General features: G+C 38.6%; 4 protein-coding genes, 1 long non-coding RNA gene, 2 other non-coding genes and 3 pseudogenes across 7 annotated transcripts; 3 read left to right on the top strand and 7 right to left on the bottom strand.

The window, feature by feature from the left end:
- Positions 1-51785: 51785 nt before the first annotated feature.
- LOC119507696 lies at positions 51786-52261 on the bottom strand (annotated as a pseudogene).
- Positions 52262-54286: 2025 nt separating this feature from the next.
- LOC119508161 lies at positions 54287-79742 on the bottom strand. Its single transcript, XR_005211413.1, has 2 exons — positions 79550-79742; positions 54287-54558 (listed from the first exon to the last, which is right to left on the bottom strand). It is a non-coding gene; the product is annotated as an uncharacterized LOC119508161 (long non-coding RNA).
- LOC119508159 (60S ribosomal protein L21) lies at positions 61156-61767 on the top strand. The gene has a single exon (XM_037801672.1). The coding sequence runs from the start codon at positions 61210-61212 to the stop codon at positions 61690-61692; it is 483 nt and encodes a 160-aa protein (XP_037657600.1). The 5' UTR covers positions 61156-61209; the 3' UTR covers positions 61693-61767.
- A 75045-nt stretch (positions 79743-154787) lies between the features above and the next one.
- LOC119508160 (non-histone chromosomal protein HMG-14-like) lies at positions 154788-155537 on the bottom strand. Its single transcript, XM_037801673.1, has one exon. The coding sequence runs from the start codon at positions 155432-155434 to the stop codon at positions 155132-155134; it is 303 nt and encodes a 100-aa protein (XP_037657601.1). The 5' UTR covers positions 155435-155537; the 3' UTR covers positions 154788-155131.
- A 56788-nt stretch (positions 155538-212325) lies between these two features.
- LOC119507695 lies at positions 212326-213368 on the bottom strand (annotated as a pseudogene).
- Positions 213369-219044: 5676 nt separating this feature from the next.
- On the bottom strand, positions 219045-221475 carry LOC119507694. Its single transcript, XM_037800895.1, is given in 3 exon segments — positions 219045-220740; positions 220742-221017; positions 221095-221475. Coding segments are annotated over 3 exon segments (1251 nt in total). The 3' UTR covers positions 219045-220146.
- On the top strand, positions 220214-516080 carry EPB41L4A (erythrocyte membrane protein band 4.1 like 4A). The gene is given in 25 exon segments (XM_037801670.1): positions 220214-220976; positions 221245-221661; positions 345203-345307; positions 371972-372023; positions 376153-376231; positions 386775-386872; positions 394975-395095; positions 397168-397255; positions 399308-399396; positions 400192-400211; positions 400214-400254; positions 418295-418386; positions 419741-419818; positions 435780-435901; positions 464567-464657; positions 467169-467252; positions 468177-468290; positions 477419-477466; positions 478461-478538; positions 490686-490805; positions 510273-510320; positions 510915-510983; positions 512021-512131; positions 513168-513249; positions 514161-516080. Coding segments are annotated over 24 exon segments (2058 nt in total). The 5' UTR covers positions 220214-220976; positions 221245-221562; the 3' UTR covers positions 514290-516080.
- LOC119508634 lies at positions 355295-355397 on the bottom strand. Its single transcript, XR_005211534.1, has one exon. It is a non-coding gene; the product is annotated as a U6 spliceosomal RNA (small nuclear RNA).
- A 1916-nt stretch (positions 516081-517996) lies between the features above and the next one.
- On the bottom strand, positions 517997-518130 carry LOC119508659. Its single transcript, XR_005211554.1, has one exon. It is a non-coding gene; the product is annotated as a small nucleolar RNA SNORA13 (small nucleolar RNA).
- A 6062-nt stretch (positions 518131-524192) lies between these two features.
- Positions 524193-525624, top strand: LOC119508537 (annotated as a pseudogene).
- The last annotated feature ends 43824 nt before the right edge of the window (positions 525625-569448 follow it).

Below are 569448 nucleotides of genomic sequence, written 5' to 3'. Positions count from 1 at the left end.
TCCTTCTACTTTACGAAACAGAAGCATAATTCGCACACATCCGCTTGTTACTATGATTCATTGCCCAGGATTCCAAGCAAAGGGATAATTTAACATTTCCTTTCATCAGTTCCCCATAAATCCTCTCAGTCCATCTCATTAAGACATTGATTTCTAATAAACTTTACTTTTTGTGTTCTAATAATTATTAATAAAAACATATTATATTTATGCTCTTTGTATCAGTTGTGCATCACTAAGAATTTTTTGCTAATTCAATCATTAAGAATAATTTTAACACATTTCCTATGGTCACAAAAGATAAAATATAATGAATTCAATTCAATTTGTTTCTAGAAGAGTGTGATAGGATTATTAATAAAAGACTTTCAGACACTTTCATTTCTGTACAAGAGGGAGTAATAAGTACTAGATGTTTTAAACAACCAAAATCCTGGACAATGTATGTGAAACAATGTTTTTCGAAGTACTGAATATCACTGATCCCTGAGAGACAGAAAACAAATGTCTTGGGAACTCCTTCTCACTTGTGCACTCCGAGGAAAGCCAGTTACCATGTGTGAGCTGCCATACTGTGAGCTGCCCTATGGAGAGGGCAATATGGCGGGGAACTGAGGGAGGCCCCTGGCCAACAGCCAGTGAGAAACTGAGGCCATTAACCCAATGGTCTGAAAGGAACTGAATCCTGCCAACAATCAAGAGAGAGAGCTTGAAAACGGATTCTCCCCCAGTCAAGCCTTCCGAACCATAGCCTTGGTTGAGTTTCATGAGAAACCTTGAGTCAGAGGCATCAGGCTAAACCATGTTCAAATTCCTGACCCATAGAAACTGTGAAATAACAGACATTTCATGTTTTAAGCTGCTAAGTCAGGGCAATTTGTTATACAGTCATAGGTAACTAAAATAGGGAGGCAGACATGAGAAGGTATGAATTCTTCTTATGCTACTGGAAATGGTCACAGAGTAGGCTTGAAAATTTTTCATCATACCAAGCCTATTACACATTTTTATCCTTTTTCTTCTATCCTCTTGTACCTCTACCAACCTTTCATTCATTACAATAAGCTGTCCTGGTTCTAAGCTCCACCTATTCCTTAAAGCTTTCCAACTAAACTGATTGAATGTAATAAAGTAAGCAGACAGAGATACTGTGCTTTTACATCTAATGATATCAAAAAAGAAAACACTCCATCTGGGTAGAAATTGAGAATTAGCCATATCCAATTCCTGGACATCTGGCTTTTAAATGAAACAGAACATAGTAATGTCTGTTTCCCTCAATATTCTTTTATGGGAAATGCTATTTATTCTTCTAGTCTTTAAAGGGACAGTACCAACACAATTTTCAATATCAAGTTACTAAAGATTTGTTTCAATTTTTTTTCATGTTTCCAAGTGTTATGTATTTATTGTAGAAAATTTAGAAACTACAGAAAATCAAAAGAAGGAAAAAAACTCACCATCCAAGATAATGTTAATTTTTGATGAATATCTTTACAGATTTTACTTTAAAAAGAAAAGTAATTTCAGAATAACAATTTTCTCTTCCGATAATAAATCCTCATTTTAAAAAAATACACAGAATATTTTAATGAATGAAATTTAATAAAGACTACCAAACCATTTATTCTACTGAGATCCACATCCATGTCCTCACACAATTTTTGGTTTGGCTTATGATGTTGATAACTCAGCCCTAAAAACTAGTTTGAATAGCTCAGAGGAATATCCCACAAGGCTCAAGCAGACCCAGCAGCATGTGGAGAGTACTGGGGCTAAAGGAAAACAAGATATGTTTACACCCATTCTCCTTTCATGCTACCACTGCTGCCCTGGAATTTGTGGGTGGGGAAGTGTTTTTTTATCTTGCATCAGAATCTTTAGTTTGCTGGAATCAGCTTGAACAAGCTTGAGAGAGCTGATTGTTAAGTTTCAGGAATTTCTTGAGCTGGTTATTGAACACAGCCACTAAACACTATTAAAAATTGAATGATTGTGATGGCTGAAAGCTATGTACCCCAGAAAAATATGTACTCAAACTTAATCTATTCCTGTGGGTGTGAACCCTTGTATAGAGGACATTTTGATGAGTTTACTTCAGTTAAAGTGTAGCCCAACTGAATTGGGATGAGTCTTAATCCTTTTACTGAAGACCATATAGAGAAGCCATAGGGAGCAGCCAGAAGCTGGAAGTCAACGGAACTGAGAAGCCAAGGGAGACTGCCATGTGTATTGCCATGTGACAGAAAAGCCAAGGACCAAGGATTGTCAACAGCCAGCCCCAGAATGCCACAGTTTTCTGGGAGAAATCATCACCTTGATGACACCTTGATTTTGGACTTCTAGCCTCAAAACTGTGAGCCAATAAATTCCCAATGTTTAAGTCACCAATTGCATGGTATCTATTTTAGCAGCCAGGAAACTGAATGTTATAAACTTCATAATTAAATAAGTTATATTGAAAACAAAGTAATAAATACTCAAAACTCATCCATTTTTTATCATTTTACTACATTTTGCTACTACCTATGTTCCTGAGGTTATTACCATCCATTGTGTCTACATGGAGGAAATACTGTATAACGATGTGCTGGGGCACATCTCTTCCCAACTCTGTGTTCAGCAATTTCACATTGGTAGTTTGAAATTGGCCAGGATGGGAGTATTTACCACACAGAAATCAACAAGTGCTACAAATTTGGGCTTGATTTCTTGTTTTGTTGATTGTCTAGTGATGGAGAAAGTGTTAATACTATAGATTAATCTTAAAAATCTGTAGCTGTTACACTGTGAATAGCACAAATACTGAGGAAATATTCTTAATATTCAAAAACTCTTATCAGATTTATCCAAGTCATTCATATCATTATGAATGAGTGAAATTCCAACATATATCTTTATTTTTCCACTTTCAGCTTACTCATTGATGTCCATGAAAATAGCAACTAAGATTCCTGTTGAAACTACATTGTTGTTACTTAAAATGATAGGTTGGCTACAGATACAAGACTCAGCAAAAATCGATGAAACGTTCCCTGAGAATCAATTGGCTATATGGATTCACATTAGAGAATATTGTACATTTCAATATTATTTATATACTGTATGCTGTATTTTCTTTATATAGGTAAAATTTCAAATAAATTGCATATGTGTGTATGCCAGTTTGAACATATTGTGTCCCCCAAATGCCATTATCTTTGATGTAATCTTGTGTGGGCAGACGTTATCAGTTTTGATTAGATTTCTTTGAGTGTTTCTTTGGAGATGTGCCCCACCCAACTGTAGGTGATAACTCTGATGAGATAATTTCCATGGAGGCATGGCCCCACCCATTTAGGGTGGGCCTTGATCAGTGGAACCATATAAATGAGCTAATGAGCAGAGGCAACTCAGTGCAGCTGTGAGTGATGTTTTGAAGAGGAGCTACAGCTAAGAGGGACACTTTGAAGAAAGCACAGGAGCTGCAAATGAGAGACAGTTTGAAGATGGCCATTGAAAGCAGACTCTTGCACCAGAGAAGCTGAGAGAGGACAAATATCCCAAGTGCAACTAAGAGTGACATTTTTGAGGAACTGCAGCCTGGAGAGGAATGTCCTGGGAGAAAACCATTCTGAAACCAGAACTTTGGAGCAGTTGCCAGCCACGTGCCTTTCCAGCTAACAGAGGTTTTCCAGACACCATTGGCCATCCTCCAGTGAAGCAGCATTAGCAAACTAGAACTGTGTGTGTGTGTGTGTGTGTGTGTGTGTGTGTGTGTGTGTGTGTGTGTGTTTCAGAGAGCTGGTTGTTAAATATTTGCTAGTATAGGAGCAAATGCCTCCTTTTGCCATACTTACCATAAGGAAAAGAAGTAATAGAAAAATAAAAGTTGAGGGGAAAAAAGCAGAAAAGGGAAGAAGAATAGAAGAGAAAGAAAGGCAATAGAAAGTTCTTCCTTGTCTTGTCTTGTACAGTATCCGCCTCCTTTCCATCTTCCACCACCAGCCAGCAGCTATCTGTGAGAAAGGAGATGATTACACAACCATTTTGTAGTCCTGGAGTCACAAATATTTCGGAGATCAGCTGGCAACCCCACTGGGGAAGCTAAAGAGCCAGTTTCTACCAAAAATGACCATGCTGACTCTGGGCCAGAGATTTTTTATCCTTGTGCCAGTACCATGCTGATTTGATTACGGTGGCTTTGTAGTAAGTCTTAAGATCAGGAAGAGTGAGTCATCCTACTTTGTTCTTCTTTTTCAAGATGGCTTTGAATATTTGGAGACACTTACCCTTCCATACAAATTTGATGATTGGCTTTTCCATTTCTGCAAAGAAGGCTGTTGGATTTTGATTGGAATTGTATTGAATCTGTAGTTGCTTTGGGTAGAATTGACATCCTAACAACATTTAGACTTTCAATCCATAAACACAGAATATCCTTCCAGATATTTAGATCTTCTTTGATTAGTTTTAGCAATGTTTTATAATTTTCTGTGTACAAATCCTTTACATCCTTGGTTAGATTTATTCCTAAGTATTTGATTCTTTTAGTTGCTAATACAAATGGAATTATTTTCTTGATTTCTTCTCCCAATTGTTCATTACTATTATATAGAAGCACTATTGATTTGGGGGTGTTTATCTTGTACCCCACCACTTTGCTGATTTCATTTACTAGCTCTAGGAGCTTTGTTGTGGATTTTCCAGGATTTTCTGTATATAGGGTCATGTCATCTGCAAACAGGGAAAGTTTTGCTTCTTCCTTTCCAATTTAAAAGTCTTATTTCTTTTTGTTGCCTAATTGCTCTGCCTAAAACTTCCAGTACAATGTTGAATAACAGTGGTGACAGTGAACATTCTTGGCTTGTTCCTAGTCTTAGAGGGAAAGCTTTCAGTCTTTCACCATTATGTATGATGTTAGCTGTGGGTTTTTCATATGTGCCCTTTTTCATGTTGAGGAAGTTTCCTTCTATTCCTAATTCCTAGTTTTCTAAGTTTTTTTGTTTGTTTGTTTGTTTTGTTTGTTTTTTAATCAAGAAGGGATGCTAGATTTTGTCAATTGCCTTTTCTGCCTCAATTGAAGTGATCATGTTTTGTTTTGTTTTTCTTTCATTATGTTAATATGGTGCATTATATTAATGGATATTCTTATATTGAATCACCCTTTGTTTTGGTTTGCTAAAGCTGCCAGAATGCAAAATACCAGAAATGGATTGGCTTTTAAAATGGGGGTTTATTAGGTTACAAATTGACAGTTCTAAGGCCATAAAAATGTCCAAACTAAGGCATCAACAAGAGGATACCTTCACTGAAGAAAGGCCAATGGCATCCAGAACACCTCTGTCAGCTGGGAAGCCACATGGCTGGCATCTGCTGGTCCTTTGCTCCTGGGTTGCATTGCTTTCTCCAAAATGTCTATGGGTTTCTGTCTTAGCTTCTCTGGGACAAATTCTGGGCCTCATCTCCAAGCGTCTCTGAGCTTTCTTCAAAATGTCTGCCTTTTATCCTTTCATAGAGGATGCCAGTAAACTGATTAAGACCTACCTTGAATGGGTAGGGCCACATCTCCATGGAAATAGTCTAATCAGAAGGTCCCACCCACAATAAGACTGCAATCACAAGATTGGATTAAAAGGACATGACTTTCTGGGGCATATAATAGATTCAAACCAGCACACTCTTGTATATGGGGGATAAATCCCACTTGATCAGTGTGTATAATTCTTTCACTGTGCTGTTGGGTTTGGTTTGCTAGAATTTTGTTGAGGACTTTTGCATCTATATGCATAAGAGATATTGGATTATAATTTACTTTTCTTGTGGTATCTTTATTTGGCTTTGGTATGAGTGGGATATTGGCCTCATAGAAGAAATTATAGGGTATTTCCTTCTCTTAAATTTTTGGAAGAGTTTGAGCAGGATTGGTGTTACTTCCTGTAATGTTTGGTAAAATTCCTCTGTGGAAACTTCTGGTTCTGGGCTTTTCTATTTGGAGGTTTTTGATTACAGATTCAATCTCTTTACTAGTTGTTGGCTTGTTGAGATCTTCTATTTCTTTTTTGTTCTTGTTACAAATTATATTTTTGTACATTGCATGTTCACAACCATATTACTTTTTATGCATTTACATTTTAGCACATGTAAGAAGTAAGAAGTGAGTTACATATCAAAAAAATACAATAGAATACAATAGTACTGGCATTTATAATTACCCATATGGTTATCCTTACTAGAGGTCTTTATTTTTTTATGCTGCTTTGAACCACTGTCTAGTGTCCTTTCAGTCTGAAGAATTCCCTTGAGTATTGTTTGTAAGGCAGATCTATTGGTAATGAGCAACCTTGGCTTTTGTTTATCTGGGAGCATCTTAACCTCACCCTCATTCCTGAAAGACAGTCTTACTGAATATAAAATTCTTGGTTGGCAATTGTTTACTCTCAGAACTTTAAGTATTTCAATCTACTGCCTTCTTGCCTCCATGGTTTTTGATGAGAAACTGGAACTTAATCTAATTGGTACTCCCTTGTATATAACATGCTGCTTTTCTCTTGTAGCTTTCAGAACATTCTCCTTGTCCTTTGTATGCGACAGTTTGGCCAGTAAATGGCGGGGTGTATTTCTCTTCAAGTTTATCCTGTTTGGTGTTCTCTGGGCTTCTTGGATATGCATATTCACATCTTTTGATAAGTTTGGTAAGTTTTCTGTCATTATTTTTTCATATGTTCCTTCTACTCCTTTCTCTCTTTCTTCTCCTTCTGGGGCTCCCATAATGTGTATGTTGGTATGCTCAATGGTGTCCCACAGGCATCTTAGGCTATTTTCACTTTTTTAATGTTCTTTTTTCTTTCTGCTCCTCGGCCTGACTCATTTCAATTGTCCTGTCTTCTAGTTCACTGATTCTTTCTTCTGCCAGCTCCAATCTGCTCTTGAAACCTTCCTGGGAATTTTTCATTTCAGTTATTGTGGTCATCAACTCCAGTAGTTCTGTTTGGTCCTTTTAAAAATTTTTCTTTATTGAGATTGTCATATTGTCATTCATTGTTTCCCTGATATCTTTTAGTTCTTTCTGTGTATTTTCCTTCATCTCTTTGAGCATCTTAAAGATCATTTTTTGAAAGTTTTTGTCTTATTCATTCATGTTTTCTAGATTTTTATCCTTTTGCTTTGGACAGGCCATCAATTCCTGTCCCTTCATTTGCCTTGTAATTATTTGTTTCATACTGTGTGTTTTAATATTTTGAAATACTAATTCTAGAGTTTATTCCCTGAGATGTCTGTTTCTTGAGTTTGCATTCAGCTAGTGAAATGACAGGTTTTCTTGAGTGTTGAAGCTAACAAAACAAAGCAAACCTAAGAAAAACATCTTTCACGTTCTTTGCAAATTGGCTTTGCTTGGCTGGTGCTCCTATCAAGAAGGTCAGCTCAAGCTGAATGCAAAGTCAGGGTTCTCCCTGCCTTTCCTGGGCCTGTATCTTTTCCAGGGCTTGTGTAGTGGCCTTAGGAGTTCTCTTGTTTATAGGAATGTGAATGCCTCCTTACACTCCCCAGGAAACAGACCTTCTCCCTTCTCCCTCTCCTGGGTGTTCCTCTGAGTGATTTAAAGCCTTTGCTCCAGCCCATTTGACTCAGTTATTTCTTACTCTGCTTTTACTGTCTCTAGCTGCTTGTGCCTGGAAGTCAAACTCTGGGAAAGGGAGCACACCAGAAAGGAGTTTCCCAGCCTGAACAAGGTCACAGACCCACAGAGGGACCATCAATTGGCTCCAAATTGCCCTGGGGACAGGATGAGGGAGGGACCAGGCAGGGCTCCAGGAGCTTCCTCTTTGGCTCCCCAAGGCTTCACTTTCTTGACTCAGCACAAGTCCAGCAAATGCAGCATTTCAATTGTCCTCTGCAGCTCTGAGGAAGTGTACCATCTTTCAGTCTTTTCTGCTTTTGTCTGGGGCAGGTTGGGACAATGGTTGCCCTCCAAGCCCAGCCCCCAGTGATCTGAAGTAGCTAATCAAAAGCAGTGATCAGCATCCAGACTGTATAACCCCAGATCTTGGGGAAATGGGTCTTTGTGTCCCACTCAGGCACCAGCAAGCTGCACCAATACATTACTGTTGTTGCAAAGTTGGGGGATAGGCAAAGGCTGCCAACACATGAAGAGTGCAAATCACTGACATTTACCAGAATTTACCAGTCTCTTCTTTCCAATCTTCCCTGGGTACTGCACGGTGTTCTAGTGGACTCTGGAGTTTCACAGTAGTTGATTCAGACAGTTCCTGGCTATTTAATAGTTCTTCTGGTGGAGGGACTGATTTCTAGAGTTTCCTCCTCTGCCATCTCCCTACCATTTTTATGACTTTTGACAAATACATGTAGTCAAGTAACCACCACTACAATAAAGATCCACACTTCCATCACCCCAAAAGTTCTCTTGTGTCTCTTGAGGATAACCCGTTTCCCCACCCTAGCTGTTGGCAACCACTGATCTATTTTCTGTCCCTATAATTCTGTTTTGTTTTGTTTTGTTTTTTTCCCCAGAACATATATAAATGGGCTCTTACAGGATGTAGCCTTTTGAGTCTGGCTTTTTCAACTTAGCATAATGTATTTGAGGTTCCCCAGGTTGTTGCATGTATCACTAGTTCATTTCCTTTTATCACACTATTTTGATGTACCACAGATTGTTATCCATTTACCAGTTGGAGGACATTAGGGTTGTTTTCAGTTTGGAGTGATTGTTACCAAGTCAACTAGAAACATTAATGTAGAGGTATTGTGTGGCCATATTTTCTCATTTCTCTTGAGTAAATACCCAGAATGAGATTTTGGGTCTTATGGTAAATATGTTTAAATTGATAAAAAACAACGAAACTGTTTTCCAAAATGTCTGTACTATTTTGCATTCCACCAGCAACGAATGTTTCACTTTCCAGTTACTCTGTATTCTCTCTAGCAATTGCTATTGTCAGTTCTTTGTAATTTTAGCCATTATGATAATATACAGTGATATATCATTGTGGTTTTAATTTGCATTAAATGATGCTGGGCATCTTTTCCTGCATTTACTTGCCATCCATATATCTTCTTTTTTGAAAAGTCTGTTCAAATTTTTACCCATTTAAAAAATGTTTTGGTTTTAATACCAAGTTGAGAGAATTCTTTATAAATGTACAAGTTTACAAGTCCTTGATCATATACACATTTTGCAAATGTTTTCTCCCACTTTATGGCTTGTATTTTCGTTTTGTTAACAACTTTTGAAGAGCAGAAGTTTTAAATTTTGATGAAGTCCAATTTATCAAATTTTCCCCCCTTGTGAATCATGTTTTTGGTTTTGTATTTAAGAACTCTTTGCCTGATCCAAGGTCACAAAATATTTCTTTTTGTTTTCTCCTAGAGGTTTTATAGTTATAGGTTGTGCATTTAGGTCCATCATCTATTTTTGCATTAATTTACCTATGGCACAAGATAAGGGCTCAGGATCTATTTTTTTGTTTTTGACATGGATGTCCAATTGTTCCAGCACTATTGTTGAAAAGACTGTTCTTTCTCCATTGAATTGCCTTTGCACCTTTGTTGAAAACCAATTGGAGATATATAACCAATTGGAGATATATGTATTGTATTAGAGTTTTAAAATGAGATCTTTTACCCCAGAGACTACAGTTACTCTTCTCTTTTAACCCTGAGAATCCCAGGGTGCAATAAATGCTTGAAGCAGGAAGCTTGGAAGAATGCTCAGGTCTAAGCTTGTTCTACCTTGAACTGGAGGAGAAAAGTTTTTGGGTAATTACTAGCTATCTTGCTCATGCACTTGAATACAAGGCAATCCTAAATTTAAGGAGATCCCTCATATTTTTTTCATTAAAATGACTTTTTTTTTAAGTTTTTGACCAATGTGAATATAATATACACTTCTAAGGATATAGACAAGATAACAAAATGCCTTCTTTTTTACTTTGTTAGGATTAAGAATTTATTAAAATCCCATTATTATATAAAATGATATATACATTTGCTAAAACTAGAGCCACTGCTTAAGTTGTTTAATCCAGTTTTTTTTTTCAGAGAACATCAGCTTTATTTCCAGCTGTGTTACTTGAAAAACAACACATGTAAAACCTATGCATGAAGCTATCTTCAGCCATTTTATCAGAAGCCACAAATACCTATTGGCATAATGTCAGAGTAGTTAGAACTTTCATTCATTCTGAATCCATATATTTATGACTTCTATCTCATAATTATTTACAGTGGTATTTTTCACAAGCCTTTTCCAGTCTCCTGATCAAGGAGGTTGGGGGAGAAAAGGGAAGAAAGTGAGGTCCTCAAAGCCCTAAGACCCAAAGAGCAGGGGATTGTGCAAAGGGGGTATTGAGGGACAGGAATTGATAAATAGGGTTACGGTTCAAACAGCTCCCAAGAATGCCTTCGTGGGGCAGGAGAGTGGGTCCTGTAGCATGATTGGTAACAGGGTGACAAGGATGGTCTAGGGGCCTGGACCAGGCTCCCCGAATTCTCTCCTTCTTACTGGATTCAGAATGCAGGTCTCACCAAACAATGTCTCCCACCAACAGAATGGGTCAAGGAGCTTGTTTTCATTGCTCATCTGTACATCTCAGGTTTTGTTCCTGACTTTAGAATAGCCATATGAGATGCAGAGCAGTACATGTGTGCCTTCTGCTTATGTCCCCAGGAAGGCTTCTTAGTTCCTCTCTTCATTCTTCTGAAGAGGGTCTCATTCCTGACAACCAGCAAGTCTTTTCTGTGGTTTTAATTTCACTCTGCCTTCTGAGGTCCTTCTCACTTCCCTTTGCAAAATCTCCCTTTGCAATAAAGCTGAACCAACATGGGTTCCCTCAGTCTCTTCTGCTCAGATCCTTGCCCTGTTCCATCTTCCCTGTGTCTTGTATGAGGTGTTTTGTGTGTGTGTGTGTGTGTGTGTGTGTGTGTGTGTGTGTGTGTGTGTGTTGAGGAGATGAGGAGCAGTTATATATGTTTGCATTTGGCCATCTGTGTCAGTCAAGGTCTGCTCAGGAGCTAGATTAGGAATGATATAAGTCATATGCAATTTGAACAGGGAAAGTTAAAATAAAGAATCATTACCCATAATGAGGAATTGGAGTAACAAGGGTTTGGCTTGTTAAAAATAACTCTAAATTACTATATACTATATATTTATAGCTGAAGAATATAGTAAAAGGTTTGCTGCTCGTAGGGTCAAGATAGAGGCCCAAGAAAGACACCCCTTCACCCAGGGCTGAGATCCAGATTCAGATCTCCTTGGAGAGGGTGAAGCCATGGCTATGGACAGTAGAGAAATTTGCTGAGGTGCTGTGCTGGTGGGACTCCCTGGGAATCCATCCCTCTGGGTGACCAGGAGAAGCTGCCCATGGGGAGAGGCTGAACCTTGGGACATGCTGCAAAACTGTCCACAGGGAGGCTGGGGGAAGCCATTCATGGGAAGGTGCATCTCTGTGGCACTCCGTTGCAAAGCTGCTCCTGGGGAGATGCCAGGTGATGCTGGCTGCTAGGCACTGCTATCTATTCTGCACCACAGGAGCCTAGAGCTACCAAAATCACACACTACCAGAGCTGGGTGCTGTATAAGCCACATGTGCTGCAGGAGGCTGAAAAAAGGAGCACACCAGAACCAGAAAGTGAAGTCCCTTCTTCCTCTACTGCTCCTCTAGTGCTGATTACTGACAAACTTAACATCACCCTAGCTGGCGGAGGAGAAATATTTACAGAGTCCACATCCAATATTGGAGAGCAGGTACTGAAGGATGGATGCAGAGCTGAGAGGCAATAAATTGTTAACTGGCCCAGCATCTCATACCTGCACAGTTCAGGCTTCCTTTTCTTCATTCTTATCTGAAGTCAATCTGTTAGGAGACGGGTTGTTTTTTCCTTTCATTGCTCCAGGTTCCCATTGTGGGCTGGCTACACACTGGGGGAGAACCCTGTCACAGGCCAAAAGGGAACTGTGATGTAGTGTTGGAGACAGCAAAGAAAGTTCTCCTGCCAAAACAGGAAAAAAAGCAGCAGCTTCTCTGGATGCTGCCCAAGTTCTGGGTGAAGGTTGGATGCTGGTGTGGGTTCTCATGGCTCTTGTATCCAGACAGAGATAGGGGGCAACCCTCTAGTTCTTCTTTGTATGTCATGTACACAGTCAGTTGAGGTCCATTCAGGCCATATGCAGCAGCCCCTGCCTACCCTTGCAGTAAGAAGCTCTCTCAGTCATATCCAGTGATGCCAAATACCCCAAACATGACAGTGTAGTCCTGGGATAGGCCATTAGTCCCATCATCAACCATCTGCATAACATCACCCAGTGCTGGTGGGGGTGGGGCAGTGGAGGAAGTGGGAGGAAGCCTCAGGTATCCTCTACCTCTAGCTATGGAGACCAAACTTATGAGGTTTCTACAGAGCTCCAAAGGGACTAAAGCTGACTGCCTCCAGGACTCTGCCTCCAGGATGCTGCCCCCAGAACACTGCTCCCAGGAAGCAGCCTCTGTGACACAGAAGGCCTTCCAGACCAAGCCCAGTAGTCCTCCACACTAGCCAGCTTATTCATTGTTGAGGGAAAGTTGTGGGTGTCTTCCTGGCCTCAAAGTCCCTTGCCAGTTCTCCCTATACTTTTCCCGCTTCACCAGGGCCCGAAGCACCCTGGCTTAGTTCCTAGATCAGGGCTTTCTACTCCAGAGGCACCTCCCACTTGCTTGGGAACAATGGGTCAGAGGTTTTGAAATTATCAGTGATCAAAGAGGTTTGTGTTGCTGCCCTTTTGCACATTGATAAGAAGCTGAGGCTGGCTGGAATTATGAACTGTGTGAGTCACCCGGATGCAGGCAAGAAATGAGAGAATGTGAAGCTTCAAAGCAATCCATAAGTGCAACTAAAAATACAGGATTTTACTAGAATTCAAATTTTAGCTATTATTATTACTAAGAATAAGAATAGTATTTTAAAATAAGGTACCTGCCTGCACTTAGATCTCTGTTTTCTTTATGAGATTGTGCTAAAACCTATACACTACTTACATTTGAATGAGTAGTTATAAAATTATATGGTTTTGAAATAAAGAGTACATTGTGCTAAGAGAATATATCTGTTAAATATCTCCAAGTACAGGAAAGAGATAAGAGTCAAGGAAAGGGGCCTGGAAAGAGAGGAAGTGGAAAGCAAGAGACTCTGGTTGAGAGTATGCTGCTTGCTGGTCCCTCACCACCAGTCCTACCCTCATCGCAACTTCAAACACCCTTCTCTTTTCTTCGTAGGAGACAGAGCCTCTGGATGTGTTTGGATACCCTAGAGTAGAGGGGCCTTTGACCTCTTATCTGGAGCCCAGGAAGAAAACCACCAATCAGAATGCTCCTGCCAATACTGAGTGACTGCACTCAGGTAAAAATGGTGGCATGGCCAGTTAAGCAGAGAAGGCTGCAGACAGCATTCGGGGCCTGACATGGAAGAGGGATTCCTAGGCAGTTCTATAGGCCCCAGCAGTGGATATGACAGGGGTCGTCTCGCCTTGGGCCAAGATGACCCTATCGCCCAGGCTCCAGGGTGGGCAGGCCAAAGAATCAAGATGAGGCTGAGTCTCCAAGCTTCTCTAGTGCCAGCAGGGGCTGAATGGGGTGGATGGGAACGGGGGTTGGTGTGGGTGGGCCTTTATCATATTGAGACATCAGGCTACAAGTTATTCCCAGCTGCAAAACCTTCAGTTACAGCAGGGCCAAAGGCATCTGGGGCACAACACATGAACCACTCACCCCCCCTGTTGTTCTTCCCCTGCAGCCAGACACATCCTGAGGCAGAAGAGAAGAGGAAATTCCTTGAACTCTGATATGAATTTGCGCTCCAAGGGAACTGAGATTAAATCTTTAAGACTGAATATTTACTCCAAGAGACTAATTTCAAAGTTGCAATGACACAGTTACCTTGAGAGCAACAGGATTAAGAGTTTTTCCCCATCATTGAAAGTGGAGTCTTTAGAATTAAAAATTGAATTCTTTTATAGAGAAGTAAACTAAAATATGCTTCTTCCTCTTTGAGTTGTGGATTGTGAATTTTAAGCTCACTATACTCTTATGTTCTCCCTGTGATATCTTAAATCATTTACCTGGTATGAACAGTAAGGTGACACATGCAGGTGTGAGCTCAGTAATACAGTATGGGCAGTGTCTATAGGTTCTGTAGTCTACACTTTGAGCCCTTGGGTGGATTTCACCAGTATCTATCTGCATCAGAGGCCTCAGAACTTTTCAACTTGTCCCAGCTGATAATAGCCTAATGATGACACAGCTTCTTCAGAGGCTAGGACACATACATCCTATTAATTATTTTTACAAGACCAAAAAAAATAACATTTATTGAGTGCTTATGGTATGTTAAGTGCCAGCCTGTAAATAATATGTTGGAAGATAGGAGCTTACTTCAAGGAGCAGCTTGCTGAAGGAAAAAAGGAGATAAAAAAATTGGACTCACAAATGCATCTTAATGAAAGCATTTGCTAAATAATAAGGCATCCTTATAAAGCATTTGCAAATCTCTCAAATAATAGACTCTTCTTCCCATTCCTTTGATGACTGAGAAGACATAGTGACAAAGGGCAGCAAACAGGCATTGTGCAAAATCAGAGGCAGGATAAGGCAAAGAGAAAAATTGGTGGAGTTGAAGCAGAAATGAGATAACTGTAATGATGGAAGAAAAATTTTGTCCAGACATTCCTAGAAAATGTGTTGTCTAAAATGTCTCAATCCAGTTTCTTCTTTTCCCATTAGTCAAATCTTACATTATTGCCAATGAGAAATCTCTGTCCTTGATCCAAGTCCTTTATTATTTGACCTGCGGGAAAGTCCAACGGGGTTAAAGCACTGTGAGGTGTGGGAGAATGTGGTCTACTGTTGATAAAAGGTAGCATTAATGTACTCTACTACTGCAGAAGGAGTGGGAGCTGGGAACTGGTAGCTGAGGGAACCAAAAGGCCTGGAAGTGATGGGAAAGAAAAGCGTTACTCCCTTTCACCCTAGTGGCAAGAATAAAAGGCTTTAAGAAAATTATTATTATTTAACAGGGCTCAGTCTTTCTGGTAATATTTTTCCCCCACCGCACCCCACACACACAACATCGTTACTGGTCTAGTATTCTGAGGAGGAAAAGTGGTCACATATATTCTTAAAAAATGCTTTACGCTGGACATGTGATGGACAGTCACTTAAAAATACAATAGCCTCATATATTAATTTCTATGTCATTTTATTTCCCAAGTAATAGGCATTTTCAAAAAGAATTTGCTTTGGCCTTATCCTTTAAAATGCACCTGCAGTTAAACAATACATGAATACAAAGGTGACTATGTAATCATTTAAAATGGATTCTATTTATTCAGTGTTATACTTCCTTCAAATGCTTACTGTAGTTTGATATTTATGTTTCAGCCCCCTTATTGATCCATGCTGTCTTGGTAAAACATTGTAGCATAGCTTTAAATTAATTTCCCCAGCAACTAGTATCATAAACACCAGATTATGGCTTTGTTACAAAATGTAGCAGATGGAACAAAAAGCTGAGGAAAAACAAAGCTCCCTTCAAAACACAGTATTTTTAAAACAGTTATTAAAATCGATAGTGAAGGGAATACAGAGTAGTAGCTTCAAAATAACTCACATAATATTTACCTAAATTCTTATTTACTTCTAAGAAATGTGCTTAGGGCCAAAATCTTATTTCACAAATTAGCTCATGGGAGTTAAACAAGAAATGAAGGAGAACCTTTTGGCAGAATCTCACTATCAGGAACTGCTCAGGTGTATTATTTCTAGATACAATTCCCATTTTAGACCTGTTTTCCAGGAGTTAAACAAAGTAGGTGCTGAACCTGTCTTCACTGAGGGAGCAATACGACCCCTGTGTATTTAATCTGTTTGTGGCTGAGGTTGGAGAAATGCCACACCCACCGTTTACTCCTGCTGGCAGGAGGCAGAAAGGACCCGGTAAGTCAGCAAAAGGGCAAGGGCGACCTTAGAATCATCAAATCCTGATGCTAGGAGTTTAGGGAGAGAACATGGAGTTGTTTTTGTTGTTGTTTTGTTTGTTTTCCCCTGTCATTCTGAAACAAAGAAGACAGAACCCAGATTTTGGATGGACTATTTTTGTGGACTGAAAATAGAGTGGAGGGCAGCAGTCAAGACAGTATCATGAGCAGCATTAATCTCTCAATTCTGCCTCTAGCTCCCCGGTGGAAAGCTTTTTCTTTGGATTTAGGGAACCAAAGACTTCTGGTCCTTAAGGTCCCAGGAAACTATTTTTGTGCAAACCCACAGCGCTAGTCATCCAGAGCAGCATTTGACTAAAGTCACCAGAATTTCAGCTATGTCAGTGATTCTGAGAATTGAGGCAAATTGTCTAAATAATTCTGTTAAGTTTGTACTTTTGTTCAAGCACACAGATGGCTGATGCAAAAATGGTCTTTTTGGTTTGCTGAGAGATAAAGTTATTTACATCACTTGGTATGTATAGATGAGAATTAAAATAAGATATTTCTGGGGAAAGTATATTAGCGGGGATGAAGTTTTTAGAAGACATTTACCCATAGATGTTACTGAGAGCAGAGATCAATGTCTAAAAGTCAGATTCTGAATATATTTTCAATTATAATTGCAAAATTATAGAGTGAAGTGTGAAGCGTGCTTAACCTCAGCGGTAATAGTCATAATAGTGACCGGCTCCATTGAGTTGTTAGGAGACAACGTTCTGGGCAAAAGGGGGCTCTTTGAGCCAACCCGTGCCCCTAACTTATCCTGAATCCCAGAATATCTTTATTGTGGCCGAAATTAATGTTGAACTAAAGTATATTCTAATCTATATCAAAAGATTTTAGAATTCTTGGGCCCACAGTTCCTATGCAAATACAAATTATGCACATTTCCATCTTGTCATTCCATTAAGTACTAGAGTGATATGAGCTTTGCACTGGAGAGCCGGAGAGCTAAAAAAGCTGCAAATAGTTGGCAAGGAAAAGAAAGGCCTGCCCCAAAGAAAGTCCTGCTTCGGCCTCCACTGAGAACAAATTCTTTGGTGGAGCATATCAACTGCAATGGAAAACAAAAGGAAAGAGTATCAGTGAGTCTAGAACCCACACTGCTCCAATGTGAAAGTGCATTGGTATTTGTTGAAAGTCCATTGTGAAACTGGTTCTTGTCAAGTTCTCTTGGTGAAGAGAAAAACAGTGTTTCTTTTTCATTAGGAAAAAAAAATGTTCACAATATATATGATACTTTAACAATGGGATTATCTTGTGTAAAATAGACTAGTTTTTTTTTTTTAAGTGTAGCATTATTTTAAATTGATTTACATAGCTATAAAATGAGCTTCTTCATTTGTACATTCAATGACTCTAACTGATTTTCTCAAAATATATCACATAGTCAAACATTCCTATCTGGCTAAGAATAGGAACAAGCTGTTAGTAAGAGAGAGTGATGGGTGAGAACTAGAGCTGCCAAGACTGAATGATTAAAATGATCTCGAGTTGAAAAAAGAAGAGCTTTCCCCACACCCCCTTATGTTACAACAACTTACAACAGCAGAACAAGTGCTTCTGTGATTTACAACAAATATGGCAGAATTCCTTAGGCTTGGAGACTTAAAAATAATCCCCCTCCCCATACTGAGGCCATAGAGGGGTGGATGCAGCTCTCTTCCCTTGTGGCTTTTTCAAAAGCAGAAAATTGTGTATGTGTGTTTTTAAATGTTATGCTTTTCTTATTTCCAGTAAAATAAAATGAAAGCTTATTATAAAGAGAATGTTGCCTAGCTATTCCCTATCTCCAGTGAAGATGGAGAGAAATGAATGGGGATCAACTTCCTCAGAAGAGATTTAGCATGGATGTAAGAAGAATTTCCTGCATCCAGAGTTAGGAGGTACAGAGCAGATCCTTGAAGAATGTCCCTTTTCTGTGGCTGAAGAACATGCAGATGATGATAAGGCATACATATGGGGGAGGGGGAACAGTAAGTGTAGTCATGGAATCAGGAATGCAAAATATTAGTTATGGAGTAACAGGCTGCTCAGTTGCTAAGGAATCCTAAAAATAGGGTATGAGCAACCAGCTGAGAGGGGTAGAGGAGGAGTGGAGGGTTCTATGGATTTCACCAGGCAGCCCAGAGCTGCTATCTGCCGCCGCAGAAACTGAGCAACTAACATGAGTATCCAAACCTGGATCCCAGCTGTCTTGCAGAGATACTCTTGCAAATGGCCTAGCTTTCTTCCAGTGCGTCCTAGCCCCAATATCCAGAGCCCTCAGACTCATAGTAAGGGCTTGAGGCTCAGGTTCCTGAGGCATAGAACCATTCCTCCAGGGGAGTCAGACGGCCCACTTGGAACTCCCCACTCCCAACCCCCATCTACTTTTTTGACTAATTGCCCAGCTTGGAAAAGATTTAGTTACCACTCCCAGTCATTTGCAGTATGCAAATGAGTCAAACTCATCTGACTATTAGGGACTGACAGGAGGACATTCAGTGGTAAGGAAAGAGTGGATGTTTTCATTTTTGGAGAAAAGTAGTATTTGTTTTCATCCTGGACAAGTTGACCACTAGAGATCTTTCTGATCTGATGATTCCCTAAAAATATTATAAGCGAATTTCATTATATAGCAAATAAATGAAGAAACTTTTTAGACAATAATGTGTAGGAAATGTTGCTTGCACATTTGCCACATCCTCCAACTGATTGCCTGTCCATGCTGTGGAACTTGTTTTCTCGTAACAGAGATTCCATTAGTGACTGTGGCTTTCATCTGTTATTTCCTGCTTGGTGGGGTTTAAAATAGCTTCTATTTTTATAACAAGGGGCTTTGTCCTCCAGTTAATTTTTCTTTAAATTGATGGTGGAAATATTTGGTTGCTGTGTGGACACTGGGCAAATGGCAGGAAAATGGAGAGAGGAGAGGGGAGATGGCAGATGCCCTCAGATGAGAAAGAGAACCCTGGGTCTCCTCCTCCCAGCAGGTGATACTGTACGACACAGCTGGCTGGATTCATGTTCTCTGAGTCCCTTTGATGGCTTTGTCCATTCTTTTAAAAAGGTGGCTCCAAGGAAGAAAGCTCTGGGTTGCATTTTCAAAGATTCCTTACCTCACTATGGTTAGCAATATTATTAGTTCATAGGCTTATCTTATTTAGAGGCTTATAAATGACATTTGTTTTGTGGGATTCCATAAAGGGCATCCCAACCCAAAGAAAATAATCCATAAACTTTCATTCAGAATCACTGCTTTCAGTTGAGTCATTGTCTTTTTCTGTAGGACTCTAAATAAAATAACCAAAAACAAAAGCCAATGAAGAACTAGTAATCATTATCAGACATTATTGCCTTATAACATGATAACTAGCTGATAGAGTATAGGAGTCAAAACAGTTTTTTTCATTTTTAAGATTAAATATAATTTAGATACTATAAAGTTCACATCTTTTAGTGTGAAGTTCTGTAAGTGTTGATAATACATACGGTCATGTAGCCACCACCACAATGAAGACATAGAACAGATCCATCACACCAAAAAATTTTTCTGTATTCCTTTGTAGTCAACCCCTTCCCTAGTTCCTAGTAACCACTGATCTGCTTTCTATCATTTAGCTTTGCCTTTTGCATAATGTCATATAAATGGACTCATACATCATGCATAATGTAGTCTTTTGAATCTGGCCTTTTTCACTTAGCATGCTGCGTTTGAGATTCATCCATGGTGTTTCATGTTTCAGTAGTTTGTCCTTTTTTATCGCTGAGTAGTATTCCATTGTATGTATGTGCTGGAGTTTGTTTATCCTATACCTCAGTTGAGGGACATTTGGATTGTTTCTAGCAAATTTTAGCAATTATAAACAAAGCCATTATAAGCCAGAATTGGTACGCTTTTGATTTTTTAATTTAATTTTTAAAAATAATGAATATATTCTCATGGTTTAAAAACTTAAAAATTATAAAGTATTTTTGTGGCAAATCTAATAGGTGAGCTTGTTTAGCATGCGCTCTAATTTTCTAAACTGCAGAGGCTGAAAAGCAAAAAATTACATTTAAAAAAGTGTATTCTTGAAGCCAAGGTTCCAGATTTGAATTATCATCCACCAATCAGATAAACTTTTATGAGGTTTGAATTTGAACTAAGTTACGTGGGGAGAGAGATGGCAAAGGAGTCATCCATATTGCTGGTGAGGATGGTAGCCTGATTCCTGGATTGCAGCTAAGGGAAAGGTTTCCTGTAGCCAATAGTTTTGGCTCTGGCTTCTGATCTGTGTTGGAACTAAACTGGTATGAACCTAGAACCAGAAGTCAAGTTAGCAGATTTCTGATCCTCCAGTTTCCTGATAATGGAAGAGGCAGCAATTCCCTTGAGCATTAAGTGTTTACATGGGAGTTTCTTTTCTGGAGGGTTATTGTAGAGTCTGTAGGGTTATTCTAGAGTCCTTTCCAAGGAGTTTGTAAGCACCTAATCCTTGTCTTCAAGTCACTTCCATTTAAACTAGCTAGAAATTTATGTTGTTTCAATGAATCTCATTTTGTATGCAATTGCTTATGTAGTGTTATATTTATGGAATAATTTTCTAGAAGTAGAATTGCTAGGGTAAGAAATAAGCACATTTGTATTTTTATAGTATTGTCAAATTCCCCTTTATAGGGATTGTCCCAATTTACCTTCCCTCTAGCAGTGTATAAGAATATACTTTTCCCGCATACCATAAGCACAGTGTTTTATCAAATTTGAGGGTCTTTTCCAATCTGATAGGTGAAAAATATTAACTCAGTGTAATTTTAATTGATTTTTCTTCTTTTTCTTGTCAGTAGGATTGAGAATATTTTCAAATGTTTAAGAGTTATTTATATTTATATTTTCTGATGAACTGTTTATCCACGTTGTCGATTTTCCAATTGGGTTTTGGCCTTTCACTTATTTATTTGTAAAAGCTATATTAGCTTAACTTGTTCTTTATTCATGCTTTAGATGACAAATTTTTTTTCTGAGTTTGTTTCTTGACTTTGCTTATGGTGATTTTAGCATGCACTGAAAAAATTCTTACAATATTTTTGAACCATAGTTTAGAAAGACCTTCGCCATTCTGAGGATTCTTTCTCTCTTTTTAAAAACTTTTTGATATAGAAATATATATAACTCAAAACTTCCCATTTTAGTCTCTTTCAAGTGTACGATTCAGTGGTATTAATTACGTTTACAATATTGTGCTACAAAATCACCAACACCCATTACCCCAATTTTTCATCACCTCAAACAGAAACTCTACACCCTGTGGGTGCTTAATAGTAATAAAAGCCCCCTCCCCCAACCCCTGGTCCTGGTAACCTGTAATCTACTATCTGTGTCTATGAATTTGCATATTCCAGGTATTTCACATACATGAGCTCATATAATACCTGTCTTTTTATGTCTGTCTTATTTCACTCAACATGATGTCTTCAAGGTTCATCCATGATGTCCCATGTATCAGAATTTTGTTCCTTCTTATGGCTGAATAATATTCCGTTGTGTGTAGATACCATGTTATGTTTATCTAGTCATCTGTTGATGGATACTTGGGTTGCTTCCACCTTTTAGCTATTGTGAATAATACTGCTATGAACTCTGGTGTACATGTTTTTCTCTTTTTTCTGGTTCTTTTGTCACTTAATCTTTTTAACATTTAATTCTTTGATCCATTTGGAATTTATCATGGCATAAGGGAAAAGGTGTGGATCTGTTGGGAGAAAATTCTCCATGGGTCCCTCTTGTATCTGCTTTTTGTGACAGCTATATTTGTTTTGGATTATCTTTTCAAGGATTTTGTATAACAAACTGCCTTGGGAGATAGAGATATTGTCTCCTTCCAAGGTAAAAGGGCAGATTTGCTTGCTGCCAAGGATAATTAAGATAATCTTTCCTTCTGGGGCCAAGGTTGGGCAGGTTTGCTAGCAGCTCCCTTATGGGGGTTTCCTAAGTCGTGACTTCCTGAAATGTGACACAAACCCATTGTGTGTGCAGCATCACCTCCCAGGGACTTAGGGAACAAAAGGAACTAATGCAATTATTATTCTTGCTGTGCTTTAACTAACCAAGGAGTCCCACATCTTCTGCCAGCATCTGTGAAACAATGGCAGGTTACTTAGTTTGCAAGCAGGATAAAATCTTAGAGTTTTCACAATTCTTGACAGGATCCACCTCTACTTTTTTTTTTTTTTTTTTCCAGATGACTACTCTGTTGCCCCACTACCATTTTTTTTTCTTTAATAGTTCATCTTTTCCCAACTGATTCCAGATGAAAACTTTATTGTATACTAAAGTCTTGTTTGTATTTGGGTCCATTTATGAGCTTATATTCAATTAGTCAATCTGCCTGTTTCTGTACTAGTGCGTCCTTTTTAAAAAAATTATTGGGGCTTTTAATGATTCGTATCTGGTAGAATAAAATTACCACTCATTCTCTTCTTCTTCAGAATTTTCCTGGCTCTTCCTTAGTGACTGCTTTTCATATGAAAATAAAGTCAACTTGTCCAGTTTAAAAAATTCCTTGCTTTTTATTATGATAGCATCAAATTTATAAATTAACTTGGAGAGAATTAATATCTTTGTGATGTTAAATCTTCCTATCTAAGAACATGCCATGACTTTCTTTTAATTTAAGCCTTCACAAGAGTTCAGAAGGTTATTGTTCATACCCATGAGGGCTATTGATTTCTATGTATATGATTTTTATATTCTGCTATTTATAGAATTTTCTTCCTGTTTGTAGTAGTTTTTTGGTGGATTCTCTAAGATTTTCCAGTTTTATAATCACAGTAACTGCAAATGAAGATAGTTTTTATGAAGAATGGATGTTAATTTTGTTCAAGTGCCTTTCATCATCAATGGAGATGACCATACATGACTTTTCTTCTCTGAACTATAAATATGCTGGATTACATTGATAGATATCCTAAAATTGACTTACCCTTGCATCTCTAGAATAAAATTCACTTGGCCTTGATAGTTATTCCTTTAATGTGCTGCTGAACTCTGCTTGCTAATATTTTATTTAGGATTTTGGAATTGGTATTAATAAGTGAATAGGCAGAGTTTGACAGGAAGGCAAATCCTGGAGGGTAGGAAGGAGGATAAGCTTTTAGCTGGCACCTTAGTGGAGGTCCCTCTGTAATGGCAGGCAGAAGGCAGGGACAACTATGTGTTCTGGAAAGGAATTGATGAGAAGGTGGAGGAAATCCAAAGCAATAAGAAAACATTAAAGAGGAACTGCACTTACATTTTCCTAAGAAGTGGTTTCAAACAGAGATGGTACACAAAGAGCAAAATGCCTTCTCTTCAGAGTGTTCTAATGGTAATAAAGGGGAAAAAAAAAACTAGCTAGCATTCTTTCACTTTAGTTACTAATAAAGGAATAGTCATTTGATCACTGAATCACTCCCTAAATATAGTGGCCATAGTAGATAGCTCTCTGCTCTTTAGTGATCTAGACAAAAATAAATGAGAATAACTGAGGATCCACAGCTGGAACGCAAGGACTTATTTCATCATGGAGAAAAATGGAAGAAACAGCAGAATGAGAAAAGAATATGACTGATTTGTCAGACATCAAAGTAATGTTATTAACTGCTCTTAATTCTTTGCTGTGAGTAGTTCTGCTTAAAATAATTCTGCAGTGTAAATGCTTAATTCCTTTCTTCCACTAAGGGAGAGAAGTGAGTTCAGTCCCTCTGAGGGTACCCTGCGGGCTCCCTAAGGCAAAGTTTCCTGGACAAGAGCAAAAGAGAACATCTGTTTCAGAATCCCTTGGGTGTCTGTTAAAAAGAAGACTCCCAGGCCTTGTCTGGGGGGTGAAATTCTGAAATCTGCATTTTAAAAAGCCAGATAATTCTGATGCAGATAGTCCTAGGACCTCACTTTGAAAAACAGTTTAACTTTAGCGATGGTCGACTTCTGCATTCTGTCTTTGTACACAAAGGGCAAAATGCCATATGTTAAATACATCAAGGGCTTAGATCCAGGTCCTACCTCTCAGAAAGATACCACATTACCTACAGATTGTGAACATTTATTTCAGCATATTTATACTGGGGAAAAAAAAAACCAAACAAACAAGTTGATGTTACTAAGACAAGTGTGTCTAAAGGTAAACAGTTGACCTTCCAGGGTCCGTGGGTTTCTGTGCATAAAATTCTTCAGTCAAATCCTAGATGTCAGGCTGTTAAATGATGCATATCCTTTCACACCATTTATTGGGTTGAACCCTGAAAGGAGAAAGTTCCTGTGGGTGTCAACATGGGGCATCAGAGGAAGACAGCTGTCCCTGGCTTCTGGTCAACAATCTGCAATGAAAAATGAATGTTTCAGTACTTCTGAATAGTCTGCATAATAATTTGGAGAGCAGAACCCATCTCTCTGATGTTTACTAAGCATTTTGGCAAGTAATTTGGACACATTTATCTTCTGTGACATTTCCTAATGTCGCTATCTACTTCCCTAGTGCATGTTGAAAATGATTGGGTAGCGTGCATTCTGCCCTCTACAATAAGGTGTGTGTACCCCACAGATGGAAGCAGCCCACCTTGGGCACCCGGCCTAGAAAGGTAAACTAAGGAGTTCTCCAGTAGCTGTTCAGGGAGGTGTATGTTATTTTAACCTCTGAAGCAAGGGCTCAGATCTTTTAGAGCTGGTCTCTGAAAGTTTAAAAAAAAAAAAAAGTTTTAATCAAAGCCTGTTTAAAAAATATTCCAGTGTAAAAAATATTCCATTTTAAATTGAGGAGTAGGAAAACAAACATTGAGAGTTAATTAAAAAGGAACATTGTGAGCCTTTTATCCTTAATTTAATTCCTGAACCCTGAGAAAGTAATAATAGGAAAAAACTATGACTTGAGACATTTATATAAATACCTTGAAAACTGTAATTAAAATCTCTGCTGCTGCTGATCATGACGATCATGACGAAAAAGACTTGGTCAGATTTTTTGTCCATAATCTCTTCAGTAAATCTGGTGAGAAATACACTGCATCCAAATTAAGAAAAAATAAAGGGTGGGGAGTGGGGAGAGAAAGGATGTTTCCAGCATCTGTGCTTACATTTCATATGCCTTCAAATTCATCCAAGAAATAGCATAAATCTTGTAAAAGGAAAGGTGAAGCTGTGGATTCTCATTGGTGCATTCAAGTATGTACAGGCTCCTTCTAACTACTTGAGCAGAGAGAATTCTAGGAGACAGACTGCTTCACTGCAGGGGCATGTTTGCTACTCTGATTATAAACCTCGGCATGGTTAGGCTTCCCAAATCTATCTCTACCAATTCATACCTCACAGTTCAACACTCAATATTGTCAGAGTAGTTGTTCATTCCAAGAGAGGTGATAACATCAAAGATTACCAAGATAGATAGCTCTTATATAAAAAACCGACTTGCATTTTATCCAGATTCGTAGAATTTCTGAACAGCTATTGAAATCTCTGAGTAAATGAAAGTTAGAGATGGATGTAAATATATCAGTCAAACACACTGATAAATGTATCATATAAATATTCTTGATGTTTTGGGACAATTTTCTTTCAAGATGGATCCCAAATGTTGAATGCTACATTTTAAAGCTAGGGTCAGAGGATATTCAATGACCTTCAGAGAAAGTGCAGGTAAAGTCTGTCAGTATATTTTCTTGAATTGTGACTATTCTCATCCAATCACCAAAACAGCATGCCCAAAATAATCTCCAAGTCTCCTATTTATATTCCTTAGGAGGTATTTATTTCTACCGCTCAGAGAAAGTGAAAAATGGGAATTTCTGCTCTCACATTCCACCCCAAAGCTCAAGCCACTGGCTGTCCCTCCCCCTCTGCAGAGTCCACTCAGAATCTGTTCAAAATTGGATTCATGGAAAAATTAGAATTATGTTGAAATTATATATTCATGCAGATAAGACTCAAAGAAAACATGGGGGAAATGAGGCCAAATAACTTGCTGGGAAGTGAGATTTGGGATGAATGTTTTTGTATTTTTAAATTTCCATTGCCATTGTTATTTTATTGTCTGCAAAAAAAAAAAAAAATCTTTTAAAAAAGAATCTGAGTATACACTCTCTCTCTCTTATCCTAGGCAGTACATCCTGCAGTCCTCATCCCTTTCTTTCTCTGTATTTTCCTTTCTCTTAGCTTTGCTTTTAATGAAATTGCTGCAGATTAATCAACCCAAACTCAACTCTGCAGCAGGTTCTCCTCTGACCCCTTTGACTATCATTTTCTATGCTAATGGAGTCATTATTTGACTAACAAGTTTTACTAATTGTCTAATATGTGCAGGACCTTGTGTTTGGTGCTGTGGACAAGACAGCAGGGATATGGACACAGTGATTTGCACAATACCCCAATGAAATAGGACACAGGCAGATAGGGCACATGGAGACAGAGCACTGTCTCCAAAGGAAGATGGTGCTTGATTCATCCACAAGAGTGGTACAGACCAAAAGTGTTTTAGGAACTCAGAGAGAAGACTGGGAGAGGTGGGGTTGAAGCAAGCTTTGGAGAATGGGTAGGATTTAATAATACGGAGAGGGAGGTATTGAACTGAGGGGGAATTCATGAGCTAACCATCAATATGTGGCAGGGATTCTCAACCTTGACACAATTGCCATTTTGGACCATGAGATTTTTCTTGTGGGGGAGCTGTCCTGGGCATTGTAGGATGCTTAGCAGCATTCCTGGCCTCTATCCAATAGATAATCAAAAATGTTTTGACAATCAAAAATGATAGTCTTGACAATCAAAAATGTCTCCAGACGTTGTCAAATATCCCTTGGGGTCAAAATAGCACCCCACCCCTCATTTGAAAACTACTGAGAAACTGTTTCCAGGACAGAAAAAGAAACCAGGTTGACCAGAGAAGAAAGTCCACTCATGAGAGTGTCTCTCATTTGTGTATTTCTAGTGCCAGTTTCAGCACCTGACATATAATGGATGGTTTATAAGTCTTTTGTTGATTCTTTTTTGAATGGTGCTATAAGAAAACTGATCTGGATCTGAGAAGAATTTGGAAAGGGAGAGGTAGATGGACCATATGGGAAGTGTTTGTTTCTTTCGGAAGAAAACTAAGGGTGCATGGTTGCTAACATGACCACAGACATAGGGGACTGGTGGTTTGATGGGTTGAGCCCTCTACCATAAGTTTTACCCTTGGGAAGACGGTTGCTGCAAAGGAGAGGCTAGGCCTCCCTATGGTTGTGCCTAAGAGCCTCCTCCTGAATGCCTCTTTGTTGCTTAGATGTGGCCCTCTCTCTCTGGCTAAGCCAACTTGAAAGGTGAAATCACTGCCCTCCCCCCTACGTGGGATCAATCAGACACCCAGGGGAGTGAATCTCCCTGGCAACATGGAATATGACTCCCGGGGAGGAATGTAGACCCGGCATCGTGGGACGGAGAACATCTTCTTGACCAAAAGGGGGATGTGAAAGGAAATGAAATAAGCTTCAGTGGCAGAGAGATTCCAAAAGGAGCCAAGAGGTCACTCTGGTGGGCACTCTTACGCACACTTTAGACAACCCTTTTTAGGTTCTAAAGAATTGGGGTAGCTGGTGGTGGATACCTGAAACTATCAAACTACAACCCAGAACCCATGAATCTCGAAGACAGTTGTATAAAAATGTAGCTTATGAGGGGTGACAATGGGATTGGGAAAGCCATAAGGACCACACTCCACTTTGTCTAGTTTATGGATGGATGAGTAGAAAAATAGGGGAAGGAAACAGACAAAGGTACCCAGTGTTCTTTTTTACTTCAATTGCTCTTTTTCACTCTAATTATTATTCTTGTTATTTTTGTGTGTGTGCTAATGAAGGTGTCAGGGATTGATTTAGGTGATGAATGTACAACTATGTAATGGTACTGTGAACAATCGAATGTACGATTTGTTTTGTATGACTGCGTGGTATGTGAATATATCTCAATAAAATGATGATAAAAAAAAAAAAGAAAACTAAGGGTGCGATAATTGCCATATAAAGGGAACCGATACAAGAATTTTCGTGAAAGAACGAACAGAATTTGGGAGCAAGGGGCATCTGAGCGAGCCAGGGAGAAGAGAGGAGGGACCCTGGTCTTATTGAGAAGCAGCAAAATCAGTGTAAGTATAAGCAGAAGTCTCTATGTAGATAACTGAAAATTGAGAGTGAATAGTTATTGATTATCTCAAATCATGAGAACAATTTTTATACTTCATTAGGAAGTAGTCAAATTGAAAGTAGAATTATGTTGTAGGCAAGGGAGGCAGTTAAGTTTAGACTTTCTTTAATCTTTTCCTCTCGCAAAGAGAAAAACGAAAGATAAGAGGAAGAAGAAAAGAAAACAAAAAAGATAAACTGCAAAATTTGTTTTTTTTTTTTAATTTCTGCTGTTTTTGCTCAGTAATACCAGTTTGAGATGTAAAGAAGAATACTCACTGATTTGGGATTCTGAAATCTGCATTTGGAGCTCAGCGTGTCCCTTTAAAAGCCCAAAGTGGGGAAAAATATTTGGGCGTTTTAAAATTCTACACCATTTCTCCATTTTCATGGAGGAAATAAAGACAAAGCAAGGGCAAAATTTCAGCATGAGAGGGCCTCCCTCTGGCTCACAGCCTTGGACGTTGCTAAGCTGGTGAGCATCCTATTGTCATTCGAGAAAGCCAGCTGCAGAGCTAGATAGAGTGAGCCAGTCTCTTCAACTCCAAGACTGCAATTATGCTAAAACGGGATCTTGCAGCAGTGAATATAAAGAGAGGCCTCAGAATATCTCTCCAACACTAAACAACTTTATGGTTGAAAGGAAGCAATTACTGAGAACAAGATGAGACTAAGTAAGAACTGCAGAACTTTCCAACTTTTCCAACTTGGGTATTGACAGGATTATGCTGAACTCAAAGTCTTTGCATTTTTTTTCTTTTTTTTCCATTGAAGGCACAATGATTCCAGTTTTCTACCTTGATTTTTTGACCTATGGTAAATACTGTTCTTTAAATTAATTCCCCCTCCTCAACTTAAAGCAACTTTCTAGAGCACCTTAATAATATTCACTGAAGTTTTTATGTTCCATTATCCCTACCCCCAAAATCTGGAGAGACACTACTTGATTTATCAACTCTACCTTCCTAGTTACCACTCCAGCTGGGAGTAGAGATATCTGAGAATCGGACAGGTATGAAAACAGCGAACCTGAGGGTTCCTAATTCTTTTACTTCTCTGATAGAAGATGGCAGAAACAGCACATTGGGGATAGAACAAGATTATGTCTGAGACTGGAAACTGCAAATTAGTACCACTTGCAATGGTTCATCCACCCTTGACCTCATTCTGACTCTGCTGTTTGCATTGAAAAATGTCCACTCTGACTTCCCTATCTGCAAGGTGTATATCATGAGGTTAAGAGAAGACAAGGTGATGCTTGAGAAAAAAGACATTCAGGCCAGATCTAAACAAGTTAATTAGATAACTAAGCTCCCTAAATTATTCTAGAACCCCAAATTCCATGGTAACTTGTTACTTAAATTATAGAGATGGCCATGCTCAGTGATTTTCATCACTCTTCTGGAGGTCCTAGCCAAGGCATAAGACAATGGAAAGAAATAAGATAAGTATTAAGAAAAAAGAGACAAAAATGTCATTATCTCTAAATGATATGATTATCTGCCTAGAAAATTCAAGACAAAGAAAAAATTATTGGGTCTAGTGAAAAGATATCAGGAAGGAAGCCAAATATAAATATAAAAATGCCAATCAATAAGTTTCCTACCCATCAGCAGTTATCAGTTATGAAATATACTTGAGAAAAGATTGAATGAGAGGAATTGTTAAATAAATCAAGATATGCCCATCCAAACTAATATATATACAGCCATTACAAAGAATGAGGTGGATCTCTGTAAGAAGACATGGAAAGGTAACTTAGACACATGGTTAGAGAAAATAGTAAAGTCCAAAGCAGTCTGTAAAGGATGAAAGTCAATAAAATTACATGTATATGTAATATACATATTACATAAGTGGGTGCATGTATTTACATATGTATATAATATATATTATATGCATGGAAAAGAATTTGGAGGGATATAATGAAACCCTTCAAGGTGGTTTTCTTTGGGATGGGAGAGAGCTGATTTTCTTTTTATATTCTATATTTCTCTAATATTTTACATGATAATTATTTATTGCATTTAAAATCCAAAAAAGAAATGAAGACTAAAAAACTTTTAAATAAAGTTAAGATTCTTGAACTCTCCATTTATTGGAACTGTAAAGGACTTGGGTTCTTTTAGTGAACACCCTCCTGTTACAGAGGATTTGACAGCTCACCTCCTTAAGACTGACTTTTAAAATAAATAGCACCCAAGAATGGCATTGAAAGTTCTAAGGTTTAGTTCAGAAATCAAAGTAATAATGTACTAATACTGTTAAATCAAAGCATATTTCAAAAGACAGACCTAGCATTGAAAATTTCTCATTTTCCCTGGTGTTTAAATCAACATTTTTTAACATTATATTTTCTTCTGATATGGAAATTCATGTTTATTTCAAAACTTTGGAAAATACCAAAAAGTACAAAGGTGAAAACAGCACTAATCCATAATCTCATTTTCCAAAGATTACCAAGATTAATTAATATTTTTGTGAAGAAATACTTTTCTTTGATTTTTTGTCAATGCATATGTGTATTTAAAAAAATAAGGATCATAGCTATTTCTGTCTGACAACATTTGGTGAACCTCTTCCCATGACATGCTTTGAAATACTATTGAATGTTTAGATTATTTCCTATTTTTTATCATAAATAAGACTGTAATGAATATATTTTTGTGAAAATATTTGAGTTAAAAAAATAAGTTTCATGATGGTAAGGACTTTTTCTGTCTTATTTATGACTGTATCCCCAGGGCATAGAACAGAGCCTGATTCTTGGTAGGGACTTAATAAGCATCGTTGAATGAATCTCTCATTTCTTCAAGCCAGGAGAACTTAAGCTTTAGTGTGTGTAAGAATCAACAGAACTTGTTAATGCAAAACCCCAGAGGTTTTGATTCAGATGCCTTTGGAGGGGCCAGGTGATTCTGAAACTAGGAATCTGATGCTGTGGGAAACACTGCCTAAGGCAAAATACATAGAAGTAGAATTACTGGGCCAAAAGCATAAATTTTTTTAAGATCTTTCATTTATATCTCCAATTTCCCTTCCTGAAAGTTTTTGCCAATTTACTGCTTTGAAGTGCCCTCCTTTCCACCTTGTAATATATAAAAGTGTCCATTTTGTTTTCTTTCATTGACATTATGTAATTATCAATTTAAAAAATCATTGTTGATTTGGTAGAGGTGAAGAAGGGAAGGCAGTTTCTTATTTAAAATACATGAAGTCATAAAAGAAAATAACAATCATCCATATTTATACTATCCAGCATTAACTACTCTTGTTTACCTCTTGGCAGAATTGCTTTTTGTCTTTATTTTTTTAAAGAAAAAAACACTACTGTTTTTATAAAAATGACATGACATATGCTTATTAAAAGGATATGCACACTGTTAAAAAAGACAAACATGAAAGTTAAAAACACCTCAGAGTGCACCATCTAGAAATAACTACATAGAGCATGATTTTAGACACCTTTCAATGAAAGTCTACAGATAAGTGAATGGGAGATGGATAGATGGGTGGATGGATGGATGGGTAGACGGCTAGAGAGAGGAGGGGAGAGGAATACTTTTATATAAGTGGAGTCATACTATAGATAATATTGGATATTCTATCTTTGATGCTACCTGGGCTCTAATCTGTCTTCTGGGATTTTAACTGTTCTATATCAGGGTTCATGCTCCTCATTTGAGGGTGTATTTCATTCTTTTCAGTGGTTCTCACGTTGTGTTTTCACAGAAGCTGAATCTGAGACAAGCAGGTAAGAGGAAGTAGTTTATTTGGTAGTGGACCGCAGGAAGCACTGGTGCCCTTCCCCATTTGTCTGCCTAGAGCCCTTTCCTCCTCAACAACCCCCAGCCTGGCAGTTTTTAAATTTTATTGTGTGGTTGTTTAAAAATATGTCCCAGAATGCTTTGGAACTCTTCCTTCCAAAATACAGAAACTATTTCCCCTCCCGTTGAGTGTGGGCTGGGAAACAGTGACTCACTTCTAATGACTAGAATATGAGGAAGTGAAGGTAAGACTAGGTCCTAAAAGGCCCTTCACCTGCTGCCTTGTTCTCTATCTATTGGATCATTTACTCTGAGGGAAGCTAACTACCATAAAAGAAAGACCCTCAAACCATTCTGTGGACAGGTCTACATGCTGAGGAACTGATGATTCCTGCCAACAACTGGCAAAGAACTAAAGCCTTCAGCCAAGAGCTGCATGAGTGAGTTTGGAAGAGGATCTTCCAGCACCAGTCAAGCCTTTATATGAGAAACTCTGAGCCAGAACCACCCAGCTAACTTAGTTCCTAGATTTTTGGCCCACAGAAAGCATGATAATAAATGTTTGTTGTTTTAAGCCACCAAATTTTAGGGTTATTTGTTATGCAGCAATAAATAACTAATACAATTGCATTAGGCTTTTCCATTTCCTAATTTGGTTGCTTTTGGCAAATTTGGGGCTGAGTTTTAAATGATATTTTGCTCTCATTTTTTATAGCAGTTTTGATTCACTGTGTTAATCAAGAACTTTGATATTACTCTTTGTTTTGAATGTGGCATAATATTTTAACTTTTGCTCTTTCCTCCTTTCTACTACATATAAGTCATTGGGGACCTAGGGCATCTTTTATCATTTTATTTTTGGACACTAGTGAAGAGGTAATTTGTTGTATAAGTCCTTTCCCCTCACCCTTTCCCCTGGATATAGAACAATATGGGGAAGTAAATATTGATCTTTAATTGAAAGAGTACTTTAACAGGTTCTAGACACAAGAAAGGCTTTGATGCCATCTCCAAGAACCCCTTCACCTTATGTGGTATTTTCCACTTGCTTCTAAAAGCCTTTTTGGATTCTCTGGATTGTCAAATCCCTCAATCACAAGGACCACCACTCTTTTTGTCCCTCTGGTTCAAACTGATTGGAATTGATTGTCTCTCTCACTGGTTCAAAGTCTTGATTTTCTGTTTGAAATAGTTTTCTTTTTTTTTTTTTTTGGACACCAGAACTGTGTAACTCAAATCCTCTTAACCATTATTCATACAGTTGGAATGCCCAGAGGATACTTTTATACAAGGCATGACAAATGTCCCTTGACTTTCTAAAATAATCAAATACATGACTACTACTGTAGCATATAAATTCCTCCATGCAATGCCAACACAAATAACTGAAATACGTTTAAAGCTTTTGCTTTCTATCAAACACGATCACCTTCTTAAACTTCACTTCTACTGTACCTCTCTCACCAGCACAAGCAGTAGACTTTTTTTTCTGAGTTGGTTTTCCATTAAGAAACTTTGAAAACTTCACTTTAGGGGACTTCAGGGGTCCGGATGAACAAAACCACACTAAGCGGGGGATGCTGGTGGTCAGTCAACTGCTCTGGAGCAGTGACTCACTGCAGTGTGCCAGCTTCTGTGTGTCTGTATTTAGATTATTCCTCACTAAAATTATGAGATTACTGCATGTCATGGATGTGGTAGGCAGAATAATGGCCTCCAAAAATGTCCATGTCCTAATCTCTAGAACCTGTGAATATGTTACCTTAAATAGCAAAAGAGATTTTGTAGTAATGGTTTAATTAAGGATTTTGAGATGAGATTATTTTGGATTATCCAGGTAGGCCCAGTGTGGTCCCAAATGTCCTTATAAGGGTTAGAGGGAGGCAGGAAAATCAGATAAGGAGATGGGAAGATGGAAGGGGTTGAAATGATGAGGGGCCATGAGCCAAGGAATGCCGGCAGCCTCTGGGAGCTGGAAAAGTTCAGGAACCGGGTTTTTTCCTAGAGCCCCCGGAAAGAATGTGGACCTGCTGCCGACACAGTTTAGATTTCTGACTTCCGTAACAAGATAATAAATTTGCATTGTTTTAAGCTATTAATCTTTAAGGGATATTTTTCTCCTACAAAATTCACATTGGCAGTTCATTTTTAGAAATATCACTGAGGAACAAAGGGCAGAGTCAGATGTTTAGGGAGACTTTGTGATTTCATGAAGTTGTAGTAGAGTTTCTTAGCCCAGAAATGAAATAAAGCAGATATCTGATTTGAGGTAACACTTGCTACTCAGTTTCTGTAACTTAAACACTTTTAAAATAAAATGTTTCCGTTTTGAAATGTAAGAATTAGAGAACACATTCTCAAGCCATAATTGATGACTTGAAAAAATCTCCAGCAGAAACAGTTAAAGATGTAGAACATAAAAATCATGCATACTCTATGATAACAATCATATAAAAAATATGTGTACATGTGGATAAAAATTAAGAGAAATAAAGAAATATAAATAGTTATTTCATTTAGGTCTGGATATTATGGTTATACTTTTTTGAAACCTTAAAATAAAAACCTTTCTGAAAGAAAGAAATCTAACTATGTATGCATGGATGAATTTCTGTAAACATACCAGGCTGCAGAATTTTTAAAGTAAATTGGGCTGGGGTTATGAATGAGAGAGAAAGAGAGGGTTCTTTCATTCTGGCTGCAGTGAGGCTTCTGAGCTGAGACTTCACTTGTATTGGTTAAAAAACTTTCCCTCTGTTTCTTTCCCTTTCCTTCTTGGCCCATTTTGCTGTGGTCTGCCTTTCTTCTTCTACCTTGATAGAAAATCTCCATATTAGTTTATGGTTGATTATGTAGCCTGAAAAAAAATAAAAACAATAAAACTTACAAAAAAGGAAGCATAGTAAGTTCCAATTTGAAAAGCAGACTAACAAGATAGTGTCACAGGAGGTGAGCCTGCTGTCACCTTTGGTTCCTAAGAAATAACAGCCTGCCTTGACCTCCTATGACTGTGGCTTTCTGAGTGTGGAATTGATGACCTGAGGGAAGACAGCAAAGAAGGCTGTGGAGCAGTCTTACAACTGGGAAAGTATAAGCAGGCCTGCTTATTAGGTCTCTTTATAAAACTATTTATAATCTGTTACACCCCATTCATTAAATAACATAGTAAGTGCCACAGGTTACATTACAGATGCGCATGTGGTTAACTTTTAAAATGTGGCTCTCTCCAGAGGGAATCATGCTTGGAGAAGGGCCAGCTGCAGTGCAATATCAAACTGTTTCCATCTGCCCTGTGATTGCTGAGCAATGATCATTCATGTCAGGTCTTAACACCGGGTCAGCAAGGTCTTTTCCTTCCCTTGGCAAGTAGAGAGAAGGGGATGGAGGTACACTTTGGACCAGAGGCAGTAGATTTCTATTGAGAGGCCCCTGCCTCCGACCTTGGTGCCTGGGAAATGGTGACTTTGGGGAAGTCCTTGAGAGTGTGCTCAGGAGCCTGGAAGCTTTGTAATGAATGGGAAGACAAGAGTGAAGACCTGTCCAGGCGGTGGTGTACAGCCTCCACCGTGGCCTTATTAATCTCTGGTTTGGCATCTTTGGGAAAAGCGAGGTCGTTCATCATTTTAGAAATGAACTACTGCTCAGTTTCTTATGTTCCATTTCATCCTGTGACCTGTCCTCATACCAAAAGAGCCAAAACTCTCTCTTCAAAAATGCATGTGATTTCTTGAAGTGGCTTTAGTATCAAAACCTCCGGAACTCACCTAAAACATAAATCCACATTCCTTCTCAACTCCCACTCTTCATTTTTTTTTGTTTTGTTTTGTTTTGTTTTTTCCCCATTTCTTTCCTACAAGTATCATTATCTGTATTTTATTCTTCATGTCTTTCTTTCTCAGTTTTAAATTCCAGGTTCTATGACTCTTATCCCATGATCACTAGATATTCTATTTCTTGTCTCAAATGTCTCCCACCTAGGTCCCACACTAGGTCAGATCTCTGCTACCCGCAGCCCAAATTTCATCTCTGGAGTAATGTACTGTTGAAGAGACTGGCTGCTTTTCATATGTCAACCTCAAAAAATGAAATATTTAAGGGTAAGACAATAGCAGATGGCTTTAATTTTCTTTGACTTAACATTTTTTCCCCAAACGCTCAATAATATACATTTATTACTTTTATTTTCAAGTTTTAAAGATAAGGTACTTACCTTAAACGTCCTTTGCTTCCTTTCATAAACCACCTCAGATCTATTACTTTATCTAAATCTTTTTGAACTTATTTATATGCTTTACCTTTTTAACTTATGAGCTAAAGAAAATTATAAATTGACCAGCCATAATAAAGTAGTGCTGTCTTTGATTTATTAAAGACAAATTTCTATGTTTGTCATTGTGGAGAATTATGTGTGCTATTCTGATCAGATTCTGCTTTAGTTAAACACTTCATAATAGTTATGGTCCTCATAAAACTTGCAGATGAACATAACACATCTAAGCACCATTTTACTTAATTTGTGTTTCTCAGTGGGAAGTTAGGAAATGAATTACAGCAGAGTGATTGACGTCACTTTGGCAGATGCTGGCGGGGTGGTGGTTGCATGAGAGTCTAACCCGTGGGTAGGTGAGTGGGCCTTGGAGTCCATGAGAGCCGGATTAGGGTCTTTACTTACCTCTTACTGTATTAGCTTATGCACATTTTTTTTACCAGTCTATGGAAATGGGGCTAATTGTAGTATCTGCTTCCTAAGATTAATCATAAGATTGTTATAAGGATTATATAATTTAATCTACAAAATCCAGAGTGGAGGAAATTTTATAGGATGAATGACACTGTTTGTTCAATAAATGCGTTGAAAGGAAAAGATGTTTCTGGGGTTGGGGCAGGGGAAGAGAGAGAATGAATGAATCCATGTAGTTCATTTAGCACAGGGCCTGACAATAAAAATATTAGCTATTATTACTTATTATTATGTACCTTCCAAACTAAACTCTAAAGCAATTTACTCAAATTAAATAAATATTTATGACATTCTACTAAGAATTAAATGAGTGTTATGCTTTTCTACTAGGTTGTTCAGGGGGTACAAAGAAGGATAATGAAGACCTCACTGTTTGTCCTGTTGTTGATGATGATTAGATGTGAGATCTTGGACAAATAATTTCTCCACTTCTCTATTTCTTCATCTATAAAATTTGGATGAAAATAATGATACCTGCTTCATAAGGCTATTGTGAAGATTCATTACATGTGACGTGTAAAGCTCTTAGCATCATTCCTAATACCCAGTAGGTATTTGGTAAACCATGGTTCCCATTATTGGTACCACAATGATGAAACAGTCTCTCTGCCCTCAATAAGCTTATGATCCAGTAGAGGAGATAAAACATTGGAATGATAACCCCAGGCCCCAGGTGAGGAATGCTGTAAGGAATGATGTGAAAGTGCTGTGGGAGCACAGGGGAGAGAGAGAACAATTCATGAGGAAACTATTGTGTTTCTTTCCTCAAGATGGAAGGCACTGGACAGAGGCCCCATTCAGGATTCAGAGTCCAAACTCCTTCTGCTCCAGCTTCACTATCTCCTGTTCTTGGAGGAGGGGTTTGAAGAGAGGGGATGCAAAGTTAGGATGTCCATGTGTCTGGACCATTGACATTTTTTAAGAGTGTCCCATCAGACTGTAGGAGTTGGGTGCTGAGTTTTCTCTTCAGAGATCAAGGGAGTCTGCTGTGGTGCAACCTCAAGATCCCCTCAGATGTTACCTTTGGTGCCCTGGGGTGTGGGTTCTGACTTTCCAGTCACTACCACTGGGCAGGCAGGTGATGGGATCCTGGAAGGACAAGGGGGCAGAAAAATATAGCTCATGCAGGCACTGAGAGAAAAGATGAGCCAAGGATCCCTAGGCAGAGGGGCTGCGGAGCCCCACGTGGAAGAAGGGCTTGAAGCCACATAGGAGGTTCTCTGGGATCTCCCATTTCTTTGCTCTTCCAGTCTTATCTCTCTCAGGCAGCCTTGGTGTCCTGTTAACAGTGTTCAGAGCACTAGGGTTGAGAGGTAGTGAGGTGAGTCGGAGGAGCCCTGGACTTGAGTCAAAAGATTGGGTTGACCCCTGGGTCTACTACCTAGGGAGTGGCTTTGGATAAATTGCATAACCACACTGAATCACAATTTCCCCAACCAAATGGTTCTGGTAATACCTGCCCTGAGTATCTCAAGGTATTATTGTAAGGATTGAATGAGTTAATGTATATTAAATATAGTTTATTATCAGTGACTTTATTCCCTTTGCCCTTAACTTTTGGATATATCTTGAAATGAACTAATCACTCAAATAAGTGTTTCCACTACTAGGACATAAAAACAGGAAACTTGTTTCTTTGAAGGTCATTTACATTCGGGTGTGTTTTAAACATTTTCTTCATTTATTTCTCCCCTCAGGGAAATCTCTGTTCCCTGCATATGGAATCCTTACTCATCTTTTTATAATTCAACCAAAAATACTATAATCATTCTAAAGTCACTGATAGGAAAAGCAGGCTTCTTCAAGACTCCACCATTTACTATAGAGGGTAGAAGATGACCTTGTCTGAAACACAGAATGTAATTATTTCAGGTTCTGAAAAGACTGCTCTTTGAACGGTCCATGCCTCTCCTTTGCTTGTTTCTTTTAAAAGTACTACAGGCTCTAGCAAGAAAGATGCCACAAAAATAGAAATGCCAAATCTCTAAAGATCTCAAGGCACTTTCAAAATGATAAATAATTAATTTTCACAGCATCCCTGAAATGATTAATCTTATTTTAGAGGTGAGGCAAGGAAGGCTAAGAGAAGTTAAAGGACTTGCCCAAGGTTATAAGCAAGTAAGCAACTGAGCCAGGAATAGAAGCCAGCCCAGAATCAGGGCTGCTTCTAACCAAATGTTCTCAATTTAGTGTATTTACTGAGCATGAAGAACACGAACTATGTTCTATTTGGGGCCTCGTCATCTAGAAGCTCATGATTTAGTGGGTACAACACACACACACACACACACACACACACACACACACAAGGCAGTAGTGATTAATGCTAGAAATCAAAGTGTTATAAAAGTAGAGGAGAGGAGAAATTATTAATTTATTAATTATGATTCAGGCTAGGGGGAAGGATCTGGGAATATTTTTATGGAGGAGACTGGATTTGAGTTGAGGCTTGGAGAATGGGTAAGACATTGATTGATAGGATACTATGTGTGGAAGAACGAAAGGGATGTCATCCCAGGCAAAGCACCAACAACCAGGGTTTGGTTACAAACAGCAAATAGAACAGGGGTGTGTGCAGAGTAGGGGTTAGACTGCAGAAGTTCTTGAATTCTAAATTGAAGAGGCTGGGTTCTGTCAGTCATGAGAAGTCACCAATGGCTGTTTGGTAGGGAAGACATAAGATAACTGTTCTAATAGGAAGGTTTCTATGATACCAATACGTAAGATAAATTAGAATAAGGAAAGATGGCAGACAGGAAATATTTTAACAAATATTTAACATTTAACAAATATTTGTGGGGTATTTTATTAATCTTATGTAATGCTGGACATAGTCTCTGCTCCTGAAGTGAAGCAGTATTTACAGAAGAGGCCAAGAAGTGCTGGGAGCGGTAGGCATAGGGTGCTCTGGAGGTACAGACAAGGGGCACCTAAATCAGGGAAGATTCCTTGGAAGAGGTTTTGATCTAGCTAAATCTAGGAAATGAATGCAGATTGGTTAGGTGAGTAAGATATGGAAGGACTTTCCAGGCAATGCCATGTGACGGGTCTGAACTAGCAAAACAGGTTCAGGGAATAAGGGGCTCTTTGTGAGTGGAGACAAAGCTATGTGTGGTTGGAGATGGGAGGAGGAAAGATGGTAGGAGATGAAATCAAAAGGATCAGCAGGGCTGGAGCATGAGCGGTTGTGTATTCTAGCTAAGAGAATGGACTTCATCCTGAGAGGTTTTGAGCAATTTCTAACTAGGGAAGAGACTATATTAGGCCTTGAGAGTTAGTAAGGCCTTGACTTTGGTCAGTGGCAGGCAGTGAGACTAGAGAGGATTTTATGATGCAGATAGAAAGTTCAGATTAATGCATGCAATGGAATTAAAAATAAAGTCAGGGTCGTTTAGCTAGGCTAAATTATGGGTGCACACCAAGGGCTCTGGGATTTCAGAAGAGAGAATGACGTGAAGTCTGGATCATGGTGGCAGGCAGGGTTCCATGTAGGGTTGTGGCTTGCAGGGAAGAAGGCATTCTGGGTAAGGACTACCACAGCAGGGCAGGGGAAAGAGGCCTGGCAGACTCCCATGGCTATGAGAATGGGCAGCTTCAGTGGAGAGCTTCTCTCATCATACGGATGGTGGTTTGGTAGAGCTGTCTTGTGAAGGATCTTAAAAGCAGCAAGACTAGATGAAATAACCAAGAAAGAGACACTGGTAACCTTCAAACAGAGGAGTGATTTAATAAAAATGGTAAGACTCAAGTTCAGTTGCAGGTATTTGGGATGGGTAAGGAGATGGAGAGTCTCTGATAATCCTGAAAATCTAGCTGCAAGATGTAGACCCATTCAACTGCTGTAATTTTATGATCCAATCTTCTCATATGACAGCTATGAAATAAACAATTCTTTCCCAGCCACCCAGATACACTTGGAGTATTAGCCATCACTGGCCAATCTAAGCTGAAGAATGGCTGAAAAAGATGGACTACTTCTAGAAAGTAACTTCCTTTCTGACATCAGGGTACTGGGCAAGTTTGCAGGGGACATATTTCCTAACTTCAGTGAAGAAAGTTCCCACCCTGTATTACCTCAGTGAATGTCACTGGGACCAGTCTGTGTTTCCTTGATGAATTACTGTGTACAGAGGCTAACAGCGTGGCCACATTAAACTTGAGTGATTATGCCAAGGAACTCATATTGGCTCAATGTGAAACAAGGGAAGCCTGAAGGTCTGCATGGAGGAGGAGGGCAAATGCATAAAAGGAAGACAGAGAAAGTCAAGAGGGAGAGTTTAGTGATCAAGTAATTGGACAGACCTGTGGCTTGGAGTGGTTGGATTCTTAAATCATGGTTAGGACCTGAGGAAAGAATGTCTTCTTTCCCTTAATTACATCCCTGTGGCTAGAAGAGCTCAAGGACTTGGACCAGAGCCATAGAAAGTGAATACAGATTTATCAGAGAGGGAGGAAAGGAGAGGCCCAGGCATGCAGAGGCTCATGAATCTAACGCTCTCTGAGTAAGATGCCTCCTAAGCCAGATCAAGTTATTGCCAACCAGTACTTAGTTACTGCTTTGAGTCATCTGCTTCTTTGCAGGAGTAGTTTGATGCCCTCAGGATGTCTGACCTGAGGGTATGTGACTTCTGTGATTTAATGTTAATGAAAATTATGAGAAATAATGATCGGTTATGTCCTCATTTGAATCTTCCTCTGAGTAGCATTCAAAAGAGTTGATCAATCCCTCCTTCTTGAAACATTTTTGTCTGATGGGTTGTATGGCACCACAATCCTCCTATATTTCCTTTGCTGCCTCTTTTATCTCTCCCTAATCTCTAAATTTTTGGAGTTCCTCAGGAGTCCATCACAGGCCCTCTTCTTTTTTCCAACTTTACAATCTCTCCAGGTGATCTCATCCAGTCTGCTGGTTTAAATACCACATATAAACTGATGACCCCCAAAATCTACCGTTCTGGCCACTCCCTTTAGCTCCTGATTCACATATCCAAATGTGAAATGACTTTTTGACTTTTCCACGTGGATGTCACACACACACACACACACACACACCCTCAAATATTTATGCATACAAAATGGCACTCGATTTTCCTGCCCAATCTTATTCTTTCCCCAGTCCTTCCAATCTCAGGTAAATGTTACCACCATATCCATCAAGTTGCTCAAGCCAGATCATCTTTTATTACTTCCTTTTACTCACACAATCCATTAGCAAGTGATGGCCATTCTACTCTTAAAATGTATTCCAACTTGTCCATTTATTTTCATCACCTCTGCTAACATCTGTTGCCTGAACTACTGTTAGAGCCTCCTACTTTGTACATGTACTAGAATCCAGTATCCTCCCAGAGGCCAGTTTTTTCTTTTTAAAGTATAAGTTATATTAAGTCATTTCTCTGTTTAAAGCCTTCAGTGACTTCCCATTGTATATAGTAGAACCTTCTAATACCTTCCCATGGCTTATAACCTATGAGGCCTGAATAGTCCAGCCCACCCCTGATCCTACAATTCAAAAGTCATCTTGTTTTACTTTCCTCTTTCCTCATACCATTTCAGGTCTTTTTTTCAGTTCCTCCAACATGTGTGTCCTAGGTTGAGTTCCCTTGAAATGACTTAGGAAAGTTGGAAGGTGATTCCAGGAAGTCGGAGCGAGGGTGTGAGGAGTTTGAGAAAGGAAAAGAAGGAAAAAACAATATGGGCGTGTTTTTTGAGGTTGCAGTTTTGGGTAACAAGACTCTGTTCTGCCAGGACCTCTTAAGAAGTATACAGAAGTGCCTCCCAGAGTTGTCTGCCCAAGGGCAGCTCCTGTCCTTCAAGGTTGGGGTAGGGGAGGAGAATGGGGGTTGGGGAGTAACTCCCCTGTGTTTCCAGGCTGCGCTTGCACACTCTCAGAGAAGGCAGAAAGATGCTCAGATGCTTGAGGTGGGTGGCTGTGAGCAGGAGGTGAGTTTGAGTTCACAGGGAACTGTCCACCACAGCTGTGTCTGAAAACAGAGGTGGGCTGAGGGCAAGCAACCTGGAGCACCTGAAGCGTCTCCTGCTCCCAACCTCTTTCTTGCATTTGTAACTTCGTGTATTCTGTTCCCTCAGCTTTGACTTCTCTTCCTCCCCACTCTGTGACTAGCTGGCATCTTTCCAACCTTTAGGTCTCAGCTTAAGTATAAGTTCCTCTGGGACACCTCCTCTGATCTGTTCTAAATTACATCTGCCTTGGTAGTCTCTCTCACTACCTTCAGGAGCATCTGTGACGATTTGTTATTATATTTTTGGGTGTTGTATGATGTATCTGTCATCCACATGCAACTGTAAGCTCTCTGCCTCTCTTGTTCATCTCTGTACACCCAGTGCTTGGCATTATACCTGGCACACAGTAGGTAGACAATAAATATATTTCAAATAAGTGAATGAAGAAAAAGTTACAACCCTATGTGGCCCAGAAACCTGGCTCTAGTCCATCTCGTGGCAGCAAAGGCAGGGAGCCTGATCCTCCATCACAATTGCAAAATTCCCTGAAGAGCTCAGATTTCCTGGGCAATAGTTGGAACAACAATTGAGAAAAATTTTAGAACAGTGTCTGAATAGGGAATAATTCAACAGACATTTGAAGAGCTTCCACTATAGGTCAAGCCCCATCTGAGATATAGAAATTGTGAAGACACAGTGCCTGTTTTCACAGGGTGGTCTTGGGAGGTGAGGGCATCAAAGGAACTTATAAATGGCAAAGGGATTTGAAAATTGTAAAACACCAGGCAATGTGAGGCCTTATGATGGTGAAAGTTGTACTACATGGTTCAAAGACATCTTAGAACATTTTGCCTTTTAATGTAATGCATCTGTAGTCAGTTGAGATTGGGGGTGGGGGGGGATGAGAATCTGAGAGATTCTTGAACTATTTAAACTCAGAGTGCTTGAAAATGTTTCTGCTCACAGTTCTCAAGTGCTGTTCGGCACTCTGGAGAATGGTTTCAGATATAGAGCACAGCTGTGCAATTCTTAAGTGGGGAGGAGGAAGCATTTGATTCCATGCCATTTTCTCTATGGTAATTGTGTAGTTTGGTAAGGTAAACTTGACATAGTTTATTTATTCTAAACTTTCAGTTTATGATTTAATACACTTTTCTCTCTGGAAATAGACAAAACTTAGTGGTAACATTGAATAAAATTGGCATAATTTATCTCTAAGCTTGCAACTCAAAAAGTGAATTTTTATATTAAAGGTATTCTATGGTAACATTTATTTCAACTGCAGTATCTACTAGGGCAAAATCTGAGTATTAGAAAGACCTTGAGGCACAAACTTATCCATTGCCCCATGAACCTGAAAGACTCTGTGTTGGGGATTGAATCATGGCCCCCACAAAAGACATGTTCAAATCCTAACCCCTGGTCTTGTGGGTGAGAACCCATTTATAAACAGGACCTTTGAAGATTTTACTAGGTAAGATGTGTCAAAATTAAATGAGGGTGGGCATTAACTCTATATGGCTGAAGTTCTTATAAACAAAAGAAATTGGATATGGAAGTAGAAGCCAGAAGTTGGGAGAAGCCAGGGAATGAGGCAGATTGCCAGGTGACAGAGGCAGAGATGCAAGTCAAGGAACCTCAAGGATTGCCAACAAGCACACACCAGAATGCTACACACTCAGGGAGAAAGCATGGCCTGTCATTGAATTTTGACTTCTAGCCTCCAAGACATGAGACAATAAATTCTTGCTGTTTAAGACAACTTGTTCTGTAGTATTTGTCATGGCAGCCATAGCAAACGAAGGCACTCTCCTAAATCACTATTCATTTCTAAAGTGTTTAGAGCTTGACATGTCACCAAGGGACAGGGGAATGAGCAAGGGTCTGGGAATCAGGAGACTTGGTCTCCATTCCTGCTCTTCCACTATCCCCTCTGGGTCTCAGTTACCCCCGCAGTAAAGTGCTGCCTGGATTTTCCTATCTACTTGCATGTATAAAACCTAGGGAGGCAGTAAATTGTGTTTGGTTAAGAGCTGGGGCTCTGGAACCAGACTGTGGATTCAAATCTGTACTCTGCCCCTTATTAGCTGTGTGACCTTGGGCAAATTACTTAACCTCTCTCTGCTTATGTTCTCATCTGTATAATAGGATAATGATAGTTCCTACCTTGTAGGATAGTTGTGAAGATTAAATGACTTTATACACATGAAAAGTAAATAGAAAGCACCATATAAATTTTTGCTCATATCATAAGAGTGTTCGCTAGAAAAGCCCGGAAAAAAAACTAAATACCCATCACTAAGGAACCAGTTAAATAAAATACCAAACAAAGAATGAGGTGGAGCTCTCCATATTGTTATTGAATATCTCCAAGATACATAGTTAATCGAAAACAGTGAGGCAAAAATCAAGGCAGGGACTTGTACATGTTCATTTTTAAAGAACATACATACATGGACATGTGCCAGTGGGTGCCTAACCATTTCTGAAAAGTTACATAGAAACCTGTAATGGTAACTATATCTCAGGAGGAGACTGGGAGGAAAGGTTAAGAGGGACTCAACTTTCAATTTATGCCCTTCTACTTGAAGTCATTACCATGCTCATGAGTGCATTTTCAAGAAATAAGCTAGTTAAAAACAAAAACAGAATTGTCAGTGCTCTTTATCTCTCCCAGAAGAATATTTTGAGGAGTAAATGTGAGATAATGTATCTAAAAGCACTTAAAAAAAAAAACTGGAAAATGCTGTATCAATGTAATATATTATTAAAATGAGAATATTTGATCTGAAAAATCTAGAAGCCCTAAATGCACATGGTTGCTGAAACAGATGTGTGGCTTTAGATTATTCAGATAAAGATGAATAGTAACTTCTGACAATAGTATTGACAGAAGCATTGAGAATTAGCAGTAGAGTATTAGAGTAGTATTGGGATTTATTAGTAACATCAGAGTTCTGCAAAATCAAAGCTTCTCTTTTCTGGAAATTGACCTATTTTTCCATTAAAATAAAGAATAATTGCTTTGGAGTCCTAATTAGTTTGCAGCTTGGAAAAACAAATCCAGTATTAAAATACCTACCCCACATTTAAAAATTTTTGTTTTCCTTTCTCTGAAGAGGTATAACTATTAGGGAAATATTCCCAAATTAGTTCCTCTGCATCCTTCATTAGACACTTTAGCAGTGAAAAATACTCACCTAAACGGAAACTAAAAAATAAAATCAGTAAGGAATTAAAAATCAGACTAATTCCAAAGGTGAGGCGTATATTTGTGTTTTGACCCCCAGCCCAGAAAAGAGAGACATGGTAGGTAGCAAAATGATGAGAAGCCCTCTCCTCTCCATTTCTCAGTAACTGGGAAATTTCTAGTCAACCTTAGGGAAACACAGAGTACCTGACTTGTGCCTCAATCATGGAAAGGGGGGACCTGTAATTTTGTAAGGGCTTACTTCCACACAGCATACAAAAAGAAAGACCATCAAAAGACATTTCTCTGCTCTGGAGTTAGTGAATCTAAACACAAAGCTTCATGTTGGCCCTTCCTCCTTGTTGCAGCTCTCAGCCTCCCTCTCAATGGGTTTTCTTTTCCCAGCATAAATCCTCACAGGGCCTATCTCCAGTCTCATTTATAGTCTCTGAGCACTCCTCTTTTCTGTTTTTTAAGCACATCCTCCACCCCCAGCCCCTTACCCCTACTCCGTACCTGGGAGGGATCCCTGACAATCAGTTTTGTCTGCGGCTACAGACCCTTGCCCAGAAAGCTGCCACGTGACTTCGTGGGCATTGCTGGTCATGTCTGGCCATTTTCAAGCCTCAAGGGTCATCCATTTGAAGATGCTCTGGAATTCTGCCCCTTTTCACTCTTCCCCACACCATGGACAAATGGAAGTCTGTCAAGGACGACTCCTTCATCTTCCTCCCCAACCCCATTTCCCTGCAGGGGTCTCCACCTGTCATCTTGATTTCTTTGGTTGTCTGGAGAGCAAAATGCAGCAATGTTGACAGAGCATCCATCCCTTCCCATTTCTCTAGGAGAAGCAGCGGCTGGTGGGCACGGTGACCCCAGTGTCCCAGCTGCTCTGGGCAGCTTCTCTCTTTTCTTCCCTGCATGGATCCCAACCACTTCTGCCTGCTGAGCCACAAGTCTCAGAAATCTCATCTCCCCCAGGTTTGGGGAGAAAGTTTTGGATGCTTGAAGTAAAGTTATAAAGGCTTCTGTTTTTCTAGCGACACAGGAATTCAACCACATGATTCCTGCTAAGTGCTTTGGAAAAGCGGCTTTAAAAGAGGAGAGCTCTTGAATTGATGCTTGAAATGATTTTGTAGGCACAGACTGCCTCCCTGGAGGTTCAAGAGAATGTCTTAGGCCACAGTTGCCTGAAAATGGAGACAGAAATTTCTGCCCTGGAGTAACAACTGGCCGTTGAGATCTGATTTAGACTAGGTTCCTCTTTCCACCACCCACTCCACCCTGCGTGGCTCCAAGAAATTCAGGAGCACACCTGCAGCCTGGATGGCTGGGGAAGGGGACTGCAAAGGAGCAATGACCAACAGCAGGGGCCAGGGGTCTAAGGTTGAGTCCCTTTGTCCACTTGTGTGGTGCAAACTGTGGGCTTGTTGCAAAAATGTGTGACAGAGTTACATTTAGGCTTTGTGGTCACTGAACTAATAGCAGCTGATGCTTTATAGTGCTTTCTATGTACCAGAAATTGTTTTTAAGTGCTTCACTTACATGGTTATTTATTCATCATATTAACCCTTTGAGGTTGATTTGATTATTGTCCTCATTTTACAGTTGGGGAAAATAAGACTTGGGGAGGTCAAGCAACTCACGCAAGATTACACATTCAGTAAGTTACCTAGCTACAGTTTGAATCGATGCAGTCTGCTCAAGAGTCTCTACTGTTAACCCATGCACTATATACTTTTCAGGGGGATTGTTGGTTTAGGATCTCTAAGGTCAATCTTCGTTCTATGATTTAGAGACACAAGTAGGTTTGTCAAGGAGCTTCCTGTGGCATTATGCAGGAATGTTGCCCAACAGAACCCATTTGTGTGGGAAAGTTGAGATGAACTTTGGTTTTAATATGAAAATGAAATGAAATATAATGGAGAAAAAACAGAAGAAACTGAGCAGGAAAGAAGAGAAAAAGAGGAAGGGTAATTAAATTATATTTGTTCATTAATTTATTCAATAAATGTGTATCTCCTATGTGCCGAATAATATGTTAAGCCTGTATTAGACACAAGGAATCAATGGCTAGCAAAAAAGAAGACAAAGCTCTTTGTTTGCCATTGCAGAACTTGAGGTTTAATGGGAGAGAGTGACCTTCATCAAATAACTATTTTGTAAATTTAAAATTATAACTGATTTAGTGCTCTGAAGGAAAAATTCATTGGGGCTTAATGTAGTATAACAGGGGACATGGCCTAGACTATATCCAGGTTAAAATATGTAGGGCAAAGGTTTAATATAGTGCCTCTTTCAGGGAATGGTGGAGTTGATTCTGATATTCTTGAGTGAATAAAATTTGTAGACATGATACCATCTTAGTTTTTCATTAGAGGAAGTTTGAAAAGGAACCAGAATGGGCATTATTTTTGCTTTTAAACAACATCTCCTCAACCTATTCTAATTTGAACTTTATTTCTCCTCACTGGGTGCTCCTTTTTCTGCACTGTGCCTCTTCGGTCACTATCACTTCCTCTTTAGTAAGTTTCTCACTGGGCAAATGTCTACTGAAGGATTAATTTGTCAATGATTCTGCTGTTATGCCCCCAGCTCGGCAAAAGCATCTGGGGGCCAGTTGGCTAATCTGAGTTTCCCTTCAGCCTTCTGTTTACTCCTAGAATTTTCATTTGAATCAGAAGCCTTCAATATTTCACTGTCTACTGCACTCACTCTCTCTTTAGGTTATCTGTAGACTATTTTGACATTATCCTTTTTATCACATTCAGATTACATATTTTTTTCTATACAGATAAGTATACAGTATATCCTGTTTCTTTTTCTTTTTAAAATTTTATTGTAGTCATATGTATGTAACATAAAATTTGCCATTTTAAACATTTTTACATCTACAATTCAGTGGTATTAATGGCATTTACAATGTTGTGCTACCGTCACCACCATCAACTACCAAAATCTTTTCATCATCCTAAAATAGAAACTCTGTATTCATTAAGCAGTAACTCCCTGTCATCACCTCCCCTGGCCCCCAGTAACATCTAATTTACTTTCTGTCTCTATGCATTTGCTTATTCTAGATATTTCATATAATAATGGAATCATGCAATATTTGACCTTTGATGTATGGCTTACTTCACTCAGCATAATGTTTTTAAGATTCATCAGTGTTGAAGCATGTATCAGAACTTTATTCCTTTTTATGGCTGAATAATATTCCATTGCTTGTATATACCATATTTTGTTTATTCATTCTCTGTTGACAGACACTTGGGTTCTTTCTACCTTTTGGCTATTGTGAACCTTAGTGTACAAATATCTGTTTGAGTCCCTGCTTTCCATTCTTTTGAGTATATCACTAGTAGTGGAATTGACTGATTATACGGTAATCTATGTTTAACTTTTTGAGGAACTGCTAAATTGTATTCCACAGTGGTTGTAACATTTCCCATTCCTACCAGCAGTGCATAAGGGTTCCAATTTTTCCACATCCTCCCCAATACCTGTTATTTTCCCTTTTTAAAAATAATAGCCATCCTAGTGGCTGTGAAGTGGTTTCTCTTTGTGGTTTTGATTTGTATTTCCCTAATGGCTAGTGATGTTGAGCATCTTTTCAGGTGTTCATTGGCCATTTGTTTATTTTCTTTGGAAAAATATCTATTCAAGTCCTTTGCTCATTTTTAACTGGGTTGTTTGTCTTTTTGTTTTTAAATCCCACTTCTTTTATTCTTCCATCACTCCGTAATAGGAAAGATCAGAATACTCACATTTCTAAGTTAATGATGTAAACTGAATAATTGTACAGCAGCCCAGAATATCTTATGTTTTAGGTATTACTGATTTTCAAGTTTTTTTTTTTTCCAAATTGTTTTTTGAAGGTCAAAAAACCTGATTAGCTTACAGTACTTCAGCCATCAGTAGTTATATTTAGTTGAAAATTGAGACAATGATTTTTATTTTTACCATTAATATGCTACAACTGTTTTTGCCAAGGATATTCTTCATGTGGACATTGAATGAAGTCCAATATGTTAAGTCATAGGCTCCTGACAGGGGCTTCTTGTGTTTGGATTTTGAAATTTACAGCCTCTGTGGGAGTCAGCAGTCACCAGGAGAAAACACACACACATTTAAAACATATTTCCATTTTTCCCCTTCGCATTAAAACTGCTGCACACAACCAAGGTATAAAAACCAGACACCAGAAGCTGAGGGACCATATTCACTATTTCTTTGCATGACACACGGGAGACTTCAGCCAGCCTCCATCCCGAGGGAAGGGATCTCGCTACCTGGAGGGTGCTCAGCCCAGCTGGCTCTCCAGACACTAAAGAGCAGCAAATGCTTAGTTTTCAAAAGGATGTATCTTCCTCATTTTGAGAATGTGTTCGGACTGGGAGTGAGCTGTGAGACTTTTTCCAGAAGCTCCTGCTTTAGGAACTTGGAAGGGCACAGGTTAACTGTTCTGACCCCTTTCAACCTAAGGGTTCATTTCCAGGTTATCACCATGCCTGCTTAAACTGTCTCCCAGGAATGGTCTCTGGGGATTTCATTATTGAGAAAGGTCAGACAGAAACTATTGCTCAGATAGCAAGGGATACTTCCCAAAGGTCATAAATCAAAGGAACACTCATTCACTCACTCATTCAGGCAATATCTGTTGAGCAGCATTATTCCCCAGTTCCAGACTGGGGATGAGGGATACAGATACAGTAGTGAACTAGGGGAGAGAGAGGTTGGTCAAAATGATGGCATAAATATATGATCCCAACTGTGAGATGTGCTATGCCTGGAAAGTAGGAACCAGGAGAGTGGAGGTGGGTTGGGCGGCCAGCTTAGATCTGAAGTAGGTTGTTTTTCTTGAGCTTTGCATTTGGCTGACTCCAGCCTGGGTCCATGCAGTTTGCTCTGGTAGATAGACACCTAGTGGAGCAGGACTTTCCTGGGGAGTAAGCCTTTCCCAGAGGCCAGTACAGAGTCTTGTGTGTTCAGTGCTCAGTGGATGATTCCTGGCTGGCCTCTTGTGTCTCCTGGAACCAGAGCCTGGGCTCTGAAAATAAGAGGGGTGTTCTTGCAAATCTTCCTCTGCAACACTTAAATTATTTCAACAGGGTATTTGATGAGGAGGTGCAACTAAGGGGCATTACGCTTTCCAAAGTGTTTTTTTGTTTGTTTGTTTATGCAACTTTATTGAAGAAAAATAAACCAATTACTAGCAGAGCTATTAGTTGATCACTCATCCATCGACAACTTGCTTCATTTATTCAGTGCTATATTTAACAGTACATTGGAAGATAGATTAACTAATAGCTCCAAGCTTCCTAACAATTTAAATGAAAATTACAAGATGTTTGAAACCCTGTTTTGGAATACAATGGGTGTTTGATTCCAATTTCCATTCTCTGTAGAACAAGAACAGGTCATTCCTTTATTGATATGTATAAAATACATCATATTGTCTGTTCTGCTGCATAAATTCAATACTAATTCTTCAGCCCCATCAGTTATGAACATAAAGTATATCATATAACCTCTAATTTCTAACAGTGAAAGGCTTAAACAAGAATGGATGCTGCTATAGAGTAATGCTGCTTCCTTTGATGTGACAGTTGAACATCCATCTCCCTTCCTCTCAGATGACTCCTTCAGCATGTTAGAGCAGTGAGGAATGGTTTTAGTCTCACAACCAAGTTAGAGTGAAGACACTGGCCACATAGTATACATGCTCCATTTTAAAAAAATTTCTGAATCTTGGGCAACTGTTCTCTTGTGACTACTTACAGTTTCTAAAAGCAGTTATTGTCCAAAGCTGGAAGAACTTATGTCTTCTCAGATGAGCATGTCAATGAATGGAGGGAGGTAAACAAAAAATAAAATTTAAAAAGATAAGGTCTGATAGGGAAGCAGTTGTATAAAAAAGTCAAAAAGGGAACCATAATTTAAAGTTTATTCCTGCTATAATGCAGGCTATTCTGACTTCAAGCATTCCATGGCATCCTTCTGAGTCTATTCCCGAGATACTCTGTTGTACTTATCTCTGTGTGTTTTATGGATCCGTGCACTCTCCAGCACTAGGGGGTCATCTGGGTTCGGATCACATAGCAGTGAAGAAATCAATAAAAGAACTTTAGAAATAGTTAAAGCAGGAGACCACTGTGATCTTAGAATATGGAGACAAATGCTGCCATTACTGTTAACATTTGGGTTATAAATTCTTGTAAATGCAACCATAGGCAGTTTGAAGGGGAGTCCGTAGGAAAATGAATTGTCAAAAAGAATACATAGCCTTGACATGGGCTGTCATTAGGTCCCATAATTGTGACTTGCCAATGAAACATATCATCTCCAACTGGACCTGCAGAACATTGTGCTGGGAGGGGGCGGTGAGTGGGTGGGTCACAGGCCAAATCAGTAAGTTCCTCATTAATCTGTCTCAGCACCATACTCAGTGCTTTTCTTCTGGCTCCGCACTATCTCGATGTGCGCCCAAAGGTCCAGCTAAAACTCTTGATTATCAGGACGGCGCGGAAGGATCGTATCTTCGTCTCTCACCGGTCCTGGAAGTCACAGAAGCCTTTTACAAAAACGGAGCAGATCAGCACTCGCACAGGCCAGGAAAAGACCCTAATGAATCCGGGTCTCTTGAAAGGGTCGCGACCCGTGGTGGGAGGGATGGCAGAGCCGCCAGCAGCCCGTGCGCCGGTGCTTCGGCCGGAAGTGGGGGCGAGGGTGACGGGAAGAGCGGGGGGTGGCTACATGTTTGACTTCCCGGCCTCTCGGGAGGAAAAGACCGAGGTGGGAGCGGAAGAGGCGAAAGAGAAGGTGTGCGGCAGCGTCCCGAAGCCACCAGAGGAGAAGCCGGGGCCTAGTCAGCGCTATGCCGGCGTCACTAGGGCAGAGACAGGCCAGGCGGGCGGGGAACAGGAGACTAATGCCGGGATTCTTTCGGTTTCTGCTCAAAGGGGCGGCGGGGGAGAGGAAGGAAATACAGGAAAAGAGGCCTGACGGTGTTGCTGTCCCCGCAGCTAGAGCTTTTCTTCCAAAGCAGTTTAACCACATCATCTCATCTGACCTCATGCCAGCCCCATGATGTAAGTACTCTCTTTTATCATCCCCATTTTATAGGTGAGGAAGCTGACAAGATTGGTGTTTCAGCTGTTCATCCCTTTACTTCCCCTACTGTAACACTCATTATACTTATTATCATGACTCATTTAATTGTATGTTTCTCCCACAAGATTGTAAGCTTTCAGAAAGCAAGTGTAGGCACTGCCATATCCCCAGCATTTTGCAAGGGCCTGTACATGGAGTATTTATTTGATAAATGAATAGATATGTGAATGAACAAATTGGTACAAAGAAAAGGTGTGTTCTGGAGCAAGAAAAGACATTGAACTAATTTTCCAGAGAGATGTAATCAGACTAGTTTGTACCCAGATGGGCTGGAATTCAAGGCAACAATGAAAGTAGGGGACAACCCAGCTTTTCACACGCCTGAACAGAAAATCTGTACAAGACATGTGAAAACACACAACACTTTTCTTAAGCCTCTTCCACAAAATTACTACCTCTGCCTCTGACTGTCGGCAGCCCCACTGACAAGAGACACAATAAGAACCACTTCCCCCCACTTCAATTCCCTGATCTGCTTCACGTCAAGATAATCTCTGAGCATGACTGTTACACATGTCAGAGAGGAAACCGGAAGTGCTGGCTGCCTGGCTGGCTGAGAAAGCTGGCTTCACAAGGACAATGGTAAAGTCAGATAAGTGTTGGCCACACTGAGCCTTGTGCCCCACCCCACCTCTCTTCTTTCTCTACTGACTTCCTCCACGGTTTGGTGTGTATATATCCAATGCCCTACTTCTCAGCAGTGTTCCCCACTTTGTCCCCCACTGGCACAGGAGAGACATTTAGGCCAGAAGAATTAAGCAAATAGGTAGACCTCAGGGGTCTCAGATTTGCTTATACTAAGTAGACTGGAGGATGGGTGTCTCCGAGTTGCTCCCTGAATAGGGTTTTCACTTCTCTAGGCCTTTGTTCCGGGATCTAAACCAGAGCAATGGTAACTCGAGAGTTGGGCCCCTACCATGCCAGCTTGTGACCTGCATGCAGTACAATTCCCCCAGCTGTTATCCCATCACCTCTGTTGTCCCTGTTCTGGGGTGTTGAGTTTCCTGCCCTAGCAACTGTTCAAAGAACTCACTTAAGTAAATTGTGTGAAACTATTTTACAGTGGTTGAGGGGGAGAGGCCTCGGGTTAGGGCTCGATCTGATGTGCTCAAAGGTGTGTTAAAACACAGCAAGCTTAGTGAGCCAGCCTCACTTGAGATCAAAAAAAAAAAAAGTTTTTATTAAATGGGAGAATTGTCAGGATAAGGCTATCAAAGTAGAGATCCACACACATTTTTCTTAGTGGTCCTATTGGGAATAGTGAATACCTAGGAAAAAAAAAGTTGGAGTCAGAATGAAAGAGGTTGATGAATTTATTATTTCAAAGGGAAAAATAACAAAGCAAAAAATATGAGTATTTTAAGTTTACTTTCTTCAGATTATCTGTTATTAAAAAAGATGCATTGGCAGCAACAACACGCCATATGAGTCTTTAGAAATAAAACTTTAGTGATACTGAGCTTCTTAATGGACCAAGAGTTGGGAAAGTAGTTGCTGTTCTTCTGCTCTTAACTACTTGTATAACTTTAGCAAGTCACTTCATTCTCTTTAACTTCATTTTTCTTATCTGCAAAATGATGGGGCTGGGTTAGATAATCTTCATGGTTCTGTTTATAGTAATTTAATTCTCTGAATCAATGAAATATTGCAAATATCTAAAAGAAGTCAGTAAAATCTGTTGTTTTTCATTAAGTTGGCCTCTGAACTGTCACCTAGAAGGAATATCTTAAACCACAAACCAACAAGTGACAATATTGGGGACAACAGTGAAACAATGTGTAACAATTTAAATTACATTTAAAAAATATCCTTCTTGAGTGTGTATGAAAATCTTTAACTGCATTGACTGTTTCAACCTGACTTGAAAAAAGCAATTAGATCAATGGTAATATTTTAAATAGAGATATCTCTAGTAGCATTACTATACCACACACGCACACACACACACACACACACAAATAAAACAATAGGACCTTCTGTTATTAGTCATTGTGGGATTCAGTTATTTTCTAATGCCACTGCAAAGCATGTGTAATCAGGAGAAGAATGTCTGCTTCAAAACCTACTAGAAAAACTATGGCAATTGGAATGTTAGGAAGTTCTATCTCTGAAGGCTCGGAGAACAAGGGTTCTTTTAGAACTTTATATAAAAAAGTGTTTCTCCGGTGAGGTTCCTGGTTTATCTATCTCAAAATCACCTGGGATATTAACTTGCACACCCTCAGACCCCACCCAGATGTATGGAATTAAAAACTCTGGAGATTGGGTGTTTTAACAAGCATACCTGGTGAAAGGTGTGGGAAACGACTTTAAAACCACAGGTCTAGAAAGGTACTCGGTGGAAAAACCTTTGCAGAAAATGCTAAAATGGCCCTCAGAGCAAAGGGAATCTTAAAAGTCCTTACAAATGAGAAAAGTCACTTTGTATTAATTTATTAGGATCCAGCTAGGAATGAGATTTATTAGATCACTTTATTAGAATAAAAAGGGGCACAGGCCAGGGCATGTGCCTCAAGCTTGACATAGTAGAAATGGTAGAGTGTAGTAGTTATGAGCATGGGCTCTCAAGACAGACTGGCCTGGGGTTGATCTTGCTTCTGCTTAACTCCAGGCAAGAATGCAAGCTGGAATATTAGCACAGATGCTTAGTGTTGCTTCAACTGTATCTCCCAGTACCACATGGTAGGCTCTAAATAAATATTTATTAAATGTTTCCTTAGTTTCCTATTGCTGCTGTAACAAATTGCCACAAAGTTAGTGGCTTAAAACAACACACATTTATTATCTTGCAGTTCTGGTGGTCAGAGTCTACAATGGGTTGGCAATGTTGTGTTTCTTCTGGACCTCTACAGGAGAATGTTTCCTTGCTTTTTCCTTCTAGAGGCTGACTGTATGGTCCCTTCATCCATCTTCAAAGCCATCAATCTAGCATCTTCAGTTCTCTCTCTCTGACTTCTGCTGCTGTCATCTTGTCTCCTTTTCCTCCTCTGACCCTTGTGCCTCCCTCTTATAAGAACCCTGTGACTACATTGGGCACACCCAGAAAATCCAGAATAATCTCCCTATGTTAAGATCTTTAACTTAATCACATCTGTACATATCATATCTCTTTTGCCACATAAGGTAAACATATTTACAGGCTCTGGGGATTAGGACATCTTTGGATGTGGATATCTTTGTAGGGAGCATTATTCTGTGTACTGCAAGGTAGTCAAGCAGAAGTTTATTAACCCCTATACACCTTGGCTTTATCTTCTGTAAGATGGAGTTTCTGTAAGGATTAAGTGAGATAACGAGTGTAAAGTACTTTGGACAGTACCTTAAATGTACAATAATTGTAAGAAATTATTATGCCTTCTGGTTAGTCTAGAAGGAAGCTACTTATAAGGAAGTGACTAAAATATACTAAACTCTTATTTATTTCCCTCTAGCTGATACTTCATTACCAGGTGTATAAATTTAAATCAAGAGAACTTGGGAAAGTTTTAAAGGGCTCCAATATCAGCCAGCATCTAGTGAAGGAAACAGAACAATTATAGGAATTTTAGAGAGAAGGGAGTTAAATACAGGACTTGGATATATCCGAAACCATTGGGAGGACTGAGGGGTGGGAGTCAGGGGCAGCCAGTGCGTTTCAGAACACACTGCTATAGCAGAGATCTAAAGACCGGCAAGCTGCTGCTCTGTTAAACGCAAGTGCCTTTCCGCCCCCATAAATCTGGAGACTAGAAATTGAAACTCTGAGTCCAGACGCCACCTGCCTCTTGACTCTCAGTCTCTGAGACCTTGTTTGCCAGTTGAAACAGATGCAGAAAGATGGTCTTGATCTCACTCCCATATTCCAAATCAAATGTAAGTGCATTCAATTGCCGGAGCCCAAGTTGTGTACAGAACCTTGGCTTCAAGGGAGTTGGGGAAATGTAGATCTCAGTTTTCCAGCTTCTGCTGTGGGAAGGCACAGAGAGACAAGAGTGGCTACTAGGCAACAGTCAACCATAACCAGGCCAGGCCCTCTCCAGCACCTTGCTATTTGAAACTACAGTTGATTCTCATTATTCATGGTAGGTTGATGATTTCCACTGCTTTATTTATTTAAATATGTGAAGATGTCTTCTTAACCTCATATGTTAGAAACACATTATTATTGAACAGAAAGCACTGGTTTTTCAGTATAAAATAAAGTACAGGCTTAGAACACTGCAACCAAATGGCAGAACCCCCTGTAGAACACCTGGGGCTGGATTGGGCCCAGATATGAACAGTCTCCATTGCGTCTCCTCCATGGTGGTGTGTTTGGAAAGTCCTAGCAAATTTGGCTCTGTGCCGAGCAATTGAGGGGTGTATTTTTTTCCCTGTGAATTGAATGAAACACTCCTTGGCAGACCCACCCATGGAAGGCCCCAGGAACAGCTGGGTGGAATTAAATGGCATTTATTCCTGTATTGGTTATGGCCAGGAGCCAGGAATTCTGCACCCAAGACACATGCAGCCCACAGCCCACATGAGCAGTGGTATTGATTGTGGCTGGAGCTCACTCTCACTGTGGAAAGAATATGAATGATGAATTTTTCTATTAAAAAAATTCCTGAAGGATATGGAAGAACTGTTTACTTTTTACTCTGTACCTAGGGTTTCTGTTACCTATGCAGTTCTCATGTGTCTACACAGGAAAGTGGAGAATTGCACAATTATGCGAGGGATTCAGATGACTCACAGCTAATTTGGTCAAAATGTCCACAAGGATCTGCTCTCAGATTCACTAAGTAATTATCTAGTGAATTCATGTGACATTTTGAACATTGGACTTAGAATCAGAATACTTGATTTAAATAAATTTTATTATAGTGGCATATTTATAATAGGAAATTTGTCATTTTAAACACTGAATGGCATTTATTGCTTTTACAATGTGGTGTTACCATCACCACCATCCATTAACCAATCTTTTCTATCACCCCAAACTGAAACTCTGTCCACATTAAGCAATATCTCCCCATTCCTCTTTTCCCCCAGCCCCTGGTAACCTTTAATCTACCTTCTGTCTCTATAAAGTAAATTCTTCTAGATATTTCATATAAGTGGAATCTTGGAATATTTGCCCTTTTTTTTTTTTTTTAATCATCATTTTATTGAGATATATTCACATACCACGCAGTCATACAAAACAAATTGTACTTTCGATTGTTTACAGTACCATTACATAGTTGTACATTCATCACCTAAATCAATCCCTGACACCTTCATTAGCACACACACAAAAATAACAAGAATAATAATTAGAGTGAAAAAGAGCAATTGAAGTAAAAAAGAACACTGGGTACCTTTGTCTGTTTGTTTCCTTCCCCTACTTTTCTACACATCCATCCATAAACTAGACAAAGTGGAGTGTGGTCCTTATGGCTTTCCCAATCCCACTGTCACCCCTCATAAGCTACATTTTTATACAACTGTCTTCGAGATTCATGGGTTCTGGGTTGTAGTTTAATAGTTTCAGGTATCCACCACCAGCTACCCCAATTCTTTAGAACCTAAAAAAGGTTGTCTAAAGTGTGCGTAAGAGTGCCCACCAGAGTGATCTCTCGGCTCGTTTTGGAATCTCTCTGCCACTGAAGCTTATTTCATTTCCTTTCACATCCCCCTTTTGGTCAAGAAGATGTTCTCCATCCCACGATGCCGGGTCTACATTCCTCCCCAGGAGTCATATTCCACGTTGCCAGGGAGATTCACTTCCCTGGGTGTCTGATCCCACGTAGTGGGGAGGGCAGTGATTTCACCTTTCAAGTTGGCTTAGCCAGAGAGAGAGGGCCACATCTGAGCAACAAAGAGGCATTCAGGAGGAGACTCTTAGGCACAAATACAGGGAGGCCTAGCCTCTCCTTTGCAGCAACCGTCTTCCCAAGGGTAAAACTTATGGTAGAGGGCTCAACCCATCAAACCACCAGTCCCCTATGTCTGTGGTCATGTTAGCAACCATGGAGGTGGGGTAGGCGAATACCCCTGCATTCTCCACAGGCTCCTCAAGGGGGCACTACATCTTTTTTTTTTTTTCCTTGTTTGTCTTTTTTCTTTTTTTTTTTTTTTTAACTTTCCCTTCTTTTTTAAATCAACTGTATGAAAAAAAAAGTTAAAAAGAAAACAAACATACAATAAAAGAACATTTCAAAGAGACCATAACAAGGGAGTAAGAAAAAGACAACTAACCTAAGATAACTGCTTAACTTCCAACATGTTCCTACTTTACCCCAAGAAAGTTACATAATATAGCAACATTTCAGTGAACTTGTTCCTACTACATCCATCAGAAATTAACAGACCATAGTCATTTCTGGGCATCCCCAGAACGTTAAATAGCTTATCTGTTCTTCTTGGATTATTGTTCCCCCTTCCTTAATTGCTCTCTACTGCTAGTTCCCCTACATTCTACATTATAAACCATTTGTTTTACATTTTTCAAAGTTCACATTAGTGGTAGCATATAATATTTCTCTTTTTGTGCCTGGCTTATTTCGCTCAGCATTATGTCTTCAAGGTTCATCCATGTTGTCATATGTTTCACCAGATCGTTCCTTCTTACTGCCGCGTAGTATTCCATCGTGTGTATATACCACATTTTATTTATCCACTCATCTGTTGAAGGACATTTGGGTTGTTTCCATCTCTTGGCAATTGTGAATAATGCTGCTATGAACATTGGCGTGCAGATATCTGTTCGTGTCACTGCTTTCCGATCTTCCGGGTATATACCGAGAAGTGCAATCGCTGGATCGAATGGTAGCTCTATATCTAGTTTTCTAAGGAACTGCCAGACTGACTTCCAGAGTGGCTGAACCATTATACAGTCCCACCAACAATGAATAAGAGTTCCAATTTCTCCACATCCCCTCCAGCATTTGTAGTTTCCTGTTTGTTTAATGGCAGCCATTCTAACCGGTGTTAGATGGTATCTCATTGTGGTCTTAATTTGCATCTCTCTAATAGCTAGTGAAGCTGAACATTTTTTCATGTGTTTCTTGGCCATTTGTATTTCCTCTTCAGAGAACTGTCTTTTCATATCTTTTGCCCATTTTATAATTGGGCTGTCTGTACTATTGTCATTGAGTTGTAGGATTTCTTTGTATATGCAAGATATCAGTCTTTTGTCAGATACATGGTTTCCAAAAATTTTTTCCCATTGAGTTGGCTGCCTCTTTACCTTTTTGAGAAATTCCTTTGAGGTGCAGAAACTTCTAAACTTGAGGAGTTCCCATTTATCTATTTTCTCTTTTGTTGCTTGTGCTTTGGGTGTAAAGTCTAGGAAGTGGCCTCCTAATACAAGGTCTTGAAGATGTTTTCCTACATTATCTTCTAGGAGTTTTATGGTACTTTCTTTTATATTGAGATCTTTGGTCCATTTTGAGTTAATTTTTGTGTAGGGGGTGAGGTAGGGGTCCTCCTTCATTCTTTTGGATATGGATATCCAACTCTCCCAGCCCCATTTGTTGAAAAGACCATTATGGCTCAGTTCGGTGACTTTGGGGGCCTTATCAAAGATCAGTCGGCCATAGATCTGAGGGTCTATCTCTGAATTCTCAATTTGATTCCATTGATCTATATGTCTATCTTTGTGCCAGTACCATGCTGTTTTGGCAACTGTGGCTTTATAATAAGCTTCAAAGTCAGGGAGTGTAAGTCCTCCCACTTCGTTTTTCTTTTTTAGAGTGTCTTTAGCAATTCGAGGCATCTTCCCTTTCCAAATAAATTTGATAACTAGCTTTTCCAAGTCTGCAAAGTAGGTTGTTGGAATTTTGATTGGGATTGCATTGAATCTGTAGATGAGTTTGGGTAGAATTGACATCTTAATGACATTTAGCCTTCCTATCCATGAACATGGAATATTTTTCCATCTTTTAAGGTCCCCTTCTATTTCTTTTAGTAGAGTTATGTAGTTTTCTTTGTATAGGTCTTTTACATCTTTGGTTAAGTTTATTCCTAGGTACTTGATTTTTTTAGTTGCTATTGAAAATGGTATCTTTTTCTTGAGTGTCTCTTCAGTTTGTTCATTTCTAGCATATAGAAACATTACTGACTTATGTGCATTAATCTTGTATCCCGCTACTTTGCTAAATTTGTTTATTAGCTCTAGTAGGTGTATCGTTGATTTCTCAGGGTTTTCTAGATATAAGATCATATCATCTGCTTCTTTTCGGCCGGAACCGCCATCTTGCAGTAATTTGCCAAAATGACGAACACAAAGGGAAAGAGGAGAGGCACCCGCTATATGTTTTCTAGGCCTTTTAGAAAACATGGAGTTGTTCCTTTGGCCACGTATATGCGAATCTACAAGAAAGGTGATATTGTAGACATCAAGGGAATGGGCACTGTTCAAAAAGGAATGCCTCACAAATGTTACCATGGCAAAACTGGAAGAGTCTACAATGTTACCCAGCATGCTGTTGGTATCGTTGTAAACAAACAAGTGAAGGGCAAGATTCTTGCCAAGAGAATTAATGTACGTATTGAGCATATTAAACACTCTAAGAGCCGAGATAGCTTCTTAAAGCGTGTGAAGGAAAATGATCAGAAAAAAAAGGAAGCCAAAGAGAAAGGTACCTGGGTTCAACTGAAGCGCCAGCCTGCTCCACCCAGAGAAGCACACTTTGTGAGAACCAATGGAAAAGAGCCTGAGCTACTGGAGCCCATTCCCTATGAATTCATGGCATAAAAGGTGTAAAAAAGAAATAAAAGACTTGTGGATCATAAAAAAAAAAAAAAAAAAAAAAAAAAAAAAAAAAAAAAAAGATCATATCATCTGCAAACAATGACAGTTTTACTTCTTCTTTTCCAATTTGGATGCCTTTTATTTCTTTGTCTTTCCGGATTGCCCTGGCTAGCACTTCCAGCACAATGTTGAATAACAGTGGTGACAGCGGGCATCCTTGTCTTGTTCCTGATCTTAGAGGGAAGGCTTTCAGTCTCTCACCATTGAGTACTATGCTGGCTGTGGGTTTTTCATATATGCTCTTTATCATGTTGAGGAAGTTTCCTTCAATTCCTACCTTTTGAAGTGTTTTTATCAAAAAGGGATGTTGGATTTTGTCAAATGCTTTTTCAGCATCTATTGAGATGATCAATTGATTTTTCCCTTTCGAGTTTTTAATGTGTTGTAATACATTGATTGTTTTTCTTATGTTGAACCATCCTTGCATGCCTGGAATGAACCCCACTTGGTCATGGTGTATGATTTTTTTAATGTGTCTTTGGATTCGATTTGCAAGTATTTTGTTGAGGATTTTTGCATCTATATTCATTAGGGAGATTGGCCAGTAGTTTTCCTTTTTTGTAGCATCTTTGCCTGGTTTTGGTATTAGATTGATGTTAGCTTCATAAAATGAGTTAGGTAGTGTTCCATTTTTTTCAATGTTTTGAAAGAGTTTGAGTAAGATTGGTGTCAGTTCTTTCTGGAAAGTTTGGTAGAATTCCCCTGTGAAGCCATCTGGCCCTGGGCATTTATTTGTGGGAAGATTTTTGATGACTGATTGGATCTCTTTGCTTGTGATGGGTTGGTTGAGGTCTTCTATTTCTTCTCTGGTCAGTCTAGGTTGTTCATATGTTTCCAGGAAGTTGTCCATTTCTTCTACATTATCCAGTTTGTTGCCATACAGTTGTTCATAATATCCTCTTATAATTTTTTTAATTTCTTCAGGATCTGCAGTTATGTCACCTTTTTCATTCATTATTTTGTTTATATGGGTCTTCTCTCTTTTTGATTTTGTCAGTCTAGCTAGGGGCTTGTCAATCTTGTTGATCTTCTCAAAGAACCAACTTTTGGTGATATTTATCCTCTCTATTTTTTTTTGTTCTCTATGTCATTTATTTCTGCTTTAATCCTTGTTATTTCTTTTCTTGTACTTGGTTTAGGATTGGTTTGCTGTTCATTTTCTAGCTTCTTCAGTTGATCCATTAGTTCTTTGATTTTGGCTCTTTCTTCCTTTTTAATATATGCGTTTAGTGCTATAAATTTCCCCCTTAGCACTGCTTTTGCTGCATCCCATAGGTTTTGGTATGTTGTGTTCTCATTTTCATTCGTCTCTATATATTTAGCAATTTCTCTTGCTATTTCTTCTTTAACCCACTGATTGTTTAGGAGTGTGTTGTTTAACCTCCAGGTATTTGTGAATTTTCTAAGTCTCTGATGGTTATTGACTTCTAATTGTATTCCATTGTGGTCAGAGAATGTGCTTTGAATAATTTCAATCTTTTTAAATTTATTGAGGCTTGTTTTATGTCCCAGCATATGATCTATTCTGGAGAAAGTTCCGTGAGCACTAGAAAAGTATGTGTATCCTGGTGATTTGGGATGTAATGTCCTGTAGATGTCTGTTAAATCTAATTCATTTATCAGATTGTTTAGGTTTTCAGTTTCCTTATTGGTCTTCTGTCTGGTTGATCTATCTATAGGAGAGAGTGATGTGTTGAAGTCTCCCACAATTATTGTGGAAACATCAATTGCTTCCTTTAGTTTTGCCAGTGTTTCTCTCATGTATTTTGTGGCACCTTGATTGGGTGCATAGACATTTACGATTGTTATTTCTTCTTGCTGAATTGCCCCTTTTATTAGTATGTAGTGGCCTTCTTTGTCTCTCAAAACATCCCTGCATTTGAAGTCTATTTTATCTGAGATTAATATTGCTACACCTGCTTTCTTTTGGCTGTAGCTTGCATGAAATATTTTTTTCCATCCTTTCACTTTCAGTTTCTTTGTGTCCCTGTGTCTAAGATGAGTCTCTTGTATGCAACATATTGATGGTTCATTTTTTTTGATCCATTCTGCGAATCTATATCTTTTAATTGGGGAGTTTAATCCATTTACATTCAACGTTAAAACCGTGAAGGCATTTCTTGAATCGGCCATCTTATCCTTTGGATTATGTTTGCCATATTTTTCCCTCTCTCTATTAATATCCTTTATTGTACCCATACCGAATCTCTTTAGTACTGAACCTTTCTCCGAGTCTCTCTGTCCTGTCTTTGTTTCTCTGTCTGTAGGGCTCCCTTTAGTATCTCCAGTAGGGCAGGTCTCTTGTTAGCAAATTCTCTCAGCATTTCTTTGTCTGTGAAAAATTTAAGCTCTCCCTCAAATTTGAAGGAGAGCTTTGCTGGATAAAGTATTCTTGGCTGGAAATTCCTCTCACTCAGAATTTTAAATATATCGTGCCACTGCCTTCTTGCCTCCATGGTGGCTGCTGAGTAGTCACTACTTAGTCTTATGCTGTTTCCTTTGTATGTGGTGAATTGCTTTTCTCTTGCTGCTTTCAGAACTTGCTCCTTCTCTTCTATGTTTGACAGTGTGATCAGTATATGTCTCGGAGTGGGTTTTTTTGGATTTATTCTATTTGGAGTTCGCTGAGCATTTATGATTTGTGTATTTATGTTGTTTAGAAGATTTGGGAAGTTTTCCCCAACAATTTGTTTGAATACTCTTCCTAGACCTTTACCCTTTTCTTCCCCTTCTGGGACACCAATGAGTCTTATATTCAGATGTTTCATATTATCTATCATATCCCTGAGGTCCATTTCGAGTTTTTCAATTTTTTTCCCCATTCTTTCTTTTATGCTTTCATTTTCCATTCTGTCATCTTCCAGGTCACTGATTCGTTGTTCAACTTCCTCTAGTCTTGTACTATGAGTGTCCAGAATCTTTTTAATTTGGTCAACAGTTTCTTTAATTTCCATAAGATCATCCATTTTTTTATTTAGTCTTGCAATGTCTTCTTTATGCTTTTCTAGGGTCTTCTTGATTTCCTTCATATCCCGTACTATGGTCTCATTGTTCATCTTTAGTTCTTTGAGTAGCTGCTCTAGGTGCTGTGTCTCTTCTGGTCTTTTGATTTGGGTGCTTGGGCTTGGGTTATCCATATCGTCTGGTTTTTTCATATGCTTTATAATTTTCTGTTGTTTTTGGCCTCGTGGCATTTGCTGAACTTGATAGGGTTCTTTTAGGGTTTGTAGACCTATTGAAGTCCTTATCTCTAATTTATCAGATCTACAGCTTCGTGGAGTACACTTTCTCTAACTAACCAGCAGGTGGCGTCCACGAGCTACCTGTTCTCCACAAGCCAGATCTCCCCTGCTTAGCCTTTTTGGTGATTGGGGGAGTGAGTCTTGTGGGGCCCAATTGGTGTACCAAGCTTGCGTGTGTAGTTGGTGTTGCCTGCCCTGTATGTGGGGCGTGTTTCTGGGCAGTCAGGGAGGGGGGGGTGGCCCTAACAATCAAATCTCCCTGATGATCCTAGAGTTTTAAAGCTGCTGCAATAGTCTAATCCTTCAGTTCAGTCCTGCCACAGTTTGTCTCTGCCACTGACCCACAAGTCTTTGGTATTGGCGTATGGCTCCTGAGACTTGCAAGTGGGCCCCTCTTCCAGGCTGTGCACCCCGGGTCCTCTGTTGAGGGATGACTGTGCTATGTCACAGGTGAGTGCCGTCCCCCCAGGGCAGTTCTGGGCTGCTGGGCTGTGTAGGGAGGCTCCCAGTCTGCTCAAATGATGGCTGAATGGGGCTTTGTTAATTCACACTGCTCCACCTTCCCAGCTCTGGGACATTCAGCTGAGGTTGCAGGGAAGGCTAATGTCCACGCCCAGTTTTGTGGTGTGTGCCTGTTATTTGAAGCACTTCCGTCACACTGGGTTGTCTGGGGCAGCTCTGGGCTATGGGGCTGGCGATGGGCAGGAGTGTTTCCTGTCCACCAGGATGGTGGCTGTGAGCGGACACCCCCCTTTTCTTGGGAAGTTGTGTTGTTTAGTGAATTTTCTCAGCCACTGGATTATTGCCTTTTGTCTCAGAGCTCTCTTAGTTCTGCTCTTGACTTGACGTGCCCAAATTGCAATTCTTTGAAGCTTTCTGTATTGAGCTTCTTAGAGTAATTGTTTTAGAAAAAGCAAAAAGGATTTAAAAAAAAAAAAAAAAGAAAAAAAAAAACGGCCCTCCTCAGAGATCTAATGGGTTATTGAAATGCTAATAGACAAAGCAACCAGGGCCATTAAGGAAAGGTGCACAGGGCAGAGAGATCAGCTTTGCTTCGGGATTTGCATATGCGCCTCAAGGCCTGAGCTCCGCCCTTCCCCTTTCTGTGTTCACCAGAACTCCAAAAATCCTCTGCTTTTATTTTGGAGTTTTTCGTGTTGTTTTTTTTCTATGCCTGTCTCCTCTCTGCTGGGCTGGCTGCTCTCAGAGTCTCTGGTGTCTGGTCTCAGTCTATCTATGGTTGGAGTTTGAATCAGTAGAATGAGTTTCCGATAAGAGCAGCCACTGCAGTTCTCCCTTCTCCTTCCCGGAGCTGACAGCCCCTCCTCCCCCGGGACTGAGCCTGGCAGGGAGGGGCGCGGGTCCCCTGGCCGCAAAAACTTACAGATTTCGCTGATCTCAGCAGTTCCACGTTTTCATGAGTGTTGTATGAAGTATGCCCAAAGACAGATTGCTCTGTGGTGTCCAGTCCACGCCGTTCCTGGCTTTTTACCTACTTTCCTGGAGGAGTAACTAAAACTTACAGCTCACCAGTCTGCCATCTTGCCCCGCCTCCATATTTGCCCTTTTGTGTCTGGCTTATTTCACCTAGCATAATGTTTTCAGGGTTTATCCATGTTGTAGCTATATTGTAAATTTATTTCTTTTTAAGGATGAATATTATTCCATTGTGTGTAGATACCATGTTTTGTTTATCCGTTCATTTGTTGATGGGCATGCGGGTTTTTTCCAGCTTTGGGATATTGGGAATAATGCTGTATGAACATTGGTGTACAAGTACCTGTTTCGGTCCCTGCTTTCGAGTCTTTTGAGTATATACCTAGTAGTGGGATTGACAGGTCACATGGTAATTCTATATTTAACCTCTTGAGGAACTGCCAAATTATTTTCCGCAGTGGCTGCTCCATTTTCCATTCCTACCAGTAGTGCACAAGGGTTCCAATTTCTCTACATCCTTGCCAATGCTGGTTATTTTCCTTTTTTTTTTTTTTAGTAATAGCCATCCAAGTGAGAATACTTGAATTTCAAAAGATAATATTACAAAAACAAAACTTTTCCTCAAATTAATCTGTAAATTCATCTGGAGAATTAAATGTGCTAAAATAGTTGAGACTGTTTTCGGAAAAAAAGGGATTTATGAAATGGGTACCAGTCTTACCAGATGAAAACATTTTATAAAGTTATATGACTTAAATGATATCATGGTAGGTGAGAAGATACATTTGCATGAATAAAGCAGAATTTTCAAAGAGCCCAAAATAAGACTCATATATTTCATGGGAATTTAGTATATAATAAATTTTGTAATCCAAATCAGTGAAGAAGGTATGGATTATTCGGAGTGTTGAGGAATTTGGAAAAAGATTAAGTTTCAGCCTTACCTCCCAGTATATACCAGTCCCCTACCACCACCAAAATCCAGATGGATTAAAAATCTTAACATTAAAAAATCTATAAGACTTTGTTACTCACACTTCCTTCATCCAGTGTATGGACAGATGAGTAGAAAAATGGGGACAAAAAGTAATGAATAATAAGGAGGGATGGAGGAGGGGATGGGATGTTTTGGATGTTCTTTTTACTTTAATTTTTACTCTTATTTTTTTATGTGGTAATGAAAATGTTCAAAAATTAATTATGGTGATAAATGCACAAAAATATAATGGTACTGTGAACAACTGATTGCACACTTTGGATGATTGTATGGTATGTGAATATATCTCAATAAAATTGAATTTTAAAAATCTATAAGAAACTAGAATTAAATATAGGTGAAATGGTGTTTGTTCTTGATGTAAGGGTGGAGAAGCCTTTCTAAGCCCAATCCTAAACTCTGGCATCATAACAGAAAAGATGGCTTCATTTTATTCCCTGAAAAACTACAATGGACAGTCCATGAAAAAAAGAAATACAAAGCCCTATATACATATAAAAATATGTTCATCCTTATAGTTAAGGAAATGCAAATTAAGCATGAAGGAAATTCTTTTTTGCCTAATCAGGCAACACTTAAATTTTCAAAACAGCTAGTCTTGGTGAAAGAGTGAGGAAAGAAGAGCGACTTTGTCTTCCTTCTATCCTACCCCTGCAACAGGTAACCATTGGTACTATTTTATGTTTATCATTAGAGTTTTTTTGTATTTCCCAAGCAAAGATAATCATAGATTCTTATTTTTCTCTCCTTTTTTTACAAACTTTGGCATATTATATATATTGACCTTCACCCTGCTGTTTTTTTTTTTCTCTTTCTCTTAGGTTTTGGAGAACTTCCATCAGTATATAAAGATTTATACTCATTCTTTTATTCAGTGATATTATTCCGTTGTTTGAAGGTACCATAATTTCTTTAGTCACAATTGTTTTATATTTGGATTGTCTCCAAATCTTTTCTACAAAAAATTGCCTTTTACATATCTAAAGGGTTAGTATTCAAAATTTTCAAGCACAAGTACATAATGGACACCAGCATTTCAGGATGGATACTTGCCATGAAGTATATGTGTGTCTTACGTGTATTTTCCAGTAAAATATTAGTCCTACAGAATCTTTTTTGCATGCAATCAAGTATGTCTGTCGTATGCATTCTCAGAAGCAGAATTCCTGGGTTAAAGGATATATACATTTAAAATATTAATAGATACTGCCAAATTGTCCTCCATAGGCATTATTACAATTTACTGTTGGCTCCTTATGAGGGTGACTGTTTCCCTACGGCCTTGCCAACAGAGTGTGTTTATCAAACTTTTGGATTTTTGTTGATACGATAGCTGAAAAATTGTATCTCAGGACAGTTTTAATTTTTATTTCTCTTCATATGAGTGAAGATGAACAATCTGTCATGTTTAAGGGACAATTGTGGTATTTCCCCCCAGTAATTGGATACTTACATCCTCTGCCTATCATTCTGTGTTATTCTATATGGTGATAGAATTTTTTTTCTTATTGATTTCTAGGAGCTCTTATACACTAGGGATACTAGCTTGTTGTCTATAATATGACTTCCAATTTCCCCCTTAGTGTAGCAATTAATTATCTTTTGGCCAAAATGGGACTCTTGGCATTGGTGATGTTGTCTGACTATTCTACTTTAGTATAATGCTGTCTTTCCTTTTGTTGCTTCCTAGCTGTCATGTTGTATTTTTTTTTTTTCATTCTTTTTTCTCTTTCTTTTGTCTCTCTACCTTCTTTGACTCCTCCTCCTCCTCTGTGGAAGAAATGGAGATGTCCTTATATAGATAGTAATGATGGTGGTGAATACACAAATATGTGACTATACAGGGAACCATCAGTTGTTTATTTAGGACGGAATGTATGGTATGTGAACAAAACCATCTTTAAAAAAAATGGGTTGATGCAGAAACCTTGAGGACACTATATTGAGTGAAATAAGTCAGACGCATAAGGACAGATATTGTAGGGTCTCACTGATACGAACTAATTATAATATGTAAACTCATAGACATGAAATATAAGTTACCAGGATATAGAACGAGGCTAAAGAATGGGGAGCGCTTGCTTATTATGAGCAGAATGTTCAACTAGGTTGAACTGAAGTGTTTGGAAATGGACAGTGGTGATGGTAGCACGTTGCGAGAATAACTAACAGTGCTGAATGGTGTGTGAATGTGGTGGAAAGGGGAAGCTTAGAGTCACGTATGTCACCAGAAAGAAAGTTGGAGGTTAGAAGATGGGAATGTATAAAACAGTGAACCTTGTGGTGGACAATGTCCATGATTAACTGTAGAAATATTAGAAATCTCTTTCATGAACTAGAACAGATGTATGACACTATAACTAGAAATTAATAATAGAGGTGCATATAGAGAAAAAATGCACCTATTGCAAACTATATACTACAGTTAGTATTTTAACATTCTTTCATCAACAGTAACAAATGTACTATACCAATACTATGAGTCAGTAATGGGGGGGGTGGTTAGGGGTAGGGGAAAATTTGAGTTTCCTTTTTTTGTCTTTATGTCTTTTCTGGAGTAATGAAAATGTTCTAAAAATTCAGAATAATTAATTGTGGTGATGAATGCACAGCTCAATGATGGTACCATGGGCAATAGATTGTACACTTTGGATCTTTGGATAATTGTATGGTATATGAACAGTCTCAATTAAAAAAAAAATTAATTACTGAGCTTTTTTGTTGCCACCTTCTATTTTGCACCTAAGGTGAGTGTCTCACTTGCCTCCTTCGAGTTCAGGCTTTGCTAGCCACCACATCCGTGGGCAATAAAACATGTGCAGGATTTCAAGATGCTGTGACCTCACTCTCTGCTGTTTAACTTTTGGGACATACAGCTCCACAATTCTAAAGATGACCTGTTTTCCAGAGTCTCTCTGGTTGTTCATCTTATTTTTCTCTGTGTCTTACTTAGCATCTTCATGACAGGAAAACTACCAGCCAAACAAGCCCTAAGAACCGTTCTGTGCAGAGCTTTGAAACATGATTTAGAAATGCAAAAGCCAGTTGTTTATTTTGGATCAAGTCAGCAGATTGTCAGGCTCAAGGCAATATATGTAAAAGAGCTCTTTGGAAGTTAAATGTGTTTTATTATAATAGCAAGCGTTTTAATCTTTTCTAACCCATAGGCAACTGAAGTATTTTTCTGCAGCCGGGCAGGAACAGGAGACATTTTCAAATAAATTATCTCTTACTACACTCTAGAGACACTGGTTCATGCTGCTGCATAGAAACTTGCAAGGAAAGCCTATGTGATGAATTCTTAAAGAAGAAAGAAAAAGAAAATGGAAAGAGTCTTTCCTAATGCAGTAGTCATCTGGATAAAAGGTTTGGGTGAAATAGTTTTTACATTTAGGCCCTAGACACCTTTTACAACCTGGATTCATAATGGTTGGTAAATACTCTGGTAGAAATAAAAAACTGAAATCAGTGGGAAAATGTCAATTTCTCACTTAATGGCATTTTGAAATGTCTGTTTAACAGAGGCTTAAAATGTGGCTACTCTACTGTACATCCTGTGTAGCAAGAAGACAGCCCACGGCCCAGCTGAGATTTTTTTTTTTTAATTAAATTCAGTTTTATTGAAATACATTCACACACCATACAATCATCCAGGGTATACAATCCACTGTCCACAGTATGATAACATAGTTGTGCATTCATCACCACAATCTATCTCTGAATATTTTCCTTGCATCAGAAAGAACCAGAACAAGAATAAAAAATAAAAGTGAAAAAAAAACACCCAAATCATCCCTCCATCCCACCCCATTTGTCCTTTAGTTTTTATCCCCATTTTTCTACTCATCCATACACTAGATAAAGGGGGTGTGATCCACAAGGTCTTCACAATCACACTGTCACCCCTTGTAATCTACATTATTATATAATTGTCTTCAGGAGTCCAGACTGCTGGGTTGGAGTTTGGTAGTTTCAGGTATTTACTTCTAGCTATTCCAATATATTAAAACCTAAGAGGTGTTATCTATATAGTGCATAAGAACGTCCACCAGAGTGACCTCTCGACTCCATTTGAAATCTCTCAGCCACTGAAACTATTTCGTCTCATTTTGCATCCCCCTTTTGGTCAAGAAGATACTCTCAGTCCCACGATGCCGGGTCCACATTCATCCCCGGGAGTCATATTCTGCATTGCCAGGGAGATTTACAACCCTGGGAGTCGGGTCCCACATAGAGGGGAGGGCAGCGAGTTCACCTGTTGAGATGGCTCAGTTAGAGAGAGAGAGGGCCACGTCTGAGCAACAAAGAGGTACTCAGGGAGAGACTCTTAGGCACAATTATATGCAAGTTTAGCCTCTCCTTTGCAGTAACAAGCTTCATAAGGGCAAGTCCTATGATCGAGGGCTCAGCACATCAAACTGCCAGTCCCAATGTTTGTGACAACATCAACACCAGTCCAGGTGAGGATGCCCAACACATCCGCACCTTCCCCCAGATCCTCGGGGCTGGGGAGGGGGAGGCTGTAAATATATTTTTTATTATCTGCCCAAATTACTCTGGGATGTGTCACTATTTCACTCCAGCCTATACTAACCTACCGTATCTCACCTCCTATTCCAAGTTCCATGCAATTGTGGTGTTTGAACAAATCGACTGTAGGGTTGTACTGTTTAGAAAATTTAGATCCTGTACCAAATAGATATCTCTTCCCTTGGTCTCATGTGGAAGTTGAAGTTTTAAAACACAGTCAGTTTCAACCTTTACCCTTTGGCCTGGCTTGCCCTGGTCTTAACCAGACCTGCTTCATTCATATCACTAATTGAAGTCTGGGCTCTTTTTCAGCTTTTTTTTTTTTTTTTTAACAGTGGCTGTATGCACTAATACTGACATTCATATCTGCCAAGCTCTAGCTCTGAGTTTCAGGTGTCTCAGAGATGTGCATTGTTCCAGAGACCAATCAGGTTATACGCTAGGGGATCACCAGCTGAGATTTTGTGCTCCTGTGTTTTAGTCTTCCTGCTGCTGTCAGACTACCAGCTCATTAGTATTTAAATCAGCCCATAAATATTTCCTGGAAATTCACAGTTGCTTAAGCTTCACCACTATTCATCTCCTTGTTCTCCCTCTTTAGTCTTGCTTACGCCTTTGATTTTTAGACTGCTACATTGCAGGAGGGTGGATTTCATTACATATTAGTCTTACTGGTGAAAAAGGAAAGGATGAAAACGGAAAGGAGGAAGTCCTGTTAAAGGATAATGAGACAGAGAGAGAGGATGTAGAAAGAAATTTTACTTCATTTCCTTTGTACAAATAAAATTATCTAATGATGGACCAAGGAAGTCTGTATAAAATAAGAACAACCCACAAGTGTATGCCAAGGCAATTCGACCTGAATGAATGTTTCTTTCCCATACTCTTTAAAAGCTTTGAAATGGACCCAAAATATTTCATTGGGGGCAGGCCCTGGATGTTCCCGCTGGGGAGATGGTTGCGTGATTACAAAACCTCTTCTGTTCAACATGAGAACTGTATTTCTAATTATAAAATAATGATGACAGAGAGGGGCCAGTTCCATCGTGACATTCTGTATGGTTCTTAGCATTCTGCCCGAGTTCAACACTAATATCCACATAAAATGCCAACAGCCAGTTTTTACAAAGGAGTGAGAATAAAATTTAACCAATGGCAAATAAGATAAAAGTAAATATGTATTTCATTGAACTTAAAGTTCCATTGATTTAGGACGATTATTTCATATACCTCCTAAGAAAGAAAAAAAATGCTACCATTTAAACAAGGGCACGCCACTGATTGTAAGTACATCACAGTTTCAGAGATGTGAAAAACTGTGTGCCCAAGAATCAATGAAATATGTTAATTTAAAAAACAGATTATTCTGCAAGGAATAAAGATTATTTGGGGGCTATATGATTTGAAAATGTTGATAATAGTGCGACTCCCTTTATCAGAAGAATCCACTCCAAAAAGCAATGACTTTTCCAATATCATATCCCTGAGAGAGGTGAGAAGCATAGAGAAGCAAAACTCCTGAGACAGGCCCTGAGAGTTTCTCTAGGATGCGGGACACTGCTGGGGGGCTGTCATTTACAGTCTCATGTCATTTGAGCCTGTGTTCCAAAGGTCGTCTAGGAATAAACTTCAGAATAAATAGAAAGACCTCCCAGACCCAGGCAATTAAGCTATAATTTTGGGGTAGGAAGTACCCAATCTTATAATTTATAAATTTTAGACAACTTAACCTAGCATTCAAGGCCCTTCAAAATCTGGTCTCAAACTAGTTTTTGAGTTCCCCTCACCTTCTACTTTTCTATATGGAAACCATATTTCCACCAAATTGATTTATTATATTTTCTTAAGCATGCCTGCAGTGAGTTATCTCAATTCCCTCTTTTGGCGCTACTAACATTTTGGGTTAGATAATTCGTTGTTGTGGGGAGCCATCTCATGCATTGTCACCACATTCCAGGCCTCTCCCCACTACATGCCAGCAGCATCACCCACCCCAGCTGTGATAGTCAAACATGTCTCCAGACATTGCCCAGTGTCTGCAGGGTGGGGAGAGGGTGGGGGACCAAATCGCCACTGGTTGAGAACTGCTGCTTCTACCATGCTGGCACAGTGCAGAGTGTGACTCTTGGCAGCAAATGTACATGAGCTTGAACCCTAGCTCTCTGGAGTGGACGTCTAAATTTTGTGGTCACTTGGCATCCATTCCCCATTCCTAACAGCACTCCATTTTTCTTTTGAGGGATAATCTTTTCTCCACTGTCCATAGACTTAATGGGCCTCTAAGTCTTAGAGAGAGTGTCTTGCTGATCTCTCTCCAAGGGCTGGGCATGTGAAACACAGCTCGGCCAATCCAAGACTTTGTCCTAAGACTTTGATTGCCTTGAGCAGAGTGATGACAAGGATAGGAAAAAAATGGTGGGGTGAATTGACTCCTAGGTGGTTGGCTGAGTAATTCCTGCTTCCCTTCATTCTATCCTAATTCCTGTCCTTTTTCTTATTTGGTTTTCTAGACTCCCATCATCTCTATAAAGTACCCAATATCTCTCCAATAAATTTTCTTTTTGGTTAAATATTCCAGAGTTGTTTTTTGCTGCTTGCATGCAAAGTCACCCAATTGAGGCACTGCTATTGACTAGCTTTGTGCTTTGAAGAAGTCTCAGCATTGCCAAACCTCTGTTTCTCTTCTGTAAATTGAAAATAAAAGCTGTTTCCCTTTTGATTTGGCATAAGATGCCCTCTCCATGATCTCTGCCTCTCTAAATCCTCTTGTTTGTTAGGCCAGATTCTGGGCTAAGTCCTAGAGATGAATGAGATACTGCCTCTGTCCTTATGGGTCTCACTTTCTTTCTCTGACAAAATTAATGGCAGAACCCAGACAACAAAGAAAGCAGAAAAGCCATTTGGAGTAGAAACAGTACCACCAGGTCAACTGGCATTGGCTGAAGTTGGCCTTTGTCGTCAGCATGCCTAGATTTCACTTCATTTTTTGCTTAGTCCTTGCTGATGGTCCTCCCTCCCTCCTTTTTACTGCAGAATGCAGGGCTGAGAGGGAAAAGAAGGCCCCTGTCAAGCAGCTTTATGCAGCCATTATTCTGTACCCCCAGCCTGGAGAAAGCTGCTGAAGTGTCTGAGATTCTGCAGTACTGATAGGTTAGCAAATGCAGCAAATAAAAGAATTCAAGGTCAGCATTTTCTGTTTCTCATCTGGCAGAACGAGGTCAGGTACTTCTTTGAATAATTCAGTTCCAGTGGCTGTGAAATACAAAGACAAAGAGACAAAGAAGGGAGGGTTTTCCAGAAAGGTTAGGCACAAGGTGGGTTTAAGTTTTCAGCTTTTGTTGTGGGAGAGGAACGTTCCCCTCATCCCAGGCTTCACGTTTTCAGAGTGGGGAAAAGAATCTTGGTGAAAAGCTCTTTTGTATGCCTGTGCTCCCTGCACTGAAGTGCCAGGTGCTGAACTTGTTTCCCAAGGGAATCAGAATGTCATTGTCATCAGGGTTTACAGCCATTAGTCCCGATTCTTAGTATTTGTCATTGAGGGAAACTGAACCTGGGAACAGATGAAAGAGATTGTTGTACAAACAGATGAAAGAAATGGGTGCTCTGGCGATCAGGGCTTAAGTGTGGGTCTCTAAGAACCAAGGTTTGGGCCAGATGGCAACCTCAGCCTCGAGGATTTCAAGTTCCTTTGTCTCTCCCAGCAATCCTGTGCCAGATCCCTTTGAATTGAGGGATCACCTCTGTCTGTACCTTCTGTTTTTAACTCTCCAGAGGTACATTTTTCAGTCTTTTTCCTTGTAACAAATTATATAATGAATCTCATTCCTGGCTAATGAAGCAAGGGGTAACAATTATTAGAGAGAGCTGGGCCCCAGGACAAAACCACCCCTGCTGGGTGACCCCTCTTTTGGTATACTACTAAGCACAAAAAACTCTGCCATCTGTGGATTGGTTCCTTTTCTAAATGTTTAATGAAAGATTGAAAGCTTTCCCTGGGCAGAAGAAAACTGACACCTCAGTCCAAATCCCAGATTTTCCACTAGACACCTTGAACTGGATACTCCACAGTGTTTTCGAAATCAACAGGTACAAAGATGAGTTATAACCTTCACCAATACACTTCTCATTTTCATGTTTCCCCTCTCTTGATGAATGGCCCCTACGTTCACCTAGTGGCCTAATCTAGACCCCTGGGAGTCATCCTTGATTCCTCCCTCTCTACACACCCCATCCCTCCTAACATTCCATAGGTCACAAAGGCCTGCATTTCTCTCAAAACCATCATCTGCTTCTTAGCCCTACTGCTACTCCCTTGTTTCAGGACTCATCATCTCTCACCCGGGCTCTGAAAATAGCTTTTTGGCTAGTATCCAATTCTCCATCTTGTTTTCCTCCATTTAATCTTCAAACTGCTGCACAAGTGATCTTTCTAAAATGTAAACCTGATCACATCTCTTACTGTCTGATGCCTCATTACTCATCCAGTGAGTAATGCAATTCCCTGGCATTGCATATGAATGGATTCCTTTCTATTCTCAGATTTATTTTCTGCCACTCCATCTTTTGTACCAAGCACTCTGGCATGCAAAGCTATTTGAAGTTTCCTAATTGGTCCATGGCTTTTTACACCTCCATACCTTTATGCATGCTCTTTATTCATTCATTTCATAAACATTTTCTAAGCACCTAGCAAATATGCCAGACAGTCTTCAAAACTCTAGAAATACAGTATTGAGCAAGACAGACAAAGATCCTGTATCTTGGGTCTTCCAGTGAGGGGACAAAGTCCATTAGCCTCAAATAATATGAATAAATTCAAAGTCCCTTTCTGTAACATTTCACCCTCAAATCCCAGACTCCTCTTCAGGTTAAACACTGACTGTTTTTAGGAGTTTGGTGTGTATCCTTCTATACTGTTTGTTTGCATTTTCAGATATGCAAATGTACATACAGAAATACATAATTCATTGACATAAATAATATCGTAAAATATTCTGCAATGTCTTTATTTTATCCAGCAATATGCATTGAAGTTATTTCCATGTCAGCATTAATAAATAAATAAATCTCTTTCCTTTACCCATAAAGTGTTCGAAGGACATCTGTTCTTTCTTGCCAGCACCTTGATATTCCTTTGGAAAACCACCACCTACTCTTTTGGCTCATATGGCTGAAAACCTCACCCACTCCCTTCAGGAGCAGGACCATGATCCACACTGGGCCAATCAGCCAATCAGTGTCACAGTGAATGGATCGGGAGTGGATGTGTGCCCAGTCTGGGCCAATGAAAGACATCCCTGAGAAATTTGCTGGTTGCTCAGCTGATGGTAACTCAGGTTTCCTCCTGCTCCCATGTCCACAACTTTTGAGCTTGGAATGTTCTAGGAACCACTTCCATCCCTTGTGGAAGTCTTCTCCAATGAGTACCTTGTGAGCTGGTTTCATCTTACAATCTGATTCTATGTGTTTCACATGTTTTAAGCACTCTTCCTAATTTATGCCTTGTAGAGAACATCACTTCCTGTTTTCCAGGACTGTTTTAGATTTTCAAAACTAATTCTTCTATCTCTTGTGTTATATGGCACCTTGCATATTGCCTTGTAATTATCTATTTACTTATCTGCCTCTGGACTGAACTCCTTATAGACAGAGATAGTAACAAATTATCTGTCTGTCTGGCATTTGATAGTCACCCATAAATGTTTATTGAATAAACATTTCGTAAATAACAAGTTGCTGTTGCACTCACCCATCTCTAGCTAGTCCAAGAGACTCTAGTGGCTTTCACAGTACAATGTATTTCTACCACCATGTGATGGATTAATTATTAAATTATATTTAAATTAAACATAAATTATTAAATTGTTGTTCAGCAAACATATATTCCCCTACCTGGACGCCATGAAAGGAGTATATTTCTTCTTTATACTTGGCCATGTGACCTTCTTTGACCCATGGGATATTGGTGGACAAGATGTGAGCAGAGGCTTTACATGTGCTTGGGTCTGATGTCTCCTTCCCCTGTTTGTCACCACGAGAAGAACTTGCCTCAGATAGCTGCTGGTCCAAGGAGGATGAGAGATGTGGAGCAGATCTGGGTCTAACCAACGGCTTGGAGCCCAGACCAGCCTAGATAAGCTGAACTGCAGTTTACTGGCAGATGCATGAATGAGAAGTAGATGCTTATTGTTGTCTGCCACTGAGTTTTCAGGGGTTTGTGATATAACTTTATTGTGGCAATAGCTGACTAAGACACATGTAAATAAGACTCACCTGGGTGCTTGTTATGAATGAGATTTCTGAGCCCCACCCTAGACCTAACAACTGATCATCTCTGAGGTAGTTTCAGAAATCTATATTTTAACAAGATAACCAGGAGATCCTTATGCTCACTGACATTTAAAAAACATTGGACTACAGCATTTATCACCAGGCTATTTTCAGTGACATAGAAAGAGCATAGGTTAGCACCCAGAGAACCGCTACATTTATCTACAAAAAACTGTTTCCAGAGATTTGGGGCTGTGAAGAAGTCAAGGGACAAGATTTTCTCACATAATCATTTAATTAAAGGGGTGGGAACTGAAAAACTTAAAGGCTTCTTGAGATGATTTATAAACAAAGCATTGCTCAAAAGCTGTCCTTTCAGGCAAGTTTATACCCCCAGTCAAAATTTGAATAAGTGAAAACTAATTGGCCTGTAGAACATCACTGACAGTACAATATTAATTTGTTAAATATGTTTACTAAGTTTTTACTACATACCAGGCATTCTGGAAGACACTGAAAATTAAATATGCCTAAGATAGTGTTCTTATCCAAAGAGCTTCCAGTCTAGTTTTCTGAGTTCCCTCTATGTGCAGAGGTGAGTGTTTGGGAGTTTCAAAGACAAGGGCTATAGGGGATGCCATTCTTGCCTTCCAAACATTTGCATGGGATGATTTCTATCATTTCTTTAGGCACCCACTCACTTTTCTGTCTGACCATTTGGCCTCCCTGGGTTCCATCTTGATTCCTTTGCCAAGGAGAGAAGTCTTTTCAGCAGGTGACGAGATAAGACAATTTTTCTCTACAACCTGAATTCACATCAGCACCCTTGCCCCAGCTTCTTTCCTGAGTGTATTGCATATGCTGAGAAATCCCACCACTCAGCTCTTGTGCTGGTGATCAGGACTCCTGGGCTTGGGTTTTGCAGTCCCATGTGGCATACAAATCCTATCTGGGCAGGGCCATAGGTCATGAACAAGAAATATTATGAGGAAGCAGTATTATAATCACCCCTTAGGTCATGTAATTCATGCTTTGAGAAAACATTTGAGTAGCAGACAAAATAAGAGCATTGAAATCTACAGGGAGTCTCACCCAGTAATATGCTGCAGAAGCAAGTATTGATTTGTATTATTTGCTCAACTGAAGCTTATCTCCTAACTTCAGAGAATGGGTTGCTAAAATAACCTTTGGTCACTGATAACATAGAGCACACAATGTACTTACTATCCCCCTAACAATATATCATCATGTACCTAGCAAATTGCCCTGTGACTTTTTTTCATATTACTCATCCAAACCACAGGCTTTGCCCTGTGAGACTTACCTTCTAAAGAGACAGCTGGATTCACATAAAAATGATGTCAACTTTTTCATCTTGTACAGACAATTCCTAAGGGCATCAAACACCATGAAAAGTAAGCTTTTATAGGACAAGAATTGTGCCTTTAATATATTATTTTCTACTTGGGGTGCCCATAAAAAAACATAGCAACTGTTAAATAGGCGTAAGCAGTAAGCTTGTGGGCTCAGCATCTTTGTAATTCTAATGCCATAAGTTGGTAACATTTGGTAGGTCCTAGAGCTCTATTTTCATCACTGAGAAGCCCTATGACTGAGCTTTTAAGAACTCCCAGTGGCGATCCAAATGGCAGGACTTAAGGAAGCTCGCATTCCCTGCTGGATCTGCTTGGATGATGGTTTAGAATTGGAATCACCACAGTCATTTGTCCTCTGTGGCAGATACTCTTTGTGCCCCACCCAGATTCCCCTGTTCTGGGCTGCAGCTCCCACCCCACATTCATTGTGAGTGCTGGCTACTAACAGTGGCTCACAGCTGCACCTTTCTTTGGACAACTGCCCTTAGTCAAGGGGAGTGTGTACTAATTTCCTAGGGCTGTTGTAACAAATGACCACATACTGGGTGACTTAAAACAATAGAAATTTTTTCTTTCATATTTCTGGAAGCTAGGCATCCAAAATCAAGGTGTCAGCAGTGCATGCTCTCTCAGAAGGCTCTAGGAAATGATCCTTCCTTGACTCTTCCAGTTTCTGGCAGTTATTGGCAATCTTTGGCATTCCTTGGCTTGTGGCAGCTAACTCCAGTCTCTGCCTCTGACCTCACATGGTCATCTCCCTCTATGTCCTTGTCTTCACCTGGAGTTCTCGTCTCTGTGTCTGTCTCTGTGTTTCTTCTCTTTTTCTAAGGATACCAGTCATTGGATATCAGGCCCACCCTGATCTAGTATGACCTCATTTTAATATGATTACATCTGCAAAGACCCAATTTCCAAACAAGGCCATATTCACAGCTACCAGGGGTTAGGACTTCAACATATCTTTTTGGGGGACACATTTCAACCATGAACACAGCCATCTTATCCTGAGAAGCTAAGGAAGTTATGGTCTTCTTTCTCTTGGAGGGTGGCCTGTGGCCAATGACTGACTAATTAGGTATAGTATAAAAGCCCAGATCCCTTGCCTGGAGGCAAGACAAACTATCTGGTACAATTCTTGCTCTCAGGTTCCCCATGAGATCAGGCAGAGGTGAGATTCCTCCAGCCAAAGAAATTCCATCTTTGCCAAACTTCTTTCTTTTCCCTACTCTGCTTCCTTCATTCTCTTACAGGTTTCTCCTGAGAAGAGTCTCTCACTCTCTCAATAAATTGATGACATGAAAATCCCAATCTCAGGTTCTGCTTCCAAGGAACCTGTCTTAGACACCCCTCCAAATAGGGCGGAAAAGATCTTCCCTAACAGCATAATGACTTGCTATTGAGAACAAAGTGGCCGAATTCCAACCACCACCTGAAGCATAAAAAACTGTCAGTTGGTCAGAAGCGGTTACAGTGGACTTCAATCTGTAACAGTGTCAGAGACAGAGGCTTTCATTTGAACAGAAATGTCTTAAGATTTAGCATTGCAAACAAGAACGTATCCTTCATATAACAATTACAGTTATTAACCACTGTATAATTCACTTGTGTTAGCAAGTTAGGAAAGAATGTGTCACACGTTGTCATTCTCAAACCTTTGGGTAACAGAGCAACAGGAGAATTTTCAGAGATGAATGACTAAATAATAATAATAATTTCCATATATATTCATTGCAGGCAGGGTACTAGGCATTTTATCCAAAGGCCTCATTCTTTCCACTACATAATTCTATGGCTACACAGTTGGCATAGCAAGGACCCCATTAGAGAATGACTCACCAAAGATATTGCTCTCCGTGGCCACAAAATAGAGTGACAAGATGGCGAACAACTGGTAGCATGACTGGAGCACCTCCCTCTGAGTGAGAGATCAGTCCTATCCTTTTCAAAACAATTAATGTAATCATTGTTTCTGTTTTCTAGAGCTCTCTCTCTTTTCCATTCCAAGCACTTTTAGTCCCTTTCTTCTATGTTTCAATCTAATGTACCACCTGTTCACTAGAAGCTGTGCTTTTAGCTGATACTAAAAGCAAGAAAGCATTAATCAAACATTAGCACTTTTTTGAAGTTAAGTATAATCTAGAAGTGGCAGACAGTGAAATACTGACACATAGTTACCTCTAACTTCTCTTTTGGAACTCATTTGCCTAGAATATTTACACATCTCAGCAGGTCCTCTTCTCTCCATGGCTGGAGTCCTGAGTCTGTCTATACTCCAGCTTCCTTTCAGACCCTGAAAGCTCCTAGAAATTTGTTTACTACCTGGTTACATCTCAGAGAAAGTTATGTATGTGTACCCTGTCTTGAGAACAATGTCAGGGTGTTGGTATTGAACTTTCATAGGCAGGGAGGTGGCAGAGGACTTGGGTATCTGGACACCACCCCAAAACTAATGCTGCTTTAAAATTCAGAAACTTCTCCCTCTAATGGAGGGAATGTCCTTCCTCTTATCAAATCCCACGCCAGGCCCTTCATGTGCTCCAAATGCTATCTCCTCTTGCCTTCTCAAGGGCATTGCTCCAGCCATTATTCCTCTCCTTTCCACATTCCTCCTTGTTCCCCTTCCAGGACAATCTTATGAGTACCACAAACATTACTCATTTTAAAACTTCCCTTGATCACAAATCAGCAATTTGTTGATTCCGTCTCTTTCCTTCCCAGCAAAACTTACTGGAAGAGTTGTCTGTACTTAGTGTCCACTTCTTCAACCCCTCACTTACTTTTCTCTCTCATCAGGCTTCCATTCCCACCCCTCCTCTGAAACTGCTCTTGTTGAATAATCAATGACCTGTACGTTGATACACCTAACAGACATTCTTCTGTCCTTGTTTCATTTGACTGCTTAGTAGCATTTATACTGTTGGCCACTATCCTCTTTCTCAGGACTTTCCTTCTCCTGACATCCACGCAATGGTGAGCTGGTACCCTGGCCCTCAGGGGTGGGGGAAGCCCTGGTTGGTAGTGTTTGCCATTTTCCACAGTGTAGATATTCCCACTGTGGCCAATATCAGGCTCCCAGCAGTTTAACAATGGTTCACATATCACTGCTTCCATGAATAGACTCATATCATCACATATTCCTGGTCTTCTCCTATTACCTCTTCCTGTACCTGCTCCTTGCTCTTTTTTTGGTTATTTTTCCACTACCAAAATTCTAAGTCTTGATCTTTAGGTCTTGGATCTGGGCCTTCTTTTCTTTTCCTTTCTTCTTAGGAGTTCTCAACCATTCACATGGCTTGCTTTCTTCTTTTTAAATTTCAAATTGTATTATTTTGTAATAGGTTGTGATTTAAAAACTCAAAACAATATAAAATACCTTGAGAAGTCTCATGCTTACTTCTGTCCCCATACATCCTTACCCTTAGGTCAGCATTTTTATTAGTTCATTATGTATCTTCCATTGTTTCCCTTTGATAATGGAAATGCAAGTGTGTGTGTGTGTGTGTGTGTCTGTTTGTCTGTGTATATCATGCATGTGTATGATACTACATAAAAGATAGTATCATAAACATTGTTCTGCACCTGGCTTTTTTTCACTTTATTCTTCATGCTAGAGATCTTTCCACATCAGTATGTAGGTATCTGCATGATTTTTAAAATACCATCTATTTGCTGACCACTACCAAATTTGTATGTCCAGACTCTTTTTCTGAACTCCAGACTTGGATTTCCAACTGCCTACTTGACACTTGATATCTCAAAGACTTGTTAAACTTACGTGTCCAAAATGAATCACCCATTTTCACCTCCTGTAGTAAATGCTGCTTTTTTGGCCCACTTGATCCCGTTCCGAGGCCACCGTACCCTTTCCCCAGCTGCTGTGAGTGTTGGCTGTTAATGGCTCACTGCTGCCTCCTTCTACAGAGAATTGCCTTCAGCTGAATGGACCCACCTGGCCCTGAAAGTTATCCCCACACCAATGAATGGCTGATACTGAGGTACAAAGGCTGGCCTCTGTGTATTAAAAGTGGCAGACAACTCTGCAGGGAGATTATGTGGAGCATAATTCCTTCCTTGCTCTATTCTTTTTCCTTTCCTATCCTACTTTCTTGCTTTTCCAGAAGAGCACTCCGTCATTAAACTGCATGCACTCAAATCTCTGTTTTCAGGCTTTGCTTCTAAGGAACCAGATCTAAGACATCCCCTTTTCTGTGCTCCCCAGTATTCCTCATCATAGTCAGTGTTATCACCATTACCTATTTGTACAAGCCAGAAACTTGGGTGCCAACCTTGATCCCTCCTTTACCCTTATCCATCATGTCCATTCCATCAGCAAATTCTATTGAGTCTATCTCAAATATGTCATGAATCCATAGATTTCTTTTCAGCTGTCTTTTCAAAACTCAAGGAAGTCACCAACATCTGTTTCATTCATTTAACATTTTATTTATTTATATTTTTGAGTAGATAATACTCATGCATGATTAAGTTTTAAAGCTGCAAAATGGTATACAGCAAAAAGCTTTCTTCCCAACTCTGTCCACAAGCTACTCAGTTCTCCTCTCCAGAAGCAACCAATGTTATCTGTTTCTTGTGTGTTCTTCCACAGATATTGATTGCATTTATAGTTATAATACATTCTCATGCCACTTTAAAAATACCTGTAGCATAATATATACATTTTTCTTAGTTTTGCTTTCTTTCACCTACCAGTTTATCTTAGCAATCAACCCATTTTAGAACACAAAGCACATCCTTATTCTTTTTTACTGCTGCATGCATTCCATTATACAGAATATCACAATTTACATAACTAGTCCCTGTCTTATGGACATTGAGTTTGCTTCTAAGCTTTTGCTATTATAAACAATTTGAAGTAGAATTGCTGATCACATTGCATGTGCATGTCAATTTTGATTGTAGTGCCAAACTGTCCTCCATAGTTTTGCAGCAATTTATGCTCCCTCCAGCAATACCTAAGGATCCCTATTTCACAATACTATTGCCATCACAATAGGTATAAAACTTATTGATCACTGTCAAACTGATAAACAAAAAATGTTATCTTAGTATAATTTTATTTCTATTTCTTCTATTAAAAGTGAGATTGAACATACTTTCCAATTTTAAGAGCCACTTGTATTACCTTTTCTATAGTCAATATTATATACTCTGACCATTTTATCCCTGGGTTTTTGATATTTTTCTTATTAGTTTGTAGGACATCTTTATGTATTAGGGAAATTGTCACCTTCTTGACTAGACTACTACTGCAACCCCCTGATTGGTTTCCCTATTCTTCTCTTTCCACATTCAAGCCATACCCAACCTAATGGCCAGTATGATTTTTATAAAACAGAAATGGGATAATGTCCTTACTTTCAATGCCTTACCATTGCTTTTAAAATAAAATCCCAAACTCCTTGGTGTGATCATAAAGCCCTACATAACCTTATGCTGAATTATCTCTGAAGCTTCCCTTTGTGTCTTTCCTGCTTGCTCTCCTCATTCTAGCCACACTGATCTTCTTTTATTTCCTCCAAGGTGCTAAGCCTTTTCCTATGTCAGGGCCTTTTCACAGGCCATTTCTTCTGTGTATTTATTCTTCCAGTCCCTCCACATGTACAGCTCCTTTTCATCTTTTAAGTCTCACATGAAATATTGTCTCCTAAGAAAAGCCTTCCCTCACTATCCTATCTAGAGTACCCACTGCCAAGAACTACCCTACTTGCAAGCTAACAAGTTAGCCTGCCACAGTTTAATGGATGCTGGCAGAAGACACTTTGCTTGGGACAAAGGATTTTATTACTCAGAGCACAGCAAGCATCGTGAGCATCAGCATATATGTACCAGTACCTGCTGTCCCTACTCCCATGCAGGTGATGCAGATGGAATGGTCGGGTGCCTGCACATGCAGTGGCTTGCTACAGGAAAAGAATCCTGAGCTTAGGAAACTAGAGTCTTTTTTTAATGGGCAGTAAGCTAGCTTACCCTTTGCTCTGGAGGGAGACATTATCTTTATTATACTGGACTGGAAACAATCTTCCTTTTGCTCCAGAGGGAGGCATTTTCTCTATTTGCTTCAGAGGAAGATTTTTATCTTCTAAGGCTGTTTGCTATGTAAATATCCTTGAAAAGATAGTCTGGAACAAAAGGAAGTCGTTACCTCTGATGACAAGAAATGCAGAAACATGAGAGATCCATGGAGAACTGAGTGGCTATCCCTACCCCACTTCGTTTTACTTTACCTCTGCACCTACCCTTTTTGTTTTTTTACTTTATAGCACTTAACATATTTTATTATTTTATTTATTTATATCTTTTATGTGCTCCTTAAAATATAACCTATAAGTGGCTGGAAGGTATTCTTGTCTTGTTCACTGCTATATTCCTAGAGCCTAGAATAGAGTTTAGAGTATGGATTGTGCTTCATATATATAGTTCACTGAAGAAAAAATTGAAAATATATGATTAAAAAAATCTAATGATACTTTTAAAATTCTTTAAAGGATCTTAAAGATAATCTAGAATTATAGTTTCATTTATGACTTGTTCAATGTCACTCTTGATATGTATAAGAAAAAATAAGCTAGGAGATAAACTAATTTTATGGTATCACTAATTTTAGCAGAAACCAAGTAAGGAAAAAAACTACATGACAATAAAAATAATGTCAATATGAAAACACATTCTCTCTAAGCCCTGCTTTCAAATTTTCTTAGATGCTGCCAGCATCTTTTGTTTAGTTGCCTGGTTTCAGAAGCTCAGACTGCCAGTTGCCTATCCAATCAATATCCATCTTCCACTTCTTCCTTCCTAAGAGAACGGTAATTTTTACAGGAATGGGGAGAGAAGGCACGTGTATAAATGTACAACTACATGTTCTGTCTCCCTTGCAGACAGGAGTGCCCTGTGACTCAGATTTATTCAGAAGTTATTGGGTAGTGCTCCAGAGAGTGAGCTGACAAGTTGGCATGTGCCCTTTTTGCATTTTGCTCTTCCCTTTCTTTCAGCCTGGAATGCAGACTCTAGGGTGAAGATAGTGCATGAAAGACAGGCCATGAAAATCACAATCATCTTGGTCCTAACATCTTTGTACAACTGACCCAGTGCTACCACCTGTCAACCTCCAGATATCTCATTAGTCATTGAGGAAAAATAAAACCTCCAATTTATTTAAGTCACCATTCTTTGGTTCCTTCTATTTGCAACTGAACTTTATCCCTAATTTACACAATAGGGAGATCAATAAGGAAAATATACCTAGGGAGATATTTTCATACTACAAAAAAAAATGTGTGTACAAGGAAGGAACTCACTTTACTCTACTCCCAGATTCTTCTGAGAGTAATCTGCTAAAGAGCTACTAGTATCCTTTCTTTCCTTAAACTGCTTCAAAAGTAGAGCAAATTCTGGAGGTTATTTTTATGCATTATATAGATATACCTGTTTAGTTTTTAGTATATTGGAATAGCTAGAAGAAAGTACCTGAAACTGTTGAACTGCAACCCAGTAGCCTTGATTCTTGAAGAGGATTGTATAATTATATAGCTTACACGGTGTGACAGTGTGATTGTGAAAACCTTGTGGCTTACACTCCCTTTATCCAGAGTATGAACAAATGAGTAGAAAAATGGGGACAAAAATTAAATGAATAGTAGGGGGGAGGGAGGGGATGTTTTGGCTGTTCTTTTTAACTTGTATTTTATTCTTATTTTTAGTTTTTTTGGAATAATGAAAATGTTCAAAAATCGAATGTAGTGATGAACGCACAAGTATATGATGGTTCTCTGAACAATTGGTTGTACACTGGATGATTGGTATGTGAATATATCTTAGTAAAATTGAATTTTTTTAAAAAAGAGCAGATTAAGACTTTGAGAGGCTCCCAGCTAAAAAATATATTAAAGCCCCCGCCAACTATGTAATTCAAAATAAAAATAATTTTAAATGCCCCCCCCCCCAAAAAAAAAAAAAAGTAGAGCAAATAAGCTCCTTCTGATTGGGCAATGGCAGATATTGGGCATAAAGAAAATTGATATGCCATTCATGGCAATGCCCTCTTCCTCCAGAGACTGTGGTGCCAGGCCACATGGCTGTGGAAAAACCACACATTAGTTTTAAAGGTGGAGCTAATGGTCTGGACTAATAGAAACAGAAAACAACCTGTAACCTCAGCAGAGGAAGGACACAACCAGAGAGCCAGGCATGCACTTTGTTTAAAGGGCCTGGGGTTAGTTGGATAAGAAGTTCCAATTGGGTGACAAAGCAAGGAAGGCCTGAGGCAGGGATTGGGGGTAATAGTATAGAAACAAGGGATTGGAGAGCTGGAAAAGGTGAACCCATGGAAGAGGTCTCATGGAGTTTGACAGTGGGCTATTTCCTGCAGCTGAGCATTGCCTGCTCAGAGATTTCAGCTTGTACAGGCAAGGATCCTGATGGAAGACACAGAGGAAATTAATGCTATAGCATTAAAAACCCACAAAATTTGTTAATTCATCCATTATCCATCCAACCACTCATTCACCAAATATTTACTGAGCATTTGCTCTGTAGTAGGCATCCCTCTGGGGTTTTACATTCTCTCAGTGACCTACTGCATTATCCAGGGTGAAAGGTGATTGTGGTGATGATAACAATGATGAAAATTTGAAAATTATGATGACCAGATTGGTAACCACTATTGAATATTCTGATATGGTTATTATTGAACATAGAATACATCTGTATTCTGCAGAGCTAAGTTGGTTAACATCCTGTCCAGTTCATTTAAAAAATTCATTTGTTAATTTATACCCTACAGTCCTAGCTTGGTTTCTTGGAAAACAAAGCCTGAGTTAAGAGCTAATGTTTATTAGGAAGTATAATCCAAGGGAAGTAAGAGTGAAAAAAAAGGCAATTAAAACAAGGAAGGATAGGAAGCAAATAACCAAGCTGGCTCAACAAGATTTGAAGAGATCCAGAGGATTGTTTGACCACATGGGATATCTCTGGAGAGTCTGTTCAGAAAATCGTTGCCTTAGAATGATCTATTGGATAGAGGAACACAGAGAATATTTATCTGCCCTTGTCCGTCCAGCTCCTGTCACCCATTAGTTAAAATTCGTCCCACAAGGAGTTAAATCCCCCACAATTCCAGGTTACATCACCTGACTCCTTTGGCACTTTGCCTGAGATCCTACATGGTGGGAAAAGCTAGAGATGTGGATGTGGGCCTCAGGTGGCAGCCTGCCTAGGCCTGCACCATGTCTTTGTTATGGCAGTGATTGAGGCAGAGCAAGCTACCAAGGCCTGGGAGATGGGCAAAACCAAGAGAATCTGAGAAGGTATGCTCTCCCAAATGGAAAGGGGATTTAATGAAGAGATGTAAAAGAATAATGACAACAAATGCAAGGATATACACTACAGTCAGGAATTGGGGTACTGCAAGATGGCATTCATACTTACAGTCTTTTTATGGTTGGGACAACACCTCATGAGGTCCATGAGATAGTGTAGAGATTTAGAGCCTGGACTTTGCAGTCAGCTCCACCATTTTTGGGCTTGGTCACTGTGAGCAACACTCGAAGTCGTCATTTGTAAAATTTGTAAAATGCAGATGATCTTGGTACCTACCTCACCAAGTTGTGAGGATTAAGTGAGGTTGTCACTATGAAGAACTTGAAATTGTGCATGGTGCAGAGAAAAGGTTCAATAAATATCAGTCTAAATTATAACAAATTAATCAGCAGAAGCACAACTATCTGATGCTACCTTCTTTATAAAGATTCTCTATAAAGATTTTGTGATAAATGTCATCAAAAATACCCATTCATCAGGTGAAACAACAAACTTCATACAGATGTTGAATAACAGTAACCCTGACACAAGAATGACAGCGTCACCCTAAAGTGATGCTTAGGAAAAACATTTTTATGGTGACCCAACATGGACCAGTCCAAATACAAGGTTCTCTGCTGGTTTGCATAATCTTTATCAGGAGTGGGGTGCTTAAGTTGGGGTGCATGGATGGGCTCAGAGAGTCTCTGTGAGCACCCTGAAGCTGCAAACAGTATTTTGAGCATTGGGAGAGAGAATCCACAATATTGCTGCCCAACAAACATATGCTGAATATAATGCTACCCACATGTGAAATTTTCAAATTTAAAAACTTTGTAATTTTCTAGTAGCCACATTAAGAAAAGTAAAAAGAACAGGTGAAATTAATGTTATTTACCTAATATATCCAATATTATAATTTTGACATGTAAACAATATAAAAAATTAGTAATGAGATAATTTACATTCTTTTTTCATACTAAATCTTCAAAATTCGGGGTGTATTTTACACTTACAGCACATCTCAATTTGTACTGTCCACATTGCAAATGTTCAATAGCTGCATGTGGCTGGTGGCTCCTGTATGAGGCAGCACAGGTCTATAACTTCTATCACATTCTTTAAGAATCAATGATCTGAGGAATGTATAGAGTTTATGAAATCCTACATATTATTTCTTTTTTATTAAACTAAAACTCTTTTTTAAAAAACGAATTCTATATGAAAACAGAATCATCTATTTCCACAGGCAGTTTATTGTGGTTGACATTAAAAAATAATAAAAGTCAAACATGGATGTGGCTAGAAAATTCACATTGTAGAGAAGTTGTCAACAGTTTTCAGGAAATATTTTCTGTGAATACATAAATACCAGTATCTACTTAATAAAGAGTTTTTAACTTACATGAAAAGGATTATAATACTAGTCACACTGTCACATTATTTTTTCAGTTAATATATCTTGGAGCATTCTTCATATTAGGATGTAACACATCACTTCATGTTTGTTTTAAATAGTTACATGGTATTTCATTATATAGATGTACTATAATTTATTTAACCAATCTTATTTTGATGGTCATTTAAGTCTTTTCCATCAATTTTTTTCTGTTTCAGACATTGCTACAATTATTATCCTTGTTCGTATGTTTTTTCATGTCCTTTTTCAGTTGATGTACTTTTGCAAGGGGCTCGTAGGAAGTATACTTAAAATTTTGATCAATTGGCCAAATTTCTCCAAAAAAGTTACTCAAATTTTTATGCTCACCTGGAGTACATCTGTCACTTTACCTTCACCAGATACTAAGCATTAAAATTTTTTTCACTTTGCAAATCTGATAAGTAAAATAGGTGTCTTAGTTTTGCTTTAATTTGCATTTCTGTAATTTTTAATGAGATTTTTAAAACATTTTTGGCCATTTGCTTTTATGTTTTTAACAGGCTGATTATATAGTTTGCTTATATTTCTATTGTTTCCATATTTTTTTATGAGCAATCCTCTTTTCTGTCCATGTGTGCTAATTTTTTCGTTTAGTTTGTCATTTGCCCTTTCATTTTATGATTTTTTTGGCCCTATTTAAATTTTGTATTGTAACATGGTCAGATTCATCAATATTTATACTTTTGTTTTTATATTTTCTTTTACTTATACTTTTTTATATTTTCTTTTTTAACAGAGGTTCAGTTGGATATTTTTCAGATGTTTTTATTATAGTAACATAAAGCAAAAAAGTTCACAGTAGAAATTTGAAAAATGTAGAAAAGGTGATATAAGAGAAAAAGTAAGTAATGATATTCACACTATTAGAAGAAAAGCCCTATTTTATTGTGTCTGGTTTTTAATGTAACTTCTCTAGCCTTAACAGATTTCCCAGGTTGAAAAGGAGGTGTGGTAGAATGATATTTTTGCAATATTAATGTATGTTTAGTAGATTTGATGTATTAATGTATTAATTTAATTAATATGTGTTAGAGGATTAATGTTTTGCCCCTATTCCATCCTCACCCATAGAGTCAGGGTTTTTCCTTCATACCCTGACTAGATAAGGATCCCACGGGCTGGGAAGGAGGGAAGAGAAAACTTCAGAGCAGAGAGGGTCTGTCTTTTCTTCTCAGGGGTTCCCAGGAGAGTGATGAAGTTCTGAGATTCTCTCACCCTTTGTCCTGGTGTGAGAGTCGGGGAGAAGGAATCTCAGCCTGGCAGTGAAGGCAGACAGGGCCTGAGACGGTCCTCCGAGTTCCCACAGGCCAGAGTGGCCAGGGGCGGCCAGGAGGGCAGCCGGGAGAGCAGGCTCACTTCTCCAAGAGGACTACAAAAGTATCTCAAGGGCTGGCAGATGAGGCGATGCCTCTCCCGGGAAGAGGGGAGCCCGAGAGCAGATGTCAGCACTGTCCCCACATCCGAGGCCAGATGGGAACTCAGTTGCCTCTGTGGATGCCAGCAGGGATAGTTGCTGACAACTGGCGACTCCTAGGAAGAAGGCAACAACAGAGGGTGCCAGCGTGGACAGGTGACAGCCATGGGCCAGATGGACCCCTCTCATGTCCAGATGTTCTCTCAGTCGTCCCCAACACCCCAAGGCAAAGTGGGGAGGGAAAAAACCCTGAATGGATTGAGTTTATCTGAAATTGACTTGTTTGCAGTTCAGCCATCAAGTGGAATGAGGGCTCAATACAGAAATTAGAATCAGTAATGGAAAATATATGTTTACATTTTTGCATACCTGAGGTTTTTGGGCTGAAATATGGCCACTATGAAGGAAGGGCTGCATAGAAACATAGGAAAAAGGCTTTGGTAAAACATGATCAGAAATGTTTACCATCTTGAAGGAAAAAAAGACTCGACCTAAAGAGGGAGTATAGGCTGTTGAAAAATTTACAGACAGAAGGAAAGCAGTGGGAATATTTCCCTTTGCTATGCAGATGGGAGTTTTGGTGATGCTTGTAGAAGTTGACAGAAAAATGTAGGAGAAAGGCAGAATGACGCACAATAGACTTGATCTTGATGCTCTGTGTGCTGGTTTGGATGTATTATGTCCCCCAAAACGCCATTATCTTTGATGCAGACTTGTGTGGGCAGGAAAGGTACTGGTGTTGATTGGGTTGGAGACTTGTGATTGGATGTTTCTGTGGAGGTGTGATTGCTGAACTGTGGGCGAGATCTTTCATTGGATAATTTCCATGGAGGTGTGGACCCGCCCATTCAGCATGGGCCTTGATTAGTTTACTGGAGTACTATATAAGCTCAGACGGAAGGAGTGAGCTTCCTGCAGCCAAGAGGGACACTTTGAAGAAAGCACAGGAGCTGCAGATGAGAGACAGTTTAAAGACGGCATTGAAAGCAGACTCTCACTCCAGAGAAGCTAAGAGAGGACAAATGCCTCAAAAGCAACTGAGAGTGACATGTTGAAGAGGAGCTGTGGCCTAGAGAGGAATGTCCTGGGAGAAAGCCATTTTGAAACCAGAACTTGGAGCAGATGCCAGCCACATGCCTTCCTACCTAACAGAGGGTTTCTGGACACCATTGGCCATCCTCCAGTGAAGCATTAGCAAACTGGAACACTCTGGAAGGCACAGGTCTGTAGTTTCCATTCAAGATTCATATTATGACAGTGCATCAACAGGAGGAAAGAGGTATGTGTAAATCCCTAATGTTCTGGTAGTTCGCACCTCTGCTTCAGAGATCCAGGTAACCAAACTCAACAGCATACAAGGTTTAGAAAGAGGAAGGAGTGACCATACTCATAACCCAAGACAGTATAGTCATTAAAAACAGAGTTTCATTAATGTGCACTAGAATCATCTGCAGAGCTTCTAAAACTGTTGCTGCCTGCTACCGTCCTATCCCCAAGATTCTGGCTTAATCAATCTTAAATTGGGTTGCAATAGTGGGATAGGAGAGAACCAGGGAGGGCAGGGAATTTACTTTGCATTGCTATGCACTATTAGCTTTAATCCTCCTATAGAAAATACTGCTAGTTGACCCCTTGTATTAATAAGAGTCTGTTCAAGTTTTAGATGGGTGCATGGCTACGTAAAATAAAGGCTGTATTTTCCAGTGCCTTTTGCAGTGAGTTCTGCACATTGGATTAAGTTATCCTGTGTCCTCTTGCTTTTTCATTGAGAATTTAGGATGTATTTGGTTAGATGTAGCAGAAAATCCAGTTCATGGTGGTTTAAACAATAGGGGTTCATTTCTCTCCTATCACAATTGGTTTGGTGTTTGGCAGTCCAGGGCTAAAGCAGCAGCTCAAAGATGTCAACAAGTCCCAGGCTCTTCCTATATTTCTATTCTGTCATTCTTAGCATAGTAGCTTCTCACATTGTGGTAGCACAATGGCTGTCACAGCTCCAAGTAGAAAGAAGACAGGAGGGATGGCTCCAGTTGTATCTGTCCCCTTCATTATTAGGGAAAGAAAAAGCTTTCATAGAATTCCTCTAGCTGCCTTCCACAAAGATCTCATTGGCTAGAACCATGACCTAAGGCCATCCCCAGACACAAGAGAGGCTACACATGAGTATTCAGGTCTTCTAGCTTCTGCACTGGAAAGAGGCAAGGGAGAAGGGAGGTGGGAATGGGTGCTGAGTCAGCCAACCAGCAGTGTCCATCATATTCACCCACTACATCTAATCAATCATCATTTCTGCTCATTTCACCTCTTGGAATAGCTCTCAAATTTCCACTGCCACTTTTCTATTTCAAAGCTACCATCATCTATTGCCCCTTCTTTTGCAAAAACTCTACAAAGTGGTCTCTAGCTATAATGGGCATTTGTTGTAGTATTAGCATATTCAATCCTGCTATAAAAGATAATATAAATGAACAGGATGATTGAAATTCATAAAAAGTATGAAGCATTGATAGTAAACAAAGAGCTTATGAGATATAGGCAAAACTCATAGGATGTGTTAAGTATAGTGAGTAAGCAAGTAGCTAGTGAGACATATGCAGAATTCATAAGATGTGTTAAATATAAGACACATCAAGGACAGATAGAAAAAACTGAAAATATGTAACAAACAAAAGCTTTGTTTACAGACAGAAAGGGATGGTCATGCTATCTCTGGGTTGACAGTTACATCACCCCTAAATCTGCCATCCAGGGTCAGTATGATCCCCTTCTGGCCCCACCTGTGTTCTGCCCATGAATTGCAGATAAATCCCATGGCTGTTCAGCGGGCTAACTGGAAAGCTATGGCTATGGTCAGGTACACTTGCCTCTGTCCCTCCAGCTGAGCAAATGTGGGTCTTAGGCTTCAGGCAGCTCTGACTGTGGGCTGCCTTTCTCCAACCTCAACTCTGGTCCTTGTGACCATACCACCGGTGGGGTAGGCTGATGCAGATGAGGGGGATGGAGGGGAAGGAGAAGGAGGAGGAGGCGGAGGAGAGGAGAGGGAGGTGGAGATGAAGAAGAGACTGACTGGTTGGTCCTTTTATCTGCTTGTACCCTATCCTAAGCATGTTAATGTATTCTGTTTCTTTCCCCTTGCTTCTTATTTTGTGTTTTGCATTGACTTAATAATTCAATGATTTGAGCATTTTAATTTGGGCCCTGAGCTTGTCTGTCCTGTGACCTCTGAGATGGCTTTCCTGCTTGTGTACTTGGAGGCTATTGCATCAAGGTAATTTCCCACACTACACTCTTCCTCTGCTTTCCCACTTCAATACACCCTCCACATGCTGCCACAAGAGTACTCTTTTAAAATGACAAACTTGATCAGGGCTAATCCCCTGTTTAAAACTTTTTAACACTTCATCATTGTCATTGGGGTAACATCAACCTTTCTACCATGGTGTTGAAAGTTGGGTTCTCTGAAAAGCAGATTCTGCTTCAGGAAATATATCGGGTGTGCTCTTGGGAGCCTTTATATCTTGTGTACGCACACACGTGCACACACACACTCTCCCCTACCCTGGCAATGTTGACTAGTTAATGGGTGAAGACTGCCCCTGGAGAAGGGGTGTGGCCTTGGGTGAGGCAATTCTCTGCAGCTGAGTGCAGTTCCTGGAGATGAGCGGCAATGGAATAAGTCCTCCCATCCTGGAGCAGGGATCTAGGCAGCACAATACAGTATCCACCACACATGGTCCTAGAAGACTTTCTGTGACTAGCCCCGCCTGTCTCTTCATTTTCATCTCTTGCTTTTTCCTACATTAAATGCAAAACATAACCACACAGATTTAGTCGGCATTGCCCACACATATTGTGCTCTTTCTTCTCCAAGCCTTTGTGCCCATTGCTCCTCTTTCCTGGGATGTCCTCCCAGCCCACTGCTCCCACCCTCCTGCCAATCCAGATCACATCTCTCGTTCACACCACTCATTCCATCTGCAGGTTAGGCTGGCCTTGCTCCAACTCCCTCTCTCAACTGCAGCTCTGAACTGGCTGGGTTGTGGGAAAACGGACTGCAGGCACAGGTGATGAGTGCTTGGAAAGGAGGAAGGCACATCTTGCTCCACATTCTAAAATGCCTTCACTCTCTAAACATCCTCCTTCCTTTTTACACTCCCCTGCCACCCCAAATCCGGTGATGAGAAACCTGGATTTATTTTGCAACAGAAGGCTGTACATTGTAGCTGTAAATTGTGCTTTAAAATTTTAATGGTAGGCTAAATCGAAGAACAAGAGGGAGCATTTTGAAGATGCCCTGCAGCTGGATTTGTTTTATGCTACAGCAATTTTGCTGCCTGGCTGCTTGCTGCTGAAAGTAAAGAGGGTGTGCTGAAATGCCACCAGTATAAACAAAACTAGATCAGGCAGAAGCACTCTGACTCTGTCTGTGTCTCCCTCTCTCATGGACAGACCTGCCTGGTAAGTTGCTTGTAGTAGTGCTATTTGATGGGCACAGTGCTATGAAACAAGTGGCTACAAAAATACAAATTGAAAGGGATCAGTTCTTCAGTACAAGCTTGCAAAATGCTAGCATTGGATGGAACTTTAGAAACCTCTTAGTCCAGTTTCCAAAATGTATAGATGAGGAAACTGAGGCCCAGGAAGGTTGAGTAACTTATCCTGGGTCATACAGCTTACGAGTGGCAGCCTGAACTAAAATTCAGGTTTCTTGGTTCCTAGTCCAGTCCTTTTTTCCACTACATTGTATTCAAGTTTATTACCTCACCTTAATATTTTTATTTTTGCCATTGTGCATTGCAAAGGATCATGTAATTCCCACAATCAAAGTATCTATAATATCTAACTACGTATGGAATGACTTCCATCACTGGGAAGAACAGTTAACAAATTCACTAATTGGACTTCTGTGTTCATTTGTCTCCTCAAGGCTAATTACTTGTTTAATTAACATATTTTGCCATGACTATAAATGCAATCACATAAAATATTTGATAAATCTTGCTTTTGTGCAGTAAGGATCCATATATTTACGAAGAGCTTTCATTAAAACTTATGAAAACTACACAATTTCCTTTGAGATGATTAAAGCTTAAACAGAAGCAAATTCATAAATTTTAGAATTATTCTCTGTTGTATACATTAGTTCATACAAACATAAAAAATCATAAGGAAGTTGAAGGATTTGTGGAAATCATGATTTAGTACTTCTTTATGACTTTGTAAAGTCTTCAACATGCTATTGAGTTATAACAATCTCTTTGGCACTTAATACTTCTTTCTGCACATATACTTCTTTTTGCACATATGAAACCTTTTCCTCCCTGCAGCTCAAAGTTCTTCATACATATAAAGGCAGTAATCTAGAGAGAGGAGATGGCAAATATAATCCTTTTGATACAACGGCTGAGAAGCTGCTTGCAAAATCCAGTGTGTAACTGATGTGCATGTTAAATGCATTATCAGAGTTTTGGTGCACTGGTTGGAAATTGTTGTGGCTATTGGCTACATGTGGCTGTTATTTGCTTCTGGGCATTTTTCAATTAAGGAAAGAGAAAATAAGAACAATACAGCATATTGCTGAGTTTTAAAAAAAAATTGCAAACTACGTGGATTAACATAGGCTCAATTTACTTCGGCTGTTCCTGGCTACAGTTAAAAGAACAGCAGAAGAACTGAATTTGTGGAATAAACAAATAAATAATAACAATAATGATTATAATTTACTGAGCTCCTACTCTGCATCAGACACAGTGCTGAGTATTCTACAGACTTTTCTAATCCTTATAACAACCGTGTAAGATCAAATAATTATCCCTATTTTACAAATCAGGAAGGTGCAATTATGGGGGTTGAAAGTGCATCATCAAAAGTGGTGGAGCTGGTTAAGAGAACTAGGCCAGATTTACTGTCCAGAAATATTTCTTCCTCTCCCTTCTAGTTCTTTGCCCTGCACCACATTCTTCTCTTTATTTATTCCATGGCTAAAAAGCACATGAAAAAGATGTTCATCTTCATTAGCTATTAGGGAAATGCAAATCAAAACCACGAGGAGATAACATCTCACACTTATAAGAAAGGCCACTATTAAACAATCAGGAAACCAATGTTGGAGAGGATGTGGAGAAAATGGAACATTTATTCACTGCTAGTGAGAATGTAAAATGGTACAGCTGCAGTGGGAGACAGTTTGGCAGTTCCTCAGAAAACTAAATATTGACTTGCTCTATGATCCAGCAATTCTGCTACTTGGTATATACCCAGAAGATCTGAAAGCAGTGACATGAACAGACATTTGTACACTGAGGTTCATAGCAGTATCATTCACAATTGCCAAAATATGGAAACAATCCAAGTATCCATCAACAGAGGAGTGGATAAACAAAATGTATGTACATATTATGGGATATTATGCAGCAATAAGAAGGAATGAGGTCCTGAAGTATGCAACAACATGGATGAACCTTGAGGACATAATGCTGTGAAATAAGTCAGACACAAAAGGCCAGGTATTGTGTTATTTCACTAATATGAACCATCTAGAAAATGTAAACTCAGAATCTTAAAATGTAGAATATAGGGGACCTAGAGATAGAAAGAAGCGGGGGTGGGGGTGGGGGTCAGTTACCTAACATGCATAGATTTGTTAATGAGGTTGATCTTAAATGTTTGGGAATGGGTAGAGGTGATGGTAGTTCGTTATTGGGATTATAAATAATAGTGCCTACTGAAGGTGAGTATGCTGGAAAAGGGTTGTCTAAAGTCATGTATCTCACCGATTAATCTACAAATATAAATAAGTTCCTGCATGTAGTACTTCAAATGTATGACATCTGTATGACATCAAACACTAACCAACAGTATTCCTGGGATATATGGGAAAATTACGTATTACATGCTATCGACTATATTTATCAGCAATACCTTATTAGTACCACACCAGTACTAGGGGTAAATAATTAGGGGGGGATAAGGGATATGGGGTGTTTGGGGTTTTCTGTTATATGTGGCTGTGTATATCTGTTATTTTTCTATAATGGTGAAGCTAAGCCTACTTATAAACATGCCTGAGAGTCACCCCCAGAGAACCTCTTTTCTTGCACAGATGTGGCCCCCTTTCTAAGCTGAACTCTACAGATAAACTCATTATCCTTCCCCCTACCTGGGACATGACTTGCAGGGATGTATGTCACCCTGGCAATGTGGAACATGACTCCCAGGGATGAACCTGGCCCTGGCATTGTGGGATTGACAGTGCCTTTTTGACCACAAGGGGGAAAAGAAGTGTAACAAAATAAGGTTTCAGTGGCTAAGAAATTTTGAGTAGAGTCAAGAGGTCATTCTAGAGGTTACTCTTATGCAAGCTTTAGCCAGATATTACACATTGCTACAGTATGTCAAACACTAACCAACAGTATTCCTAAAAACCCTAAAGAAAACCCAGGGCTCTATCTAAGACTCTATAAAAGTTTTATTTATAAAAGTTTATTTTCCAGAAACTTAAAACCTCCAGATTGTTTCTATGCCAGATAAGCCCTAAAACTTTGAGGTACCAGTCTATCCGAGAACATCAACCAGTTGCATTCTTCTACCCCATGTCGACACCCCTTTTCAACACAAAGAAGTTAGAATGGTCATTGCCCAAATATTCCTGAAGATTGAGAAAATAATCAAATGAGAGGGAAGAGTTGTAACAGAGAAGTTAGGATTTAACAAATGATTGTGACTACTGAATCATTATGTAGATATTTCTTTTTAGTTTCTAGTGTATTAGAATAGCCAGAAGGAAATACTTGAAACTGTGGAACTGTAATCCATATAACTACCTGTTAAACTGTATTTTGAAATTTATCACTTTTCTGTATATATGTTATATTTCACAATAAAAAAAATTTTTTTTTAAAAAGGTTCTATTCTAGAGCAGGTTTGGGACATTTTTTCTTTTACATCTGAAATCACTAAACCTTGCTTCCTGCTCTGACCATAAATTCCTTCTTTCTAACTTACTTGTTCATATACCCCCTTTACAACCATTTTCAGTCAGCCAGATCTCTAATCCATTGACCCTTCTACTTTTTCACAATAATAACATTTAACTTTTACAAAGTATTTAATATGTATTAAGGTCCATTATATGTATTATTTTATTTAATCCCTAACATCATCCTATGAGATAGGTATTATTATCCCCATGTTTCATACAAGGAAACTGAGGCACAAAGTGCCCAAAACCACACAACTAATAAGAGGCAGGCAGTCTAGCTCCTAACTCTATCCTCTTAGTCATAATCCTAAACTGTCTCTATAGGGCCAACCTATCGATCCAATTTTTCTTTCTTTTTTTTTCATCCATCAATAGGTACCTTAGATACCCTGGGCCATCATTTCAGTAACCTATTGACAAGACCCTATATTACCTTGCCCCTTTGTATCATAACCACAGGACTAAACCCCCAAATTGGGGTTGGTGTTAGGAAGAATCCAAGCTTTCATCATGTTCTCAGTTCCCTGGTCTAAGCAGAAGAGGGTTGCAGGAAAAGGCCAGACAATGGGGTAGATTTGTTCTACTCTATAGCCATGATAACCAACCTCAAATGGGCCTTCAATATGCCTGGTAGTCATACTTTACTTTGTGGGTCAGCTCATTCTTCCACTGTCCATAATGGTTATTTCAAACCATCTTCATTCTTTCCCCCAACCCTTTGCCCTCCCCCCACCCCCTGCTGCCTTCCCTCATACTCTCAACCTCCTTGCCTCTTCCTTTATAGAACTGTAGAATGTCATTACACTCAACTACCTTCTCTTCCTGTGTACCATCCCCTATACATTTAAAGATTTTGTTGCTACATTTACTAGCATGTTCCATAAAATTCTGTAGATTCTCTAGGGATGTGGATCTTCCTTGCGGATGGAAGTAAGTACTCTTAAACGTCTTGATTCCTGCTAATTGAAATACTTCTCATGGTGACCAACTCTAGCAGACAATGAACCAACGTGCCTTTGTTGTCTTGCTGATCTGAGAGATTTTCCATATTATCCTCTGATGTCAACTGGAGGGCTTGAGTGTGATGTCATATGGAGGGTGCTCTGGGGAGCAGTTACCATTTGTATTTAATAGTGAACATCTGTTTAACAAAGAGGCCCAATATCACTTTCATAAATTAGAATTTCTAGCATTTAGATATCAGAGATATGTATAAAGAATACACGTATGGAGTGCTATTTCAAGTGCAGGCTCTTAACCCATCCTTATTCTATTTATTTACTTGTGGTAAATTGGATGCATGGGGCAGGCTGGGCAGCCCTGGCTGATTATAATTTTAGTAGTCTTGATTAGACCAGGCCTAGCAACAGGGATGCTGATCTGAACTCTGCTACTGTGATCCCACCCCTAGACAGCTCATGTACACCATCCCTTACAGGGCCTGGCTGGCTCGACCTCAATCTGAATCTTTTTCTTACCTCATATCTGCATTCCTGCTTGTTTTCAATGCTAAGGAGTGATTTGTTGTGAAGTTGCCATTCACCTTCATACATATGTCCTCTCCAGATTGTGACAAAGATGGAATGTTTAAAGGGAACCACCAGGTCCTTGGGATCCCTCAGTGGTAGGGTGTGGAGATTCTCCTTCCATGCTGCCCTCTGCTAGGTGCCCGTTCTTCAGTCTATTTTTGCTGAAGCCATCACAACTTTCCACAACTCTCCTTTATTTCTCTCTCACAGACATTTTCTTCTATGTTCAATCTGTGTTTTCAAGTCCCCCTTAGCACCTGCCCTGTTGTCTCCACCCTTCATCCCCCAGCTTCATGCCACCTGCAAATAACTTGAGGTTTCGGTACCTGGTAACACACAAAGTGACTGCTCTGTATCTCCACCCTAGGCCATTCCTCTTGGGTTCCCAAATGGCCCCCATCAAAACTGGCTGCTGTTTGGGCCCCCCTTTCAAGTTCTGAAAAATTGTTTGTGGATCTTCCTTCCTCTTCAGAAGTAATCCAATGAGTGAAAAATCATGAGTGGGAGCTGAGGAGTCACACTAAGTGTGGAGCCAGCGGAGAGACTCACACTGCACCTTGCCTATATTGCTAGAATAATCAAGGCCACATGAGCAGACTTTACTCAACAGAGAAAAAAGATTCACTCACCTTTATTCCTTAATTAATTCTGGCACCAATTCCTAATGTTCTCCAGGGGAAAAATTTCCTCACTAACAGAGCCTGTTGGAATGCTAGCAGGAAATTACTGGGACTCCATCTGCATGCAACTCCATTTCGTATATCGAGCTTACATAAGCTTTCAACTTAAGCTCTTTTTTCTTAGAAAAGAAAACTGCCTTTTGTTCCCCAGGCTGTATTGTTTCTATTTATACATGTATTTGAGCCTGGGAATTATAAATAAGATTCTGATCTAGATAGGAGGAGCAGAAAGTAAAATAACCAGTATTAGGAACATCTCATGAAGCCAGAAGCAGAATTGCTGTAGTGATAAGTAGATTGATCAGTTATTAATCAATGAAATGGTTACACTCCTAAGGAGCAGGACAGAGGGCAATTTTGAAGTGTGGTTGGGCAGAGAGGATACAAGGCCTGAGTTCTGTTAGTGTGATGGTTCTCAAAGTGTGGGCCATGGACCAGAACATTAGCATCACCTGGGACCTTACTGGAAATGCAAATTCTCAGGCTCCACAGGGGCAGCTACCAAATCAGAAATCGGGGCTGGGGCCCAGCAATCTATGTTTTAGCAAACCTTACACATGATTCTGATTCATGTTAAAGTTTGAGAACCAATGGGTTAAAACCCCTTCTTTTATAGGAAGAATATCTAATTCAGGACAAGTGGTGTAGGAGAAAATTGGGGCAAGAAAATCAGGGGGCATGTGTTGACTTGTGTGAATTTGTGTTCCAATTGAGGGTCACCATCCCACCCAGGTCTCCTGGCCAAAGCTGGGAAGAACATCTAGGAATAGAGGCCCAGGTGCCCCTGCTGGCTCCTTTAGAATTGAAAGGAAGGCTTCAGAGTTGAGCTGCCAAAGACTTTGTAGCCAAACTAATTAGTCTTTAGGAATTTCCTGTAAATGTGAAGGGCTGGGTTGGAAACTAGCAACCAATTGCCCTGGTGAAGTAGGAATAAAAAGGACCAACAGTGCTACTGAAATACCACAAAAGCCCTTCCTCCCCAAGAGGGATTGAAGGCAGTCTTGTTTCTGTGTATTAGGCTGTGAAAAGTTGTTCCTTTATTCTAATGGGCACTGGGCTCAAGAGAGTTGCCCTTCCAGCAGGGAGCTGAGGGAAAAACAAAATGACTGCCAAAACTAAATTCCAGATCCATAGGCCGGCCAGCCCACCTGCTTGCCTGCTTTCCCTCCTCCAGAGTCCTTCCTTCTTTCCTATGTTTCTTCCTTTCCTCAGAGTGGCCAGAAGGGTGGCTGTGATGGGTCATTCAGCACTGACAGTTGGAGACCACCTCTAGATTCAGAATCTGGAGTCTTGTATAAGCTTGAGCCCATCATCTTCACCTCTTCAAGTCTGAATTTGGTGCTCTTTAATGTCCTTTCCAGTTCTGACATTTTTCAGTTGAAATTCTTCTCATGGTCAGGAGCTCTAGCCCAGTGAAAAATGAGGTGGGAGATCTCAGACCCATCATCATCTGCCCTTCATGTTAGTCCACCATGCCCTCTGTCAGGTGTCGGCTTCTCAGGACTATCTCAATGCCAAGATCCAATGGCTCATGATTTCTGACTTCCCTGGAATCCTTCATTCATGCATGCATTTGCACATCCAGCAAGTGCTTCCTGAGCACTGCCTGCATTCTGCTCTGTAATTGATGGGCTCCAGGAGCATTAGGGGTCACTGCCTCGCATCTTCATACTTCACGTTTGCTTATGCAGCCCCTCTTTCCTACTCCTTGTCCAGCAGATGACTGGTTGCTTAAGCTTCCTAGTTAAGTTAAAAAGCCATGTACTCTGTTGGAAGCAATAGAGTTATTTTAGGTTTTTTTTTTCTCTTATTCCTTTGTTTTCTTAGGGGTTGTTAATTTTCTTGGGGTATGGTAGGAACATGTTGGAAGCAATGTAGTTATTTTAGATTATTTGTTTTTCTTACTCCTCTGTTTGGACAGGGTTTATTAATTTTCTTGGGGTATGGTAGGAACATATTGGAAGCAAAGTAGTTATTTTAGGTTATTTGTTTTCCTTAATCCATTGCTTTGTTTGAAATGTTGTGGGGTTTTTTTGGTTGTTGTTTGCCTGTTTGTTTTTAATTTTTTGATAAACAAAGTTAAAAAATTGAAAAAAATCAGTAGAAAAAATGGGAGTAAAAACTAAATGACAAATAGGGTGGGATGGGGGGATGGTTTGGGTATTCTCTTTTCACTTTTATTTTTTATTCTTATTCTGATTCTTTCTGATGTAAGGAAAATGTTCAGAAATAGATTGTGGTGATGAACGCATAACTATATGATCATACTGTGAACAGTTGATTGTATACCATGGATGACTGTATGGTTTGTGAATATATTTCAATAAAACTGAATTAAAAAAAAAAAAAAAAAAAAAAAAAGCCATGTACTCACTTCAGCTTTCTCCGGCCATTCCATGTTGCCAGGCATAAGAATTGTTTTCTCATTTATGTCTCCACATATATAATGCACAGCTCTGTTATAAGCACTATTTTACTTTATTCCACATATACATTTTCCCTCACCCCAATAGGCTGTGAAATCTTTAAAGGCAGGAACCGTGTTTTATTCATCATCATATCCTGATGCCTGGACTGATGCTTTCTATGTAGCATGCCTCCAGGCATGAAGGATTGAAGTGCACTGATATAGATATTTATGTCAGCTTAAAGAAAAGGTGAAAGTCTATAACTTCTAATCCATCTATGGATGTTTATTTTATTTTATTTTTATTAGAGAAATTGTGGGTTTACAGAAAATCATGCATAAAATATAGAATTCCCATATACCACCCTATTATTAACACCTTGCTGATACTTACCTTTAACTAGAGCAGTGTTCCCACATCTGGACAATAAATATATGACTGTAGTTGTCTAACCCAGAGAAAGAAGAGAGCAATGAAAGATGAAAAATAATCTGAGGGAGTTTGAATTATCATCCTTGAAAGATATGCATGACTTGGGGCAATAAAATGGATAATAAGTCATTTGTGGGAAAGACTGTTTTCACATATTTGGTCATGTCTGTAGTATGGATTGCAAATTCTGTGTGGAGGGTAGTGTAGATAAAAATGGGTTTTGGCCCAAGTAGTCTTTGATATTCTTAACAAGTCTGGTGCATGTGCATTTATAAAATCCAATTAAAGACTGTATTCTCTGAGGCTTCTTTAATGGGGTTTGCTGGCACAGGAAAGGGAAAAAACAGGGACAGAAATTAATATTACCTGTTCTCCACAACTAGAGGTTAGGATCCCAAGGTAAAGACTGCTAATCTCTAAACTGATAACTAGCCCATAATTTGATTTCTTACATGGTTACACACCTTTGAAAACTGTCAGTTGAGGATATAAACCAAGCTAGCCACTGCATTAAGGTGTACGTGTTGAAAAGAGTTATTTACATGCTTATAAGGCATTGCCAGGCCAGAGAAAGCATGTGAAAAGCCTTACAATGAATTGCTGCCTGTCAAGAAGAGCCTTTGTAAATGTTAAGTACCATACAAGTGCCCAGCAGGGCTCCTGCTAACATAGTTTTATTGTCCTACCAAATAGCTATGGCAATATCATGCCATTCCCCCTACTGAGTTTAACATATCATTTGCATTTACAGTGTAAAGTTGTTATTAAAGGCAGGATATTTTTGCAAGTGCAAGTGTTGTGTCTTCTCTCTTCCCTCTCTGGTAGTGGCACAGTATTTAAGAACCTGCTGCTCAACCACCTGTTCATGCTTATTATTGTGAGAACCACGTTCCTGTGAGCAGTTATAGTGTTTGCGGAGAATATTGCCCTCAACTCAGCTAGGATGACTGGTTTCAGAAAGTGCACAGAGTTGGGCACCAAGATCCCAGAAAATGTGTGTGGCACAGCTTTGCTCCATCTGGAAAGGATCAGCCCCCACAAGGCTGTGCACCTTCTCCCTCTTGATAATAAGATCTCCAAGTGAAGGCATAATCTGGTGCTCATCTCTGACGCCTGGGGATTTCAGCAGGCTAATTTTACTATGCATGTGGACAATCCCTGGAGCTTTTCTTCTCTGGACCAGATCATCCCAAATATCTACTAGCTGGCCAAACCCCTGTGCCCACAGATTAGTTTGAGAGCCTTCTGATGCTACTAAACAGGGAATGTTTGGTGTAGTGCAGATCTCCTCCACCTGGCTGCAATCAGTTTCTTCTAAGTGAAGCATGGTAAAAAACAAACAAAAAAAAAACCAAACAAACAAAAACAATTTATGTTTCTTTACCAATGTGATTCATTTGGGATGACTAGGGGATGCTGTGGGATGGTTTGGTTCTATTACAATTAAAATGTTGATGAAGCTAGAATCCAGGATATGAGCTAACCAAAAATAAACCATAATGTCTTCCATTCATGCAATCTAATCTATGCACTCATCTGTGCTGAGCTTAGTGGAAGGAAATAATTAGAAAGGAGAAAGAGGAGGAATGGAAGGAAAAAACAAAGAAAATACAGATTGGAAAAGGAAAAACTGTAAGAGGAGCCTCCCTAGGCAGGGCTGCTAGAGCCACACTTAATACATAGAGCTTGAACTCAATTTCTAAAAAAGCAGTGATTAAAAACAACCAGAACCTTGGGCCTAGCACTCTTTCTGAGAAGGAAGAAAGGGGTAGGCTAAATGAGTCTAATCCACATTTTCACCTCAGCCACCTTGGGCTGTCTCAGAGGGTTCTAGTTCATTGATGACTCCTAGGCTACTTGGGAGAAACTCTGAAAGGAACATAGGATTTTCAGCCACTGGGAATAAGAAACTAGATTAAAGGAGTGGGACGAGGAAGATAAAAGCTGTTCCTGGGAAAGGAGGCTAAGAACATAACTCTGGGGTGGAGGATGATTCAAGGATAGGGACCCTCCTAGGGGAGAAAGGGTTGGGTCATTGTACAAGACTGGAACCAGATTTGGTCAGATCTATGGGGACTCAGCATAAACTCCTTTACATAAACTCCTTTACAAAATAAGCTTGAAATCTGCAAGAGCAAGTGTTGAAAGTGTATTATTGATCAGAGGGATATATAATATATATAGGAGGAAGAGAAATATTTAGACTAGTTTTAGAAATAAAACGAGTAAAAAGAAAAATAAATGAAGTTAGTGGATTAAGAGATAAAGTAGATAGGTCACTGAGACGTCACAGAAAGAACTCCTGAGTAAGAAACTTACTTTCCCACTGATTTTGATTCAAATCAGGAAAGAACAAATCATAGGTTGCACACTTAACTTTGTACAACTTATTAGCATTGCTGCCTGGAAAAAACCTTGGACCAGGAGATGGAAGAAGCTCTCTCTTCTGGTGTACTGTGTAAGTTAACCTAGTCTGTTAACCCAGACTGCCTGCTCTTTAGATTGCTCTCTGTGCTTGTCAGTTTATCATCACCCAGAAACTTGGGTCCACCCAAACAGTGGAGAGGCAGTCATACAGGGAATCCAGAGCAAGGCTGCTTTTTGTTGGCCAAACAATATGCAGACACAAAAACCAGTGGCTGGGACTCAGTTTTCCAGAGTAGAAGTCCAGGCCATGTCCAACAGAGCTGCTGTTGGGACAAGATCTAAAGAATGGGCTGAGATTCCTAGGCCAAGTGGAGGAGATTTGTTAAGGAGTTTAGCCTGAACTAACACTGTTAGGAGGAAGGGAAGACCAAGTGATTGGTAGATACTATAAGCTGGAAGAACAGCAGTGAGAGGTAGATGAGACCAAGTGAAGCCATGGGAGATAGAATGAGTTGGTAAGCCAAGGGTTGTGTAGGAGGAAGAATCTCAAGGACACTGAGTAAGGTTTTTTTTATCTAGTAGGCAAGATACCTTTGTGTTATCTAGCTGCCTTTGTGTTGAAAAGGCAAACATGTCATTGCAGTGAATGCCTGGTTTTTGTAATACTCAGAAGCATTTCCCTTCTTATGTTTAAATGCCTCTGTTTCCCTTGGGGAACTTTCCTGTGAGCCCTATGCTGGATATCTTCCATTTGCCCCTCCAGATCCTCCTGCCTTCCTTCTCTCCCTCCTCTAAGCCTAGGAGGCTGACCTGTACAGACTGCATCTATGAGCTCCCTTGTCCTTGGGCTTCCAGTTGGATTTGACCAATGAAATGGGCTGGCAGGAGCCTGGGAGAAAAGTGAGATGAGGGAATTTGTTCCTCTGACTTTATTCCATTTAGGGTTGACTCTGTACATCTACTTAATGTCATAGCGCCTGTCAGACGGTCCTCTCCACAGTTACTCTCTCTTATCTTCCCATAACCACTCTCTTCCCTTGCTCTTTTAGGCCTAGGGATGGGAACAGCTCCCCCACTGTTGCCAATCCAAGGATATTGTACTATCACCTGTTGTTTTCCTAACAATAGCCTCTTGATTAAACTCTCTGTTAACTGTCGTCTTTCCTGCTGATATGCACCTTCATTTAGTTCAGATGGAGCAGGCTCCACTCTCAGCTACAGGGGTGGGCTTGTGGCTCAAGTTGTACCATCAGAGCATTATGTGTCCTGGTCACAACAACAGGATCAGGTATGTGATCCAATCAGGGCCAACAAGTACACATTTGGGACACTCATGGAAACTGTTAGGATGGGAGACTGTCTCTTTTTAACTAGATTAGCTAAGAAAATTAGAACATAAGCCTGTGCTATTGCCAGCCATGTTGCATCTATGAGGAGACAGTGTGCCTGAGAGTAGAGGCAACAAAAAGAAAGCAGAGGGAGACAGAAGAAGATGGTGGAATAGAGAGGAGTGGAAGCTAGTTTGTTCCCCTGGAACAACTAATAAACAACCAGGAACAACTAGTAAATAATTTGGAATAACTGTTGGGGGACAAATGTGACTGTCCACTCATCATACACCAGCCTGAATTGGGAGAAATGCCCGAGATCGCAGCATAAAATCTGTAAGTAAAAACTGTGGATCCAAGTTGGGAGCCTCCTCCCCTCACAGCTCAAACTGCAAAGCCTCGCAGTGCTAGAGAGGAGCACTCTATGGGCAAGTGAATATAGCTCAGCTGAGCTCTGACTGGGGTTTTAACTAACAAACGTAGACTGTTCAATACAAGATATGAATCCCCAACAAGCAGACAGAGGCTTTTGGTGATGACTGACCTTGGAGAGCTGGAGGGTGTCCGTGGACTGGCCCTGAAAGGGGCTTTCTGTCTCTTTTTTGGCTCAGTGGAGAAAGCCTCAGCCATTTTCAGTTCCCAGTGCTCTGACCCAGACAAGGGTGGAGATAGCAAAAGCAGAGAGACTATTGAAATGTAAATGACCTCTCCCTAGGGGGTGTATTTTCTGTAAGAGGAAGAATGTGGTGCCAAGCTCTACTATCCGCCTTCCATTCAGAACCAGACCCCAGAGCCTGGGGGAAAACAGCCACAGGCCACACCTCCTTACACCAGTCTGGAGCTACAGGCTGACAGGTGCCACCTGCTGGGTGGAAAAACACAGTGACTTGAGGCCTCACAGGATGTACCAGTCTTCTAAGACACCCTCAGGGAAACTGGATACTATTCCCTCTTTCTGAGACCTGAGCCCATTCTGGTCTGGGAAAACCTGATTGGGGTAACCAAGGAAACCAGATGCCTAGACAACAGAAAACTACAACCTACACTAAGAAAAACAAAGTTATGGCCCAGTCAAAGAAGCAGACTTACACTTCAACTGAGATACAGGAATTTAAACAACTAATAGTAAATAAATTAAAAAAGTTTAGGGAAGATATGGCAAAAGAGATGAAGCGTATAATGAAAACACTGGGCATGCATAAGGTAGAAATGGAAAGTTCGAAAAAACAATTGGCAGAATCTGTGGAAATGAAAGGCACAACACAAGAGATGAAAGACACAATGGAAACATACAAAAGCAGATCTTAAGAGGCAGAAGAAAACACTCAGGAAACTAGAGAACAATGCACCTGAAAGCCTACACACAAAAGAATAGATAGAGAAAAGAATGGAAAAATATGAGCAATGTCTCCAGGAGCTTAAGGACAAAACAAAATGCAAGAATGTATGTGTCCCAGAGGAAGAGAAGGGAAAAGGGGCAGAAGCAATAATAGAGCAAATAACCAATGAAAATTTCCCATCTCTTATGAAAGACACAAAATTATGGATCCAAGAAGCATAGCATTCCTCAAACAGAATAGATATGAATAGGCCTATGCCAAGACACTTAATAATCAGATTATCAGACGTCAAAGATAAAGAGAGAATCCTGAAAGCAGCAAGAGGAAAGCGATCCATCACATACAAAGGAAGCTTGATAAGACTATGTGCAGATTTCTCAATAGAAACCATGGGGGCAAGAAGGAAGTGGGGTGATATATTTAAGATACTGAAAGAGAAAAACCACCAACCAAGAATCCTATATCTGGCAAAACTGTCCTTCAAATATGAAGAAGAGCTTAAAATGTTCTCTGACAAACAGACAATGACAGAGTTTGTGAACAAGATACCCATTCTGCAGGAAGCACTAAAGGAAGCACTGCAGACAGAAAGGAAAAGACAGGTGTGAGAAGTTTGGAAAATAATTTTGGGAGACAGTAGCACAGCAATGTAAGTACACTGAACAAAGATGACTGTGAGTATGGTTGAAAGAGGAAGGTTAGGAGCATGTGGGACACTAGAAAAAAATACGAAAGATAAAGACTGGGACTGTATAACTCAGTGAAACCTATGGTGCTCAACAACTGTAACAAAAGGTACAAATATGCTTTTACATGAGGTAGAACAAATGAATGTCAGCATTGCAAGGTGTTAAAAATAGGGTGGGGCACTCTTACGCACACTTTAGACAACCCTTTTTAGGTTCTAAAGAATTGGGGTAGCTGGTCGTGGATACCTGAAACTATCAAACTACAACCCAGAACCCATGAATCTTGAAGACAGTTGTATAAAAATGTAGCTTATGAGGGGTGACAGTGGGATTGGGAATGCCATAAGGACCAAACTCCACTTTGTCTAGTTTATGGATGGATGTGTAGAAAAGTAGGGGAAGCAAACAAACAGACAAAGGTACCTAGTGTTCTTTTTTACTTCAATTGCTCTTTTTCACTCTAATTATCATTCTTGTTATTTTTGTGTGTGTGCTAATGAAGGTGTCAGGGATTGATTTAGGTGATGAATGTACAACTATGTAATGGTACTGTAAACAATCGAAAGTACAATTTGTTTTGTATGACTGCGTGGTATGTGAATATATCTCAATAAAATGATGATAAAAAAAAAATAGGGTGGGATTGGGAAAATACAATCAATGCAAACTAGAGACTATAATTAACAGAAACATTGTATTATGCTTCCTTTAATATAACAAAGGCAGTATACCAAAGCTAAATGCATATGGGGAGGGGGGACATAGGGGAAGTGTATGGGACTCCTGGCATTGGTGGTGTTGTCTGATTCTTTACTGTAGTTTAATGCTGTCTTTCCTTTTGTTGCTTTCTAGCTGTCATGTTTTTTTTTCTCTCTCTCTCTCTCTCTTTTTTCTTTTTCTTTTATCTTTCTACCTTCTTTGACTCTTCCTCCGTCTTTGTGGAAGAAATGGAGATGTCCTTATATAGATAGTGGTGATGGCACTGAATACATAAATACGTGACTATAGAGGGAACCAACGATTATTAACTTAGGATGGAATGTATGGTGTGTGAACAAAACCGTCTTAAAAAAAATGAGTTGATGAAGAAACCTTGAGGGCACTATATTGAGTGAAATAAGAGACACATGAGGACAAGTATTGCAGGGTCTCACTGATAAGAACTAATTATAATATGTAAATCCACAGACATGAAATATGTTACCAGGATATAGAACGAGGCTAAAGAATGGGGAGCGGTGGCTTATTATGAGCAGAATGTTCAATTAGGGTGAACTTAAACATTTGGAAATGGACAGAGGTGATGGTAGCACATTGTGAGAATAACTAACAATGCTGAAAGGTGTGTGAAGGTGGTGGAAAGGGTAAGCTCATAGTCACGTATGTCACCAGAAGGAAGTTGGAGGTTAAAAGATGGGCATGTATAAAACAGTGAATCTTGTGGTGGACAATGTCTGTCATTAACTGTACAAACATTAGAAATCCCTCTCATGAACTAGAACAAATGTATGACACTATAATTAGAAGGTAATAATAGAGGGTCATATAGGAAAAAATATATACCTATTGCAAACTATGTACTATAGTTAGTATTTTTTAAATTCTTTCATCAACAGTAACAAATGTATTATACAAAAACTATGAATCGATAATGGAGGGGGGGTGGTGGTGGTGGTTAGGGGTATGGGAGGATTGGAGTTTTCTTTTTTTTTTTGTCTTTATTTCTTTTCTGGAGTGATGAAAATGTTCTAAAAATTGAGAAAAAAAATTAATTGTGTTGATGGATACACAGCTGTTTGATGGCACCATGGGCAACTGATTGTATACTTTGGATCTTTGGATAGTTGTATGGTATGTGAACAATCTCAATTAAAAAAAAAAAAAAAAAGCAGAGCTGGAAGAGGATGAGAGACTGAGTCCTGATGACTGTTTTTGAGTCCATGGATAAGCCAGAGCTGAAGCCTGAAGTCTTGAGTTACATCAGCTGATCAATTCCACCCCCTTCTGTTTTAAATGCTTAATCCATGTTGAATAAGATTTTCTGTCACTTTTATCTGAAAGTGTTCTGACTGATAGATATTTGGAGGAAAATCCATGCCCCTTGGGGTTGGAGGGCAATAATACTTGGCATGGAGATGAGAGTCTACAGTGGTAGTTATGGTCCCATCATGGGGTAGCTGGGTTAGGGCTAGAATGGAAGGGCTGCAGAAAGAGGTAAGGTGGGCAACAACTAAGCCAGGGAGTGGGGCAGCTTTAGTGGGAACAGGAGTGGAAACAGAGCTTGTGGCAGCAGTAGAGGTCCCAGAAGCAACAATGGTGATATTAGTAAGTGCTTTTGGCTGCAAGTAAAATGGAAATCCAACTAAAAGTGGCTTAAACAATAAAGGGTTAACTATTTCCACAGTAAGAAGTCAGGAGGTAGGCAGTTCTAAGGTTAATTCAGTGGTGCCATGACGACATCAGGGACACATGTGTCTTCCATATTCCCACCCCATCATCCATAAAGTTGGTTTTCTTCCTTAGGCTTGTCTCCCATGGTTGCAAATGGTCACCACAGCTCCGGTCATCATATCCTTATTCAACCCCTTTCAAGTCAGGAAGGGAAAGATCTCCTTTTTATCAGGGAGGAGTCTCCCTACCCCCCAGTAGACTTCAACTTATGTTTCATTGACCAGGATTGCATGATGAGCCTATTGCTTAAAACAGTTACTGGCAAAGGAGAGGCCATTTCCCATGATTGGCTTAGACCAGGGGTAGGCTCACTATAGCCTCTGGGCCAAATCTGGCCAGTGGCCTGTTTTTGTAAATTTTATTGGAACACAGTCATGCCCACTTATTTATATATTGTCTATAGCCACTTTCACGCTACAATGGTAGCTACAAAAGAGACTGCATGGCCCACAAAGTGGAAAATATTTACTATCTGGCACTTTGCAGAAGAAGTTTGCCAGCTCCTGTCTTAGCCTAATCAACAGTCACCCCTGGGGCTAGCTTCTCTGTGCAGATAGGTGAACCCCATTCAGCAAAAGTGGGTCTCTGCCAGCAAGGACAAAGGGGAGAGGAGACATCTATTGATAAGGCCGTCACCTGGGTGGGGTTGCTACAGCCTGAATGTGCAGTGGTTGGAGGAGAGTTAGCCACAGCCTCAAAACAGAGGTCAGAGCTAATCCCATGCTCTATCTGTTTGGGGGCTGCCGGGAAGAAGTGGAAGAATTAGTTGCAGCTCATAAATGCCCAGGGGCATCACAGGGAAGGAAGGAAACTAGATGACTGCCTCCAGGTTGTGCATATTCTCACAAACGGGAGGACCATTCACTTCTGGTGCCCTCACCCGGAAACTGATGGGGTTGGAGTTCCCAGAAGAGCAAAACAGAGACGATGTTGAGGCATATCTCTCTGACTGTTCAAGCTCTTAGTTTCTTTTTTTCCCCATTGTCTAGGGAATTTCTTTTATTTTAATTATTTCTTTATTGTGCTAATGTTCAAAAAAATTCCCAGTACTTAAAGTTTCTTTACGCTGCATCATACCATTTTAAAAATGCTGTGGCTAAAAAGTGATTTATTAATAAAAGTGTCCTTAATTGATATAAATAGAAGAGGAGTTGATGCCTTTAAGACACACAAAAAAACAAAAAGGAAAGATACGGCCCAAGAAACAGGATAACCACATGGTGCACTAATTATCTCAATTATTCAAGCAGTCACCCAACATTCCAACATTTACTGAACACCTACTATGCATCAGACACAGCAACGATCTCTGGGAAATCAAAGAAGGAGTCCCTGCCCTCCAGAAGTTTGCAGACTTGGTTTGGGAAACAAACATCAACTCCAACCACCCTGAGTCCCCCTCCCCTTCCCATGCGGGCCTGCCTATAGCCAGAAGGTTCTGCGTTCTTGACCTGCCCCACTGTGCTCAGCTGATTCCAGGGAAAGACCAGGCCAGAAGCAATCCCCAGTCCCTTGGGAGGAAATCTTTAAGAATGAGTGTTAAGGGACCCAACGCGAGTCCTGCCCAGGTCTGCCTTCCCTCAGCCCAACGAGGTTTATGCTCTCAGAGCAGCAGATCCGCTCAGGAGAGAGGCAGACAGCAAACACCTTCCTTGACATTCTTTTTGCTCTCTTATTTCATGGGAAAAAGAGAAGAAGAAAAGAACTGGTAGGTAAAAACAACTCTGAACGACAGAAGAAACCAGGGACTGGCATATCTCACAGTGAATTTTAATGTGCAAAAAAGATTCTCATGGAGTCTCACATTTCTTGGAGGAATTCTCTCTTCCTTTCTTTATATTTGGAAAGAAGTTTTTTATTCAAAAAAAGTCAATTGATTTTTATTCAACCATTTTCAAGAATCATAAAGGAATGAAAAAAAAACCATGTTCAGATTTTTCCAGACAATAAAGTATATTTATTTGATTACTATACTATTTTATGTATATTTTATAGCAACTCTGATATTTATTTTATGCTAGAGTGTATCTTCTCAGTATGGAGATACAGGAGGGAAATATAATAGACTCCACAGTCATTGTAAAAGGATTATTTCTATGTTTCATACCATGCAAATTACAAATAGAAATAGAATTTATAAAATATTCAGATAAAAATTTCTACATTTTTGATGTTAGTAATATTTATTGAGACTTCATAATGAGCTGAGCCTCAGATTGGGTCTTAAGGGTGATAGCCAGGTCTAGTTCATGATTTATTCCCTCTGCCCTAGGAATACTCTGTTAAGTAAATTGGAGACAGCCTCTGCATAATTCCCCTTACTGTCACTGAGACAGCACAAGAGAGAAAAACTAAGGACATTTACCTAGGGACTGAGTGGACATACTTCAGAGTCCATAGCAAGGATGTGGAATAACGGGATGGAACCCAATGGCTTGTTCCTGAAGTGCCCACCTGTGAGTGAGTGAGCCTGGAACAGAGCAAGATGGAGTTAACAGGGAAGGTATCTGAAGGTAGAATATGCCTAGGGTAAGTCTGTCTTGAGACATGAGATCTCTCTGTGTTTTATTCTCTTTGCTCTCACCCACTTTAGTGATATTGTTTCATCTCTAAAACTCCCTCCCAACTCAAGCTTCTCTTTTATGTACTTTATTCTGACAAATGTGAAAATGGCTGATATCAACTTTCAGGGCTCAAACAAGAATAAATCTTAGGCAAAAAAAGTGAAACTCTAACCCGTGGAATTTTAATATGAGGTCTCTGTCAACTTTGCCTGGGGGTAGTTTGTGACTCACGGTAGCAATGGGAAGGCATTTTTCCTCCCAGGAGACAGCATATTTGAGGCATGAGAATAGGAACAAGCCAAGTTAAACAGTTTTTGTATCCTGGGATAGAGATTGCAGCTTGGGGGAAAAAAAAAAAGGTTGAGATTTCAAGATGCTCGGAGAAGGCATTGATGTCTACACCAGAGAGCTTTGATATGAGGAGGGGAGCAGTTTCAGGATGCTACAAGAGGTTAGCAGCTCTGCATTGTGTTGGAGAAATGACTCAGCTCTGTAAATAACATCATTCAAGAGTTCTTTCATCCTTTCGCTTTGAGAAGAAAGAGCCCTGTGCTAGGAAGGAGTGATCTGGAGTCTATATCCCATTCCATCATCTATTTGTTGAACAAGTCTTTTACCTATGCTAGGGTGACATTAGTAGTTTACCTGACTAAAGGCAGCTACTGGATATGAGGTCCCTTTATCTCTAAGACAAATTTTTCTATGAGGTACTGTGGACAGTGGATTGTATACCATGGATGATTGTATGGTGTGTGAATGTATTTCAATAAAACTGAAATTAATAAAAAAAAATTTTTTTTTCTATGAGGAAAATGGAATGACAGAGTAATTCTACAGGCTGTTCAAAAGACATGCGGGAACCCTGGAAAAATGGAGGAAGGGAGTTCAGTTAAAAATGTATGTTTTGAACATGGAATATGACTCCGGGGAGGAATCTAGACCTGGCATCATGGGATGGAGAACATCTTCTTGACCAAAAGGGGGATGTGAAAGGAAATGAAATAAGCTTCAGTGGCTGAGAGATTCCAAAAGGAGCCGAGAGGTCACTCTGGTGGGCACTCTTACGCACAATATAGACAGCCCTTTTTAGGTTCTAATGAATTGGAATAGCTAGCAGTAAATACCTGAAACTATCAAACTACAACCCAGAACCCATGAATCTTGACGATGATTGTATAAAAATGTAGCTTATGAAGGGTGACAGTGTGATTGGGAAAGCCATATGGACCACACTCCCCTTTGTCTCGTTTATGGATGGATGAGTAAAAAAACGGGGGAAGGGAAAAACAAAACAAAACAATGACAAAAAAAGGCACCCAGTGTTCTTTTTTACTTTAATTGCTCTTTTTCACTTTGATTTTTATTCTTAATATTTTTGTGTGTGTGGTAATGAAAATGTCAAAATTAATTTTGGTGATGAATGCACAACTATGTAATGGTACTGTAAACAATTGAATGTATGCTTTGTTTCGTATGACTGCATGGTATGTGAATATATCTCAATAAAATGAATAAAAATATTTTTAAAATGTATGTTTTGAGCATCAACTATGTGCAAGACATTCTGCTAGGTACTGAAAATACATTAGTGAATAAAAAGACATGCATCCTATGGTAGACTGAATTATGTTACTCCTCAAAAGACATTGTTCTTAATCTTAATCCTCTTCCCTGTGGGTGTGACCCATTGTAAATAGGACCTTTTGAAGATGTAATTTTTAGTTAAGGTATGGCCCAACTGAATCAGGGTGTGCTTTAATCTGTATTACTGGATACCTTATAAAAAGAAATCAGAGAAAGCCACTGAGACTAGCCAGAAGTCAGAAGTCAGAGGAAAGCAGAACAGATCAGAAGAGCAGACACAAGGAGAGAGATACCACCATATAGATGGGAGATAGAGATGCAAGCCAAGGAACCTCACAGACTGTGGCGAGCCAGCACTAGAAGGCTCCAGACTTCCAGGAGAAAGCACAGCCTTGCTGATGCCTTGATTTTGGACTTCTAGCCTCCAAAATAGTGAGGCAATAAGTGCTTGTTGTTAAGCCAGCCCATTGTGTGGTATTTGCCATTACAATCGGCAAACTAAGTCCTTCCCTCAAGGATTTCTGGATGGATGAAATAATTCTTAAGAATGTGAGTTCTGCCTACCTTTAGTTCACTGTGTGACTTTAAGCAAGTTACTTAGTCTCTCTGAGCCTGGATACCCTGGTCTGTAAAATGGGAAGAATCATCGTCTACTCTATGGTTTAGTGTGAGGATTAGAAAAGATAATGCATGTAAAGCAAATGCAGGTTAGCTGGCCTCCTGATACATAGCAAGTCCTCTGTAACTGTAGATTGTTATTCTGAGCCGAAGACTTCAGTAAGGAAGTCACTAGACTATCTGTGTAGAAGGGGAAAGATGGAGCAGAATGTAGCATAAAAGACAGCTAGTCTAATGTTAAAGTTGGTGGATTGAGCTATCGGAGGAGGGGGGTCAGGGTATGATGGAATTCTTTGTATGGGGTTAGTATTGTTTTTGCAACTGTTCCTATAACTTTGAATTTATTTCAAAATAAAATTAAAAAAAAAAAAAAAAGACAGCTAGTCTAGAGCAGGGGTTTTTAAACTGTGGGTTGCCACCAGTTAGTGGTCAGGGAATCAATTTAGTGTGTTGTGACAAGTAAATATATACATTTAACCAGAATGGAATAGAATAAAAAAATATCAGAGTGCTTTGTACATAGTAAGGGTAATTTTTTTTCTTTAACTTTTGTTTCAATTATAGTTATAAATTTATTAAGTATGACTGTACTAGGTCACATAAAATATATTTTTACTTGGGTTTTTGCCAAAAAAGTTAGCCATTCCTGGGCTAGGATGGATTGTATAGCTCAGCAAGGTATGAGTTGAAGAGGGCAGAGCCAGCCCAGGTGTACCCATTGCAAGAAAGAAGATTAAAGTAACTAATCTCACCTTTGGCTGAATACTGAAATCATCTGAGGAGCAGAAAAATAAAATAAAATAAAATAAAATTAAATTAAAAATACCAGTGCCTGGGTCCCACCACTAGAGATTCTGATTTAATTGGACTGTGGTGTGGCCCAGGAATCAGGATTTTTTGAACTCCCCAGGTGACTCTAAAGTGCAGCCATATTTGTGCTGGATTAAAGCAAGGAAGCCCCCGTGCTCTAAAATCCTATGTCAATGCTCCAAAGTCTTGTCCAACTGCCTCTTGCCTTATTCAGGTCAGTAGTCTGGGTATCAACCTGAATTTCCAAGTCTTAACATTCTTCTTTAGGCAAATATTAGCACATCCATCATTTGGTCCATGTAAATCCCTGGCTAAAAGGGTTGACCTTAATTCACAAAGGTCTTCAGGAGTCATATTTTTGCTAAAATACTCTTTTATGCCTACAGTAAATTTCAGGCACTAACTTGTAAATGGGGGGAGATTTCTTGGTGGAACTCTTAAATCACTTTTTGCAGATGGTAGCTAATTCATGATAATGAGATAAGGATCTGGACTTGATTGGACCATGGAGAGAAAATAGAGTACAAAAATCACTGTAGAGAAAGAACTGGCAAATTTGGTGGAGCTGTGCTTCTGTCATTCCCAGTGAGAAAATTTTACTTTAAAAATGGAGGAACATTGAAATGAATACTTGAGAAAACAGAAAAACAGTAGAAGTAGTAATAGTGAGAGCTGATTCTCAGGCTACTAGCTATTAAAATCACTAAATGGGACAAAACACAAATTCACAAAATCAGAAATAGCATGAGGAAATAACCAAAGACCCAGAGGAAATTAAGTATTTCCTCTTGACCAAAAAGGGGAAGAGAAAGGAAAGAAACTAAAGTTTCAGTGGCTGAGAGATTTCAAATAGAGTCGAGAGGACATTCTGGAGGTTAGTTTTATATGTTATATAGACATCCTTTTTTAGGTTTTAATATATTGGAATAGCTAGAAGGAAATACCTGAAACTGTTGAACTGCAACCCAGTAGCCATGATTCTTGCAGGCGAATTTTAGAGAGAAAATAAATTTTCTCTCTAAATAGGAAAAATAAATTTAAAACCTGTAAGAAAAGAATACCTAGGCAAATATGAAAGACGAAAAATGATCCCAGAAGAGATTGAAAACTTCCTATAGATCAATTATCATGGAATAAATTGATAAAGTTGTTAAATAGTTACTTCTCAAAAAAACCAACAGGTCCAGAAATTTTAATAGTTTAAGACAATTAAATCTTCAAAAACCAGATAACATTCATGCTTTTGAAGCCATTCAAGAGTGTAGAGAAGTAAAGCCTCCAAATTATTTTACAAATACAAAGTAACATTTATGACAAAACCTGTCAAAGAAATCACAACAAAAGAGAACTACAGACTATATATCAATTTTTAAAAATCCTATATGAAATGTTTGCAAACAGATGCAAGCAGAACTTTAAAAGAATAGTTCCAGCCCTGGAAGGGAAAGGCAGTTCAACATTAGGAAATCTAGTAATACAATTCCCCACATTTCTCAAAGCAGTAAAACAATTTGGTCATTTCTTTTAGGACTGAAAGGGAATTTGATAAAATGTTACATATATTCATGATTTTTAAAACTTTTCATAATAAAATAGGAATAGTTCATTTCTTTTTTTGTTGCTGTATTTTATTGGCTTTTTAAATTCAATTTTATTGAGATATATTCACATACCATACAGTCATCCAAAATGTACAATCAGTTGTTCATGATACCGTTATATAGTTGTGCATTCATCACCACAATCAATTTTTGAACATTTTCATTACTGAAAAAAAAAAAAACTAAGAAAAAAAATTAAAGTAAAAAAGAGCACCCAAAACATCCCATGCCCCAATCCCTCCCTATTATTCATTTACTGTTTTGTCCATATTTTTCTACTTATCTGTCCATACACTGGATAAAGGAGTGTGAGCCACAAGATTTTCACAATCACACAGTCATACTGTATAAGCTATATAGTTATACGATCACCTGCAAGAATCATGGCTGCTGGGTTGCAGTTCAACAGTTTCAGGTATTTCCTTCTAGCTATTCCAATGTATTAAAACCTAAAAAAGGATGTCTATATAACATATAAAATTAACCTCCAGAATGTCCTCTCGACTGTATTTGAAATCTCTCAGCCACTGAAACTTTAGTTTCTTTCCTTTCTCTTCCCCTTTTTGGTCAAGAAGGTTTTCTCAATCCCATGATGCCAGAGCCAGGCTCATCCCTGGGAGTCATGTCCCACATTGCCAGAGATTTACACCCCTGGAAGTCGTGTCCCATGTAGTGGGGAGGGCAGTGAGTTTACCTGCAGAGTTGCTTAAAGAGAGAGGCCACATCTGAGCAACAAGAGGTTCTCTGGAGGTCACTGTTATGCACAATTGTAAGTTGGCTTAGCCTCTCCTTTGCAGAAATAAGCTTCATAAGGGCAAGCCCCAAGATCGAGGGCTCAACCTTCTAAATTGGTAGTCCCCAATGCCTGTGAGAGTATCAGGAATTCTCCAGGTGGGGAAGCTTAATATTTCTCCATTTTTCCCCAGTCCACCAAGGGGGCTTTGCAAATACATTTTTATTCTCTGCCCAAATTACTCTGGGATGTATCGGGGCTTCACACTAACTGGTATAAACCAAACAGATTTCACTCCCTATTCAAAGTTCCATGTAATTATGGTGTTTGAATACATACACAAAAAATATAGATTTTGCACCAAATAAACATCTTTACCATTCTACTTCCCCACCTAACAGTGATTAGGTATATCCATCTCAATATTTTCTCCAGTACTCGTATCCCTCTGTTTATTTTTTAAACAGTTTTATTCACACACCATACATTCTCTCTTAAGTAAACAATCAATGGTTCCTGGTATAATCACAGTTATGCACTCACCACCACAATCTATGAGGACATTTCCATTTCTTCCACAAAGAAAAAGGAAGAGGGGAAAAGAGAAAAAGAAAAAAAAAAAAAGACTAAAAAAATCAGAAAAAAATAAAAGTAAAATTAAATTAAATTAAAAGGTCAGACAACAACACCAATACCAAGAATCCCATACCCCTCCCTTATATCCCCCTCTTATAGACATTTAGCTCTGGTATATTGCCTTTGTTACAATTAATGGAAGCATATTACACTGCTACTGTTAACTATAGACTCAAGTTTCCATTGATTGTATTTTTCCCCAATACCATCCCATTTTCAGCACCTTGCAAAGTTGACATTCATTTGTTCTTCTTCATGTAAAAACATTCTTTATTTGTACATTTAATAACAGTCATTGACCACTCTAGGTTTCACTAAGTTATACAGTCCCAGTTTTTATCTTCTATCTTTCCTTCTGGTGTCCTACACGACCCTTCCTCTTTCAAGCATATTCACAGTCATCTTTGTTTAGTGTATTACAATATTGTGCTACCATCACCCAGCATTGTGCTATTCATTTCTGGATCTATACAATCAATCCTGTTTAACATTCTGTATTCATTCAGCATCAAATGCCCAATCTCTACCCTCTTTCTATCTACTGGTATCTTCATTTCTATACTCTTCTTCAAACCTCTCTCTCCTGCCTTTTCCTATCTGTATGTAGCATTTCCTTTAGTATTTCTTGTGGAGGAGGTCTCTTGTTCATGAACTCTCTCAGCGTCTGTTTATCTGTAAATATTTTAAACTCTTCCTCATTTTTGACGGACAGTTTAGCTGAATATAATGTTCTTGGTTTGAAATTTTTCTCTTTTAGTATTTGAATATATCATACCACTCACCTCCATGGTTTCTACTGAGAAATCCACGCTTAGTCTTATCAAGCTTCCCTTGTATGTGATAGATTGCTTTTCTCTTGCTGCTTTCAGAATTCTCTTTGTCTTTGACATTTGACAATCTGATTAGTAAGTGTCTTGGAGTAGGTCTATTTGGATCAGTTCTGTTTGGGGAACACTGTGCTTCTTGGACCTGTAATTTTATGCCTTTTATAAGAGTTGGAAAATTTGCATTAATTATTTTCTCTAATATTCTTTCTGTCCCCTTTCCCTTCTCTTCTCCTTCTGGGACACCAATAACATGTATATGCATGTGCTTCATGTTGTCATTCAGTTCCCCAAGACCCTGTTCATACTTTTCCATTCTTTTCCCTATCTTTTCTTTTTTGTGTAGGATTTCACATATCCTGTCCTCTAGTTCAGTCATCATTTCTTCTGCCTCTCCAAGTCTCCAGTTGTATGTCTCGATTGTGTTTTTTCGTCTCTTCTATTGTGCCTCTCATTCCCATAAGTTCTGTCAATTGTTTTTTCAAATTTTCAGGTTCTTCCTTATGGTCACCCAGTGTCTTCTTTATACCCTTCATCTCTTTTGTCACATTTTCTTTCAACTCATTGATTTGATTTATATTTGTTTAAACATCTTTAATTGGTTGTTTCAACTCTTGAATCTCAGTTGAGGTGTTAGTTTTTCCCTTTGACTGGGCCATATCTTTGTGTTTCCTGGTGTGGCTCATGATTTTTTGCTGTCTAGGCACCTGGTTTTCTTGATTAGTTTGTTCTGCAGGTTGTTTTCTCTTTTTTGCTTAGTTTTTCTTGTCGGTTGTCTTTGATCTCTATCTTTTCTTTGTTTCTCTTGCTGGCCAGTTGTCAGATTGGTTTTGCCCCCAGTCTTCCCCTCAAAATCAGGCACCCACCATGGATTGCCACAGGGATGGGAGGTAGGCTCTGGGCACCCCAGCAAGTTCACTGTGTGGGGTAATACAAATCTGCTGGCTTCCAGTGGTGCTGTTTTCTGCCAGCCAGCAAGATGTGGGTTTGTTTTAGAGCCCTGCTTTCATAGTTGGGTCTTCCATATTTCTCAGCCAAAACAGGGCCAGGTTTCCCTACAGGGTATGTTGACCAGCTGCTGTGGTCCTAACAAAGGGTCTGGAGCATCTTTTAAAAGTGTTTCAATTCCCTTGCACCTTCCGTATTGTCCAACAGATGGTGCTGTTCAGTAACTTAATTGTCATCCAAGCACAGGCTGCATCTACACAGGTGAGCTGAAACTGCAGGATTCCTATGCTCTCACTTTGCCGACCAAAATCTGGCTCAATGTGGGGCTCCACTTGTGGCAGAGTATTCCCTCAGTGACCCAGTACTCCACCTGTCCCCAAGGCAAGGAAACAGCTGTCAGTTGCTGCTTCCCTCAAGGGTTGGAAAAGGGCTTTCAGACCCAGCATTGGAAACACAGTCTCCTGTCCACATTTTCTCAGTCTCCTTATCCCTCAGTGACCTGGACCTTGAAATGTCCTCTTCTGTCCCACAGGTCTTCAAATGGTGGGAGTATGTCTCATTGCTGTGAGAGATTTTCAAGTCTGTGTCCCTGGTGGGAGTGGTCCCATCTGCTGATTCTGTGCCTTTCCCACCCTGGGATTGAGTGAGGGGGAGGGGAGAAGACCAGCTGGTCCAGGAAGGAATATTCCTACCTGATATTGCTTCTCTTTCTTCAGTTCGGCATTTGCAGGGTCATTCTTCAGTCTATATCCTCCTCCAGAGTTTCAAACAGTTCGGAATTGTCATTTTTTTCATTGACGCTCTGGAGAGAAGTTTCAGTAGCTGCTTACGTCACCATGTTGATGATGTGACACTATTGTATTTTTTAAATTAGAGAAGCTGTAGATTTACAGAAAAATCATGCATAAAATACAGAGTGCCCGTATACCACCCTGTTATTAACACCTCGCATTAGCATGGTATATTCATTACAATTCATAAAAGAACATTATTATAATCGCACTATAAGTTATAATCCATCATTTACAATAGGGTTCACAGTTTGTTTTACAGTCCTATGTTCTTAAAATTTTTATTCTAGTAATGTATATCCAACCTAAAATTTCCCTTTTTAACCACATTCAAATATATAATCCAGTGCTGTTAATTACCTTCCCAATGTTGTGCTACCATCACCACTGTCCATTACCAAAACTTTCTCACTATGTTTAAGATATGTATAAAAAGCCAACATCATACATAATGGTGAGACACAGAAATTCCTTTTAAAACTAGGAATGAGACAAGGATGCCCACTAACTATTCTTAGTTAATAGTGTTTTAAATATAAGTATTAATTAAGGCAAAGACAAGAAAAAGAAATAAAGGAGTAAAATAATAATTAGTTGCTGAAGATTTTATTCTATACTTAGAAATTCCACAACAATGAATTACTGTATCACTGGAGAAAAAGAAGAAAATTTAGTCAAGTGGATATTACAAATGTAATGAGAAAATTAATTGCTTTCTATGCACAACTACCAATTCAACATTCAAGAATAGCTCAGAAAATTCTGAAAATTATAGGTAATATATAAGTTCAAAAATTAAAACACTTTGGGATTGACATGTGAATTAACATAGCAGTAGGAAAGAATAAAGAATTTAGAAATAGATCCAGAAACAGTTCAGATGAATATGGAAATTCAGCTTATGACAAAGGAGGCAATTCAAAGCAGTGGGGGGAAAACACTGGGACAACTGGGAAACAATAAATTTGGATTCCTACCTCTCTCCTTATACGTGAATAAATTCCAGATGTGTCAAGATTTGAATATAAAAATAGAACTATAGGAGAAATACCTTAATAATTTCATTATAAGGAAAGGGATTCTAAGCTTGACTGTGAAACCCAAAAACCCAGAAGCCCAAAACATTAATATTATATAAAAAAAAATTTTCCTGCACTTCAAAGTTGCCATAAACAAAAATATACACAGTTAGTAGGCTTCTCCAAAGCATTTGATACTGTGGTTGTCATCATGGCTTGAAACTCTGCCTGGTTCCTTAGTGATTTGTGGCTGTATGACTGTCTACTCATCAGACTATGGCCTCTGAGTCTCAGAGAAATCAATCACAAGTCTTCTAATTGTCTTAATGCCTTAATTGCTTGTTTCCTTCAGATAAAAAGGTAGCTAATTGTGGCATGAGGCTAACATGGTGTAGCATAACCCTGAGGCCTTTGACTCAGAAAACTGCTTATGTACCTTGAGTTACATTAAAATCACCATTTATTGCCTCCTCTTCCCATATCTAGGAATCCCAAATGGCTAGCATGAAGTTAATTTTTCACCCATCCCTTCTTATATCTTCTCCCAGGAAACTGGTAGAAACTTGTAAAGATACAGAAACCACTGTAAGCCTTTGCTTCTAAAGGTAAATCTGGCCTTCATGTTCTTTCCAGCCCAAGCAAATAAAAAAAGAAAAAAAAAAAGCATCAAAAATTGCCACGTACTTGAAAAATAATTTCTAAAAAATTTCTACAAACCTTGATAGAAAAAAATGTACAAAAAATACAACCAGACAATTTACATAAAAGGAAATATAAATGATTTTTAAATATGTGAGATTTGATTTGCATATCATTTTCACCTATCAGATTAGCAAAGATCAAAAATTTTGAAAATATTTGTTGTTGGCAAGGTTGGAGAGAAATGAGCACTTGTACAGAGTGATGGGAATATAAATTGGTATAATCTTATTGGAGAGCATTTTGAGTATATTTTTCAAATTAAAAAATGCCCAAACCCTTTGATCCAGCAATTCTACTTTTAGAAATTAATCAATAGATATATTTTACTTGCACATATGTGTGTATATATATATGTATACACATATGAATATATATAATTCATTACATCATCAAAATTACAAAAGATTAGAAACAACTAAATTGTTTACCCATAGTGGACCATTCATATAAATTACTGTATATCCATAATATGGATTCGCAACATGTTTTATGTTAAGGAAAAAAAAAAAAAAGGAAGCAAAGCTGCATATAACACAGCACTATTCTCAAGGTACATTGTAAAATGAATAGCACTTAGCGATTTGTAGTGAAAACAACAATGAAAGCATATGAATATATGAGTGGTGCACCTCTGGAAGGGAAAGGTATACAAGAAACTTATCTGTGGGGTAGTGAACTATGGTATGGGAGGTCAGGAGTGGAAGGGAGACTTACTCTTCTCTACATGCCATTTTAGATTGTGTGAATTTTCTAATGTGTCTATTCCCTATTAAAAATAAAGCATTTTTAATTAATCAGGTATTAAAAAAGAAGTTAAAAAAATGAACAAGTTAGCATAGTGTACTTCCTCTTGCTTTGTGGTTCCTGTGAACTTAGAAGCACATGCTAGGACTGCAGGAAAGAAAGTGTTCATTTCAGCAGCGGAGCTTGCTGGATCCAGATTTAGCTTCAGGAAAGAAATGAAAGCTGAAATGTAGAATCTCCCAAGTACTTTACAAAGGTGCTAATGCATCTGTATGCAAAGTCTTGCTCTTTGGTTACCTAATAGGTGAACAAGGGCATTGATCATCTAGTCAGTTGAACAAAAACACTCTCACAGGCTCTGGAACACTTGTGGACTTGGGGGGCTCTTGCTATGGAAGAGCAGGGGGCCTTGGATGGAGCACTGGCGGCCTGTCCATAGCATCAGGACACACACCAACCCTGCCGATGGGTCTCTTTTTCCTTCTTGAATGTTAGTTCTTTACCATTGTTCATGGTGGTCACCAAGTGGTCAGGCTGACTTTTGGATAAAATTTTGGCCACTTGAACTTGGTGCTCAATGCTGGCTGCTCATCTCTTTGTGTAATCTCTAATGAACACCTCTTATTCTGAGAATTGTTTTTGTTTTTGTTTGGTTTTTTTGTTTTTAACTTTTAGCCGATAGCAAGGCCTGATGCCAGCAGAGTTTGTGTACAAATTAAAGTGGAAATAAGGCCCTTGGGGCTGTGCAGGCCTTGTCACCACCACAGTCTAGGAGGAGTCCACACCCCCGGGCCTGACGGCTCACTAACTGTGTGATCTGCACAAATAATGACTTTTCTGGACCTCAGTACCCTGGGGGTTTAAGAAAAAGAGAGAGTGCATGCACTGAATCAAATCTTGTAAACAGGAGCTCAGGGATGTGTTTTGTTCCACCTGCTTTAAAATAGTTTTAATTAGGAGTAACAACTGGAATATTTTGCATAAAAATCTGCATCCTCTGCTTCCTTTGAAAACCACACTGCCTGCCATAGCAGGGCCAGTCTCCCCCTTGGCTACAGCTGTGAGGCTGTGCGCTTCTCTCAGAAGCTGTCCCTGGTTCTGCACAATTCTCCCCTAAACCCCTGTGGTGTCACAGGCCTGATTGCTTGTGTGATCTGCTGGCCCTGCAGGCATTTAGTCAGCAGCCCTTGGTCATTCTGTAAGGTTTCTTTCACTTTTAGAAAGAAAATCTAGAAAATATATTCCTTTTCCATATTACTTAAAAGCCTGGGCATTTTGAGCTAATGTGGGTGTAGCAAGCTCTAGCCCAATGCTTTTCTTTCTTTTTCCATTTACTTGTAGCAGACGATCCTTGGTTACCATGGTGATTACCATCCCTTAATGATATGCTGCTACCACACTGGGGAATGTAATTTTCTTTCAGCTCTGTGGAAAGCAGTGGGGGAACCAGTAGTAGGTATAAAAGCTTACTCTCCTCTCTGTCCCTCAGGGGCTCCTCGCTCATCACATAGGAAAAAAAACTCAGGCTGCAACTCCAATCTCTCAACAAGCCAACAGGAGAGCTGCTGTCAAAATTTAAATACCTTCCCTGGGTCCTGGTGTACTTGAGGGAACCCTGAGAAAGGCTATTTTCAACCTCAGAAATGTGTTCTGCATCAACTCTCAAGGGACTTAATTAAAATAGTAAGTTGTCACAGCCAAGGCTTTCGACTCTTAACTTCCCACACAAAATGAGCATCCCATGTGCAAAGAGGCTCCATTCCTGCACACTGAGAACAGTGACACCCTGAACTGCATAATTTTCCTTCTGTCAGGGATGCAATGGGTTGTATCTGGCTCTTTCCAGCCTAATTGAGGGCAGTGGAAGGCAATCCATGGCCCATGGTCCTGTCCATGCCTCCTGGGCCTCACTTCCTGGGGTGTCAGGGGTTCAGTCTGCATCCAGGAAGACAGGAGAAGAATGCATGTTCCCCCTGGTCCACAAAATCCATCAGCACCAAAGGGCTCACTCCTGGGAATCTCAATTTCAGAGGCAGGTTGGATCTGCTCATTGCTGCTGTAGTTCACCAGGGTTTGATGTCCCTGGTTCCCACGTTCCAATTTTAGATCATGGTCAAACAGAAAACTGGGACTTATGGAAGACATTGATTTAAAGAAATGGGTTAATATACTAGATTCACCTCCATAGGACTTTCCCCTTTCCTCTCTCTCTTCCTGCCCCTGCAAATTTAAAATTAGATTAAAATAAGTAACTGAATAGATACGTGATAAAGCAAATAGAATCAAAGTGATAGGTCTAGAAAGGTGTGCATTGTAAAGTTGTTTTAACTTTTCTATACATTTTAAATTTTCATAATAAAATGTTTGAAACAGAATAATTGACTGAAGCAGAGCTCACAAATGGTGAACCATAGGCCAACAAAGGACCACAAAACTGATTTATTAGGCCACCTGGGGATATTTTTTATTAAATCAGTTGCAAACATTTAAAAATCAGGAGATTCCACATAAAAACCCAGACTTCCAGTTTCTCTAGAAAAATCAGGAGATCTGAATGCCTCGGGTCCCCCATTCTTGCAAGGAAAGAGTTGGACAGAGCTGGGTAGTGTCTGTCCCCTATAGGTGGGGCATGTCCCCTCCGCTTGGACACAGACCCCACTAAGTACACGTTCCTCATTTACATCACTGGGATGGCCCTTGCCAGCTTCTCAATTGATGCCCCTGACCCAGGGCAACCCTGAGAAGGGGAAACAATTATAAAAGGAAGCTTAATCCTGTGAGCATGTGTGCATGCACAAGGAAAACACACTCCTGTACTTTGTTTTGTGTGGTTAAGAGGCAAAGCCTCCTCTTCCTCCCTATTGCCCACTGCCTCCCGAGATTCTGCTTGGAGCCACATCATGGGACTGAGTAAGAAGAGTAGTCTACGAACAACTCTAGGTGTAGCTATATTGAAAGGAAAGTCTTGGGACAAGCTGAGCACTGCAGCATTTATTTTAGAATGTTTGCCTTCTTACTAAAATGTTTCAGTTAGTGTACCAGATAGAGCTAGTCTCCTATCAAATCATCACCATCATCATCCATCATAGAGCTTTGTTGTTAGGTGCCAGGCAAAGAGAGCTGTGCAGAACTCAGGTGTCCTAGAGCCTAAATTTGATCAGGGCATATCACAGTGGGAAAGTTCTATCTCTTTTGTTTTTGTTTTTGTGTCCATTTCTGGCATAAAGGAGGTTTGTGGATTAAAATACTTTCTCAGAGGAAAACAGATGCTTGTGGCAGAGTTTAGTGTTTCCAAAAATTGATCTTCCCTCTGCTTATGCCTTTTCCTTGCAGGGATCCATGGTCAGAGGATGCCTTCATTGGGGTGTGTTGTTCCCCTGAGGTCCTTTCTGGGTTGGTGGGTCTTAGAGTAGGAGCAACATCTACCAAATCTGCTATCTCAGTAGTCATTGAAGGCAGATAAGGAGCTTAACACATCCTTGTTGGTGAAAAAGGCGAGGGTGAACTCAGGTCCCTTCACCCTTCTGACTCCTCCTCCAGTGCTCCCATCAAGCTTGGAACACAACTCCATCTCCTTCCTTGGCCAACTAGTCCTTATGTGATCTGACTCCTGTGTATCTCCCACTGTCCCACTCTTCCCTTCCCACACTGCGCTCCAGCCTCATTGGCTTTTTCAATTTCTCATACACACAAACTTGTTCCTCTCCTGGGTGATAGCACTTGCTGTTCTCTTGGCCTGGAACACTCTTCCCAGCTTGTGGCCTGCTGGCTCCCTCTCCTCATTCAGGCTTTGGGTTACATGCCACCTCCTCACAGAGGCCCTTCCTGACTGCCAACCTCTTCCCTTCAGGCCCAATTTCCTCTACATTATGGTGTTATCGTTTTTCATTGCACTTATCTAAAATTATGTTATTTGTTTGTCTACGTCTTTCACTTGAATGCAAGCTCTACAAATGCAAGGACCCCATCTCTTGTTCATCATAGAATCCCCCCATGTCTAGAACAAATGTTTAATAAATGAATGTCTGCACCCAGGAAGGTGAGAGGATTCTAACAATTATGAGGCTGGGGGCTTGCAGGTGCATGCTGTGAAAAATCAAGTCGAATCAGTCTAATTTAGATCTACCTTTAAGGATGACTTTTTGCTGTTTGTTATATCTGGATGCCAATATTAAAATAAAACTGGAGGAGCAGAGGACTAAGAATTGATGCTTCAACTTATTTCCTCAAACATTATGGTTTTATAAAACGGCTTTGACTGGCTACACAAAAGGAAAGACCGCCACCTAGTGTTTAGATGTGATATGTGACACCACGATATCTTTTTTCTTTTCTGTTTTTTAAATTGTTAAGTCTGTAGAAAACCAAACTTCCACAATCAGCTATATAACAGACCAGAATTTGCTAAAGGAACATAATTCACCACAAAGTGTCTCTGATGAGGCCCCAAATGGATCCTTTCCATTCTCATGGGCTTCTGCCAAAAGTTGAGATACTGCCTTTGTTTTAGCTACTAAAGAAATCCGAAGCAACCAACAGAGTTGTCTAGGTGTTTCACAAGATAGCACATTCTCCAGACTGATTTTTCTTGAATTCCACTTGCCCTCCCCTGTCAAGGTGCACAGAGTATAAAAGAAGTTAAATGGGTGTTTAAGAAAATAGTAAACCACTGTCTTGATTGTTTTTTGCCCTGGCTAGATTCAAGATTCAGAAACAAATAAACCATTCTGACTCCTAAGGTGGTTGCAACCAAGCACAAGAATTGCTTGCTCTGAAAAATCTCAGTAGCTTTAGAATTGGGATTTTCCATTGCTGAGCCATGCTGAAGACTGGCAAGGCAAAGGGAAGCTGTGAAAAGTGGCAAGGATAAGGGTGGCACCGGGGGAAACCATTTACTAAAGAGATTGCTCCGGGAAACTGGGTCATTAGAAATGATGGGAAATGGGTGGTGAGGTGAGCTGGTGGATGGGAATAACCATGGCAACCAAACTACCCATTTTCTTAATACTTTCTTTTCTTTAAGACTAAAAATAGATAAAGTGTAGGTCACTCCAATCAAGCCCAGCTATGGTTTACATTTCCTTCTATAGCTTTTGCTGGCTTTAAGGGGGAGCATGTGAATAAATGCTTTCCTAACATTTAAAAAAATGTCATGTACTTTTTGTTCTGATCACCTAGTCTGTGCTCTATATATCTAAATGCATACAGTATTATAATTTTACTTTAAAATATATTTTCTAAGAGTAAATAAATAGTTGTCAAATTAGAAAGCCAGAATTAGAATGCTCTTTGGAACATCCCACCTACACAATGCAGGAATCTTTTTTGTCATCTTGAGAAGTATGGGTTCTATTTACATCTCTTCAGTGACAAGGAACTCACTATTTCATGATGTTTCAATCCTTTTAGTAAACTCATTGCTGGGATGTTCTTTCTATAGTTTCATTTATTCATGCAGCTGACATTTATTTAGTACTTACCTTGTGCAGCCTGGTCCTGGCACTAAGGATTTAGTGGAGAGCAAAACGAACCCATTCCCTGTGTGTACAGGACTTACTATGTGCTTCCTGTAACTTTCCTGTGAATATGTGCAAACGAAGACAATACAGAACAAGTTTTTGTCTTTGTTTCCATGTGTGAGTCCTCTAAATGTTTGTAGAAAATCTTAAGATTTTCCCTCACCAACACAGCTTGTGGGGTCAGTGAGGATTTTCTGGCTGCATGCAAGCCAACCCAAGAACAAAAGCCTTGGTTAACTTAAGCAAAAACCAAATCTATTTGAGGGAAATAAGATAACTCAGAAAATAGAAGGGAGAGTGAAAGAATCAGGCCTGGAGACCTGAACAGAGGCAGCTTTGGGGACAGATACAATAGGAACTAATGAATAGTCTTTTCAAGGTGCTGCTTTTGTTTCAATTACAATTGTTTTCAGTCTTTTTCCCCTCTGATCAAGGTTCAAATTTTAGGGAGAGAACATCTGGCTGGCCTGTTGGGTCTCATGCTTATTCCTTGGCTGGGGGTGGTAGCAGAACGTCTTGTTCCCACAGAATGTACTCAACGAAGCAAAGGGAGTTTCTTCAAAGAAAAATCGAGGCATTGCTGCCAGAAGGAGGAGTGGATGCTGGCGGCAAAACCAACCAATGCCCACAACAGTTGCCATCTTAATCACCATCCTTCGGGCTAGACAGATCTCTTGGAGACAGAGTTGCAAAGGGAAATCTGGAGCTCCTTTCTTAGAGCCAATTAACACTTGGCTACAAGGCCTGATCAATTTATCTTACCTTTCTGGTAATAATCCCCAAGGCTGCCTCAGCTTCCTCAAGGAATCCTCAGGATGACCTAAATGACCTCATCCTTGTTGCTCTTACTCAATACTGGATTCATTCTCCCTGGGAGGTACAGGAGGAGCCCTGCCTGCTTTCCCGCACCCATTGGCAGAATGACAATAAGGACTCAGCGTTGCTCTCTGCTTTTACTTTGGAAACTTGCCTACTGGGTCCATTCCAGGCACCAACACTACCTCAAACTTTGTCCCTCTTTCCAAACAAGCATAGTTGCACCGATTCCTCATTTCACCAATTTATCCACAGGCATAGTATAGAGGACACTGTGAATGTGAATTAGCTTAGTTGGTTTTAAGGGCTTGTTCTTGGGAATCAGGCATTCCTTGCTAAAAGTGCACACAAGAGCGTCCTGGGTTTTGCTGGGAATTAATCTCAAAATTATTTTTTGTAAACTTATTTTAGAAAGGGGGAAAATCTCTCTCCAGCATTCCAGCAGATATGTTCTAGGAGATCAGTGTGGTAACTTAGCCCTCATCTGCTGGCTCCTTGAGTGCTATGGAATATAATTCACTTGGGCCCAGAGCCATAAGTTCTCTTACAGCTGTCAGGGACACCCTTGCATTTACATGGCCTGTGTTGCTGCTACCCAGTCTAATTTGAATGTCAGTCTCCTTGCTAGTGAGCTAGCCATTGAATAGATCTGCCTTCACCTTGCAGAGCTGTGTGGTATTTAAAAGAGCAAGGGCTTTGCAATCAGAAAGACTTGGGTTTAAGCCCTATTCCTGCCTCTAACTAGTTGAGAGGACTTGGTCCAGTGATTTACCTTTTCTAGGCCTCAGTTTTCCCATCTGAAAAATAGTGATAATCTCATAGGGCTATGAGAGCATTATATCAGTCAAGAGGCTGTATTCATATACCAGTTATTTTAACCGAGAATTGCCTATAAAGATTTATTAACTAGGTACTGAGGAACCAAAAGAGCAGAAGGGAAACAATAAGGAAATAGCAGTCGTAGGGTGCAGCTACCACCTTAGGACTTGGGGAATAAACAGAAGAGCTGGGAATTATTCAAGTTTAGATGCTGGGACCAGAGGCCCTGCAAAGCTGAAAATCAGGCCTCAGACAAGGGGTCACCCTACTCAGTAGTACTGCTGCCTCAGGAGCTTGAAGGCCAGTCCCATGGTGTAGAGCCCAGATCTCTAAGGAAGGGGATCTAGCTGATGCTGGGGTCTCTGAGCGGTGCAATGATGCTGATTCTGCAGGAATTGAAAAAAATGCGAGCTGGAATCAACTGCACTACTAGGACTACCTGCCACAACTGCCAGGGTAGCAATCCATTGCCAGGTGCTGCTGACAGGAGCAGTAAGGAAAAAGAAACAGAAAGCAAACAGGGAGGACGTGCTCCTTCTTCCTCCAGTTGTGCAGGCTCACTCCAGTGCCCCCTACTGGCAAAGCCGAATAGTGCTCCAGCTGATAAAGACGACTGTGGTTTGCAGAGCACCAGCCTCAGAATCACAGAACCGAGTAGAAAGGAGTGGGTTTGAGGCAATAATTCAATAACTGGCTGCCCATTTGGTTACTTAGCACTCACATGCTCCTTACTTTCATGCAATAGCCTCCATATGGATTTTCACACAAGATAAACAATGACAGACTTCCACCTAACAAAATGCAACTTTCTTCATACAAATGGAGCTGTTCTAAACCTCTCCCTAAAAGGAAGGAACACAAAATCCCAACAACCATTGTATCCATCTCTGGAGGACAGTCATCTTATCTATGTCTGAGCCATGGTAGTTACTCTCAAATACAAAGTCTTGTCAGAACATTCTATTACTTAAAGACTAAGTTGTCTTGTGTGAAATAATATGATGAAGGAGAAGAGAAAATAAAAAATTAGTTTACATCAAGGGTTGAGCAACTACAACCCATAGGGCAAATCTGAATTTAAAAATAAAATTTTATTGGAACACAGCCATGCCCATTCATTTACACATCATCTGTGGCTGCTTTTGAGCAACAGTGGCAGAGTTCAATAGTTGCTACAGAGACTATATGGTCCTTGAAGGCTAAACTATTTACTATCTCACCCTTTACAGAAAAAGTTTTCCCTGGATTAGATAGATACACACACACACACACACACACACACACACACACACTGTAAAAGGCCCATTCCAAGTTTTATTTGCTCTCAGCCAGATTCTCAACTGGTCAGGGTTCTTTACCTGGTGAGGGGCCCAAATTTTCATTTTGGAAGTGTCTGAATCCTCTGCAGTTCTGCCTGTTTTTGGTTGCTGAGGTTTTCCATTAACTTTTATTATTGGCTATGGCAGTACTAAGATGCACCCCAGAGAATGCCTTGAAATTTAGACATAGTTCTCCCTACCTTCATATTGTAGTGGCAACCTCAATTCCCCTTGGTAATCAGATCAGTCATTCCAGTCAGGAGAGAAATCCTTTTTGTTGCCTATTGGTTCAAAGGCATGAGGACCAGGTTGCAGTCTCATCTTCCAATTCAATGGAATCCTAACTGTATCCCCTCAAAGAAGAGTCTTCCCTTTGGAATAAGACCTCCAAACTGGTACAGATCAACATGGCAGGGACAGGAGGCAAAAATTCTGCAAGAGGGTTATTAGGATTATAGTGAAAGGAGTCACTCCCACATCAACTCCTTGACTCGTGGACCCATGTATTTTGGCTGTGCATGAAAAAGCACCAAATATTGGTCATTGATTCAAAGCATATACTGCATCCTGAGAGACAGAACCTCATTCTTTCAGAACATCACCCTTCAAATGGTGCTATGACTGAGTTTTAAGTGAGCCATACCACCATTCTATTCGGCCAGTCAAACAGGCATCTGGCTTGTAGGGCCTTCTATATTACTTAGTCCAAAAGGCAACAGTGCCAGAGACAGACCAGGTAGCTCTACAAATCAGGAGACATTCACTATGCTCTTAGGGCCAATGAAGGAGGACTGCTTAGCCAAATATCCATGGGATGTTCTCAAGCTCCAACCCTGCCTAGGTGTTCTTTGTGAGTCATACTTCTCTCTTTTCTGGATCCTCTCCTCTGGCCATCTCATCACTGCTGTCAAGGGCTTCTCAGACCTGGGAGAGCTTCCTCTGCTGGGAGGCTTCCAAGCTGCAGACAAATTTCTTCCTGCAGAACCACAGGGGCAATGGCTTTCTGGACACTACCCTCCCCCCGCCCCAGACTTCATGACAGTGGCATCGTAATTGGCATAATATTCCATGCTCATTCTGCCAGAGTAGGAGCTGTGGCCTGGAAATTGAGTTACTTCTTTCTCTTGGGCACAGCAACTGTGCAGCCTAAGGTTGGCCTAGAGTGCCTGAACCACAGATCCTGTTTTGGGCCAGCTGTACCCAGCTCTCAACGATGGCCATCCCTACCCATCCTTTAACCTTTAATGCAATATAGTTGATGGGAAACTATATTTTGGTCATTTCTGCTAAGGTCATACTTGGTGAAAGTAATTCCAGTCATGATTATTTAAAGTAACATCTGGGTTTCATTGGCCCCAAACAATTAGTACATGGGTATCCAGAAAAGGAACAAACAAGCAAGAGTCTGGATAAGTTTAAATACTTAGAATTTTGATTTTCAAACACTTTTTAATCTATTAAGAGCAATAGTGTTTGTATGTCATAAATTTTGAATGTTTTCCCAATTTATAGTTGGCCTTTGGATGTTTTTATAAAGGAATTTTAAATTTTCATTTCAGGTTAATTAATTCAGCATTTGATTAGATAAAGCTTTACAAATATCCAAATAATATTTCTTAAGTTTCTTCTGGTTCCTTCGGTCATTGTGCTGTAGAATTAGGGTAGGGCCGGCAGGAAGCCTGAAGCCAAATCCAGCTGTGCTCTTAACACTACTACCTAATATGTGACCTTGGGCTAAACCCCTCTGACTCTGTTTCCTCCTCTGTAAAATGAAATGAGTAGATGAGGTAAGCTCAGGGTCTTTTTCATTTTAAAATTATGATAGGAAATGAAACTAAATCATATGATTTCATCAGACTCGACTGATAAAATGTAGGGCGTGAAATAGTTAAGACAATCATAACTTTCACATTTAAAATCAAACTCTATTGTGGTGGATTGAATTGTGTACCCTAGTCTGGACATGTTCCTGGTTTCGGATGGCATTCTCATGGGTGTGGACCCATTGTTAAAAAGATCTCTTCAAGATGTTACTGCAGTTAAGGTGTGGTCCAACTGAATCGGGTTGGGCTTTAATCTGGATTATTGGAGTCCTTTATAAACAGAGTGAAAGTCAGACTGAGAGAGAAGCCACAGAGCAGTCAAAAGCTGGAAGTCAACAGATTGCAGAGGAGAAAGGAGAAGACATGGCCATGTGCATTGTCATGTGACAGAAAAGCCACGTAACCTCAATGACTGGCCAGGCAGAAGATATACTGACTCCAGGAAGAAGCAAGCCTTCTAGCCTCAGAAACAATGAGCCAAGAAATTCCTGTTGTTAAACCAACCCCTTATATGATATTTGTTTTAGCAGCTAGGAAACAAAAAACAAGATTTTTTAAATTCTCATGATAAAGCAACTATTCAATTCATGTGAAATAAATATGGTATATTTGATCCAAGTATGCCTTGTTTTTATTTTCTCCAGAGAACTGGCAAAAGATTTCTCCAATATTTCCTGGTAGCAGAGACATTCAATCTAGGTGCTGGCAGCCAGAAACATGGCTGGTTGCTATAAAATCCAAACAGCCTACTCAGATTACTCTGAAGGGCAAAAGAGCTGGAATTTGTTTGATTCTCTGTCTTGTCCTGGCTGAATGAGAATGCCTCTTTTAATAATAAACAGTGACTTCCTGTACTCAACATAGTGTAACTTGAAACATGAATAAGAGGACAGAGCTAGAGAAAAGATGGTGGGGAGCATTTTAAAAAGTAACGAGCATAGGGTGACTTGTTAGCTTTATGTATATATGAGGATCTGACCCAACATTTCTCTTAGGAGGTTGGACACTTGGTAATGTTTCTGGAATGGGAAGGAGAGACTGGCATGAGAAAAATGCAGCCCATTCATTTTTTGTCCTGAGCTACTTGTTCGTGCTCGATACATGAATCTGGGGAAGCTGGACACAGAGAGCAATGCAAGAGGCACAAGGAATAACTTTACTGAATTCTGGTCATGAGTCCATGTTGTGAAGGACAGTGTCTGAATCAGATTCTATCCAAGGGGACTAAGTGGAGATTGGGTTTTGATGGCCTGGGTGTAGATTAAGAAGTCAAAGGTGGCAGACAGGGCCAGCTTCGTAAGTGTGCAACCAGGGCAGTCACACAGGGCCCTGTGCTCAGAAGGACTGACGCTTGGCTTAATGATCTGTGGCTGCCATCTTGAAATTCTTATTAGTTTTATCACTGAATTTGTGTTAAGTGAAATCTGATGGGACAAGTGGAGCATGAACCAGGTCTTGGAGCCTTCCTGCTTCTCACATCTCTTGCCACCCAGGAATGGGGTCTCGGCTGTCTGCTCCCCTGGCTCTGTCCTGTGACCATGTCTGGGGCCTGGGGTGTGGGTGCAGGAAGGGCTGGGGTCAAACACACATGTGCTGCACATGTGCCATCCAACAAGTTGTAGGGCTTGGCCCCAGGTGACCTATGCGGGTCTGCACTCATGCCTGCAAGTGTCCTGGTGCCTGAGGGTGGGCAACATCAACTAGTGAATAACAAACACCATCATCAGGGAAATGCAAATCAAAACCACAATGAGAGACTACTTCACACCCACTAGAATGGCTATTATTTAAAACAAACCAAAATAATAAGTGTTGACGAGGATGCAGATAAATAGGAATATTTACATTGCTGGTGGCATTACAAAATGGTCAGACACTGTGGAAATCAGTTTGGCAGTTCCTCAGAAAGTTGAAAATAGAATTAATTTCATTCTATTTCAATTACACTTCTGGGTACACAAAAGAATTGAAAGCAGGGACTCGAACAGATTAATCTGTACACCGATGTTTATAGCAGCATTATTCATAATGGCCAAAAGGCAGAAGCAACTCAAGTATCTACCAATAGATGAATGGATAAACAAAATGTGGTGTATATACTCAAAGGAATATTATTCAGCCATAAGTAGAGTGAAGTGCTGATGCATGTGACAACATGGATGAACCCTGAGACACCATGTTGAGTGAAATAAGCCAGACACAAAAAGACAAATACTGTATGATCTCGATTATATGAAATACCTTGAAGAAGCAAATTTCATAGAGAGAGAGTAGATTATAGGTTACCAGGAGAGGCGGGGCAGGAGGTGGGGGGTGGCATTATTTAATGGGTGCAGAGTTTCTGTATGAAATGATAAAAAAAGTTGGGTAATGGATATTGGTGAGGATAGCACAATATTAAAAATGTAATTAGTATCACTGAATTATTCACTTGAAAGTGGTTAAAATGCAAAATTTTGGGTTGTATATATGTTACTACAATAAAACAGGTAAAACAAAACAAAAGCACCATGATAAAGAAAGAGAAGGCAAAAGAAAGAAAAAGCTTTTTTTCTGTTTTTCAAACAAGAAGCCTCACATTTTTATTTTGCACTGGGCTCCCCAAATTATATAGCTGGCCCTGGTTAGAGGGGTGGATAATGACCGTCAGGGGTGAACGAGGTTGATATCTGAACACAGAGGGAAGACAGGGTGAAGACCAAATCCATGGGGCAAATGCCGTGGCCAGGGCTGGGGGCCACGCAGTCACAAGTGTGAAGCAGGGGAGATAAGAAGATATTCCAGGAAGGTGAAGTAAAGATACAAGTGTGTCTAGAGCATACTGAATCGTAACTTAAAGAGTGATTGGTTTTTGTCTTATGTGTGGGTGAGTGTCCATCTGACTCAAAGGCCAAAATTGAGGCCCAGAAGTATAGACAATGTGCTAAGCCCTTGTTAGTTCTTGAAAGGGGAAATAAAGACAATTACAAATTTTCCTGATCCTGAAGGAGTTTACAGAAGAATGGATTTTTTTTTTAGTCCTTCTGTATGATGAAATGAATTATTATAATGAAAATTCAGTCATCTATTATGCATTTATGTGAATACAGTTCTTGGAAAAGAGTGACTACCACATCCCATAGCATTCTTTTTTGTGTGTGTTTAATCTGTGGGGGGTGGGGGAGGGGGGCTGGGCCCTTAAACATTCTTTCTTAGATTTTGTGTCTTTAACGATACATATAGGGGACATTGATAGAGGTTATTTCTCCTGATAATGAAGCCTGGAAGCCAGAAATTGTATTCTCCCCATTTAGGATGCCCAGATCTGGCTGCAGGACCTTGCAGCAGCTTCTTGCTCAGAGCTTCTAAAGTCCTACTGAGTCGGGGAAGACGTGCAAACAGTGCTCTTAGCACCTTCCCTTATTTTGAACAAAAAGGAATTTAATTAACTACAATTCGTGCTTTTAATTTATTCCTCTGGAACCTTTATGGTTTCAGGGTTGCTAACAGGTTAGTGGGAGAAAAGTTTTAAACTGTATTTTTTTAAAAAAAGAATTTAATTGGAAGGGCAGGGGGAGCAGGGAGGAAGTTTGGAACGAAGTAACATCTGGTTTATCTGAAAATCTAAGTTTTTTATTTATTTAACAGATATTCATATAGCGCTTAGTATTGTGCCAGGCACAGTTCTGAGAGTTTTAAAAATACTAATTAATTCAGTACTCATGAAAACCAGGGTCAATTTATCCAGTAAGCACAGTGCCTAGGACCCACAAAAATATGTTTTCATTTTAATATCTTTTAAATGAGAAAAAATGAACATAATAATAATAATGAATATATAATAATGAATCCAGCCTGGATTATATTCGTCTTTATACCAATGCAGTCATAAAATATAATTTTCAATATTATTTTAAGGAGGAAGGGACCCATAAAGGAAAATGTGCCTAGGGTCCACAAAAGGCCTAAAACTGCCCTGATAACAACTCTGTTATCTTAGTTTTATAGATGAGAAAACAAAAGCACAATTAAGTGACTCTCCCAGGGCTACACAGCCAGAAATTGACTGAGTGGAAGCCTGAATCCAGGCAGCCTGATTCCAGTGTTTCATAGAACACTGCTGAGCTAGGCTGAGCTAGGATGATACAGTAATCAATGGGGTAGTCCATGTGAATTTTCCGGATTGCCGAAAAATTAGCTCTTTAAATAACAAAAACTTCATTTTAATAATTTTAGAAGACAGTCTTCCATGCATTCAGTGTTTATTTCCCTGCCTTATTAAGTTGGCTATCCTGAACATATTATAATCTTTTTTATGATGACAGAGTGTCCTTAACCATAATTAATCTTTATTGAGTATTTCTTATTGTATCTCGCACTAAGATTTTTACATGTATTAACTCATTGAATCCTCAAACCCTATGAGGTAAATAGATTTTATACATGAGGAAACCAAAGTTAAGTGAGGTTAAGCTACTTGCCCAAGTTCACATAGCTAGCTGGTAGGAATTGAGCCCAGGCATCCTTGCTCCAGAGCCAACCCTGGTAAACAGGGTATAGCAGCAGCTTTGTGATGTACAGTATAGAGTGATCATCTCAGGAGCTTTATTCCTACCCCTAATATCTTCAGACTAATATGCTATTTTAAGTCTTGTGTCACCACATCTGTCTTTTCTCTCCCTGTCAGGCAGTTGGCTCATTCTTTTAGCTGTGCTTTGGTTCATTCATTTGTTAAATCTATTAAGTGCCTACTGTGTGTCAGGTGTTGTATTTATTTGCTGTCTCCAAACCACTTTAATTGAAGAAACCCCCCCCCCCCACCAGGTGACGTGGGAATGAGCCTGGCCCTGGCAGCGAGGGATTGAAAATGCCTACTTGAGCACAAGGGGGAAAAAGAAAGGTAAGCTGAGATCACAGTGGCTGAGGGATTCCAAATAGAGCTGAGAGGCTATCCTGGAGGTTTCTCTTATGCAGCCTCCAGCTAGACATCCCAAATGGCCACAGCATGCCATGCCCTTACTAAAAGTAGTCCCGAAATACCTAGGTCCCTACCTGAGATTCTATAAAAGATGCACTCACTAAGTTTTATCTCCCAGAAACTTAAATCCACTAGAGTGTTCCTACATCAGACAAATCCTAAAACTCAGAGTCAACAGCCTCTTTAAGATCAACTCTCAGATGCAGCCCCCTTCCCCATACTGGCAACATCTTTTTTTTTTTTTTTTTTTTTTAATCATCATTTTATTGAGATATATTCACATACCACGCAGTCATACAAAACAAATTGTACTTTCGATTGTTTACAGTACCATTACATAGTTGTACATTCATCACCTAAATCAATCCCTGACACCTTCATTAGCACACACACAAAAATAACAAGAATAATAATTAGAGTGAAAAAGAGCAAATGAAGTAAAAAAGAACACTGGGTACCTTTGTCTGTTTGTTTCCTTCCCCTATTTTTCTACTCATCCATCCATAAACTAGACAAAGTGGAGTGTGGTCCTTATGGCTTTCCCAATCCCCTTGTCACCCCTCATAAGCTACATTTTTATACAACTGTCTTCGAGATTCATGGGTTCTGGGTTGTAGTTTGATAGTTTCAGGTATCCACCACCAGCTACCCCAATTCTTTAGAACCTAAAAAGGGTTGTCTAAAGTGTGCGTAAGAGTGCCCACCAGAGTGATCTCTCGGCTCGTTTAGGAATCTCTCTGCCACTGAAGCTTATTTCATTTCCTTTCACATCCCCCTTTTGGTCAAGAAGATGTTCTCCGTCCCACGATGCCAGGTCTACATTCCTCCCCGGGAGTCATATTCCACGTTGCCAGGGAGATTCACTCCCCTGGGTGTCTGATCCCACGTAGGGGGGAGGGCAGTGATTTCAACATTCAAGTTGGCTTAGCCAGAGAGAGAGGGCCACATCTGAGCAACAAAGAGGCATTCAGGAGGAGACTCTTAGGCACAAATATAGGGAGGCCTAGCCTCTCCTTTGCAGCAACCGTCTTCCCAAGGGTAAAACTTATGGTAGAGGGCTCAACCCATCAAACCACCAGTCCCCTATGTCTGTGGTCATGTTAGCAACCATGGAGGTGGGGTAGGCGAATACCCCTGCATTCTCCACAGGCTCCTCAAGGGGGCACTACATCTTTTTTTTTTTTCCTTGTTTTTCTTTTCTTTTCTTTTTTTTTTTAACTTTCCCTTCTTTTTTAAATCAACTGTATGAAAAAAAAAGTTAAAAAGAAAACAAACATACAATAAAAGAACATTTCAAAGAGACCATAACAAGGGGGTAAGAAAAAGACAACTAACCTAAGATAACTGCTTAACTTCCAACATGTTCCTACTTTACCCCAAGAAAGTTGCATAATATAGCAACATTTCTGTGAACTTGTTCCTACTATATCCATCAGAAATTAACAGACCATAGTCATTTCTGGGCATCCCCAGAACGTTAAATAGCTTATCTGTTCTTCTTGGATTATTGTTCCTTCTTCCTTAATTGCTCTCTACTGCTAGTTCCCCTACATTCTACATTATAAACCATTTGTTTTACATTTTTCAAAGTTCACATTAGTGGTAGCATATAATATTTCTCTTTTTGTGCCTGGCTTATTTCGCTCAGCATTATGTCTTCAAGGTTCATCCATGTTGTCATATGTTTCACCAGATCGTTCCTTCTTACTGCCGCGTAGTATTCCATCGTGTGTATATACCACATTTTATTTATCCACTCATCTGTTGAAGGACATTTGGGTTGTTTCCATCTCTTGGCAATTGTGAATAATGCTGCTATGAACATTGGCGTGCAGATATCTGTTCGTGTCACTGCTTTCCGATCTTCCGGGTATATACCGAGAAGTGCAATTGCTGGATCGAATGGTAGCTCTATATCTAGTTTTCTAAGGAACTGCCAGACTGACTTCCAGAGTGGCTGAACCATTATACAGTCCCACCAACAATGAATAAGAGTTCCAATTTCTCCACATCCCCTCCAGCATTTGGAGTTTCCTGTTTGTTTAATGGCAGCCATTCTAACCGGTGTTAGATGGTATCTCATTGTGGTCTTAATTTGCATCTCTCTAATAGCTAGTGAAGCTGAACATTTTTTCATGTGTTTCTTGGCCATTTGTATTTCCTCTTCAGAGAACTGTCTTTTCATATCTTTTGCCCATTTTATAATTGGGCTGTCTGTACTATTGTCATTGAGTTGTAGGATTTCTTTGTATATGCAAGATATCAGTCTTTTGTCAGATACATGGTTTCCAAAAATTTTTTCCCATTGAGTTGGCTGCCTCTTTACCTTTTTGAGAAATTCCTTTGAGGTGCAGAAACTTCTAAGCTTGAGGAGTTCCCATTTATCTATTTTCTCTTTTGTTGCTTGTGCTTTGGGTGTAAAGTCTAGGAAGTGGCCGCCTAATACAAGGTCTTGAAGATGTTTTCCTACATTATCTTCTAGGAGTTTTATGGTACTTTCTTTTATATTGAGATCTTTGGTCCATTTTGAGTTAATTTTTGTGTAGGGGGTGAGGTAGGGGTCCTCTTTCATTCTTTTGGATATGGATATCCAACTCTCCCAGCCCCATTTGTTGAAAAGACCATTATGGCTTAGTTCAGTGACTTTGGGGGCCTTATCAAAGATCAGTCGGCCATAGATCTGAGGGTCTATCTCTGAATTCTCAATTGGATTCCATTGATCTATATGTCTGTCTTTGTGCCAGTACCATGCTGTTTTGGCAACTGTGGCTTTATAATAAGCTTCAAAGTCAGGGAGTGTAAGTCCTCCCACTTCGTTTTTCTTTTTTAGAGTGTCTTTAGCAATTCGAGGCATCTTCCCTTTCCAAATAAATTTGATAACTAGCTTTTCCAAGTCTGCAAAGTAGGTTGTTGGAATTTTGATTGGGATTGCATTGAATCTGTAGATGAGTTTGGGTAGAATTGACATCTTAATGACATTTAGCCTTCCTATCCATGAACATGGAATATTTTTCCATCTTTTAAGGTCCCCTTCTATTTCTTTTAGTAGAGTTATGTAGTTTTCTTTGTATAGGTCTTTTACATCTTTGGTTAAGTTTATTCCTAGGTACTTGATTTTTTTAGTTGCTATTGAAAATGGTATCTTTTTCTTGAGTGTCTCTTCAGTTTGTTCATTTCTAGCATATAGAAACATTACTGACTTATGTGCATTAATCTTGTATCCTGCTACTTTGCTAAATTTGTTTATTAGCTCTAGTAGCTGTATCGTTGATTTCTCAGAGTTTTCTAGATATAAGATCATATCATCTGCAAACAATGACAGTTTTACGTCTTCTTTTCCAATTTGGATGCCTTTTATTTCTTTGTCTTTCCGGATTGCCCTGGCTAGCACTTCCAGCACAATGTTGAATAACAGTGGTGACAGCGGGCATCCTTGTCTTGTTCCTGATCTTAGAGGGAAGGCTTTCAGTCTCTCACCATTGAGTACTATGCTGGCTGTGGGTTTTTCATATATGCTCTTTATCATGTTGAGGAAGTTTCCTTCAATTCCTACCTTTTGAAGTGTTTTTATCAAAAAGAGATGTTGGATTTTGTCAAATGCTTTTTGAGCATCTATAGAGATGATCAATTGATTTTTCCCTTTTGACTTGTTAATGTGTTGTAATACATTGATTGTTTTTCTTATGTTGAACCATCCTTGCATGCCTGGAATGAACCCCACTTGGTCATGGTGTATGATTTTTTTAATGTGTCTTTGGATTCGATTTGCAAGTATTTTGTTTAGGATTTTTGCATCTATATTCATTAGGGAGATTGGCCGGTAGTTTTCCTTTTTTGTAGCATCTTTGCCTGGTTTTGGTATTAGATTGATGTTAGCTTCATAAAATGAGTTAGGTAGTGTTCCATTTTTTTCAATGTTTTGAAAGAGTTTGAGTAAGATTGGTGTCAGTTCTTTCTGGAAAGTTTGGTAGAATTCCCCTGTGAAGCCATCTGGCCCTGGGCATTTATTTGTGGGAAGATTTTTGATGACTGATTGGATCTCTTTGCTTGTGATGGGTTGGTTGAGGTCTTCTATTTCTTCTCTGGTCAGTCTAGGTTGTTCATATGTTTCCAGGAAATTGTCCATTTCCTCTACATTATCCACTTTGTTGCCATACAGTTGTTCATAGTATCCTCTTATAATTTTTTTAATTTCTTCAGGATCTGCAGTTATGTCACCTTTTTCATTCATTATTTTGTTTATATGGGTCTTCTCTCTTTTTGATTTTGTCAGTCTAGCTAGGGGCTTGTCAATCTTGTTGATCTTCTCAAAGAACCAACTTTTGGTGATATTTATCCTCTCTATTGTTTTTTTTTCTCGATGTCATTTATTTCCGCTTTAATCCTTGTTATTTCTTTTCTTCTACTTGGTTTAGGATTGGTTTGCTGTTCATTTTCTAGCTTCTTCAGTTGATCCATTAGTTCTTTGATTTTGGCTCTTTCTTCCTTTTTAATATATGCGTTTAGTGCTATAAATTTCTCCCTTAGCACTGCTTTTGCTGCATCCCATAGGTTTTGGTATGTTGTGTTCTCATTTTCATTCATCTCTATATATTTAGCAATTTCTCTTGCTATTTCTTCTTTAACCCACTGATTGTTTAGGAGTGTGTTGTTTAACCTCCAGGTATTTGTGAATTTTCTAAGTCTCTGATGGTTATTGACTTCTAATTGTATTCCATTGTGGTCAGAGAATGTGCTTTGAATAATTTCAATCTTTTTAAATTTATTGAGGCTTGTTTTATGTCCCAGCATATGATCTATTCTGGAGAAAGTTCCGTGAGCACTAGAAAAGTATGTGTATCCTGGTGATTTGGGATGTAATGTCCTGTATATGTCTGTTAAATCTAATTCATTTATCAGATTGTTTAGGTTTTCAATTTCCTTCTTGGTCTTCTGTCTGGTTGATCTATCTATAGGAGAGAGTGATGTGCTGAAGTCTCCCACAATTATTGTGGAAACATCAATTGCTTCCTTTAGTTTTGCCAGTGTTTCTCTCATGTATTTTGTGGCACCTTTATTGGGTGCATAGACATTTACGATTGTTATTTCTTCTTGCTGATTGCCCCTTTTATTAGTATGTAGTGGCCTTCTTTGTCTCTCAAAACATCCCTGCATTTGAAGTCTATTTTATCTGAGATTAATATTGCTACACCTGCTTTCTTTTGGCTGTGGCTTGCATGAAATATTTTTTTCCATCCTTTCACTTTCAGTTTCTTTGTGTCCCTGTGTCTAAGATGAGTCTCTTGTATGCAACATATTGATGGTTCATTTTTTTTGATCCATTCTGCGAATCTATATCTTTTAATTGGGGAGTTTAATCCATTTACATTCAACGTTAAAACCGTGAAGGCATTTCTTGAATCGGCCATCTTATCCTTTGGTTTATGTTTGCCATATTTTTCCCTCTCTCTATTAATATCCTTTATTGTACCCATACTGAGTCTCTTTAGTACTGAACCTTTCTCCAAGTCTCTCTGTCCTGTCTTTGTTTCTCTGTCTGTAGGGCTCCCTTTCTGTTGTTTTTGGCCTCGTAGCATTTGCTGAACTTGATAGGGTTCTTTTAGGGTTTGTAGACCTATTGAAGTCCTTATCTCTAATTAATCAGATCTACAGCTTCGTGGAGTACACTTTCTCTAACTAACCAGCAGGTGGCGTCCACGAGCCACCTGTTCTCCACAAGCCAGTTCTCCCCTGCTTAGCCTTTTTTTTGGTGAGTGGGGGAGTGAGTCTTGTGGGGCCCAATTGGTGTACCAAGCTTGCGTGTGTAGTTGGTGTTGCCTGCCCTGTATATGGGGCGTGTTTCTGGGCAGTCGGGGAGGGGGTTGGCCCTAACAATCAAATCTCCCTGATGATCCTAGAGGTTTAAAGCTGCTGCAATAGTCTAATCCTTCAGTTCAGTCCTGCCACAGTTTGTCTCTGCCACTGACCCACAAGTCTTTGGTATTGGCGTATGGCTCCTGAGACTTGCAAGTGGGACCCTCTTCCAGGCCGTGCACCCCGGGTCCTCTGTTGAGGGATGACTGTGCTATGTCACAGGTGAGTGCCGTCTCCCCAGGGCAGTTCTGGGCTGCTGGGCTGTGTAGGGAGGCTCCCAGACTGCTCAAATGATGGCTGAATGGGGCTTTGTTAATTCACACTGCTCCACCTTCCCAACTCTGGGACAATCAGCTGAGGTTGCAGGGAAGGCTAATGTCCACGCCCAGTTTTGTGGTGTGTGCCTGTTATTTGAAGCACTTCCGTCACACTGGGTTGTCTGGGGCAGCTCTGGGCTATGGGGCTGGCGATGGGCAGGAGTGTTTCCTGTCCACCAGGATGGTGGCTGTGAGCGGACACCCCCCTTTTCTTGGGAAGTTGTGGTGTTTAGTGAATTTTCTCAGCCACTGGATTATTGCCTTTTGTCTCAGAGCTCTCTTAGTTCTGCTCTTGACTTGACGTGCCCAAATTGCAATTCTTTGAAGCTTTCTGTATTGGGCTTCTTAGAGTAATTGTTTTAGAAAAAGAAAAAAGGATTAAAAAAAAAAAAAAAAAAAAGGGCCCTCCTCAGAGATCTAATGGGTTATTGAAATGCTAATAGACAAAGCAACCAGAGCCATTAAGGAAAGGTCCATAGGGCAGAGAGATCAGCTTTTCTTCGGGATTTGCATATGCGCCTCAAGGCCTGAGCTCCGCCCTTCCCCTTTCTGTGTTCACCAGAACTCCAAAAATCCTCTGCTTTTATTTTGGAGTTTTTCGTGTTATTTTTTTTTCTATGCCTGTCTCCTCTTTGCTGGGCTGGCAGCTCTCAGATTCTCTGGTGTCTGGTCTAAGTCTATCTATGGTTGGAGTTTGAATCAGTAGAATGAGTTTCCGAGAAGGGCTACCACTGCAGTTCTCCCTTCTCCTTCCCGGAGCTGGCAGCCCCTCCTCCCACGGGACTGAGCCTGGCAGGGAGGGGCGCGGGTCCCCTGGCCGCAAAAACTTACAGATTTCGCTGATCTCAGCAGTTCGACATTTTCATGAGTGTTGTATGAAGTATGCCCAAAGACAGATTGCTCTGTGGTGTCCAGTCCACGCAGTTCCTGGCTTTTTACCTACTTTCCTGGAGGACTAACTAAAACTTACAGCTCACCAGTGTGCCATCTTCCATACTGGCAACGTCTTTTAATATGAAGAAGTTAGGGTGCTCATTGCGTAGACACACCTGAAGATGGAGAAAGAGATTAAGTGAGAGGAAGGAGTAGCAGCAAACAAGATAAAATTGAACAAAGGTCTATGAATACTGAAACTTTATATAATTATATATATATATTTTTTTGGATGCTGGGGTGTTGGAATGGCTGGAAGGAGGTATAGCCTATACCATCCCTTGGGATTTGCTGTATAGCTGCTCATTGAATTGTGCCTTGAAGGTCTTCATCTTTCTGTATATACCCTGTATTGCATAATAAAGAAAGAACTGAAATTTTGGAACTGTAACCCATAATTTTTATCATTACCTATATGACTTCTTGTTGATCTGTACATTGATAGATGACACCTTTCTGTATGTATGTTTGCTCTAGTTTGCTAATGCTGCGGAATGCAAAACACCAGAGAAGGATTGGCTTTTATAAAAAGGGGGTTTATTTGGCTACACAGTTACAGTCTTAAGGCCATAAAGTGTCCAAGGTAACACATCAGTAATCGGGTACCTTCACTGGAGGATGGCCAATGGCGTCCAGAAATCCTCTGTTAGCTGGGAAGGCATGTGGCTGGCATCTGCTTCAAAGTTCTGGTTTCAAAATGGCTTTTTCCCAGGATGTTCCTCTCTAGCAAGCTTGCTCCTCTTCAAAACGTCACTCATAGGTGCACTGAGTTCCTTGTCTTTGAGTCAGCATGTTTATATGGCTCCACTGATCAAGGCCCACCCTGAATGGGTGGGGCCACGCCTCCATGGAAATATCCCATCAGTTATCATCTACAGTTGGGTGGGGCGCATCTCCATGCAAACAACCTAATCCAAACATTCCAACTTAATCCCCACTATTATGTCTGCCCCACAAGATTGCATCAAAGAATATGGCTTTTTCTGGGGGACATAATACAGTCAAACCGGCACATTCCACCCCCTGGACCCCAGAAAAACATATTCTTTCCAAATACAAAATACATTCATCCTCTCATTACCACAAAGGAGAGTCTAAAGTTGTATGTAATGGTGCCTAAGAGTCTCCCCCTGAGTACCTCTTTGTTGCTCAGATGTGGCCCTCTCTCTCTCTAACTGAGCCATCTCGACAGGTGAACTCGCTGCCCTCCCCCCTACGTGGGACCCGACTCCCAGGGGTGTAAATCTCCCTGGCAACGCAGAGTATGACTCCTGGGGATGAATGTGGACCCGGCATCGTGGGACTGAGAGTATCTTCTTGACCAAAAGGGGGATGCAAAATGAGACGAAATAGTTTCAGTGGCTGAGAGATTCCAAATGGAGTCGAGAGGTCACTCTGGTGGACATTCTTATGCACTATATAGATAACACCTCTTAGGCTTTAATGTATTGGAATAGCTAGAAGTAAATACCTGAAACTACCAAACTCCAACCCAGCAGTCTGGACTCCTGAAGACAATTATATAATAATGTAGATTACAAGGGGTGACAGTGTGATTGTGAAGACCTTGTGGATCACATCCCCTTTATCTAGTGTATGGATGAGTAGAAAAATGGGGATAAAAACTAAAGGACAAATGGGGTGGGATGGGGGGATGATTTGGGTGTTCTTTTTTCACTTCTACTTTTTATTCTTGTTCTGGTTCTTTCTGATGTAAGGAAAATGTTCAGAGATAGATTGTGGTGATGAACGCATAACTATGTTATCATACTGTGGACAGTGGATTGTATATCATGGATGATTGTATGGTGTGTGAATGTATTTCAATAAAACTGAATTTAATAAAAAAAATAAAGAAAGAAAAAAGAAAAAAAAAGAAAAAAAATACATTCATCCCACAATACCACAGAAACTTAAATAATTTCAGTAACAATAGTTAAGTACAAGATCCCATCAAAATCAAATATAGGTGTGGTCAGTCCTAAGGCATACTTTTCCTTTAGCTTTGGATCTGTGGACTTAGAACAAGTTATATGCTTCCAATATACAAAGGAGGGACATTCATAGGATAAACATTCCCATTGCCATAAGGAGAAAGAGTAAGGAAAACAGGGTTAACAGGACCAAAACAGTTCCTAATACCTGCAGGACAAACTCCATTAGATTTCAAAGTCTGAGAGTCATTAACAGAACGACGTTGCATCGTTGGGGCTTGAGAGAGTGGGAGTCTAACCCTTCCTAAGGGCCTTTGTGGCAGCCCTTTCCTCTCCAAACACTTGGGTGAGTGCTCCAACATATCCACACATTGGGGAGACCGCCTTTTCGGCCCCACCCTCCTCAAACATTGGGGCAGCTCCCGGATTCCCTTCCGTCTCCGGAGCACATGCTCAACCCCTTCAGAACAGTGGGGTGGCAGCCAGGCTCTCCCCCATTCCCTGGAAATGTGCTCCACCCTCTTTGGGACCTGAGGTGGCAAAACTCTTCCAGAGCATCAAGGCGGAAAGCCCTCCCTCGACCTCCGGGGCAAACTCACCCTTTCCATGCATGTGGGCTGCTCCACTCTTCCAGCCCAAGACCTCTTGACTCCAGACCTCAACCTCCATGGCTCTGTCTTCGAAGAAGTTTTTCCTTCAGTTTGTTCCTTGTCTGTCTCCTCCAGTCCAGACTGGCAATGGCTCTGTCTGTAAAGATCTCGCGAAAATTCTGTTGTCTTCACATGAAGCATACAGGGGTCAAAGCCATCAGACAATAGGACTTTCCACAAATCCTTTCTGGATAATTCCATCTCCAATCTTGGCTTGTGCTGAAATGGTGGCTGGGTTCCATGTTTGGTAACATCCTCACGTTGGGCTGTAGCTTCTGGGATTCCACCCGCTGGAAGCTCGTAATTTTCCAAGCCATCAGCTTCTGGTTTCTTTGAACCCAAGAGTTCAGTTCTAAGTTTATCTCTCTCTGCTCGCATTTTACTATAAGCTGCAAGGAGAAGCCAGGGTACATCCTCCACACATAGTCTGGAGATCTCCTCAGCTAAGTATTCCAGGTTGTCACTTTCAAATTCTTCCTTCCGTCCGACACCAGGACTCAATTTTGCCAAATTCTCTGCCACTTTAAAACAAGGATCAGCTTTCTTCCAGTTCACAACAACACATTCATCATTTCTGCTCAAGTCCTCATCAGAAGTATCTTTAGAGTCCATATTTCCATAAACAGTCTCTCTAAAGCAGTTTAAGCCTTTTCTATCAAGCTCCTCACAGTTCTTCCAGAAACTCCCCATTATCCATTTAAAAAGCCATTCCAACATGTTTGGTATCTGCAAACTCAGCAGCAAAAGCACCCCACTTCTCTGGTACCAAAATCTGCTCTAGTTTGCTAATGCTGCGGAATGCAAAACACCAGAGAAGGATTGGCTTTTATAAAAAGGGGGTTTATTTGGCTACACAGTTACAGTCTTAAGGCCATAAAGTGTCCAAGGTAACACATCAGTAATCGGGTACCTTCACTGGAGGATGGCCAATGGCGTCCAGAAAACCTCTGTTAGCTGGGAAGGCATGTGGCTGGCATCTGCTTCAAAGTTCTGGTTTCAAAATGGCTTTTTCCCAGGACGTTCCTCTCTAGCAAGCTTGCTCCTCTTCAAAACGTCACTCATAGGTGCACTGAGTTCCTTGTCTTTGAGTCAGCATGTTTATATGGCTCCACTGATCAAGGCCCACCCTGAATGGGTGGGGCCACGCCTCCATGGAAATATCCCATCAGTTATCATCTACAGTTGGGTGGGGCGCATCTCCATGCAAACAACCTAATCCAAACATTCCAACTTAATCCCCACTATTATGTCTGCCCCACAAGATTGCATCAAAGAATATGGCTTTTTCTGGGAGACATAATACAGTCAAACCGGCACAATGTTATATCCTACAATAAAGGAAATGGCTGAAGTTGTGAAACTGTGACCCATGACATTCTTTGATATTTGCTCTCTAACTACTTGTGAAATTGTACATTGAAAGTTATCACTGTTATATGTATATATGTTAAAGTTCACAATAAAAAAAAAAAAAAAAAGAGAGAGAGGAAAAAAAAAGAACCAGAGAGCCCGGTCTTTTAGCCTTACACGTCAAGTAATGTCAGCATATGCTGTGTGGAGAGGGGCCTGGGTAACAAACCTTGTCGCCCTTGTGGGCTGGCCTTGTGAGGGTGATTTTGAACAACCTTCTGTTGGTTATGTTCAGTTATGTCTTGGTTCTCAGCTAAGTTTTCAAAAGTGAGTGCTGCTAAGTGACATAGCAGATATTACTATATGTAAGGGGAAAATACTTGGCATGATCCTGTAATTTAGCAAGTGGCTCAACAGAATTTATTCCCCTGGTGAACCGCACTATCTTCATGGTCTCTAACAAACAGTGTTATAAATGTTTTAAGTAGAAAGTAAGATTCCATTTGGCTATTCTGATTATTTTTCCCTAAAGGCTTAATCTTGAATACTTGGCCTAAAGTTGGGATGGACTTCATTTTCCCACCAATATATCTGCTCTTTGCTTGTTTGTATGTTGGAATAAAACTGGCATGCCCCAACACACACTCAGGGTCCCATGACAAAGACTGGGAGACTTACTCATTACAAGCATTTAAGGAAATCTGTCCAATCTTTAGCTGGCTGAACTTCAGTTTCCACAGAGACTTCAGTGGCCACATGTAACAAAGAACAGTGACTTTACTGAAGTAGTTCAGAAAAGTCACTGAATAAACAATAACAAATCAACAACAAATCTTGGGGGGGAGGGCAGATTCTGATTTCCAGAATTGCCACATTATATTATTTAAAATGTCCACTTTTGACAAAAATTATAAGTACATAGGAAAAAGAGCAATTAATAGAAACTGTCCCTGAGGAGGCCCAAATGCTTGAATTATTAGGCAAAGACTTTAAATTGGCTATTCGTCAATAAGCATATGAAAAGATGCTTAGTACCATTAATTATTTAAGAAAAGGAAATCAAAATGAAAATGAAAAATCAAAATGAAAGCATATGTTCATAAAAAGACTGATATATAAATATTCTCATTATTTTTATTTTTAATAGTTACAAACTTGAAACAACTCAAATGCACCCACAAATTAGGATAGAGCCATACAATGGAATACTACTCAGCCATAATAAGAACTGAACTATTGATATACCCTATGACATGGAAGAATCTCAAAATAATTATGCTGAGTGAAAGAAGCCAGACAACAAACAGTATGTACTGTATAATTCCAATAACAGTGTCTTCCACAATCTTTAGTTTTTTTGAATAGGCTTGTTCTATTTCTGTTTATAGGATAAATCAATAATCTAAAATGCTTTTTGGATGATGAAAGCACAGAAAATTAGGAACAAACATGTATAAATTCATATTTTTTTTTCTTTCATAATTGAGATTTTATTGGTTGTTCTGAAGATCAGCACACAGACATTATGAACAATCTGTACACAATTAATGTATGTACCAAAAATCTAAAAAGCCATAGAGTTGTAATTCTTGTCTAAAGTTATTCCAGTGACTTTCCAGCTTAAAATTTGGAGGCAAGTTTTCCCTAAGAGGATATCAAGTACCAATATCTTCAAATGTTGATAAGCTGTTACATCGTTAAGTCCCACTAATTCACAATTTAATATCATACACACTAAATACTCACATTTCCAATCTTTCACAGCATATAACAAAGTTATTAGGAAAACTGGACGACCACAACCAAAGATGTTACAGAGCACACACAGTTCTGACAGGGAGAGCCAAGATCAGGGAGCAGTTTTAAGAAACAATTCTACTAAAAACATTGGAATAGAAGTAATTTAAAATGTTCAAGACATATTAAATGCAAGACTGTGACTCCAAATCATCATTTAGTATGCGTTGTATTACAGGGTATAAAAACTGCCACCCCCCACCCTATGGAATGTTAAAGTTGACAACCAAGACAGTCAAAGCCTCCCATAATTCAATATCCCACTATTTTCTGGTTGTACCAAAAAATAAACAACCAGCAAATGATTTCTCCTCTTAAAAAAAGGCATTTACACTTAAAAAATGGGATGAGGTGGAATTTCAATCTCCTTCTTAAAAATGTTTCTTCTAGAGCTACTAAAAAACTTGCATTTACAAAATAGTTGATAAAAATATTCCTCTGGATTGTACAAGAAGGGAGAAACAGGGACCACTGATAAGACATGGTATATGAGATTAATCAGACTTGGCTTCTTTCTCTCCTGCTTCATCAGAGGCTGGACTCTCTTCATTTTTAGTTTCTCCATTTTCTGCAGGTAAATCTTTAGTTTCTTGGTTAGCCATTTCAGCTTGCTTTCCCTTTGCTCCTCTTTTTCCTTTTGGTTGCACTTTTTTGTCTGAAGACTTATCCTTTCCCGCTGCCTTTTTTGGCTTCGCTTCCACTTTCGCAGGAGCAGGCTTAGCTGACAGCCTCGCCGACCTCCTCTTGGGCTCCTCCTTCCCCACGCCGTCGGCCGAGCTGACCTTCCTCTTGGGCATCCTAGCGGCGGAGCGGGCGCTTGCCGGGTGCTGCGGGACGCGGCGCGCCGAGATCCTCCACGAAGCTGAGCTGCCGGCCTCCGCCGCTCCTTCCGCCGCCCGAGCTGCTGCGACCCGCGGCAGGGGCGCTGGGAGAACCCATAAATTCATATTTTACATTTATTTATATTTAAAAGGAATGGATATCAGTTAATCATCACAAGTTGCTATTTTTATGTATGAATCTTGAACTTGAAAGACAGTGGACTTTCTAGTACTGGTAGTTCTATCTAAAATGGAAAGTTCTTGTTCTTTTAATCTGAAAGATTAGTAGAGGTTGATTTTTTTTTTTTAAAAAACATGCAAATCTCAAACTATTTTATTCATAGAAATATAAGTAAGGATTTAAAATAATACATGAAATTATTAAGGAATGTTGTAATGAAGCTTTTGAGGACAACAAATAGATCATTTGCATTTGCACAGTAACAGCCCCATTCTGAATTTCATAGACTTGATTTCTTGTTCAGTTACTGGGTTATAACGAAATCTGCATGTCATAAGGATCATAGGACACAATTTTGTCTTTTTTAAAATAAGAAATAAAATAATTAGCCTTGTTCTGATGGTGAACAGGAGAAACTATTCTGTAGTTGTAGGTGGAGTGTCCTATAAATGTCAATTGGGTCGAGCTTATTGATAGTATTGTTGAGATCTTCTAAGTTCTTACTGATTTTCTGTCTATGTGTCCTATCAATTACTAAAAGGAGCATCGAAAACTCAACTACAGTCTTGGATTGGTCTATTTTTCCTTTCAGTATTATCAGTTTTTGCTTCATGTATTTTGGATCTCCATTATTAGAGTCATACACATTTAGGATCATTATATCTTCTTGAGGAATTGGTCCTTTTATTATTACAAAATGTCTTTATCTCTGGATATTCCTTGTGCTGAAGTCTACTTTAATTGATACTAATACAGCCTCATTAGGGCAGATCTAGAGTAGCCTTTATTTAAAATAGAGCTAGTTTAGTCCTACTTCTAAGGAGTGATATTTCTAGGGTCTCTACTGAATGCTGTGGATGTTCAATGAAGTCTTTCTACTCCTGCTGGTGGAATGTGAATGTCTCCCAGCCCTGTGCGAGCTCTGGGAGTTGTTCAGTTACCCAGAAGCTGTTCTTTGAGCAGCCTTATGGAATTTCACCCTATAAACATATAACTTGGGCATTTAGCCAAAGATTCAAGGGGACCCCATGCCGATTTCTAGATCTTTTTTTTTTGAGTAGTTCCCTCCTCTCTAATACTCTGCCTTGAAAATCCCAGCTCTCAGACTCCCCAAACTCCAATCTCTGTCCTATCAACTCAGGGAGATTGCAGAGTTCTCTTTGGTTCCCCATCCCTGCACTACAGTCAGGGCAGTAAAGCTCCAGGCAGAAAGCTGGGACAGTCTTGGGCTTGCTTTGTTTGTAACCCTTCTCTCAGTGTTCACATTACTGAGTCATCTGTTGTCCAATATTTCATATATTTTGTCCAGTTTTCTAGGTGTTTTTGGCTGGAGGGCAAATCCGGCCTTGGCAGTTGCAGTGTGAGGAATTTACAATCTGCACTGCAGCAGCCATTTTATAACAATGAGGGGAAAGCCAAGAGGATTCAGAGATAGCAGCCAAGACTAACACTGCCGAGCTGCTATATTAGCAAACTAGAACCATCTACTTATGGGCTTCTTACTATGTGAAACAAAACTTCTATTTGGTGGCAGTTTTGAGGGGGATTCTGATACTTGGAGGCACATTTCCTAACAGATTCAAGGATGAAAATCCCTGTATTAGAAGGGGGAGATAAATACATCAAAAAGCCTCAGCTAATATAGTTACTGCAAATGGACGTTAAATTTAACTTCAAGAAGGGGGAGATAAATACATCAAAAAGCCTCAGTAAATATAGTTACTGCAAATGGATGTTAGATTTAACTTCAAGATAAAAAGGTATATATTAGGGACTACTTAATTCTTTTTTGTTGGCAAAATATTAAATCTTTTGACAACTCTCCTTTCTTGAGAGAAAATTCTAAAAAAACAATTTTATTGTACAGGCCTTTATTCAAGAGTTGTGGGAGCCCCTGGCCCCCAAGTGTTTTGAAAACTGCACACAGCAGTTTGCTTGACCTAGGACAGCTAAGGTTTGACCTTTTCTCCTTGTAATATCAGATGCTAACTGAAATCTATATCCGAAACTACCTCCTCCTTGAGACTCCCTGAGTAACTGTTATCTCTATAATCCTCCCCTCCTCCCTGTTGATTACAATCAACCCCTCCCTATGTTGCAGGACCCCACTCCCTGCCTTATGCTCTCATATCCATTGGAATGTTGAGCCCTTATAACCAGCTTATTCAGCTCCCCAAAGTGCGGACTGTTTCCACGTTGTGCTCTGAACACGCTGTGATTCAGAGCAGCTCCTGAATCCATTCAGAGAAGCTCCTGATTTCAGGGCAACGTGGCTCGACTTCCCCACCCTGTAGGTAAGCCCTATCTGTAATAAAAGCTCATGTCTTAGAACGTGTCCGGTGCTTTCTTTAGTTCTTTGGCCACAAAAGCCCTCTTGGGCTGTGACAAGAGTCTTACGAATCATGGAAGCATAGATGTTGGGGGACATCCCCAGTAAATTAGTAGTATCTAACCACTATAAATGTACAACTGCCTCTGATTACTATCTGTTGAGTAAGGTATCTTTTTACTTCCTTAGTGGTTGCGGTCCTGCAGAGTAATTTCCCTAATTGTGACGTGGCTGATAACACAGATACACAAGGACAAGATGAATTTACCTCCTGTTAAATTTGCCACACTAAGCAGGCCAAAATGGACTGAAGCTGTTGTAGGTCTTTAATTACTCCCTCTGATAATACACATCAGTAGACTTTAGTCTACTAATTAGTAGACTCATTAGTAGTCTACTAATTAGTAGACAGTTTAGAAGATACTTTAAGACCTAACCGAATGCCATCATTTCAGCAAGCAGATCACCTTTTGTCTACCATGTTGTAATTGCCACCTGGAAGAGCCCTTCCTCTTTAGTGGAAGCATGCTGTGTGGTCCTCAGGTGGCAGGACTGGAGAAATAATTATAGGCCATTATGCTGTTGCAAAACAGCTTTCTTTGCTGACTCTTATTTTTCTCATTTGCAAAATGGGAGTAATAATTATAATAATTCATAAAGTTGTACAGGTCAGATGGGATAATATATGTAAAAGAGCTTTAAAAATCAACTTGCAAATGAAGATAGGAGCATGAGGCTAGTGGAAGTGTCTGGCGTGTTCACACAACTGAGGTTTCTCAATGCAGAGAGGGCCAAGAAGATTCCAACAGGTCTTTTTAATATAGAGTACTGAATAGTGGGGAAGTCACTAAAATCATTCGGAGGAACACAAATGGGGATCCAGACGAAGGTAAGAGACATAAAAATAAATAGTGGATCTTCTTTGGCTTTGAAAATCTTAGGTTTCCACGTGCGTTGGAGAGCAGGAGAAGGGGTAGGATCCTTACAGAAACTGTTCAGAAGGAAGTCTTGAAATGGGAAACGGCACAAGCCCAGTTCTCTCTTATTATTTATTTCAATTTATCTGACAAACTTTATTTTGATGAGTATAATCTCCTTCATTTCAGGTGCAAGAAAAATATCTATAGATTATCAGGGCACTTTCTGGCATTTCTCAAATTGCTTGGAGTACCCACAAATCATACTGACATCTCCCAAAAGCATCTACTAAAAAGACGAAAAAAGACTTCAAGGGATAATTCAGTGGATTAAGTGCCAGAGGCACGTTCTTGTGGCACACATTCCTCTTTGTATATGCCTGACTTTTCTTTGTTGTGAAGAATTATCGATTCTAGTTGAAGTGGTTTGCCTAAAGCGCAGATGAAGTATCCACAGGCCTGCAGGTTAGACTCTTGTGCTACAGAATCCAATACAGTTCAACCATGGAGGCACACGCTACTTAACTTTACAAGGTAGTATTTTGATTTGTAAAACTGATTAGCCTCTTCAGCTCTACAGTCTTGTGCATTTAAATCTTTTCCCAACAAAAAATGAATTAGTACTTTCTGTAAAATATATGAAAAATGCTGCAGTTGTATGAGTTATGATAAAGTAGGAAAGGTACTGGAAAATAAACCACATTAAATATAATTTAGTTCCTCACTTAAATGACAAATACTAGTGGTCTCCTTATAGGTATATATTGAAAGCTAATCCTGTTAGCTTTTGTAAATCCACTGGTCAGTTTATATTTCCCCTTGAATAGCTTCATCATTTCATTATTTTGTGCACTATTTCTAACTGGTGACCATAAATCACCTTCTATATATTAAGGGTTCTGGATGTGATGAATGTGGCAGCTGCCCTCTGGGTCAGTAAAATGTGTTAGGTGTGCCTGGTTCTGTCAGGTGTTTGACTAGTTGAGAGTGTCTCATTCTGCTTTTTACTTCAGAGTGAGTTTTTGTTAAATCAGACATTTCTTATTTCTGTGTTTTCCATTTAATCATTAAAATCGTAACTTTTTCCTTGTTTTTTGTTAAAGTTTATTTGGGCAACAAACAATTTGCAAATTGGGCAGCGCCAAATGAAAAGTAGTAAGGAGCTCCCAGTTATTGGTAACTTTCAATAAAAATAACCATTCCTTTTATTTCTTCTCTAATCATGTCTAAACAAATAGTTACTTAATTCCAAGTATTTGAATGAAATTAGAAAATGGAACTCAAATGGTTTTGATCTTGTGACATCCAGAAAAGCATAAGTCAAGAGCAAAGTAGTGGAGAACCTAAGATGGCGGCTAGGTGAGACAGGGCAAAATAACACCTCCATGAAAAATACTAGATAAAAACCAGAAGATGACCCGGAATACTGGTTTCAGCAATGCACCAGCTGGACAAGGTCTGCTAGAACCACAGGGGCCGTATACTTGGTGAAAACGGGAGTCTGCATTCTGAAATGAGTGAGTAAGCCAGCTGAAAGACCTGCAGCTATGCTGCAGTGTGGGGAAGCCGGGGGTTGGCATTTGGAGACGGACTGATTCTTTTAAAAAAAAAAAAAAAAAGGGAAAAACCCAGGAGCTGCTGCATTTGCAACGTTGAAAACCGTGCAGTGAAGCACGGCAGAAGCAGTCTGAGCCGGTCTCTTTGTATCCGGCATGGAGAATAGCCTGCTGCAGATTCCCTCAAGGCCAGGGGAGCAGAGGGGAGAGCTGGAAGGAGAAAGAAACCCTGCTGCTTGCAGCTGCTCCCTGGCGGGCTGGAGACACTCCTGCCTGGGGCCGTGCCCACAGCCCAGAGCAGCACCGTTGTCCCAGAGCTGGGAAGGAGGAACTGTGCGAGGAGAGGGGTGGGGTGGAGATGCCCCATTCAGCCATCTTTGCATCAGGCTGAGAGCGTCCCTGCATGGCCTGGTGGCCCGGGGCTTCCCTTGAGGGATGGTGCGCACTTGTGATATAGCATAGCCTTCCCTCAGCAGAGGTCCTGGAAGATCACAGCTGAGAAGGGGGGCCCGCTCGGAAAACCCAGGGATGCTACGTCAATGCCAGTGGTTTGTGGGTCAGCATCAGAGAGGATCGGGGGCAGAACTGAAATGAAGGCTTAGACTCTTGCAACAGCCTTGAATCTCTGGGAACACCTGGGAAGTTTGAATATTAAAGCGGCCCTGCCTCCCTAGCCACCTGGACACACACCCCACATTCAGGGCAGACGGCTCCAGCAACATACCCAAATTGAGTTCACCCACTGAACCTCACAAGAATCATTTCCCCACACACCACAAGAACAAAGTTGAGAACTGACTTGAGGGATATAGGTGACTCGCAGATGCCATCTGCTGGTTAGTTAGAGAAAGTGTACACCACTAACTTGTATTTCTGAAAAATTAGATTGGTATTTTTTTTTTTTTACAACTTGAAAGAATCCTATCAAGCAAAGCAAATGCCAAGAGGCCCAAAACAACAGAAAATCTTAATGCATATGATAAAACCAGATGATATGGAGAACGCAATCCCAAAGACCCAAATCAAAATATCAGAAGAGACACAGTACTTGGCACAATTAATCAAAGAACTACAACTGAGGAATGAAAACATGGCAAAGGATATAAAGGACATGAAGAAGACCATGGAACAGGATATAAGGGACATAAAGAAGACCCTAGAAGAGCATAAAGAGACATTACAAGAGTAAATAAAAATATAGAAGATCTTATGGAAATAAAAGAAACTGTTGGCCAAATTAAAAAGACTCTGAATACTCATAATACAAGATTAGAGGAAGTTGAACAATGACTCAGTGTCCTAGAAGTCCACAGAACAGAAAATGAAAGAACAAAAGAAAGAATGGAGAAAAAAATTGAAAAAATTGACATGGATCTCAGGGATACGATAGATAAGATAAAACGTCCAAACTTAAGACTCATTGGTGTCCCAGAAGGGGAAGAGAAGGGTAAAGGTCTAGAAAAAGTATTCAAAGAAATTATTGGGGAAAACTTCCCAAACCGTCTGCACAATATAATTACACAAAGCATAAATGCCCAGCGAACTCCAAATAGAATAAATCCAAATAAATCCACTCCGAGGCATACTCTGATCAGACTCTCAAATACTGAAGAGAAGGAGCAAGTTCTGAAAGCAGCAAGAGAAAAGCAATTCACCACATACAAAGGAAACAACATAAGACTAAGTAGTGACTACTCAGTGACCACCATGGAGGTGAGAAGGCAGTGGCATGACATATTTAAAATACTGAGAGAGAAAAATTTCCAACCAAGAATACTTTATCCGGCAAAACTCTCCTTCAAATTTGAAGGAGAGCTTAAATTTTTCACAGACAAACAAATGCTGAGAGATTTTGCTAATAAAAGACCTGCCCTACTTCAGATACTAAAGGGAGCCCTACCGACAGAGAAACAAAGAAAGGAGAAAGAGATATAGAGAATTTCAACAGACATATATAGAACCTTACATCCCAAATTACCAAAACACTCATTTTTCTCTAGTGATCATGGATCTTTCTCCAGAATGGACTAATACGCTGGGACATAAAACAAGCCTCAATAAATTAAAAAAAAAAAAAGATTGGATATACTCAAAGCACATTCTCTGACCACAATGGAATACAAATAGAAGTCAATAATTTTTGAATTGTAACTACACTATTTACTTCCTACATGAAATAAAATACACAAACTCTAATGACAAATCAGTAGTTTTGAACTCAAGGTAAAATACGTAATTTTAGACAACTATATAAAGATGGGGGGATGGAGGAGTACATATTGAAATTCCTGTTGGCGTAGGAAGCAGATGATTAGAAAGGAGGAGCCGATAATTACGTGTAGCCCGTGGAACCCTGTGGCTACAAAGAAGGTTGAGCCATACACTCCGTCAGAGATAGTGAATGGTGCTTCAAAGTACTCTGAGGCTTGCAGGATGGTGAAGTACACTCCTAGGGTGATTGTGATGAATAGGGCTTGGAATTGTGTCCTATTGAAGTGAAGGTGGTATCAAAGAAAAACAAGATTGTTATGGATTTAAGAGGTTAATTTTAAGCCCCACAGTAAACACAAAGAAATTATTAGAGAATATGACCATAGAGATGAAAAGTAGAGTATGGGTTAAGAGAAATGGGGGAAGGGGCAATGGGGAGTTAAGTAATGAGAGTAGGGTTGCTGTTTGAGGTGAAGGGAAATTTCTAGTAATGGATTGTGAGAAAGAGATAGCATTACAACATTCTAAATGTGATTAATCCCACTAATGGAATGCTAGGGAGTGGGTAGAATGGGAAGATTTAGGCTGTATATATGTTTCCACAATTGAGTTAAAAAAAAAAAGGTCAGTCTAAATAGATGACAATTGAATGCTAAGGATGACCCTGGATAGTTTCTGAGGATGGAGGACAGGAGGCTCAAAGGGACACAGTTGAGACATAGGGGGAAAAAAAAAGGAAATACAGAATGTATGCTTTGTATCAATGTTGAATCTCTAGTACTTCTTAGCTGCATTTAATGGGATTGCATAAAAGAATGTTCTTGTTCATGGGAATTGTATATGTGAATTATAGTGTTTGTTCAAGGATGTGTGCAGCTAGCTCTCATATGTTCAGAAGACAGAGCAATAGATGACGGATGATAGATAGGGAGGGAGGGAGGGAAAGAAATACCAGTGTGACATCATGTTAAAGTTGGTGGATTGGGGTATCAGGGGAGGGGGGTCAGGGTATGTTGGAGTTCTGTGTATGGGGTTTGTATTGTTTTTGCAACTGTTCCTATAACTTGGAATTTATTTCAAAATAAAATTTAAAAAAAAAGAGCAAAGTAGTGGCATAGACTGGTGTTGAATAAGTGATTTGATAATTGCCGCCATTATCTTCTAATTTGCATACCTTACACCACAAAAATATATGTTTAACAATAAAATAGAATATCATTTATGGTTTTTGGCATGTAAGCCAGTTGAAATTTTGTTGTTTCTTGAGGAAGTTATTTACTCTGTTTCACTTAGAGATTCTTTTTCTTCCCCAACCAGCCCACTTAATTGGTGGTCTTAGAAAACCCATCACCAGTGCCTACCTCACCCTTTCTCAAGGCCCTAGAGCCCTTTACTGACACAGCCATGGGGTGCAGAAAGCTGAGAGCCTTTTGGCAGGTATGCAGCCTGAGCGCACATCCCACAAGCCTATTCCTTATTTTTACTCTTTTCTTTTCAAAAGAGCCTAATCAAAGGAACTGAAATTCAAAGCAAAATCAAGGCTACCTTGATTGAAACAAGATTGGGATAATAGCCTCCAATCTAGAGCTACTTTCTTAGTAGACCCTGATTTAGGGTCTGCTAGGAGCATGTCAGCTCTCCCAGTTATTGCAGGTTTGTTTTAGGACAGAATATCCTAAGTTCCTGGATGTTAAAAACATTAAAGAAAGAAAAAATTTGGAGAGATAGATCAGTTAGAGTCTTATGAGATTAAAAATATTTGTTGATTTTTTTATTGTATGTTTTTAAAATTATTTTTTTATTTTTTTATTTTTTATATAGTTGATTTAAAAAAATGTTAATTAGAAAAAAAAAACAAGGAAAAAAATATGCAGAGCCCCCTTGAGGAGCTGGTGGAGAATGCAGGGGTATTGGCCTGCCCACCTCAATGGTTGCTAATGTGCTCACAGACATAGGGGACTGGTGGTTTGGCAGCTTGAGCCCTCTACCACAGGACTTGCCCTTGGGAAGACTGTTGCTCCAAAGGAGAGGCTAGGCCTTCCTATATTTGGGCCTAAGAGCCTCCTCCTGAATGCCTCTTTGTTGCTCAGATGTGGCCCTCTCTCTCTAGCTAAGCCAGCTTGGCAGGTGGAATCACTGCCCTCCCCCCTACATGGGATCTGACACCCAGGGGAGTGAATCTCCCTGGCAACGTGGAATATGACTCCCGGGGAGGAATGTAGACCTGGCATCGTGGGATGGAGAACATCTTCTTGACCAAAAGGGGGAAGTGAAAGGAAATGAAATAAGCTTCAGTGGGTGAGAGATTCCAAAAGGAGCCGAGAGGTCACTCTGGTGGGCACTCTTATGGGCACTATGGACAACCCTTTTTAGGTTCTAATGAATTGGGGTAGCTGGCAGTAGATACCTGAAACTATCAGACTACAACCCAGAACCCATGAATCTTGAAGACGATTGTATAAAAATGTAGCTTATGAGGGGTGACAATGGGATTGGGAAAGCCATATGGACCACACCCCCCTTTGTCTAGTTTATGGATGAATGAGTAGAAAAATGGGGGAAACAAACAAACAAACAAAGGCACACAGTGTTCTTTTTTACTTTACTTGCTCTTTTTCACTTTAATTATTATTTTTGTTATTTTTGTGTGTGTGGTAATGAAGGTGTCGGATTGATTTTGGTGATGAATGCACAACTATGTAATGGTACTGTGAACAATCGAATGTACGATTTGTTTTGTATGACTGCGTGGTATGTGACTATATCTCAATAAAATGAATTTAAAAAAAAAGTCAATGGAAAAAAAATATTTGTTGAGAGATGACCAACATTTCCAAGGATCACTTTTATTCTTACTTAGCTTGGGTGTTGGGCTCTGGAAGCTCCACCTGTGTTAGGGTTTCCCCAGCTGTGAGGTGGGCTCCTTTGGTGGATTTGGGGATTTGTGCCTTCTCTGCCACTATGGATACTATTCTTCAATGGCCAACTGGGGGCCCTGTCACAGTCATCTGCTGCCAAAGCCCCAGCAAGGATGACATAAATGAGTCATGAAAACATTTAATTTGGGTTGAATCTAATAGCTAAATTGATGCACTACTACAGTGGCCCTTTTCAGATGAGAGGTACCAGTGTGGTGCCAGACCTGCTGTCCTTGTCCCCAAGCTCCGAGAGTTGGGTTAAAATGACCCTGTTCATCCTCCAAAGGGAGTTGGGATCTAGATGTTGGCCCCAAATTATTATCATAAAATTCATCCTTTATCATTCCTCTTCCTTTCTCTTAACAGATTTTCATTTTACCACTTAGGCCAACAATTCTCAGTTTTGTTTTTAACATCTAAGTCTAAATGATTCTTTCCTTGAAGAATAAAAATTAACAAAAAAAATTAGCTAGAAACCTGATGATTGAAGAGAATTATTATTGAGTGCAACACCAAAATCATCTGCTACAGTTGCACAAGACACCCTTAATTGAAAAAAGCCCAGGTCACAAAATCTCTCTGGACCCTAGTTTCCTCATCTATAAAATGAGAAGTTGGACTAGGTGATTTTTGATACTTCTAATACTTTCTGATTCCAAATCCATTACATTATGGAAGTCTTTAATTAGGATTTTAGGATCACCTATTTGCTTAAATCAGAGACCCCTTTCCAATCTTCATCCTTATTGGTGTCTCCTGTATTAAAAAATGGCTCTTTATTAATTTGACAAACATTTCTTAAATGCTTACTATGGACCAGGCACTCTCCTGGGTGCTGAAAGTACAAACACCCTGCCCTCAAGGAGCTTGGTCTAGTTAGCAGATTTACTCACCTCTTTCACCATCCCTTCTCTTCCTTGTTTGGTTGCTCTTCCACCTTCTTCCACTTTTAATTTATCCTAAGGATGGGTCCTATCCTCTGTCCTTATTTCCCTATACTTTTCCCCTAAGAGAGCTCTCCTAATAGCCACAAAACATCTTCAAAAATACTCATGCCCTGTGATCCCTCTGACCCTTTGTCCCCAAGGACCCACATGTCAGGCCAATAATGCAGGCACAGGCAGTGTCATTTTAGTTCTCCACCAAAGGATTTCTCACTTCTACCTTAAAGGGCTTTGGTTCATTTCACTTTTATCTGTTTTCCAGTTTTTAGTTTTGTCTCTATTTTTGGACCTTCTCCCATCTTTCACACTGCTCACTGAACTTGGTTTCCCAAGTTCCCTTGGGCAGGTTGATGGCTTTGTCTCAGACCCATGCTTTGGCTTCCTGCTCCTAACTATTTTGGGCAAAGAAAAAAAAACAACCCCAATCTGGCTCAGTTCCCCAGAAACCAACCTCCAGTATCAACATGAGTGGTTAGCTCTCCAGCAGATCCTCTTTAGTACTCACACTACTAGAATTTTACCCTAAGAAAATAATCATTCATAAGATAATAGCCATAGTATGAAAGTGAGCATTGAGGTTTACTCTGTATTGTCAAAACCTAGAAACAACATTGGAAGGGGTTTGGTAAATTAGGATATATTACCTGGATAACTTGTTATGCTACCTCTAAAAGATAATTTATGAAGACTATAGAATGTGATAATACTTCCGACATAGTAAGTTGAAAGACGGTAAGTTTGTTTTCATTATATAAAATATCATGTGGACCGATTTTGAATGAAAAAATATAAAAATAGAAACCAGAGGCATTTTTTTATTTTACAATTTTCTCTGTTATTGCTATTGCATTGTTACAATACAAACATAATTTTAAAAAGGAAAACTAGGTATTTAGTACTTTCTTTCAATAGACTCATATTTTACATTATCTGTTGGATATCTTACCACCCCTTGGAAATCTCACCATCTAGACTCAGCACTGCAGCCCAGAAGTTCATGGGGAGGTTATGGCACAGCTGAGCTGTGTGGCTGAGCTGCTAAGGGCTTCTGGGATCTGAGACTGTAGTCTTCACTGCAGGAACAATGGCTGAAAATGTGAACATAAACTAAAGAAAGCTGTAACCTTCAGAGCACACACATGAGGTACCATTGTGGGCTGTGCAGGGATTTGATACAGCAAAAGGGTGTGTTCTTACAGCACTGGACAGGGAGGCTCCTGCCTGCACCGGATAGTTTTCAAAAGCAACACTGTGTGGCAGTGGTAGACACAATGGGACCTGAGACCTGGGCTGCTGGTAGACTAACTGGTCTCTTCAGCATTCTCTTCTTCTGATGTTTGCAAGTTGGATCATTTTGACTAAGATCCTGGGGTTCTTGGAAAATTTATGAGCACTTCAAGAGGGAGATATTGGACTTTCTGCTAATATAATCTGTTCAGCCCTAATGTATTAAATTAAAGAAAAAAAAAGAGAGGCGATAGCATTTGTGCCCCAAGTTGGTAAAGTAGGTCATACAGAGTATACTGGGAAATGTTGCTGTTATCTATCTCTTTGCTTTTATTCTTATTGCAACAATCTTCATTTAGTCTTCATTTCTTCCCTACATAAACGTGGATTGGCACAAAAGCCTTTATGCTCTAGTAACTAGAATGTAAGCTCCACAAGAACAGGGACCATAATCTATGCAACAGTAAGCGTGTGTGATGATCAGTTTTATGTGTCAACCTGGCCAGATAAGAGTAGCCAGTTATTCAACCAAATGCTAACCTAGGTGTTGCTGCGAAAGTATGTTATAGATGTAATTAACATCTACAATCAGTTGACTTTAAATAAAGGAAACATAATGTTTTATATGCATGGCTTGTTTACACTATTTCCAAGAAGAGAATTATTTTATAAACTCACAATAAACCAAATTAATTGATAGGGCTGCATCAATCTTTCTTCTTTCCTGGGTCCCTGGGTTTCCTTTAATGATGGCATTTTGTTCACCAATGATTCTATCCCGAATGCCTTTTCCTTCTTTTTTCTTTATTAGAGAATTGTAGGTTTACATGGCTCTTCTTGAATAAAACATTTTGCCTCCAATATTAGTATAGATAAATACAATACCACCAGCAAAGCTGATCCCTTATTTGATTTGATCTTTCATTTTTCTTACAGTTTGTATTTGCTATGATTGTTACTGAGGAAGAAACGTCACTGAGCTTTTGTGGGTTGCAACTGTTGTGGATGTTGCCATCTGAGTGTAGGCTTTAAGATGGTGGAAGTCATATTTGTTGAAATCCCTGGCATTGTCATTTTAGATACTGTTATGGATGTCAAGGTGGTGACTGTCCCATTGCTGAGACTGAGGAAACTGGAGTTGTTGACTGTTTCAAAGTGCCATTGGAAGATTCACTTGTATGATTGGAAGACACTTGTGGGACATTCCCTGTTGAGCTGGCACTGGAATTTTGTAGAAGCATAGAATTCTCTGAGTTTGTACATTCCACAGCAGTCCCCAGCAGCACTAGCACCTGTGGCACCCCCAGGAACAGCGAAGCCCTGGCTCCTTGTGTGTCGGGTCCCATTGCTCAGAGGGCAGAACCCAATGGCCACATGGATCCCAAACTGAGGTGTTGGCAGCGGGGACCCCAAGTGGTTTCAATGGAGAATTCTATAAAATGTTTAAAAAGGAACTAACACCAATTCCACACAATCTGTTTCAGAAAATAGAAGAGGAAGGAATACTTCCTAATTAATTTAATGAAGTTAATGTTATCCTGATACAAAAACAAGACAAAGACGTTAAAAAAGAAAGACCGATCTCTCTCTATGAATAGAGAAGCAAAAAATTCTTAACAAAATAGTACCAAATACACTTTTGCCTGTTTGCATCCCTGAAAGCAATAGTCACCAGCAGCTGTACTGGAGCCACCCAAAAAAATTTGGTCAGGGATCTTGCTCTTTCTGCATCTGTTCAAACTGGTCTGGTCTGTCTAATCCCTAAATATGGCCTCAATATATATTGCCAATGCTACCATCTGTATGTGAAGGATATAGGCTTCACCAAGTTGCACTAAGTGATCTTGCTTGAATGAATCTACCTAATTAAAGAGACAATGCTAGCTCTCTGTATATAAAATAAAGCTTAAAATTTTTCAATTAAGAAAATAGCAAATAGAATATGAATATATATAAAAAGAATCATACACAATGACCAACCAGGGTTTATACCAGAATGCAAGACAGAGTCAATATTCAAAATTTAATCAATATGACTCACTATATTAACAGGCTAAAGACGAAAAATCATAATCATATCAATCATTGAGGCAAAAGCATTTGACAAAATTCAATATCTATTCATGATAAAAACTCTAAGAAAAATAGTCATAGAGGGGAACTTTCTCAACTTGTTAAAGTGCATCTACAAAAAACTTACAGCTAACGTTCTACTTAATGGTGAAAGACTGCATGCTTTCTCCAAGATCGGTAACAAGGCAGGTGTGTCTGCTCTCACCACTGTCATTCAACATGGTGCTAGAATTTCTAGCCAGTACATTATAGCAAGAAAAGAACTTAAAATCATGCAGATTGGAAATAAATAAAGTTGTCCCTATTTGCAGATGACGTGATTGCCTAAATAAAAAAATCTCAAGAAATCTACAAAAAAACCCTCTTAAAACTACAAATGAGTTCAACAAGATTGCAGGATACAAGAAAAATATTTTAAAATCAATTGTATTTACATATATTAGCAATAATCATATGGAAACAGAAATTAAAAACACAGTATCATTTATAACTGCTCCCCAAAAATGAAATACTTAGGTGTAAATCTAGCAAAAGCACTCACAGGAATTATGTGCTAAAAACTACACAATGCTGATGAAAGACATCAGAAAATATCTGAATAAATGAAGAAGTATACCATGTTCATTAATTGGAAAACCCAAGGTAGTAAAAATGGCCATTCTCCCCAAATTGATATACAGCTTTAACACATTTCCTACCAAAATACCACAAGATTTTTTGTAGATATAGACAAGATTATTTTACAATACAAATGGACAAGCAAAGGAACTATAATAGCTAAAACAGTTTGAAAAAGAGTGAGGCAAATCAGCCTACTTGATTTCAAGACTTATTATATAGCTATAGTAATTAAGAGTGTGTGGTATTGGAGAAACTAAGATGGTGGCTAGGAGAGACAGGGCAAAAAAACACCTCCATAAAAAATACTAGATAAAAGCCAGAAAGTGACCCAGAACATCAGTTCCAGCAATGCACTAGCTAGACAAGGTCTGCTAAATCCACAGGGACTGTGCACTTGGTGAAACTGGGAGTCTGCATTCTGAAACGAGTGAGTAAGCCGCTGAATATCCAGCAGCCATGCTGCGGTGTAGGGAAACCAAGGGTTGGTGTTTGGAGGCAGACTAGTTGTTTTTTTAAAAAAAAACCCAAAAGCGGTTGCAGATACGGCAGTGAGAACCGCACAGTGAAGTGCGGCAGGAACGGGCTGTGCGAATGCCTCAATATCTGGCATGGAAGATAGTCTTCTGTGCACCTGCTGCTAATTGTCTCGGAGCGAGGAAGGCAGAGATTAGCCAAAAGGGGAAAAAAACACATCCCTTGCAGCCATCTTCCCAGCTGGCTGGGAATGCTCCTGCCCGGCACCGGGGCCACAGCACGGAGCTGCGCCAAGAAACCCAGTGTGATGGGGGGTTGTTTCCAGCAGCATGCATACATGCCACAGGTTGGGCGTGGACAATAGCCTTTCGTGCACCCACAGCTAATTGTCCTGGAGCTGGGAAGACGGAGCTGTGTGAAAAGGGGGAAATTGGCACACCGCATTCAGCCATCCTTACAGCAAGCTGGGAACTCACCTACATGGCCCGGCGGCCCAGAACTTCCCTTGAGGGACAGCATGCACTTGTGACGTAGCACAACCTTCCCTCAGCAGAGGCCCTAGAAGGGCATGGCTTGGAAGAGGGATCCACTCGGAAATCCCAGGGACCATACGCCAATACCAAAGACTTGTGGGTCAGCGGCAGAGACAATCTGTGGTGAGACTGAAATGAAGGTTTAGACTCTTGCAACAGCCTTAAATCTCCAGGAACACCTGGGAGGTTTGATAATTAAAGATGCCCTCCCTCCCTAACTGCTCAGACACATGGCCCATTTTCAGGGCAGACAGCACCAACAACACACCCAAACTTAGTGCACCAATTGAACCCCACAAGAATCAGATCCTCACACACCACAAAGACAAAGTTGGGGAGAACTGACTTGAGGGGAATAGGTGTCTCATGGATGCCATCTGCTGGTTAGTTAGAGAAAGTGTACACCACCAAGCTGTAGATCTGAAAAATTAGAGATTCGTCTTTGAATAATTCTACATATCCTAAAAGAACCCTATCAAGTAAAGCAAATGCCAAGAGGCCAAAAACAACAGAAAATTTTAAAGCATATGATAAAACCAGATGATATGGATAACCCAAACCCAAACACCCAAATCAAAAGATCAGAGGAGACACAATACTTGGAACAATTAATCAAAGAACTAAAGACAAACAATGAGAGCATGGCACAGGATATAAAGGACATGAAGAAGACCCTAGAAGAGCATAAAGAAGAAATTGAAAGAGTAAATTAAAAAAAATAGATGATCTTATGGAAATAAAAGAAACTGTTGACCAAATTAAAAAGATTCTGGATACTCATAGTACAAGACTAGTGGAAGCTGAACAATGAATCAGCGACCTCGAGGACCACAGAATGGAAAATGAAAGAACAAAAGAAAGAATGGGGAAAAAATTGAAATGGACCTCAGGGATATGATAGACAAAATAAAACGTCCAAATATAAGACTCACTGGTGTCCCAGAAGGGGAAGAGAAGGGTAAAGGTCTAGAAAGAGTATTCAAAGAAATTGTTGGGGAAAACTTCCCAAATCTTCTACACAATATAAATACACAAAACATAAATGCCCAGTGAACTCCGAATAGAATAAATCCAAATAAACCCACTCCAAGACATATTCTGATCAGACTGTCAAATACTGAAGAGAAGGAGCAAGTTCTGACAGCAGCAAGAGAAAAGCACTTCACCACATACAAAGGAAACAACATTAAGACTAAGTAGTGACTACTCAGTGGCCACCATGGAGGCGAGAAGGCAGTGGCATGACATATTTAAAATTCTGAAAGAGAAAAATTTCCAGCAAAGAATGCTTTATCCAGCAAAGCTTTCCTTCAAATTTGAGGGAGAGCTTAAATTTTTCACAGACAAACAAATGCTGAGAGATTTTGCTAATAAAAGTCCTGCCCTACTTCAGATACTAAAGGGAGCCCTACTGACAGAGAGACAAAGAAAGAAGAGAGACATATGGAGAAAGGTTCAGTACTAAAGAGACTCAATATTGGTTCAATAAAGGACATTAAGAGAGAGAGGGGGAAAATATATATGACAAACATGAACCAAAGGATAGGATGCCTGATTCAAGAAATGCCTTCACGGTAATAACATTGAATGTAAATGGATTAAACTCCCCAATTAAAGGATATAGATTGGCAGAATGGATCAAAAAATATGAACCATCAATATGTTGTATATAAGAGACTCATCTTAGACACAGGGACAAAAAGAAATTGAAAGTGAAAGGATGGAAAAAATATTTCATGCAAGCTACAGCCAAAAGAAAGCAGGAGTAGCAATATTAATCTCAGATAAAATAGACTTTAAATGTGAGGATGTTAGGAGAGACAAAGAAGGCCACTTCATACTAATAAAAGGGGTGGTTCAACAAGAAGAAATAACAATCTTAAATGTTTATGCACCCAACCATGGTGCCACAAAATACATGAGACAAACACTGGCAAAACTAAAGGATGCAATGGATGTTCCCATAATAATTGTGGGAGACTTCAACACATCACTCTCTCCTATAGATAGATCAACCAGACAGAAGACCAGTAAGGAAACTGAAAACCTAAACAATCTGGTAAATGAGTTTGATTTAACAGACATATATAGACATATCCCCAGGATACACATTCTTCTCTAGTGATAACGTACTTTCTCCAGAATAGACCATATGCTGGGACATAAAACAAGCCTCAATAAATTTAAAAAATTAAAATTATTCAAAGCACATTCTCTTACTGCAATGGAGTACAATTAGAAGTCAATAACCATCAGAGACTTAGAAAATTCACAAACACCTGGAGGTTAAACAACACACTCCTAAAATAAATGGTTTACAATGTAGAATGTAGGGGAACTAGCGATAGAAAGCAATTTTTCAAGGGGGGACGATAACCCAATAAGAACAGATAAGCTATCATGGGTAAATTTAACGTTCTGGGAATGCCCAGGAATGACTATGGTTTGTTAATTTCTGATGGGGATGGTAGGAACAAGTTCACAGAAATTTTGCTGTATTAGGTTATTTTCTTGGGGTAGAGTAGGAACATGTTGGAAGTAAAGTAGTTATTTTAGGTTAATGGTCTTTTTCTTGTTATGGTTTGTTTGAAATGTGTTTTTATTATCTTTTTTTAAAAATTTTTTTGATATAGTTAATTTAAAAAAAAGTTAATTATAAGAGTTAATGACATTCAATGCAATATATGATACTGGAGTGGATCTACGAATGGAGGAGAAAAGCTCAAAGGGGGCATAAGGAAAAATTGGAACACAGAATTTAAGCTTTATATCCATATTAATTTTCTTGAATTAACTGCAGTTAAGTTAATGACATAAGTGAATATCCTTGTTCGTAGGAAATGTACATGGAAGTGTTATGGGTTCAAGGAGTATGATATATACAACCTGCTCTCAAATGTTCAGAAGATGATAAAGGATAGATAGATAATTGATGGAAGGACAAGAGATATAGTTGAAAGAAAGAGAGAGGGGGAGGGAGAGAGGAAGGAAGGAAGGAAGGAAGGAAAGAGAAAGAAAGGCACTACAAAGGTAGCAAAATGTAAAATTGGTAGATACGGATATATGGGGGTGGGGGTGGGGTGTTGGAGTTCTCTGTATGGGGTTTGTATTGTATTTGCAACTGTCCTATATGTTTGAAATTATTTTTTAAAAAAAAGAGTGTGTGGTATTGGCAGAGGGCTAGACCTATAGATGAATGCAAGAGAATAGAGAACCCAAAAATAGACATATACAAATATGCCCAACTTTTTCTTGACAAAGGTGCAAAAAACTATTCAGGGGAAGAAAGAGAGCCTTTTCTTTTCAACAAATGGTGTTGGAGCAAGTGGAATCCATAGGCCAACAAAATGAACACTGACATATGTCTTATATCTTATGCAAAAAGTAATTCAAAATGGATCATGGACTTAAACATATAAAGTATAAAATTAAAAAACTTTCAGAAAAAAACTGGACAACATCTTTGAGATCTAGGGCTTGGCAAAAAAGTTCTTAGACTTGACACCAAAAGCAAAATCTGTAAAAGGAAAAAGTGGTAAATTGGACTTCACCAAAACTGAAATTTTCCCTCTGTTAAAGACCCTGGTAAAAGGATGAAAGACAAGCTACAGACTGGGAGAAAATATTTGCAAACTACTTATCCAAACAATAAAGACTTATATAGAACATGTAAAGAACTCTTAAAATTCAACAGTTAAAAAGTAAGCAATCCATTTATAACACCAGCAAAAGACAAGAGAATTTTCATTGAACAAGAAATACAAATGGTGAATAGCACATGAAAGGATGGTCAGCATCATTATCCATTAGAGAAATGCAAATTATAACTATAATGAAATATCACTATACACCTACCAGACTGGTTAAAATAAAAAATAGTGACAACATCAAATGCTGGTGAAGATGAGGAAAAACTGCATTATGCATATATATTGTTAGTGGGAATGTAAAATGGTACAGCCACTCTGAAAACAGTTCCATAGTTTCTTAAACAACTAAACACACAGCTACCACACCACCTAGCAATTGAACTACTGAACATCTGACCTAGAGAAATGAAGATGATGGCAACTTAATTTGTAACAGCCCCTAACTGGAAACAATGCACATGCCCTTCAACCGGTAAGTGGTTAAATTGTGGAAAATTGTGATCTATCTATACCATTGAGTAATATTCAGCAATAAAAGAACTATTGATACATGCAACAACTTGCATGAATCACCAGAGAACTGTGCTGAGTGAATAAGGGCAATCCCAAAAGGTTACCTACCTACTGTATGATTCTGTTTATATAATATTCTTGAAATGGCAAAATTATAGAGTTGTAGACCAGATTAGGAGTTGGCAGAGGTCAAGGATGGGTCGGCTCAGGAAGAAAGTGGGTATGGCTCTAAAATGGCAATTTTGTGGTCAGAGAAATGATGGAAATATTCTGTATCTTGACTGTATCCATGTCAGTATCCTGGTTGTGGTAATGTACTTTAGTTTTGCAAGGTGTTAGCAACTGGAAAAACTGGGTAAAGGGTATGTGGGATCTCTCTGTATTATTTCTTACAAATGTATGTGAATCTACAATTACTTCAAAATAAAAATTTTAATTTAAAAAAGTTACTGTATATCATCTTCTCTTCTTATATTGTTCACTGTTTGTTCCAACTGAGATCATCTTGTCTCCATAATAGATTTTAAACTATTTGAAAGTAGGACCATCTCTGTAATCTTGCCCCTGGCATGGTGCTTGGCACAAAGTAGGCATTTAGGCAGCACTCATTGAGTGAGTGGAACTGTTGAATGAATGTTCCTTTGGGCTTAGTATAAATAGATACAAGCATACGGCTTGGGTTCATTCATTAGGCTAAACAGAGAGAATTGAGGGGAAAGTGTGTAGCTTTAGCATTGTCCAAATTCCATACTGTTTCTCCCAAGGATAGATAATAGGAAACAAATGAACAGGGTGGTTTCAGTGGTTATTGGTTAGGCCCAGACGGACCCCTTTTCAATACTCCCCTACCCCCTAGAAAAATCTCAATAATTTTTCTCCTGCTTAGAGAAACAGAAAAGGAACTTGTCACATAGAATGATGCAGCAAGAAAGTTTATATAAACCCAGCTTTCTAATTTAGATCAGAGAACGACAAAGTAGGAATTTCTCTGTTACCTCTCCTTGTACTTGCTGCTGCAGCTTCCAAATAAAGTGATCAAGGATCCCATGTGCTTAAAGGGACTGGGAGTGAGAAGGATTTAAAACAACATTTTTAGGACATAATTAATCAAATCCTTCTTTTGATTCATGTTTCTAAAGTTCAATTCACAGAAACCAGCGTTTGTTTCTTTGGTTGTTATTATTTTCATTTATGTTGCTTATTTTTTAGTTTTTTATGTATGTCTATATTAAATCTTAATATATTTCTAAGTACTGATAAGACAAAATATAAACTGAGTCTTAAAGTAAGTAATGGCTATGATGGTTAGTTTTATGTGCCAACTTGGCTGGGCTATAGTATCCAGTTATTCAATCAAACACCAATCCAGATGTTGCTGTGAAGGTATTTTGTAGATGTGGTTAACATCTATGATCAATTGATTTTAAATTAAAGAGATTACCCTCAGTAATGTGAGTGGACCTCATCTAATCAGTTGAAAGACCGCAAGAGCAAAAACTGAGGTTTCCTGGAGAAGAAATTCTGCCTCCAGAGTGCAGCATCGACTCCTGCCCAAGACTTCTAGTCTGCAGGCCTGCTACACTAATTTCAGACTTGCCAACAACCTCTCTCTCTCTAGCTAGCTAGCTGGCTAATCTATCTATCCTACTTGTTCTGTTTCTCTGGAGAGCCCTGAGGCGAACCATGACTGTTACAATGGCCAACGATAATAAACCCAGAGGAAGGCTACATTGTGACTAGCTGTATGTATGGATGACTAAATTAAAATATGAATGGATCAGATATTGATTAATCTTTCATTAATGGTCCATATATAGATCATTAACAAAGATGAATAAGACATAATTTTTTTTCTTTGAAGAGCTCACAGACCAGGAAAAGACAGACTTATAAAAACATTTACAAGACAATGTGATAAAAGCTATACCAGGGATGTGTATACAGTGTTATGGAAACCAGAGAAAGGAGAAGTTAACTGAACCTGTGTGTGGTGATTTGTTTTTAAGAGTCATAGAATCCTGTTGTTTTCAAAAGATCTGAATTTGGTTTCTCAGTTATTAAATTGGCCCTTTATTTCCTTGAGCAAATCAGAGGACATCATCTAGTTTCACCAATGGAGGATCTGAGGTTTCCAATGTTGTGTTATGCCTGACCATCCTGCCTGTGGTCTAACCACTTCCAGTACTGCCAAGAGAATCAGTGGGTGGAGTTAAGAGCCCAGGCTTTAAGCCAGACTTCTTGTGTTCAAATCCCAGCTTTAATATTGACTAACTGTTTGACTATAGCCAAGTTCCTTAACCTCCCTGGACTTCACTTTCCCATTAGTAAAATGGGAGTAATAGTACATCTATCCCTCACTAATTTCTAATACCACCCATGACTTGCTTTGAATGCTAAATCATTCACTTCATTGCATCCTCAAACTAGTACTTTGTTCTTCAGCTTGTCAAACATGTATATGCCATTCTGCTGTATAATTGTAATTGATAATGGTAATCCACAATTGATTTGATTCTCTGCCCATTGTATAAGATAAATTTCAAGTTTCTTAAATATCTCATGCAACTTTTCATGACACCATGCAATTTTTCAGAACACACATACCTATACAGATTTGACCAGAAGCAAATAAACTGGAAGTTGTAGCAGTTAGAGTCTTGGCAGGAAATACATGGCACATTCAATTTGGGTAATTTGAGGAGAGTTTTGTAAAAGGAATATTTACAAAGATGTGGGCATGGCCTGGGGTAACCAGAAGAGATAGTGCAGCACTCTAGGCTGACCTGAAGGGACCTGAAGGGACAAGGAGAGGAAGGAGTTATCAGAATTCAGAGAGGATAGCTGTATAGACAGTGCCAACTGGCAGAAGCTGTGAACTTTAGTAAACCCATGGAAACCAGTAGAAAGATATCTGGGTGTTGGGTGGGTGTTGGGTGGGTGGGGGACCTCTGATCTCACTCTCCTCTCTCTGTCATCTCCTACAGGTTCCTTTCATTGCCCAAACCCAATAAAAAGCCAGAAAACAAGGGAATCATTGAAGCTATGTATACAGATCAGCCTCCCAGAGCAAAGAGCAGGGTTGAAAATAGTAGAGAATGGTTCTGAAGGGGTAAATGAAAGAAACCCAATAAAGAAGACAACCAATTTTGTGGGGGGAAATTCTACTGCAAAAACATGGTACAACAATAAAACAAAACAATGAAACGAAAATAAAAGCAAACTCGAGACACTGATAACTTATGACTACCTGACCTCTAAGGCAATTCCCAGCAATGAATTGAAACTTACAAAAAGATGACTGCAAAACCTGGACAGAATCCAGAAAGAGCATCTTCCTAAATGCTCCCTTCAGATGTGGCCACAAGAAAGTCAACAGGGAATGCCCCCTCGAAGGTATAACTAGGGGGCAAAGGATAATAAGCAAGGAGGATTTCCTCAGAGGGTAGAACCGGGGTCTGAGGAAAGGAACCCCAGTGTCTGAGCAGAGGAGGCCTTATTGTTACTGTCCAGCAGGATATAATATGGCCTGTTTGTTTCACATCCTCACCTATTCCAAATGGGAGTTTTATTGTAGCCATCTCGTTTCTTCCCCACCATTGAATACTGGGTGTATTTTGAGTAGATATCTTTACTTTTAAGCTTTAGTTTGCCAGGTCATGAGGAATTATAGTTAGAACTGTTGGAGAGAACTGGATATCACACAAAGATCCTGGACTTTGAGCTGGATGTAGTTGCTAGGTGAGATTTTAGCATTATCTCCCTTAGAGAAGGAGTAAGTAAATTCCACATGAAATGAATATATGAAAATAAAGAAATGTGTGAATGTTGTGTAGCCAAAGGGGTGGACTGTGGCAAACACGATGGATGGACTATCCTAGAACCTTTTTCTTGCCTTTCGCTATTAAAGAGTCTGAAAAGCTAAAATACTCAGATCCCTGGACTCCTGTTCTAGTTTGCTAATGCTGCCAGAATGCAAAATACCAGAGATGGATCAGCTTTTATAAAAGGGGGGTTATTTGGTTATACAGTTACAGTCTTAAGGCCATAAAGTGTCCAAGGTAACACATCAGCAATCGGGTACCTTCAGTGGAGGATGGCCAATGGTGTCCGGAAAACCCCTGTTAGCCGGGAAGGCACGTGGCTGGCGTCTGCTCCAAAGTTCTGATTTCAAAATGGCTTTCTCCCAGAATGTTCCTCTCTAGGCTTCAGCTTCTCTCCAAAATGTCACTCTTAGTTGCACTTGGGGTATTTGTCCTCTCTCAGCTTATCCAGAGCAAGAGTCTGCTTTCAACAGCCATCTTCAAACTTTCTCTTGTCTGCAGCTCCTGTGCTTTCTTCAAAGTGTCCCTTTTGTCTGTAGCTCCTCTTCAAAACATCACTCACAGCTGCACTGAGTTCCTTCTGCTTGTCAGCTCATTTATGTGGCTCCACTGATCAGGGCCTACCCTGAATGGGTGGGCCATGCCTCCATGGAAATTATCTCATCAGAGTTATCACCCACAGCTGGGTGGGGCACATCTCCAAAGAATCACTCAAAGAATTACAGTCTAATCAACACTGATAACATCTGCCCACACAAGATTACATCAAGATAATGGCATTTGGGGGGACACAATACATTCAAACTGGCACAACTCCCTTAGCTATAGACAATGTTGTAGATATTGAAATATAAAAAGTAGTCTCTGAGAATGGGTTAGGATGTCTTCTTTCTCCCTAGAAGGTGGATATGATGCCTGAAGCTGGAGCAGTCATCTTCGATCCATGAGGGTGGATTCTTCATACTAAAACTGATACAGCAAAAAACTAGAGGGAATCAGATTCCCTGGTGATGTATCTGGGATGTTGTCCCAGCCCCAGATGGCCTCCATTTAGAACACTTACACTTATTTAGCAAGATTTTCAGCCAATGTAATCATAATTAATACAGACTTTCCTCACATGATGACCATTCAGTTGGCAATGTTTTTTCATAACAGCTCTTGAAACGTTATATCATCTTTTAGACAACTCCTTTTGTTGTTTCGTTGTTTTCATGACTTTTTCACCCCAAAATGTGCTAAGCAGATATACTATAAGAGATATTGTGATATTATAGTTTCAGTCAAAGATACACTCAGTAAAACCTGACCCCACAGTTGCTAGTCAAGAGAATATCATATGGACCAAATATGAATTGTGCACCATTTTGAGAGTGTGAAATTCATTAAAATATATGAAGTATTTAGAACTGTGACTACCACATAATAACACAGGCTGAGTCAGCTTCATGGGTGTGCAACTTGTGGAATCACACAGGGCCCAGAGCTTAGAAGGACCCCATGCCTGGTTTAATGCTCTGTTCTGAAGTTGCTCTCTTGAAATTGTTAATAATTTTATCTTTGAACTTGTAAGTGAAGTCCGATGGAACAAAGAAGCATGCACATGAGCAGAGGAGATGCATGCAGTATGTGCGTCCACCATGTTTGTGTATAGTTTTCGTGAGGTCCCACAAGCACAGAATTCTGGTAGACCCACCATGTGTGGGGGGTTCAGCAAGACTGAAAGCAAGAACTTGAGTAGGCTATGTCCACAGCTGAGTAAGCGAGGGCATTGACAGTCTTGGGATGCCATGTTTTCTGTTTGAACCAGAACTTGTTTGAATTCAGAAAGAAGGCAATGGCATTCTAAGTAATATGAACAATGACAGAACCCTGTTGTATCTTTCTTATTTATGTTACTTTCCTGTACTAGCCAACCACTTATGATGAAATTTGGACACGAAGGAAAGGGAAAGATAAGACAATCCATATTTTCTTTTCCTTTCAGTCCTTCCTCATTCATTAGCAGGCTGAAGGAGACAGTGTTGATAGAAGGTGCACATATGAGAAAGGGAAATAAAAACAGTTCAGTTTTGTGCAGCATTTCCACTGTTTTGCTAAGAAATACATATGTATGTATGAGCTACAACATACAAATTGTGTAATTTCAATGATTCCACATGAGTTAAATGTTCTTATATTTGCAATTGAAACTGGCATAGCACAATTTAAAGATAATAGTAAAATTCATGCTAATAACTTAGACTTTTAATTTGCTTTAATTAGAATGACATTAAATAGCAAATAAAAAACACCATGTCAAACTGAGAGTGAGATTACAGAAGAGAGGAAAAACCTTTGTATTTTAGTACCTTTAATGGCACTTCCTCCTATTCTTTGAACATAGGGCCCCACATTTTCTTTTTGCCCTGGACCCCACAAATTATGTAGTTGACCTTGAACATGAGTTACATTTACACATAGCACATAAACCATAACAATAAACTAGCTATAGTAAACATTAATTAGAGATCCAATTAACAATAATGTCCCAATAAATGGCCTTTTAATGAATGGACTTTTTCTAAGAGAATGTTTTCTATCGATAGTGTGTAATTTAGCCACAAATCCAGAACATGTAAGATTTGGAAAAAAAAAAAAATTATCTCCCCAATCTAAAGTTGGTGCAAGGAAAAGCAGAGATGCAGGAGACATAGAGATACCACGGGGCCCGGGAGAAACTTGACCCCCTGATCCCTTCCCAAGCACTTCTTGTCCCGAACAAAGGGGACAATCACTCTCGCTGTGAATGTCAGTTTAGATGCGCTTCACAGAAGGGGCAGATTAATGGTTGTGGCCCTATCTCAAACAATCATTTTAAACTTCCCTGAACATATGAACAACCTAGACTGACCAGAGAAGAAATAGAAGACCTCAACCAACCCATCACAAGCAAAGAGATCCAATCAGTCATCAAAAATCTTCCCACAAATAAATGCCCAGGGCCAGATGGCTTCACAGGGGAATTCTACCAAACTTTCCAGAAAGAACTGACACCAATCTTACTCAAACTCTTTCAAAACATTGAAGAAAATGGAACACTACCTAACTCATTTTATGAAGCTAACATCAATCTAATACCAAAACCAGGCAAAGATGTTACAAAAAAGGAAAACTACCGGCCAATCTCCCTAATGAATATAGATGCAAAAATCCTCAACAAAATACTTGCAAATCGAATCCAAAGACACATTAAAAAAATCATACACCATGACCAAGTGGGGTTTATTCCAGGCATGCAAGGATGGTTCAACATAAGAAAATCAATCAATGTATTAAAACACATTAACAAGTCAAAAGGGAAAAATCAATTGATCATCTCAATAGATGCTGAAAAAGCATTTGACAAAATCCAACATCCCTTTTTGATAAAAACACTTCAAAAGGTAGGAATTGAAGGAAACTTCCTCAACATGATAAAGAGCATATATGAAAAACCCACAGCCAGCATAGTACTCAATGGTGAGAGACTGAAAGCCTTCCCTCTAAGATCAGGAACAAGACAAGGATGCCCGCTATCACCACTGTTATTCAACATTGTGCTGGAAGTGCTAGCCAGGGCAATCCGGCAAGACAAAGAAATAAAAGGCATCCAAATTGGAAAAGAAGAAGTAAAACTGTCATTGTTTGCAGATGATATGATCTCATATCTAGAAAACCCTGAGAAATCGACGATACAGCTACTAGAGCTAATAAACAAATTTAGCAAAGTAGCGGGATACAAGGTTAATGCACATAAGTCAGTAATGTTTCTATATGCTAGAAATGAACAAACTGAAGAGACACTCAAGAAAAAGATACCATTTTCAATAGCAACTAAAAAAATCAAGTACCTAGGAATAAACTTAACCAAAGATGTAAAAGACCTATACAAAGAAAACTACATAACTCTACTAAAGAAATAGAAGGGGACCTTAAAAGATGGAAAAATATTCCATGTTCATGGATAGGAAGACTAAATGTCATTAAGATGTCAATTCTACCCAAACTCATCTACAGATTCAATGCAATCCCAATCAAAATTCCAACAACCTACTTTGCAGACTTGGAAAAGCTAGTTATCAAATTTATTTGGAAAGGGAAGATGCCTCGAATTGCTAAAGACACTCTAAAAAAGAAAAACGAAGTGGGAGGACTTACACTCCCTGACTTTGAAGCTTATTATAAAGCCACAGTTGCCAAAACAGCATGGTACTGGCACAAAGATAGACATATAGATCAATGGAATCGAATTGAGAATTCGGAGACAGACCCTCAGATCTATAGCCGACTGATCTTTGATAAGGCCCCCAAAGTCACTGAACTGAGTCATAATGGTCTTTTCAACAAATGGGGCTGGGAGAGTTGGATATCCATATCCAAAAGAATGAAAGAGGACCCCTACCTCACCCCCTACACAAAAATTAACTCAAAATGGACCAAAGATCTCAATATAAAAGAAAGTACCATAAAACTCCTAGAAGATAATGTAGGAAAACATCTTCAAGACCTTGTATTAGGCGGCCACTTCCTAGACTTTACACCCAAAGCACAAGCAACAAAAGAGAAAATAGATAAATGGGAACTCCTCAAGCTTAGAAGTTTCTGCACCTCAAAGGAATTTCTCAAAAAGGTAAAGAGGCAGCCAACTCAATGGGAAAAAATTTTTGGAAACCATGTATCTGACAAAAGACTGATATCTTGCATATATAAAGAAATCCTACAATTCAATGACAATAGTACAGTCGGCCTAATTATAAAATGGGCAAAAGATATGAAAAGACAGTTCTCTGAAGAGGAAATACAAATGGCCAAGAAACACATGAAAAAATGTTCAGCTTCACTAGCTATTAGAGAGATGCAAATTAAGACCACAATGAGATACCATCTAACACCGGTTAGAATGGCTGCCATTAAACAAACAGGAAACTACAAATGCTGGAGGGGATGTGGAGAAATTGGGACTCTTATTCACTGTTGGTGGGACTGTATAATGGTTCAGCCACTCTGGAAGTCAGTCTGGCAGTTCCTTAGAAAACTAGATATAGAGCTACCATTCGATCCAGCGATTGCACTTCTCGGTATATACCCGGAAGATCGGAAAGCAGTGACACGAACAGATATCTGCACGCCAATGTTCATAGCAGCATTATTCACAATTGCCAAGAGATGGAAACAACCCAAATGTCCTTCAACAGATGAGTGGATAAATAAAATGTGGTATATACACACGATGGAATACTATGCGGCAGTAAGAAGGAACGATCTCATGAAACATATGACAACATGGATGAACCTTGAAGACATAATGCTAAGCGAAATAAGCCAGGCACAAAAAGAGAAATATTATATGCTACCACTAATGTGAACTTTGAAAAATGTAAAACAAATGGCTTATAATGTAGAATGTAGGGGAACTAGCAATAGAGAGCAATTAAGGAAGGGGGAACAATAATCCAAGAAGAACAGATAAGCTATTTAACGTTCTGGGGATGCCCAGGAATGACTATGGTCTGTGAATTTCTGATGGATATAGTAGGAGCAAGTTCACAGAAATGTTGCTATAGTAGGTAACTTTCTTGGGGTAAAGTAGGAACATGTTGGAAGTTAAGCAGTTATCTTAGGTTAGTTGTCTTTTTCTTACTCCCTTGTTATGGTCTCTTTGAAATGTTCTTTTATTGTATGTTTGTTTTCTTTTTAACTTTTTTTTCATACAGTTGATTTAAAAAAGAAGGGAAAGTAAAAAAATAAATAAATAAATAAAACAAGGAAAAAAAAAAGATGTAGTGCCCCCTTGAGGAGCCTGTGGAGAATGCAGGGGTATTCGCCTACCCCACCTCCATGGTTGCTAACATGACCACAGACATAGGGGACTGGTGGTTTGATGGGTTGAGCCCTCTACCACAGGTTTTACCCTTGGGAAGACGGTTGCTGCAAAGGAGAGGCTAGGCCTCCCTATGGTTGTGCCTAAGAGCCTCCTCCCGAATGCCTCTTTGTTGCTCAGATGTGGCCCTGTCTCTCTAGCTAAGCCAACTTGAAAGGTGAAATCACTGCCCTCCCCTCTACGTGGGATCAGACACCTAGGGGAGTGAATCTCCCTGGCAACCTGGAATATGACTCCCGGGGAGGAATGTAGACCTGGCATCGTGGGACGGAGAACATCTTCTTGACCAAAAGGGGGATGTGAAAGGAAATGAAGTAAGCTTCAGTGGCAGAGAGAATCCAAAAGGAGCCGAGAGGTCACTCTGGTGGGCACTCTTACGCACAATTTAGACAACCCTTTTTAGGTTCTAAAGAATTGGGGTAGCTGGTGGTGGATACCTGAAACTATCAAACTACAACCCAGAACCCATGAATCTCGAAGACAGTTGTATAAAAATGTAGCTTATGAGGGGTGACAAGGGGATTGGGAAAGCCATAAGGACCACACTCCACTTTGTCTAGTTTATGGATGGATGAGTAGAAAAATAGGGGAAGGAAACAAACAGACAAAGGTACCCAGTGTTCTTTTTTACTTCAATTGCTCTTTTTCACTCTAATTATTATTCTTGTTATTCTTGCATGTGTGCTAATGAAGGTGTCAGGGATCGATTTGGGTGATGAATGTACAACTATGTAATGGTACTGTGAACAATCGAAAGTACGATTTGTTTTGTATGACTGCGTGGTATATGAATATATCTCAATAAAATGAAGATTAAAAAAAAAAAAAAAAAAAGACATAATGCTGAGCAAAATAAGCCAGGCACAAAAAGAGAGATATTGTATGTTACCACTAATGTGAATTCTGTGAAAAATGTACAATGTTTTATACTGTAGAATGTAGGGGACCTAGAGATACCAATTAGTGGAGGGGGAATGATAATCTAATAAGAACAGATAAACTATGGAGGGTAATCTCAATGTTATGGGAATGCTCAGGAATGATTATGGTTTGTAAACTTTCTTGGATATAGTAAGATCATGTTGGAAGCAATAGAGTTATTTTAGGTTTTTTTTTCTCTTATTCCTTTGTTTTCTTAGGGGTTGTTAATTTTCTTGGGGTATGGTAGGAACATGTTGGAAGCAATGTAGTTATTTTAGATTATTTGTTTTTGTTACTCCTCTGTTTGGACATGGTTTATTAATTTTCTTGGGGTATGGTAGGAACATATTGGAAGCAAAGTAGTTATTTTAGGTTATTTGTTTTCCTTAATCCATTGCTTTGTTTGAAATGTTGTGGGGTTTTTTTGTTTGTTGTTTGCCTGTTTGTTTTTAATTTTTTGATAAACAAAGTTAAAAAATTGAAAAAAAATCAGTAGAAAAATGGGAGTAAAAACTAAATGACAAATAGGGTGGGATGGGGGGATGGTTTGGGTATTCTCTTTTCACTTTTATTTTTTATTCTTATTCTGATTCTTTCTGATGTAAGGAAAATGTTCAGAAATAGATTGTGGTGATGAACGCATAACTATATGATCATACTGTGAACAGTTGATTGTATACCATGGATGACTGTATGGTTTGTGAATATATTTCAATAAAACTGAATTAAAAAAAAAAAAAAAAAAAACTTCCCTGAGGCAGAGGCCAGGGCAAATGTCATAAAACCGAGGGCCCGGGCACAAATGCCAAGTTTGTTACCAGGATAAAGAAATTCCCAGGCCATGAATGACTCTAAGGCATTGGTTACTAGGCTATAGAATTGAAGCCTACCACATTTTAAAGGAGTTACATGGTCAGAGAAACCCTAGGCATGGCTCTCAAAAGTCTGGATTGCTTAGCCCCTTTTAGCCCCAGAATCCACACCAATAGAAAGTGATCTTAGAAAGAGGTACAGCCAGCTTCCAGAAAAACAGCTCCGATTTCAATGTGGTCACTGGGTTATCAAGCAAAGGAGATCTTCAGAGAGCACAGCCAGTGCTTGTGGGTATCAACAAGGAAGTGAGATTTTCCCCTGAGAGCAGAAGCAGGGGCAGCTGGCAGGTAGACCTAGGACTGCTGAGGCTGGGACCCTTGCTATTCCTGCCCAGCAGGATAGAATATACGCTGTGGTCCCATGCCGATTATGTTCTCTCCTTTCCCAAATGGAAGTTTTTATTGAAGTTATTCTGTTCTCTCTTGACTATTTTATATATAAATTTGTTTGACTTGGTTAAACATGAGAGCTACATTTGGAGGGGGACTAGGTATCACTGAGAAAACCTGGACATTGAACTGGTTGGGGGATGCAGAAGAGACTTGGTTTAACCACTCTTGGGTGCTTGCTGGGAACTAGCTTGTTGATGTCCACTGCCACTGCCATGGAGACCCACCAACATTCGACTAACGTCCTGGCCAAAAGGGCTTCCTCCTGACATCCCCAAAGCTGCAAATTACCAACCGTGCTGTCCTCTTTTGAGTCCTTAGTGTCCTGAAGACACACTGTGCTCTATGTCTAAGTAGGGAGAAGATCCCAGCTCCTTGCCTGGGCACAGAAGCAGCACTGCCTACATATTCCTGTCTCACGGTGCCACACAATGTCCCTTATGCAAACAGCTCCTTCAGTTTCTGCCTGAAACCACTCTCTCCATGGAACTCAAACCCAAGTCTGTGGGGTTAGCCAAGGGGAACATCACTGACTCACTTCCGTGTTCCCCCTGTGCCAGTTTGAATATATTGTGTCCCCCAAACGCCATTATCTTTGATGTAATCTTGTGTGCGCAGATGTTATCAGTGTTGATTAGATTGTAATTCTTTGAGTGTTTCTATGGAAATGCGCCCCACCCAACTGTAGGTGATAACTCTGACAAGATATTTCCATGGAGGTGTGGCCCCACCCATTCAGGGTGGGCCTTGATCAGTGGAGCCATATAAATGGGCTGACAAACAGAAGGAACTCAGTGCAGCTGCAGCTGTGAGTGACATTTTGAAGAGGAGCTACAGCCAAGAGGGACACTTTGAAGAAAGCACAGGAGCTGCAGATGAGAGACAGTTTGAAGACAGCTGTTGAAAGCAGACTCTTGCTCTGGAGAAGCTGAGAGAGGACAAATATCCCAAGTGCAACTAAGAGTGACATTTTTGAGGAACTGCAGCCTAGAGAGGAACATCTTGGGAGAAAGCCATTTTGAAACCAGAACTTTGGAGCAGACACCACCCACATGCCTTCCCAGCTAACAGAGGTTTTCCGGATACCATTGGCCATCCTCCACTGAAGGTACCCGATTGCTGATGTGTTTCCTTGGACACTTTATGGCCTTAAGACTGTAACTGTGTAACCAAATAAACCCCCTTTTATTAAAAGCCAATCCATCTCTGGTATTTTGCATTCTGGCAGCATTAGCAAACTAGAACACCCCCACAACTTTCCTTTCCTCTGGAACTTGGGCATCTTGCCTCTCTTTTTCAACCAACAAAACAAAGTAAACCCTCCTGGCAGCCCTGTCCCACCAGTTCAGCAGACAAGCCTGGTCCTGTCTAAATCCCTGTTACAAGTCATTGCAGAAAATAGACCGATCTGAGCATTCATGTAATCTATTTAAGAATGGATGGTGGTGATGGTAACACAACATTGTGAAAGCAATTAATACCACTATAATGTATGCTTGAAAGTAGTTAAAATAGGAAATTTTATGTTGCATATATATTTTTTTAAAACTATACTTCTGGATGAACAGGAATCAGTGATATTAGAACCACTCTTTTGCCCTCATCTCCATCTGATAAATTCTTAATCATCCTTCAAATCTATGCTATGGAGATACCTTTTCTATATAGAGCCCCTTCCTCACCCTAAATAATAACAGTAATGATAATGACAATAATAGAATCAACAACCACAGAGGACATTTATTGGTCACTTATTAGGAGCCAAGCAACACCAAACACTTTTACAGGAGTTATCTCATTTGATTCTCACTAGAACACTGAGTATAGTGCTGCCTTCAGTTTACAGATGAGGTGGCTGAAGGTTGGAGAGGGGGTAAAAAAGGAAAGAAAGCAAGAAAGCAAGCCTCTTGGCTCTTGGAGTGATTGATGAGAAGAACAAAAGTACTGGAAACTGACTTGCCATTTGGTTTTTTAGGGTAATTCGTTGGACTTGAGGAGAGGCAGTAGAGGAAAATTATTTATTAATGTGTAAGTGGTATAATACATAACAGGAAAACAGGATTTTCATTAATCTCAGTTGAGGCTGCAAATTTGAGAACAATAACTGGCAATATCCACACATTCTAAAGAGAGATAGAACATAAGGGGTGACTCAAAACTGGTTCTGCTACCTCTTCTAGGCTTCAGTGAAGGACTGAGAATGAGGATTTCCTGGAAGAGAATTGTCTGTCAGATAGGAGTTGAACTCTGTGGTGCAGCCTCTACATTCCCAGTGGGAGAGGGAAGGGGGTGCTACCCTGTTCCATCTCAAGCCAGGTCAGGTGGCTCTGTAAACCCTTATGCAACAATGGTGCTGAAGTGGAACCTGGTGAGAGTTCACAGGAGACTTTGACACATGACTCTCGGAGTTTGCAGAATCTGGGGCTTGAATCCTGCCTAGAAACCTCTCAAGTGCGAGGTTCTCTGGACCTGCCCCTGAAACAAGGCTAGGTGCAGGGCTGCACTTCCCTCAAGGTGGGATAGATCCTCTGGGCCAGTGGCCACTATCACCCAAAGAGCTTGTGTGGCATATTCTGATGGAAACAGGATCTGAGCTGGTAAGAGTAAGCAGTTGTCTGGGGAGTGAATTGCCCATATCAAATCACACAGTGTGATGGATCTATCTGAGGGCAGAATTCCCCAAGAACCCTGGAAAAAGAGAGAGCCATCTTTGTTGCATCTGCTATGCAGAGTCACTAACACTAGGTTACAATAGCACCAGTCAAGTCAGACCTGTTTGTCTCCTGACCTCTCCTCTGTCTGTAGACAGCGGGTTAGGACTGAGCTAGAGGAGAGGGGAGCTGAAGAGATCAAAGTTTTGTCCTGAATACTGTGCATGAAAAGAAAACCTCCTTTTAATACCTGAAAGGGACTGGAAATCTATGGGATCTGCTTAGGTCATCATCTAGGAGCAGAGAAAGAAGATCTGACAGAAGATATCTGAATATCAAAGTGGAAGAAAAATGAAGGAGTTTCTTCCCTGCACCCCGCAGAGTCTAGCTCATTCAACGAAATTGTCATACCTGTGCTACTGGGTAGACACTGGAAGGAGAAGTAGCTCACACATATGGATTTTAAGTAAATGCCACACCAGAGAAGATTCAAACAGATTTTTACAATGATGTATTTCAGTTTAGAAATACACATCAAATGTGGATCTTTTTTGTAGTTTTTATCCATGACAACCAAAATTACTTTCCCATCTCGGTGATTTCATTTCCTTGGGGATAAAAAAAGATGTATTTTAACATTATGTTTTTTTAACATTGATCTAACTATTTTACATATTATTTCATATTATTTTTGGTCAGTTTTAATGACTATAACCACAACCTATAAAAAAAATTTAGATTGCTAACAGTTTTTTCCACTTACAACTAATGAAATATATAGATAGAACTTTTTTCAATTTTTTAAAGCTTATTTCCTTCAGTTATTTTCCAAGAACAAATTGAGCTCAGAATTCTAAGTCTCATGATCACTTCATTTTGAATATGTGATAATTTAAGGTATAATTGATTCTTATTAATTATGACTTTGAAGTAATTTTTTGCTCTGTAAATTTCAAGGCCTTACCAGTTTAAAAAAAAAAAAAAAAAAAGGCAATTTAAGTCCAAAGCTGACAACCTTTTATTTCAAATCAAGAGCTCATAAGTCACAATTTATTCTATGAGGCTTCAATTTTTTATTTTAGCAATAAATCATTTTGTGTTAAATGGCTTGTGTTTGTTGTTCAAACAATATTAGTTCATTTTACTCCTTATATTTATATTAAATGCTATTATGTGTGCTATATTAAGAATACATTACCTTTTATTAACATTTTGCAATTCCGAATTCTCCCTCGGTAGAATTTCCAAATTGTTGTCAGTTTGTGAGATTTTATAGTAATATGCTTACGCTACAATACTCAGATTTGTTATAAGAATTCACTAATTTTAATTCATTGGCCAGATGGTTCTGTGGAAATAAAGTAACATACTCCATATGAGTTTGGGTGGTGGATTTATCATTTATTAAAATCTCTCATATTTAATAATAAAATGGTATTACATAAATTTCAGGAGCAGAATGAAACATGTTCTATATTATTTAGCTTATAAATGTAGCTTTATAAAGCAAATAAACTTTCAATTGTCTGAGAAGAGGAAAGAGAATAGCAACAATAATAAATAATGCCTGATCTAACCCAATGATGTGTAATTATTAAACACTGTCCATACAAAAGGCTAGTGCTTAAGGACCCATATTTTGCTTCATTATTTTTAATATGTACAAGATAATATGGATAAAGATAGCATAATATGAAAGTTTAATTTGAATTTTTGACAATGTATCTTTTAGCAAAGTAAACTGGACTTTTTTTCCCAGTTGCCTTTGGCAACAAACCCCATAGTGACTGATCTTCATGACCTCATCTTGGAATTTGGCTTGAGTGACCAGTTTTAATCAACATGAAAATAATGCCTCTTTGTCTTTTGAAAAACAAATGGCGACAGATTGGCTCTTTCTGCTATAACCATACCTCATCTGACTAGCTTCGATCATGAAAGTCTTAGAAAAGTATGGAATACAATTTGAGGAGTTAGTTATGTGTGAAAATCTAAATGAACTGAGTCACCTTGTAATTTAACAGCCAAGAAGCAGCTGTCTGAACAGATTAGCCATTAAATCTCAGATGTGGGGCTGTTTGACCTTAATTTGCATATTTTAAAAACCAGATTTTGTAGAATTTAGAAGCCTCTCTGGGGTGAGTGAGGGGTCTCTGGGCACCGCCTTGGCTCTGTCAGGTTATATGGTGAAAAAACAGAAGCTGAGATAAACACTAATTAAAAAACAAAAGGTGGCACTGCTTTCCTTTGTTTTTATAGTTTTATTAAATTTAACTTATTCTATTCAATTAATATTACCTCACTGGGCACTTTTTTTTTTTTATTAAATTCAGTTTTATTGAAATACATTCACACACCATACAATCATCCATGGTATACAATCCACTGTCCACAGTATGATAACATAGTTATGCGTTCATCACCACAATCTATCTCTGAACATTTTCCTTACATCAGAAAGAACCAGAACAAGAATAAAAAATAAAAGTGAAAAAAGAACACCCAAATCATCCCCCCCATCACACCCCATTTGTCCTTTAGTTTTTATCCCCATTTTTCTACTCATCCATACACTAGATAAAGGGGGTGTCTTCACAATCACACTGTCACCCCTTGTAATCTACATTATTATATAATTGTCTTCAGGAGTCCAGACTGCTGGGTTGGAGTTTGGTAGTTTCAGGTGTTTACTTCTAGCTATGCCAATACATTAAAACCTAAGAGGTGTTATCGATATAGTGCATCAGAATGTTCACCAGAGTGACTCCATTTGAAATCTCTCAGCCACTGAAACTATTTTGTCTCATTTTGCATCCCCCTTTTGGTCAAGAAGATGCTCTCAGTCCCATGATGCCGGGTCCAAATTCATTCCCAGGAGTCATATTCTGCATTGCCAGGGAGATTTACAACCCTGGGAGTCGGGTCCCACATAGGGGGGAGGGCAGCGAGTTAACCTGTCGAGATGGCTCAGTTAGAGAGAGAGAGGGCCACATCTGAGCAACAAAGAGGTACTCAGGGGGAGACTCTTAGGCACAATTATATGCAAGTTTAGCCTCTCCTTTGCAGTAACAAGCTTCATAAGGGCAAGTCCCATGATCGAGGGCTCAGCACATCAAACCGCCAGTCCCAATGTTTGTGACAACATCAACACTAGTCCAGGTGAGGATGCCCAACACATCCGCACCTTCCCCCAGATCCTCGGGGCTGGGGAGGGGGAGGCTGTAAATATGTTTTTTATTATCTGCCCAAATTACTCTGGGATGTGTCACTATTTCACTCCAGCCTATACTAACCTACCGTATCTCACTTCCTATTCAAAGTTCCATGCAATTGTGGTGTTTGAACAAATTGACTGTAGAGTTGGACTGTTTAGAAAATTTAGATCCTGTGCCAAATAGATATCTCTTCCCTTGGTCTCATATAGAAGTTGAAGTTTTAAAACACAGTCAGTTTCAACCTTTACCCTTTGGCCTGGCTTGCCCTGGTCTTAACCAGACCTGCTTCATTCATATCACTAATTGAAGTCTGGGCTCTTTTTCAGCTTTTTTTTTTTTTTTTTTTTTTTGACAGTGGCTGTATGCACTAATACTGACATTCATATCTGCTCACTGGGCACTTTTGTTCCTTGAGATGCTAAATTAACATTCATTTATCAGCATTGGGGAGTGATGTGTGAGTAATAAAATGTCATTTGTGTTGATCTTTCTAATATACTTATTTCTGAATATAGATATGACTATGGTACTGGGATTCAGAATATCTGACATAAGCTAACAAAGACACTAAAATAGGGTTGCCAAAGGAAATGCCGAGAAGAACTGGGCAGGTAAAAAGTTGAGGTGTGTGACAGAGACTACTAATGGATCTTCAATATTAGGAACAGAATCCTGCCCAGAATACACTTCGCAGTGCAACTAGGTGAGTCCATGTGACTACATTCTCACCAATCAGGTATGAACATAAATGATGTCTGCAAATTCTGGGTTGTGCCATTATGAGAAACGGAAGTGCCATTATGGGAAATGGACATACCTACATCTTTCTCTTCTCTCTTTCCCATTGGTTGGAACCTGTACATGGTGGTTGTGAGCAATCTTGAATCATTCAGAGAAGCACAATGCCTCAGGACATAGAAGGGACCTGAGTTTCTAACATCCCAGATGCATCATCCCAGCTTTGTACTATTTATTGTCAGACTGTTATAGTTTTAACAAAATTCCTATTTTATTTAAGGCACTGTTACTTTGGCTCTTTGTCTTAACAGCAGAACCTATGACTTAACACAGGGTGTAAGGCAATTGAGAGGAGTGGTTAAAATCCTAAAAGGAGGCAAATTCAACCTTTAGGAAATATTGTGCAGACAAAAATGAAAAACAAAAACAAAAACAAGCCCGAAGGTGGATTGTACTAGTTTTCAGTTGTGGGTCCAGCTTTCACTCTCTTTTCTGAAGCTTGGACTGAAGAATCACTGGAAAGCTACTTCATGCCAAATATTCATCCCTCTCTGTTCCACAGTTGGTTCAAAGCATCAGTCTCAGATAAACCCAAGAAAGGTTTACTGGGTTTATATGATAAAGACCCTGCTTGTCAATTCTTTATGCAATCTAGACCGATAGTGGTGGTGGAAGGGGCGAGGGGTGGGGGTGGAAGGACACAGTTGAAGACCTTAATTTTTTAAAAATTCTGTTTTATTGAGATATATTCACATACCATACAGTCATCCACAGTGTACAATCAACCGTTCACTGCACCACTGTACAGCTGTGCCTCATCACCACAATCAATTTTTGAACATTTTCATTACTCCAAAAAAAACAAAAATAAGAATAAAAATAAAAGTAAAAAAGAACACCTGAAACATCCCATCCCCCCATCCTATTTTTCAATTAATTTTTGTCCCCATTTTCCCACTCATCTGTCTGTAAAATGGATAAAGGGAGTGTGAACCACAAGATTTTCTCAATCATAAAGTCATACCGTATAAGCTATATAGTTATACACTTGCCTTCAAGAATCAAGGATACTGGATTTCAGTTCAACAGTTTCAGATATTTCCTTCTAGCTATTCTAATAAACTAAAAAACTAAAAAGGGATATCAATATAATGTATAAGAGTAACCTCCAGAATGACCTCTCGACTCCATTTGAAATCTCTCAGCCACTGAGAGATTTGTTTCATTTTGCTTCTCCCTTTTGGTCAAGAAGATGTTCTCAATCCCACGATGCCAGGTCCAGGCTCATCCCTGGGAGTCATGTCCCGTGAAAGCTCTTAATTTTGACTAGTCATGTTCTTAATTTTATTGGAACCTTTACTTTCCCATTGCCTGCAGTCTGATATTTAGGACCCAACCAAACTAATTTCTGGATTTTGGCCTTTTGGTTTTTTTCTGGTGACCTGATTTTACTTACCAGTTTATTCAACAATTTTGTGGTTTCAGTTATTTTCTCAGGAAGTAGTGTTTGATTCCAAATGAAACACTTAAGTATTTTATCTGCAAGTAACATACAAAGTGTCCCAAATATACTGACATTATGAGTCTTTAAGAGAAACGGCTATTAAGGGAAAAATGGAGTGTTGGTGGGAGAGGAAATAAGAAGGAAAGGGGCAGTTAGGTTGTTTTGTAGCCTCAGTGGAAGGAATGGGGTGAGCTCTTGGGGGAATAATTTAATCTTGAACTACACTGGGGCAAGTGGTATAAATTCAAATTCAAAGCTCTTCTAAAATTAAAAAAAAAAATAAAAAATCATCCAACCTGTGCTTTGGGGGAGAAACAGGTCTGATTCTGGCTTAATGTTTTTCTGCTATCTGCTTTTCCTAATCGTTTAGGATTCTTTCCTTTTTATGGAAGGTGGAACAGGGGAGAAATATCCCTGGAGTTCTGCAGACTGGTTGGTGTTTCATAAATAAGCCAGATAAGATTTAAGGTCCTCCCTGAAGTGTATAGTATATTAAAGAAATATATTAAAATTTTAGTTGCCTCATTTCCAAGATCTCCTATGTCCCTCGGTGCTATGCATACACTTTAAAGTAACATTGATTACTCCCTCAATGTAATTCATTAGAGAAGAAGCATTTCCAGCTCTTACTGAGTGTGTTTTCTGAGCCCAACACTTAAGGGAGAGAGAGGCATTTTCCCCACCTCCCAAATCATATAAGTCATTTTTATAAATAGACTGCTCCTGTTGAAATTCTATTACATTCTGTAACATTTATTAAGTGTCTCTGGTGTACCTACTACCTGGCCAAAAAGGAGGCAGAATAGTGGGTGGAAGGGGTAGGGAAAGGAGATAAAGGGGCACAAGAGAACACAAAGGATTTATCTGATTCAATATTAAACCAGAATAGTCCCAATCAAAAAGCCAGTCTTTGGAAGGGAGATGAAATTTACCCACTTCAGTCATGGAATTAATTAATTATGTTTCCATTATTCATAAAACTTTTAATTCCTTATCAGCAAAACATTGCATAAACAAAATCAAAAGACCAATGATATATGGGCAGGAGGGGACAGTTCCTATTGCATAACAGCATTCAATAATTGTTAAGCTATTGTGTTTACCAGACAAACAGAAAGTTCATGTCATAAAGAGCTTCTATACAAATTAATAAGAGAAGGAAAACTCTTAAAAAAATTGAGCAAGGCTTATGAATATGCAATTTAGAGATGAGGAAATACTAATTATCATAAACATATAAAAATATGCCCAGCCTCACTAGCGGTCAGGGGGAAATGCACATTTAAATAACAGTGAGATATCATGTTTCACACATCAGATTGGCAAAATTAAAAAGTGCTGGTAATGAGGAGGTGAAAGAGTAGCTACAAGTTTGAGAAAAGAAATCTGGTGGTGTCTATCAAAAATAAAAATATACGTATCGTTTAGCTTGTGTTTCATTTTGGCTGGAACCCATGGGTGCATGGGTGTTTGTCAGGAAAGGTACACAGGGTTTCACCTGGGGAGTGGGATGATCAGACTTCGAAGGTGATAATGACTAGATTTAGTGTTTGAGAAGGAACCCCTGGGCTGCGGGCAGAGAGGGTGTATATAGTCATAGGACTGGGGGCCGGGAGATGAGGCTCCTAAGAGAAGTCCCCATGCAAGAAAATGAGGGCCTCACCTTGGGGCAGCAGCCCAGAGTGAGTCAAGACATTCGGGAAGTGAAAACAAAAATCGGAGGGAGTGTTCAAGATTGCCATAGTATAATGCAAACAGTGTAGGAGACTGGTGAGAATGGACTGGAGAAATCCAGGAAATAAAGCTGTCCTAGATCAAATTGTGAAATAGCTCAAGTTTTATTTAAACTCTTTCTCTTCCCTTTTTGATTCTTAAACCCTGGGTCTTCTTGTTACCTTGGATTACCCAGAACCCTCTACAAACTTGCCTCCCTCTGGCAGTGCTGCAGGATTCAAAAGTTTCCTCTCTTCCAGGCATTAAGCTGTGAGTCACTGGTGGGCAAGGATTGCAGCCTATTCATAATTGTATTCCCAGTCCCTAGCCTCAAGTCTGTCGTACAGTGGGAGTGCAATAAGTATTTCCTTATTCTAAGCTTTTATTTATTTTTTAATTTTCAGTATGTGCATATTTTTTTCTTTTAATGCAATTTTATTGAAATATATTCACACACCATACAAACCATCTGAAGCATACAATCACTAGCTCACAGTATCATAACATAGTTGTGGATACTTCACTATGATCAATTTTAGAACATTTTCATTACTCCAGAAAAGAAATAAAAAGAAAAAAGAAAACCCCAACCCTCCCATACTCCTTATTCCCCTCATTATTAACCCATAGCATTGGTGTGGTGCGTTTGTTACTGTTGAAAAAATATTAAGATTTTACTGTTAACTATAGTCCATAGTTTGCAATGGGTACATTTTTCCCCATCTACCCCTCTATTATTAACTCCTTGTAATAATGGCATACACTTGTTATAGTTCATGAAAAAGTTTTTTTATATTTGTACAGTTAATCATGGACATTGTCCACCAGAAGATTCACTGTAATATACTTCCATGTTTTAACCTCCAACTTTCCTTCGGGTGACGTACATGAGTCTAAACTTCCCTTTCTACCACATTCATGTAACAGTGACTTTTTAAATATAATCTTAAGACTTAAGCAAGCAGGAAATTATAAAGTAGACTTAAAATGTAACCTTCAAAGCTGGACACAGGCTATAATGGAAGCTCTTATTCTCACAAAAGAGCAGTATGTAAATATAAAGTCTGAAGTGTATGCAAATATAAAGTTTGCACCTTTCACAGGTGTCACCTAGTTCATGAAGAAAACAGGAAATAACTAAATTGATTAACTCCCTTTGTCTCTAATGGGTTTAGCCAATTAAAGAATCACTGGGAAACTGCCCCAAACCTCCCAGATATAGATAAGCCTTTTGTCTATCACTCGTGTTACATGCTAATTAAATTATTATCTCTCTTTGTCTCTGAACCTGGGTATAAAACTCAATTGAAGAAACGCTTCAGGGAGGTAGATTTGGGAAAGCTTCCCCTGCCTTCCACCAGTGTAGTAGACCCTCTTTTCCTCTTCAGCCTGGTTCTGTGTGACTTCTATTGGCCATGCCAAGCGAGGAACCCAGATTTGGAAAGTACCTCTTCTACATTCACACACAATTCAGTACTGATAATTATTCTCACAATAACATACTACTGTCACCTCTATTCATTTCCAAACATTTCAGTTTGACCTACTTAAACATTCTGCACATATTAAGCAACCACTCCCCATTCTTTAGCCTCATTCTATATCCTGGTAATCTTTATTTTGTGTCTGTGAGTTTACATATTATAATTAGTTCGTATCAGTGAGATCATAAAATTTTTCCCTTTGTGTCTGACTTATTTCACTTAACATAATGTCCTCAAAGTTCATCCATGTCGTTGCATGCTTCAGGACTTCATTCCTTCTTACTGCTGAATAATACTCCCTCATATGTACCTACCACATTTTGTTTATCCATTCCTCTGTTGATGGACAACTTGGGTTGTTTCCATCTTTTGGCAGTGTGAATAATGCCACTATGAACATCAGTGTGCTGTGTCATTTAGTTATTAAGAAGATAAGAGACAGTTCACACTAAAATATATATATAACAACTAGCTTAACACTTGACCTTCCTGATGATGTCAATTGTTAACTCAGAGGCACCTAATGGTGATAGTGAAATTTCTCAGAGTTGTAGAGTATTTGGAAGCTGTGTCTTCTAGGTTCATCAAGTCATACAACACAGGCAATTATCTAGATTAACTGTGTATTCAACTGGCTCTGCAGGAGAAAGTCCCAAGTGCCATGATCAGTTGTGAGAATCCAAAGAAATAATTAACATAAAAATGTTCAGAAGAGGGAAAAGTAGAACAGAAATTCAAGTTCTATAACAATCCAATTCCTAACCTACACAGAAGTCACTGTGTGGAGCTGCAGAACCTAGGCTTTGATTTACTTATGTCAATCCATATACCCAAGCATGTGAACTTTACATGTTGGGAGCTCTTAGCATGGTCCACAATCTCAGTATTTGATACAGTAGCTGCTCTGGGCTTTCTACAATCTCAATATTTGATACAGTAGCTGCTCTGGCTTGAAGGATTATCTGCCTGATTTCACTGATTGCTCCTTTTCCTTACTCCTTTGCATTTTCCCAGGTTCTGTGGACAGCGATGGCCCACATCAGCATCTGCGCTGTTTTTATTTTGGTTATGCGAGGGCTCTTTTCCCTGCAAGAACTAAAACCGAGGTCCTGGAGGGCAGAGGCCTGTCTTCCTCAGTACTATATCCTCTACAAGGCTCTGAATTTGGTGCATGGCCAGAGTTAGTAAATGTCTGCTGATTTCTATTAGAGTAAACAATGGATAGGTGGAGACCTCAGGATTCCTTGATTGGGTTGAAAGGAAAGCTGTGTCTAGAGGTGGGAAGCAGTTTCTGAAATCACAAATTTATTGCTGGTCTCTAGAAAGGCAAGGATCTTGCCTGCCAGGCACTCTGCTTTTATATGCTCAGTTTATATCAGGTACTCAGAAATGACAAATTCTTTGGTGATCAATAATCATAATAATATCATAATGGTAGTATAAGTAAAATGAAAAGGTTGCCTGCATTGGGTGTTGCCCGGAGAAGGTCCCTTTCCAGGAGACAAAGACAATTGACCTCTTTTTTTTTTTTTTTTCCCCTGGCTTTTGGCTTTGGCTTTTGGTAAAGATTTATTTTTTCTATTTCCAATCTTTTAAGAGCACACACACAAAAGTCAAACTCAGCAGGCTCTACAGATGAAGAGCAAAACAGTGAGCAAGGTGCCTTCCTTTTGGTGCCTTCCACAGAAAAGGGATCAGGGATCGCCCGAGACAATTACTTAAAGGCTGGAGGCTGAAGTCATCCCCCTGCAAAAGAAAACTGTGTGAACTGCATTGCAGGGTTTGCGTCTATGCCTTGACTTTCCATTTCTTACTTAAAGAACGATGAGCACAGTTACGTGTAGTTTTAGTAGCCAACCTGCATCTGTTTCAATTGAGCACATAATGTTTTCTACAATAGTATGAGGATATAAGGCAGGGGATTTCCAAGAAAATAGAACACACCCTACAGAACTGCAGATAAGCAACACCTGGAGACAGCGTCTCAGAATGGACAGGCATACCACATTAATCAATGTATATCTGCTTTCCACTTTGTAAGACCCCCTAAGTAATAAGGAAACTAATGTCAGCCAATCAGAACATTTCCTCACTTGCTTCTGCATTCCCCCTGTATGAGTTCCCCTTTTCACCCGCTTGGTGGTGCTCCCTTTCACTTTCTGAATGGGACGCTGCCTGATTTATTGAATTGCTCAGTAAAGCTGTGAGATCCTAAATTGCATGATTTTTTTTTCTTTTTTCATGTGTCAAGCAGTGTGCAGAGTGCTTTGGATATTTTAGTTCTAATTCTTACAACAACGCAGCAAGAGTAATTAAGCAAGAGTGATTATTTTTCTCATTTGATAATTGAGATAACAAGATCAGAGAGGTTAACTTACTTGACCAAAGTCACTTGGCTAGTAAGTGATGGAGTCTTTTCATCTCCCAAACCTGTACTTGTACCACAATGAGGAGCTGCTTGCTTGTATCCTTTGTTTCCTCTCCTCTACTAATCCTACTCTCTAATCCCCACTAGTGTGGCAGTCACTTCCCTCAATGTTGGAAAAGTAAAGAAGCATAAGTGAATCGTTTATAGTAATGGGCTAAGCTCTATGATAAAGCACTGTATAAAGTGCTATGGAAAGCCAAGAGGTCAGGATGGGGAAGTCTCCTCAAGAAAGAGATAGATGAATACAGTTTTGGAAAATAAGTAGCAGTATGTAGCAGTAATATAGGTGGAGAAGGGAGAAAAGATTTGTTCTGGAAACTGTTGAGTATTTGGGTTTAAATCCTGGTTTATCTAAGTACTAGCTGTGTGATCTTGGAAAAGTCACTTGACCCTTTTGAACCTCAGTTTACTCACCTTAAATGAAACTAGAGGGAGAGTGCAGGTGCAAAATGGCAGAGTAGAAAATTTTACAAATCATTCCCTCCACTAGAAAAATGATAGAGCTGGAAAACGAGACTGGAATGAACTAGGTGGTAACCACGAACCAGACTGGACATCTAGAACAACTGCAGGAGTGCTAGAGGAAGTGAGAGGCTGCCGAGAGCTCAGCTTCTGTACGTGAAAGCACGAATCAAAAGTGGCCTCCATTAACGAGACCTGCAGCAGCAGCTGTGGCTGGATTCCAGGAGCAGCCAGCTGACCCAGGGATGGCAGAGGAAAACCTCTTCCTTTCAAGTTGAGTGAGGGATGAGATCACCCTGGAGGATCCATAGGGGCCAGTGGGGAAGCTGGCCTCAGTTTCCTCCTTCTGGGCAGCAGTGCTTCCAGCCGCCCACCAGTATTCACCTGGACACAGAGCCAGTGTGTTTTGTTTGTTTGTTTTTTCCCTTCAGTGTGTAGCTGTTTCCCGGTCTGGCAGATCCCTGAGGGCAAAGTCGAGACTCTAGCCGGGGTTTCAGTCCTATCTACAGTAGCGGCTTCTGGCCTTGCTCCAGCATCTACCAGGACTCATTGGTTGGGTTTCCTGTTTTCTCTTTCTTGTGTTGTTCAGTCTGGCAGATCCCTGAGGGCTCAGCACAGACAACAGCCTGGGTTTCTCTCAGTAGCAGAGTCTTCTGGGCTTACACCAGCGTCTACATGGCACAAAGAGCCTGTGCACCTCTTTTCCTCTTTCCCTCCCTCCCTCTCTCCCTCCGTCTGTCTTTCTTGTTGGTTGATTTTTCTTTTCTCTGTTTTATGTTTTTTGGGTCTGGTGCATCCCTAAGGGACAAGCAGGGATGCTGGCCTAAGTTTTGGCCTTGAAAGCAGCAGCTCCTGGCTTCCTAATGGCACAGAACAAGAGACTTGGAAAAACAGGGCATTTCATTTTTTTTTTTTTTTTCTTGCTTTTCCCCCCTACATTTTATGGTGGACATTTTCTATGTTTGCTAGTATATTTTATCTTCTTTTCTTCTTCTCCCTCTCTTTTTTATTCCTTTTTTTTCCCCTTCTTGTTCTTAGTCTGATGGACTGAAGAGTGGGAGAACTGGTTTCCCAGGGTGATCACAATGTAATATTCATAATGTCCAGTTCCCAACAAATAATTACAGAACCTACAAATAAACAGGAAAGTATAGCTGGCCCAGTCACATGAAAATAAGAATTTGATTTAAAGTGTTCCAGAGGAAGGGCAATCTCTGGAATTACTAATCAAAGATCTTAAGGTAACTCTCATAAATAAGATCCATGAACTAAAGGAAAACATGGACAGGAAATCAGGAAAAAAATACATGAACAAGGGGTCCTTCCCTAAAAAAGATAGAGATACTTCAAGGCTCCATCCCTCCATAGAAGCTTTGAACAACCAGCAAGAATTGGAAGAAACATCTTCCTTAAAGCTCCAGAAAACAGTTAAAGGACTGCAGTAACAGGTCAAGTGCCAAATCAAGAAAAAGGCTACTTAGAAGTGGTAGGATCTTGCCCCTCCCCACCCCTCACTGACTCAGTGTGGAGCTGGCCTGTGCTGCCAGTGCAGATCCTTAGCCCCAGTTCTGAAGCGAGCAGAAGTTTGGAAGATTTAACATCATTAATATGTCAGTATTACCCAATTGTAATCCCTATTAAAATTCTAGCAGCCTTTTCCAGCAGAAAAGGAAAAACCAATCCTCAAATTTATATGGAACTGCAAGGGGCCCCAAATAGTCAAAATAATCTTGAAGAAGAACAGGGTTGGAAGACTCACACTTCCTGGTTTCGAATTGTACTACAAAGCAACAGTAATCAAAACGTGTGGTTTTGGCACAAAGATAGACAAATAGAACAGTGGAACAAAATTGAAAGTCCAGAAATAGACCTACGTATCTATGGCCAACTGATTTTTGACAAGGGTGCTAGGTACATGCAATGGGGGAAAAAGGTCTCTTCAAAATAGGGTGTTGGAAAACTGGATATCCACACGCAGAAGAATGAAGTTAGACCCCTACCTCAGACAATGTACAAAAATCAACTCAAATGGATTAACTAAGTAGAAGAGCTAAGACTATAAAATACTTAGAAGATAACATAGGGGGAATGAATCTTCTTAACTTTGGATTCAACAATGGATTCTTAGATATGACATCAAAAGCATGAGTAACAAAAGAAACAATAGTTAAATTTGATTTCATCAAAATTAAAAACTTTTGTTCATTGAAGAAAATTATCAAGAAAGTGAAAAAACAACCTATAGAATGGGAGAAAATAGTTTCAAACCATATATTGTATAAGGGTTTAATATCCAGAATATAAAAATAACATCTACAACTCAACCACAAAAAGACAAGCAACCCAATTAAAAAATGACCAAAGGACTTGAATAGACATTTTTCCAAAGAATATATACAAATGACCAATAAACACATGAAAAAATGCTCAACCTCATCAGCCATTAGGGAAATGTAAATTGAAACCACAATGAGATACCACTTCACACCCATAAGGATGGTTATTATTTTAAAAAAATGGAAAATAACAAGTGTTGGAGAGGACGGAGAAAAATCAGAACTGTAATGCATTGTTGGTGGGAATGTAAAATGGTCTGGCCACTGTGAAGGCAATATGGTGGTTAGAGAATTACCATTTGACCAGGCAATCCTACTTCTAGGAATATACCTAAAGAGAGTGAAAGCAGGTTCACAAACAGATACTTTACACCAATGTTTATAGCAGCATTATTCACAATAGCCAAAAGCTGGAAACAACCCAAATATCCACCAATGAACGGATAAACAAAATGTAGTACATACACACGATGGAATATTATTTGGCCATAAGAAAAAATGAAGTTATGAGACTTGCTACAGCACGGCAGAACCTTGAAAACATGCTCAGTGAAACAAGCAATATACATAAGGTCAAAAATTGTATGATATCACTTATAAGAGATGACTAGAAATAGCAAATTCGCTGATACAGAAAGCAGATTAGAGGTTACTGGGGAAAAGGGGTGAGGGGAGAGGGGAGTATTTATAAAATAAAATTAGTAAACTTTATATCACAGTATTTAAGTTACAAGATTTAAAAAAAAGGAGAGATGGTAGTGTGCTAGAGCTCAGCTGGAAAAAAAAAGCAGCTGATAATTTGTACAAGCAGGGCTCTGGCAAAAATCACATGGGATAATGAGGTAAAGCATCTGGCTTCTGGCCTGGTAAGCTGGAGGAGTGAGTGGATGGCAGTGGTAACCGATTGTGGTGATGCAGTAGTGGAGGCTGTGGGTGAGAGCACCTGGAACAGGGGAGACTGGTGAGGGAGCTACTGAGCAACCGAAGGCAGGAAAAGTGATGGAAGCCTGAGAGATTTAGGAGGTTGTAGGTGAAATAGAAAGAAAGTAGTGATTGCTAGGGTATGTTAATAAACTGAAGAAGGTTTCTGGTTTAGGAACTACTGCCCAAGGTGGGGCACACAGACAGGGGAGAAGAGATTTTGTCACCTCCATTGTTGAAAGTTCATAAACTTTCAGACTCAAACCCAGTCATTTGAAGTCCGTGGCAGAGTGACTATGAGAAAGGGGCTGGGAGGAAATGGTGCAGCATCTCTCTTAACTCCTGACCTCATGTCCCGATCAACTGTGATATTGAGGAAATGTCAGCATGCTGAGACAGTAACCCCAAAATTATTTGGAATGACATTGTTTCCTTAAGTTTTGGGGCATCTTTTAATTTCGGGAAGATTTAGAGTTAAGTATAGAAATAAACTGGAGGAATCAATATTTTTGTTAAAGGACCTGTGTATATTTGGTACTGGGAATTGGGTTTATTAGAGTAGAAGTGTGGCCTTATTTCAAAGATAAATTTATAATTAATTAAGCTTGTGATTGTAAGTTGAAAAATATAAGGATATCTTTCTAAGTGTAAAACCAGGATTAGGAGTTTTAAAATAATTTCAAAATTTGTTCAACTTCTATGTATAAAAGTAATTAAAGTTCAAAAAAGCTTAGGAAGATTCTTAAGAACTTCTCAAGAAGGCTTTATTTTGATTCTGAATCAAAATTGAAATATTTAAGAAGGAAATAAAATGTGTCAATGCAGTTTAAAATGTTTAAAAGCATTTTGTTAACCAAGTTTGTATGTTAATATAATATATTAATCAAAGTTTCTTTAAAAGCAATTGTTAAAAAAAGTGATTGTTAAAATTTGTTAGTTTATGAACAGAATAATAAGATTTGTAAGTTGAACTACAAGTTCAAAAGACCTGAAGTTTTCATTTTAACTTCAGTAAGTAATTTTTTTAACAGCTGCTGAATAAGCATTTCTGTTCACAAAAGCTACTCAAAGCAACCCCCACAAAAAAATTCACATTGACATGATATATACCCAAATTTAAAAGTAGTATATATATAATGTCTCCAAATAATATATTAATAACAATGTATTCCCAAATCTATCTTATATATGACACATTATGTATAATATATTCCCAAATTTAATGTGTCTGTGTATACATGTGTGTATGTATTCCCTGTTCCTTTCATAAAAGTAGCGACCATGTGCAAACACTGCATACTAAGGGTTGGATGCTCTTGTCTGAAAGCTGTTGTCCTCGGCTCTGATATTCAGTAACCCACGTGAAGAACAAAGGATTTTGCTTCCTGAAGCCCAATTGCCTGGAGAAAAATAAGTAGATGAAGTGTTGCACACATTAAACGAAGGTAAATATTGACCCTGACACCATATGCTGAAGTGTGCTGGCAGGTTCCGTCAGTCAGGGAGTGCCAGCCCCGCCAGCAGGGACCGCTGTCATTCACACAGTCTGGGAAGAGCCCGAAATTATCAGTAAGGCCCTCCTGCTTGTGCTTTTAATCCTTCCCCTCAAATTTCCACCCAAAGCAGCTTGCAACATCTGAAATCCCAAAAAACGGAAAAGTAGGATGGGTGTTGATTATCCAGCCTCAAATGGCCCCATAAGAGCTTTAAGTCAGATGAGGAGGAGAGAGGATCTTAGTTTCATCTCACCTTAATTAAGAAAGGAGAAAGTGTCCTCTTTGATCAGATCCATGAGTTTGTGGGTGATTATAGCATGCCCTAGTTGTGGAGACTCCTCCCACCCAACAAAGAGTTTAAAAAACCTGGGTGTGGGACCTGTTCCACCACTTTACCACCTGCTGGGAAGTCACATCCCCTCCCCTCAACCTCACAAGGAGGATGATAATACTCTTCCTCTCGTTGTCACGGGGCTTTAGAAGTTCAAGTGCGGTTAGTCATATAGCAGGGCTGTAGATATAAGACAGCTCGTTATGATTACTTCTGAGTAACAACAAATCTCTCCGGAGTATCCTCACTTTACCCGTGCTCTTTGTGCTCCTCCGGTCTCCTAAGCCCAGAGTGGCCAAGGGAGGGGCCAGGACGGAACAAGAGGAACTGCTATCAGAGGTGGTCCGGTGATTTCTGCAGCGGAGGAAATTCCTTCTCTCCTCCTAGTTCAAGTACCCAGTGTAGCATCCAAAACGCCTTCCAAACAACTTTCCCTGTTTTTCTTCACAAGTTTGATCCAAGAAGGATTGAGGAAGACCTGTGTAATTACTCTAGTGGTTTGAGACACTGGAGTTTTCTTCTTCATTTTTAGCAATGTTATTATTATTTTTACTATTTGATAGTTCTCTTGGTTTAAAATTTCTTTAATAATTGTTCATGTCTGCATCTGTTGGGGGATAAATTGGTTTAAAATAAAGTATATTTTAAAAATACATTTTAGTTGGGAATTCCTGTGGATGTAAAAGTAATACAAACCCATTAACAACTACCTGGAAAGAAAGGCAGGCACAAGATTTCAAAGCTTGCAAAGACATCATTTATTATACTACCACGATGCATTCCTTTATGAGACGATTTGTTTGGCAAATGTTGGTCCTTACATCTCATAATGTTTCTGTTTGGGGGAAATTAGGTGTTAGTGCATGGAAGATTAAGTGAACACATTTTCCACAAAAACTTATTGCTCTTTTGTGCAGTGGTTCTAAATATTGGTTCAAAGATGGTTGGTGGTAAAGTTTTCACTGTTCTTCAGTAAAACAAGCAAATAAGGACAAAACTGTGAGGTTTTCATAAAACTGTTTTTCTCAAGTAAACAATTGTCCTTTATTTCTTGGGTTATATTCTTCAGACCATTTTGATGGTAAAATGTCATTTTATGAAATGATGGTGAGAGTAGTTTGTAGTTTGCTCTTATAAAATATTTTAATTGGTAAAATAAATAGCTGGCAACCCCAGGCCTATCACCCCAATTACAAAAATAAATTACTGGTCTGTGAAAGCCAAAATCTAGGATGCACTATAGTGAAAATCGACTTCTTTCCTCCCTCCATTCCCCCAGCCCTCACCCCACCCCCGCTGTCCTCCCTTCCTATCTCCCTTGTCCCTCCCTCTCCTTCCTCAAATCTTTGCCTTAGGTCCTGTGCTCAGAACAGGACATTAAAAAGAGTAAGTAATGGTCCTAGACTCCCTCTGCTTATGGATAAGTAAGGCAAAAAGTCTCAGCTGAGTGTATCGAGTGACACAATGGTGGTGGCCGCGGGGCACCAGGCCCCTTAAAGGTGGGCACTGGGCCACGAATGAATGAAATCATTATAGCAGCAGAGCCAGAATTTTCTACTGAAACAAATGGAATGGCACTTCCTCAGAAGACCTGAAGTTTTCTTACATTTGTTTTTCCACAGAAACCACAGATTTTAATAAATTAGATTTATTAACAATATTAATAATTTAATAAATTAAATAAACTAATAATATTAATAATTATTTAATAACCCCCCATGGTCACCCCCTGGACTACAGAGCCACTAACAGCCAATGGAAAAATGGTGAGGGAATGCAAGTATTATTGGTCACAAAAATCATGTAATTTATTTCAAAGTTAAAGATAAATTAGTTTTGTAATAACTTTGCTCTTTGACTGTAATTACAGATAATATAGAGTTGACCTCCTTGTAAGCTGTGACGTAAATATGTTTTCATTCTTAATGTATGTGAAGCAATGTTCTGACTTGACATATACATAGAACTTTATTCCATTGGGCTTTCTCACCTAAAGGAGAAGAAAAATTACTCTTTGCTTTTGAAAACTTAAACTGAAATACAACAAGTAATAAAATGAGAAAAAGAAAAGAGAAAAGCTGAATATTAAGTTGCTTTGTCATAACTGAAGTTTGTTGGCCTGCTGGGTTTTGGTCAAAGTCCATGTATTTAAAAATGCTTATGTTTACAAGTGAATATAATTATTTTGTTTCATTGTAATATTTGTGTTTTATGGAACAGTGTGTAGTTTAAGAGGATTATTATTAAATGATTAGTGACTTGGAATGCCAGAGTTTTTCTCATTTAGAATTTATGTTTCTGACAGAAAGTACAAATAATTGCTGTAACCCTTTTTTCTTTTCTAAAAATGGAATAATAACCCAAACATAAAAGAATAATGATCTTAATTATTTAGAAATATTTTGAGAATATAAAATTATTTCATAACCATAGAGTTATAATCTATAAAATCTAAGGTCCCATCAAGGATTGTTTAAAATGTAAGAGAAGGGACAAATGTAAGTAAGATTAAGCAAAGCAAATGGCAATCTGAGCTTTTTTGGAAATTAAATTTTATTCCAGGTTTTTTTCAACACCCTTGAGAATTCAATATATAATCAAGTGGATATAAACCTGAGTAAATAAGAACAAAATCTATATTATATATTGAAATATAATAAATGCATTTATATGTATTGAATATATCAATGTTAAATATATAAGTGGATATAAAATATTTATAAATTAGTAATAATTTTGATTATGTAAATTAATTGTCTGATTAAAATTAATTAAAATGAAGAGATATTTTATTAATTTTTAAAAATAAAAGCTATTAGTATGTTGCATGACAGTATTACAATATAATAATAAATAAAATATGTAATATTTTATATTAATAAATATTAAAAATTAAAATAGAAATATCAACTGTGCATGTGTGTGTGTAAAATTTAATAATTAAAAATAATGGAAATATGTGGGTAAAAAGGGAGTCTGAGCAGGGTTCGCAAAATGTGTAACTCTCAGAACATGGAAAGTTGATATATGAAAACATATTTGTGAAGGATACAAGGCAAATGATAATTATTTACATTGAGCACAAAGTCTTTATTTTAGAATATGATTTTTAGAATATGATTTTTAGAACAACCCTATGCACTTAAATCATGATTTGTGTGGTGGACATTTGTTGATTGCCACTTCCTGCTTCCCCAGCCTCAAGTGCTTTCCTAATGGCCTCTTATTTCTATTTGGGGATCCAAAAGGTTCCAGGTAATCCAATTCTGCCTGTTTGCTCTGGGGTGCATTGTGATCTAGGCTAAGTCATTCAGCACAGTCTCCCTCTGGCCACAGCGACTGCTTCAGGGATGGATATCATCATCACCATCATCACCATCATCACTAACACTTTCATAGCATTTACTAAATACCAGACACTCTTCTAAGCACTGCACTAATCCATTGAATTCTCATAACACCCCCATGAGAGAGGTCTATTATAGTTTCCTCTCTGTGCCACTTTGGTAAGTGGTGGTACATGGTGAGCGGGGGCAAATTCTGCACTTATGCAATCTGACTCTGGGATCTATGTTCCTAGTGACTCCACGGAACTGCTTGTGACCCAAGATGCCCCATCAGAGTAAACCTTGTGCCTCTGATCAAGAAAGATAGTACAGGAGTTTCCCCTTGTGCTGTGTGGTGTGGCGAGCAGATATGAGGCCTGGAACGGCTCCCGAGTCTCATTGCCTCAAGGTAAGCCAGCCTTAGCTCAAGGCCAATACACGGCGGTGGCAGGGGTGAAAGGATGCAGGGTATCTGAGGCAGTGCCTAGAGGATGTTGTGATCTTTCAGTCAGTACAGCAATAAACCCTCGTACTTTATTATTATTATTTTTTAAATACTTAAATTTATTAAGTTTAAAGATGTACAACTATATTCATGATTTAAATTACTCCTGGGTAAACTATAATTTTAAACAAACAGAAAATTACTATGATGTGTACCACTAAAAACTGAATTCAAACTACATACCATTGCTTTAATAAAGGTTCTTATTTTCATCTTATTATTTAAATTAATTACTAGTATTAGCAAAATGCAAAATAGGACTATTTAAAATAGTCTACCAATTATCTGCACATAATTTATGCAAAAATTTTAATATTTTTTCCCCATAGTCACCCAATAAAGGACACCTCTAAGCAACTTGTTATAATGAGATGACACACATACATATAATAGCAATTTTATTAGCCTGAAGAAAATAAGTGAAATCTGGTCAAAAATAATCATCATGCATTTGCAAAACAGTTAGTATTCTATCTGCTGTTCAGAGATGACTAATATTTATTGAGCACCTCCTATTTTCCAGAACCAAAAACATATTATCTGACTCCATTCTACAAGATAGGTAATAGTATCTTTTATTTTATGGAGGAGAAAACTAAGACTCAGACCAACAGGAACTTATAAACACTAGGACAACCATAGGACTGTCCTGTTTAATTATAATGACTGCCAGTTTTTAGAGAATATATCACCTATTTTTCACATTTGTTTTACTACCACTAAGTCTTTGCATTTACATTCAATTTTCTTAAATTCTTGTGGACCTAAGCAGTATTTTTATTTATATCACCATCATTTCTCTTTCCTACTTGTCTCCCTAAGGTCTTCATCACGTATCTGTAATTTCTTGCTTATAAATTTCATTAAGATAAGCAGAAGTGGGAACGTATAGTATTAGGTACTATTGCATCATTCTGGAATTTAAAATTGACACAAGCACAAACTTTAAAAATCTACCTTATTAAGAAAAAGATACAAACTATGATTTCTAAAATATACATATATATTATTAACCTCATTTTCATCTTTTTGGTTTATAAATATAACCTTATGAGCACAGAAAGTTAAAAAGCTTAAATGACTATGTAATAAGATGGAAAATCACATATAAGGTATTGAAATATATATCCTTTAAAGTTTAAGTTATCGCTCCTAAGAACTGGGTTAATGAGTAGTTTCTTATTTTAATTCAACTGAATAAAATTATAAAAGGATTGTTTTCCTTTATAGTAGAGATGTATAAGTAGCCAAAAGGTCAGAACCAGAATTCAATAAATATTGAGGGTTTCCACTAGTTACTAATATTGAATTCTAGCCAACTTCTAGTAATATGTAAGTATAGATTATCTTATAGAAAACCTGTTCTGTTAAAAGATATCCTCATAGAAAGGGAAAGAACTATAAAGAAATGGACTGCATCAGAGATCTACTAAATGCCCTTAATTACAGATTAAGGACCAAGGCTCAAGCTTGATAAGTAACTTGTCTAATGTCAATGGTAGAACTAGGCCTGATTCCTGAGTCTGGCTCTTATTATGGGCTCTTTTTGCCACATCACAGTGTTCTCTCATTTTAACTTAATCATATTACTCACTATATTTTAACTTTATTTTGGAAAATTATCAAGGAATAAAACTCTTCTTTAGAGCTTGGCAATTCTCTTGCTTTTCTTAAAAATGAGAATTACAAGAACAGAATGTAGTTCACAACATTAGAGCACTTTCATAGCTTCATTAAAATGAGAAATTTATACAGAAAAAATTCACTTTACACATAGTTTTAGTTTGGCTGCAAAAAGCTTAGTTGTAGCTTCAAACCTTTATATCATAGTAACTTCATATGTTGTGAAATGGTTTTCTATAATCTTGACATTTTCAGATAGCAAATTTTCCTGTTTTAGCCGCCTTATAAGAGCTTCCAAAACTTCAATCTTCTAGGGTTTGCTGCTCTGGTAGCTCAAGAAGTGTTATCTTTGAACGTAGCTTAAAACTTTTTGCCATAGATGCCCCTTATTTATGTCTTGTCTGCAATAAGAATGTTCAATTTGTAAAACTTCTGTTTCAGAGTCTATATCCTTATACAAGGAGTCTTCAGTGTCCATGTCTTCCCTTTCCATAGTTTCTTGTTAACAGTGTTTTCCATAGGCTCGTTTGATGTAAATGATTCTTCTTTCTCACCCTCCAATTTTTTCTTCTGAGACTTTTTTTTTTTTTTGAAGAGTCTGATTGTCTTCAGGCCAAGAAATTATTGTTGGAATTGCAGTTTGTGTCAAATATCGAATAACCCATCTGAGGTCAAGAGAGTCAGGAGTAAAATGGTTGCTAAATAGAAACCGGTATTTACTGGGAACCCATGAGTCACGTTTCATATTCGTTATTTTTCAAGTCTTTCTTTGTCATGCAGAGGAAATGGTAAAAACTCAGCTTCCGGTCTTCATCGCTTCGGTCCCGGAGGTTCTTAGAGCAAATCGCCCGTCCAGTAGCCGGGCGTCGCTCAGGTGAAGCCCCGGGAAAGCAGGCAATAGACTCTTTTAAAAGTCCATTTGTATTGGGTTTTCAAGAACATTCTAACGTCACTTGATTTGCAAATGTTTCTATATACATGCACTCTTTCTTATATACCTCTACTACCTGAAAATATTTGCGCCTCTATCCTTCATTTTTATATTTAGCAATGAACATTGTATAAATATGTAGACATTAGTAACATTAAATACATTAAGCAGAAAAAAGTAATTTAAACATGATCCTAAGTAACACCATATTTTATCAATTCTCCAGATGACATCTTTTCATATTTTAACATTTCTGAAATTGGGATATGTCCAATAATTGATTGAGTCTTCAATTAATTGTCAATTATTTTCTTTCTTTCTTAGTGGTAAATAAAATGATGATTACTAAGCTAATTTATGGCATACTAGATTCAATGATACATAGTGATTTGGTTATTACTGGATATATTCCTTCCTCTCAAGTATTCCTTCCTATCTACAACCCGGACTAAAAATACAGATTATCTACTATTAAGGATGTATATATACAACAAATTTTAAATTAATTTCACACTTTCCTAGAGTTTGGAGTGGGGTTATATTATAAATGGTAGAGAATTATGCAAGAAAAAAATAGTAAGACTAAAGGGCAGGAGTCCCATGATCATACTCACCTCTGTCAGGATCCTATGTACTGTTGCAACTCGACTAAGACTTCTAAGGGAACAGATTATTTATCAGTCTTATCTTGGACATCAGTCCAAGTGCTATCTTTAATAGCATTAGGCCTTTATTCAATATGACTTGAGTAGGAACTCTGGTCTGTAAGTTTGTACAAATAAGGTCTGAAGTGTTTACTACTGCCCTTATTGCTCCTTTGAGTTAATTTTTACAGCGAATATGAGAATATCTCACAAAATTTCTGAGAACCACATGCCAGTTGCAGAAATAGTAATACATCGGACAGTGAGAAATCTCAGAGGTAAAGTGAGTATTTCAATATATAGTAAGGAGTTGTATGCTTACTCCAACTCTTCATTACCAGGTTGACAAAAGTTGCTTTTGGTTAAGATTGGATAGCTAGCAAATAAGAGTTTGCTGGAAATGGACTCAAGCTAGAGTCCAGATGAGGATGATCAAAGGAATTTGCATGTAGCATACCAGGGGTGAAGCTTGTACTAGTCATCTTATTCATTCATTCAGCACATATTAATGGTGAGTCTATTGCTTGTCAAGCTCTGTGCCAGATGCTTGGGATACAATAGTGGACAAGCCAGACATGGCCCTGCTTTCATGGAACTATAGTCTAATATGGGGGTGGCAACTGTGCAGATGATTACACATGGGCTGGAACCTAATCCAGACCTGGAGGTCAGGAGAGCTTCCTGGAGGTGAGTGAGCAAAGTGGATACCTGAGCAGAAAGTGGGACCCACAGAGAGGAAAAAGGGGCGGCAGGTGGAGGTTTTGAGAAGAGGGTTTTAGGAAAAAGAGGATTTTAAGCTGAGAAAACAGTTCACAATGACACAGGGCATGAAGATTCAGGGGCCAAAAGTCAGTGATTCACAGGCCATCCATTGAGTACCTGTGCTGTGTCAGGTGACAAGGTGGCTAGCAGAGAATTTTTTCCCTTTTGTTTTGATGTGCTCATTAGGGCTTCCTTATGTTCTTTGTTTTATTTTATTTTTTTTTAGATTAATGCTCGAATTAAAAAGGTTTATTTTGCCACACAACTAGTATTGATTAAAGAAAACTTATAAAAATAAATAGAACCATACATAAGAAAATAAAATTGACTCACAGGTTCTACTACAGAAATATTCACTGTTGATGTTTTCATATATATATATATATCTGATAGTCCTTATTCTATGCATCTATTTAAAAAGATGAAAACATAAATGATACCTTGTCTTTTAAAAAATTATGTCAAATATTTATTTATATAACTACACAACCCAGGTACAGAATACCAGAATACAAAATTCTAAATGTACAAAAAGGGAATACAATAAAATGTTGTATCCATTTCTAGTTCTGTCCAACAACCACCCTGTCCCCTTCCCAGAGGAAATGACTGTTCTCGGTTTTTCTTGGCAACCTATTAAAGTCAGAATCAGAAGGCTAGATATGAGTTCAGAGGTCGTCTACTCCAGATGTTTTTTGCCAGATATTACCCTGGGCTCTTCCTTCCCTGGGGAACCCTTTGCAGGAAAAGCAATGCGTTGTTACCAGAAGAAAGGGATGGGAGAGCAGCATGATGAGCACGAAGATCTAGAGGCACCACTGTACAAATACCAGGTCTCTTACTTAATACATGAGAGTGCTGAGGCTCCAAGAGATGGTGGGACTTCTTGTCGCATAACTAGTTTGACTTAAAATAAAAATAACTGCAGGGTAACTAAAAATGAATTTCCTTATCCTCATCCTCAAATTTCTATAGGCCAGCAAATACCCATATCACCAAGCTGATGTTAATAAAATTAAGTTGATATGCTTTATTAAGGGTTCAAACCAGAGCATATTAACCAGATAAAATAGTCAACACTTTCAAACCTAGATTAGAACCTAGAAAACGAGTGTATTTTAAATGAAGGTCAATTTCATTAACCAATAATTTGACAGCATTCTTTCATTCAATAAAAAAATCTATTTTTATTTTAAAAGAATCTATGCTCATTGTAAAAATGTCAAATTTTCTTTTAAAAACAAACAAAAAGACCTTCCTATTTGCACTATTTTAACAGCTGATTTTTTTTTTTTTTAACCTCACTGCTTACTTTGGATAACTTTCCATGTCAGTGCATATATATCTGTTTCATCTTTCCTAATACTGCCAGGCGTTCTATTACACACATATACTATAACTAATTTAACAAGTCTCCTATTTTGGAATATTTAGATTGTTTAAAAAGTTTTAATATTATAAGCATGCCATAATAAATATGTTTTTAACAAACATGTGTATATTATTTCATAACAAAAATTCCTAGAAGTTGAATTTCTGGGACAAAGTGTACTCATATTTGAATTGTACTTACGACAGATTGCCCTCCAGAAAGCCTGAATTGATTTACAGTTCCACTAACAATGTACCAAACTGATCATTTCGCCCCCCCCTTGCCAATCTTCAGAATATCTATCAATCCAATAGGCAAAAGATGTTAACTGTTGTTTTAAAAAACTTAAAGAATGTCCCTAAAGGAACTAATCAACTTGCCATACACCTCCATTTTTTGCTAGTTTGCATTTTTGAACAGAGAAGAGGAGACCAGGATGTTTCAAAGTCAAAGTTAAAAAATCTTTTATCTTAAAAAACAAACCATATCAATACATTCAGCAACAGGATTAGTAACTGTGAAAAAGAAGAATTCTCAGTAAACTCCCAAAAACATTTGTTTGGAGATCACAAAGGATGAAGAAATAGCTTAGATTGCGGGCAGTCTTGGGAGATGATTTCCCTTCAAATGTGGGTAACACCCTTGAGGCATTTCAATAAATGGGATCTAAGGCCTCAGTACTTGGAAGATGGCTGGTTAATGACATTTATATGAAGTGAGTCAGAAGGCAGGATGGTCTTGAAACCTGGATGTGCCTGGGCATATACTCTACAGAAATAAAAATGAGTAAGGTGTCTAAATAGACTAGGCAGTAGTGTGATGAGACCAAAGCAGTATTATTTCCCTTCTTTAACAATGACTCTTCCTGACGCAACCTATTTGTATCCCATACACTTTTCCCTGACATGCGTTAATTCCCTGGCATGGTTGAGGTAGAATAACAGAGAGCCTACTGGAGAAGAATGGGAACTCTTTGCCTTTTTTTTTTTTTTTTTTAAATTATTCTTAAGTAATCAGGGGCAATATTTTTATTGTGTGGAAAGATTATACCCAGAGCAGTGGTTTTCAGAGTGGTTTTCAACCAGTAGCATCAGTATCACCTGGGGAACTTGTTAGACACACAAATTCTCAGGCCCATCTCAGACACACCAAACCAGAAACTCTGTGGGTAGGGCCAGCAAGCTGGATTTTAAGAAGTGCACTTGGTGATTTTGATGTACTACCTGAAAGTATCTGAGTAATCAAATTATTTACATATTTACTGTCAATGTTTTCAAGGTGTTTTCTTCTTTTTTCAAATTACCATTAACTTTCTGAAATTTGGAGAATATGCAATTATTAAAAGATGATAGAAGACATGAACTGTTTAAATATATTTCCTAAAGAGAATACAGGGCTTTACAAAGAATTCCGGGTCTGGCATTTTGAAGTTCCTGTTTCAGCAAGGGGTGGGGGTGGGTCTGTTTTATATCAAGTGAAATCTCTTCCTTTCTTAGATCTGAGTTCCTGCAGCCCTTCACAGATGGTCTAAATGTTTCAACAGAATTGTATCTATTCAGAATTTGTCTTTTGTTTCATCTACATAGGCTTAATATGACAAAATGTCACTTTGACCAAAGAAAATATTAAAAAAAAAATCCTTAACAGGGCATCAAAGATTTTGATACAAGGCTTTAAATACTGAATTGTTATGCACATGTTGAAAACTATGATTTTCCTGAAAAAAAAAAAAGTGATTGGAATAGTATCTTATTTATTTCTCTGGATTGGCAGAGAAAGCTTTCCTCCAAAATCCTGTGTAAGGCATACGTTTAACTTTTTAAGAAACTGCCAAACTGTGATCCAAAGTGGTTGCATCATTTTACATTCCCACCAGCAATGTCAGAGAGTTCCTGCTCCACATCTTCACCAACACTCTTGATATGGTCAGCCTTTTAAATTTTAGTCATTCTAAAAGGTGTGTTGTGATTTCTCATGTGGTTTAATTTGCAGTCCCTAATGACTAATTATGTTAAGCATTTTTCACATGCTTATTTGCCATTTGTATATCTTCTGATCCAGCTATTACAACTGCTTTTCACTTTTCACTTCAAAAGAAATGAAAGTTTATGGAATACAAAGATCTGTACACAAATGTTTCCAGCAGTTTTATTTGTAAGAGCCCCAAACTAGAAACAATTTGTTTTCATTTTTTAGGCTGCTTAAAGCACATACCATGAAATGGTTCACCTCGAACAACAGGAATTTATTAGCTTACAGTTTTGAGGTGGAGAAAATATCCAAATCAAGGCATTATAAAGATGATGCTTTCTTCCCAAAGACTGGCTGCTGGAGATCCTTGGCTCTTCTGCTACATGCCAAGGCACATGGTGGTGTCTGCTGGTCTCTCCCTTCTCTTCTGGGTTTTGTTGATTTCACCTTCTTGCTTCCTTACCTTTTCTTCCTCTATATTCATTCTGTTTATAAAGGACTCCAGTAAAAGGATTAAGACCCATAATGAATGAGGTGGGTCACATTTAATCTGAAGTAGCTTCATCAAAAGGTCCTACTTAAAATGGGTTTACAGCCACAAGAATGAATTAGATTTAAGAACATCTTTTTCTGGGGGTACATATAGCTTCAGACCAACACACAACCCAAATGAATGGTAAAGTAACTATGGTATATACATATGATGGAATACTACTGAGCAATACAAAGGAATCCACTATGGATACACAAAAGTTGAATCTCAAAATAATTATATTGAAAGACTCCAGACCTCCCCCTCTCTCCTCACCCAAAAAAGCTCACACTGTATAATTCCATTTATACACAACTCTAGAAAATGCAGATCATTTAGTGACAGAAAGCAGATTAGTGAGTTCGGGGGGAGGGAGCAAAAGATTACAAAGGCGCTAGAAGAATATTTTGGGGGTGATGGATACGTTCACTATCTTGATTGTGGTGATCATTTTATGGGTGTATACAAATGTCAAAACTTATCAAATTGTACACTTTAAATTTAGCAGTTTCTTGGATGCCAGTTAGTTCAATAAAGCTGCTAAAAAAAAAAAAAAAACAAACAAAAAACTGTGGGACCCTCCAATTATCTATAGGTAGTTCTAATTTCATGTTAAACAGATATTTTTCTTTTTCCAGTCCCAGATGAAGAAATGAAAATGCCTTACTCAGGGCTGTTTTATGTACATGACTTCATGACTTTATACCTTTCCTTGTAAGAAGTATGGAGCTAAAAATAGCAAAACAAAGGACCATAAAACAGGTAGTAGCAAAACACAAAAGGTGGGAAACAAATGATGATGCTTAGAACTTCTTTGTTTTTGCAAGGGTAGATGCCTCTTATTTGATATTGTGGTAAAGTATGGAAATCTGTCATGAAATCTTTCAATAATATTTGGTAATTGGTGTCAGGAACATTACATTTTTACATAAAAGAAAAGACTCCACAAAAAGAGAAGCTAAAATTCAGAATAATAAAGTGTCAGCCCATGCCATAAAGAGCTGTGAAAAACTCTGACAATAAAACCCAAAGCTGGATGCACAATTTGATTAGAAATTCAAAACCAGTTCCAATTTTACAGAAAGCTTGGAAGAAAAATAGTGGTGGGATTCACAGCTTTAATAAAGTTCATGCAAGCATGGCAAGTTTATTTCACACTTTACCGTTTGTGCAGATCTACTGTTTAGATGGGGCAGGGGAAGCAGGGAGTGAGGCTTCTTACAAAAGGTCCTTTTGGGAAATCACTATGGAAGTAAACTTTCCAGAGTGCTATGGAAGCCAGTTTTCTTTTTTTTTTTCTTTTTTTTTTTTTTAAGGTGCTAACGTCCAAGGTTTTAAGCAATGTTTTGAGCTTTCGCTATTCAGCAAATAAGTAATAGAAGAGGGAACTCAAAACCACATCTGATGTCAAAGCTCTTGCTTTCTAATACTCAATATAAAGTAGAGTCTTCTGGAAGGCTTACTGTCAAACCTGCCCTTGTCTTCTTGTGATTCCTGTAACTGCGACTCGTCAGCTTCCTGCTGGTTCACAGCTAGAGAGCACGGATTGCACCTGCTCCGAAGGCTAGCGAGGCTCTCTGCCTTATCCACAGCTCGGCCTCAGTTCCCTGTGCACGGACACAAGAACCCACCAGGGGTCACTGCAGCCTAAGAGGTATTGTGCCCGCCGTTTGTGGACGTTGCCGGCGGCTCAGAGGGCGTGGGACAGGGAGGGGACAGGGATCGCTGAACGCCGGAGTCCAAGCAAGACGGCTCCCTGCCTTCCCGGAGCCAGCTTCCCGGTGCCTGCCTTCCCGGAGCCAGCTTCCCGGTCTCCCGGGGAAACGGAAACAGCGCGCAGGGCCCAAACCCGGTACAGCCGCGTGGCTCCAGGATAGCACGCAGTTCCCCACTCGGACCTGCCAGCACCTCTCCACTTGGACCACCTCGGCTCCGCCCTCCGCCCCCAGTTGAGACTCTGCCCAGAAGCGGCGCCCCCTACCCGATCCATCCAGCCCGGGGTTCCCTCCAGGGATTTTTGCAGACGCCCGGGCCTGGCCCAGCCCTGCCGCACCTGGTCTGCTCTTGCCCAGGGCGCAACCCCCTCGCGCCGCCTAGAGAACTTTCCTCGGAGCCGCCACGGCCTGGCGCGCCCTGGCACACCCTGGCGCACCCTTGCCGGCCAGCCCGCGGGCCAGCCGCGTTCCCAGCCCGGGCGCCCGTTTCTCCGCCCACTCGCAGGTTCTCCTACCCCTGGCTTCTCCGAATCTCCTTGAGAAGCAGCACTCCGCCGCCGCAGCAGGGTATTCCCTGAGGGAGAGCTTGAACTTGGACTTACACAGCCTCCCGCGATGAGCTCGGGGGCCCCTAGACAGGAGCCGCGCCCCGCGACGAGCTGACTTCCCCTCGCAGGTCTGGGTAAGGAGCACCGTGCCGTTCCACGCCCTCCTCCGGTTTCTCACTACCAGTGAGTCCGGGGGGTTAGCGGACTGCGTGACGACTCTCGTTCCTGCCCCTGAGCCCCTGCCTGGAGCGTCGTAGGTACTTCTGACACAAAAGCCGACCCCTCCCCATTCGGCGGGCTAGGCCGGGGGCTACGGGGCGGGGTCGGAGCTGGCAATGCGCGCCCTCTGAGGACTCAGGAGGCGGAGGGGAGGACGGAGGGCCGCGTCCGCGTTCCGGGAGGGCGCCTGTGGAGGGGGCTGCAGAGCTCCGAGGGGTTTCCAACAGCGGGGAGGCCCTCGAGCTCTCGCCCCTCTTCTTTTCTTGCCTCTTGTTCCCACTGCCAGGCGACTTTTGTCTTCCCCAGGACGGCGGGAGGGGCTGCTGCGCCCCCGCCTTCGGGGAAGCCCGAGCCGCAGGATGCGCGGGGACGCGCCGCCGCCCTCTGCGCCCAGTTCCGCCGGCGCTTCTCCGCAGACTGCCGGGCTGTGACTCTCCCAAGCTTGTCCCTTTTCTTGCTTCCCTGCCGTGCCGGGGCGGCTCGGACCCGGACCCCGCCGGGAGCTACTCCTCTTCCTCTGGCCACGGCGCGGACCATAAATTAATGCGTCGCGCTTGAGGGAAGCGGGCAGTTCGGAGCTTCGGTCGCAGCTTTCTCTCTTGACGGGAGACGGTAACAGCAGACATGGGCTGTTTCTGCGCTGTTCCGGAAGAATTTTACTGTGAAGTTTTGCTCCTGGATGAATCCAAGTTAACCCTCACCACCCAGCAGCAGGGCATCAAGGTAGGCACTGGCTGGGGGCGCGTTCCGGGGGTCGCAAGCCGGCCTGGGTCGGGGGTCTGCGGCTTTGTCTGAGGGCTGTCACCGCATGGGGCAGACGACTGCGTCTCTGCGCTGCGGGAAGGAGAGGCGGCGGCCCCCTATGGGCAGGTGGCGAGTGGACGCGTCGCCGTGGGTTAACTGTGTGATCCTTCATAAAGGAAAGTAAGTTTGACGTTTCGAGGGTTACTCCGCGCACCAACTCTGAGCTGCAAGCCCCACGGTCCTGCAGCAGAGAGGAGAGACTAAAACTCTTTCCAACACCCGTTCCCTCCAAAAGCGTCTAAGCCCATCCAGTCCCACAACTAACAAAAGAAGTGCAGAACTGAGTATACATGCTCTCACCACCCCAGTTGTGAAGGCTTGATTTCCCTTGGCTTTGTTGGATGCATTTTTCTTGATGGTGTCATTGGGGAAATAAACTAGTTCTCTCGCTGAAGCACGCTTATTGGGTTGTTGTGTTTGTGTTTTCTCGGTTTATAGTTGGGTAGTGCTAAGTTTGGGCTGAAAATAGTTTCCTTTTCCACAAACTAACTGGTTTTATATCCTTGTTAAGTAAACTTCCCCCAAAGTGACTCAGTAATAACTCTGCTTCTGTTTGTAGGCCATTAAAATACTACTACTACCATTAACCTAGCGAATCCAAACAAAGAGGCTGTGGGAGCTTGCGGAGATACACTTCCTTAATTTTAGTAAGCGCTTGAGTTTATAGTTGACAACCTGATAGACGCGCCTGCGCGCTTCCTTGCCTCTGGCAACAATGTGATCTAGGGGTGATAGGAATCCCGAGCGTTTGTTGTGGTGTTCCCCTTTCTCCTTCAGTTTTCAATTACGGAAGCATTTTAGATAACTCAGCAGCTGAGTTCGGTGAAGGGAAACCGCTGCCCTCTGATAGAGCTGGCCGTCTGAGAAATCAGGTTCAGGTTGCTAAGTATCCTTTTTTGGTCTTGTCATTTCACAAGTTATCCTAATGAGGTAGGTAGGCCCTGGACTTTTCCATGGGTGAATTCGTGAATAGATACCACTGTCACATACCTTTGTGAACACTAGAGTAACTGCTTGCCTACATGCTCTAGCTTTGATGTTAGCACTATTGGTGTATTCTAATGTCATAGGTGTATTTCTCGTGCAGGAGAAAGGGCAAACAAAAATTGTCAGTTAAAGCTAGTAGATTAAGTGAATCCTTTCCTTCAGGGAAATTCGTTTGACTGTTGTTTCCCTAGTTAGTATAATATGCATAAGTAAATCAGAGTCTCATTTCGTGTTTCCTTGTAAGGCCAACAAAACAGATTCTTTTTGTGGAGGGTGTTCATTTTATATTTTCAGCTTTTCTTTATGTTCCAAAAGAAAGCATCCTCCCAAAAATGAAATCAGGAAAGAGCTTACTTTACAAGATGTTGTAACATTCTTTGGGGTGCTGTGTGAATAAAATAGGCAAAAGTCATGAAGACATCTTAAATTTTTGATGATGCATAGATATTCATTGGTTTGGGGGCAGATATGTTAGAAGAAGATGACTGAAGATCCGTAACTAAAACAACAAAGATCTTTCTGAAGTGCAAAATCTAGTTATCTGGAGTGTGAGCTTCCTATTTAATCATGAAAGCCAGGCCCTTGTCAGCTATGGAGCATGCACGTTATTCTGTCAAGAGAGCAGCCAAGGCTTGGGATCAAATGGAATAATTTTGTCTAAGAAACATGAATCAAAAATCTTGATCTGTAATTATTTTTCAAACCCCATGGTGTTTATCTCTTGTTTTATAAATAGGTTGAAAATTGGTGAGTGATTCAAAGACAATAACAACTTTATAATACTGTTATTTTGGAGATATGCCATATAGCTAAACAATCACTTAAGCGGACTTTTGTTGGAAATAATCACTTTGCTACAGGCTTGGCCTGTTTTAGTGTCTCAAAAGCATGCCACAATTATTTTGATGGCCATATGTGTGACACAAATGTTGTCTGCTGAAGTTAACAGCGTTATCTATAACTATTATGCTACCATAAAATATGTTTTTAAGCGCCTATCTACTTGTGGTACATACTAAATTAAACGTATCTATAAATGGTATAATATATGAAAAAGCATATCTCATGTAAATGGTATTCAAACATTGAATAAAAAGGTATATTATTGTTCTTTCTGTACATACTTGGCATTTTCTTTAATTTTTTCCCAAACTTTTATCCTATATTAAGGTCTATAGGTACAATTAATGTATATTGCATTTAATTAGATAAAAATTAACTTTTACTTTAGTTCGTAAATGAAATAGTAAACAATTAATTCATTGTTAATAGCCAAAAACTACTATTGTGGTGCTCCCCCATAGTAGACTTGAAAATTTTGATTATCACTAATTGAATTCAAAGTTAACTTTGCAACATCAAGATTAGCCCATTTTCTCCCTGAAATTAAAATAGAAAAATCTCTGTATTTTATTTTTTAAAGTATTTTCTAACATTTATTTTGAGATGACTTTTTTCTCTATTCTGTCTTAAATGAAGACAGCTAATTATGTGTTAACATTATTCACATATTTTATCCTCAGTAGAAGAAATTTTACTGATTCTTAACTGTTACTTAAGAATTTGCTCGTATTACTTATAACAATGCATTGGGAGTTAGAAGATGATTACTAGGGGTAAATTAAAGTAGAAGAATATTAAGAGAAGCACGGCTAAGTGTTTTTTCTGTGTACCATTTTGAAAACCATTATTTGGATTTAAATACTGAATTAAAGATCAGAAAGTTAGATCTAAAATGATTTTTTGCAACCTAGATCAAAGTTTTTTATTTACTTTAAAAAAAATTAAAAATGTGTTTCCATGGAAATTATTTTAGCTTGAAGACCATTGTTATACATCTTACGTGTTAAGATGAGTAGAATTTAAATGGAAAATAATATTGTTTTTTTTTTTTAAAAAAACAGAAAAACAAAATGTAGCATCTTTGTATCCATGTGTGCCAGTTTGGGTGTATTATGTCCCCCAAAACACCATGTTCTTTGTTGCAATCTTGTGGGGGCAGATGTATTAGTGTTGATTAGATTGTAATTCTTGGATTGAGTGTTTCCATGGAGATGTGGCTCCATCAGCTGTACACAAGATCTCTGATTGGATAATTTCCATTGAGGTGTTACCTCACCCATTCAGGGTGGATCTGAATTAAATCACTGGAGCCATATAAAAAGCTGACAAACAGAAGGAACTCGGAGCAACTGAGAGTGATGTTTTCAAACGGAGCTACAGCTAAGAGAGGACTAAATGCCCCAAGAGCAACATTTTGGAGAATGCCATTTTGAAATGCAACCTGGGAGCAAGCGGACGCCAGCCACATGCCTTCCGAGCTAACAGAGGTTTTCCGGACACCAATGACCATTCTTCAGTAAAGGTACCCTATTGTTGATGCCTTACCTTGGATACTTTATGGCCTTAACACTGTAACTTTGTAACCAAATAAACCCCCTTTATAAAAGTCAATCCATTTCTGGTGTTTTGCTTAATGGCGGCATTAGCAAACCGGAACACCATGTTAATGTTATGTAGAGATTTGCATTCTTCACTGTTTAGTTCCATAGCCCTTTAGAAGTACTTTAGGGGTAACCTCACCTTGACAAGCAGGAAGTCTTTCTCTGTGCAGTTTGTAGTTTGAGCCCTATCCAAGATTTAAAAACCCAAGTTTATATAAGCTGAAAGCTATTAGTTGCCTGTTGAGCCCCACAATAGCTTATTAATTGATTGTTTTCTACTGCTATCTCTATTATTTATTCCAGTAAGGATTTCTGCTATGGTAGGTTTCTTAGTTTTTTGAGTAATGTTTGTTGAGGGAAACTTTTGTCTTTTGTAGTTCTCTATGCTGGGGTAGGTAGAGAGCTTTTCTTTTCTCTTTGGAAGCAAAATTTGAATGTAGCTCATACTACTGTTAGAGGTTATTGTTTGATAAATAAAATATTCTCAGGGGGAAAATATCATAAGGCTTGATTATAAATTTAGTCCCCAAAATTGTTGCTACAAATATGAAATAGACTAGTATTTTCATTTCAGTGAGCCTTTAGTCCTGTAAGTAGTGATATAAGCATGAAGTATTCATTTTCCGCTAGATATATTTGACTAAATTAGTGAAATGAATATGGCTGCAAGATATAAACTCCATTAACTTTTAAATGAAGTTACCTCCTAGTCACCCTGAGGTTTGTGAGGGAATATCATGAGTCAGTTTTGATGCTTTGATCAGCAACTTAATAATGAATTAAAAAAACAATTATAAGGTGAGGACTTAATATATTCATCTCACCTCTCAAGAATTATAGTTTTCATGCAATTTGGACTGGAAAAAAATGTCTAAAATTGGAAGTAAGCGAAAAGCGATTGTTCTTCACAAATTATATCAAGTAGATATCTAACTACCTGGTATTAACCACACAAGGTATGCAGGGACCTTGTAAACATAAGTTGAAGCAAGCAGTCACACCACCATTTCTCTTAGGTAAGAATGGCTGTGGGTCTTGGTCAGTTAGTAAATTAGATGGGACTAGAATAGAACATTTCCCCTCCTCCACTGCACCCAGATTTCTGTAACTCAAATGTGATGAAAAAATTATTAAAAATACTGTTAATCACCCATAGCTTGAAAGTGACTTAAAAACAGTTTTATGAGGAAAACATTGTTATCTTGAGCAGCTTGTTGTTGTCCTCTAGTTGCTTATAATTTTCTTGGTCGATATAGGATTACACTTTGTGGCCCAGTTACTATGTTTGTTCTTGAATTCTATAATGTGAAGCTTGAACTAAACTTGAACTAATGCAGTGCTTTTGTTGCTTTTGAGCATGGGTGGTGATACAGTTAAATTTAAATTGTAGGGACACAAGCCCAGACCCTACTTTTTTTTTTTTTTTTTCCATGTATAAAACTTTTAATGTGACATGTAATACAGAATATAAAATGCTTGCATTCAACTTTTTGCACATATACTTTGATACTCTAAATTATAGATAATATATTCACTTTCTAAATAAAGCTCATGTAACTAGAGATGCTAAATTTTGTTACTCTTTGAGTAAATTCTCTAATGAATAAAATGTTGGTGAAAATTCAACAAAAACAACAACAAAAACCTCTGTGACAACTATAAATCGTCCTTCCTTGTAGGATTAAAGCAAAGGAGGTGACATGTTTCTTGGAAGGTCTGTGCTACAACATGATTCCTTCAGGTTCTTTACTTTGGTGGTCTGAGACGATCCAGTTTGTTTTTGTGTGAAAACAAACAAACAAACAAAAAAACCACCTCCTGTGTTGCTGTGCTAGTCCAGACCCTACTTTTGATTAACCATATGGACATAGTTACAAACAAGTTGGGAAATTCATATCTTCTTTGATGGGTTTGTGTCACTTGTATCCCACAGAGCAGACAATTCTTTGTTGTGGAGGCTGTCCTGTTGATGCAAGACAGTTAGCAGTATCCCTGGTCTTCCCCACGAGATGCCAATGGCAGCCCTCTCCTAAATGTGACAACCAAAAATGTCTTCAGCCATTTTTCAGTCAGATGTCCCCTGATCAGCTGAATCATCCCTGGCTGAGAACCACTGCCATGGAAGATACTAACTTCCTTTATTGTTTAGTCTCTGGTGCTCAGTATTCTGCACTGGTACAGGTAATTTTGGGATCCCCACCCCCCTTTTTTTTTCTTTTGGAGGAAGGAGTAGTGTGCCTTATATGCCAGTGAAAACAATATGGTATCTGTGTCTTTACCTTGCTTAATATTCTTATTCTGGGAGCAATACAATAAATGATCGAAAGCATTAGCTCTGGAGTCAGACCACCTGGGTTTAAATCTTGGCTCCACTTAATTCCTCACTAGCCATGGGGCCTTTAGAAAGATACGTAGCTCCTCTTAATCTTAGTTTTTTCGTCTGTAAAATGGTAACAGATAATATTGCTCACTTCATATATCAGTTTGCCTGCATCTGGTAGGCACTCAGCAAATGTTAACTTTATTCTTTCTCCTCCTTTTCCCCATCCTCCCCCTCTGTTAGTGGCTCCTTCCTGTCTACTTAGCACCCTATCTGATCTAGCCCCTGGCTCCCAAATGACTTGCTCTCTGGCCATGCAGAACTGCTCACATTTTCCCAGACATATCAGACTTTTGTGATTTTGTGCATGGGATTCCTCCTGGATGGTGTACACTTTTGCCTTTCCCTAAGCTCATTTGAACTGTCCTTTAAGATTGAATCAGGTGTGGCCTCTGCTAGAAAGCCTTCAACCCATTTTGCTGAGGTCGAGTTAAGCTCTTGTGCACACCTTGCACACATCCCTGTTAACAGCACTTACCACTTTGCAAATATTATCTCTGGATGTGTCTTGTCTTCTCCAGCAGCCTGTGAGTCCCTACTTGTGATCCCCAGCACCTACAGTTGCACTCCTCATATAATACATGCTTATTAAAAAAATCTGAATAGGGGAATGAATGAAGTGTTACAGTAGGAATAGGCCATATTGAAAATTTTAGGGACGATAAGGATCCTTTGCCATTTTATTTTTACTGGAAGAAACCCTGGAATAAAGCTGATCTTATTGTGAGAACCAGTTGCCAAGATTCTCTAATTTTTGTATTGATAATGGGTAGAAAATGAGATGGTGCAGTGTACTGAGTGCCTGCAGCACATTGAAGAGCTGATTAGTAACTTTCAGAAAACACACATCACACCATTGATTTGTACTCTAGGGGTAACTATTAAGTCATGCTCTCTCTCTCTTTTCAAATACAACTTTCCCCTTCCAAGTTGAGGTTTTTGGAAGAAGGGCGTATTTCAAGAATGGATAATGGATCCTCACACTTTAATTTTGTTTGTTTTCCTGGTTTTTCATTCTTTTAACTGTCTGAGAACAGTGTTAGTTGATTTCAGTCTGGGTTTATACAATCACCAACCATGAGTGTGATTTATAATCTTGCTATACCACCCATTTCACTCTTGAAGCTGCATAAACCTCACCTGAAAGTGTTCTAAGTCTTAATGAAAGAGACAGTACCAAAAGGTTAATGTTTGGTGTTTATGAACAAGTTTGTAAGTTTTCATTCCGATACAAAGTATATTTTTGTCTTCAGGCCTATTATAAAATGACAAGCCCGAGATCAGATTTGCTGTGCCCCTCTCTGAGGCTGCCTGCTTTGGCACATGTCAGGCTCATCCTTGATGCTTGGGATCATTCTCCTTCCAGCTGTAATGAGTAACTGCCATTTGCTTCTGGGTCATGAGTTTTGTTTCTGAGTTTCATATATTAACATTAACCAGGCATCTGTTATCACATGTCATAGGCCCGGAATCGGTGTGTTAAGGTCAGGAACCAGTCAGTTTGGTTTGAGACTCAGAAAGCCTGTACCTACAATTTGCAGAGTCTGTACCATTCTCAAAAATGTGGATCGTATCCCTGTATCTATTTCCTTTTTTTTTTTTTTAAAGCAAAACAGCCACTCTTCCTTAGTGCTACCTATTGTTAATCCTTTTCTCCGTAATTGAACACTCTTGCTAAGAACATCCCCAAAGGCTGAAATGGTTCTTCCAGAGACTCTCATAATAATCACTGAGGACTTGAAAGGGCCAGGCAGTGGCTTCTCAACATGTCAGAAGTTTGTTTTCAAGTGGACGTGTCAAAAGGAAGTTGGAACGAGAGATTGTGGCAGGCAAAGAAAATGGAGAGGAGCCGAGTGCTAGCCACACGGACAATAACCCAGAGGTCAGAGGGCAGGGGAGGAACCAGCAGACCGAAACTGAAGAGGGAACTCAATGCAGCAGCATATTGTTTAGAAACGACCAGTTCTGAGCACATGAGAAAGCACAGTTAGCAATGCACCGAGTTCCCAACTTTGTGGAGGATGTGTTTCAAAAGTTGGTTAGAAAGTGCTTTATTTAGAATAGTTTTCCATACAATCAGTGGTAGGAGGAAGGGTCAGGTTCCTGAGCTAGTCCACGTAAGACCATTTAAGTTTTTTAACGATTCCAGTTCTGCCTTGCTCTTCATTCAGAGTGGTATTGGAGAAGTAGACTTAGAGCCTCTGCTTCCTTAATTGTCACTGGTCAAAACTGGATTTTATCCACCTTTTTCACTGCTAATGACTTAGTCCAGGCCCTCATACTTCACATGGGAGCCAAACTCTTATCTGGGATGCTGTGTGGCCACTTTTGGTCATTACCTTCTTCCTCTCCCTGATCTGTGTTCAAATCCTGGCCCTGCCACATTGTTACTGGCTTGTGATTGAATCAGTGACTCCTCTTTGAGGCAGCCTCAGTTTCCTCATCTGTAAATGAGAGGTGCAACACCTGCCTCATAGGATGATTGTGAGAATTCGTAGAAAGAACTTTAGGCATACAGGGGTGGAAGGTGCTCAATAAATGATGGCTGATAGTATGTGTAATATATTATTTGCCAATACATTTATTTCTGAATTCTAGTTTGGTTTAGCTAACCTCTGCCCATGGTGGCTGGCACTCTGAGGGGTGTGAGTGACTGTTAGAAGTGGGCAGCCCTGGTGACCAGTATCAGCATCTACCTGCTGCATCTACTAGTATCTGCATCTACATTACCTCCGCTACCATTGGGATGCTGAAACTCCACATTCATACCACCAGTTCAGACGTGTTTTTGGCAGCCTACTGGATGTTATGCTAGATGCCTGAGGCTATCATCACTAACTCTGTGGCATCCCGCCTGCCCCCATTTCTCCTATTCCCTGGACTGGCTTCTCTTCTTGAGCTCCCAATTTTGGTTAATGTGGTCTCTGTCAGTTAAGATGCTTTGGTTCCCAGTTACAGAGATCCCATAGCAACTGCCTCAAAATAAAGAAGTATATTAGCTCACCTACCAGGAAATCCAGGAGGACAGAGAAGAGGTTCATGGTAAGTTGATGACTTCAAGGCCCCAGCATCCCTCCATCTCTTCCTTGCTTTGCCATCTTGGGAGTCAGTGTGATCCTTAAGCCATAGCAGATGATTAAATGGTTCTGGAGATGATATTTATTTGTGGCAGCCTGTGAGAGAAGAATAGAGATTGCTTCTTTTTTAGGAGGAAAGAAACTTTTCCCTTGAGCCTCCATAAGACTTTCCCTTGTGTCTTTTAGCCAGAATGAGTCTTGTGGCCATTCTTGAGCCAGAGAGGAATGGTATCACCTTTGGTGCAACCGGATTCTCTCTGGAGCTGGTGGGGATGGAATCTGTTTCCCTGAGGCAAATGGCTGCTTGGGAGAAGGGCTCAGTTGGGAAGGAAAGGCGGGGTGTCCTAGGTGCTGTTGGCCAGACTCCTGGTGCTTGCACTCTCCTTGACTTTCTACATTCTTCCAGGTCTTGAAACTCCCACCTCCTAAATCTTCAAATTGGTTTCTTCTCTGTCCTCATTGCTACTGTCCTCATTCATCCCCCTCTCAGTTCTCAACTAGGTAGGTGCCATAACCTGTCCAGAAACCACTGCTCTGCCTCTAGCATTAATCTTCTGACCCTTGCCCAGAAAGCTTCAGTGGCTCATCAGGTTCAGACTCCTTAGTGTGGTGTTCATGGCCCTTCATAGTTAGCCCCTACCTCCTTTCTGATCTTCTGTCTCCCACCACTTCCTCATACCTGTCACTTGCTCTAGCCAAACTGAGCTGCTTCTTAGCTTTTGAATTCTCCACATTCCCTCTCACTCAGGTGTTTTCTGATGTCCCCGTGGTGGAGAGCCAGAGAGGCCTGTTTCTGCCCTTTATCAAGCCTGTATTTCATGGCAGAGGTCTCTGTACTTTCTTACCCACCTCACCCTGGAGGGATGCAGTGCCAAGGAGAGGGCAGGGGCCTTGGTCATAGATGAATCTGGCTTCAAGTCTTCCTTCCATTTGTTAGAGGTATGAACTTGGCCAAGTCACTTACCTGCTTTGAATCTGTTTCCTCATTTGTAAAACTAGGGTAAAGCTCTCCACCGTGTCCTCTTTCATAGCCTGGGATACTCTTTAAGAAATTCTGAGCTCTGTTCTGAATGAGGGGTAGCTGCTGTATTATAGATGGAATGCCTTGAGGGAGGGGCTAGGACTTTTTTTATGGGATCCCTGGTCAAGCCCAGTTCCTTAGGAGCAGTAGGTATCAATGAATGAATGTTGACTGAATTAATCTGAATAAGAAAGTGTACCTCCGTATTGACATAAGTTAATAAATTTGAGAAAGAAAATAGAGGGCTCTCCTCTCTTCCTTTCTAGGTTCCCTGTGTAAGTAGTGTACCTGCTTGACTCCTCAATTTCATGTTTATTTAATTTCTAAAAAAAGGCTTTATTGAGATATAATTCATATACTACACAATTCAGTCATTAAAAGTGTATGATTCAGTAGTTTTTAGTATACTCACAGACTTGTGCATCCATCACCAAAGGCAATTTTAGAACATTTTCATCGCCTGAAAAAGAAGCCTTGTACTCGTGAACAGTCCCTCTCCATTTCCCTCCAACTTCTCGAGCCCTAGGCAATCACTAATCTTTCTGTCTTTATAGAGTAGCTTATTCTGGACTTTTTATATAAATGAACTCATGTAATATGTAGTCTTTTGTGACTGACTTCCTTCACGTAGTGTAATGTTTTCCGGGTTCATTCACAGTGTAGCACATATCAGTATTTCATCCCTTTTTATTGTTGAATAATATTCCGTTGTATGCATATTACATATTTTACCTATTAATCAGTTGTTCATTTGGGTTGTTTCCACTTTTTCGATATTATGAATAATGCTCCTATGAAGATTCGTGTAGAAATTTTTATGTGAATGTAAGTTTTGATTTCCTGTGGATATATTACCTAGTGTTGCAGTTGCTGGGTCTCGAGGTAACTCTTATGTTTAACAGTATGAGGAAATGCCAACTTTTTTTCCAAAGTGGCTGAATCATTTTACATCCCCACCAGCAATTTTATAAGGGTACTAATTTCTCTACATTCTCATCAACAGTCATTATAATCTCTCTTTTTTATTATAACTATACTAGTGAGTAAGAAGTGGTATCCCATTGTGGTTTTGATTTGCATTTCCATTATGACTAATGATATCAAGCATCTTTTCATGTGCTTATTGGCCATTCCTGTATCTTTTTTGGAAGAATGCCTATTCAGATCCTTTGCCCACTTTTAAATTGGGTTATTTGTCTTTTTATTATTGACTTGTAAGAGTTTTTATATATTCTGGATACAAGTTCCTTATCAGATTTTTTAATTTGTAAATATTTTCTCCCATTTTATGGGTCATATTTTCACTTTCTTGATGGTGTCCATTGAAGTGCAAAAATTTAAAATTTTGACAAAGTCCAACTTACCTGGTTTGTTTGTTTTTTGTTTTTATTTTGTGACTTGTGCATTTGTGGTATATATCTAAGAAACCACTGCTAACAATGTCATGAAGTTTTACTCCTGTGTTTTCTTTTAAGAGTTTTTAGTTTATGATCCATTCTTTGTTCTTTTGCATGTAGTTATCTAGTTTTCCCAGCACCGTTTGTTGAAAAGACTGTTTTCCCATTGAATTGTCTTGGTAGCCTTATAAAAAATCAGTTGACCATAATTGTGAATGTTTATATCTAGACTCTCAATTCTATTCTGTTGATCTCCAGGTCTGTATAATTCATCAGAGAAAACACGCCTAGTTAAAAACATTGACATTTAATATTTTGAGAACAATTTCCTATGAGTTTCCTGGGGGCAGTGATATTGTCCTTTTAACCCACTGTTGAATCTTCAAGAGCCTAGAAGAGGTGCTCATGATATATTTGTTGAAAGGCTGATTGAAGGATTGTGTTAGTCATGCTGCCACTGTTGCTTTTGTGACTTGAAACTGTGCTTGAGTATTTCCGAAAATTTTTCTGTACAAGCTTTGAGTATCGCTGTTGATGTTCTCTAAAGGATTTGCCTTTGATTCTTGCAGGCTCTTTCTGAAAATCACTTGGTGCAGGGTATAAAGAAGTGTTTGTGTTTATTTTATGAATAAACTCTTCGGTAATTTTGATAGCTGAAGATATAGCATGTTAGAAAAATTATCATTGGTCAAATATGTATATAGTTTTCATCTTTTACCTTGAAACATATTGCGAAATGCTGGAGATTTATCCTGAGCATTGTAATGTGACATATTTTCCTCCTAGGAATAATAATGTAGTTAGAAGAACACTTCGTAACACACACCCCTTCCTTCCCCTGCTACCCCTGTGACTTCCTTTCACCCTGAACTTCCGTGATTCCTGGCAAGATTGCAGGTTTAAGCCTAGGGAACAGCTGTGGCTTAATGGAATTTGACTAAAATCACCTATGGCTGAGGGAAATTTTAGCAAATCTTAGTGGTATTGAAACCAGCATAATGTAAGCTTTACAATCTTGTCTGGATTGCACATTTTAAAAGTCGATAGTATTCAAACACTTGAAAAACCCCAACAGATATGCAGGCTGCAGGTAGCTCCCTTTGTGAGGAGAATCTCAAATGTGTAGAATCTAGATAATGCCATAGCATGACAGAATCTTTCAGGAGAGCTCGTTTCTGTTTGTCATTGCTTTTTCCTGCCAGCCACTCATTCTTTTGCCCAATTCAACTGCCTGATTCTCTGCACCAAACTTCTGTGTGGTTATATGTCCTCAGTTAATTATCCCCAGTATGTGCACCGAAAATACAGCAGAAAACCAGGGAGACAGTGTGGAAAAGATGCCATAAATTACAAGACTGTATTTCACTTATAATGGAAAGTTAGACCTGGGAGGGACATTAGCACTCATCTAATCCAATCCCCACATTCTACAGGTGAGCCCATTGAGGAGCAGTGATTTGCCAGAGCCCAGCAATAGAGCCCAGAACCCTTGTCTCTTGGTTTCCCATCTGGTCCTTTTCTCATACTCATCCCCTCTCCTCTCTGCCCACCCTGTTTCTTTGCAGCACAGGAGGGAGGAAGAGCTGAGATGTGATTATAAAGAAAGAACAGAATTTATTGAAAATCAGACTTATTATTTTGAAATAATTTTAACCTTAAAAAAAACTTTTTATTTTGAGATAATTTCAAACTTACAGGATAGTTGCAAAAATGATACAAAATATACAGAGAACTCCAACTTCCCCCAACCCAGATACTCAGATCTACCAAATTTTAGCATTTTGTCACACCTGCTCTTTCTCTCTCTCCATCCCTTCTTTTTCCTTCCTTCCCTCCCTCTTCCCTTCCCTCCCTCCCTTTCTTTTTTTCTATCTATAATCTATCTAATCTTCTAAACATTTGAGAGTAGGTTGTATATATCATGCTTCTTGATCACTTAATACTACCATGTACGTTTCCTAAGAACAAGGATATTCACTTATGTAGCCACTTTATGTACACTTACCAAGTTTAAGAAATTTAACATTGATATAAAGCTTGCAGTCTATATTCCAATTTTTTCATATGTCCCAATAATGTCCTTTTGGGTCTTTTCTCCTCCATTATTAGATCTAGTTCAGGATCACGTATTGCATTTATTGCATTGTCTCTTAGTAGCTCTTTTTCTTTTTTAAATTATGGGAACATATCTATAACACAGACTTCTCTCTCAACCATTCCCAAGCCTACCATTCTGTAGGAGTAATCACATTCACAGTTTTGTGCTACCCTCTCCACCATCCATTACCAGAACTTTATCATAATCCCAAACAAAAACGCTACACCCATTGTTCATGAGCTCCCATATCCCTCTGCACTGCCTTTGGTAATCTGTACTCTACCTTCCGTCTCTATGAAATTGTGTATTCTAGCTATTTCATATAAGTAGATCTTACAGCATCTGTCCCTTTGGGTCTTACTTATTTCACTGAAAATAGTGTCTTCAAAATTAATCCATGTAGTAGTATGTATCAGAACATCATTCCTTTTTAAGCCAAGTAATATTCCATTGTATGTGCATACCACATTTCGTTTATCCCTTCATGATGGTCTTTTGGGTCCCTTCTACCTTTTTGGCTACTGTGACTGATGCTTCTCTGAACATTGGTGTACAAATATCTGTTCACGTCTCTGCTTTCAATTCTTTTGGATATATACCTAGAAGTGAGATTGCCAGGTCATAGTTCTATGTTTAACTTTTTGAGGGACCACTAAACTGTTTTCCACGGTGGTTGCATCATTTTACGTTCTTACCAAGAGTTTACTAAGGTTCTTATTTTTCTGTATCCTTTCCAGCACTTGTTATTTTCTTTTTTTTTTTTTTTTTTTTTTTTTTAATAATAGCCATCTGTTGCAGCCCATGAGGGCTTTGCTAGTCCAGCAGCCAAAGGAGACACTGGGCATTTTCTGATACATGAAACTTTTATTCAGGTCTTACCAACAGGATGAGAAGTAGTGAAGAGATCATGATGGCTCTCAGGCTGGTCGGGCATCGCATTCGCAGGGAAGTTGACCACAGGATTAAAAGAGGACGGCAAGCCAGTTATGAAGGTTTAAGACAAAGACATTCCTAAGGGTGGGAGGCTTTGTAAATAACTGCAAGAGTGATAACACTTGGGAGCCAGGAAGCAGGTATATACATTTTGCTCTTTTGTGAGACCAAGAGTTTCTTACATCCTGTTTACTTCCTGTTTCACATTTTAAAGTTACATTTTACCCTTTTTCTCTTTACTGGCTTACAAAGATGATACATTAAACATTAACTGCCTAGATCATGCAGACTGCTGTGCACCTAGGTCCACAGGTGTGTTCTGTTCAGGCCAGGGCTGCTACACCATCCTAGTGGATGTGAAGTATCTTCAATTTATGTTTCCCCAGTGGCTAATGATGTTTAGTATCTTTTCATGTGCTTATTGGCCATTTGTATGTCTTTTCTGGAGAAATGTTTATTAAAATTCTTTGCCTGTTCTTAACGTGGGTTTTTGTCTTTTTGTCATTGACTTGTAGGAATTATATAATCTGGGTATTAAATCTTTATCAGCTATATGGTTTCCAAATATTTTCTCCCATTCCTTTGACTTGTCTCTTCCTCTTCTTTTTTTCTTCCCCAGAATTCTTTCTAGGCCTGAGTACTTTCTGCAGTCTTGGCATTTGGATTTATGATCTCCCTGGTTAGGTTATATGAGGGATAGGCTCTTCAGTTGCACTGGTGATTGCTTATGTGGAATTTCTTTTCAGAATCTTACTTATTATATTTAAAAAAAGGCTTATTTATCGAAGAGGTCTAGGGTAATTAATTTAGTGCAAGGTTTTAAAGCTTGTATCACTCACGAGTCTTTCCTTGTTCTTTATTTTGTAAAGCCTTTAACCTGTGTTCCTATAGTTCCATTCTGAATATCCCTCCAGGAAAGAAAATTAAAAACTGATTAGTGACCCTTCTTAATACCCCAGAGAGGAAAGCAGAAAGGTAAAATTGCTCTTTTGTTGAAAGGTTTCAGATGAACCAATCATCTTGAGGCTAATAGATCTTTTCCCTTGATAACGATTATTTCGCGCTTCTCCTGCTGTTTACAAGGGCGCTTGAAGGATGTGCAGATTCTCCAGAATTCCTCAGAGAGCCAGCTCCTTTTTCTTTTAGACACTGTTTTTGCATCATGTTCTGGAACAATTGTTTGAAGATAAATAGCTTTTGATTGTGAAAGTCTTTGCAATCCAGAACAAAGGTATGCATCTGTGATTGCAGGAATGGATTTGTGAACTCAATTCTATGAGAATCTGTTTAGAGCTTATTTAGAGCATCCAGGGTTTCTGGGGGTAGAATGGGGAGAGGGGAGGGGAGAGGTGATAATGAAATACAGGCAAGATTCTTGATCATAAAAAGTTTAACCTTTAGGTGAAGAGACATTTATTTATAAACAGCATAGAATAATATAAGACAGGTTATAATCAAGTGTTGGGTTATGTGGTGGAGATTCTAAGAGATACAGAAATTCTGATAAGAAATTATGTTTCTTAGTTTATATGACAGGATGGGGTTAATCAGGAAAAGTGTTTTAGAAAAAGCAAATACAAGTTCACAGTGCCTTATATAAAATCCTTGGGGCCAACTGTGTTTCAAGATCTAAAGTTTTTTAGATTCCAGGTAATATGGTAGATATACTATGCATTATGCAACATCTCCAGTCAGGTCGGTGGTGGTACATCAGGAAACAAGCCCATTAATATTTCTGCAACACAGTATTTGGATTTTCACAGTAACTGAGGTAAATAGAGACTCTGTAGTGGCCTTATATTTGTTGTAACAGATTCTGTCCCTGTATTAGTTGTCTATTTCTACATGGCAAATTGCCCCTAAAACTTAGCAGCTTAAACAATAAGCTGTTATCATCTACAGTTTCTCCAGGTCAGGAATCCATGGAACCACTTCACCAGATGGTTCTGGCCCAGGGTCTCTCATTAGGTTGCAGTTAAACTCTGGCTGAGGTTGCCGTCATCTGGGGTTGGAGGATCTGCTGCCAGATCCACTCATATGTATGTTGGCAAATCTCAGTTCCTCATTGACTGTTGACAGGAAGCTTCAGTTCCTTGCGGTGTGGACCTTTCCATAGACTCCTGATTGTCCTCACAACATGCCAGCTGGTTTCCCCCCGAGCAAGTGTGCCCAGAGGGAGGGGCAGGGGGTGGGGGTGGGGAGCCCAAGATGGAAGCCCCAGTCTTTATAACCTAATCCTATTACTTCTGCCATGTTCTCTTAATCATACCAACCACCCTTGGTGTGGGAGGAAACTATACAAGTGTGTGAATACCAGGAGGCAGGGAGCTGGGAGCCATCTTGGAGGTGGGCTAACATAGTCATCAAATGAGTTTTGGCATCAAACTTAAGATAAAACTTTCAGTTTTCATCTTTTTTTAGATTTTGGGGAAAGGATTTGTGAACTTGTGTAGACTTTGACATCAGAATGATGATTTGTGAAGATGGGCAGTGTCTCTGAAAGCTATCCAGGTTGGAGAGGTAGCATGAGCCTAGAGAGAGAAATGAATTTGGTGGAGAGGAGTGTCTGGGGAATAATCAGACTAGGAGTTTCCTGTGTGCCAGGCACTGAACTTGATGCTGGGAATACAAAGGTGAATTAGGTACTTTTTAACCATCAGGATCTTAAATCTAGGATTATGCTTTGGAAATAATCAGTGCTTGATGAAAAAACTTATCTTGAGTGTCTACAATAAGAAAGATGGTCTATGTGGTGGGAGAAGGAGAGAATATCAACTCAGAAAATCTGGATTCCTGTTCCATCTTCTTCATTTTCCAGCTAAGAAAAGTCAGTGTTTTGTTGGTGTTTTTGAACCTTAGTTTTTCCATTTGTAAAATTAAGCTGATGCTAATGTTATTGTATCAATATCACCAGTGTTGTGAGGCTCAAAGGAGAGAATGGATGAAAGAACTCATGCAAAATTTCAGTGCTGTGGAAATGTTAATAATTATTATCTTGCTGCTCCATCATTTACTAAAATGTATGATCTTTGGCAAGGTATTTCACCGCTCTGTGCCTCCATTTAGTCATCAGTGAAAGGGGGATAATAATAGTATCTACTTCATAGTTTGCTATGAGGATTAAATGAGATAGTGTATATATATATATATATATAGGCTTAGAATAGTGCCTAACACATGATAACATAAGTACCAAATAAATGTTAGCTATTATTATTATGTATTATGTAGTATTATGTAGCTACAGAGTTCTAAGCCTTGAGGGAGATGACAAAAAAGTGAAATGATGACATAGAATGTTTTTAGACAGTTGTTAATAATGAAGCAAAGTCCAGTTTTCCTTAAAAGGGATTTCATTATTTGTATTTGCATTTGCTGATTAGAAAACAGATTTATTGGGTTGGACAGAGGTTACCTTGAAAACAACTACCAGCTTCCGCTCTTTCTCTTTGTTTTTGGGTGTTGATCTTCATGAACAGCTTTTCTTATTTTCAAAGGTCATAGCTGAAAATAAATCCCTTTGCATTTGCTGTAGGTATTGGATAGTAATCAGGCAGGGACTGGTTGGCTTGCCTGCCCATGCATAAAGAGGTGCGTTGTGTTCACTTTGAATAATCTTGATCACTTGTTGAAGATGTGTTTCAAAAATGAAGCTGTTTTTTAAATTTGGAAAATATTTTTTTAATTTGGAAAATTTTTTTTTAATTTAGAAAATTTAAAATTTACTATTCGAAATTCCTTTTTGTAGGAGTGAATCTTAAGTCATGAATGAAGATTTGCAATTCTGTTTATCTCAGTGGTTAAGAAATAAAGTTGATTATGATTTAGCCTTTGTAAGAATCTTGAGTTACCTTTTTTGAGGACCATGAAAATCTTGATAAATCATTATTTTCTAGAATCTTGGTTCAACATGCCCTTAAGAACTTTCCTTTAGACTGTGTTTAAGCCACCTGCCCCCGGCGAGAAACGGGTTGTGACAGTGTCATAGAAACATCAGTGTTGCCACAGGCATGATGGTGACGGCCAAAGAACAGCTATCAATGAAACCAGACCCAGGCTGACGGCAGATCAGTCCTCACAAGCCACATCCTTTGTGAATAGTGGTGAACACACTTGGGCTCCTTGTATGTTTTTAAGGTTAAAAATCTTTGAGTTTACTGCTATCTGAAAACTATGGAAATCATTTTTGTTGTGAGCCAGAGGGAGAAAGATATGTGACCTAACATTTAAATATCATGTTACTATTTTGGTCATTTGTGTTTAAGAGAAATGCCTGACTGCTTCTCTAGAAAACCTCTTACCTTCCTTTTAAATATTGTTTTTGAACGATGAGCAATGTTTATGTCTGGAAACATTTCCTTAAAGTGTGAAAATTGGGACTACTGAAAACTGGTGTGCATATTCAGTAAGATACGCCTGGCTTTACTCAAAATTGTATTTTTGAAAAATTTCATTGTAAATTGATCAGTGTTTTAAAATGATTTCCTCACTGATGTAATGGAAAAGTTGAAAAGGACTTAGGGATTCCTCCCCCCACCCCAGCTGCCGTCTCCATGTCAGGGTGGTGATTGTGATAAATTGCTTATAGTGTGATGGTATGCTGGCCTTCTATGTGCTTTTCCCCATGCTATTTCAAAGCGATGTTCCCAACAAAGGTTGCCGTGGGTTTCAGGACAAAGAGGAAGAAAGGCACACATGTCTGTTTTGATTTCACCAGTATATTTCACCCTTACCCTCCAGTGGTTAGTGAATTTTGTTCTTTCTGCCTGAGGTTGTGGTAGCAGACAACAAAATGCACCATTGCCCACCATGTTTGGTTAATTATACTGCTTTGAGTGGGATCCATGCCTTATTAGACATGCTGAGTTGCTAGTTTTCTAAGCATGCTCAACCAAAAATGGATAAGCAAAAATGATGAAGGCTGATGGCATATTTTGAGCTCTTGCTGCATGCCTTTATCAAGGAAGTTCAGCTTCCATATTGGCTAGTTTCTTCTCTGTAGAAGATTCACTGGCACTACTTGGTCAACTTAGTTTCATTTCTTGTGTTAGATTGTGTTAGAGTCCTGTTAAAGGCAGAAAAGGACTGTGGGCCACTAAGAACCCATATATTTAGAAAACTTGTAATTTTTTGTAATGCTTACCAATAGATCTTACACTTCCTTATAAATTAAAACTTTTTGGCTGATAATAAAACATTATGGTCCACATGTAATTCTTGTATTTCTGGTTGTGTCAGTGTATCCAGGCATAACATTTAAAAAAATTCTTCAAAATTAATGAGACAACATTGAGAAGTAGTTTCCTCTTATGATGGAATTTTTAGTCCTTAACTGAGTAAAGGAGGAGGAAAGGATTCCTCAGAAATATGTTAAATGTATGGTGAATGCAAGTGTTTGAATGTTGGGATAAACAAAGCTGGAGTTTCCTTCCAGCTCCGAAGGTCGGCTAGGCTTGTCTAAGGTGACTGTGCTGACTGGTGCTAGTTTACAAGCCTGGAGAATAATGTCCATGATTTATCTGGAGCCACAATCAACTTTTCATTATCTTGGCTTCACAAATTGTTGTGGGTTTTCCGGTCCCTTCATAAGGTAGACAGGGAAAATCAATTAAATTTCCTCCTTTCAACAACTTAGATGTTTGATTTGGTGGGGAAAGGTGAGTGAAGCTGTTTGTTCTTTCTCAGACTCATGAGCAATTTGATTTTTTAATTACTACTTTTTTTTTCTTTTACTTTAGTATTTCCTTCTTTAAGGCTACCTGATAGAGTAGGACTATGTGCAATTTAAGGTTGCCTATATGGGCAAGGTGAGCCAGGCAATTCAGCAGAAGTTTTGGCAGTAGTTGCTATGTACCCGGAACTGTAAAATATATCTCAGGTAATGGCTGACATCCAATGGTGTTCAGTAAACGTTAGTGCCTTTCCCCTCTTCTTGACACTAGTCAGAGTAGTAGTGTCTGAACATACATGAAAATATAAGAGAACAGCTAAATTCTAAATGTAGACTATGACCGTAAGTGTGATATTGACAGGGTAAGGGACACCAGGGGTTTCATAGAGAAGTGGGTCTTCAAATTGACTTTTAAGGATAAGTCAATTTTAAGGGCTTTAGATATACAGAAGGTGAGGAGTTGTTCATTGTTCTGGGGCAGTGAGGAGGCTGACTGAACCAAGAAGCAAAGGGAAAAATCGAATAGCATCCAGTTGGTGTCATTAGATAAGAGAAGGACTTGAAAACCATGAAGTGGAGTTAAGACCTGGTGTGATAGGTCAGAGCAGAGGAGTGTCCTGGTGGTATTTTAGGAAGTTCAGCTGACAGTTATGAACTACAGGCTGGATCTGAGTGAGGAGAGCCTGGAATCTGGGAAGCCAGTTAGTGTGATGTGATGAGAGCTGGGATTTGACAGTGACTGGAGTGGAGTGGAAAAAAAAAAGATAGGATTTTTTTGATAGTCACTCATTGAGCCAGTATAGTTAGAGAACCTTTCAGGTGTCAGGCAGTGGTCTGGGCCCTGGATGTAGTGGAGAACCAGACTGACACAGTCCCTGCCACCAGGGAACTTAAAGCTTAGCGGGGAGCAGGTTGGTGACGACACAGAGGCTGGGGCAGTGACACAAGGGTTTACAAAAGGGGTTCTGATGGAATGGGAGGGAAGCTTTCCTGCGGAAGTGGTATTTGAGCTGAAGAGGGATGAGGTGGGGTTGGAAGTTCTAGGCAGAGGGGACAGTGGGTGCAAAACCCTGAAGCAGGAGTAGAACAAACCCAGCATGGCTGGAATGCAGTCACAGGGAGAAATAAAAGAGCTGGCGATATTTATGATGATAGTGAGGGAAATGGTGACTGAGGGTGTCTTGAGAGGAATATTGATGAGAACTGGGTGGTTTGGAAGGTTTGCTTTGGGTGGGACTTGGGAGTGCGTAGTTGGGGCAGGCGGGATGGGAAGACGATGGACTCAGAAGTCAGTTATGTTGACTGACTCTTTCTTGCTTCTCGCCTCACATCTCTACACTTGTCTGCCCGAAGAATCCCAGCTACATTCTATGGCTCATTCCAAAGTAAGCCTAGTTTGTCTGATTATAACTACAGCTGGTGTTTTGCTGAATGTGACATACCTGAGATCAAAGACACAACAGTTTCACTTAGGTGTGCTCATTAAAGGGTGTCCATTTCCTAGAGAAACAGGCTCTCAAAACATGGTATTTTCTGTTTTGGATGACTCCTTTAGGTGTCAGAGGCTTTAGATTTATTTTATGTTTTTAAAGAGAATTCTTAAAAGGCAATAAAATTATTAATCTTAAGTACTCTGAGTTCTAGGTCTCATGAAGTTGTCTGGAATAAAGGCTACTTGCTTTTCAAATATGAAGCTGGCTCCTGCCTTAGGGTTTTTTTTTTTTTTAATAATTCAATTTTATTGAGTTGTATTCACATGCCATGCAGTCATACAAAGCATACAATCAATTGTTAACAGTACCACCATATAGTTGTGCGTCCATCACCAAAACAGCCTTAGGGTTTTAGCATCTGCTATTCCTTCTGCCTAGAATGCTTTTCCCGCAGGGTTCCGCATGGTTTCCCGACCCCTGTCACCTTCAAGTCTCTGCTTCAATGTCTCCTCCTTAGTGAGGTCTTCTCTGACCCTTCTGCATGTGTACTCCCTATGCTCCTCTGCTTGATTTTTCTTCATAGAAACATATAACATACTATGTAATTTACTTATTAATTTTGTTTATGTTTATCTGTTTTACTCTCCGGGAATGTTTGCTCCATGAGTTTGTGTGCTGAGGTTTCGTTAGCACCTACTTCAATGTATGTTATAATTATTCCTATGCGGTAAATGTTTTAGATTTAATCTCTAAAACCACCTTTCGTCTTGAAGTTATATGATCGTGTTCTTGTCTAAATACTCTGCTGTGGCCAGTGTGCTTTACACACTGTTGTACAAATATGCTGTGTGCATTCCTTAGCTCAATGTCTTGATTTATGATTTTTTCCAGTCTGGGTTCTCTAGAAGGGGGATTCCTGGATCCAAACGCATGGCAATTCTTAAGGTTCTTGATTCATAGGACCAAATGTTTTCTGGACAGGCCGGGCTGTAGAATAATGGTTAATGCTTAGGTCAGCAAGTTAGGAAAGCTGTGTTCATATCCTGCATCTGCCACTTCTCAGCCATCTGAGTGTGGATTTACTTAATTCCAGTCCTCTCATTTCTTCACCTGCAAAATGGGGAATAGTAATTGTACCAACCTTAAAGGGTTGTTATGAAGATTAACTGAAATAATAAATCTATCTGCTATCGTTATATTTTCATGAGCATGGAATATTAACATATAAAGCATTCTTGTCAATTTGATAGGGAAAATTTAAAGTTTGGTTTATATCTTTGATTGCTGTTGAGGTTGAATATTCTTTCATATTTATTGGCTATTTGTATTTTTTTGCGAATAATTTTTTTAAATGTCTTCACACTGCTTCATTACACTCATGGTTCCCTTTTCTAAATTTATCTCTATATTGCATCTACCACTCACTTGGTATCCCTAACAGCACCAGGCACAGCACTGAGAGGGCATAGATGTTGCTCAGTAGTTATTGTATACCTTTTATAAACATATAAAATATATTTATAATGTGTCAGGAATATTTTGTTTGGGAAAAATCATTGCTTCTGTTTTTAGATCATCTATCAAATGTTTATAAAATAAATATTTATTTTTACTTTGAAAAGAAAATCTCAGATCTGGTTGGTTTGTACAGGTTAGCGTGAAGCCCTGATACATCCCTGAGTAATTTGGGCAGAGAATAAAATGTATTTGCAAAGCTTCCTTGAGGACCTGGGGGAAAATGTGGAAATATTATAACTTCCCCACCTGAGGAATTCCTGATATTCTCACAAGCATTGGGGACTACCATTGTACTAGGCCAATCCCTCAATCTTGGGGCTTGCCTTTATGAAGTCTGTTACTGCAAAGTTATAATTGTGCCTAAGAGTCACCCCCAGAGAACTTCTTTTGTTGATCAGATGTGGCCTCTCTCTCTAAGCCCACTTGGCAGGTGAACTCACTGCCCTGTTCCCTGTGTGGGACATCACTCCCAGGGGTGAGCCTGGACCCAGCATCATGGGATTGACAAAGCCTTCCTGACTTAAAGAGGGAGGAGAAATGAAACAAAATAAACTTTCAGTGGCTGAGAGATTTCAAATGGAGTAGAGAGGTCATTCTGGGTTACTCTTATGCATTATATAGATATCCCTTTTTAGTATTTAGTGTACTAGAATAGCTAGAAGGAAATACCTGAAACTGTTGAACTGCAATCCAGTATCCTTGATTCTTGAAGATGAGCATCTAACTATATAACTTGTACGGTGTGACTGTGTGATTGTGAAAACCTTATGGCTCACACTCCCTTAATCCAGTGTTTGGACAGATGAGTAGAAAAAAGGGGGACAAATACTAAATAAATAATGAGGAGGGAAAAGGAGTATGAGATGTTTTGGGTGTTCTCTTTTACTTTTATTTTTATTCTTATTTTTATTTTTTTGGAGTAATGAAAATGTTAAAAAAATTGTGATGAATGCACAACTATATGATGATGCTGTAAACAGTTGATTGTACACTTTGGATGATTGTATGGTATGCAAATATATCTCAATAAAATTGCATTAAAAAGAAAATCTCAGAGTTGTTTCCTTGGGAATCCTTATAATGTGCAAACTCTGTTATACTATTTAAAACATGTTGGGCATTGTGGTGGCTTTAAAATATGTCCACCGATTGTTTGCTGCTCCTCCTCTCACAAGATGGAACCTGATTCCCCTGCCTTTGAGAATGGGCTGGACTTGGTGACTCGCTTCCGATGAAAAGAAAAAAGCAGAAATGATGTTGGGACTTTGGAGGCTGTTGTAAAAGGCTCTGTCTTCCTTCTTGCTCTCTCTGACTCCTTGCTCAGGGGAAAGCCAGCTGCCATGTCGTGAGGCCCATGTGGTGAGAAACTGAGGCCCCTTGCCTTACAGCCATGTGAGAGCCATTTTGGAATTTCACCCTTTAGCCCCAAGTCAAGCCTTCAGGTGACAGCAGCTCCCAGCTAAGTTTTAGGGTAATTTGTTATAAGCAGTAGTGTTCTGTAGTGGTCCTATACATGTCTAGTTTTATTTAAAACTAAAATAAAAAGCTCATTCTAAAACACTGAGTATGTGTCTGGAAGAAACTGCTTATTGAGGTGATACAGAGCAAAGCTTTTGAAGAAAAATGTGAAATGGTTTTCTAATAGTGGCATTCTTTCATATCGTGTAAGTGTAGAGATACAGAATTTGCTTTCTAGAGCTTTGTTAACGAAAGTCTGGAGTCAGGCACGTCTGGTTTTACATCTTGTCTCCACCCCTTCCTTACTGTTTGACATTGGATCCAGTACTTAGCTTCTCTGAATTTCCTCTAATCTCCTTTGTAATTAGACTACTAATACTGGCATTGTTGTGTGGACAAATGATAAAATATATACTAAGTGCTTGGCACAGTGCTGGTATTATAAAATCCATGATACCTTTAAAAATATTAAAAAATTTTCAATACAAATCTGCCCTATTTCAGGGAAATAGCATCTTTTAATGAAACCATTTTCTCATGCTTCAGCTTTGTCCGTTAAATTATTGTACCTTTCTTTTATTTTTTCCCACTGTTGTCCCCTTGAACCTCCTGTTAAGCCCCAGACAATTGTGTTTCTCCCAACAGTTTTTCTCTGCTGGGATAAGGAGTTACTTTAGCATAAATTCACAGCTCATTAAATTAATTTAAGACCCAACTGCTTCAGAAGCCCACAAACCAATAATTTATGCTTACTTATGTGTTTACATTTGGGAACCTCTAGCTGGGGGCTAAGAGGAGAGTAATGGGCCTGAAAACCGCCTTGCCAGGGTGGTTCCCTGCCCAACTGGCTTATGAGAAAGGGTTATGGCAATGGTGCCACAGCCCAGCTCTCTGTTTTCCTGGGTCCAACCAAGATGCCATTTTGAAGATTAAAGGCAGCAGTTCTGAGTGCCAAATAACAATAGAGCACAGGGAGGAAAAAGAGCCCCTGATCTGTCCCTGCACATAGTGATTGACCAGGACTTTAAGAGCCTTCTGCTGCTGAGATGAGGCACAGAGAGAGGGTCTCAAATCAGGGCTGACTGTGGACTTCAGGTTCCCCAAACACCAGCTGTTTGTTCCTGACCCTGCCCTTCCCATTCCCTCTCCACCCCTGGCCGGTGGTGCTGACCTCTGGATGCACATTACATTCTGGGGAACTTGGAAATGGCTGAGAGATTCTGATTCAAGTGGTCTTGGGTGGGGTCTGAGGTCGGGTATGTTTTTAAACCTTCCCCAGGTGATTCAGATGCACAGGGTGGTTTGAGAGCCAGGGACCTGGGCTAGGTGGGTGGGTCCGCTGATCTCTTCTTCCAGACATGGCCTTTCCAGGTTGACTCCCCATCCCCAGTTCTCTTAAATTGTGGCATTTGAGGCTTGACTCTGGCATCACCTCTGCATTGCACTTTTAAACCTTGACCTTAAACTGCTTGCCCTTTTAAATAGTGGGAAGGAGGGAGCTTTATTTTTGTGAAAATTCACCAGCTGTGTAACCCAATACCATAGAGTAAAATGTTCGTTTGTTGCCCTGTTGGGTTTTGAATTAATTTAATGATCTGTGAATTTCTGCAGAAACAACTTGAATTTCTAAGTCTCCTCGGTGGCATGGCCCTTAGGGAGGAACTTTTGGTGTTTGGTATTTTAAAATTTCTCTTACGCAGTTTGTGTGCAGTGATAGAAGACTGAGATGCTTTACTTCCTTTATCCTAATTACACTATTATTGTTAAAAATCATGTGGGTGACTTTTTCAGTTCTTTTTACGTGGGGTAAGTGAAAGATAAAGATGTGTATTGTGAGATCTGAATAAATCTCCTAGGGTTTTTAGTTTTTCTGAATTTTAGTTTTCCTTTTCTTCCATAGTTTTCAATTTTTCTCTTTAATGTGAATGTATAATAATGCCTTAGCATTTTTTTTATTAAATTCAGTTTTATTGAAATACATTCACACACCATACAATCATCCATGATATACAATCCACTGTCCACAGTACGATAACATAGTTATGCGTTCATCACCACAATCTATCTCTGAACATTTTCCTTACATCAGAAAGAACCAGAACAAGAATAAAAAATAACAGTGAAAAAAGAACACCGAAATCATCCCCCCATCCCACCCCATTTGTCCTTTAGTTTTTTTTTTTTTTTTTTCCTTTCCAATTTGGATACCTTTTTTTGTTTTGTTTTGTTTTGTTTCTCCTTTTTTAAATTTTTTTATTCATTTTATTGAGATATATTCACATACCACGCAGTCATACAAAACAAATCGTACATTTGATTGTTCACAGTACCATTACATAGTTGTACATTCATTACCAAAATCAATTCCCGACACCCTCATTACTACACACACAAAAATAACCGGAATAATAATTAAAGTGAAAAAGAGCAACTAAAGTAATAAAGGACACTGGGCGCCCTTGTCTGTCTGTTTGTTTGTTTCCTTCCCCCACCTTTCCACTCATCCATCCACAAACTAGACAAATGGGTGTGTGATCCCTATGGCCCCCCCAATCCCACTGTCCCCTCTCATAAGCCACATTTTTATACAATTGTCTTCAAGATTCATGGGTTCTGGGTTGTAGTTTGATAGTTTCAGGTATCCACCACCAGCTACCCCAATTCATTAGAACCTGAAAAGGGTTGTCTATATTGTACATAAGAGTGCCCACCAGAGTGACCTCTCGGCTCCTTTTGGAATCTCTCTGCCACTGAAGCTTATTTCATTTCAATTTGGATACCTTTTATTTCTTTTTCTTGACTAATTGCTCTTTTAGAACTTTTAGCACCATATTGAATAATTGTGGTGACATTGGGCAACCTTGTTTCATTCCTGATCTTAGAGGGAAGACTTTCAGTCTCTCACCTTTGAATACTATGCTTGCTGTGGGTTTTTCATATATGCCCTTTATCATATTGAGGAAGATTCCTTCAATTCATACCCTTTGACATGTTTTTATCAAAAACGGATGCTGAATTTTGTCACATGATATTTCAGCATCTACCAAGATGATCATTTGATTTTTCCATTTCAATTTTTTTTAGTTGTTTTTTTTTTATTAAATTCAGTTTTATTGAAATACATTCACACACCATACAATCATCCATGATATACAATCCACTGTCTACAGTATGATAACATAGTTATGCATTCATCACCACAATCTATCTCTGAACATTTTCCTTACATCAGAAAGAACCAGAACAAGAATAAAAAATAAAAGTGAAAAAAGAACACCCAAATCATCCTCCCATCCCACCCCATTTGTCCTTTAGTTTTTATCCCCATTCCTCCACTCATCCATACGCTAGATAAAGGGGGTGTGATCCACAAGGTCTTCACAATCACACTGTCACCCCTTGTAATCTACATTATTATATAATTGTCTTCAGGAGTCCAGACTGCTGGGTTGGAGTTTGGTAGTTTCCATGCCTTAGCATTTTGACCAAAATGTACAATTTACAAAGCCTTTTCATTTGCAATCTCATTTACAGATGATGTGTGTTTGAAAATGTAGAAAATTTCCAAGCCTGCACTTTGGAGGGCTTTGTTATAAATGTAAATATTATTTTGTAACAATGTAAAATTTGCAAATTACTTAACAGTTTAAAAGAAACTACTGATGTCTAGTAAGAAAGTCTATTAATAGTCCACTCCAGGCAAAGTCTCATACTTATTTTTTAGTGGCAGTTTTGGGACACTTAAAGCAATGGGAATGTTGATGGGGGGAGCTGCGATGGGTGCTGGGGTGATGGCTTGGATAGGGTGAGGGATGGCACCTGTATAGGACAGGGACAGATTCAGCACAGGAAGTACACGAGGCTGCCTTAATCCATGGTTGCAGTCCCTTTTGGACAAATTGAGACTGGAGGCTTGTACCAGAGACCATCGGAGTCAGACTAGGAACCTTTTTTGAGTAGAATAATCAGGTAGAGTCTGAGTGGGGAGGGTGCAGACCCACCAATTCAGAGGGTTTTGCCCTGAGGCAGTGCAGGGCCTTAATGGGTCCCTGAGGGGCACTCGCTGACAAAGCTGAGAGGCAGACTTCAGGCCTCACCCCCAGGCCTCTGCTCCCCAGTGCCTGGATGGCAGGCTTCTTTGGGAAACCTCAGTATTTTTATGCTGGCATTGGTCCCAATGGAAAGGGAGCGCTTCTTTCTCCTTTGGGCTTTTGGTTTCTGTATCAGAGGTGAAGCCCGTATCTTCTCGGCAGATCTGAGCTCTCCAGGAGGACACACGTGCTCAAGGTATCCAGGTGATGGTTTTCTCATTTGTTTTTGTTTTTTTCTTTGTTTTTTTTTCCTCTTCATAGGCTTTCTTAGATAAAGCAGAGACCCACTGGTAGGAATGTTCTTGGATGATGAGGCAATGTGGAGTGGAGTAGCAGAGGGGAAAGGCTGGGTCATCATCTTGTTTTTTGTTTTTCCTTTCTCAGTTGCTTTTGCTTTTCTTATAGGAGAATCCCATTCCCACCGAGCCTCTCCATCTACTCAGTGTTCCAGTACCATCTCGACAGTAGCTTCCTTCACTCCACTCCAGTAACTGGAATTCATAACCTGCCTTTCTGGATGAGCAATGCTGATTGTAATGATTGTAAAATAATAGGATTAAAAAGAAAGTTGATACAAGAGATTCTTTTAAAGCATCATTTCAACAGTATGTCCTGACCTTGGTGCCCAGTCCAATCTCTTAAATCTTTTATAGATCAGAACCTGACAGTTCAATTCAGCAATCATTATTGGACTAAAACAACTGGAAAGTTCAATTACCTAAAAAACGTCATTTCCTGCTCGGTATTTCGCTACAGAGATGAACTCATTAGTCTTTTCTTTCTTACAATTACTACGGTAGATGTGTAAGCCCTTTACATCCATCAGAATTTTTAAGGTAAAAAAACTCATTGAAAGTTTGACATTGGAAATAATTTAGAATCAGACGGGAGTGATTTATTGTAATGATATTTTATGTAAACTTTGCACAAGTTGATGATTTTGGTTTGAGGTTAGTACTTCAGAGGTTCTTTCTTCACTGAAATTTCCTGGATTTAATATACGATGTCCCTCAGTGTTGATAGTACCTTGTTATATCGTCTGTACAGATAGCTGTGCTTGTGCTTAGGAAAGGGCTGGAGGTGGGGTAGGGGGGCGGAGATGTGATACATCGTTTCATTCCATTATGCCTTTTAAAAATATAAAATGCTGGGATTGAATTCTTTATTAAAGTAGCTAAGGATAGTGTAATTGAAAGGACTAATTAAGCCCTATTAATAAAGTTAATTATTTGGCAAATGGTGAGCTTGTAGCTTTATTTCTGAAACAAATAGCTTAGAGGGAAAAAGGAGTAATGCCCTGGTTACAAGGAATTCAATACTTTTTTTTTAGCTTTAGGTTACAGGATTTATCTTTCTCCCAAAAAGTAAGTCTGGAGGTTGGCATTTCGGGGTTGGTTTGGAGACTCAACAATGTCAGGCTCTGGATTGGCTTTTCTGTGAGTTTCTTGACCTTTTCCCCTGGTTGCCGGGTTTGATAAAGCTTGTTAGTAGCCCTGGGATTCTGCACTCTAATGGTTTTCAGATATCCTGCCCACAATTTCCCATAACCTTTCATAAAATTTCCTCCAAATTGCCCGGTTTTTCCTGGGGCCCTGACTGATACAGGTATGTGACTTTTGATGAGAGAGGAACATTTCCACGGAACCACAATTCCCCATCGGACTTGCTTTTCCTCAGTCCCAGTGGCCGGGATGGGTCGCACTGTCAGGCAGCAGCTGGGGAGGGAGTACTCGGTGGACTCTGGTGGGAGGTGGCCTCTGCTGGCAAGGTAAAGCCCAAACCATAGCCAGTGCTTTCAGCCCCTTCTTTGAAAGTAAGAAGTCTCAGTGGACTGAGTGAGTGGCCTTGGGTCTCTGAGCCAGCATTGCTCATCCAGTGATCAGAATTGACCACAGAGGTGATTTCAGAGAAACTACCCCAGCAAATGGATGGTGCTGTTCAGCTCTTCCAGTTATCTTTCCCAGGCAGATATTGAGGCCTAGGAAGAAATTTATTTACTGCCTAGCTGAAATGTCTCCAAATCTCTACCTGTGGCAAAATCCCATTTTGGTTTTCTTTTGCTTTTTTTTTTTGGTAACCCCCTCAAGCAGGGGTTTTGGCAATATCATTCATTACTCTTTAGTTTGAATATGTAAATACCTTAACTATCTTCCAGGAAGTACATACCTTCCACTCTTATCTGATCCTGGGAGAAGGAAAAATCTGCATTTGGCTGCAGTGGAGGGTTCTCAGGCTCCAATTGGGGATTTTACTGATGATCCATTACAACAGTGTCATCTTTTTATTATTATGTTTTTATTGTAAACAATACTATACTTGGTCTATCATGTTAATTGCAAATATATTTTTACCTCTTTTTTACCTTTAAAATTCAGTTTATATTGACTTTTGAATTAAAGATTTTTTAGTTTTTTAATATAATTAAAATCTATGATTTTTTAATGGATTCTTACATTGTTTTTAAGTTAAAATCCTTCATTATTCAGAGTGATCATCTATGTTTTCATCTTCTTTTGGATAACAGCTTTATTGAGATTAGAATTCACCTATCATACAATTTACCCATTTAAAGTGCACAATTCAGTGGTTTTTAGTATATTCAGAAATGTGCAACTATCACCACAGTCAATTTTAGAATATTTTCATCATCTTGAAAAGAAACCCCATACCCTTTCATTATTACTCCCTAGGCCGCTGTCCATTCCTCCTAGCCCCTGGCAACCACTAGCCTACTTTGTTTCCCTATAGATTTGCTTATTTTGAACATTTCTTATTAATGAATAATATAATACATGTTTTTTTGTGACTGGCTCCTTCTACTTCACATAATGTTTTCAAGGTTCTACAGCATGTATCAGAACTTCATTTATTATTATGGCTATTTTCATTTTTTAATTTTTTTTTTTACATACAACTTTTAATTCATTTAGAATTTATTTTGGTGTATGTAGATGTAAATTATTATTATTTATTGACAATCATTTGTCCTAAGATAATTTGTTCACTATGTCTTTTTTTACCTTTTTGTTATCATTGAAATCAAGTTTTAAGGTCTTGTATATGGGACTTATCTAGGTTTTTTTTTTTTTTTTTTTAACCTGTTCTGTTGTTCTATTACTGTGTCAATAGTTGTTTGAATTACTGTTGGTTTATAATATGTTTTACTCTTTAGTTTGGCCAGCACCCACTCTCATGACTTCTTTTAATTGCTTTTTAATTTTTTTTTTTTAGCGGTTTCCTCATGTTTTTTCTTTAAGATAAGAAGGTATATAACTTTCTCCTGCGATAAGCCTTAAAATAATTTTGTCATTCTAAAAATTTCCATTGAGATTTAAATCTGAGTATATGCTAAGCCTGTAATTTCATCTAACAATATGCTGTGTGTCTTCATTTATTCAAATTTTCTTTTATGTCTTGCAGTAAAGTTTTGTAGTCTTTCATCATTGAAACCTTGCATTTTTTCTTTTTAGGGTTGTTCCTAACTGTCACATTTTGGTTGCCTTTTGAATGTAATTTTTATTCCATTCCATTTTTTTTTTTTTTAGCAGATTATAGGAAAGCTGAAGAAAACTGTCTTTCCTTTATTTTGCTAAACTTGATTATTAGATCCATTTAGTGTTTAGTTGACTCCTTTGGGATTTATTGAATATTCCAAGTTTTCCAGCCTTTGAGGACCACTTGTTCCTTTAAAGTATTTAGTCCCCATCTCCTACCCTCATCCCCCTCACCCCCACCACTTATTTCTGAGGAGCCTCAGGGGACAGTGTGGACTTGTCTTGATTATCATCTATCACCTCTTGCCCTGGACTTTTCTCTTTGGCTTCTATAATGGTCACTTGTGGCTTCTTACCATTGCTTTACCATGTCTCTCCAGATCTCTACTTGGCCCTGAATCATTTTCCTTTTCCACTCAGTTATTTCTAACTGAGCTCTGAGTAGGGTGTAACAGTTTTTTTTTTTTTTTTTTCTTTCCCAGATTTGAGGATAACATGAAAGAATTAGAACACAGAAAAGGAAATTTGTTAACTGGGTATCAGATATACTTGCTTCCTCTTCACTGTGTTTTTCAACTGCTCCCCCCACTCCCACTCAAAGGTGAGGGATCATCTCTCTTGTTCTCTTTCTCTGAATCCGAAGGCATCAAAAGGTGTCATAATTATCCTTGAAGAGATACTCCTAAATTATCAAATGGAATATTTAACACCCAAGTTTGAATAGCTGCATTTGAGTTATAACACTGCTTTAGGATGTCTCCAGAAATAACCAGGTGCTTAACTCACATCCATGATTCAGTCAAGGGCCACTCCCAAGGACAGACTTTACCTTCCCCTCTGTGGTGCACTCTTTGTCCTCATTACCCTTACACACTCACATCATTTGCCAAATATGGACAAGTTTGTTTCCTACCTTCTGGTAATTGCATCACTTCTTTTCTAACCACCATTGGCTGGAATTTGAATAAATGAAGACATGAAGAAATGGTTGTGATTAATTGAAATGCTTTTTGTGTTGCTCTTTTAAGTATGATTAGATTGAGGTAGAGTATTAGGTTAAAGAATGGTTTCTCTTCCTAATTACTAAGAATTTAAAATTCAAGAATGGATGTTGAATTATATTAAAGACGTTTTATAGCATCAATTGTTTTTTTTTTTTTTTTTTTCCAAATTTGACTAATTGATATGAAGTTTATCAGTTTCTTTGTATTAAAAAAATATTTTCATTCCTGGGAAATGTCTTATTCTGTTGCATGCCATTGAATATGATTTGCAAACATTTTATTTAGAGTGGCTTCTGTAGATATTTGTCACCCGCCTTTTGGGAGGAGGTTGCCCAGTCTGCTGACACTCCTTCACTTTGGGAAGGGCCCTTTCTTGGTGTAGAATTGGTGGGACATACTGCCCTTCTCACATTATGGAAGCACATGGGCATGTGGCCATGGCTTAACCACAGTACTTGGGACTTAGAATCTTGCAGGGCCATTTAGAATGTTCTCACAGCTGTGCCTGATTGCCCAGAGTCCAGCAGCGGTGGTGATGTGGGTCCAGTGTGGGGGCAGCAGTGGTGGTGACACCAGTGGCAGCATCCTAACCTCAGGACTTGACCTTGGTCATGGCTTCTGTGGCTTGGCCTTCCTTGGCTTTTGCTTATTTTGTGAGCTTGGTTCCCTAAGTTTTCCGTAAGTTCTGTGAGCTCTCTGTATGCCTCTGGAAAAGTGCTTTCCTGCTTAGGTTTGCTATAGTCACTTTCTGTAGCTTGCAAGGAAGACCTGACTGATAGAAGAGCATAGAAAATGCAGTATAAACAGATTGGGGTGCAAAACCTGGTTCTTTCAATAACTTGCTGTTGATTTTGGGCAGTCCACTTAACCTTATGAACCTTCTTTGTAAAACCTTGGAGTGTGGTGGAAAGAGTTGGAGAAAATGTATGCCAAGCACATTGTCTCTCAAAACAGGCATAATGAATTATGATTAATATTTACAGAATGTTCTCTAACAGGTCAGTATTTCCTTATCCACAATTCCAAAATCCAAAGAAGTTCTGAAAACTAGTGGGGGTTTTTTCCCCCATCATTCATTTCATGGTAAAACCTGACCTGACTTGAGTATATTTCAGGGAAAACCTATGATGTGAGACAATTTATAGTCTTTATTTATCACATTTAGAGTAAATATGCATTTTTATTTATTTATTTATTTTTGCTGCAGAAACATCATTACTGCCCTGGACTCTCTGAGGGTGTGTGTTTTGGGAAGGGGGTTTGTGAGGGATAGTTGTCTTATACTGGCGCTCAGCCAGAGGTGCGAGTATCAGATTGGTGAGGGTTTTAATTCCCCCATGCCCCACCCCAAACATTGATGTCCTCTGGGGGAATGAGCTATGTGTTTCTCCCTCCTTTCCCTTTGATTGAATTGTGTGTACGTGTGCGTGTGTGTGTGTTTGCATGTGTGTGTGCCTGTGTTGCAGTGCGTTCTATAACTGTTTTTGGTATTGGGGTTGTGCCAACATCATAAAATTAATTGGGGGCATTTTAGTTTTTTTCTTGTGCTTTGGAAGTTTGAGTGTACCTTAAAACCTATTGGAAACTAAAGCCTTTCTTTTTTTATTCTCTGGAAGCTTAAAAATAATATTCCCTGCTGATAGGCATATTCTAATATTTTCCCCCAAATTCATCCATTGGCCAAAGGATTTTCAAGGGGTAGTATTAAGGGTGAGAAAAAGTAGGCATCTATAGTCAATTCCTATCTACCTTTATGGATATATCTATCATTATTTTATAGAATATCATTAATAAAGTTATAACAACTAAGTAATATTTTGATTTAAAATATTAATATTTAAAATGATATATTATTTTAATAAAATAATAGTTTGAACAAGTAGAGGGAGTAGAAACATTTTAAAATTTAGATAAGTAGCCCTTACATACTTTTCTCATTGATCCTTAATTGTTTCCGGTCACTTCTTCATCTATGTGTAGTTTTTCTCAGGAATTGGTGGCATAGATTCTAATTTCCTAATTAGATTAGGAATAGCTCTATCTGGTACCTTAAGAAATTTAGACTTCCTACCAGGATCCACTCCTGCAGCTTTTCTTGGGTTCAGCTTTTCAAGAGGGGAGAAACTTTCAGTTACCTAACTCTTCTACTTTGGGTAATGATGATTAATCTACTTGGAAAAATAGATTCAATTTTGACTCTAAATATGTATTAGGATTTAGTGCTGCTACCTAAGATCATGAAGTATAGAAATTGTATGGCTTTCAGTCTCCTTAAAATAGCCTTAAATTTGACTGGATCAGTGTTTTGAGCAAAAGGTAGTTTCAAATTGACGACTTGTGTCTTGCAGAGTTACAGTAACTAATCATATTTTTGGAAAGGGTGATTAATTCTAGATTTGGATAGGTTCCATTAAGCAGTTATCCTGACAACTGTAATGTTAAATGCTGAAGAATCTTGTTTTGGGTAGGCCTGAGATCATTGCTTGCTCTAGCTTTTCAGAACGGCTGGGTTAAGAGTAGATCATATTTTCATGCAGTTTGCTACTAGTGAGATGTCTTCCTCCCTTATACAGATTAGAAAGTAGGAATGAATGGGCAGGAGAAAATTGCAGTGTTTCTTCACTGCTCTGTTAATTGTGGGCACACTCCCAGGGTGGTGATGGTGTCTTGACACAAGCTCGATCTCCTGCTGGTAACCCCTGTCCTCTTCCCTGGCATTTCTTCAGACTTGAGCCTGGCCTTTGTGCTCCTCACTTTTTGTCTCATCAAAACCAGCCCTTATGAAAGACAATTTTAGACACTTCATCCTTTTATCAAAAGTATGTCCATGTGATGCCCTAACTTAAAAGGTTTTGTTTATATTAAAGAATTTTTGGTGTTTGGAGGATGTGCAGGGACTTTTTTTTTTTTTTTTTTTTTTACACTAAAAGCCATACCATAGGTCAGTTCTTCCACTGTTTTATATAAGGCTTATTATGTAAAAGAAAGTGCTTAGCAAACTTCTAATCATTCACTTTAAAAGTAAAATTCTTAATGTTTGAGGGGAGATGCATATGTTCTTTTGCCTTCATTTATGACATCTGAAAGCCAGTGGGCTGCCTTGGCTTCTGCAGTGTGCTTGTCTGTCAGAGAATAAGTATTTATGGAGAGAATGAGGAGGCATTGATTTGGTGTCAGCTCAAGCGTGCTCTGTCACATTTGTATGATGTGCACATGCATGCACACCTGTACACACCTGCACATGTTTGCATCCACAGAAGAATGGGCATGACTATGGAGAGCACATCCCAGTGGAATGTCTACCACATTCAGCCCGATGTAAAAATAGTGCATGGTCAGAATTAGCCTAAGAAAGGTTCTACCACAGGGACTGCCCTACCAGCCATTAATATATCCCTCACAGCCTGTGTTTCTTCTTCCTTTGGAATAATTACTATATGGTCAACTGAGCATCAGATGAAGGAGGAGGCTTGTGTTTAGAGGTCTTGTACCAAAAGTATATTAGAAACACCAGTAGACTCAGAGTTTCAAAGTGCTCCTGTGAGAGGTATCTACGAACTGAGAGGTAGGGAACAGGAATGGGGGTTGCAGTTTCCTTAGCTTCCTTCTTTCAAATGGATCTAGCTGAATTTGCATAAGTTAAATGCTTAAGTGATGTGACTTCCCTGCATTACAAATTATGTCATCAGTTTATGTAGGAAACTCCCTACAGGTTTCTGGTTGCTGTTAATCTGCATTGGTGAGTTCTACTTTATATTCTGATGGTCCTGGATTTTTTGCCTTTTAAGATGTGTCATGAGGTGCTGAACTCCTGAATTCTGATGGATATAAAAAATTTGTAAACAAAAATAAAGTCAGCAGGGCTGGAGCGCGTACTTCTCTGGCCCAGGTAACCTGGTATTCTTAACAATAACTAAAATTAAGCAAACTATACAAACCAGTTCCTACAATAAGAGGAAACAGGCAGTTTTTACCAAAATGGGATGCAGGTTATCCAGCATGGCCCGACGGAGGGAGGCTATGTAATACCGAGGTGAGTTTCAGGATAGATTGTGGATTTTCCCTCTCTGGAGAGCTGTCTATTCAGGATAGATTTTCACCTGTCCACCTTGAAATAAGTTTCTCTCTGTAGATGAGGTACATGAATTTCTATGTCTGGAAAGTTTTAAGGACTGTATTGAAGGTAGAAAGTTGAGATTGTATTTGTTAGTTTTTTTGACCTGGTAATGGTGGATTCAGAGTCTTCCAAGGGTGAATTGTCACAGGCAGCTTCTTCGTGTCCTAAATATACTGTAGGATAACATCCTTTCCCCCACTCCCTTCTGAGGGTTGGGTTTGTTGAAATATGAAAATTGAGGGGTTAAGCAGTCATGATTTTTTTTTTTTCTTCTAGTTTGTATGAAGAAGTTAGTCTCTGAATGCCAGTACTGCAAAAGTACTGTCACTGGACAGGGGGACATTTGAGCATTTTTGCATTTTTCTCTGAAGCTGTGCAAGAGAACAAAGAAAGTAGCAGCATAGGCGGTGGTCACTCTAGACTGTGGTGTATTGTAGATTTGACAGCTAATATTATGTTGAGTGTCACCGTGGAAATAATTAGTCTTGGCAAGGGTACAGGGTGCTCCTTCTTTATTGAATAAAATTAGTTAGATTGCTAGGACTCATGAATCATGGATGAAATGCTAGAGCTAAAAATGGCAGTAAATAAAAACCTGGAGTACACATAAAGGTCACTTCAAGTAATTGCTGTTCACTGCATGCAGTGGTCAGGGTTCAGTGGGCTGGTAACCTTTTTTAAAGACCTTTTTATTTTGAAATAATTGGATTCATATACAGGTGTAAGAAATAATACAGAGAGATCCTGCATACCCTTTTCCCATTTTCCCCAAATGCTAACATCTGGCAAATTTTATGCTTTCGGTGTATTACAATATCACCACCAGGATATTGATATTGGAACAGTCAAGATATAGAACATTTCCATGACCACGAGGATTCCTCATTTTTAAAGCCTCACCTACTTCCCTGCCCCTCCCATGCTCTCCTTAACACCTGCCAGCCACTAATCAATTCTCTATTTCTATAATTGTGTTTTTCAAGAGAGTTACGTAAATAGAATCATGCTCTTTAAGTTGATGGTTTTCAGCATGTTTCTCTGGAGATTCATCCAGGTTGTTGGATGTGTCAATAGTTCATTGCTTTTTATTTGTATTTTATGGTATGGATGTACTGCAGTTAGTTTAATCCTTCACCCATCGGAGGACATCTGGGTTGTTTTACAGTTTTTGGCTGTTAACGATAAAGTTGCTATGAACATTCATGAACAGGTTTTATGTATGAACATAAAGTTTTCATTTCTTAAGAGTGTGATTGCTGGGTCATATGTTGGTTGCATGTTTGGTTTTTAAAGGAACTGCCAAACTGTTTTCCAAAGTGGCCATACCGTATTCCAATCTTCCCAGCAATGTATGAGTGATCCAGTTTCTTTGCATCCTCACCAGCATTTGGTGTTGTGATTGACTTTTATTTTAGACATTTATTTTAGCCATGCTGTGTAGTGATGTCTCGTATTGCATTTTCCTAATGGCTAACGATGAGGAACATCATTTCATGTGCTTACTTGCCATCTATATGTCTTCTGATGGAATGTCTCTTCATGTCTTTTGCGTATGTTCTAAATGGGTTGCTTGTCTTTCTACTGTTGAGTTTTGAGAATTCTTTACTTATTAGTCCTTTGTTTGGATATGTGTTTGCAAATATTTTCTCTCAAGCTGTAGCTTGTCTTTTCATCCTCTTTACAGGGTATTTTACAGAGCTAGAAGTTTTTACTTTTGATGCAGTCAAATTTATCAGTATTTCTTTTTATGGATTGTGCTTTTGGTGTCAAGTGAAAGAACTCTTTTGCTTAATCCTAGATTTCTGAAGATTTTCTCCTAAGTTTTTTTCCTGAAAGTTTTACAGTTTTACATTTTACATTTAAGACTTTAAGGTAGATCTGCTGGTAACGCATTCTCTTAGCTTTTCTTCCTCAGGATATTTTCACTAAGTATAGAATTCTGGGTTGACTGTTTTCTTTCAGCACCTAAGTAATATTATACCACTTCCTCTGGCCTCCATGGTTTCTGATGAGGAGTCCACTGTCATTCAGGTGGTTATTCTCCTAGAGATAAGGTATCATTTTTCTCTGGCTGTTTTCAAAATTTTTTCTTTGTAGTTAGTTTTTGGAAGTCTAATTATAATGTGTCTTTGTGTGAATTTCTTTGGTTTTATTCTGTTTGGGGTTTGCTTGCCTTCTTGAATATGTTGGTTTATGTGTCTTTCTAAATTTAGAAAGTTTTCAGCCATTATTTCTAGGAGTACTTTTTCAGCCTACCGTCTTTTTTCTCTCCTTCTGGGACTTATCTTAAATCTTCTATCATAGTCCCACATGCCTCTGAGGCTCTCTTCACTTTCTTTTTTTAGTCTATATTCTTTGTTGTTCAGATTGGGTAATTTCTGTTGTTTCATTTTTTGGTTCTATGATTCTTTCCTGCTGTTTCTATTCTTGAGTCAATCCAACTGAGCTTTTTAATTTAGGCTATTGTATTTTTCAGTTTTTAAATTACTGTTTTGTTCTTTATATCTTCTGTTTTTTTGCTGAGACTATTTTTCATTTGTTTCAAGCATATTCCTATTTGCAGTTTAAATATCTAGTTTTAAAATCTTTGTCAGATAATTCTAATGTCTCTGTCAAGTTGGCATTAATCTGTAGGTTGTCTTTTTTCATTCAGTTTGAGGTATTCCTTGTTCTTGGTATAATGAGTGATTTTTAATGGAAACCTGGACATTTTGTAGTATGTCATGAGACTCTGAATCTTATTAAACCCTCTGTTTTAGGTGGCTTTTTGTCACCATTCTGTTAGGAGAAGGTGGGGCATTGCGTTATTATTTGTCAGGTGAGGGTAGAAGTCCAGGTTCTCCAGTCATTCTCTCTGGACACCCAAACAGCATGACTCCTCAGTGCTTCTGGGCAGGGCTGGGAGTTCTGGCTTCCCACCAGGCCTCCACCAGTACCTGCTTGTCTAAGAGGGAATGACATGCCTCTTTCCTGTTCCCCGTCTGGCTTTCATTGATGGGGCTGGTGCATTGGGGATGGCCTTGTTGCCAGTGGGCAGTGTTGAAACATCTGACTCTACACTGTGCCTGCCCCGACCCTGTTCCAGTAGGGGTGAGGATAGGGATACCTCATTACTGCCCCATGGGGGTGGAAGTCCAGGCTTTGCACAGGGTGTCCACCAATACCATAGGGGCAGGGAATGGGGCTGCTCATTACCGTCCAGTGGGGATGGATTTCCTGGCTCTGTACTCAGCCTTCTCTGACACCAGTTTCTTCTGGTGTCAGGCATCTCATCACAGCCTTGGAAGTGTGCAAAGTTAGACTCCCCAGTTGGCCTTTGCTATCATGTGTGGGGGTGAAGCCACATTTTTTGTGTGTGTGTCTGGGTGGAATAGAGTAATTTTTGTCTAAAAGTTTTCTGTCCTTCTAGGCCACGCATTTTCTGGTCTTTTTGCCACAGCGAGCAGACCTTTGTTGGGACTTGTTTTCTCTGCACCCATTGATGTTTCCAGGTTTCTGGCTTCTTTAGCCTTAAGCCTGCAATGTATGAGGCAAAAAGAAAACCATGGGAACTCACCCGTGTTGTTCCTTGTGTCCCCAGGTGCCTATTTGGTCTGCCTTTGTCTATGTATTTTTTCAGAGTCCTCCTATGTTTGTTATATATATATATAATGTCCAGGGTTTATAATGTCCAGGGTTCTTAATTGTTGTTAGTGAGAGGAATGGGGAAAAGTATGTCTATTTCATTTTCATGGAATGGATGCCCTGATGGATTTTATGAAATATTTGAATTTGATCTGGTTTTTTTTTTCTTCATCTTGGCCATAGCTCCTCTACTACTCAGTGAACTGATATTCTCACCTTATCTCCTGATTGCCACTTTTACCACCTTCTGTCCAGCTGAATCTGTGATGTGTCCATCTCCACCTGTGGTTTTCCTCTCTATTAACAGTTTGCCAACAGGAAACCTGTCAGTATCCCTTTTGATATTCTTGTATATCCTTACTTATGACACCAGTCAGTGTCAAGAATTATATAATACCTGGTTAGAGTTTTCCATATATTTTAGATTCTTAACTATAGTCAGTGGGGGGTGGGGATTATGAGTGGCAGCAGGTGCCTCTCAGTCATTAATGTGTGTCCAGATTATCTGGCGATCTTGTTAAAATGCAGATTCTGATTCAGTAGGTCTGGGGTGAGCATGATATATTGCAGTTATAACAAGTTCCCAGGTGTATTCAAGAGTCTACAGCTATGGGAACTCATCTTCCTCTTCATTTATTTCCAAAAAGTAACCAGCAACTTTTAGTGACAACTGCTAACAAAATGCTAGCACACATCAACTGCTTACCCTGGATAAGACAACTTTGTGCTGGTACTTTATACATTATATTCCTTCTGAGTTATAGGTACCATCTGTATATATTGTTATGTTTTAGAGATGAGAAAACAGAGTATTGAGGAGGTGAAATACCATGTATGTCCAAGGTCACTCCATTATTTACAGCAGAGCCAGGAATTGCACCCTGATGCGTCTGAGTGCAAAGCTCTTAACCTCTGTTCTAAATGAACGGTGGGGGGTGCGGATGGAGTGGGGGATCCAAGTAGGGTCATTGCTAGTCCAGCCATGATTGGGGAGGTCTGGATTGATGCAGATTGGGAGGTTTGTTTTGGTGAGGGAATCCCTGTAAGGGAAACTGTATCCCTGGGGATTGATTGACAATACCGACAGTGTTTTTGTCTCCAAGGGGCAAGATGAATTTTCCCTAGGGAATGGCGTTAGTGTTCCTGCCTCACTTTGGGACCTGAATATTGCCTAATGATCCTCCAAGCAGTGCTTCTCGACCTTTGCTGCACATTATAGTTACCCGGTTGAGCTAAAGCAACACAAAACATGATGGTTTCTTCCTCTGCTGATTCTGTTTCAGCCATCTGGGGTGAGGTTTAGATGTTGTTAGTTTTAAAAGTTTCCCAGGTGATTATAATTTGTAGCTAGAGTTGAGAGCTACTTTTCTGCAGACAGAGAGAACTTGGATATAGAACATCACATTGTAATTTCCTTCCTTTTTTTTTTTTTAAGGATTGGTCTCAACCTCAGAGCTTTCTGTGGCGTTTTCGGTGGTGGTAGGGAGATATGAAAAGCCACTGGCTAAAATTGGCCTGTTCTCCTGGATTGCCAGTTTTGCCTGATAGAAAAATAATGTTTCAGATTGCTTTGCACTTCCCCCTCCCACACATACAAAAAGCAAAGTACAACTCTTATAGAGTAGAATGTAAATTTTGCATACATTTTAAAAGGAAAACAAAACAGGTGGGACCCTAGAGAAATCTCACCTTTGTGCTGAGCCCCAGCACCAGGAACATGCATTTCTGGGGTTCTTCTGTTGGGGTTACTGTCGTGAAAGTGTTTTGAGATACACCATGAAGGGCTGGGAAGCAAAATATTGCTGTCTCTGAGTGATGTTTATAACTTTCATTATTATTAATGTAGGCGGCTGGACTAATGTGATGTTTATAGTATGAATCATATTTATTTAGAAGATATTTACCCCTTTTCATTCTGTCTGTCAAAAGTGTTCATTACCCCTTGTTCTTGTTTGCTAATGCTGCCTTTAAGCAAAATACCAGAAATGAATTGGTTTTTATAGAGGGGGTTTATTTGGTTGCACAATTACAGTTTTAAGGCCATAAAATTGTCCAAGCTAAAGCGTCAACAACAGGGTACCTTCACAGAAGAATGGCCAATGGTGTCTGGAACACCTCTGTTGTCTGGGAAGGCACGTGGCTGGCATCTTCTTCCTTTGCTCCCAGGTTGTGTTACAAAATGGCTTGCTCCCAGGATGTTTCTCTCTAGGCATCTGGAGGAATTCTCCTAGTTTCTCCCAGGCAAACTCTGGAGTAGCAAAAGTCTGCTTTCAATGGCCATCTTCAAAATAACTCTCTTGGCTGCAGCCACTCTTCAAAATGTCATTCTCAGTTGCTCTGAGTTCCTTCTGTTTGTCAGCTCTTTATATGGCTCCAGTGATTCAATTAAGACCCACCATGAATGGGTGGGGTAACACATCCAAGGAAATTATCCAATCAAAAGTCTCATCCACAGTTGATTGAGTCACATATCCATGGAAACAATCAAAGGATTCCAACCTAATCAACACTAATACATCTGTCCCCACAAGACTGCATCAAAGAACATGGTGTTTTGGGGGGACATAATACATCCAAACTGGCACACCCCTGAATACAGACATTTCTTGTAATATCTTCTTTTTTTTTTCTGTTGTTGTTGTGGAACTCTTGGGGATGAGAGTCCCGTGGCCGTGACTTCTGTTGCAAACACTGCTGTTCACTCTTAGAAGGTTAAACCAGAAAACTGTTGCATAATGAGAACATTGTCAGCCTTTTTGTTTCTACTTCCAATCACTGTCAGCATAGATGAACTTCTTTCTTAATGGCTACAGTGTATAACACCAGCTTAATAGTGTTGTTGGAGACCTAAGTTATTCCATAGGGATGCTTCTGACATTTGAAGAATGCCATTTATTTCTGAACCGAGCACTCACTTGAAGTGGGAAGTTCTCACAGAAGATGGGGGCTTCTTACTCTGTGGGGTTGCACTGTGACAGAACTGACAAGTGTGTACATGAGTTACTCTCTTTTACCACATAATAAATGAAAAATGAATGTTTTCTCTTCTTCACATATTAATCTGGCTTTCTGGAAGTGATCCAAAACTTAATGAAAATGAATTTATGTAATTTTAGCACTATAGAAACCATATAAACATTCACTTGAATGGTTCTCCATTAAAATAAAAAAGTTGGATGCTATCTTTAAATTGAGTTTTGGACCTTTCTGAGGCCTGTGACTGTAGCTGTTTCATTTTATTCCTGAAGAACATGTCTTTGAAGCTGAGCTCCATAGGCAGTATTGCTCAGTGGTTAAGAGCATAGGTACTGCAGCCAGAATGTCTGGGTTCTAATCCCAGCTCTGCCAGTTGCTAGCTCGGCAAATTACTTCTTTGTATCTCCGTTTCCCCTTATATAAAACGGGAATAGGATTTTTACGAGGATGAAATAACTGCAACGTTGCATGGCCCGTAACAACGTGTGCAAGAAATTAGCTATTTTTATATTTTTTAAATGGAAATAAAATTTAGGTGACTTCCAGTTTCTTCACACTTGACTTATGTGTGAAAATGAATTACATTCCATTTGGTCCAAAGCAGAAGAGCAAATTGCATCAAAGCAGCTGGTGATGCCAGTGGAAAGAAAAGCAGGTAGATTGGGTCATGGGGCCTGAGGAGAAAAGGAGGGGGACCCTGGTGACAGAGATCTGTCCCCTTAAGGGGGCTCTTGGGATTAACAGTACAGGACCCTTCTGGGGTCCCATCCCCACCACTCACCTGCAGCGTGGGGGATCCGTATTCCTGGGCTCTGAGTATACTTTTGAATACATTTTTCAGTACAGACATTGTTATTCCCGATAAATTCTGTGTCGCTCTCTTAAAAGGTATAATATAGGAATATTGGTGTTATATATGTCAGGCACTTTAAGGGTTAAATAAGCATTCCAAATCCTGTCACTTCTACCTCCAAATTATCTGCCCACCTCTCTCCATCTCTCCTTCCTCCTTTTAATCAAGGTGTCATCCCTTCTCACCTGAACTGCTGTAATGGTTTCCTAACTGGTTCCCATACTTACTTATTCTGACCATTACAATTCATTTCTCTATGTAGTAACCAGAATGATTTGTGTAATATGTGAATTGGAGTCAGGCTGCTTCTTAAAATTCTTCAGTGGCTTCTATTATACTTTGAATAAAATTCACACTCCTTATCATGCCCTGCAAGGTCCCATGTGATCAGGCTCTTTTCCACCTCTCCAGGCGCATCTTGTACTACTCTCCTCCCATCCTCAGCCATGCAGTTCTTCTCCTAGTTTCTCAGATGCATCCTCTATTTTCCTGCTTTAAGGTCTTTGCACTTGTAGATCCCTGTGCTTGGAAGGCTGTTCTCCCTGACCAGTGCACGCTCAGCTCAGGTATTTCCACCCAGAAAGCCCTTCCCTGACTATTCTAATTATTTCCTTCCTAATAATCATCACTATTGGTAGTTACTTATTTGTTTACTTGCTTATTGTTGGTCACCTCTTCTAGAATATAAACTGCATGGGGGCAGAATTGCAAACTGACTTAAGCCATCTAGCGATCTTCCAGCATCTCTGTTTTTTTTTTTTGTTGTTGTTGTTGTTGTTGTTGTTGTTGTTGCTTTTCAGTATTGATAACCTCCAGCATCTAGGAAGAGCTGGGTGCTGTATATCCTTTCCTCCATAGTCTCTTGCATCCTGCTGGTACGTTAGAGTAAAAGCAATTCCTGGTCTTAGTTTTACCAAGTGTACAGTCATTTCTTTGAAAGTAGGCACAGTAAAGAGCCACATAAACAATTCTTGTCAGTCCAGGAGGCCTCACTTTCTGTCTTGGGGGACTCGGACTATGACCAGCACAAAAAGGCTCTTCCAAAGCAGGTACAGTGACAGTCTTCTGACAGTGCAACCAGCCAGCTGTGAGTCAAGGTAGGCAACATAGTCCTCCGAGGAGCAGAGAGAAGCAGAACCAGGGAGTTCCAGATACTGAGCATTGCCCTTGAAGGCGTTATGGTTTTAGCCTTGCCACTTTTCTATGCCTTGTTCTTGCAGAGGTGGTAGAGCCTGTATATAGTCTTTTATTTTTTATTTATTTTTTTTTATTATTTTTTTTAATCATCATTTTATTGAGATATATTCACATACCACGCAGTCATACAAAACAAATTGTACTTTCGATTGTTTACAGTACCATTACATAGTTGTACATTCATCACCTAAATCAATCCCTGACACCTTCATTAGCACACACACAAAAATAACAAGAATAATAATTAGAGTGAAAAAGAGCAATTGAAGTAAAAAAGAACACTGGGTACCTTTGTCTGTTTGTTTGCTTCCCCTACTTTTCTACACATCCATCCATAAACTAGACAAAGTGGAGTTTGGTCCTTATGGCATTCCCAATCCCACTGTCACCCCTCATAAGCTACATTTTTATACAACTGTCTTCGAGATTCATGGGTTCTGGGTTGTAGTTTAATAGTTTCAGGTATCCACCACCAGCTACCCCAATTCTTTAGAACCTAAAAAAGGTTGTCTAAAGTGTGCGTAAGAGTGCCCACCAGAGTGATCTCTCGGCTCGTTTTGGAATCTCTCTGCCACTGAAGCTTATTTCATTTCCTTTCACATCCCCCTTTTGGTCAAGAAGATGTTCTCCATCCCATGATGCCGGGTCTACGTTCCTCCCCGGGAGTCATATTCCACGTTGCCAGGGAGATTCACTTCCCTGGGTGTCTGATCCCACGTAGGGGGGAGGGCAGTGATTTCACCTTTCAAGTTGGCTTAGCCAGAGAGAGAGGGCCACATCTGAGCAACAAAGGGGCATTCAGGAGGAGACTCTTAGGCACAAATATAGGGAGGCCTAGCCTCTCCTTTGCAGCAGCCGTCTTCCCAAGGGTAAAACTTATGGTAGAGGGCTCAACCCATCAAACCACCAGTCCCCTATGTCTGTGGTCATGTTAGCAACCATGGAGGTGGGGTAGGCGAATACCCCTGCATTCTCCACAGGCTCCTCAAGGGGGCACTACATCTTTTTTTTTTTTTTCCTTGTTTGTCTTTTTTCTTTTCTTTTTTTTTTTTTAACTTTCCCTTCTTTTTTCAAATCAACTGTATGAAAAAAAAAGTTAAAAAGAAAACAAACATACAATAAAAAAACATTTCAAAGAGACCATAGCAAGGGAGTAAGAAAAAGACAACTAACCTAAGATAACTGCTTAACTTCCAACATGTTCCTACTTTACCCCAAGAAAGTTACATAATATAGCAACATTTCAGTGAACTTGTTCCTACTACATCCATCAGAAATTAACAGACCATAGTCATTTCTGGGCATCCCCAGAACGTTAAATAGCTTATCTGTTCTTCTTGGATTATTGTTCCCCCTTCCTTAATTGCTCTCTACTGCTAGTTCCCCTACATTCTACATTATAAACCATTTGTTTTACATTTTTCAAAGTTCACATTAGTGGTAGCATATAATATTTCTCTTTTTGTGCCTGGCTTATTTCGCTCAGCATTATGTCTTCAAGGTTCATCCATGTTGTCATATGTTTCACCAGATCGTTCCTTCTTACTGCCGCGTAGTATTCCATCGTGTGTATATACCACATTTTATTTATCCACTCATCTGTTGAAGGACATTTGGGTTGTTTCCATCTCTTGGCAATTGTGAATAATGCTGCTATGAACATTGGCGTGCAGATATCTGTTCGTGTCACTGCTTTCCGATCTTCCGGGTATATACCGAGAAGTGCGATCGCTGGATCGAATGGTAGCTCTATATCTAGTTTTCTAAGGAACTGCCAGACTGACTTCCAGAGTGGCTGAACCATTATACAGTCCCACCAACAATGAATAAGAGTTCCAATTTCTCCACATCCCCTCCAGCATTTGTAGTTTCCTGTTTGTTTAATGGCAGCCATTCTAACCGGTGTTAGATGGTATCTCATTGTGGTCTTAATTTGCATCTCTCTAATAGCTAGTGAAGCTGAACATTTTTTCATGTGTTTCTTGGCCATTTGTATTTCCTCTTCAGAGAACTGTCTTTTCATATCTTTTGCCCATTTTATAATTGGGCTGTCTGTACTATTGTCATTGAGTTGTAGGATTTCTTTGTATATGCAAGATATCAGTCTTTTGTCGGATACATGGTTTCCAAAAATTTTTTCCCATTGAGTTGGCTGCCTCTTTACCTTTTTGAGAAATTCCTTTGAGGTGCAGAAACTTCTAAGCTTGAGGAGTTCCCATTTATCTATTTTCTCTTTTGTTGCTTGTGCTTTGGGTGTAAAGTCTAGGAAGTGGCCTCCTAATACAAGGTCTTGAAGATGTTTTCCTACATTATCTTCTAGGAGTTTTATGGTACTTTCTTTTATATTGAGATCTTTGGTCCATTTTGAGTTAATTTTTGTGTAGGGGGTGAGGTAGGGGTCCTCTTTCATTCTTTTGGATATGGATATCCAACTCTCCCAGCCCCATTTGTTGAAAAGACCATTATGGCTCAGTTCGGTGACTTTAGGGGCCTTATCAAAGATCAGTCGGCCATAGATCTGAGGGTCTATCTCTGAATTCTCAATTCGATTCCATTGATCTATATGTCTATCTTTGTGCCAGTACCATGCTGTTTTGGCAACTGTGGCTTTATAATAAGCTTCAAAGTCAGGGAGTGTAAGTCCTCCCACTTGGTTTTTCTTTTTTAGAGTGTCTTTAGCAATTCGAGGCATCTTCCCTTTCCAAATAAATTTGATAACTAGCTTTTCCAAGTCTGCAAAGTAGGTTGTTGGAATTTTGATTGGGATTGCATTGAATCTGTAGATGAGTTTGGGTAGAATTGACATCTTAATGACATTTAGCCTTCCTATCCATGAACATGGAATATTTTTCCATCTTTTAAGGTCCCCTTCTATTTCTTTTAGTAGAGTTATGTAGTTTTCTTTGTATAGGTCTTTTACATCTTTGGTTAAGTTGATTCCTAGGTACTTGATTTTTTTAGTTGCTATTGAAAATGGTATCTTTTTCTTGAGTGTCTCTTCAGTTTGTTCATTTCTAGCATATAGAAACATTACTGACTTATGTGCATTAATCTTGTATCCCGCTACTTTGCTAAATTTGTTTATTAGCTCTAGTAGGTGTATCGTTGATTTCTCAGGGTTTTCTAGATATAAGATCATATCATCTGCAAACAATGACAGTTTTACTTCTTCTTTTCCAATTTGGATGCCTTTTATTTCTTTGTCTTGCCGGATTGCCCTGGCTAGCACTTCCAGCACAATGTTGAATAACAGTGGTGACAGCGGGCATCCTTGTCTTGTTCCTGATCTTAGAGGGAAGGCTTTCAGTCTCTCACCATTGAGTACTATGCTGGCTGTGGGTTTTTCATATATGCTCTTTATCATGTTGAGGAAGTTTCCTTCAATTCCTACCTTTTGAAGTGTTTTTATCAAAAACGGATGTTGGATTTTGTCAAATGCTTTTTCAGCATCTATTGAGATGATCAATTGATTTTTCCCTTTCGAGTTTTTAATGTGTTGTAATACATTGATTGTTTTTCTTATGTTGAACCATCCTTGCATGCCTGGAATGAACCCCACTTGGTCATGGTGTATGATTTTTTTAATGTGTCTTTGGATTCGATTTGCAAGTATTTTGTTGAGGATTTTTGCATCTATATTCATTAGGGAGATTGGCCGGTAGTTTTCCTTTTTTGTAGCATCTTTGCCTGGTTTTGGTATTAGATTGATGTTAGCTTCATAAAATGAGTTAGGTAGTGTTCCATTTTTTTCAATGTTTTGAAAGAGTTTGAGTAAGATTGGTGTCAGTTCTTTCTGGAAAGTTTGGTAGAATTCCCCTGTGAAGCCATCTGGCCCTGGGCATTTATTTGTGGGAAGATTTTTGATGACTGATTGGATCTCTTTGCTTGTGATGGGTTGGTTGAGGTCTTCTATTTCTTCTCTGGTCAGTCTAGGTTGTTCATATGTTTCCAGGAAATTGTCCATTTCTTCTACATTATCCAGTTTGTTGCCATACAGTTGTTCATAATATCGTCTTATAATTTTTTTAATTTCTTCAGGATCTGCAGTTATGTCACCTTTTTCATTCATTATTTTGTTTATATGGGTCTTCTCTCTTTTTGATTTTGTCAGTCTAGCTAGGGGCTTGTCAATCTTGTTGATCTTCTCAAAGAACCAACTTTTGGTGATATTTATCCTTTCTATTGTTTTTTTGTTCTCTATGTCATTTATTTCTGCTTTAATCCTTGTTATTTCTTTTCTTGTACTTGGTTTAGGATTGGTTTGCTGTTCATTTTCTAGCTTCTTCAGTTGATCCATTAGTTCTTTGATTTTGGCTCTTTCTTCGTTTTTAATATATGCGTTTAGTGCTATAAATTTCCCCCTTAGCACTGCTTTTGCTGCATCCCATAGGTTTTGGTATGTTGTGTTCTCATTTTCATTCGTCTCTATATATTTAGCAATTTCTCTTGCTATTTCTTCTTTAACCCACTGATTGTTTAGGAGTGTGTTGTTTAACCTCCAGGTATTTGTGAATTTTCTAAGTCTCTGATGGTTATTGACTTCTAATTGTATTCCATTGTGGTCAGAGAATGTGCTTTGAATAATTTCAATCTTTTTAAATTTATTGAGGCTTGTTTTATGTCCCAGCATATGATCTATTCTGGAGAAAGTTCCGTGAGCACTAGAAAAGTATGTGTATCCTGGTGATTTGGGATGTAATGTCCTGTAGATGTCTGTTAAATCTAATTCATTTATCAGATTGTTTAGGTTTTCAATTTCCTTATTGGTCTTCTGTCTGGTTGATCTATCTATAGGAGAGAGTGATGTGTTGAAGTCTCCCACAATTATTGTGGAAACATCAATTGCTTCCTTTAGTTTTGCCAATGTTTCTCTCATGTATTTTGTGGCACCTTGATTGGGTGCATAGACATTTACGATTGTTATTTCTTCTTGCTGAATTGCCCCTTTTATTAGTATGTAGTGGCCTTCTTTGTCTCTCAAAACATCCCTGCATTTGAAGTCTATTTTATCTGAGATTAATATTGCTACACCTGCTTTCTTTTGGCTGTAGCTTGCATGAAATATTTTTTTCCATCCTTTCACTTTCAGTTTCTTTGTGTCCCTGTGTCTAAGATGAGTCTCTTGTATGCAACATATTGATGGTTCATTTTTTTTGATCCATTCTGCGAATCTATATCTTTTAATTGGGGAGTTTAATCCATTTACATTCAACGTTAAAACCGTGAAGGCATTTCTTGAATCGGCCATCTTATCCTTTGGATTATGTTTGCCATATTTTTCCCTCTCTCTATTAATATCCTTTATTGTACCCATACCGAATCTCTTTAGTACTGAACCTTTCTCCAAGTCTCTCTGTCCTGTCTTTGTTTGTCTGTCTGTAGGGCTCCCTTTAGTATCTCCAGTAGGGCAGGTCTCTTGTTAGCAAATTCTCTCAGCATTTCTTTGTCTGTGAAAAATTTAAGCTCTCCCTCAAATTTGAAGGAGAGCTTTGCTGGATAAAGTATTCTTGGCTGGAAATTCCTCTCACTCAGAATTTTAAATATATCGTGCCACTGCCTTCTCGCCTCCATGGTGGCTGCTGAGTAGTCACTACTTAGTCTTATGCTGTTTCCTTTGTATGTGGTGAATTGCTTTTCTCTTGCTGCTTTCAGAACTTGCTCCTTCTCTTCTATGTTTGACAGTGTGATCAGTATATGTCTCGGAGTGGGTTTTTTTGGATTTATTCTATTTGGAGTTCGCTGAGCATTTATGATTTGTGTATTTATGTTGTTTAGAAGATTTGGGAAGTTTTCCCCAACAATTTCTTTGAATACTCTTCCTAGACCTTTACCCTTTTCTTCCCCTTCTGGGACACCAATGAGTCTTATATTCGGACGTTTCATATTATCTATCATATCCCTGAGGTCCATTTCGAGTTTTTCAATTTTTTTCCCCATTCTTTCTTTTATGTTTTCATTTTCCATTCTGTCATCTTCCAGGTCACTGATTCGTTGTTCAACTTCCTCTAGTCTTGTACTATGAGTGTCCAGAATCTTTTTAATTTGGTCAACAGTTTCTTTAATTTCCATAAGATCATCCATTTTTTTATTTAGTCTTGCAATGTCTTCTTTATGCTCTTCTAGGGTCTTCTTGATTTCCTTCATATCCCGTACTATGGTCTCATTGTTCATCTTTAGTTCTTTGAGTGGCTGCTCTAGGTGTGTCTCTTCTGGTCTTTTGATTTGGGTGCTTGGGCTTGGGTTATCCATATCGTCTGGTTTTTTCATATGCTTTATAATTTTCTGTTGTTTTTGGCCTCGTGGCATTTGCTGAACTTGATAGGGTTCTTTTAGGGTTTGTAGACCAGTTGAAGTCCTTATCTCTAATTTATCAGATCTACAGCTTCGTGGAGTACACTTTCTCTAACTAACCAGCAGGTGGCGTCCACGAGCCACCTGTTCTCCACAAGCCAGATCTCCCCTGCTTAGCCTTTTTGGTGAGTGGGGGAGTGAGTCTTGTGGGGCCCAATTGGTGTACCAAGCTTGCGTGTGTAGTTGGTGTTGCCTGCCCTGTATGTGGGGCGTGTTTCTGGGCAGTCGGGGAGGGGGGTTGGCCCTAACAGTCAAATCTCCCTGTTGATCCTAGAGTTTTAAAGCTACTGCAATAGTCTAATCCTTCAGTTCAGTCCTGCCACAGTTTGTCTCTGCCACTGACCCACAAGTCTTTGGTATTGGCGTATGGCTCCTGAGACTTGCAAGTGGGCCCCTCTTCCAGGCTGTGCACCCCGGGTCCTCTGTTGAGGGATGACTGTGCTATGTCACAGGTGAGTGCCGTCCCCCCAGGGCAGTTCTGGGCTGCTGGGCTGTGTTGGGAGGCTCCCAGTCTGCTCAAATGATGGCTGAATGGGGCTCTGTTAATTCACACTGCTCCCCCTTCCCAGCTCTGGGACATTCAGCTGAGGTTGCAGGGAAGGCTAATGTCCACGCCCAGTTTTGTGGTGTGTGCCTGTTATTTGAAGCACTTCCGTCACACTGGGTTGTCTGGGGCAGCTCTGGGCTATGGGGCTGGCAATGGGCAGGAGTGTTTCCTGTCCACCAGGATGGTGGCTGTGAGCGGACACCCCCCTTTTCTTGGGAAGTTGTGTTGTTTAGTGAATTTTCTCAGCCACTGGATTATTGCCTTTTGTCTCAGAGCTCTCTTAGTTCTGCTCTTGACTTGACGTGCCCAAATTTCAATTCTTTGAAGCTTTCTGTATTGAGCTTCTTAGAGTAATTGTTTTAGAAAAAGCAAAAAGGATTTAAAAAAAAAAAAAAAAAAAAAAAACGGCCCTCCTCAGAGATCTAATGGGTTATTGAAATGCTAATAGACAAAGCAACCAGGGCCATTAAGGAAAGGTGCACAGGGCAGAGAGATCAGCGTTGCTTCGGGATTTGCATATGCGCCTCAAGGCCTGATCTCCGCCCTTCCCCTTTCTGTGTTCACCAGAACTCCAAAAATCCTCTGCTTTTATTTTGGAGTTTTTCGTGTTGTTTTTTTTCTATGCCTGTCTCCTCTCTGCTGGGCTGGCTGCTCTCAGAGTCTCTGGTGTCTGGTCTCAGTCTATCTATGGTTGGAGTTTGAATCAGTAGAATGAGTTTCCCATAAGAGCAGCCACTGCAATTCTCCCTTCTCCTTCCTGGAGCTGACAGCCCCTCCTCCCCCGGGACTGAGCCTGGCAGGGAGGGGCGCGGGTCCCCTGGCGGCAAAAACTTACAGATTTCGCTGATCTCAGCAGTTCCACGTTTTCATGAGTGTTGTATGAAGTATGCCCAAAGACAGATTGCTCTGTGGTGTCCAGTCCACGCAGTTCCTGGCTTTTTACCTACTTTCCTGGAGGAGTAACTAAAACATACAGCTCACCAGTCTGCCATCTTGCCCCGCCTCTCTATAGTCTTTTAACCAACCATGTATTTTGAAAACCACTCATTTCACAAATGAAAATTATTTCTATCAGTCCTTTTGCTGATTAACAAACCTTGTGGTATATTTTTAATAATTATACCTAAAGTGCTAAGCAGAGTGTTGATTCTTGATTATAGTAATTGAAATGTTAACAAATGGCTGCTAAGGTGTCCATCAGTTTTAATATGTAAATACACACACACACACACACACACACAGGAGTACGCATACACATGCAATACAGATTACTTATACCAAAGTTTTTCTAAATTTAAACTACAGAAATTATAATGGCTGGCAGCCTTGTCTGTTTTATTCACTACAGTTTATCACTTAAGGTAGTGCTTAGTATGTGATAGGTGCTGCATGAGTGAATGAAATTGTTCCTGACCAAAAAAAAAAAATGCTCTGTTGTAAACAACCAGCTTACAAACTTTTGGAGCATACGTCACTTTTAAGTTGAGATTTGTAACTCGAAAATAAACTTTTTTCTAAAAATCCATGAATATTTTTACAATTTAATCTTTATGAGGCCGATGACTAGATTGGTTATCATCAATCAAAATGTTTAATGTTTGATTAGGATGATGGCTTATAAATATGGTAAATATAAATACAGTTTACAAGGTGTATAGAAACTTGAACAGAGGATTGCTACAAGGGTTGAGGCAGTTTTGGGGGCCTACAACCCAGAGTTGGGAAGCAACAGAAACATAGTACATGTGGCTCATTATTCTAAATCCATGGTAATTGAGCACCATAAAGGCACAATAATAAGTCCCATGTAGATACAGATAAGTACCACAAGGCATTGGCCCAGTGCTCCAGTGTTAATATATGTGAATTAAATTCATTTAGCTTCTTTGGAAGTCATTTTATGAGCCACATTTCTTAACATTAAATTTGAATCATGTTATCATAGATCATTCCTTAATATAAACACAGCATTTGGAAATAAAGTCACAAGATATATGGCTATTTCAGATGTAACTCCCAAACACATTCACAGGATTTTCTGACTCATTCATTAGAGAAGTAGCATTTCTATATCTCATTATGCAGCATTTCCTTCAAGTTCCTGAACAGGAGAACAACTGCAAGAGAAGTCTTCCTTTGAAAATAAATCTATTTTAACCAAACAATGAAATAATGCTAAACCAAATTTGGTTTTGTTGTTTTGTTTGCACTCAAAATGAAGTGTTCTTCATGTGTTCTCATGGCCCATCAAAGCTTCTGGCTCTTTAAGAATTTTTCTTTAGGCTCCTTTTTATTTACCAGGATGTGAAAATCAGATAATTTGATCTAAATCTAAAGGCACTTGAAATAGCTCTCAAATGCTTGTAAGTTTTCTAACTTTTGCTTTAATAAATCCATTTATTTTCATCAAGATTCTCTGACTTAGCAAGTGTTTGTGCCTCTGTGCTATGCTGTATACTGGGAGTACACCACCAGCCTGGTCCCTGCCCTCTAGCATACAGGCTGTGTTGGGGACAGTGCACAAACAGGCAGTTTCAGTTAATGAGGTCAAGGAGGCTTTCTAGAGGGGATGTCATCTGAATCAAGAAGAATGAATATGACTTATTCAGGGAAGGAAAGATACATGGAGGATTCTGGAAGATCAAGCGGCATGAACAAGACATAGAGGCATGAAATAGCACTGGGGGAATTAATGTAGTTTGAGAGCAATCAGTTCTGTATTACTGGGAGGTGGAGACCAAGTATAGAATCAGCAGGACATAAAATAAAGCTAGAGAAGCAGATATGACCTGAAAGGAGAGAACTTTTATGCTGTGTATGCATAGTTAATGGAAAGTTTTTTAAGAGTTTTGACCAGGCTAGTGATAGACATTTGTATTTTCAAAAGATCTTGCTGGGCTGTGTCAGGGAAGTAAATTAAGGGGGTTTGGATTAGAAGCAGAAAGCTCTTTTAGGAGACTTTGCAGTGGTCTAGGCAAGAGATGATTAAACCTGAAATAGGTCTGGAGAAGTCAGTGTGGAAATAAAAGGATGGATGTTAAAAATATTTAGGAGATAGAACTTGCAAACTCTGGTAGTGACTGGGTGTTGGAAATGAGGAAAGAGGGAGTTTAGTATGACTGCACGGTTTCTGGCTTGAGAGAAATGGTTCATGAATGTACCCTTGGGGCATTCATGTTGAGCTTGAGGCACTGTGGGACACCAAGCAGCCATCTAAATATATGTCAGCTGGAGAAAAGACTTGGGGTCTTCAGTGAAAGGTGAGAATTAGAATCATGGAAGTGGATAAAGACTCCTTGCTCCAAGGAGCAAGGGAGAGTGAGACTAGGAACAGGAGGGTTGGGAGGATGGAAAAGAATTGGAGAAAGTGGAGGAGAGATAGGGTAGAAGGCAGAGAAAAAGAAAGAGGCAGTAAACACAAGATAGAACCGTGAGGGATGGCAACATTTAAGGAATAGGCAGCAAAACAAAAACTGAGAAAGAGCAGTAAGCAGGGAAGCCACAGAACTCTGGAATAACCAGAGAAGAAAGAGCAACATGACAGTAGTCACCAAAAGGAGAGATCAGCAGTGTCAAATGTGGCAGAGAGGTCCACCGAGACACGAGCTGAAGTCTGTCCTGTGGATTTGACTTCTACAAGAAATTGCTGGCCTTTGGGAGAGCAGGTGCAATGGAATGGTGATGTCAAGACTTGGCTCCAAGGAAAAGAGGGGTTGGGAAGAGACGGAGGAGGGTGAATAGCAACAGTCTCTCCGGCAAGAAGAAAAGCAATTGAATGGTGGCTAGGGGTGGGGTGGGGGGCATAAGGAGGGGTCAGGGAGATGTTTTAAATTTTTTTTTTTTTTTTTTTAAGGAATTGAGTGACAGCACACATACTGACTGGTAAAAGAGGACTAGTCAGTGAGGATAAGATGGCAATTGAGGAGACGGGAGAACAGATGGGACAGACACCCAAGGAGGTGGGAGGGGGTGATATTAACCACATGGGGGATGGATGACCTCAAACAAGTGACCCAATTTCTGCTCTAAGATGGAAGGTGAAGAGGGAATAGAATTAGATATTTTATAAATAGGGGCAGAGAGATGAGGTCAGTCTGAAAATTTTTCCATTAAAAGGCTAATCTGTTTTCAAAGTTTGCTTTTCATATCTTTAAAGATAAAACAACTGAGTAATAATGGCATTAACAAAAGTCCTAAAAGCTATAGAAAACAAACATTCATTGTTTTCTTTGCTGCTTTTTTTAAATTTAATTTTATTTTCTTGTTTTGTACCATAAGCTTTATGGGCTATTTTTTCCCCCCAAACCAGTCCCTGTGCACACCAATTTTGATAAGTTGAATACACTTGTTTGTCGTCTTCTTTTAAAATAACAATGCTAAATTGTTTGTTATATACCCTTATAAGGTAAACCTAATAGCTCATTGTCACACCACTGAGAAGATTTGATTCTGGGTTATGATTTTCATGTTCTTTATTTTTTGCAGCAGGCAGTTTGCATTTTGTTAAGCCAGGTTCTTAGGACTGACTTTATTGACAGCACATTTGTAATGAAATGTAAATGTCATGTCTGTGGTCCTTCAACCTTTCATATTTTCCTTGTATTTTTGAAAAGAAGAATGGGTGTTTTTTATTAAAGACAAAGGGTCAGCACATAGCACATTTTGTTCATGAGTTTGTTAAGTAACTATTGTGCTGCCCTGTCCAGTGCTGGTCTGGGAGAAATTTTAAAAGAAAGAGAAAGGCCTGGAGCTGGTACTCTGCCAAGTATGGAATGTGGAGTGGAGAGTTTCCATGGAGAAAGATGGAAAGAGCTCCAAGGCAGGGAAGGAGAGTGCAGGAGAGGCTGTGTGTGTGTTGATGCTTATGGCATTTACTTAGGAAGGTAGTGGGTGATAAGGGAAGATATGTGGGGTCTTTTATATAAACTTAGAAGCTCTAGTGTCTCGTTAAAGGGCTTGGAACCCGTAAAGGTTAGAGAGGTTGTCTTGATTTGCCAGAATTGCTATCACAAATACCACAAACTGGTTTTGGCTTAACAAAAGGAATTTATTGGCTTATAGTTTTGAGGCTAGAAGAAATCCAAAATCAAGATATCATCCAAGCTTGCTTTATTCTGGAGTCTGTAGCATTCTGGTGCTGGCTGCCTGTAATCCCTGGGGTTCTTTGGCTTGTATCTCTGCCGCCTGTCACACGGCAGTATCTTCTTTTGTGTGCCCTTCCAATTTTCTGCGGATTTCCAGCTTCTGGCTCTGCTCATGCTTTTCTAACTCTGGCTGCTGGTTTCTTCTTTTATAAAGCCTCCAGGAATATGGATTAAGACCACCCTTTTCAGTTGGGCCACACCTTAACTAAAAATAACATCTTCAAAGGTCCTCTTTACAATGGGCTCATATGCACAGGGACATGGGTTAAGATTAAGAACGTGTGTTTGTTTGGGCACATAATTCAATGTACCACAGAGGTTTTATAGGCTCTTAAGCAAGAGAAATTATAAAACAGTATTTAAAGAAATGGAGTAAAATGCAAATGAAGTTTTATTTTGTTCTCAATCTATCAAGTAGATCCAAAGTCCAATGCTGGAGAATTGGGCAGGATGATCCAGTGGTTAGGCTCTTTCTTGTTACAATGTATCAGTTATAGGAAAGGTCTTGCCTATGACCACAGGTGCAAACTCTGCCCTGCATTGACCTGGAGGTGTTGTGCAGAGCTGAGTCCTCAGTCTGGCTGTTGGGAAGGGGTCTCTGAGCCTCTGCCAAGTTCTGTAGGAAGGATTGATTATCCCTTTCTTTAATGTGGGATGTGCTAGGCTCGCCTGCCCCTGTTTTGCTTTGTCAGGGTGAGGTTGAAGGGTGTGTCTTGTTTGTTATAATGACTGAAGTTCCATCCTGACCAATAGCTGAGATGGGTCCATTCCATCTCCTCTTTCAAATATATCTTGAGTGCCAACTAGGTTTGCATGTGCATAAGATTCTTTTTGTAAATTGCTATCCCTGCGTTTGTGAAGTTCTCTGTATAGTAGGGATGATAAGACTCACTGTCCGGAGTTTGGCCACACTGCACAGTCTGAGGGTGCAGCACTCCACAAGACTGCTCTCAGGTCAGACACCAGTCACACGTTTGGGAATCCCCAGTGTCATCCACACTTCTGACCAGCTGGCTACAAATTTGTGGGTTCCCACGACTACGCTCAGGCTCTATAATTTGCTACAATGACTAACTGAACTAAGAAAAGTGCTATACTAATGATTACAGTTTTATTATATCAAAAGGGTAAACTCAGAACAAGCCAAAGGAAGAGACACATAGGGCGAGGTCTGGGAGGGTCCCAAATGTGAAACTTAAATCATTCACACTATCCTCCTGCCATATCAATGTATGACAGTACTCAAAGTTTGTCAACCAGGCAAGCTTTCCTGAGCTTTGGTTTGCAGAGTTTTTAATTGAGGCTTCGTTATGTAGGCATGATTAAAGATTGAATCAATGGCCACCTGAATGAAGGTTGAACTCAAGCTCCATACCCACTTCTGATTTATCTTGTTAGTGTAAACTATCTAGGGTCCCACCGTGAGTTACCTTGTTAGTATAAACTTTCAGGTGTGGCCTGCAAAGACACACCAATTGGGAAATTCCAGGGGTTTGGAGGTTGCCTCCTAGCAACCCAGGACAAAGTCCAGCCAAAGTCCTTAATACATATTCACAAACAAATAGCAAAATGCTAAAATAGTCATATGATGGGTTGAGCCTGAACTGTGTATCTTCCATTTGTCTCTCCAGATCCATTTTCTATCTTCATCTACCCTGCCCTGTGCTCTGGGATGCTGACCTGTTTGGACATTGTCAAACTTTTTTGCCTTCTGGTCTCTTTAGTTTTGGCCAGTGGAAGGACTAGCAGGGCAGGAGGAGAAGGAGGAGAACATGGTTGGGTGTTTATTCCTCCAGCTTCTCCCTGCTGGCTCTCCGCTGATGGCCATGGGTCCTGCCAGGCTGCCCTTCCCCTATGACTGTTCTTTCTGGGTCTGGCAGTACCCTCTTCCCCTTGCTCTTCCGAGCCTAGTGTTGGGACTGGTCCCCCATTCTTGCCAGCCCGGGGTGCTGCACCATTTCATATTGGTTTCTCTGACCACACCTTTGTACACATCCTTTACTAAGCTTTCCTCAAGTATTCTGTTGGAAATGCTGTTTCCTTCTGAGACCCAGGCTGATTTATTTACTTTTCTTTTAGTAAAAAGTGATTAAAGTTAACTTACAAAAAAGGATAAATATACTACAATAAATAAAATTGGAATAAAAATGGAGAAAAGTGAATGTGGCAGTAAGCGTGGGGGTGGGGCCACAGTCAGTACACTTTCTGTGGTTGAATCCTAACATCAGAGTGATGCCTGGATCCTGGCTGATACCAGATTAGTTTTCTGTGGCTTCCCCTCAACTTTTCCTTGGCGGTCACAAAGAAAGATACGGGAAGAACAGGGCTTTCCCCTCAGTCTTTCTCAGGCTCCCTTTACCCAGGGTCCTTTTGTTTTGCCTGCCACCCAAGTTCCCCAACTTTAGTTACTTGTTGCTTAAGTCCTCTAGCTGCAGTCTGGAGTTTAAACTCAGAGTTTACTCTCTTCCCAGAGTAGTGCATTTATATTTTGTTGAATAATTGGAGGATAAAGGTCAAAATTTTTGCCTTGTACTTTGTCCCAACAGAAATCTTTGAGCTGAACATTTTGAAATCTGATGCTTTCAAAATCAGAGTCCTCTGAGAAAAGCATAAGACAAACCTGAATTGAGGGACATTCTACAAAATGTCCAACCAGTACTTCTCAAAACTGTCAAGCTCATCAAGTCAAGGGAAGTGTGAGAAACTGCCTTAGACCCAAGGAGGACTGAATGTAATTGGACTGAATGTAATTGGTATCCTGGATGGGATCCTGGTCATATTGGAAAAGCTAGTGCAAGCTGAATAAAATATGGAGCTTAGATGATAGTAATGTACTAATGTTGGTTCCTAAGTTGTAACAAATGTACTAGAGTAACGTAAGATGTTAAGAATAGAGGACTAAGTGTTGAAAGGGTCTAGTAAGTACTCAGATATTTTTAGGTAAAAAAAAAAAAAAAAAGAATAGAGGAAACTGGGTACCCTGGAATACAGGAACTCTACTGTCTTTGTAACTTTTCTGCAAATCTAAAACTATTCTAAAATAAAAAGTTTATTTAAAAACATACCAATGCCTAGGCAGGTTGATATTAGATCAGAAAATACTTCATGTTATAACATTGGCATAATTTTTTTCTATTTACAATTTCTTCTATTTACAATATTTGAGGCAATTAACCTACCCAATTCTATGCTTCTGACCCCAAGCGAAGCATAGAATTCATGATATTTTCTGCATTATTCAGGCCTATTTTTGTTTAGAATATTCATTTATAATTCAGCAAACATTTGTGCTAGAAACTAAAGTAGGCTTTGAAAATACAGAGTTAGCAAGACAAAGCAATGCTTTACAACTGAGAAATAGATATCTTTTTTTTTTCTGGATATTTAACTTAATTCTTTACTTCAGATTTATTCCACCACAGCATGTAGTACTGTATGCTCACATTAGGTAATAAAAAATTCTATGAATAAAAGAACATATGCAGTAAATCACATTTATGCCTAATATACATTTGAGGTTTGTTTTTAGTTTAGGAAATGAGGTTAGATTTAGGGATTATCCTTAATTTTAAATAGAGTTTAAAATTATGAATTGAGAAATATTTGTGCTATAAGTTTATTTGATGTAGTAATTAGTACCAAAACTACTTAAAGTCTGAGAATGAGGTTTTAGGTATTTCTTCCACGTCAGGACTTAGGAGGAAAGCTTTCTTAAGAAATAAGATAAATTTTGTCAGACTTATTAATTTGATAGGTGAAACAAGTGGCGCATGATTTTCTTTTGAGTACAACACTCATAAAAAGATAGGGCCCCCGTCCCAGTTGAGGTTCTTACTCAGACTGTTTGTTTTTCCTCCTATGAGACTGTCCTCTTATGGCGTCTATCATGGAGGAATTTGGTTTATAATACCAATATTATTGGTAAGAAATTAAATGGTATTAGTGATTCCAGACTGAGACAATAAAACTGAAATTTGAACGCTGTAACTATAATGTGACCATTGATAAATGTTCAACATGTAATAAATATGTGCGTTAAAATATTGGCACAGGTTCATTATTACCTTTCCCACAGTTCATGCTGAATTTGCTGCTTTTTGAAAAGTAAACGTCTTTATTGAATATTGTTTTGAAATTCTCACTCTGAAACCTTATGTAAAAATTCAGTGTTAAAGTGAATGTTTGATTGATATAGAGGAAAATACTAAGATGTAATCTTAATAGAAACTGTTGAATGTGCATACATCTGTGCTGAATAACTGTTTAATCTTAGACTGTAAACTTAATATTTAAAATTTTAAAATATAAGAATACTCAAAGATACGGATAGAGCCTTCTACTACTTTTAGAAAATATCATAAGCCATTCAGATTTGAGTTAACCCTCATACCTTTTTATCATTTACATTGCATTCATTATTGTTTTGAAATTGATGACTTGTCTTAAGAATGGTAATAAATTGAAGAGGGGGTAAAAATCATTGTTAATGATTACTTTAAGGAACTTTAGTTGGGTGCTGAAGGCTTTTATCTGTTGTTTCCAAGGTTTAATTTTAGACAGTGTCAACATTAATGTTTGTAGAATTTATATTAATGGTAAACTGAGGTCAGTGTTTGGTTGACTTTTAAAATTAATGCTCTGTTTGTTTTATAAACGTAAAACAGGATCCTAAGTCTAATGGTAGACTAGGTCATTAGGTTTGGTATTGATGACAAGCCCAAGAATTTAAAATAGTTACCCTGATGTCTTGGTTTATCAAGAAAGGAGAAAAAAAGGTAAACATAAACATTTTTTAGAATCAGAATCTCCTATTTTCTTTCATAATTACTTTTAAAAATGTACTGGATTTCCTTTGTCAGCCTAGATAAAGTAGTTTTTAAAAAATTTTTAGCATATACATTTAAGTATAGAGTTCAAATGGATATTTTGAGTTTTTAGACATGGAATGTTGAGGTGAAAAGTGAAGATAACAGTAACACAATCACTAAGGGTAACTTTTTTATTTATTTAAAATAGTATATAACTTACATGTAAAACTGATCAAGGCTTTCAAAGACATTTTTCCTATTCATCCTTGAAACTGAGACAGGAAGTAGTTATAAATTCAAACATATGTAGGATTAGAGAGCTTAAGTACGTGAAAGGTTTTGAAATCAGCTCTATTAGATACTTGGGTGCCACCGGCCTTGTGGAAAGAAGTAAGTTTCTGTAAATAAGCACTCACTGAAAATTTAATGAATTACTTATCTGGTTGTTCTTTACCTTTGTTGGATCATAGAGTCATTAGAGAACCTGAAAACAACTCTGGATCCTCTCCTAAGAAATATGTACATACACAAAAATCTTTTAAAAAACAATTTTATTGAGTTATAACATAAGTGCAACAAAGTATACCAATCTTGAATGAAGTTTTATATATAGATACAACTGTAAATACCATCCAGATCATAATACAGACTGTTTTCAGCACCCCAGGAGACTCCCTTGTGCCCTTTCCATGCAGTACTCCTGTCCTCACTCAGAGATAAACTATTATACTGGCTTTTAGCACTGTAGATTAATTTTGCCTGTATTGTACATTGTATAAATGGAATAATACAACAGGTACCTTTTTGTGTGTGGTCTCTTTCACTTAGAATTATGCTTTGGGATTCTTTCATATTATTTACTGTAGTAGAAGTTCTTCACTTAGTTTAATTTAGTTTTATTTTTGTGTGATATTCCATTGTATGAATATGTTACAATTTTTTAATCCATTCTACTGCTGATGGACAATATTGAGCTATTATAAATAAAGCTGCTCTGAACATTCTTGTACATGTCTTTTGGTGGACATACACACTCATTGCTCTTTTGTGTAAACGTAATTGTGGAATTGCTGAGTTATAGGGTAGGCCTATGCTTAGCTTTGGTAGATACTGCCAAACAGTTTTCCAAAGTGGATATACCCAATTTATGCTCCTACTAGCAATATAGAAAAATTCCAGTTGATCTGCATCCTTGCCAGCACTTCGTAATATCAGCCTTTTAAACTTTTGCAACTCCAGTGGGTATGTTGTAAACATACATTTTTTTCCATATGATCATAAGGAGATTATAGTTTTCCTAAAGTTCAACCTGGGTTCCCATCAGGATGTCAGATTAAGACCTTCGTAGCTGGGTATCTGTCCCTGGATGAAATTATCTCCTCTAATTTATTCATAGGCCCATAGGAATATTCTGTAACCTAGAAACTAAATTGTAAGTAGTTAACCATCATAACCAATCCTTATTGAACAGGATGGGGAAAGAAGGAGGGAGGAAAAATAAATTTTATGTGTGTGTGTGTGTATATATATATATACACATGTATATATGTGTGTATATATAGATATATATACACACACACATACATGTGTATGTGTGTATATGTGTGTAAGTTCACAGTTGAACATATACAGTGAGGACAAGTCATTACCTCCCCCATGATGGGAAGAATACAATGTAATCAATCTGCCAATAAGTGGCTGTCTGATCCTCCAGGGGAATGGTGCCATCTTGGGGGCTGAGGATTGGTTTCTTCTGTTGGCAGGTGTATGGACTGAATTGTGTTCTCTCAAAAGACATGTTCATGTCCTTTCCCCTAGTCCTGTGAAGGTGAACTTATTTGTAAACAGGATCTTTAAAGATGTTATTAATTAAGATAGATTCCTTATAAAGAGGGGAAATTTGGACTCAATATTGGCAAGAGCCAGATTGGCCTTCTTGAGGAGAAGTCCTTGTTGTTGAATCCATGCATAGCCTCCACCTCTGCCATCAAGACCAGTCTGAAACTTTGGTCTACTGAGGAAGCACCAGGTCCAATCAACAGGGGGTAATCAATGCAGTGGACCATTATGATCTGAAGACATGTGAAGACAATCAGGATCTCTGCATAATAGATTATGGTAGAGGCAAGGTTATAGCCTTGGGGCCAGAGTGTACTGTTGAACATGCCAAATAGAAGCAAACTGCTTTTTGTGTTCCTTGTTTAATGGTAAAGGACTTTCCACATTAGTAGCTGTGTATTAGGTGCCGGGGCTGGATTTGCTCCAGTAAATGTAGTTCATTTACTAAAGCAGCCACATTGGAGTCACTGCCTAAATGGGGTTATAATAATCCATACCAGTTTCCAAGAGCTGTCTGCTTTCTGCACAGACAAAAGAGTGAGTTAAATAGGGATCTGATAGGAATTACTACCCTTGCAAATTTCAAGAATTAATCTCTACAATTCTCCTGTGGCTGTAGAATTTCTTCTGGTTTGCTATATTTGTACGGAGGGGAAGTTCAGGGCCTTGTATTTGGCCATTTCTATCATAATAATAGCCCTTGTTCCCTGGTCAGGAGCCCATGTGGGAATTCTGTCATTTGAATATATTTACTCCATTGGGTGGGTCCGTGGATCCATTGGGCTCATTGTGAGGTGGGAAGGCCAAAAGCTCCATGAGTCACCTGATCATATTAAACTTCACTCTGATTGGTACACAGTGCATTTTAGGTCCCTAGGATTTAGTGGAGCTCTACCTTATCAAAAGTAGAAAGGTAGGGGTTGTTCTCTGAGGGAATCAAAGCAAATAGTATGTGTATTTGTTATGCTTCTGTTTCCAGCTCCAAGATCTTGACTGCTACCTCTCAAAATATTTCTACTAAGAGAATCCACAGGAAGTAGCTGGTGAAGTGACATTCTTGTGGAATTCTCCATGGGTGGTGTTCCTTTGCAAAAGGTGGTTCCTGCAGAGCTTGTAATTGTATCAGGAGAGGGTTTAGGAGAGTGTTTTTGTTTTCACACATTCTTAATGGTCTCAAACCTCACTTCTAATGAGGAGCCAGAAATGAACTTTATCATATTGGAAATTGTGTTTCACCTGTGAAACTCAACTTGTACTGATATATAAACACATTTAACACTCCAAACACATGTGCAGTATGCTTGTGTGAAATATTTTGAAGTGTGAAACATGCTTCTGGAAAAGAGGTTGTAGGTAAATGGTTTTTTTCCTCATGAGAAGTAACTTTAATCTGTAAAGAAATTTCAGACTTGAATATTTTTATTATTCAGGGTATGTCTGAAACACTTGATCTGCATGCACTGCATTGCTTAATTTCAGCCACTGTAGTTGCATAGAAACTATCTTTGAAATAGCTTTTCGCTCCTAGTAACTTACTAGTTGCAAATAATTGAGAATGCTTTATTCTTATTTTATTTTCAAACTGACAAAATGGATTATCTGGAAATGACAAATGAAATTTGAATATAAATCTGTGTTCATTGAATTAATGTCTTTATGTGGAGTTCTAGAGAAATAGAAAAAACTGCGACCTAAGGTATTCATGGGTGGTCAAATTTCCCTTCCTATCAACTTTTTCTGGTCCTGCTTTTTTTTTTTCTTTCCCCTCTGCCCTTTGTTTATTTTGACACCTGTTTATCAAATTTTAAAAATACCTCTTCTTATTCACAAAATTATTGTAATTGTTAATATACAATATACTGCACTTGTTAGTGGAATTAGTATTCTCTGAGACTTATAAAAGACCTAGTTAAAAATGCAAATAAAACAGAGTTCACTTGTAGGGTCTTGGCATATGGTTTGCAAAGACCTCAACATCCACTAAACCAAGTTTGAACTAGATAAATTATGAATCATAAAGTATATATTGTTAAACTTTAGAGAGGTGACTATTTCTTATGGAGTTTTAATTGGAAAATACTATTTTCATACATTATAAGCCTTTTCTGGATGGTTTTGTAAATAGTGAACTATATGGCAAGAAAAGCAGCAGCAACACACACAAAGAAACATTACTTGACAGGTAGTTAGTTTATGTTACTGCTCTTTTGGGAAGCAAGGCTGTGATGCTTAATTTTATGTATTGTCTTGGCTAAGTTATAGTGTCCAGTTTGCTCAAATACTGGCCTAGTTGTCCTGTGGAGGTATTTTTTTAGACGGGATTAGCATCTACAATCACTTGACTTTAAGTAAAGGAGATTACCCTCAATAATATGGGTGGGTCTCATCCAATCAGTTGTAGGTCTTAAGCGCTAGAACTGAGGGTTCCAGAAGGAATTCTGCTTCAAGACTACATCCTCCACTCCTTCCTCAGTTTCCAATCTAAGGAGTTTGGATTCAGGACCTCAACATCACTCTTACTGGGATTTCCAGCCCCTGGCCTGTCTTATGGAATTTGTACTTGCCAGACCCTACAGTCATGTGAGCAATTCTTTATAATAAGTCCCTTTATAAATTAAATACACACACAGACACACATATACATATATACATCTATCTTGTTGGTTCTGTTTCCCTGGAGAACCTTTACTAATACAGAGGGGAGATTGTGTCAACCCTGCCATACCTAAAATTTAGCTTTCTCCTGATAACATATCTTCACTCATTCCTCTGTGCAGTCTATCACTTTGACAGGGAGTGGGGTCTGCCTTTTCTTGTCTTTTCCACTGCCACTTCCAGGTAGTTTTTCTTTCCTTTATTCATTGGCTTCTTTTTACTTTCTCCTCACCCTCAACTTTGTCAATTCTTGATTTAGAAGCTCCCTCCTTAACACAGATTTAGGCCTTTGGCAACTCGCACCCACTGTGTCCCTCCTTTCCCTGTCAGCTTTAGAACTCGAACATCCATGTGGAATGATGACTTACATTTAATGAGCTCTTCTTACATGTCAGGCATTGTTAATAAACACTTTTATACATATTGAGCCATTCAGTCTTCAGAATAGCTGTTTGAGGTAGGTACTGTTATTATCCCTATTTTGCAGAGAGGTTATTTCCCCAGTCCATATCATGATCAACAGATCTGGGTTTTGAATTCATATAATATGGCTTCCAAGTCCATGTTCTTAATTAACCACCATACCAGTGGTTCCTCAAACTTGCCTGTATAGCAGAATTATCTGAGAACTTTTAAAAACTGCTGATGCCTAGGCCACAGACTCCAATTAATTAAATAAACCAGATCTCTAGGAAGTAGAACCCAGGCACCTGTATTTGTTAAATCTCCCCAGGTGATTCCATTGGGCAACTGAAGTTGAGAACCATTGGTCTATTATTTGCACTATCCAATGATAGCTTCTGGCCACAGGTGGCCATTTATGTTTAAAGTTAAATGAATTCAAATTACATAAAATAAAAAAATTCAGCTCCTCAGTCATACCTGGCACATTTCAGGTGCTTGTAGCGCCATGTGGCTGGTGGCTTTTGTGCTGGACTGGCAGGTAGAGAGTGTTTCCATCACTGCAGCGGTTCTGACGGACAGAGCTGCCCTACGCCATGCTGCCCCCCTGTCCTCACACTACCTTTTCTTCCTTGACCCCACGACCTTCAACTCTGCCCTGTTACGGCAACCCACTGTCATGGCTGAACCCTGGACCTTGTCATCACTTGGAACTTTTCCACCTTGGAAATCTGTATCTCATAAATCTCTCTGTGATTAGTGTCTTCTATCCTGTGCTCTCTCCAGTCATTTACTTAGCCAGCCTCTCTGCCTCCCCATTTCTCACTGTCAGTTTCTTCCAGGCTTTATTTCCTTTTTCCATCTTCTTTCCATCTTTACACTCATTCATAGTTGCACCCCTTTGTTTTTTCTTTTATTTCAGAAGAAGGCCCTTTTCCTCTCTAAGGTTCACCTCTCCAGCTGGTTATCCCAGCCCCATCTTCCTTTGATAGGGCCTTGCCCAAGTGTTTTCTGTCCACTAAAAATGTGTTTTCTTGATTGTACATCCTTCTGATATGATCTCCTTATTCTCCTCCTTTTCTGCTGTGACAGACTTCCACGTTCTTTAACTCTCTGCTCCCACATCTGCCACTTTGCTGAAACTGTTCTGTGTTGTTGTTATTAGTGTTACTACTGCAATGTCATTTGAAGGCATTGCCACTCCTATTTTCCTGAAACTTTCTTCTTTGTTGGCATCTGTTACACTGCACTTCCTGGCTCTCCTCTTCTGTCTCCAATTACTTCCCAGAATCCTCCCTTATACTCCATCTCCCCATAGCCATTGTTACACTAAACTGAATTATTTAGGATTTGGACCCTTAGTTATATCTTTTATATTTAAAAATCCTCGGCATCTAGCCCAGTGTTTGGTGTGAACATTGTGCTCAGTATCTTTACTGAATGGGGTGAAGCTCTAGTGAGGTTCTGCACAGGGAATAAAGGGCTTGTTTGGGAATGCCTTGAAGCCCATTCTTGATTTGCACATGGGTGGTTGTGCATGGACAGATGGAATCCCTAATAGATGTTTGTAGCTCTCTGTTGAGATACATTTTCTCTCTCTACAAAATGCCTGCATGTTCATCACATACTGTCTCACTTTGTGGGTTTGCCCTGAATCAGACCCCTCCCACCTGCCTCATCTAGCTGACTTCTCACTTCCCTTGCCCAGTGATATGTGGACATCCCAGATGCTCAAGATATTGTCTGCAGTCAAGAAGCATTAAAAACACCATGTTTTCAAATCCTATTTGTTATCTAGCAAAATGATATTCCATAATATAGGATTTGAGTACATTATTATTTGTGATATTTAAAAATGGTTATTTAGCAATTTCTGAGAGCCGATTGAGTTCTGGGATGCACACAGAGAAATAAAATATGACCATGGCTTTTGAGAAGCTTTTAACTTATTAGGAAAATGAACATATGTATATTGTAAAATTCTAATGCAGACACAATGTGATAAATGAATAAAGGTGGGAGGTTGTATGAAGGTGACTTGAATAGGACCTTGAAGGATGGGAAACAGTTCCTAGAGGCAGAGACTGGAGAGTGAGGATGGGGCAATTCAGGTGGAGGGAGTGGCATGAATTAAAGCCAGCACAAAGTGTGGCATGTGTTGATTTATGTTGAGTATTGCAGTTTGATTGGTGTAAGGGTGTATCGGGAGATGAACATGGAAGAGTAAGTTGAAGCCCAATAATAGAGTATCTTAAATGGTAACTTAAACAGGATAGATGAGGTAAGTGGTGAGGAATCTTTCAAGGTTTTTGTCAGAGGATAAGTATGATTGGGTATTGGGAAGATGGATCTGGCATTGAGCAGTAAGGTGGGTGTATTGGAGGGTTTGAGGCAGGGCATCTGTGGCTGGGTGGCTAGACTAGGGGGGTGCTGATGGCGGGGTTTTCTTTGCAGAGTGCTGGGGTGGTGGGAGGTATGATGCAGCTTCTTTGCTTTGCCTAACTCTGATTTGAGACTGAGACTGTGGCCTTTGGCCATCAGCTTCTTAGACTTATACATTTCTCTCAATTTTTGCCAGTTTAGTCTTTCCCTCTATGCTCAATTCCATAAGTACTCAATTATGCTCTAAATGGATCCCCAAGGTCAGGCAGCAAAAGGGAGGAAGGAGAGAAGCCGCTTAAAACATGAATAATAAAAAGCTGCGTGAAGGTCTGGACATGGGCTTGTTACAAACATAGCAACCACGGGTTTTTAGGTGAACCTATGTAATGGCTCCAGGGTGCATGGAAAGTACGCAATTGGTGGGGAGTCGAAAATCTGTAATTAAAATGTGAGTACTAGCCTAAATTCTGCTTTTAATAAGCATCTATGAATTATCAGCACTGTCTGGGGACTTGCCGGGGGTCCTCCTCAGCTCTTTAAAATTCAAATGATTCCGTCTCCATTTTCCTCATCCTTTTACCCACCATTGCTTTTCCACATTGGGTGAATGTCAACAAGTGAAAAAGTCAAATAATGTCTTAGTATTATTACAAATATAGTTTGGCCTTCTGGCCTCTCTTAGTGGAGCTGTGGCCTTTGGTTAATTCAGCCCACTTTTGTGTCTAGATGATACTACTTGTAGCTTTCAGGTGCTTTGCCATTTACTGTGTGTTTCCTCACAAAACTGTGTGTGGATCTCTGCACTGGTGGCTCTGTTCATGTTGAGTCTCAGAGACAGTTGGTTTATCGGCTTTGTGACCATTTTGGTTTGGGATTAGGTCGGGTACAGTGGGCCTTTGGAATATAACTCTCAAAATGCCAAACATTGGGCACCCACCCACCCCTAGATCTTCCTCCTTTGATATGTAGAGAGTTGTAAGGAGCACTGGGGATTTAGGACTCTGTAGATACACCTCTCCTTTTAAAGTCATGGCTTGAGAAGCCTCAAAGGGGATTTCTGTGTTGGCTGATAAAACAGGGAAAAGGAAAATATTTTTCCACTAATATTTATTTTGGGCTCTTTTAGGTTATGACTGTAAAACAATGTAAAAGTGTTATAAGTGTTGCTTGTCTGGTGCATTTCTGCAGTGTGGGATAGAGCTGTCAAGTATCTGCTTATGAACTCCTGGTGCTAACATTTTTCATGGAGAACCAGAAGGAATTATCTGTTCTCACAGTTTTGACTTCTTTTGATTTCTGTTTATCAACCTTTAGGCATCTTATAAGTTCTTCATCTTTTGGTTTCTTTTGTTGGGTAAAAACATAAATTAATCTAACTCTAAAAGATTTTTTCTGCCAGATGGGTTTGGCGGAAATAAATATTTAGTTATATCTGTGTAAGTGAATGATGTGTATCCCAAAACACTGGAAATCTTGGAAGGCGAGGGCAAACATAATTGTGGAGTGTTGTGGCTAATAGTCTTGTTCCTACAATATCTGTTAATCAAAGATTTGTGGGTAAATGAATAGATTTCCCATGTCCTTATCAGGATACCCAAACTGCTTAAATGATAAAAGATACATATTATACTGGAAAATGTGGAAAATATAAAAGGTTATAAATAAGAAAATAAAATCACTACAGGTTGTGTGGGATGTATGTATACATGAAAGGATGTGTGTGACTGAAAGGAGCACTAGGGAACTTTCTTGGATGATGGAAATGTTCTATGTATTTATTGGGATGTAGGTTACCTGGGTGTATACATTTGTCAAAACTCATCAAACTGTACTTTTAAGATCTGTATATTTTGCTGTATATAAATTATATCACTCTACAAAAGGAATGAAAATTGTCCTACAATCGAGCACCTAGAGACCACCATAGTTACTCTGACAACTCAGCTTAGCCCCAGGACCAATAACATACCAGGCATGGAGTTAGACGTGAGTTTAATAGGACGGACTTACAGGAGTTATGGTTCCATGGTGGTAGTGGGCTGGGAAAGATGGAAGTTAGTGCTCCACATAAGCAGGGGTTGCCAGGGGGTGGTTTATAAGGGTTAGGACAAGGAGGGTGTGAGAAAAGGGTCTTGTGACACAACGGTGTGGTGCTCTGTTATCAACAGTGATCAGGGGAGGGGAGTTTCAAGGCTTTGTTAACAGTACGTTTTTTCCTCCCCTGGGGAGGTCTGGTGAGCCTGGGGTGGTCTGTCCTGGTCAAGTAGGTGGCTGCGTGAAATCACTACGGAGGGGAGGCGACCTGGCACTGGGTCCCCACGGTTACATTTCATGTATTTCCTTCAAGTCTAGTATGATTTAAAAAAAGAGAAAGATCTTTTGTGTATGGAGTCCTGTAGTCTACCTTTAAAAAATTGACATTATATCTTAAGCATTTCCAAATGTCATTAAATATGCTTTAAAACATAATATTATCTAATCAGTTCTCTATTGTTGGATATTTACGTTGTTAGACAATTTTTCATTTTCATAAATAAGACTTATAAATTGCACAAAACTTTTTCCCTGGCTCTGGTTTTTTTGTTTGTGTCAGTTTACTCTAATTTGGTTTTGTTCAGTTCAATTCAAGAACCTGTGCTTGATGGAGCATTCCACCCAGGCCCCTGAAGGAGCCTATTGTCATCGTGGCCAGATAAAGTGAGATTGAAAATAGTAATTTTCATTAGTCAGGAGAGCACATGAGTACTCTGTGTCTCAGAAACTGTACATTTGACAAAATAAGATTATATGGGTGTAAATGAGGAAATAGTATTGTAACAGTTACTCTTTATTGAGATGGCTTATGTGGCAACCATGTTAAGATATTTACAGGTGTTATTTCACAGTGGCTCTCTGAGGTAGGTACTCCTAAAAAAAAAAATGAAAAAAAAAATCAAATAGCAGAGGTGAGGACTGTGTCAGTCAGGGTTCCACCAGAGAGAGAACCAGTAGGACATGGATGTAGATATATTTAGACATTTACTGCAAGGAATTGTGGGGGCTTCCTAGGCAAGTCTGAAATCCATAGGACAGGCCATCAGGAAGGGCAGGTTGGAACTCATGGGCAGAGCTGAAGCTGTATTCCATAGGTGGAATTTCTTTTTCTTCAGGGGCGCCTCCATTCTGCTCTTAAGGTCTTTCAAGTGGTTGAATCTGGCCCACCCAGATTATCTAGAATAATCTGTCTTACTTAAATTTATAGACTTAAATCACATTTATTATATACCAGTCACAGTAACACCTAGCTTAGTGCTTGATAAAATAACTAGGAACTATAGAGCCTTGTTAAGCTGACACACAAACTATCATGTAGAATAATAAATCCCATGTACCCATCTCCCCTGCAACAACAGACATAACAAACCAGTCTTGCCTTATCCATATCTCTGTCTACATTTCACCTTCCTATTTTAATTTGAAGCAAATCCACAGCTGTCATTTCATTTCACCTATAAACATTTCAGTATGTATGTATCCCTAGGCCAGTGCTGCCCAATGGAATTTTCTGCAATGAAAGAAACGTTTTATATCTGTAACCACTAGCCACAAGTAGCTCTTGAACTCTTGAAATGTGGCTGGTGAGACTGAGGAACTAAATTTTTACTTTAATTTAGTTTTGATTAATTTAAAGTTAGTCACTTGTGCTAGTGGCTGTGGTATTGGAGAGTACAACTCTAGAAGATAAGAGCTTTTTTTTTTTTTTGAAAAAGCATAACCATAATACTAACCAGAAGTTTATTAGTAATTCCTTAATGTTATCAAATATCCAGTCAATATTCATATTTCCTTTTGTCTCATAGTGTCATTGAAATTAGTTAATATGTCTGTTTTAAAAAATTATAGGTTCTCTCTGTTTTCATTTGTTGAAGAATCCAGGTTATTTGCTCCTGAAAAATACTATGTTCTGCTCATTTTATAGATAATTTGGTGAAGGTTAAACTGGGTAAGCTGGGTTCAAAGCCAAGTTTGACATCAGAACCTGAGCTCTTAACCTTCCCTGAGATGATGATGATGATGGCCATGACGACCATGCTGCTGCTGATGGTGGTGGTGGTGGTGTTGGTGGCAGTGACGGCCTAACTGAACTTAAGAACCTACTGTGAGCTGAGAACTCTTTTTAGTGCTTTAGGTATAACATCTCATTTCATCACAAAGCCCTATGATATGGTTGATATTAACACTTCCATCTTCTACAGCAGTCAGGTGAGTTGTTCAGAGTTACACAGCTAGTAAGTATCAGAATTAAAATTCAAACCCAGGCAGTCTGGATCCAGAGTTTGAATTTTTAAGCACTATGCTACATTATCTCCATTCTATATTTCCTCTTCAACACAAGTGATGAGAAATCTGTTTTTGGCTACCTCTTAGGAACCTGCACAGAGTTGAAATGATGAAACTAAATTTTTACTGAGGGTCTTTCCAGAGCTTGTTGGGAGAATGAAATCAATTAATGCATGAAAGTACTTTGTGAACCCTTACTGTAAAAGGCTTTTATTTTGGAAAGTGTTTACTTGTCCATCAAATCAACTGCCTACTATTCCCAGATTCTTATTTGTACTTTGTATGTCATTTGTTTTAAAGTGGAATCTATTCCTACAGGCCACATTTCTGAGGATGATACTTTTATTTAAAGTCACTTACACATTCTAGAAATTCTCTAAGAAACCTGTTTAGAAATTCTTCTGTCCAAAGTACCTTGTGCAGTTTCTAAATTATTTTTCTCTTATGTGTTATGAGAGATTTTTTGTGCTAACGTGATTGACTGCTGAAGTGTGCCTTGAAAGAATAGCAGCTTACTACAAAACCTGATTATCTGTGTGCACCAGAATTTTCCTACTTGGTCTGCTAACTTGAAGCATAAAAGCTAAGTGCCTTGGTGGCTGCTCTCCCCTCAAGTTTACCCCTTCAAATCTGACCTCTTCTCTTCCTCAACCCAGATAGCCGCGGAGTTTGCTTTTCCAACTGCTGGCTGCTACTGCAGCTCAACACGCCAGGAAGAGTAGACACCTCCTGCTCGAATTCATTCTAAACGTATTGGATTAGACTGATACCTAATACAGCACATGCAGAAATCGGCCTGGCTGATTAAAGAGTCCAGATAATGTTTTTAGTGCTACTGCAGCCCCATAAAATTCTCTGCCAGCCCATCCGTCAAAACTGCCCCTCATCTCAAACCTACCACACAAGTGGTGAGCTTAGTTTCACAAAGCAGTGAATGCTTTATAACAGTTATCAGGAAAGAACAATGGTAAGATAAGGTGTATTTCATATTGCTACAATTCAATGGAGAGAAAGATAGGAGAAGGAATAGGAAAAAGGAACAAAGAGAAGGAAGGAAAGGAAATTGGTGAGCCAGCTGGGACAGTGTGTATTCTATCCAATAAGGATGATTGTCTTATCGCACATCATATGATACTTCTTTGTTGCCCATTATCTCATCTTTAATGCAAATGATTACTTATTAACTTTTCTTTTAAAGAAAATGAAGTTTTTTTTTTTTTTAAATAGTTTCTAGGTATGTGTCTCTCAAGAGTATTTCTCTGACAGAGTGTTGCAGTTTCTAATTGCTGATAATTTTGCGTAGCATTTCTTGAACTGTCTTGGTCCATCCTATGGAATGAAGTAGTTTTATCTAGCTTTAAATATAGATATTTGATTATGTTTTTCTACTTTTGATTTGCTTACTTAATACTGTTATACTGTCTGCATAAGCTATGATTATATATAGAATTTTGGATTATGTACAAAAATGTTTTTTAAGTATTTTAGATACAGGACTCTATCTTTACAGTGTTTGACTAGTTGAGGCATGCAGTTCAGGATGAACACCTTTTAACACTTAAAATGACTTTCAGCATTGTTAGATGTGAGTCATCAATAAAGATGTTTTTAATGGTTTAGCTGACATGCTCATTTGTGAGGTTATGAAATAAGTATTAGGGAAACATCAAATGCTTTAAAGCTGCATTAAAATAATTTCCTGACCAACCATGCCAAATATGCATGCAAACACACACACACACACACACACACACACACACACACAGGCACACACACACAATGTTTTTGTAAACTTCTTCCTTGAAGAATTGGTTGTGAGGGAGGTAAGCAACACTTGTTATCACTTTTAGGTAGGATGTTCAATACATTATGGTTATTGAACACAATGAAATATATGTGGGATTTTGAAACTTGATAAGGATTGATTCTACATATTCAGCTAACATTTATTGAGCACCCTATGTGCCATACCCAGGGGACAGAGCAGTCAACCTAAATCAAAGTCCCTGTTCCCATGGAGCTTACGTGAGGGGGAGACTAATTAAATAGTGAAAATATAATAGGTATTAAGAAGAAAAATAAAGTAAGATGAAGGGAACATAAATAATGGGATGAGGGGAGGATTGCTATTTTAGCCTGGTGGTTGGGGGAGGCCTTTCAGATAAGGTAACAGTTGAGTAGAAACCTTGAAGTAAGGGAGCAAACCATGTAGCTAGTTGATGGAGGAAAAGAAAAATCTCAGCAGAGTGAAAAGTAGGTACAAAGGTCTTGAGGTATGTGTAAATGGATACTTAATTATGAGGAACATTTAAAATTGTGTTAGGGCTGAGTAAATGTTTTAGGCTAGCTGTCTAAATTAAATCTTTATCCAGGGAGTAGATTTAGGAGTAAGATATACATCATTTAAAGAATTCACATCACGAAATGAAATCTGCAGAAATGCACGTGTAGTTACATCAGAACTAGAGAAGATAAAAGATTAAAAAAAAAACCAAACCAAACAAAAAAACCCAAAATCTTAAAATGCTGTTACACGGCAATTTAAAAATTGATGTTATATTCTTCAAAGCAGGTTATCTGTTTTTATTACTTTTGAATCTTTGTGTGAGAACTTGAAAATATCTTCTTATTGAAAGGAGAGATTTAAGCAAGACTTTCCAGTTAGGTATTAAAGAATGTTTTGTTTACTTCCAAAGCTGTCAAAAATGAGAAAAGAAGACAAACCTTAAAATACTTGCTGCATCTTGACAGCTTGACAGGCATAGACTAGGGGATATACAGACATTCCCCAACTCCCAACAAGATCACAGTCTTTGCACATTCGGTACCTCTTTACATTTGACAGATATTTCATATTTAGTTATTTATTTCTTCATCTAAAATGGGTAATCTGATTTTTGGCAGCAGGGTAGCCACATAAAACATGTAATAATTGAAGAATCCCCAATGGAAGTCTAGCACAATTCCAGGAATGCTGTCTCCATATTACATATTTTCCATTTTCTGCTTGCTAGTGTTTTATGAGGCTGCTGCTCTGCTGTAATAACACAAACAAATGAACTGAATAAGCTTCCTTCATACTGAGGAACTAAGACAAGGACATGCTCTTGCCTTTGGGAAGGGACCAGTTGCCCCGTGCCTTTCAGAGGGAGAAAGGGAAGTTGCAGAGCCTGAGCGGCCAGCTTTGGAGGAATCACCATGCTTTCTCCCCATCTCCAGTGCCTGGTTCATCATCAGGGAACCCTTTTCCCAGAGGCGGAGATGTGATGACCTGGATTCAGTGCTCCAACAGTCCTTTGGTTTTATAGCAGGATTATGACAAGAGGACAGAATGGAGAATCAGAGCCTATTTCATTCATCTGCTCCTTAATACTTTTTGGTTTGGTGACTTAAACAATAATCTTAGCTATGAAATTGTTAGGCCAATTTTAAGAAAGCTCAGCAGAACTTACATACCCCTGTGTGTTCTTCAGTAGGCTTGATACATATGATAATAGTGGGAGGCAGACCATAAACAAATACACATTCAAAACATACATAAATAAATGCACACATCAAGTTGTGATAAATGCTATGAAGAAATTAATTCAGTGTAAAGGAAATGAGGAAGGCTAGGGAGGGTGTGTGTGGGGAAGGAAGTACTTTTTCATATAGGCTGGAAAGGGAGCCTTTGTGATCTGAGGAAAGTGAAGAAACAACCCTGGGACCTCGGGGGAAGAGCGTTCCTGGCGGCAGGAATAGCAGGTGCAGTGACCCTGGCATGGCGGTGTGTTGGCCTGTTCAGGGAGCAGCAGGGAGGCCAGAGTGGCTGGAGTGAGCCAGGCAAGAGCAGGCAGAGTGAGCCTGCCAAGAGGATGTGACATCTGAGCCAGGTCTTGAAGCTTGGCAGGACTTTTCCAGAAGACAAGGAAGGAAGGGTGTTCCAGAGAGAGGAAGAGCCTGTGCTAAGGCGTGCAGGTGTCAAAGAGGACGATGCGCTTGGGGAACAGTAAAGTGTTTGGTTTGGCTGGAGAACAGATTAGGTGGGATAGGCAGGGGTGAGAGGAGATGAGGTTGGTGAAACAGTCTTTGAATGTCATGCCAAGGAGTTTTGACTTTATTCATGGGCAGGTTTTTAAGGAGAATACCACTATCTGCTTGTGTTTTAGAAGAGGTGACAGATGGTGTGGAAGGAGAGAGGGTGGGGGTGTGGGCAGGTGGAAGCAGCAGGGCCTGACCTGAGACCTAGGGGATGGGGCAGAGGTGGTGGATTCAGGGCAGAACTTACCTGCAGACAAATGGAGTGTCCTCATTTGTCCTTTCACTTGCCTTTGCCTTCAGGCAGCCGTGCCCTTGCTTATGCCATTCCTTCCTCCAGGAGTGGCTGCTTCTGACCTTCGCTTTCAAGGAATGGCTCAAAGCTTCCTTCACTAAAAAGCCTGCCCTGATCACTCCAGTTAGAAGAGTCCACTTTCTCCTCTCAATTCTCATAGCACCTTCTTTCTGGCACTTCTCTAACAATAAGGGTCAAATGTGGCTATTTGTTTACATGCCCTTATCACGTCTGATGTATTTTAACATTCTTGGGGGCAAGGGTTGCCTTGGTGATATTGGGATCATAGTATTTAGAGCAATGAGGGCATGAACTCAGGAATTACACTCTCTCACCACTTCCCACGGGACTTTAGGTAAATTACTTCTCTAAGCCTGCATTTCCTTTTCTGTAAAAAGGTGGTAGGAAAATTACCAACCCCACAGGACTCTTGTGATGACTAACTGAAGTATTCCACAGAAAATACTTAGAACAGAGCTTGCGTATTTTCAGTGTTCAATAAATGTTAGCAGTTATTAGTAACATTATTGTTACTTTACAGAAGTGCTTAACACAGCACCAGGTAGATAGTAGGTGCTCAGCAAACATTTGTCGACAAGGAATGTGATATAGACGGTAGCAGATGGGTTTGGTCCCTGTAAAGATAAATTTAAGGATTTTAGAGAAACCCATATAGAGCTAAATATCTTGTAATATAAAGATTTTAATTACAGAGGAAAAGCTGATAAGAATTTTACTTACATATGGGTGAAAAATCTCAGGGCACATGTATTATCAGCATTAGTGGTCAAATGTTCTTATGTCTTACAAAGCCTGCAGATGAAAAACTAGAAAGACAGACACTGAGGGATAATAATTAATGTCATCAATGCATATTGCTTGCTGACTGAGAGAGCCAGCTGCTTTGTTTGTGTTCTCTGTGTCCCCATGAAATAACTAGGACAGGTGGTATTTATTGTTGCATTGCTCTGAAAGAGATGTGCAAGGTATGTGAACATATTCTACAAGGGGAGGCTCTAATGAAGAGATGCTTTTGTTCTGGGGACATCAGAAATTGTTTTGAGACATAGCCCTGAAAAAGTAAAAAGTCATATAATTGACCCTAAATTTCTCCAGGGTATCTATCAACTGTAAAAACCACTACCTGCTCATTATTTCTGCAACTAAAATCTTCTCCTGTGTTGATTTTGGACCTTCATTAACAGCCAATGTCAGGCCTGTTATCTCGGTGGCACCACAAGTCTGGACATTGTGATCATCTCCTTCCCCACCTACTCTGGTTGTTAAGTCATTTTTGTTAATAGATTATTCATAATATTTTTCTGAACTTAGTTATTTGAATCTAATAACCCTAAATGTGGACAACAGAAAAATATTCCTGGCTGTCCTCTGCCTTCTGCCTGAGCTATGTTATAGTGTAGCTATACACTTGGGTGCCATAGATAGAAAATCTCCCTTCTCAGAGACCTGATCCATTGTCTGTGGCTCTGCCTAGAATCAGAATCGAGAGATTCAAGTACTCTACTAATTATATTCACTGCAGTTGTTCTTGGTTTCAGGTATATTTGCTTGTTATATTGTGTTTTAAAATGATAGGGTCTCCTGTCTTAGTTGTAGTTGGTGTAGTTCGTGTCTTTCTAGATTCCTTGGAATTTTTTTTTTGTTGTTGTTAATCACCACAAGCTTTTCAAGGGTAAGCCTTGCCTATGAAACCTTTGCAGGTTAACTCTGTTTGATTACAGGAATGTTAATTATTCAGTCATTCTTTTCAGTAAATATCTATATTTCTGGCTGGTTATATATGTATGGGGTTGTTTCTGTCCTTTTGATGTAAGACGTTTGCTTTACATTATGAGCCATGGTAAAAAATACGTTTACAACTTGTCCCTGTTTAAGCATATGTATGTGTGCATATAATTGAAGCAGAAGTTTCACAAAACAATATTTAACCTTATGATGATAATATATTTTATTCTTTTCCATTCCATCCAAAATAACAAACTCAGACTGATCCATTAGTCTGATTTCATTATTTATCTTTCCTGAAAGATTTACATTCCTGACTTTTTTTTTGGCTCTCTGTGAAGAACTTTAGGTGGTTTGTGTGAAGGTGATAATGAATACATGTTGATTCACTGAATTCCTTTATGTTTGGTATATATAATCCAGCCATTATTTCTCTAATTGATAATCAATGACTGTGAATTATGGTCTCTGAAGACATGTAAGCATCAGATGAGTTTATTTATTTAAAGTTGTAAAAGCAAGAAATAGGAAATTATTTCTCCTTAGGGATTTTCTTTTTAAAATTCAGTTTATAGCTTTATTGAATTCTATATTTATGTAATTCTAATAAAACATCATTTATCTAATAGTGCAGGCTGCCCTGCCACTGATTGCTGCCTAAGAAACCCAAAGAAACTTTTGCTCTTGAGAGTGACTTGTTGGTAACCAGTGCAATGAAGCCTGGTTGTTTGAAGTATAAAATGTGATCTGTACCCTGTAGGAATTGGCTGATAACTGAAGGTGAAAATGCTAACAAACTTTGATTTTTTTGTTTGTTTGTTTGCTGCAAGTATTATGGTGTCGATTTCCAAATCCTTTAGCAAAGTAAACAGTCATGAAAAGAGAGTGCTAATTTTCTCTACCTTTGTGCATTCTGAAAAATCCAGTTTGTTTCTCTTCTCAAAGTAGATATCTTTGTGTAAATAAAATGTTTGTTTTCTTCTTCTGTTTGTTTGTGACATACATAAATATGTCATACATAAAGACATAGTTTTATGAAATTATGGCAATATGTTTGGTATTTTCTTACTGAAAATATATAGGCTCTGTCACACTAAGGAGATTCACTTTTTGGAGAAAGAGATGGGGGAGGGCCAGGAGTAAAACTTCTGAGATACTGTAGTCAGTCTTCAAAACAGCCACAGATGGTGGAATGAGTGGCTTTGCACATGATCATGTACTAATGTATGGCATGATCCCATGAAACTAGCAATATTATTATTATTATTAATTTATTTTTTGTTTGCAAGTTTTTTTTATTTTCTGCCCAAAGTATTCTGGGGTGCATCGGGTTATCATATTAACCTGTACAGAATAACAAGGTCTCATTCACCATACTAGATTCCATGCAACCATGTTGTTTAAATAAACTGACTGTACAGGTTACGTTAGAAAGCTGGCTACAGAGAATAAGCAATATTATTTTTTAAAAATTTATTGAATGTTAAGGAGGTTCCAAGTATGTCTGAGAGCCAACTGTAGTTTGATAGTATTGTGTGTGTGGGTGAACCTAAGTGGTAGAGATGACATATTAAGGTAAAGAAGGAGAATGTTTCCTTCCTTTTCCCTCCCTCCTTCCCTCCCTTCCTTCCTTCCTTTCTTCCTTCCTCTCATAGTAATTTTCTCACTTATGATATCTCAGTTATAGTTCTAACCATTTTGTTTTGTACTTTACTAAGATTCTGTTATCAGTTTCATAAATACTTTATAGAATCACTAGTTTTAACTTTAATTTTGAGGGAAAATTGGGCATAAAAATGTCAAGTCTATTACATTCCAAATGCTCTGTTAAATTAATCTTAATTAAAACCCTAACAGTGAGTTTGGCTAAAAAAAGGAAAGGCAGGTATTGGAAAGGATAGGCTACGTTATGCTGCAGTATCAACTCCCGAATCTCTGTGGCTTAAAACAACAAAGATTTATTTCTTACTCGTGTTGTATGACAACTCCAAGTTGGCTGGGGGTTGTATTCCCAGTTGTCCTCACTCCAAACCAGACTGACAGGAACCCACTACTTGGAAACATTGCTAGTCATAAGGGTAGAGGAGGAACAGAGCTGTGGATGAACTGCTACCAACTTTCTGGTCTCGCATTTTGGACCAACTCAGTGGTCAGCTCTAATCACAGAGCCTCACCTAACCATAAGGGGAGTAGGAAGTGCTGTTCTACCACTGGAAGTATTTGATGAATAGCACCAGTGACTTCCACAGATTCAGTAAAGAAAGTCATACCGCTTTGAGATTTTTGACCTTCATTTTTCTGAAACGAAAGTTAATACAGCCCCATTTATCTAGATAATTGACAATTGTGTCCTCCAGTTTGTGTTTTGACTACTTAACTTAATATGCTACTGTTGAGGAAATTTCAGCCCAAATTTTATTTTTGCTTGGATTATGCAGGGATTTCTACCCCTCTCCCATCTATTTTTGGTATTAAAACTAACAAAATTTGTGATCTCTGGATTTACCATAGTTCTTTGAACTACTGAGCCTGCTTTCTTATTGTCCTTTGTGTCTTCACTCAGGTTTTCCTCTTACCCGGAAGGTCCTTTTTCTCCCACTCATCCAAGTCCTCCTTGTTTATTAAGAATCATTTTCCCCAGGGTGCCTATCCTTCCTTGATATGGGGAATCAGGAATGCAACTTTGAGTGTATTTAAGTGTGATTCCTGAAGGATTAAAAGAGATTGTGGGGATATGATTTGTAGACAAAAGAAGTAGCAGGTGCAAAGGATGGATGGAAGGAAGTCCAGCATGTCTTCCTTGATCATGTGGAGGAGAAAAACTGTGACTAGGCAGACTAAATTACAGAGGAGGGGCTTGAGGAAATTTGTTTTTTGCTTTAATAGTGGCACCTCTTTGAAGAATTTTAAACAGAAATGTGTTAAGGTCAAATTTGCAGCTTAAAATGCTCATCTGGAATAGATGTGCTTTGTGGGATCTGGAATAGAAGTGGCTGAGGGGAGACCAATTAGGAGGCAATTGCAGTAGTCCAGCGGTAGAGATGTGGTGATGACTTGGTCTGGGCTATGGTGTGGAGAAGTAGGGCCATGGACAGATTTGCACCCCGAAATCTGGTCTAAATAATCATAATGCCTGGCTGGTATAATTGGGTAAAATGAACCGTCTTTATGATGCTGATTTGTGGACCTGGGTTAATGATGTTAAAATATCTAGAACTACCCAAACCTTCTTGAATGAATTTCTGGTATGTCTGATTTCCTTTGATTGAATGGATCTGTTTTTTTTTAAAGAATAATACAAGATTTCAAAAAAAATAAAGTAGGTTCTAAATGATATTTTCCTTAATACATCTACATTCAGTTTACCTTTCCAGTTAAAAGACCGTACATTAATTCTTCCTTTAAAAAGGCTAAAAAGGTTTCTGACTTTTCAAGGAGGGTCCTTAACATGGAGTTCATCTTTGAGTTTGGTGCTTGGGTAGATTCAGACTCTTGTGGAGGTGCCTTTGGTTTTGTGTCTTTTAGCGATGGGAATCTCTCCTCTGTCTTCTTGTACTTTGTGCAAAGCCTTGGCTTGGTCCTAAAGAGGCATCTAAGTACAGGGCTCCTTTATGCCATTTAATGCAAAGCCTCCTGGCTTCTTTCCTCTAACTGACTGTGTAGTTTTTCTTGTGCCACATTAACTTAATGGAAATGAAAATGTTTTTCAGGGTGAGATTTTTCCTCAGTCTAGGACTCAGTTTAGGGATACATTTCCTAAGGTTGTTTGTCAAAAATATTTTTTGCAGTTTTTTTTGCTTTGGAATTTAAGTTTTGACTTTGCCCAGGAGTATGTCTATGAAGCATCCAGACCCCTCATCTTTTATTTTTCATTTTCTTAGACTTATTGTTGATCAGGCATTGTGGTCCTTTAGGAGACCTGAAGTGGGTGCTGAGGAAGCTGCTTCTGTAAACTTACAGGGGAAACTGATCATAACAACATCGAGTATGAACATAGAATAATTCAGTGTGCTATTCCTCCTGGCTAATCAGAGGCTCTGGCAGACAGCCAGGTTGCCCGAGAAGCATTTATGCAAAAAAGTGAGCTGGTGACATATGTCCTGGAAATGTGACATTAGATCTGCTGTCGGTAGGTTGCAGTCAGAGAGTGCACATCGAGAAGAGTGTGGGGAGAGAAAAAGGACCAGAGAATGTCAGGCAGTTTTGGAAAGATGCATTCTCCCCTGTGGCTAAGCTGTCCATTTCTGAGAATGGGGACTGCAAACATAGCATCCTGGATTGCCTCTGCTTTGTTTGTCTGTGTGTGTTTGTTTAATATTCATAAACTCCCCATCTCCTGGGGCTTGGTGTCACAAGCATTATCCTTCCATCTGAGGCTGGCTGCAGCTTCCCGTGGGGAGCAGCAGTGCATCTCCTTAATTGGCTGGTAGGGTCAGCACACACTGACATGCACATCCCCACCGGTTCCCTTCCCCCTTCTTTGACATCTCGCCTCCCTCTCCCCCAAACAGGTTTCCTAGAGGGTAGGGTCTGGCAGAGAGAAGGAACTGGTCATGGCTGAGAAAGGAAGCCTGCACAGAGATGCCTCCCCTCAGTCAGAGGCTTCTCCCCAAACTGTCATAACCCCTGAGCCCTTTGAGGGAGTACCTCACTTTTAAACTGAAAGAGAAGAAATTAGTCCTGCAGTGAGTGAGCCGTTGGTCAACAGAGTGGCTACTAGTGATTTCAGAATTCTTAGCAAAAACCAGACTTATGCTTGACTATCAATACCCACCATCTCCCTGTTCTCCCCACACCACACTCTGTGTGAGATCTGAGCCTCAGGAGAAACTTTCTCCATACACTGGATACTAATCTCCCAAGGGGCACATTATGTTGATTTTAAAACAGTAAAGGAAGAAAGCTTCAACCATTTAGGAATAACCACATAATACATAAACAAAAAGAGTAATATGTTTTTGGAAAATACAGTAGATTTTTAAAAAGCCATAGTTCTACCATATATTTTCAATTCCTAATTTTAATTGTACTGTTGGTAAAAATTCTTTTATCCTGAGAACCATCAGAGGGGTATAAGACATAACTTGGGGGTATCACTGTCAAATATAAGGCTTAGGAATGAAAGACGGCACAGAGGAAGAGGGAAAAAGAAAATCAGGGTTGGGAATAGCAAAGTGTGCCTAAGTTGGGGAGTGGAATAATGACTCCAGAGAGGGTCTGGGGGTGGAGATGGGGTCATTCAGGAGCATTAGCTCACACATCTCTTTAGCCCAGAGTTTCATTATGATCTTTTAAACACAAAACTAACAGATGATTATTTCACGGCAGACCTCCTGTTCAGTACCTTTTCGTACTCTGAAATAGCCGTGAAATAGGCAGTGATGAAGTCATAGAGGAGCCAAGGTTTTGGGCGTTCTCCAAGCAAGATAATTACCGCAAATAATTGAAGTGTCCCACCTAAGGCTGCGTTTCAGCAATGACAATTAAAAAAGAAGAAAAAATAATAAGCAAAGGGGGCAGATAACTTGTCAACTAAAAGCAAGGCTGTTTTACTTTTCTCCCATCCTTCTTTTTTTTTTAAATGTGAATAAACTAAGAATTTTATTAATAATGACATATCAATGTTGGTTCATTTGTTGTGGTAAATGTACCGCACTATTGTAAGATAAGAGGGGAAACTGGGTGCAGGGTATATGGGAACTCTGTACTGTCTTTTCAGTTTTTCCATAAATCTAAAAGTGTTCTTAAAAATCAAGTTCAAATAAACTCCAAAAAACAAAAGTTAATGTCATTAGCCTACAATCAATAGGCCTTTACAGAAGTGGATTTCTGCAAATGATCAAAAAGCAATACCATTCTCATAAGTCTAGGACATGGTGTGAGAATGAGGTTAAGTTTAGCTTTCACACAGGACAGGTGTGCCTTGCAGGGTGGGGCAGTTAAGGAATTGGCAGAAGGTTAAAAAGACAAACTGTAATCCACAGTCAGTCCCCCTGCTTATCCGCCCACTATCTACTATCCTTGCAAGGTGGAGACTCAGAATAGAGGTTCCCAAAATAGCCTCATAACCTGTCACCAAACTAGCCCAGACTGGCTCTAAAGAGGCCTGAGCGTAACCATTATAGTCAGGGGTGGAGATTTGTTCCAACAGTTCCTAATGTTGCAAATTTGCAGGGGAAACATATTTCAAATGTTTCCAATTTGGGCAGGCTGCATGTTTCAAATTTGCGCGGGCTAGTTAGGCTTGTCGAATAGAATGTAACCTCTGAAGTATCCAGCCAATGGAGAAACAGGGGAGGGACTTCCGGTTAGGTGTAGGGAATAAATACTGCTGAGTCTATTGTTCTGGGCGCCAACCCCCACATTTTGGTTGGGCGCCTGTTCTTGCAAGACCGTGAATAAATTCTTTTCTTCTCCACAATCGGGTGAGCGTTTATTCCTTTTTAGGAATAGTGCTTGTTTCTCATGATGGTACCTGAAAAATACAAAGAAAGTACTGTTCTTTATTTAAATAGACCAAATATTGAATGCAAATCAAGAACCCTGGGTTTGCTTCCCTAAATCTACTAGTGACTCCCATTGCATAATCATTTTCATCTTAATTTTTGCCCTTTTAAATAAAATGACTTGGAATCATGAGAATTGGCCAAGGAAAGGATGAAGAACATATAATTGAGGGAAGAGACTACCTCTGCAGAAACAACTAATTTACTCTCAGCTGCAGTTCTCCCATCCTTCTTAAGATTATGGAATAGGAACTTCAGAGGCAGGACTCTGCTGTAAGTGTGCTGCAAACACCTCCTTGAGACTGGGGAAGGAGGTTACAAGTGACCTTCATTTGCCTTCTTGGTCACACAGACCAGATTCCTTATGTTACTTCAGTTTCCATTCTCAGTTTTCTTTGTTTGAGGGGGAGCTTCTTGGTAGCAGTCCTGTTCCTTAATAAGAAATGCTTTCTGTGATTCGAACCTCTGGCTGCCCTTGACAGTCACCTGGATAGCAGGTGAAGGATCAGTATTTTTAAAAAGTCACCCAGATGGTTCTAACGTGCTCCCAGAAGCGGGCATCCCATGGGTGATGTGGACAGCACAGCCATGATGAGTCGTGTTCCTCAGCTGCTGCTGCTGCCTGTGTTGCTTGGGGGCTGGTAGTTGCCTGCTCCCAGAGGCTGACACCCTTTGCCTCCCAGGTTGCCAGGGTGGGAGCTTCAGGCTTTGCTCTGATCACAGACTCTTCGGGGAGCAGAAACTGTGCCCAGGGAACCCATTGAGTGACCCTAGCCTGGTGCTCTCTGCTATTTCTGGCCCCAGATGCCCCATATTTCTTTGGTTCAGAGGGTGGGAAATGTTATTCAGTGTCCCGGTGTGAAGCGGGACATGCCAGCCCTCCTAAACCCTGGGGAACTCTTCCTTCTCCAGCACTGCAGTATCTCTAGGGGATGTGCCCACTGCCGGTTATAAGCATGGAAAACAGGGAGTGGACTTTGACCACCTGTTTGAGTCCATTTGTCTGGCACAGGAGGGTGAAGCATAAACCCGCAGATCTGAGTAGTTATAAGGGAGACAGGGTGGAGGTAGTGTTTTTGAGATGTGGCAGGGCACCATTTAGGGACCAGGTTCTTGGGATATACTGGTCTTCACAAACAACCCTTTGAGGAAACTTGGCACAGAGGGGTTAAGAAACATTTCCAAGTTCACATGAATACTTCATAGTGGAAACTGGAATTTGAATTTGGGTTTGCTTGTTATAGTCTGTGGCTTCCCTGCCATGTTGGTTTCAGTATTTGTAAGAATAGAAAGGTAGCCCCTTAGTATGTTGAAAAGATGACTTACTTTACCTAAAGTGGTCTGTTGATGTAAACAAGATACTCGAGGTCGAAATTCAAAACAGTACAGAAGTTTATAAAATGAAGAGTGAAAGCTTCCCAACTTGGCCACACCCTGTCCTGCTGACTGTTCTCTCCAAAGGTGCAGGAGAGCCAATTAAAAGCATGGGCTCCATTAGCAAGACTGCCTGTCTCAAATCCTGTTTCTTCCAGCTAACATGTTAAGGCATTAAGCTTTTACCCTCTGTGCATGTTTCCTCATCTGTAACATGGGTTGTTGTGATTGAATCTGATAATATTGAGAATTTAGAACAATGCCTGGTACACAGTAAGTGATAACCTCTGAGCCCTTTGAGGGAATGACTTGCTTTTATTTTATTTATTTTTTTTATCTTCATTTTATTGAGATATATTCACATACCACGCAGTCATACAAAACAAATCGTACTTTCGATTGTTTACAGTACCATTACATAGTTGTACATTCATCACCTAAATCAATCCCTGACACCTTCATTAGCACACACACAAAAATAACAAGAATAATAATTAGAGTGAAAAAGAGCAATTGAAGTAAAAAAGAACACTGGGTACCTTTGTCTGTTTGTTTCCTTCCCCTATTTTTCTACTCATCCATCCATAACCTAGACAAAGTGGAGTGTGGTCCTTATGGCTTTCCCAATCCCATTGTCACCCCTCATAAGCTACATTTTTATACAACTGTCTTCGAGATTCATGGGTTCTGGGTTGTAGTTTGATAGTTTCAGGTATCCACCACCAGCTACCCCAATTCTTTGGAACCTAAAAAGGGTTGTCTAAAGTGTGCGTAAGAGTGCCCACCAGAGTGACCTCTCGGCTCCTTTTGGAATCTCTCTGCCACTGAAGCTTATTTCATTTCCTTTCACATCCCCCTTTTGGTCAAGAAGATGTTCTCTGTCCCACGATGCCGGGTCTACATTCCTCCCCGGGAGTCATATTCCACGTTGCCAGGGAGATTCACTCCCCTGGGTGTCTGATCCCACGTAGGGGGGAGGGCAGTGATTTCACCTTAATGACTTGCTTTTAAACTGATAGAGGAGGAAATAGTCCTGCAGTTAGGGAGCCATTGGTCAACAAAGTAGCTGTTAATGATTTCAGTATTCTTGGCATTTATATGCTTTGGGAACTTTATAGTATTTTAAAAATTAAGACAATACCCTGAATGTAAGCTCTTATTATTGTGTGTCTTTCTTTAAATTAACTTAAAAAATATGAGATGTATATCTACCTTTACTTTTATCTCCTTAAAAAAATAAACTAATAAAGCAGATTATCAGAATGTGCCCTTATGGTCATCTTTCAGTGCTGCAAAGCCTGGCTAGAGCTAAACAGAGGCTGTGATTGTGCACCAGAAGGCATTTTATGGTAGGATTGAGAGCGTAACTATCTATGTGGTGCTTTATTTTTTTTTAAGAGAGCTCTCAAGTATGCTTTATATGTTCATGCAAGCCTGTCCATAATGTGGATTGGGTAGGTATTATTAATTCATTTTATAAATAAGGAACAATAAAGGGTTCAAAAGTGATTCAGCAGGCTTGCCAAAGTCACATACCCTGGCTTTAGAGCTGGGTCTCCAGAATCTTAGATTTTTTTTTTTTTTTTTTTTTGCAAAGGTGCCCAGCATGCTGCCTCCCCTTTGGGGAGCCACCTGCAAAGGAAAGATCCTGTTACCTTCGGTTGAGGAGGAGGTGGGGGAGATGAAAGTGTTTCCCCCACTGTGGGATGGTTTGCTCAGCCCCATCCACACTCTTCCCTCCCTGTCAAGAGTGACATATTTCATTTGCAAGACAATCCCTAGAGCTAGCAGTATACTGTGGGACCACTGAACAGATAAAATCAGGAAGGGGATATGGTGCAGTTGTGCAGTAAAAAGAGCAATGAACCAGAAGGCAGATAGGTGGGGTCTCAGAGTCTTCATCTGTTAAAATGATGGCTTTGTATTAGGTGCTCTCTAGGATTACAGATGAAGATTTAGAGCCAGAGAGGTTAGGTAGCAGTTCCAGGTCACCAGCAAGTTAATGGCAGAACCAAGACCAGACAGGGAGGGTCTGGAATGAAGGAATTAGTAATCGGGGCCATTAGCACCTTTTCTCCAGCTCAGGCAACTAGCTATTAGCTTTCCTTTAGCAAGAAAAGCTTCAGTACAGTGCTGCCCCATAGAAGTATAAAGTGAGCTACAAAGATGTAATTTAAAATTTTCTAGTATCCACATTAAAAAAGTAAAAAGAAACAGGTAATTTTAATTTTTATTAACATTTTATTTAATCCATCTAAAATATTATTTCAGTATAATCAATATAAAAATTGTAATTGTTTTTCATATTGTCTTTGAAGTCTAGTGTATATTTTACACTTACCTCACATCTCAATTTTGATGAGCCTCTTTTCAAAGATTCAATAGCCATGTATGGCTAGGGGCTACACTACTGATCTGTGAAGCTCTCTAAGTTAGGGGCTGGTTAAATGCACTTTGTTCAAATTGCTTTGAAGCAAAGACCATGATTCCTGCCAAACATTTCTCTGTACATTTTGGTTAAATTCTCTTAGAATGGAGGTACTGGATGAACTGTGCTTTAGGAAGTGTTACAAGGAAAATGTAAACTTGCAAAATTTGTGATTTATGGGTTGGTGATTCATATTATAAAATGATTCACCACATGACTTTAATGATAAATCCTAGTATATTTGTGCATCTTTCTAATGTATTAACTGTTTCTCCACAAGTGCAAGAGATTGAGAAGTTTTATTTGGTGTTCTGCTATTTGAAGATTAATGAGGAGTGTTTTAGTTTCCTAGGCTGCTCAAAGCAAATACCATGAAATGGTTTGGATTAAATAATGAGAATTTATTTGCTCACAGTTTTGAAAATGGGAAAATGTCCAATTCAAGACATCATCGAAGTGATGCTTTCTTTCCAAAGACAGGCTGCTGGTGATCATTTGTTCCTCTGCCCTGTGGCAAGGCGTGTGGCAGTGTCTCCTGGTCTTTCTCTTCACTTCTGGGTTCTGTTTCAGTTTCTTGCTTCCATGGCTTTCTCTCCTGTCTGAATTTCATTCTCTTATAAAGGACTCCAGTAATAGGATTAAGACTCAACTGATGTGGCCTCGTCAAAAGGTCCTACTTACAATTAGTTCACACCCACAAGAATGGGTTAGCTTTAAGAACATGTTTTTCTGGGGTACCTACAGCTTCAAGCCACCGCAAGGAGCAAGTATTAGAATTTCGGAATGAAATGGTAAAATATAATTGAATGATTAAAATTTGATTTTCTCACAGCTTTCTGGGAGATCATCTGTTGCGTACAGTGGGTTAACCTGAATGATGTTTTAAATCACTGAGCATAGTAAATGCTAATGAACAGCCAGGAGAAATGAGTTGTAGTCTCTTCTTTGCTTATTAACTGACTGGGGCAAATTTCTTATGTTACATCTATTTCATTTGTTATGTAACAATATCCAAAATAACTTCATTTTAAAAATTAATGTGAGTTTATTTATAATCATTAGAACTTAGTTATTGAATTAAAAACCCTTTCATCTCAGGAATACAACCCTTTATTGATAATGTTATTTCTTTGGGAAAGTCAGATTCAACTAAGATTATTTTGATTTATAACCGTTTGTCCTGTCTTACTTTTGCAATGGCTGCTATGAAACAAACTGGTTTGCTTAAACATTAGGAATTTATTGGCTCAAATTTGAAGTCTAGAAGTCCAAAATCAAGGTATCAGCAGGCCATGCCTTCTCTGAAATCTGTAGTGTTCTGGTAATGGCCTGCTGGCCATCAATCTCTGCCTCCACCCCATGGGATCTGTCTCTTTCTCTCTCCTCCTCCTGTGGTTTCTTCTAAGGGCATCTGAATTTCCTCTGCTGATAAGAACTGTAGCCATACTGGATTAAGGCCCACCCTGATTCAATTTGGCCTCATCTGTAGTCTCTTCAGAGATCCTGTTTACAAATAATGAGTTCACACCCACAGGTCCAGGGGTTAGGACTTGAACTTACCTTGCGGGGGACATGATTCAATCCCCAAGACTCCCCACTACTTATGACATTGCTTTAAAGGAACATAACTTGCCCAAATATTAGGAACAAATTGGAAAAAAGATATGAACCAGAAACAAAATAAATTCATAACGAAGGCATTATCTAGTGAATATTTGCTTTGCTGACTGCAAAACCTGCAGTGAACGTAACAAGTGAATTCCAGTCTGCTTGACTGCCTGCCTTTTTCCCCTTACTATTTGCAAGATGCTACTATTAATTTCCGAAGCTTGAGTTGGCAATTCTCAGTATAAGAGACAGGAATATGTCTTACTGAGTAGGTGCATGTGGTTTGGACACCGCCACATTGTTAAAAGTAACTTTGGAAGACATTTTATTCCTTAGAATCATTGAAATGTAAACATGGATGTACCTTTTTTCATAAAAACTTTTGACTATGTAATATCTTGAATTTCTCTTTTTAGTGAAGCCTTTTCTAATTATTCTAACCTGAAATAATATATGCTCTTCTGAGTCTTACTGTCCTGTTCAGGAAGGACCATGACCACAGAGGATCAGGGCTCATGTCTGAGCTTTAGCACTCCTTCCACAGGTTTGGCAAGTCAAATGGCTCAGCCAACCTTTCTTCACCGTTTGTAAAACTGAGGCTGCTATTGCCTGGTCAGACACAGTTGCGTCAGGGTCAAATGAAGTTATTGAAAGTCTCTAGCAGAGGATATGGTAGGTACTCAATGAGTGTTGAAAGAAAAGATAAATAAAATGATTGTGATAACTGTTAGTGCTCTCTGGTTGTTGAAGATTTTTGGTTGAATATAAAACTTGCATGGTATAGGTGTATTTGGTTTAGTTATTTGGTATAGGATTTAGTAATTTGGTTGATGGTTAAAAGTAGAAAGCACAGAAAGGAATAAAGGAGGCATAGGAATGGAAACAGAGGAATTGAATGGGCAAGTCTGGGAAGGCACCGGCCTATTGGGCAGACAACTGCCACACAGCCCATCCTTTTTTTTTTTTTTTTTTTTGTGAGTGCTGAAGTAAAGAATATGAAGTAGCTAGGCCCTGGAAAAAGACCCTGGCTTTAGAGGCTATGATGAGTTGATGAGTTGAGAAGGCTTGTAAAGACAGAAGCCCATTTATATCACTTTTGTTCTCACAGTGGTCTTCTCTTTTTATGTCTTTCAGAAATTTGAAATTAAAAGAAACGTTTTCTACTTAAAATTCATTTGAATTACTGCCTCACCAATAAAACTCTTGGAGGTTTTATTGCCTTTCCCTATAAAACTGGCAGGGCCTTATTGATGAAAGGACTCCAATTAATAATTTGTGTGTGGCTGTGTGTAGGTCTGGTGATTCTCTTGGTAACTCTGGTGGAATTTCCTCTAGAGTGGAGGGTCAGTTATGCCTTTGATGAGGACTGCGGCACTGATCCTTGTCTAGACCTTGAGTAAGTTAACGTTCACAGAATGAGAGGCAGCCGTGGAGGTTTCCAAATGATTTAATGCGGTTTCCTTTCAGACCAATGGAATGCCAGAGTTGGAAGGAATCTTTATTTAGTTCCATTATCCCATTTCACAGATATAGCCAACTCTTTTTAATTGTTGATTGACAAATAATGCTGCAATAAACATACTTGTTTGTATATCTAGTGCTTTTATTTCCATAGAATAAATTTCCAAAAGTGAGATAGCTAGGACTAAGGGTATGTGTTGTAGCTGCTTGTCTGATTATTTTTCAAAAAGATTGTGTAGCCCCTGCCCGTGCCCCATGTTCCCAGTTATAAATGCTATATTTGTTTTTATTCTTTCCATCTAATTTTGTATTTACTGTTTATTATTCTTTGTTATTGGTCACTCTTTTTTTTTCCTTCCTTTCTTTTCCTCCATGATCAAACTTTTCATTTCTCTACTGCTCACATCATTAACATGGAAGATCTTCTATGATTTTCCATCTTACTAGTCACTATTTTCCCACTTAGATACTTTGAGAGCAGTTATAATTAAAAATCCTATATTCATATATAACAATTAAATAATAAATATTCCTTGTTCAGTACATACTTCCCACTCTCCCTCTGTGCTCTGATCCGGTCCTTAGGTTTTAGTAAGATAATTTAGAATTTTTGTTCTTGTCTGTTGTTTTCATTTATTGTATATCGCTTCTCCTTCTTATTAAACAATTAAATTATAAGTTGCAGGCATATTAACTCCATCCATTTAGATTTTGCTATATTCCTGTCTTCTCTTTGTCTCCCATAGCTTGAGGGAGGTCTCTGTTTACTTAGAGCACATCCTCATTTATTTCCTCAGATTGGGTCCATTGGTCGAGTAATTTCTTAGTTCTTGCACGTCTAAAAAAGGAATCTGACAGAGGTATACAAGTGCTGGAGAAAATGTGGAGAGAAGGATATACCCATTCACTGTTGGTGGGGAGGTAGAATGGTGCAGCCCATCTGGAGGGCAGTGTGGTGGTTCCATAAGAAGCTAAGAATGGGGTTGCCATAAGGTCCTGCTGCCCCATTATTGGGTATATATTTGGAAGAACTGAGCAGCAGGGATATGAATGGACATTTGCCCACTGGTGTTTATGGCAGCAGTATTCACAATTTGCAATGGGTGGAAGTTGCCTAAGGGTACAACTGATGAACAGAATGATGAACTGTGATGTATGCCAACAATAGAATATTGAGTGGCTGCAAGAAGGAATGAAGTTCTGAGGCATGCAACTAGGTGAATGGACCTTGAGGACAGCATTTTGAGTGAAGTATGTCAGAAACAAAAAGACAAACATTATAATGCCTTCACTAATGTGGACTAATTATAACGTACAAACTCTGAGAATTGAATCTTAGAGCATAGGTTATCAGGGGAAGGCTTATTGTAAAAGTTCCTAGATTGTAAGCTCTTAAAGCAGTCACATCTATTCCTGAGTTGTAATCATTTTCTCTAAATTCTGAGATGCTGAGCTCTTGGTGTGTAACCTGGTTGGTCTCTGGAACTTCAGGTATCTGTGTGACACCTAAGACTCAAAGCTAGAGTTTAGCAGCTATGAATATCAGTATTACCCCGTATGGCAACTGTTAAAAAAGCTGAAAAAGAGTTCAGACTTCAATTAGAGATATGAATTAAGCAGATTTGGGTAGGACTAAGGCAAATCAGGCTAAAGGGTAAAGGACAATATTGATGGTGTTTTAAAACTTCAACTTCTATGTGAGACCAAAGGAAGAGATACTTATTTGGTGCAAAAATTTGTATTTTCTGTAGCACACTATGTAATTTATCTTTTTTGGTCAGTTTGTTCAAACCTGTAATTACATGGAACTTTGAATAGGAAGAAAGATCTGGTTCGTTTGCACAGGTTAGTGTGAAGCCTGATATATCCCTAATTTGGTCAGGGAATAAAAATGCATTTGCACAGCCCTTTGAGGGGCTGGGGAAGAATGTGGAAATATTAAATTTCACCACCTGGGGAATTACTGATATTCTCACAAGCATTGGGGCTACCAATTTAGAAGGCCAAGCCCTCCATCTTGGAGCTTGCCCTTAAGAAGGTTGTACCTGCAAAAGACAGGCTAAGCCTACTTATAATTGGGCCTAAGAGTCACCCCCAGAGAACCTCTTTTGTTGCTCAGATGTGGCCAGTCTCTCTCTAAGCCCACTTGGCAGGTAAACTCTCTGCCCTCTCCCATATGTAGGACATGACTCCCAGGGGTGTAAATCTCCCTGGCAGTGTAGGACATGTCTCCCAGGGAGAGCCTGGACCTGGCATCATGGGATGGAGAAAGCCTTCATAACCAAAAGGGGGAAGAGAAAAGAAACAAAATAAAGTTTCAGTGGCTGAGAGATTGCAGATGGAGTTAAGCGGACATTCTGGAGGTTATTCTTATGCATCATGTAGATATCCCTTTTTAGTTTATAGTGTATTGGAATAGCTAGAGGGAAATACCTGAAACTGTTGAACTGCAGTCAGGTAGACTTTATTCTTAAAGACAATTGTATAACTATACAGCTTACATGGTGTGACTGTGTGATCGTGAAAACCTTGTGGCTCACACTCCCTTTATCCAGTGTATGGACAGATGAGAAGAAAAATGGGGTCAAAAATTAAATGAATAAAAGGGGGTGGTGGTGGGATGTTTTGGGTGCTTTTTTTTACTTGTATTTTTTTTTTTTTTTGGAGTAATGAAAATGTTCAAAAATTGATTGTGGGGATGAACGCACAACTGTATAATGGTACTGTGATCAATTGATTGTATACTGTGGATGATTGTATAGTAGGTGAATATATCTTAATAACACTGAAAAAAAAGTAAAAGAATCTGTTCTGACAGGTAAATAACATTTTTGTTGGGATTTTTCTCTCAGTAGTTACTGTTTAACTGTATTCTGGTTTTCAATGTTGCAGTCAAGAAATTTTATGCTAATTTGATTCTTTTTCCTCTTTGGGTACTCTGTTCAATTTGTTTGAATGGCTAGTTGATTTTCTCTTAATCCTTAGAGTCTCTGACTCTGATTCCCTGAAAGGACTGCCAGAATAGCCTGTAGATAGAGCAAAGCTGAGCTTATTGCTTACTGCAGTAAGAGAGGCCACTACCTTGACTGAGCATTTCAGAGGGGAGAGGGCGAAGATGAGGAATTTATGAATTTTTTTAGAGTCTGGTTTAAGTTGGATTGTACAGTGAAGGGACATGGAATTAGACAAAGTTTGTGACAAGTAATTTAAGTCTGGTTGTCTGAGAAAGGAGTATTTAATAAGGATTAGTTGAGCTGTCTGTTTTTCAGATAAATGGATTTTGGTAAAGTTCCTGAAACAAATAATAAAAGTATTTCTAGCTTCATCTATCTTGGTAAGAGCTTCCTGAAATGAAGATGGCTGAATACTAAAGTCATGCTAATGCAGGTAGTAAGATGTGTGGCTGCAAATGTTTTCGGTTCTCAGTGTAAATATTTCATCAAGCCTAGGCATGTGTCTTTTTTTCCTTATTAATGCTGCCTGAGCTTGCTGTGAGCTCCTTTGGTCTAGAGAATTATTCCTTCTTTCAGATCAGAAAGGTCTTCTTTTATTTTACCTCCCTCTCTCTTTCCCTTCCTATTATTTCTTCTTAATGTTTGTTAACTTTTTCTCCTCCAGAAAAAGCTGTTATTTGCATGTTCTCTATTCTGATTATGTATTCTGTGTCTGATATTTTTAATTATGTCTTTTAATCTTTCGGAACACTGAATGGGTTCTAGGTAGTGAACATGCCCTTTTCATTTTGTCTATTGAAATTTTAATTTCAGAAACCATGCTATTTAGTTTTAGAAAGACTTTTTTTCACTCTCTTTCTCTTTTCTTCAATTTTTCTAGTCAGTTTCTCTCTTCTCTGATCCCACACTCTTTACACTGTGTCTTAGTCTAGCACCCTGATATAAACTATCTCACAGTTATGTGTTTTATATGTATATATCTTGTTACCAGAAAAGATGTGAACAACTTAAAGGTTCTATAACTGTAATCCCCGGGACCCTTTCTCTCAAAACCTTTTAGGAAATTCAGGGTCACTTACCATTAGCTTTTCAGACTGTATTAAGGTGGGGTCCCAAACTTAGATGCCTACCCGGGCCAGGCAGGTCAGTTAAGAGTGAAGTAGCATTAAATCCACAGGGAGTCAACTGGAGAGCACATTCCCACTCAGCCTGGCAGCTCCAGCTGATGTGTGCCATGTGCTTAGGATTTGCTAGATCTTCAGACTTTTAAGAGAAGGCAGAATATAAAGTTTCCTGATTTTCACATTACTATGTAGACCACTGAAGCATGGTCTTCCAATTTGTGACCTCTGTCTTAAGTACTCAGAAGGAAATAAAGATTGAGAAAGGGGCTTGTTTTGCCCACAGTGTAGTTGACAACTTTCGTCTCAGCTCTGTCTCCTTCAGCTTCCTCTGGGACTCTTGTCCTCTTTGTGGAGTAAGACATAACCTAACTGCCAGGCTATTATCAGAGAAAAATAGATTCTTAACAGGAAAATATAAACCATCCCTCTGCTCCAGTTTTACTGCAATTTGGAAAAATTGCTCTTTTGTAGGAAGAATGTTTTACATTAAAAAAATAAAAAATTGCTATAAATATTGAAATGACTTTAGTGAGTATGTCTTGGGTCACTTTGGGGGAAAGTTCTAAAGTTTCATAAAATCCTTACTTTCAGTGGAATGTATGATGTTGTATGGTGGAATAAAGATGACTGATGTAGGGAATTCACAACCTCATGTCCCACTTTTCCCACATAGCTTTCTCCCACAGTGGTCCCTGAAGACAGGACAAAAGTACCAAGCCAGGCAGGGTTGGGAAGAAGGGACTGTGGGAATCAGATGCAGAGTGATCAAGAGAATTGTATTGGATGGAAGAGTGGGAGAGGCCTGGGACTTTTGAGGTGCCTTGAATAGGAGAGGACAGGAGATTTTATTTTATTTTTTTTTACTTTTTATTTTGAAATAATTTCAAACTTACAGAAAAGTTGCAAGAATAATACAAAGAACTTCTATATATACCCTTTAGCCCACAAATGCAATTGTTAACCTTTTGTCATGTCTTATTTATTTTCTCTCTCTTTTACTAAATCATTCGAGAATAAGTTGAAAACATGAGACACCAATACCTCTGAATACTTTAGTACATACTACTTACCACAAAAGGAGAGGACCCACTATCAAAATCAGGAAATTAGCACTGATAAAATACTGCCATCTAATCTACAGACTCCATTCAAATTTTGTCAGTTGTCTGAGTAATGTCCCTTGGAGCAAAATAATCCAGTTTGCAATTATGCATTGCTCAGTTTTTCCTCTATTTTCATAGTCTTAATAGTTTTTTTTTTTTTTCAAATCAGTTGTATTGAGATATATTCACATACCATACAGTCATCCATGGTGTACAATCAACTGTTCACGGTACCATCATATAGTTGTGTATTCATGACTCCAATCTATTTTTGAACATTTTTCTTACACCAGAAAGAAACAGAATAAGAATAAAAAATAAAAATAGAAAAGAACACCCAAATCATCCCCCCGTTCTAGTTTGGTAATGCTGCCGGAATGCAAAACACCAGAGACGGATTGGCTTTTATAAAAGGGGGTTTATTTGGTTACACAGTTACAGTCTTAAGGCCATAAAGTGTCCAAGGTAATATATCAACAGTTGGGTACCTTCACTGGGGGATGGCCAATGGTGTCCAGAAAACCTCTGCTAGCTGGGAAGGCATGTGGCTGGCATCTACTCCAAAGTTCTGGTTTCAAAATGGCTTTCTCTGAGGACATTCCTCTCTAGGCTGCAGTTCCTCAAAAATGTCACTCTTAGTTGCTCTTGGGTTGTTTGTCCTCTCTTAGCTTCTCTGGAGCAAGAGTCTGCTTTCAATGGCCATCTTCAAACTGTCTCTCATCAGCTGCTCCTGTGCTTTCTTCAAAGTGTCCCTCTTGGCTGTATTAGCTTGCTCTTTCTGTCTGATCTTATATAGTGTTCCAGTAATTTAATTCAGACCCACCCTGAATGGGCGGGCCAACACCTCCATGGAAATTATCCAATCAGAGTCATCACTCACAGTTGGGTGGGGCAGATCTCCATGTAAACACTCAAAGAATTACAATCTAATTAACACTGATAGGTCTGCCCACACAAGATTACATCAAAGATAATGGCATTTGGGGGGACATAATACATTCAAATTGCAACAGTTTGTATTTGTGTGTATATATATTTCTATTTCTATTTATTTCTGTTTCTATCTAAGCATATTAAGCCATGAATTCAATTCACACTGATACCTCCAATTCCACAGGGTTCATTCTAGTTTTCTTCTTTTCCATATCTGTGACTCCCGTCTTTAACAGTGAGAAATCTGGCTTCCATTATTCTCAACGTATTTAGTTATTGCTTAATCCTCTGTATGTAACCAGTCTCCCAACCCTGCCCAGCCACTCCCTTGCACAGCCGCTATTCTTGCCCAGACACCTGTACCAGAAAACCACCTTGCTTAGTCTTGAGTCTGTTGTCCATTTCCTTTAAATATCAAGGAAGGGGAAGGAGTTCTAGGCTTTTCAACTGAAATTTTCAGTTGTTCAGGAAGGAAGGGGGAAGAGGGGTAGGAACTAATTTCTTATGTCTTTTAGGGTTTGAGAGCGGAGAATAAAAAGCAGCATTCATGTTGGGGCCATGCATTGTAAAATCTGAGACCACTCTGTGACTGGACTATGGAAGGGCACAGCTTTTATGGCTCAGTTGTAATGGAATTCTGGTCTCACAAAAAAAAGAGAGATTTCTTTATCTGAACATATATTGCGTTTGGGGTGAGGGAGTTTGTTTTATGGTACATTATTCACCTTCTTACATTTCCATTGTTCTTAAATATGAGCACTTTTGTATCCTATAGGTAGCTGTTACACAAGATAAAAATTAAACTCCCTCTTCCCGATCCTGAAAAGAATTCTAGCAAAATAAGGGCTTGATTATCATAATATATGGAATCAACACAGGAGTCGAGAACATGTGCCCTGTCTCACAAATAGGAGCACCACGCAGGGAAAAAAATTATTTGTACTGAAAGGAATTTCTAGTTAAGGAAACCAAATATTTATTATGTTAACAATGGAGACTCTGAAGAACTCCAGATAACAAGCTAGTGCCGCAATACCCAGGGACAAGTTTCAAGGTATCCGGGAAACAGGAGTGAAAGGAAGGACTGCGGTGCAGGAAGGTTAAAGATTGGCATGGAATATCTTTTAAATGGAAGGATGTTGAGGTTTTCCTATCTGACTTATGTATTTTACCTAACTTGTGACAGTTAGGAAGACAGTATAAGAGATAGTGTTTGGTATATGCTTTAACTTTTTGTCATAGGGATTGGCTGAGAACAATTGGGTTTTTCCTTATTCTGGTTATCTGTGGTTGCATAACAAACTACCCAAAGCATAGTGGCTCAGAACAAAAAACATTTTATTACACCTCATGATTTTGTGGGTCAGAACATTGATCAGGCCTTGGCTGGTCAATGCTTCTCTATGTGTCGTCGTCTAGGGACACTCATTGGTATTGATTAGGTAGCTGGGCTGGGCTGGAGCGTCTAAGATGTCTTCATTCAGGACAGGCTTGGTGCCTTGGCAGGGGTATCTGAGAGGCTGGGCTCCCCTGAGCCCTGCTCCTTGTGCCTTCCCAGGGCCTCTCCACACGGTCTCCTGAGCACTTTCATGGTGGCTCAGGGCTCCTTGACCCAACAAGGAAGAAGCCATTTGTTTTAAAGGCTTGGCTATAACTGGGTTAGCACCACTTCTATAATACCCTATGGGTGAAAGCAGTCATAAGCCAGCCCATATGGAGGAGAGGGGGATTAGATAATTAGATCCCACCTCTTAATAGGAAGAGAGACAAAAAATTGCAGCAATTTCAAATGTATCATACCTTGAAAAAATTGAGTACGAGATTGAATGTATTAAAAATTTTTTTCTTAATCTTTTAGATAGAATGGAGTGTTAACTTGTTTTTCATTATGGGTTATAATTGTTAATATTAAACATAGTACATTTAAAGATTAGGGAATATAATCTTTTCATCATTCAAATGATTCAGATTCAAATGATTATCTCTGAAGTGAAGGATTATGTTTATAAAATGCAGATCCTTGGCTTAACACATGTTCTCCTTAAGATTTATGAGTTTAGAAAAATAGATAATCATCTACATATTTGGAATAAGTCAAGATTGTTAATGAATCCCCAAAGATTTCATTTTAAGGATATATAATCCCTTTTTCTTTTTCCTTAAAAAAATGAAAAAACAATAAAGACTGTGATTGTAAAAGTGTCTTATGTTGCCAAATGTTTTGATATTGATTTACCTCTCTGATCTGTAATAAAATGGGAATGACAGGGTTTCTGTTTAATTTGACATGTCTCTTATTACCTATGAAATTGTTTTAACTTACAGGTTAATTTTTAAAAACTTTTTATTTTGAAATAATACAAAAGTAGATTTACAGAAGGGTTGCAAAAGATAGAGTTCTTGACTATCCTTCACTCAGCTTCCTCTAATGTTAACATCTTATAAAATCATGCTCTATTTATGAAAATCGGGGAATTACCATTAACATAATACTATTAACTAAATTACGTATTTTTCTGGATTTCAGCAGGTTTTCCACAGATGTCTTTTTCCTGGTCCACAATCCAATTCAAGATATCACAGTGCATTTAGAAAGATTAATTTTTGAAGTTCATAACACTCATGAATTTGAAACATTTAGAGAATGTCCAAGACATGTAAGAGAGATGAAAATTTGACTTACTGTCTTTCAGGTGTTTATATTTTTTGGAGTTTAATTTTTTAAAGCAAACTTGATGAAAACAAAGCGTATGCTTTAAATTAGTCTTGAACATTGCTCTCTAGTCCAGGAATTGTGGTTTCTATTGTCAAAGAATGCCACTATTTCTTATTTGATCTCTGAGTTTTCCTGTGGACTGCTAGGTATTTTTCTTTTGGTTTCACTGTATTTCTAAGAATTTTTGTGAGCCCCTATTATAACAACAGCTACAAGAAACTGGGAGACGCTGATGTGTTTAGTGGCAGTCATGCTGTATTTATTTCATTCCCAGTTCTTTGTTTGCCTTGTGACCCGTGGGCAAGTCACTCATTTCTCATGTCTCACGAAAATGAAGAGGCTCTCCAGATACAGGAACCAAGAATATTGTTTATTTTGCAGTATGTATTATCAAGAACATACCCTTACCTATAGTATAGTGGAGCAATTCTCAAACTTTTTAGTCTGAGGACTATTTACAGCCTTTAAAATTATTGAGGACCCCATCCCCCCCAAACTTTTATTTGTGTGGGTTTTATCTAGTGATATTTGTTGTATTGTAAATTAAAACAGAATTTTTAAAGATTAATTCATTAAAAGATGATAACCCATTACATGGCAACATAAATAACATTTTTATAAATATAGCTGTATTTCCCAAAACAAAACAGTTTTAATGAGAAGAGTGACATTGTGTTTACATTTTTGCAAACCTCTTTAATATCCAGCTTAATAGAAGACAGCTGGATTCTTAAATCTGCTTCTGCATTCAGTCTGTTGTGATATCACGTTATGTAGCCTCTGGAAAATTCAGCAAATGCGTGTGAGAGAATGAGAGTCAAAATGGCAAATAAATTTAATGTTATCATGAACATAGCTTTGACTTCATGGAGCCTTGAAATGGTCACAGGATCCTCCCAGGTTCCCCAAACTTTACTTTGAGAACCACTGGTGTATAATAAATAGACTTAGTTTGGGCTTTTAAGTCAGATAATTCTGGGTTAGAATCCTAACTTTACCATTTCTTTCTGTGTGACTAGCCAAATGAGTCAACCTGTAACCTTTGTAAAAGGGGGATAAAAATGCCAATTTTGCACAGCTACTCTGGAGATTAAGCATCTAGCATAGTTCTTTAAGCGTAGACAATTAAGATAGTTTATTCATTTATTTTTTCCTTTTGCTGTAATATGAAATAAAGGAGTGAGAAAGGTGAATTTTGTGGAGGAAAACATTTTAAAGTAAGTTAACAGTTTTAGAGAGAAAAGTAGGAAGTGAGATGTGGCAGATTTTCTACAAAAATGGCCACTAACAGTGCTTCTAATCATTCACTATAGGTCATAGGTCATGAAAGAGACAGGATCTCTTTCCCCTTCCCTTTGCATCTGGATCACCTTATGACTTGCTGTGACCGCTAGGGTGACCTCTAGGGCTTGGAGAGAGAGATGCTGTGCCAGGGCTGGGCCTTGACAAGCTGTGCAGCTTCCCACTCTTGCTCTCTTGGAGCCCTCAGCCACCATGAAGAAGTCGGAGTACCCTGCTGGAAGAGGGGCCTTGGAGGATGAGAGAGTCTGAAGAGAAGTAGAGGGGCCCAGCCAGCCTTCAGACTTTCCATGACCCCAACTTCAGTGCCAGATCTGTTGATGAAACCATCTTGAATTCTCGAACCCAGGGGAATCTCCCCAGGCAACACCAGATGGAGCAGAGATGGGCTGTCCTTTCTGAGCCTTGCCCAAACCGTAGACTCATGAGCAGATTGTTTTTGCTTTGAGCCACTGAGTTTTGAGATGATTTGATATGCAGTGATAGATAGTTGAAATGTTAGATGACAGTCTGAGGAGTTTGTCAAAGTGTGAACAAACTTTTGTATATGGAAAATATAAATAACAAAACAATCACATTTCACTCATTTTTATGACAGATGAGGGTTTTCTTTACAAATTCCTTACCCAGAGGGTGAAGGTAACTCTTAGTCAGAAACCATTAGATGGTGGTTAGCAATTCCTGTTTGAGAGGAAGTAACATTGGTACCTGAGGAATGTCCCCTCCAAGCCTACTTTACCTTACCTTAATGGGCCTAAGCTAAAAGATTTAATGCTGATTTAGGTTTTCCCTGAAAACTTGGGATCTTTTATGTTAAAAATACTAAAATAAAGTGAATATTTAAAGGCATCACATTAAAGAATTGTTTGAAGGATTCTTCTCCTCTTTGTGAAGGAGTAAGCTGTTTGTTCCAAATGTAATAGTTATCATTCTGTGCAGCTGGCAAAAACCCGTCTTTCTGGTTTGTAATGTTATGCTGATCTGCAAAGGTGTTATTACTCATTTGAAGAATTCTTTGTTCTGGTTGAAAACCCCACTGATGGTATTTTCAAATAAACTTGTCCTACTTGGGAGTCTTTCTTTAAGATCATAAACCTCTCTTTTTTCCAGAATGTTGTTAGTGGCCAGTCATAAAAGTATCTATATTTGCTGAGTTATGTGGCATGTAATTCCACAGTCCAGAAATATGTCACAGGCATCTATTTACCCACATTTGAAAGTAAATTAATATATTGTAACATTTAAGTAAAGTTTTTCTGAGTAAAGTTATGAAAAGCAAGACGCTTCCTTCCCTCTATCTATCTATCTATCTATCTATCTATCTATCTATCTATATCTATCTTCCTGTCTTATAACCAGTCTTTTTTGTTTTTCTGTAAATTCCTGTCAGATTTATTTTATTGCATGAAGAAAACTGGACCTCTCTATATAAGTTTGCTTAAATATAAGAATTTAATATCAGTCCCCTTCTTTTTTGGTATCTTGTAAATTTCAAATGTAAAATACTCCTTATACTATCTTTAGAATATATTGACTCTTTTGGAATTATATATCTTTATGTAGACATATCTTATACATCTTTGTATATCTTTAACTTTAGTTAGAAGTAAGCTAAATAGCTTTAAGTCAGTGGATGTTACTGACGTCAGCATAAAAAATTATTGCACCCATCTTTCTCTTTACTTTTATGTCTGATAGTTCAGGAGCAATGGAAATCTTCATAAGAGAAGACAGACAGGAAGAGAGGTTTAATTCATAGGACCCCATGTTTCTAGCATTGCATCTGTCTCTTCCTTGTTTGTTAGCCTTTATTAATTCATTGAACCTCTAAGGAGAGCTTACTGTGAATAAATTTCTGAACTGTATGGAAAAGAAGTGGTGTGTAATACTCAGCATCTGCTTTCAAATTGTCTAAAAATTGGTGGAAAGGTTAAGGGAAGTATAAGTATAAAGCAGCTTTAATAATGGCAGAACAGCATAAGGAGAGGTCCATTGTTAGAGGTTCAGTATGTATCTAAGACAATGATTTATTAATCTATTTCAGAAAATTCTTGGACATGTTGCCAAGTGCTATATCTTACTTGTGGCATCTTGATGAACTCCCCACTTGGCAGAGATTTCTTTGAGAAATGATCAGAAAAAAATGGAGCGGTGCTAAATATAGTAGCATTCATGTCTTTCTTTTGCCATGCACTGAAAAAAGTAAAGATAAGTATCAAGTTTTCCCTGAGTTTCAAATGAAACTAACCATCTGATTTAGGAATGAAGCCTGTATCTCATCCTTAGGTCTGAGGGCATGTAGTTTCTATACTGGTGTATGATGGTCTACCTGCCCAGAGGGCTTGTGAAGTATTCAGATGAAAAGTTCCTGAAGTAAGTTTTTTTTCTGCAGGGAGGTGTGTGTGTGTGGGGGGAGGGTGAATTGTTTCTGTGTAAACTTAGTCAACAAATGGCAGATTTCCCCATCCTGCTCCTGTCTTGTCTGTAACCATTTCCTTACTTAACACCTCTTGGCACATGAACCACTAATAGGTCCATGAGCAAAAGGGGAATGACTGATTTCTACCTGGTATACTTTTTCTTTTTAAAAATATTTTTATGCAAGTAATATGTGTGCATGATAACTAGTCAAAAGTGTACAAGAGCTTCTTAAAACTAACAGTCTTCCTGTCTCATTTTCTGTAAGCAACTGGTTAGAAGTTTACTCACTCCACCCCTTCTGAGCTTCTGCAGGGCTCTGATAGGCCAGTCAACTGCTTCCTCCATCGCAGCCCTTTATATTACATTCTGGGTGCATCTTCCTCATCTTTGGCATTTATTGGCATACTTTTTCATTTTCCAGAGATCAGAATTTGCTGGCATGTAATAGGCACTCAATAAATATTTGAATGAATGAAGACATGTTTCTTTCATAATATCCCTGTTGCTACTTATTGTCCTTTTTCCAGTAATAAATCCTGGAACCAACCCCTTCTTTGCCCAATACACTTTGGTTCCTACTTTGTCTCTCATGTCAGAACTCTATCAGTTCTTAATTTCTTTATCCAAAGATTTTTTTCTGAGCCTGAACTGCAAAATATAGGTCCATAGGAATTTTCTTAACTCAAATACAGAGAGCCCAGATGAAGAATGAAATTATCCATAAGTTTAAGAGCAAGAGGCATAACGATGAAATAGAAATTTGCGGTAGGGTTATTGAAAGAGATCAGTTAGGGCAGGTCTGGCAGAAATGTGAGCAGGCAATGTGCACCCCCACCCCAGTAGCTGACTTACTGCTGGCAACCATATTTTCTGAGTCTTGTCATATTATGGTATGACAGATGAGAAGTTAAGAGGTTTTCACATATGTGTTTGCTTGATGTGGTGACAGAAATACAACATTTCTGAGGGTTGCCTGGCTCTGTTCCAAGTGCATGTGTAGACAGACCCATGCTGTACAGAGAGCTATAGAGGGAATCATGAGACATCATGTTCTTTCTTAGGTCAGCACTGAATTCATTGCATAATACTTTGTGTTTTTTTTTTTCTGTAGAGGATATTGAAACATGCTGAAGGATAATACTTATAAAGTATTTTTTCAACAGCCAAATTCTACATAAATGCGGAAATATCACAGAGAATCTATAGGTTATGTTCTGGTATTCTTGGAATGATAGTTTTTGAAAATGGTGATTTCCTCCTGTGCATGAAATTTTTGCTATTTACATATAGTTTCTAAACTACTGAGCTGATTTTCCAAACTTATTTTTGTATGTATTCTTCACAAGTAGAGTATTATATCATTTTTATGCTTTATAAATAGGTTATGTGTATGACAAAGCTAACATTTCTAGAGGAAGTAAGGCATAAACATTTTGCATAAAGAGAGCTTTGATTTATATATTTTTAAAAATCTGTATCATTTCATTGCCATAATTTCAAGCCTAGCTCTTTTCTTTTCTAATCTTGGAGCACTTCTTGTTTACCTGCCTCAGGATACAAGAATTAGGTTGTATGGCTCTCTACCTGCTTTAGTTATTCTGCCTGCTCCAATTTGTGCTTTAGTAGAAGGAGAAAGGACCCACAAAAGAGATTAGATCAAGACAGAAAACTAACTTTATACACCGGCCTTCCAGAAACAGTTTGAAGTGGCAGGAAAGATGTGTGTGCAGTTCCACAATAGTTTGGAAATAAGAAAGGTTGATCTCAATTGGGCAAAAAATTATTTTAGGGAGTTCTGAAAGGCAAAAGGCAAATGGGAAACAATTGAAGGTAAAAACCATAGCCCGAAACGTGGGTGAGAGAACTATGGGGGAAGGTAGGGATGGATTAGGGAGTGCTGCAAGCCTAGGGGCTGTGGGTATGAAGAGCAGGTGAAGCCCTAGGCAGCTGTGAGCATGATGACTGTAGGACCTGTGAGCTACCCAGTGTCCTTCCAATAAATTCCTTGCATAGTTGTGTTAGTCACAGTCAGCTTCTATTATTTGCATACAAGGAACCCTACCTTATATACTTTTTTCTAGTATAAACTGTTTTCTAGTATACCATTGGACCCAATTTTTTTTTTTGTGGGAAGCTTTTTTTTTTTAATTAAATTCAGTTTTATTGAGATATATTCACATACCATACAATCATCCATGGTGTACAATCAGCTATTCACAGTGCCATCATATAATTATGCATTCATCACCCCAATCCATTTTTGAACATTTATTTTCCTTATACCAGAAAGAATCAGAATAAGAATAAAAAATAAAAGTAAAAAAGAACACCCAGATCATCCCCCTAATCCCACCCTATTTTTCATTTAGGTTTTATCCCCATTTTTCTACTCATCCATCCATACATTGGATAAAGGGAGTGTGATCCACAAGGTTTTCACAATCACACTGTCACCTCTTGTAAGCTACATTGTCATACAATCATCTTCAAGAGTCAAGGCTACTGCGTTGGAGTTTGGTAGTTTCAGGTATTTACTTCTAGCTATTTCAATACATTAAAACCTAAAAAATGTTATCTATATAGTGCATAAGAATGTCCACCAGAGTGACCTCTAGACTCCCTTTGAAATCTCTCAGCCACTGAAGCTTTAGTTCATTTCATTTCACATCCCCCTTTTGGTCAAGATGTTCTCAATCCCACAATTCCAGGTCCAGATTCATCCCCAGGAGTCATATCCTGCGTTGCCAGAAGTTTTACACCCCTGGGAGTCAGGTCCCATGTAGGGGGAAGGGCAGTGAGATCACCTGCCAAGGTGGCTTAGTTAGAGAGAGAGAGAGGGCCACATCTGAGCAACAGAGGCACTCGGGTGGTGGTGGTGGTGGGGAGTCGTAGGCCCAATTATAAGCAGGTTTAGCCTCTCCTTTGCAGTAACAAGCTTCACAAGGGCAAGCCCCGAGACAGAGGGCTCAGCATATCAAGCCATCAGTCCCTAATGATAGTGAGAACATCAGCAACAATCCAGGTGAGGAAGTCCAACACTTCTGCACTTTCCCCCAGCTCCTCAGGGAAGCCCTGCATATCTATTTTTATTCTCTGCCCAAATTACTTTGGGGTGTGTTGCTATTTCACTCTAACCTATACAAACCCACCAGATCCCACTTTCTATTCCAAGTTCCATGTAATTGTAGTGTTTGAACAAACTGACTGTAGAAGTTACATTGTTTAGAAAAGACAGATCCTACATCAAATAAACATCTCTTCCATTGGTCTCACATGGAAGTTGAAGTTTTAACACACAGTCATTTTCAACCTTTACCCTTTGGCCCAGTTTGCTGTAGTCTTAACCAGATCTGCTTCATTCATATCTCTAATTGAAGTCTGGGTTCTTTTTCAACTTTTATTTTTTTGACAGTTGCTGTGTGTACTAATACTGACATTCATATCTGCCGAGCTCTAGCTCTGAGTGTCAGGTGTCACACAGACACCCAGTGTTCCAGAGACCAATCAGGTTATACCCAAAGGGATCAGTATCTCAGAGTTTGGAGATAGCCATTACAATTCAGGAATAGATTTCACTGCTGTAACAGCTTACAATCTAGGGACCATTACAATAATCATTTCCCTATTAGGCTGTGCTCTAAAATTCAGTTCTGAGTTTACACATTGCAGTTAGTCCATATTGGTGAGGCATTATAGTGTCTGCTTTTGTTTCTGGTGTACTTCACTCAAAATGCTGTCTACAGGATCCATTCACCTCATTGTGGGTCTCACAGTTTCACTCCTTTTCGTAGTTGCTCAGTATTCCATAGTATGCATACACCACAGTTCACCATTCTTTTCCTCAGTCTGAGTACCTTAGGCTACCTCCACCCATTGCAAATCATGAATACTGCCTCCATAAACACCAGTGTGCCAATGTCCATTCATGCCTGTGCTCTCAGATCTTCCAAGTACATACCCCATAATGAGGTTGCAGGACCGTACGGCCCCACTTACTTAGCTTCTTATGGAGCCACCACAGTGACCTCCAGAAAGGCTACACCATTCTGCCTCCTCATCAACAGTAAATAGGTACATCCCTCTCGCCATGGTTTCTCCAGAACTTTTACCCCTATATTCTAGTTTCTGAAACCTATATGCTAGTTTCTGAATCTATGAATTTGCTTATTCTAATTATTTCATATCAGTGAAATCATACAATATTTGTCCTTTTGTATCTGGCTTATTTCACTCAACATGATATCTTCAGGGTTCATTCATGTTGTTGCATGTATCAGAACTGTGTTCCTTTTTATGGCTGAAAAACAGTCCATTGTATCTATATACCACATTTTAGTTATCAGTTCTTCAGTTGATGGACATTTGGGCTGCTTCCATCTTTTGGCAGTTGTTCATAATGCTGCTGTGAACATAGTTACACAGAAAACTGTTTGAGTCTCTGCTTTCAGTTCTTTTGAGTATATATCTAGAAGTGGGATTGCTGGGTGTTTCAGTTTACTAATGCTGCCTTTTTGCAAACCACCAAAATGGATTGGTTTTCATAAAGGGGTTTTATTTGGTTACACAGTTACAGTCTTAAGTTCATAAAGTGTCCAAGATAAGGAGTCAACAATCGGGTACCTTCACTGGAGGATGACCAATGGTGTCTGGAAAACCTCTGTTAACTGGGAAGGCTCATGGCTGGCAACTGCTCCAGAGTTCTAGTTTCAAAATGGCTTTCTCCCAGGACGTTCCTCTGTAGGCTCCAGCTCCCCCAAAATGTCACTTTTAGTTGCTGTTGGGGCGTTTTTCCTCTCTTAGCTTTTCCGGAGCAGAAGTCTGCTTTCAAAAGGCCATCTCCAAAATGTCGCTCTGTAAGCTGCAGCTCCTCTCTCAGCTCCTGTGCGTTCTTCAAAGTGTGCGTCTTGACTGTAGCAAGCTCGCTTCTTCTGTCTGAGCTTATATAGTGCTCTGGTAAACTAATCAAGGCCCACGCTGAATGGGTGGGACCACACCTCCATAGAAATTATCTAATCAGAGTTATCACCTACAGTTGGGTGGGTCACATCTCCATGGAAACACTCAAAGAATTACAATCTAATCAACACTAATATGTCTGTGCACACAGGATTATGTGAAAGATAATGGTATTTTGGGGGACACAGTACATTCAAACTGGCACACTGTGTCATATGATAACTCTATACTTACCTCTCTGAAGGACCATCAAAATGTTTTCCACAGTGGCTGCACCATTTACATTCCCACCAACAATGATAAGTGTTCCTACTTATTCACATCCTTTTCAACAGTTTTAATTTTCTGTTTTTTAGTAGTAGCCATTTGGGTGTGAAATTGCCTCATTGTGGTTTTGATTTTTGCTTTTCTTTAATGGCTAATATGTTGAGCATCTTTTCATGTGCTTTTTGGCCATTTGTTTATTTTCTTTAGAGACATGGCTATTCAAGTCTTTTGTCCATTTTTTAAATGGGGTTGTCTGTTGTTGAACTGTAGGATTACTTTCTATATTCTGGATATTAAACTCTTATTGGATATGTATTTTCCAAATATTTCCCCCCATTGTATAGGTTGTCATTTTACTTTCATTATAAAATCCTTTGATGCACAAAGGTTTTAGTTCCGATGCAGTCTATTTTATCTATTTTTTTCTTTTGTTGCTTGTGCTTTAGGTGTAAAGCCTAAGAAACCATTGCCTAACATAAGGTCTTGAAGATGCTTCCCTATGTTTCATTCTAGTAGTTTTATATTTCTGGTTCTTGTATGTAGATCTTTGACCCATTTTGAGTTGATTTTTGTGTATGTTGTGAGGTCGGGGTCCACCTTTATTCTTTTGCATATGGACTTTGCTTTCCCAGCACCATTTGTTGAAGAGACTGTTCTTTCTGAAATGAGTGAATGTGGCACCCTTGCAAAAAATTAGATGGCCATTGTTCTAGTTTGCTAATGCTGCTGGCATGCAAAACACCAGAAATGGATTGGCTTTTATAAAAGGGGGTTTATTTGGTAACACAGTTACAGTCTTAAGGTCATAAAGTGTCCAAGGTAACGCATCAGCAATCAGGTACCTTCACTGGAAGATGGCCAATGGTGTCTGGAAAACCTCTGTTAGCTGGGAAGGCACGTGGCTGGCGTCTGCTCCAAAGTTCTGGTTTCAAAATGGCTTCCTCCCAAGATGTTCCTCTCTAGGCTGCAGTTCCTCAAAAATGTCACTCTTAAGTGCACTTGGGATATTTGTCCTCTCACAGCTTCTCCGGAGCAAGAGTCTGCTTTCAACGGCCGTCTTCAAACTGTCTCTCATTTGCAGCTCCTGTGCTTTCTTCAAAGTGTCCCTCTTAGCTGTAGCTCCTCTTCAAAACATCACTCACAGCTGTCACCCCTATCTGTTAGCTCATTCATATGGCTCCCAGTGACTCAACTTAGACCCACCCCGAATGGGTGGAGCAACACCTCCATGGAAATTATCCAATCAGAGTCATCACCCACAGCCGGGTGGGGCACATTCCAAAGAGACACTCAAAGAATTATAATCTAATCAACACTGATAACGTCTGCCCACACAAGATTACATCAGAAATAATGGCGTTTGGAGGGACATAATACGTTCAAACTGGCATAGCCATAAATGTGAGGGTTGATTTCTGAACTCTCAATTCTATGCCACTGATCTACATGTCTGTCCTTGTGCCAGGGCTGTGCTGTTTCAATTATTGTGGCTTTGTAATAAGTTTTAAGGTCAGGAAGTGTGAGCCTTCAACTTCGTTTTTCTTTTTCAAGATGACTTTGGGTATTCAGGGCCCTTACCCTTCCATATAAATTTGATGATTGACTTTTCAATTTCTGTGAAGAATTTGTTGGAATTTTGATTGGGATTGTATTGATTCAAAATTCAACACTTTGGGTAGATTGACATCTTAAAAATATTTAGTGTTCCAATCCAATAACACAGAATGTCCTTCCATTTATTTATGTCTTCTTTGATTTCTTTTCTGTGAACAAATCCTTTACATTCTCGGTTAGATTTATTCCTAGATATTTGATTCTTTTAGTTAATATTGTAAACAGAATTTTTTTCTTTGTTTCTTCTTTCAATTGTTCATTGCTGGTGTATAGAAAAGCTACTGATTTTTAGATGTTGATCTTGTATCCTGCCACATTACTGAGTTCATGTATTAGCTCTAGGAGCTTTGTTGTTGATTTTTCAGGATTCTCTGTACATAGGATCGTATCATCTCAAATGGGGAAAGCTTTACTTCTTCCTTTTAAATTCAGATGCCTGTTGTTTCTTTCTCTTGCCTAATTGTTTTAGCTTGAACTTTGAGTACAATGTTGAATAACAGTGGTGACAGTGGGCATCCTTGCCTTGTGCCTGATCTCAGAGGGAAAGCTTTCAGTCTTTTACCATTGTATATGATGTTAGCTTGTGGGATTTATGCCCTAAATCATGTTGAGAAAGTTTCCTTCTATTTCTAGTTTTCTAAGTGTTGTTATCAAGAAGGGATGGTGGATTTTGTCAGGTGCCTTTTCTGTGTCAATTGAGATGATCATGTGTTTTTTTCCCTTTGTTCTGTTAAATTGTGTATTACGTTAATTTATTTTCTTATTTGAACAACTCTTGCATAAATGGGATAAATCCCACTTAATCATGGTGTATAATTCTTTTATTGTGCTGTTGGATTCAATTTGCTAGTATTTTTTTAGTGTTTTTGCCTCTTTGTTTTTCAGGGATCTTGGTCTATAATTTTCTTTTCTTGTGTCTTTATGTATCTTTACCTTACTTTGATATGAGGGTGATGTTGGGCTCATAGAATGAATTAGGGAGTGTTTCCTCCTCTACAGTTTTTGGAAAGAGTTTGAGTAGGATTGGTGCTAATTCTTCTTTAAATGTTTGGTAAAATTCCCCCATGAAGCCATCTAGTCCTGGGATTTTCTTTGTTGGGAGGTTTTTGATTACTGATTCAACTCTTTACTAGTTATTTGGTTTGAGATCTTCTATTTTTTCTTGTCATTATAGGTAGTTTGTGTGTTTCTAGGAATTTATCCATTTCATTTAGGCTATCTAATTTGTTGGCATACTGTTGTTCATAGTATCCTTTTATACTCTGCTTGACTTCTGTAGAGTTTGTGCAATGCCACCTTTTTCATTTCTAATTTTAATTATTTGTGTCCTTTTTTTAAATTTGTCAGTCTAGCTAAAGGTTTGTTGATTTTATTGTTCTTTTCAAAGAATCAACTTTTGATTTAATTCTCTATTCCATTTTCTCCACTCTAATCTTTATTTCCTTCCTTCTTCTAGCTTTGGGTTTAGTCTGCTGTTCTTTTTCTTGTTCATCCAGTTTTGAGGTTTGTTGTATGATTTGAAATTTTTTTTCTTTTTTAAGGTAACCATTTATAGCTATAAATTTTCCTCTGAGCACTGCCTTTGCTGCATCCCATAAGTTTTGATATGCTGTCTTTTCATTTTCATTCACCCTAAGATATTTCTTAACTTCACTTGTAATTTCCTCTTTAACCCATTGGTTGTTTAAGAGTACATTAATTCCCACGTATTTGTGAATTTTCCGTTTTTCCTTCTGTTATTGATTTCTAGCTTTATTCCATTTATTCTTTATTTAAAGAAGTTACATTGTAGATCTCAGTAGTTTTGAATTCATTGAGACTTGTTTTGTGTCCTAAAATATGGCCTAACTTGGAGAATGATCCATGTGCACTTGAGAAGAATGTGTATTCTGCTGCTGTTGGGTAAAGTGTTGTATATGTGTTTGTTAGGTCCATTTGGTTTAGAGTATCATTCAAGTCCTATATATATACTTGTTGATCTTCTGTCTGAGTTCTATATTGTTCTGGTTTGACAATGCTGCCATTATGTAAAATACCAAAAAAGGATTGGCTTTCATAAAGGGGGTTTGGTTGGTTATGAACTTACAGTTCTGAGGCCATAATTCTCCAAACTAAGGCAACATAAAGAATGGCCGATGATGTCTGGAACACCTGTCAGCTGGGAAGGCCCGTGGCTGGTGTCTGCATGTCCTAGGTTGACTTTCAAAATGGCTTTCTCAGAAATGTCTCTCTCAGCTGCTCTTGAGGTGTTTTCTCCTCTGTTAGCTTCTTTGGAGCAAACTCTGGGCTAGCATCTCCAAGCATCAGGAAGTGTCTGGATCTTGTGGACTGGCTTAGTGTATCTTGGGGCATTTTCATCTCTCTGCTCTGTGTGTGAGTGCTTGTTAAAGCACTCCAGTAAACTAATCAAGACCTACCCTGAATGGGTGGAGTCAAGTCTCCATGGAAACATTCAATCAAGAGATCACCCCTAATCAGAAAGATTAATAAATCTGTCCCCACAAGATTGCATTAAAGACTATGGCTTTTGGGGGGATATAATATATCAAAACTGGCACATACACGTATTGAAAGTGGTGCATTGACATCTCCTACTATTAATGTAGAACTGTTGATTTCTTCCTTCAAATCTGTCAGTATTTGCTTTATATATTTTGGGGCTCTGCTGTTAGGGGCATATTTATATCTTTATACTTGTTACATCTTGTTGAATTATCCCCTTTATCAGTATGTAATAACCTTTTTGCTGCACATAAAGTTTTTTACTTTGTCTATTTTATCTGATGTTAGTATAGTTATCAGTAATATCAGTTCTTTTTTGGTTATTATTTGCATGATATATCTATTTCTATCCTTTAATTTTCAACCTACTTATATCCTTGAATTTAAGGTCTGCTTATACTTTTTGCCTGTAGAGTTTAACCCATACTTTTAAAAATTGAACTTCTAGCTGGAGGGACCTAGTAAGGAATATGCCTTCAGACACATAAATGTCTATGCCATCTGGGAAATGGTTTCTCTCTCTCTCTTCCTTTTTTTTTTCTTGGAGAAGTTGTGGTTCTACAGAAAAATCATATATAAGATACAGGATTCCTGTATCCCACCCTATTATTAATGCCTTGCATTGGTGTGGACATTTGTTAGAATTGATGAAAGCACATTTTTATAATTGTCCCACTTAATATAGTTCATGGTTTAACTTGGGGTTCACTATTTGAATTGTAAAGTTCCATGGATTTTTAAAAAATGCTGTTCTTTTTTGATTCAGTTCTTCTGTTCTTGCCTACTTTCATATTTATTTGAAATTTTGCATTGTATAATTTTGAGTTCCTTGTCATTTCTTTCTGAATGTATTTTATTTTTTTGTATATTCTTTGTGGTTACCATGGGGTTAAAATTTAACATCCTGTATTTATAACAATCATATTTGATATCATACCAACTTATCTTCAACAGCATACACATGCATTGTTATTATATCTCTCTGTTCCCTCACTTTTTTGTACTTGGTACAAATTATATCTTTGGGTATTGTATGTCGAAAACTGTAGACTTACTTTACTTTGTATGCATTTGAATTTTAATACCTGTAAAAAGTAACAAATGGAATTATATACCAAAACAATAAAATATAATAGCACTGGCGTTTATAATTACCCGTATGTTTACCTTTACTGGAGGTCTTATTTCCTTATGCATTTCTTTTAATAATTCAATTTTATTGAGATATATTCACATACCATACAGTCATACAAAGCGTACAATTAATTGTTCACAATACCACCATGTAGTTGTGCGTCCATCACCAAAATTAATTTTTGAACATTTTCATTGCCACACACACAAAAGTAATAAGAATAAAAATTAAAGTGAAAAAGAACAATTAAAGTAAAAAAGATCACTGGGTGCTTTTTTTTTTGGCCCCCGTTTTTCTACTCATCCATCCATACACTGGACAAAGGGGAGTGTGATCCCCATGACTTTCCCAATCACATTGTCACCTCTCATAAGCTACATTTTTGTACAGTCATCTTCAAGATTCAAGGGTTCTGGGTTGTAGTTTGATAGTTTCAGGTATTTACTGCTAGCTCTTCTGATTCATTAGAACCTAAAAAGGGTTATCTATATTGTGCATAAGAGAGCCCACCACAGTGACCTCTTGGCTCCTTTTGGAATCTGTCAGCCACTGAAACTTATTTCATTTCATTTCACATCCCTCTTTTGGTCAAGAAGATGTTCTCCATCCCACGATGCCGGGTCCAGATTCCTCCCCTGGAGTCATATTCCACGTTGCCAGGGAGATTTACTCCCCTAGGGGTCAGATCCCACATAGGGGGGAGGGCAGTAATTTCACCTGCCAAGTTGGCTTAGCTAGAGAGAGGGGGCCACATCTGAGAAACAAAGAGGCATTCAGGAGGAGACACTTAGGCACAATTATAGGCAGGCCTAGCCTCTCCTTTGCAGTAACAGTCTTCCCAAGGGCAAGTCCTGTGATTGAGGGCTCAGCCCATCAAACCACCAGTCCCCAATGTCTGTGAGCACATCAGCAGCCATCGAGGTGGGGAAGCCCAACACCCCTGCATTCTCCCCCATCAATGTTCACATTAGTGGTAGCATATATCTCTTTTTGTGCCTGGCTTATTTCACTCAGCATTATGTCTTCAAGTTTCATCCATGTTGTCATATGTTTCATGACATCTTTCCTTCTTACTGCTGCATACTATTCCGTTGTGTGTATACACATTTTATTTATCCATTCATCTGCTGAAGGACATTTGGGTTGTTTCCGTCTCTTGGCAATTGTGAATAATGCTGCTATGAACACTGGCGTGCAGATATCTGTTCACGTCACTGCTTTCAGATCTTCCAGGTGTATACCGAGAAGTGCAATTGCTGGATTGAAGGGTAACTCGATATCTAGTTTTCTAAGGAACTGCCAGACTGTCTTCCAGAGTGGCTGAACCATTATACAGTCCCACCCACAATGAATAAATGTTCCAATTTCTCCACATCTTCTCCAGCATTTGTAGTTTCCTGTTTGTTTAATGGCAGCCATTCTAATTGGTGTGAGATGGTATCGCATTGTGGTCTTAATTTGCATCTCTCTAATAGTTAGTGAAGCTGAACATTTTTTCATGTGTTTTTTGGCCATTTGTATTTCCCCCTCATATCTTTTGCCCATTTTATAATTGGATTTCTTATGTATTTTTGATCCACTGTCAGTGTCCTTTCATTTCAGTCTGATGAAGAACTCCCTTTAGTCTTGCTTGTAGGGCAGATCTAGTAGAAATGAACTTCAGTTTTTGCTTATCTGGGAATGTCTTAATCTCTCCCTCATTCTTGAAAGAAAGTTTGCTGGATATAAAATTCCAGGTTGGCAACTGTTTTCTTTCAACAGTTTAAATATTTCTTCCATTGTCTGTGATTAGAAATTGGCACTTAATGAAACTGGGATCCCCTTGTACATTACTCCTTGCTTTTCTCGTGCAGATTTCAGAATTGTCTTCTTGTCTTGGCATTGGAAAATTTGCTAACTATATGCCTGAGCATGGATCTCTTTGAGTTTATCCAGTTTGAAGTTTGTTGGGTTTCTTGAATGTGCGTAGTCATGTCCTTCGTTACATTTTAGAAGTTATCTGCCATCATTTCTTTGAATATTCCTTCTGCCCCTTTTCTTTCTTCTTCTTCTGTGATTCCTATAATGTGTATATAGGTATAGTTGATGGGGTTCCACAGGCGTTTTTGACTTCTTTTTTATTCTTTTTTCTTTCTTCTCCTCAGCCTGAATCAATTTCAACTTTCTTTCTTTGAGATGACTGATTTTTTCTTGTGCTAGCTCCAACCTGCTTTTGAAACAACCTAGGGAATTTTTCATTTGTTATTGTGTTCTTCAGCTCCATTACTTCTATTTGTTTCCTTTTGAGGATCTGAAATGAATTCCCATATTGTTCATTCATTGTTTTCCTCATATCCTTTAGTTTTTTTTTGTCTGTGTTTTGTTTTTAACTTCTTAGGCATTTTGCGGATCATTTTTAAAAGTCTCTGTCTTGTAAGTCCCAAGTCTGGTCTTCTTCTTCTTCATTGACGATTTCTGGATTTTTATTTTGTTCCTTGGATGGGCCATCATTTCCTATTTCTTCATTAGTCTTGTAATCTTTCATTTTACATTTTAATATTTTAATGTGTTAACTCTGGGTTTTAATCTTTGAGCTTTCTGTTCCTTAAGTTTGTATCCAGCTAGAGCTATGACAAAGATTTTCTTGAATTCCAGGAGCTAGTGAAAACTAACAAAGCATAGCAAAAAGCACTTTTCACTGGTTATGCAAATTGACTCTGCTTTGCCTGGTGTCCCTTTAGACCTTAGCCCTCCTATGAAGAAGTTCTCCCCAAGGCAACATTCCTGTGCTATCTGATCCTGTGTGGAGCCCCAGAGCCTGTTCTTTTCCTGGATTTGTTCTTGCTAGAGGCCTTAGGAATTCCCTGTGTACTGTGTTCTAGTGACCGCCCCCTCTACTTACTCCCTTTGAAATAGACTTTTGTGGGTACTCTCTTGAATGACTTAATGCACTTAAGTTAATGCATGTAGTCCTTTGCCTCAGGCCGCTTCACCTAATTGTTTCTCACACTGCCCCAGCTGTGTGCAAGTTGCTTCTCTGCCCTCAGGACAAATTCTGGGATGTGGAGCCCAGGACAGGTTCCCTGGCTCAGTCTCTCAAACTTCCACCCAATAGATTGGTACTGGCATACGTGTAGCCCAGCATGTGCAGAGAGGCCACTCTGTTTCCTCTAGAATAGGACTGGGGACCCACAGTGGGAGTACAAGCTGGCTCCTCCCCACATTGTTGAGGGAGTGAAGGTGGTTCCAGCAAGTACATCAGGAGCTCCTTCTATGGCTTTTGAAGCTGTTTCCTTGATTAAGTCAGCACTTGCACAGTTAATGCAGTCCTTAACTGTTTTCCATAATTTTCAGGAAGGTTACTGTCTTTAAGATTCCTCTGCTTCTTTTGTTCAAGGGGGATTGGAACAACAGCCACCCTCAGAGCTGGTCCCCGGTGATAAGAAGTAGCTGATTAAAAGCAGTGATCACCAGAAGAAAGGAGGAAAGATAAAGACTGGGACTGTGTAACTTGGTGAAATCTAGAGAGTTCAACAATTGTGATAAAATGTACAGATATGTTCTTTTATGAGGGAGAACAAGTAAATGTCAACCTTGCAAGGTGTTAAAAATGGGGAGGCATTGGGAGGGGTGCAGTGAACGCAAACTAGAGACTGTAACTAACAGAATCATTGTATTATGCTTTTTTTTTTTTTGTATTAAATTCAGTTTTATTGAAATACATTCACACACCATACAATCATCCATGATATACAATCCACTGTCCACAGAACGATAACATAGTTATGCGTTCATCACCACAATCTTTCTCTGAACATTTTCCTTACATCAGAAAGAACCAGAACAAGAATAAAAAATAAAAGTGAAAAAAGAACACCCAAATCATCCCCCCATCCCACCCCATTTGTCCTTTAGTTTTTATCCCCATTCCTCCACTCATCCATACACTAGCTAAAGGGGGTGTGATCCACAAGGTCTTCACAATCACACTGTCACCCCTTGTAATCTACATTATTATATAATTGTCTTCAGGAGTCCAGACTGCTGGGTTGGAGTTTGGTAGTTTCAGGTATTTACTTCTAGCTATTCCAATAGTATTATGCTTTCTTTAATGTAACAAAGGCGATATACCAAGGTAAATGCAGATAAGGGGGGGGATAGGGGAGGCATGTTAGACACTTGACTTTGGCGGTGTTGTCTGACTCGTTACTCTACTTTGATTTAAGGTTATTTTTCCTTTTGCTGCTTCCTAGTTGTCATTTTTTTTCCTCTTTCTTTTGCCTCTCTACCTTCTTTGACTCTCCCTCCTTCCTTGTGGAAGAAATGTAGATGCCCTTATATAGATAGTGGTGAAGGTGGTGAACACATAAATATATGACCATACAGAGAACCATCAATTGTTAACTTAGGATGGAATGTATGGTGTGTGAACAAAACCATCTTAAAAAAAAAAAATGGGTTGATGACAAAACCTCAGGGGCAATATACTGAGTGAAATAAGCCAGACACATAAGGACAAATATTGCAGGGTCTCACTGATTGGAATGAATTATAATATATAAACTCATAGACATGAAATATAAGGTACCAAGATACAGGACAAGGCTTCAGAATGGGGAGCAGTTGCTTAATATGAGAAGAATGTTCAACTAGGATGAACTTAAATGTTTGGAAATGAACAGAAGTGTTGGTAGCAAGATGTGAGAATAACTAACAGTGCCGAATGGTGCGTGAATGAGGTGGAAAGGGGAAGCTCAGAGTCATATATGTCACCAGAAGAAAAGTTGGAGGTCAAAAGATGGGAATGTATAAAACTGAATCCTATGGTGGGCAATGTCCATGGTTAACTGTACAAATATTAGAAAACTCTTCCATGAACCAGAACAAATGTATGACAATACAACTAGAAGTTAATGATAGAGGGGCATATAGGGAAGGAATATATACCTATTGCAAACTATGTACTACAGTTAGTAGTATTTCAACATTCTTTCATAAACAGCAACAAATGTTCTATACCAACACTATGAGTCAACAATTGAGGGGGATTGGTTAGGGGTATGGGAGGATTCGAGTTTTCTTTTCTTTTTTTCTTTTTCTTTTTCCCATCTTTCACTTTATTTCTTGCCTGGAGTATTCAAAAGGTTCTAAAAGTTGAACAAAAATTAAGTGTGGTGATGGATGCACAGCTGTAAGAGGGTACCAGGAGCAACCGATTGTACACTTTGGATCTTTGGATAATTGTATGGTATCTGAACAATCCCAATAAAAATTAAAAACAAAACAAAACAAAACAAAACAAAAGCAGTGATCAGCAGTGAGACCACACATCTTGGAGGTTGGCGGACTTGGTCTTTATGTCCCACCTGGACACCAGCAAGCTGTGCCAGGAACTGTGGTCCAGTCCCCTTCCTGCCTTCCTTGAGGCTGGGTGACGTGGGATGGTAGCCACTGAAGACAGGGTGAAACTCACCAATGTTTATTGCAATTTAGCAGCCTCTTCCTCCCCTTCTTCCCTTGATGCTGCACAGTGTTCCAGTAGACTCCGGAGTTCCAAAATAATAGATTTATACAGTTCCTGCCAGTTCAATAGTTGTTTTGGTGGGGGGACTGATTCCTGGAGCTTTCTGTTCTGCCATCTTCCCATAATATCCTCAATTAAGTTTAACCAATGTAAATTAGAGAAAAACAAAATACCTGTGGGATTTGTATAAAGAACTGTCTTCTCCCAATGTTTACTTTTATCATCACCCATTTTAGAATACATTTAATCAAAACATTTACCTTATATTAAAAATCAATTTTCTTCTAAAAGCTGTGCAGCCTTAAGCTCTCGGCATACATAGATGAGCACGTAAAGATAATTTCCTAAGGTGAGATGCAGCTGAACAAAATCTCTGCTTCATTACAACAGTGTGTGAGTTCTTTGCGATTTCTTTTACTACCCTGTTAGCTGCAGTAATGGGACAAAAGGAAGAAAAAGAGTATCTATACATGTTCCATTGAAGTGGATTATTTTCCAGATTAATGTGGTATGTGGAGTAGAGCTTCCTGTTTAAATGTTTATTTTATATGTGTGAATAATTGGCATCTAATGTGTCAGGTGATAAGAATCTCAATTTAAAGAATGTGGTTACCTAGTGAGAGGGGGAGAGGAGAGATGAGAGTTTTAGATGTGTCAGCATTTAAAAAGCAGCCAAGGGAAATGTTTTCTTTATGTCTGTGCTTTTGTGAAAGAGATAAAGTAAAATATCTCCATAAGGCCTTTTCAAAACATTTGCTTTAGTAGCTTTAATCTATGGGTTTATTATTTTTTTTATTTTATTGAAAATAAAAGCTTTGACTATTGTTATTTTAATTTTATATGTCTTCTGGATTAGCTGTGAGAATAATATTAGTGTTGGAATTGCTTTATAAAGTAAAGGAATTATAGGATTTTAACCAAAGCATGTTTTTTTATTTAAACTTAACTTATTAGATGCATTTTATATAAAAGATTGTCTTTATTGAAAGAAGAATTTTGTCCTAAACGTCATTTATAATCCCATAATAAAAAAGAGCTTGCATTAATTAAAAACCCACTACAATTTAACAATTATTTTCCAAATCATTTTCTTTAATACACTCTACTTTAAATCACATTTTTCTTTGTATTTGAAGCAAAATTTAGAGGGAAATGTGGGCTAATAAAATTGTTTCCATTGTGAGCAAAACAAATAAAAGATGAGAAGCCTGACTGTGCCCCACTGATGAAGATACGATATCTTGATACAAAAACAAAACTGTGAATTCTTTTTGCAGAAGTCAACTAAAGGGTCCGTTGTCCTTGACCACGTATTCCGTCACATAAACCTTGTGGAGATAGATTATTTTGGGCTGCGTTTCTGTGATAGAAGCCATCAGACGGTGAGTGCATTCACATTGTGTTTTTCTGGTTATAAATTTCACTCTATCTCTGGCCTCTCCTGATGTAGTTTTAGGTCATTAGGTTCTTTGTAACTGAAAATGACTGAAAACATCAAAAATGTTTTCCTGTGATAATTTCTTTACATCCCCCCTGCTCCTTCTGCCCAGTCAGTAGAGGTGCAGGATAGTCCTCTTTGCAGGTGCCTTTATGTGGTCTCCATTCTCGCTACCACATCCTATTGAGTACTTTCCATTTGTGCTGTTAGGAGGATTGAATATGTCATTTAATATGTGTTGAGTGGCAAGTGGCTAATCTCTCAAAGTGATAGATATTGTTGTCTTTTAAGAAAGTAAATGAGAAGAGATATATACAGTATAAAAAAGGTGCCAATCTTAAGTTTTAAAAGTTGGATGACTGATCACAAGATAAAATAAATAAAGGTTTTCATTATATGCTTGATGGAGTAAGATAGTGCAGGCAGCTTGACTCTTGGTGTCTGTTGTCCCTTCATTCACAAGCGTACTCTCAGCAGATCTGCCTGACTGATTCCATGGTAGAGAGTTACTAAGAAACTCACCAAAGTGGTTGGTATAGATTCTTGGATGTCTCTTGGATAGTGAACAAAGGAAAGAACTTGGAGATGATGATTTTTGAGGGATGAAAGGATATTTATTAAAGTAATTTTGTCCTGAAAGTCATTTATAATCCTATAATAAAAAAGAGCTTACATTAATTTAAAACCCACTATAATTTAACAATTATTTTCCAAATCATTTAATAATGTAAATGTATAAGCATTTTTTGTACTGAGACTGTGTGTATCTGAGGTGAAGTTCTTTCTGAGACTCAGTCAAAAGTCAAATTTTTGGTTTTCTGTGCTCTTGAACTGCTGTTGAAATGTAGATTTTCTCTTCCTTCATTGGTTCTCCCAGCCTCTGCTGGGTCCTTTGGGGTCTATTCATGAGGAACACGACTGTCTGTGAGTGGTGGCCCCAGGAATGTTCTAGGATGAGAACAGGCAAGCAAATGGAATTCCCTTGATGGCAATAATGGTGACTTTTCTTGAGTTAGTTTCATAACCTCTTCTGTTTCACAGGATGATTTCACAAGGTAGGAGTAAAAAATTGGGTGTTGGTTGGCTTTCCCCAGAAAGGAATAGCTTTCTAAAGGTAAGCAGTCATTAAGTGAATACTTCAAAGAAAGGGAAAGGACATATTCAGAAGTTCGCTGAATACTGTTCTATACAGGCCATAAGTCAATATAGCAATACAGTAAATCTATACTGAAAGATTAAATTGAAGGCTACAGAAGGTATCTTGCATTGCATTCATATTTTTGAAATAACATTTTTCCTATCAGAGAAAAATACAGTTTCTTGATCTTATCTAGTATGTTAGACTCTGCCTGGAAAGATTGACTGTCTTGCTAAAATTATATAGACCTTATCTGTTCTGCTTGCCCCCACCCTTTTTTTTACTTTGCAAATAAAAAAATTGAAAACCTGGAGAATTTCAGACAATGGCTATTATTGTTACAAAAGAATTAGCAGTTGGTATTTGTTGAAAGTTTTGCAAGATTTATATTAAGACCAAACATTTTTTTCCTCTTATTTTTGCCCATAACATTTGGCATTCATGGTAGTGTTTGTAATACAGATTTTAGGAGAAAATAAAAACTTGTGTAGAAGGAGAAAGCTCTTAAATCATGTTGTTTTGACATTGGTAAGAACACTTAGTGTGTAAGTGTCAGGAAAAAAACTAATTTTTAGCTTCTGAATTTCTGTGATTTATTTCTGGTGAACTCAGATAAAATACAGAGATTCACAACATTGCTTCATCTTTGCATGTTCAAATGTGTTGTCTGATTGTCTTATAGTTCCTTTTAATTTTAGGAAGCTGTGAGAATACGACCATGAAATTTTGCACTTCCTGTAGGTACCCATTTCTCCAAAGTATACCATTCACAGAGCACTGATGTAGTGGATTGGAGTAGGAATGCTTGATTCTATTCCTGATTCTCCTCTCTTGGGTACTGAGGCAGAACTTAGGAACTTCCTCAGGAAAAAACTTAGGGTGAACCTTTTCACTGCAGAGTGACAGGCAGCCAAGGCATAACTTGAAGTTTCTGGGAAAATTGTCAACAAATGCAAATTCATATTTCCTTTTCCTCTCTCTGAGGGTACATTGTTAGGAGCAGTCCTGCATATCCCATAGTTATTTAGGGTAAATAAGAATTTAAAGAATAACCTATGTTAGAGAATCACAGGACAATGTGAAAAGTTTTTGTCTTAAAAATAATGATTTTCATGAGTGTTAACCTGAATTACTGTTAATTAGATGGATTTTGTGTTTTGTTTTGCTCTTTTTCTGCACCCCAAAGCTTGTTTTTTTTTAATTCATTTTTATTGAAATATATTCATATATCACGTAGTCATACAAAATAAAGTGTACATTCAGTTGTTTACAGTACCATTATATAGTTGTGCATTCATCACCAAAATTAATTTTTGACATTTTCATTACCACACACACGAAAGTAATAAGAATAAAAACTAAAGTGAAAAAGAACACGGGGTGCCTTTTTTTTTCTTCTTCCCCCATTTTTCTACTCATGCGTCCATAAACTAGACAAAGGGGAATGTGGTCCATATGGCTTTCCCAATCACATTGTCACCCCTCATAAGCTACATTTTTATACAGTCGTCTTCAAGATTCATGGGTTCTGGGTTGTAGTTTGATAGTTTCGGGTATTCATTGCTAGCTATTCCAATTCTAGGCAACCTAGAAAGGGTTGTCTATATTGTGTGTAAGAGTGCCCACCAGAGTGACCTTTCGGCTCCTTTTGGAATCTCTCTGCCACTGAAGCTTATTTCATTTCCTTTCACATCCCCCTTTTGGTCAAGAAGATGTTCTCCATCCCATGATGCTGGGTCTAGATTCCTCCCTGGGAGTCATATTCCACGTTGCCAGGGAGATTTACACCCCTGGGTGTCAGATCCCACTTAGTGGGGAGGGCAGTGATTTCACCTGCCAAGTTGGCTTAGCTAGAGAGAGAGGGCCCCATCTGAGCAACAAAGAGGCATTTGGGAGGAGGCTCTTAGGCACAATTATATGGAGGTCTAGCCTCTCCTTTGCAGCAACAGTCTTCCCAAGGGTGAGTCCTGTGGTAGGGGGCTGAACTCATCAAACCACCAGTCTCCTATGTCTGAGAGTAACCATTGAGGTGGGGCAGCCCAACACCCCTGCATTCTCCACCAGCTCCTCAAGGGGGCTCTGCATATTTTTTCATTTTTTTAAATTAACTCTTTTTTTTTTTTTTTTTTTTTAAATCACAGGGACGAATGCCTGAGCAATGATGCTGTTTTAGTTTTCTTGTTGCTAAAGCAAATACCATGCAGTGGGTTGGGTTAAACAATGAGAATTTTTTGGCTCACAGTTTTGAGGCTAGGAAAAGTCCTAATCAAGGCTTTATCAAGGTGATGTTTTCTTCCAAAAGACTGGTGTTGGGGCTGCCTGCTGATGATCCTTGGTCCTTGGTACCTCTGTCACATGGTGACAGTGCACATGGCGGCCTCTCCTGGTCTCTCCATTCTCTTCCAGGTTCTGTTGACTTTCAGCGTCTTGCTCTTCCCTCTGTGTCTTTTTCTCTCTGTGACATTCCCTGTAAGACCCATCCTGGGCCACACCTTATCTGAAGTAACCTCATCAAAACGTCCTGTTTACATAGGTTGATACCCACAGCAATGGTCTGCGTTTAAGAACATGTTTTTCTGGGGTTCAGAGCTCCAAACCACCACAGATGCTTAGTAATTAAGATCTGTATAGCGATGAATTTGAGGCTCTCAGAGGCACTAATTAGGTCAACTCTGGAGGCAAATAAAAAGGGAAAACATGGTAGCATCTGGGGCTAAAAGGAGAAGAAAGGTGGCTTAGAGATAAGAGATGACAAAATTCAGTGACAAGCCCTAGGCTCTCTGACCCCCACCCCATCCCCAGCCATGAGCAATGGATGGTGCCTTGGGGCCTTGCCTGAGCTCTGGCCAGGTCAGGGTCGGTTAGGCATCTGCATCCTGCAGCACTGTCATCAGTGGAGGTCAACAAGCAAGGTACAAGCTTGTGAGCTGGGCTGGTGGTGGCTGAAGGACTGTGGAGCAAAGGACTGGGAGGACTTCATGCACATCTCAGAGATTCAGTGTGTGTGGTTTAAGGAGACAGACAGCTGCTCTAGAGAATTAGAGAGCAACATTACTGAAAAATATGTTCCCTAGATGGATGCACCTCACATGGCAGAGAACCTTTCTGCACTGGAGAACCAGGACAGCAGAGAGGCCTGGATCTGGGTGTTGTTTCTCCTCCTCCTCCTCCTCCCCTCTCCCCCCTCTCTTTTCCTCTTCCCCTTCCCTCCCTCCTCCTCCCCCTTCCTCCTTCCTTTTTTTTTTTTTTTAAACAATATATCTACTTTTCCTTTTATTATTCATTCTTTTGGTGCCATATATAAGAATCCATTGCCAAATATAAAGTCATGAAAATGTCTCTATGTTTCCTTCTAAAAATTTCAGTTGTAGTTGTTATATTTATGTCATTGATCCATTATGAGTTAATTTTCTACATGATATATGAGTCTATTTTCCTTCTTTTATATGAAGACATCAAGTTTTCCTTACTGCATTTGTTGAAAAGATTGTTTTTCCTCATTAGTTGTAAATCAATTGGCCATAGATAAATGGATTTACTTTTTGGGACTCTCAATTCTATTTCAAAGGTCTGTATGTTTTTCTTTATCTAAGCACCATGAGAAACCACAACTGGTTTCTATTACTGTAGCATTATAACAGGTTTTTTTTAAAAAAAGCAATTTTATTGAGATATAGTCACGCACTGTACAATCCATCCAAAGTATACAATCAGTGGCTCCCAGTATCGTTACATAGTTGCACATTCATCAGCACAGTAAGTTTTAGTGCATTTTAATTACTCCAATAATAATAATAATACAAAATAAAAATACAAAAGAAAACCCCAACATCCCATGACCCTTATCCCTTCTCTTGTTGACCCCTAGTGTTGGTGTGGTACATTTGTTACTGTTGATGAAAGAATATTACGATATTGCATTAATTATAGTCCATAGTTTGCAATAGGTACATTTTCTCTCATTTACACTCTATTATTAACTCCTTGTAATAGTGTTGTACATTTATTCTAGTTCATGAAAGAACTTTTTTATTTTTGCACTATTAATCACAGTCATTGTCTACCACAGGATTCACTATGTTATACATTCCATATAAGCCCACTTGTAATTGTGCTTAGGAGTCCCCCCCAGAGAGCCTCTGTGTTGCTCAGATGTGGACCCCTCTCTCTAGCTAAGCTAACTTGGTAGGTGAACTCACTGCCCTCCCCCCATGTGGGACGTGACTCCCAGGGGTGTAAATCACCCTGGCAATGCAGGAAATGAAATGATTCCTGGAGATGAGCCTGGACCCAGCACTGCGGGAATGAGAGGATCTTCTTGACCAAAAGGGGGAAGAGAGATGAAATAAAGTAAGGTTCCAGTGGCTGAGAGATTTCAAATGGAGTCAAGAGGTCACTCTGGAGGATATTCTTATGTGCTAATAGATACCACCTTTTAGTCTTTAGTGTGTTAGAATGCCTAGAGGGACATACCTGAAGCTGTCAAACTGCAACCCAGTGACCTTGCTTCTTGAAGATGACTGTCTAACTATGTAGATGGCAGAGTGTGACTGTGTGACTGTGGAAACCTTGTAGCTCACACTCCCTTTATCTAGTGTATGGACAGTTTAGTGGAAGAATGGGGACAAAATTTAGATAAAGAATAGGGTGGGATGGAGGGGATGGAAAGAGTTAGGGGTTCTTTTTTGCTTTTATTTTTAGTTTGGAATAAGGAAAAGATTCAAAAATTGATTCTTTAAATACACAACTGTTTGATGGTGCTGTGAATAATTGAGTGTGCACTGTGGATAACTGTAGGGTGTGTAAATGTATCTCAAACTGTATTTAAAAAAGTAAATGAACAATGGGAGGAGGGAGGAATGGGATGTTATGGATGTTCTTTTTAATTTTAATTTTATTTTTTGGAGTAATGAAAATGTTCAAAGTTTGATTGTGGTGATGAAAACACAACTATATGACAGGACTGTGAAACACTATACACTTTGATTCTATGTTATGTGATTATATTTCAATAAAATTGCAAAAAAATTTTTCCCCCAACTCTCAGTAGTTTTGTAGAATCAAATTAGAGAACATGTAAAAGCTTCTGATAAGTTAAGAGTGTAGGAAGGTGTTTCCAATTGAAACTAGGATGGAGGAAAATGTATTGCTGGTGATAGTCTTTAAAAAGAAAATGTAGTGTGGTGGGAAAAGGAAACAGTCTAGAGGAAAGGAGAGGGAAAATCAAATAAGCTCTTGAGGTCTTAAACACTTTTGAAATTTCTTTGAAGATGAGTTTTGTTGATATTGAAAGCGATAGTAAGGATAAATGTGACATTCCAATGCTTCTGGTATTAAACTTGGGGATTATAATCTTGTCCTGTTTTAAAGTTAGCACTTGAGACTCCTTTATAAATTACCCCTTCAAAGGCAGTTCTGTGTAATTAGAACTTTTCCCAAAATGTGGAAATCAACGATGGTTTTGAGAATCAGGCTACTGGAACTGTTGCTCCGTGATTTCAGAAGTCAAAGAAGGGGGAAACATCCCACACACAGATACAGTCATGATGCAAATGTCCTCTTCCACCATTGAACTATTCTTTTACATCACCAGAAGAATAAAAACATTCAGGTGGCATTTTCCCAACTTCCTGACCATTGCACCCCCCTCCTCCCCCCAACTCTCACACTTAGTTTCTTCTATCCATTCATTCCTCCCATCACAATGGACAGGCCCATTGCCTCTGCCCTGGATCTCATTCCCTCTTGAGTCTTCTGTTTCAAATCTCTAGCTCTCTCTCTCTCTCTTCCCTCTTTTCCATCCATGTTTGGACATGTTCAAGTATCTCCCATTTAAAAACCACCCTTCCTCCACTCCCATGCCTCCTCTGTCTTCTGCCATGTGTGGCTTCCTTTCTGGCACACCTAAACTCCTGAAAGCCGTGTCTAAATTCATTGTCTCCACTTCTCAAATCCTGTTCATCCCTCACCTTCTCACAGTGTAGCTTTGATCCCTGTCATGCCCCTGAAACTGTCCTCAGTGTCACCAGGTGCTAAATCCAAGTTGCACTTTTAGCCCTTATCTAACTAACTTGACCTTTCTTTTGCATTGACACTAAGTACTCACTCCTTGAAATCTCATTTTGCTCTTACCAGAACAGGCTCTCATTCTCCTTGTTTTTTTGTTTCAAGTTGTCTTCTAGTTATTCCTATTCAGTCTTCTTTATGATCATCTTTTTGTCTGCCCATTCCTTAAAATGTTGAAATGCACCCAAATTTTAACCTTGAATATCTTATGTTCTTCCTTTGTACAGCCTCATCCATCTAATGCTACCTGTTCTGGCATGCTTTTTCTTTGAAATAATTCCCTTAAAAAATTTAAACCATGTATATATTTGTATCCTTCCCACTGCCCTGCAATGCTTTATTACTGAACAGTAATAATTGTCATCCATTGAGTTCTAAAAGGGAGACTCAACTCTGTACCCTTGACCCTGTGTAGTGTGCTCTTCTTGCATCCCGATTTATTGTGTTTGCAGTGTGTGTGAGATTTCGCTTTCTGTCATTGATTTTTTGTCCAAACACCTATAATGACTGAGATGTGTGTGAGTGATAATGTAAGTCCTGTTCACAAAGACACAAAGAAAGATTGTCAAACTGGATTATTACAAGTTGAAACTTTTACTATCTGAATCATCTTCAGGCATTTGGTGGAGGAATAGAGGGCAGAGATTAAGAAGCAGAAAGGTCTTCTGGGATATCCCTTTGATTTTATGAAGAGCATTGTAAACATCACAGCAGCCTGGGAGGACGGATGACAGCATATGTAGGGTACTTGAAAGAGACCTGGGGAAAACTAGGACTGAAGGCCTTTCAGGAATCTTGAAGGGGACTGGAAGGGAATGCTGGAAGCATCTTCATAGGGGCCTGAAGCACTGAAGTTCTCTGAAGAGCACAGGCATACCTCATTTTACTGTGCTTTGCAGATACTGTGTTTTTTAAAGATTGAAGGTTTGTGGCAGCCCTGGGTCGGGTAAGTCTGTCAGTGTCATTTTCCCAATAGCGCGTGTTCACTTTGTGTCTCTGTGCCCCATTTTGGTAAGTCTTGCAATATTTCAAACTTTTTCGTTATTATATCTGTTCTGGTGATCTGTGATTCTTGATGTTACTATTATAATTGTTTTGGAGTGCCATGAACTGTGCCCATGTAAGATGGTGAACTTAATAAATGTTGTATGTGTTGTGACTGCTCCACTGACAGGCTGTTTCCCTTCTCTCTACCCCTCCTCAGACCTCCCTATTCCCTAGACAAAACAATATTGAAATTAGGCCAATTAATAACTTTTCAGTGGCCTCTAAATGTTCAAGTGAAAGTTGCATATCTCCCACTTTAAATCAAAAGCTAGAAATGATTAAACTTATTGAGAAAGGCATTTCAAAAGTAGAGCTAGGCTAAAAGCTAGGCCTATTGTGCCAAATAGTTAGCCAAATTGTGAATGCAAAGGAAAGGTTCTTGAAGGAAATTGAAAGTGCTACTCCAGTGAACACACAAATGAAAAGAAAATGAACCAAAGGAGAAAGTTTTAGTGGTCTTGGATAGAAGATCAAACCAGCCACAACAATCCCTTAAGCCAAAGCCTAACTCAGAACAGGACCCTAACTCTCTTCAGTTCTGTAAAGGCTGAGAGAGGTGAGGAAGCTGCAGAAGAAAAGTTTGAAGCTATCAGAGATTGTTTCATGAGTTCTAAGGACAGAAGCTGTCTCATTTGGTCACACTAAACAACAGATGTTTAATGAAGGTGAAACAACCTTCTTTTGGAAGAAGATGCCATCTAGGATTTTTAGCCAGTGAGGAGAAGTCAATGTCTGCTTTCAAAGTTTCGAAGGAAAGGCTGACTCTCTTGTTAGGGGCTAATGCAGCTGGTGCCTTTAAATTGAAGCCAGTGTTCCTTTATCATTCTGAAAATCCTAGGGCCCTTAAGAATTATGCTAAACCTACTCTGCCTGTGTGCTGTAAATGGGACAACAAAGCCTGGAGGACAGCACATCTGTTTACAGCATGGTTTACTGAGTATTTTAAGACCATTGCTGAGACCTACTGTTCAGAAAAAGAGATTCCTTTCCTTTCAAAATATTGGTACTCATTGACAATGCACCTAGTCACCCAAGAGCTCTGAGGGAGATGTGTAATGAGATTTAATGTTTTCATGCCCACTAACCCAACATCCATATTGCAGCTCATGGATCAAGGAGTAATTTTGACTTTCAAGTTTTATTATTTAAGAAATACATTTCATTACATTATAGCTGCCATATAGTGATTTTGTTGATGAATCTGGGCAAAGTCAATGGAAAACCTTCTGGAAAGGATTCACCATTCCAGAGGCCATTAAGAACGTTCTTGATTCATGGGAGGAGGTCAAAATATTAACATTAATGGGAGTTTGGAAGACATTGATTCCAGCCCTCATGAATGACCTTAAGGGGTTCATGACTTCAGTGTTGGAAGTAACTGCAGATGTGGTGGAAATAGCAAAAGAACTAGAATTGGAAGTGGAGCCTGAAGATGTGACTGAATTGCTGCAAACTTGTGATAAAACTTTAATGGATGAGTTGTTGCTTCTTATGGATGAGCAAAGAAAATGGTTTCTTGAGATGGAATCTACTCCTGTAAAGATACTGTGAACATTGTTAAAATGACAACAAAAGTTTTAGAGCATTAAATAAACTTAACTGATAAAGTGGCAGCAGGGTTTGAGAAACTTGACTCTAATTAACCATATTCCCATATATATTGAGCGCTGTTAATTACACCAAAATATGGAATACCTCGTGAATTTGCATGTTGTCCTTGTGCAAGGGCCACGCTAATCTTCTCTGTATTGTTCCAATTTTGGTATATTTGCTGCTGAAGCGAGCATGCCAATACAAGATTTTTTTTGATAAATGCTTTTATCTAATTGCATACTTTATATTTTCATGCTAAAGGTTGTAGTTCTTTCAGTTTTTGGAAAATATCCAACACATAACCCGTTAGTAATGCCAGTCATTATCAAACCACTCAGCCAAATCAACTTGCTTTCCATTAGAAACATTCGTCAGTTTAAATAAATAAAAATGTTAGCATGTATTCTTGTGAAAAGTATTTCACTTTGAAATCTCATTTCTCAGATGGATATACAGATAGATAAGGTACCCTGTTTTGCCACCTGGATATGATAGATGCCTTCAGTAAGTCTCACCAAAACTTTGATTTGTTTTATTCTTATGGGACTCTTCCTCATGAGCCATGCATATTTTGCTAATTGCTGGAGGATGGAAGTTGCAAGATCATTAAACAAAAATAACCACTCTCTCTGCTGCCCTAGTCTATAGCATATCTGAATTCAAGACAGTCCAACAAGGCCAAAATACTATGCATCTAACACCTTGCCTAGTCCTTGTCAGAAATATGTATAATATGGGGAAAGACATAAGGTCCTCCTCTGGTTTATGGTGTCTTTATTAAAGGCAACTTTGCTAACACTGGTGTTTTAAATTGTTTCTGTGTTCACCTCTTGGAGGTTTCACATTCTGAGGTGGTGCACCATAATGAGATTGAGATGGGCAAGAAGTGCCTTCTACTGTAAATTGGGAAAGGGGAATTATGCAAGAGGGCATGGTGGGAAAGGAGAACTTCATGACACCTTTGTCTCAGGCATGTCCTTAGGTAGTTCAGTTTTAGGTGAGAGTGTATATGGAATCTGGAAATTAAGTCCCTCATAACTGTCTGTTGTCTATGTTCCCTTTGGAAAGTCCCCACGCTCCCCTTGCCAAGGTGCACACACATCCATCTGTTTAATAGTTTAGTGAATGCCACCAACTCTTCCTCGTAGCCCACCAGTCGCCAGCCCAGGCAGTTCTACCGTAGTAGCTCGAGTGACCGTGCAATTCACCATCGAAACCAGGGTATTTTTGAGAGTGAAGAGGAGCCCTGTGCATAACCAATACAAACAGAGACAACAACTGGTATAAACAGGGACTCATGTCACTTATTAACCTTTCTAGAACCAACCTGCATTTCATTTCTACTTCAGGCTGTCATCAGAATAGGCTGCCCTGTTTCTTATCTTGCTCTATCCTGTATGTTTCCTCTATTACATTTGCAGTTTTCTTTCAGAAAGGCAACTTTAATAATGTCTACTTTGTGGCTCAAAATTTTTCGAGTCCCTAATGGAAAATCTGAATTCCTTAACGTGGCTAAGGGTTCTTCAAGATGTGGCCCTTGCTTACTTTTGAGCTTCTTTTTTTGCAGCACTGCTCTCCTCTTCACTTCCCCTGCCTTCACCCCCCATCCACACCCACATCCCAGGTACTTTACAGCCCCAGTGAACTTTCTGCAGCCTCTAAATGTACATCAGTGTCTCTGAGAATTGCTGTTGCTGCTTTCCTTGCCTGAACACCCTGCTTATTCTTGCCCCTCTCCCTTATTTGTACCTGGTTAAATCCTGTTCTTTCTTATGACCCAGTTTAGGTGTCTCTGTCTCTGATGTCTCCTTCCCAAAATGTTCCCTCTCCCCCCCAAGAACGCCATAGGCTGACCCTTTCACTTGTCCCATTGTGTTATAGTTTCCTGGTAAATAATAGCCTCTCACTTGATTGGAAACTCCTTGAGGGGCGTTTTGTGTCCTGTTCATTAATATATTACCACCTTCTACAACTTCACAGTAAAGAAGAAGCCAGATAGAGGTGCCTAGACAAGCATGCCCCCACCGCTCCCCCTGTCTGCTGCCTCCTTCCCTACTGTTCTCAGAATTTATTGCTTTGCTTTTCTTACGAAAGGTCTCTCCTGCTGTACATGTTACTAGATTTTAACTATGTGTATGTGTGTGTGTGTGTGTGTATTTAAATATTTAAAGCTTTACTGAGATGTTAGGGAGAAGTTAAGTTGAAGTTTTTCGGTATTGTAAGGAATTATAGATATTTAATATTCTTAGTGCGCTGGCTTGTCTAGTAAGAGGTAGTGTAATATGGTTAGAAGAAAACCTGTTGTGTGAATTGAATGGTTGTAGATCCCATGACTGAAAAAAAAATTACTTATAATGAACAATTTTCTTAATAAAACAGATTTTTTTTTTCTCCTTCTGTATTTGATGAGTACAGTCCAATAAGAAGGGAAGAGATGGTGTCTTTCTAGAACTGTTTTCCGTTTAGAGGTGGTCCGATCTCTTCTGAGGTGTCAGAATGCAGGAGCTGACATGGTAGTGCTGCGAGGGGAGCCTGCTGGCTGCTGTGCACAGAGCTGTGTGGTGTGTAGTCTGGCTCCCTCACTGAGGGACCTGGGGAGGCAGAGCAGGCTTCGATGGTTTTTCACTTTCTTTGTTATGTGTGTTGATTTTGACATGGGTTTGAACATGCTTCTGAAGATCTAAATTTGCTTAGGGTCATCTCCACAACAAATCTTGAACTTAATTCTTTTATATTTCTACCCTCCCCCTACCCTTTCTCTTTCTCATAGCTCCTCAGAATAGACATGAGGGTATGTTCCATGGGTCATGCATAGTAAAATATTTTATCCCAAGGCTTTCATAAGTTTGTTGTCTTCCAGGTTTAGGGGAAGTTCTTTCTTCCTTAGTGGTGCCCAGTGCCTTTTTTCATCAAAATTGATTAAAAGGAGGGACAATTGAAAATGAAAAAGGTACAAAATACTTTAAAACAAAACTTTCAGGAATGGCAGAAACCTCAGTATACACTGTAAAGCAAGGTATGCAGGTGTGCTAAGTGGTCTTCTTTGTCAAAACAACAGGTGCCTGAGAAATTTCTGTGACCTGCACCTTCTTAGTTATATAATTGTGTGAAAGGATTCTTGCCAATTGGTTATTGGTAAAGCAGTAGCTTTAGAGTTAATGATTCTAGACAGTTTCTTGATTATCATAGGAAGCTAGTTTTTTTTTTTTTTGTTTTTTTTTTTTAAATCCAGAGTTTTTATAAAACCTGTTAACTTGACCTTGACTTAACCTTATTCTGAATTTTAAGAGGATTTTCTTCATGAATATAAAAAGAGATTTGATCGGGATGTGCCGGTAGCCTACTAATAAAATTTATTTTATGGAACAGTTCCAATGTAATTTTGTCTTGAATTTTATAAAATTTCGAATATAATGTATGTGCTAAAAGTTAAGGAGACTAGTGTCTGGTGTCTATTTTTTTATTACCTGTTTCAGGAAGAAAAGTGTTTCAGAAAATGTTCCAAGGTGAGCAGATGTTTTCTTTGTGGGGGTAGGACTTATTTGCCTACTTTCCCTTTGTACTGTAAATTTTGAAAGTTGCTTTATGAATTAACAGAAATTGGCCTTTTCAAAGCTGATAATATATAGAAACTTAGATTTTTCTTGCAAGGTACCTATCAGTTTTTTGGGTTCTAGGATTTTTTTTTCAAGAAATGTCTTGTTTTAAATTCTTCAGTGTTACGCTTTTACCCTTATCAGCACCCCTGACTTGGGACCATGAGGAGAGAAGAGTGTTTGTTATTTCTCGTCACCACTCAATCAGGCAGCAAATATTTACAGGGTGACCACCCTGTCTCAGGAACTAGATTGCAGTGGGGAGCAAGAGACAGTGTCCCTGGTCTCAAGGATCTTATATTCCAGGGGCGTGACATAAACACATGTTCAAATATCAGGTAGTGATGAGTGCTTTAAAAATAACAGAAAGCTATGTGCCAGGTGACTGGGAGGCTATTTCCATGAGGCGGTCTGTAAAGGCCTGCCTGGATGACATTTAACTGGGACTTGAATGACAAGAAGGGGAGGTACGTGGCAGGCAGAAGGAGCAGCTGGTACAACAGCCTCACTGCAACGATAAATTTGAGGAATTCTAGAACTGAGAGACCAGTGATTCTGGTTAGTTGTAAGCAAGGGGGCAATGATGTGGGAATGGTAGGCAGGGTCCACATTACACAGGGCCCACAGCCTGCAGTTGGCTAAGTCTGTGGGAATCCATTGCAGTTTCAAGCTGAGGAGGGAAAGGATCTGATTGAGGAGCTGGTTTGGGAATGGGGAGTTAACAGTTCTGTTTTAGATAAGTTAAGCTTAAGATGTCCGTTGGCCATCCAAGTGGTAGTGTTAGGTGTGTCGTGTGGGTTTCTAGGAGGCTAGGTCACGTTTAGGAGTCCTTAAATTTTTGAAGTCATGAGATTGATGAGGCCATTTAGGAAGAAAGAGACTGTAAATGTGGAAGAAAAGGGGCAAGCGCAGCTGTGCTGTGTAATTTGGACACTGGAGTTTGGCTCAGCTGTTCTGTGTGGTGGTGCTGAGCAGGGGGTTCAGGCCCTACTTACTTCTCACTTTCTTGGGTTGGCCCATCGCCTCTGTGGCCAATTACATGGTTAGCTAAAACTACATTTACATTCGGCTATTAGGACAGTGCTTATACAAACCCTAATTGAACCACTTATATATTTCAGTTACCAGAATTTCAGAGCACGTCAGATTTAGGATTTTATTTCAAAATGAAATGATCTCATAGACTAAACGGTGGTACTTCACTTATCCAGTTGCAATATGTAGCAACAATAGGTATCCAAAATGTAGATGAAACCTCCTAAGGAAGGACTGAAGTCTCCCGAGCAGCCAAAATCAGTATCTTAGTGTCCATTCACAGGATTCAGCAATTAACTCATAGACTCCGTCATCTCTAAAGCCTTGTTTATTTTCATTTTATGAAGAAATCTGAAGACATTAGTTGTGAGATGCCCTGGCTCCTGGGACAGTGGAAGTGGCCTATGAGATGGAATTGTAGGGCAGCACCACTACCAGCCGGCACAGCTTGGCAGGACACCACGATTAAGGGATGATCTGTGGGCTCCTAGGAGATACGAGTGGGTCCCTAGAATCCAGTTTGGGCACATTAACAAAAGAAACTAACTCATATTCATCCACTTTATTTGTGAAAAAACTAGTATATTTGGAATTCAAAAAGATATACTGAAAGGTTTACATAATATCTTTACAGTCTAAGTGGGAAATGATAGTTAAATGGAAGGACAGTTAGATTAATTTAGATTTAGTTCATTACCCTTACACAAAGAGAACTGATTTCTGAATGATGTGAACTTTGAGGGATGTTTCTAGTGGTTTGTCCCAGGGCTTACATTATCTCTACTAATACATGGGATGAAGACATCGAGAGCATGCTTGTCAAGTTGACAGATGAAATAACAGAGGAGGAACAGCAAGGACACTGAATGGAAGAATGGGGATCAGAAAGGTCTTGATGAATTGGGATGTGTTTCTGCTATTCATTGTTGTGTAACAAACCATCCCCAAATTTAGTGGCTTTAAATAAAAGCAACACAAGTTCTGTGAGTTGGGCAAGGCTTGGCAGGGTTTGCTCATATCTCTTCCACTTAGGGTCATCTGGAGAGGCTCAGAGGCTTAGGGGCTGGACTCATCCAAAGTCTCAGTCATGTGTCTGGTCATTGATATTGGTGTTGGCTGTGGTCTTAGCTGGGGTTGGGGAAGGAAAACCTGCAAGTGAGCTTTCCATGCTGTTGCTTGGCTTCCTCACAGCATAGTGGCTGGGTTACCCGGCAACCATTGAGAGAGGGAGAAAGGCAGGAAGAGAACAACTAGACAAAAGCTGTATCACCTTTTACCACCAAGTCTTGGAAGTCACACAGTGTTACTTCTGCTGAATTCTGTTCATTTGAGATGAATAGAAGGCCGGTTCACATGTAAAGGAAAGGGAGACTAGATTACACCTTTTGATGGGAGGAGTGTCAACTAATTTGCAGACGTGTTTTAAACCATGAGAGTCTGTTCTCCACATGTATAGTACACTCATCCCTCTCGAGACCTCCCCAGTTCTCATCTTATGACTCAGTGTTCAGGATGTCATCTAAATCAGGCTCTTTGGATATTGTTCTTCAAACTCAACTCCATTAGTATAGTTCCTCTTGATCTAAAAACCTGTGAATTAAGGTGATAAGAAAGACACATGCCCCAACCCCCAACATATAGTGGTGGAACATGCATAGGATAACTAGTGTAGACATTTCTGTTTAAAGGGGGGAAAAGAATAAAAGGCACACACCAGTCACTATTCTATAACAATTCTGAAATAGGCAGGCACATGTATAGCCATTTACTTGATTAGGGCTTGGTCTCACTGCTTGGGAGTTGCTCACCGTGACTATTGGTTCTGCCCTCTCGGCTCTTAGTTCTGTTCTCTGAGTGTTCCTTCCTTTTCCATAAAAAGTAGTGTGTGACTGCAGCTGAGTAGTATTCTCAGCCTGATTTTTTGCTTGATGAAGTAGGTCCAAAGGCCTCTCTCCATTTTTTCCTGTCTCTGTCCCTTTCCGTCCAACCTGGTATCATTCTTTTTAAAAATGTTGTAGGTTTCTTACGAATTTATAATCAACTCAATTAGACGAAGGTAACACCCACAGATCTCTTTGAATAAGCTTGTCTATACCCTAGACTCTTAGTAAGCTGTTGTGGACACAATGCCCTTAAGATTCATAGAGGGATCTTTTTAGTTTGAAAGGGTCTGTGAAGCATCATATTAAGTGTTTCCGAGGCCCTAAACTGCAGAAGGTTTTGCAGTTACACTTTTGGCTCATCTTCAGATCATGTTTTCCTGATAGCACTCTGTATTTGATCTCTGCCCAAAAACTATTTCTTAATTTTAGCACTATTTGCCTTTTGATAAGGCTGAGAATGAGAAAGTTTTACTTTCAAACTTGGTAATTCCTGGCTCATTTATAGTTAACAGTTCCTTCTTTAGCTTATCTCTCTCCTCTTGCATTTTATTGTAGGCAGCAAAAAGAAGCCAATGGGCACTTTCAGCAGTCTGCCTGGAAATCTTATCTGGATCATCCAGTTCATTAGGTACATTTTTTTTGTTTTCCATGTTGCCTCAGGTGACAGTGTTTCTAAACTTTCTGCCATTATGTAATGAGGTCTCCTTTCTTCCTAGTTCCAATAGCTTTTTCTTTGCTTTCCTTTAGGCCTTCACTGACAGCCTTCTTGAGGGCTCTCAGGCTTCCACTAACACTCACCTTAAAGTCCTTCCTGCTGCCTCTTTCCAAAAACACATAGTGGAGAGTGAAGGGAGTGGGGTTAGATCATGGAGGGCGTTATACACCATCATAAGGGCCTTGGGGTTTACTCTGAGTAAGAAGGGAAGCCACTGGAGGAGTTTGAACAGAAAAGTAAGTCGATCTAACATGTGTTTTAAAAGAATTCCTCTAACTGCAAGGCCAGAAGTAGGGAAACCATTAATGAGCTGTTTCAGTAATCTAGGTGAGAGGTAATGGCTGCTTGGACCTGGGTGTTAGTGATTGGGTGGTGAGAATTTGTCAGATTCTGGTAGTATTTTGAACATAGAACCAACAGGATTTACAGATGGATAGGAGATACGAAATGAGTCAATGGAAAAGAGGTGTGCTGTTTACTGGGATGGGGAAGACTGCAGGAGAACAGTGTTTTAGGAGAGAAATGGAATCATCAGTTCACTTTTAGATATGGGAAAAATGAGATAGTCATCCAAGTAATATGTCATTAGGCAGTTGAATTTAGGGGAGAATTCTGCTCTGACGATAAGTTTGAGAGTTATCAGATGGCATTTAAAACCATAAGCCTGGATACAAGGGGTAAGCCTAGTGCAGTCCAGCCTTTCCTGGCTAGGGGGATGATGAGGAATCAGCAAAGGAGATTGTCAAGATGTGGCCATTGATGTAGGAGGAGAAACAAGAAGGTGTGCTGTCATGCAAACCAAGTGACAAAGATATTTTAATAAAGTTGGCATGACTGAGCATCAGTCATTGGATTTAGCGACATGAAGTCATTACAATGATTACTAAAGTGGGTTCAAGAAAAGATGAAAAGAGATAGTAGAGAACAACTTTTTTTCTTAAAAAAAGAGATTTATTATAAAGTGCAGAAGAGAAATGCGCAGATAGGTCAGAGAAGTTTTTCATTTTCTCGCTTTTTTAAGATGGGAGAAATAAAGAGTTGTATTCTACTGAATACATGATTTGTAGAAAGAGAATATTTGATGGTGCAGGAAAGAGAGTGGACAGTTGATGGACTTGAGTTCCTGAAGAGATGAGAGGGGATGGGCTTGTGTGGAAGCCTTAGTTGGCCTTAGTTAGGAGCATGGATAAGAGCATCCTTAGTAAAGGAGGGAAGATGGAGGATACAGGCACAGGTGTAGGAAGCTTGGTAGATGTGGTGAGAATACATTCACATCCTCTTCTGGCTGCTTCAGTTTCTTCAGTGGAATAAGAAGCAAGGTCATCAGCTGAGAGTGAGGAAGGCAGAGGCGATATTGGAAGTTTAAGGACAAAGGAGAAAGTATGAAGGGGTTATCCAGACAAAGGATAGGGGGAATGGACTCCAGAAATCTAATCCAATTGCTAGATAGTACCAAGGGTCCTGTGGGTCACTGATAGTGAATTTAAAGCGAGATCACCTGTGGATGTATATTTTGAGTCTCCAGTTGTGTTCAGTCTCTCAGGTGCTGGCATGAGGTAGGGAAAGAGTTTTGGTGGTCTTTTTTCAGTGAATATTATGGAGGGAACAAGGAGCAAGGGAATTGAGGATGATTCCCAGTAAATGATTATAATGGATGATGGGAAAAGTAAGGATGTGGGTAAAGGGTAGTGAAGGACACTGAAGAGGTGGTAGACTCACAGAATTGTGTGTCTTGGTGGAGTCAGGATATTGGAGTGAGCTGGATAAAGAGGTAGTTGAGAGTAAGTAGCTTGAAATTAGCCAGTATTCTAGACAGTGACTTGGCCTGGGCATAAGATGGAAGGGTTTCAGTTTCTTGAATATACTGTTCTATAATTTTGGGCAAGTTGTTTAACTACTCGGTGTCTCGGTTTCCTCACCTGTAAAACGAAAATTATAATAGTTCCTACTTCATAGCGTTATAAAGCAGTTAAATGAGTAAAAGCATGTTAAGTGCTTACAACAGTACATGGCACATGGCAAGAATTTACTAAATGTTAGCCATTACTGTTACCACTTCTATACTCCTTAGGCTGGTGCCAGGGTCCATGGGTGAGAAGTGAGGAATATTTCCTGGGGCCAGTGACACTTCATGAGGAGCCAGATGGTCCATGAGTAATTCACTACAATTCACTTTTGTTGATAAAGAGGGCCCAGTTATGATGCCCCCTCTCCAACTGTAGGTCTTCCCAGTACCAGCTCCATATTGTCACTGCTGCAAGATGGTTCTGTCATGTTCCTGTGGTGTGGAACCTCTGAGGTCCAAAGACTTCTGTGATTCATTCCAAAGAGCAAATTAAAACCACATCCTTTTAATATTGCTTAGAGAGCCTGAAATCTGCCTAGAAGGGCATTGGGAAGAGCACAAGTAACTATCACCACAGGCCTGGATTTCTTGGAACATACAGCAAATGATGTTGAGTCCTAGAGGTTCAGAAGTGCCCCCCAATGATGAGATGGTTTGTGGCTCTAGTGTCCTTAGAGGTGGGCAACTCCTTTATACTCCCTTAGATCAAGAGGTTTTTCTGTTTTGTTTTGTTATATTGACAAAATCTGTATGTGTTTTTAAGGCCTTTTGTTTTGTTTAAGGCCTACAGGAAAAATTATTAAATATCAATGTAGTATTCTTAAATTCCCCAGAGGTGTCTTAATTTTCCAGGGCTGCTATCACAAAATGCCACAAACTGGTTGGTTTAAACAACAGGAATTTATTGGCCCACGGTTTGGAGGCTAGATGTTCAAAGTCATGGCCATGCCTTCTCTGAGGCTTGTGCTGGTCTGGTGGTGGCTTGCTGGCATCAGTCTCTGGCTCCGTCACATGGTGATCTGTCTCTTTCTTTCTCCTGCTGTGGCTTGTACTGACTTCTGGGACCAAAAAAAATTTTTTTCCTTTGCTTATAGGGACTCCAGTCATATTGGGTTGAAGTCCATCCTGCTTCAGTGTGGCCTCACCTTAACAGGCTCTTCAGAGATCCCATTTACAAAATGGTTCATACCCACAGGACTAGGGGTTAGGACTTGATCATGTCTTTGTGGGAGACATGATTCAATCTACTACAAAAGAAGAATCAGCAGTGGGTGTAACGTGGGTGTAATAAGATGCGGCAAAGCTTTTATTTATTTCATGCTCTCCTTGCTTTCTTAATTTTTTAGTTTATTCTATTAGAGCTCTAGGATATTCCAAAAGAACAGTTATCAAATGAAAGGTTAGACTCTGCATTTAAGATACATCTTTTGAAGGTTAGGATATTGATTTACTGGATAGTTGAGAGTTTTAAAATCTAGCTCTGAGATTGTTACCTAGGAAATCGATGAAATTGAGATATTATCAGCTAACGTGGATGACAGAGGTCCAGGGCGTTTAGCCGAGACTGGCAGAGAGTAAGAAGGAGCTTCTTTTGCATGTCTGCCACTTCTCTCTGGGTTGTATAAATGCTGTTAATTAAGATTGTTGGTACCAAAGTGGTAAGCTCTACCTAACTGCTTGTTTCTTATACCCTGGCAGAGTCTGAGCCAAGGAGGGTTGTCATGATTCCTTAGTGCTTGGGGATATGAGATACAGTATGTTAACATTAACCCTGTTAGGAATCAGGATGAAAGAGCAGACTCTATTTTGGATCAATGTTATCATATCTTCCTACAAAATAGGATGTAATCCAGCTTGTAAGGATGTACAAATACAGAATATAAATTTAGAAGTAGGTGAGATAGAAAGGCAAGGTAGGAGGGAGGGAGGCAGAAATCAAGTTGTGAGCATAAAATAGACTCCGGATGAGGTGAACACATGGACGAATAACATAAAAACCTGTGCCTTTTGGGGAACAGGCCACAAATGTGGCGTTAAGCTATGTAGCAGGCAAGGAGAGAAGATCTGGCCATAATACGAAGTGTCCATAATACAAATACAGGTCAGTTTCTAAGAAGCACAACTGCTGATATGCTAAAGAATAGCACCTGCCCAAAGGTTGTCACAAGGAGGAGACTGTGTCTTAGAGATTTTCTTGGAAAATGAACAGCAGGATTGGGAGAGACAGCTGTTTCTCCTTGTGCCCACATGCTGGTAGGAATAGCTTCACACAAAGTCAGTTCAGGAAAAGCCTCTCTGGTGGCCCAGAGCTGCACTGAAAGGTGCGACTGGACTTTCTTCCTGGCAGTCTTCCATGAATATTGATTTCTTAGCTGAGTATCTGTTAGGTATTGGGCAACTTTGATTTCGATATAGTACTTGACTGCAGAGGACTTGGAGTATTCCATTCTATGTTATCTCTTATAAAGGAACCCATTTGCTTTAAGAGCAGTTGAGCCGGTAGACATCATTTAAAAAAAAAAAGTTGAAGGCCCTCTTTTCCTCCATTTTTGTATTTTGAGAAAGTTTTTTATTTGTCAACACACTATTCAAAGGCAATTTCTCTTCAGTGAAGCCTTATTAGACTCACCCTGCAGAGCTAATTTTCTTTGTACATAATTTTATTATCTTGTACATACTCATCTTACACACATTTCTGTTACCTTACTACATTTTATTCTAATTATATGTTTATGTGTCTCCTGCTAGGCTGTGAATGCCTCAGGGTTAGGGGCACCTCTCATTTATCTTTGTGTTCCCACACTCCCCAAGACTGTTAGACATGGCATATAAAGAGCTTGTAAAATAGGTATTCCATATATATTAATTGAATGAAAGATATCCCAGTTTTAGGGACTGCATCCAGAATATTGGCACCCTTTGACCAGTATTCTGGATATAGGCCCTAAAACCAGGATGATAATATTTCTTGGCAAATACCTGTGCCCTTTTCCTCTTTGGTTATGGAGTAGCACCTGATGTGTTTCATTGTGATCACACATGTGCTGTGTTTGATTGCTTGCTGATAATGAGCAGTGACAAGTGCTGTCATAGTATGGGTGCTTTGCTTCCAAGGCATTTTCTTTCCCTTGGTGTGTATAAATGGGTTTTATATTTTAAGATGTTTATTATTTATGTTCTGGGACATCTATTAATGTCTGACCTCCATAACCCCCAGTTTCCATTTTGAGCAAATGAGATTTCTGCGAGGCAAGCTATGGGGTGATGCTTAGCATAGCTAATGTGCAGTTTGTTGATTAAATCGCTCTTGAGTAAGTCTTGACTCTTCTTTTTCTTGCTGCAAAATTGTAATTTCTAGCTCATCTCAGAATCTTCATTATAATCTTTTGCCTCAAAAATTTGATCTTTCTTAAGGAAAGATTAATTTTAAAATTGTACAGATTATCACTAATGTGAAATTTTTTGATGGGTTATTCAGTCTTATTACATTTAGCTAAAGATGTCTTTCCTATTTCCTTTACCTTACTCTTTAAATAACTGAGGACCATTCTGGTGACAGCAAAACAGAAAATGAATGGGATTGAAGAATCTGTAAGATTTTGTTTTCTTGGAATTTTGTTTCTTCTTGGATTGTAAGAAGTTTTCTTCTAATTTTTATTTCTTAGTAGTTTCAAGATGAGGTTAGGCAGAGTGTAGTAAAACCAGAAGCTCCTTCTCTTCCCTCCTTTCCTGCCACAAGCACTTATTAAGCTTTCATGTGTAAGGCACTGAGCCAGGGGTTGGAGGCCACTCCAGGTTGAATGAACCATGGTCCCTGTCCCAAGAGATACATGAGTTAGTGAGAAACAAAGAGACTTTCACACAAATCACCAATCCATTCTCTGCCCTTATTAGGCATGTGTCCCGAGACATGGGATGCATCACTGCTTTGTCATTTCTAAATTGGAAATAATAGTTTCTATCTTGTAAGATAGCTGTGAGGATTAAATAAGGCACGAGGAAACTGCTGCCACACAAGACACCTCAAACATGTTGTTTGTAAGAACTGGTAAAGTATTTGGTGGTAAGAATCATGAGAAGAATGCAAGCATAGTCTTGGTTGGAGTTGAGAAGTGGGAGAGATCTTGTGACTAGACAGGTGAACAAGGAGGCATTTTGACTGAGGCTTGACACATGGGTGGACTTATAAGAAGCAGTTCTGGGAAAGGCAGGGCACCATGCAGAGAGAATGGAGGAGAGCAGTGGGTGAGCTGGGGACAGGGCATGTAGAAGGGAGAAGGGGAGATGAGACTGGAAAGAGGGTAGGTCCTGGGGCCCTTGAGGCCTTAGTAAGGGGGCTGGGATTTATTCATATGGCATGGTCAGAGTTCTGCTTTCTACAGAGGACTTGGAAGATGTTTTGTGGGAGAGGGGTAAGACTGAAGATGGAGGACCTACCATGAGTCTCTGGTGAGAACCTTTGCGACAGTGGTGTGGGAAGGGAAACAGAAAAGGAGCAAGGGAGTGGGAGGGCAGGGCTGTTTACATGGAGGAGAGCTGTTGGGGAGCTGGGGACAGGATGGGGAGATAGTGTGGTTTCAGCACAGATTCCCATCCCATGCCAGGGCAGAGGTGCACAGAACTCAGTGAAGATGATGAACCAGAGATGGCCTTGGTTTAGCATAAAGTCAATCCATGTGTCAAGACTCAACTATCAAGCCACTTTGCAGCTTTCTAAAGGGAAGCAAATTAAGAGTTGGGGGTGGTGGTGGTGTCTGAAAGCAGATCTACCTGTCATTAATTACTGAATTAGTCATTTATTTTCTTTGGGCCTCAGTTTCCTTTTGTGTAGAGACTTTTGTGGAAATATTCATGAAGGAGCTCTTAGGTCCAATTTCTAAGACTTCTTAAAGAGAATTGAATTTGGCTCCTGCCAAATTCTGCCATAGACCGGCTCTGTCCCTCAATCATTATGTGACTTTGAGAAATGTACCTTTAGAATTTGCTTATCTATTAAATGAGATTGTTGGACTCTCTGAGGTCCATCCAGGTGCCACCTCAATAGGTATCCATCCCAGATAGGAGTAGGGAAAGCAGACAGTGGGCATGATCCAAAATTAGTTTTGGCAGGAACAACAGTGAAAGATGAGAGAGTTTGGTGCAGTGAGTGAAACATTGAAATAATGACATTTGGAGTCCCCAAATGTCCCTACCCCAGGAGTAGGTAGTGTGTAGGCTAGGAATGAAGTAGAGGAAAGGGAGAAGAAAAAGGGGTAGAGCTTTTTCCTTTTTTTCATTAAAAATAATCTGGATTGGGATTTGGGCTTCTGGTTGCTCCTACCCCTGTTATCTTCAGCATACTCTTCTCTAAGCCTCACTTTCCTAATGTCTAAATGGAATGCTGATCCCAGCCTTATGTGGTGGCACTGAGAACTGGAGATGGTCTCTGAAGAATTAGCAGAGTGCCTGATAGATCATGGGACACTAAGTGAATGGCAGTCATTTTCTTTACTAGGTCCTGAGGGTAAAAACTACGTTAAGGAAGGTAAGAGGATGAGATGGAGGGAAAGAGCAGTTTCAGTAAGTGAACAGTGTTCGCTTTATGGCTATACTTGTGAAAAGACAGACTGGGGATGTAGGTCATGGGAATATGACATCAGTTTGTCATTGTGGCATTATCTAACCCTGGATGAAAAGAAGTGGACACGGATAGGTACATGCAGAATGTCATGATAGGCAGAATTATGACCCCCCCAAAGGTGTCCACAACCTAATCCCTGGAGCTTGTCAATATGTTACGTTACATGGCAAAAGGGACTTAACAGACATAATTAAGGTTATAGATCTTAAGATAGAGAGATTATCCTGGTTTATCTGGGTGGTTGCAACCTAATCATATGAGCTCTTAAAAGCAGAGAACTTTCTCTGGCTGGAGTCAGTGAGATGCAGTAGAAGAAGTAGAAGAGAGATGCAGCAGCAGAAGTCAGCAAGGTTCCAAACATGAGAAGGATGTGATGTGCTGTTGCTGGTTCCAAGATGTAGGGCGTATATGCAGTGACCGGAGCTAAGGATAGCCCCTGGCTGATAGCCAACAAAGGAAACGTGGACCTTATTTTTATAGCTGCAAAGAAATGGATTCTGCCAATAATATAAATGAGTTTGGAAGTGGATTCTTCTAAGAGTCTGCTGATAGAACCCCAGCTGGCTAGCACCTTGATTTTAGCCTTGGAAAAACCCAGAGTGGAGAAACCAGTCAAGACAACCTGGATTTCTGACCTACCAAACTGAACCGTGAGATAATAAAAGGGTGTTGTTTTAAGCTGCTAAGTTTACAGTAATTTGTTACAGCAGCAATAGAAAATGAAGACAAGCGTTAATAGATATTTGTGTTTGTTTTCCTTGGGTTTCTCCTCTTTGAAAAATCCAGGGATAGTCAGACCTTTTTATTTAACGTAAATGTCAAGGAACAACCCACCCACCAAATGTTTCCATATTTTGGGAAGAATCCATAATATTATATACATAGAGGATGGGTCTGCTCTGTATCCAGCACACAGCTTAACATTTGGATTGGTTTTGTTCTATTTGCAAGGGTCAGGGTTTCCCTGTGAACCATTATTTTAACACCAAAGCCACATCTTTAAACACTGTGGGCTCCAAAAGCATTTCACTGCTTACAAACTCTGCTTCAAATTCTTTTTCCATTTTAGAAGTGAGTGATTCTAGAATAAAAAATGAGAAATGATAAGTATCAGAACAATGAACATTGTGTTAATTATGAGTTCCTATGCTTATACATGTTGGTTACTTTATTTTATAAAAAAGTTGAAAAATTGAACCTGCTATATGAATGGCACATAATGAAGATTATATATACATGAATACAGTCTAGTACTGTAATAAAATCTTAAAATAAAATGAATGACACACACAGTATGAATAATTGTTATTACATGTAATTAGGAATAAAAGGTAAAGGGATTGTGTTAAAGATTATAATTACTATTTATAATTAATGTTACTGTTATATAGCAGAGCAAGCATTTCTGCCCTAAACCGAGCAGAAGGGATAGGGAACTAGGCAGGAACATTTTCTTAGATTCCTTTTGTGATTCCTGGATTCTGGACCCGGGATGCAGGTAGTCAGACCTCCTGGATCCTCTCAGGGGGATCAGGGGAGGTGTGAATATTTCCATCAAGGCAAACACAGGAGTGCTGGGAATGGCGTGGCTCAAGGTGGACATTGCCTCTTCCTTATTTGGGGAACAGTGAAGAATGGAAACTTGTTAGCTTGGACCTTGGGGTCCCCAGCATTTGGTTAGGGCAGTTAAGGGGCCCTTGATAGTAATCATCGCTAGCATGTATCTTGTACTATGAGCCAGGCGCTATTGTAAAGACTTTGTATGAATTTACTTATTTAATCTTCACAGCATCCTATGAGGAAAGTTCAGAGACGTTGAGTAACTTCTCTTCTCTGCTTCTTTCTCTGTTTTCTCTGCTTCTCTCTGAACACCAGCACCATTTTTCTTTTCTTCTAGTAGTCTAGCAGCAGAAAGCTGTTATGTATATTTGTGTGCATATAGGATAAATTAAATGTTTTACTTATCAAGTATTTAAATGTCATTTAAAATAGCACTTTGCCAATATTCTTGAAGTAAAGGCCAGTGAAAACAGCTAATTTCTGTAATTGTCTTTTTCTTCCTCATGCAGTACTGGCTGGATCCTGCAAAAACCCTTGCCGAACACAAAGAACTGATCAACAGTAGGTATTTAATTTTTACTTTGTTAAAGGATGTTTGGAAGATGATATAATGTCCATTATTTGTTGGGTGCAGAAATGGGGTCTAGTGCTAGAGAGGCGAGGAACATGGAAATGAGTGGTATGTGCATTGCCAGCCTCTCTCCAGACAATTAAATTTTAGTTTAGTGAAGATCGAGAGGATATTAGTATTGAATTTCGCCTAGGGGTGTGCCTCCCCTTGGCTTTGTCTGTGATTTTTCTATATATATATGTATTTTTTTAAATTCAATCTTAAAACAAAAAAGGCAGAGAAGCACTTGATTTGAAAGAAAAAAATAAAAGGTAGACTTATGAGCTTTAAAAAAGCTTGGGTTTCTCGGGTTAAGGAGTGGTTTTGTCACTTAGAACACTCACTTTGCTGAGTCAGTAATTAAGGGGTGCCCTGAAAGAATTAACATGGCTTCAGAGAGGGCCCACCTACTTTCAGGAGGTAGCTTTTGATTTTATCAGTGTGAATATTATTGTGGATTCAGAGTGTAAATAAGGTTATATTCTAAAACCTTTTATTTCTATAACCCAAGTTTTTATTTATTAACACAATAAGTAATATGATTAAGAGTATATGATTAAGCGTAGTCATTTTGTTTTAATGTACATATTATTCTAATCACATCTTGGTGGGGTTCTTTTGGCCTTAACACCCCGTTTCTGAGTCTATACTTTCCATGTGTATTGGCTGTTTCCCTGTGGTAAAATTGACTGTGGTACGTGGGCCTCAAGGGCAAGAATATAGCTGCGTCTCAGGAAAGAACTGGAAACTGGCAACAGCAGAGCCATCAGAAACCCAGCAAGTGCTGTTTCTCTAAACTTTTGCATCATTTTTCTTTTCTCTCTGTGGACTGGTTTTCTTCTCCATCTCCATGGTGGGAAGCTCCAGAGTTTTCAGGTTGCAGCCTCAGCTGCAGGCACAGACTCTGATTTGCAGTTCCAAGTTCTAGGGAGGGTGAGTCAGACCAGCCCAGCTTGAGTTGAGCACCTGGGTCCACTCAGCCGTGTCTGGGTTTTTTCAAGGTCAAGAACGAAGAGAGTTGCTAGGGGTCCAGCCTTCTGGATGTGAGGGGAGGGCAGGTTATAGAAATGGGGGCTGGTGACCTGTGGGCCGAGAAAGAACCTGCAAAATATTTACTGTAGAAATAATCAAGTTTGACCTACTTGAAAAACCCTAATTTGGAAGTGTTTTGTAGCCGCCATAGATGAAATGGCTGGTTGACCAGAGCCCGGGTCTTTTGACTTGTAGGACTCTGTTTTTCCCAGTCACCAGGCTGCCTACTGAAGGCCAACAGGAGGCAAATAACCCTGCTGAGAAGTACACAGATGGTAGGAGTTCCGATTTAAAGAGTCTTATCATTTAGGACCTAGACAGCTGCCGTTTTCCAAAAGAGTCATATATAAAGATAAATATAGTAAATGCCTATTTTGTTCATTTGACCCAAATATTTAAAAGATACCAGGTAGAAAACTAGAAAAATTTCAGGAATGATTATTTTAAAATAAACTCACAGGCTTTTTAAAAGAAAAAAATGATTGAGATTTCCATTTAGGTAATAAAGAAAAAATGTAAATTATTTTACTGAAGATGCATCAATGTGAAAAGCAAATTTAAAGTGTCTATTTCTTTATATGGTATGGAATATCTATTTAAGTATCGTACTATAATGCAATGGCTTTCTCATTCTAAAAAACTTAATACTGTTAAAATTTTGATATTGAGTAAGAATAAAACACTGATATACCAACTAAAGAAAGATTATGTAACTGAAGAAACATTATGTTTCATCTCATGAAATAATTTGGTAACTAGTGAAGGAAAATGGCTGCCAAATCTCTAGTAGATTAGATCAGGAAGTGTACCTATAACACTGATAGCACATTTGCCTGTCACCAGGATTTGCTTTGGTAGGTCTAGCCTTATTTATCCCTGAGCTAATGGGAGACTTCTCATTTTTATTAAAGGCCTCTAGCTTAGACTTCACAAAAGGTAGGTTAGGGGATTCCCAGTTTCTCATTACTGTATTTTTTGCTAAAGTCAAACAATATTAGCTTTCCTGTCCGTACTGTTTCTTAAAAGTAGTGTGCTTGGAATGACATGGATTCAAGAAAATAATTATTAAGTAATTTGCTTTGTCAGCCTCTGATTTTGTACCAGAAACATCTGGCTAGACATATCCTTGTTCCAGTATTTCCATTTCCCTAGTCTTTGATTGCTTTATTAAACAGTGATTATATGAAAGTGTTTGCTTATTCTAAATGTATTATAATTTTGTGTTTCCCCGAGAGGATCTATGGAATAGTGTCAAAAAAGCACTGAACTCTAGGTGTTAGTGAACTTGATTCCCGTGATCCAAGTTATTTAACTCCTTGGAGCTTCACCTGCCTTGCATATGTTACCAGGTTGTTGCTGAGAATCAAATGTTTATAAAAGCACCTTATACATTATCACATGCAATGAGACGGTAATGGTGTCTTGTATTTAGGACACAAGCCATTTTATATGTGAGTGGGCAGTGAGGGGCTGATTTGGACCCCAAAGAAAATTAGCCAAAAATGAATGTTTTTAATTGTGTGTTTTTTAAACTTCTGCTTAACTGCTCATCATTAAACCCATTTGAAATGGTTAGGCTTGCCCAATAGGGTGTAATCTGTCTTGTTCTAGAGAATAAAGGCGACAGTGGCACCTGGCAAGGGCCTCCCTCCCATTGTGCCCCGTTGCCGCAGCATCTGCGCTCCTTCCCTCCCCCACATGCCAACCGCAGGGCCTGAGGACACAGGCAGACCCATCTGTTCACAACACAGAGCTTGACTGACACGGACGGATCAGCCCAAGGTGGACTTCCTGCCTCTTCTAAATATTTAATAGTCTGGGCCTCCCTGACATGAATGTTCAGGGATAGAGGTGTATTTGTCAGAAATACGAATACAGTGATTAAGCAAACTTAAAAATTGAACATAGGGAAACAACTCTAATGATAAGGACTTGTGGCAAAGATTCTTTTAAATTTTAGTTTTTAAAAAAGCCCTGGCAAAGCGAAGTGCCTTATATAGGAAAGCATAGATTGGAGAGGACAAGGGGTGATCCCAGTTTTGATTGTCTTCTGCCTGCCAGGAATGGAAGTTTGGGGGTTCCACAAACATTAACATGTCTGTAGTAATAATAGATAATAACATAGTTTGTATATTATAAATGCATATATTGCTATTAGTTGTTCTAGTTAATTTCCTTTTCTCACCTTCCAAATTTATGACTTTCCTTTCTCAGTTAAAATGAAAATAGAAATATATGATAATATATTTTTAGATTGAGAAAAGTTTAAGAGTGAAACAAATATCATCCCTAATTCTACCACATAGCCTCAATGATGGTTATATTTTTACTTAAATGGTAAAAAATATATATCTGATAAGAAAATTTGAACATAGTTTATAAATGGAAAGTTTCCAATCCTTCATTTCAGTTTGCCAGTAGTAGTAGATTCATGTATGTTCTTCCAGGAAAAAAAAGTTTGTGTATTCATAGATATTTTACCATTTTTTTTTTCCCCCACAAAAGGGGTTGCATTTCTGCACTCAAGAATATGGATTGGTGATCTTTCCACATCAGCACATATACATGTACTTCTGCCCTTTGAAACAGTTGCATAGTATCATTTAAATGTACTATAATTTACATAAGCAGTGTCCCCTACTGATGAGCATTTGTTTTTAGCTTTCTGCAGACATGTTTTTTTTTGAAATTTTGCTATATTTGAAGTGATAGGTGAGTTGTTTTTTAAAGATTTATTTTGTGTTATCAATAACCTATCTTCAATATGAAAAAATACATATATGTTGCAGACAGTTTGAAAAAATGGGAAAAATATAAATAATAGCATTCTGATATATTTGGTCCTGCCTTTTTTCTGTTTATATACATACATGCATACATACTTGAGGTCCTGTTGTTACACAATTCTGAGCCCTGCTTTTTCCATTTTATGTTTTCCTGATTCCTTAGAAATTCTTGGTGAGTGCAATTTTTAATGATTGTATAATATTGCACTACTACTTTGACTAATTTATGTGAAATTTAATTAATTTCTATTTCTTATTTTAGCTGGACCTCCATATACTTTGTATTTTGGTATTAAATTCTATGCAGAAGATCCATGTAAACTAAAAGAAGAGATAACCAGGTATAGTATTGACATTGCTTTTGAGCAGATACACTTATGGCGTAAGCAAAAGGATTTATTTTAAAAAATTAAAATTTGACATAAACATTTGAATGTGTGTCTGTCTGTCTTTTGTTACATGTCTCCTGTGAGGGTTAAATTTGAACTAGCACTGTATAAGGCAGATCAGTGTCTGATGACAGATGTATTTGAAAAATGACATGAACTTGGGTGACATGATGATAGATAATTGCATCTGCTGTGATGGGATATTTCTGCATCATAATTGTTAAGGATGCATTCAGCCTTTTCATATAAGAGTAGCCATTTGAACTGCCTAAAAGGATATTTTGGTGCTTTGTTTGTATATGTACATATAAATTTAAAAAGCTCATCATTTCTTTTTAATTGGTTGAAGCTAAATGTGAGGTATCCAGGTGTCTTACTTATTTCTATGGGGAATGAAAAGATTATTGCCTTAGCATTAAGAAGGGAGAGAAAAGACCAGTGTTTTCTAATGTATTAATTACTTTACTTGTATCACCAAATATTTTCAGTTGAGGCAGAATTTCCTAATAATATTGATATTATATTGTCAAAAGAGTCCGTACTAACATGTGAAAGTGGCTTACAAAGAGTGGACAGTAGTGTACAATTTAACTTATTCCACTAGTGACCTGACTGCATGTGGTGGCAAAAGCAAAAATGCTTTCGCTGACTTAACTCTGAGTGGTTGGTTTTCCCCCAGTGAACCCAAAGATGGGCTCAGGTAAAGCCTGGTGCTTTATTACAAAATACTAGAAATCATATCTTTAATAATTAAAGCAGTTTGTATATTTGTTTCTATTCCATCGTTCTAGCTTTCCCTTTGGACTTTGTTTTGTCTTTATTCAGACCACCACACAGAAGAGTAAGAAGAGAGTGGGCAAATGGGCCTTTTCTATGCCTCTCTGAAGTACCAAATTTAGACCTTATTTTTAGAAACACACTGGTATCTGCATCTACGACTTCTAGTCACATTGTTAGTGAGCACTTTGAAAAGCAGGAATGTCAGTTCAGGCTTTTGCAGAGCACACCTCTGTGGGAAAAGGAGCAGTTTGCCTGGGGAGATGTTCAAGAGAGCAGTGGTGTTTCAATTAGAGTTTCATGAATAATCTTTGCTTTGTAGCCTGGAAGGCTTTCTGAGTTCTGAGCTCTTGGGATATCTGAGTCCAAGTGGTATAAAGTGCACTCATATCTGTAACTCACTAGGGGATTGCAAGGGGACATTATGTTAAAATACAATGAAAGTCCTTGATGTTGAGGTTGGTAGTAACCTCTCTGTGTCTCAATTTCACCTATTGTAAAATTGGAGATACACATCTCATTAGATCTTTCTAAGCATTAAAAAGAATAATGTATGTAAAGCTCTCAAGTATTTGACTCATAGAAGTGCTTGATAAATCTTAACACTTATTTCATCCTTTCTTTATCCTGGCAGTGTAGTGGAGTTACATCTTAAATGAGGGTTGGTTCTAAAAGATAATTGATTTAGTATTAAGAAGGGAGAAAAAGACCAATGCTTTATAAGGTATTATTTCACTTCTGTTCACCAAATGTTAATGGTGAACAGAAATTTCCCTCAAGAATCTACTAATGGCTCATTAATTGAATGCATGGACTTGTATATAATGTACAATCTCACAGTATATTCAGTACAACCAGTTTTACCTCAAAATTAGACTAGATGATGTAATTAAGATCCAGATCACATAGCTGACTTGAGGTTAGGGACCATGAATCATAGTTACTTATTTTATTTTATTTTTGCAAAAACATACAGTTGAATTTAGGTAAGTTTAATGTATATTTAATGTGATATCTTTTATATCTTATTTTTAGCATGTACTGAAGATGAAGTCATTGATTTGCATGAATATGTTAAGTAAAATGGCCAGGCATAATGGACTTGAAAAAGAGAGTCAATTAAATGAGATAATTTTGGCAAAAGCAAAAATTGAAACAAAACAAATAAAAAGCAATAAACTCAAATTGCCCAATATATGCTATTAAAGGAAAAGTATGTTTTGGCCAGCATTTTGAATATTTATCCCAATTCAGTTCTTTGAAAAATTTTTCCAGCCTACTCTGTATTATTGACTGTTAGGTTGTTTGTAATTTTCTTATAGTAAAAGTAATGCTACAGTAAACATGCTTATACATAATTTTCACATTATATATATTTTTTGAATATCATTATTTCTTACATATCATGTGTACCTCTTTCAATGTATAACCCATTGTTTTTTTTTTCTAGTTTGCATTGATTGTATTTTTTCCCCAAATACCTTCTTATTTTTAACAACTTGCAAGATTGACATTCATTTATTCTCCCTCATTCAAAAACATATTTGTACATTTTATCACAATTGTTGAACACTCTAGGGTTCATTGAGTTGCACGGTCCCAGTGTTTATCTTTCCTCTTTCATTCTGTTGTCCCACATGCTCCTAACATTCCTCTTTCAACCATACTCACAGTCATCTTTGTTCAGTGTACTTACATTGCTGTGCTACTATCTCCCAAAATTGTGTTCCAAACCTCTCACTCCTGTCTTTTCCTATCTGTCTGTAGTGCTCCCTTTAGTATTTCCTGTAGAGCAGGTACCTTGTTCACAAACTTTCTCCTTGTCTGTTTGTCAGAGAATATTTTAAACTCATATTTGAAGGACAGTTTTGCCAGATATAGGATCCTTGGTTGGTGGTTTTTCTCTTTCATTATCTTAAATATATCACACCACTTTCTTCTTGCCTCCATGGTTTCTATTGAGAAACCGTCACATAGTCTTATCAAGTTTCCTTTGTATGTGATGGATCGCTTTTCTCTTGCTGCTTTCAGGATTCTCTCTTTATCTTTGATGTTTGATAATCTGATTATTAAGTGTCTTGGCATAGGTCTATTCAGATCTATTCTGTTTGAGGTATGCTGCGCTTCTTGGATCTGTAATTTTATGTCTTTCATAAGAGATGGGAAATTTTCTTTCATTATTTCCTCTATTGTTGCTTCTGCCCCTTTTTCCTTCTGTTTTCCTTCTGGGATACCCATGACACATACATTCATATGTTTCATGTTATCCTTCAATTCCCTGAGACATTGCTCATATTTTTCCATTCTTTTCCCCATCTGTTCTTTTGTGTATAAGATTTCAGGTGTCTTGTTCTCCAGTTCCTGAGTGTTTTCTTCTGCCTCTTGAGATCTGCTGTTCTATGTCTCCATTGTGTTTTTCATCTCTTGTGTTGTGCATTTCATTTCCATAGATTCTGCCAGTTTTTTCAAACTTTCCATTTCTACCTTATGTTTGCCCAGTGTTTTCTTTATAGCCTTTGTCTCTTTTGTTATATCTTCCCTGAACTTATTGATTTGGTTTTTTATTTGATTTAGCATATTTCTTTGAAAATGTTTAATAGAGTGTTTCATTAAAGTGAAACAGTATATCAACTATCTTTTTTAAATTTTTTTATTTTTTTAAATTTTTAAATCTTCATTTTATTGAGATATATTCACATACCACGCAGTCATACAAAACAAATCATACATTTGATTGTTCACAGTACCATTACATAGTTGTACATTCATCACCTGAATCAATCCCTGATACCTTCATTAGCACACACACAAAAATAGCAAGAATAATAATTAAAGTGAAAAAGATCAATTAAAGTAAAAAAGAACACTGGGTACTTTTGTCTGTTTGTTTCCTTCCCCTATTTTTCTACTCATCCATCCATAAACTAGACAAAGGGGAGTGTGGTCCTTATGGCTTTCCCAATCCCATTGTCACCCCTCATAAGCTACATTTTTATACAATTGTCTTCGAGATTCATGGGTTCTGGGTTGTAGTTTGATAGTTTCAGGTATCTACCACCAGCTACCCCAATTCTTTAGAACCTAAAAAGGGTTGTCTAAATTGTGCGTAAGAGTGCCCACCAGAGTGACCTCTTGGCTCCTTTTGGAATCTCTCTGCCACTGAAGCTTATTTCATTTCCTTTCACATCCCCCCCTTTTGGTCAAGATGTTCTCCATCCCACGATGCCAGGTCTGCATTCCTCCCCAGGAGTCATATTCCACGTTGCCAGGGAGATTCACTCCCTTGGGTATCTCAACTTTATCTTGATTGAGGTGTAAGTTTCTTCCTTTGGGCCATATCTTTGTTTTTCCTAGTATAGATTGTAGTTTTCTGTTGTCCGGCATCTGGTTTCCTTGGTTACCCCAGTCAGATTTTCCCAGACCAGAATGGGTTCAGGTCTCAGAATGGGATTATATTCAGGTTGTATCTTAGAGGAATGACAGACTTTCCTGTGAGGTTTCCAGTCACCATGCTTTTCCTAACCTTCCCAACAGGTGGTGCCTGTCAGCCTGTCGCTCCCAGCTGGTGTAGGAAGATGGGCCACTTCAGTTTCTGTTTTGGCTGTTTTCCCCTGGGCTCTGTGGTCTGGTTCTGAAGGGAAAGCTGGGCCCCACCTCCTTACTCTTAGAGAAAATAACCCCCTTCAGGAGTTTTCATCTGCATTTGAATTGTTGTCTCTCTGACTCTGTTATCTCCTCCCCTGTCTGGGTCAGAGCACTGGAAACTGAAAATGACTGTGGCTCTCTTTTCTAAGCCCCTCAGGTTGAGAGAGAGAAAAAGGGACAGAAAGCTCCTTTTGGAGCTAGTGCACGCCCCCCCCCCTCCCCCCCCAGATTCACTCGTCATTCAGAGGTAACATCACGTCTTCTGGGCTCCCCCTCGCAGGTCAGATGAGTCTTCTGGTTTTTTAAGGTCAGTCATCACTAAAAGCTTCTGTTTGCTTGTTGGGGGTTTGTAGCTTGTATTCAGCAGTCTGCATTTGCTAATTAAAACCCCAGTTGGAGCTCAGCTGAGCTGTATTCGCTTGCTCCGCTCAGAGAGTGCTGCTAGTTTCTACCACAGCGAGGTGTGGGGAGGGGCTCTCAGCACGGTTCTGTAGCTTTTACTTACAGATTTTATGCTGCGGTCTCATGCATTCCTTCCAGTCCAGGTTGGTGTACCATGTGTGGACAGTCACAGTTGTCTCCCAGCAATTATTCCAAATTATTTACTAGTTGTTCCTGGTTGTTTATTGGTTGATCCAGGGGACTAACTAAATTCCACTCCTCTCTATGCCACCATCTTGCCCCTGTAACCCATTATTTTAACTCCTGCTTGGTGTTCCATAATTTATTTAAATTTAACCCTGCCTTTTTGAATGGAGATCAAGGTCATTTTCATTTTACTTTTTTGTATTAAAGATAATTCTGCAGTAAATCTTTTCATGCAGTCTGATGATAATGGAGATAATATCCCAGAGGGACATTATATTTAGGAAAAAGACTACAGGTGCATGGCATATACAAGAAAATTAGATTTCATTTTATGAGAAATTTATGTTTATATAATATTTATATAAATATGTATAATTTATATATCAACTTGGTGTACCTATTATTGTTGTAAAATGTTTTCTGAAATAATGGGGGTCTCTGAGGTCACATATAGAATATATAACCTCTGCTTTACATGACTGCCAGCCTCTTAAAACAGTTTTAGGTAATAAACCTTATTGCTTTGCAAAGTATAAGAAATTCAATAAGAAATCCATGGAATGTCTGCCATCAATACTAGGTTTTCTTTCTAGAGCCATGCAGAATAAGTCTAAGCTCTTTTTTTTCTATTAGTCCAAGTCACATTATACTCATGAAATCTGTTAAACTTATTTTGAATTGTTATTCAAAATATTGTGATATGTTTCCATATATTATGTATCATCTATATGTCTGTATTCTCTGCCAATTTGATAACAAAATATGCTTTGGTTAAGAAGACAGGCTTTGAATCAGATGAAAGTTTGCATCCTTGCTCTGTCATTCATTAGTGTAACCTTGAGAAGATTGCATGACCTTTTAAAGTCTCAATTTTCTCATCTGTGAAATGAAATTATAATATTTTTTCAAAAAGATGGCAGGAGGAATATGTCGGATCAGAAATGCAAAGTACCAGGATGCCAAAATGTTGAGTGATCAGTAGATGATAGAGGTAGCTAAAATGGAAATAATGGTTGTCATTTTATATTTTCAAGTTATGCATAAAGCATAAGGGAGGAAAGGCAACTTAGAGCCCTGAGATAGGTCTTCTGGGTTTAAGTCAATCCATTAATCAGAACTTTATGACTGTAGTTGTTTATTTAACTATGAATCCTTCTACTGCCTGCTGTCCTCATGCCTGCATTTCTTGGATTTTTGTATAAAGACAGAATTCATTCATTCATTCATACATTCATTAGTAATCATACAGATTTTCCTGCCATGATCTAGACAGTGCACTGAGTACAAAGGAAAAAAAAAAAGAAAGATAGGGTTTCACTAGTCCTGGAGAGAAAATCTGTCATTGTTAGGTCCAAATGACTTGTTCATAATAAACACTTTTTAGCACTGAAAATCAGTTGTTTGATTTTTTTGGTTTGTTTTTGTAGTATTTTCTAGTATTTTGTTGGGGATTGACCTCAAGCTCACCAATTATTATTGCTATTTTTGTAATCCATATTCTTCTCTTTGTGAAGAGTAGCCTGCTTTAAGTTCTTCACTGGCTGAGTGACCTTCAGTTATGCATTCACTTCCTGTGTCCCTGTCTCCTTCTTTGTTAAGTGACAATAATGGTCCTTTTATCTACCTCAGAGTTGAGGTGAGGGTCACATTCCATTATGGGTGCAAAGGAATTTGTGAACTTTCAAGGGCTGTGCAAATGTAAGGTTAATATTTTGGATTTGTTTTTTAGACTTCTGAGGTAAAAGAAATCTCTGTTACTTTTTCTTGAGAATTATTGGGTATTTCCTGTACTGTTATTCTTCATTCTAAGTCATACCTGCCAGTTTCCCACATTATTCAACATTATATTTTTATTTAAGATTTCTCCCTGTTCCTCACTTGTAAATTTTAGCCCAACTGATAAGGCTCCTATCAAATGCTGTGTGTGTTCTCACTCTTTGTTGGGTGCAGTAAACAACCCTGTTCTTTGTTACCTTCCATGTAGGTAGATATTCTCCTCTTGGATTCTTTTATTTCACATTCACCTGGCACCAGAAATCAAACTTCTACCACCCCACGTCTTTCAGTTTCCTCACCAGAGTTTCGTGTCATTGGAAGGTGCACTTCAGACCTCTTTGGTAGGAACATGCCTGGTGGTCTTTGGCCTGCAGATCTCTTTGGAGCTTTCTGTTTTGGGCTCCTGAATGATCAGGGTCTCTCTACCCCTTCTTTAAGCAAGTCTTCTCCTTTGTCCACCTGTCTTGCCTCCAGGATTTGCTAAATTGTTGATGATCCTCAGCAGTCTGTAAGTCTTTGCTGTCAATTCAGCTGTTTTCATCAGACAGACAAAACTTGGAGGCCGGTATCACACCCCGTGCTCACGGTATACTGGCTGTAGTGCTGTCGTAACTATGGAGGGTGCACGACTTAGTGCTTCTCTTCCTGGCCTCACAACCGAGCTCGGAAGGCAGAGCTTACACACCAGTATGCTAATTTATATAAACGATAACCAGTAATTACTTTTCTGAAGCCTCTACTTTAATCAGAATATGTTCTGGGAAGCTTCCTTGTTAAGTGGTTCATTTTTAAGCAGCATTTTTTTTTTCTCTAAATGAGGTACAATATAACTAGGGTCATGATACAATTTATTGTCTAACACTTTGGAGAATGAGGAGAGCTATTAATAATCATGCCTGTGTAATAGGCATAAATGGAAACTGGGTTATAGGTTCATCCTAATTATAACTAGAGATAACCAGTTATAGTTTTAACCAAAATGGCATAGAAGGAAAGACCCGGCAACTTTAAATCTCTGTGATTTAAATAAAATGTACCCTTGAACTCTTTAAGTTCCATAAAATGGACAAATAAGCTATATGCAATTTATAATAGTTCTTGAGATACAGTAAAGTGTTTGTTTAGTATAGAAAATATGATTTTGGTTTATCATAGGTTTGTCTTATATGAAAGTAATAAGATGTTTGCTGTTATAAAGACTAATCAAATTCTTAATTAAAAATAGTTTGCTTGCCTTCTTTGATTTTAGCTGGCTTTCTGATGCAGTGACATAAAAGTCTCTGGTATCTTTAAAAGGCTGCCCAGGGAAGTTTGAACAGAAGTCTTTTTTCCTTTTTCTAAAAAAATCTCCCAGAGACAGCAAAGAATATTCACCTTTTTTTTTTTTTTTTCCATTTCCATCCATCTGTCTGTCTGTTCACCCATATATCCATCCTTCAAGTCCACAAATATTTATTCAGCAGCTACTATGTGCTGGCCCCTGAATGCTGGGAACACAGCCACCAATGGGATATGATCCCTGTTTCTTTGTATCTGTCTTTCTGTCTGAGTTTCAGCTCTGTCTGTATTTCTTAAGCACCTGCTGTCTCTTTCCCTTTCTTCTCTTTGAAGTAAACTCCTGTGAGGCCTGTTTCAGCTTCTGTATTCAGCAAAGGCTTGACTGTTGCCAGCCAGATATTATAAAAGCCTTATTAGAGGAAGACAAATATGCATCTAAGACTTATTTTGTAAGAAAACACTTTGAGAAAAGCAATTCCAAGTTAACATTAGAAAGGGAGGTATAGCTGAACACATCTCCAGTAAGCAGCATTAATTCTAGTAAAATATCTCTTTATTTTATAAGTTTTGCACTTGAGTTCTCCTAATGTCACTTTACTATGCCTTTCTGCTCTCCAAGAGGAGCATAGATGATCATTACAAAGTGTATTTGGTGTACAAGATGAGGGCTTGAAACATTCAGGGAATAGCGGGTAGTTAAATAGGGCTAGAAAAGTTAGAGCAAGTTTGGGGGAAAGAGGGGTGGCCAGTGGCAACAGATTTGGCTCAAAAAGTAAGCAGAACTCTTGTAAGCTAAATTTTAAGGAGTTTGAACTTTATCCTGAAGGCAGTTGGAAGCCTGTTAAGGTATTATTTTCGATGGAGTGATGTGATCCTATTTACCTCTTGAGAATACTGTTTATGTTTTGGGAAGATTGTTTGAAAGGGAGGTAAGTATGAGAGCTGGAAGACGAGTTAAAACCAGTTAAGAGATAGTTTTAGAAATCTAGGGATAGTAAACCAGCTTGGGGAATGTAGAGAAGTGCGTGGATTCTAGGGGTATTTAGGACTTAGAAACAGCAGATTTTGTGGTTGAATGTTGGGGCTGATAAAGATGGCAAGGGTAGTTGTGCATTTTCCCCAGGTTTCTCTGATTTGGGTATCTGGAGGATTGTGATTCCATTTACTGCAATGGGGAGTGGGGAAACAGAGGGTACTGAGCAGGTTCTCACTCAGGTCTTAGGGTAACAATTAAAGTTGGTATCAGTCTTCTAGAAATAATCATTGTAGTATCTAACCATTTGTATGCGCTCACTAGGAGCTTTGGTTGTGAGTCTTTGGAGAAGAGAGTGTTTATGATGTTAACATTCATTTCCTTTGCTTTTCTCTATCCCTCTCAGTGATATAAAGAGTCATCTTGCAAAGACAAAGAAATCACAAAAGGACAGCCTGAAGGATGTGAGAGTATGTGGTGTGTGTGTGTAAGCAAGCAGTGGCTCAGAGGATGGTCTTCACAGTTCATTGTATTAGTTCATAAACCTCTGGCCTCTCTTACCCCACTGGCAGAAAGTCTGAAGAATAAAATAAAAAGCTAGTCAAGTTGCAGAGCATCCTAATGGAGACAGTTCTTGGGTCAGATTGCCTGGGTTCCAGTTCTGGCTCTGCCAGTTGTGTGAGATCTTGGAAAAATGACTTCATCTATCTGTATCTCAGTTTCCTCATCTGCAAAATGGAGATAATAATGGTAATGACCTCATTTTTAAGGTTTACATAAGTTATATGTAAAATACTTAGAAGGAGTTACTATATTTATAATGTTTAGAACAGTACATGGCATAATTATTTATAACAGGTTTTCTTTAGGCAAAAAATAAATAAATAAATAAAGCTGCAGATAATGGCAGGGTCTTAATAAGTGGGAAGATTGGTGGTACTATACCACAATGACCTTTTCATCCTAGATACATGATTCTAGAGCCTGTAGATAAACATGTGGTGTATCTTGGATCCTTGTGATTTATTCCACACAGCAAGAGCAGGTCGTACTAGTAGTGGCAGTAGTAGTAGTGATAATCATAACAATATCTTATATTTAACCTTCACATCAACTCTAGGAGGTAGATACTGCCATTGTCCCAATTTTGTAGGTGAGGAGACTGGCTGTTAGGGTAAGCGTCAGCCCAAGGTGACAGAGCTAGCGTGTAGTGAGCTGGGGTGCACAGCAGGCATTGAGCCTCTGGAGCCTATGCTTTGAACCACTGCCCTGTATTGCCTCTGTAAGGTAGTTTTATGTGGTCCCTGTTCACTCAGATCCATCCCCCTGACAAATGAGTGGAGAGTGGCTTTATTTTCCTTAAAGGTGGTTGGATGATTCCTTGACCATCAGGGTCTGAAATGACAAATGTACGTAGTGTAAGATAACATTAATCTCTTTTTTCCATTTCTTTTTTAGATATCAGTTTTTCTTGCAGGTGAAGCAAGATGTCCTTCAGGGCCGGCTGCCCTGTCCTGTCAACACTGCTGCTCAGCTGGGAGCCTACGCCATCCAGTGTAGGTTCCCTTTAAGCATATTTGCTTCAGAAATGTCTGGAGAAAAATATCTGAATCTTACTTTTTAAGCAAATGTATATGGTAATAATCTTATCAAATGACACTTTGTGAAAAATAGTTGAATTTAGTCAGAATTCAAATTTTAATCACTGTCACTTCAGAAGAGGTAAAGATGGAACCAGTAAAATATCACTTATTGTAGGTTGTGTAGTTTTGGTGGCAGGGATAGCATGGATTCTTGATCAAGTGGAGGGCCTGAAAATCTGTTCTACTGTACTTCTCGCCAAAGTTCACTGAACCCTCCATCCCCCTCCCCCACTCTATCTGAAGCTGTTGTCACTCTAAGATCGTATTGATTCTGCGGGACTGTGGTGAAAGCTCCACGTGGTCAGGTGCACATGCCAGTTTCAGAGTGGAATGCTTTTTGAGCACCCAGTGCTCTTTAGCTCATCCATGTGGTGGCCATGCGGGGCAGCTCCTGGCCTCATTGTCATTTTGGGAACTAAGGCTGAGAGTATTTTCACTAATAATTACTGATCCCTTTCTAAGAATCAAGCTAGTAAAGGGGAAATGAGTCAGCATGGTCGTTGCCCTTGTGGCACTTGCAGACCAGAAATAATCTAGAAAAAACATTCTAGGGAAATGTCATGTAGATAAACTGGTTTGGGACTTAGAAGGTGGATTAATTTATGAAGTATTTACAAGAGTAATATAGTAAGAGAATTATGGGAAAATGGAGTAGGAAGCTTCAGGAGTCACTTGCTCCACCAGAACAATAATTAAATAGGCTGAAACTGTCTGAATCAACTAATTTGAAGCTCTGGAGTCTAGGGGAACACTGTACAGCATCCAGGGAAGAGTGGGAAGAAGAGGTTAGTAAATTACAGTAAATACCAGCAAATTGCTCTCTCCTGTGGCTGTTACTGGCACCCATCCCCTACTTTCATTGCAGACAGCAGTGGGGTCTGGCCCATCATGGATCTTGCTGGTACCATAAAGAAAAATCCACTTTCCCAGGATCCAGGGAGGGCATGGGCTGATTGCTGGTTACAGCTTTTGATTAATGACTTCAGATCACTAAGAGCCAGGTTTTGAGGGCAGCCGTTTTTCAACCCACCCCAGAAAAAGGTGGCAGAGGAAACTTTTTGAAGATGGTATGGTGGTTTGAAGTTGTTATGTACCCCCAGAAAAGGCCATGTTCTTTTATTCCATTCTTGTGGGTGAAGACCTATTGTGAGTGGGATTTTGATTAGGTTATTTCAATCGAGATGTGACCTAGCTCATGGGTCTTGATCCCCTTGTTGGAGTCCTTTATAAGAGGACAAAACATATACAGAATATAAGAGATGAATTTAAGAGAAGCTCTTAGAGAAAAGCCCCAGAGAAGCTAAGGGAGGATCCACTGAAGCTCAGGGAGGAAGCCACAGGAACCAGAAGCTGAAAGCAACAAAATCTGGGAGGAAAGGACCAGCAGATGCTGGCCATATGCCTTCCCATGTGATAGAGGTATCCTGGATGCCAACAGCCTGTTTTCAGAGTCTAGGTATTGTCCTGTTGATGCCTTAATTTGGACATTCTCATGGCCTTAGAATGTAAACTTGTAAGCTAATAAATCCTCATTGTGAAAGCCAACCCATTTCTGGTATAGTGCATTCCGGCAGCTTTAGCAAACCAAAACAGATGGTATGCTTCCTCAGAGCTGTGGAGGACAGTTGAAGGACTGCATTTGCTGGGCAGGTCAAGAAAGTACAGCTTACAAAAAAGTACAACTTAGCAAAAATATGAATACGCACATCCAGGAAGCTCAGAGGACACCAAACAGAAAATTTGAAGGGAAATATGCCCCATGACATACTGATCAAATGTCAAATGCAAAGTACGAGGAGAACATTCTAAAAACTGCAAAAGAAAAGCAGCAATGTGTTATGTACAAGAAAGCCCCAATTAGATTAGATTCCCATTTCTTATCAGAAACTGTGGAAGCTAGAAGGCAGTGAGTTGAAAAACTTAAAGGACTGAAAGAAAACAGTTGCCAACCAAGACATTTATATCCTGCAAAACTTTCAAAAATGAGGAGGGATTAAGACATTCCCAGATAAACAAAAGCTGAGGGAGTTCATCACTACAGCTGTCCTACAAGAATGCTAAAGGTTGTTTTTTACACTGAAGGAAGGGACACCAGACAGTGATTCAAAGGGCATAAAGAAATAAAGACCTCTGGTAAAGGTAACCATTTGGGTAAGTATATATGCCAGTACTATAGTATTGTATTCTTTGGTATGTCACTCCACTTCTTATTTCCTACAGGTACTAAAGTGCAGATGCATAAAAAGTAAGGATAAATCAATGGTTTTGGACATACAGTGTACAAAGAAATAATTTGTACCTTGTACCAAAAAAGGTAGGGGGATGGAGGTGTATAGGGTGTATGTATATGCTACTGAAGTCAAGATGGTATCACATCAAATATGGTTGCTAGTAGGCTACATAGTTAGTAGGCGAAATTTTAACTCCGTGGTAATCACAAGGCAAATGTATGAAATATATATAGTCAGATATAAATGAGAGGGAACTCAATATGGTAAAATACAAAATACCAAAGTAAATATGCAAGTAGGCATTAATGGAAGAATTGAGGGACAAAAAAGTACAAAACATTCAAAGGCTAAATAGCAAAATGGCAGAAGCAAGTCCTGTATTATGAGTAGTGACTTTAAATGTAAATGGATTAAGCTCTCTGTCAAAAGAAAGAAATTGGCAGAATGGATTAAAAAGCATGAACCAACTATATGCTGTTTACAAGAGACTCCCCTACATTCAAAGACATAGTAGGTTGAAAGTGAAAGGATGAAAAAAAAAAAAAATATATATATATATATATCTGCATCCCCCTACCTTTTTTGGTACCAGGTACAAATTATATCTTTGTACACTGTATGTTCAAAACCACATACACACACACACACACATACACACACACACACCATACAAGTTGTAACCAAAAGAGAGTTGTACACTGTATGTCCAAAACCATACACACACACACACACACACACACACACACACACACATACCATACAAGTAGTAACCAAAAGAAAGTTGGAGAAGCTATACTAATATCGGATAAAATAGACATTAAGTCAAAAACAGTTACAGGGGACAAAGATGGTCATTATATACTCATTATATACTGATAAAGGGGCCAATTCAACAAAAAGATGTGACAATGATAATTGTATATGCAACTAACAGCAGAGCACCAAATATATGAAGCAAGTACTGGCAGAATTGAAATGAGAAATTGACGATTCTCCGTTAATACTAGGAGACTATAATATACTATTTTCAGAAATGGATAGAATATCTACACAGAAGATCAATGAGGAAATATGAAACTTGAATGATATGTTAAACCAACTAGACCTAACAGGCATATGTAGACCACATCAGCCAACATCAACAGAATACACGTTCTTCTTGAGTACATATCATTTTCCAGGATAAACCATATGTTAGGAAACAAAATAAGTCTCAATAAATTAAAAAATATTGAATTCATACAATGTGTCTTCTCCAACGACAATGGATTGAAGCTAGAAATCCATAACAGAAGTAAGAATGGAAAATTCACATATATGTGGAAATTAAACAAAGTACTCTTAAGCAACCAATGGGTAAAAGAGGAATTCACAAGCGGAATTAGGAAATATCTTGAGGTGAATGAAAATGAAAATGTAACATATCAAAACTTTGAGATGTAACAAAGACAGTGCTGTGAGTGAAATTTATAGCTTTAAATGCGTACATTAAAAAGGAAGAAAGATCCTGAATCAGACACCTAACCTCAAGACTGGAATAACTAGGAAAAGAAGAGCAAACTACATCTAAAATGCGCAGAAGGAAGGAAATAACAAAGATTTGAACAGAGAAAAATGAAATAGAGAATAAGAAAATAGAGAAAATTAACAAAACCAAAAGTTGGTTCTTTGAAAACATCAAATAAAATCAACAAACCTTTAGGTAGCCTTACAAAATAAAAAAGAGAAAGGATGAAAACTAAAATCAGAAATGAAAGGGGAGACATTACTACAGACCCCACTGAATTAAAAAAACAATAAGAAGAGACCATGAACAACTGTATGCCAACAAATTAGATAACCTAGATGACATGGCCAGATTCCTAGAAGCACAAAACTACCTACACTGATTAAAGCAGAAGATAGACTATCTCAACAAACCAATAACTAGTAAAGAGAATCACTAATAAAAAACCTCCCAACAGAGAATAGCCCAGGACCAGATGGCTTCACAGGGAAATTTTCCCAAACATTCCAAGAAGGAATAGCACCAATCCTACTCAGACTTTTCCAAAAAATGGAAAAGGAGGGAACACTCCCTAACTCATTCTATGAGTCCATCCTCACCCTCTGTGATGGTTAGTTTCATGTGTCAACTTGGCCAGGTGATAGTGCCCAGTTGTCTGGTGAAACAAACACTGGCCTAACCATTACCACAAGGACATTTCGTGGCTGGTTAATAAACCAGAAGGCTGGTTTATTAAATCATCAGTCAGTTGATTGCATCTGTGGGTGATTACATCTCTGATCAACTAAGGGAGTGTCTTCCTCAATGAGAGAATCCGGTCAGCTGGATTTAATCCAATCAGTTGAAGACTTTTAAAGGAGAAGAGAGAACTTTCATTTCTTCTTCGGCCAGCCATTCTCTCCTGGGCAGTTCATCGAAGACCTTCATCAGAGTTGCCAGTTCGTGGCCTGCCCTATGGAATTTGGACTCATGTATCATGCCCTACAGAATTTGGACTTGTGCATCTCCACTGTTGTGTTTATAAGTCTCATAATTACAGACATCTTCTGTTGATTCTGTTTCCTTAGAGAACCCTGACTAATACACTCTTCTGCAAAGCCAGATAAAGATACCACAAGAAAAGAAAATTACAGACCACATTCTGTTAGGAATGTAGAGACAGAAATGCTCAACAAAATACCAGCAACAAATGCAACAGCATATTAAAAGATTTATACACCATGATCAGGTGAGATCTAAGGTATACTAGGGTGGTTCAAATAAGGAAATCAATTAGTATAATACACCACATTAAGAAAATGAAGAGGAAAAAAAAAACATACGATAATCTCAATTAATGCAGAAAAGGCATTTGACAAAATCCAGTATCCTTTCTTGATAAAAACACTTAGAAAACTAGGAATAGAAGGAAATTTCCTGAACATGATTTAGGGCATATATGAAAAACCCACAACTAATGTAATACTTAATGGTGAAAGTCTGAAAGCCTTCCCTCTAAGATTAGGAACAAGACAATGAGGCCCACTGCCACCACTGTTATTCAGCATTGTGCTGGAAGTTCTTGCCATAGCAGTTAGGCAAGAAAAAAAAGAAATAGCAGGCATCCAAATTGGAAAGGAAGAATAAGTCTTTCCCTATTTGCAGATGACATGATCCTATATAAAGAAAGTCCTAACAAATCTGCAACAAAGCTCCTAGAGTTAATATATGAATTCAGTAAAGTTGCAAGGTACAAGATCAATACCCAAAAATCAGTATTGTTTCTATACACAGGTAATGAACAATTGGAAAAAGAAATCAAGAGAATTCCATTCATAATATTAAATAAAAGAATCAAATACCTAGGAATAAATATAACCAAGAATGTAAAGGACTTAGACACAGAAAACTACAATACATTGGTGAAAGAAATCATGGAAGACCTAAATAAATGGAAGGACATTCCGTGTTCATAAATTGGAACATATTTTTAAGATGTCAGTTTTTTTCAAAGCAATATACTAATTCAACACAATCCCAATGAAAATTCCAACAACATTCTTTACAGAAATAAAAAACACCAGTCATCAAATTTACATGGAAGGGTAAGGGGCCCTGAATAGCCAAAGCCTTCTTGAAAAAGAAGAATGAAGTTGGATGACTCTCATTTCCCTATCTTAAAACGTATTAAAAAGCCACAGTAATCAAAACACCATGGTACCGGCACAAGAACAGATTGACAGAACAATGGAATGGAATTAAGAGCTCAAAAATCAGCCCTCAGATTTATGGCCAAGTGATTTGGGACTTTGGGGCAAAGACCACTGAATTGGGAAAGCATATTCTCTTCAACACGTGGTGAGTAAACTATATCTCCATTTGCAATCGAATGAATGTGGATCCCTGCCTTGCACAATATTCAAAAGTCAACTCACAATGGATCAAAGACATAAATGTCATAGCCAGAACTACCAAACTCCTAGAAGAAAATATAGGAAAGCATCTTCAGTATGTTTTGTTAGGCAATGGTTTCTTAGACTTTACACCCAAAACGCAAGCAACAAAAGAAAAAGTAGATATATAGGACCTCATCAAAAATTACAAACTTGTGCCTCAAAAGACTTTATGATGAAAGTAAAGTGGCAGCCTACACAATGGGAGAAAATGTTTGGAAATCACATATCTGATAAGGGTTTAATATCCAGGATATATAATGAAATCCTACAACTCAACAACAAAAAGACAAACAATCCAATTTAAAAAATGGATAAAATACTTGAATAGTCATTTCACCAGAAGATATGCAAATGACCAAAAAAGCACAGGAAAAGATGCTTACTTAAAATCCTTAACCATTAGGGAAATGCAAATCAAAGTCTCAATTAGATACCATTTCATACCCACTAGAATGGCTACTATTTAAAAATTACAAGTGTTGGAGAGGATGTGGAAAAATAGGAACTCTCATTTATTGCTCTTGGGAATGTAAAATGGTGTAGCTGCTATGGAATACATTTTTGGCAGTTCCTCAGAAAGTTTAAGCACAGAATTTTCATATGACCTGCAAAATCCCACTTCTAGGTGTATACCCGAAAGAATTAAAAGCAGGAACTTGAACAGATGTTTGCACATTAGTGTTCAAAATGGCGTTATTCACAATTGCCAAAAGATGGGAGCAGCTCAAGAATCCATCAACTTTTGAATGGATAAATAAAATGTGATATATACACACAGTGGACTATTATTCAACTGTAAAAAGGAATGAATTTCTGATATGTGTGACATGAATGAACCTTGAAGACATGTCTTGAGTGAAATAAGTTGGACACCAAAGGATAAATATTGTATAGGAAATAATTAGAATAAGGAAAGTCATAGATTCACAATCTAGAATATATGTTATTAGGGTGCAGTGTAAGAGTAGGGAATAGGGAGTTAAGGTTTAAAATGTATAGAGTTTCTCTTTGGAATGATGAAAGAGTTTTGGTAATGGATGGTGGTGATGGTAGCACAACATTTTGAATGTAATTAATAGCTCTGTATTGTATACTTGCATGTGGCTAAAGGGAAAATTTTGGGGTTGTATATATAGTACTAGAATAAAAATTTGAAAAAACATAGGAGTACACAACATAAACAGTGAACCTTCCTGATGTAAACCATGGACTACAGTTATAATAATACAGTTATAAAAATGTGCTTTCAACAATTGTAAAAAATATACCACACCAATGCAAGATGTTAACAAAAGGTGTTATAAGGAATCCTGTAATTTTTTTTGCATGATTGCTCTATAAGCCCACAACTTCTTTAAATTAAAAAAAAAAAAAGATAATATAATCTTTCTGGTTTCATTTTTTTTCTTTGTGTAAATTATAATGGTGTTATGTGCAGTATTGAATTACATTTCTGTGACCACTGTTTGAGGCAAATAATGCTCTATCTCTTGGTGTTGCTGCCTGGGAGGATGTATTGGTGTTATGGTTGTTTTTCTCTTCTAGCATTTCTAAGTGCTTACTCTAAATTCTTCTCACAGTTTTTAGTTTTGTAAAAGCTTATAAGAATAATTGAAATTAAAATAATTATAGTCTTTGGGAAATCAGAAATATAGGACTTATATTTTTGAATCAGGATTTTTTATAACAGCAATATATGCTCATCAGAGTTGTTTTACTTAAGATATTTTAATTATTGTCTTAGATTTGAATTTATTAAGAAGGCATTTGGACAAAAATGTTTAATAGGTATACTTTGTATCCATAAAATGGAAAAAAAATTATGATTTCCCTCTTTTTTAGCTGAACTTGGAGATTATGACCCCTTCAAGCATACTGCAGGATATGTGTCAGAGTACCGGTTTGTTCCTGATCAGAAGGAGGAACTTGAAGAAGCCATAGAAAGGATTCATAAAACTCTAATGTACGAGTTACGTTTCTTCTTGCACTATCTTTCAACCATAATCTTATGCTATTGCAGTCATAGGAAAAGTTTCTTTAATGATAAATTCTTCATTTGTATCTTCAACCTTCTAGTATTCTTTTCTTTATCTTTTAATTTATTTTTTGCTGCTTATAACACTAAAATGCTCATGGAAAACTCAAAGAGAAAAAAGGAGAAAGCAAATTCCAGTACCTAGGGACACTGGCATCATATTTTTGGTTAATGGCCTTTTGGACCTCTCTCTATGCATAATTTCTCATTGAAAAAATTTATTTCATATAGCTTTATGTGTGTATGATTTTACATAAACGGGCTCAATCTTTATGTACCATATTATGCAACATTCTTTTTTTCAGTCACCAGTATTTTGTGAAATGTATGTTTTTAACTATGAATATATTTTTTAATTACAAAAGATTTTAACTACAAATGCCTTAATATATTCTGGATTTGCTCTGATTAAAGTATGTGAACTCTTCAGAGTTTTAAGCAAAATCCTTTTCAGATTATAGCAACGAATCTGGAAATCATGATGAGACCAGTATGGAGCCTCTGAGGGTGTTATGCTAACACCACGTGTGCCTCCCTGGTAGGATTTTCAATTAATGGCCTATAGCATTATCGTTATTTTGGTTAAATCCTCTATATTGGTTAACTTCGCATCATTGCCTCTTATGTAATATTCCCTCTTGAATTTGCTTGGTTTCAGATCTATTATAGTTAATGAAAAATGTAGACTTAATCTGGTCAACAAAAAATGTTTGCCTAAAGGATCTGTTTCAGTGAGTTGAAGGGGAAGTCAAATGCTGAATTGCAATCAGAGAAACCAGGCTCTCCGTCTTGTATTAGCATGCTCCACAATGCTCTTCAGCCTGATTACAGTCCTTCACTTTAGGTTTTGCTGAAGTGGATGCTAAGAGAGTGCTTGTTGTAACATTATGAAGGGCAGTATGTTGAGCATATTTTGAGAATACTAATTCTACTAGGAGTTTCAAAATGTAATTATATTTTGAAATTATCAAAGCACTGTGAATAAAGAGCCTTACATCTGTTTTATGTGGTAAGCTGACAGTGCCACTATTATTTCTAAGAGGAAAAAGTTTGATCATGGTTTGGTAGCGTTCTTGTGTCTAATTTGTAATGAACATTCTACACAAATTTCAGAAGTATAGTAAATTGCTGGGTTTTCAATTATACCATGGCTGAAACAAGAATTTGTCAAGGTGAGAATGCGCTGAGGCAGGATTTCTTAATTAAAAAAAAAAAAATGCATAACTCCTTTTGTTAGCCATTAAAGTCTCTCCCTCTTTCTCTATCCCTCCCTTCCTTTTCCTCTCCCACTTCTTTCTCCACCCACCCACCCACACCATTCATACCAACAGTGTGCTTACACAATATTCATGCAGAGATTTACTCATCCATGGAGATTTCTGGCAGATGCTAACCCTCATTAGGATTCAGTGTGTTTTTTGTATGTTATCACCAGTGAAGATTTGGAAGATTTCTGTACTTAGTATTAAGAAAATGACAAGTATTTTTACAAATTTCAAATACTAATTAAAACACTTTCAAACTGCACACGTGCTCAGGTGTTGATGTGGCCAGTTGGGTGGTGGTGGGATGCCCCAGGCTTTTCCCCTTTCTTATCCACTCCTGCTCTAGTTCCTTTTCCTTCTGAGGAAGAGCGGCTTGTGTATGAGACGTTTTACTCCTTGTAAAGGTTGTACTTTTTAATTTAAGTGCTTATTTTCTCAACAGAGGGGTTTCTCCAATTGAGAATTTTCGATATATATTGGGACATTTAGGATTGGTTATAATGAGCAATAATAGGTTTGGTAAGTGAAATGAACTCAATAGAAGTATCACCTCAGAGTATAAAATTTCATCACCAAGAAAGTTAGGACCTTCTTTAAATACAAAAACCTATGGTTGCTTTAGCACAAAGGATTATTTTGTTTTTCAGTGAATATAATGAAGATGGTTTACATTCCCTTATGAGTGCAGCAGCAGTATCAGTAAAGTAAGGCTCTTTGTTTTTATGCTGCGTATAGGGGTCAGGCTTCTTCTGAAGCTGAGCTGAATTACTTGAGGACTGCCAAATCCCTGGAGATGTATGGCGTTGACCTCCATCCCGTCTATGTGAGTAACATTTAATTAACACAAAATATTTTAAGCTGATGACATTTTTCTTAAAGAGTCACCAAAACTCCTGAAGGAAAGCTGCAGTCATGTTGTTTAGCAAACAGATGATACTTTTTCATCTGTGTTTTTTGAACAGAAAGCCCCTCTTGCTTAGATTAAACCCTAATGAGTTTTGCATGAAATCTGTGATTATATTTCCATGTGTAGAAAACAATTAACTGGGCTTGAAAACACAATCTGGATAACAACTCCATAGGGCTTAGTCTAAACATCAAAACAGTTTAAAATTGGTCTGTAATTGATTATATTAGACAGAAACAGGAGGAATTTCTAAAAATAGAAACAACATTCATAAAATCACTTACCAGGTAAAGTAGGCATTAGGCAGCAGCCCAAGGTGCAACTGTTGGTGGTTCTGTGTTGAATGTGCAGGTTCTGTCAATATTAGGGTCACCACCTAGTATAGGAATCACTACATTGGTAGAAATATTTTTACAGATTTCCTTTAGTGACTGTTGAAACTTGCTGGATATGAGCGATTGCAGAGAATCTGGTTGATTTCTGGATTTAGGCCTTAACCTTTGAGCCAGTTTTCTAAGGCTACCAATTTTGTAAGAGTTTAGTTAGCAATAGTCACACTTGATTATTTGAGAAAAAGGAGCCAAGTGCCTTACTCATTATTGGAAATGAATTGCTAAAATTTACATATAGACTGAATTTATGTCAGTTGGATCGTGGAACTTAGTTTTTAAGGAACCCTGATAAAACTCTGTAACGCAAATAACTCACTCACACATTCTTTTCGTTAATATGCCTTTTGCTTGTCAGGATTTCCTGAAACAAGAAAACCATCTCATATTATCTTAGAGAGTTAAAAGCATTCCTGGGTATACAGTTAATTTGGTGAAAAAGTTACAGATTGGGAAGTAGTAGTTCCCTGCTATATTGAACGTCAATCTCATTAGATTATTAGATGCTTCATATTAATGTCCTTTAAGAATACTCTGAAAACTTTGTGAATAGTTATCCTTTTCCCTCCTCGCCACATTAATCCTGTTAGGTCTCTTGTGTTTCTTGTTGCTGTTGTTTTTAAATATTCTGTAGGAACCTCATAAAGAGAGAGTGTGCTGCAAAATGCTTCTGCATTTGTATAATGCTTATCAAAATTTACAAATACTTCTTTGTAGGTGGTGGTAATATATGTCAAATGAGCTGGATTCATTAGAATCTTCCATATATTCCTTTAATATTGAATGTTTAGAGCTGTAAATGGGCAATGGCTGATATTCTTTGAAAGCATATTAGTTGTCTTATATTCCTTGATATAATTTCCAGGCCACTTGACCCTAGAGCAGAAATATCATTAACATAAAGAGACAGTTCTGCACATGTCCTTGGTGCCCACTTTATTTGTGACTTTTTTGTTTTAGGATTTCATTTAATATTAATTGGTATTTATGATTGCCTGAAAATTAAGGGTCTCCAGTCTTACCAGAAGAGATTGCATTTTTTAACTTTTGAGAAGTCTTAAAGTCACAAGAGGAAGTAGGAAGGAACATAATAGAAACCTAAGAGAATCCAAGTGTGTGAACTGCTGGCAGCTGCCTAAACATTCTGGAGAGGGTAATAGTGGTAGACCAGTCCCCTTAGTAGTCCATATCAGAGAGTAAAATCAAGACAAATCATGAGAGGGGATCTTTGAAAGAAGCTAGTGGTTCCCAATCCTTAGCTGTACCTGGAGCTTTTATGGGTGTTTGATGCCTGTGCCCCATCACCAGAGATTCTGATTTAATTGGTTTTGGTAGCTCCCAGGCATCTGCATTTTAAGCTGTACGTGATGCACGCAGATTAAACACCACTGATAAAAGCAACACGGAGGGAATCATTCAGTGGCTAGATTGGTGGTTCAGGTTCTTTCTAAGCTCATGTCTTTCAAAAAATAAATTGAATATTAATACAACAAATTATGTTTGTAGAGCCATTTACAGTTTGACAAAAAGCTTTTGTGTGAATAAATTCATGGTTATAGGCATATGTTTGTTTTTTCAGGGAGAAAACAAGTCTGAGTATTTTTTAGGATTAACTCCAGTTGGTATTGTTGTCTACAAAAGTAAAAAGCAAGTGGGGAAGTATTTCTGGTAAGTACAACTTGAGAGTAGAGTTGGTATTAAAGTTGTAAACTCTATATATTGGGTTTATGGGACTGCGTATTGGTGAAAAGGTTGGGAAAAAGTAAACATGTATATTTCCAGTGGTTGAAAAATAAAATGAGTGAAATTGGGTGTAATTTTTCTTCCAATATAGCTTACTATATATTTTCTCCATAACTTGGAGCACTGTGATTCTGGGCTCTCTTGTCTATGGAAGCAGTGGATAGAGAATTTTCTACCCATTTTAAGGCCTGGCTGGATACCTGTGCTGGTGTTTTGTGGGCCCAGGACTACTCTGAGCTTTACCTCTAAATGGGGAAGGATCTAGAGAGATTAGGGAGCTTATTGGTCCTGCAGGAGGCATCACTGTCAGGGCCAGGGGATTCCAAGCTGGCCTGTGCATTTAGTGGGGAAGTCAAGGATAGGAGACTGAAAATGGAATTCTGTTTAGGAGGATGTCCAGAGCCAAGGACATACAGAGAACTCTTTAACCCACTAATGTAGCATATAAAGGAACAACTATTAACCAGTCTTTTTTTTTTTTTTTTTTTAAATTTTTATTGTAACATATATACAACATAAAATTTCCCATTTTAACCATTTTCAAGTATACAATCTTTCAAGTATTGTGGTAACATATATACAACATAAAATTTCCCATTTTAACGACTTTCAAGTATACAGTCTTTCAGGTATACCAATCTTTTTCACTGATTCTTTTCTGAATTCCTAAAAGGTTACTTCTTTAAAACAACAACAACAAACATCTGCTTTGTTTTTTAGGCCTCGGATTACAAAGGTTCACTCAAGGAGACACAATTTGAACTCAGAGTACTGGGAAAAGATGTAAGTTTTTGTTTAGTGCTTAGCTAAAGCAAGAGGGGAAGACTTGCCTGCTTATTATAACTTAAAATACACCATGAAATAATTACCATGTTTTCTTCAGCAGCTGCCACATGGAACCACATGGGAAGGGAGTAGAAATGAATGAGATAGATGGTAATGGAGAAATGTCATTTTAATATTAGCGAAGGGGAAAAAAAAACACCTTTCTAGGGCAGAGGAGAATAGGAGGTGATTATCATTCTTACTGCAATTTGCTCTTTATACTATCTCTGAAGGTAGAATTCATATCATCAGAAGGGCACAGCCTGTACACAGGATAAAAGGTGTCCTCATTATGCTCCATAGTAAATTAAACAGACTGTAGGGAGTAACACATCTGCTTTTTTCCTAGTTGAGTGTGGTAGACAAACCAGGTGGGAAATTCTGGATGCTTTCAAAGGAGAATGTAGGGCAAGGAAGAAAAATGCTGACCTTTGCTCTGCAACTTGGCAGTGTCCTCGAGGATTGTTTGGGCAGTGGGCACAGTATTTGTCAGAGCCTGGAGGTGTGTTCGTGCCTTGACAGGTAGCTTTTAGGAACCTGGGCAAGAGAAGGCAAGGATATGAAAGCTTCTTTTTAATCTTCCTTTGAAAAATAATGCCCCCTTGAAGTGCTGTGACTATAATCCATATGTTTATGGGATAAATGAGTGAAAATATGAGGTAGTAAAAGGATCCACCTTTCTGTCTTTTTGATTTGATGTACTTAAAGTTGAACTAAAATGAAGTAAATAGAGCTGCATTGGCTTACTTTCTGATGAGATACTTGTAGAAAGAAATAAATAGATTAAAAACTGGGCTTACATGTTGAGACACAGAAAAGGTATAGTACTCTGCTGGAATATGGCTCAGAGCCTCACATTTAGGTACTCAATAAATAGCTGCCTAATGAATCAATGAGCTCGTCTACAGAGATTAGGCACTGCCTAATCAGAAAACCTGATATTACTATTTGTTCTCCTCCGAGGAAAAAACAATTATACCACCCTGAACTATATGGCATGATGCCATTTATTGATAAAATTAAAATTGGATTTTGAATTTAGTTTGAAATTGTAAAGAAAGGGAATTCCAGATTTTTAAAGAACTGATAGTCCATAAATCTGCCTAGTTGCTCTTCACTGTCCAGTTTGAACAAAATACAATGTTATCATCATCTGATTCCAACCTAAAAGATGTGCTGTGTAAGATTGAATCAGTGATAGGAATAAAATTATCCACAAAAGTAGAACAGTAAATTAGATAGTAGGCTTATATAGTTCCCCCTATCCTGCCACTGATTTCATAAGGCTTTTTTTTTTTTTTTTTTAGTTTTTCACAAATGTTCTTGTAATGGTTCAAATCTTGGGCAAAGCCTAGAGATTTCTTACCAGGTAATTTTTGGAAAATTGAGCAGCATAATGCAAGGAAAGAGGTCTGTGAAATATATGAAAAGTAATGGTTCAAGATTTTTAGATGAATATGATAAAATAAGCCTTTTTATTATTAATTATTTTATTATTTACTATTATTCAAAGTAATTTTTCCCCTTATACCTACATTATTTTTGTGGGTCCTTTGGGGATCTTTTATTTTTTCACTAGAGAGCCTTAAAACATTTTCTACTGTCTCAACATTAACATATGGTAAAGTCCCAGCTAACCAGAATTTTCAACTTCTCAGATTCCTTCATTATTATGAAACAACAGTAAAATTGAAATCATAGTGTTATTTTTAAGTGGCAGTTCCTATGGTCTGACCTGGTTTCCTACACATTCAGCTCAGTGCCCGGTCCCTTCTCGTTTTGAGACAGAATGGATATTTGTGTGTGGCCTGTGGTGCTGCACATTCCTGCCCGTCAAGGCTATCGTCAGTGCTATTTAGTAAGGTGGGAAAGCAGCTCACATAACTCAGATGATTGAAGGGATTTTTAAAATTTATTATTAGATAGCACACTAATTTAACCAAAGTGCACACCATTTCCTGAGTATTCTTACTTGCAGGGCCTTTTTTTCTTTCTCCACCAGGGTACTTCTTTGTGAGGTGGTGATCTACATAATGGTAGAATTAACTTGATTATTTTGGAGGCCTAACTGTAGTCACAGATTGAATAAAAAGCTCCCTGAAATCCATCACCTGGAATAGTAAACACATTCAGATTGAAAAATGGTTGAAATGCTTATTCTGCTGGCTTTCTGGTCTGCTGATCTGGTCTGAGAGACTTTACTCAGTATTTTCAGTGCATTTAGGTCCAAAGTCAAAGATTCGGTTTCCAAATGAACAGCAATGTCCAAATAAAAGATTTTCTTGGCATCACACTATGCCACTAACATGCTTCAGCACCACCATATTAATATTAACTGTACCCAACATAACACATTTTAATGTCTTTTAATAAATACTAATAACATATTAACATTTGCTGTTTACTCATTTCTCTGTACACACAAATAATCACATCTTTCTTGGCTATAAGACTATCAGTGTTATCAGATATAACACTATCAGTGATTCATCTTTTGAGAAAGCAACAAATGCTGTCTATAGCCAACTATTCGTTTTGAAAAACTTTGTCCCACAGACAGGTTCAGAAGCTAATTATTATGAATACTTTCATGCATTATTTTAACTTCAGATTAGGTATTATGGTTATTATAGTACTTCACAAAAATTCTAAACTTTTAGTATAAAGGTTTTACCTGCCAACTGTCTAGTTTCTAAAATATGGAAAACACAATATAAAAAAGGAAATTAAAATTACCTGTCATCCTAAAATTCAGAGGTAATGATTATTAAATATTTTGGCATAATTCCTTCCAGATTTTGTCTTATTTGAGTGTATATGTGTGTGTGTGTGTGTGTGTGTGTGTGTGTGTGTGTGTGTATACATACGTGCTTTTCATCCCCTTTATGGTTCCATATATATCTTTTGTACTTAACATAAGCATCTCCTCTTCTTTTATTATAATTGTTCACATGTGCCTGGACAGTATTTGATAAGTTTTACTTTTATGTGATTTGCTTTTTTTCTTGCTATGGTGGATGCAGTAATTTTCCTCCTATTCTTTATTTATTTAGTACTTGTTTTTGCATAGTGTAAAGGAAAACTATAAAACTCAGATCTGGCCATTTTGCTGAATTCTTGTTTTCCAGCCAAGAGTTCTTAATTTAATTCTTGTAAATTTTTCTAGGTAAATAATTAAATTATCTGCAGATAATAATAAAGTATTCCCTCATTACTATTACTTATGTTTCATATTTTACTGTTTTGGTCAGAACTTCTAGAAGAGAGTTAAATAATCTAGTAATATAAGGCGTTCTTGATTGGTTTCTGATTTTATTGCAAATACCACTACTGTTTTGCCACTTATGTGTTAGTTCTTGGTTTTAAGAATATGTGTTTATTACCAAAGGTTTTTAAAAAGTTTCTTAAATCTGTTACCAAATGGTTGATTGTCACTGAATGTTTTGAGAACCAAGACTTACGTTTTCTTCCATGCAACAACAAATACCTATTTTAGAAATCCAGAGAGATGATAGTGGCTCAGCCCAAGGTGGCAGGAGTTGAAGAGGTGAGAAGTTGTTGGAGTCTAGTTGGAGGCACCAGAGTTTCCTGGATCTGTGGCATTGTGAGGGAGAGGAGTCCTGACAACTTAAGGTGTTTATCCTCAGAGGCAGGAAGAATGGAGCTTCCACCAGTGAATGGAGCTTCCATCAGTGAGGTGGGAAAGGGTGTGGGTAGAGCAGGACTGAGGGGAGGAGCAGGAGTCCCATTTTGAAGTGACGAGTTTGAGGTGTCTCTTAGAGATCTAAGTGTAGATGTCAAATAAGGAGTGGGCTGTATGAGTCTGGAGTTTAGGAGCAAGTTCTGGGCTGAATAGACAATTTTGAGAATGATTTTACCAGCATGTAGCTGGTATTCAAAGCTGTGAGACTAGAATAGATCACCAGGGGAATGGGCATAAATAAGAAGAGGAGGAACCAGCAAAGGAGACTGAGAAGGAATAGCCAATGAGGGAGGGAGAAGGAATATTAAGAAAATGTGGTATCCTGAAGTCAAGCATACAGCATGTCTAAAGGAAGTGTCAAATGATGCTGACATGTCACATGAGATAAGGATTGAGAAATGACCACTGGATTTAGGAATGTAGCAGATCATGGACAAGACCAGTTTTGGTGGGTTGGAGAGTGAGTTTCAATCCAGCAATTCCATACTTAGGTACAAATACCTTAGAATAGCGAAGAGAAATATATGTTCATTGTAGCATTTGTGTAAAAATGGCAAAGAAATGAAAGTAACCTAGAAGTCCGTTAATAGATAATGAACAAATAAATTGATGCATATTCATTAAGGAAAAAAGAATAAAGAGGTGATAGGAACAGAGGAATTGGAGTTATGAGGGTAGATAACTCTTTTGAGGTACAAAGGGGAACTGAAAAATGGATAGGGAAAGAGGTCAAGAGGAGGTTTTTTTTTTTTTAAGTTGGAGGAAATAATAGCACATTTATATACTCATGGGAATGATCCAACAGATGATAAAAACTTGATGATATAGTATAGAGAAAAAAATTGCTGGGATGATACTCCTTGAGTAGGTGACAGGGGATGAAATCTAGTACGTAAACGGAAAGGTTGTTTTTCATCAGGAGCTAGGACAGTTCATCTATAGTTAGCGGGCAAGAAGGCCGAGTATGGAAATACAGATCAGGGTGGATGGGTAATTCTTTCATGATTGTTCTTTTTTTGAGGGGGGCGGGAAACTGGGTAGCAGGGTCATCAGCTTAGACTGAATTTGCGGAGGAGGTGTTGGGGGTTTGAAGAAAGAGGAAGGTGTGAAACAGTTGTTTAGGAGAGAAAATGGGCAAGGGACATGTGGGGTGATGACTGAGTAGTATTAAGGGTCATGAATTTAAAGTGAGCTCAGCCACGATGTGCCTTTCCCCAGCCACATTCAGTGGCACTGGTGCAGGCATAAAGTGAGTGGAGAGTAGGATTTAATCAGGGTTGTGATTTTGCTAAGAGAGTAATACGGAGAGAAGCACAAGGATACATGCAAGGATACATGCAAGGGATTTTCCATGGAATTGAAGCTGGATAAGGAGATGAATAATGACACTGAGGTGAGTCCAAAGTGGTAGGACCTATGGGTGGAGGTCCTGGTAGGGATGAAGGATTGTTGGAGGTGGAGTACTGGAAGAAGTGAGCTGGGGAGAGAGGTGGTGGCTAGAGTGAGATGCTTGGCATTGAGATTAAAGAGGAGTTGCAGTTATTGTCAATGGAAAAGTCTAGGTCAGTGGTTCTCAACTGGGGGCATCCCCCCCCCCCCCCCGCCCAGGGGGAAATTGCAACGTCTAGAGACATTTTTGGTTGTCACAAAGGGAGATTGCTACTAGCATCTAGAAGGGAGAGGCCAGGGATGTTGCTAAACACCCTGCAGTACATAGGGTAGCCCCACATCAAAAATTCTCTGGTGCCAGATGTCAATAGTGCTGAGGCTGAGAAACCCTGTTCTAGAGTTTTGAGCATGGCATGAGTAGCTGGGATGGGTGAAGGCAACATCATTAGGAGAGAGGAGTTCAGGAAACTGAGAGGCCTGGGTGTTGGTGGGCTCATTTATATTATTTATATATTAAAATTGCCAATAATTAAGAGAGGAGTAATATTTGGGAGAGTGACAGTGACAGCAGCCACTCTGAAGGTTTGCAATGACATGATTTGATGGCATGAGAATCAAAGCTGGGAATTTAGGGGGAAGGAGAAAGAATGGTCTGAAAATGGCAATGGGGGGTGTGCCAGTTTGAATGTATTGTGACCCCCGAATGCCATTATCTTTGATGTAGTCTTGTGGGGCAGACGTTTTGGTGCTGATTAGATTTGCTTTGAATGTGCCCTACCCAGCTATGGGTGATGACTCTGATGAGATATTCCCATGGAGGCATGGCCCCACCCATTCAGGGTGGGACTTGATCAGTGGAGCCATATAAATGAGCTGACTCAAAGAGAAGGAACTCAGTGCAGCTGTGAGTGACGTTTTGAAGAGGAGCAAGCTTGCTAGAGAGGAACGTCCTGGGAGAAAGCCATTTTGAAACCAGAACTTTGGAGCAGATACCAGCCACGTGCCTTCCCAGCTAGCAGAGGTTTTCCGGACACCATTGGCCACCCTCCAGTGAAGGTACCCAATTGTTGATGTTACCTTGGACACTTTATGGCCTTAAGACTGTAACTCTGTAACCAAATAAACCCCCTTTAAAAAAGCCAATCCATTTCTGGTGTTTTGCATTCCAGCAGCACTAGCAAACTAGAACAGGGGGCAAGGAGGACCACCCCCTGCTTTCAGGCCCAGTAGTATGAGAACAGTGAAGACAAAAAGCACAGCCACCACTTGGGAAGCCTGCAGTGGAGGCAGTGTCCTTAGGAGAAGCCAGAACAGAGCAATGTCAGAGAATAGATTGAGGAGCTAGGGGTTTTGCTAATGATAGGCCATGAATTCCAGAGGGTGTGAAGGAAGGGTTTCAGGAATTGGGGAGTGATAGGAGAAAGGACACAGACTAAAGAATGTGCATTATTTGGGGATGACTGACATAATCAAAGGTAAGGCTGAAGTGAAATTAGGTCTGGTGGATGCAAGGCAGATAAAGATGGAGATGTGTGAGTAATGGAAGGATGGGAGGGTTGGGTTTCTGGGTCTGCCCCTTCACCTGGCAGGAGGAGTAGAAGGCCTAGGGCAGGGAGTGTTAGTTCCAGTGTACTCGTTCAGCCTTACCCATCTGTGTGTAGGTAGGTGTTCTGTTTTGATGCTTGCTGATGGTCTGGATGATTTGTGGGGAAGCTGGGTGCTACATCGGGTCTCTGGCTTCACCCACCAGGATGACATTTATATTTTAGAAAGAGCACTCTGGCTGCAGGGTGGGATGTGGATTGGAGGTGGGTGAGAACAGAGGCGGACTAGTTAAGAGACTGCACACTGACACAGGGGAGAGATGATAGTGTGGTCACCATGAGGATCGACAGAGGTGGACAGATTTGGGAGACATATAGGAGGTGAAATCACTTCTGATTGGTGGCAGATTGAATGTTTTTGTGAAAAATAGGAGTTTAGGGTCACACCCAAGTTTCTTAATCCAGCAACAGGGAGAAGGGGGCATGTACTAATAAGGAGTTTGTTGACTAAAGAAAAGAATGAGTAAATGATGCTGTGATTCCCTTTATTTATAATGCCTCGTGAAACTAACCTCAGCTAAACTTGTCCAGCATGACAGGATGTAGAACCGGAAGGTTCCTGGCAACTCTGGCTGTGAGTAATTAGACCCATTTGGCAGAACCCTCAGACCTGCTTTGCGGAGAGTACACAGGAAATGACGGTGGCCAGGAGTTGCCACTGTTCATCAGCAATCCCAAGAGGATGCACTTATGTGAGCGAGGAATTCTTTTCACTTTTTAAGTGGAGTTATACATTTAAAAAAGCATGAAAACTTTTTACTTGAAAATATAACAATCTCATATGCTTTGTTACCAACTTAACTTCAATAGTATACCCAAATTATGTTCTAATACCCCCGTCTCCAACCTTTGTGTAGTTCTTGTCAAAATTGCACATTTATACATTATGAGTCAAAAACCACTCACTTATCATTACATTCATTACATCTTATGCATTTGCCTTTTAGATCCTTTAGGAATTAAAAAGTGGAGTTACTGCATTGACATTTTTGAAGAATGCAGTTTCACTCCACTTTTTTTTCTGGGTTAAACAAGATTCATTTAAACTATACAAACTTGAAGTCTGATAGTAAGCTCAGTGAAAAAAGAGGAACTTCAGGAAAAAATAACAGTATTTGTGGAAGGGTACAATTTGTAATATACAAATTTGTTGTTTTAAAGAGTCATTTGATGTCTTTAGGGAACAGAAGCATCCAAGCATATCAGTAAATCTGATAAAATTTTCTAAAAATATTGTTGCCTAGACCACCCTACTTTTTTAAGTTGCCACTAGCATCTAGAAGGGATAGGTCAGGGATGTTGCTAAACATCCTACAGTGCATAGGATAGCCCCCCACATCAAAAATTCTCTGGCCTCAGATGTCAATAGTGCTGAGGCTGAGAAACTCTGCTCTAGAGTTAGGAGCATGGCATGAGTAGCTGGAGTGGGTGAAGGCAACATCATTAGAAATATTTTAGAAATCATGAGTTTATACTGTTCGTCCAGTTCTCGCTATCCTCACAGTGTTCTTTTGCCTTCCCCCCATTTCATATTTGTCTCTTCTTTTAACATGAGAACCTCTCTCCCAACAACTGCAACATATTTACTCATCTGCTCAATCTTAAAATACATCTCAAATAGTTTCAGAATTGATTTGGACAAACCACTACAATAAACAACTGTTTACAGTTCTTCAACACACCCATCCCATCTTACCAAGACTGGAGGTATACAGTCAAATGCCATGTCCAGAATTTATTTGTATTGATCCACACACCCCCCCCCCCCTTCTTCTCCATTACTGTGGTTTTGGTATTAATTTGAAATATAATTAGATTTGTTTGTTTGCTTTGGTTTCAGTTATAGATCCCCCTGCTTTACATTCTTATTTATTTTTATTTTTGAATATATAAAAGTTAACATGCTTTCAAAAAGTCAAAACTATACAAAAAGGCATACTCAGAGTAGTGTTACTAACTTCCATATTCTTCCAATTCTATTCCCCCTCACCTCTTTGTAGGTAACCAACTTCAGTGTTTTCCGGTTTATCCTCCTTATGTTTCTTTCTGTAAAGATAAACATTTTATATTTGTTTATTTATGTATTTACATGTGTATTTTTATCATCTTATTTTCTTTATTTCTTACTTAAACGGTAGCATACTATATATGCATTTTCATTTTGTTCTTTTTTCCACTTAATAATATCTTCTAGAAATCACTATATATTAGTTCATTAAGAGCTTTCTCATTTTGTACAGTTGTATAGTACTCCATTGCATGTATACACCATAATTTACTCATTCAATTTCTTGTGCTTGGACATTTAAGTAGTTTCCAGTATTTTATAATTACAAATAATCCTTTAAAAATAACTTTGTGTGTGTGTGTGTGTGTACATATATATATACACACTCTTGTATATTGGAGGGATATCTTTGGGGTAAATTCCTGAGAATGGCTTTGCTCAGCCAAAGGGATAAGTGCATTTGTAGTTTTATTAGATATTGCCACATTCCCTCCCATATTTGCACCATTTTGGATTTCCACCCACAGTGTGTGAGACTATCTGGAACTATAGATTATGTATATGGTACATAAAAGAGAAGTCATTTTAAAATTTATCTTTTAAAATTTGTAACAGAGCACAGACTGACAGCTGAAAGGAATCTTGGGACCTTGCAAGACATTCCCACTCCTTCAGATAATAGAGAAGCAAACTGAAACCCAGATTCTATCCATTTTCTCCCTCTTCTGAACCCAGTAGGTTTAGTATTTTCCCTAAATATTCTCAAGTGCAGCTCTATTGTAATATTTGGATCCTAATGCCACATAGTAGTTTGGTTTGGAGTCTTTCAGATTCAGTGATGAACCCCTAGACTTGTGGTCAAATAACATAGTTTAAATCCAGACCTCCTGCTTACTACCTAACTTTGGACAATTCACTAAACAACATTTAGCTTACATTTCCTTATCTATAAAATGAGGATGATAATATCTCTCTTACAGAGTTGTGAGGGTGAAAGCACCTAGTCCAAAGTCAAACATGTAATAGGCACTTAACCTTGTGTGTCTGAATTGGAACTGTCTTCGCATTTTCATGCCAACTTGAGCTCTTGGATTTTTGTACAGCCACAGGGATCACCTTGTTCTTGGCCAGTCTTGGCTGGTAGACAGCTTGTGCTAAAGCAGGAAGGGAAGCCCAGGTCTCCCACGCCCAAAGCTTTTCCTTTGCTTCACTTACTGGTGTTTTGTTGACTGTCTCCAAACACATTGGCCACATAGGAACAAACACATAGGAATTTAAATTCTGCTGTAAAAATTTTTATATCAAGACTGTTAGTGGATCTTACCAGATATGATTTCATTTTAATTTTGATATATATAATGTATTCTTTTTATATTGTAATGATACTGATATAATACCATTTATATTTGTTTTCTGTTGCTGCTGTAGCAAATTATCGCAAACTTAGTCATGCATGACAAATTTTTTATTTTATAATATTGAAGGTCAGGAGTGTGACACAGGTCTCACTGGGCTAAAATCAAGGTGTCAGAAAGTCTGCATTCTTTTTGGAGTCTCTAAAGGAGAATCCATTTTCTTGAGGCTGCCCTCATTCCTTGGCTCAGGCCCCTTTTATCCATCTTCAGAGCCAACAAAGATGGATTGAGTCCTTGTATTGCATCACTGTGACTTGCTCTTCTTCCACCTCTTCACTTTTAAGGACTCTTGTGATTACCTCGGGCCACACAGATAATCCTAGGTATTTTCCCATCTGAAGGTTAGCTAATTAGCAACCTAATTCCATTTGCAACCTTAATTCCCCTTTGTCATGTAACCTAATATATTCACAAGTTCTGGGGGGATTAGATGAACATCTTTCAGGGAGGGGGGGGCATTATTCTTTATACCATACCATTATATAAAATGTGTTTAGTTGACAAAAATTGAATAACTGGATATTTGGATTGACTAATGCTTTTAATGTATCAGTATTTTTAGTCCAATGAACAGAGTATCCTTATATACATTTAGTATGGACAAAACCATTTTTCTCATTTTACAGGTGAATAAATTGATTAATTGATGAATAATTGCATGTAATTCTTCCTAGTTCATAGAGACATAAATGATAATTGAAAAGGATGTGTTATATTGTACTGCCTCTCCTTTTTTCTCCTTTTTCCAAAAATTGAAAAAGAAAAAAATATGAGCCCAAACATTAGAGAGTATTTATATTATGCTTCGGTAAACTTTGAAAATTATTATGTTGAACTCATTCTGTTTCCTCTATGAAGAAATTCTTATATACAAGCCCAGACGTTCAGATAGATTGTTTTTTTTGTTTTTTGCTTTTTTTTTTTTTTGCTCTGTAATTTCCTACTTGCTCTTTAGAGAAACTATAGAATTTACAAAAATGTCAAAATTTCTCTTATACTTGCAGATTGATTTAATTATATTTTAATGATAATTAATCTCTATTCTCAATCTCACAAATGTAGGAAAATTATTTTAATAACAAATTTTATTAAGCTGGTTAAAGAATTAGTGCCATCCTGATATTTTGAATGCCATATTTTCAAAACACATAGTAATCCTTAATCAAATTTCAATCTTGCCTTGCCTGCCTTTGCAATGAAAGGTTATCTGTTTTACACCAAAACTTTATGTGTGATTTAGTTAAATTCCTTTAATGATACAAGCCGCAATAACTGACCTCCTTCTCTGGTGAGCCAGTGTATGAATAGGATAAAGAGGGGTGATAAGTAATAGCCTTCCAATAGGTGAGGTTTAGACCTGACATAGAAAAACACTGATGCTGATGAATTTGGTTTGATTTGTCAGTTTTTTATTTTTGCTGTTCATTTTTTATATTTCCTGACATTTTTATTGTTGCCTATTCATTGAGACCTTGATCTTCCCAGTATTCATTTTGCCAACTTCAGTACTTTTGCAATGTGTGTGGAATACATTTTGAATATAACCTACACAGCCAACAAGAGAGTTCTGAAATATTTTTGCTGTTTTTGTTCTTTTATTGTGAAATATAACATACATGCAGAAATGGAAATTTGTTTTATTCTCCAAGTGCCCTGCTGAAACACACAGTGATTTTTAATTAAAACCATATGACATTTATTTAAAAAAAGAAAATTTTTTAATAGCTGATGTGTATGTAAGAGTGAGGCAGTGTTTATGTGTAATATAGTATTTTTTAAACTGGAGTGCTTGAGGCAGTTCCCCTAAAGAAAGCTCTTTGCTCAAATGAATTAGAGAAACACTAAATACCTTACCATTTCTTAGCGATTCATAGTACACATAAGCGCATTAGAGGGTGTGAGTATTTAACCCAGTGGTTCCTGAACCTTTTGACCATAGAACCCTTTTATACCAATATTGTAAGACATTAATTAGTGTTGTGAGAAACACTCTTTGGAGAGAACTATGTACAGGAAAAGTTGAAAAGGATAAGATAATATTTTACTCAATGTTTTAAAATTTCCTTTTGGTTTCCCTTTCCGAATAGTTAAAAAAAAAATTGGTCTTTTTTTTTTTTTTTTGAGGGATTCACTCTGAATTTGTTAGCCAGGGTTGAACTTAAGATGCCTATGAGAGAGCAATGGAAAACAAGGGGGAAAGTCATTAAAACAAAAGTCGTGCCCAACACCCCGCATATACAAACCTAGCTCATTGTTTTTAAACCTTAGTCACTCAATATCACCATTTAGAAAGAAATATTTCTCAAACAGTTGCAACTTTATATTATCCCTTTGGTATCTATTTCCAGTTGAACTAAATTTGTTGAGTCCCACAACTTGCCTTCCTTTGCTTTGTCAGTCATTGCGAACAGTGTAATTTGAATCATTTGCTATCAGCTCTCTGATTATTTTCGTTGTTTTTATTTTTTTATTTTTTGCCAATGGCCTAAAATAAGTTAAAGGTTTACAAGTAAATGTAAATATTGTACAGATTGAGTGAAAGAAAAACCCCCACCACACTTAATACTTGTAATCTTCACATTTCTTTCTAGTCTTCTGTCCTCCTTCCCCCCACCCCTCACCCCCTCTATAGGACATTGTTAGGAAACCTCTCTGCTGTAGGTCTTTAATTAAGTATTTGCATAATGATTGCATCTCACTATTGTTAGTAGTACTCATCTCTTTTACTCTTAAATAATTGACCTACACAGTGTACCTCAGGTTGTGTTTAGTGACCTCGGAGGTGGGACAAGTGTATTGTAATAGGATTGAGAAAATTTTCATCTCAGGAGACTGGGAACACAGACTGTCCAGTGGTGGCTGCTTCCCAAGGCAGAAACAAGGAGCCAGCTGGAGTAAGGTGCTGTTGGTGGCAGGGAGGGCCATGTGTTCAGAGCGTGGGACTGGGAGGCAGTGAGGTAAGAATGACCTCAGGGAGAGGGTAAGTGGCTGTGCAGCTTGCAGTGAGAGCCACTCTCTTGTTCCACCAGTAAGCTTAATATACTTAGTAGAAGGGAGGCTAGTGATTTATTTTTGTAAGGTTGAGAACAGAAACAGCCTGCAAAGCCAGGGAAAGAGGTTGAGAAGACCAAAGGGAGTTAGATTGGGAATTTGTAGATAACATAATGTAGACCCTGCATTCTCACAGTTGATGGTCCTGAGCCAAGTTCACCTCGATCTTGAAGCTTCCAAGTAATATCTGAATTATAAATGATTTAAGCTTGATCACTTTATAAAATAAAAAGAAATAGATTCAGACGGTAGCTTTGCTTTTGGCATGAAATGACCAAAGTTATAAAAATGTTTGAATAACTTTGCATAAAGCAAGCTTTGGATGCTTGGGTAAGGATTTTTAGGGGTAGGTTGGAATGAACTTCTTAAGTTAAGCAGTTGCTAATCTTTGTATGAATGAATGGAAATGTGCTAATTGGCCATTTCTGTTTGGAAAGGTTTAGTAGGTAGGAGAGTGACGGAAAGAAAGAGACATTTAAAATACCACCTCAGTTACATTCTTGCCAGCAGTTACTGTAAGTGGCCAACGTACACAGAATTATTCAGAATGCCTAGCTCTCTTTTTAGTTCTTTTAACCCTCCTCTTAGTATTTGGGTTATTCTGCCAACAATGGGATAAAAAAAATAAGCAGCTGGTCTTAAAGGCCTCTGTAAATGGAGAGTGAGTTTATACTTGTCATTGTATGTGGTAGAAGTAATTATAGGAGGCCTATGGGAGACTTTTTTGTTCCTTTAATATATCTGTACTTAAGAAAGCATGAGAAAAACCTAATTCCGATTGGATTTGAAATACTTTTTATCCTTTCACTGCGTGATGGTAGTTTAAGAAATAAATAAATTAATTAAGTATTCTGTGACCAGGTTTCTGCTTAAAAAGTAAAGGAATACAGACATTTATGTGCAGAATAAAGGGAAAAGCTAAAGAGGTTTAAAGGAGATTTTTAAATTTTATTTTTTAGGTTGTTTTTTTAAGATTTGAATGCCTTTTTTCCCCCTTCTCTACTTTTAGAAATCAGGATTATATGTAATTAAATTGGTTATCAAAAATTTGATTTAGGTACTTAAATTGTTCTTTATTTGTGGATACATTCACTAAATTTTAAAAGTATCTGTGATACAGAGAAGTCATCATTAGCCACCATTTCTTGTAGGTGCTCATATGTCGTATGTTCTACTACATATACTGCTTCCATTGCAGAAGGCACAAGGAGATGGTGCACACATTAAGGAAGGTAGTAGTAGGGGAGGGGAGGGGCAGCTGTCCTGAAACTCCCTTTATCTTAATAATTTGTCCTGATAGAATGCATCACAAGCAAAAGTACTTCTTTTATTCTTTTAAATGCAATTTTGCTGCGGTATATTCACATACCGTATAATCCACCCAAAGTATACAGTGAATGGCTCACAGCATCATATAGTTGTACATTCATCACCACAATCAATTTTAGAACATTTTCCTTACTCCAAAAAAATAATAATGGAGATGAAAATAGAAACCCCCAAAGCATCCCATACCCCATAACCACCCCCATTATTTATTTATTTATTTATTTATTTATTTATGTCTTTATTTTATTACTCATCTGCCCATACACCGGATAAAAGGAGTGTCAGTCGTAAGATTTTTGCAATCATATGGTCACATGATAAAAGCTGTATAGTTACACCATCATCATCAAGAATCAAGTCTACTAGATTACAGTTCAACAATTTCGGGTATTTCCTTCTATCCTAATACACTAAAAATTAAAAAGTGATGTTTATATAATGCATAAAAATAACCTCCAGAATGACCTCTCGATTCTATTTGAAATCTCTTAGCCACTGAAACTTTATTTTGTTTCTTTTCTTTTCCCCCTTTTGGTCAAGTCAAGGCATCCTCAATCCCATGATGACAGGGCCAGACTCATCCCTGGGAGTTACGTCCCACGTTGCCAGGGAGACTTACACCCCAGGGACTCATGTCCTGTGTAGCCGGGAGGGCAGTGATTTTACCTGCAGAGTTGGCTTAGGGAAAGAGGGCACATCTGAGCAACGAAAGAGGCTCTCTGGAAGTGGCTCTTAGGCACAATTATATGTAGGCTTAGCCTCTCCTTTGCAGTAACAAACTTCATAAGGGCAAGCCCCAAGATCGAGGGCTTGGCCTTCTAAATTGGTAGTCCCCAATGCTTGTGAGATTGTCAATTATTCCCCAGGTGGGGAAGTTTATTATTTCCCCACTTTTCCTCAGCCTTTTAAGGGGACTTTGCAAATACTTTTTTATTTTCTGCTCCAGATACTCTGGGATGTAGCAGGGTGTTACATTAACCTGTACAGAATAACAAGATGTCATTCTCCCTTCTAGGTCCCATGTATTATGTTGTTTAAATAAACTGGCCATGCAGGTTAAATTAGATAGTGTGCTACAGAGAGTATAAATTTTGTACTAAATAAACATCTGTTCCTTTGGTTTCACACCGAAGTTGAAGTTTTAAAATACAGTCAATATCATCCTTTATCCTGTATTCTGAATTACCTTAGTCCTAACCAAATCTGTTTCATTCATATCTCTAATTGAATTCTGATCACTTTTTCAGCTTCTTTAAGAGTTGCTGTATGGAGTACAGATACCTAAATTTCCAGGGAATACCAGGTTATACACAAAGAGCTTAGCATCTCAGAATTTAGAAATAACAGTTACAACTCAGGATAGATGTAACTATAACAGCTTACAATCTAGGAACCTTTACAATAAGCCTTATTGAACATTCTGTACTTATGCATCATTAATTGCCCAATCTCTGCCCACATTCTACCCCCAATAACTGAAGCTCTCGAATTCAATTCTCAGCATTTGCTCATTATAGTTAGTTTATATTAGTGAGGCCTTACAATATTTGTCCTTTCATTTCTGGCTTCTTTCCTCAAGGTTCATTCACCTAGTTGCATGCCTCACAACGTCATTTCTTCTTGCAGCTGCTCAATAGTCCATTGTATGTATACACCAGAGTTTACCCTTCCATTACCCATCAGTGTATCCTTACAGAAGTACATTTAAATAAATGATGTGGGCAGAATATTTCAGAATAATCCGGTGCTGCCTTGAAAACACTCATATAAGAAACTCATAATAGTGTTTATCTCTGGGAGGGGGGAGGGATAGTGGTGGCAGGGGGATTTATTTGTCATTGTGTACCCACTTTGTTAACTTTTGTGAATATATTATATATTTTTTTTAAAAAAAAAAGCAAAGAAAAAGAAAAGCGGAAAGAAATTCCCCCCTCAGCCCTCCCATATTCTGACCTGAACCTTGCCTTCCCCTCCAGCCCACAAGGATCTTTCATTATTTCTTCTGGCCCCCTCCTCTCATATTCTTCTGCGTTTGAGAAAAATGTTATTTTAATTCATTGATTTTTTTCCTCATCTTTAGTTAAATTTGTAACTTCTGCCTCTTTCACTAAAGTCACCAACGATTTCTTACTGTAAAATGCAGTAACCTTCTTTCAAGGCTTATTTGACCTTTCTGGGCCCCTGAGACCTGCACTGTGTTCCAGTCTGTCTGACACCATCACCTCCTGGTATCTCGCTGGCTTTCCGGGGAAACCCTCTATGGCAGCTGACGTGACCCCTCCTCTGTCCCTGCACCTGTGTGTTTACTGGGCCAGGAGGTGTCATCTGCTTTGTGTGGGTACATGGAATCAAAGTCAAAATCAAAATAACTCAACCTGAACTTATTGTCCATTCCCTCACCGTACAAATCCTCAATTTTCTCCACTTAGTTTATTTATATACTTAACAGCTCCCAAGCCAGAAACCTGGAATCATCCTAAATTTCTTCCTTTACTTCACAAGGTTTTGGAATTACAGCTGGACTTGTAACTCGCATGTGTTGGCTCTGTTTTCATCACACCCTCTCATTTTACACATAAGCTTGTAAGTTGGATAGCATTAGTCTAGATGTACTTGGGAGAAATTTCATGCGTCTAATGTTTTGTCATTGTTAAAGTGGGAGAAAAAAAATCATTTCAGTTATTACTCTACACTGATAACTTTGTTTTTATGGGTCCATAGAAACCTCATTGCAGTACTATTTCTACATTTGAGACTTGAGTTGTTTATTATTTTGGCATTCATATTGTGTTTTGCTTGGTTTCTTATTCAGTTGCTTAAAAAAGAAATAGTATTTCTGCAAAATTAGAGTTATGTTTAATACTGCCTTTGTTTCTTATGTGTTAAATACAGAGAATCAAGTAACTACTGGATTAGAAGTTAAAATATATTTTAACTTGACAGGTATTGAATTAAACACTTTACATCTATCATATCATTTAATTTAACCCTCCCAATAACTTGATATAGAATGGAGAAACTCACTGGTTCTGCCTGTATTCTTTAGATGTCAGTTTGTGTGTCTTGTATATCCCTGAAAAGAATGCAGTTAAGAACTGGATTTATAGACATCTTCTATTTATTAGGACTCGAATTCTACAATCAGTTTTTTTTTTTCTTTCCATATATCCATTGCTGTTTATGACCAGGGATTTTGTAGTACTTCAGTGCCATTACCCCAGTTATCCATAGTCAGGAGATGATGTAGAGTATGTAATAAAGGTGATTGCACTAAGATTTATATTGAACTTGCATTTTGTAATTTTAATTAAAATTTGTTTTAATACAACCCTCCAAAAATAATAACAGCAAATGATTCCATGTAAAATATTAGCCTTTGTTTTATATGTTAATAGTAATTTCTCTTCTTGCTTGAATATTTGGTACCAAAAGGGGGCTGTGATCTGAAGACTGTTATGGCGAGTAATTCGTATTTTCTCTCTCTCTCTTTTCTTTTCAGTGCAATGAAACCTCATTCTTTTTTGAAGCTCATAGTAAAACTGCTTGCAAGCATCTCTGGAAATGTAGTGTAGAACATCATACATTTTTTAGGTATGCTAGTGTGAAAATTTTGTTCATCATCCTAATAATTGATAATTGCATTTGTTTTTATAATAAGAATTCTCTTCTGTCTACAAATGAAAATTTATGAGTGTTTCCCTTTTAATTTTTTCTTTGGATTGTATTAATACAAACATATATACACATGGATATCTTTGCTTATACTATAAGAAGGAGTCAGGGGTGATTTTCTTTTTTTAGGTTTATGTGAGTAAGTGCAGCTTTAGCTAGCACCCAGGTGGTTGTGGTAGAAATTGAAAGTTCTGCTTTGGACATCCTTGATTTGAAATGCCTATTAGTCATGTAAGTGGGAATGTGGAGGAAGCAGTAGTGTGTACAAGGCGAAAGTTACCAAAGTTGGTGATCCAAATTTGATAGGTATTTAAGACAGAGGGACAGGATGAGATCACCTTTGGAAGAGTCAAGAGAGAAAAAAGTAGAAAGCCAAGGACTGAGCTTTGGAACCTTTCCACATTTAGAGCAACCAGGAGAGTATCTGGTGTCCTGGGAGAAAAGTGAGGAAAATGTCTCCATGAATAGGTAGAAGATACCCACATCAGATGCCACTAACAGATGGAGAAAGATGAGGGAAGAGAATTGACCAGCAGATCATCGGAACACTGTTTTTGTTTGTTTCATATCCTTATTTTGTAAAAATAAAACTAAACTTTAGCTGGTAATAATTAAGCTCTGTTTTTGTTTTTAGTAACACTGGATTAGATTCTTCCCGTTATTCCCATTTGACTTGAGTGGAACAATTATACTAAACAGCATGATGTTGGGGAGGTATTCTTCTAAAATGACCAGTGTCCTTCATAAAATTTGTATTAGGTGAGGGGTGTGATCTAGAAAGCCTGTAGTGTAGGGAGACTGGCCCAAGGAAAATCGCATGGTGTTGTCTGTTAAAGGCACTCCGGAATGGGAAATGTTGGAGCTATTGTAGAAATAAGAGTAAACTACCACATTAGGTAGGATTAATTGCCACTAAAACCTTGGCATGGGTAAATCAACATAGTGACAAAATTCTCAATATAATTTGTCTGAGAAAGTAAGTTGATTCACAACTAAACTTCCTAGGTCAATGATGTATGATAGTCTCAAGAAAATACGAGCATTTTGATATTATACTTATATAAATATATGGTTGGGGTATGATTGTGTGTCAAGTATTAGCTTAAAATAACTGATTATTATTTTCTGCTAATATGGAAAAGAGAAAATATTTTAAGTAGCTCTGCTAAACAGTGTTGCACTACTGTAGTTCCTACATAGTTTTATATTCAAGTTTTGCATAAGTACCTATATTTATGAATCTTTATTTGACTTTCTTTTAAAAATTAATTAGAATGCCAGAAAATGAATCCAATTCATTGTCAAGAAAACTCAGCAAGTTTGGGTCCATGGGTTATAAACACCGGTACAGGTAAATGGCATTTTTTCCCCTTCATGTGTATATGTGTGAATAAGTAAATATTTAATTCAGATGTCCACATAAATGGACAATAAAGTTTGTGGCTTAATGTTTTCTGTTATTTTTCTCTCCTGCCAATGTGTTCCTTAGCATAGCAGTTTATTAAAATTTGCTTGACAAAAATAATTTTCCATGTTTAATTGTATTTAATGTCTACATTTGCTCTTGGAATATAGTAGAGCTAATGATCTTTAAAAGTTTATTTTGATACAATTACCACTTATTCTAATAATGTTTTGTGTTCATGAAACAAAGTGGATATTCTGAATAGTACCTTACCAGTTGTATTCTTAGGACATTCAGTGGATCCCTTGTTGTAATACAAAGTGTACTTTATGTTGTTGGTCAAACTGTGCCTCCTGGAGCAAAGAGACTACATATAGTGATGCTAACAGTTATATCTCACTCTTTTGAGCAGTTACTAAGTGCAGTGTGTTGTGTTCAATGCTATTCATTTATTGCTTCATTTAATTATCATACTCTTCTGTATTATTATCCCCATTAGTAATGAGGAAACCAGGTCCCAGTGAGGCCAGGTTACTTCTTTTTTGTTTTTTTCCCCCTTTATTAGAGAAGTTGTGGGTTTACAGAACAATCATGTGTAAAATACAGGATTCCCATAAACCACCTTATTATTAACACCTTGCATTGGTATGGAAAGTTTGTTACATTTGATGATAGCACATTTTTATAATTATGCTATTAACTGTAGTTTATGGTTTAACTTAGGTTTCACTGTTTGTGTAGTATAGTTCCATAGATTTTTTTAAAAAATTTTATTCTGTTACCATATATACTATCTACATTTCCCCTTTTAATCACATTCAGATATTTACTTCAGTGCTGTTAATTACATTCACAGTGTTGTGCTACCATCACCACAATTTATTACCAAACTTTTCCATCATTCCAAATAGGAATCCTGTACAATTTGAGTCTTAACTTTCCATTCCTTATCCTCACACCATCCCCTGGTACAGTATAGTCTAGATTCTTGCTGTCTGAGTTTGCTTATTCTAATTGTTTCAAATCAGTGAGATCATACCATATTTGTCCTTTTGTGTCTTGCTTATTTCATTCAACATGATGTTTTCAAGGTTCATCCATGTTGTCACATGTATCAGGACTTCATTCCTTTTTATGGCTGAATAATACTCCATTGCATGTATTTACCATATTTGGTTATCCGTTCCTCGGCTGATAGACCCTTGGGTTGCTTTCGTCTTTTGGTAATTGTGTATAATGCCTCATTGGACATTAGTGTGCAAATATCTGTTTGAGTCTCTGCTTTCAGTTCTTTTGGGTAAATAGCGAGTAGTGGGATTGCCAGGTCGTATGGTAATTCTATACCTAACTTTCTGAGGAACTGCCACACTATATTCCACAGTGTCCACATCATTTTATAGTCCCACCAGCAATGAATGAGTGTTCCTGTATCTCCACATCCTCTCCACACTAGTTTTCCTTTTTTTAAAAATAGCAGCCATTCTAATGAGTCTGAAATGTATCTCATCGTGGTTTTGATCTCCATTTCCCTTATGGCTAATGATGTTGAGCATCTTTTCATGTGCTTTCTGGCCATTTGTATATCTTCTTTGGAGAGATGTCTTTTCAAGTCTTTTATCCAGTTTTTAATTGGTTGTTTGTCTTTTTGTTGTTAAGTTGAACGATTTCTTTATATATCCTAGATACTAAATCTTTATCAGATACGTGGTTTCCAAATATTTTCTCCCATTAGTAGGCTATCATTTTACTTTCATGATAAAATCCTTGAGGGACCAGAGTTTTTAATTTTGATGAGGTCCCATTTATCAGTTTTTTCTTTTGTTGCTTGTGCTTTGGGTATAAAGTTTAAGAAACTGTTGCCTAACATAACATCCTGAAGATGCGTCACTACATTACCATCTAGGAGTGTGATAGTTCTGACGATTATATTAGGTGTTTTATCTATTTTGAGTTGATTTTTGTATATGGTGTAAGGTTGGGGGCCTCCTTTTTTTTTTTGTTTTTGTTTTTGCAAATGGAGATCAGTTTTCTCAGCACCATTTGTTTAAGAGACTATGCTTTCCCAATTTAGTCGTCTTTACCTCCTTGTCAAAAATTAGTTGGCCGTAAATATGAGGGTTGTTTTCTGAGATCTCAGTTAGATTCCATTGGTCTGTTTGTCTGTTCTTGTGCCAGTACCATGCTGTTTTAATTACTGTGGCTTTGTAATGAGTTTTAATTTGGGAACTATGAGTCCTCCAACTTCATTCTTTTTTTTCAAGATGGCTTTAACTATTCAGGGCCCCTTATCCTTCCATATAAATTTGATGATTAGCTTTTTCATTTCTGTAAAGAAGATTGTTGGAATTTTGATTTGGATCACATTGAATCTATAAATTGCTTTGGGTAGGATTGACATCTTAATGATACTTAGTCTTCCAGTCCATGGAAGAACATGAAATGTCCCTCCATTTATTTAGGTCTTTTAAAATTTCTTTTTGCAGTCGTTTGTAGTTTTCTGTGTATAAGTCCTTTACTTCCTTGGTTGATTTATTCCTAGATATTTGATTCTTTTAGTTGCTATTATAAATAGATTTTCTTTCCCTTAAATTCTAATCAGACTACAGATTTTGGGGTGTTGGTGATTTACCCTGCCACTTTGCTGAATTCATTTATTAGCTCTAAGAGCTTTGTTGTGAATTTTTCAGCATTTTCTGTATATAGGATCATATTATCTGCAAATGGGAAAAGCTTTACTACTTCTTTTCCAATTTGGATGCCCGTTCTTTGTTTTTCTTGCCTAATTGCTGAAAAGAACTTCCAGTACAATGTTGAATAACAGTGGTGACAGTGGGCATCCTTGTTTTTTCTTGATCTTAGATGGAAAGCTTTCAGTGTTTCATCATTAAGGAGGATGTTAGCCCTACTATAATATATGCCCTTTATCATGTTGAGGGTCTTTCCTTACATTTCTAGTGTTCTAAGTGTTTTTATTAAGAAGATGTGCTGGCATTTTGTCAAATACCTTTTCTGCATCAATTTAGATGATCATGTGTTTTTTTCCCTTCATTGTGTTTCCAGGTCATTTCTTGAGTTAACACAGCTAGGAAGCAGTGGAGTGGGATCCACAGCCTGGCTAATTCCAGTACTTGTGCTTTTAAGGGCAAACTTTGAGGATGTTGCAGAAAAAGCCCAATGTCATGCAGCTGGGGAGGTGCTTATGTCCTTTGCTAATATCAGCATAATTATGAGAATGAGTTCTATATTTTGAGAAGGAATTTATTTTGTTTTAATTAATTCCATTTGCTGGTGAGCCTGGGATATGCAACCATGGCATTAAGCTCCCAGAGACACAAAGAAGGATCAGATCCAACCACCTCTGCCTTCAGGGATCTCCAGTAAGGCCCTGAAAAATGCAAGCAGGGAAGGAAAAATATGTGACAGACATGGAACAACATTGTTCTATCAGTCCCATTACAGATAGCACTTAAAGATAGCGCTTAATGAAATACTTCTGTAGCACTTGAAAAGACAGCAGACTCAAGTGTATGGAGCACAATATTATGCCAGATTTTAATTCCTCCCTTTTAGAACCCAATTTTCTTATCTTAAATTTCAATTCAGAGATAATCAATAAAAGAGTAATTAAATGTTCAGGGTATTCATTTATACATATCATTCACTGTGATATTTGCTCTTTTGATAACTTAAAAGAAAACTTTTTTATTGTTTTATAGATATGCTTGGTATTTCTATGAAGGCATTCATTAATTTGTAAAATTTTAACTTTTAGGTTATCAAGATTTCTTCCTAGACTGTAATATAATTATGAGAAATTCAGGAAAAGATTATTTACTTTCATATTGAGAAGAACAGCTTATAGCCAGTGTCTGGGCTATTCTTCCACCTGGGGTGGAAAGCATTTCCAGGCTTACAGAGAGAATGTATAAATCTATCTCCTTCTTACTGTTAGTATGTTAGTGAAAAGGCATCTGTTTCAAGGTTCATGCTATTAAAATTGTAATTATGCTGTTTAACATATGCTGTAGTTGCCTTCCACAAATTTAGCCATACCTGATTTCTCAAGTTTATTGAAATGCAAATGCTGTGGCTACTGGGAATTATTAGAAAGTTATTGAGTTTTACATATTAAATATCATTTCTTCCATAAATGTAATTAAAGGTAACCTTTGCAGAATCAGAGGCTCTGCTAAATCTGTTCTGATTTCATGGCTGGTGTTGACAGTCTAGTGAGTCTTCATGAAGCCTAAATCTACATGTCTGTATCTAGGAAGCACTGATGTTACACCACTTTTTTTTTTTTAATGTTTTTTTTTTAAATTTTTTTTATTAAATTCAGTTTTATTGAAATACATTCACATACCATACAATCATCCATGATATACAATCCACTGTGACAGTACGATAACATAGTTATGCGTTCATCACCACAATCTATCTCTGAACATTTTCCTTACATCAGAAAGAACCAGAACAAGATTAAAAAATAAAAGTGAAAAAAAAACACCCAAATCATCCCCCCATCCCACTCCATTTGTCCTTTAGTTTTTTTTTTTTTTAATCTTCATTTTATTGAGATATATTCACATACCATGCAGTCATACAAAACAAATCGTACTTTTGATTGTTTACAGTACCATAACATAGTGGTACATTCATCACCCAAATCAATCCCTGACACCTTCATTAGCACACACACAAAAATAACAAGAATAATAATTAGAGTGAAAAAGAGCAATTGAAGTGAAAAAGAACACTGGGTACCTTTGTCTGTTTGTTTCCTTCCCCTATTTTTCTACTCGTCCATCCATAAACTAGACAAAGTGGAGTGTGGTCCTTATGGCTTTCCCAATCCCTTTGTCACCCCTCATAAGCTACATTTTTATACAACTGTCTTTGAGATTCATGGGTTCTGGGTTGTAGTTTGATAGTTTCAGGTATCCACCACCAGCTACCCCAATTCTTTAGGACCTAAAAAGGGTTGTCTAAAGTGTGCATAAGAGTGCCCACCAGAGTGACCTCTCGGCTCCTTTTGGAATCTCTCTGCCACTGAAGCTTATTTCATTTCCTTTCACATACCCCTTTTGGTCAAGAAGATGTTCTCCGTCCCACGATGCCAGGTCTACATTCCTCCCCGGAAGTCGTATTCCACGTTGCCAGGGAGATTCACTCCCCTGGGTGTCTGATCCCACGTAGGGGGGAGGGCAGTGATTTCACCTTTCAAGTTGGCTTAGCTAGAGAGACAGGGCCACATCTGAGCAACAAAGAGGCATTCGGGAGGAGGCTCTTAGGCACAACCATAGGGAGGCCTAGCCTCTCCTTTGCAGCAACCGTCTTCCCAAGGGTAAAACCTATGGTAGAGGGCTCAACCCATCAAACCACCAGTCCCCTATGTCTGTGGTCATGTTAGCAACCATGGAGGTGGGGTAGGCGAATACCCCGGCATTCTCCACAGGCTCCTCAAGGGGGCACTACATCTCTTTTTTTTTCCTTGTTTTTCTTTTTTTTCTTTTTTTTTTTTTAACTTTCCCTTCTTTTTTAAATCAACTGTATGAAAAAAAAAGTTAAAAAGAAAACAAACATACAATAAAAGAACATTTCAAAGAGACCATAACAAAGGAGTAAGAAAAAGACAACTAACCTAAGATAACTGCTTAACTTCCAACATGTTCCTACTTTACCCCAAGAAAGTTACCTAATATAGCAACATTTCTGTGAACTTGCTCCTAGTATATCCATCAGAAATTAACAGACCATAGTCATTCCTGGGCATCCCCAGAACGTTAAATAGCTTATCTGTTCTTCTTGGATTATTGTTCCCCCTTCCTTAATTGCTCTCTATTGCTAGTTCCCCTACATTCTACATTATAAACCATTTGTTTTACATTTTTCAAAGTTCACATTAGTGGTAGCATATAATATTTCTCTTTTTGTGCCTGGCTTATTTCGCTCAGCATTATGTCTTCAAGGTTCATATGTTGTCATACGTTTCATGAGATCGTTCCTTCTTAGTGCCGCGTAGTATTCCATCGTGTGTACATACCACATTTTATTTATCCACTCATCTGTTGAAGGACATTTGGGTTGTTTCCATCTCTTGGCAATTGTGTATAATGCTGCTATGAACATTGGCGTGCAGATATCTGTTCGTGTCACTGCTTTCCGATCTTCCGGGTATATACCGAGAAGTGCAATCGCTGGGTCGAATGGTAACTCTATATCTAGTTTTCTAAGGAACTGCCAGACTGACTTCCAGAGTGGCTGAACCATTATACAGTCCCACCAGCAATGAATAAGAGTTCCAATTTCTTCACATCCCCTCCAGCATTTGTAGTTTCCTGTTTGTTTAATGGCAGCCATTCTAACCGGTGTTAGATGGTATCTCATTGTGGTCTTAATTTGCATCTCTCTAATAGCTAGTGAAGCTGAACATTTTTTCATGTGTTTCTTGGCCATTTGTATTTGCTCTTCAGAGAACTGTCTTTTCATATCTTTTGCCCATTTTATAATTGGGCTGTCTGTACTATTGTCATTGAGTTGTAGGATTTCTTTATATATGCAAGATATCAGTCTTTTGTCAGATACATGGTTTCCAAAAATTTTTTCCCATTGAGTTGGCTGCCTCTTTACCATTTTGAGAAATTCCTTTGAGGTGCAGAAACTTCTAAGCTTGAGGAGTTCCCATTTATCTATTTTCTCTTTTGTTGCTTGTGCTTTGGGTGTAAAGTCTAGGAAGTGGCCGCCTAATACAAGGTCTTGAAGATGTTTTCCTACATTATCTTCTAGGAGTTTTATGGTACTTTCTTTTATATTGAGATCTTTGGTCCATTTTGAGTTAATTTTTGTGTAGGGGTTGAGGTAGGGGTCCTCTTTCATTCTTTTGGATATGGATATCCAACTCTCCCAGCCCCATTTGTTGAAAAGACCATTATGACTCAGTTCAGTGACTTTGGGGGCCTTATCAAAGATCAGTCGGCCATAGATCTGAGGGTCTATCTCCGAATTCTCAATTCAATTCCATTGATCTATATGTCTTATCTTTGTGCCAGTACCATGCTGTTTTGGCAACTGTGGCTTTATAATAAGCTTCAAAGTCAGGGAGTGTAAGTCCTCCCACTTGGTTTTTTTTTTTAGAGTGTCTTTAGCAATTCGAGGCATCTTCCCTTTCCAAATAAATTTGATAACTAGCTTTTCCAAGTCTGCAAAGTAGGTTGTTGGAATTTTGATTGGGATTGCATTGAATCTGTAGATGAGTTTGGGTAGAATTGACATCTTAATGACATTTAGTCTTCCTATCCATGAACATGGAATATTTTTCCATCTTTTAAGGTCCCCTTCTATTTCTTTTAGTAGAGTTATGTAGTTTTCTTTGTATAGGTCTTTTACATCTTTGGTTAAGTTGATTCCTAGGTACTTGATTTTTTTAGTTGCTATTGAAAATGGTATCTTTTTCTTGAGTGTCTCTTCGGTTTGTTCATTTCTAGCATATAGAAACATTACTGACTTATGTGCATTAATCTTGTATCCCGCTACTTTGCTAAATTTGTTTATTAGCTCTAGTAGGTGTATCGTTGATTTCTCAGGGTTTTCTAGATATAAGATCATATCATCTGCAAACAATGACAGTTTTACTTCTTCTTTTCCAATTTGGATGCCTTTTATTTCTTTGTCTTGCCGGATTGCCCTGGCTAGCACTTCCAGCACAATGTTGAATAACAGTGGTGACAGCGGGCATCCTTGTCTTGTTCCTGATCTTAGAGGGAAGGCTTTCAGTCTCTCACCATTGAGTACTATGCTGGCTGTGGGTTTTTCATATATGCTCTTTATCATGTTGAGGAAGTTTCCTTCAATTCCTACCTTTTGAAGTGTTTTTATCAAAAAGGGATGTTGGATTTTGTCAAATTCTTTTTCAGCATCTATTGAGATGATCAATTGATTTTTCCCTTTTGACTTGTTAATGTGTTTTAATACGTTGATTGATTTTCTTATGTTGAACCATCCTTGCATGCCTGGAATGAACCCCACTTGGTCATGGTGTATGATTTTTTTAATGTGTCTTTGGATTCGATTTGCAAGTATTTTGTTGAGGATTTTTGCATCTATATTCATTAGGGAGATTGGCCGGTAGTTTTCCTTTTTTGTAGCATCTTTGCCTGGTTTTGGTATTAGATTGATGTTAGCTTCATAAAATGAGTTAGGTAGTGTTCCATTTTCTTCAATGTTTTGAAAGAGTTTGAGTAAGATTGGTGTCAGTTCTTTCTGGAAAGTTTGGTAGAATTCCCCTGTGAAGCCATCTGGCCCTGGGCATTTATTTGTGGGAAGATTTTTATGACTGATTGGATCTCTTTGCTTGTGATGGGTTGGTTGAGGTCTTCTGTTTCTTCTCTGGTCAGTCTAGGTTGTTCATATGTTTCCAGGAAATTGTCCATTTCCTCTACATTATCCAGTTTGTTGCCATACAGTTGTTCATAGTATCCTCTTATAATTTTTTTAATTTCTTCAGGATCTGCAGTTATGTCACCTTTTTCATTCATTATTTTGTTTATATGGGTCTTCTCTCTTTTTTGATTTTGTCAGTCTAGCTAGGGGCTTGTCAATCTTGTTGATCTTCTCAAAGAACCAACTTTTGGTGATATTTATCCTCTCTATTGTTTTTTTGTTCTCGATGTCATTTATTTCTGCTTTAATCCTTGTTATTTCTTTTCTTGTACTTGGTTTAGGATTGGTTTGCTGTTCATTTTCTAGCTTCTTCAGTTGATCCATTAGTTCTTTGATTTTGGCTCTTTCTTCCTTTTTAATATATGCGTTTAGTGCTATAAATTTCCCCCTTACACTGCTTTTGCTGCATCCCATAGGTTTTGGTATGTTGTGTTCTCATTTTCATTCGTCTCTATATATTTAGCAATTTCTCTTGCTATTTCTTCTTTAACCCACTGATTGTTTAGGAGTGTGTTGTTTAACCTCCAGGTATTTGTGAATTTTCTAAGTCTCTGATGGTTATTGACTTCTAATTGTATTCCATTGTGGTCAGAGAATGTGCTTTGAATAATTTCAAACTTTTTAAATTTATTGAGGCTTGTTTTATGTCCCAGCATATGATCTATTCTGGAGAAAGTTCCATGAGCACTAGAAAAGTATGTGTATCCTGGTGATTTGGGATGTAATGTCCTGTATATGTCTGTTAAATCTAATTCATTTATCAGATTGTTTAGGTTTTCAATTTCCTTATCGGTCTTCTGTCTGGTTGATCTATCTATAGGAGAGAGTGATGTGTTGAAGTCTCCCACAATTATTGTGGAAACATCAATTGCTTCCTTTAGTTTTGCCAGTGTTTCTCTCATGTATTTTGTGGCACCTTGATTGGGTGCATAGACATTTACGATTGTTATTTCTTCTTGCTGAATTGCCCCTTTTATTAGTATGTAGTGGCCTTCTTTGTCTCTCAAAACATCCCTGCATTTGAAGTCTATTTTATCTGAGATTAATATTGCTACACCTGGTTTCTTTTGGCTGTAGCTTGCATGAAATATTTTTTTCCATCCTTTCACTTTCAGTTTCTTTGTGTCCCTGTGTCTAAGATGAGTCTCTTGTATGCAACATATTGATGGTTCATTTTTTTTGATCCATTCTGCGAATCTATATCTTTTAATTGGGGAGTTTAATCCATTTACATTCAACGTTATAACCGTGAAGGCATTTCTTGAATCAGCCATCTTATCCTTTAGTTTATGTTTGTCATATTTTTTCCCCTCTGTCTATTAATATCCTTTATTGTACCCATACCGAATCTCTTTAGTACTGAACCTTTCTCCAAGTCTCTCTGTCCTTTCTTTGTTTCTCTGTCTGTAGGGCTCCCTTTAGTATCTCCAGTAGGGCAGGTCTCTTGTTAGCAAATTCTCTCAGCATTTGTTTGTCTGTGAAAAATTTAAGCTCTCCCTCAAATTTGAAGGAGAGCTTTGCTGGATAAAGTATTCTTGGCTGGAAATTTTTCTCACTCAGAATTTTAAATATATCGTGCCACTGCCTTCTCGCCTCCATGGTGGCTGCTGAGTAGTCACTACTTAGTCTTATGCTGTTTCCTTTGTATGTGGTGAATTGCTTTTCTCTTGCTGCTTTCAGAACTTGCTCCTTCTCTTCTGTGTTTGACAGTGTGATCAGTATATGTCTCGGAGTGGGTTTATTTGGATTTATTCTATTTGGAGTTCGCTGAGCATTTATGATTTGTGTATTTATGTTGTTTAGAAGATTTGGGAAGTTTTCCCCAACAATGTCTTTGAATACTCTTCCTAGACCTTTACCCTTTTCTTCCCCTTCTGGGACACCAATGAGTCTTATATTTGGACGTTTCATATTATCTATCATATCCCTGAGGTCCATTTCTATGTTTTCAATTTTTTTCCCCATTCTTTCTTTTATGCTTTCATTTTCCATTCTGTCATCTTCGAGGTCACTGATTCGTTGTTCAACTTCCTCTAGTCTTGTACTATGAGTGTCCAGAATCTTTTTAATTTGGTCAACAGTTTCTTTAATTTCCATAAGATCATCCATTTTTTTATTTAGTCTTGCAATGTCTTCTTTATGCTCTTCTAGGGTCTTCTTGATTTCCTTTGTCTCCCGTACTATGGTCTGATTGTTCATCTTTAGTTCTTTGAGTAGCTGCTCTAGGTGCTGTGTGTCTTCTGATCTTTTGGTTTGGGTGCTTGGGCTTGGGTTATCCATATCGTCTGGTTTTTTCATATGCTTTATAATTTTCTGTTGTTTTTGGCCTCGTGGCATTTGCTGAACTTGATAGGGTTCTTTTAGGATTTGTAGACCAATTGAAGTCCTTATCTCTAATTGATCAGATCTACAGCTTCGTGGAGTACACTTTCTGTAACTAACCAGCAGGTGGCGTCCACGAGCCACCTGTTCTCCACAAGCCAGTTCTCCCCTGCTTAGCCTTTTTGGTGAGTGGGGGAGTGAGTCTTGTGGGGTACAATTGGTGTACCAAGCTTGCGTGTGTAGTTGGTGTTGCCTGCCCTGTATATGGGGCATGTTTCTGGGCATTCCGGGAGGGGGGGTGGCTTTAACAATCAAATCTCCCTGGTGATCCTAGAGTTTTAAAGCTGCTGCAATAGTCTAATCCTTCAGTTCAGTCCTGCCACAGTTTGTCTCTGCCACTGACCCACAAGTCCTTGGTATTGGCGTATGGCTCCTGAGACTTGCAAGTGGGCCCCTCTTCCAGGCTGTGCACCCCGGGTCCTCTGTTGAGGGATGACTGTGCTATGTCACAGGTGAGTGCCGTCCCCCCAGGGCCGTTCTGGGCTGCCTGGCTGTGTTGGGAGGCTCCCAGTCTGCTCAAATGATGGCTGAATAGGGCTTTGTTAATTCACACTGCTCCACCTTCCCAGCTCTGGGACATTCAGCTGAGGTTGCAGGGAAGGCTAATGTCCACGCCCAGTTTTGTGGTATGTGCCTGTTATTTGAAGCACTTCCGTCACACTTGGTTGTCTGGGGCAGTTCTGGGCTATGGGGCTGGCGATGGGCAGGAGTGTTTCCTGTCCACCAGGATGATGGCTGTGAGCGGACACCCCCCTTTTCTTGGGAAGTTGTGGTGTTTAGTGAATTTTCTCAGCCACTGGATTATTGCGTTTTGTCTCAGAGCTCTCCTAGTTCTGCTCTTGACTTGACCTGCCCAAAGTGGAAGTCTTTGAAGCTTTCTGTATTGGGCTTCTTAGAGTAATTGTTTTAGATAAAGAAAAAAGGACTAAAAAAAAAAAAAAAAAAAAAAAAGGGCCCTCCTCAGAGATCTAATGGGCTATTGAAATGCTAAGAGACAAAGCAACCAGGGCCATTAAGGAAAGGTCCACAGGGCAGAGAGATCAGCTTTTCTTCGGGATTTGCATATGCGCCTCAGGGCTCTTCCCCTTTCTATGTTCACCAGAACTCCAAAAATCCTCCGCTTTTATTTTGGAGTTTTTCGTGTTGTTTTTTTTCTGTGCCTGTCTCCTCTCTGCTGGGCTGGCTGCTCTCAGATTCTCTGGTGTCTGGTCTCAGTCTATCTATGGTTGGAATTTGGATCAGTAGAATGAGTTTCCGATAAGGGCTGCCACTGTAGTTCTCCCTTCTCCTTCCCGGAGCTGACAGCCCCTCCTCCCAGGGGACTGAGCCTGGCAGGGAGGGGCGTGGGTCCCCTGGCCGCAAAAACTTACAGATTTCGCTGATCTCAGCAGTTCCACGTTTTCATGAGTGTTGTATGAAGTATGCCCAAAGTCAGATTGCTCTGTGGTGTCCAGTCCACGCAGTTCATGGCTTTCTACCTACTTTCCTGGAGGAGTAACTAAAACATACAGCTCACCAGTTTGCCATCTTGCCCCGCCTCCTACACCACTCTTAAAAGAAAGTTTTCATCTTCTGTCCAGAGATTGTCTCAGGCCTGAATGTGTCTTGGACTGCTGGTTGGCTGCTAACACATTGGCTCTTTATTGTGAAGTGAGAAAAACAACCAGCCTTTAACAAGCATTATATGCCTGCCCCTTTCTTGAGATATTTTGGAAATATTCTGAAGCAAAAGTGGGACTTTGGAAAGACACACAGCCTCCCTCCTCTATCTTGCAGGCTTTTAGAGCATGAGGTAAAGAATAGGATAACAGAATGGCTACATTATGTAAAGTGGGTATCTGTGTGCATTTGTGCATATAGTTGTTTGTGTTTGTAATAGCATGTATGAGTGTCATTTGTCTGTGAGAGTACATGTATTTGTATGTGGTGGAGGAAGACAGATATATACATGTAACACATACAAGTAACTGGTCATTACCTAAGAGGGGAGAGATCAGACTTTTTAGTGATATGTGGCAGCTAATAATTTTATAAAATTAAATTTGTGGGAAAAGGCTGAGTTGAAATCTGAAACTAATTCATTTTTTTCATTGTTTTACTATCACAGACCAACACTCTGAAATGAAGAATGCTTGAATATTTGTTATAAATTGGTATCACTTTCCCTGAGCCCCTTAAAATTTAACCTTGTCTTTATCGGTTGCTAAGTTTGTAGGGGATTCTTGATATTAATTAATGAATGAATTGTGTAGTCTTATACGCCTGAAATGAGAGCAAAGTCTGAGAACCCTGCTGGGAACCCAGATGTCCTCCTTGTAGGACTTACATCACATGAGCTCTCATGGGATTTCACATTCCATAAAGCGTGAAAGAGAGACCAAGTCTCATGAGAACTCCTTTGTGTGAAGTGCATTCATATGTGTTACTTTATTAAATCCACACAATGATCTGCCAAAGGAGCTATCATATGGCCATTTTACAGATGAGAGATTTGAACCCCTTCAAAAGTCAAGCAACTGAACTAATGACCCTCAACCAGTAGGTGGCAGAGGTGGGATTTGAACCCAGGTATCTGCTTTGTTCTCTTCCCTCCACCCTTTTGACTTCCCATTATGCCCTCACTTAGAGGCTGAAGGGCCACTTGGCATAGAATGGGGTGGGGGTAGGGATGACACTACAGTGTAAGGATGCAGAAAAGTGGGTATTCATGGAAATAACGCCCTGTTCTGTCACATGGAGAGCCACCAGACATGCCTAGGGGCTCATATCAGCCCACACTGTAAATCTCTCTAGTTTTCAAATACTTTTTGCTGCAACACTAGAAAATAGAGAGAACAAGTAGAAATATATTATAAATGAGGAAAATGAGGCTCCTGGAGGTTTTAAAAATAAGATCACACAGCTAGGGAGAGGCAGAGCTGTGTTTTACACTGGGCCCTGTCACTTCAAACCTAAGGGCTGTCCCCTCTCCCACGCAGCCAGGCTGTGCCAAACTGACCAGCTGGCGGTCAGAAAGCGGGTTCTAGTCCTGGGTCCTCTACAGGCTGTGGCAGATCAGCTTATGTTTCTGGACCTTGGTCTTATTAATCTTGTAATATGATTTTCTTATTTCTCCTTTGTTCCCAAGAGAGAAACCATGAGGAAAAATTGAATAATAAAGTAAAATCTCATTATAAAATACCTCAGTGGTCCATGTATTGGGTTATATTTTCAGGGAAAATATTTTTTCCTGTATTCAGTGAAGTGCATGGTGCCCATGTCTTTCTGATTATAACAGAGAAAGTCTGTTGTGAGCAGTACTTCCCTTCATTTTTCAAACCATATGTCATAATTGAATTTTGCTCGGTACATGGAATTTTGTTTTTAGTTTTTCAGAAGAGAGGTGCTGCTATTTGTATTATCTTATGTACTACCTTTAAAGAATAGTTAAATTTCAAATAAAAGAAAATTTGTCATAGATTACTCTGGTCTCTTCTCTACTTTCTGGTTCCTGTGAGCTATCAAACATGAAATACGTTGATGGATGGGAACTGACTTCTTAATCCCCATGGTAGCACATAGCAGCTGGTGTCCCTGATTAGCCTGACAAGAGGCACCTTTTATGAGTGTTTCAAGCATCCTTTTATTTCTAATAATGGTGGATGAGGTCATGAGGAGAGGAAACTTTCACAGAACCACTTAAGAAGTAAATTTTACTGTCTTGTATCTCTTTTGGGGAAGTGATTCACCAATATTTGTCTGGTAGCTGTAGGATGAACAGGATTAAAAAACCCTTGTGCTACTCTCCTCTATTTCTGGTGAATCAAAATAGACATATAGAAATGGATTTTTCCTAAACCTAAATGATATTTTCCTGTGTGCAAGGTGGAGTCATTCATTGGCTCATACTCAGCGGCTGTGGAATAAAATTTTAGTAAGATAAAATCTTCACTGAAATCCCACAGAATATTTCACGATTCCTTGGGAAAATTACTTGAGAAGATTAGCCCGGCCCCAGGGAAAGCTCAGCCTCATGGATCCTCACTGACTCTTAAAAGAAGCAGCAGTTTGTGTGGGGTTTTGGGCCTGCCTTAGGTCTTCTGGGCATTTTATCTGTCACAGGTGAGGTGGCATAATAAACGACGGGTTGTGCCGCACAGGATTCAGAGTAAACTCACTGAATGGTCCATGATGGCGAGGGGTGGGGGTGAGGGGGTGCTTTACAACACAGCCAGGTCAGTACAACACAAGGGAAAGTCATACAGAATCATGTGCTTGCATAATTTAGCCCAGCATGGTTTCTTTATTACTTAGTTGTAGAGCTCAAAGAGGCCACCAGCCATGTCTATTTCTAGCCCATCATTTTGCTTTAATCTATATCTAAATTCTCCTTAAATAAACTCTTTCTCTCTGTTTCTCTCTCTGAAAGATCTTCCTTCTATTTAACTGTCTTAGTTTCCTGGCTGCTCAAATACCCTACAATGGATTGGCTTAAACAGTGGGAATTTATTGGCTCACCATTTTGAGGCTAGGAGAAGTCCAAAATCGAGCATCAGCAAGGCAGCGCCTTCTCCTGAAAGGCCGTGGTGTTCTGAGGCTGCCTGCCCGTGATTCTTGGTCTTTGGCTTTTCTGTCACATGCCAGTGCACATACTGGTGTCTTCTCCTTTCTTCTCTGGGTTCTGTTGACTTCCTGCTTCCAGCTTTGTCACCCTCATGGCTTTCTCTCTGTCTCCTTCTCTATAAGGACTCCAGTAAAAGGATTAAAACCTGTCCTGATTGAACTGGGCCACACCTTAACTGAAGTAACCTCATCAAAAAATTCCTATTTAAGATGAATTCACACCCACAGAAATGGATTAAGATTAACGATGTGTTTTTCTGGTAACTCCCAAGTTACCACACTAACCTAAATCTTTTCTACTAGAATTTCATATTATTTCCTTGGTCAGTATTTCCAATGTGAGAATCTCTACATGCTTAAGCCCATTTTGAGCCTGTTTCCTTTTTCTTCACTCCAGACTTTGCAGATATTCTGAATTAGGCATTGTTTAATTTTGTGGCTATGTAGTTTTGCCTTTGTTAATCAAAAATGTTGCATTTCCAAGTGGCAGGACAGCTTTGCAAATGAGCCGAGACCTTTCTATTCAACTTCCCCGGCCAGATCAGAATGTGGCAAGAAGTCGAAGCAAGACTTATCCCAAGAGAATAGCACAAACTCCGCCAGCTGGTAAGTTACTGTGTCCCGAAGTCATCTTGTATGACCTTGCCTTTTGTCTTAGACTTGTGGTGTAAGATATGTTCAGGTGGTTACTATGCTTTGTAGTCTTTCTATTATTAATACTAGAATTTTTTATTTGACCCTGAAAATGACTTGATGATCAATAATTAATTACAAGAAAACAGGAAGCTGACTTAAACCACCGTAAGCTGCTTAATGATGATTGTTTTTTTTTTTAATTCATCAAATAAAATCTCAGCTTAGTAGTTTCCTAGTTGTTTGTATCTGAGATTGGAATTGAAACCAACCCTTAGCAAAAGGCCAAAAAAGACGGAACACTGTTGACATAACTTAATCAGTACAGAATCCTCTTGTGGTTTAAGTTATTTTTTAAATTTTTTATTTTTATTTTTTTTATTATTTTGTTGGTTTTCCTTCTTTCTTTTGTTATGACATATACATATAGAAAAGTATGTAAGATATTGTTCCAGTTTGCTAATGCTTCTGGAATGCAAAATACCAGAAATGGATAAGCTTTTATAAAGGGGTTTTATTTGGTTACAAATTTACAGTTTGAAGGCCATGAAAATATCCAAATTAAGGCATCAACACAAGTATACCTTCAGCGAAGGAAGACCAATGGCATCTGGAAAACCTCTGTTAGCTGGGAAGGCACGTGGCTAGTGTCTTCTGATCCTGGGTTGTGTTCCAGCTCCTCTTTCAGCTCCTGTGCATTCTTCAAAATGTTTCTCTTGGCTGTAGCCAAGTGTCTGGGCCTGAGTGGCTCTTGTAAAGTACTCCAATAATTCAATGAGGACCCACCCTGAATGGGCAGGGCCACACCTCCATGGAAATAATCTAATCAAAGGTATTACCCACCGTTAGGTGGGTCACATCTCCATGGAAACACTCAATCAAAGGACTCCAACCTAATCAATGCTAATACGTCTGCCCTCACAAAATTGCATCAAAGAACATGGTATTTTAGGCAACATAATACATCCAAACTGACACAGATATACATGCATACACATATATGTATATGTTCGTGTGTGTGTGTATATGAAGTTTAACATAGCCTGTATTTCAAAAGTCATGGTTATGTCCTTGATCAGAACTGCCCCCTCTGCTGAGGAAACCCTTTTCTGACTTTGCAATAATTGTTTACTTGCTTTTCAATATAATCCTAATACTTATGTGGTGTTCCCTGAAAAAATTAGTTTATTTTGCCTGTTCACTTTATGTAAACAATTATTGAACATATCACTCATGTCTTTCTTCTTTCTATCAACATAATGTTTAGCCTGTACTAAAGTGCTGGAAGTGAGTATTCTATTGTGTGATAATTTCTTTATTCATTCTTCTGTTGATGGCTGTGTGTATTATTTAGCTTTTTGTTTTTAGTGCAGACTTTTTCTTTAATAAAACTACATAATCAATCAGTTTTAATTCATGTTTGATGATCAAAGCTCACAGTGTTTTCCTGTGAAGTGATATTGCTGACTTTCCCTTGTGGCTTGCTTGTAGATCACCCTTGGCCAGCACTCTCCAGAGCCCTTTCACATAGGTTATCTCATTTGAGCCTCACAGGAACCCTGTGGGATGAGGCAAGGCAAAGAGTATGTTCCCATTTTACAGATGAGGAAGATGTGGTCCCAGCAGCTAGACTGGGTGGCTGGGACTAGAGCCCAGGCCTCCTGGCTCTTTGTGCCATGTTATGTGAAGTGAATGGCATTTCTAACAACAACAATTAACATCTGAACATTGCATAATAATTAACATAGCCTTAAACCACATCCTTTGTTCACTTAATCCTCATGTGAAGCATAAGTGTTTTTATTGCTCCTGGATGTAAGAATGGGACCTTATTGTTTTTAAAGTCAAATTAAATTTGACTGTAGCTCCCCTCCTCCCATTGGGTTGGGAAGAAATTATATTATTTCTGATGGGTCTCCAGTGCAAAAATGAGACATGCTTTAAATTTGCAGTAGATTACCTTGACACATAAGAATTATCATTATCCCCATTTGGCTGATGAGTAAAGTAAGGTTTAAAAAGGTAATTTGACCAAGATTATATAATAAGTAGGTGGCTTAGGACAGAAGTTCTAGACCTCTCATACCTCAGCTTCTGCTTTATCTTAATGTTTTGCATTTGTCTTTGTATGTAAAGAGGCTTAGTCTGTTTTGGAACAACTAGAACATGGTTATAGCAAACTTTCAAATCCTCTGCTGTTTCCGAAACTCTATGCCTCATAAAATTGTTCTGAGACCAACTGAAAATATCAAAAGCATTCCCTGCTTCAAATCAACATTTCATTTCATCTGAGATGCTGGCGTCTCCTGTGCTTTTTATAAAAGCCTGCTCAGATTGCTCCCTCTCTTCTCATGTGCTCTTATAAAAGTATCTGCCTTGGCAACAATTTTTTTTCTCTCTCCTTGGAAGCTTACATAGTAGATCTGATTACTTGAGGGACAAGTTTTTTGTTTTGTTTTGTTTTCCTTTTTTTCTCATGACTTATGCAGATCCAGCCAAACGCAGTTTTCGCCAAGCAACCTGGGACTGTGTTGATCCTACTGTCTTCTTCCCGTCACTTCCACCCTGACTGAGTCCAGCCTCTCAGGCTCCACTGGCTCTGCCTTCAGGAACATGGAAAGGGCTGTTCCGCCTGTTGTGGGCGGGCTTATTAGGACACTCCCTCTGCAGTCAGTAAATGAAGCTGTAGGTAGGGCACATGGCTAGCGCAGCCCAGGCTTCTCTGAGGACAGCCCCACATCAGAAAGATCTTTTAAAAATGCAACACGTATTATGGTTTTATAATAAATATATATGCTGGTTTTAGAAAATTTAGGATACTTAGAAACTTCCCTCCCCCTCACCTCCCTGAAAAAAACTTGCATATTCAATTCCATTCTCCTAGTGCCAATACTGTATTTATTATACAGCCTTCTGGTCAACTGTGTATCTTTTCCATAAAAGTGATACAGTAATATTTTATAACCTACTTTTCTTACTTGATGACATATCAGGGATATGTTTGAAGTCTTTAAATGTTCTTACAGACCACCATTTTAATATCTATGTGATTTTCTCTTTATAGATATATAGGTGTATCTTGATCTATTCAGCCAATCTTCAGTTCTTGGGTTTTTAACCTTTTAAAAAATTTAAAACTATAACTATAAATAAAGTCAATATATTTGTAGTGATATCTTTAAGCATTGTGATTACATGTATGTTTGAAACTGGTGTATTTTCATCATTTTTATTCTAAAAAGAGGATTAAAGCAATGCTCTGTTAAAAACTATGATTTGTTGTGAGCGCATTTCACTTTGATTTTGAATTACCTTTGATCTAACTTTTTTGAGCCTGTGTACCACAAACATAATGACAGTGTGATTGTCCTCTGTGGGGAAAGACCATTTAGCAAATGCCGGTGACGCAGTGTTAAAGCTGTTCTCACGCACTTGCGAAGGATACTGTGTGGCAGGGATTAATTTTATTCTGTTTTTTAATGGTTTAGTTTCTTTCTCCTCTAATTCATTTGTCCTCTGCTTTGAGACGTGCCCTACTCCTTAGGCCACAGTGGGGCTCTAACTTGGACGGCCCTCTGGTCTTCACCACGGCACGCTGCGGTCTAAGCCCATCCGGACTGTGACTGTGGGCAGTTCTGCTGCTCTGAATGAAGCTGGGCTGGGATGTGTATGAAGACAAGGAGGGGTCTTTGCTAAGGCTGGGAGCCTGTGGGCCTGGGGTCCAGCCTGCCTAGAATGAGCATGTGGCCAGTCCCCTGCTAAGGCTCTGTGGCCTTCCCTGGGGCTGATGTGAGGCAGTGGCCTGCAGGTCACTCTGCCCTTCAAAACCTCAGGCCTCCTCCCATTTCTCCACCTGCTCCGCAGCTCCTCCAGCCAGGGGCCTTGGTCCTCCCACACTCCTATCCCCAGCATTGGGCTCATGGGTAGGTGGGGAGAAAAGAAATCTAGTTCTTGGTGTTTTTGATTATCTTTCACTAGGAAAAGAAAAACAAAAGTACTTTCTCAGTAAATTATCTGGCCCCAGTACTTAAATTTTTACTTAAAAATTGCATAATTAAAATAGTGGAACACTGATTTTAAGATATGCAAAAAGTTTATTTTATTAGAGTGCACTGTGTCTGACAAAAATGGAGTTATGGTTTAATTAGAAGATAGATATTTTTTCTCTGAGAGGGCAAGTTATTAATTTTCATAGGCTGACTTCTGCTGGTAGTCTCTCAAATAAAATTTTGGAGTATCAGTTTCAAGAACCATCAGTATAAATTGTCACTTCTTGTTTAACATTTACATGTAATAAAAAACAAGTTATGGTAGAAAGAAAATTGTTACTTTTTGTTGGTTTATCAATTAATTTATAGTACATGACTTGTTACTTTAGAAGTCATTCTTTTACTTCCTCTGAAGATGAAGTAATTCAAACTGGATGACCTTAAGTGGCATTTTGGTTCCCTGCAAGTTTAAAAAGCCTTTTCTTACCTCTCAGTCATGAATAATAAATGCTCTGGTAGCTAAAAAGCCATTGTGCTTAGAATCCACCAAGCTTTAGTCCTTGGCACTTCTATGAGGAAGTACATTCCAGTCAAGAGCCCTGTGCCCAGTATGCTTGCTGCCCCACCCAGAGGCGCTCAGTGCCAGGGCAAGCTGCCAGAGCATTCCTGCAAATCAAAACCGCCTTGGCCGAGCTCGTGGTAAAGCGGGAAGAGAGATGGCAGGAGGGAAGAGTGCATATTTGTACAGCCCTTTCTCTGACAAGCGCTTGGCAACTCACACAGGTGGGTTCTTCTCAGAAGAGAGCCTCTGCTGTAAGTAGGCAATAAAGACAGAATGTTTGGGTATAGTCCAGGATTAGCTGAAAGAAAAACAATGGATGAAGCCATTTGCAATGGATAAATAATGCTATGCTTGTTGGGTGCAGATTTTAAGTTCTTAAAAATACCTGACTGATGAACACAGAAATAAATACTTGCAGCATAGTGTTTGGACAACTGAAAGCAAGATAGTGTGACATTTGGCATTCCCACTAAAGGTCTGTGGAAGAGATCACAAACACAGATGCTGGAGGAGTCATGAAAATGATTTCTGAGTGAGGATGGTTTGTGCCCAGCCTAAAGGAACAGCTACTGCTTGCGCCTGGCCAATTGCTTCTGTGTTGGAAAGTGGACCCAATGTTGCTAAGTCTTCCATTGTTTCAAGAGAAACATGAAATCTGGCTATTAATATAAAGTTTCCAATAATTAAATATTGGTATTTAATTTAATTAAAAAAACCCCTGTGTGTTAAATTAAACATTTCTGATAGCCAGATCTGGCTTGAGGACTGCCTTCTTGGAACCTCTCACTGACAGAGCTGGTGTTTAATGGTTTATCCACCACATGGCTGAGATGTGCCTCCACCATCTCACTGCATCTGATTAAAAGAACCCATCACTCACAACACAGCAGTCTGTAGTTAGTAGTCAGTCTGTCAACAAGGGATGACAGTGCCTCACAGCTTTGGACCCCATAGTGAATGATTTCACAGGTAGGTAGCTGACCAGCATCTGTTGGTCACCTGAGATGGGGACAGCCAAAAGCAGGAGAGACAGAAAAATGCTTTGTCTTAAGTGAAATGCAATTTCACTTGATGCAGTGTTGCTCTGGACAATTGAGAAATAGTAATGTCAAGAAGTATCAATAATTTATTGAGCACTTCCTCTGATTGGGACTTGCATCAGATGTAAGCTGAGCTTGGCTTGTGGCATTCAGAAATCTTTCTTTTTTTTTTAATACTTTAAGTTTTATTAAGGCAGAAGAAGAAAGGTATGTCAGAGTAAGGTAGTGCGATCTAGTCAACTAGATCTGGTAAAACTCAGTATTCCACATACTAAATGTGTAACCTGTGAAGTCACTTAACCAGTCAGAGCCTCTGTTTCTTTATCTGTCAGATGGGGATATTACCCCTTGTCTGAAGTGAGCTGAGCGTCATGTCAATCACATGTAGGAGCTTGGTACACTTTAGTTTCCTACTTCTAAACCCAAAGGAAATCTTTTCCATTTGCATTGTCTGTGAATGCACCTGTCAGTCATTGAATTATTTTTACTGTAATAATGTAAATTCCACCTACAAAGGATAGTATGATTATGTTGATGAGGTATGACATTTTCAGAGTAAGGAGTGGGAGAGGTCGTTCAAGTACAGTGACTGGGGTTTAGGAAGGAAATTGGGTGGCACTCCCCTTAGCTCTGGAAGATTTGGCATAAGTAGGGCATGAGGGGAGTGGGTAAGTCAGAGTGCGCCCCACATGTAGGTCTCTTCTGCCCTGTTTGCATGTGATCTCTGAGTGCCCCAGGGTAGCCAGTGGGAGGCCGTGTTAGGAACATAGAGTCAGGGATTGTCTTTCCTACTATGTTCCTTCTTTTCAGATTGGCCTGTGGTCCAAGCCATTTTTATTTTCTGAGTTTTACACCACCATCACCACTCTACCCCCCACCAGTGCCCACTGCTTCCAGTCCCCTCGGGATTTTCTGCAACTAGGACTCAGGAACAGCAAACTCTTTGGGTGAATTCATAATAATGATGAGACTGAGTGTTAGTTTTAAAGTTCACATAGTTAATCCATCTTCCATGTAAGATGGTTTTTCCTATGTGAAGCAATTAACTACTTCATCTACCAGAGTGCATTTTTCATGTCAAGTCAACAAAGGAAACATAAGAGAAAGGGCAAAGCTTAAAGGTCTCATGGAGGGGAAGCCAAATTATTGAAAAAGAAGCAAACATGGCTATGGATCAGGGATTTCTCAAAAAAGTCCCTGCCCTACCCCCCCCCCCCCCAAAAGAAAAGAAAAGAAAAGAAAAAAAAGTCCCCAAGTTCTGAGTGGGTCACTTCTACAATATGAGCAGAATTGTTGCTTTCTTGTTCATCGTCAGAGAGCCTGGAAACCATCTAAATATCCAATAGTATGTAATAAAACAATGTATATATATCCTGTGAAATACTAGGACTCTGTTGAAAAGAACCCTCCGAGGAGCAGGATTTGTCAGTCTGATTCTCCAGTGCCCACATATCTGCCATGAAAGGCCATGCCCCATGGTGTGTCCACCGAGGGAAAAGAACTTCACTAATGGTCACTGGGTATCACTCTATGCCTGGCAATGCACTAGCCACTTACAGAGAGTATCTCACTCATTTCTTTAGAACACATGATAATTCTCAATGTACAGGTGGAACAACAAAAGCTGAGACTTGTCCAGGGCCACAGAACTGGGGTTTGAACACAGGTCAATTAGAGCCTGCAATGCAGAGAGGAAAATTATAAGAATGGGCTAAATTCATATGTGCTGCTATGTAATCATCTCCAGGATGTAGTATAAGCAAAAAATGTAGGCAAGCCCAGCAAGTGTATAATAGTTTCCCGTTATGTAAAAAAGCAAACGAAAATTAGGGGTGGGGAAGTATGAATATGTATATGCTTGTGTATGTTTCTGGTAGGATACACAAGAAACCAGTAACTGTAGTGGCCTCTGAGAAGGGTTTCTGAGAAAGTGGAAATCAGTGCTAGGAGAAAGATTTATTTTCACTATGTATATTCTTTAACATTTTTAATTTTTACTGTGTTGTACTATACGAAAAATCCTACAGATAATTGCTGTGAAGACATTAAGTTCACAGAATAGTTTCAAGTACATGTTCAAGTTTCTGAGAAAGATGTTCTCAAACAGCTCAGAGCCCAGGAAACTAATGTTATGCTAGAAAATGTACAGCCTGATTTATGGAAAAAGTAATGGAAAAATACAAGGCCTATCATAAAAAATTCAAACATTAGGAATTTCTACTGTGTTATAACAGTGTATCTGTCAATTCAAACATTAGGAATTTCTACTGTGTTATAACAGTGTATCTGTCTTCAAAAGAAGCCAGACATGTTCATATCTGTATGTTTTAATCCAGATTTTAAAATTTAGAAGATTTCCACCAAATCATATCATAACATTACTGCTTTGACTCAAAGGATAAAGGCTCTTGTTTGGACTTAGTCCTTGGATTAGATGAAATAGAGGAAAACCACTTTGTGTTGTACATAAGGAGACTGATTTGCAAGCATAGCATGTTCTGTAACCTGGAGGGTATCTAGATGAGAATTACAAGACACTGTGAGGAATGTATAGAAAAATTGAGGCTAAAGAGGCTGGGAAAAGACAGGGACGTAGCTCTCAGACCTATTAGAGGGGCATTTGATGGGTGTTGGTGAACAGGAAAGGGAAGAAATTAGTTTAAATTCTCATACAAGGGAATTAGAACAAGGCATTCTTCTATGATCCTGGGGATGATTTCTAAAAACTTTAACAGAGTGTTAACTTTATTTTGGAGAGAGTGTGATAGTGGATGTCTTTCTTCAGGGTAACAAATCAGAATTAGACAATGCAATGAGTTATGGCCCAAACCTGTGATCCCGCTTTCTCTTCACCCTGACAGTAAGAACCCCTGCTCGGAGGGGTTTATTATTATTATTTAAAGCTTTGCGTTGAGAAGGCATGTGGTATACTGGTGAGTTATAAAATAAAAAAAGAGTTTAAAGTCATACCTGATTTGAATAGACTTGAATTCCTGGTCTAACTTGGCTGTGTCCTGTAACACATCACTTAACTTTCTGAGCTTTCCATCTTGTTATCCATTAAATAGAGGAATCGAGATACATAAACTTTAAAGATGTCTCCTCTTCTTAAAAGTCTCTATTATTTTATCTTACTTACCTCTCATAGCGTTGAAATATGAAACCATGAAGGACTTTTGTAAAGTTTTTTGTTTGGTATGGTTTCACTGTTTCAGAAGTCTTACATGAGAAAAATATCCTCCCAGATAAAAATATGTATTTTTTGTGATTGGAAATACGTAGTATTGTTTGTGGACTTTTGTCTTGGGATAATCTCTTAGCTGTTTCTTTTAAACGTATTTAAAAGGAGACATTCCTTTCTGGGCAGGTTTTTGCATAGATTTGTCTCTGCCTTTGAATTCTGTTTGAACTTGACACGGGCTAGTCTTTTCTTGAACCTGCTTGTCCTTGTGCTAATCAGCAATGCGAAATGGCTCCACCTTGGCAGTTGTTTGCTGTTTGTTTGCGATCTTGATGCCCTGCCTTGATTTTGCTAATCATTTAGGCAAATTTCCCGATTTTCTCACTCCTCTTTTTTGGACTTCACAGGTTGGGGTTTTGAGGGTGTGTCTATCAGCTGTTTGAAACTCTGTTTTGGTACATAGCCTCTCCAGCAGACGGTGTGTAAGGATTCCACGCCTTTGTTTTATTCTCATATTGAAGATTTACGATGGTGGTTTCTATGTCAGCATTTTCTTCAGACTTTGAGAAATCTTGGATTCATTTCTGTGGCTCTGCCTTATTAATTAGTATCAATATGAAAATTTTGGGGTTCCTAAAGTTCAGTTTTTTTCGGTGGGTGTAGAAAGAGGAGATGAGGCAAGAAAGAAAGGAACTATATATTTGCTGCGTAGCAGGTGCCCTGCTCGGCTCTTTGAACACGGCATTATGCCAAAAGAAGGGATGCTGTGGTGGCCCTCCCTTCTCTCCTGGGGTGAGATTGGGACGCCTGGTGAGTATTTGGAATTGAAACCCAAAGAATGAATCTCCTCACTGTGGGGAGCCATGCTGTTTGGGGCTGCTGTTACTGTCCAGGTACCAGGTACACACCTGAACAGAGAGGCTGTTTGCAGAGAAGGAGGGATGGAGGCAGCTCTCTGTGAGAAGCACTAAGGGACCACGCAGCTTTGAGACGAGAATGGGAGCAGGAGACTTGGTAGCCGTGAGTTCCACTGATCTGCGGGCTGGCTGGATTTCCTATTTGTGGATCTGGGCAATCGTGCTGTGTCTTTGCGATGAACCCCTAATTTGAGTTTGTTTTCTTGCATGTAAACAGTGGTTAATATTACTTGATAATAATCCTTTTGGAAACCCTGTGAGGAAGGTGGGTGTATCCTCCTTTTTCAGATGAAGGAACTGAAGTTCAGAAAAGTTAAGTACTTGTTCTTGTTGAAGTTAAGTACTTGTTCATAGTTACATCAATAGTAAGAACAGAGCCAGGATTTGAACCCACATTTTTGGAATACTAGGGCCCATGCTTGGGAAGTAAATGGAAAATATAAAGGTGAAAGCCTCTTTGCCCATAACTATTTGTAAATATACATCCCTGTTTTTTCAAACCCTATTTTGTGATTTCTTTACTCAGATAGATTTAACTTGTTGCAGCAGATATCCTTGAGAAGACAGTACATTCCCTTGTTTATAGAAGAGCAAGAAGTCAGCCTGCTTTTATGTCAAGCTATTTCTTTGAAGAAAATGCTTCAATTCTTTGGGATATTTTTCCTGGCAAAGAGGGGGAAATGCAATGTTAATGCAGTGTTAATTGCAAGAAACATTAAGTAGCATCATAATGTGCAGGTGTGTGTTTGTTCAAGGCTGTTTTCTTTTGTTGACACCCTTTTTTTTTTTTCTATTCTTCCTTGAAACGGATGTTTATTTTCATTCTGTAAAAGATTTATTAAAATATGGCAAGTCTGGTTAGATTTTGTCAAAAAGTTAATGTTTCCACTCTTCCTGGGAGTGTTTAGCATTCCAAACATAATAGCAAGATAGAAAAGCAAGCAAAACTGAAGGCTTATTGTATTTTCAAGTTAAAATCACAGCTTTTGTGAGTTGTCATAAATGATGCTTTTTCCTTTCCCTTCTCATTCAACAGGAATTTATTGAGCACCTCTTTGGCATAAGACCTTATTTCCATGGAGCACAAAAAAATGAAAAGAACTTGGTCCCTGATTTATAGAAATTTAGTTTTACAATACATCAGTTATTTATTTAGTGCTTACTAAATGTATTTTAGTAATATATGGACTTTCCATGTTACCTAATTTAATCCTCACATCAACCATCTAAGTATTGGTGGTATACCCATTTTATAGCTGAGGAAACGGAGGCCCTGAGAGGTTTAATAACTTATTCAAGATGACAGAGTAAGCAAGCTGGCAGAGCTTGAAGACAAATCCAGGTCTGTATGGCTTACAACTGTGTACTCTTAACCAAACTAGAGAGGTAAAAGATGTAGTTACATAGGGAAGTGTCAAGTGTCATAAGGGTCAAACACTGAAGGAGCTGTAGGTGTCCAGGACAATTTGCATATGGCTAGAGACAATCAGTTACACTATTTTGAAGGAAGTGTTTTTTGACGAATGGATAGATTAGGACAGTAGATTTCAAGTTGGAGTATGTATACCGCTCCGGACGGGGGCTACATAAGGGTTTTCTAATGGGTATATGTGGACACAGATGGTTTTGTTGAATCAGTTTCTAGAGTTGCTTTCCTAAAATGCATCTGCCTGAAAATCACCTGTGGTACTAGCAATTCTGGTTCTCCTCTCCTCCCTTCCCTTTTGCAGAGGACCTTCTCCCATTTTACAAAAAAGAGGCAGACCTCTCCCCATCTAGAACCTGCTAAAGTTCTTTGTCCCTGACTGTTAAACCTCTTGGGTTGGCTTTGGGGAAGTGAATGAGTCTAATCACCAAGTGACATATCCTTTTCTAAGTACTTTCTCATTTTGGCTTTCAACGAAATTGAAGATGATCTAATTTGTCACAAGATAAAACATTCAAAATCATTTTAGATAATATACCACTATTTTACATGTAATTCTTATGAGTTCTTTAGGACTTTGGTGGTGCCCTGAGAACAGAATACCTTACATACACCTCTACTTATTTAAATGAACAAGGTTTCTCGGCATTGAAAATCTATCAAAATATTAATAGGAATAGAATTGTTGCCAAATTGTTTCATTCTACAAAAATCATATTCTTAAATGGGTATGTAATCATTGGGAAAATGAAACCAGCTTGTTCATTTCATTAAGAATTACTTTCCAATAAAGATTTTTATGTTTAATAATTATTTATTAACATTATTATGGTGTGATAATAATATACTACTAATAGTTGTAATGATGACTTGGTTCAGAAGAAAGTTTTAGCACTTAGAGCTTTATGGTCATGTGAAGTAACACTTTTAATTAATTTATTTATTTTGTCACAGAGAAGTATGATAAGTTGTGTTGGGGATGGAATCACGTCCCCTACAAAAGTCATGTTTAGGTCCCAACTCTTGGTCTCGTGGGTGTGGACCCATTGTAAACAGGACCTTTGAAGATGTTCTTAGTTAAGGCGTGTCCGAAACTGAATGAGGGGGGCCTTAATCCAGTATGGCTGAAGTCCTCATAAACAAAGGAATTGGACACAGAAGGAAAGAAGCCATAGGGAGCAGCCAGAAGCTGGAAGTTAATGAAACCTGGAAGAGAAAGAAGGTGATGCTGCCATTTGCATTGTCATTTGACGGAAAACCAAGGAACCCAAAGATTGCTGGCCAGACAGAAGATAGTGACCCTGGGAGGAAGCAAACTTTCTAGACTCTGAAACCATGAACCGATAAATTCCTGTTGTTAAACCAATTCAATATATGGTATTTATTTATTTATTTATTTATTTATTTATTTATTTATTTATTTTTAGCATCTAGGAAACTATACAGGGTGATGGATAAAAAAACTTTCAGACATAAAATATGTATTTATTTGGGATAAAGTTATATAGGGGAAGTGCAATTGAAGTCATATTCAAAGAGGAAAAGAATGTTATGAAATTTCCAACTGCTTAACAACTCCTTTCACGTATTTTTTTTGATTTATTTTTTTTAATCATTTTATTGAGATATATTCACATACCATGCAGTCATACAAAACAAATCGCACTTTCGATTGTTCACAGTACCATTACATAGTTGTACATTCATCACCTAAATCAATCCCTGACACCTTCATTAGCACACACACAAAAATAACAAGAATAATAATTAGAGTGAAAAAGAGCAATTGCAGTAAAAAAGAACACTGGGTACCTTTGTCTGTTTGTTTCCTTCCCCTATTTTTCTACTCATCCATCCATAAACTAGACAAAGTGGAGTGTGGTCCTTATGGCTTTCCGAATCCCATTGTCACCCCTCATAAGCTACATTTTTATACAATTGTCTTAGAGATTCATGGGTTCTGGGTTGTAGTTTGATAGTTTCAGGTATCCACCACCAGCTACCCCAATTCTTTAGAACCTAAAAAGGGTTGTCTAAAGTGTGCGTAAGAGTGTCCACCAGAGTGACCTCTCGGCTCCTTTTGGAATCTCTCTGCCACTGAAGCTTATTTCATTTCCTTTCACATCCCCCTTTTGGTCAAGAAGATGTTCTCCATCCCACGATGCCAGGTCTACATTCCTCCCCGGGAGTCATATTCCACGTTGCCAGGGAGATTCACTCCCCTGGGTGTCTGATCCCACGTAGTGGGGAGGGCAGTGATTTCACCTTTCAAGTTGGCTTAGCCAGAGAGAGAGGGCCACATCTGAGCAACAAAGAGGCATTCGGGACAAGGCTCTTAGGCACAACCATAGGGAGGCCTAGCCTCTGCTTTGCAGCAACCGTCTTCCCAAGGGTAAAACCTATGGTAGAGGGCTCAACCCATCAAACCACCAGTCCCCTATGTCTGTGGTCATGTTAGCAACCATTGAGGTGGGGTAGGCGAATACCCCTGCATTCTCCACAGGCTCCTCAAGGGGGCACTACATCTTTTTTTCCTTGTTTTTCTTTTTTTTTTTTTAACTTTCCCTTCTTTTTTAAATCAACTGTATGAAAACAAAGTTAAAAAGAAAACAAACATACAATAAAAGAACATTTCAAAGAGACCATAACAAGGGAGTAAGAAAAAGACAACTAACCTAAGATAACTGCTTAACTTCCAACATGTTCCTACTTTACCCCAAGAAAGTTACCTAATATAGCAACATTTCTGTGAACTTGTTCCTACTATATCCATCAGAAATTAACAGACCATAGTCATTCCTGGGCATCCCCAGAACGTTAAATAGCTTATCTGTTCTTCTTGGATTATTGTTCCCCCTTCCTTAATTGCTGTCTATTGCTAGTTCCCCTACATTCTACATTATAAACCATTTGTTTTACATTTTTCAAAGTTCACATTAGTGGTAGCATATAATATTTCTCTTTTTGTGCCTGGCTTATTTCGCTCAGCATTATGTCTTCAAGGTTCATCCATGTTGTCATATGTTTCACGAGATCATTCCTTCTTACTGCCGTGTGGTATTCCATCACGTGTATATACCACATTTTATTTATCCACTCATCTGTTGAAGGACATTTGGGTTGTTTCCATCTCTTGGCAATTGTGAATAATGCTGCTATGAACATTGGCGTGCAGATATCTGTTCCTGTCACTGCTTTCCGACCTTCCGGGTATATACCGAGAAGTGCAATCGCTGGATCGAATGGTAACTCTATATCTAGTTTTCTAAGGAACTACCAGACTGACTTCCAGAGTGGCTGAACCATTATACAGTCCCACCAACAATGAATAAGAGTTCCAATTTCTCCACATCCCCTCCAGCATTTGTAGTTTCCTGTTTGTTTAATGGCAGCCATTCTAATCGGTGTTAGATGGTATCTCATTGTGGTCTTAATTTGCATCTCTGTAATAGCTAGTGAAGCTGAACATTTTTTCATGTGTTTCTTGGCCATTTGTATTTCCTCTTCAGAGAACTGTCTTTTCATATCTTTTGCCCATTTTATAATTGGGCCGACTGTACTATTGTCATTGAGTTGTAGGATTTCTTTATATATGCAAGATATCAGTCTTTTGTCAGATACATGGTTTCCAAAAATTTTTTCCCATTCAGTTGGCTGCCTCTTTACCTTTTTGAGAAATTCCTTTGAGGTGCAGAAACTTCTAAGCTTGAGGAGTTCCCATTTGTCTATTTTTTCTTTTGTTGCTTGTGCTTTGGGTGTAAAGTCTAGGAAGTGGCCGCCAAATACAAGGTCTTGAAGATGTTTTCCTACATTATCTTCTAGGAGTTTTATGGTACTTTCTTTTATATTGAGATCTTTGGTCCATTTTGAGTTAATTTTTGTGTAGGGTGTGAGGTAGGGGTCTTCTTTCATTCTTTTGGATATGGATATCCAACTCTCCCAGCCCCATTTGTTGAAAAGACCATTATGGCTCAGTTCAGTGACTTTGGGGGCCTTATCAAAGATCAGTCGGCCATAGATCTGAGGGTCTATCTCTGAATTCTCAATTCGATTCCATTGATCTATATGTCTATCTTTGTGCCAGTACCATGCTGTTTTGGCAACTGTGGCTTTATAATAAGCTTCAAAGTCAGGGAGTGTAAGTCCTCCCACTTGGTTTTTCTTTTTTAGAGTGTCTTTAGCAATTCGAGGCATCTTCCCTTTCCAAATAAATTTGATAACTAGCTTTTCCAAGTCTGCAAAGTAGGTTGTTGGAATTTTGATTGGGATTGCATTGAATGTGTAGATGAGTTTGGGTAGAATTGACATCTTAATGACATTTAGTCTTCCTATCCATAAACATGGAATATTTTTCCATCTTTTAAGGTCCCCTTCTATTTCTTTTAGTAGAGTTATATAGTTTTCTTTGTATAGGTCTTTTACATATTTGGTTAAGTTTATTCCTAGGCACTTGATTTTTTTAGTTGCTATTGAAAATGGTATCTTTTTCTTGAGTGTCTCTTCAGTTTGTTCATATCTAGCACATAGAAACATTACTGACTTATGTGCATTAATCTTGTATCCCGCTACTTTGCTAAATTTGTTTATTAGCTCTAGTAGCTGTATCGTCGATTTCTCAGGGTTTTCTAGATACAAGATCATATCATCTGCAAACAATGACAGTTTTACTTCTTCTTTTCCAATTTGGATGCCTTTTATTTCTTTGTCTTGCTGGATTGCCCTGGCTGGCACTTCCAGCACAATGTTGAATAACAGTGGTGACAGCGGGCATCCTTGTCTTGTTCCTGATCTTAGAGGGAAGGCTTTCAGTCTCTCACCATTGAGTACTATGCTGGCTGTGGGTTTTTCATATATGCTCTTTATCATATTGAGGAAGTTTTCTTCAATTCCTACCTTCTGAAGTGTTTTTATCAAAAACGGATGTTCGATTTTGTCAAATGCTTTTTCAGCATCTATTGAGATTATCAATTGATTTTTCCCTTTTGACTTGTTAATGTGTTGTAATACATTGATTGATTTTCTTATGTTGAACCATCCTTGCATGCCTGGAATGAACCCCACTTGGTCATGGTGTATGATTTTTTTAATGTGTCTTTGGAGTCGATTTGCAAGTGTTTTGTTGAGGATTTTTGCATCTATATTCATTAGGGAGATTGGCCGGTAGTTTTCCTTTTTTGTAGCATCTTTGCCTGGTTTTGGTATTAGATTGATGTTAGCTTCATAAAATGAGTTAGGTAGTGTTCCATTTTCTTCAATGTTTTGAAAGAGTTTGAGTAAGATTGGTGTCAGTTCTTTCTGGAAAGTTTGGTAGAATTCCCCTGTGAAGCCATCTGGCCCTGGGCATTTATTTGTGGGAAGATTTTTGATGACTGATTGGATCTCTTTGCTTGTGATGGGTTGGTTGAGGTCTTCTATTTCTTCTCTGGTCAGTCTAGGTTGTTCATATGTTTCCAGGAAATTGTCCGTTTCCTCTACATTATCCAGTTTGTTGCCATACAGTTGTTCATAGTATCCTCTTATAATTTTTTAAATTTCTTCAGGATCTGCAGTTATGTCACCTTTTTCATTCATTATTTTGTTTATATGGGTCTTCTCTCTTTTTGATTTTGTCAGTCTAGCTAGGGGCTTGTCAATCTTGTTGATCTTCTCAAAGAACCAACTTTTGGTGATATTTATCCTCTCTATTGTTTTTTTGTTCTCTATGTCATTTATTTCGGCTTTAATCCTTGTTATTTCTTTTCTTGTACTTGGTTTAGGATTGGTTTGCTGTTCATTTTCTAGCTTCTTCAGTTGATCTATTAGTTCTTTGATTTTGGCTCTTTCTTCCTGTTTAATATATGCGTTTAGTGCTATAAATTTCCCCCTCAGTACTGCTTTTGCTGCATCCCATAGGTTTTGGTATGTTGTGTTCTCATTTTCATTCGTCTCTATATATTTAGCAATTTCTCTTGCTATTTCTTCGTTAACCCACTGATTGTTTAGTAGTGTGTTGTTTAACCTCCAGGTATTTGTGAATTTTCTAAGTCTCTGATGGTTATTGACTTCTAATTGTATTCCATTGTGGTCAGAGAATGTGCTTTGAATAATTTCAATCTTTTTAAATTTATTGAGGCTTGTTTTATGTCCCAGCATATGATCTATTCTGGAGAAAGTTCCATGAGCACTAGAAAAGTATGTGTATCCTGGTGATTTGGGATGTAATGTTCTGTATATGTCTGTTAAATCTAATTCATTTATCAGATTGTTTAGGTTTTCAGTTTCCTTCTTGGTCTTCTGTCTGGTTGATCTATCTATAGGAGAGAGTGATGTGTTGAAGTCTCCCACAATTATTGTGGAAACATCAATTGCTTCCTTTAGTTTTGCCAGTGTTTCTCTCATGTATTTTGTGGCACCTTGATTGGGTGCATAGACATTTACTATTGTTATTTCTTCTTGCTGAATTGCCCCTTTTATTAGTATGTAGTGGCCTTCTTTGTCTCTCAAAACATCCCTGCATTTAAAGTGTATTTTATCTGAGATTAATATTGCTACACCTGCTTTCTTTTGGCTGTAGCTTGCATGAAATATTTTTTTCCATCCTTTCACTTTCAGTTTCTTTGTGTCCCTGTGTCTAAGATGAGTCTCTTGTATGCAACATATTGATGGTTCATTTTTTTTGATCCATTCTGTGAATCTATATCTTTTAATTGGGGAGTTTAATTCATTTACATTCAACGTTATAACCGTGAAGGCATTTCTTGAATCAGCCATCTTATCCTTTGGTTTATGTTTGTCATATTTTTCCCCTCTCTCTATTAATATCCTTTATTGTACCCATACCAGATCTCTTTAGTACTGAACCTTTCTCCAAGTCTCTCTGTCCTTTCTTTGTTTCTCTGTCTGTAGGGCTCCCTTTAGTATCTCCAGTAGGGCAGGTCTCTTGTTAGCAAATTCTCTCAGCATTTGTTTGTCTGTGAAAAATTTAAACTCCCCCTCAAATTTGAAGGAGAGCTTTGCTGGATAAAGTATTCTTGGCTGGAAATTTTTCTCACTCAGAATTTTAAATATATCATGCCACTGACTTCTCGCCTGCATGGTGGCTGCTGAGTAGTCACTACTAAGTCTTATGCTGTTTCCTTTGTATGTGGTGAATTGCTTTTCTCTTGCTGTTTTCAGAACTTGCTCCTTCTCTTCTGTGTTTGACAGTGTGATCAGAATATGTCTCGGAGTGGGTTTATTTGGATTTATTCTATTTGGAGTTCGCTGAGCATTTATGATTTGTGTATTTATGTTGTTTAGAAGATTTGGGAAGTTTTCCCCAACAATTTCTTTGAATACTCTTCCTAGACCTTTACCCTTTTCTTCCCCTTCTGGAACACCAATGAGTCTTATATTTGGACGTTTCATATTATCTATCATATCCCTGAGGTCCATTTCAATTTTTTCAATTTTTTCCCCCATTCTTTCTTTTATGCTTTCATTTTCCATTCTGTCATCTTCGAGGTCACTGATTCGTTGTTCAACTTCCTCTAGTCTTGTACTATGAGTGTCCAGAATCTTTTTAATTTGGTCAACAGCTTCTTTAATTTCCATAAGATCATCCATTTTTTTATTTAGTCTTGCAATGTCTTCTTTATGCTCTTCTATGGTCCTCTTGATATCCTTTGTCTCCCGTACTATGGTCTCATTGTTCATCTGTAGTTCTTTGAGTAGCTGCTCTAGGTGCTGTGTCTCTTCTGATCTTTTGATTTGGGTGCTTGGGCTTGGGTTATCCATATCCTCTGGTTTTTTCATATGCTTTATAATTTTCTGTTGTTTTTGGCTTCTTGGCATTTGCTGAACTTGATAGGGTTCTTTTAGGATTTGTAGACCAATTGACGTCCTTATCTCTATTTTGTCATATCTACAGCTTCGTGGAGTACACTTTCTCTAACTAACCAGCAGGTGGCGTCCACGAGCCACCTGTTCTCCACAAACCAGTTCTCCCCTGCTTAGCCTTTTTGGTGAGTGGGGGATTGAGTCTTGTGGGGTCCAATTGGTGTACCAAGCTTGCGTGTGTAGTTGGTGTTGCCTGCCCTGTATATGGGGCGTGTTTCTGGGCAGTCAGGGAGGGGGGGTGGCTCTAACAATCAAATCTTCCTGGTGATCCTCGAGTTTTAAAGCTGCTGCAATAGTCTTATCCTTCAGTTCAGTCCTGCCACAGTTTGTCTCTGCCACTGACCCACAAGTCCTTGGTATTGGCGTATGGCCCCTGAGACTTGCAAGTGGGCCCCTCTTCCAGGCTGTGCATCCGGGTCCTCTGTTGAGGGATGACTGTGCTATGTCACAGGTGAGTGCCGTCCCCCCAGGGCAGTTCTGGGCTGCTTGGCTGTGTAGGGAGGCTCCCAGTGTGCTGAAATGATGGCTGAATGGGGCTTTGTTAATTCACACTGCTCCACCTTCCCAACTCTGGGACAATCAGCTGAGGTTGCAGGGAAGGCTAATGTCCACACCCAGTTTTGTGGTGTGTGCCTGTTATTTGAAGCTCTTCTGTCCCACTGGGTTGTCTGGGGCAGGTCTGGGGTATGGGGCTGGTGACAGGCAGGAGTGTTTCCTGTCCACCAGGATGATGGCTGTGAGCAGACACTCCTGTTGTCTTGGGAAGTTGTGGTGTTTAGTGAATTTTCTCAGCCACTGGATTATTGCCTTTTGTCTCAGAGCTCTCTTAGTTCTGCTCTTGTCTTGACCTGCCCAAATTGCAAGTCTTTGAAGCTTTCTGTATTGGGCTTCTTAGGGTAATTGTTTTAGAAAAAGAAAAAAGGATTAAAAAAAAGGGCCCTCCTCAGAGATCTAATGGGTTATTGAAATGGTAAGAGACAAAGCAATTAGGGCCATTAAAGATAGGTCCACAGGGCAGAGAGGTCAGCTTTTCTTTGGGATTTGCATATGAGCCTCAGGGCCTGAGCTCTGCCCTTCCCCTTTCTATGTTCACCAGAACTCCAAAAATCCTCCGCTTTTATTTTGGAGTTTTTCGTGTTGTTTTTTTCTATGCCTGTCTCCTCTCTGCTGGGCTGGCTGCTCTCAGATTCTCTTGTGTCTGGTCACAGTCTATCTATGGTTGGAGTTTGGATCAGTAGAATGAGTTTCCGATAAGGGCTGCCACTGCAGTTCTCCCTTCTCCTTCCCGGAGCTGACAGCCCCTCCTCCCACGGGACTGAGCCTGGCAGGGAGGGGTGCGGGTCCCCAGGCCACAAAAACTTACAGATTTCACTGATCTCAGCAGTTCCACGTTTTCATGGGTGTTGTATGAAGTATGCCCAAAGTCAGATTGCTCTGTGGTGTCCAGTCCATGCAGTTCCTGGCTTTCTACCTTCTTTCCTGGAGGAGTAACTAAAACATACAGCTCACCAGTCTGCCATCTTGCCCCGCCTCCTCATGTATTTTTAAAATGGATGATGTGGGGTATCAGATTGTTTTGGTATTTTATTACATTGGATGAATTTAAGAGAGTCATGAAACAGTTCAATTTTTAAATGTCAATATTTACTATATGCTGCAAGTCACATTCTTTCATACTATTTAAAGTTTTGATGAAAAATGTTAGCTGTCTTAAAAAGAGGTACTGAGGTACATATTTTAAAAAAATAATTTGAGAGAGTACTTAGGTCAGACGTTTAAAGACCACTGAGTTAAGGCCTCCTGGATGTGAGCTCAAATACAGAAGTAGAAAAAGATTTTTAAATTTCCATTTTTATCTTACTTAAATAAGCCTTTTAAAAGCAGTCTTTATATATGATGATATATACTTTATATTCCTATGCACTTTATATACAATTACAATTGCATGAAATCAAAACCTCTACAGCAGTGGTCCAGCACTTTCCTCTGAAATGAAGCCACCTTACGGTCAGGTATAGAACTATCCGCCTGCCCTAGGCCAGTGGGCATGATTGTGGAGCTTGAAGAAGATGCTGGAGAAGGTTTGTGTGGCCCTGATTGGGGGGAGATTGTCCCAGAAGTACTACCAGAATAGGATGTGAGCATTGATTCAGCTCTCTTCCTTCAGATTGTGTTCTCAAATCATAGGAAAAGAAACATGGTATCCTAGGGAATTACCATACCTTTGGTTCCAGCCAACAGTTCACAGATAGCATTGGCATTGGGCCTAAGAGGGCTTGAAGGAAAAGAGCATCCTCTCCAGCACACACAGATGTAGATTACAAATTCTAAACTGGCAGAACCCTTTCCTTCTACCCCTCTGAGGGTACAAGGAAGTGAACAAATGTCTTCCTAGGCTTAAAGTGCCATTATTTTAGACCTGGGATTCTGACACCCAAGAAAGAGTATCTGCAACCACCTCTCACCCAGTGACCACCTCTCACTCAGCATGTACTCGGCAGTGCTGGGGAAGGGGCGGGGAAAGAAGTACCTGTATTTCTACCTAATTCACATCCCCCAATAGATGGTTTTGGTAGGGTTCCAGGAAAGTCCTGGATCAAAGAAGAGGAAATTGGAGGCAGACCAATTCGGGAAGGGATCTTTCAAGCATAGATATATTTTCCTAGCCTCTTTCTCATCCCCACCCATTCTTTATAATCTACCCTCCAGGTTTTTAGCAGAATGCTTTGTTTGATCTTGCAGTTGACATGTAGCAAAATCAATGTCTTAAAATTCTGTATATTTGTGGTAAAGAGGTAACTGTACTTAAATAGGTGCTTTTGAATGTAGAAACTCTTAAGAAAAGCAGAGGTCTGGCTGTCTGTTTGGGATAAATGGGCTGAGGTTCAAATGCTTGACCTTTAAAGAATTAGCCACTGGATGCAAAGCTTTACTGTATTTTCAAAATTGTGTTTTGAAATTTAGTTTTGTTTAATATAATTTATACGTGTCTGTTCTGCCAAATATAAAACCTTCCATCATGATGGGAAAAAAAAAATATAAGGTTTTTTGCTGGCCATTTTACTGTTTGACCATAATTTATAGTATTAGAAAAATATTATCTTTTTATTTTGCTAATTCACTATAATATCTGCCAATTTTTCCATAGTACCCAGTCTAAAATTGGTGACTCCAAGGCAAAGCATTCTGCGCTGTTAGTGTGAGAAATTGAGCTAAAATTTATTTCCAATTATTAGCTCACTCTTAATTCATGAATATTATATTTCTTCCAATAGGTCATACTGGGTTAAGTAATATAAAATTAGGTTGTCTTTACTGAAATTTAATAATTTATTGTGTTAGATATAGTCATAATATGATTTTTTTTCTTGAGTAAAATCAAATGAGGTTTTTATTTTTTTGAAGTTTAGGGAAGAAAAGAAAATATGTTAAAGTGGGATAATATTTAATCTAAAAGTTTATAAATTTATCACATTTGAGAGTTCTTAAAATGAAATCATTTTTATATCCCAACCCTTATTCACAGGCTATTTGTCCTTTTTCCAGTAAAATAGTCTATGGCATTTTCACTTGCCACATACTTTTTTCTCATTTTAATATCACATATTCACTTTCCATACCCCTTCTATAAATTAAAAGCAATGGAAAATATAAGTAACATGCAAGATTTAATTTAAGTTTGCAGGTGTCAAATGTGAGCTACTAATTTTGTCATAGTCATAATGCTATTTAAATGCAGTGTTTTTGTAATTGAAAATACATGTGTATTAATCCCCCAGTCATGATATCATAGGGGTGACTTTTAAGAATTGCCACCCAAACCAAGTAGCTAAATGGATCCTGAGGAAGTTGATTCTGTTTCTGACTACCACTCTTCCTGAACTGAAGGTGAGGGTCACTTACGATGAGGAGCATTTAGACATGAACAGTCTAACTGTACAAACGCCCTGGTGGTTGTCTGATGCACCCAGGCTGAAAGCTTTGGGGTACAGTGTCTTAAACAAAAAAGACAAAGAGACCATGGAGCTTTGGCCACTGGCTTGGCAGTGCTCTCTAAACTAAAGGGAATTGTGTTAGTCCATCATAATCTATAGTATCTAACAGTTCAGAAACAAAATTTACTACACCGTGAGCTAAATTTGGCTCATTATTAAGTTGCTGTCTTAGTTTGCCAGGGCTGCTGTAACAAATACACAGACTCGTTGGCGTAAACAACAGGAATTTAGTTTTCTCACAGTTTTGGAGCCTAGAAAGCCAAAATCAAGGTGGTGGCAGGATTGTGATTTCTCTGAAGTCTGCAGTGCTGTGTTGGTGGCTTGTGGCAGTCCATAACTCAGTCTCTGCCTCCATCACTCAGTCTCTGCCTCCATCACAGGCCACTTTTCCACCCCATCATCTGCCTTGTGTCTCCTACTCCTGACTGTGCCAATTTCCTCTGCTTATAAGGACTCCAGTCATATTGGATGAAAGCCCACCCTGATTCAGTTTGGCCTCACCTTACACAATAACATCTTCAAAGATCCTATTTACAAATATGTTCACATCCACAGGGTCAGGGATGAGGACTTACACATGTCTTGCTCTTTCAAATATGACCAGCCCCTGGAAATAAAGCCCTTTGGTCCTTTAATGTGAGCAATATGTAACATGAATTGGAGCCTTTTGTTTGATTCTAAGTGTCTCACTAGAGTTAATATTTAACTTAGATAAGATACAGATTCATTTAGGAGACTTAATAACTGTATCCCAATAACGGATCTTTGTTATAGATTAGCTGTGGCTGTCATTTAAAAGAGCAGCATGCTGTAGCAGAAGGCTAAGCTCTAGGAAGTAGCCTGTTCTGTCTTCTTGCCTCACATCTCCCATTCTACTACATACAGGTTACTGATTTTTGACCCTTATTAAACATAGCATCATTTTCCCTTGTAGTAGATAAAATAGCAGAAGCAGAAATACATCCTTTAGAATAACAGACTTTAACAAATAAAGACATAACAGTCTTCTTCAAGTACCTACCATGTGCAAAACACTGCTGGCAGCCATGCGGGACGCAGTGGTGTGCCCTTCATTTTATAATGAATTTGAGGCCTTATTAACGTTTATTACTACATTTTCAACTTATTAATAATTTATGTTGTATATATTATAAATATATTGTGAAATGTATGTATAATAATTCATATTTATAGATAGTTTAGACAGAAAACATTTGTTTAGCTTTATTGAAAAGATAAAGTGATACCCCATATCAGGCAATTTGTGTAGCTTAGGAAAATTGTCCCCAGTGTTTTATTTCTTGAAGTGGGTGTTGGTTAAATGCCAGTTCACTTTATAACTGTTTGTTAAGCAGTTCATATGTGTGTAGATGTATGTATAATTTACAGTGAAAAAAGAAGTGAAGGAAAAAGGTTTCTCCAATCTCAAAATATCTTGTTGAGCAATGCCTGAAATTCCATTGTTATCAGTTAGTTTAGTTAATATTTGACCTCTCCTTTTACTCCCCTTTAAAATGGAACTATTCTGTAGCACATAATACATGAAGATAGGAGCCCTTTAGTATGATGGCTCTGTCAGATCACTTATCTCTAGCTCAGGAGTCAGAGCTAATGTAGAGGGAAAGATTTGAAAGGTGGTAGATTAGAACAGAAAAAGTTTGAAGGAAAACTGAGTTACCAGTGCCAGCAAAAAATAGAGTCAATAAACCTAAACAATGTACAATGCACAGTCCACATTTCTCATCTTTGTAGATACCAGTAATCAGTACAAAGCTGGCTTTACTGAATTGCTTAGCTGTCTTCTCAAATGGTACTATGGTAAAACCTCACTAATTTGAACTAATTAGGGAGAAAGTTAAAATATAGTGTTTTAAAAGTATAGTTATTACTTTTAACTGCATATTTAGTAAGTTAATAAATGTTGCCAGTTAGAGCTTTTTAAGAGCCCTGCATGCATGAATAGAAAAGAATAATTTATAATTAGCATATGAATATTATATGAATGGATACTCAAGAAGCACCCCCATAAGTTAATGCTTTTAAATATTTTCTCAGCCCTGTAGTCTTTCTTGTTTTCCTGGTAAGACTTGTCCAGTTCACATTATAGAGTACAGTCGAACAGATCTTTTAGTTGGTAGTTCACCGTTTTGAATATAGAAGAACCTTGAATTGGATTTTATTACTGACAATACCTTATCTCATTTATGCTGTGCATCTGAGAATTATATGACTGTGGATTTAGCGAAAGAGTCCTGACAGTAGAACAATTATTTTGATAAAGCATGGTGTTCTAGTTTGCTAATGCTGCCGGAATGCAAAACACCAGAGATGGATTGGCTTTTATAAAACGGGGTTTATTTGGTTACACAGTTACAGTCTTAAGGCCATAAAGTGTCCAAGGTAACACATCAGCAATCGGGTACCTTCACTGGAGGATGGCCAGTGGTGTCCGGAGAACCTCTGTTAGCTGGGAAGGCACGTGGCTGGCATCTGCTCCAAAGTTCTGGTTTCAAAATGGCTTTCTTCCAGGACGATCCTTTCTAGGCTACAGTTCCTCAAAAATGTCACTCTTAGTTGCACTTGGGGTATTTGTCCTCTCTTAGCTTCTCTGGAGCAAGAGTCTGCTTTCAACGGCCATCTTCAAACTGTCTCTCATCTGCAGCTCCTATGCTTTCTTCAAAGTGTCCCTCTTGGCTGTGGTAAGCTCGCTCCTTCTGTCTGATCTTATATAGTGCTCCAGTAATTTAATTCAGACCCACCCAGTGGGCGGGCCAACACCTCCATGGAAATTATTCAGTCAGAGTCATCACCCACAGTTGGGTGGGGTGCATCTCCATGGAAACACTCAAAGAATGTCAATCTAATTAACACTGATAGGTCTGCCCACACAAGATTACATCAAAGATAACGGCATTTGGGGGACATAATACATTCAAACTGGCACACATGGCTATACTGTTTGTATGTGTCTGGGAGAGAACGTGCACATGATACTTCTCAAATTTTTTTTGGAAAACTCTCCAGATACTGTTTCATCTTAAAAAATAATGATTTGGGTATTTTGAATAACCAAATATTGTCTTTTTTTTTTTTAAGGAAAAATAGATGCACAGTTTGCAATTTTGCTATTTTAAAATATGCTTCAGTTTTTGTCTGTTTATTTATTTGGAACATTAGAATGGAGGTGAACTAGGCGAAAGTGATTAAGCAACCTCCACTAAGAAAAGACTAATCAGTCTATACAGATGCTGTTGGAGCAAACCTAGGCTATTCTTCAGCTTGTTGATCAGGGCCTTGGTTAACATAATGGTCACCTTTATGCAATGCTTTTTTGTTTTTTTTTTAATTTAGAGAAGTGGTGGGTTTATTGAACAATCATGCATAAAATACAGGATTCCCGTATTCCACCATATGATTAACACCTTGCATTGGTGTGGTACATTTGTTACTATTTTCGAAAGCACATTTTTATAATTGAACTATTAACTATAGTCCATGGTTTAACTTAGCATTCACTGTTTGTGATGTGCAGTTTCATGAATTAAAAATTTTTTTTTATTCTAGTACCATATATGCAACCTAACATTTCCCTTTATGCAGAGCTTTTTTGATTGGTGTCATTGGCACTGGGTATTGGTCCCTCTGCCCCTTCTCCCCCACCTCCATTAAAGCCTGGGAAACAGCCCTAGGCAAAGAAGGTCCCTTTCATTTATATTGTAAATTAGTAATACTTGTGGAGGATAATACCACATTTAAATAAAGCTTAATAGGAGCAGTTAAAATATTAATATTGGGGCACACCTGTTGCCTGGGGCACAAGTGAATTAGGCCCTCCTGCCACTGTTCCAGGGCCTTACCATTGAGAATTCCACATGTGGAATTACCAAATCTGCAATTTTGAGAGTCTGCTCTTAAGATTTTATTATTGGCCATAGCCAAGTAGACAACGAGCAGGTGCTGCAATGTTTGAAAGCAAGTTGGAGTTAGTTCAGGGAAATTGGAAGGGTCCCATTTATCACACCTAGAGAAATTTACTGTGGCAGCCCCAACAGTCTTTCCAACGCCTGGATTCTGGATGTAGATCAGTGATTAATACTGCCACCAACACGAGCTTACCTTTAGTGCTATGTGTATCTTCAGACTCACCTTTTCATTTCAGGATTCTCAAATAGGACCAACATTCAGATGTTGAGTTGTGTCAAGTTTCTTAGAATAATAGTTTTTGGAATTCATATTTGAAACCATTGTTTGTTTTCTTTGTCCAAGATATATTTATTAATGTTAGAATTTCCAGATGGGTAGCCAAATATGTCTATAACTACTCTAGAGGAAAATTGTCAATTTTGGTGGTGTGCAAATGTTCCTCAGTTGACCTGGAGAGGGGATTCTTCTTTAATTATTGAATGGTCTCCTCATTGCACATGCCTTTCACTTGCCCTCCTGTCTCTCTCAATTGGCACTGAAGTGGGTATCCCATTTGGACAGTCTTTTGAACCGTATGTGGGTGGGGCTCAGATGGCGGTTATGGAAGGCAGAGTATGTGGTGGTTAGCACTTAGTCTCTGGAGTCAGACTCATGGGCTGCGGGACCTTGAGAAAGGCCCATTTTTCTTATCTTTAAATGGGACAATATTAGTATATGTTCAGTAGGATTATTTTGAGGATCACATGAGTAAATACATATTAAGCGCTGGAAGCAGCACCTGACACATAGTACTTACTAAATGTTAGCTCTTATTAGTGTTACAAACTTATCTCCATTACTTGAAACTCTCAGCGGCAGCAGCGATTATGCTTTGGATTCAAGGACTCCATGGGCATACCCCTGCAAGCTGTGTTTTTGAGGAACATACCTGTATGCCCACAGCCAAACAGATAGATTCCTCCAGCTCATCAAAGCTCCTCCCCCTAGAGAGAGAGGTACAGTGACACTTGAAAAGAATTGCCGTCGGTATCCACATTTCTCACTCCTGCAAGCTGATCAGCCTCTGCCTGTGAATGGGAGCCAGATCTCCCACAGGGTCTAGGCACCTCGCTGCCTTGACTTTGATCATGATTTCCAACAGTGTGTCAGCTGCGGGCTCCCTCTGCTGGTTCAGCAAGCACGAGTGTACATCCGTGGAATAAAAGTGCTTTAAAATTCAGTTTAGGCTTTGAGGGATGTTTGCATAAAAAATACATTTGAGAACTCTTCTTGTGTTTGAGGAATACACGTCACTCCATATTACTCTTGCCACTTACATTGTGAGTTGGGATATTTTCAGATTTGAAATACTTTTTTTTGTTTGGTTTCATTTTAAATGGTGGCTATCATGACCTGCCTAGAAATGGTAACTTCTACACATTATAATTTTTTTATATTCCAGTGTATGGTACTAAATATTTAGAATCTTATTTTAATACTCTAAAGTAAAGATTGACCATGTTGTGGGGACTTAAATAACTCCTAATGTTGCAAAGGGTCCTATTTCAAAGTGGTTTCACAGCATAGGCCTCCTGGGACATTATTATGTTGAAAGTTTAGTACATGTCCTTATTGATTTGGAATTCTAATTTATCAATAAAACGTGCCAAGATGTCCCTGAAATTGCATTTTAAAATTCTTCTTTGTGTTTTGCTGATCTCTGTCTCCCTTCTTCCTTACATCTTTCCTTCCCCCACTTTCCTACTAGGATCAAACAGCATAAATCGGGTAACTGCAAACCTGGAAAATGGAGGAAATGAAGGAACAACTAAAATTATTGCCCCTTCACCAGTAAAAAGGTGAGTGCAGTCAACTGGAGAAACACCCAACTATATGCTGTCAGAAAAATGATTTTTCCTGTTAGCAAGATTAAGAATCTTTTCACTTTGATAGTTAACTATTACTTTTGATCAGCGGGTTCCAGTAAGTAGTCTAAGAGTCAAAGAATACTTTAAGATGCAAGTAAAATATAAAACATCAGGACCTTCCACTCTCATTTGAGAGGAAATGCTCTTGCTGTCACAACATGGTGAAATCACAGATAGTCTTTGGTCTTCCTCCCTGGCAGCAAAGTGAAAATTCCAAGTGATTTTTTTTTTAAATGGAATGACATAATCACCAATTCAGAGGGACATATGAAATAAGGTGGATGATATTCATGTTTAATGTACTGTGTTCATTATACTGGTGCAGTGAATTGTGACCCTGAAGAAAGGGTTTATAGAATTTAGAAGCATCAAAGCTTCAGAAGTCAGTGATTGCATATGTATGAAGTGTTGTCGTGGTGCTCTGCATCAGTTTTCCCAGCAGCATTCCCCAGTGGAAGAACCTTCTCTTAATGTACTACATGGATTATTTCCCTGAAAGGTCCTCTTTGTTCTCTGTTAAGGAACTATTTCAGTGTCATTTTTTCCTTTCTCCAATTATGTTTATGAAACAGCATTATAGACATACAATGAGCATCTTTCTTTGGCTCACTTTCACTGTAGAGATTGTTCTCTACATCATGGAGAAGTTCAAGCAATCAGAAATATGTAACCTTGAACGACATCTTAGATCATTTGGTTAATTTCTTGTTAGTAAGTAGTGGTGTCTTCATTCAGCTGGATTGTGGCTACTTTGAGAAATATAGCTTATTTTGCAGAAAAATATTTCTAAAATACGAGTATTCCTAGAGTTGTAATGTTTTCCCCAGGGTTTTGCCTATGTTTCTTTTGTTCCTACTAGGACACTCCCTTTACAAAACCTTGTTTTGGAATGATTAGTTCTTTGCCTTTGTATATACTTTAGTTTACTATGCTACCCTTAGCCACACTCACAGCTGTGGATAAGAGAGTGTCAGTTCAATCTGCATGTTCAGGGTAAGTCCAACATAAGAACAGTAATCTTCCATGAAGTTCAGATCCCAAGCCTTTTTCAGCATGTACAGAAGATGCCCAGTTCCCTTTGCAATTGCAGTCCTGCCAATAGCACTGATACCTGAAGGTCCACCAAAATTCCCCACTCAAGCTCCAAATGAGAAATAGCTTAGAGAGTGAGTGCAATTAATTTGCCAGCCAGGATTTCATTATTCTTGAATTTTCACCTACTTTCCCTATTCCCCTTTCATCTCCCTATTTCTTTCCCAATGTCCCTTTTCTATTATCCTCACTTTCTCTCTCCGATTAAACACAAACACACACATGCCTTTTATTGTCATATTAAATATCTACCGTATTATTTTTCCTCACTTCAAAAGTAAGCTTTTACTTTGGGAATTTGGTCGCAAAAGTTTTTAAACCTTTATAAAAATAATACGTTGTTCATATAGAAAATCTACCTGCTATATACTAATGCTGTGAGTTATATGTCTTTGTTAAATATATGATTTTGTAGGCTTCATATTAATCCCTGTATGGGTATAGTATGCTAGGGTGCAAGATTATTTTCTTTTTTTTTGAAATGACCTTGCCATTTTTTTCTCTCTTCTCCTTGTTGGCTGTTATAAAGAACCCTGCCATGATCTAATTCTAGGACAATTATATAGAGGATTCCTCAAAAAGCCAGGGTTAAAAGTGGATTAAGTTAAGTAGCTGTGTCTTTTCCTGAAGCTAAGACTCCAGGGAGGGTGAGAGGTGACACATTCCCCACCCCCACTGGTGGCTGAAGGATTCTGATGAGTCCCTTTGTCTCCATGTGTTTTTAAAACAGTTTGTGGGATTGAATAATAACTCAGATATAGCTTATGTTCTTAGGGCAGAAAGATGATACCAGGTCAGGAAATAGCATTTCAAAGTCATTCTCATTTGAAAGGATGATGCCAAGATATGGCGGAAGCTAGGGAAGGTCAGCTTGGGTAGCCTGAACCTGCCTGGAGCTGACCGACCTGCTCAGATTTAGGTCCAGAGCCAGGGTTCTCTGACCACTGCAGAAAAGAATGAGCCAGCCCCATGAGCCCAGAAACCTCTGATTTCCTTCCTTGTATGCTTTCTTCTTTTTTTGGCTCAGCTGTTGCCGTTGCTTCCTATGCTGTCGGTAGACTCTCTTGAAAGTTTCTTAACAATTGATGATCTGGAATTTGTTGATTTAAAGTGGTAGAACATGAAAGAAAGCGGAGGAAAAAAAAGACCCAAAGACACTTGCTACAGACATAATTTTTTATGCAGCCACCTCATATTTTTAGGGGTTGAGTCATGGATAAATTAAAAAATTAAAACAAAAAACATTTTAAAATTTGTTAAATAATTTTTATTGAAGAAATAAATATGAGTGAACGTCCTTCTATTTTCAAGTTAATTTATTTTCTATGTTTCTTTTCTTTTTAATTAAAGCTTTAAGAAAACAAAGAATGAAAACAGCCCTGATACCCAAAGAAGCAAATCCCATGCGCCGTGGGAAGAAAACAGCCCTCAGAGGTGAATCATTGTTTTCATAAAGGAGAACAGTAGCAAAGGGGTTCCCAGTTGCAGTTCATTGAATAAAGGAACCAGCTGCTGTGTGGCTGGTTATAGCTAGAAGTAGACAGTGTGAATGGTGGAAATCTGAAGTAGAAATAACAGAATGAGTCCTAATGTAAAACTTTATCCTAGAAAGGACAGAGGGAAAAACTAAGAAACTGCCTGAAAGGTCACAAAGATGGTTTAGAGTAAGAAAATGGATTTCTGAAAACTGCAAATGACATAGTAATGATAATTTTTCCCATTCGTTGTTCTTGTAAAAATTTTAGTTGAAAATTATAGCTGATGAATAGTGATTCTAAAAGACCCTTGTACCTAAAAATATTTAGTTCCTTTCTGTTCACAACTGCCAGCCCAACAGCAGACCTGCATCATAGCGCATTGGTTATATAATTATGCAGGTTCTAGGTGTGGTCTCTGGAATGACTGCCCTGGGGATCAAATTCCGGCTCTACCACTTTGTAGCTATTTTATGTGGGCCATTTAGTTAAACATCTTGTCTTTCTGCTTCCTTTTCTGTTCAGTGGGTCTAACAATTGTACCTAAACACATAGGGGTAGAGTGAAGATTTGCTAAGATAATGAATATAAAAGACTTTTGCTCAGTTTCTAGAAAGTGGTAGGCTCATCATAAATGTGAATTGTTGTTGATATTATCATTTATGGTTGCTCATTTCTTAACTACTGAGATCCAGTGACACAAATCCATTCCTGTAAAGACTTGCTCTTTTTTACTTGCGATAAATTTTGTCAGTAAAGAGATCTTTGTGTGCTCCTGAAAAGACCAAATGTGCAATTACTGATGCTTCTCTAATCAGGGTTCGGATGTTTGCTCCTCCAGGCCCTCGGCAGGCAGTTATTAACCATTCTTGTTTCGCTCCAGTGGACTCTTCAACTCTCCCAATGATCGCAGTAAATCACCAAAGTTCCCCTACACGCGTCGACGAAACCCCTCCTGTGGAAGTGACAATGACTCTGTACAGCCAATGAGGAGAAGGTACACTGACCATAGCCCCTCTGTTTTTAATTTTCAACAGAAGCTTTGGTCCTATTCACACTTTTATAATATTATGGTATAAGACTCTAATAACATAACATCATCACTGTTTGTCTCCCTAAGACAATGGGAAGCTTATTCTTTTGAAGTAAAATAAGCTAGGGATTCTGAGGCACATCTCCTAAACAGCCAGATTTTTAAACAATAATCTTATGAAATACTGATAAGAACTTGCTTTCTATATTATTAATTAAGATTAATAAGTTAAAAAATATAAATGTATGTTACATAATCTATAAATATATGTCGTATCATTTATTTATTATATACTTAGACGATATGTAGCATAATATATGTTAATGTAGTATATTAACTACATTAAGTGTTTCTACCTAGGGGGAGAGAACTTGGTTTAAAAATAAGGCTTCTTGGCTAGGGCTGAGTGTTCTGCTCTTTGGACTGATACTGTTGCATAAGCATGAGTGAAACCCTCTCAAAGCACAGAGAAAATGAATCCTGTTGCATTTTCCCCTAACAGGTCAGATTAAGTTTGTGTGATTACATTTGTGTGTGTATACGCTTAATTAAAATAGTTTTATATCTGTGAGCTTTAGGCTTTCCCTGTGGAGCAGGCTAGGCGATTGTGACGGGACCCGGAGAAGACCTAGAAATGACTTACCAGTGCAGTTCATTTCTCTCCTACATGATAGGGGCTGTTTTACTTTGGGAACCATATAATTGGTATTTTTAAGTGACTTTTATAATTACTTTAAGTTCCTTCCACCATGACCCAGTATGCTTCTTTTTATATATACAGTGGGTTTGGGAAGTAGAAGCCCTTCTCTCTTCTGTGCCCTTCTTCTTACCTCCTGATCCTCCTTCTTCATTCTCAGTTCCTGACCCTTCCTTCCATCCATTGTCCAGAGCCTTGTTCCTCAATCTTCTCAAACCAGGTCCAGCTTTACTGAGAGCCTTTGATGGTGAAGAAAAGTCTACATCACCTTCGAGTGGTGGGACTGAGAAGGGGAGGCAAGATCATGACCAACAGTGATTAGATAGGATAATGAAATGATAGTTGGCATTTGCTTGGGATTTGAACAAAGTGCTTGATACCTGTTATCTCATTTACTCCTTATGATGACCTTATGAGAATTGGCATTTGTATCTTTCAGTCACTAGGCATTTCAAGCAGAGAGGGATTAATGCAGGGAATTGGTGTGAAAGGGTCGATAAGGGTTGAAGAACACAAGGCAGAGAGTGGCTTACCCCACGGAGCTGAAAGCTGCTGCTGCCTCCACCTTTGAGCTGGAACTCCTGAGCCTGCACTTACTGCTGCACATTGCTATAGCAGCACCAGGGTGCCAGGCAGGAACCACTCTTGCCACCACTACTAGAGGCACCACCACTGTAGCTAAAGCTGCTGGAACTGCCATTTCTCAGAAGCGTGGGAATTGATGCTGTGGGTGCTGCCAAAAGCACAATCACTTCCCCTTTTCTCCTGCATATTTACCAAGTGAAACCTTACCGAGTGGATCTTACCAGTTGCCTCTCTAGCCAGAGGCTTCCGGTCTTGGCAGTACAGGGGAGATTATGGAAAGGTCATTGTGGCGCTGAGTACCAGTGGAAAATGCCTGGTCCAGCCTTATTATCTCACTTTCACAGGTGAGAAAACTGAGGTTCAGGGTTATTACAGTAGCTTGTCCTTTGAGACACTTATGGGATTTGAATCCAAGTCTGTCCACATATCTGAAAAAGATAGGGATAATGAAATCACATTTAAATAAGGCAGGGGGAAAGATAACCTGTACTCTTTCCCTACACTGGGGCCTTAATGGGTTTTCTCCTTGGGAACTTGGACAACACTTATAGCCAAAGCAGCACCACAACAAAATTCTTTAACGTGCATTTTTGTGTGTGGATCTGCATTGAGGGGAAGGAGGTAGGGGAGATGGGGGAAGTAAATATATTAGGAACTTGGTGCTGTATTTATTATTGTTAAATAGATTTTTGTATGTTTTTCATCTATAATTATTGGTGCAATTTGTCAGCACTCCCTAAATAATTACACATGTTGAGTAGTTATTTTCATTTTAATAAATATTAAAAGGAATTTAACAAGTTTTGCTAAAATATACCACAATTTACATGACCTTTCCCCCAAAATTAATTGTTCAAAATAGTTTAGAGCATGTACATTCCCAAATCCCAGCTTATAGACTTCTTCATTGAGATACGTTTTTTGCTGGCTTCCTGTGAAACACAGAGAAGTAATTGTGGTGGATGAACACAGGGTCCTTTTTGTGGTCACAGTCCAGAGGAAAGATTATTTTGATTTACCAGGAAGAGAATCTTTTTGCCTGAGCATCGATAGGGCCTTCTGTCTAGTTCTGTGTGTCACTTGAAAGGTTTCTTATTAGGCATGTGTATTTTGAGGAGACTATGTAGGCATTGAAGAGCTAAGTCACATTCTTCTCTTTTCTTTCTACCATAAATGTCCCTGTCCTTGTCAATTTTATCTTCCCACATATTTGCCTTGCCCTTTAGCACAAATTCCTACATAGCTGTATCAACTCTGCTATCTAAAACCAAGATTTATCATCTGGATGGAAGAGTATTAGGGATTTAAATTTAATAATAGAAAATTCTATTTTGCTATGGGTGCCAAGGGATCACATTTTGCAAACAATACTAAAATTTCCTGTTTTGCCAGTTGTCATGGGATGAATTCTGGCCAAGTCTAGAACAGTGATCCTTAACCTTTTTGGGTAATAGAACCCTCTGAGAATCTGATGAAATGGCAGATTAATTCCCAGGGAGAATTGTATATATTTAAACACACATCAAAATTTGCATATAATTTTCAAGGTTCATGGAGACCCTGAAACCTGGTTATTTAAACATTTGTGTTCCAGAAAAAGAAAACCAACATACTTTCTGGAAGTGTAATTTATGCTTGTTCCTCAGCTTTCATCTTTACACTAAAAAAATATTCTGTATGTCAGCCATTGTGCTAGACAGCAGTGGGTAAAGTCCCTGTCCTTTGGGAGTTTATAATCTGTTGAGGGAGAAATACATGAGCCACACAAATATGTGTGCAATTATGACCTCAGTATGTTTTATGAGGGAGAGTTAAGTGTGCTCGGGGATTTTAAAAACTTTTTATTGAAATCTAGCATGTATACAGAAAAATACAATGTTATAAGTATAAATGCTTGGATAGATTTTTGCAAAGCAAACACCTGCATCACCAGCAATATTAGGGAAGTTTTTGCTGAGCTGCTAAGTCAGGGAGGTCAGAGTTGGGTTTCCTGAGGCTGGGTAAGATAAAAGTAGACACGAAGAAAGGAAAGACTATTCCAAGTAAGGGACTAGCACAAGCAAGAGGCCTTGTGATAGAAGGGAGCAGGAAACATTCATGAAAAGGAAAATAGGTCATTTTTGGTGAAGCTTGGAGAGTGGAAAGAAATGTGTTAAAAATGAACCTGGAGAGGATTATCTGAATGAGCTAAGGGAAGGCTGCTTGGAAGTCTATACCGGAATTGTCCAGGGATTGAAGGGAGATCAGGAGAACATACACCTAGATGTGATGCTGGTACAACCCAGAGTAGAATTTATTGTCTTTTATTGACCACATTGATGGAGATGAAGATCATACAGATGGAATGATATCATGTGCTGCTGGACTGATAGGGGATTTATGTACAGCATTTGGGAAGGATGTATTGAAATTAGTAGAAGCTAGGCCTATGATCCATGAACTGTTAACTGAAGGACAAAGATCAAAAACTAACAAAGCAAAAACCCTTGCTACTTGGGCCACAAAAGAACTGAGGAAACTGAAGAACCAAGCTTGATCTGTTACCATTGGATGGTAACCTGAGACCCCCACTGGAAATCTCCAATCTTTTGAAAAACCCAGAAGTGAGGAATGTGCATGGATGCTGAATGTTTGGGAATGAGAAGATGAGTGAGTGAGGCTTGAAAACACCACATTGAAAATCCTGCCACCGCAGCAACCGCAGCCACCACCAGCAGAGCTGTTAGTGAGCTAAGTAAGCACTGACTTCATAGGAAGCCATAACATTGGCCATCTTGGAAAAGAGAAAAACGATGGATTTACCTGCTTTAAAAAGAAAACTGTCTCTTCCCAGAAGAGGCTAGAACTAGCTTTTCTGTCTTTTGGCCAGTATTGAGTAGAATGACTGGTTTGGGAAAGGAGAGAGGACTGGGTTCAGCTGTGGTGTTTTGCTGTAAAAGGCCACTTGGCCTTTGCTACTGATAAGAAAGATGAAGCCTCGGTCTCAAACCCACCTTTGGTGTGCCTTTGCCTCACGGTACAGTACACGTGCTGGCTAAAAGGAGGGTGAGGGATTCTTTTCAGTCTGAGAATGAGTGTGTGTAAGTGAGGTGGTATCCACTTTCTCAACTTCAAGTCATTGCAGTTTATTTTTCCCAGAAAAAAAAGTGGGGGAGGGAAGATATTGCATTTCATAAAACTAACTGAAGTTCTGTCTACTGATGCAGCACAAGAGATGTGAAAAAAAAAAAAAGGAAAGAAAGGAAAGATGCTCTTTAGGTTTTAAGGTGGTTTTTTTTTGTTTTTTGTTTTTGTTTTTTAATTATTACGTTTTAGGGAAAACACAGACAAAAGGTCAGAGCTCCCATCCTGGTATTTTTATCAAAGCATCTTTCCTAATAATATGGTTCACCTGTGAAAGTAGAATGGGGGGGAGAGAGGAGAAAAGGAAAACTGTATTAGAGTATATAGAAAAAATAAAGACACAATTGTTACAGATAAAGAATGCAGACTTCAAAAACAAAAGCCACAACCCAAACAAAACAAAATTTAAAAGCTCAGAATTGGCAGCACAAAAGAAAAGCTCTCTCCTGACTTGTATCGTGGCAGTCTGAGTGCCCCCAGAAAATTGTGCCAAAGAGTTTAGGAAACAATACACAATAAAAAAAACTATATACAGTAAGCAAAACAGCCAATTTAAGGTAACTCTTTTGGAATGCAAACAAGGATAAATTTAATGTTCAAACAATCTGATAAAATAACCATTTGGAAACTGGAAGAAAAAAAAAGAACCTGGAGAGAAAATTGAGGCAGATCTTACAGGCCACTTAGGCCTTATTCAGGATTTTGGTCCTTATAACAGTAATACAGTATTGTAATCAAATTTGCATTGTGTAAAGATGACTCTGTTGTGTGGAGAAGTGGTGAAAAAGGGCGAGGTGGAAATGGAGAGACCAGGCAGCAGGTTGTCCTAGAAGTTCTGGCAGTATAGAAAGGGAGCTTGAACCAAGGTGGTGATGTGGAGATAGAAAGGGCGTGGATGGTTTTGAGAGCCATTAAGAGCTAAATCCAGTAGGACTTGAAGGATTGGAATGGGGGCTTAAGTCGAGGCAATATCAGAAATGAAACCCAGGCTTGTACCTTTTGATGGATTGAGAAGTGAAGTGCCAAAATAAGACATTACAGGCTTGAAAGGGAAAACTGTGAGTTTGGTATTTTATATGTTGAATTTGTGTTACAGTTGAGAAGTCCAAGAGCAGATTTCAAATGGGTTGTTAGATTTGAGTCAGGAGCTACATTAGCTGTCTGGATTAAAATATGAATTTGCCAGCCATCTTCTTAAATATGCTAATAGAAATATTTAATATAGATGAGGCTGTCTAGGTGTATAGTATTGATAGAGTGTGAAGATGAAGCCAGTGATGGAGCTGTGAGAAACTTCAGTATTGAATGGCTTAGTTGAAGAAAATTAGCTTGCAAAGGAGGCAGAAAATTGTGGCCAGAAGAAAAATCAAGAGTGAAAATCTGCTTCCTAAATGGCTGCCTTCTCTATTCATTCATAGATGTTAGAAGCCAGGTTTATATAACCCAGGTAGGAGATGAGAGCTTCCCGCTATAAGAAATGGACAAGTAGAAGAGAAAAGATCTGCAGATACTAACTTTCAAGGGATCTTCCGATGAGGTAGCTGAGACTGCCCCACGTTACTTTGCCCTACTTTACAGTGAAGCCGTCAGTTACCATCCTCTGCACCATCCAAAGGGTTTCCAAGCTTTCTAGTGCTTAATGATTAAATATGAAGAGAAAGCCATTGATCACCTGGCAGTTGAGGGCAGTTTCTATTTTGAAGGCTGAAACAAACAGCAGGGTGAGGGGAGAGGGAAGGAATACAAAGGAAACAGAGACAATATAGGAAACAGAAAATTTTCTAAAAACACATAATTATTACTTTCAGAAAATGGAAAAATATGTCAATGAATTTCCATAAAATGGAGACAGGATAAGAAAGAGTTCTTAGAACTTTAAATGAGCGTGGTTGAATTTTTAAAATAATAAAAGGGTTAGAAGATAAAGTTAAGGAAATCTTCCCAACATATAACAAAAAAATACAAAATGAATACATGGAAATAAGGATGAAATTATCAAACCTGTACATTAAACATTCAACTAACGAACTTTCTAGGGAAAAAAAGAGAAGAAAATGAAGGAGAGAAAACTTTTGAAGAAATAACACAAGAAAATACCCCAGAACTGAAGGATGTGACTTTATAGATAGAGAGAACCTGCTGAGAGTTGTCTAGCACAATAGATTGAAAAATTAGGTCCTTACCAAGGTCCATTATCTTGAAATTTGAGAACATTATAGATTTGAGAGGGTCTTAAAAACTTCAGGAGGGATCGGTATAAAGAGAGAAAAAAGTTCATGCACTAAAGGTGACAAATCAGAATGTCGTGAGATTGCTTAATACCAGAGAAAGAAGGTAATGGGGCATTGCCTTCAAAATTCTGAAGGAAAAAATTTCAATATAGGATTCTATGCTTAGATAAACAATAATTGTATCTGTAGAATAAAGACATTTCAGATATTCCAGGTCTCAAAAACAATGTCCCTGCCATGCAAATTTCTCTGTTAGCTACTGGAAGAAGATATTCTCCACGAAAAAGGTGGAATAAAACAAATAGGCATGAGACCCAGTAATACGTCATCCATCACATAAAGAAGCAAAAGAAATTCCCTGGATCACGGTGAAGAGAGTTAGTGGAAATGACATCTCTTCAGCAGTACTAGAAAACAGTCCATCATCCGGATGTGAGCTCACAGGAGGCATGTAAATGGAACTGGCAGATTACCTGAGTATTTGTTCAGAATAAGAGGAGTTTTGCATTTCTCACAGAGTGTTTGGATGAAGAATTAGTGATAAGCACAAACAAAACTAAGCATGTAATGAGTACATAGAAAACGAGGCATTTATCTTTAGGAAAATTTAAAATCTTTGCAAGTATGGAATTGTAATCCTAGAACACTGTTTAATCATCTGTGAATGATATTTATATAGTTGTGCTTATACTAAATAATTGTCCAAAAATTTGATGTAAAGATAAGGAACAACATCATATTTATCTTGTGTTATTTGATATAAGTATATTGGAAAAATGGGGGAGTGGAAGCTTTAGTAGTGGCATTCAAGAGCCATGTCCAACCCAACCAGAGTAGGAGGGTGCTAGATAAAGACGGTAAGGAAAAGGAGACAAGGGTCATGGACACCTCACTCAAGTTTGGCTTTGAAGGAGAGAAGAGATCTCAGGCAAAAGCTGAAGTGTAATGTGGGGTCAAAGTTGGCTTGTGTTTGCTTGAATATAAGAGAGTGAGGATGTTAGAAGTTGGTGAAAAGAGTTCAGCAGAAGGACAAGCTGAATATACGTGAGAGGTGGGAGGGTGATTAATGAAAGTCATTGAGAAGACAAGAGGTGAGGGGACCCACTCAGCACAGGTGAAGGGACTGATCTTAGTTGTGAGGGTAGATCCATGAATAACAGTGAGTGAGACGTTGGTAAGTTGTTTTTGATAGCAGCAATGTGAAAGGGCTCCCATCTGATGGCTGTTTTTCATTTGGAAGGAGAAAACAAAGTCATGTTCTCACTGGGTCAGAGGTTGCAAAATGACAAGAATTTGAAACAGCTTTGCAGAAACAAAGTTCTTGGATCAGAGAAAAATTGGTAGGATTGCTGGGCCATTTTGTGGGCCCATTTGAGGTTTATCATCATGGATTTGTAGTGTAACTAATATCCTTTTTGTGTAACTCCATCCGGCACTGCTCAGCCAGCTGTCTGGGGCAGGCCCAGAGAACCAGAAGTTAGATTCACCCATGCTTGGGGTTTTGCCAAAATGGTGGAACAAAACCCAGAGAGTTGGAGGAAGTTTTGCATACTGGCATGCATATTCTTGTAATGATGGACCAGAAAATCTAAGCTGAGTTAAGGAGGTAAATGAGGAAAGGTGAAGAGCTGGTGGAGAACATAGCAAGGTCTAGAGTACTGCTGAGGTCAGAGAAAGGATAAAACGGAAGTAGTTGAAGAAGCAGTCATAGTAACAGCTAACATTTATGGAGCACTTACATTGTACCAGTCCCTAATCTGCACATGTTAAATACACTAATTAATTTTTATCTTCAGAACACCCTTTGAGGGAGATTCTCTTAAAACTGAGGCACTGAGTGAATAAGTGACTTGTTTAAATCACACAACTGAACAGTGGAGGAGACAGGATTCCCATTCAAGTTTTCTGGCTCCAGAGCCAGCATTGTTAACCAGGATGCCTCATGGAAGCTGTTTGAAGGTAGACAGGAAGGAGAGAGATTGTGGTCCCAGACCAAAGTACTTGGTAGTGATTACAATGATGATGAGGTCTAAAACATGACCCTGGTGTGGCTTACTGAAGAGGTCATGAGACGTGGGGTCAAGGGATTTTGAAAAAGACATTGGAAAGGGCTTCCACGTGAGGGCTGACATCAGTTAGATTATGGTAGAACTTGGCTTGGCAGATTGCAGACTTGGGAGCTGCAGGTTAATGCCATCACTGGTATAATGGAATTTATCAGGCATGTTGTACAATTGATGGTTTCTCGAGCCTAGAGACTGCATCAGTTGGTATCAGGTTATGCTTCTGGAACTTATTGGAGGGCTTGACATATATGTGTACTTAAACGTTTGGGGAATGAATGACCATGTAACAGATATGCATTAACTGAAGTGAAACTTATTTTGGTATGTTTTCCATAGCCAACTGGTAATTTTATATTTTCCTTAATTTCTTCATCTATTTGTCTCCCACAGGAAAGCCCATAACAGTGGTGAAGACTCGGATCTAAAGCAGAGGAGGAGGTAAAAGATAGATAGATAGATAGATAGATAGATAGGAAGGGAGGAAGGAAGAAGGGTCAGGGAGAGGGAGGAAAGATTAGCAGATCAGCAGTATCAGAGTTGAGGCAAAAGTGAGGAATATTTTTTTATTGGCTGCTTTAAGAATATTCTAAATCTTTTATTTTTTTAACTTTCTTTTAAAAGCCATTTTGGACTTCAACTGGTTCATAGTCTTTCATTCTGTAGTATCCTTAGAGACTTCTCTTTTTCCTGCTCCTTTGTGCCTCTGAGGAGCTGTCTTGGTTATCTAAAACCACCCCAAAACTTGGTAGCTTAAAACAACAACCACCATGTAGATCTTGTGTAATTCTGTCTGTTGAATAGGCAGTTCTTGAGCAAGTCTTGCTTGAGGTCTCACAGGAGGCTCGCTCATGTTTGGTACTTTGGCAGAGTATCAGGAGGGTGGGGACCTCTCTCTCTAAGGGCTCTTTAGACACAGTGGCTGGAAGGAAGCAGAAGCTGCCAGGCCTGCTGAGGGCTAGTCCCGGAACTAGCAAAGCGTCCCTGCCACCCCATTCTATTAGTAAAATCAGTAACGAGACCAGCTGAAATTCAAGGAGAGGGGAAATAAACTCCACTCTCCACTGGGGGTGGGAGGCAGGGAGTGGGGTTGGGGAGACAAGTATTCATATTTAGTCCACCGCTGGCACTTACAGCTTTGCCGTGTCAGAGCTTTGTTGGAAGTGATTGATTTTGTGGTCAAAGGTGGTGATGTTTGCCTTAATCTGCTTTCATATTTGCCTTGCATTGCTGTTTCCCTGAGCTGTAGACTCATTCAGATGTCTGACTGAATTGAGAAACACTGAACTAAGAGAGGGATAATAAAACTATTTATATTTTGCTTAGTTATTTTACTGCAAAATTAATTCCAAAGAACCATTGTAAGTCTTTCCAAAACTTATCATTTGTCTTAACTGTGGGTTTTTTTCTTTTTCTTTTCTCATTTTGACTTCAGGTCACGTTCACGCTGTAATACAAGCAGTGGAAGTGAATCAGAAAACTCTAATAGAGAACATCGGAAAAAGAGAAACAGGTAATATCTAAATACCCTAGTTAACTGGAACTCTGAAATCAGAGGCTGCCTGTGGTGTTAGAAGCTGTGTGTCCCATATATTTTTAAGCCTGTTTTTCTCATCTGAGTTTAAGAAGGAATCTAGCACTATTTTGAAGCACTAGTTTAGGAAATCTCAGCTCTGTGGACTGAGTTTTGTTATCTTATAATAAGAGATTGTTTAGTCATTTGACAGTGAGGTCCCTTCTTGTTAAAAAACCGTTGATTCTCTATTTGGGTTCAACATAGTGAATTTGTCTAAGGGTGATAAGAAATTTTACCATTTGTGAAGGGATTACTCCCTCAGGTATCTTTTAATATGACTTTACTATATTTTGCCCAACCGAAAATGAGAGTCTCATTGTTTCATAGATTCCATAGTTTCACCTTCACTTATATGTACATGCAAAATATGCTTTTATTCATGTCAGGCACACACGGAAGGATATATGCAGTAAGTTCATATCTGGAAGACTAATTTTTAAGAGCTTGTTAATAATATCATTTGACATGTAATCAGCATTAGTGGTGGTTTAATGCATTAATCAGTTTTCCCCAAAATATTTATTTGAAAACATTAAGTATTCATGTGGGCAATGAAAAGAGCATCTGATTGGCAGTTGGAGAGATTTGGTTACCTACCAGTTGTAACTCTTTCTAATCCAGTGGTTCTCAATAAGGGGGAGTTTCATCCTTCCCCTTACACCCCATCATCCCCTAGGAATTTGACATTGTGTGAAGACATTCTTGATTGTCACGCTTTGGGGGGACGGGATGCTACTGGCATCTTATAGATAGAGGCCAAGGATCTGTTAAACATCCAAAAATGCACAGGACAGCTCCCTGCAATAAAGTAGTATCCAGTCCAAAACATCAGTAGTGCTACTGTTGGGAAGCCCTGTTCTTATCTTATGTAGAGCTCTGGACTGGTTGCTTTACTTTTCTGGGTCTTCTTTTCCTTTTCTTTAAATTGAGGATGTTGGACAAGATAATTTACAAGATCCTTCACTAGTGCTTAGAGCCCTTGCACTTGGAACAAATTGAATCACCCTCCTCCTCTAAATAAATACAAAGCCTGTATGATAATAGCCCAGACAGTATTTAGAAGAGTGGACCATTTTCTTAGGAAAACTTTCTATATGGAGCCTTTTTGGGGGCTGGAATCATACTGCATAGATGTGAGATATCAATGTTTTACTGCACCTTTCTCAAGGAAATGACTTCAGTTTCTTCATCTGTAAAACCCCAAGTGTGAGAGTTAGATCTCCCTTAGTATTTCTGTAAAATTAATACAAAACAAAGCAAAAAAAAAAAGAAAAAAAAATAGCCATTTTGTTTTCTATTTGAATCTGATCCTTATTGATCAAGTCAGTAATCATAATAAATCCATTTCTCTTTCTCTTGGTCTATTCTACCTTGTGCTCATAAGGTGGCCCATTTAAAAACCCTGTCTGTTGGGGGGTCAAAAGTGCTTACAGTGACATCTGGTGTTAAAAATGAAGCACCATTTAAAGGATGCCAACAAACTTTAAATAGCTCATTACTTATCTAGCTGCCCTGGTTTCAATAATCCATGTAGGTATTTCCTTCCTCAAGAGTTCTGTTCCCCTAAACACAAACAAACAATTCTTTAGACTGGGCTTTCTTTGAACTGTATAGGAAGTATATTTTAGAATGAGGATGGTTCTGAATATTGTAAGGCTAAAGAGAAGTAGCTTTCAAAATACACACTGACACATTTCATGCAAAGGGTCCAAACAGCTTTTGAAATTATTTTATTTTACCTGTAGAAATGTTGTCCTAGGGTTACATAGATTGCCTGTGTCTGCAGAAAATGAGTCTAGAGTCCACCTCTCAGGGGCATAGCAAAAAGGGGACAGAGAAAGAAATATACCTTCTAATTCTAATCGGTGAAGCTGTCCCCACCTCCCAGAATTCTAGTGTAGCAGGTGACAGTGTGCAGGGAAAGGGGTGCAAACACATTATGCTGCTCTGAGTGCCCTTTATCCATTATGCTATGCTCCTACTAACCCCTCCATCCCATTATTAGCCTTTTAAAATTATTTTATATATATATATAAAATTTCCATTTTAACCATTTTAAGTGTACAAGTCAGTGACATTAATTACATTTGCAATGTTGTGCTACCATCAACACAGTCTATTACCAAAACTTTTTCATCACCTGTAGCAGAAACTCTGTACCCATTAAGCCATAATTCTGTTTAAAATTTCCTAGCTGCTAAAACATATGGTAAGCTGACTTAAAATAGGAATTTATTGGCTCGTGGTTTCAGAGGCTAGAAAGCTTGCTTCCTCCCGGGGTCAGTATCTTCTTGTTGGCAATCTTTGGGGTTCCTTGGCTTTTTTTGTCACATGGCAATGCACATGGCAGTTCTTCTCCTTTCTCTTCTGGATTCCATTGACTTTCGGCTTCTGGCTGTTTCCTCTGGCTTCTCTCTGTCTGACTTTCACTCTGTTTGTAAAGGACTCCGGTAATCAGAAATAAAGCCTAACCTGACTCAGTTAGGCCACACATTAACTGAAATAACATCTGAAAAGATCTTATATACAATGAGTCCACACCCACCAGTCCAAGACCGAGACCGTGTCCAAATTGGGTACACAAACAATCCACCACACTCCCCATTCCCCCTGTCCCCAGCTCCTGGCAACTTTTAATCTACATTTTGTCTCTATGAATTTGCTTATTTTAGATATTTCATGTAAGTGGAATCATGCAATATCTGTCCTTTTGTGTTTGGCTTATTTCACTTAGTATGTTTTCAAGATACATCCATGCTGTAGCATGTATCAGGACTCCATTCCTTTTTATGGCTGAATAATATTCCATTGGATATAAGACATTTTGTTTATCTGTTCGTCTGTTGATGGGCACTTTGGTTGTTCCCGCTTTTTGGCTTGGTGAATAAAGCTGCTATGAACATAGGTATACAAGTATCTGTTTGAGTTCCATTGTTAGCTTTTAAAATTTTTCCAGGAAATCCTACATTCTATATTGGGACACTTAGCTCTGAATATTTAAACTGCAGCTCTGCTAATGGTCCCACCATGTCTTCTGTCTGTGATGAAGGGTTGTCTCCTGCTGTGTGACTTCCTACATGTGCAAAAGGTACCTTCTTTGGGGAGAAGATGCATCATTTTGCCTCATCTGTCCTTCGTTTTTGTGGCCAACAGCGTGATCCAGCCCAGCTCTCAGCACAGTCCTTTGTGCTTTTTTTTAAAGGATTCTGGTAACCCTAGAATGGAGCAACCACAATCTTACCAGAATCTGATATATGCTGCCATTCCACTTTCCACCCACAAGATTTCTAAGGATACTTCATCACTTACACTAGAGCCTGTACCCCGACATACCCTGCTTTCCTGCCTCCCTTCCCCTCATGAAAAGAAGGCTATGCCTGGAGAGAGGGGCAACTATTGGGCAAAATTACTTTTTAAAAACTGTTTTGAAACCCATGACAAGTATCTGGTAGAAGTTTGGACAGAATCAGTTTTATTTTCTGGAGATTTGTGTGATCTTTGTTATGTTGTTCCCTTTGCCACCCCTTATTGCTGTTTTGTTTTTTGTTTTAGTGCACAGGAAGTCTTTCCTGCTGGGTTTGAGGCTACTCTGTGGGGATAATGTTTTTTTAAAACAAAGTCTACCCATTGAAGTTTAAGCTGCTTTACCATTTCCGTGGATGGCACTTTAAATATCTCATGTTGTATGTAAGAGCAACAAAAGTTAATCTAATAATGTTTATGAGTCAGCTTTTCCAAAGCAGTAGCAGTGGTTTTGAACAACCATTAACGCGTATCATAATCCACACTAACTCTGAATAGCTAGTATTAGAAACAAGGATTGTTGTTTTGTTTAGTTTTAATTTTAGAAAAATATAACTGTAAATGAGCACCCCCTCTCATCTTTGAGCTAAACAGGCCAGATGTGAGGGTTCTTTTGTTAGTTGTTTGTTAATTGTAGGGTTTCATTCCATAGCTATTTCCTAAAACACCAGAGGGCTTTACCCTCCTCCTATATTTGGGGCATCATTTATTTCTCCCTTATCCCTTTCAACTTTAGTTATTCTTTCTTTACTGTTTTCATAATCTGGTTGGATATCCTATCATTTTCTAGGTTTTGAGGTTTGAGAAGATAATTTTTCACTCCATTTTTTATAAAAACAACTAGAAGTTGGGAAACAGTTTCTTGTTATAATATCTAAGGTGACAGAAAGTCTTTATTTTCCCCCTTAATTTCTCTACTTATTTTCATCATCTTTCTCACTATTATCTTGTCTCCGTTTTCACTCTTTATATTATGTTACTTTTCTTTACCCAGTTTCTTTCTTCTTTTCTTTAGTTAGCTTCTTTCTTAGCTTTTCTTTGCTTCTTTCCCATGCTTCCTTCCTGTCCTCTGTCTTTGAATTCTGTATTCACTCAGGAGCCAGTGATGTGTAACCAAAAAGCCCCAAAGATTTGTGTTAGGGTCTTGGTTCTGCTATGTTCTGTTATGTGACCTTGGACAACTCATTTAACCAATCCAAATCTTAGTTTCTCATCTTTAAAATGGAGTGTATACCCAGGGGAGTGAATCTCCCTGGCAACGTGGAATATGACTCCCGGGGAGGAATGTAGACCCGGCATCGTGGGACGGAGAACATCTTCTTGACCAAAAGGGGGATGTGAAAGGAAATGAAATAAGCTTCAGTGGCAGAGAGATTCCAAAACGAGCCGAGAGATCACTCTGGTGGGCACTCTTACGCACACTTTAGACAACCCTTTTTAGGTTCTAAAGAATTGGGGTAGCTGGTGGTGGATACCTGAAACTATCAAACTACAACCCAGAACCCATGAATCTCGAAGACAGTTGTATAAAAATGTAGCTTATGAGGGGTGACAATGGGATTGGGAAACCCATAAGGACCAAACTCCACTTTGTCTAGTTTATGGATGGATGTGTAGAAAAGTAGGGGAAGGAAACAAACAGACAAAGGTACCCAGTGTTCTTTTTTACTTCAATTGCTCTTTTTCACTCTAATTATTATTCTTGTTATTTTTGTGTGTGTGCTAATGAAGATGTCAGGGATTGATTTAGGTGATGAATGTACAACTATGTAATGGTACTGTAAACAATCGAAAGTACAATTTGTTTTGTATGACTGCGTGGTATGTGAATATATCTCAATAAAATGATGATTAAAAAAAAAATGGAGTGTATAACAACTGATCTGTTTTCTTGGATGGGTTACTATAAAGCACAAATGAGATCTAAGAAAGTGCTTTGGAATATAGAACCATACTGTTCTATACTAAGTTTGGAGTTACTGACTTTTTGCCTGTCCCACCTCTCCTCCACACATTTTCCAGCTTCTTCCACTTTTTCTTCAGCCCTATATTCCTTTCTCCCACTTTCTCCAGTTTACACATTTGGTTATTTTTAGATCAGGCATTCTTCACCTCTGATACATGGGTAGGCTTCAGTGTCTGATATTCCCATGAAATTGAATGTAAAATTGTGTATTTGTTTCCAAGGGTATATTTTCCTGGCTATATGGTTTCTAACTTTTATCAGATTCTTAGGGGGGTCTGTATGACCCCTAAAACATTATGAAATATACATTAATATCTAAATTGTGAAGAGTAGGTTGGTATTGGGAAATGATATTGGCGTTTCAATTCACTGGCAGGATTAAAAACTAAGAGGCTTACATTTTCTTTAGAGGTTACATGCTTTGCTGTACAGATCTGTGAACTAGATTGTATTTGTCTTCACTAATTAGTATTTTTAATGCAATTTTATTGAGATATATTCACATCCCGTATAATTCATCCAAAGTATACAATCAGTAGCTCACAGTATCATCATATAGTTGTGCATTCATTGACACAATCAATTTTAGAAAATTTTCATTACTCCAAAATAAAGGAAAAAAAATAAAAGAACACCCAAAATATTCCATTTCTTTTATCCCCACCTGTTACTGATATATATTTTTGTCTTTATTTTATTACTCATCTGCCCATACATTTTCATAATTAGTGTTTTGAATTGCATGAAATCAGAGGAGTTGGCCAGCTCCTTGCCTGTAGGTTTGGTCCATAAACCATTCCCTGGATGTGCTTAGAGAGACCTAGGAAGTATTTACTTATCAGAGAGAAATCTTTCACTAACCAGCTTTCCCTGAAAATACCTTGAGCTTAATGAACATGTCCCTGCGTTCAGAAACCAGTCTGCTAAATATCATTTGTGCTATTGATGAAAATTAGCAGTCCTTTGAGCATTCGTTGGGAGCATCTGTGGATTACTCATCATTAGCTTTGATGTGTTGTTGGGCTCTTGGGATTCTGAAGAGGGAGATTTGGGGGAAAGGGGGAGTGTTCTTGAGAAGTAGTCTGGTGTTTTTTTGCATTAACATAAAAGCGGAAGTAACTCTGGGGCCTGGTGAGGATTAAGAGTAAGAAATGAGAGACACTCTCTCGGGTAGAAGCAGAACTGAAGTAAATTGGCAACAGGGGCCCATTTGAATCTTTCCCTAATTTTATTCTGTAACCTTTATGTCATAAACACACAAGTTTCGTATGTGAGGCAGTGCGTGTACAGCAGAGTACAGACAAAGAATCAGGGAGCCTGCATTATGAATTTGACCCTGTTTTGAAGACCTCTGTGGCCATGAGCAGGTTACTTTACACTCTGAATCTTGTGTGCAAAGTGGAATAATACCTCTCCTGTCTACCTCAAGGAGGTTTGTGAAGATCCAGGAGATAATGGATATGCTTTGAAAAGTATAAAGAGCCCTGCATAGATAGGCAGATACTTGTAGAAAAATGAGAACATTCAGTAATGTTCAGTATTACCTGAAGTCTCTGAAGTAGCTTTAAAATGGGGCCCAGATCCCTAGAATAAAAAAGAAGTCAGTGTTTCTTTCTAACATGAATTTGTTTTGCCACAAATGTTAAGTTTGTTTCTGCCTTTTAGGATCTGTATCTGAGTAGGAAATTAAGATAGTTTTGAATATTTTAATCCTATTCTATAAAGTCTTTAATATTATTTTCCTAAAGAAAAAGAAGAAATTGTCCTCCGTGGCAGAAATATGGCACTGCAGCTAACAAGATTGATAAGTTTAGGTAGACCAAATCCACAAGATCATGATTGTGGTAGGATTTTCTTGTTGTTAGAATCGTACAAAAGAACTTAATGTCCTTTGTACTCTAGGAAAAAATGTGTTTTGGATGGTAGCAAATTTAAACTTATCTTAAACTTATCAAATTTATCTTCCACATAGCTTGAAAATAGGTAACTCTTTCCTTGCTAGCATTTCCTACTTCTCTGCCCCTGATGTAGGAGCTGCAAACAAGGCAATAACTGTGGGCATGGAGAGGATAGTTTGTATAAAGTGGATACAGTGTTCACCATGAGTTTCAAATCCAAGAGTTTCTGATTTCCACTCTAATAGGACATATCAGGACATAGAAATTTGTTATGAATGTTTTAGGGTTTCCAGTGCATAATCAAAGTTGACAGAGATGACCGTGGATCTGTAAAGCCTCAGCAATTAGAAATGCTGTCAGATTACTGAGTGAGGGCAAAGCAGGTGAAGATAGAAGGAGAGTTTGGAAGGGAAATTGCACCTATTTTAGTGGTGAGAAGGATGAAGAATAAGTGGAAGAGACAGAAATGCCTTTAAGAGCAAATAAAAATAATTTATTGATGGAGGGGGAAAGTGGGAAAAGCAAATGAATCTTTTGCTAGTTGTTCTCAAGGGAGTGTGTCAACAGATGCCTGGAACCAACATAAATTTCCCTGGGGAAGAAAAAGTATCGGAAAAAAATGAAGATTGTTTTATAACAAGTGATCCAAAAATGAGTGCAGTCAGTGAGAAACAAGTTCATCTGGGCCCTTCAGATTTAATGTTAGCAATGAAGTGGCCATAGGAAAGCAATTGTTTAAAACATTATGCTTTAGCTGAAGAGTAGAGGTTTGTTTCAAGATGTCTAACTGATTCAGAAGCAAAAACACGATTAGAAAAACAGACATAAATTTCCCTGGGGAAGAAAAAGTATCGGAAAAAAATGAAGATTGTTTTATAACAAGTGATCCAAAAATGAGTGCAGTCAGTGAGAAACAAGTTCATCTGGGCCCTTCAGATTTAATGTTAGCAATGAAGTGGCCATAGGAAAGTAATTGTTTAAAACATTATGCTTTAGCTGAAGAGTAGAGGTTTGTTTCAAGATGTCTAACTGATTCAGAAGCAAAAACACGATTAGAAAAACAGAGTTTCAGAGTGAGAAAGGATCTTTGCAACAATATTATAGATGAGGAAACTGAGTCCTGACTGAGAAAATAGGTGATTTGCCCAGGGTCTCAGAATTGTCTAATGGCAGAGATGGGACTAGGTAGAGCTCAGGAGCATTGTTTTGCTCACTTCATCTTGAAGCTTCATTGCACAATTGCTCTGTAAGGCTTCTCATGTTCAGCATTTCATGTGTTCATTCTCTCAGTAAATGAGAACTGAATTAAGAATTGGTATATAGGAAGGTCCTATTCAAAAAAAAAGACTGCTTGAGTAAAGGGTGATGGCAAAGTAAAACCCATAGGGATTTGTAAGGGAATTCATTTGGTGATGCGAAGAATTTTGCAGAAAAGAGAACTGTGATTAGGAAGACACAGGAAAGAAGAGAGTAGGAATAGTCATTATCTTCATTATTGTCACCAAACAATTATTTATAACCTTTTGCAAACTTTAATGAAGTGTCAAATGCAGTTAAAATCTAAATTGCAGGGATAGTCTGGAAAAGTGGACCATTGATGTTTCTGGTGAGACTTGGAGGAAATATATTAGAAATCTATTCTGAAATGTTGTTTGAATATACTCTATTCTAAAGCAACACTTTCTCTTATACATTAATTTAATAACAAAAGCCTTGTTATGGTAATCTTCCTACCCCACTTCTTGGCTTTCCATAGTTGTATGAAGGAAATAGACAAATAAAAGGTAAATGTAGACTCATTGCATTGGAGAATATGGGAAAGAAGCATTTAGTATTTTTGAAGTTCTCCTTTAAATTTAACATATGAAGATGAATAGATCCCCAATATAAATTACAATGGACTTTTGCCTTCTTCACACTTTTATAATCATCTCTGAGGTACATGCACAATTTGGTTTTTTAGAAGGTACTATGCCAATTTAATGCTTGCAGTATTTTTGTTCTTCAAAATGTGAATCCCCACATCAAAGTTAAAACATATCAGGAAAATGAGCAAAACTCAGCACTTGCATGTCCCACGGTTGTGAATAAATGAGACTTGAGAGGCAGAATCATTGTAGGAAACATTTCTTTTTCTTGTAAAGATTTCTTTAATTTGCTCGTTCATAAACATGTTACTTAACTTCTGCCTCTTAAGGACTGATTTCTACAGCATTCTTACTTCTTGGCCTGGGATATTTCCTTTCCTTGTAGCACCAGGGTTATCCGGAGCATTTCAGCAATGGAAGAATTGACACTTTGATTCTTGTAATGAGGAACCATTAACCAGAAGCCTTTTGTAAGGGTGTAATTTCAAACTTCATTACAGACCGGGGCAGTCACACCACCCATTACTCAGGCAAATGTGCTTCTATTGTGACTCTCTACATTTTTAATGCACCTTGTTAGAATATTTATGAAACAGTATTGCCAGCAGAGGGCAACTGTCTTTGAAACATAGGGGTCACAATGATAATAACTGACAGGGTTTCACTGCAGGCAGCAGCTCCCCACTTGAGACTTTTCAGTTAAAAAAAATAAACGTTAAAGGTGTGTTCCAAAGTCTGAAATTCATTCTGATTTAGTTCTTATTACTAGCAAGGCACAGTAAATATGTGTACTTATGTCTCAGGAGTTTTAACATTTTAACATCAGAGTAAAGACCAAGTAACTAGCAAAATTCTACAAAGGAGAAGAGAATCAAAAACACTAATTGTGCTTCCTTTTATATGTCTATATTCTGGGAAAAGTGTGTGTTTGCATAGGTCAAACCTCAGTCTTGCCCATAGATTTGACCTCTCAAAAATATTTAAAGATCCCTGGCTTCCTAATTAAAAAAAAAAAAAAATAATAATAATACTGCACAATTTTGTTCTGCCCATGAACTATGCAGCAGTTTAGTTCAAAAGGGAAGCTACAGTCTAATAGACTCTAAGGTTAGGAGTTAGGAGACTTGGTTTTATATCTCACTCTGCATGGGGGAATTCCAAAGCATGGGATCCCTTGCCAGCCACTACCTTCCCACTGTTTTTAAGTGACCCTGGATCACTCTCTGGGAATGTCCAGAACTGTTCCTCTATCAGCAGCTCTGGGAGGTTACTGGCTGTCACATGATACATAGAAGGCTTGTAGGTTTTGGCCACAAAGAACTATATATATATAGCATTTTCTAAGAGGAGGGTTTGTTTCAGAGAATGATTAGTAATTATGACCTCAGGTAGTATACCTTCTCATTTTTCTCCAGTTATTTCTAATACTAAGATGTATAGCAGATTTTAGTTTCCTCTACATGTTAATGCAGAGGGAGCTATATTCTTAAATCTATGAAAAATACCCTAACTGTGTTCTGTTAATCTTCAAAAAATAGGCTATTTGAAGTGAAGGCCATTGATTGTATACTTTGGATAGATTGTATGATGTGTGAATATATCTCAATAAAACTGCTTTTTTAAAAAAAGTGAAGGGTTTTGTGAGGAAATATACACAGTTCAAAGGTTTATAGTGTGTCACAGATGATTTTTTCCTTAACACAATTCCCCTTTAATCTGGAGAGATTTAAATAGTTTCTTCCTCATGAGGTACTATTCTTTCCACCCCAAATTTGCTTTACATTATTGCTGTTTTAGTTATATATGTAATGAATATTTGTAAGCAAATCTAGATATCTACCCTAAGTCTATACTAATTGCTATAACAGGTATCCAAAAGGCATGTTCAAAGAAAGAAATGTCTCCAAACTTGTATTCTTTTCATTTTTGTCTTGAAGCAATTATGCTCATATAGTCACAATACTGTGATGATTACTTGGCAATACTGCACTGCTCCCCCACACCCTGGGAGATCAGCTTGTGCAGTGAGCTCTCTGGGGCAGCTTCCTGAAGAACCCACATAAATTCAGAGTTAAATATTTAAATAGCTGGTGTTTGATGGTTTTTGCATGGAACACTCACATCATTGCTGTGCATTCGAGACAGTATTTACACATTTAGAAACCACTTCCTTTAATTAAGTACTTACCTCTCCCACGCCCCCTTCGGGGGATACACATTAAAGTCCAAAACTTCTCTAGGCTGAGCATGGTCCATGGATGGGTTTTGTTAGTGACTTAAAACTTGGCATTAATTGCCAGTCCTTGAAAATTGGAAAAGTTCACTTTAAAAATCCAGATTTCTGGAGTTTTTTTTTTTTTAATGAGAGGATTTGGTACCACTGGCCCATAATCCCACTTGGCAAATGCCTGTACTCCCCAATCCCTCCTTCCCATTCCCTGCCCAGCAGCCCCTGGCAACATTGAATCCACAGCCTTTGTTTGCTCTTGAACATGTGAGCAGCCACAGTCAGAATGTGTACACCTACTCACCTGCCAATGCATTACACAACCTATTTAAGTTTTTGTGCTTCTAGATTTCCATTAAAAAGTGGGAATTATATCTGGCACCTGTCTTCCTTGAAAATGTTGACAAGTTAAAAATTAGCTTGAATTTTTAAGAGCATTACACATTAAAATTATTTTTTGCTATTTTAATTAGCACATTTTATTAAAATGATTTTGTTTCATGATTTAGGATTGACTCTTAGTACATGTCTGTTTCTTTAAATATGTTTTAAATGAATTTTTGTTTTACACATGTCTTTTTCTTAGAAAATTTCAGGCCAAGTGTAGAAGTCTGAAAACTAATGCTTACGTACATACTTTATGTATGCATTATATTTTTATCTACTTATGAATAAATTAATCCAGTTAATATGTTCTTAGCTCTCAGTGATTATAATAAAATTGCTTCTTTTTAACTTCTAAAAGCAAGTTTAGGATGAACCTAAAAACAAGGCACCATGTCTTGTGGATGTTAACTTGAGATGAATGGTTTGTCATTTCAGAATAAGGCAGGAGAATGATATGGTTGATTCAGCACCTCAGTGGGAAGCTGTATTAAGGAGACAAAAGGAAAAAAACCAGGCGGACCCCAACAACAGACGATCCAGACACAGATCTCGCTCGTATGTGAATTCTTTTTTTTTTATACCTTTATTTAGAAACACTGAGCTTGAGTAACATGTGGACGCTAGGGCAAAACAGACTTTGTTTTCTTGAGGTGTTCTAAACTGGTTTAGTTCATCCATGATTACCCCATTGTTTATTTGGCAGGTTGACCTTATGTTTGTGACATTCATTAACTGCATTTGAGGCTATGGAAGTTGGAGCACAGCCAAAACGAAATGTCACCAAAACAAGTCTATCAGAACCATATTTTTGCTTTGTTTTGTTGTTTTAACAAAAGCATACATTGGTCTCCTTTGTTTTGGAGTGTGGCTGTTGATGAGATACCTGCTGATTTTCTCCATTTGCGCCTGCTGAATTCTCTGAAGTCTTGTTCCAGATTGAACCAGATGTGCATATCTTCCTATCAAATTACCCTTTGTGAGCAGTAGCCAGTGTGTGATTCATTACATCTCAATGTTGGGATTTGTGTGCTCCTCCTGTTGCTAGGCAATGCCATGTGTAAGCACAATTACCCCATAATGGTGAGATTGCCAGTCCCCAAAATTCATTTTCTTTGAGCTGATAAAGTTTTTATATACATTTATGTAATTATAAATCTGTGCATCATCCAGCCTCCCACCCCACTCCCCAAAGCATAGCTTTTTGAAGTGAGAGAAGCAAAATACAGATCCCTTTGTTATCCTGGGTGGTTAGATGTCTGGCATTGATTACTTGTGGAAGGAGGATCAGTGTCTGAGATAATGAGGGTGGCGGAAAGATGTCAGTGAGTAGATGTGAAGACAGACTGTGTAGATAGGTGGGGTGTCCTGAGGGAGCCAGTCAGAAGAGTTCCAGGGAAAAGCTGTCAGTGCCAGGGAAGAGCTGTCAGTGCCAGCTCAGGTTAACGGAGGTCAGAGAGCACACCAGAGGGCACACCAGCACACTGTATGTCATTCTAAGGCACCCTTCTGAGTCAGATGCTTACCTCTTAATTAAATGTTACCCCAGAGGATGTTTTTGTTTTTATCATTAATACTATAATCAGTTAAAAAAAAAGTGCTGTTGGTTTCTTTTGTGATTTGCAAGTAATTTGCAGGGCACACCTTTATAGATTTATTTATTATTCCATAATGTTTTTCTTTTTTTGTTCTGGAAGTTACTTAGAATTTTCTTCAGTTTCAAGCAGAAGTTTATAAAACATTTTTTAAAGGGAGGTTTAGATATGAAGAATCAAGACCTCATTAAAGACAGATTAATGAACTCAAAGATCAGATCCAGTGTATTCATGGGTAAATCTATTGCCACCCATGCTTTTTGCTTTCCATGGAAACTTTTTCTATGAGGGATTTGTTATACACAAGGTTTGGTAACTTGATATTAACTCTTAAAACAGTATTCAGCTTTTCTAATAATTTCTAAAGCATTTTAAATTCAATTAATGCCAGTAATGAATTTCATTTATTTTTTAAAAAAGGGGAAATATAAAATAAAATTAGGAAAAATCCTACATATAAATTTTGGAGAAATGGCAAACCTATTTGAGGCAGTAGTAAGTAGATGGAATAATTCATTTTTAAATAAAATTGACAAATGGAATAATCCAAAGTTGGTTATTATAGTTACTACAATTCAATTATATGGGGGCCAAATATAGATGAACCTAGGAATTTAAGCAGTTTTAAAATTAAACTCCATTTACTAACCTAGAGAAAAAACTTTTTTTTTTAGTTGAAGTACTTTGAGGTCAAATTTATATACAGTAAAATGCTTTCATCTTAAGTATACGCTTCAGTGAGTTTGACAAATATATGCACAGTAGTCTATCATTCCAGTCAAGATAAAGAATATTTTCATCATCCAAAAACTTCAGTCATGCTCCTACTCAGTTCCTACTTCCCAGAGGCAACCTCTGTGCTGAGTTATACTATCATAGGTAAGTTTTTTTCTCTTCTTCAACTTCATGTAAGTGGAGTTTTACAATATGTGGCCCTTTAAAAACTGGCTTCTTTCACTCAATATAATGTTTGTGAGATTCATCCATGTTGTTGTGAGAATGAATGGTTATTTTTAATTTTTGAGTAATAGTCCTTTGTATGAATATGCCACAATTTGTTTATCCATTTTCCTCTGGATGGACATTTGGATTGTTTCTAGTTTTTCCTATTGTGTTAAAATCTGCTACAGACATTCTGAACAAGTATATCTGTGGAGATATGTTACATTTTTGCCTTGGGTAAATACCTAGGAGTGGAATCTTTGGGTTAGAAGGTATTTTGCATGCTTAATTTTGTAAGGAACTACCAAACTCATTTCCTCATCTTGTCAATATTTGGTTTTGTCAGTCTTTTTTTAATTTATTTTTTTTATTGAGATTGTTCATGTACCATACAATTATCCAGAGATCCAAAGTGTACAATCAGTTACCCATGGTACCATCATTCAGCTGTGTATCCATCACCACAATTAATTTTTTTTCAAATTTTAGAACATTTTCATTACTCCAGAAAAGAAATAAAGACACACAAAAAAAGGAAACTCAAATCCTCCCATACCCCTAACCACCCTCCTCCATTATTGATTCATAGTTTTGGTATAGTACATTTGTTACTGTTGATGAAAGAATGTTAAAATACTACTAACTGTAGTATATAGTTTACAGTAGGTATATTTTTTTCCTACATGCCCCTCTATTATTACTTTCTAGTTATAGTGTCACACATTTGTTCTAGTTCATGAGAGAGATTTCTGATATTTGTACAGTTAATCACGGACATTGTTCACCACAAGATTCACTGTTTTATACATTCCCATCTTTTAACCTCCAACTTTCCTTCTGGTTACATACATGACTCTAAGCTTCCCCTTTCCACCACATTCACACACCATTCAGCACTGTTAGTTATTCTCACAATGTGCTACCATCACCTCTGTCCATTTTCAAATGTTTCAAGTTCACCCTAGTTGCACATTCTGCTCATAATAAGCAACTGTTCCCCATTCTTTAGCCTTGTTCTATATCCTGGTAACTTATATTTCATGTCTATGAGTTTATATATTATAATTAGTTCATATCATTGAGACCCTGAAATATTTGTCCTTATTTGTCTGTCTTATTTCACTCAATATAGTGCTCTCAAGGTTTCTTTGACCCATTTTTTTTTAAGATGGTTTTGTTCACACACCATACATTCCATCCTAAGTAAACAATCATTGGTTCCCTGTATTGTCACATATGTATATATTCAGCACCATCACCACTATCTATATAAGGACATCTCCATTTCTTCCACAAAGAAAGAGGAAGTGTCAAAGAAGATAGAGGGACAAAAGAAAATGAAAAAAGAAAGAGAGAGAAAAAAAACACGATAGCTAGAAAGCAACAGAGGGAAAGTTAGCATTAAACTAAAGTGGAATAAAGAGTCAGACAACATCTCCAATGCCAGGAGTCCCATACCCTTCCCCTATGTACCCCCCACCCCCACCATATGCATTTAGCTTTGGTATATTGCCTTTGTTATATTAAAGGGAGCATAATACAATGTTTCTGTTAATTATAGTCTCTAGTTTGCACTGATTGTATTTCCCCCCCAATCCCACCCTGTTTTTAACATCTTGCAATGTTGACATTCATTTGTTCTATCTCATGTAAAAACATATTTGTACCTTTTATTACAATCGTTGAGCACTGTAGGTTTCACTAAGTTATACAGCCCCAGTCTTTATCTTTCCTTTTTTGTTCTGGTGTCCCACATGGTCCAACCTTCCTTTTTCAACTGTGCTAACAGTCATCTTTGTTCAGTGTACTTACATTGCTGTGCTACTGTCTCCCAAAATTGTTTTCCAAACCTCTCACTCCTGTCTTTTCCTTTCTGTCTGCAGTGCTTCCTTTAGTGTTTCCTGTAGAGCAGGTATCTTGTTCACAAACTCTGTCATTGTCTGTTTGTCAGAGAATATTTTAAGCTCTCCCTTATATTTGAAGAACAGTTTTGCCGGATGTAGGATTCTTGGCTGGTGGTTTCTCTCTTTCAGTATCTTAAATATATCACCCCACTTCCTTCTTGCCTCCATGGTTTCTACTGAGAAATCCACAGAGTCTTATCAAGCTTCCTTTGTATGTGATGGATTGCTTTTCTCTTGCTGCTTTCAGGATTCTCCCTTCATCTTTGATGTTTGATAATCTGATTATTAAGTGTCTTGGCATAGGTCTATTCAGATCTATTTTGTTTGGGGTACTTTGTCAGTTTTTTTAATTTTAGCTATTCTAGTACTCTTGACCCTTGTGATTTCAATTAGAATTTCCCTTATGATTCATGTGTTTATTGGTTACTCATATATCTTCATTTCTAAAGTGTCTGTTGAAATCTTTGCCCATTTTAAAATTGGGTTGTTGGTCTTTTTTATTATTTATTTGTAGGAATTCTTTAAATAGTCTGGCTAGAAGTCCTTTTTTCAGATATGTGTATTGGGAATCCTTTCTCCCAGGCTGTGGTTTGCCTTTTCATGTTCTTAACATTGTTTTCTTGTTGAACAGACATTTTTAATTTTGGTTAAGGGCAATATATCATTTTTTATCATTTACAGTTAAGGTTTTTGTGTCTTAAGGAATATTTACCTGCCCCAAGGTCACAAAGATATTCTCAGATTTTTTTTCTAGCAGTTTTATAGATTTTGCTTTTATGTTTCAGACTGTAGTCCATCTCAAATTAATTGTTGTGTATGTATGAGGTAAAGACTGAGAGATTAAGTTTTTTCCATATGTTTATCCAGTTACTCCAGTACTGTTTATGGAAAAGACTCTTCTCTTTGAAATGCCTTGGGGTCTTTGTTGAAAATCACTTGACTGCTAATAGTGGGCCAATTTTGTTCCATTGCTCTGTTTGTCTATCCCTAAGCCATCATGCTTGACGAGGTTACTATGGTCTTAAAATCAGGTAGTGTAAATTCTCCCACTTTGTCCTCCTTTTTTCAGTACTGTTTTAGCTATTTTGGGTTCTATACATTTCTATATAAATTTTCAAGTCAGCTTTCAGTTTCTAATTTTCCAAAAGTATAGGCTTTAGATTAGGTTTACATTGAATCATAGATCAATCTTGAGAAAATTGGTATCTTACTCATCCATTTGACTTCTTTAAGCAATAATAATACTGCATTTATTTTGTTAAATTTAATCCTAAATATGTTATATTTTTAATGCTATTGAATGGTCATTTTAAAAAATTTTGTTTTCCAATTGTTTTTTAATATATACGAAAACAAATAATTTTTATTATTATCATGTTATTCTGCCAACCTGCACAGTTGTTAAATTTGTATTAGCTATAGAAACTTGCCTTTTGAGGGGATTGATTTCTTAGGATTTTCTATATTAATAATCATACTGTTTGTGAATAAAGACAGTTTTCTTGGTTTATTTCTAATCTTTATGCCTTTTGTTTCTGTTTCTTCCCTTATTATACTGGCTAGATCTTCCAGTACAATGTTGAATTACAGTGTTGAATAGAGGTGGTAAGAAAGCAGACATCCTAATCTTCCCTTTATTAGCAGGAAAGCATTCAACATATCACATTAAGTGTGATGCTAGCTATAAGATTGAGGAAGTTCCCTGTTTTTGCTATGAGTCAGCTTTTTTTTTTTTTTAAACATGAATGGGTTTTGAAATTTGTTGTAAGCTTTTCAGCATCTCACTGAGGCAGTTTTGCATGGTTTTTCTTCTTTATTTTGTTGGTAGAGGAATTACGTTGACTTACCTTTGAATGATAATACATCTTTGCATTCCTAGGATAAAATCTGAAGGTGATGATATATTATCCTTTTTATATTTTGCTGGATTCTATTTGGTATTATTTTGTTACAGTTTTTTTTCTATATTCATGAGGAATGTTATGTCTTTGTCAGGTTTTTGGTAACAGAGTTATACTGGTTATAAGAAATAATTTGAAAAGTATTCCTTCCTCCTCTGTTTTCTGAAAGACTTTGTATAAAATGGGTATTATTCCTCCCTTAAATATTTGATGTAATTCATCACCAAAACCATCTCTACCTGGAATTTTCTTTGTTTATAAACTCGATTTCTTTCTTTTTTTTTATTTTTTACTTTTTTTAATAATTCAATTTTATTGAGATATATTCACATACCATGCAGTCATACAAAGTGTACGATCAATTGTTCACAGTACCAGCATATAGTTGTGTGTCCATCACCAAAATTAATTTTTGAACATTTTCATTACCACATACACAAAAGTAATAAGAATAAAAATTAAAGTGAAAAAGAACAAGTAAAGTAAAAAAGAGCACTGGGTGTTTTTGTTTTGTTTTGTTTTGTTTTGTTTTGTTTTGTTTTTGCCCCCGTTTTTCTCCTCATCCATCCATACACTGGACAAAGGGGAGTATGATCCACATGGCTTTCCCAATCACATTGTCACCCCTCATAAGCTACATTGTTATACAATCGTTTTCAAGATTCAGGGGTTCTGTGTTGTAATTTGATAGTTTCAGATATTTACTGCTAGCTATTCCAAGTCATTAGAACCTAAAAAAGGGTTATCTATATTGTGCATAAGAGTGCCCACCAGAGTGACCTCTCAGCTCCTTTTGGAATCTGTCAGCCACTGAAACTTATTTCATTTCATTTCACATCCCCCTTTTGGTCAAGAAGATGTTCTCCATCCCATGATGCCAGGTTCAGATTCCTCCCCGGGAGTCATATTCCACACATTGCCAGAGGGATTTATACCCCGGGGTGTCAGATCCCACGTAGTGGGGAGGGCAGTGATTTCATCTGCCAAGTTGGCTTAGCTAGAGAGAGCCACATCTGAGCAACAAAGAGGCATTCGGGAGGGGGCTCTTAGGCACAACCATAGGGAGGCCTAGCCTCTCCTTTGCAGCAACCGTCTTCCCAAGGGTAAAACCTGTGGTAGAGGGCTCAACCCATCAAACCACCAGTCCCCTATGTCTGTGGTCATGTTAGCAACCATCGAGGTGGGGAAGCCCAACTCCCCTGCATTCTCCCCCAGCAATGTTCACATTAATGGTAGCATATAATATTTCTCTTTTTGTGCCTGGCTTATTTCACTCAGCATTATGTGTTCAAGGTTCATCCAAGTTGTCATATGTTTCATGACATCATTCCTTCTTACTGCTGCGTAGTATTCCATTGTGTGTATATACCACATTTTATCCTCTCATCTGTTGAAGGACATTTGGGTTGTTTCCATCTCTTGGCAATTGTGAATAATGCTGCTACGAACATTGGCGTGCAGATATCTGTTCGTGTCACTGCTTTCAGATCTTCCGGGTATATACTGAGAAGTGCAATTGCTGGATGGAAGGGTAACTCTATATCTAGTTTTCTAAGGAAGTGCCGGGCTGACTTCCAGAGTGGCTGAACCGTTATGCAGTCCCACCAACAATGAATAAGAGTTCGAATTTCTCCACATCCTCTCCAGCATTTGTAGTTTCCTGTTTGTTTAATGGCAGCCATTCTAATTGGTGTGAGGTGGTATCTCATTATGGTTCAATTTCTTTAACAGATACAGTGATTTTCAGATTTTCTACTTGTTATGTGTAGATTTTAGTAATTTGTGTTTTTAAAAGAATTTGTTCATTTTAAGTTGTCAATTGTTTTAGCAAAAAATTTGTCCATAATAATCTTTATTATCCTTTTAACATCTGTGATATGTTGTGATACCACCTTTTCATTTCTGATATTGGTGATTTATGGCAACTTTGGATTTTGTTTATTTTCTCTGTTGTATGTTGTCTATATCATTGATGCTCTTTATTATTTTCTTCTTTCTATTTATTTTGTGTTTATTTGCTCTTTTCATCTTTTATCCTGATTTCAAATCAGATGACACTGATTTTAAACTTTTCTAATGTTAGCATAAAGCTATAGATTTCCAAGTCCTGCATTAGCTATATCTCATATATTTTGATAAGTGTTTTCCTTATCATGCAATTCAAAATAATTTCTAATTTCCCTTCTGATTTCTTTGGTCATGGATTGTTTAGTAGTGTGCTGATTAATTTCTAAAGATTTGGGGGGTGGGGGAGTTTCTCAATATCTTCTTATTATTGATTTTTAATTTAATTCCATTACATTAAATAAACAACTCTAAGATTTTAATCTTTTGAAATTTATTGAGACTTGTCTTTATTGGTGAATTATCTGGTGGACTTGGAAAGAATGAGCATTCTTAGTCCTTTGGTGTACTCTATAAAATGTCAAATAGGTCAAGCCATCTGATAGTGTTTTTTTCAGATCTTCTCTGTTTTTTTCTGCTTTCTTTGTCTCCTTTTCAGTCACTGAGAAGGGGATATTAAAAATCTCCAACAATTCTTATGGGTTTGTCCATTTCACTCTTTAGTTGTGTCAGTTTTTGTTTCAAGTTATTTTGAAACTCTTAGTAAGTGCATACATATTTATGATTATTTTTTCTTCCTGATGAATTGCCCATTTTTTCATTATGAAATTTGCTCTTTTTTTCTGGTAATACTCCTGTTTTGTCCACTACATGTTTATGTATGTGTACATGTACATATATATGTATGTATTTTGTGATATTTAAATATATACACATATGTATGCATGTATACAGATAAATAGCTACTACAGTTTTCTCACGCTTTTGTGCATGGTATATCCTTTCAGTTCTTTTAAGTCAAACTATGTCTTTTTATTTAAAGCCCAACTCTTGTAGACAGCATATAGTTTGTCTTTTTTTTTTTTTTAATCCAGTCTGACAGTCTCTACCTTGTTAAGTTAACAGTTTAGTCTATTTACAGTTAAGATAAATAGTTTGGGGTTTAAGTCTATCATCCTGCTCTTTTGCCTGTTATTTCTGTTTTTTGTTAGTTTGTTCCTGTTTCTGTTACTTTCTTTTGTGATAATTCAATGTTTTTTTTGTATTCCATTTTACTTTCTCTATTTCTTAGCCATTACTTTTTATTATTTTTTACTTTTGCGTGGTTGCTCTATGACTTACAGTATGCATCCTTGACTTATCAGAATAGTTTAGGATTCATATGGTAACATTTTACAAAAATTTAGAAACCTTGAAAGTGTAGTTCCATTTTTCTCCTTGCCTGTCCTTTGTGTAATTGCTATATATTTTATGATTGTATGACAGAAACCCCAACATGCAAAATGATTGAAAAATATGATAGATATGATAAAATATGATAGAAAAATATCTATCGTGTAACTACAATGTTATCTTTGCTTAAACAATGAGTTGTTTTTTAAATTAAGAAAAGAGGAAGAAAAGCTATATATTTATTGTGGTAGGTCGAATAATGGTCCCCTAAAGATGTCTGTGTGTTCAACTCCATAACTTGTGATGAATGTGCTATGTTATATGGCAAGAGGAAAACAAGATTGCTAATCAGCTGACCTTCAGATAGGAAGATTATCCAGGATTATTCAGGTGGGCCAATGCAATTACAGGAGTCCTTAAAAGTAGAAGAGAAGGCAGAGTGATGCAATTTGAGAAGGACTTAACCTGCCATTGCATGCTTTGGAGATGGAGGAAGGGGTCCATAGAACAAGGAAATGTAGTCAGCCTCTAAAGCTGGAAAAGGCAAGGAAATGGTTTTTCCCCTAGAGCCTCCAGAAAGGAACACAGCCCTGTCAACACCCTGGTTTTACCCAGTGAGACCCGAGTCAGAGGTCTGACCTACAGAACTGTAAGATAATCAATTTGTGCCATTTTAAACCACTAAATATGGTGATTTGTTATTGCAGCAATAGAAAACGAATACAGATACCCACATATTTACCATTACCGGTGTGCTTGATTCCTTCCTACACATCTGAATTTCCACCTGGAATCATTTTCCCTCCTTTAGCATTTGGAGTACAAGTCTATAGATGACAAATTGTCTCAGCTTTATTTTGTATGAAAATGTCTCTTTTACTAGGTATGGAATTCTGGTTGATAGATTTTTTCTTTTACACTTTAAAGATATGGTTCTGCTGTCTTCTGACTTCAGCCTTTATTCTGTAGGCACTGTAGGTAATGCATCTTTTTTTCTATAGCTACTTTTAAGATTTTTTTCTGTATCTTTGGCTTTCAGCTGTTTGACTATGATGTGGCTAAGTGTGGTTTTCTTTGTATGTATATTTCTTGTTTGTGCAATTTGTTGTTTTTCACGAAATTTGAGGAATTTTTGAACATTGTTTTTCACATTTGTTTTTTGACCAACTTGTCTTCTCCTTCTGAGCATCCAATTACATATATGCTAGAGCACTTGATACTGTCCCAAAAAACTCAGGCTCTGTTCATTTTTTAAAATCTTTTTTTCCTCTATTCTTTTTCCCCCTCTGTATTGATTTCTGGCACCGTTGTGGTCTGAGAAGATATTTTGTATGATTTCAGTATTTTAAAATTTATTAAGATGTGAGTTGTTGCCTAACATATGGTCTATCAATGTTCAACTTCAGAAGTATGTGTATTGTGTTGTTGTTGTGTGGAGTGTTCTATATATGTTCATTAGGTCTAATTGGTTTACAGTGATGTTCAAGTCCTCTCTTCCTTTATCTTCTACACAATGTTTTATCAATTATTGAAACGCTCCATGTATTTGGAGCTCTCTTATGAAGCGCATGTATTTTTATAATCATTATATCTTCTCTCTGACTTGAACCTTTTATCAATATGTAATATACCCTCTGTGTCTCCTGTAGTCTTTTCTCTCTTAACGTCTATTGTGTATGAGAATAATATAGCCAATATGTTTCTCTTTTGATTGCTGTTTGCATAGAATATTTTTCCACACTTTTACTTTCAACCTCTTTGTTATCTTTGCACCTAAAGTGAGTCTCTTGTAGACAGCATGTAGATGGCTTGTGCTTTTTCATCCAGTCTGCCTTTTTGGTATTTAGTTGCTGTTTTGTAGTGTACTATTTTGTTTCCCTTCTTCTTTCCTTTTCTTTTTCTTTTTTAGTTATTTTCTTAGTGGTTATTTTTGTAAATAAAACGGTCATCTTAAATAACAACTTAGGTTGATAGTACCAACCTAGTTTTGGTAGTGTTGAAATTTTCTAATTCTGTTTAACTGTGCCCCTCCCCAATTATATTGTTAGTGTCTCAGAGTAAATTTTTATACATTGTCTATCCATTCATGCAGTTTTATAATGTTTTTTAAAACATATTTTCATGTTAAATCATATTTGGGGGAAAACAAAAGTATAATAATACAGGATTTTATATTTACCCATGAATTTACCTTTATCAGTGTTCTTTATTTCTTCTTATGGCTTCAGGTTACTGTCTTGTGTTATTTTGTTTCAGCCTCAAGGATTCCCTTTCACGTTTCTTATAGGAGAGTTCTTCTGGCAATGAACTCTTCAACTTTTATTTACTTGTAAATGTCTGAATTTCTCTGCTATTTTTAAAAGATAATTTTGCCAGATACAGAACTCTCGGTTGACAGTTCTTTTATCCAAGGATTTAAATATGCCATCCCACTGTTTTCTGACCTCCATGGTTTCTTTTGATAAATCTGCTATTAATATTATTGGAGATCTCTTGTATGTGACAAGTTGCTCTCTCTTGCTGCTTTCGAAATCCTCAATTTGCTTTGGAATTTGATAATTTCGTGTAATATGTCTTGGTATAGATATCTTAGAGTCTATTCTGCTTGGAGTTGATTGAGCTACTGAATGTGTATATTAAAGTCTCTCATCAGATTGGGGAAGCTTTCAGCCATTATTTCTTCAAGTGCTTCTTCTGTGTCTTTTTCTCCCTCTTGGCCTTCTAGGACTCCAGTGGTGTTTATGTTGCTAAGCTTGATGCTGTCTCAAAGGTCCTCCAGGCTCTGTTCAACTTCTTCATTATTTATTCATTCTGCTCCTCACACTAGATCATTTCTATTATCAACAATCTTTAGTCAGATCCAACCTGAAGCCTTCCCTATCTTCCATTAGAAAGCTTTAACCCTTCTCTGCCTGCCTTTGAGTTTCTGCCAAATGCCAAAGAAGGTGGTTTACTTCATTGCTCTGAATAAATTGCCTTTGTATGTTTGCATTTGCTGTGTATGATGATTAAGTTCATATATCAACTTGGAGAGGTAATCATGTCCAGTTGTTTGGTCACACACTGGCCTTGTTATTGCAAAACTTATGTGACGCAGCGAAATCAGTGCTCAGAAGAAAATTTATACCTCAATATGCCAGACTTGGGGCAGGTGACGAGCCACGGGGTCGCTGGGCTGCACCAGGAGGTTGGCGAGCTCCTCCAGGTTCCCGCCACAGAAGGGCGGCAGCTGCCCACCGTGGTGCTCAGAGGACTTGGGGGCTGGGAGTCTTGTTCTCTCTCTGCTGTGTTGCCTCGCCACCCCTCAGGCTTCGCGGGCAGGACACCATGGCTCTGCAGGACCTAGTGGGTGGGAGGAGCTGTGCCCCTCAGGCATGGCTTCACGGCGGTGCCCGGGTAGTGCCTCACCTCGAGCAGGGCTCCTCTATTCTTGTTAATCTTGATAATTTCTATTGACTGTTTTCAACTCACCATCAACCTTTTTTTTTCTATAGGGTACAATCTGCTATTAAGCCCACTCAGTGAACTTTTCATTTCAGATCTTGTACTTTCCTGTTTCTAGAATTTCAATTTTTTTTAATACTTTCCATTTCTCTGCTGAGATTTCTTATCTCACTTAGTGTGTCCTTTAAATTATTATACATATTTATAAAAGCTGTTTTAAAGTCCTTGTCTACCAATTCTCCCACCTGGATCTTCTCAAAGTCTGTTTCTATTGACTGCTATTTACTTTTCTAGATTATGGTTACGTTTTCTTGCTGTTCTCCATGTCTGGTAATTTTTTATTGTATGCTGGAAACTTTAGATGATATATTGTAGGAAATCTGCACTATGTTGCCTTCCTTCAAAGAGTATCAAATTAGCAGTCAACTACTCTGAAATTGCCGTGATGTTATCAGGTTTGGTTTTGCTTTGTTTGGGTGGGACTTTTTAGATTTTGTCATTGTCCTATGTTGTGTTCTTTACTTTAGTTGGTCATTCTTCCAAAAACATGGCCTTCCTGGAGTCTACACTGAATGTTCAAGGTACTCAGCACGGTTTCTCCAGTTTGACTGAGTCAGAACTTTATCTCCTAGCACTTCACAATCTCTGATATCTCTTGCTTATGGATAGCTTTTGTGCAGTGAAGGTACTCAGCTCATGTCTTAAGGAAACCCTCCATGCAGACTTCTGGAGCCCACTAGAGCAGCCCTCCTTTTTCTGTTATCCTGCCCTGTAAATTTCAGCCTCCTCAACAGCCGCATTTTCTGATCTCTGCCTCCTCAGCTCTGGGAGACTGTGTTTTCCTCAAGCCTCATCTCCTTGGACCATGCTGGGAAATATGCCTCCAGGCAGAAAACTAACAGAAATGGTTGGCTTGCCTTCTCTCAAGTATCGTAGAAGTGTGTTGCCTGTTGTCCATATGTCTGAAAGCAGTTGCTTTGTATATTTTGTTTCATTTTATAGTTGTTGAGGATGGGAAGTTTCATCTGATACCAATTACTTTGTGTAATGGTCAGAAGCAGAAGTTCAGGATACTTTTGAGGTACAGCAGTATATTTAAATTGGGTATTGATTCTGTCAGATCAACTGAAATCAGAAAGACATCTAACAGTGCTTTAAATTTAAAAACCTATTTAAACTTTCCTTTTAATCATATATACTTGATTAGAAAATCAGATCAGATAGAGGGTAGAGTTTGTGATGGTTGGGGTTGGGTTGGGAAAGGGTTTTCACATTTTACTCAATACATTTTTTAAGTTTTTACAAGCATATATTACTTTAATGTTTACAAATATTTTCAAACAAACTGTCTTGGTTTGCTGTAACAGAATACCACAAACTGGGTGGCTTAAAACAACAGAAATTTTTGTTTCACAGCTCTAGGGTCTAGAAGTCCAAATCACCATGTTGGTAGAGCCACAGGTCCTGAGGTCTGTAGGATTCTGGCAGCAGCTTTCTGGCAATCTAGGGCATAACTCAATCTCTACTTCTGTCACATGGCCATTTTTTTTCTGCTTCTCTCCTACTGTGTCCAAAATTCTTCTCTTTATAAAGACACCAGTGATATTGGGTTAGGAACCACTCTAATCCAATTTGACCTCATCTTAACTAATAATAGCTTCAGAGATCTATTTCCAAATAGGATCACATTCATTGGTGAGAGACTAAGACTTGAACACATCTATATGTGGGACACAATTCAATCCATAAGACAAACCATGAAGGATTTAGTAAATGTTTGGGATGACTTTGTAACTGAACTTGATTGATTAATGATATAGCTGATACGGTCAAAGTGCAGATAAGATAGGAAAAAATGCATTTGTGAGAAGAGGAGTTAATTCAAAATTTTCTCTGGCTGTTGAGTGAAAAGCAGATTGAGAAGGAGTAGGAATGGAATCAGGAAAAGCAATTAGAAAACTTGCAGTAGTACAGGTGAGAGATGCAAGCTTTGGCTTGGAAGAGGGAGGAAGTAGTTGAAATCAGTAATAGATAAATACACATTTTGGAAGTAGAGCCAACAGATTTGTAGTGTCTGAGGAATCATGGATGATTTTTGGAATTTGGCCTGAACAACTGGGTGGGTGGCATGCTGTTTTTCTGAGATTGGAAGGGATGGGTGGGCATGAGTGGAGGGAAAGAATGAAGACTTTAGCTTTAGACTTGTTAGGTTTAAGATGCCAACTAGGAAATCAAGTGGAAATGTCAAGAAGGCAATGGATATATCTTATCCATTAAGTATTGTGTTATATTTCTACAAGACGGTGGATTAGTTTACATAAAACAAAAACAAAGTAGGCTCTGAATTTTATTTGCTCTATGATGCCAAAATCTGACGTTTATTCACAATTAAGGAAATACCTGCTAGTTGCAGTCATCACATTTCTGCTTGCATTCTGGGACTACCAATTTTAGCTTATTATCTAATCCCCAAGAGCTTCTAGTTCCTCATCTGTACAACAGAGATAATACTGCCCTTATACTATTTTGCAGAATATTAAATGAGATCACTTATGTCAAGTATCTGTGACATAATGAATACTCACAGTGGCAGTTACTGTTATTAGTAAGTTCTGCAAGGATTGATTAGTTTATCTCTAGAAACACTACAAGGTGTTTGCTTTTTTTTTTTAATCTTAAGAGAGGCAAGGATATGAAGAGTAGAGTGGGACCAACTTATATAAAGTCCTTTAAAAATTAGAATTTAGTTCTGTGAGAATTTAGGAACCACTGTATCTTTGTTTAAAAGTGGGAACTTGGCTAGAGCAGCATTTGAGGAAAGTAATTAAAATTTATTCTTCAGATCTATGTCTGTTTCACATTTTAGATATACAGTAAACCACTTATCTGTCAATTAACATCATATTCTTGAATTCCTACTGCAATGTATATGAATTGCCCATATCAAGGTATCCACCAGGATCAGAATGTTATGATCCATTGTAACATTCTGTTTTTTTTTTTAAATCCTCAGTAAGAGCTATAAAATTGTTTTCATTGTTATCCATGTTTATTAAATACCAGAGACATATAGTATTATAGAATGCAAAACCCCTCTCTCCTAAAAAACATTAAGTGGAAATATGATGGATTTCATCTAGCAAAACATTAAGTAGTGCTTCTGTCTAATAAATTTTTCAGCTACCTTGCCTTGACATTCATGTTTAACATCATTAGAAAATAAAAGCTTAGATGAAACTGCTTTTCTACCTGGGTGTCACTGTGATATCTGGAAGAGGCAGTGAAGTTACAGCAACAGTTTTGGTGCTTTCAGCTTGCCTGCTTGGAAAAGTCTCAAGCTCCCTCTAGTGGTCATATGTATGTCATATTATTTTTATTGAAAAATAATAAAGTGGAGTTATGTTCCCAGTTAAACACAAAACAGAAATCTGGTGCGTGAGGTAAAGATTTAACATGAAGCTTATGGATATGATTCCTGAGCTATTTTCAGTAATTAAGTTGTTGGGGCTTAGTGGCTTCCCAGTGTTTCAATATTTGGGGGGGGGGGGAGTAGAAGGAAGGGCAGGATAAGACTAACTCTTCCATCCACTAATTATATTTATTCTGACCTCTCAGGAATATGACAAAGAATTACTGATATATTTTTTAAGTGCTTTGAATTCTTTAAACGAAGATGTTTTGTAAACTTTTAGTTTTCTTATGTATCTTCAACTCTAAATTTCCTTTTAGAGCAGTGATCAGTATAAAGATCACATAGATAATAAAATTCAAATGCTGTCATATGTTTTATTTTATTCTTCATATAATATCATGTGTGAAATGAATTATAGTGTATTATAATATACAGCATATATTGTAGCATTATTTTTTAGATATAATTGGATAATATGGGGGATATATAAGAAGAGCATTTGCAATGATGGGATTTAAACCTTTGGAGATTTATAAAGTGTTCTTATTTTAGGATTTTGGAATAAGAGAAAATGATTTCTAAGTAATATTTCATCAAACTAATTTCTCTGAAAAATGGATTTTAATTTAATATGGGTATTAATATAAGGTGAGGAAGAGGTAAGCTTTTGGAATATATTGGACTAATATTTGACCATGTTTATTTTTTATTCATGTCGGACTTATGGACAACTCAGGGTTCAAGTAAAACATCTTGAAGAATTTTAGGTCTTGAGAAATCAGGTAAAACATCTGCAGAATTAAAGGTGTTTTAATTAAGAAAAATAGCTGTTAAAATCCCCCAGCTTTCTAAATTCATGAAAAGATGTTAAGCTGCAGAACATGAATTCATTCTAAATTATTGATTAAATGTGTGCAGATGTAGGCATAAAAATAATACTTTCCTCATTAGCATGTAGCTTGTGTTTACATTTGTAAAATCACAGGTGGTCTAGTAATTGGAAGAAATTTGCATTTGATTTGGTTTTTTAGCTTTGGAACTATTTCCTGCATTAAAATAGTTTCAAATTGATGGCCACGTTGGAACTCAAGTTTCATTAAAAATATAACTATTCTGGTACCGTAGAATTTAAAGATAAATTTAAGACTAAATTCTGAATTGTTTAGGACCAATATTTATGTCTGGAAGGACTGATGTTCTCATTCAAGTTAAGATAACATTTCTGCTGATTCTTTAGAGGTGGGAACAAAAGGGATTTCCTATGGAATTGCAGCAGTAGTAATTTGCTTAAACATGAAAGTACCATTAGGTTGTTTTTTTTTTTTTTCCTGATGATTAAGGTAAGAAATTAGCTTGGGTTAAAAACCAAATCAGCAGAGATAGAAAAGTGTAAATAAGAAAATAAAGCCACCCGCAATTCCAACACTCAGAAATATCCACTGTTATCAGTTATTTTATATATTGTTTATATTCACTCTCTGCCAACAACCACACTGGGCCTGGTATGGTGTGGGCAGGGGTGCCTCTCGTTGCTTTTTCTCATTGCTTTCTTTCTCCCTAAAAGCAAATTAGTTTTGAATCTCGTGACATCAAATTATATCATTCACTACTCCTCCTTGTAGCTTCCATTAGCTGCACCCCTCGGTCACTTTCCCACATACTTGTAAGATTTAGTTCTGTGTCACTTCACTCTTTCCAACATTTCAGTATCCACATAGTGGATCTTTTCAATAAATTGGCCTCCCAGTTTCTTCATCCAGCCTTAGCCACTTCCAAGTTTACACCCCAGACCAGTGGTTTTCAACTGGGGGAAATTGCCTTACAGGGGGCACTTGGCAATGTCTGGATGCATTTTTGGTTGTCATAACTGGGGATGTTCTACCTGCATCTGGTGGGTAGAGGCTAGGGTGCTATGAATCATCCTACAATTCACAGGACAGCCCCCCACCACAACGAATTTTCTGGTCCAGAATGTCAGTATTGCTGAGGTGAAGAAACTCTCTGTAACTGTAAGCCTACCAACTCCCTCATGTTGCACTCCCCTGAAATAAGAGTGACTATCAGTAGAATAACTTCCTAATCTAGATCTAATGTAATGCTTTAGATTATTGGCTGACTTTCTGTGGGAATCAGATACTGGGGTATAAGTTACAACTGAACCATCTGTCTCTGGGAATGGAATGATAGCTTAGTGCTTTTTAACATTAAAACCTTCTCTGACAGTGTCAATTAATGAGTTAACATATTACCTAGTGAATCAGATCAGCCAAATGTAGGGAAGGCCCATTCCACAGTAAATCCTTCCACAGAAGCCTTTCTTGAGATTTTTTTAAAAGATGAAATTGTATTCTTATAGCAAATAAAATCTACTTTTAAGAAATGTAGCACTTTGTTCATCAGAGACCAAGGATTCACCCCCTCCCCCTTATCTTCCATGTTTTGACTCTTGTTGAGTTGATTAAAAGGTCTTCACTGACAGATACCATTTTTCCACAAAGGAAAAACTACTTGACCAATTCAGTTGCAAGAAAGTAGCTGATCGTCTTCTGTGGGTATTCCCAGAAAGCTTCGTTTGTGCCCTTATTAACAGAAATAAATGAAAGCAATGATATCACATGTTGAAAGTGATATTGAGCCTCAAAATGCTGATACAGTTTATGAATGTAAAATTCCACATGCAGAGTTTATCAGTTGCTTTGCTTAGCTCCAGGCCTTTTAATTGCTATGTTTGGGTCCATTTAGAATGGTTGGCCTATTATTAGATCTTGGATCACTTGAAAGGACTGATGAAAGCTTACCATTTTCTCACTAGAGAAAATATCATTCTGCAGCAACAATTGCAGTGCTAATAGATTTTTAGTATTCATTGCTGTGTAGTAACTATGGGGTGTGAGAACACATGAATGCTGACTTTGGATTTCTCAATCTAGGAAGTTAAACAAGTAGTTCTTGGAAGGGAAGAGATTTGTGGGATCCATGGTTAGGGGTGGAAAAGGGAAAACAGAGGGTGGCCACTTGAGCAGAGGCCACAGAGAGGTTTTAGAATTTGTCAGCCCAAACTTTGATGCAAAAATGTAAAATTGTATCTAATATGAAAGCTGGGTAATTGAAAATCTACCATCTGGACTAGTTTTTTTTCCCTTCTGGTTGCTGCTTCTACTAGGTAATCACGGATCACACTGAGACTCTCTCATATAAACAGAATCAGAGTAAGTTTTTCTTGTCTTTACTTAGAAATAGCTAAAAAAGACTAGGAACAGAAGCCTTGAATCATTCTTCATTGTACAGTTGCCACTGGGGTGTGTGAGGATATGCCCTTGCAGTTTTAAGTTTTCAATAAATGAAACCCTGGTTATAGCTGGTTTTTTAAATGATTTTCTTTCAGTGGTACTAGCATATAAATTATCTATATTTATGGTAACCATCACATCAGCTCTCCATGCCCAGTCTTTCCTTGTCTGGTCTCAGCTGGTAAATAAGAGCTTCACAGTCTGAAAACTGTTAATGGTATAGCTCTGTTAAAGTTAGCTATTTTATTGATAGATGAAAGGATGTGCTTGCAAGATGAGTATTATTTTCTTTATTTATAGGAGAAGCCCCGATATCCAAGCAAAAGAAGAGTTATGGAAGCATATTCAGTGAGTATTTTTTTTGTTTAAAAACTCATGTAGTTTTAAGGCATTTACAAGAGTAGCCACTGACATTGAGAGGCAGCCTCAGCTGTGGCCTATCAAACATTCCTCATTGTCATTATATAGTGCATGCTGTGCATGGTGGTAGTGGTGCTAGGAAGGCAGGCTTTGGAGGCAGCCTGTCTATATACAAGGCAGTCATAACATCTCCTGGAAGGTCATTTAGCCTTGCTTGTAAGTGGACTCATGGCAGGCCAATATTTCACAAATAAACACTGAGGAAAACAGATTGAGAAGGAAAAAAGACATCTATCAAAGGGGACAGAAGCAGATTTTTGGTAGGGAAATGGGGAATGGCAGAAAAGTCTGGATGTAGAAAATTGGAGAAGGTAAAAGAACTCCAGGAAAGGTTTTCCTTCTATTTGTCCTCGAACACATTCTAGTTTTTAAGTCTTTGTTCCCTGCTTATATTTATCTTAATTTTACTATTACCATGTTTTGATACAAGATTAGAAAGAGAAGACTCACCTGATGATCGTGAAAGTTATTAATATTTATACCAGCATCTCAACTTTTATTTTCTTGCCTTTTCTCTTCTAGAAAGGAACTTGTGGATCCATCTGGATTGTCAGAAGAACAATTAAAAGAGATTCCCTATACTAAAGTAGAGTGAGTATGTCTTTAACAATCTTTTCACAAGCGTTTTAATAGTAATCATAAGTGAGTAATCCACTCTTGCTCTAGAGTGGTGTTCCCTACAGTGCTTTACTTTGTCTTTACATTTTAACTAGAATTAAAAATGACTGTAGGGAGAGGTAGAAAAGAGTGTATTTAATACTAATTATTCTCATTCTGCATTACAATAACTATAATCTCCTATAAACCATCTTTTTGTATGTCTTAGGTACAAGGGGGCTTTTGAAAATTAATGTGGTTTAAAAATATAAATTATTTTTTGTGAGGTACACATTGATTGGTAACAAAATTATTATTCATTATTTTGACATTATTTGACCACAAAACACTATCATATAAACCCAGCCCAATCCCTGTCATGGATCTAGCACATTGAGAACATAACAGGATTCCCTAGTTACCAATGTTGTTAGGATGCAGTGTAAGGCAACCTATTTACTATGTTTTCCACCCTGCTACAGTTGGTAAGAGAAAAGTGGGAACCTAACTTGCTTCCTTCATTGCTTTATTTCCCTTCTGCCACCCATGCATCCTTCCCACCCCAAACTGTAGGTTAGTACACATTTTTCCCTTTGTCCCCTCATCTTCAGGTTAAAGATTAAATTTTTAATGACATGCTAGTTAGTAACTATGACAATGATCACCTTTTTTGGATAGGAACTCACTGTGTTTGTATTGTAGATTTTTTCCTTCCATACCACTGGGAATAATTTCATCAAACTTTGGTTTAAAAATATATATACACAAATATACATGTGTATACACACATATATTATACTATAAAGAGTTTCATTTTCCTATATGCTTAAGGGAGCAGTTTTCTCTTAGGAAATTTAAGTCACTCAGGCTTTCAAGACTAGAGAAGAGTCAAATTCTTTTTAAAACTCTAAAAGCCATTATTCCTTTGAGGTTTCAATATTAAGGAATTCCATTCTTTAAGGAAGAACACCAAATTATCCTCTTCTGATTTCTGGTGCATTTGCTTCCATATTTCTTGGTTGCTTGTTCAGGACACAAGGTGACCCAATCCGCATCAGGCATTCTCATTCCCCACGAAGCTACCGCCAGTATCGCCGGTCCCAGTGTTCAGATGGAGAACGATCAGTTCTCTCGGAAGTGAAGTAAGTGGGCACCCTCATCACCCTCATGGCTCTAGATAAGAGCAGACCAACAGAACTTTCCACACTAACGGAAATGTTCTGTCTTTGAGGCTATTGCATATTTGAAGTGTGGCTAGTATGACTGAGAAATGAAATTTTTAGTTTTATTAATGTCAACTTAAATTTAAATAGCCATGTGTGACTAGCAGCTACCATAGTGGATGGCACAAATCTAGACCATACTTGGGTTGAAACATAGTACTTCCAAGCTGTGTACTGATGCCTTTAAAAGAAAGAAAAAATGCACAAGCAATTGTTGTGAATAACACAGCTAATTGTGAATAATGTGAATAATGCAGCTAGATTTGAGAGAAGTAGGTTGGCAGAAGAGTTTTTTTAATATGATGGCATTTTGTTGTTTTACTACAGCAAATATATATTATAGTGATTTTCTGTTTGCCTTGTTACTTTTTAAATGAATGTTAATGAAATAATTATGCATCCATTTGTAAAAGTACTGCAGCCATATAAATTCCTATACTTAGTACGGCTGGAAGGAGTGTTAACCAGCAAACTCTGAATTAAGGCTCAAAAATTTGATAAATATTAAATTAGCTGGAAGACAGGCTAACCTGATAGAAAGAGGATTGGCCATGTTTTGTTTTGTTTGTAAAATAGAGCATGGCTTTCTATAGTTCCATAAGATTTTTATCAAAAGAATAAATGGCCACGTTTGTCTAGATCTTAGAAGAAATCAAAGTCATTTATATTGTATATCACAGTGAGAAAAACACATACAAAACTTTATACCTGTTTTATTCTTGGTTCCATTTATTAGCTGTGATTTTGCATAAATCACTTAACCTGTCCAACTTAAATTAGATTAATTTAATTCAAAAACACTTATATAATGCCTCTTTGTGTAAAGCATTGTGGTAGGTACTTGAGGAATATGAGGATGTATAAAACATGCTTTCTATCCTATAGCCCTCTTCCAACTCAAGTTCTGATTCTAGGTACTGTCCCAATCATTAATTCTAAAACTCACCCTCTGCAGTTCAAAAACAGATCTTGTACCTCCACTTCCGGTGACCCGGTCTTCGGACGCTCAGGGTTCTGGTGGCTCTACAGTTCATCAGGTTAGTAATAATACAGTTTTGCACTGATGACAATTTTGAGAAACACTTTTCTGAAACTTCCTTTTGGGAGGTAGAAAGATGAATCTTTTAACTGTATTCTGAGATTCTCTATTTTCAAGGAGCATGTAAAGAACAGGGAAGGAGGAGGACTGAGGGCTCAAGAACCAAAACACAAACTGTAAAGAGTTATGAATAAGAGCCAGAGATAGTACAAGGTCTAAAATTATCTGAGGCTTGGAGAAAAGCCAAGGATTACAAAGATTTTAAGATTGTTTGGAGCCAGAATAAACAAACAATAGCTTCACAAATTAAACAAAACAAAAAACTACTTTTACATGTTTTTTGAGCCAGAGAAACAAGAATGATAGCCTTACTGGAGGCAGATGTTCTAGTATTAACTGATGGCAAACAGAAGAATTACCCAAGTCCTATTTTATTCCTTTCTTCTCCATCAAAGAAAATTACTTTCATTCTGGAAATGTTAAGAAAAAAAAAATTTGGCTAAAATTAAAAGGGAGATTCAAAGACATAACAGAGCATCTAACTGCTTTAACGTCTGAAACTCAGTTGAATTAGAAGGATATACTGGGAGCATTATGGTAAACATTTTAGCAAGGTGTCTGACAACGTTGACACTATCTCTCATGGTATATTTTTTATTAAGATGGAAAAATTTGTGGGCTGTAGAAGATAGCCGGATGGATATTTATCTAGTTAACAACCACTCTAAAAACAAAGTTGATGTTTATGACAGATCAGTGTCAGCCTATTTATGAATATTGATTGAAAAGCTTTGGGTATTAACTTTGAAGAATTATTTCATAACTTCATGTATGAATGAAAAGTACTAGATTTTCAGTTTCCCTCTTCTGAATCTTACTTTTGCTATTTTTCAACTATATTTCTTTTAGAGAAGAAATGGGTCTAAAGATAGCCTGATTGAAGAAAAATCTCAGACATCTACAAGCCATCTGGCTGGAAAACACTCAGCAAAAACAATAAAAACTGCCCAAGCTTCACGCCTCAAGATAGAGACTTGATCCCAGTGAAGAAGGGTTTGGGATGGGGGAGGGAAGGGCATGGGTGCCGCTTTGAAACTGTGAATTATATAACTTCAAATATCTTGGACCTCCAAGTGTTTGTCAGCACAAGAAAATTGAGTTTTTTGTTTAAAGGTTCAAAACTACAGCATACTTGTGCTGAAGGGCCATATTTTGGGAACTGGAAGGTTAGTAGTCCTGTAAAAATTTATTCACTTGATGCCAGATTTCCATTCTTCTCAACTCTTCCCAACTCCAGGTTGATCTCAGCCTGCTTGCCCAGGTGTGTGAGGTCTGAGGCATCACTTTCAGACTGGAGATTCTTATTCATATCAAGTTCTTTTAAAACTATTTTGTGGCATTAAGTTTGAGGTTATTTACAAATGATGCAAAATTTTGTTGCTTTTCTATTTCTAATGTGCCCTTGTCTTATTTGCAGGAAAAAAAGAAAAAGGGTAAGTGTGGATTTCCACTGACCCTGCATTAGATTCATGACCCTCAATCTCAAATGGTCCCTCCACTCTACCTAGGTATCTAACTGGTCATCTTTCCCTAATGACCATTTCAGACCTTTCCTCCCTGCAGATGACCTTGCCACCTACTTTCCAGGCAAACAGAAATACTCTGGCAGGACATCTTTTATCTTCCTATTACTCCTCCATTCTTTACCAGGATCCTTATTTGCTGCTCTCAAGCTCTTCCTTTCAGCTGTCTCCTTGCCACTTTCTTTTAAACTTGGTTTAAGATTGCCACCTAACAAAAAGTAAATTCATGTTCACCTCAAATCCCTTTCCCACTACCATTCTCAGCTGTTCAATCATCCCTAAATTCACCTTCTAATCAGTTTCTAATCACAATTCTTCCTGTTCCACTAAAGCAGCCCTTGCTACCCTCACTTTATGTCACTAAATCTCAAGGACAATATTTAGGCCTTCCTGCAACTTTTTCTCTTGCTTCATTAACACTTCCATTGTTTCTACCTCACCATTATTGGAGTTTCTCAAACCTCAGACCTAGGCCCTCTTCTCCCTGTACCCCAATTCATCTCGTTTACACCCAGGGCCTTAAGGTTTCTCTCTAGTTTAGACAAGACAGTATGTCCTATTACCTACCCGCGGCCTTGTGGATTTCTCAGTTTAAATTCAAGTGTAAAATACCCTTCACCAGCTGGACTTACGAGCCACTATGGTTGTACAAACCACATTTAGGAGTCATTAAGGACTTACCCTCTATTCACAATCCACCACTGCAAGTTAGTTCTCTTGCCTAGATAACTACACTGGCCCATCTGCATCTCTTAATTCCTTCATATTACAGTAGTGATGATTCCCCCCCAAAAAACAAATCTTAGATTTAAGTTTTACCTCCCATAGGTTTTCACTTTTGTCCAAGCCTAAGCCTTAGGTGGTCTGGCCTCTACCTACCTCCTCTTCACGCTACTTTCACAAATCTACCATTGTTAACCTTTCAAGCCTCAGTATGCACTCAATTGTCTAATCCAGGGCATGTTAAGGGGTAAGGTCACAACTGTTGAGACAAATCTGTATGTACAGTCAGAACCTCCAAGCCCAGCATGCCTTTCCCCATAATCTGCCTGGCCAAAAAGAAAAGTGGAACTTGCCCTTATAAATTTTACCTGGTTTCCTTGTCTCACTAAGGCAGTTACATATGTGATGACATTTCCTCCATTCAACTGTAAGCTTCCAAAGGGAAGGATTGTTTTGCTTACATTGTATTCCCAGCACCTGGTCTAGTACAGTGCTTTTAATAAATTTTGTGAATGACTGAAAACACTATTTGTTATTTCCTGCAATAAAATAAAATAAGGCAGTGGGTATGCCCACCTTAAAGTGTACATGTAATTTTAAAAATGTTGTGACAATGTAAAGCACATCTAATGTTTCAACAGACTTATTTTCTGGCAATTAATTGGTTAAAACACAAACTTCCCAAGAAGTAATTTAAACAAAATATTTATTCATATCCACTTTGAGACCTTCATTTTGTGACTATCCAAAAGCAATTATTTCAGTACTTCTCAGACTCCTGAAAATTTCAGATGATCCAATCCACTTCACAGATCAAATTTTCAAAATCCTCACCAGGGTCATCCTAAAAGAAAAAAATAAAATCACTAAATTTGGCAATCAATTATTTACACATGGCATATTTCTATTAACAACTTTGTAATAACTCATTATTCCCTTCTATATTGCAAAAGTTATGCATTTCTGGACTTTTACTCTTTAAATGCCAACATAAAATGCTTTGAGATTAGGCAAGTTCCTTTTTAAAGAATTTACCTACTGTATTAGGAGACCAGTAAATCTTAGAAGAGATTCAGAACCCCAATACAATGTGTATTTCTCTTGGTTACCCCTCAAAAATCAGCAAAGCCAAATTTTACCTTCATCTGTTCAACTCTGTTAATAATATCACCACGAAAACTACAGGTGCAACAGTATTAATGATATTACTGAACCATTAAACCATCCTCCCACTGAGGCACCCCTATTGATACCAATCAAAAACAGTGGGTTCTTTGCCCAATGCACTCACATGACCAATTCCTGAGAAACTGGGGTTTCAAAGACACTATTGCTAGACACAAAGCAGAGCAGAGAGCCTACTGGCCTAAAAATCTGTCTCCCCAAATTGCAGTAATTGTGATGGGCAGGTTTTAGGATAATCAACAAAATGGCTCAAGATGACCTAATTATTGAACATACACAGAATGATTACATGCTTAGTCACAGAATGTATGTAAGAAAATGGTAGCCCTAATATGGTGGGCATGAAGTATAGGTCACTTATAGATTTAAGTTCTGTGCATGTCAGGCAGGCCCATGTTGTTTAGAACCAGCTTCGTCCATCAAGACAGCTTTGGAACTGGGTGGTTTAGTTCTGGGCTGACTCAAGGCTCTCCATTATTAAACATGAGGGGCTGTCTTTAGTAATAATAAGACTCTAAAGTTGAAAAACCAGATAAAAGGGGTACAAATGAGGGTGAGGCACAAGTTAAAGGTGCTACATCTATTATCAGACATCAAGGCAGCTGGATTTCCGTTATTTCCCTGTATAATATACTAGAAACTAAAAAGGAGTATCTACATAAAGATTCAGTAATCATAATCATCCCCTATATGGGATACACTATCTAGAAAGTGATAGTGATTTAGAAAGTCACATCACAAATAACTGCTTTGACAAAACTATTTCAACAGTAAATTACAATACCTTAAGTCTCCTGTACTGCCAAATGGTATTAAAGCTAACCACAGGCCATGCTTCAAGCATCCATCTGATACTGGAAAAGGCGGTGGATTCTCTGCTCAATGCACTCAAACGACCAATTCCTGAGACACTGGGGTTTCAAAGAGAGAAACAGGTCAATACTAGGTACAAAGTAGGAGGTCAGATGGCCTACTGGCCTAAAGATCTGTCTAAGGAGTTAAAAGTTTTTATAGATTGAAACACAGGAAGATGGAGTTACTAACTATATTCAATATCAAGTATAAGCAGAAGGGAGGGGAGATGGGATTATTACCATCTTTACATAATGATTCAGTAATCATACTCACCCCCTAAATCCTAACTTCTCAGTTACACATCTTCCTCCTAAAGAAAGTTAAAACTGGTTGAGAGAAACAATACTGAGTATATCAGACTAAAGATTGTGCGTGTAAATAAATAAATGTAAAAAAACAAACTGTTACCTCTGCAGCTCCTACACCAAACACACCAAATTCAAGGGCAAGAAAAGGCTGCAGAGAATTTAATTTACGCCTTTTTTGACACCACATTCACTAGTTTCCAAAAGTGAATGGGCAACACAAAGGCCTGCATGAATAGTACCTAAGGACCGACATATCTAGGGCACAAAGTCGCTGGCCCTAAACCAACCAGTTGAGTGATCTGACTAGAGCTTGATAGAAGACAATTAGTCCCAGTTCCAGACTTCGTAATAAAAGCCGAAAAACAAAGTGTTTAAGATACAGTGATAATGGTCTAAACTTAAAAAACCCGGAGGCTAGTGGTTTTTATTTTTTGCATCAAATAGAAAACTCACCTCCAAAGATGATGACATTCCCGCCATGTTCCACACCTAGAGTAGAAACAGTTGTAAATGTTCTAAACCTTAAATAGCATCTTTTTATACCTACATTAACCGACACTACACTAGGGGCAGGGCAGACATAAATTAGGATAGCCAGTGAGGCCTTTCTGGCTCACGAAAAAAAAAAAATCCCCGCTTATCCCAATAAAATTAATTAAACAAATCTCTCCAGTTTACTGGGATGGGAACGCAGACCGGAGGTCGCCTCGGGCCCTCCAGAGGTCGCCAAGGAGATCGCGCCGAGCCCAGACAAAGCCGCTGCCTTCCTTAACTTCGGACCCCAGGATCCTCCGGCCTAACCCGGCCGCTGCCGGCGCCTTACCAGGCACAGGAAGGTCGCGCGTCCCAGCCACCTGCAACCGCCTTCGGCCACGCGGCCACACGCCGCAAGCACCCTACTAGCATCCTGGATACCACAGCCGAACACATACAGCCGGCGCGCGGAGACAGGAAAGGCAGTGACGTCGTCCCACAATGCTTTTCTATAACTGGAAGGATCCACTGTCCGAGGGGCACGGGGAGGACGGACTGTACCATTGGTCCCATCGCTCCCCTGTAAGACGCCGCCGTGTGGCGGGAGGAAGAAGTGACCATTGAGGGGCGGGAAAAGGACTGAGGAGCCAGGGTTTGCAGCTTGAGCCTGAATCTCCTTTGCAGTTGGTTTCTTTGGGCGGATAAGGATTTTTTTTTTTTTTTTTTTTGGTAAGTTGAACTTGAATGTCCATAACCCACCCCGCCCCCCCACCCCCCCCCAGGACCGTGTGGTCATTGCTGAGCAGCAGGCGCGATCCACAAGGCTTCGGATACCGAGGTTTGGAGGATGACAGAACCCATCGTCTCCGGCTGAGGAAGAGTTGGGTCATTCATTCAAAAAATACCTACTGAGCAGTTACTACGCTTCAGGCCCTGTTCTAGGTCCCTAGAATCAGATGTGAAGGAGACACGCAAGGTTCCTATCTTACGTTCTAGTTGAGAGAGAAAAACACTTTACAGGTAAACATGAAAACCATAATTTCAGACAATGATAAGTGCTAAGAAGGAAACAAATGAGGGTAATGTGATAAAGCAGTGCTATGCAACAGAAAAGTAATGCGAGCCGCAAATATAATCGCGTTTTCGAGTTGCCACATTAAAAAATGAAAAGAAACAGGTTAAATTAATTTTAATAATTTAACTCCATATATGCTAAATATTATTTTGACATCAATCTGAAGGTGTTTAGAAATTTAGCATTATTTTATTACCACTAAGTCTTCAAAACTCTGGATATTTTACACTTAACATCATGTCTCACTTTGGACTAGCCACATTTCTGGTGCTCAGAAACAACGTGGGGCTAGGGCAGTGATAGAAAGTTCTAGGTACTGGGTGGTAAGAGAAGCACTGTGTGGAGGTGACCTTTGAGAGTATGAGGCTCAGGCCTGGGGACAGAAGGCCTTGGCAGTGTGGCTGAAAGGGGAGGAGTGCAGTGGAAAAGACAGAAGCCATGCATATAGGCCCTTGTACCTGTGGTAAAGAGTTGGGATTTTACACTGAAATTTTAGAATTGATTAATTATTGTTATAGAAATAAAGCAGAGAAGTTGTTAATTGGCTTTTTGCTTTTCTCTGTTGTTGGTATCCATAACCCCTTGTAGGGATAGGGACTGTAGTAAGGCTGGCTGTATGTTAACTATGGGGTATCCTAGCTCCTACAAGTCCTTATAGAGACCCCTCCAGATACACAGTCCCAGCTCCTTTCTTTGAAACTTACTGCAAAAAAAAAAAAACAACAAAAAAAAAACAACAACAAAAGCCCAAAAAAACAAAACAAAACAAAAAACCCCCCAAAACCAACAAACCCCCAAAACAAAACCATGAGCAGAAAGAAAGAAAAAAAGAAAAGAAAAACTCAGGCTGTAGCCTAGGGTTTTGTGTTCATCACACAAGGTCCAGCCTGAATGATAATGTCGTCAATTTAGGGATAATGACTATACAAAATAAGCAAATTTGTAATGATCACAAGGGGGTAAATAACTCTAGGCCTGCAGTGGGAAATCACTGTAATGTGTGAGGACAGAGAATGAGAAAGGTTGGGGAAGGAGGGCCATATCATCAACAGTGTCATTTAAGGACATTGAAGATAGTGCTGGGTTTATAACAAGCCACAATCTTGCTCTCTTGCTAGGGAAAGTCAGGGAGAGGAAATTTCCTTGGGCTGGGGGAGCCAGCAAACTAGATTTACATCTAGCTTTGACACTGTCTTAGTTTCCCAGGCCGCTATAACAAAACCAAACAATGGGTTGACTTAAACAACAGGAATTTATTGGCTTGTGGTTTCAGAGGCTAGAAGGTTTGCTTCCTCCTGGGGTTCATAGTGTTCTGGCTGACTAGCAATCCTTGGGTTCCTTGGCTTTCCTGTCACATGGTGATATCCTCTTCTTTCTCTTCTGTTTTTCCTTTGACTTCTGGCTCTTCCTCATAGCTTTTCTCTCTCTGTCTGTCTGAATTCCTTCTGTTTAGAAAGGACTCCAGTAATCAGATTAAGTCCTACACTCATTCAGTGTGACCACAACCTTACTAAAACAATATCTTCAGGTGATCCCATTTATGATGGTCTTACACCCAGAAGAATGCAAACTAAGACCAAGAAAGTGGTTTTGAGTTTTAGGGACATATAATTCAACCTACCACAGACACTTGTTGCGTTAGGTAAGTGACTACCTCTCTGAGCCTGAGTTTCCTCATGTACAGGGTAATAACCATACCTAAGTACTGCTTAGGTTGGTGTGAAGAATTAAGTAAGAAAGGTTTGTGGAATCCTCCAGAACTGTGTATGATACATTGTGTTTTCCAATAAATGACTCAAATGAGCTCGGCTTTTCCTCTCATTTACCACCACACCAGGTATAGAACCTTTTTAGATTGCATTAAGGAAGGGCTGAGTATGCTGCTTTTTTAAATTATTATTTTTATTTTTTAATGACTTTACATTGTTGCTCCCAACTTACCTGTTTCTCTTCTCCTCATTATGTTTCTTTCCTAAACTCTTGACAGTTCAAAAGTAGGTAGAAGGGAGGCATTTGTTCCAATTATTGGATTAGGATTGGTGTCTGAAAATTAATTCTATATTCTTTGTCTTCCTGTTTGCCTCAACCTCACACATCTTGTAAAGAAAAGCCCAATAAGTAAGTAAAGCTAAGCAGAAAGGACATGAGAAAAAAAACAGGATATTTTCTACCTACTCTCCCCTCTACCCTTATCTGTCTGGACTTGCTGGGGCTGGGACACTGGGCAGGGATGTACAGGCCTTGTTTAGAGTTAGTGCAAACTTTGGCATGATGGTTTGGAACTGTATGTACCCCAAAAAACAAGTTCTCAAATTTAATCCATTTCTGTGGGTGTAAACTCATCATAAGTAGGACTTTTTGATGAGGCTACTTCAGTTAAGGTGTGACCCACCTCATTTAGGATGGGTCTTAATCCTATTACTGGATTTTGGCCTGGTGAGACCCATACCAAACTTCCGACCTACAGAACCATGAGATAAGAAGTTTGTGCTGTTTAATTGCTAAACTCGGGTTAATTTGTTATGGGATCGATAGAAAACTAATACACTCTAAAAGGGATGGAGAGGGAGAAATGAGCTCTGTTTCTTACTCAACTGCTTCTTGTCCCACCCCAATTTTCTCATCAGGTTTGTAAATGAGATTTTCCGGATAAGCTATGCACATTTTATTTTTAAGTACTTAATCCGTATGGAGTTAATTTTTATTTATGATGGGTGTTAGGGATCCAATTTTTATTTTTCCATATGGATAACTAGTTGTTCCAAGACCAATTATCAAATAGCCCATGCTTTCCTCACGTATCTACCATGCTACCGTAGTCATATATCAGGTTTTTGTTTTGAGTGAGTCTATTTCTGGGCTGTTTATTCTGTCCCCTTTTCGATCTTGTGTTGACATTACAGTCTCAATTAATATATTTTCAAAATAAGTCTTGATATCTGGAATGGCAGATAAACCACCAGCACCGTCATCTATATCCCCACCAAAACACTTGATCTTTTTCAGGAGAGTTTTGCCTAATATTATTTGTTGGAATTATCTTGCAAAGTTCGATGGAAAACACCACTGGGATTTTTGCTGAAATTGCATTGAATTCATCATCAATTGGGGGAGAATTTTCACCTCTATAAAAACGGTAAGGCACTGTTTATTTCCCTTTCAATATCATTCAAATAAAGTTTTATAATTTTTTGCATAATGACCTTGCACAACTTTTGTTAGGTTTATTTCTAGATCTTATATATATTTCTATTGTTATTGTAAATGTTATTTTAAACAAATTAAACTTTCTAACCATTTATGCTTAGTGTACAATAATGCAATTGATTTTGAATATTGATTTTAAATAATTCAATGTTTTTTAAATTAAAAAAAAATTGTTCATAGATTCTTTTGGGCTTTTTCCATAAACAATCATAATATCTGCAAATTATGACAATCTTAAATCTTTTGTCTGTGTGTGTGTGCGTGTGTGTGTGTGTGTGTGTGTGTGTGTGTTAATGCCCAGGGTAGGATCTCTAGTACAATGTTGAACAGGTGATAATAATGTCTTGTTCATGAGTTTAAGGGAATGCTCTTAAAGTTTCATCATATGTGTTTGATGTGTGTGGTATTTTTATGCCTCTATTTTTAGTTTTCTCATAGTTTGGTATTTTTATTATGAATGCTGATTTTTATTGAACTTATTTTTCTGCCTCTATTGAAATGAACATATGGTCTTTTCTTATAATTTGTTAATGTGATGAATTGCATTAATACATTTTCTAATGTTGTACCAATCTTGTTTTTCTAGAAGAAACCAAACTTAGTCATTTCAAAAAAATATTTTGTTTAGAATATTGCACTTATCTTTCTGGAGAAGGTGGAATTGTAGTTTTTCTTTGTTGTACTGTCTTTGTTAGTTTTGAAGTCAAGATTATATAGGTATCTACTTAATATTTGTAATTTGTTTCTAAAAATCAGATGTTCCATGCAAAAACATTAACTGGGAGTCTATTTTCATTAATTTTAAATGATAAAACTTATAATGGGTTACTCATTAACCCAACCAATTTCCTAAAATGTAACTAAAGTACAATAAACAAGCCTATATTAATTATAAATTATAATGTTATGATGTAAAATATTCATAAATTTGCTTCCTGATAACCTAACAATATAGTTGTTAGTGAATAGTTGCTTTGTTTGCAGAAACATATTACCTTTTATTGTCATTGCTCATCTCTTTGCTTTGCTTTCTTCTCCATAATGTTCTTTAACACTTTCTCAACATTTTGGTTCTCATTGTACAATACCAGGGGAAAAAAGTGGATTGGTAATCATGAAAGGTACTGTAGAAATGTGCAGCAGATAATGTTTCACAATGAGGTTGATGCTTTAATGCTTCTTTTATCACCATTAGCATCGGCAAGGAACATTCCCTTCATTGATAATTTGATATGCTTTCCATTATGCTGGCATGTGATTCTGTTATTTTACTAATTGTGTTTGTAATGTAACTCAAGGCATTCCCTGTATTTATTTGTTATTGTTTAAAATGTTGTATTGAGTTTTGGGGTCTAAATACAGTTTTCCTATATAAACATCAGATGAAATGTTGTTTTGATAGATACATATGTGTGTGAAGTTTGGGTTTTAAATACTATGTTTTACTGGGAAAACATTTATCTGGGAGATGTTCTGTGAAGTATGGGTGTACTGCTTTATAAAATTAGTTGGAGCTGCATCAATATCTCGAGTCCTTACTCCCCAGGCAACATGAGCTTCACCACCGGCTCCACCACCTTCTCCACCAACTACCGATCCCTGGGCTCGGTCCAGTTACTCAGCCACCAGTTCCGGCTGGCCAGCAGCGTGGCCAGTGTCCATGCGGGCGCCGGGGGCTCGGGCTCCCAGATCTCCGTGTCCCACACCTCTAGCTCCCGGGGCGGCTGGGGGTCCGGGGGCCTGGCTGGCGGGATGGCCGGGGTCTGGCGGGAATGTGGGGCATCCAGGGCGAGAAGGAGACTGTGCAAGTTCTGAACGACTGCCTGGCCTCCTATCTGGACAGGGTGAGGAGCCTGGAGACTGAGAAGTGGAGACTGGAAGGCAAAATTTGGGAACACCTGGAGAAGAAGGGACCCCAGGTCAGGGACTGGAGCCACTACTTCATGATCATCGAAGAACTGAGGGCTCAGATCTTTGAAATTTCTGTGGACAACGCCTGCCTGCATCATTCTGCAGATTGACAATGCCCAGCTGGCTGCTGATGACTTTAGGGTCATGTACAAGACTGAGCTGGTCATGCGCCAGTCTGTGGAGTGCGACATCCATGGGCTTCACAAGGTCATTGATGACACCAATGTCACTCAGCTGCAGCTGGAGATGGAGATCGAGGCTCTCAAGGAGGAGCTGCTCTTCATGAGGAAGAACCATGAGGAGGAAGTAAAGGGCCTACAAGCCCAGATTGCCAGCTCTGGGCTGATCCTGGAGGTGGATGCCCCCAAGTCTCAGGACCTCAGCAAGATCATGGCAGACATCCGAATCCAGTATGATGAGTTGGCTCAGAAGAACCAAGAGGAGCGGACAAGTACTGGTCTCAGCAGATTGAAGAGAGCACCAGAGTGGTCACCTCTCAGTCCACTGAAATTGTTGCTGCTGAGATGACACTCATGGAGCTGAGATGTACTGTCCAGTCCTTGGAAATCAACCTGGACTCCATGAGAAACCTGAAAGCCAGCCTGGAGAACAGCCTGTGGGTGTGGAAGTCCCCTATTCCCTGCAGATGGAGCAGCTCAATGGGGTCCTGCTGCATCTGGAGTCGGAGCTGGCACAGACCCAGGCAGAGGGGCAGCACCAGGCCAGGAGTATGAGGCCCTGCTGAACATCAAGGTCAAGCTGGAGACTGAGATTGCCACCTATTGCCGCCTGCTAGAAGATGGAGAAGACTTCAGTCTCAGTGATGCCCTTGGCAGCAGCAACTTCATGCAAACCATCCACAAGGCCACCACCTGCAGGATTGTGGATAGCAAAGCGGTATCTGAGACCAACAACACCCAAGTTCTGAGGCACTGAGGCAGCAGAAGCAGGGTGCCTTTTGGGGAACCGGTGACCGATAAAAACTGCATCTTCAAAAAAAAAAAATTAGTTGGAGAACTTTTCCTCTTTTTCTGCTGTGAAAACTTTTATGTAATGTCAGAATTATTTTTTAATAAACACATTCCTAGTGTGCTAGAGGATTGTCGGTTTTATTAGTAATTGTTTAGTAATGTAAACTTTTATCAATACTTCTTTTTAAAGCATCATTTACATCCAGCATTTATGTCAACCTAGCAGTAATAAATTATTCAGTTTTTGCTAAAGCAATAAGTCTTTTTCACCTCTGATTTACAAAAACATTTTTTGGGGGGTACTGCTAATTTGCACAGTGTAAAATGGACATTCCATGTTGCCAATATTTTATAACATTATCAGAATATTTTCCATGCTGTAATTCATTATTAATATCCTAATATCATGTCTATTTTATTTTACTGCAGATTTAGAAGAATCATGTTAATAATATGTAATAGGTACTTTAAATCAAATATGTCTCTTTATTCTGGATATCTGATTTTAATGTTATAAATTCTTGAAATGTGAAAATATCAAAATGCTGAACACTTACTACTCAGACAAGAATTACAGTGGGCCAACTATATGTCCAAAGTAAAAACAAAACATTTACAAGTAATAGCAACTGTATAATTCTAGCAAAATGAAAAACTAATGATCCTCCTGAGGCCCTGTATGCTTTACAAAGAATGTTCAGTGGAACTGCAAAGGCTACCATGAGTCAAGGTGAACTGGAGGATAGTGCTATTAATGTTTCTCAGATGCTACTGCAACAGAAGACCCATTTAATAGTGGTTGTGATGGCTTGGAGGTTTTATGGACTCCGGAAAAGATCATGTTCTTAAAGCTAATCCATTTCTATAGGTGTAGACCTATTGTGGGTGGGATGTTTTGATGAGGTTATTTCAGTTGAGGCATGCCCAAGATGGGTCTTAATCCTCTTACTGGAGCCCTTTATGAGAACATGAAATAGGAAAAAAGCCACAGAGGCAGAAAGAGAAGGATACACACAGAAGCACACAAAGAAAGCCACAGATGTAGCATCCAGAAGCTGAAAGCAGTGAAACCAGGAGAGAAGGACCAGCAGATGCTGCCACGTGCCTTGCCATGTAACAGAGGACTCTGGGATTGCTGAATCGTCTTGATGATGCCTTGATTTGGATATTTGCATGGCGTTGGAACTGTAAGTTTGTAAACTAATAAATTCCCGTTGTTAAAAGCCAGCCCATTTCTGGTATTCGGCAACTTTAGCAAACCAAAACGGGTCATGGTAATATCATAGAATTAGCTTAAATCAATCAGTTTACATTCACATTTACATTATTAATTTTATTTTCTTTCATACTTACTATTACGGTATTTTCTATCTTGTTCAGAAATGTTTCAATATTTTACCAGCCAGTTTGGCCATATTGGTGTGTGCCAGCGAAATATCTGGTTTTAAGTATTTTCATAAGTTTTTGTTTGACTTTTGAGTTACTTATAGATATATTTTTAGTTTTGAATGAATAGAATTTTTAGAGTGTAAGTTATCTTTTTGTTAATAATTGTAAGGTTCTAATTATTTTTAATTTGTTTCCTTTATGTCCTACTATGTGGACAGTTTTCATAAATGATCCTTATGTGCTTAAAAAGAATGCACATTTTCTACTTGTTTGGTGCTGTTTTCCATAATATATCTGTTTTTATTTCCTATGCTGCTGAAGCAAGTACCATGAAATGGGTCTTTTCACTCACGATTTTGAGGCTAAAATAAAGTCCAAATCAAGGCACCATCAGATGATGCTCTCTTCCCAAAGATGTGTCCTGGGCTGCTGGCTGCTATGATCCTTCATCCTTGTCTCCTCTGACATGTGGCAATGCACATGGTGGCCTCTCCTGGCCTCTCTGTTTTTTTCTGGCTTCCATTAATTTCAGTTTCTTGCTTCCGTGGCTGTCTCTCCCTGTCTGAATTTCATTCCATTTATAAAGCACTCTGGTAATAGGATTAAGTCCCATCCTGACTGAAGTGGTCCATGCCTTAACTAAAGTAATCTCATCAAAGGTTCTACTTATAATGGGTTCACATCCACAGGAATGGATTAGATTTAAGAACATGTTTTCTGGGTACATACAGCTTCAAACCACCACAATCTGCCCTCTGGACCCCAAAAAGATGTTTTGTATCTATATGCAAAATGTATTCATCCATCACAATATCCCAAAAGCCTTTAGTCATTTCAGAAACAATGCTTAGTACAAAGTCTCATCAAAATTGGTGGTCTGTTCTTTGGCACAATTCCCCTCTGTCTGGGAAACCTAGGGAACAAGTTATCTGCTTCCAATATATAATGGAGGGACAGGACTAGGATAAATATTTCCACTCCAGAAGGGAGAAGTTGGAAGGAAAACAGGGGTCATGGGTCTCAAACAATTTCAAAACCCAGCAGGGCAAACTCCATTGGATTTCAGTCTGAGAGGCAGCTATAGATTGATGTTCTGTCCACCAGTCCTGATGAAATGACAGCTGCACCCCTTCCAAGTGCTTGCACAGTGGTCATACTCTCTCTGAGCACTGGGGTGAAGGCCCCAGCCTATCAGAGCATTGGGGTGGCAGCACCCTTTCTGAACAATGGGGTGGAAGGCCCACCCTCTCCAAGCACATAGGTGAGTCTGTTTTCTTGGCCCAAGTTGATATCTTGGGTCCCGACCTCAGCTTCCTTGGTTCTGCCCTTAAAGCCATTCTACTTTCATTTTGTTCCTTCTTTGTCCCTTTTAGTCCAGGCTGGCAGTGGTTCCACTCATACAAATCTTGCAAAAAAACTTATCAGTTTTACATGTAGTTCATAGGGTTATACACCATCAGACAGTAGGATTTTCCACAGATCCTTTCTGGATAACTACCTCCAATCCCTACTTGCATGGACATTGCTGACTGGTTCTATGTTCAGTTAAACCCTCACAAGGAGCACTGTTCTCTGGGGACTCGATTTCTGGACTCTCAGTATTTTCCTAATTACCAAATTTCTGGTTACTTTGTGTCCGGGATTTCAGTTCTTAGCTTATCGCTTTTGTCTTGCATTTTTTTAAATTCATTTTTATTGAGATATATTCACATACCATGCAGTCAGCAGTCATACAAAACAAAGTGTACATTCAATTGTTTATAGTACCATTATATAGTTGTGCATTCATCACCAAAATTAATTTTTGACATTTTCATTACCACACACACACAAATAAGAAGAATAAAAATTAAAGTGATAAAGAACAATTAAAGTAAAAGAGAACACTGGGTGCCTTTTTTTTTTCCTTTCTCCATTTTTCTACTCATCCATCCATAAACTCGAAAAATCACATTGTCACCCCTCATAAGCTACATTTTTATACAATTGTCTTCAAGATTCATGGGTTCTGCGTTGTAGTTTGATGGTTTCAGGTATTTACTGCTAGCTATTCCAATTCATTAGAACCTATAAAGGGTTGTCTATATGGTGCGTAACAATACCCACCAGAGTGACCTCTCGGCTTCTTTTGGAATTTCTCTGCCACTGAAGCTTATTTCATTTCCTTTCACATCCCCCTTTTGGTCAAGAAGATGTTCTCCATCCCACGATGCCGGGTCTAGATTCCTCCCCACAGTAATATTCCACGTTGCCAGGGAGATTCATTCCCCTGGGTGTCTGATCCCACGTAGCGGGAGGGCAGTGATTTCACCTGCCAAGTTGTCTTAGCTAGAGAGAGAGGGCCACATCTGAGCAACAAAGGCATTCAGGAGGAGGCTCTTAGGCACAATTATAGGGAAGCCTAGCTTCTCCTTTGCAGCAACAGTCTTCCCATGGGCAAGTCCCGTGGTAGAGGGCTCAGCCCATCAAACCACCAGTCCCCTATATCTGTGAGCACATCAGCAACCATCGAGGTGGGGCAGCCCAATATCCCTGCATTCTCCACCAGCTCCTCAAGGGGGCTCTGCATGTTTTTCTCACTTTTTTTTTTTTTAAATTAACTCTTAAAATCAACTATATATAAAAAAAAATGCAATAAAAAAATTTCAAACCAACCATAACAAGGAAGTAAGAAAAAGACAACTAACCTAAGATAACTACTTTACTTCCAACATGTTCCTACTCTACCCCAAGAAAATAACGTAATATAGCAACATTTCTGTGAACTTGTTCCTACCATACCCATCAGAAATTAACAGACCATAGTCATTCCTGGGCATTCCCAGAATGTTAAATTTACCCATGGTAGCTTATCTGTTCTTATTGGGTTATCATTTCCCCTTCTGTAATTGCTCTCTATCACTAGTTCCCCTACATTCTACATTATAAACCATTTGTTTTACATTTTTCAATGTTCACATTAGTGGTAGCATATAATATTTCTCTTTTTGTGCCTGACTTATTTCGCTCAGCATTATGTCTTCAAGGTTCATCCATGTTGTCATATGTTTCACAACATCGTTCCTTCTTACTGCCGCGTAGTATTCCATCGTGTGTATATACCACATTTTATTTATCCACTCATCTGTTGAAGGACATTTGGGTTGTTTCCATCTCTTGGCAATTGTGAATAATGCTGCTATGAAACTTGGCATACAGATATCTGTTTGTGTCACTGCTTTCAGATCTTCTGGGTGTATACCAAGAAGTGCAATCGCTGGATCGAATGGTAACTCTATATCTAGTTTTCTAAGGAACTGCCAGACTGACTTCCAGAGTGGCTGAACCATTGTACAGTCCCACCAACAATGAATAAGAGTTCCAATTTCTCCACATCCTCTCCAGCATTTGTAGTTTCCTGTTTGTTTAATGGCAGCCATTCTAATTGGTGTGAGATGGTATCTCATTGTGGTCTTAATTTGCATCTCTCTAATAGCTAATGAAGCTGAACATTTTTTCTTTTCTTGAATTTTAATATAAGCTGCGAGGAGAAACCAGGTTGCACTTCCCACACTTAATTTTGAACTCGCCTCAGCTAAATAACCAAGTTCTTCACTTTCAAGTTCTGCCTTCCATCTGACATTAGAACTCAAATTTGCCAAGTTCTCTGCCTCTTTAAAACAAGGATCACCTTTCCTCCAGTTTCCAGTAACATATTCATCATTTCCTTCCAAGGCCTCTTCAGAAGTACCTTTAGCATCTGTGGTAGTTTGGAGCTGTTATGTACCCCAGAAAAGGCCATGTTCTTTTATTCCATTCCTGTGAGTGTAGACTTATTGTAGATTGGACCTTTCAGTTAGGTTATTTTGATTGAGATGTGACCCACTCCATTCAAGGTGGGTCTTTTACTGTAGTCCTTTTTGGGAGAAAAAGTCAAGAGAGTTTAGAGAGAAAGCCCCAGAGAACCTAAGAGAGAACCTGCGGAGGAAGCCACTGGAACCAGAAGCTGAAAGTAAAGAAATTTGGGAGCAAACCACCAGTAGATGTTGGCCATGTACCTTCCCATATGACAAAAGTGTCCTGGATGCCAGCAGCCTGTCTTCAGAGTCCAGGTATCATCCTGCTGATGCCTTAATTTGGACATTTTCACAGCCTAAGAACTTTAAATTGTAAGTTAATAAATCCTCATTGTAAAAGCCAATTCATTTCTGGTATATTGCATTCAGGCAGCCTCTGAAAACTGAAATAGCATCCATATTTCCACCAACAGTTTCTTCAAAGCAGTATAGGCCTTTTCTATCAAGCCTCTACCCATTATCCAATTCCAAAGCTACTTCTACATTTTTGCTATTTGCAATAGCAGCACCCGACTCTCCTGGTACCAAAATCTGTTTTAGTTTCCTAGGCTGATCAAGCAAATACTATGCAATGAGTTGGTTTAAATAATGGGTATTTATTTGCTCATAGTTTCGAGCCTAAAAGAAAGTCCAAATCAAGACATCTTAAGGTGATGCTTTCTTCCTGAAGACTGGTGTTCTAGGGATGACTGCTGTGATTCTTCATCCTTGGCCCCTCTGTCACATGATAATGCACAGGGCAGCCTCTCCTGGCCTCTCCATTCTCTTCTGGGTTCCATTTAATTTCAGTTTCTTGCTTCCATGACTGTCTCTCTCTGTGCCTGAATTTCATTCCATTTATAAAATACTCTAGTAATAAGATTAGGACCCATCCTGATTGAGGTGGGCCATGCCTTAACTGAAGTAACCTCATCAAAAGGTTCTACTTACAATGGGTTCATCATACCCACAAGAATGGATTAGATTTAAGAACATGTGTTTTGGGGGTACATATATCTTCAAGCCACCACAACATCTTTTGGATCTAGCTTGTTAACCGTATTAATCAAATCAATATTTTTACTGATTTGCTATCTGCTTAATCTATCAGTTTTTGTGAGATTGTTTTAAGGTCTTCCATTTTGATAATGGATTTGTTCATTTCTCCTTCTATTTCTGTCATTGTTTTGCTATAGGTATTTTGAAAGCAAGTTATTATTAGTTTCATCCATATTTATATAATTGATACATCTCCCTAACCAGTTGAAATTTTCCATTAATATATAATGACTCCCTTTGTATCTGGTAGTGTTTTTTGCCTTAAGGTTTTCTTGTGTGTGTGGTTTCATATGACCTTTTTTCGGCTTGTATTTGTGTGGTTTATCTTTTTTCATCCTATTACTTTCAAGCTTTGTGCCTTTTGGTTAAGTTCTGCCTTGTAAATAACCTGGAGTCAGTTTTATTTATTTATTTATTTTAAAATTCATTCTTATAATTATTGTCTTTTATTTTCACTGGAACATTTAATTCACATACATTTAATATAATTATTACAAATTTGTATTAATTCATATAGTTTTGTTTTGTGCTTCCTAGTCAACTCTTTTTCTATGTTTCTTTTCCTCTTTTTTTTTAAAGTTTTTTTTCTTCTTTTTTAAAAAGTCTTTTGGATTTGTTGATTTTTTTAAAAAATATTTATTCATCTAGTCATAGCATGGAAATTATTCACTCAATTTCTAGTCTTTGAACTAGGAACTTCTAGTCTATAAATTTTGACTTGCATATTTAACTTAACAAAAATGAAAGTTATTAATATATTTACCCTTTTCTTCAGAAAAGCAAGGACCTTAGAATGCTCTAACTCTAGCCAACCCTGCCCCACTTATATGCTATTGTTGTTCAGTATTTTGACAATTAATTTTATTTGTCATTAGGATTTGTCATAATATTTTCACATTAATGTCATTGTTTTATATAATCATTTAAAAACTTTTCTTACAGATTCACCATCATCCCTTCCTGCCTCTAAGACCTTCCTTTCAGGACCATTTTTCTTCTTGAACCTTACTGACACTAATTGTGATCTTTGTACCAGCAGTATTGGCATCACCTGGGAACTTGTTAGGACTTCAGAATTTCAGGACCCCCCCCCCCCCCACACACACACATAATGAATTACAGTTTATAATTTAACCAGTTCCCCAGGTGATCCTCATGAAGGTTAAAGTTTGAAAAGCACTGCCTTAGGTGTTCATTTAGTGAAGATCTATTGGTAGTCAAGTCTCATTGCCTTTATTTATCTGAAAATGTCTTTTGTTTTACTCTCATTTTTGAAAGGGAATTTTGCTGGCTACACAATTCTAAGTTGTTGGGGATTTTCTCTCTGCACTTTGAAACTGTTTTCTCTGTATTATGTCTTAGCATGCATGGTGGAGAAAAGTTAGAGGTAAGTCTAAGGGTTTTTCCTTTCCAAATGTTTTGTCCTTTCTTTCTGGCTTCTTTCAAGTTCTCTTTTTCTTAGATAGTCTGCATTTTTATTACAGTATGAATAGGTGTGAATTCTTTTTATTTTTCCTGATTATAATTAATTGGGATTCCTGAATCTGAGAATTGGTGTCTCTGTAACTTCTTCAACTCTGTTTTCCAATTCACTAATTTTTGACTTCTAATACTGAATTTTCTAATGTCAATTATTATACATTATTTGTCTGGAAGTTCTCTTTGTTTCTTTTTCAAGAATGTAGGTCATGTGATGTCTCGTTTCTTTGTCAACGTATGTGTTTTATTTTCTGAAATATTTTAAACACTCACTTTTAAAACCTTTTTTTATTGTGAAATATGTATATATATACAGAAATGTGATTGCTTTCAAAGCTCAGTTTAACAAATAGTTATAGAGCAAATTTCAAAGTATGTTATGGGTTACAATTCCACAATTTCAGTTATTTCCTTCTATCTGTTCTAATACACTAGAGACAAAAAAAATAACTATGTAATGATTCAGTTGTCATAATCCTTCGTTAAATCCTATCTTGTCTGTTGCTACTCCTCCCTCTCATTTGATCACTGTCTCAATCTTCAGGGATATCTGGGACTACTCTAACTTGTTTATATGGAAAATGGGTGTCGACATTAAGGGAAAGGGGAATGCAGCTGGTTGTTGTTCTTGAAGAGTCTGTTGCCTCTGGCTTTTGGGACTTATTTGGCATAGAAACAATCTGGAAGTTTTAAGTTTCTGAAGAATAAACTTAGTGAGTGAATCTTTTATAGAGTCTCGGTTAGGGACTTGGGTATTCTTTAGGGTTTTCGGGACTACTGTTGATTTGAGCTTGACATACTGTGGCCACTTGGAATATCTAGCTGAAGCTTGTATAAGAATGCACTCATTTTTGCCCTCTATATGACAGGTCAAAAGTTGGCAGTACTAGTTCTGTTTCAGCTGTTTCTTACTCATTGTCATGTATTTTATCATGGCTTTTGTGGTTAAAAAATTTTTTTAACTGTGAGTTATATTCTTTGGAAATTGTGAAAATTAATTTGTGGTCTATTCCTTCAGAAATGATTGTGTTTGTTTTGCTGGGTACTTGAGGAACCACTAATTTGGGAGCACTCTCAGACCACTCAGGTAGTGTGAATTCTTACCCCATCTTACATAAGGAAGGGCTGGTATTAGGAATTTTCAAAGAAAACTTTTTCTGCCCCGTTTTATTCCCCTTCATAGTACCAAGGCTAATTATCCCTACTGTTTCTCTCTGTAGGGTGTTTTTTTTTCCTAATTCATTTACTGAAGATGTTATCTTCCAGAGGACACAATTTTATGCATAAGTCTTTAATCCTAGCTCCCACCTTGCTCAGGCCACAGGTCTTATCTTTTGACTCCCTTTTGGCTCTATAAACCCAGGCTGTAAGCCACCAAAGATAGGCAAATGTCCTCAGCAAATGTCCTCAGAAAATGTCATCTCCAGAACTTGCTTTGTTTCATACTCTTTTATTTGTGGCCTCTGGAGATTTTCCTTACTTTTCAATTGATTTAGCCATGCATCTAAAACAGTGTTTTAAAACACTTTATCCAACATTTTTATCCTAAAGAGGAGAATTCCTCTGCATGTTTCTGTTGCCATATTGTAGGCTCATAACACCTTTATAATTTTTCATCAAATTAAATTTCATCAATTTATTCTTTGAAAGAACAAACTCTAGTCTAAGAACATTGAGAGGGCTTATCACTAATCCTGCTTTTCCTGGTAGCAAGGGCTAGGTGTAAAGGTAACAGTTCTTCCCCCAAATAATATGTAATTCAGAGCGATTCTTACAAGTCTCTTTCTTAAAGCAATTTTGTCAAGTTCTTTAGGAGTCTGATAACGTTATTTTGATGTTCATTTGGAATAATAAACTGGTGGGAGTAGCCAGAACAATTTAGAAAAAGAGTAATGAAGGAGACTAACTCCTTCATTAATATTAGATATTAACATTCTAATATTAAATATTTAAACATATTCTAAACTTTACAGTATAATTAAATCAGCATGGTAATAGTATGGGCATTGACCTATCAATGGAATGGAAGTTATAACTCAAAAGCAGTCTTTGGTATATGTGCGATCTTAAAATATCTTAAAGCAACATCCCAAATCTGCAGGTGGGGCCTATCCACTGTTCCTGGGAAGAATGATTTGCTATTTGTAAAATAAACAACAACTGAGGTTTACTTGTTATACTATAAAGCAAACTAAAGTTTGTGTAAGTTTAAAGGATTAAATGGGAAAAGATAAAATTATAGAAAGGCTAAAAATATTTGTTTGTGGAAAGGACTTACTAAATTTAAGAATCAATGGCTATTTCTGGAAGGTGGCAAGAAACTCCTTACAATGAGTGGTGGGAGAGTAGAGAGACTTCTTACCCTTTGAGCTATGACAATATACTACCATTCAAACAATTAATCAATTTTAATCAATTTACTTAATATTTACTTTAATTAATGGAAGGCGTGCGGAAAAAATGGATAGACTGGATTCAATAAAATTTAAAACCTCTGCATCTAAACTGATAAATAAAGAAAAATTCCAGCTATCAAATGGCCAAATTCTTGTAATGAATATAGCAATTATAACAAATATAACCTCAAAATAAAATATTCATGCCAATCCATTTGAACACTGAGAACCCATACAGCTAACACTGCCAGAATGCAAAACACCAGAAATGAATTGGCTTTTATAAAAGGGGGTTTATTTGGTTACACAGTTGCAGTCTTAAGGCCATAAAGTGTCCAATGCATCAACAATTGGGTACCTTCACTGGAGGGTGGTGTCTGGAAAACCTCTGTTAGCTGGGAAGGCATGTGGCTGGCATCTGCTCCGGATTTCTGATTTCAAAATGGCTTCCTCCCAGGACATTCCTCTCTAGGCTTCAGCTTCTCTACAAAATGTCACTCTCAGTTGCTCTTGGGGTGTTTGTCCTCTCTTAGCTTCTCAAAGGCCATCTCCAAAGTGTCTCTTTAAGCTGCAGTTCCTCTCTCAGCTCCTGTGCATTCTTCAAAGTGTCCCTCTTGGCTGTAGTGAGCTTGCTCCTTCTGTCAGACCTTATACAGTGCTCCAGTAAACTAATCAAGGCCCATTCTGAATGGATGGGGCCACACCTCATGGAACTTATCCAATGAAAGATCTCGCCCTGAACTGAGTGATCACATCTCCACGGAAACATCCAATCCAAAGTCTCCAACCCGATCAACACCAATACCTTTCCTGCCTGCACAAGACTGCATCAAAGATAATGGTGTTTTGGGGGACATAATACATCAGAAACAGCACACAGCCAAAGACAACATTTCACTAAAGAGGTTAGGTGTTTCCCTGTTTGTATAAATAGGAACTGGTTTTATCCTACTGTGGAAGGTATTCATGCATTCTCAGAACTGAAAACTATCACTCAGTGATTCTGCTATGACTTCTTTATACAGAACCTTAGTGCTCCTGTTTTCTTAAAGACATTGTCCAGCTTTTGGAAAAAAGGAAATGAGAGAACTGCAAAACACTGTATCAATTAGCTTGTGTGTCAGCTATTTTTCCTAGTGGCAAGCAACAGAAATGAACTCTGGCTAAGTTAAGGAAATTTATTGGAATGATATCAGTCTGAATGGACAAGAGACTAGAAGATCAGGTTTGGAACCAAGAGAGGAATGAGCACAGCAAGAAGCTTTTGACTGCCAGGGCCCTGTTACCTTCCCTTCTTGTATCCCTCTCTTTGAATCTGGATAATAGGGGACAGATGGACCTGCACAGTGGGAAGGGGCGTCATCTGATTACAGACCCACCAAGATGACACATAGTGTGGGGATGGTAATTCCCCCAAAGGCGGTAAATGTTGATAGGAAGGGAAAATGTAACGGGAAACCGAAACAGGTACCATAAACTGTTGCTCTGATAAACTTTAAAAATTAATTATTTATAGCATTTTTTTACAAATATATCTCATTTAATGAGGTCTCTGAAAGGAGCATGAATTCTAAAACATATAATAATGATTTAATAACCTAAAGAATCCTATGAAAAATATTTTTTAACCTAACTTATTTGTAATAATACTATTTAACCCCTGATTTTCCTATTTGTTTTTTCTGATTTTTATTTAAAGTCAAGCAAGTCTATGTTTTGAGAAGCCTTATCTTTTTCTTTCATTTTGTTCATGTTTTGGGATGTGATTGGTCTTACTTTTTTTTTTCTTCTAGATTTTTCATCTAAAAGGGTTCATATATAAATGGTATGTTTGAGTAAGATGTGGTTAGTCTTAACTTGATTTAACAAGACTTTATGTAAAATTCTTCTGTACCAACATTTCAGGTATCTTACAGGAAGTATTGACTTGTCATTGATAGTGATACTGCAAAGAGATTGCTAAATGAATACTAATTCAAGATAATCAATTCAAAGTAATTCATCAGGTCGAATGCTAGTACATGTAACAAACCACCAGGTGGCAGTACAAGCTAAGCACAAAACCCACACAATGTATAGTAGATTTACACAATCACACTTAACCTAAAATGAAATTAATAGCTGAATAGCAGCATTTGAGTAGAAGCACCCCATCTTCCTAGGTGTTTTTAAAATCTTGTTCTCATACCAGTTTTTCACATGTGAGGTTTCGAGATTTTTTTCTTGTAATTTGGTTTTATTATATAAAAGAGACCTATTAATATGTTACTTTAAGCAACCCAAAAGAACATCTAATGTATTCCATTCCAGACAAAAATGAAAGTCTTGGAGTGGTAAAACATCCTGTTCCACGGAACTATATGTCCAAGGTAACCAGGAAAATCAAACTGATTCTTTAAATCAGGAGTCAGCCTGCAAGGAAATAAACATAGCAATTGGGGCTATTAATAGACTGTTCTTTTGTGGGTTAGACAGCTCAATCTGTCTTAAATTTTTCTTTTTTTTATAGGTCATGTATGACTTGATTGCAGTGCTTAGTCACATATCTAGAAATAAATAGTTGCTAGATAAAAATATGTATTTTTATTTTTATGACTAAATATGTGTGGCATGTGTTTCATGTCCACACATTTTCAAGGATATTTTTAGGGAAGTCTGTTTCCCTGTCAGTAAGTTTGCTTTTTGATGGTGCTAGAATCTTTCTTTTGAAGAGCAGACCATATTGGAGGATATTCTGTGAGACAGGTGGTCTTGTGGGGCACAAAATAACTAGAACAGAATAAAACAAAAAACTTGGGTTTCTAAAGTGTGGCTTTAGTTGTATTAATGTTAATGCTTGTTCTTAGCCACTGAAACAGAATTCCCAGCTGTTTCATCAGAGATCTGAAGTCTCTTGACTAGATAAATTATATCCTTAAGTACTGAGATTGAGGAACAGAACCTCTGCCAGGGGTCTTTTGAGAAATCATGCAAAGCACAAAGGGTGATGAAAGACAGGAAGAGAAGTTTGAGCATTCTGATCCTTCAAACTCAAAAAGAGGAATATGTAATTTCAGTAATCTATGGACTATAACAATAAACATGGTTTCAATTGTGTCATAGTCTATCAAATAAATGGTTGGTGAGTTCGTAGAGGAAGCATCACTTAATCATGAAAAGTCAGAATGGGTTTAACACCCATCACAGCAAATTTTCTTTCTTAACAATGTGCCTGATCCTCAGAGCTGGGAAGGGTAGAGAACATGGATATCTGAATTTGAACAAGGCATTTGGCAAGATGTCTCATGATATACTTCTGGATAAAGTAAGATAGAGGCCTTGCTGTGAGTGTAATTATGTATATTGATAATTGATTGAATAGCTAGCTACCAACAGGATGCTGTTTAATAGATCAATGTCAAATGTAGGGGTGTTCCTAGGGATCTCCTTAGTCTTTTTTCTTTAATCTTTTTTATTGGTGATCTGAGTAAAGATGTTGAAAGCACTCTTATCAAATTTAAGATAATGTGAAGTGAAAGAAAATAAATTGAATGGCCAAGTCTTAGGATGGCGGAGCTTGGTAAATGTACAAAATAATTTTAAAGAGAATATATGTAAAGTCCACTACTTGGTCCTTTTAAAAAGTAACAGCTTATACACAGGGTAAGTTACATCTTAGCTGAGCACCTCTGGAAAAGCCTTCGAGAATGTAGCTAATAGTGAATATAGTATGAATCAGCCATGTGCCGTAGCTGTCAGCACAGTAAATGTTATCTTAGGGTGCTGTTTCAGTTTCCTTAGCTGCCAAAACAAATACCATGCAATGAGTCATCTTAAACAATGGGGATTTATTGCATCATGGTTTTGAGGCTAGGAGAAGCCCAAAATCAAGGTGTCATCAAGGCAATGCTTTCTCCCAGAAGATGGCATTCTGGGGATGACTGCCAGCAATCTTTGGTCCTTGGCTTTTCTGTCACATGGTGATGCACATGATGGCCTGTGCTGGCTTTTCTTTTTTCTTTCAGGTTCTGTTGGCTTCAGCTTTTGGCTGTTCCTTCTGGCTTTTTTTTTTTTTTTTTTTTTTTGGTCTAATTTTTACTGTTTATAAAGGACTCCAGTAAGCCAGATTAAAGCCCAACCTGATTCATTTGGGCCACATCTTAACTGAAGTAACATCTTGAAGAGATCTTATTTTCAATATGTCCACACCCACAGGAATGAATTAAATTTTAGAACATGTTTTTCTGGAGTACATAGCTCTAAACTACCACATGTACATTGATCAAAAGTTGTGGCAACATGAAGGAGAGAGATGACCCCCCTTTTCTTACTGGCTGGATCACTGTTTCTTCAATTCTAGGTGCCGCACTTCAGGTGAGGCATAGGCAGGCTAGCAAAAGAGGTAAACAAGGTGACAAGAGCATTAGAAGCTGTGTTATAAAGTGAGTGGCTGAAGAAATGGGTGTTGGAAAAGGAACTTTCAGAAGATGGGGCAGCGCTGGTTTCACATATTTGTGGGTTTGTTAGGTCAGAGAGGGATTGGGCTTGTTCTTTGTGATCTCCATGGATCAAATTAAGATAAAGGGGTGGAAACCTCAAAGAGACAGCTTTAAGTTTCATATAGTAATTTTCTAATGGTTAGAGACAATCCTAAATGGCAAAAAACTATTTCAAGAGATGGTGATTTTCCTTTTATTACAGTTGTTCAAGCATTGAGTGATAAGAACTTGGTGGAAATATATTAGCAACTGATAAATGGTTTAATGGATTTAAAGATCCTTCCAATTCTGAGAGCTTATGGTTATTTATTTAAATCTTTACTAAACTAACATAAAGTCATAAGAGAAGAATCTTTGAAAATTCTTAATATTGATTTATCCCAATAAACCTAATATGTATTGTTTTTTTCTTTTTAGTATCTCTGTCCAATAAAGGCAATATCAGGATTTAAATGTGACGTTCATTCGTATTTTCTCAGAGATAGGGACAAAGGCTCAAATGCCAAGATAAATTCAATAAGTGCCTTGTATCTTCAGATAATAAAGGATCATACACAGGTCATATTAAATGATCATGCAATCAGTTCTGCCTATGTTAACTTGTCACCCAACCCTAGGATTGGAGGTGAAGAGTTGGGGATTGCTGAGTTGAATTGTATCATCCAGTGTTTCAGAATGTGAACTTATTTGGGAATTCTGTGTTTCCATTTCACTTGACAATTAAGGTTTTGTATGTACAAATAATTTCATATCTATAAAAATTTTATTTAATACAGACTTTTTATTCCAGAAAAGACTTAATTAAGTGAATTTCCTCTTCTTTTCCTCTTAAGGATATATTGATTTGCATTTCTGTACCTAAATACAGTGTTAAGGTTACCTTCTGTGCTTCTCCAGTAGTTTTTCCTTTTTATTAAACTTTATATAGATTAGCATAAGTAAAATATGGCACTTTGAGCACAAATATTTTAAGAGTCCTAACCGCATTAATTCCTTTGATTCACTCTACATGGTTGTTTCTGTTTTTTTACACTTTATAGTTGAAAAATCACAGCCAAACGGAATTCAAGGAGGTAAAAGGAATGGTTAATTATCTCACTCATCTGCAACAAAAATAGACATAATTTGTCTTTAAATTTTAAGTCTCTTTTTAACACACTGCTATCTATGGTAATGTAATTATCTGTAAATTCCTGTAGAGTCTCTGGCATGCTCCGGAAAGGGTTGGCACAGCCAAATAATTTCTTTAACTAGTTTAGCTATTTTAAATTATGCAGTAAGGTATACTTTTCAGTTCAAATGAAAATGAGACAATGATGAGAGCATCATAAGCAGACAGACTGAGTGGGAAAGATATGTCTTAATCTGCTCAGCTCCTTTCTTGAATTTCTAATTTCTGGGCTGATCTCTTGAGCAATAGCAATAGTTATAAATTTTACTGGATTGTGTACTTATAGTTTTAAATTTCATAAGACATTCAACTTTGTAATAATGCTAAATAATGATTTTCAAAGTTTAGCAATGTGCATGGATTACGTATTGATATGTACAACATCTATGTCACACATTAAACTAGAGCAGCAGTAGTAACTGTAGCAGCACCCATTGCCCCAAAGCCTATAACCTGAGATGTCTTTGCTATTTTCACCCAATTTATATTTAAATGCTCTCTGTTTTTTTTTAAATTTTTATTTTGAAATAAATTCAAAGTTACATGAATAGTTGCAAAAACAATACTAGCCCCATACACAGAATTCCATCATATCCTGAGCCCCTCCCCCGATAGCTCAATCCACCAACTTTAACATGCTGTCACATCGCTATTTCTTTCCCTCCCTATCTATCATCCATCATCTATTGCTCTGTCTTCTGAACATATGAGAGTTAGCTGCTCACATCCTTGAACAAACACTATAATTCACGTATATACTTCCCATGAACAAGAACATTCTTTTATGTAATTCCATTAAGCGCAGCTAAGAAGTCTAAGAGATTAAACAATGATACAAAGCTTACATTCTGTATTTCCTTTTCCTTATGTCTCCACTGTGTCCCTTTGAGCCCCCTGTCCTCTATCCTCCAGTCCCATCCAAGTTCATCCTTAGCATTCAATTGTCGTCTAGTTAGACTGTCTTTTTTTTTTTTCTTTTTTCAGTTGTGGAAACATATATACAGCCTAAATCTTCCCATTCCAGCCCCTCCCTGGCCTTCCATTAGTAGGATTAATCACATTTGGAATGTTGTAATGCTCTTTCCCACCATCCATTACTAGAAATTTCCGTTCACCTCAAACAGCAACCCTACATTCATTTCTTAAATCCCCATTGCCCTTTCCCCCATTTCTCTTAACCCAAACTCTACTTTTCATCTCTATGGTTATATTCTCTGATAATTTCTTTGTGTTTACTGTGGGGCTTAAAATTAACATCTTAAATCCCTATCAATCTTGTTTTTCTTTGATACACCTTCACTTCAATAGGACACGTAAACTATGTTCCTATACTCCTTCATTCCCCCACCTTTATATAGTTGTCTAAAATTACATATTTTACATTGAGTTCAAAACCATTGATTTGTCCTTAGAGTTTGTGTATTTTTTTTATCATATAGGAAGTAAATAGTGGAGTTACAGTTCAAAAATTATTGACTTCTATTTGTATTCCATTGTGGTTGGAGAATGTGCTTTAAGTATATTCAATTTTTTTTTTTAATGTCTTGAGGCTTGTTTTATGTCCCAGCTTATGTTCCCTTCTGGAGAAAGATCTGTGATCACTAGAGAAAAACGAGTGTCCTGGTGTTTTGGGATGTCAGGTACTATATATGTCTGTTAAAATTCTCTATATCTCTTTCTCCTTTCTTTGTCTCTCTGTTGGTAGGGCTCCCTTTAGAATCTGATGTAGGGCAGGTCTTTTGTTGGCAAAGTCTCTCAGAGTTTGTTTGTGAAAAATTTAAGCTCTCCCTCAAATTTGAAGGAGACTTTTGCTGGATAAAGTATTTTTGGTTGGAAATTTTTCTCTCTCAGAATTTTAAATATGTCATGCCACTGCCTTCTCGCCTCCATGGTGGCCGCTGAGTAGTCACTACTTAGTCTTATGTTGTTTCCTTTGTATGTGGTGAATTGCTTTTCTCTTGCTGCTTCCAGAACTTGCTCCTTCTCTTCAGTATTTGACAGTCTGATCAGAGTATGTCTTGGGGTGGGTTTATTTGGATTTATTCTATTTGGAGTTCTCTGGGCATTTATGCTTTGTGTATTTATATTGTGTAGAAGGTTGGGGAATTTTTCCCCAACAATTTCTTTGAATACTATTTCTAGACCTTTACCCTTCTCTTCCCCTGCTGGGACACCAATAAGTCTTAAATTTGGACGTTTTATTTTATCTATCATATCCCTGCGATCCATTTCTATTTTTTTTTGTTTTTTTTTCTCCATTCTTTCTTTTGTTCTTTCATTTTCTGTTCCATGGACTTCTAGGATACTGAGATGTTGTTCAGCTTCCTCTAGTCTTGTATTGTGAATATCCAGAGTCTTTTTAATTTGGCCGACAGTTTCTTTTATTTCCATGAGATCTTCTATTTTTTTATTTACTCTTGCAATGTCTTCTTTATGCTCTTCTAGGGTCTTCTTTATGTCAGTTATATTTTGGGCCATGGTCTTCTTGATGTCCTTTAAATCCTTTGCCATGTTTTCGTTCCTCGATTGTAGTTCTTTGATTAATTGTGTGAGATACAGTGTTTCTTCTGAAATCTTGATTTGTGTGTTTGGAGTTGGATTCTCCATATCATCTGGTTTTATCATATGCATTAAGATTTTCTGTTGTTTTTGGCCTCTTGGCATTTGTTTTGCTTGATAGGGTTCTTTCAAGTTGTAACAAAAAAAAAAAGAATATCGATCTAATTTTTCAGAGACACAGTTTGGTGATGTACACTTTCTCTAACTAACCAGCAGATGGCGTCTGTGAGTCACCTATATCCCTCAAGTCAGTTCTCAACCTTGTTCCCGCGGTGTGTGGGGAAATGATTCTTGTGGGTTCAGTTGGAGAACTCAGTTTGGGTGTGTTGCTGGAGCTGTCTGCCCTGAATGTGGGGTGTGTGTACGGGTGGCCAGGGAGGAAGGGCAGTTCTAATGTTCAAATCCCCCAGATTCCAGGAGATCCAAGGCCACTGCAAGAGTCTAAGCCTTCATTTCAGTTCAGTCCCAGACCCTCTCTCTCACTGATCCACAAACCACTGGACTTGGCGTAGCACCTCTGGGTTCTCCGAGCAGGTCCCCCCTCCCAGCCGCGATCCTCCAGGAGCTCAGCCAAGGGAATACCGTGCTATGTCACCAGTGCGCACCATCCCTCAAAGGAAGCCTTGGGCCACTGGGCCGTGCTGTGGCGCGCTCTCAGCTCATTTCAGAGTGCAGAATGTCTGAGGCTGTCTTTACTGCAATGCCTTGCAGGCTGAGAACAGCTGAGGTTTTCTCCACAGAGAGAGAAAGGGGACAGAAAAACTCCCAGGTTCACCCGTCAGCCAGAGAGCACCCGATCCTCTGGGCTCCCTATCCTGAGACAGATATGTCCCCCAATTCTCCCATGGTCAGTTGTCACCAAAAGCCTCTGTCTGCTTGTTGAGGATTCGCTGTCTGTATTGAGCAGTTAATATTAAAACCTCACTTGGAGCTGGGCTGAGAGAGTGCACGGCGCGGCTTCCACGAGGGAGGGGCTCTCGGCTCTAGGCTCTCGGCTCTCAGCACGGGTCTGCAGTTTTACTTACAGATTTTATGCTGTGATCTCGGGCATTCCTCCCAATTCAGGTTGGTGTATGATGAGTGGACAGTCATGTTTGTCTCCCTGCTGTTATTCCAGGTTATTTACTGGTTTTTTGTTCATTTATGAATTGTTCTGGGGGAGACTAAGACTTCCACCTCTCTCTATGCCTCCACCTTCTGAGAATCCCCTATGTTTTATTCTATCTCTACACTCCTATGATTCAGCTCACAAAAGAGATCATCTTCAAAGCTTAGGTATAAATTCAGTCATGGCAACTTGAGCCTCTAAAATCTCAGAATCCAGAACACTGAAAACCCTGCAAGAATGCAATGAGAATATTTGTATGCTGGTAAGAGAAAGGTAAGAATAAGTGCTTTTTCTTAAAAATTCTTGTATATATATAAATACATATTAGTTTGATTTCCCTTAAAGTCCTAGGGTTGCTTTATATTATGATGGTAAGAGGATTATTAGGAGTAATTACAGATGGAAAAGTGAGCCAAGTCCTGAATTCTGGGTCTGAGGACAGTTTATTTTCTGCCTTATTGGACTACAGACTCCAAGCCCAATGATCCAGTTCCATGATAATTAGAAATGCTTGTACATGTAATGAATTGGAGGGTGACAACAGCATAATCTATTACTCCAGGTTTCTGGTAGTAGTTTTTTTGGCAGCCCAGCAAACTTCCTCTCCTTTCCTTTTCCATTTAGTGCAGACTTTGTACCTGTGCCATCCACCCGGTCATTGTGATTGGTTTAGATGTGACACGTGACCCAAGCTGGGTCAATTGGAGTCCTTCTGGGGATTTTACTATTAGGGTAAATAGAGAAAACTGCTTTTGCTTCTATGTTCATGAACTAGAAGAATAGGTGAGAATGGCTAACTTTATCATTCTGTAGAAAAATCCCTTTTGTCACAGTAGTTAAATGTAGTTAATACAAAAAGAGAGCAGAGAGAAGAAGACAGAAATGGTGATATTATTTGAGGTCTGGGCCTAGTTCCATCTGATGTCAGCTCTTTATAATAAACCATCCATTTTTGTTCTGCTAAAATCATTTGTGTTTCTGTCATTTGTATCCTGCCTAATATAGCTTTCAAACAAACATATGAGAAAAAGCCCTTTTATGAAAGATTTTCTCATAAATGTAAAAATGCAGATGATTTTGATATGATAACAATCACAGTTTATTAAGCATCTTCTAATAGCTCTCTGAAAAGTGAACTTTGTGTGTTTTTACACTTACTCTCCATCACAACTCTATGTGATACATATATCAGCTATTGCTATGTAACTAACTGCCCTCAAACTTAGGGGTTTGAAATAATAAGAATTTATTTAACACACAAGTCTGTGACTTGGCTGTTTCCTCTAATCTGGACCAGGGATGGCCAGTCTTAAATGGGCTTGCTCATGAATCTGCAATAAGTTGGCAGGTTTCTGGGGGTGGGGTGGGGGCATGCTGACCAGCCCAAGATAGCCTCACTCATAGAAAGTCTGATCATCTCGGGCCACAGAGGTGACGGAACCATGTGCCTCTCATCCTTCAACATGCTAGCCTGAGCCTGTTCACGTGGGTGTTGCAGGGTTCCCAGAGAGTGAGTGGGAGTGTACAGGCCTCTCAAGCCTCAGGCTGGGCACTGGTACATTGCTACTTCTGCTCCATTCTACTCAGTAAAGCAGGTCACAAGACTATCCTAGATTCAAGGAATGAGGAAATAGTCTCCACTCTTAATGGCAGGGGCTGAAAAGTCAAAGAGAATGCATATATAGGGAGAAATTTTTAAAAATGGGAACACAACTGATCTATAAAAGATACTATGTGTATATACTTCAAAAGTTAAGAGATTTACTCAAGGTCATGTGGCAGCAGAGACCAGATTTGAGCCTTAATTTTCTGACTGAAAATCTCATTCTTTTTCAGTGTTCCTCTGTGGTCTTGCTGTTTGATCTGTGCAGTCTAGATGTCACAACTTAAAGTCCTATTAAAGTCCTATTATTAGATTACATTTTAATGACTTCTAAGTTATTGTGAAGCATTCTTTATTATAATAAAGGTATTAATCTTCCATGAATAGAATATTCTTGATATATACTTATAAGCATTTTTATTCATATTCACATCCACAACTAAATGAGGTCCATATTTTCATCTTGTATCGCAGGTGTGATTTAAATACCAGATGCTATTTTAGGAGAATAGATAAAATAACTTGTAGTATCTAGTAAATTCTTCTTCTTTTTTTTTTTTTTTGCATATAACATCAAGCTTTTATTGCTCTCTCCATCTCAATGCACATGTGATATTGCCAGTCTTTTGGCTGAGCTATTTTTTTAATGCAATTTTATTGAAATATATTCACATACCATATAATCATCCAAAATGTACAGCAGTTGTTCACAGTATCATCATATAATTGTGCATTCATCACCACAATTTTTGAATATTTTCTTTATTCCAGAAAGTAAAAATAAAGAAAATAAAAGTAAGAAGAACACCCCAAACATCCCATCCCCCCCCCATCATTCATTTACTTTTTGTCCCCATTTTTCTACTCCTTTGTCCATACACTGGGTAAAGGGAGTGTGAGCCATAAGGTTTTCACAATCACACTGTCACACCATATAAGCTATATAGTTATACAATCGTCTTAAGAATAAAGGACACTGGATTGCAGTTCAACATTTTGAGGTATTCCCTTCTAGCTATTCTAATAAACTAAAAACTAAAAAGGGATGTCTATATAATGCATAAGAGTTACCTCCGGAATGACCTCTTAACTCCATTTGAAATCTCTCTGCTACCGAAATTTTATTTTGTTTCATTTCTCTTCCCCTTTTTGGTCCAGAAGACTTTCTCAATCCTAAATCCTAAAAAGCTGGGTCCAGACTCATCCCTGGGAGTCATTTCCCATGTTGCCAGGGAAATTCACACCCCTGGGAGTCACATTCCATGTAGGGAAGGGGGCAGTGAATTTACCTGCCAAGTATACCTGCTTAGAGAGAGAGACCACAGCTGAGCAAAAAAAAAGAGGTTCTCTGGGGGTGACTCTCAGGCACAACTATAAGTAGGCTTATCCTCTCTTTGCAGTAACAAGCTTCAAGATTGAGGGTTCAGCATGCTAAACTGGTAGTCCCCAGTGCTTACAAGAATATCAGGAATTCCCCAGGTGGGGAAGTTTAATATTTACACATTTCCTCCTAGTCCTTCTAGGGGGCTTTGCAGATACTTTTTATTCTCTCCTCAAATTACTCTGAGATGTATTGGGGCTTCACTCCAACCTGTACAAACCAACCAGATCTCACTCCCTATTCAAATTCCATGTAATTATGGTGTTTGAGTAAACTGACCATACAAGTTAAATTATATAGTGTGTGCAGAAAAATATTGATTTTGCACCAAATAAACATCTCTTCCTTTGGTCCCACACAGAGGCTGAAGCTTTAAAACAGAGTTAATATCATCTTTTATCCTTCGGTCTTATGTACCCCAGTCTCAACCAAGTCCATTTCATTCATATCTCCAATCAAAGTCTGATCTCCTTTTCAGCCTCTTTAACAGTTGCTGCATGGGACAATGCCAACACTCACAGCTGCCAACTCTGGCTTCAAGTCCCAGGTGCCACACAGACACATGAAGCTCCAGAGACTGATCAGGTCACACACAAACAGTTCAGCATCTCAGAATTTAGAGATAACTGTTATAACTCATGAATATATGTGACTGATGTAAGAGCTTATTATCTAGGAACCTTTATGTAAGCCTTCCCCTAGTAACCCATGCTCCCAGATCCAGTTCTCAGAGTTTGCACATTATTGTTAGTCCATATTAGTAAGGTGTTATAATGTTTGTCTTTTCATTACTGGCTTATTTCACTCAACCTACTGTCCTCGAGGTCCATTCATCTATTGCATCCCTCACAACTTCATTCATTCTCGCTGCTGCTCAATATTCCATTTTATGTATACATCACAGTTCACCATTCAGTTTATCAGTCAATGTACCCTTAGGCCACCTCCATCCACTGCAAATTGTGAACACAGCTGCCACAAACACCAGTGTGCAAATGTCCACTTGTGTCCCTGCTCTCAGTTCCTCCAAGTGTACAGCCAATTACGGGGTTGCAGGACCATATGGCATACTTAGCTTCCTCTGGGACCACCACACTGCCTTCTAGATGGGCTGCAGCATTCTACTTCCCCACCAACAATGATTGGGTACATCCTTCTCTCCACATTTTCTCTAGTACTTGTATCCCTCTGTTCATTTTTTAAACAGTTTTATTCACACACCATACAATCCATTCTAAGTAAACAATCAATGATTCCCAGTATAATCACATTGTTATGCATTTACCACTACAATCTATATGAGGATATTTCCATTTCTTCCACAATGAAAGAGGAAAGGAGAAAAAAATGAAGAATAAAAAAAGAAGAAAACAATACAATGGAAAAGTAGTACAGCAACAATACCGTACCACTCCTTTATATCCCCCTCTTATAAACATTTAGCTTTGGCATATTGCCTTTGTTACAATTAATGGAAGCATATTGCAATGTTACTGTTAACTATAGACTCTAGTTTGCACTGATTGTATTTTTCCCCCCATAGCATCCAGTTTTCAACACTTTGCAATATTGACATTGATTTGTTCTCCCTCATGTAAAAACATTCTTATATTAGTACACTTAATCACCATTAGTGACCACTCTAGGCTTCACTAAGTTATACAGTCCCGGTCTTTATCCTCTATCTTTCTTTCTGGTGTCACACATGCCCCTAGTCTTCCTCTTTCACATGTACTGACACTCATCTTTGTTCAACTGTTCTCCTTGAAGTAAAAACTTTCTTATATTTGTATATGCAGTCACCATCCTTGTCCACTCTATGTTTCACCATGTTATACAACCCTAGTTTTTATCATCTGTCTTTCCTTCTGGTGTCATTCATGCCCTTAGCTTTCCTCTTTCAACCATATTCACATTCAGCTTTGTTCAGCGTACTTACAATATTGTGCTACCATGACACAGTACTGTGCTATCTATTTCTGGGTCTATACAATCAATCCTGTTGAACATTTTGTACTTCTTCAGCATCAGATGCCTGATCTCTACCCTCTTTCTATCTCCTGATAACCTGTGTTCTCAACTTTAACCTTCAAGTTTTGCTCATTAATGTTAGTTCATATTAGTGAGATCATCAGTCCTTTTGCACTGGCTAATTTCACTCAACATAATGTCTACTGTCTACTATTTTGTCTTTTGGATTTTAAATGTCATATCTTATTTTATTTTTATTTTTTCTCTCTTATTACCCTTACCGATAGTCTTCATTTCTATACTCTTCTCTGAACCTCCCTCCTGTCTTTTCCTATCTGCCAGTAGTGCTCCCTTCAGTATTTCTTATAAAGCAGGTACCTTGTTCACAAACTCTCTCAGAGTCTGTTTGTAAATATTTTAAACTCTCCCTCATTTTTGAAGGACAGTTTTGCCAGATATAGAATTCTTAGTTCGCAGTTTTCTCTTTCAGTATCTTAAATAGATCAGACCACTGCCTTCTCATGACTGTGGTTTCTACTGAGAAATCTGTGCATATTCTTATCAAACTTCCCTTGTATGTGATAGATCACTTTTCCCTTGCTGACTTCAGAATACTCTCTTTGTCTCTAACATTTGATAATCTGATTATTAAGTATCTTGGAGTAGGTCTATTCAGATCTATTCTGTTTGGGGTATGCTGTGCTTCTTGGATCAGAAATTTTATATCTTTCATAACAGATGGGAATTTTCAGTGATTATTTCCTCCATTATTATTTCTGCCCCTGTGATGGTTAGGTTCATGTGTCACCTTGGCCAGGTGATGGTACCCAGTTGTCTGGTCAAGTAAGCACTGGCCTAACCGTTGCTGTGAGGACATTTGTGGCTGGTTAATAAACCAACAGGCTGGTTTATTAAATCATCAGTCCACTGGCTGCAGCTGTGACTGATGATGTCAATGTAGGGCATGTCTTCGACAATGAGAGAATGCAGTTGGCTGGATTTAATGCAATCAATCAGTTGAAGACTTTTAAGTGAGACAGATAGAGAACCTTTACTTCTTTGGCTGACCAGTGAAGCGTTTCCTGAGGAGTTCGTCAAAGTTGTCAGTTTGTTTCCTGAGGAGTTCATCAAACAGGTTTGTCGAAGTTGCCAGTTCGTTTCCTGAGGAGCTCATCGAACATCTTCATTGGAGTTGCCAGTTTGTTGCCTGCGCTACAGAATTTGGACTCGTGCATACCCACAGTTGTGTGAGACACTCTTATAAATCTTATATTCATAGATATCGCTCATTGATTTTGTTTCCCTAGAGAACCCTAACTAATACAACTTGGTACCAGGAGTGGTTCTTGAGAAACAGAATCTTAAAATGGGCTTTTACAATTGGTTTTCTACTCTGATTAGAGTCAAAGGCACTAATGACTCCATTTCCAATAATCAGAGTCAAAGGCACTAATGACTCCATTTCCAATAATCAAGAGGGCACTGACAGTCCATGGCATGAGTTGGCAAAGCAGATATGCAAAATAGCACTGTTTTATTCTCCTAATCATACTCTTGTACGAAGCAAGGCTCTGGGTGACAGTGTTTTCAACACCTTCACAGAGTTTTGCAGAATTAAGAGGTATAATGATGTTGGCTGGCTGCTCTTAAACACACTGGATAAATTTATAAGAGAAAGGGACATGCTAAAGGCTTCAAATTTAAAACTTAAATGCCGTATGACAGATGTAAATGTTTCTATGTGTGCCCTGAAAGAAAATCTGATTTCCTGTGCCCACAGACAGGAAGTTTCTGAAAACCAGATGCAGTCTCTCATTGTGTGAGTAGCAGATTTACAATGTAAACTAAAATCTCAACCTCTCAGAGTGTCTGCTGTTAAAGTAAAGGCATTGATTGGAAAAGAATGGGATCCTGAAACTTGGGATGGGGACATATGAATTGATAATAATGGCAGTGAGGACATTGGAACCCTGGATTCTGCTGAGTCATTGTTAGATTTACCTGTAGAGGGCTATCCTGAGGAAACAGCCCCCCACCTCCAGTCTGCCCTAAGGAAGCAGCTTCCCCACCTCCAGTCTGTCCTAAGGAGCCTGCCATTCAACCTCCACCTAAAGAGATTGAACTTTCAGTGCCTGCTAGTCCTGTAATCACCTCCCCTGAGGAAGCAGCCCTCACTCCTCTGTCTGGAGAGATTAATCCTGTGTGAGTGTAAGTTTGTTCCTTTGACTGGGCCATATCTTCATTTTTCCCTAGTGTAACTCATAATTTTTTGTTGTCTAAGCAGCTGGTTTCCTTGATTATTCCAATCAGATTTTCCCAGATCTGATGGGCCCAGATCTCAAGAGGAGGTGTAATCATTATCAGGTTTCCCTGAGGATGAGACTGAGCAGGTTGTCAGAATTTCTTGTGAGGCCTCTAAACTCTGTGCTTTTCATATCCTCTCAGCAGGTGGCACTTGTCCAGCCCACAAATTCCCATTGGTATAAAGAAGTGTGGTGCCTCTAATTCTCAGTGGACTCTGTCCCAGCCAGGGACCAAAGGTGTCAGAAGTCAAGCTTACACTGTTTCTGTTTTTTCCCCCCAGGCTCTGGGGGCTGAATTCTCTGAGGGAGGGCAGCTACTTGAGCTGGGTCCCACTCCTCCCCCTTTTCTTAGGGAAGATGTGCCTGTTAGGCAATTATCTTCTACACTTTTTCCTTTGTCTCTCTGACTCTCTTAACTCCATCCTTGCCTGGGTCAGCACTGACAATTGAAAATGCCTAAGGCTTTCTCTCATGAGCTACTTAGAATGAGAGAAAAAAAAGAAAAAAGAAAAAATCCCCTTTTCAGAGCCAGCCCCAGCTCCTTACCCAGTTTTGCTGGTTGACTGGAGTTGGTACCCAGTTCTATGTGCCCTTTTTCTTGGGACACAGCCATTTTCCAGTATTCTGGGCTCAGCTGTCTCCAAAAGCCTCTTTTTTTATTTATCATTATCATTTTTTCCCCCATCATTCTTGCCTCCTCTCTGCCAGGAGAGACCTCAGGATTCCTTTCTTGCTTGCTCTGGGTTTATTTGTGCTCATAGCTTGTATTCAGTAGTCCAAATTTGTTAGTTAAAACTGCAATTGGAGCTTGGTTGATTTACTTTCCCTTGCTCCTAGTAGACTGCTTATTTTTTCCAGAGGGAAGTGTTCCAACTCAGCTTGCCATGCCAGTTTTGCAGTTTGGGAAGGTTTACTTACAGTTCTATGCTGTGATCTCAGCTGTTCCACCCATTCCAGACTGGTGTATGATGTGTGTCCAGTCATGGATGTCCCCTTACAGTTGTTCCAGACTATTTCCTAGTTGTTTCTGGGTATTTACTAGTTGCTCTAGAGGACTAATTAAATTCCACACCTCCCTATGCCACCATCTTCCCCCACCTCCTTCTAGTAAATTCTTAAATGATGCTGACATCAAATGTGGAAACAGCGAGTTCAGGCAAATGAGAAGTTGAAAGCTGGTGAGTGAAAGGATGTGTTTAATTGGAAGAAAGATGCCAACAAACAGGAAAAAGAGAGGTGTAGGACAGTGGACCTTAATCCTGTAGGATTTTTTTTACATTAAAAATTGTGGTAAAATGTAACTAACAAAAAACATTGTAACCATTTTAAATTATAGAATTCAGTAACTTAAGCACATTGGCTGCATAACCTTCACCACTATTTCCAGAACGTTTTCATCATCCTAAACAGAAACTCCATACTCTTGAAGCAAGACCTCCATATCCTCCCTCATTCCAGCAGCTAGTAACCATTATTCTATGGATTTGTCTATTCTAGATTCCTCATATAAGTTGAATTATATAATATTTGTTCTTTTGTGTCTGACTTATTTCATTGAGCAGAATGTTTTCTAGGCTCCTTCATGTTGTAGCATCTATCAGAACTTCATTCCTTTTAATGGCTGAATTATATTCTATTACATGTATATATCGCATTTTGTTTATCCGTTCATCCACTGAGGGACACATGGTTTGTTTCCACCTTTTGGCTATTGTGAATAATACTGCTATGAACATTGGCATGCAAGTATCTGTTTGAGTCCCTGCTTTCAATTTTTTTGTGAATATGCCTAAAACTGGTCATATGGTAATTCTATACTTAACTTTCTGAGGAACCACAAAATGGTTTTACACAGAAATTGTACCATTTTACATCCCCACCAGCAATGCATGAGGGTTCCAGTTTCTCCACATCTTCTTCAGCATGTTACTTTTTAATTTATTTTTTTTAAAAAGTAGGGCATGCCTAAATTCACATAGCATATGTTATATCTACAATAATCCATCCTTATCTAACATTATCGTTACTTAGTTGTAAAATTCTCATCACTCTCCATTTTAAACAATTATCATTTAAATTAAATTGTCATAATTTAATTTTTATTAATAGCCATCCTAGTGATTGTGAAGTAGCATATCATTGTGGTTTTGATAGCATTTCCCTAATGACAAATGGTGTTTTCATGTGCTTATTGTTCATTTGTATATCTTCTTTGGAGAGATACCTATTCTGGGTTGTTTGTTTGTTGCTGAATTTTAAGGAGTTCTATATATATTTGGACATGAAAATCTTATCAGATATATGATTTCCTAGTATTTTCTCCCATTCTGTAGGTTGTCTTTTCACTTTCTTAATAAGGTCCTTGGGTGCACAAAAGTTTTTATTTCTATGAAGTCCAGTTATTCTATTTCTTATTTTGTTGTTTGTGCTTTTGGTGTCATATCTAAGAATCTGTCATCTAATATCAGGTCTGAAGATTTTCCCCTGTTTTCTTCTAAGAGTTTTATAGTTTTATCTCTTATATTTAAGTATGTGATCCATTTGGAGTAAATTTTTATATATAGTAAGAGATAGGAGTCCAGATTCATTCTTTTGCATGTGGATTTCCATTTGTTCCTGCACCATTTGTTGAAGAGACTATTCTTACCCTATTGAGTTGGTACCATTTTCAAAAACCAACTGGCTGTAGATTTATAGGTTTATTTCTTGATTCTCAATTCTGTTCCATTGGTCTATATGTCTATATGTATGTCAGTACTGTGTAGCTTTGTAGTAAGTTTTGAAATCATGAAGTATTTGTCTTTCAATCTGTTCTTATTTTTTAAGATGTAATTGGCTATCTGGGACCCCTCAATCCTACAGAGTTTTGAGGAGAGTAGTAGTAATAAGTGACTATCATTTAAGTTAAGGAATCTCATAGCTTTGTGTATAAGGTTCCATGCATATTATAGATGCAGCCCTCTCCAAAGAGCCTCAAAAGGCTAGAATATGGAGAACAGAGACAATGCACACAGAGCCTAGTGCCAGACTCACATGCCCCACATTGTGACTCCATCAAAATAATTTATCTCAAGCCCTTTCTCTTGCTTAGCTAAATAGTCTGAACATTATAATTATTTCTGTAGAACAAACTTCAGGGTATTTGTAGGAGGGGTGTCATGGTCACATAGACAGCATTATTTCATGGAATTCAATGATGAAAATGCACAGATTACTGGGAAGAAAGGGAGATCAGAAAGATATAGAAACAGATGAGCTGAAAACAAAAGGAGACCACTGCCATGAGTTCTTTTCCTGTAACTGAAATAGGGATTTCCCTCAGATGGTAACACCTGGCTGGTAGAACTGAACATCTCAGAGACAGTTTGGTTTGGGGTGAAATGATTTGGAACCCCACAATATGAGAAAAGGGTGTGTTCAAATGGTTCAAGTAAGAGTTAGAAAGAGGTTAAGGAAGACAAATAGGAGAAAAATCTATGGATTGACAAGGAAAACATCTTTTATGAGTTACAAGCTTATAAAGGGAAAGGTGTATATATATATTTTGAACATCATTGTATCTTTTCTCTTTACATCCTCTTCATTACATTAGTAAATATAACACTTTAAATACCAGAATAGTTTGGATTTTGGAATCTGGTGGTTAATTAAAAATGAGGCATGGGAACTGCTGTCTTCTCATCAGTGGAGTACTTTCTGTCTGATGGGTTTCCTAAGTGACTTGTTTTGAGAGGGGCTGTGCATTTTGTGTTCAGAAGCACAGAGAACCTTGGATTTGAAGAGTCAATTTCCTCTCTTTTCTCTTAATCCCCATCTGTATGCTGTCATTGAATGATTCTGGAAAGAGAGTGGCCATTTAGCGTGGGTCAGAGAAGTATGTCCTGCAGTCAAGGCTGGATCCCAGGGCTGTGGTACCCAACATTCCTGTATTCCTTGTATGAAATTTTGTCTCTATCTGGAAGTCATCAAATTGTAGACCTTTTTCCCTACATAAAAAAAGGCACAGAATTCTAACCATGAGAGTAAGAATTCCATGTAAGACACTTTTCAACATGGGCTATTTGAGACAATAGTTCCTGTTTTATAATATTAAGGAAGACAAACCAAGGAAATTAGAAGAAATCAGATTGGTACCTATTAGATAGGGATGTATCTCAGAAAGGAGACCAAAAACCAAGGAAATTAGAAGAAATCAGATCAGTACCTATTAGATAGGGATGTATCTCAGACAGGAGACCAAAAATAAGTCCAGGTAGGGCAACTCTACTTAATCAGTTTAAGCTTTCAAATCACTTGTTTGAGCTGTGGGAATGCCCTTGTTGATAAGTATAGAAGAAGTATCAGTCATTGGAACCATTTATATTGCATTTGTTCAAAGCACTAAATCAAGTAGGGTGAATTTTGTAGAGTTTGGAATTTTATTGTAATTTAAGTACTCAAAATCCAAGAGCTCGTGAATCTGAAAATAATAATTTTTGCAATGATTGACCAATCCCTCTCTTCTAAATATGTAATTAAAAGGGGGAAAAAAGTAATCAAACATTAAAGAAATTTCACATTCTTCCTCTTTAAGTTCTGGTTGGAAATATTTGAGAGGTCAGGATGATTTTCCATCAGCTTAGAGATGCTTACCAAAACAAAATATATACAAGTGTTTTCTAGAGAATTATTGTTATTACTCTGTTATTCTTTATTATTTTGTAGATAATTTTGTTGTCTACAAAAGGATGTCTGGCTGTGGCTGCTTCTTTTTACTGTTTCAGTCTCTGATTTTTATGTCATAAGACAACTTTGCTTAAATATGTTACCTATTTTTTAGAAGTAAAGTTTTTGTTTTGGAATACTTTTAGATATACAGAAAAGTTGCAAAGAGAGGGTAGCAAATTCCTAAATACCCTTCACCCAACTTCCCAAAATGTTGTCTCTAGGGGGTTGAATGCCCCCCCCCCCAAGAAATATGTCCACATCCTAACCCCTAGAATCTGTGAATGTGATGTTATTTGGGAAAAAAAGGGCTTTGCAGATATAAGCTCTTGAATGCTTGAGTTAACGGTCTTAATATGAGGTCATTCTGGATCACACATAGGAGAGACCACATAGGAGAGACACTTAGGGAGAAGAAGAGAAGATAAGTTTTTCTACTGATGTCCCTTTTCTGTTCTCGAATTGAATTCAGAATACCACAATGCATTTAGCTGTGATGTCTCTTGTAGTGTTTGGTCAACGACAATTTCCTAGTATTTCCTTGTTTTTGATGACCTTAATGATTTTCAGGAATATTGGTCAAGTATTTTGTAGAATGTTCCTCACTATAGGTTTGTCTGATATTTTTCTCATAATTAGACTGGGATTATGAATTTTGGGGAAGAATACCACAGAGGTGAAGTGCCTTTCTCATCACAACATATCAGGGAATATGTGATGTTCACATGCGTTATCATTGGTGATGCTAATCTTGATCAGTTGGTTAAGGTAGAATTTGCCAAGTTTCTCCACTGTAAAGTTACTACTTTTCATTTGCATACTTTATTCTTTGAAAGGAATTCTCTAAATCCAGACCATACTTAAGAAAGTGGGGAGATTAAGCTCCACCTCTTAGGGTAGGCAGGGGGAAGGGGGTAGAGTATCCATATATATTATTGGCAATTTTTCTGTAAGAAAGATTTGTCTGTTCTTCCTTATTTATTTAATCATTTATTTATATCAGTATGAATACATTTATATTTATTTTATATTCCATTACCTATTATCTACATTATCTATTTATTTTGTTGCCAAAATTGTTTCAGCTTTTATGCCACCTATTTTTATTACATTGTACACATTACATTGTACAGTATTTGTTCAAGCTTCACTTTTGTTCCCCAGTCTATTAGTTACTTATGACTGCATAACAAATTACCCAAAACTTAGTGACTAAAATATGACATTATTATCTCATAGTTTCTATGTGTCAAGAATCTGGATGTGACTTAATTTGATGCCACTGGTTCCTCACATTGCTGCAATCAAGGTGTCAGTCTGAGCAATCATCTCAAGCCTCAACTGGGGAGGATCTATTTCCAAGCTCAGGCATGTAGTCATTAGGAGCTCTCAGGTCCATGCTAGCTACTGGAAGGAGTCATGCTTAGTTGTCAAGTAGATTTTGGTATCGTTGAGCTTACAGCATAGCAGCTATCTTCCCTCAGAACAATGGAGTGAGTGAGAAAGCAAGAGCAATTGCAAAGATGGAAGCCACAGTCTTTTATTCTTCCTTTTCATTTATAATTATAGTTTTACTATAGTAAAAGGATACAAATAAGCCAATAAAGAGACACAAGGGGCAAGGTCTGGAAAGATCTCAAATGCAAATTTCTGTGTCCTCTCCACATGGTGTCATAATGCTTAACTCTCCCAGCAGAGAGAGATCTTTTCTCAGTCATGGAAGTTGCCACAGTCTTTTGGTAACCTATTGTCACAAGTGACAGCCCATCATTTTGCCATATTGTATTTGTTTGAAGTGAGTCCGTAATCCAGTTAACATTCAAGGGGAGTAGATTATACAAGGGTATGAATATCAGGAGGCAGGGATCTTTGGGAGTCATTTTGGAGGCTGCCCACCACACCCACTATTCTGTAGTTATAACCAATCACTTCAATTAATTACAGTGGGATGGGAAGAAGGAAAGGTTTGGAAAAAAAAAGCACTGATGCATTGATCCATTAAATGTTTCGCTTGCAGTAACACCTTTTTACAGTGGAGAATATGTGTGTGTGTGTACACACACACACACACAGAGAGAGAGAGAGAGAGAGAGAGAGAGAGAGAGAGAAAGAGAGAGAGAGAGAGAGCACCATTTTAGCCATTTTTAAGCATACAATTCAAAGGCATTAATTACTTTTATGATGTGTTACCATCACCATATCCCATTAGTAAAACATTTTTATCACCCCAAACAGAAACTCTTTAGCTACTAAGCAGTAGCTCTCTCTCCTCCTTCCTCCCCAGTCCCTGGTAAATTCAAATGTACTTTCTTATGAATTTGCTTATTCTAGATATTTCATATTAGTGGAATTCTGTGATATCTGCCTTTTTGTGTCTGGCTTATTTCATTTAGTAAAATGTTTTGAATGTTTATTCATGTTGAGCATGTATCAGAACTTCATTTCTTTTTATGGCTGAATAATATTCCATTGTATGTGTATACTACATTTTGTTTATCTGTTCATCTGTTGACAGACATTTGGGTTGTTCCCTCCTTTTGGCTATTGTGAATTAATGTTGCTAGGAACATTGGCATACAAGTATATGAGTCTCTGCTTTAAATTATTTTGGGAATATACCTAAGACTGGTTGTATGGTGATTCTATATTTAACTTTCTTAGGAGCTACCACAGTGGCCTTACCATTTTACATTCCCTCCAACAATGACTGAATGTTCCTATTTCTCCACATCCTCTTCAACACTTGCTATTTTCCATTACAGTGGAAATGGAAGCTATGCCATGTTCCTTTAATCCAATCTTGTGGTTGCAGACTTATTGTGGGTGGGATCTTTTGATTATGTTCTTTCCATGGAGATGTGACCTTGCCCATTCAAGATGGGTCTTAATTAGTTTACTGGCATCTTTGTGAGAGGATAAAAGGCAGAGACATGTTAAAGAGAGCTCAGGCATGCTTGGAGAGAAAACACTCATAGACATTTTGGAAATAGCCATTGAAACCAGGACCAGGAGAGAAGCTAAGAGATGAAATCCGGAGTTTGCCCTGAAGAAGCAAAGAGAGCACCCCCAGACACTGAGAGAGAAATACCCTGGGAGAAACAAGTAAGGATGCACAGGACTGAGAGAGAGAAGCTAAGACAGGAGCCCAGAGACATTTTGGAGACAGCAACAGAAACCAGAAGCTAACCCAGAGAGAGACCTAGCAGACTCCAGCCATGTGCCTTCCCATGAGACAGAGGAATCCCAGATGACATTGTCCTTTTTTCAGAGAAGGTATAGTCCTATTGATGTCTTAATTGGGAAGTCTTCATGGCCTTAGAACTGTAAATTTGTGAATTAATAAGCTTCCATTGTAAAAGTCAATCCATGTCTGGTGTTTTGCATTCTGGCACCTTTGGCAAACTGGAACAGTAGCCTTTCTAGTGGGTGTGAAGTGGTATCTCATTGTAGTCTTAATTTGTATTTCCCTAATGAGTAATGATGTTGATCATCTTTTCATGTGCTTATTGGCCATTTGTACATCTTCTTTGGAGAAATGTTTGTTCTAGTTCTTTGCTAATTTTTTTTTGTAATTGGCTTGTATTTTTGTTGCTAGGTTGTAAGGATTTCTTCATATGTTCTGGATATTACATCCTTCCCAGATACATGATTGCCAAATATTTTCTCCCATTCTGTAGATTGTCTTTTCACTTTATTGATAATGTCCTTTGATACAACTTCCTATAACTTTTGACAGGTATCACTTGCTAAATGGAGTGGACACTATCTTATTATTCTTTTTCTAAACTCAATTTTATTGAGAAATATTCACATGCCATACAGTCATCCAAAGTGTAAAATCAATTGTTCACAGTACCATCATATAGTTGTGCAGTCATCACCACAATCAATTTTTGACATTTTCATTACTCCCCCCAAAAATAAAAATAAGAATAAAAATTAAAGTAAAAAGAACACCCAAAACATCCTGTGCCAGCTTGGATATATTATGTCCCCCAGAAAAAGCAATGTTCTTTGATGCAATCTTGGGGGGCAGACAAATTAGTGTTGATCAGATTGGAATCTATTGATTGAGTGTTTCCATAGAGGTGTGACTCAATCAACTGTGGGCAAGACCTTTGATTGGTTAATTTCCATGGAGGTGTTACCCCACCCACTTAGGGTAGGTCCGAATTAAATGACTGGAGCCATATAAAAGAGCTGACAAACAGAGGGAACTCAGTGTGCTGCAGCTGAGAGACATTTTGAAGACAGCTATTGGGAGCTGACACTGGCAGTTTTGGGGAAAGCCATTTTGAAACCAGAACTCCAGAGCAGATGCCAGCCATGTGTCTTCCTAGCTAACAGAGGTTTTCCGTACGCATTGGTCATCCTTCAGTGAAGGTACTCGATTGTTGATGTCTTACCTTGGACACTTTATGGCCTGAAGACTGTAACTGTGTAACCAGATAAACCCCTTTTATAAAAGCCAATCCGTTTCTGGTATTTTGCATAATGGCAGCATTAGCAAACTGGAACAGATTTTGGTACTGAGAGAGGTGGGGTGTGCTACTGCTGAGTTTGCAAATACCAAACATGTTGGAATGGCTTTTTAAATGGATAAGGGGAAAATTCTGGAGGAATTGTAAGGATAAAAAAGACTTAGACTGCTTTGAAGAGACCATTAGTAGAAATATGGGCTCTAAAGATACTTCCGACAAGGCCTTGAACAGAAATGATGAATGTGTCATTGCCAACTGGGAGAAAGGCGATCCTTGTTTTAAAGTGGCAGAGAACTTGGCAAAATTGTGTTCTTGTGTTGGATGGAAGGCAGAATTTGAAAACAATGACCTGGGATACTTAGCTGAAGAGATTTCAACACTAAATATCTAGAGTGTGGCCTGGCTTCTCCTTGCAGCATATAGTAAAATGCGAGCAGAGAGAGAGAGCTAAGAACTGAACTCTTGGGTACAAAGAAACCAGAAACTGATGGTATGGGAGATTCTGGGCTTCCAGAAAGTGAGACCCCAGAGGCTATAGCTCCATGTGAGGATTTAAGTAAACATGGAACCTGACCACCATTTCAGTACAAGCCAGGATTGTAGATGGAGTTATCCAGAAAGAATTTGTGGAAAGTCCTGTTGTCTGATGGTTTTGACTCCTGTGTGCTTCATGCCAAGCCAATGAGATTTTTGAGAGAACTGTATAGCCAGAGCCATGGCTGGTCTGGACTGGAGGGGATGAAGGAACAAATTGAAGGAAAAATTTCTTCAAAGACAGAGCCATGGAGATTGAGGTCTGGAGTCAAGAGGTCTTGGGTGGGAGAGTGGAGCAGCCCACACATGTGGAAGGAGTGAGTTTGCCCTGGGGGCAGAGCATGGGCCTTCTGCCTCAATATTCAGGAAGAATGCTGCCACCCCCAGGCCTCAGAGAGGGTGGAGCACATTCCCTGGGGATGGGAGAGCCTGGTTGCCATCCCACTGTTTGGAGACGGGAGAACCTTTGCTCCAGAGAGGCCGAGTCCGTGTGGCACTCCAATGTTTGAGGAGGGTGGGGCTGAGAAGGTGGTCTCCCCAATGTGTGGATATGTTTTGGAGAGAAAAGGACTGCCACATAGGCCCTTGGAAAGGGTTGGGCTCTCAGTCTCTCAAGCTCCAAAGATACAGTGTTGTTCTATAAATGACTCTCAGATTTTGAAATCTAATGGAGTTTGCCGTGCAGGTTTTAGGAACTGTTTTGGTCCCTTAAACCCCGTTTTCCTTTCAGTTTCTCCTACTTGCAATGGGAATGTTTATCCTATTACTGTCCCTCCTTTGTATATTGGAAGCAGACAACTTGTTCTAAGTTTCACAGGTCCACAGCAAGACAGAAATTATGACTTAGGACAGACCACACCTGTAACTGATTTTGATGGGATCTTATACTTACCTATCATTTACTGAAATGATTTAAATTTCTGTGACATTGTGATGGGATGAATGTATTTTGTATATGGAAAGATCATGGTTTTATGGTGTCCAGGGGGTGGAATGTGCCAGTTTGGAACACTGATTCTGAGGAACACTGATTATTCTGAGGAATAATCTGTTCCATGCTTCTCTCCTTGCTTCAGGTGGTGGCCAACAATCCTTACATTCCTTGGCTTGTAGATGCATCACTCCAATCTCTGTCTTCACATTGCATTCTCCTCTGTGTGTAACTGTGCCTGTGTGTCCTCTCCTTTTCTTATAAAGACACCATTGATTGGATTTAGGGCTCATTCTAATCTAGTATGACCTCCTCTGAACTTAAATCTTAATTACATCTAAAGAGACCCTATTTCCAAATGAGATCAATATGTGAGGTCCCAGTTGGACATGAATTTGAAGGGCCATTATTTAACCCAGAAAACTAAGATGAATGGTTTGGGGTGCTTTTTGTTGCTTTCCTTTGGGCTTTTCTTTGTTTTTATGTTCTTTTCAGGGAAGAGGTATTACCTTTTTAATTAGAAGAAAAAAATTAATGATTTGTTTTAAAGATGGTTGGACATAAAGATAAGTTGACTCCAAATGGAAATATTACTGAGATCTATTTTCCTTTTCTCAGTAATTCTTCATAATGCCTTAGTTTCATAATATAATTTTAAAACATTTATTATTATTATTATTTTGTTAGAGCAGTTGTGACTTTACAAAACAATCCTGCAAAAAATACAGGATTCTTGTACACTACCCCACCACCAACACCTTGCATTGGTGTGGAATATTGTTACTTATAGCACTTTTAAATAATTGTACTATTTTTAATAGTAGTTACCTTTGTTACAGTTAATGAACAAGCACTAAAATAGTTCTATCATCCATTGTTTATATTAGGTGTATTTTTTTCCATATACCATTCTATCTTTCCCTTGTATTAGTATCATACATTTGTTATAAACCATGAAAGAACATTCTGATACTTGTACTATTAACTATAATCCACCATCTACAATAGGGTTCATGGTGCTGTACAGTCCTACATTTTATCTTTTAATTTTTATCCCAGTAATATATGTATCCTAAAGTTTCCTCTTTTAACCACTTTCACCCATATAGTTAAATGCTGTTGATTACTCTCACAATAGTGTGTTGCCATCACCATCCATCCATTTCCAAACCTTTATCATCAGACTAAATAGAAATTCTGTTCAAGTTAAACATCAACTCCCCATTCTCTAAACTGAATCTATTTCCTGGTAACTTATATTCTAGATTTTAACACTATGACCTTGCTGTTTATAATTAGTTCATAACAGGAAGATCCTACAATATTTGTCCTTCTGTTTCTGCCTACTTCATTCAACATAATGTCTTCAAGGTTCATCCATGCTTCTGTGTGCATCAGAACTTCATTCCTGCTAACTGCTTAACAGTATTCCATCATATGTATGTACCACATTTGGTTTATCCATTCATTGGTTCATGGGTTGCTTCCATTTTTTCCCAATTGTGAATAATGCTGCTATGAATATTGGTGTGCAAATGCCTGTTTGAATCCTCAAATGTCTGTTCAGTTCTTCTGGGCATATGCCTAGTAGTGGGATTGCTCGATCACATGCCAATTCTATACTTAGCTTCCTGAGGAACTGCCAAACTATATTCCTCAGAAGCTGCACCATTTCCCATTCCCTCCAGCAATGATGACTGTTCCTATTTCTCCACATCCTCTTCAAGAATTTTCTGTATTTTTAATAGTGCCCATTCTAGTAGGTGTGAATTGATATCTCACTGTGGTTTTGATTTACATTTCCCTAATAGTAGTGAAGCTGAGCATCTTTTCATGTGCTTTTTAGCCATCTGTATATCCTTTTTGAAAAAATGTCCTTTGAAGTCTTTTGCCCATTTAAAATTTTTTTTTTGTCTTTTTATTATTAGTTGTAAGAGTTCTTTATATATTCTGGAAATTAAACCGTTATCAGACATGTGGTTTCCAAATATTTTCTCCCATTGAGTATATTGGCTTTTCACTTTCTTGACAAAGTCTTTTGAAACACAAAAGTTTTTACTTTTGAGGAGGTTCTGTTTATCTGTTTTTTCTTTCATTGCTTGTACTTGGGTGTAAAGTCTAAGAAATCATTGCCAAACACAAGATCTTGAAGATGCTTCCCTACATTTTCTTCTAGGAGTTTTATGGTTCTTGTTCTTATATTAAGGTCTTTGATCTATTTTGAGTTAATTTTTGTATAAGGCATGAGATAGAGGTCTTAGTTTATTCTTTTGCATATGGATATCCAATTTTCCCAGCACCATTTGTTGAAGAGACTATTCTTTCCCAATTGATTGAATTTGACATCCTTGCCATACATGTGAATGTCTATTTCTAATCTCTCAATTTGATTTCATTGGTCAATATATCTATCTGTATGTCAGTATCATGCTTTTTAGTCACTGTAGCTTTGTAATATACTTTAAAGTCAGGATGCATGAGTCCTCCAACCTTGTTCTTTCTTTTCAAGATGTTTTTGGTTATTTAGGGTCACTTACCATTCCAATTAAATTTGATAATTGGTTTTTCCATTTATGCAGCTAGAATTTAGTTTGGGATTTAGATTAGGATTGCATTGAATCTGTGAGTCAATTTGGGTAGAATTGGAACTTTAATGGTATTTAGTCTTTCAATCCATGAACATGGATGCACTTCCATTTATTTAGGTCTTCTTTGATTTCTTTTAGCAATGTTTTGTAGTTTTCTGTGTACAAGGCCTATATATCCTTGGTTAAATTTATTACTATATATTTTATTCTTTTAGTTGCCATTGTAAATGGAATTTTTTCTTGATTTTCTTCTCAGATTGCTCATTACTAGTGTATAGAAACACTAATGATTTTTGTGTATTGATCTTGTATCCTGCCACTTTAATGAACTCATTATTAGCTCTAATAGCTTTGTTGTAGATTTTTTAGGCCTTTCTATATAGGATCATGTCATCTGCTAGTGAAAGTTTTACTTCTTGATTTCCAATTTGGATTACTTTTATTTCTTTTTCTTGACTAACTCCTCTGGCTAGAACTTCTAGCACAATGTTGAACAACTGTGGTAACAGTGGGCATCCGTGTCTTGTTCTAGATCTTACAAGGAAAGCTTTCAGTCTTTCATAATTGAGTATGATGTTAGTTGTAGGTTTTTCATATATACCTGTTATCCTGTTCAGGAAGTTTTCTTCTATTCTTGCCTTTCAAAGTGTTGTTATCAAAAAAGGATGTTGGACTTTGTCAAATGCCTTTTCTGCATCAATCAATATGATCATGTGGTTTTTCCCTTTCAATTTGTTGGTGTGGTGTATTTCATTAACTGGTTTTCTTGTGTTGAATGATACTTGCACACCAGGGATAAACCTCTCCTGAACATGGTATATAATTCTTTTGATGTGCTGCTGGATTCAATTTGCAAGTATTTTGTTGAGGATTTTTGCACCTATATTGAAAATTGGTCTGTAATTTTTTTTATCTTGTAACATCTTTATCTGGCTTTGGTATTAGGGTGATGTTGGCCTTGTAGAATGAATTAGGTAGAGTTCCCTCCTCTTTCATTTTTTGGAAGCATTCGAACAGGATAGGTCTTCATTCTTCTTAGAATGATTGGTAGAATTCACCTGTAAAGCCATCTGGTCCTGGGATTTTCTTTCTTGGGAGGTTTTTGGATGGCTGATTCAATCTCTTTACCTGTAATTGGTCTGTTGAGGTCTTCTATTTTAACTAGAGTCAGTATAGGTTGTTTGTATATTTCTAGGAATTTTTCCATTTCATTTAAGTTGTATGACTTGTTAACATACCGATGTACATAGTATTCTCTTATGAACCTTTTTATTTTTGTGGCATCACTAGTAATGTCCTCTCTTTCATACCTGATTTTATTTATTTACATCTTCTGTCTATTTTTCTTTGTCAGTTTAGCTAAGGATTTGTCAATTTTATTGATTTTTCTCAAACGAACCAATTTTTGGTTTTGTTAATTCTTCTATTTTTTAAAAATTTCTTTTATTTCTGCTCTAATCTTTGTTATTTCCTTCCCTCTCTTACTTTGGGATTAGTTTGCTGTTCTTTTTTCTAGTTCCTCCACATGTGCAGTCTTTGACTTTACCTCTTTCTTCTTTTTTAATGTAGGCATTTAGGGCTATATGTTTCCCTCTCAGCACTGCCTTCACCGGATCCCATAAGTTTTGGTGTGTTGGGTTCTTGTTTTCATTTATCTCATGATATTTACTGATTTCTCTTGCAATTTCTTCTTTGAATCATTCATTGTTTAAGAGTGTGTTGTTTAACTTCCATATATTTGTGAGTTTTCCAGTTCTCCACCTGTTATTGATTTCCTGCTTCATTCCATTAGTCAAAGAAAGGGCTTTGTGTAATTTCAATCTTTTAAAATTTATTGAGACTTGTTTTGTGACCCAACATGTGGTCTATCCTGGTCTATCCATGTGCCCTTGAAAAGAATGCATATCCTGCCATCTGAGGGTGCAAAGTTCTGTATATGTCTGTTAGGTCTAGCTTATTTGTCATATTATTGAAGTTCTCTGTTTCCTTATTGATCCTCTGTCTAGATGTTCTACCTATTGGTGAGAGTGGTGTATTGAAGTCTCCAAATATTATTGTAGAGACATTTATTCCTCCCTTCAGCTTTGCCAGTGTTTGCCTCATATATTTTGGGGCATCATGGTTAGGAGCATAAGTATTTATGGTTGTTAGTGCTTCTTGGTGGATTGCCCATTTTATTAAAACATGGTGTCCTTCTCTGTTTCTTATAACAGTTTTGCTCTTAAAGCCTATTTTGTCCAACATTAGTATAACCACTTCAGCTCTTTCCTGGTTACTGTTTGCATGGAATATCTTTTTCCAACCTTTCACTTTCAACCTATTTGTGTTTTGGGACCTAAGGTAGTCTTTTGAAAACAATACATAGTTGGATCAAGCTTTTTTTTTTTTAATCTATTCTGCCAATCTGTGTCTTTGGATTGGGGAGTTTAATCCAGTAACATTCAATGTTATTACTCTAATGACAGTACTTACTTCAACCATTTTATGCTTTAGTTTTTATGTGTCATATTTTATTTTTGTCTCTCTTTTTACTGTTTTAGTTACCCTTTGTGCCAGTTTGAATGTATTGTGTCCCCTAAATGCCATTATCTTTGATGTAGTCTTGTGGGGCAGACGTTTTGGTGCTGATTAGGTTTGCTTGGAATGTGCCCCACCCAGCTGTGGTTGATGACTCTGATGAGATGTTCCCATGGAGTCATGGCCCCACCCATTCAGGGTTGGACTTGATCAGTAGAGTCATATAAATGAACTGACTCAAAGAGAAGGAACTCAGTGCAGCTGTGAGTGACATTTTGAAGAGGAGCAAGCTTGCTAGAGAGGAACGTCCTGGGAGAAAGCCATTTTGAAACCAGAACTTTGGAGCAGACACCAGCCACATGCCTTCCCAGCTAACAGAGGTTTTCTGGACACTGTGGGCCATCCTCCAGTGAAGGTACCCGATTACTGATGTGTTACCTTGGACACTTTATGGCCTTAAGACTGTAACTGTGTAGCCAAATAAACCCCCTTTTTATAAAAGCCAATCCATCTCTGGTGTTTTGCATTCTGCAGCATTAGCAAACTAGAACAGATTTTGGTACCAGGAGTGGGGTGCTTTTGTTGCTGAGTTTGCAAATACCAAACATGTTGGAAAGGCTTTTCAAATGGATAAGGGGAAGATTCTGGAAGAATTGTGAGGAACTTGATAGAAAAGGCCAAAACTGCTTTAAAGAGACTGTTTATGGAAATATGGACTCTAAAGATAGTTCTGATGAGGATTTGAGCAGAAATGATGAATGTGTTGTTGCAAACTGGAAGAAAAGCGATCCTTGTTTTAAAGTGGCAGAGAATTTGGCAAAATTGAGTCCTGGTGTCAGATGGAAGGAAGAATTTGAAAGTGACAACCTGGAATACTTAGCTGAGGAGATCTCCAGACTACATGTGGAGGATGTACCCTGGCTTCTTCTTGCAGCTTATAGTAAAATATGAGCGGAGAGAGATAAACTTAGAACTGAACTCTTGGGTTCAAAGAAACCAGAAGCTGATGGCTTGGAAAATTACGAGCTTCCAGGGGGTAGAATCCCAGAAGCTACAGCCCAACGTGAGGATGTAACCAAACATGGAACCCAGCTGCCATTTCAGTACAAGCCAAGATTGGAGATGGAATTATCCAGAAAGGATTTGTGGAAAGTCCTATTGTCTGATGGCTTTGACCACTGCATGCTTCATGTGAAGCCAACAGAATTTTTGTGAGATCTTTACAGACAGAGCCATTGCCAGTCTGGACTGGAGGAGACAGACAAGGAACAAATTGAAGGAAAAATTTCTTCAAAGACAGAGCCATGGAGGTTGGGGTCTGGAGTCAAGAGGTTTTGGGCTGGGAGAGTGGAGGGCCCACACGCATGGAAAGGGTGAGTTTGCCCTGGAGGTCAAGGGCGGGCCTTCCACCTCGATGCTCAGGAAATGTCTTGCCACC

Source organism: Choloepus didactylus, chromosome 13 (assembly GCF_015220235.1).
Source record: "Choloepus didactylus isolate mChoDid1 chromosome 13, mChoDid1.pri, whole genome shotgun sequence".
Lineage (NCBI taxonomy): Eukaryota > Metazoa > Chordata > Mammalia > Pilosa > Megalonychidae > Choloepus > Choloepus didactylus.
The sequence above is the reverse complement of the archived record's forward strand: the minus strand, read 5'-3'. Positions and strand labels throughout refer to the sequence as shown.

Coding starts and splice junctions, on each gene's coding strand:
- LOC119508159 (XM_037801672.1), top strand. CDS start 61,210: ATGACGAACACAAAGGGAAAGAGGAGAGGCACCCGCTATATGTTTTCT.
- LOC119508160 (XM_037801673.1), bottom strand. CDS start 155,434: ATGCCCAAGAGGAAGGTCAGCTCGGCCGACGGCGTGGGGAAGGAGGAG.